Here is a 576,716-nt window from a genome sequence, read left to right as displayed (position 1 = left end):
CGGCTGTCTGAGCGCGATCGAGGGCAGCCGCCCTGTCGACGCTGAGAAGTCTGACTTTGTTGAGCTGGGCGCTGTGTAGAGGCTCGTGCAGGAGGCTGGTCACGTGGGCGGCCTGCAGAGGAGCTAGCGCGACGCAGCAGGAAGAGGTTCATGGCTTGGGTGGCTTTCTGGACTTCTGAAAAGCGGTCAACAATGCCACTCACCGCGGAGCCGAAGAGACCGGTCGGAGAGAGCGGTGCGTTGAGGAACGTGGAGCGCTCTGCTTCTCCCATGTTGGCTAGCGTTAGCCACAGATGTCTCTCGGTCACAGTCAGCGAGGCCATGCACTTCCCTAGAGCTTGGGCTGCAGCTTTGGTGGCGCGAAGGGCGAGGTCCGTCGCGCTTCTTAGATCTGTAACAGCCTCTGGGTGCCTGCCTTTCTCATCCCACTCCTGAAGAAGGTCCGCTTGGAGGATCTGTAAGACGGCCATGGAGTGCAGAGCAGATGCGGCTTGGCCGGCAGCGGAATAGGCGCGGCCAACATAGGCGGAAGTCGCTCTGCAGGCCTTAGACGGGAGCACTGGCTTAGACCGCCATCTCGCGGAGGGCGGGCAAAGGTGTGCTGCTACCGAATCCTCGACCGGGAGGATGGAGGAGTAGCCCTCGAGTGTGGAGTTCTGGCAGGAAGGGAGCAGCCCGGGCCGCGGGTGTTGTGCGGCGACGGCTCTGAAGAAAGCAGCCATCGAGTCTGTTGGGAGCCTGCTCAGGGGGCGGTGACCACTCGAGCCCGAGGCGGTCGACGGCCTGTGTGAGGAGGCGTGTTAGTTCCCCTTCGACTCCGGCGTGGGTCCTGCTGGATTCCTGGGCCGAGGAGGAGGCGTGGGAGCCTGACCACTCCTCGCTGTCCGAAGCCATGATGGAACAGCCCTTATCCTCCGCCTCGTCCTCCGAGATGGCAGCAGTGCGGCCGCTGGGCGGCAACTGCGCGTCCCGGGGGGGCAGGGAGGGTGAGAGCGATGCTCGAGGGAGAGGCTCCGGTGAGGCAGTCTCTTCTATCACCGGTTCTGGCAGCCTTTGGGAGCGGCGCTTTTTCCTGCGCGACGGAACGGAAGGCGGCGCGGCGGCTTCGGTTCTGAGCGCTTCGATTCGAGCCCGCAGGGTCGACATCGGAAGCTCCTCGCAGAGGTCGCATCCGCCTTCAGCGAGGGCGAGCTCTGCATGCCCCAGTCCCAGGCAGAGAGCGCAGATGATGTGGCGGTCTCCGGCGCTGAGAGGGGCGCGGCATGAAGCGCAAGTGGTGCGAGGCATCTTAAAAAAGACGCTCGTTACTCTTTTGTGAAGTTCGTTAAGAACTAGCTTGCTCTAAAAAACGATACGTCGCCGGATGGCGTAACTCGCAGGATGGCTGAAGGTGGCGGAGACGGCCAGCTTCTTCGAGCGCTGTCCAAGCTTGCTAGATGCCCCTCGAACGGTGACGCGGCTTCCAGTTCAGAGATGCGAAGAACTTCGCTGAAGAGATGAAAATCAGGGTTCCAGCCTACGAACTACGCTTATATGCACTCTAGCCATGCCCATTTTGGCGGGCTTTGATGCAGTAAGCGCGCGGACGCCTCTCATTGGACGCGAGTTCGCCCAAGTTCGTCTATAGGCTGCAGCAGTTGCCGCAGAGCAACCAATGAGCTCGCAAGCTATTCCGCTCAAGGTCTGCAGTTGCTGCACTGCGTTGACAAATGATACAAAATTAAGGATAATTTTTTGGCTTCAGTATCTCAGAAAAGATTAATCTTTCCCGTAGCGTAAGCTAGCTTACGCAATACGAGAGAACCTCTCGTAAGAGAACTCCTATTATCACTACTGTAAAAGAAAAATATGTATTTATTAGTGGTGGCTCAGTGGTTGAGGCTCAGGGTTACTGACCAGAAGGTCAGGGGTTCAAGCCCCAGCACCACCAAGATGCCACTGTTGGGCCCTTGAGCAAGGCACTTAACTCCAGGTTGCTCCATGGGGGATTGTCCCTGAAATAAGTGCACTGTAAGTCGCTTTGGATAAAAGCGTCTGCCAAATGCATAAATGTAAATAAATGTAAATAGAGAATAATGAGTTGAAATACAATCAAATAAACAACCTGCCTGGACTGTAATGATGAGAATACTGTATTTATACATTCATGACGAGGACTGCATTATTTTGTAAGTAATTCCATAAGCCTAGTCATCTCTGCAGTCGCCTGAAGCTGACTTATATAATGTGAACATGTGACAATGTCCCTGAACCCATAAAGAATATATATAAATAAATAAATATATTCTTATGTTCCATGTGTTTTGTTTCCGAATCTGCATATGCCTGATTCAAAAGGTCACCATGATTGGAATTGTGCATGTCAGCCGTGAGCAATCCTGAAACATATAATTCCCCTAAAGATTTACTGATCAGCTTTGACTGTTCTGAGAGACAGACAGAGAGAGAGATTGAATTTACAAATGTCTGTTTCCTTTTAAAATAACAACAGCTCGATAAAAAAGAAGTAAAAAGCATAAAATAAAAGCAAATTGTTTCGCAAATAAAAACCAAAAATACATGCAGTTATTCATAAGGTTCTTTTCTTTTCCACCAAAACAACACTGTTTATGCAGTTATTGAAAAGTGAATGCTGCGTTAGTCAGTACAGCCAAGATTATTGTTTCGAGTTTTTTTTCTACTTTTCAGTTTGTCAATTTAATTTAATAGTTTTATATAAAATGATCCCTATCTAAAGAAATAATAGTCTATAATGAGATTTCTTCTGAATCATTTTACTGATAATAACTGATTTAAGAAAACACAGACTGTACATATGAGTCAACACAGTAGTAATCAGCACTCACTGAGAATTTATGTCTCATGATTTGATTGCAAATGCTACATCCATAAACACTGGAAAAGCTCACTGATAATATAATATTAGTGCCATGTCGTCACAGACATTTTTTTCTAGTAAATTTGCAGGAAACCGCACGATGAAGGGCAGTTCTGCGTGCTGCTCGTGCACCTAAATCCCTGATGCGTCCATGTGCGTCTCGCAGCTGCTGCCGCAGAAGATAATAAAATAATAATAATTGATATTTGCATGAGCGGCAGCCGCTTTGGTCTGCAATCAGTCTGAAATCTTTAAATACCAGCCAAAATAATGTAATTGAGCTCTTCAAACCGCAAAAACATGGAGAATAGTAATTTTGAGTCATAAATTTAACAGAATTGTCCTTCAAAAGTGTCGGAGATAAAGGCTAAAAAAAGACATGCATAAGTTAGCCAGTGGTATACAATAAATATAAAATAATATAAACATTAAAAATAAAAAGTGATAACCAGCTAAATTAATCTCGTAACATGAAGTTTAGCTTCATACACAAACTCTGTCATCAAATAATACATTTATTTTATAGTCTATAATTAAATTATAAACGAAACATTTCACTGCCCAAAATATCTTAATATTTTATTGTGCATGGTTGAATGTTGTGAATGGTGGACAAATGCTGTAAAAGAATGTATTTTAAGCAGCTCGTCAACTATTTAAAAAGTTACACGGATAATTCATCAAGCTATAATGGACCAGTTCAAACTGACAACGCTGCATGGACCACAAGAGACTACAGAAGCCTACACGTGTAGATACATTATGCCTAATAAAACTTAATATCCAATATTAAAACTATTTTTATGTATTTGTCTTTAGTAAACTGTGAGAGACATGATGTGGGTGACTTGAATCAGTGAAGTTCTTGATTTTATGTTTTTAAACATGATGAAACCGCTATGCGAGCACTGTCTTGGCTGCACAAACGTCACACGCAATTTTACCAGTTGTCAGGTCCCGTGTTGTGTGAAACTGCCATGTTTAGTTTCTATTAAATTGGATACACACCCGACTTTATGTATTCATAGTGCCAGCCATCTCGGAAGTCGATTTTATACAGTAGTCTCTGTAGTAACATTCAAGCGAATTGGTTGACTGATGTGCTCGTTGGTGAGGCGCGCTACCATTGAGACTGAGTCTAACTCCATGCTGAGAAAAGAGATGCTCTGAACCGGGGCGAGCTTGCTCTTTTCCCGGTTGACCTGAAGCCCCAGGCAGCTGAGGTGCCTGAGCACCTGGTCCCTGTGGGCGCATAGTAATTCTCGGGAGTGGGGTAGGATGTGCCAGACATCGAGGTAGTTGAGTATGCGTACTGATATGCCTGGCCGTCAAACACGAACCGTAGAAAGGGTCAGTGCCGAGGCAAGATAGATACTTGGAAGGACTTCAGGTCAATCTTGATGCCGGACGCAAGTTAAGATGTGTCTTTGCGTGAGCATTTTGAACGGGAGTTTGTGCAGGGCCCGGTTGAAAACTCGCAAGTGCAAGATCGGTCATAAGCCGCCGCCTTTCTTGGGTATGATAATGTAAGGACTGTAGAAACCCTTCTTCATTGCGGCTGGAGGGACAGGCTCTAACGCTTCTTTGAGTAGAAGGGTCTCGATTTCCGCACGCAGGGTGTTAGCGTCTTTGCCGTGCACCGGGTTAAATCGTACACGCCGAAAGGGGGCGGGGCCTGGTGAACTGGATCGCATAACCGAGTCGGTTGGTCCTGGCGAGCCAGCGCGATGAGTTGGGAAGTGAAAGCCACGTGTCCAAGCTCCGTGCGAGGAGCACTAAGGGGACAACCGTTTTTGACGTGCGGAGCAGGCAATGCAGCGTCGGGAGGCAAAAGCACATCCCGAGGCTATGGTGCTGAGAGAAGACTCTGTCCGCCTGAAAAAAATAAATACAAATGAAAGCCTCCTCGTCAACCGTGGTGCCCGCACTCAGGTCCTTCAACAGATCAGCCTGGTACACCTGTAACACTGACAGCACCAGCCTGACCTGCTGCCTGATAAGCCTTCCCCACAAGCGTGGAGGTTGTCCTGCACGGCTTTGTGGGGAGAGTGGGTCTTTTTAACAATGATGCCGAGCCAGGCAAGAGATAACCCGCAAGTGTCTCTTCAAACGGTGGCATCAACGAATACCCCCGTGCCTCGGCACCCACGATAGTCGAATATATCGATGCTGAGCACACGAAGACATGGGAAGTATAAGGTTTCATCAAAGAAAGGAAGGGACTGATGAGGCGTTCCCTTCCCTTGGCCACCAGACAGAAATCTGTTTTCCAACTTGGAGCGTTTGGGGGTCTCTTGTTCGCGTGGCCAGTCTAATTGAAGCCTGGCCACCACATGAGTAATCACCTCAAGTAATTCCTCCGATGATTTATTATCATGAACGGAATGCTCGGAGGTGGGTAATTCGAAGTCCGCAGACTCAAGAGATTCACGGTCCCCCTCATGAACCGAAGAGGCGCCGGAGCACGCTTCAGGATCACTGGAAGGACCAGCTGGATCTGGGGAGAGAGCGAGCGATAGGGACGGACCCAATGGAAGTGTGGGTGCTGACTTTTGGAAGTAAGCAAGACGAGTGCAAAGCATTTTGACTGAGAACAGATTGCAATGCTCGCACCCGCCCCAAACACACAAAACAAAACTGGGGAACGTAAACAAGGGAACACACGCCGCTTGCTCTGTTTTTCAGTCATTTTAATAAATGTTTTTGAAAAAAGAGAAAGGTTTCTGCGCACTGCCTAACAAAATCTAACTCCTAACAGAGGAAAGTAGAAAGTTTCTGACACAACACACACCTAAAGTTGTTCCCAAAGCGCTAAATCAGCGCAGCATCAAAGTGTAGCTTTTTTATAGGGAACATTGTTTGCCAGCACTTTTCATGAGATTCAAAGTGATGCTTGATGATGGCGTTGAAGCCCTGATGCTAATGATGAATTCGACTTAATGATTGCTGTAGGAAAAGTGGATAGCCACAGTCTGCTGGCCGATTAATATTTTGGAGGATGAGAATTTAGAGATTTAATGTGCATATGCAAACTCTCAATTGTGTTTAATAGGGAAACATTTAATGTTACATAATGCATTGCTATTTTATGGCATTTCTGTCTTTATACTCTGGAAGGCTTTTTTTTTTTTTAAATGTTAAAACAGCATTATTGTTACACCTTGTTCTGTCTTCTTTTCTAAAAATTCTATGCATTGTAACTGGAAAAAAGTATGTAAAGAGTCAAATTTCAGCACTTTCATAATCCTTGATTAATTGCGATTAACTTTGAAAAATTATGTGATTAATCAAGATTTTCAAATTGTAATCGACAGGCAGCACTAATTTAGTGTGTGTTATTTATATGTATATTTTTTGGGAGGGGGTCTTTCTCTGCATTTATACATATGTAATTAATTCAATTAATTTATTGGCATGTCATATAATTCATTTAACTAAAAATTGTAATCGATTGGGCAGCTTGACTTTATTTTTTAAAACAAAATAAAATCGTTAAGCGTTGGTTCTTCCCATTTTACCTACTGTATGCATGCAAGGATTTGGTGACCTCAAAGAAGGATGTCTTCCAAATCTGTATCTGGAAAGGACTTTATCACAGCACAAACTCCATCTACAGTAAGTCCATGTTTTAATTCACTCCTCAGAGGACTTTTACTTTCCTCCCCTCGCGGCTGAATCAAATTTATTGTGTCGACGTGATGCAGTACCTGTTAGTTCTCTTCTCCAGGCCCATTTGCCATCCGCTCTCCCTTACCTCTGCCACAAAGAGGCAGATACAGCAGCAGCAAAGACAACTGGGATCTTTCTCAATCAGTGTGTATCTGGCTGTGTGGAGGAGAGATAAGTGTGGGATTCATCTACCTTTGAGAGACTGTGTGAGAGATCGGTCCACAGGAGATTGGAGAGTGTTTGAGTGAGCGAAAGAGACTCGGATCATTAGATCAGCTTTCACTCTGTAGGGACAGGGTGCTGTGGAAAGAGATTACTAAACAAACCATTTCACAACAATAGTAGATATTCCTGCTCTATTCATGCCTAACTTAGTACTATATTGATATTGATAGGTTGAGGATAATTTCCAAGGCAACAGACAAGTGTTTATGAAAACAGATGTTAAGCTAATGAGACCTTTCTTACCCAAAGCTTGAACAAATGGCGGACTTAAACAGGGTCACTCTTAGACATCAAAGTTCCACTTAAAGAGGAAAGGGGTTTTAGGGCCTGATGCAATAGGATCATTTATTTTAATAGTTGCCATGCCTGAGTGAACATTTTGATACATTCAGATTAAATTTGTTGGGTGTACATTATTTGTTAACCCTGAAATGTAGTTTTCTATATTATAATGTGATGCTTGTTCATTTCTTCTAATTGATTCTCAAATATGGGTGTATTTGAGAGGATGCACAAATGTAGCCAATCAGAACAGTGGTTGATTACATTGAAGTCTTAAAGGACGAGAAAGCTTAAAAATATTTCAGACAGAGGGCCAGGGTCTGGGTAAAAAAATATATATGATAAAATATATGATTGTTTTGGTGCAGAAACGTAATAAGAATATTAATAATAATTACTGACATTATAAGTGGACCTCTAAGAAGGTAGTACAATAAAAAAAAGTGTATGTCATGACCATTTTAAGGGTTTATAAAGTGGTTTGTTTATGACTAATACATAATTTGCAAATGCATAATAAGTCCTTGATATATTGTTCTCATCTTAAATAAAAAGGGTGACTTTCATGCAATACTTGCCTTTAGTGAACATTTAAACGTACATGTTATAAATGCTTAATAAATTTGCAAAAAAAAACATGTTTATACTTGTAAATAAAAACATTACAAAATCATGATTTATGTCGCAATGCTGCAAAAACAGACTATTATAATGAGATTAAAAGGAGGCATTATGTAATTTTGTTAAGTACGCAATGTGTTTATATTCATTACTGTATGAGTTGACTCACTTGCGTTGTTACTTGTAACATTGATGTAAAAAAATATATATCTTATCTTGCCTAAAGTCCTCTGCAAAAAACATAATAAAAAAAAAATAAAAACACTTTTCAGATCTTCATGCTCATGCTCACGCTCACAACCTACATCACAACAAGATATAATAATGCCTAAAGACCATTAAACCATAATTAACATTGTGTACAGGTTTCTAATATTGGCAACTCTTATACATTTTTATTAGTTGTCCAGTTTTGTATTAATGTACATTTTCACAAGTTAATAATGGTGAATACGTGTTATAAAGCATTTATATCATGTGAGGTAAAGTTACTCCCTATTTGGCAAGTATTGCATGGAGGTCGCCACTTTTACATGTGTTGTTTTTACAACATGTCATTGGTTTTTAATGCATTTGTAAATGGCTTATTAGATTAGATTAGATTCAACTTTATTGTCATTGTGCAAAATACAAGTTTAGAGCTAAAGAAATGCAGTTAGCATGTCTATTAATACAGTACAAGGTGCAAATGAAGAAGTATAAAACTGAAGGTGCATTGTACAGAATGAGGTATAAATAAGTAAATGTATAAATATATTTATATGGCCGGTGACCATAACAGTGCAAGCGGCATCAGGAGGTAGAAGTTATGTGCAAGAAATGTGCGAGAAAAATAAATAAATAAATAAATAATAAAAAAATACAAATATGTAGTTCGGGATGGGATGTAGTGTTCAGCGCCTGAGTTTAGAGTTCAGTAGTCTGACAGCTGAGGGGAAGAAACTGTTCCTGAGTCTGCTGGTGCGACAGCCAAGACTCCTATAGTGTCTCCCAGATGGGAGAGGAGTAAACAGACCGTGGTTGGGGTGAGAGGTGTCTTTGATAATGCTTCTCACCCTCCTTAGGCAGCGTTTATTGTGAATGTCTTTGATGGAGGGTAGCTGGACACCAGTGATGTATTGGGCAGTTTTCACCACCCGCTGGAGTGCCTTCTGGTCTGAGACAGTGCAGTTGCCAAACCACACTGTGATGCAGTTTGTTAAGACACTTTCAATAGTGCAGCGGTAAAAGTTCAGCAGGATGTGGGGGGACAGGTGAGCCTTCCTTAGCTTTCTAAGGAAGTAAAGGCGCTGTTGCACCTTTTTGATCAGAATGGATGTGGTATAGGTCCAGGAAAGATCCTCAGAGATATTGACATCCAGGAACTTGAAGCTTGTCACACGCTTCAATTCGTCCCCATCAATGTAGATGGGAGTGTGTGTGTGTCCTTTCCCAGTCTGCCGGTAGTCCACAATCAGTTCCTTGGTCTTCTGGGTTATGAGTGTGAGATTGTTGTTGGCACACCAGACTACCAGGTGCTGTACCTCTTCCCTGTAGGCCATCTCATTGTCGCCGCTGATCAAGCCTACCACCATGGTGTCATCTGCAAACTTGATTATGGAGTTGGAGCCATGCTCAGGTATGCAGTCGAGGATTGGACTCAGCACACAGCCCTGTGTTGCACCAGTGTTCAAAGTGAGGGTGGAGGATTTGTGGTTGCTGATCCTAACAAACTGTGGCACCATGCGGCAAATGTTCACACATGTTCTCGGTACTTTTAAAGTTAGGGTAAGGGTTATGGTTGGTTTAGGAGTTTATTAATGTAATTACTACACAAATGTTTGATGTGATGTGCCATTCCTGTCACATCCACCCAAAGAAGGACGTTTTTGCACTTGTGCAGTGTGTCACAAGTGTAGTTCCAGATCTAGTCACTGGGAGTGTTATGGCCAGCTCGTTTCCGACTGCAACAAAGTGGAGCAAACACAAAATACAATTAGAAAAACAGATTTATTCTAAATGAAGTCAAATTAACATGATAAGCAAAAGAAACATCTAGGGGTTTAAAGACAAAGAAAGGCATCACATGGAGCTGGTAGTTGCAGGTGAGTATAGAACAGAGAGTTGAACCGGTGACTCCTCTTGATATGTGATCCTACCCCAAAGAGAGAGCAGAGAAAATGAGGAGAAGGGGTAACTTATATACACAAACACCTAATTAAATAAATTATTCCCCCAGCCAACCAGCAACTGTCCCACTCTGCCACTGTTAGACAGAGAGAAAAAGGCCAGGGTCATAATAGGGGGACAGTTCAGAAATTCTGAAAACATACACTGATTTTAGCAGACAAAACATTCGACCTTATGTCACCATGAGATCAGTCTTATTTCAAGTCTTACAAAGCCATACAATTGTTATGAATAGACAGAAATTTAAGTTGGTATTAAAAGAAAATACACACCAAATATATTAAAATACAGCAATTTTAGATGAATTGTGCCAGGTTTGACGTATACACCACCCACCCCCCTTTTGGAGCGTTACTGCCCCTGATCACTATAAATCGTTGTTATATGGCAAGAGCTATGAAACTAATTTTCAAATATTTGTACCTTAACGTTCCACAAAAGTCATGCAGTTTGGAAAGACGTGAGGGTGAGTAAATTCTGCAGTGCTTTAAAAGTCAAAATTGTTTCTAAAATAGGAGGAAAGTAATCACTCCAGATGAAAAGGCCTCAAGCAAGACATCAACTGTAATCCAAGAACACACTCTATTATCAGTAACATTTTCCTGTGGCACAGAAAAAGCCATATGCTGTTCTATCCCATACTTCTCCAATTTTTTGCATTTTCACTGTAATGTAAGTTCAGCTATCCGTGTCTAAGTCTGTAATGATTTTGAAGAAAGTGTTCAGGTCTTCCGTGGAATGAGAAGTTTAAAAGAAATCTCACAAACAGAAAAGGCAAGTACTGAAAAGGACTTTCAGTTAGGAAAATTTTGGAAAATGTCATTAAATATATTGTAAACGGTTTTTGCACTGCTTAACTTTCAAATTTTGCACATTTTTCACCTGATTTGGTTCCCTTAATCGTCAGACCAAGCCTCACAAAACCTGATTAAGGTTTTCAAATTTTGCAAACATTACAAACTTGCACCTTGGTGACATTATTACAACACGTGTTTGGTGTACTGTACCTGCAATGTTTTATAATAGTGCAAAATTCTTAGATAATGTATTTATTTATTGCTGGCCCCCAGGGCCAGCTGTGCGCCAATAATTTACCATTTGTTCATGTAGAGTACAACATCACCCTATATATAATGGTCCACCATGTTGTCTTTTCGCCATTCATTTTAAATCATAAATGGTTGCATCTTCACAATGATTTGGTGTATTGAAATGAAACATAGTGTCATCTGCAGTATATGAGAAATGTCTGAAACATAAAGCCAAACAAAGTGAAATACTTTCTGTCAGGGACTTCATGAACTAGTATCCATCTAGTGTCTATGGCACTTCTCCCAGAGGGACGGCTAACTTCACCCAAGTGACTCCACTTCCCTGGAGGCTTGGAGTATTGACATTTTGTAACAGTATGTGTGTATGTGTGTGTGTGTGTGTAAGAGATACGTACCTAGAGAATTTTAGGACTGCAGTGCAGACACAAAGGTAAACTGAACCCTTGGTGTCTAGAAAGAGCCCAGATCTATTTCTTCAAAGAACCACAGACCAGAACATGCTGAATATTTTTACAATAACAGTTCCGTCTCTCATCAATGGCAAAATATTTATCGGCTCATTCGTCATTTTATTTTTGCTGCATTAAATTCTATTCTTAATGAGGATCATTTTCATTCTATGATAAGAGTTGCAAACCATGTCTGATAAGTGTCATAATTCATAAATAAAAAAAATTATTATGAAGTTATAATTATAAAACAGACAATTCCAGTCCTTGACACTGATTGGTTAGTGTTATAGCTGTGCTAAAATACACAATATAGTAAACAACATGTCAGAGATTATACGGCATTTACAATAATTAGGCAAGTGAGTATTATGATCTTATCATTATTTCCATGTACATTTTCCAACTCCAAACCATATAAACTTGAATGCTTATTGGATTCAATAATTTACAGGTGATATTTATTTGTGTAATGAGGGAGGGTGTGGTGAAAGTGACTTAGACCTTATGTCAAGGTGTGCATAATTCTTAGGCAGCTACATTTCCTCAGGTAAAATGTGACAAAAAAGAGATTTAACTGACACTGAAAAGACAAAAATTGTAAAATGCGTTTCAGACGAATGCAACACTCTTGAAAAAGCTAAACTATTGAGGCATGATCACTGGCAATCAAATGTTTTGTAGCAAATAGTCAACTGGGGCACAAAAAAATGCGTGGAGATGAAAAGGTGCAAATTTACGTCTCGGTTACTGTTGTAACCTACATTCCATGATGGAGGGAATGGGATGTTGTGTCGATGTAGTGACACTTGGGGTCCCGATACGAAACGCCACAACTAGCTGACTGCAGGTCCAATCAAGCCACTGCGTGTCTAACAGCAGGTGCACTTGGTCTACTCATAGTATCCCCCAATGCCCCTTGAATGTTGCATAGTTCCTCACACCCCGGATCTACTGACAGGGAAACCGTACTATGGAAAATATATCACAGGGGGTTACCACAGGTAACCAGCACATGTGGAGCACCTATCCCAGAGTACGGGGCATTATAGCACATGTACTGGGCCCGGCTATGAATTCCTCTGCCGAATTCACCAGCCACATGGCTAGGAAAGAAGCACATCCAGGGTCCACCATCTCGTGAACTCGCATGGGGGAAAAAAGCACATGTCTTTCCCTCCTGGATCGGAAAGGTGCTGTACACAAGCAGTACACCCGGCCAGCTGCCCCGCATACTTACCTGTTTGTACCTGATAACACACGTGATAAAACCGGCTCAAACTGGAGATTGTAAAACCTTGCGAAGGTGTAGGGTGTTGCACAGCCCGCTGCCCTGCAGATGTCTGCTAGAGAGGCGCCATTGGCTAGCGCCCAAGAGGATGCCATACTCCTTGTGGCGTGTGCTGGTAATCCCAAAAGGGTGGGCAAGCCCTGTGCCTGGTATGCTAACGCGATGGCATCCATGATCCAGTGAGCAAGCCTCTGTTTGGAGACAGCGTTCCCTTTCCTCTGTCAACCAAAGCAGACAAAGGGCTGCTCAGAACGTCTAAAGCTCTGCATGCAATCCAAGTAGATGCGCAAAGCACGCACCGGACACAGCAACGATAAGGCTGGGTCTGCCTCCTCCTGGGGCAGCACTTGCAGGCTCACCACCTGATCCCTAAAAGGGGTCGTGGGAACCTTGGGCACATAAGAGTACTCCGGACCGAACAACAGGCAGGTGTCGCTGACAGAGAAGGCCTGCAGGTCCCCAACCCTCTTGATGGACGTGAGCACAGTCAGGAAGCCAACTTTTAATGAGACTGCCTTTAGCTCATCTGACTCTAGGGGCTCAAATGGGGCTCTCAGCAGGCCCAGGAGTACCCATAAGGGAAAGAGGCGTGGCCTAGGAGAATTCAGCCACCTGGCACCTCTCAGGAACCTGATGATCAAGTCGTGCTTCCCCAGGGACTTACCGTCCACCGCGTCGTGGCCACATTTGCCTTCAAGGTGGAGGGGGACAGCCGCCCCTCCAACCTCTCTTGCAGTAAAGAAAGCACTGACCCGACTGCACTTCTCTGGGGGTCTTCACCTCGGGAATAACACCAATTTGCAAACAAACACCACTTCAAGGCATATAGCTGCCTTGTAGAGGAAGCCCTGTGATGGTGTCTACCACTGCCGGTGGTAAGCCACTTAGATTTTCCGCATCCCGTCCAGGGGCCAGACATGGAGATCCCAGAGGTCTTGGCGCGGGTGCCAGATGGTGCCCCGTCCCTGAGAGAGGAGGTCCTGCCTCAGGGGAACTCGCCAGGGAGGGGCTGTCGCGAGGAGCATGAGTTACGAGAACCAAGACATGGTGGCCTGCACCACGAGGATGACCTGTTCCTCATCCTCCCTGACATTGCACAAGGTATGTGCAAAGAGGCTCACTGGGGAACACATACTTGAGCAGCCCCTGGGTCCAGCTGTGCGCCAGCGCGTCTGTGCTGAGGGGAGCTTCGGTCAGAGAATACCAGAGCGGGCAGTGGGAGGATTCCCAAGAAGCAAACAGGTCTTCCTTTGCTTCGCCAACTTGACTCCAAATCAGCTCAGTGTCCAGTGTTCGGTGTCCAGCTGCTGTGATAATGACGACCTTAAACACAAGCTGTGTGACCCAGGAAGTGAGGAAACCGCTCTTGTTTTGAAAATGTGGGTACCGGGGCTGCGGTTAAAACAAAACAAAAGGGAACAAAGGAGTCTCCTCCCGGCCCTCCACCGGGAGATGGAGTGGTCTGGATACCAGCTCCAGGGCTCCAGCGGACCTCTTCCTCCCTGGGGGACCTTCCTAGATTTCGTATATATATATATATATATATATATATATATATATATATATATATATTGTAAATACATTTTTGTAGATGATTGTAGAAGTGGTGGTACTGATTTTCAATTAAAAGTCTTTTTTTCCCTTTCTTTTATTTTCTTACCTGTTTTGTAACAGTTAGTGTTGAATCCCCCATAAACACCCTCAGGTTTTTAAGACGCCACTTCTAAACAACTTGTTTCTTTCAATACTCTCTTATTTACTGGTGCATGAGAATGCAGAAACAACTTTTAGTCCTTCAAGGGTACCACAGCTCTAGTCTATGAAAACAGCCTTTACTTTTATTTTCTCTGAAATAAATTGATTTTCCTATTGTTTATAGTGAATCTCTACAAAAGTGTGTAGCAGATGGTACACTACAAGCAATCTCATTTGTTTTTTTATTCAAGTTTGTAGTCTCCAAGTAAGTGCAAAAAAGAATGAGTGATATGTTTAGATTTTGCTTTGTGCTTACCGTTGTTCAAATTATTATTATTATTATTTGTGTGTGTGTGTGTGTGTGTTTGCATTGTTTTATTTATTAATTTTGTCTGCCATTGGTCAGTGTGCTTTTGATCTTCAAATAATTCACTGACAGGAATCAATATAAATAGAAAGAAATTTACAAGCTATACAGTCCTGGTTCTGTTCAATTTGAAAAGCCCTGTCATAGTGCAAACATACCTGGTGTAACAGTTGGGCAAATCACACACATACAGAAATAAACCAATCCCCCAGAGCTGCATGTATTTCCAGAGGAACGTCAAACCCTCTAACTTCTTTATGCTCGGAAATGTTTCCTCGTCCAAACACACACACACTTTTTGAGATCAGAGGACTGCTTATATGGGCCACTGAGCATCAGACCTCAGCCACGAGTCTGGAGTCCCACATGATGTTTCACAGAATTCCCCCCAACAGTATCTCCTGCCCCACGAGCATGACAACAGAATCTGTATGCACTGAACTCTGCCATGTCCAATTGATGTGACAACCTTGCTATCTCTTAAGACACAGAGTTCACATCCAGCTAAACAATTACACTTTCCTTTTGAGCGAATAAGTGCTCTGTTCAAATAAATACAACTTGGGTTTTATTTTTGAAATGTAGCTTTCTCCCTCTGCTTTTTGTTTGTTTATATTTTTGCCTTCTGCTCTAATTTTAAGGATGGAGAATGATCACATTTAGCATACAGCACCCAAGGGACATATGGGAAGGTAAATAAACAGCTGAAAAGTCAACATTTGAATATCAAAATAGCACATTTGCATGGCGGCTGATCATTAACTAAATGTAGATCTACTTATTTTGCCAAATGTTAACAAGAAGGGAGAGAGAGAGACAAAGAGAGGGAGAGAGAGAGACAAAGAGAGAGAGAGAGAGAGAGAGAGAGAGAGAGAGAGAGAGAGAGAAAAGATTGCTGGTGGAGATATGGAAAACAATTTAATCATGGATGAGTAATCATACTGTAGATTTTTGTTCATTTATTCTTTCATGGATTTTATTTTTGTAGTGATTCTTTAAAGCCCAACTTACAGGCCTATAACTCTATTAAATGAAAACTTTATCCATAAGTACCATATCTGTTATCCTTTACTCATTCCAATGTCGTTCCAAACCCATTTGACTTTTTTTCTTACAACCCCAAATCAGAAAAAGTTGGGGAAGTTTGGAAAATGTTAATAAAAACAAACAGGAGTAAATTATATTAACCCTTGATATTTTACATGTTGTTGTTTTGACTTTTTCATATGATTGCAACACACTCCAAAATTGACAGTCAGGTGTTTATTACTGTGTAAGATCACAATTTTTTATAATATTTATTAAGCATTTGGACCGTCTTCAGGACCTTCAGTGCCATTTTTTTTTGCTCCATAATGTCCCACACATTCTCAATTGGAGAAAGGGCAGGACTACAGGCAGACCAATCCTGCACCCGCACTCTCTGCTTATGCAGCCATGCACTTGCTATCTGGACAGTATGTGGTTTGGTGTTGTTCTGTAGGAAAATACAGGGACGTCCCAGAAAAAGACAGCATCTGGATGGCAGTTTATGTTGCTCCAAAAGTTTTACATATTTTCCTGCATTAACCCTCACAGATGTGCAATTACACATGCCATGGGCACTGAAACCAGCTTTTAGACCTGATGCTAAATATAGCTTGACTGGCCCTTTTCCTCTTTTAAGCAGAGAACACCACAGCTGTTTTTTTCCAAAAACAATTGAAATGTGGACTCGTCGGACAACGAAACATGGTTCTACAGTTCTACTTTCAATTTCAGATGAAACTGAGTCTAGAGAAGCCAGCGGTGCTTCTGGACAGTTATGCTTTGAATAGTGAAGCCTTAACTTGCATCAGTGGATACAGCAGCGAATGGTGTTGAATGGCAAAGGTTTACCACAGTATTCTGGCACCCAAGTTCTGATATCTATTACAGACCCATGATGGTTTTTAAGACGGTAACATCTGAGGGATCAGAGATCATGCGATTTTAGATGTGATTTTCCAGCAGGACAAAGCCAAACAACATAATGCCCGGATTACAAGTGCATGGCTGTGTAAGAAGAGAGTGTGGGAGATAAAATGGCCTGCCTGCAGTCCTGATCTGTCTCCAATTGAGAAAGTGTGGCACATTATGAATCACAAAATAAATAAATAAAACGCCAAGAAATGCCCCGTACAACTGCACAGCTGAAGACCTGCATAATGGATGAATGGGGGAAAATGCTGCTTGCTAAACTTAACAAGTGTTAACAATGAGTGTCATTAGAAGTAATGTTGACGTGACACAGTGGTAAACACGAGACTGTCCAAATTTTATGAAAGTGTTACAAATAGGGATGTGCACTAAGCCGAATACCTTATTCGGAAAGGCACGAATAATGACTTAATAATCAATTCATCTGAATAATAGAAAAAATATTTGGAAGAATGATCATCCAAAGTGCACTGGCATAAAGCGATATTTAAAAAAACATTTAGATGTTTAATTCCTGAGCAAAGAAGTGATGATTTTATAGCAGAGTTGACCACATTTATATCCACATAACTGATTAAGTCTGGTTAATCCTTTATTAAAATTTTTTTTAAATGCTCCAATCTGAGGGATACTTTATATACAGAAGCTATTGTCTGAATGTAAGAGAGTTTTGACGCACTTCTGGTTCTATCCGAATACAGGTACATGTCATAATAACAGATACAGATACAGAAAATGGCTTTGCGGCACACTCTTACAATAGTATGATGGGAAATTAGTGCATATCTTCAATAAACAAATAAATTAAATCCACAAAGTAAAACATCAAATAATGTGTTGTTGTAGTGCTTTCAATACAGCACATGGGGAATAGAATCTACAAATCACTTTTAGTTTTTCTTAGCATTTTCCAAACTGTCCCAAATATTTGAAATTGGGGTTATGTAAGGTACACAAAAGGAGAGATGCTGAAGAGGGCAACTTTTGCATATAGTGAAAGTAAACAAGGATTCAGATTGGGCTGTCAACCTTCAAAAATATCAAAAAGCCACCAGAAAAATATTATATAATGAGTCCATATGATTTGTGCACTATATTTCTAGTCTTGAGTAATATACTGGAATTTACTGGACTTACACTGCAAACTTCCCCCTCCACTGTAGCTCTCAATATACATTTGGAACTATTGTTGATTAACGGTGTTTTCCATTAAATGTTGAGATGCCTTTTTAAGTAGTCCAATGCAGACTTTTTCAGAGCTTGGGGCAATATTATCATGAATAAAGACTTCTGGGTTTGGAATGACATGATGGTGAGTAAATGACAGCAGAATTTTTATTTTATGGAACATGGCTTACCGTGGTAAAGTATGCATATGACTCACCTTTACTTCCTCTCTCTTTGCACTCTATTTTCTTCTCTCTGAAAGGAGAAATGCCAACGTGTCCAGTGTTTCTTGGCTTGAACTTCCAAATAGGCGGTATGTGAATGGAATCCTAAACTAGCCCGAACACCACAGAAACATGCAGGAAGGGAGTGTTAGGACAAAGGAGAGTGTTGTTTCACAAGCCCCCTGCCCCTGAGTCTTATTTCCCTACCCTCTCTAGCTGGCCAGGCCAAATATCTGTCAACCAGACGTTAAAAAAGCTCAACAAGAGGGTAGGCAATTATATAGCTCCTCTAAGCAGCTTTGGGTTGTGTTGTTTTTGTGCATTTGTTGTTGTGTAAAGGTATGCATAAGTTTGTCCCAGACGTCACCAACGTTGGCTGAGGAATGCGTGAAAAAATAAAGCACAAAATCAAAAGATAAAGGGAATATAAACTGAAGTACATTCCTCTGCTGTATATATACACTCACCTAAAGAATTATTAGGAACACCATACTAATACTGTGTTTGACCCCCTTTCGCCTTCAGAACTGCCTTAATTCTTCGTGGCATTGATTCAACAAGGTACTGAAAGCATTCTTTAGAAATGTTGGCCCATATTGATAGGATAGCATCTTGCAGTTGATGGAGATTTGTGGGATGCACATCCAGGGCACAAAGCTCCCGTTCCACCACATCCCAAAGATGCTCTATTGGGTTGAGATCTGGTGACTGTGGGGGCCATTTTAGTACAGTGAACTCATTGTCATGTTCACGAAACCAATTTGAAATGATTCGAGCTTTGTGACATGGTGCATTATCCTGCTGGAAGTAGCCATCAGAGGATGGGTACATGGTGGCCATAAAGGGATGGACATGGTCAGAAACAATGCTCAGGTAGGCCGTGGCATTTAAACGATGCCCAATTGGCACTAAGGGGCCTTAAATTCTGACTCTACCATCTGAATGTCTCAACAGAAATCGAGACTCATCAGACCAGGCAACATTTTTCCAGTCTTCAACTGTCCAATTTTGGTGAGCTCTTGCAAATTGTAGCCTCTTTTTTGATTGGTTGATTAGATAATTGCATTAATGAGAAATTGAACAGGTGTTCCTAATAATCCTTTAGGTGTGTGTGTGTGTGTGTATGTACATTTACATATGTAAATATATCTAAAATTACACTAAGTATAACTATATACCAATTGTACAGTGAAATATTCAAAACACTATAATCGGCAGGTCTTAAGAGAAATGTTGTAACAGCCACACTTCAAGTGCAGATCAATAGCAATAGTGAGAGGAGAAATAAATGATATCAGCACACCTGCTTCAATTTAAGTTCACAAACACTTGCTTGAATTAAACCACACTGAGATCAGAGGGAGCTGGCTGAGGAGGGCCTTTTCTTTGAAGGAATGACTGAAGTCTGTAACAGGCAAACAGAATATGTGATTGTAGAACAGCTTACTCCTTAACATGCTTCTCATCCTCCCCAGCACATTCCTCAAAATACAGTGCAGATCAGGGCTAGTTGTCACACAGGGATGTTGTCACAAGAGCTCAGAATCTGAGGTTTTGAGTCAGAAGACTTAATGTTAAATAGTTGTATTATATATATATATATATATATATATATATATATATATATATATATATATATATATATATAATACAACTATTCAAACAAAAATGTAAAGGCAGCAGAAGAGCAACATCCAGTGAAAAGAGCAAATTCCAGTGAATTCCTACTTAAGATTGGAATATATATTTACAGACACACACACACACACACACTGGTGGCCAAAAGTTTGGAATAATGTTCAGATTTTGCTCTTATGGAAAGAAATTGGTACTTTTATTCACCAAAGTGGCATTCAACTGATCACAATGTATAGTTAGGACATTAATAACATGAAAAATCACTGTTCCAATTTGAAGAAAAAAAAATTACTTCAAAACTACATTACTATGTACTTAAACTACTTCAAAGAGTTCTCATCATAAAATCCTCCACTCGCAGCAATGACATCTTTGCATTTTTTGGCATTCTAACTGTCAGTTTGTCCAGATACTCAGGTGACATTTCACCCCACACTTCCTGTAGCAATTGCCATAGATGTGTTTGTCTTGTCGAGCACTTCCCACGCACCTTACAGTCTAGCTGATCCTACAAAACTCAATGGGGTTAAGATCCATAACACTTTTTCCAATGATCCGTTGTCCAATGTCTGTGTTTATTTGCCCACTCTAACCTTTTCTTTTTGGGTTTCTGTTACAAAAGTGTCTTTTTCTTAACAATTCTTCCCATAAGTCCTGCACCCCTGAGTCTTCTCTTTACTGTTGTACATGAAACTGGTGTTGAGCGGGTAGAATTCAATGAAGCTGTCAGCAGAGGACATGTGAGGCATCTATTTCTCAAACTAGAGACTCTGATGTACTTATCCTCTTGTTTAGTTGCACATCTGGTCTTCCACATCTCTTTCTGTCCTTGTTAGTGTCAGTTGTTCTTTGTCTTTGAAGACTGTAGTGTACACCTTTGTATGAAATCTTCAGATTTTTGGCAATTTAAAGCATTCTATAGCCTTCATTCCTCAAAACAATGATTGACTGAAGAGTTTCTAGTAAAAGTTGTTTCTTATTTGACCTAATGTTGACCTTAAGACATGCCAGTCTATTCCAGACTGTGGCAACTCAAAAACAAACACAAAGACAGTTCAGCTTCATCTAATTAACCAAATAGTTTTCAACTGTGTTTGATTTAATGGCAAGTGATTTTCTAGTATCATATGATCAATTTATCATGATTACTCAAGGATAAGGTGTTGGAGTGATGGCTGCTGGAAATGGGATCTTTCTAGATTTGATCAAAAAGGACTTTTTTCAAATAGTGATGGTGCTGTTATTTACATCAGTAATGTCCAAACTATATTCTGTGATCAGTTGAGTGCCAATTTGGTGAATTAAAGTACCAATTTCCTTGTAAAACAGCTAAATCTGTACATTATTTCAAACTTTTGGCTGCCAGTAAGGGTGGAAATAGTACTGAAAAATAATACTCAAGTAAAAGTGCTGTTACTTCTTAAAAAATTTTGTTTGAGTAGAGTAAATGTACCTGTCCTAAAAACTACTCAAGTAAGCGTAAAAGAGTAGCTCATTTAAAAGTACTCATGAGTAGTGAGTACTGAGTTGCAAAAGCTATGCCCCTTTATAATACAAACTCTATGCTGAAATTTTAAAATGTATCACACATACCGTAATTTACATTCCCTTTTATGGCTCTTTGCCAGAAAGTAGTCTAATCCATGTGACTCCAGTGGTTAAATCCATGTGTTCAGAAGAGACATGACAGGTTGTGTGAGAAACAGATCAATATTTAAGTCAACTTTTACTATAAACTCTCCTCCCTGCTCAGTCAATCTCCACTTTAACTTTCACTTTCTTCTTCTTTTGTTTTTGGTGATTCATATTAGTCATGCATATCACCATCTACTGGGCAGGAAGGAGAATTTCTAGCACAATTCTCATGCTCAATTCGGTTACATGTACCCTTCAAGTCCAACATTTGATATGTCCAACAACATATGTTCACTTTCGACCAAACTGACTGCGTTTACATTAATGCCTCTTCAAGACAGGCATTGGCAGAATTATAAAATGTATTTGACCGCATTAGCGCACATACATTAGCCGCCTGTCAATCAAACAGCACGCAGCTATAGACATCAGGAAATAAAAAGTCAATCTTTTATATTTTATCTAGACCAATCAACCAGTGGTTTTCTTGTTATCGCGATTGATGTAATGAACACCCCTGTTCTAGATGTAGAACATAGGCTAAATATAGTTAGTGTTTTTATTTTTCAGATAAACATCAAGATTGTTTTATTGCCCAGCCCTATTGATATCATTGCCTTTTTCACTCACATCAAACCCAATAATTTCAGTAATGAAAAGTTAATTTACAGGCTACATTATAGACACATATATATTCAAATCTAGGAATTCACTGGAAGTTGCTCTTTTGTGCTTCAAGTGACATTACAATTATTAAATTTTCTCATGAAATTATTTACTGCAACATTATGCCAAGACTTCCTGATCCTAAAGCTGACCTTGTAACCTCAAACCAACTCCAAATACCAGCTAATACCTGCTGTTAAACAAACCCACTGTCAATGCCCCATAGTTGATGGCGGGTCTCCAAAGCTTTATATCCGGAACATGCCACTACCTGCCTCGGCTGCTGGTGTGTGAGTCCCCAGAAGAGAGACATCCATCAGCAGTACAGGGGGTCGGCTTTTGATGGAGTGGCCCTGCCATGCTTCCATGCAGATCACTGCGGCTCCAGGCAAAACAGCAGTTGCGTGTCAGTATGCGAGCAATGCTTCATCCTTATTGATGGGCCTCCCTCTGCTGCCTCCACCGCTCCACTCGTGAGTTAGCATTAGCATTAGCGGTAGCTTGACTGGCACGTGCTCTGGTGTTGCAAAGTCGAACAGAAAGTAAACATCCATAGACTGTATTTACCTCGTGTTCTGGTGATGTATTGCATGTCATATAGCGAGAGGGGAACATTGAGCACGGATTGCAGAGAGTAAATAAATCCACACATGAAAGCAGAGAGCAGTAATGGTAAATCTAGGGAAGAGTCTCAAACAGAGAGCAGGAGGCATGAAATGTATTATGTGCATTAAATAACATGTCAAATCTACAGTTTGTCATGCTACAGATAAAATCTTGATGATAGTACAATACAGGAAGAATTCAGATCTGGGCCTGAATTAGCCATATCTTGTCTATCCTGCTTAAACCTGACTAAAGTGGTCAAATGGTGTCCCAGCTTGGCTTGACCAGTTTTGCTGGTCCAAGATGGTCTGCACAGAGTATATCATATATATTTATATACATGGTTCAAAACAAAGACAAACAAATATATAGCTGGGTTTCCATCCACATATTTTAATGCAAACTTGTAATATTGAATTAAAAATCCTGGACAGAAAAAATAAGATGTAAATAAAATCCCCAAAATGTGCATACAAAATGATTTGCTCAGTTGAGGCAGATAATAATCGTGTTTTCGATAAGAAGATACACACATAAACTACTATGAAATCACATTTTCTGAATAAATCTCTAGATGTGCATTGAAAAAGTCATGTGATTTTGCCTCAACATTTCATGTGACAATCATTCACCAATAACTGGACTAAACAGCGGACCAATATTTTGTTCCCTGTTTTGTATTTTGTATTTTGCAATATTCCCCCACACACAAATCAAATTTGTGACTTTTATTGCAATGTGACTACTTTCTGGTTGTTAAGCATTAGTGGAGCATGTCGATAGTTAAACTTGTAGTTACTCTGCTATCACACCTCTGTGAACTTGAGAATAACTTACTACATACATCCATGAGAAACTACCTTTACGCCAGATGGTAAAATGTAGCTGCAAAAATGATTCGGATAACTGTATGTTCATTCTGAAAAAAGGTATAGCATCAATTGTTTACAGACACAACTTAGTTCCATATTTTGTTATTTAGTGCAAAGGAATTGTGATGCGATTTTCCAAATAATGTATTCTAGATTCTAGGAAAACTTTGTCCTTATCTCTGATGCCCGATAGGTTGAGCCATAAGTATCTCTCAGTGCTGACTAAAGCAGACATAGACCAGCCAATGGCACGACCATCTGCTTGGTCGCACGAAGAGATAGATCCGTGGCTCGATGAAGCTCAGAAAAGCCTCCTCATCGAGCGTGGTACCTGCACTCAGGTCCTTCAGCAGATCAGCCTGGTACGCCTGTAACAGTGCCATAGTGTGCAGGGCAGCACCAGCACCCACTGCCTGATGAGCCTTCCCTACTAGCGTGGAGGTAGTCCTGCACGGCTTTGTGGGGAGAGAGGGTCTTTTTAACGATGATGCCGAACCCTGCGAGAGATAACCCACAAGTGTTTCTTCAACTGGCGGCATCACCGAATACCCCCGTCGAATGTATCGACGTCGAGGGCACGTAGACACGGGAAGTATAAGGTTTCCTCCATGAACGAAGGGAACGCTCGAAGGAGTCTGTCCTCCAACTTGGAGCGTTTGGTGGCTTTTTGAAAGGGAACGTCTCTGGTTACTTGGCTGTAACCCTTGTTCCCTGATAAAAGCGGAACGAGATGCTGCGCTTCATTGCCGCACTGGGATGCCCCAGGACTGCTAAGCAGAGTCTAAGGGATGAAACAGAAATCTATGGAAGCATGTGAACGCAAGTGCTTCTAGCTACGCAAGCTTGATTTCATTTGGCATTGAGTTACAAATGTTTCACAGTGCAATTCATAACAAAATTGTGCGTTTCATTCTATGCGTTGGTGGACATTTGCAAAAACTGCCTCAGATGAAGTTTTCTTTAAGTTAAACTACTGTCATGTACTGTCAAGTTAAGCAACTTGTGATACATATATCAACATTTAACATATATTTTTGTATACAAACCCAAAACACAGTGGCAAGAACGACACAGAGAATAAATGGCTACAAAGTTTTCTGATTGTCTAAATATGTATTATAAATTAGTTACTCTTTTGCCTCCTTGAGTACTGCAACTGCCACAGTAACACAAATGCTACCTTCACACACACACATAGTTTGGGATTGACAACTGCATTTACTTACAGGTGTGAGTTTTGAAATATCCTCTTCATAGAACCGCTCGAACCCCTCATGATTAACACAAGACACGCATGTGTACAGTGCACTGTGGCTTTCACATTATATGACGTCCCTTACAAAAAAATCGAGAGTTCTAAAAAATTGCTGCAAACTTGCAGTTGTGAAAATGCGGTTGTGATTATTTAAAATTTGTTGGTGACAGTTGGGTTATAAAATGTGGTTGTAAATAAACAAACTGTGTGTGTGAATGTATCCATATTAAGCACTTAAATACAGAACTGCCAGCCTTATTCTTCTGCTTGGGTCAACGTGGCCATTAATGCATGTTAAGTGTGTACAACAGGACCATATGCTTGCAATGTGTTGGTCAAGCGTTCACATATGCATTTGTGTATCTAGCTTTAATGTCTAGCCGGTCTTCCAGTCTGGCCAAGCTGTTGTTCAGCTGACAAGTGCCCAAATTCCTTCTAAAACCAGCCAACCAGACTAGTCTGACCATACTGGGATCACATTTACCTTTGAGCGGTGAAATTCTGCAGGCGAAGAATGCATGGGTGGATTTGAGTGCGTGTGAAACCATCAAAAACCAATTGCCAAGCAGCCTCTTTTTAATGCTGCTCTTTGGAAGAGTGAAGTTAAAAAACAATATCCTTGTCCACTGTAAATATTCAGTGTAGATGTGTACGATGCACCACCAACACTGAGGTCGGTGCCAAACCAAGCAACTTACTGTTGGTCAATGCAGCAAATTTGCCTGTAAAAGATCAGCAAACTTGAGCTCCACGTGAAAACCGCTTGGGCAAACTCTTCACCACTTGCAGACCATCACATGGAATTCATAATTGCAACAATTCCCATTAAGATGACCGTATTTTGCCCACTAACTCTTGCCTTGTGAAGATAAATGAGACAGTGCCTTAAGACCAGCAAACAATCTTAGGCATGTTTAAGCTGTTTTTTTTCCCCTAGAAGGATTCCTGCATTAATTGTTTCTAGCATAAGGATAACATTCTGTGCTGCGTCAACCTCATTAAAGATGCCTTTCGAAGACTGAGTGTGAAGGATTTGCAACCCAAGCACACAAACCAAGAAAAAATCAAGATGATGTATGTACACATTTCACCTGGAGCACTGATCATTCACCTTCCTCAAAGTTCATTTGACATTAGTGCTCTAAATGGAACCAAGATTGTGTTTATTTAACATTAAGGCCTACAAATGAGGCCATCTGGAAGATATGGACATTTTAGATGGGGAATACTTATTTGTAATTGCATAAAATTGCTTGGTAGTTTCTTCCCCTCATATGTGTGTGGGCAGAGATTACTCATGAATATTTATCACGCACAAAGTTAAAAGAGGTGATGCATAAACGCACCGGTAACTAGCTTTATGCTAAAACATAGAGATGTCAATGGGTGAGGTTACAGCTAACAAAACAGACAACACGTGTGTCTGTGGAAAGGGAAAAAAGAACTTGATTCAGCAGAATGTTTCTTAAAAGTTAACAAAATAAAAATAGAATAGGTTCACTTTCTAAATGCAAGTTCCTGGTCTTTTTGTGAATGATTCATTGGTGCTTGTCACTCCAAAGAAAACAATGTTTAATCATGTAAAGCGTTTTGAGTCTAGTGTCAGAAAAGCTCTATTTCAGCCAAAGTGTACAAAAAGAAATGAATAAATTCATTCATTCATTCATTCATTCAATGTTAATCAATGGCCAAAAGCCCCCCTTTTTTTTCTTTCTTCTCATATTATATAATTTAAACTCAAACCAATATTTTATGTCCATATATTTATTTATTTGTTTAGTAGCCATGTAATAAGGATAGTAGCCGTTACTAATTGCACATTTTTGTACAATCGCTCTATTAGAACCAAACAAAGAAGAAACTTCAACATTGTAACAATTGTATTCCTTGTTTCGGAACATATCAAATGAGCTACAGGTCTAAAAATTGCCTAAAAAACTACATTTGGATCATGCCACAGAGTGTTCACACTTTTCTGGTGAAAACAATTCAAACAATTACACACATCACCATTAAAAAGCTTTTAAATCATTCAGTAATAATCAACAGACAAATGCACCAATGGTATTGTTGGTATTCCTCTAAAATGGGAAGTGTCCAAGCAAAATTTGCCTACAATTAATATCAATATCCTGCAGAGCAGCGAAGCACAAACAGCATCAGCCCACCCAATTTACAATCCAGATGGACTGTGAAGAGGGGCATTTGTTTAAAGTAACAGAATGCGTGACCGCAACATACACATTAAAGCCCGGGATGTAAAGTAAGTACTTTACATTTCCTTCTGTTTAGCCAATAATTACTTTTTATGTTCTATCAAACTCAAAAGAGGATGCATATTGCTTACCAAATAATAGCAAATTGCATACAGTGCCTCTGTTAGCATGTTGCCATTTTTGGCAAGAACAACCCACAATCTAAGAATTTTTATACTGTGATACTGCGAGTATTGTTACCAAAAACTAAATTACAGTGGCCCAGGGGTGCAAAACACACACGCTCACACACATGCTCGCACACACGCTCACACACACGCTCACACACACACACACATGTTGGTGCGGCTATCCTTATGAGGACTCTCCATAGACATATTGATTTGTATACTGTATGGACTATAGATTCTATCCCCTAACCCTCACATAAAATAACTTTCTGCATTTTTACATAAAAAAAAAAAAAAAAAAAAAAACATAATTCAGTGTCACGATTCACTGTTGTCTGCCCTGTGTTTCTCCCCTGTCATCTGTTCCCGGACTTCACGTCCCATAATTCCTTGCCCTCATCACTGCCAGCTGTCCTTGATTGTGTCCTTACCTTTGTTTCATTAAGTCATTATCCATTGTGTATATAATGCCCTGTTGTTTGCTAGTTTTTTGTCAGTTGTTGTATGTATTTAGATCACCCGTGTTTAACCAGTGCCCATTGTTGTGTGGTTCCTGATCCTGTTCTTGTTTTCCCATCGTGGATGTTTATTTTGTACTTGTTAATTATTATTTTCATTAAAATCCTTAGCTGCACCTAAATCTAGCTCTCTTGACTTCTTCCCAGCATCACAATTTAGTATGTTTTTATTTTTATATATGTACATTATAAAATGTTAACCTTTTGAACATGAAAACATCTTTATTAAACATGAAAATGCAAATAGAATCTACATAAATTAAAAATACAGAACTGTAATAACACTGTTTAAATGTGTGTTTATTGTGGTGGCCGCACAGCTTCCACCAGCAAAATAGCAATAGTAGTGCCTAAGCAAATTAAAGGGATTAAATTAAAAAGGATAGAAACAACTTCCTAGAATTATAATCATGGTAACTCTAAAGGTACAGTCTCATTTGATGTAAGTGGGTTTTAATAAGGAGCATCAGAGTAGAGAGATAATGGCAAATTGTGCAAGGTTTGGAGAGGAAAGCTATTATTTATGGTATAAGCTTTCTCAAGAGCCTGAGGAGTTTATAAAAACACAAATCATTTTTCATATTTATTTACACACATAAAGCAGAATTGAGCTAAAGGGAGTTAAGCCCTTCGCATAACAAAAGTCATTAGTCACAGTTTTATTTCTTTCAGACGGACTGCTAGGATCTTAAAAGCAACCCCACAGGTGATAAAGAGCTTTTAAAGACATTGGGGGTGCTTCAAAAACACCTGGATGATCATAACGTTCTTGATGATGAACAACAGCAAAACAGAGTTGCATCGTAACTACAGTAAAAAAAATAGGTCAATAGCCTATTTGGACAGTAGCAATGTCTGATGCTGGAACACTGAGATAAGTAGTATTAAAGGGGTCATGACATATATATATATAATTTCCCACAATGTCTCTGGCCTTGTAAACGGCTACTGTTATGATTGGCTAACATCCTGAAGCCCTTCCAATTCAACCATAATTGAAATGGGTCGAATGGGCCCCTCCCCGCACAACAACTTTTGGGCCAGTTGCTATGTAACCACAATCACAATCTCTCTTTCCAGTCCAGCCCTGATCGGAAGAAAATGGACAACAAGCTCCACAACATTATAAAATACAATTTCAGGGTTTACACATAACGTACACCCAATACATTGTATCCGAATACATTAAAACAGTCATGACATTTTAAATATTCTTGAATGAAACTGAAACTAGAGCTGTTAACTCCCCCATCTTTAATAATGCTCATACAATAACAGTTCCTTTGCAAAGCTTGAATCATGTATTGACTGGTTCACAACATCAATGCTGATATGAGGCAAAAACATACAATCCACACTAAAAAAGTTCTGAATACGCAAACGTAATACAATTCCTGGTGATGTTGGGTGCTTCAACAGGCCAAAGCAGAGATGCTGGTCTTCACAGGAAAGACATCACACATTTTCCGTGTTTGTTTACACACAGAACAGCATGTTTTTCTCCCAGTCAGTGGCAACAGCAGAATGAGACACGTTTTTAAAAGTTGCCCTTGAACTACTCTTAAACCGCAGCGCACATTGCAGGAAACACATCAAAACAATCAATGACATCCATATAGTGCATATTTACAAAAGGCCAAACATTTAATATAACAGATTTTTTTGAGTTTTAACTTGACATTGCGTTTTTTAAAAGCAGCCCTTGATGAATGATAATGGTCAAAGTCGTTCATCTAGTGTAGAAAAACATTTAAATCCAGATGATCCATCGAACACTGGCAGAGACCTGGAATTTATTTATAAATCCAGAAATCCAGGCACATGAAGGTGTCCTGTGTAAGTTCCCTTTAGTGTAGATGAATATCCCAAGACAGGCCCATATCTCTTCACTTCAACTGTGTGACTGACTGTGAGCACCAGTGGGCGGGGCCAAGGTGAAAAATAGGCTTTCATGTCTTGCTGAAGAGGCAGTAATATCCTTGTGACATCACAAGTTCCACAAATTCCATTTCTAGAGCCTGGTTTAAATACTTTTTTATTCCATTTTCTATTAAGGAGCAAGTTTTCCATTCTAAAACTTTTTTGTTTGTTTGTTTTTATAGAACAATGACCTTTTTTATACAGTGCATCCAGAAAGTATTCAGACCCCTTCATTTTTTCACATTTTGTTATGTTGTAGCCTTATGTTAAAATGCTTTAAAAAAAAATTCACATCAATCCTCACTCCAAACCCCATAATTACAACGCAAATTTTTGACATTTTTTTACAACTCAAAATGTATTAAAAATTAAAAAAATTTAATATCACATTGACATAAGTATTTGGACCCTTTACTCTGTACTTAGTTGAAGCACCTTTGGCAGCGATTACAGCCTCAAGTCTTTTCTGGGTATGATGTGACAAGCTTTGCACACCTGGATTTGGGTATTTTCTGCCATTCTTCTCTGCAGATCCTCTCAAGCTCTGTAAGGTTAAATGGGGACTGTCGGTGGACAGACATTTTCAGGTCTCTCCAGAGATGTTCTATTGGGTTCAAGTCTGGGCTCTGGCTGGGCCACTCAAGGATATTCACAGAGTTGTCCCTAAGCTACACTTGAGATGTCTTGGCTGTGTGCTTGGGGTCATTGTCCTGTTGGAAGGTAAACCTTCGGCACAGTCAGAGGTCCGAAGCGCTCTGGAAGAGGTTTTCATTAAGGATATATCTATATTTTGCTACATTCAGCTTTCCTTCAACCCTGACTAGTCCCCAGTCCCTGCAGCTGAAAAACACTCCCATAGCATGATGTTACCACCACCATGCTCCACCGTTGGGATGGTTCTGCACAGGTGTTAAGCGGTGCTTGGTTTCCCCCAGACATGACGCTTGGAATTGAGGCCAAACAGTTCCATCTTCCTTTCATTAAACCAGAGAATCTTGTTTCTCACAGTCCTTTAGGTGCTTTTTTTGTGAATTTCAAGTGGGCTTTCATGTGTCTTGCATTGAGGAGAGGCTTCCGTATGGCCACTCTGCCATAAACCCCAGATCACTGGAGTGTTACAGTGACGGATGTCCGGATGTCCTTCTGCAATTTTCTCATATCTCCACACATGATATCTGGAGCTCAACCAGAGTGATCATCAGGTTCTTGGTCACCTCTCTTACAAAGGCCCTTCTCCCCTGATTGCTCAGTTTGGCCGGGTGGCCAGCTCTAGGAAGAGTCATGGTTGTTCCAAACTACTTCAATTTAAGAATTATGGAGGCCACTGTGCTTATGAGAAACTTCAATGCAGCCACATTTTTTTTTAGCCTTCCCCATATCTGTGCCTCAACACAATCCTGTCTCTGCAGGCAGTTTCTTTGACCTCATGTCTTGGTTTTTGCTCTGATATGCATTTTCAGCTGTGAGACCTTATAAAGACAGTTGTTTGCCTTTTCAAATCATGTCCAATCAATATAATTTACCACAGGTGGACGCCAATAAAAATGTTTAAAAAAATCTGAAAGATGATTAAGAGAAATGGGATGCACTAAATTGACAAAGGGTATTTTATTTTTAACACATTTGCAAAGTTATCGAAAATGTGGTTTTAGCTTTGTCATTATGGGTAATGTAGTGTAGATTGATGTGAAAAAATATAATTGAAAGCATTTCAGCATAAGGCTGTAACTTAACAAAATGTGAAAAAACTAAGGGGTCTGAATACTTTTTGAATGCACTGTATGTCCAATAATCAAGCAAACTTTGATTCCTCATGTCATGACCCCTTTAATTATGAATGATTCAATGGCTATGTTCATAATGGCATACCACTATACAATACTTCTATTTTTACAATATATTATATGTATGTTATGCATAGTGTATGCATGGAATAAATACATGACCTTACTTACTATTTGCCAAAAATATGCAGTATACTTACTGTGCAACAGTATAATATATACCAGTGGTTCTCAGTCATTTTACGTGGCAGATGACTTCAACAGTACAACAACAATTGCAAACCACCTAAAGGGGCAGTAACACTAGGCTTTCAGCATTACATTTTTATTTTATTTTTTGGACAACGCAACAAACTAGGATATGATGTCATGCAGAAGGAATTCTGGTGTAAGTAAATAATACATCGCAAATAACAAATAATATTAGAATATTTGTTTTTTTATATATATATATATATATATAAATGGTGTATTCTTTGTATTGAGCCAAGAGACCAGAGTGTGATGTTTTGTTCTTCTATTAATCCAGTGTCCTCTTGTCATACAAATTCTGATCAAATTTCACCTAATCAGATAAGAGTTAACAATGTTATGCTGCATGATCCACTTTTAGTCGCTCAAGCATTTAATCAGCATTTCTCCTCTGTCTGTTCTGCTATAATGCCTGATCCATCTATTGGTGCTGATTTTAACAATGTATTGTCTAGTCACAGTTCCTTCTCTTTCAGAAGAATAATACCTGTTGAGGTCAAGGATTCTACTGATTGTCTAAAGGTGGGTAGTGCTCCTGGGTTAGATGGCATTGAAACTAAATTTCTTAAATTATCATCCCCCATTCTCATGTATCCTCTTTGCGATCATTTTAACATGTCTTTATCTACTTGTGATATACCAGCCATATGGAAATTGTCACGTATTACTCCCCTGCACAAAGGGGGTGATGTACTTGAACGTAATAATTATAGACCATGACAATTGTCATATTATCTCAATAAGTATAATATTTTATCACCTTTTCAAACTGGCTTTCGATCAAATCATTCCACAACTACTGCTTTGTTAAAACTTACTAACAATATTTTCTCTGCATCTAACGATAGTAAATTAACAGGTGCAATCTTCATTGATTTGACCAAGGCTTTTGATCTGGTTGACCACTACCTTTATTCTGTTAGTCTGTCATGTAATGCTTTACTTTGGTTCAATTCGTATCTTCATAACAGAAAACAATTATTTGTCATACAAGGAACCAAATCAAATTTTGCACGTTTGCACGTGCACTTTATATAGGTATATATAGGTATTTTATTTAGTTGTGTCTCATGTGGTCCTGTGTTTGTCCTATGTTGTTTTTATGTAGCACCATGGTCCTGGAGGAATGTTGTCTCGTTTCGTTGTGTACTGTACTAACTGTATATGGTTGAAACGACAATAAAAACATTAGCTGATACATTAGTACTACAACAACAAGGCGTGCCTCAAGGCTCAACTCTTGGTCCACTTATTTTTTTCTATTTTTATTAATGACCTCCCCTCGATTTGTTCTGAATGTTGTGTTTAGCTTTATGCGGATGATACAGTAATATACACATCTAAAATTGATTTATTACAGATTGAATTAGCTTTGCAGTCTGATTTTAATACTCTACAACACTGGCTCGTAGCTAATAAATTACTACTCAATAAAACTAAACCTCACACTATGATTTTTGTTACTCGCCAAAGTATTACATCCAGATCTAAAGTGTATTCATGTGTTATTGCCTTGATGGTATGCCACTGCAAAGAGTTGAACACACCAAATACTTGGGCCTATGGCTTGACTCTAAACTTTCATTTAAATGCCATATTAATTATATTATGAAGAAAATTAATTTTGGTATTGGTGTTCTTTACGGATCCAGAAACTGCTTTTCGATTACTGTTTGTAAGAAGCTTGCATTTCAACTCATCTTACCAATATTGGATTATGCTGATGTGGTATATCAGGTTGCATCCAAAACTAATATTCTTCCTATTAATATAGTCTATAATAGAATATGGAGATTTGTTCTTGGCTGTCCTTTCATAACTCATCATTGTACAATGTATGAAACTCTTAATTTGTAAATATATAATAATATCATCTCACCACTTGTTTAAAAATTGTCTTCATATTATACGATGTTCATATTAACACCTCTAAAATCATGTTTTGTAATTTTACTACTTAATTATATCACTGACATTAATACAGGAATTATCTGTTCTCATGCTCTAGTATATCTTATTATTTGATTTTATTTTTTTATAATTTTTTTTTTTTTTGCTTACTTGTTTGATTGTCAAATTTGGTATTTTTTAATAATCTTGTTGTTTTGTCTGTGCCTATATTGAATTTTTGTCATTAAGGACTCTCTTGAAAAGGAGATGGTACATCTCAAGGGGTTTTTCCTAATAAAGAATTTCCAACAATAAATAAAATAAAATTACTACTATTTATTAACTACTCAATTATTCAGGTTGTTCATGGTGGTTTGCATGTTTAATGTAAGTGAGAAAAACAATGAGACATTTCATGTCAAGTTTTATGAAATTCATCCATATACTGATCCTTCATACTGTATTTTAAAGTAGTATATGAAACAGTATTCCAAATAAATGATGACCTTGACTTGAACATATGTGCATAAAATTCATCCCATATACTGCATTTATGCTTGCTTTTCAAACATGTCATTTTTCAAACAAACAATGTCTAGCGCATCTAATCTAAATACAAAGTTGGCCACTGCTTTTGCAGTTTGCCCCTGCTGTGTGTGGATTTTCTTGAAGCTCAGAAGGTTTTGACATTAAAAGGGTTATGGACGTTGCTTTATAAAGTTTATTGACAGTGTTCCTGCAAACTGAGCTTGTCAGTTATACAGAGATGTATGTAGCTAAACATTCACCACAAATTCTTTCAACAGAAAAAAAAAATGAAAGTGAAAGTGCCATGAAAGTGATTTGATGATGTGCCCCAATTTGCTGAAAGGAGCCAACAGTGTAAAAGTACCACAGCATGTGTTAGCCCCCCCTACCAACAGCACACATACATCTCAGCTGGGACCTAGCGACCCAAAGCAGGCCAATTTTACCAGTGAGTAAAAAAATAAATACCAATGAAAAGAAAAGTGTTGACGAATATGCATTGGAATTTCTTAGAGTATGTATCTGCCCTGATGATTTCCTGGTTTGAAGTAGTATGATAAATCTGGTCTGATATCAGAATTATTCAAATCTATTGGTATGTAATATTTACACATACATTTTTGTATGTTTGGATGGGCACTGTAACGTACAATATGGCCATTTTGACAGCATCTACAACAAAAAAGTTTTTATATATGCATGGCTTTAGAAGTGTAAAAATGATTATGAATCCTTTATATTATAATACACTTGTATAGTTCACTTTTTAACTATAATAGAGATATTTTAGATCCATTATCCCTACATAAACCTAACACCTCAAAAATATAACAAATGTAACATGCAGATAAATGTAAAGTGACAACAGTTTTAGTTACAATTTACTATTATCCATGTTTGTATTTTTCTTTTCTTCCTTTTTTTTTGAGGTCGCTACGGCAGAGGGACTGAGTGTGTGCGATCACCTGTTGCCACACCCAAGCAGATATGCTGTCAGCTTTCTGAAGATCAGCTTTCTCGGTGGAAAAATAGCCATCCAAGCGGGGTATTTCTCCCTGTTTCTCATGGTAGCTTGTGCACAAAAGTCTTTCACTATAGAAACCACAATCTTCTCTGCCATTTTAAACAGCAAGTCCTCTATATGGAAAGTCTGGTAAGAGGTAAGCACCTTTTTGTAATTTTGTAATTAATCAGTCTGTCATGTCTCTCAGCTTTAATGAGCCTTAATGCTGAAGTTGTTTGTTTAAAGCCATTTAAAGATATTTCCTAGCTTTAGTAGTGTAGCATTAATACGAGCGATCATGTTGTGCTGTTGTATGTAAACACTGGCTGACGTGGATTCACTTCACGTCAACTAACTGGCTCATATTATACACAAAAATTATCTTTTGCCACCACCTGCTGGCTAACATATGTAATGTCAAAAATAAAAATACATGTAAAAAGACACAAACAGTAGCTCTTAACACATATGCACTGCTCTTACACTTTAGTTTAGAATGGCACGAACACAAGCGGAGTGATACACACAGTGAAGCGGTGTGAGATCATCAGTGCTAACGGAACGTCTCTCATCCAATCAGATTCGAGGACCGGAAATAACTGTTGTATATAATAAAAATAATATACAGTATACACAAAATAAGTGTAATTTATATGATAAAAATACACTGTAAACCCAGTCTGAGGCTAATAAAGTGCAGTGCTGATATATGTATCATGAGCAATCAAGATTTCAAAAGTCTGTAGCAGTGAGAGCAGCCCATGGCTCTTGTGGCTTCAGTCTCTTATGATCCTCAGAGCTTTTTTCACACAACGCCTGGTATATATGTCCTGGAGGGAGGGAAGCTCACCTCCGATGACGTTTCTGGCAGTTCACACCACACTTTGTAGGAGTTTGCAGTTAAGGGAGTTGCTGTTGCTGTACCAGGCAGTGATGCATCCAGTCAGAATACTCTCTACAGTGCTGGTGTAGAACCATGTGAGGATTTGGTGGTTCATCCCAAACTTCCTTAGCCATCTCAGGAAGAAGAGGCGCTGGTGAGCCTTCTTCACAACGGCCTCAGTGTGGACGGGCCATGTGAGTTCCTCAGTGACATGGACACCTCGGAACTTGAAGCTGCTGACTCACCACCGGTACTCCATTGATGGTGATGGGGCTGTGTTCTCTGTGTTTTCTCCTTAAGTCCACCACAAGCTTCTTGGTCTTACTGACATTGCATGTCAGAGTGTGCACCTCCTCGCTGTAGGCTGTTTCATCATTGTCAGTGATCAGACCTACCACCGTCATATCATCAGCAAACTTAATGATGGCATTGGAGCTATGTGTTGCCACACTGTCATGTGTGTTCAGGGAATACAGAAGTGGGCTGAGAATACAGCCTTGCTGGTCTCCACAGTAGAAGATCAGTGATGAGGAGATGTTGCTGCCCATTCTAACCACCTGGCGTTTGCTTGAAAGGAAGTTGAAGATCCAGCTGCATAGCAAGCTGTTTAAGCCCAGAGCCCGGAGTTTCACATCAAGCTTTGAGGGCACTATGGTGTTTAATGCTGAGCTGTAGTCTACAAACCGCATTCTCACATATGTGTTCCTTTTTTCCAGGTGGGAGAGAGCAGTGTGTATTGTAGGTACAATGGAATAATCAGTGGAGTGGTTGTTGCGGTAAGCCAACTGCAGTGATTCCAGTAAGGCAGGTATCACATAGCAGATGTAATCTCTGATTAGCCTCTTAAAGCATTTGCTGGTGATGGGGGTCAGAGCAACAGGACGCCAGTCATTTAAACAAGTGATTTTGAGTTACTTAGGTACAAGCACAATGGTGGATGTTTTAAAGCATGTGGGGACCACAGACAAGGAGAGGGAAAGGTTGAAAATGTCCACCAGCCAGTTGGTTCGCGCACACTCAGATGATGTGGCTGGGAATTCCATCTGGACCCACAGCTTTATGGATATTCACCCATCAGAAAGATCAGGTTACATCCGCTACAGAGACAGAGCGTGAACTAACCTCTGTAGCTTTGGCCGCGGGAGCTCTTTCTGTTTCCCTCGAAACGAGCATAAAAATATTAAGCTCATCCGGGACAGTTTTTATTCCATTTTAAGTATGTGATGATATTTATTCCCTGCCACATGCTTCTAGAGTCAGTGTTGAACTGTCCTTCAATCTTGTCCTTGTACTGGCGTTTGGCTGCTGTATTAAGTGCTACACAAACATCGCTATTAATCCATGTTTTCTGGTTAGGGTAGCTCTGTATTTTTTTAGTCGACACTACATCATCTATGCACTACCTGATGAAACATGTTACGGTATCAGTGGAGAACTCGATGACGTCATCAGAGGTCTACCGGAACATCTCCCAGTCCACGTTATCAAAACAGTCCTGTAGCAAAGAATCTGATTGGTCTGCTATTGACTTGAAGTTGGATTTGTTAAAGTCCCCGGTCACAATGAACTTGGCCTCAGGGTGTGCGGTTTCCTGCTCACTTATACTCCCATATAGTTCCTTGAGTGCCCAATCTGTGTTGGCTTGTGGGGGAATGTACACAACTGTGATAATGACTGCTGTGAATTCCCTTGGTAGCCAGAATGGTCAACACAGAAGCATGAGGAATTACAGATCAGGAGAACACAAAGACTTAATAGAATGTATGTTCCTCTGATCACACCAGGATTTGTTCATGAAAAATCATACACCTCCACCTCTGAGAGGTCTTTCACTCTGTCCGCTAGGTGCACTGAGAACCCCATGGGTTCGATGGCTGAGTCTGGAATCTCCGCAGACATCTAAGTTTCTGTAAGCCAGATAATGCAGCAGTCCCAAGTCTCTCATTGGAAAGAAATCTGCACTCTCAGCTTGCAGAGCTTGTTGTCCAAAGACTGAACATTTGCCAGTAGAATTTTGGGTAGCGGGGGTCAATTTGCATTGATGTCTTAGTCTGATGAGAATGCCGGCTCTCCTTCCCCTTTTAAAGCTACCCAGACAAAGGGCTTTTCTCAAAGCATTATCACACTGAGAATCAATGGGGTCATTCAAAAACTGAAAAAAATCTTTATATGGAGTAAGGATGAAAATAAGGTGAATTTGGAACTGTTCTGAGACCAGTGTAGACAGACAGCATACTGGGGATTAAGTCATTCACTAAATAGGGAGCAAGGAAGAGTCCTATAGCTTTCTCTCCAGCTAAGTACGTTCACTCCTAAAATTTTACCAAGTTCAGTTTCAGGCTGCAGATGATGTTTGCCATGTTTAAAATATTTGGTAAACATGGTAATCCGTAAATAGATTCAAAATGTATAATGTATAGTTTTATTTTAACATGGTTGGCAGTGATTGGATGATGCTGGCCATTACTTTTAATCATAATTAATTATGTTAATTTTAGAATGGTAAAATGCTTCAGCACTGGCTATCATTTTGTTGTGCTAAGAGAAAATTGAGATTGTGTTGCAAAAAACAACAAAAAACTTTGTAACATAAAAAGTCAAATCAATTCAAAGAATTTTTATTTGCATAGTTTTTTTTTAATAGTTTTTATTTATTTGTTCTTTACCCAGTACACATTGTACCAAATCAGCTTTACAGAAAAGCAGCTTTAATGTCTGTAACGTCTCAAAAATATGAATAAACAACACTCCTGGAAACATGATAAACAACTTGATTAAAATAAATAAATACAATACAATGAATAATAAAATATTAAGTCAATACAAAAATCAGACATTCTATAGCTAGTATTATTTACATTTTTACAACTTAGTCTCACTGTTCCCATATGAGGACATACATTTTATGAAAACTATTTGCTCTACATTTGTTTTTTGTCTTTATTAGTTTACTAGGTGCTAAATTGTATGGCATGTATGCTAATCTTAATATGGTTAATATGTCAATTACCCACCAAGTTAATTTTAAGTTTATCATAATTTTTATAATTTTATTATTATTTATTTATTTCAGGAAAAAGACAAATATGTCATTTCTTATTTTTGTCACAATACATGAACTTCTGGCAGTAGAAATACATGCATGCCTCACCTACAGTAATTAACTTTATTTCTGTACGTGACGGTTCTCTCCAAAATATCTATGTGTCATAGGCCTGTCATGTGATACATAACCAAAAGTATGTAATGACATACCTTCCCAAAACACCCAGAGAAGCAAACACGGTACATTTATATTTGCCGGTCGATAACAATAAGAACCGTGAATAATTAAATTGTTTAAACTCTTTATAGACGACAACAGACAACCTAAAAGGACCATCGTGCAAGGTTAAAAGATATTTGGGTCCATAGGGACATTGAGAATAGAATTGTACAGTGGCTGCCAGATGGATAATTGGTGTGCCTTAGTGAGAAAAGGGTGAGCGGTTTGTATTCTGCTTTTGGCAACAGAGACATAGGAAATTTGGAGCGTCGCTCAGCTGCAGACCGGTGTAGCATAACTATAACCTGGAGGCCAAGAGATCACTGCCCTAAGAGAGGAGGGGCTTCTGTTCCCGTTGTCTGACAGCCTGCAACAGCTGTCTCTGCACCAGGGAGGGAGAGACCCCAAAGGCTTACATGACTGACAGTGACAAACTTGGCCTAGAGCGCCAACTGGCCATGCAAAAACACAGGATGTCTTTTTTGCCTTTATCCTGACACAAACTAAAACATACAGCACAAGTAGGTAGGTGATATGTACAATCACACTCTATTTCTGTTTCACAAACACTTAAACACACATGATATTTGGACACCTATACTGCCCTACAAAGGCAAAATGCAGTAGCTACACCAGCACTGAAACAGAAAAAAATGGTTTTAGGTTTTAGTAGTATTTATTTGAATTGATTGTGTATTTAATGCAAGTTTCACACTCCATTGTCACTGATTCTGAGACCTGATTTCGGTTATAACTGACTTTGCAAGGCAGTATAAGTAAAATTCCTCCCATACTACACCTTACACAATAGTCACAATAAAAGCAAATGTACCATTTTAAGGTGAAATTTTAAATGTAAAAAAAGTTTTGTGAGATCCACACTTCAGTATATTAAGATTTTAATTAAGACATTATTTGGCGCATAAAATCTGTAGTGTGTGTATGTACATATATATATATATATATATATATATATATATATATATATATATATATATATATATATATATATATATACAGTGACCACTCTATTGCACCTATTTATTCATGAAAATATCTAGTCAGCCAATCATATGGCAGCAGTGTAGTCAGGAGCTTAAGTTAATGTTCACATCAACCATCAGAATGGGAAAAAAAAATGAGATCTCAGTGATTTCAACCATGGCATGATTGTTGGTGCCAGACAGGCTGGTTTGAGTATTTCTGTAACTGCTGATCTCCTGGGATTTTCACGCACAACAGTCTCTATAGTTTACTTAGAATTGTGCCAACAAAAAAAAAAAAAAACATCCAGTGAGCGGCAGTTCTGTGGCCAAGAATAGCTTGTTAATGACAGAGGTCAGAGGAGAATGGCCAGACTGGTCCAAGCTGACAGGAAGGTGATAGTACCCCAAATAACCATGTTACAACATTGCTATGCAGAAAAGCATTTCTGAACATGTAACGTCGAACATGGCTACAGCAGTAGAAAACCCCACTGCGTACCACAACTATCAGCTAAGAACATGAAACTGAGGCTGTAGTGGGCACAGGCTCACCAAAACTGTCAAAAATCAGACAAATCTCGATTTTTGCTGAGGTACACAAATTGTAGGCCCACTGCAGCCACAGTTTTCTGTTCTTGGCTGAAAGAAGTGGAACCCAATGTGGTCTTATGCGGTTTTAGCCTATCCCCCTCAAGGTTCGAAGTGTTGTGCATTCTGTGATGATATTCCGCGCATTGCAATTGTACAGAGTGGTTATCTGAGTTACCATAGCCTTTTTGTGAGCTCAAACCGGTCTGGCCAGTCTCCGTTGACCTCTCTCATCAACAAGCCCCTGCAAACATCGTACATGCTACCACAGCATAATAACCATATAAAACAAAGACATGGTTAAAGTAAATCAGTTAATAACATCAAACAATGTCTATATATCCAACATTTATTTAAATTTTGGTTGAAAAGCGCCCTCGCGCTCCTTTGTTTCACCCGCACTTATTCACACTCACACATATAAAATTGTGGCCAAAAATATTGGCACCCTTGGTAAATATGATCAAAGATGTCTGTGAAAAATATGTCTTTATTGTTTATCTTCTGAAATTTCATTCAAAATATTCATAAAAAATATTACCTTTAATTGAAGTAAACTAATTGATAGTGGGGGTGAAATCTCATAATTAAAATGAATATTTTTCTCATTGTTTGCCACAATTATTGGAACCCCTAGAAATATATCTGAAGTATATTTCCATATTTTTTTTTTTATTTTGAGTACACTGGGAGACTAGGAACATGAAAATCTTCAGCCATGACTTCCTGTTTCACAGGGGTATAAATAATAGGTAACACACAAGACAAATTCTCTTAGTAATCCATCACAATGGGTAAGACAAAAGGATAAAGTTGTGTGGCAAAAGGTTGTTGAGCTTCACAAATGGGTAGTGGCTATAAGAAAATAGCTAAAGCATTGTAAATACCCATTTCCACCATCAGGGCAATAATTAAGAAGTTTGAATCAACCGGAGATGCTCCAAATCGGCCTGGATCAGACTACAATCAGATGTCACCTACGTCACAAGTTTGTTTGGGAGGGTTTCAATAAAAAAGCCTCTGCTCCAATCCAACAACAAAATCAAGCATCTTCAGTTTGCCAGGCACTACTGAAACTTCAAATGGGACCGGGTTCTTTGGTCAAAAATAGAGCTTTTTTTCAGCAAACACCAGAGACGGGTTTGGCACACATAATATGTGCAACTTTTAAGTCCATGAAATTAAATATGGTGGTGAATCTTTAACGTTGTAGGGCTGTTTTTCTGCCAGAGGTCCTGGGCATCTTGTTTGGATACATCGCATCATGGACTCTATCAAATACCAACAGATAAAAAATCAAAACCTGACTTCCTCTGCCAGAAAGCTTGCAATGGGCCCTGGTTGGATCTCCCAGCAGGACAATGATCCAAAACAAACATCAAAATCAACACAAAAATGGTTCACTGACCACAAAATCAAGGTTCTGCCATGGCCATCCCAGTTCCCTGACCTTAACCCCATAGACAACCTGTGGGGTGAACTGAAGAGGGGAGACCACCAACATGATCCTCTGAATTTAAAGGATCTGGAGAGATTCTGTATGGATGAATGATTTCAGATCTCTTGCCAGATGTCTCCAACCTCATTAGGCATTATAGGAGAAGTATTGAATAAAAGAGCGCCAATAATAGTGCCACACATATATTTGAGAAAAATATTTGTTTTTGGATGAAACTTTTGTTGTGTTTGCAATTGTTTGAAATCCATTTAAGGATAGATTTTTGTGAATATTTTGAATGAAATATCAAAAGGATAAACAACGAAGACATTTTTCACAGCCTTCTTTGCTCATATTTACCAAGGGTGCCAATATTTTTGGCCACAACTGTACATACGCACATGCACACTCACATAGAGACTCGAGTCACAACCAACAAACAGAGCCCCACCCCCGTGACATGATCAATATAACAGTTTCTATTATCCAAAATAACTTTTAATATGTGCAACTTTCAATGTTTCAAAGTATTTCGCCCTAATCAAACTCACATAGCGATAATGGAAAGCCTTGTAGTGCTACCCCTCTCTTTCGCACTCACACAAACTCTCTCAGGAGAAAAGTCAGACACTTTGGCAATTTGAAGCGATGTTACACATACGCACACACACATGCAAAAAAGCATTCCTTGTTACTCCAGTAAGTGTTCCATTAAAGCCTTGCAATCCTCCGTTGCTAGTTCTAAAGTGATGTTTTCAAATTAGCAACGAACGCCTTGACTTTGTGAAAGCAAGATGCTGAATCCATGACAGAAGAAAGTAGTCCCTCTCACAAGAACGTTTTACCTTAATGTCTTGAGGTACTTTTGAATGAAACTGGAGACTCAAATCTGTTGACTCAAACAGGTTTCAATATAAAAACATAATTATATTTCTTACCAGAATTAATTTTGTTGGCGTTTCTCCCAAAGATAAACTCCACTGTATTCAGCGCCATGTTTTTTTTGCCACATGACTCCGTATGTCGATTGTTTAACACTTTACTGACAGGCCAGAGTGTCCTGAACTGAGAACAGTCAGTTTAAATGAATTAAAATTATGCATTGCCAAAATATCGTCCACGCAGAAGGATGCAGGTTCGCATGTGGTCATCAAAAAAATTATTACTTTAATAGTAAGTGTTACTAAAACAGTAACAAATACATTAAGTATATACAATTTATAGCATATTTAATTACTTTATTAAATATGAAATGATGCCTTTTTCATGTTCTCAAACACTTCTTTACCACTGGTTTGTATCAACTAAAACACATCAGTTAGGTATGATTAACAAGTTGTTTACTAAGGATAAGAAAACCTGATCAAACTGCAATGCACCATAGTTTATCAATTGCTAGGAGACGTCTCTATCGGCAATCAAACACTTGCTAAGCTAACAGGAGCATTGCTGTTTTGTTTCCTTAGACGTCACCTTCCGTGCATAAATCAATGCTGGGGAATGCATATGGCTGGGGATTCTTTTGTGTCGAACTGGAATATCCCATATCCAAATTTGAATGGAATGCAGCATTATACTACACATGCGCACCTGCTAACATACTACAGACACACTTTAAAACACGTGTCAAACACATCAAGCCCAGCTGTTTTCTAGAAACATCCACCTGCACTGAAAACTGTTTATTTTTGATATCTGGAATTTTTCAGAATTTTAAACACACACCAAAGCCATTAACAAGGCAGAAAAATAGGTTTGCAATTAACAGCCGCATGGGGGACATATAAATGAAAAAAGACACAGAGAAAGCTGCCACAATGCACACATGAACTAATAAATCAAAACAAACTCTGGCCTGTTAGCACATCAAACAACTCTCTTATCAGCAAAGTCAATTTCACTGATCAAAACTAATTAGTACAGAGGCAGGCATTAGGGCAGGGCGGTGCTTGCCCAGAACGCCCTGCATCTCTCTCAGTATGCTAATGAAGTTCAGTTCAATGGGCTTAGTGCCTTTGAAAGTGCAGAGATTTGATTCCACTAATCGGATGGGACTCGAGCCAGTATTCAACCACGAAGCTAGTTGTAATGAGTTAGTGCCGTTCTCTTCTGCTTACTGTTCATCACCTTAATGTCAACATGCAATCACATGTGACCCAATTTACTTTATTAATCCATGTTTCTAGACTTTAGTTTTTGTAGCCGGTGGGTAATAAAGAATCAAATCAGGATAATATATATATTACTTTTATTTAATGCATTTTATGGATTTTTAACCAGGCTTTAAGGACATGTCTAACAGTTTAAAACAACAGAATTCTCATTACACAGGTTCATTTAAATGGAAAACACTCTGAGCTATAAATCATGAAATAAGATATGATCAATTCTAAATTGACATACCCAGTCCTTACATGTGCACCAAAACATGGTCAAACTCCACATGCAATCCATATGCATGCTTCAAAAATGATCCATAACAAACCCTCAGTTTTAACATAGGACTCTTCTCTGAACACATGTTTAATGCAATTTAAAAGCATTTTGTGTAAAATGTTATATTTACCCAAACAATTCTCAAAGGATGAACAAAACTGGGTCTATCTTGCACACCTTATGTTCTCACATCTCTAATGGGAGAGAGTGCCAAAAAGCAGGTGTCACAAAACTCCAGTTCTTAAAGGGGCCATGTCCATTTTATGACTAGAGTCAAGTTATATGAAATGTCTCCACTTGGCTACACTTTTATCAAAATAAATAACTTGTTCCGTCTCTTCCTTTTCAACCAATGTCACCAATTCCTGCAGTGGGCTCTAACTTCACAAAATAAGGCAAGTTTTCAGTGACAATATATTGGTCTGTCTACACAGAACACAAAACTGAAGGACTACATGTTACAAGCTTAGCAAATCAGAGGTTTAATGTACAATAGAGGATAGCTGTCGGATTCCGGAAGTACAAATCCCATTATCATTATTTATTTATTTTCCAATTAATGATATCTTATAAACCATTAAAGATAGACTTGCTGTAAGCTCCAGTGTTGCTAAGCAATGACCGGCCATCTGCATCATGGTGAAGCCATCAGCATTATTAAAAAAAATAAAAATAATAATAATAATGTTTTATAGCTGAATTCCTGGTGAAGAACTACACTACCCATAAACCACCAATTAGAGAATTGAGAAGCATGCCAAAAGAGCCCTGCAGTGACCAACCACTTCCATGATGCATGAAGTTTGACTTTAAATACAGCACTGTGCAAAAATCTGAAGATGTTTCACAAAAGCATTTGTCTGAAGATGGTTATTTATATCTTCAGCTTAATGTGTCAATAGGAAATATAAATGTTAGACTCACAAACATTACTTTTGCTAATAGAAAAGATTAGAATAGAAGAACAGGGAGCTCTGCAACAGATGTCATGCCCCCCCCCCCAATGAACATCATGTCAGTTTGAGATTACATAAAGAGACAGAAGCAATAGAAGAATTGTGGCGAACTCTCCAAGAAGCTTGGAACATCATATCTGCCAACAACCAAGAAAAACTGTCCAGGTGTACCTAAGAGAATTGGGGCTATTTTAAAAGCAAAGATGGTCACACCGAAGTGTTGTACCTTTGACTTGTCCGATTTTTATATATTTATTTTTGTGCTAAAAATAAAAGTGTGTAATGTTGTGATTCACTTTGGTGTTGGTTGGTTTTGATCATGGCTTACAACTCTTTTATGAATTCCTTCATGAAATCCATATGTAAATATGAATGGGAAAAATACTTTCTAGGCACTGTTGTGCCTCTCTTTTATGAGGAGCTTGTTTATTGACCAATGGGATTTTACTGTGTGCGACACTACTCAGTCAGTGGCCAATAGAAAAACCAAGTGATCGTCAAAACGTTCTGTTGCTTGATTAAGTCACAGCTGACTAAGTCAAAAACTCATATTTACATGGAAGAAATCACTTTTCATTGTTTGTAGCTGAAACATGTAACACTGAAACCCTCCCTCCAGCCAGCTGGATCCATTCCCATTTGATCAAATCAAGCATATTTTTTCTACATTGAATATCCTGTTTCTCTTGGAAATATGTGTGGAATTACAGAGATAAAATTGGCTGCAAACTCTGTTTCATGTTGACGTTAATTGCACCCTCTACAAAGCATTTATAAAAATCCGTATGGCAGAACAGGTGAATTTCGTGTATTCTGAATCCAGTTAGGATTTTCTCATGGCCAGTGCTCTTTTTGGAACTGTTCCCTCAGTGAGCTTTTGAAAGCAAAGTATTGTCAAACCCCAAGTTGCTCTAAAAACAACATAAATCCGAAACCTTTATCGTCAACCACCAAATGTCAATTCGGAGATAATTCTAAGAAACACAACAATGAAGGATTCATGTACTGGCTGCGGGCTGGTGCAACTGACTTGCAACATCATACAAGTCCTTGGGGTGCAATTAATTATGCTATCAAACAGTTCCACAGACGACCGGTGGTCCGCAGACACTCCAGCATGTAATCAAGTGTAATCAAGCCCCCTGGTTCACACACTGGCAGAGGGCATTAAAACTAACAGCGCTATGGGTCGCTAGCATGGCAGTTCCCCTGCTGCTTCTGAGTGCTAGAGGCGTAATAACGGAGGAATTGACAGAGGCAGGAGGCACGTGGAGGAGAACCCTGGGCTAATAACTGATATGTCGTGGGTGGAGAAGGGAATGAGGAGGCAGGAGACAACATTTTAATGCTAATGATGACTTGCTGGGTTTTTCTGCCACAACTTCACAGTTGGTGAGAGGATGATACATTGTTTAGCATCTAGTTTCTAGAAAACAGCTGGCTAGACTTAATCACTGCATAAAGTGGCACCAGAATGAGTTTTAGATAGTTTGGGTGTTGTAGTAGTGGGTTGAAGTCTCGCGTAGCCAGAACTTTGACTAGACAGTATCAGGCCTGGTCCTCAGCGCAGCTAATTCTGGCCAATAATATCCCAGTTAAGGCTAATTTATTCTTACTGGATGAATAGACTTCTTTCAGTTCGCCTAATAAATATGACAATGTTTTGCTCTCCTAAAAGTGCTTGCTTGGATATATTTCGTTCGTGCACATCCCTGAAATTCTTAATCTAGGAGACCTCAGCTAGTAGAAGAGTACTGATGATTGATTAAAACTAATCCTGGGTGTGGTTTGGATGTGACATATGTTATTTGTAATTGCACTTGCAAGCTGAGGAAATTGTAGCTAGCTAGGTTAAACAAAGATTAATACATGCTGTAAATAATATATTGTTAATTGTTTGTTCATGATACCTAATGCTTTAACTAATAGTCACGAATAGAGCCTTATTGTAAAGTGTTCAATTCAAAAAGTGGCTTAAGGATGCAGTATATTGTTTATTTCCATATTACTGACTATGTCATCTGCCTATCATTGGACAACAGTTCACAGCATTCCATTTTTCAATTGAATATGTCAATCAGTCCGAGATAGATTTATTATGAGGGCTTGTCTACGGATGCATCATACTTTGGGCTTCAGACACTTTTGGAGCATCTCAGTTGTGTTGCGTCATACACATACACATACCGTTTTTAGGTAATAACTCGCTGTGTCAAGTTAAACATAGTTTGAATGTGAATGTGCATGAATGTGTTCTCATCTTGTGGCGTCTGCTGTCGGTGAGTGTGGTTTGTTCTCTGTATTAGCGCATTGCTCAAACAGCTGAAGATGGACCTGCATTTTTTGTTGGCCGGATGCTTTAGTTTGTTCAGGAGAAAAGAGTTTAGCTTCTTCCAGTGTATACTGTAAATTAGAAAGAACATCTGATGGACATGTAAAGAGACCAACCACTCTAGGTTTTGTTGATTCGTAGTTTAGGGGTCAGCACATGTTTCAGTCAATGGGTGAACAGAATAAATAGAACTTGCTTTGTCAATCTACCTCATACTTTTTGTTTGTTAAAATAAAAAAATTAATTTTTGCTTAGTCTCGCAAGTTGCGTAATGTCATCCAATTAGGTTGGAATTTCAGTCAGGCAATTTCAATTAGCAATTTTAGCCAGCACTTTCCAATTTGTTGTGTAATATGCATTACCATAAGTGAAAGGCTTGGTTAGGTGAAATGTGAATTCGCCAAACAGCGAAGTCTGTGCTCATAAATCACTGATTATTGTGATAAGGGACAAAACATGTTTATTTAATTTTTTTTTTATATTTTACACTAAATACATTTGAAATAGATATATTTGTAGACAAAGGTCTCAGCTAATGAACCATTAGGAAACAGGTTTATATATATATATATATATATATATATATATATATATATATATTTAAAAAATAAAATGGATAGTTTACATTTATTCGCTCTATAACTTGAACTTGTTAGACACACTAAAAAGCATGCTATCTTAATTTGATCCATCCCACAAGAGTGTAAATTCTTTAATTATATAATAATGAAGTCCAGTAATGGAGTTATTAAGTAATAAAATAAATTATATATATATATATATATATATATATATATATATCACATATACATTTCCTGTTTTTACAATGTTCTGAATATTCTGATGGAACTGACAAAATTTTTAAAATGCTCTTAAAATAATCTTAAAACTGAGTTGAAAGTTCATCGGTTGCTCCTCTTAGTCCACTGTCCAATGGCATTTTTAAACTGGATTGTCAAATGAATAAAGAATAGCAACTGGCAAATGGAAATGAAGAAAGGCAACTTGCAAATTAATAAAAGAAAAACATTTGGAAAATGTGTTGTTTTTGCTGTTACTTTTTAAAAATAATTTAAAATGTGCAATTAAAAGAGATTATTGTCTATTTTATTGGTTACATTTAATTTAATTTTAAACATTAATTAAATACATGATTTATTAATGCACAATTTTGAATGAAATAAACAAATTGACATTTTCTATTCATATGTCGGTTTATAATTGGTTTATTTATTCACATTTTTATTTTCAAATTAATAGGTTGATCATTTATTTCTTCATTCTTTTTTTTTTAAACCAACATTACTGGGCTTCCATAATCTTACAGATCCCTATCTTTGATTTGATATTTATGAATTTATTGCAGTTTTAAACACATTGTTTGGCAGTTTAAAATTGTGACCTCTTGCTAAGGACAGGTTAAGCTACATGTGCTTCCAAGAGCATTCATTAAAAAAAAAAAAAAAAAAAAAAAAAAATCTGATCAAATGGTCATAAGTAATGAATGCTCTGAGTATTTACTTTTCATTTATATTGAACTTTGTCGGTACTTGTATGGACATGATTTGTTTCTTCTCTAAAGAATCAGTAAAATAATGAAGCAATATTCCAGGTTTAATGCTAAACTCAAGTTAAGCTCAATCGACAGCATTTGTGGCATAATGTTGATAACCACAAAAATCTGATTTGTCCTACATTTGAATGTTTTAAGCAAAAATCTGGGTTAGAGTGGAGACACTTGCAATGGAAGTGAATGGTGCCAATCTGTAAAATAAGTACAGACAAAAGATATGCATTTTAACATAAGTGTAGTGTGAGAAAATCATAATCATCAATAATTCAAACGTTTTTTTTTACATTGACACTGTAAACACTAAAATGGCCATGAAAATGGAAATTTTAACTTTTTCTAAACAACTCTCAAATAAAGAGCAAGTTATAACAGGAGAATAAATGAGCTTTCATAACATTATAAGATTCATATTTGTGCCTATAAACCCTCCAAAAATTATTATTATTGACTCTAATAACTATTATTGGTGCCTCACTGTAACCTCAGTGATTTAGATTTGTACTATTTTTAAAGAAAAGGAGGGACGAGATGAAATAATGTTTTGTGGCAATTAACATTATGTCACAAATGCTGGTGATTGAGCTTACGTTGTATTGAGCCCAGAATATTCATTCAATTAGGTTGCGCTGACATTGCTATATTCCTAGACCGTCCAGTCACACAAGTTAATTAATATTTATGAGCCAACCTTCACCTTAATCTTTTTGCAGACATATTTTAATTTGTTCTAATGCCCTGACTGCATATTTTATAGCAAAAAAGAAGCAAAGAAAAATGGGATATTGATGCAGTTGTGCTCAAAGGACAAACGAATGAAAACTAAATGACTTCGGATGCAGCCAATCTCTAGGAATCAAATAACTATGTGTATAAATTTGGAGTGGACTCGGTAGAGAAATGAGTTCTCTGGAGCTAGTCTCCAAACCCCTTCATTAAACATCATGACATGCTCGTACATTTGAATAAAGCTTTGCTAATCTAACAGCAGTGTGTGCAAAGAAACGGTAATGCCCAGGGCTATGGAATTCAAATATTAAATACCATTACAGAGACCTACCAACTTCTGAGTAATAGCTCAACAACTGATGTTCTTTAAATGTTGATAATCAATTAGCCACTTTTATGTAGACCATATTTCATCAAACTGAATTCAAATTAATCACTGCTAGATTTATCTAACCCATTCCCCCTGTTTGACTGCTTGGTCCTCAACATTGGCCCCGATGGCCACTTTTCACACTGTACTTTTGGGTCGGAACCATGGTAAGGACCAGATGGCCGTTTCTAGAGGACTTGCGGTTATGCACTGGGTTTGAAAACCACTTTCATAACAACCAAATGAACTCTAAGGTCAAATGGACTCACCAAAGATCTAAAGGACCCTTAGTTATGGATTCTTAGCAAGGTAGACGCCTCAGTGTAGGAGAGTGGGGCCATGTTTACCAAAAGCATTGTAAGCCTACGTAGATTGTAGAATTCATCTTATGATTCATCTTATTTTTGCGGCCCGTTTCTCAAAAGCATTGTAACTTTAGTAGTTCTTGATAATGCTTGTAGATTAATGAGTGTTCTGGAGTAATCGTACAGCGCTAAGAACATCGTAAGGACACAGAATTATGCAGATACCTGCTGGACAATCGCAAAATTACACCTAATACAATTTAAATACCTATAACTACACGTTATGCTCATTTAATGTCAGAAAATGGCTAGTCAATTTTGGATGAACAAAATGCAATTATGTGGTGAATTAAGTTGCACATTTAAGAAAATATTTTTGAATATTTCCAGCAAGCTAAATGTCCTTGCTGTCACTTATTCCCTGTTTTTTTGGCTTGACTTTTATGTTGAAATTCTTGTTTAGTTCCCCATTCCTGTTTCCTGTTAGTTTTGTAGTCCTTTGTAGTTTCTTTCATGATTGGTTTTCCCCTGATTATGTCCCCAGGTGTTCCTCGTTCCCTTGTTTGCCCTTGTGTATTTAAGCCCTTGTTTCCCTTGGTTTCTTTCAGTCTTCACATGGGTTGTCATGTTCTGTGCTTGGTTCCCTGTGTTTTGTTTCCTTTTATTCTGCATTACTTTGTTTATCTTTTGTTCAATTAAAAGCTGCGTTAAGACCCTCCTTCATTGTCACACATTCATGTTAAGTGCAGTTTTTGGAAATGAAAGTTGCAAGAAATTACGAACATTCGCAAAATCGCTCGTAGAAAACTTTCTTAACCACTAAGCTCAAACGTTATTGGGAAATGAGGCCCAGGTCTGTATTACGGTGGCCAGCAATTACCTCTGCAATCGCAATCATTAGCTTAAAACTGAAAAGGAACTTTATTTAGGCCCAAACTTTTTTGTTAGTGTGTCAATTACTGGTTAATTGCAGAAGCTAATTACTGTTGTATTGGCCAATCAGAGCATTGCTGCAAACAAGACGTGTAAAAAGAGCCCTGCAGCAACTGTCCACTCACATGATACAGTGAATGATGTGATTTAGTTGGCCATCCTGCAGTCTCAAACTACTTACTGTATATATTTGTAATTATTGTATGTATGTTAGCAATAATACTGCATATACTTTAAATACATACATTTCTCAATAAAAAATTATCAACAACTTGAAATAAACTTTCAGTTTTTATACTTTTTCCAACTTTTTAAATTCGATTACATCATTCACAATGCTTCATGGGATTGTAGTTAATTCCTCATTAAAAACATTACGTACACATTATTGTAATAATTATAATTTTTATGTCTGATTTTTTAAATATTTTTGCTTTACATCAAAGTCTGTAATGTTGTGATTCACCTCAAAACAGTACCTGCATGAGCAAATCAATACGGCTGAAAGGCAAGTATTAATCTGACGTATTATGATCAAGCTTCCCAGAATATACTGCTAAATTAGTTGCTTAATGAGACAACAGGCTTGTATAACAAATCTACATTTCCTTTCATTTTCTCTGGTAGCTTGAGCATTATAAAATAAAGAGATAAAGCATTAGTTATCTGATATGAAGCCTTTGTTCTTCATTTTGATGTACTAGCAAAATGAACAAAAAAGCTCCCTTTGTCTGTAAGTGATAACATGTGTTCATGTTTTCATTATTAAGACCAAAATCACTTAAAAGCACATCATATCATGATTACACTTTCCGAAGCTCGCAAGTTGGATCTTCCCGATCTAATTGAAGGCTCCATTTGATTGTGTTAGCGGCAATACTCAAGCACTGCATGACAGGAAGATGAGGCCAAACTTGTAAAATGAGCTAACAGATTCTAATGAGCTGAGAAGTGTTACAGGACCGGCTCCATTCATGACTTCCATGTTTGATCCTCCTCTCTCCTTTCTCCTCTCTAGCACATCAATGGGAAATCAATGGTTGTCTTAAAGAGGTGTCAGAGGGAAGCTATTTCTCCACGTTTCAAGAAAAATAAGCCCTCATGCTTTGAATTCTAACTAGTGCGGTGTGCTTTTATTTCAGTTTATTGATTTATATACTGTATAAGGGAAAGACTTGATCAGTGCTTGAAGGTAAATCGGGCACTGATACTTCTTAGCCGTCTACAAGTTTCAGTGTTGGGGAATCTATCTTGTTAATTTACTGCAGACAAACTTTCTTCTGAAGTAATTAGCTACACTACAAGGTACGCTACAAGCTTAAAGTTCACTGAGCCAAAAGTTGTTGAGCGGCGGGTTGGGGAGGGTCCTTTTCTGCACCGTTTTGTGTTCCGTTCTGCATTTTAGCTTATCACAGCTCATTCGACCCATTTCACGGCTGACCCACAGTCCACCCCTGATTGGCCCCAAAGTTCGTCGGCCCACTGGGAAAATGCCCAGTATGCCAGATTACCAGTCCAGCCCTGGTCGTGTTGCTACTTTTAGTTACTCCCCAATACTGACTAGGTTTTGTTGACACAGTGGCATTTTTTACTTTAGAGTGGCAGAATCAAATGCACCACAGGTGCATTAATGCAGTGACTCTCAACTGATGTGTTGCAGACACAAAGGGGTTATAGGTCTGTCCTGATAGGGGCATGGATAACAGTGACAAAACTTATTATAAATGTAAATATTAAAATGATACTAACCGTGTAACCGCGTAAGGACAGGAAACTTGCAGATGCTAACACGGACATAGCCTAACCCATGAATAAAATGTGAAAAATCGGAAAACAAGTTTGAAAACACATCCTGCTGATGTTGTGAATAATGTTAGACTGGTGTTAAAAATCTATTTCAAAGTTTAAAGCTTGATAGCACAGGCTTAGATTGAAAATGAATATCATTTGACACGTTTCTTCAGATTTTCCTATTATCCTTGCATACCAAGTTTTGTGAAATTTGAAAATTGTGCTCACAAGATTCAGATGAGTTGGTCATTATGGGCCACGACAGGACATGTATCGACTCATATATTGATAACTGAAAAAAAAAAATTAGAACTTTTTTTGTTGGGAGCATCTCTTGCTGATATACACCACAATTTGCGTGAATCAGACAAACGGCCAAGGACGAGATATAAAAAGTAGTTATAATGAATTCGAAGTGGCTGGAATATTTCCTGGCATCATAGAAATTAATTGACCAATTTATTTGTGGACACTGGATGATTCAGAGTATTGGGTTTTCTTTTGTACAATAAACAATTATGGTACTGTATTGGGTCACCCTTTGTTGTCCAAATCTGGGTCTTGAAGCAAATCCAGATGTGAACCACTGAGCTTGTGCAAATTACAGCACAGTACACAAACCAAGTGTATTAACTGAACAAATTGTTAAACTGCATAAAAAAAGCCATGCAGTGCATTAAGCTGCTTGTGGTGAATACAACCTATTTTTGCCTCTCTCCACAACAAATGCTAGTGTCCCGCCAGCTCGCAAGAATCATGTTTTACATTCTACCTCATCCTCCTCTTTTGCATACTTGTACCTATAGCTCAATTGTGAAAATGAGACACTAGTGTATATGCGTAAAGATCAGCTCAATGAGTGTACTGAACAACAGATGTCTTCCCTCTATAAAATATGCTAATGAGATGCAAATTAGAAAGTTAGAATAGCTGATTTGCCATCATGACCTCATTGTTAACTATTACATGGTCCACAGAGATGCCTTTCGGAACAAGGTAATGCTCACTTTAGTCTCACAGTCCGTTAACCGACCTTCTGATGTATACAGTATTTCATCCAACCTGAAAAGTGCTTCCTCAATCTGGAAAGCTCTAAGCTGATTGGCTGGCTGTTACACAAGGCAGGACAATGCTATCTTTTCCTGTCTTAATAGGCAGTTGGCCAGAACAAGATATGGAACAGAGCTCATGACATATAGAAAAAGAGAGAAAATAAAGGTTATTGAGAGTTTCGGATTCCAAGTGCAACAACAACAGCCCCAAGGAAGCCAGTGTAGATCAGTAAGCTGTGCCACAGTAGCAACTTTAATGAAAATAAAGTAAATGATCTCAACATTGGATTCGCAATGACGCCAGTCCATCTCTTGAGCACTATTGATCTATTTGCCACTGCACAATGGCCTCTTCAGGGTACTTTCATTACAGTAAATGCCTCTGTTGCATCCTACTGTAGCTTCAATAGTTTATCTTCTGCTTTTTTCTCTCGCCATTATTTCATTGTCTAACAGAGCTTTTGTCCAAAAAATGTTTTATAAAAAAATCTAAAAAATGGTAATCGTCATAAAGTTTGTTTTATTTGAGAGGGCTATTGGGACATAGCCTTCAATTAGTGACAAGAAATGAAAAATGAACTAGCCTTTCTTTCTCTCTTCAAATACTGTAGTTAAACTAGATTGATTTCCCAACCAAGGAGGTCTATATTACCATGAGAGAGGTTATGCCTTAGCATTCCCATTCATCTTCACTTACATTAAGTCAAAATGCATGGCTGCTTTTGAATGTTCATCAATGCCTTTTTCTAGAGGGTTCTTCAAAAGCGTAAATTGGACTTGTGTTTTTCTCTGTTCGATGCAAAGGAGGTGCTCAAAAAAATTGCCCATGAGCAAACTTGTCAGCATACAGCATACTAACCGTGGCAGGAATGGGCGCTGGCTCGCTGACCGTGGCAGGCATGGGCTCTGGCTCGCTGACCGTGGCAGGCATGGGCTCTGGCTCGCTGACCGTGGCCGCTACTGCTGAGTGAATCGACCACTGGAAACAGGGTAGGATGAGCCAGCGAGCCAGAGCCAATGTCTGCCACGGCCAGCGAGCCAGAGCCCATGCCTGCCATGGTCAGTCCTTGTTCCACTCCAGTGATGGTAATTAAAGGAATTAAAGTTCCTACTCCTGTGTCTCCTCTTGACTCCTAGGACACCAAACGTTACAGAAGGACTGACCACTACTATGGATATATAAGAATCCTCCTCCTCGAACAAGGAGATCATCCAGTCGAGGATCACGTGCATGAGTTTCTCCATCTTGCTAATTTGGTGCACTATGAGGACCACTCTCTGGTCTATTTCTTCAGAGCTGGTCTGAATAGTGCGCTGAAGGAGCGGATGCCTCCAGCGGGTCCTCACTGGACGTTGTGCAACTTTGTGGAGGTGGCACTGAAACTTAGCGGCTCACCTTTCATTGTGGGTGTGGAGGATGAGGACTTTGAATCTCCTCCCACAGCGGACATCCCCAAGCCTTCCACGGCCCCTGTCTCCAAGCCTTCCACGGCCCCTGTCTCCAAGTTTTTCACGGCCCCTGTCTCCAAGCCTTCCACGGCCCCTGTCTCCAAGGTAACTCCACTCCGTTCAACAACCCTAAATAATTTTTTTGGGTTGGCTCATCCTATCCTGTTTCCAGTGGTTGATTCACTGCTGCAGTCAGCAGTAGTGGCCACGGTCAGCGAGCCAGAGCCCATGCCTGCCACGGCCAGCGAGCCAGAGCAACTTCCACTGAAATGAATGAGAATGCTAATTGATAGCTTTCCCTAGGTATATTAGACCTACATTACTTGAAACAACATGAATCTGACAGAGAAGAAAGTATTTTGACATTGTAAAACTATTTTTTTTTAAATTTAAAGTCAGCAATGCATGTTGACTTGTCAAATACACACTCACTTAATGCATTATAGCAGGTGTGCAAGGGTACCTTGTGTCTGTTGCATTTCATGCTGCGTGATTCCATTTCCTTTTGTATGCTCTGATTATACGTATGTAATTAAATTAAGACAGACATTTAGATGCCTATAACGACTGCAGTCTCATGAAGTTTCAGATCTTCATCTGTTGACAACGTCAAGCATGCAATTGCTTGCTGAACATGGAAAAATTCTCCTGTAAACTACGTTATTCAGGGAGGCATGGGCAAAAGTGGAACCCAAGCAAATGTGGTGCCTCAAATAGCACAAATTTCCTGTTCCACATTTCATGAATTTATTATTAGAACTGCAGTCTGATAGACGCTATCAGGAGACTAACCAACAACATGAGAGAGGGAATGGGGTTCGTCTCGCCAGGCACCTGAGTGTTCAAATTCGGAATCTAATTTGTGAGTTAATTGGAAACAAACTAGCAAAATTGTGCTCCATAAAGTTGGGAAGGATTCTTGATTCCTTGCACACAAAAGCACTATACGGACAGGATATCACAGTTGTATTAACATAGGACATATGTGATTTCATGTACCGATTTGAACTGGGAAGAATTAATATTTACAATATGTAATTAGGTGGGTTTTATGGAAGATCATGAGCTCTGGAAGTGCATCACAATACTTGAAACTAGATTTATTATTATTGTTATTTTAAAGAAAAATTGTCACACAAAAAAGAAGGTTTAAATCCATAATAAAGATGCACCAAACAGCACAGAGAGAAAGTTATCTTTAGCTGCAGTATTCAGCAAAGGTCAAAAGTAAAAAAATAAATAATAATATAATATAGTGCAATCACAAACACTCCAATCTGGACAGGATTAGATTTCTCAGAGGATGGCCAAGTTAGCTGAAAAACAGTATACATTTTGATCTGTAATTTTAACTAGGTTTGTGTGATTTTCTGAAAATTGTTTGTAATGCATGAATTTGCCTAAGCTCCTCAGAGAAAACTAGTCCTGTCTAGGACTTAGGCCTATGGCTAAATATTCAAGATATACGTGTTTTAAATCAAATGCATTCATGCAGGTGTGGTATATATAGGTTTGTTGGATGAGGGCTGCTGTGCATGACTCATTGATCACATTATTCCATATAAACAGTAAGTAATTAGTCGTGCAAGTAGTATATCTTGTTAAAATCGTACAACATTAATATTGTATTAATATAGTCTCCTCTCAGATGGGTGAGGGTAACTAATGATGGAAAGATCACCTTGACCTGGTGTTTTTTTCATTATTGCTCTGTATTTTACCACTGATTTGACAGAGAAGCAGTTGTTGAGATGTTTAAGTAAGGGTTGTTGATGTAACACGTTAATTTGGTACTTTTAATTATATAAAAAAATGAATTGCTCAAATAATTAACACAATTAATCATGTCCCCAGACCGTAAGTAAGTGATTATGTACAGTCAGCCGGTTGTTATCACAAAATAAACCCTGACAGGGAGTTATCAGCCTGAAGGGGTTTATTTAGCGATAACAACCGGCTGATGGTACACTATCCTGCTTATTACACAGCTGCTAACCAAACAAATAAATAGTCTGAATTCTATTGATGTTTATTATGTAAATAATGAACATCTGACTGCTCATTGTAAATGGTCTGCACTTATATATTTTAACCATAGAGGTTACCAAAGCACTTTACACTGTGCCCCATTCACACACACATTCACACACCAATGGTGACAGAGCTGCCAAGCAAGGCGCTAGCCTGCCATTGGGAGCAACTTTGGGTTCAGTGTCTTGCCCAAGGACACTTCGCATGTGGAGTCATGTAGGACACTTCGGCTTGTGGAGTCATGTAGGCCGAATCGAACCGCTAACCCTGCGATTAGCAGCTGTCCCGCTCTACCACCTGAGCCACAGCCACCCAAATTGTGTATCTTATTAAAAGACTACTTGCCAAATAAATAAATAAATATTTAATTTACAATAATTTTACTAGCTTATTTGTAGAGAATGCACAGTGATCCAAAAAAAAGATGACTCGCAAATACCCGGATGAGCGGTTTGATACATGGATGTGCACTTGTTACAGAGACATATCAGCTAGATGGCACCATTGACCAATCAGAATAAATAATAATAATAAGTAACATTCCTACCATCGGAGCTTGAAGTACCACCTGTTTTCAGCGGGGGTCAATAGGTGAAACTCGGGCCGTAAAGGCAGCGTGCAGCTTTACAGAAAACAAACCACACTCCGCTTACTTGACTCTAGCGACAGCACATGATGAGAATGTGTTCAAACACAGCTGGAAATGTAATTAATTCTACAAAAAATGTTAGTCAATTGACAGCCCTAGTTTGAATCAAATCCACACAATTTCAGCAGTTTTCCCATCAAGAGCACTGGATTCTTTGACGGCCCGTCCTAGCCCGTTAGCTACAATGCGCGCTGTCATCCTCGGCCGCACATATAACTCACCCCATGTTTGCGGGTCTGGCAGCGCATCTAATATGGCCAGTACCCACCCCACTCTGCTCCTGGACCTGCAATGATGCCAGTGTGTGGACACAAAGAGATAGAAGCTGGCTCCCTTAGGATTGGCTCTGCATTTTAAAGGCAGTGCTGATGAGGCTGTATTCACATCAGGTGTCCCTCATCATCCATTGCCAAATGAGGCATGTTAAATTAAATCTCTTCTCCCTCCTGCCCACTCTCACTGTAAGTCTGGCTGAAGGATGGCCTTTAGAAGAGGCGGGACAACAATGACGAGAAGGAGGGGCGGGTCCTTCCACCAACCAGAAAATAGATGTATGTGGGCCTAGTCAGTTTTATACTGTGTATATATATATATATATATATATATATATATATATATATATATATAGAAATAGAAGAAATTGTGATTCTATATTAATTCCTCAGCACCTGATTGGAAAGCTGAACCTGCTGGGCCTGGACACCTCCCTCTGCAACTGGATCCTGGACTTCCTGACTGGGAGACCTCAGTCAGTCCGGATCGGGAACAGCATCTCCACCACCACCACACTGAGAGCTGGGGCCCCCAGGGCTGTGTGCTCAGTCCACTGCTGTTCACTCTACTGACTCATGACTGTGCAGCAATGCACAGCTCGAACCACATCATTAAGTTCGCCGATGACACAACCGTGGTGGGTCTCAACAGCAAAAATGACGAGTCAGCATACAGAGAGGAGGTGCAGCGGCTAACGGACTGGTGTAGAGCCAACAAACTGTCTCTGAATGTAGACAAAACAAAAGAGATGATTGTTGACTTTAGGAGAGCACAAAGTGACCGCTCTCTGCAGAACATCGGCGGCTCCTCTGTGGAGATCGTCAAAGGCACTAAATTCCTTGGTGTTCACCTGGCGGAGAACCTCACCTGGTCCCTCAACACCAGCTCTATTACCAAGAAAGCCCAGCAGTGTCTCTACTTTCTTCGAAGGCTGAGGAAAGCACATCTACCACCCCCCATCCTCACTACATTCTATAGAGGAACTATTGAGAGCATCCTGAGCAGCTGCATCACTGCCTGGTTTGGGACTTGCACCGTTTTGGACCGCACAGCCATGCAGAGGATAGTGAGGACAGCTGAGAAGATCATCGGGGTCTCTTTTTCCTCCATCAAAGACATTTACAAAAAACACTGCATCCGCAAAGCAACCAGCATTGTGGATGACCCCACAAACCCCTCACACAAACTCTTCACCCTCCTGCCATCTGGCAAGAGGTACCAAAGCATTCAGGCCCTCACGGCCAGACTGTGTAACAGCTTCTTCCCCCAAGCCATCAGACTCCTCAATACTCAGAGACTGGACTGACACACACATGTGTCCTGAGTAACACTTTAATTATTGTCACTTTATACCTGGCTGCTACCTCAATAACTGCTATGTGCATAGAACACTCATCTCATAGTATGTTATGTTTACATTTGGCATTTTTAGAAACTGTCATCTTTTTGCACTACTGTGTACTGGTCGGCGCTGCACTGTCTCTCACTGTGCCTATTGTCCTGTTAATTTTTAGTAATTTATTGTACTGTCCCATACTTTTTGCACATATTTGCACATGCACTTTATATAGATATGTTATTTAGTCTGTGTAGTCTCATGTGGTTCTGTGTTTGTCCTATGTTGTTTTATGTAGCACCATGGTCCTGGAGGAACATTGTCTCGTTTCACTGTGTACTGTACTAACTGTATATGGTTGAACAACAATAAAAACCACTTGACTTGACTAAATATGACAGCATGCACATAAACGGGACATACCTGAAAAATAAGCACAATTTAATGGTATTGCAGATTTGAAATATGTTATTTTGACGTAAACTTGACCAACAGTTTTCGAGATTTTGACCTTACCTTAGCTGTACTTGCTTGACTTCAAAATATCTGCCCTGAGGCGCTTAGAATATGGCTGTCTTGTGACCTGACATGCCTTAAAAGGACTTTGCATTTGCCTACATAAAAAATAGTTGACTAGGGGTGTTACCAAGATGGCCGCCTTGTGAATACACTTGTTTAAAAGGGACTTTGGGTGCTCCCAACCAACAGCTTAACAGTTTATCCTGAGACTCTTAGGAGACTGTAGGTCCCGTGTTAGCAGTACTAGATTTGTGTTATTCCAGACTAAAGTTAACCTCAAGAGAAACTACTCCTGGGCTTTCTCTGGTTCACTTGTTAGCATGGTCACTCTAGTGCTCAGTCCTGATTGACGTGCATTGATCAATTGCATTATAAAAAGCTGAAGCCTAGCTCAAGTCTTCCTTCAATTTTGCTCTTTTCCAGAGCTCTTCCTCCCTAACAGCAAATTATAGCCTCTGACTCTACTAAGATGAATATATACAGCCTGAATGTAAATGTGTACACATGCGAAAGGTCACTAGTTATATCAGCATCTTGGGAGTGTGGGAGGTAACATTTACATACGAGAGGAGGGAAAAGGAAGGTAAGAATATGGGCTTAGCACAAGGGGATTTATATTCAAAGTTAACTAAATTAGACAAAATGTTCATTGATAAAGATAAAAAAAAAATATATATATATATATATATATATATATATATATATATATATATATATATATATATATATATATATTATTTAGACAAGGATTAGAAGATTTATTTACAATTGACACACAAGTTAATACTTATATTCATACAATTGTGCATGAGACTTTCAGTGGCCGATTGTCCACAGCAATCCCCTCAATCAAATGTTTCAATCTGTCTGAGGTACTGTATAAATGTTCTTGCAATTTGCCTGCACCATTTTCCAATTGTTGGTCTTTAAAGACGTCTTTGGCCATTGAGTCATGGCTCGCTGTTTATTTCAGTGTCACGTTAAGGGAATGTTCTAGGTTCAGTATAAGTTAAGCTCAATAAACAGCTTTTGTGACATAATGTTGATTACAACAAAACATAAATTTGACTTGTACCGTATTTTCTAAGCAAGAAAAGCAGTAACAGCAAAGCTCTTACTATAGAAGTGAAAGTGTCCAGTCCATAAGAGTAAAATACACACTGTTCAAATGTATAGCCACAAGACATAAACATTATACATGTTGAAATTACGTTTGAGAACACATTGATGGAGGTTGACATTAAAAGACAAATATCTGAAAATGGTGAGATATGAGGTACTATCTCACTGTCGTGAGTCACAAGCCAATCCTCAGGTGTTTAATTTGAGCACTCGCTTTGAATGCTAGCCCAGTCCTCAAACCACTAAGGGGTGAATCATTATGGTCTAATATGAAAAATTTAAGTTGGAGTATTTATTCCATGCCTTGTATTTTTCTCTTTCTTCCATTCATGATGAGTTGTAACAGACTGCAAGCTTTGTTTGAGATAGTGATGTCTTATTAAAGGGTACTTTTTGTTATTCATGCTAGGTTAAGTACCGCCACTCTCAGAAGTACTGAAGGTTATGAATCATAACAAATTTCATATATTTGAAAGTTTTAATGTAAAGGAACACTTGTTCAATGCTACATTCAAACTTACATTAAATATGGGCAAGTGTTTGCCCCTCAAATGCACACAAATGTGTTTTGTATGACAGTGTGAACGCAGACTGTACTCACAGTGAAATCGGAAACAGTAGGTTGGCTTTTCTTTAGTTAAAATCGGTCTGTGTTTACCGAAATTCAGAACACTTCAGACCACGTGTAACAACACCTGCACAGGATCGGTACATCCGAAAATCACACCTGTGGACAGGTACAGGATGGCAAAAAGTGCTCTTCACTGACGAGTCATGGTTTTTTCTCACTGGGGGTGATGGTTTGACTAGCGTTTATCGCCAAGGAATAAGAGTTACACAGAGGCCTGTACTCTGGAGCTGGATCGATTTGGAGTCGGAGGGTCCATCATGGTCTGGGGCCGTTTGTCACAGCATCATCGACTGAGCTTATTGTCATTGCAGGCAATCTCAATGCTGTGCGTTACAGGGAAGACATTCTACTCCCTCATGTGGTACCCTTCCTGCAGGCTCATCCTGACATGACCCTCCAGCATGACAATGCCACCAGCCATACTGCTCATTCTGTGCGTGATGTCAGTGTTCTGCCATGGCCAGCGAAGAGCCCAGATCTCAATCCCATTGAGCACATCTGGGACCTGTTGGATCAGAGGGTGAGGGCTAGGGCCATTCCCCCCAGAAATGTCCAGGAACTTGCAAGTGCCTTGGTGGAAGAGTGGGGTAACATCTCAAAGCAAGAACTGGCAAATCTGGTTCAGTCCATGAGGAGGAGATGCACAGCAGTACTTAAAGCAGCTGGTGGCCACACCGGATTTTGATTTACCCTTGCTGGAAGAACATGGATGACAGTGAAAGCATCCAGTGGTGTAAATATTTCATTAATATATGAGGTTTAAGACATTTTTCCGGTCTAAATGAAATGTCCTCAGGCCTGGATCCAGATAAAAATCACTGAGGGTGCTTCTGAAAATAGTGGGACTGCTCCGTATAAAGTGGAGACGTATCGTATTACACATTGTTTTAAATATGAAATTGTTTAAATGCTACTAAATCAACATGAAGAAAATATTTTTAAATGTACAAACATTTATTCCTTCGTTTTTTCTGTGCATGATCTGTCACTGAAAATGACAGCAAAATGCTACGCCTGCAAATTAGTACAAACTGATTTGCAAAATCATACACGTTTGTTTGTTTTGATGCAGGGATTTTGTGTGTTCGCTGGGAATCAAGGAAATCTGCTTTGCCAATATACAGGCTTACATAGCCTTTTCAACTTTTCAACCCTCACCTTCATAGTCAACCAACATTTAATTTGAAGCCGACCTCCACTGTGCAACAGCTTTGCTAGCATTGCCTCAATGTTTTATTTGGACAATTGGTCCATTGTGTTTACATTCTCTTCATGTGTTTCAGGTGCCGCTGGCAAGTGGAATCAGTGTATCCATGGGAACCCTGATTACTTCCATGGAATGCTGATCATGCCAATATTCAGCTGGCAATCGGCACCTGGCCTCGGTTTGTTTTCTGCCTATATATACTCCACTCTTTTTCTTGTTCATTGATAGATTGTTTTTGTGTGTTTAGTTACTCACCCCTCTCTCTTTAGTCTCTGCCCTAGTTGGTCATATTGTGTGTTTTCTGTATTGGATGCCAGTCTTCGCCATAGTGCCCAGATTGTGGTTACCTTCCTGTTGGTTGCATCGCTTGCCTTGATGCTTAACCTGAGAATTCCTCATCGGTTATCCTTCTACGCTACCACGATGCACTCAAGCCAATGAACACACTATCCTCCAGAGGATTCCTTGTGGATCTGCTCTTCACACTACCACGACACACACAAACCAACGAACACAACCTCAATCTCCACACTGCTGTCGGTGCTGGGTTTCCATCATGTTTCGCCAGCTCAGCTGTGTTTGATTATTAATAAATTATGTTAATTTGCCTCACTTGGATCTCTGGTCTCATCTTTGTCTCACATATATACATACATACATACATAATAAATAACATATAATATTTTATTTAGATTTGAAATAATAACACCAACAAATATTGCACGAAAAGTATGCAGAAATGTAAATGGGGTTTATTTTGCTTTCATGTTGCTGATTTATAAAAGCCAACAGTCTCACAAAAGAATTGTATCTGAGAAGAAAATCATAATTGGGCACTTGAGCTTGCAGTTTGTAGCCCTTTTTACCCTTACAAAATTATAGTGTTCTGTCAGATCCCTGGTGAGCGTTGACACAAATTTTCCAAAAAGTTTGACAGTAATAAACAAATTTTTCAAGTGCACCAACTTTAACGCTTCACACCATCTGATACTACATCAGATGTGACCCCTATAAATAACAATGTGCAATCATATATTTCACATTTATGTACTAATAACCTATCACAGGGTAAAGCCTTTCATAATTTGGAGGGGCACTTGTTCACCATAGCAACCAAACCCCACTGCATTATGACCAATGTGATTGCCATTGCAGGTGAGCAGGCCTTGTTTGGCCTTGTAGCTTACTACTTACTGAATTGGAAGTAGTGCACAGTAAATTATACTGCATAGCTTTCTTGAAGCTGAACTGGTAGAGTTGGTGCAAGCAATGCCAAGGTTGTGGGTTCTATACCCAGGGAAAACACACTCTAATAAAATATATCTGAAATGCACTGTTAGTCTGCCAAAATACATAAATGTAAATATTAACCTAAATGCAGAACTACAGTATGTTAGTATGTTTTCCAGAACATAGTGCTTATACTTAAATCTATGTAGCACACTTATATGTGCACTCATAGACCCACCAAATTCAAGCACCCTCTTATATCAAAACCTTGCATTTGCTGCTGCTACAAACATACACACACACACACACACACACACACACACACACACACACACGAGAGAGAGAGAGAGAGAGAGAGAGAGAGACATGGGCCTGTCACTCACTGATGGATACTGACAGAATGAAAGATTCATGCAAGCAGGTGGGCAATACAGCCTACATTACTGCCCTTCACATCTCACTGACAACACAGAGAGATAGAGAGAATGTTATAGGGAAAGAAATATCCAGTCACACACACACACACACACACACACACACACACACACACACACACACACACACACACACACACACACACTCACATATATATAGTTGCGTCTTATTAAGTATTTTTGTCTTGTTTTCAAATAAAAATAAGCTGCTTTAAAACAAGATGCATTTACACGAGAGGCCAAATTAAATGAGATACCCAAATTTAGTAAGATTTATGCTCTTAACACAACCTGGTCCTATAGAAAGACGATACTAGACCAACCTGTCTAGGGTGTTACCCTGTCTTTGGCCCGAGACAGCTGGAATAGGCTCCAGCACTACGTGTGACCCTGCATAGGACAAGAGGCTATAGGAGATGGATGGATGGATGGATAAATAAATTACATTAAAAAATAGAGGTTCTTAAACAATACATTTTATTTACTTTCACACATTTCAAGAGTAAAACGGCAGGTAACCAGTACATAAACCCCTACTTTTCACCCTCTTCCTCACACAATGCAATCTTGTGACATCTAAACCATTTTACTATAGCGCATAACTTGTAAGGAAATACATTTGAACTTTTGCATTACATTTGCACGCTTGTTTGGCAAGTTTATTTGTCTTATCACATTTCTTTTTTCAAGCATAAACCTCTTTACATTTTGTTAGTTTTCTTTTCTTTTTTTAAAGCTTAATACCTTAATATCGCTCTAAAGACTTCATATCTTGTTCATTTGCTTCTCAAGTAAAAGTTTATTGTTTTAAAGATGTTGAGTAGCAGTCGTAACTCAAAGCAATTCTGTCAAGAATTCTATACGAAAATTCGGTAACACTTTCCATTAATGTTCTCTTTGTTTATGGTTTGTTAATGGGTTCATTAATGACATATAAATGATTTACACTGCATTTGTGATTGATTTATATGCAGTTATAGCACCATGTTAACTTACGTGTTACGCATACTTAATTAATACTCACATTGCTATTTATATAAATCAAAATCATAACTTGCTCTAATTCATGATTTATGTAATCCATTACTGTAGTGTTTTTATTCACTTGCGCTGTCACTTTCCTCGTCACAGTGATGTCATAAGAATAGTTTTAACTAGTCCTAGTAACCTAAAGCAAAAACATTGTATGTCTTCAAGCTCTTTCACAGCATATATCATATAATAGAGCCTGAAGACCATTAAATCATACTGAACTTTACTATGCACATTTCTAATGTGGGAAACTCCTTAATAAATGCTTCACATGTATCTACTTTACATGAAGGTGAAATTACATACTGTAGGTTACTAATGTTGTATACATTTTGTTAAGCATTTATAACATGTGAGGCAAAATGGCTCGATTGAAAGCATGAAAGTCAACTGTTTTATTTTATGCATGTTTTTATAACCGCTTGCCAGTGATTTTTCAAGCATTTTAAATTAATTATAAGCCATTCGCGAACCACTTTATAATCCCAAAGGGAAAAATTTGTGTATAAATTATAATAAATAATGTAAAGTGTTACCAAAAGTAATTTTTTGCAGTGAAGTCCAACTATTGAAAATGTCTTCAGATCAACGCATTCTGTTATGTTCAGTTGAAGCTTGTTTTGAATAAAAGGACATGCCTTAAAAATCCTTAAAAATCACGTCCATTCGTAAAAGGTGAACCCAAAACCAGCTTTGTTTTTGGTAGTATTCATTTAGACCGATTAGTTCTTTCAGGCATCAAACCAACTGGATGTATTTTTAATTAAAAATATAGTTTTGGACATCCCTAGTCTTTACTTGGCCTTTATATGACTCCATTTAAAAACAAACATCGATACACGCCAGCCATCGCATAAGCGTCTTTTCAAAAGCATCAGTCTTAACATGAGGCAGCGCACCAGTGAATCGGCTTTGATCTGCCATGGCAGAGCAGAAAATCTCATCCGACATAAACACAGATGGCCGTATCAAACGAATAAACAAAATAAAGGGTTTAATTTTCTTATGAGGGCCAAACGGTTCCTCTAAATCGCCAGGCGATATTGCTATCGGGAGCATGTCTTATTCACGTCCAATGAGATGGAGAATTTCTCACGGATTGCCAGGCAGGCAGAAACTGGAGGGAGGGAAGCAATTCACCCCACCTGTCTTGTCCCATTTGAGGAAGTGTCATCGGTTTGGCTCAGTGATTTGGTCCTCTCTTGCCATGAGCTACAGAATGGCAGAGACTATTCTGCTTGTAATAGTCTTCAGGCTTACTGACATTCTGAGTACATCTCGATTCGACTGTGGTGTTCCTTAATAAGCAGGCATGTGCAGATTCTGTGTTTTGCCTCTTGGACTTAGAAATGCAACCAGATCAACAAAGAGGCGGAGAAACAGGATATGTGTATTTATAAATGTCTCTACCCAATGTATAGTGCTTAACCGAAGTCTTAATAATATTGCTTAAGATGAAAAGCAGGTACTTGACTACATTGTGTGTGAAATTAGTCACAAAATGAAGGCTATTAAATGAGAACGCACACAGATACTGTTGACTGCTTGTTCATACATAGCCTATGACTCTCTGCTGATTGTATCTATATGAAGAATTGTTCAACTAGCAAGACAATTGCTGTGCTCTAAAACCTAGTCGGCTACCTTCTTAGGCAGCATCATGCATAACAATGCACTAATACCTATCATAAATAAGCTTATTATAAAAAATGGACAAAGTAAGAAAACCACGTTTACATGGGACCTGAGCTCTTGAGTTATTCTTTGATTTTGACATTAAAAAGTAAACAGGCATGCACACAACACTTGTACACATTGGATAAGCAGGCAAGAATGCCGGTAAAGGTGTTGACATGCAAGGCAAAATCAGGACAATGGGCAAAAACCTATGTGTGTCAATTGGTTTAAGCTTAAACTGTTTACTATAAGCTGTTTACAGTATTTACCTGGGCTTATGTTGGCTTAATTTGAATTATAATTTTGCAGGTGATTTGGTTACACTACATAGGCAACAATGACTATTTGTTATATAAATAGCATGCAAAGTACACAATAGGCTTGACTCTCAATTAATTTCAATAGTTTAAAATGTTAACATTTGGGGTTCTGCTTTAGATAACGTCCACCACACTAATATGTTTATATATTCAGACACCTTGATATTGCTACTGTATGTTACGTCCAACCTGGTCTCATTGTGAAAGCTTGACTCTATATACATTTTTGCAAAACTTGTTAAATGTGTATCCAGTTTCAATTCCCTGCAGTTTCAAGGTGAAATGAACACTAGAGGTGCTACAACAACTGTGTGTTTTATTCACTTTCACTCAGATCATGACTTTAATAGTTTTTGAAAAGTCTGAATACTACACAATTTTTCTCAGTTGTGGCGCCCCCAGCTGGACATTTCACTGGGAAACTGCAGCCAAACGTGTTAAACAGCAAGTACATTTTGAACTGCAAAAATGTTGTTGTGTTCACATAAATTTCCTCCCCCGAACAATTGTGGAAATGCTTTCTGGTTCTGCAGACTTTGGAAAACAATGACGTATGGGACTGAAAAAAGAGTTCAGACTGATCAAAGATAACCGGTTTCTGTTAAAAATAAACAATTCTCTTACATTTAACGTTGGGAATTCAGATATGTTTTAGTGATTCAGTTCTTTAGGATATAAATAATTTATTGATTCATATGAGCCTGCACAGCCTTATTGCAGAGTTAAATGATGTCATCTGATGTTTATACATAAAGAGTTTACTTATTCATATAGCTTCAGTGTAGTTTGCAACTTGTTGTTAGTAGCTTGTAGTGTAGCTAATTACCTTTTCAAAAGTGTCACTTGACTTAAGTTTAACTTCTTTAAAAATGTTGCTTCCCATGCTAAAAGCTACTAACTTTAAGTAGCTTACCCCAACATTGCGTTTTTTCAATTGATTATCTCTGTAAACATGCGCTAGATGGACGTCTTTTCATTGTGTCACGTATCGCTGTTGTGTCACGCTGGAGTGACACATTTTTTTAGATGCTATGTCAAGTTCATTTCTGAGAATGTGTCTTGAAATTCCGGTGTTCTGCTCAATTTGTTACGCAGCATTTAGCTGTTTTTAAAGCAAGAATGTGTTTGTCTGAAAGGCCCCTTAGAAGGGACCTTAATCATGTGGCTTACCTCCCTAATGGTGCCCTCAGTATTCTTTTCCTCATTTAAAAAGTCCTACTCTACTAACAGTACTTTTGAAACATATGTATAAAATCACGAACCTTCATGTAACATATCAGTAACCTCATAAAAGCTGTTTAAATATACATGGTGAGGATCCTCTCATGGGGTCACCATGATCACATGACCAGCCAAATACCACTCACCTAATCTCATAATCCGCCATGTTATTGGACACTTACACTCATGGATTAAATTATTCATGGCTGACAGTCAATATTGAATTTCTACAATGACATGGTTAACTGAAGACTGTGTTTGAATTATGCTGTATCCATGCCCCTAGGTGTCAGTGTAAGGGTTTGGGCACTTTTCAGCTGGTCAGACTGGAAGACCAGCTTAAACTAGCAAGCTGGTGTATTTTAGCTGGGGTTACACTTGTTTTTGAGGATTGTGTATCTGGAGAATAGAGCAGAAACGAGAGGCGAGGAGTAGCTCTGCAGCACTGTATTCCCTCTTTCCATTAAATTGGCTAATGAAGCCTCTAGTGACCATGTGCACTCTCTGTTGAAGGAAATTTATCTTCACACACTTCTGACACACTGGGGGTTCTGCACGAGCGGTGCGAAATGAACTCGTTTTTATTTATGCATAATACTATATGATAAGCTTTGCTTTTTTTGTGCTGCCTGCATTCGGTACACATTCAATTTGTATTTTTCAAATGCTATGATTACATTTACACATGCAAAAACATTTGACGCATATGTTATACTACATGTGTAATGTCCACTCAGTTCTTGCATGAACTCCCAGCCATAGTGGCAGTTGAAGTTCCAATAATGTGGTCTCTGCAGGCCTTTAAACCATCCAAAACATCAACTACTGAATTTGTATTGAGGCTGCAATGCAGAATTGTAATTGTCCAAGTAGAATTTGAACTTGCAGATGAAGTGTGTAAAATCTGTGCCACTACCCTAAACCTAAATGAAAAGCAAAGGTGACAAGAAAAACAAAGATGCTGAAGTAACCATGGCTGGGTTTCCTGTTAGCATTGCAACTTAAGCTTTAACGATCATCTTATCTAATATTGCTCGTTATTTTACGATGGAGTAACGCCTGTTTCCCAAACCAGCATGTAGATCGCTCATTATAAAGTAGAAAATTAAGTGCTTCATTATGGGAGCTGTCCAGTCCAAACTGGCGCTGATCACTATGTCCAGGTGTTTATCTTCTCAACATAATGTGGAAATACTGACAAATATGGAAGTTGTTTGTAACCTTGTCGAGGTGCCAAAATGTATTACCTAACTATTACAGAATTTAATTAAAGAAATATATATGGCTTTAGTAAAACAGAGTTTCAGATGTATTGATGCTCAATCATAGAGATTAATGAAAGTGATGCAATAAATGTACAATACGTGAATCATAAGCGGCTCTCCTGCAGCCTGAAGTTGTGTTCCTTTGGCTGGAAACTGAACAAATGCACACAGAATAGGATTATAATGAAGGGCATCAGTGTTGACCTACTCATAGACCTGTCTAAATATGTCACGGTCCAGTCACTCAGTCAGTCTGGGCATTTTGATCTGACAGGACTATGACATTATTGTCTCATGTCTGTCTTGTGTTTTCGGTCGGTCTTGTTTCCTGTATTGGCGTGAGTGCATTGAGCTTGTTCTCTTGGTGGCATGCAATGCGGACGCGGTCTTCATGTTGTTCTGAGGTTCGGTCACTTCGGTCTGAGGTGTCAGGTGTGTGTCGAACTCTCACACAGGTGTCCTATCTTGTATTTGTCAGCTGTTGTGTGCATCGCGTGGAGTTTGCCTCAGGCTTCGTTTAGTGTGAGAATGCGTGGCATGGCTTTGTTTGCAGTTGCTACACATTCTCTTGTCTTGTTTATTGGTTGGCATGGGTGTACAGTATATTGCCTTATTGCCTTGTCAATGTGCGCTCATGCCATTTGGGTGTTTTGTTGTCTTGTTTGAGTACGTGGCATTGTTTTGTTTCTGTATTGCCACGTGTCTCTCTGTCTTTTGTCATACCCCGCCACCTTTTTGCCCATTATTAGTTTATTAGTCACACCTGCCCTGTCTTGTTAACCTGTTGATTTTTCTACCTATTTTAGTCTCCTTGTGTTTGCTGTCCAGGGCCAGTTCATCGTGTGTTTGTTTATTCCAGTCAGTCTGTCGGTTGGTCTGGTTTCCTGTCCTGTTTATCCCAACCCGATCTGGTCGGTCCTGTTCCCTGCTGTCTTCTGCCCCAGACCTGGATTACCTTTTTCCCCTACAGAGTAGTTAATATTTGTTTTTTCCCCCTATTTTGGGAGTTTTGGTTTGTTTTGTGTCAATTTTGTGTCAATAAATCCTTTGTTTTTCAAAACTCTGCGCTTGGGTCCTGAGTCTTATTCTGCATTTGTGGCAAAATATTAATAGATCATCTGGTTAGAGTTCAAGGTACTGTGTACTTGTAGCCTTACTTCCATTATGCATCATGTAATTTGTTACTGCCTTGTAAAAAGACTATAAACAAGCCATTAGAGGAAGAAAGAAGAGGAGAATCTCCCATTGTGCTCTCTCGCGCTTATCTCCTCTGTTAACCATATTTTAATTATTTATTAAGGCATATTTATGTACGTTTTAAACTGCGTGGTCAAATTACTCAAATATGTCTTCTTAAATAATCTGTTTAATAAGAACATGCCGTCTTTCTATTGCGTTTACAATTATCAAAGAAGGCAAATATATGTTATAGTTTATTATGTGTCTTGTAAATTCAAACCCATCACATTGCATGCGCAGACTGCGGAGACTGCCTTTTGATTTCATAGAGATTAGTTCAACACATTTTTTATCCTCTGAAATAATTTACAATGGCTTTCCAATGATCCAAATATACAAATAAAATGTATTAAATGTCCCTTTGTCTTTGATAAACTGTTAAAGATGCCAGAAAGATATGTGTTAGTTCCATTTAATGGACTTCAGAACGCTCTCAAAGCTCTCAATTACGAATGTTTTTATAAACTACTTAGATAACGATGCTTTTGGGAAACGCACCATAGAGATTAATTACTACTTAAGTGCTTTGGAACACTAAGCCCATGTGCAAATGTAAAACCAAGAATAAAATGATCTTCGAACCCACAACTTGCCTTGAGATGAACCCCTACAGCCAAATCAAGCTCTGATTACTCTTCGCCATAATGGCAGCTAAAGTTTCCTTAATGTGTTTCCTGACAATGGAACGAAAAACAGGAAAAAAGGACTATAAGAGTGTAGAGGTGACCAAACAAGCACCTCAGGAGCAATGATTTCATGAATTTTAAAAGCAGGTGTGCTCCTAATGGGGGAGGCACTGTGACATACATCAGACATTGAGCTTGACCTTCTCCAGGCTGAGTGATGGATGTTTGGGCCAAACAGTTGCTGGTGGCTTCAGCTTGTGGCTGCACATCTGTTTGAGCTGGGCTTCTGGAAGTCTTGTTTGGGAAAACAAACCTTTGCCTGGGTGAATTCTGGATCTTTCCAAAGGAGAACAACCCCTGAGGGAAGATGTGGTAATCTCAAAGTGTGGTAAAGCTTTAAGATAATGAACAGCAAAAAAAAAAAAAAAAAAAATGTTAAAAAGGAAACCAGATTCACATTCCCTGAAGAAAATAACAATGCTTGCAAGCATGCAAATCAATAGTGTGAAGGTTTTAGGTCAACTTTGTTTGTTGCTTTGGGTCTATGTAAATGATATGATGCATCAGAGCAGTTTTGCCCTTGTCGTAACACTCAGCATACTCAGTTTGGTTGTATTTACTGTTCAGCATAATGTTCAAAATTTATCACAATAGATCTGTTTAGTAATGCTGTCAATGTGAAGACAAACATGGATAGCAAATTTGCATGCATTTCTTCTAATATCACAAAACACAGAATATATTGAATCCATTAAAGCTACTAACTGTCTGATGTTTGTTTTCCCAACAAATATTATTCATTAAGGAATTGGATTTCATTAGTTAGGTTAAACAGAATTTTACAAAAGGCTAACAGAATGGAAAGTGATATTTAAGACATGGGTATTTCCAATTAAAACAAACTCCCAAAGAAAATGCAAATGATGAGGCTAAAGGGTACAGACCCTAGCATCACTCGCCAGTGCGCCTTGTGAGGCCAGGGGAGTGAGATTTACACATACCCCAAAGCTATCACTTACCAGCTGGCTCCTGTTACTCAAGCAATCTCCAAGACACAGTTTCTGGTTCCATATTCACAGGAACAATAGGGAATGGGAATTGTAGGTCGTATTTTCGCACTAAAATTGTATTACATCATTTACAACAGAAAATACAGCCTTTTTTGGCACTTTGGAGCTCACAGTTGCCCATAGGTTCAACAACACTTCCAGATTCGGCCATTAGGGGCAGTAGTTTGAATATCAGCTAGCACAGATACATTTCAGCTTCTACTGTTGTAGAATTCACAGTAAGATCAGTCTGGGCTGTTAATTGCGATAAAAGAAAATACATTTGATTTCCATAAAAAAAAAAAAAACGTTGAGAGGTTAATGTTTTATCCAATATGGTATAATATTACAGAGGTTATAAGATGGGGATATGAAACTGTGTACTGCATGGTAAGAATAACCGGGAATATATAATTTTGCAACACTGCTGAAATGACTCTTTGCAGCATTAAACACCAACCTGAATAAACAGCATGTGTTAGTTTTAATATTGAACCATGTAAATAGCTCTGCATAATGGTGTTATGTGACTGTGTGGCGCTATTCCACATGACAGCCGTGGGCTAATGGCTCCATCTCGGAACCGTGCTCAGGGTTATTCGTTACCTTCACATCAGATCTCTATTAATGCCATAACGGCATGCTTTTGCATTAACAGCCTCAGTGAGAACCACTATCACACACACACACATACCAGTCAGCTAGCGTAGTGTCACAGTGATACTAATCTCTCCACCACTTTACACTCTTTTTTTCTCTCTACAAACATTTTCTCTTACTGTTACAACCACAGTTGGAGAAAAAATGTATTGCTGCAGTTTTGTTTTCGATCATACCCAAAGCAAAGATCTCAAATCACCTCAGTTTTGGTCATTGTCACCACCCTGCAAAATCTACTTTATAGAAGACACTTTTTGAGAAGCAAAATTTTGGTCCTTTTCTTTTTTTTGCAGACTAAAAACAAAAGATAATTATATGACTTGCTGTCAGAGAATTAATCTTGAATTGCGTTTTTGTTTCTTTCCTCCATAGGCAATTTTTATTTTAAATAAGAAAATATTTTGTCAATAGGGTAAGAAAAATCCATATTAAGTTCAGTTACAAACCTCTATATGGTGTAAGCTGCAATCTGTTATCAAATCAAATTGAGTACTCTCTCTTTGTCTAACATTATTACATTGCCTCTTGTTGTTGGTAGGTAAACTGCAGCATCCTATGAGAATTTATTTCCCTCCTCCTCAGCACCACCTGTCTAGATCAGCTCAATTGAATATCTAATATTCTACAATCTAGATATATTTTCTGAAATATTCTTCTGCAATTGTTCTTATCAAGTCTTTTTCATGCATAACTGGATAACAGAAATACAGATTAAGAATATGATTTTTTATATAAAATGTCAAAACAAGTGTTTGTTAATGTTGTTCAAATGATAAAATCATTGGTATATTGTTCAAAAATAGGACTAAATATATTGTATTACCTTATCATTGTCAGACGTTAGCAATACATGTCCATAGTTAATGTGGTGAAATACATACAATGTGGTTACTGATTTCATACATTCACAAAAAGTTTTTAATGACACCAGTTCATTGAAAGCCATTGCAAAACATGGCTCAGCATATAATGTAAAGACATTCATACATTTTTAAGAGTGACTTAGTTGTCCAATAGTCCAAATAATTGTTGGGGCTGGTATATAAGCTGCAAATATAGTAAGAGTAGTATGTTAGTATGCTATTCCAAACATAGCCTCTATCTGTCTAGAGGTTATACCGTGTACACCAAAGCACCTGAAACGGTTTGATGGATTCAGAGCACATGCATCCAAATGGTCCTATTAGCAGACGAAATGTATGCAGACCGGTGCTGTAATAACACTCTGTAAAACAGGCCTCCATTATGCACTTGGTAGGTAGACATTTTCCCACTAACACAAATGTACTGCAAATGATGACACAGTTTAGAGCTATTTTCTGAGTGTTTACTAAGAAGTATAAGTAAGGACACAAACATGTATACCTATATATTAAAATGTAGCAAATGAGCCATGAAGCAAAAAAAAAAAGGTTGACATACTTTCTTCTGTATCAATTAATAATGCGGAGACTACAAAGCCATTTGTTGTACACTCAAATGATGACATCTTCCAAATGCAAATGATGCTAAAAGTGGAAAGTAATGAATTAATAATAACAGTTTCTGATTTAAATGGATAATCCTTGGTTCCTTGAATTTGAAGCTAAAGTTAAATGATTGATGTGTAACTGATTCAAGGAGAATTCGTATTAATTTAACTTAATTGAAGTACTTAATCTCTCTTATTTTAACATTATTAAATTGGTATTCCATGGTAACCTTGCAGCACTGAAATGCATGTTTGGAATAATTTTTAATGATTTGGGAGATTTGGTTTTCGGCTGAGGAAAAACTTTATTTGCTGACTTGTGTTGGCTTACGAGACTAGCAGATGTTCAGCATCTCAGGTTTAATACAAACTCCAGAGGAAAAAGAGGACCAATGAATCCTCCTCAAAACAAATCATTAGCTAAACTTCAGCCCAAGCACTCATGGGGAAGAAACCACACTGAAGTGTGTCGTGGCTACAGACAGCTCATTGGAGCTTCTGAAGTGTGTAGTGGCTACAGAGATCTCACTGGGCCTTAACTAATCTACAGTAGCAGTCAATTAAATTTAGATAATTCTAATGCTGCGGTTCTCAATTGGTCTGGAAGGTTGTGACCCAAAATTGGGTTTCAGGTCTGTTCGGGTCTCGGAGAGTAGGGAAAAACAATGCTAAATGTGTACAATAATCATGTATAGTCAAGGCCAAAACACAATAATCTCTTTATAGCACCCCTTGTGGTGATATTGAGAATGCAACACGTATTTACATTTAGTCACATATTGTATTCCGACAAACTTTTTAATGCAACTAAGCACAAAATTGAGCTTGTGTAGCTAGATGTGTCTGTGTTAATGTACTTGCATAGAGTATGTTTAGGCTGTAAGGATAGTTAAATAAAAAGCTGTGTAATTTTTTTTTAAAAAGAACAGAATCTTCATTTTTAGGTGAACTATGCCCTTTTTACTTCTTTTGTATAATAAACCGTTTCAGTACTGTGTTGGATTGCCAATTGATGTGCAAATAAGGTTCCTGAAACAAAACCAGCACTGTTCTAAAAGTATGACCGCCATGAGAAAGGGACTGATCAATGTCGTCCACTTTGGTTCGAGACCGATTAATGAAAACTCAGGTGACATTGGCCCATTTGCAGTACTTCATAACTGAACAATCCCACACAACTGCAGTTAATAAATGGTGTGTTGTTGAAGTGAAAACAAACAAAACATCTGGTTCCCTGAGTGTTCACTACATGCGACCATTAGCTGCCAACTGTCTAAGCCCAAGTGGCAAGCATATAGCAGCGCACAAGCGAGATAAAGCGTCTGGATAAAAATAAGTAATTATGAGTTTACTCCTGTTCCAACAGAGAGAACCTCAGAGGGTTTGACTCCATATGCGGAGAGGACCACCCTGCCACCATCCAGCTCCACCACTAGAAACAGAGTCTGTTGCCCTGGTAACAGAACACTCTTGTCTGGGTTTACACACAGCCATAGATTGCTCAAATATCTGAGATTGACATCTCGATGTTGGGTAGCCAAAGACTCCGAGTGGGCTACACCAACCAATCGTCGAGATAATTCAAAACATGGATGCCTTGAAGCTTCAAGTTTGTCAAAGCTGCATCTATACATTTTGTGAAAGTGTGTGGTGCCAGAGCAAGTCCGAATGGTAGGACGCAAAATTGTTATGCTTTGCCCCCAAAAGCGAATCAGAGAAAGAGTCTGTGCTACGGCGCAATCTGAAAATGGAAATAAGCCTCCTACAAATCTATTGTCACAATCCAGTCCCCCAGCTGTACTTGTAACATTATTTGTTTCCATGTCAGCATTCTGAAACACCTACACGGATGCAACTGTGATGGCTGGAATGAACGAGGACCCCAATCCTTCTGAGGGGGTGCAAAACTCATGTCCGGCACCTTATAAGGCTCTCTGGTGGGACGTTGTGAGGATACCGAAAATGAACACACCGGAGCTGCAACTGACTTTTCTTACTATCTGCGATTTCACACATAATTTTTTCCACCTCTGAACTTTCCGGATTGTGACACAGGTGCGTTCATTAGAATAAGCCACAGATGGCATTCTGCTACCACGAGGCCCACCATAGTCTGACCAACAACACAAGCTATGTGTTTGATGGCTGTAAGCACCAATTCAGAAGCACAGCGTAGATCCATGATGGCCTCAGCATCCAGCCCAACACCCTCATCTAAATCCCTCATAAAATGGGACTGGTAGGCTGAAAAAAAAATGCCAGCATGTTCAAAGCCAAAACAGCCAGACCTGCAGCCTGGTAGGCCTTGCTCAACAAGGATGACGTCACCCTGCATGGCTTCAAGGGAAGAGTGGGCCTTGATTTGCATGTGGTCGCCGAAGAAGGAGAGAGATGGGCAGCCTGCGTCTCTTCCATCACTGGGACTGAAGTATACCCATGGTCGGAAGCATACTGACCATGGGTCAAAACACACATTAGAAAATTCCGAGGCTGATTGATTTGTAATCCTGGATGAATAAGGTTGATCCCAGGACTTCAGAATCTCACGATAGAGGTCCAGGGAAAAAGGGAGTGGCCTACGAGGCATAGCTGCACATTGGCCCACTAAAAAACCAAGATCAACTTACGATCCTGCAGCTGCATTTCATCTGGCCAGTCCAGGTGCAACTCCACTGAATGTGTAATACACTCCAGAAACTCTGTATAAGTTACCGAAGGTCTGGAAATTCAACCGCTAGGAGACAAGGATTCAGCCTGGCCGCCGGCAATATTTTTGAATCCGACACCGCTATAGACATGGCATCCTCAGCGCCAAAGGAAATGTCTCGGGTTACTTAACTGTAAAAGCGGAACGAGATGATGCGATGATTTAGCGCTTTGGGAATGTCTTTTAGGAGTGACCAGCTATGAATATGTGTGCAACAAGTCAATGAAATTGACTAGAATTTATCATCAGGATGCGCAGTACCAGGGGCTATAAATAGATGCACCACAGGTGCGTCCTCAGGTATTTCGTCTGAAGACGAAATACCTGAGAACGGTCCAGCTGGATCTGGAGAGAGTGCGATAGGGACAGACCCGTCTCTCACTCCTCAGCCAGATCCTTACGAGAACCCCATGATGGAAGGGTGGGTGCTGGCTCTAAGTAAGCGAGACGAGTGCGAAGCATTTTGAATGAGAACAGCTCGCAATGTTCGTACCCACCCGCCCCAACGCAAGAGCAGCATGCTCTTCCCCCAAACACACAAAACAAAACTGGTGTGTGTCCGTTTCAGCCATATGGCGTAAACACGGGAACACACACCGCTTGCCTTGTTTATTGCTCATTTCAAGTTGGAGTAAGGTTTTCTGCACACTGCCTAACAATTCTAACTCCTAACAGAGGAAATTAGAAAGTTTTGACAGGGTTGAGAAGCACAACACACACGGAAGACAAAGACCTGACGATGCACCTGTGGCGCATCTATTTATAGCCCCTGGTACCGGCGCATCCTGATGATGTCATCGGCAGAGGCTATAAATTCTAGTCAATTTCATTGACATGTTGCACACATATTCACAGCTGGTCACTCCTAAAAGGCGTTCCCAAAGACCAAAATCAGCGCAGCATCAAAGTGTAGCTTTTGATAGGGAACCACTGTGTGGATTTCAGGGCTAGGAAGCAAGTGCCCATGCATAAATTCTATGGGAGAATGTTGAGCAGTATCTGGGGAGAGTGACAGAGAGAGGCGTAGGCTGACCTGCTGCTCAGCTACCATCTCCTCGGCATCCGTGCCGGCCTCATTTGACCCATAGGTCAAATGGCATGCTGGTGCTGGCCAGAATTTCCGAATTCCGAATTTCCAAAGGAGGAAAGCCTTTCACTGAGTATCTTGACATTCATTAAATCGCACTGCAGGCAATCTGAACCTTCCAACGTGGCCTCTGTGTGGCGAAACCCCAGACAGGCAATCCACATGTCAAGGGACTGAGTTGCCACTTGAGTTGCCCCTCAAAAGGGACCTTCTCTTCTATATGAATCGCTAGTACAACACAGGCTAGACGAGATTGTGCACTGAAGAACAGAAAATCTGGCTCGATGGAGCAAATGCAAGCATCTTTATGGAGTCCATGACATAGCTCCCTAGGGGCATCGCTTAAGCACCATCAGTCAATAAATTTGCGTAATTGTATAAGGGCTTCAGACCACGTGACACAGTTTCCCATAGTGAATACACAGCTCAAGTGCCTACGAAAAGGAATCCTTGAAAGTGAGCGGTAGCCAACATGCACTCTGAGAATTATCTTGAGTTCAAAATTCTGTGATCTTATATTAAACATTTTAATCACAACAATCTCATTACATGTTTCATTTGGATCAAAGCTTTTCATCATAAGTAGACAATGAGCCTCATTCATGAAACACGAGTAGAACAGATTTTTGTGTAAAATCATTTTTTGGTGTTCTTTTGCTTTAATGTCAGCATCTACTCAAGCTGGACTCCACAAGTTTGTACACAACCTGATGATTCATGTTATCCAGCATGATTCAAGAATGTTCCAAAGAACATACTTCATGCTTTAATAGAAGCAATAACATCTGAGCTTTTGTACAAAGGAGTACAGCATATGGTCAAGGTCAAATGTGTTTAATTACTGACTTAGAAATGAGCTCTTCATTTTAAATCCTAACTTTGTTTTAAAATGTTCAAAACCCTAAACTGTGTATTTCTAATATTGAATTATTCTGTATTTAATATCAGATTTCAAATCTTAGATTTTCAATGTGATCTCAGACCTTTAAAGGTCATTGTGTATATGTGACAATAAAGCTTAAAAAAAGCATACATGCATAAGGTAGCCATCACTGACTCACATCTATGTGATAAGCAATACAAGAGTAAAGAGAAGCACTGGAATCACATAACCCCATCATATGCAATATCTTGGCAATGTGGCCATCAATTCTATATAAATTGCACATCAAACGCTGTGAAATTGGTTTGGATTTTTTCCCAAAGCAGGCAGCACTTGGCAATGAGTGATCCCTCACATCCTGGCGTTCTGATGTGTTTTTAGAGACTACCAAGTTTTCCATGTTCAATATTCATGTATATATATATATATATATATATATATATATATATATATATATATATATAAGGTGTATATATTATCAAGGCCTATATTGTTAAGGTTTTGAGCAAAAGTGCAGACATACTGAGTTAAGCATGAGGACAGGCTGTTGATGCACAATAAAAAAAAATAAAAAAAACACAAGATATCCTGCATTGAGCATGTTTTACATGTAGCTGCTCAAACAGACATTACAAACTATTTCCATGTAGCATTTCTTTAGCAGATCTATACAGTGGTCCTGGGGAGGAGGAGGGTTTCAGTAAAAAAAATGTCTTGTGCAAAACTGAACCATATAAATGTTAGACAAAGAGAAAGAAGCAAGTTGAATGGCTACCCGATTACAAGTCAAAAGACTTACACTATGCTTACACTATGCAAGCTGATTGGCTTAACAGAAAGCAAGTCAAAGAACCTATCAGCTTGCGTCACATAGTTTCATGGCTGAACCTTTGTCATTTTTACCATGAAGAGTGTCCAAAAACCTTTACATCACCATGGTACATCTCCAGAACATGGTACTACCATGGTACATTGAAACTCAAATGTAACTGCACCACTCAACATGGTTGGCAGACATAGGACAATGGTAATCGGTATATAGATTCAGAATTTATAATAAATTATTTTATTTTAACGTGGTAGTGATGATGTGGGCCATTACTTATATATGATTTAATCATGCACATTTCTGATTGGTAAAATAATTTAGCACTGGCCAACACTACAGTCCAATAGAGATTTTGTTGCCAAAGTAGAAAGAAAATATCTTGAGTAAATGTCAATTCAAGTCCAATAATTTGTATTTCTATAGTTTTTATTTGTGTTTTTCACAATACACATTGTTCAAAATCAGCCTTACATAAAATCAGTTGTAATGTCTGTAACACCTCAGGACAGTCAGGACAGCTGAGAGGATTATTGGTGCCCCCCCGTCCACCCTCCAAGACTTGTACATCTCCAGAGTGAGGGAACGTGCAGGTAGAATCACTCTGGACCCCACACACACTGCCCACTCTCTCTCTGAACTGTTGCCCTCTGGCTGGCAGAACTAAGCCCTAGTTTGTACCATCAGGCCATTCTCCACATGAACAATTAAACTGCCTCGGGACTCCCTCCATAGTGCAATAATGTAAATACAAACATCATGTAAATACAGTAGTGGCCAAAAATATTGGCACCCATGTTAAATATGAACATAAATGGATGAAACGTTTATCCTCTTGAGCTTTAATTAAAAAAATTAACAAAAATATAACCTTTAATTTAAGTAGAACAATTGAAAGAGGGGAAATATCTCATTATTAAATAAATATTTTTCTTCAAAACACATTGGTCACAATTATTGGCACCCCTAGGAATTATTATGAGTAAAATATATATATATATATATATATATATATATATTCAGAAACTCTAGCATCTTCAGTTTGCCAGACACTACTGGAACTTCAAATGAAACTATTATTGTCAGATGAAACGAAAAAAATAGCTTTTTGGCAGCAAACAATAGAGATGGGTTTGGCGCAAACAGAGATGAAGAAGTACCCAATGCCCACGGTTAAATGTGGTGCTGCATCTTTAATGCTCTGGTGCTGTTTTTCTGCCAGAGGTCCTGAACATCCTGAATCTTATTCAGATACATGGCATCATGGACTCTATCAAATACCAACAGATAAAAAATCAAAACCTGGTTGCCTCTGCAAGAAAGCCTACAATTGACCCTGGTTGGAACTCCAAGCAGGACAATGATCCAAAACAAACATAAAAATCAACACAAAAATGGTTCATTGACCACAAAATCAAGGTTCTATCATGGCCATCCCAGTCCCCTGACCTGAACCCCATAGACAATTTGTGGGGTGAACTGAAGAGGAGAGTTCACCAACATGGACCTCTTAATTTGAAGAATCTGGAGAGATTCCGTATGGACGAATGGTCTCAGATCCCTTGCCAGGTGTTCTTCAACTTCATGAGGCATTATAATGTAATGACTTCATGAATTTCTTTACAGATAAAATTGAAATAATCAGACATAAAATTGGAATTATGCAATCATCTGTCATAGCACCTCAGAAAACAGTGTCTAATAATTTTCCTCACATGCAACATCAATCCTTCTCTGTCATAGGTCATGAAGAGCTAACAAAATTATCGAAACATCAAAAGCCACAAAATGTTTGTTAGATCCTATACCAACTAAGCTCTTAAAAGAGGTATCTCCTGTCATTTCAGAACCTCTTCTTAATATTATTAATTCCTATGCTTAGGACATGTCCCAAGAAACTTTCAAATGGCAGTTATCAAACCGTGTTTTAAGAAGCCACAACTTGGAGAACTGGCTAATTATAGACCAACTTAAAATTTCCTCAGATGAACTGATGCCAACTCCAACCATAAGACATGGGATACTTCAAATGCCATTGTCTGAACCTTGGATTTAGGATGGACCACACCGAACCTCACCGAAATTACCGGCCAGGTTGAACTGCATTTCACATCCCTGATCTCTGCCTGCATCAACTCGGTCTATTGATGGACTACGATCTTGAAATGGAATGCATAGACTAACAATTGCCAACAAAAGCCTTCATCAGCCAATTAACAAGGACAATTGCATCTATGTGAACTGTTAGTTCTGCAGTTAATCCAGGATGGACTTCAAAGACATTGGTCATTAATCTTACAGTTCAAACAAAATCGATGTTTAAACACTGACCCTTAACACTTACTTAGATTAATAATTTTAAACCATGACTTTAACTATACATAAGTAATATTGGCATTATATTCATGATGTTAGCCAGAGGGGAACTGGCCCCCACAGTGAGTCTGGTTTCTCCCAAGGTTATTTTTCTCCATTAATCAACATCTTATGGAGTTTTGTGTTCCTTGCCACAGTCGCCTTCAGCTTGCTCACTGGGGTTATTAATACAATTATTATTTAATTACTTATTTTTAAACATGATTACAATCGTATTTTATCTAATTACACAATGATGATTCATCGACATTATAGACATTACAGTTTTAACATCTGTTAATGCCTGATCTTCTGTAAAGCTTCTTGAAACGATGTGTGTTGTGAAAGGCGCTATACAAATAAAATTGACATGACTTGACTTATAAGAAAATACTCAGAACTGTTATCTTGTCAAACTGGGCTGCAAAAAGTATTGCATAAAAGGGTGCCAGTAATTATGGCCAATGCATTTTGGACAAAATATTTATTTAATAATTAGATCTTTCCCCTATTTCAATTGTTTAACTTCAATTCATGGTTAGCTTTGTAAATCTTTTGAAAAAAAGATAAAAAGGATAAATAATGCAGATTCTTTTTTTCCACAACCTTCTTTGCTCATATTTACCATGGGTGCCAATATTTTTGGCCCCTACTATATGTAAATAAATATGTATTCACATATTTAATTAAATAACTGTACATACCCCTACCTTGCACATACTTTACATGCCTTGTTTTATATTCTGTCTCACTGTAATGTTCTGTGTGCGCTTGTTTCTCCTATCACCAAAAAAAAGAAAAAGGAAAAAAAAAAAATCCTTGTGTACATTAGAACTCTTGGCAATAAAGCTAATTCTGATTCTGAAAGATGAATAATCAACACTACTGGAAACTATAATACATTTGATAAACAATTTGATTTAAAAAATCTGACTTTATATAGCTTAGTAAGCCTATTATTTAAAATGTAGTCCCTCTATTTCTCTTGCTCAGAGGGTGTATCTTTATCAGCTTCAAAAACCTAATGGCCTTGCCTAAACCCTGTTAGTCAGTCATTCATCTTCCCAGAATGCAATTTTGTCTCTTTACAGTAACCTATTCATTCGCATTCAGCCTTTATATCTGATTATTACTTTTTTCTCTCTACCTTTAAAAGCCTGTAATGCATTTTACGAGTTCCTGTGACATCTTTGTCTGGTTCACACACAGAGAATCAATAGAAGCATATAAAGGTGTAGCAGGTCACAGCGATTCGCACAGGAACAAATACAGACAGTGAAAATAGCTGACCTTTGAGCGCCATTTTGACAACAATGCAGCTCCATGCAGGAGTGGGAATCCCTTTTGAAATAACGAGTGTTTTATAAGATTGCGCTAACAGTCAGCACTCAATATGAGGCGGCGGTTGACCTTTCGCTACAGGTTTGCCATCCAACGGTACAAATACATTCTTGTGTATCACAGAGTTGCCTGTAGACCAGGAGAAGCAAACGGCCACTGAATATGTCAGGTGTGAGAATCAGCATGCAGCGGAGTGTGTGTGTGTGTATGCCAAAAAAAAATGTATTAATAAAAAAGGGTAGACAAAGTTATGTGAGATATTTATAAAATGGCCATTCAAATGTACTGTGCAGGAACCATCGTTTACATTTTTATTGGATACCATGAAACGCTAACCTATTTAACATGATACTGGGTGATATGTGTGGATCATATTCCTATAGCAAGGTATTTACATTTTCATCTTCAGTTTGCCAGACACCACTGGAACTTCAAATGAAACCAGGTTCTACTGTCAGATGAAACAAAAAAAGAGCTTTTTGGCTGCAGAGATGAAGAAGTACTCAATGCCCACGGTTAAATGTGGTGCTGCATCTTTAATGTTGTGGGGCTGTTTTTCTGCCAGAGGTCCTGAACATCTTGTTCGGATATATGGCATCATGGACTCTATCAAATACCAACAGATAAAAAATCAAAACCTGGCTGCCTCTGCAAGAAAGCCTACAATTGACCCTGGTTGGATCTCCCAGCAGGACAATTATCCAAACATGGTATTGGGCATTAGCATGCCCAAAATGTAAGCATTAATATGGTGCCTTTTACAAAAACATGGTATTACTGTAATGCGGTATGCCAAAATAACTATGATATTGCCATGGTATTGTGCCCCAAAATATGGTATAACTATGGAAAAAAATAACTCTGGTATTATCATAAGATACCTGAATACAGTGGATATAAAAAGTCTACACGCCCCTGTTAAAATGCCAGGTTCTTGTGATGTAAAAGAATGAGACAAAGATAAATCATGTCAGAACTTTTTCCACCTTTAATGTGACCTATAACGTGTGCAATTCAATTGAAAAGCAAACTGAAATCTTTGAGGAAAGGTTTTGTGCCAAAAAGCCTGAAGGTTTTGTGCCAAAATTGCCTGGTATTTGGAACAGTTCATAATTTCCTCCACCCTGTATAAGGCCCCAGTTCCAGCTGAAGAAAAACAGCCCCAAAGAATGATGCTGCCACCACCATGCTTCACTGTGGGTATGGTGTTCTTTGGGCGATGTGCAGTGTTGTTTTTGCGCAAAACATACCTTTTGGAATTATGGCCAAAAGTTCAACCTTGGTTTCATCAGACCATAACATATTTTCCCACGTGCTTTTGGGAGACTTGATGTTTGTTTTTGCAAACTTCAGCCGGGCTTGGATGATTTCTTTGTAAGAAAAGGCTTCCGTCTTGCCACACTACCCCATTGCCCATTCATATGAAGAATATGGGAGATTGTTGTCACATGTAGCACACAGCCAGTACTTGCCAGAAATTCCTGCAGTTCCATTAATGTTGCTGTAGGCCTCTTAGAAGCCTCTCTGACCAGTTTTCTTCTCGTCTTTTCATAAATTTTGGAGGGACATCAAGTTTTTGGTAATGTCTCTGTTGTGTCATATTTTCTCCACTTGATGATGACTGTCTTCACTGTGTTCCATGGTATATCTAATGCTTTGGAAATTCTTTTGTACCCTTATCCTGACTGATATCTTTCAACAATGAGATCCCTCTGATGCTTTGGAAGCTCTCTGCAGACCATGACATTTGCTCTGAGATGCAACTAAGAAAATGCCAGGAAAATCCTACTAGAACAGCTGAACTATGTTTGTGATTAATCAGAGTCACTTTAAATAATGGCAGGTGTGTAATGACTTCTATTTAACATGAGTTTGAATGTGATTGGTTAATTCTGAACACAGCCACATCCCCAGTTATAAGAGGGTGTGTGCACACTTATGCAACCAGGTTATTGTAAGGTTTGTAATTAAAAAAATTCCTTTCATTTCAGTTTGTTTTTCAATTGAATTGTTCACATTATAGGTCACATTAAAAGTGGAAAAAGTTCTGACATGATTTATCTTTGTCTCATTCTTTTACATCACAAAAACCTGGCATTTTAACAGCGGTGTGTAGACTTTTTATATCCACTGTATGTTATTAATATTGTGCCTTGCCCTAAAATATGGTTTTAACATAGTACATACCCAAAAAGCATGTATATGCTCAAAAAATAGGGTACTACCATGGTGTCATGCCTAAAAACATGCTATTACAATGGTACATGTAATAATAATATAAGAATTGTATTTATTTATCACTTTTCAGGAAATCAAGCACAAATTGCAAAACACACAGTAAAACACAGCACATTTATATAGTAATCAAAGCCAGTCTATACACATTAGTTTAAAAACAGACACAGATTCAGCAGATCTAACATCCCAGAGCAGGATGTTGCATAATCGTGGGGCCTTCACTTCAAATGCTTTATCACCTTTTGTTTTGCATATGGATCTTGGAACAGCTAACAGTTCATGGCAAGAAGATCTAAGAGGTCTAAATATTTCATATGTTTTTAAAAGTTCTGCAAAATATTCTGGCACCAAACGATGTAATGCCTTACATGTAATTAATCAAATCTTAAAACCAACTCTAAAATGAATTGGTAGCAATGCAAAGAAGTGAAAACTGGAATAATATGATAATAAGACCTAGTTTGTGTCAAAAGTTTAGCTACAGCATTTCACACTTATTGAAGCTGTGCTAATACATGTTGATTTAAAACTGAAACCGGAGGATTACAATAATCAAAGCATGTCTAAATAAATCTATTTAAAAAGTAAACACGTATTACTGCTGTATGGTATGTCAAACAATTTTGGTTATACCATTGCGCCATGCCCAAAAACATGGTATTACTATGTTACATGTAATAATAATAATATAGTTTTTACCATGATACTATGCCCAATGAATATGTTGTTACTATGGTACATATAAAAAAAATTGTATTACCATAAAAGATGCCCAAAACATAGACATATGCCAAAAAAAAAAAAAGATTTTAGGGTGCCATGCCTAAAAACATGGTATCACTATTTAGCTACATGTCCAAAGCTATGGTATTACCATGGTACCTGTAAAATAATAATATTAATAAATAAATACAATTAATAAAAAGGTATGGTTATGCAGTGGTGCATGCCTCAAAACATGGTATTCATATGGTAAATCCTGTATATAAAGGGAATAACCATGATACATGCCCCAATAAATATATATATATATAGAATTAAAAATAATAATAATAATAATATACATATTAAAAAACACCAATAATATATATATAATAATTTGTTTCTTTCCATAAGTGCAAAATCTGTACATTATTCCAAACTTTGGCCACCAATGTGGATTGGCGGAAGAAATTGGTACTTTTATTCACCAAAGTGGCATTCAACTGATCACAATGTATAGTCAGGACATTAATAACGTAAAAAATTACTATTACAATTTGAAAAAAAAAAAAATCAGAACTTCTTAAACTACTTCTAAGAGTTCTCATCAAAACATTCTCCACATGCAGCAATGACAGTTCTAGCTATCAGTTTGTCCAGATACTCAGATGACATTTCACCCCACACTTCATGTAGCATTTTCCATAGATGTGGCTGATTCTTTTTGTTTTTCTGTTTCAAAAGTGGCTTTTTCTTTGAATTCTCTCAAAAGGCCTTCACCCCGGAGTCTTCTCTTTACTGTTGTACATGAAACTGGTGTTGAGCATGTAGAATTCAATGAAGCTGTCAGCTGAGGACATGTGAGGCGTCTATTTCTCAAACTAGAGACGCTGATGTACTTATCCTCTTGTTTAGTTGTACATCTGGACTTCCACATCTCTTCCAGTCTTGTTAGAGACAGTTGTCCTTTGTCTTTGAAAACTGTAGTGTACACCTTTGTATGAAATCTTCAGGTTTTTTTGGCAATTTCAAGCATTCTATAGCCTTCATTCCTCAAAACAATGATCGACTGATGAGTTTCTAGAGAAAGTTTCTTCTTTGCCATTTTTGACCTAATGTTGACCTTAAGACATGTCAGTCTGTTGCAGACTGTGGCAACTCAAAAACAAACACAAAGACAATGTTAAGCTTCATTTTACGAACCAAATAGTTTTCAACTGTGTTTGATACAATGGCAAGTGATTGTCTAGTATCAAATTATCAATTTAGCATGATTACTCAAGGATAAGGTGTTGGAGTGATGGCTGCTGGAAATGTGGCTATTTTTACATCAGTAATGTCCTGACTATACTTTGTGATCAGTTGAATGCCATTTTGGTGAATTAAAGTACCAATTTCCTTCCGAAACCGCAAAATCTGTACATTATTTACACAACTTTTGGCTGCCAGTGTGTGTATATATACATTTTCACTATGATGCATAACCAACAAATAGTGGTGGTGGTACCATGGTCAAGTTAAATTATTAAATGGTAATACCATGGTATTTTAAGGTACTTAATCATGGTTTTATCTTAGGACATGCCAATAACATGTTACTTGCCACAAACTGTATTAATACCATTGATTAAGTGGTGTGTGTGTGTGTGTGTGTGTGTGTGTGTGTGTGTGTGTGTGTGTGTGTGTGTGTGTGTGTGTGTGTGTGTGTGTGTGTCAGACAAAAAAAGAAAGGTTACAGAATGAGAATTTAAGAAAAAAAAATTATATGTGCATATGTGAGTTAAAGAGTGTGAGAAAAGTGGAACAACTATACAGTTAAACATAATCTGTGTGTGTGTGTGTGTGTGTGTGTGTGTGTGTGTGTGTGTGTGTGTGTGTGTGTGTGTGTGTGTGTGTGTGTGTGAAGATCAAACAGAATGCCTGCAGACACAATCAACAGCACCTGACACTCTCTTCATCCCTGACAGACTCTGAGTGTGTCATCCTGCACTGTTAGTAAAAATCCATTATGGCCTTGTATAAGAAAGCCGCTGGGATTCTACAATAACACTTGTTCTTCATCCTCTCTCTCTCTCTCTCTCACCTTTTTCTCTCCCTCTCTTCATATTAAAGGGGAACATTTACTCTCTGTATCTCTGATGACGTGGTACATCTCATCATGTTGAAAGTGAGAAGTTTGCAAGGAAAACACTTCAGATAGACATTTGAAGAGTTAAACTATACCCTTTTGACTCATATAATTTTATTACATGGAATAGTTCATCAAAACATTTAAAATATTGAATAATTTAATCACTCTCTTGACATTTCCTACCCCTCTGACTTTATGAACGCTAAAGGAAAAGTTTAGCTGAGCGTTGACGTTGATCTTTTCTAATGCCGATATTAAAGAGAACTCATTTGTGATTGTACTTTCCTACAAGAACATATTCATTGGTCTTTGCATGATACTGATCTTTGCACTGAAATGTGCTTGTTTAAATATGTAAAGGATGTGAATATTAATACAGTCTGGTGACTATGTGTGGCAGGGTCATTAACATGCCTGAAATGGAATTCTGCAGTTCACCACCAGTGTCAGATCAATAATGACTTCTCAACCGTCCTTTTGCATCCTACGAAGAATGTCAGGTTTTCTCATTTAAAATTTGACTGAATAATTGTCTGTGCATGTTATTGTTTGTTTATGTGTGTCTCCAAATCTACATTTGTTTACAAAATCCAATGAGTTTTCATTGGTGGCTTTGAGCATAAAAATGTAATCTTCCATGACTCAATATATTGCATGACTTTAAAGTAATACATTATTTACTTTTTTGTTGTAAACACTATTTATTTAATTATTGATTGAGTGAATGAAGGTTTTGTACAATATGTATAAATACGTGTGTTTCTAATGGCGTATTGCAGTGGCTCCAAACAGTAGATGTTAATGTACACTAGTAGTTGTCTTTCAGGCCTCATTTCTTGCAGCCCTGAGGGGAATACAACAGTCAGGCACTTTTACAGCATTTACAACATCACATTTTATAGAGAGCAGCAAAATCATTTTCATCGTTTTCCCAATATACCCATTCCTTCTCTAACTGTTGGTCAATATCGTGATGTAATTACAAGAAGACTTCTCGGTTTCGCAACTCATGAAGCATTTACCCCCAACAAGCTTGACTGAAGATGTCCAGAAAGCATCTAGTACTCCAACATAAATAACAAAAAATGAATACAGCGTATATGCCAGGTTTAACATCACTGTTAATTTTATCAAGAGACACGGAATAATCAGTGACATTTGGTGATCTTACTGGCATCCAACCTAACGTCCCAGTCTCTTTTTCAATACAGACTGGACAGTGTCTGCATTTTGAAGCTTCAAAAAGGTATCATAAGAGTAGTCCATGCAACTCATACATCATATTCCAAGAATTTTGAACACATTCGATGGGTTTTGGTAAGAAACAAGTGAAATTTAAATCCGAAGTTTGTAATTTCTGCACCACTGCAACAACAAATTGAATTCTAATAATCACTGTTTTCAAACAGATTTCAGAAAACTCCTCTGTCTTCCATTTGTTGTACCATCAGATAGTCCCGCCCCAAACTCACACCATTGGTTAAGTCTATATTGCTGTGTCGGGGTGGGGTGGGGTGTGTTTCCTGTACAACGACGTAATTAAGGAGAGTTACTTTTGAAATGTATTCCACTACAGATTACAGAATACATGCTGTAAAATGTCCTTTGTAATGTATTCTGTTAGATTACTCAAGGTCAGTAACATATTCTAAATTCTTTGGATTACTTCTTCAGCACTGGTAGATTTTTTCACTTGTTTTGACTATAAAAACTCTGCCAGTACAGTAAGACAAAATACACATATACGCACATGCGCACCCAAATAAACATATTAATGGCAATTATGCGTTAGCATCAACACATAAAAGCGGTATTCTCTGACAGAAACCGTGTGAGATAAAGCACTTTCTCTTAATAGCCTTTAAGACCCTCCAATGGATGCATTCACGTATACATGATGTTTCAGAACATCCGCTTTCTGCAAAATCGTTTTCTTAAATGCATAAAAACGTGGTCAAAGTGTTGACAGAATGAAAGATAAATATGGAAGTCAGATGATGTCCACACAGCAATCTAACAAGGAACTATGCTCCTAACAACAGGTAAAGAGATGTAGTTCCAACCACACAACTTTGGGATGCTGTTTGCAAATGTCCATTGAAACTATGGTTTCCTGAAACAACATATGGGGCCACAGTGTTTACATTTATACATCTAATTTACACAGTAAAAAAGAAGTCAAATTTTTTTCACGAACTAAGCCTGCGTTTATACTATGCACAGCATCATTTTAAAATTAGGTTGTTGAGGGTGATGTCATGAAAGGTTGTCAATTCTTGGGTGGATGGCACATCAGTGGGTAAGCTGTTTCTGTTGTATCATTGTTTTTAAAGTACCCTTACATTGTAACTAACTTGCCATGAAACCTGACATGCTTCCATTAACACCTACATTTCTCCATGCATTTGTCATGGCCACATTGTATTTGTTAAGTTTGTGTTGAACAATATATACAAAAAAGTGGGCCACACTTTGTGTTCATGTTAATGTGTAATTACATAGGTAATTACTGAGTAACACTAATAAACTATGTGTAATTGTTGTGTTATTGTTTTGCAGAGCTGCTGGTAGTTACATACTGTTATTGCTATTACTATGGTAATTAATAATAGTAACATGTGTCATATGTAATACAGACACTTTAAAATAAAGAGTCACCAAATATGTATTTTTGAACAACCTGAGAGAGACAAGCTTCAAAGCAAAGACAGTTCACTCTGTGGCCATCTTTGGAACGCTGTCAGGCAGATATTTTGTTGTTGTTGTTGTTGTTAATAAGTGGCATACAAGTGCAGCTCATATCTACTTGAAAGGGGAAAGACCTAAATCTCAAAATCGGTAGGTCAAGATTACAATCAAAGAACATATTTCAAATCAGCAATAAAATCTGACAACACTTGTATCATAAATCGTGCTTTTTATACTTCAGATTATGCAAAAAAAAAAAAAAAAACTTATATCGTATAGCTAATAGCTTGCTAATAGAATTGAATAGCTGGTATGTGTGATTATAATTAAAGACTGTTACGTCCAAACTACACCCGCGATTAGTTTTAACCAATCATTGACACTCTTTGACTAGCCAAGTTCTCATAGGTCAAGAATTTCAGGGATGTGTGCAAACAGGAGATATGTCACCTAATGAAAAGCTTAGAATAACAAAAACATCAGTGCATTTTGGCATCATTTTGGCTAAAATTTAAGAAGCCTGTTTGACCAGTAAGATGAAATGAACTTACAAATGTCTTACATATAGTTGACTGTGCATATTAAGCTGGGATACTTGTTATAATGATGTTTACATGTTTTACTGGAAAACAGGACAAAAATAATGATTAAGAAATTAGTCTCTGCACATCAAAAGGTATACGAGAAATTATTTTAACATTGAACAAAATGCACACTTCACCTCTAAATATGTTTGACGAAAATACCATTCATTAAGAGGAAAGTATTGTACATCATGACAGATGGATGGTGTGGCCATGTGACCATTTACGGGAGCAAAATAAAGCAATATACAGCATATATTTTGAGGTGAAATCTGTCAAGTTGGTTTATGTCTGATCACTTACCTACTGACAGTTGTCTCTTTCTATTTCACTAACTTAGGGCAAGTAGATGGAGTGATATATTTGCAATGTATCTCAGGGTAACCTGACCATCTGTGACACCACGAAATGCGAACAGAATTGTCTCCTCGCTGGAGGGGAATGGAGTGGTGTATCTGCAATCAAATCCCTCAATGTATCCAACATAAACAGCTTCCAGGGGAAACAACGGAGATAACTTGGATGTGCTGAGGGATGAAAATGACTTCAGCGCTTTCTAAACATCTCGTAAAACATATTGGAGTCCATAAACAAACAACGCAATTAATAATTAACCTTCCCCGACCAAATTCACCCTCTAAGCGCTCCTTTAGTGAAGCAAGCTCTTGAGCAGAGGCAAAGCCATTTTCCATGCTTGTTGAAAATTAAATCACTTCAGAAATCAATGGGCATTTCAATTGCTTGCCCACAACACTCACAAACGCAAGTGATACATTATGCAGAAAAACCCATCACTGAGACTAATGAACATAAATACCAACCACACAAATAATGAAGTGTGGCAGTATAAATCTCACCTCACGTGAAAGACTGCCAAGAGACTAGACAAACATTGTCCGTGTTTGAAGTGTTCAGGCGGAATGGATGTATTCAGGTGGTGAGTGATTGGTTGTTTGAGGAAACGGACTGTTTGTGATTTACCAAGACACTAAAGACTTATTTGTATCTCAACTTACTAGCAAGGTAAATGTAATTAAGCTGAAACCGTCTAGGAAGGACTACATCACTCAAACCTTTTAGTGCAAAAGCAATGAGATGATTACCGTTTTTTGATGGCCAACGTGGAACATACGACTTCATTGACTTATTGACGATATATTGGAGTAAAGAACCACCAAGAAACATTCCTGAATACAGCTGTAACTGACTCAGAAGCCAAAAAGTTGACTCTTAAATACTCATCTGCGTGTATATACATTTCTTTTCAATGTTACATGACAACCATGGTTCGAATTACGTGGGAGCCAGTGGGAGCTGAGCTCCCATAGAGAGAGGATGAGCTCCCATGAAAGCAGTAAAATCATACACCTGTGGGGGTCTCTAAAAATCATCAGCACCATTATTTTAAATTACAAATAAAGCATTTTTTCCTTCAATATATTCCTTCAATGTTTATGTTAACCCTTTTGCACGTATGATCGATCAACACCGGTGTGATTAGAACGGTCAGTGCATCACGTGATCAACTGCTAAATTCAAACGTGCTTTCGCGCTTTGGCTGGCGCTGAGCCAGAGACAGACGCGCTCAGTGCTGCTGTCATGTATCACAACCATAGACAGATCAACTGTTCTGTGTTTTCAACCACATAATGTTTATTTTAGGTTTCAGACATTTAAATACACATAAGTACTAGCAAAAAAATATTTTGAGTTTGTAAAATACACACTGATGTCTAGGGAAGCGGCAATAATAATCCTTTCCATTAACGTTACGTTACAATAAGACACGTTTTCATATCAGATACACATTGTGTAAGTAGCTTTACATTTTACTCTATTCTTCTCCCAGTTCACCGGCCACTTACTTTCATGTATTTCGTGAGAAGTTGAGGAACTGACGTGTTGTAAAATAACATGGCGCCGCCCATCGCACATACAGCTCAACTAACTTAACGCGATCGTTATAAAGGCGTTTAAACAACAAAACACATCCACTTGCACATATTTGACAATCGGAATATCAGTGTTTCATGTTATAGCTAATACATTTGTGAATATTTTGTATAAAAAGGAAAAATGACATAAAAGCAGATCATCATTCATTCAGCGCTGTGTTGTGGTTGCGCTGTGTAACGTGACAAGCAATGATGCGTCACCATGGAAACATTAAAGTGACAGGTTCTAAATAACGGTCACCTAGAATAACTCACGCTGGGGGATCAGTTAGAATATTTTAGAAATAGTGTAAAGTTCACAACCAGCAACCATGCCACCAAAAATAAAAAGACTGCTACCAACATCAGGTACAACTTTGGCAAAATTCGGGTTTATTTAAAAAAAACATCATCAGAGGACAGTCTACTCGTTTCTCTACTCCTGTATTAATAAACATTGAAATCAAAAGAATCAAGTGCAGTGTTAAGCAATTATTTATCACACACACCACGCCTGCTTATAGGCTACTTTTTTTTTTTTTTTTTTTAAGAGACCCCCACAAAGATGAAATCATAATTCGAACCCTGATGACAACTGTACGAATAGTTTGTACGAAAATGGTGAAACAGTGAGATACCAAATGACTTGGCTTAAATGAAAAGGTATGACTTTTATTCCCATGGAGAGAATTTCAAATCTATAAAATACAGGCAAAGAATTTTAGCGAGCCATGTATCCAAGACCTAATTCTAACCCTTCTACATTATTTGTAACAGGGGGACACTCTCAGTATTCCTGGTCAAATTTGACCGGATATAGTAATAATGTACTATATTTTATTTTACTAAAGATATTATAACATTTCTTGTTCCCTGAAGTAAAAACAACAAAACATTTTTTTTTGATTTTACCATTAATTTGCATATACAAATAAGCAAATGTATGTAACTTCACAACAGTAAAAACCTACACTTTTATTAGTTGAAACATGAAGAAATTTAAACAACTTTACATCTTAGCTTCACATTTCTGTGTTTAAACCCTTCAAAAATTGGCCCCCATTCACTTTCATTGTGTCCATTCACGTTCAATGTAAGTGCCTCACTGTAACCTCAAATTTGTGATTTTACATCGTTTGCTGTGTGAAAAATGTGAATACATTCAGATAGAAAACACACAGCACACTAAAGTCTCAAAGTACACTTCGGTTTTGGTGCCAACGATTAGCATATGTGTGAGTGTGTGCAATGAGACTGGGCTATTTCTCTTCAAGAGTTAAGACCCAGAAAGAGGTCTTTATGTTCCTTCAGACTCAAGTTAAACAAATCCATGTATCTCCTGACCAAGGACAGATTAAGAACTTAGAAGCCCATGGGCCGGTACAACATGGAGTCCCCCCATGACGTGTCACGTGACTGTTCACTTTTATGCACTACAGGATGCTTGCTAGATTTGGTTGGATTTTTCAAATTGCCTGAAGAAAAGTTTGGAGCAATGTCTTACATGGCAGGTGTGGCTCAGGTGGTATTGCGGGTTGTCCACTAATCGTAGGGTTGGTGGTTCGAGACCCGGCCCACAAGACTCAACATGCTGAAGTGTCCTTGGGCAAGACACTGAACCCCAAGTTGCTCCCAATGTCAGGCTAGCACCTTGCATGGTAGCTCGGCCGTCATTGGTGTGTGAATGGGTGAATGAGACACAATGTAAAGCACTTTGAATACCGCTAAGTTTAAAAAGGTGCTATATAAGTGCAGACCATTTACCATTAAAAGGGATGTGCATGGTATTCAAATACCCAAATCGCTATTCGGTTTTTCTGCACGTGTTTAGAGGCCCTTCAACCCAATCTAAGTACCCAACAAACCTGGTTCTGTTTCAGGTCAGTTTTTCAAGTAGGCTATGAGGCGAGTTAGGGGCTGTTCACACATGCTTCATGGCAATGTATACACACATTGGATGGACGTCTTTGGTCATTATGCCACAAATCACTGTTAAGTTTAAAAGAACTTTAATATTTATAAATGCATCTCAAGACACCTGTTTTACAAATCGTTGTGCAGGAAAGAAAATGTTTTTTTACACTGTGCGTTAAAAAAACTCTTGTTGGGGGGATCAGTCAGGACAGGAGAACATCATATGTGAAAGGGTTAAGAAGAATGGTTTCATTTAAAATTTCCCTGATAAATTGTGACACTTGGCAACGGCCTGCTGATATCAGCAGAGGATTTGGGGATATTTCCCCCCCATACTTATAACCCTGCATTTCCTCCCTCAGTCTAATGTAAAAATTTTCTTTGAAATCCTGGTCACGCAAAAAATATAGTGTTGAAGATTAAGCCACTGCCTGTACAGGGAACTCTAATATCTCTCCTCCAATTACCTCCCTTCCTCCTTGTATTTTGATTAAAACCCGCCATAGAAAAACACCATGAGACGTTAAAAGCTACTGTATTAGATCACTGTGCCATAATCACTTAAGCTCATTTCATAGCTGGTTCAGTCCTTTGTGTACTAATTGGAAGTGCTGTCATGTGCAAAAGAGCATTTTGTTTAGATTTACGGCGAGAGAGGACAACAGCCCGCATGTCAGTGACGCCCAATAATTAGCTGAGAAGTGGCAATACTCTCTGCGATAAGCTGTCTGCTCTGTCAGCGAAAGCTTTGACATTCTTGATAATGGCATTCTGTGTTACTCGCTAGTCTTGATTGTCAAAACATATTTATTTCATGAATAAGTTCCTGTCACAAAAACACGAGATCAGGCAGTTCTGATAAGAGATAACCAAAAAAATTATTATAATAATACATTAAACAGTGTTAATCACTCAATGCCTATTGTATTTCTCCCACAATGCAATCTGCATTATAAATAAGCATTTTTTTTTTCTTTCTTTTTACCAACTGTGTTCTAGTTAAACTGATATTTAGATAATGGTTGATTATGGTTTTACATAAACGTGCACATTATGTTGTGAATTATTTTAACACAAAAACTATATTAACATAATATGAATCACTTAATATATCTTATATTTTCCTCTATTATCAACCTGCTGTACATTGCCTAACAAGTGAACATTACAAACTAATAAGAGCTGCAGTAAGGCTAACACACAATAGTGCAATTTACAAAAATAAATACAAAGCTTTTTAGACCAGAGGCCTGTACCATGAAGGTAGCTGAACAAACTCAGGGTTTCAGGATTGGTTTCAGGTTGACAAATTCAAACCAATCCAATCAGGCTTAATTGATACCATGATGAAGTTCATCATCTTTCTCTGTTAACTCAGGCGTTGAACCTGACTTTAAAATTAGATCACGCGCTCATGCACATGAATGAGTGATGTTTGCAGCGCACAACCAATCATGTGAGAGAACGCGATGCACTTCTCGCGAGAGACTCAGCGGGATTTACTCTCTGCTGAAAGCTGTTGATTAGGAAAATAAGAATTGAAATTCATTTTAACTGTGCACAAGACATTGATTTAAAAATATAAAAATAATAATAATAATGCATTTACACTGTTCAAGGGTTCATCATAAAATCAGCAAGACTTAAAACACGTGATTTAGGGATAATTGCAAGGGATGATGAAGCAATTAAAGACATTTACAAAACAAGAAGAAACAGCAGCTGCTACAAGAACTCAAGAGGACTTCTGCAAACAAATTCTTAATGTGATATATATAGCTACCCAAGCCCCGCCTATAACCCTTTGATAATCCAGTGTCAAATAAACTCGAGCAATTCGTCAATCCAAGGCATTGGTACAGGTCAGATTTGGACAATGCATTAACTTTGTGAAAGTCTACACAGAACCGGACCGTCCTGTTGCTCTTAGGTACCAGAACCACTGGGCTGGCCAATCACTGTGCAACTCTTCTATTACACCCATATCAAGCATCACCTCCAATTCTTCCTTAACTACCTTTTTCTTGTCTTCGGAAATGTGATAGGGGCGGCGACAAACCACCAGTCCTGGGGTGGTCTCGATGCGATGCTCTATGAGGTTCTTGCGATAAGGAGAGGCAAGAATATGTCTGCAAATTCTGATTGCAACTTGGCCACGTCTGTGAGTTGCTACAGTGAGAGGTGGTCTCCACACGGGACTGGGGTGAATGAATTTGGTTTAAGAGTCACTCTAGCCTGAGCTCGAGATGGTAAACTTGAGGTTGAGATGGTAAACTTGATGTGCTCTGGCCCTATCCATTCGCTTAACCTCATAATTGAGATCTCCGAATCGCTGTGTGACTTTAAAGGGTCCTTGCCACTTGACGAGTAATTTGGAGCTTGAGGTGGGCAAGATCGGTGATCGATTACCTTGATCGGTGAGGGTTTCCATTGAAATCCCCACTCGGAAGATTATTCTGAAGAGTGCCTCCGCAACACTATGTGCTGAGATGTTCCGCAGGGGCACTGCTTCCAGATATCACGTTGCATAGTCCACCAGAACTAATACTAAGCGATGCCCATGTGCCGTCTGTTCTAATGGTCTGACGAGGTCCATGCCAATTCTATCGAAGGGGACCTTGATCAGTGTCAGAGGGTGCAATGTCACTTTTGGAGTGGCTGGTAGATTCACCAACTTACATTCACGACACGGCACACACCATTTGCGTACGTCTCCATGAATGCACGGCCAAAACAAACAGGCCATTATTCGGTTCAGTGTTTTCTCGTGACATAAATGGCCAGCCATTGGGTTATAGTGAGCCACCTGCAAGAGGGTTTCCCAAAGGTTCTTCAGTACTAATAACTGGGTTGTATTTTCTTTTGTTCCCCAGGGAACCCCCGTGGATGGGATTTCCATCTCTTGTGTAATTTTGATGTGGTCAGACATAGTCTGCCCTGGCACCACCTCTCCGGCCATAGCATCACACATCACACACCGAGATAACATTTTACAGGACCCATCAACACATATTTCCCTTTATAAATTATTAAAATCAGGCAAATTTGTTCCCAAAATCAGCCTCTACTCTATGCTTTTTTTCCCCTGAATAGTATCTCAGTGGTAACCACGAGATACATGTGAATATCCCAATGTACACACTGCACCCTTAACCATTTATCCGTGCCCAGTGCCTCACCTTGCACCAAGCATTGGTGAATAGAGGTTTGGTATGTATCCCCTTTTAATCGCACCAGTATACGATACATCCCTGCCCGATTGGGGGCGGCCCATGGAGCGTCAGGGTTCTGGACCAGTGTCACCACCTCCATCTCCAAGCTCTGATCCTGGAAGTGCCCGGCTTCTACACAGCACCATCGGACTGGCCCAGGCTTCCCTACCACACTTGTGGGGGCAGTCTCATCAACCTGAGGAGAAGAGCGGAGAGAGACAGGAGAAGTGAGGACACAGACACGGGGAAGGATCCCTTAGAATGGGGAAGGGGTTTGGGTGGGGCTCTGGGAGTCAGAACAGGATGGAAAGGGGAGGAGTGTGGAGTGGGTAGGGGGAAGAAAATGAACTGCTCCATTGTCACCAGACGATCTCCATGGCACCGTAGGCTCCCTCAACCAGCAACCATTTCCGGCAGGCATCCCGGAGCTGTTGTGCAAAAGCCAATGGGCTGTCGTGTTTCCAGAACCTCAGGGACTTGAAACGCTTGCGGCTCTGTTTGGGTGTACGGCCAACCCATTGCACGATGGCCCTCTTCAGGTATTTATACTTAAGGAGGCTGGTGACAGGAAGTTTCTGGGCCACTAGCTGTGCTTCTCCGGTGAGTAGCGGCAACAGGCGTGCTGCCCACTGGTTGGGAGGCCATTTTCACACTTCAGCAGTCTTTTCAAAGAGGTCGATGAAGGACACAGGATCATTTCCTGGCCCCATTTTGATGAGGGCCACCAGCGATGTGGGCTCCGGAGTCGCAGCTTGTCCTCCACTTGAGCCTGGAGCAGGAGATGGAAGCACTGCTCCTGCTCCATGTGTAACTCCATGAGGGCCTGATGTTCTGTTTGCTGGATGCTGGTGAGGGACTTGATGAATTTGCCTAGTGATGAAGACTCCATGACGACATTGTCCTACAAGAAATCCCGGGTTTTGGCACCACTGTAGAAGGTTTGTTGCCTGGGTAATGAAGGAGTCAGCAGGCAGCGAACGATCAACATGAGTATGTTTATTACTCGTCATCGTTGTTCATAAAACAAAAACAAAAAGGTAATCAGTGGCCAAGTAGCTTCTATCGAGCAAACACAGGTACAGTCTCTCTCTGTCTCGTCTCTCTCCCACTCTGACACCTTGTGCACCTTTTTATATCTCCCTCCGTCAACACTACAACAAGAAACAGGTGTTAGAGATAAAGACAACCTGGGTGATGAGCCTTACCGCTCTCTCCGACAGACACATGACCACCCACAACACCACAGATAGATAAATAAATAAAATACATATATATATTTTCCACCAATCTGTTATAAATGAGGCGAAGAAAATTGCCCTGTACAGTGGATGCCTGTTTAACTGAAGATCCATTTCACCCGGTTTGTGCCATGTTTAATTGAGCGCCAATTTTAATGTTATGCTTGGTGGCCGAGCTGGGACATTCTAAATTGCATAGGACTTATGCAGTAATGCATAATGACAGTATACTAGATCATTTTATAAAACAGATAGTTTCGGTCCAGCATGTGAATTGATCAGTAAAGAGATGCTGAAGCACACATCATACAACAGTTATTTCTGTTGTGGAACAGTTAGTAGGCCAATTACAACTGAAGGTGATGTGCAGGCAACACCCTTTAAGTTCGATCAGCCAAGTCACATTGTAACATAATCACTGTAATACAAAATGTGACCACAGGTTGCTATATTGCTCGTCTTTGTTCATTTAAGATGGTCTAGCTGAACAACCATCCAGGTTTTCCTGGTGTTAAGCTGGTCTCCCAGCTAATATAACTTGACCAGGCTGGGAGATCAGCTTAACTTTGCCCAATAGCACCAATTCAAGTAACATTTACTTTCAAGTATAAATGTGATGTTGACTAATTGATATAACTACTATTCATTGCAATGCACATTAAATCTCTTAAAAACAATTTTTTATCATCATGAGGCTGTCTTTTCACTTTGGATATGGATATGTAATGCACATAATTTTTTTCAGGGCAGCAAGCATCATGTTGAACTCCATATGAAAAGTGTGTCCTGCTCTAACTTTAGCACTGACATTGCCAATGGAAATAGAATTAATCCGAATTGTCTGGTAATCATTAGCTGATGCTTCAGAAGCTCGGCAGCAATGTTCAAAAATAAATTTTTCAATCAAAGTTGAAATTATGTTTAATTTGAGCTGAGCGTCAACAGACCCTCCATGTGGTAAAATGCTGACTTGCAAAAGACGTGAAGAACTTAACTTTTGTCTCAAGTCGCATCAGTGTTTGTTTTATAAAATATTCTTTCTCCAGCACGGACTCACTGTTGTGTGTTTGTTTGTAGTGTGTATACAAGTGTAATGTCCCCACTGAACACATTGCAAGGGTTCTGCCCTCTAACCAGTGTTCAGAACTCATGTGGACCTGAATAAATATAATGTCAAATCAGTACATGCCTTAATCACGATTAAGAAAAAAGTAATGTGTTATATATTTTCATTAAATCACATACGTAAACGGCGACAGCACTAACATACAGTGTGTGTGTGTGTGTGTGTGTGTGTGTGTGTGTGTGTGTGTGTGTATATATATATATATATATATATATATATATATATATATATAAAAGAGAAAGATTGAGGAATACTAATGATTGGTGGGCACAACTTTACAGCAGGTGAAATTAGCCCCTGGGTCACTAAAGACCCGAGATATGCATTTAAGGGTTGGACTGGATTTTTTTATTTATTTATTAGATTTATTTTTCTCAGGGTACAAATAAACATAGTAAATCATTCAAAAACCTTATTTAAAAAGTAAGTTTGTGATCACATGCTTGTCACTATTTTCAGAAAAATGTATCCTCATTATTTCTTCTACATGTCTATCTTTGGGTTTTGTTGTTGTTATTTTCCTTTTAGGCTTTTTTTTTAACCTACCCTGTCAAAATGGTCTGAAATAACGGGAACTGACATATAATTATACGCCGAACTCCACTCATTCGTCTACAATTATCCCTCGACACCTCAAGCAATTATCCCAAATTTTGCTGCTTTGTCTCAGATTTTATTTATTTATTTATTTATTCAAGAGGGGGAACCTTTTATTAGTGTTAAGCAGACATGTGTTTGTCCACTGGTCAATAGTTTGAATAAAGTTTCAAAGATTTGCTTCAAAAACTCTTCTGTCATGAATTCAGGTTAATTTTACTCTCTTTTGTGCTTTTATTGTAACTCAAAGAACTGTACTTTGGTTGTGAACAAATAAAAATAAAAAATCTAGTTGAGCTGTAATTAAGTTTAATAATTTACCTGAACTAGTCCAGTACAAATAGTTCTTTTCAAGCATCCAAAATAGCTATCTTCCCATTCAAACCACTTGTCTATATCCCATCAACCGTGATGTGTTGGTCGTGGCTGCCCTTCAACTTCGATCCGTGACCAGTTTTGTGATTTGTCGTACAAAGTTTGTGATTTGAAGTTGTTACGGGTACATTGGTCAAAGATTAGTGTAAAATAATATCTACCGGAAGCCCAATACAACACAAATAACTTAATTTTCCATCTGTGCATGTATGTATCGCCATTTCTCTCTTTTATTTTTTCATTCATTGTTGGACTATTGGATAAAAGTGTGTAGCACAACAAAACACAGGCTAATTTTTATGAAGTCCCTGTTTGAAATGTCACAGTGGCCCACTGTTGTGCCAAGCTTAGTGGGAAGGCAAACACCACTGGGCGGCTTTTTTGCAGTAACTGCCGGATCTCCTCAGGATCTCGTCTGAGTGAGGTGGACATGACAGCGAACACAATGCCAAGGACCTCGGAGAGTTCAACACTGACCGTTGCCAAGCATCGTCCAACAGACTTCCCCTGACACGACACACACACACACATATATAAACATTCACACAGTCATGCCAGATAAACAACTGTTTGTGTTGCCATATCACTGCGTGGCATACGTTATTGTAAGCTTTCTGACTGAAGGGTATAAGATGGAGACCCCTGTTGACAACCTGAACAATGCCACGGCCAAACAACTAATGTAAAAGCATGATATGCTACATGGCAAAAGTACTGAATACGGATGACTTTCAGAGTAGCACCATATTTCATATTTGATGGAATGAAAAGGCTGTGAGAGATCTTTTTCTGTAACTATGTGTGTTTATATATGTCACATAATGTACTTAAGGCAGTTTGTGCCCTTGAACCATTACAACTAATAAGGGACATGCTTAATGCCATATTAGGAGTCTTTAGAAAAATAAATAAAAAAAACAAACAGATGTTTTCTTACCCGCTTTGTTCTAAATGGGGTGAAGAGAATTGCCCTGTACAGAGGATACATGATCACCTGAAGGTCCATTTCACCACGGTCTGTGCCATGTTTAATTGAGCAGCAATTCCAATGTTATGCATGCAAGCTGAGGTGGGCTGATACAAATTTCTCATGGCAGCGCTAGTATCCTTTAAATATTATATTAAAAAACACACACACACAGTTTACGCACGTATATAAAACATTATTATGGACATTTAAAGTTAAGAAAGGAGAATGTTTGCATACTTCAAATGCCATGGTCGTCACTTTATTTAAAAAAAATAAATGGTGGAAGGAGGGGCGGGGTGGATAGGGGTTTGGGGGATACAGGACAATTGCATTATATAGGTCTGTTAGTATGGCTGTTGCTATTTCAATCAGATTGAAGCGTTTTAATGACATTTAATGTGGTCAGAATCAGTCCCTAACACCCTATGAATATAGTTTCAGTAATGCAATCGCAATGTGTCTTAGTCAAGTGCTCTTCAAATCTAATTGGATTAAAATGACAAAACAAAAAAAAACCTATAGCTTTATAATCAAATGTTCAACAAGTGCAAACTTTTGGCCATTGCGTATAGCTCATCAGAAAGGGGTCACCCACCAATACAAGCCTGGGCAATGTTAAGAAAAGAATGCCCCTCAACAGTGGGATGCCTTTGATTTATCTTGAGTGCCTACTTAAGCATGCCGGCACCACAACACAAGCACAGCAGCGATGCATTCAGCTGGAGGCCAAAGAAGCATTGAAAGTATCAATCGTACACTGGCTGCCACTTAAATTTTATTGCCGTCCATATTTTTGCCGGTTAAGGAACATACGAGAAGTGAAACAGAACCCTTTTTGTTTGCAAAGCTCTTTCGGAACAGAAAGGACAGACTCGCTGCTTCTGGGAGGACAGCCAGGTCTTCCGCCTTTAAGCCATAAAAGAGCACATGACTTATGTACGTCTGGTGTTAAAGAAAGATGGTGAAAGAGAAAGGGAGATCGATATTTAGGTTGATGCAGTTGGCAGCCTTCAAACTTGGCAGATCATGACTGGGCCTTGGCCAATGGGGTGGGGGTGGCTAGTGTCAAATTTACAATGCTGAGAGCCACCAAAATCCTCATAAACCATGGCTGCCCATTGTATAAGACCCCTCCCTCTGCGTTCCTCTTTAAAAATAGAGGTGATGGAGAATGAAGCTTAGAGCACAATAGCTAACAGGAGCAATAAGCTTTAAATATATCACTGTGCAAGGACAAAAGTGCTGCATCTAGGCCCTCCGAAAACAGCAACATGGAAAGTCTTTCAGGAGCATATCTGAGAGGACGTGTCACAGGAAATTAATAAAACTGTCTTGAGCCGTTCAATTTTAATTACGAGCTGGAGGGGTCTGGGAAGTGAGTTTTAAAGTGATATGATCCCATCCCTTCCTGGCCCAGCCTAGACCCTACACTAACCCCAAGGATGGCCTTTACTGTAAATGTGTTCTGACATGCACATAAAACCGCCAGTCAAAGCACAGTTGGATGTCCCCAATACAATCAGTTATGATTGTCTGGGAAAGGAATTTGAAAGGGTAAAGTTCATCCAAAAATGAAAAGATCTGTCATTATTAACTCACCCTTATATTGTATGCTGTTATGGAACACAAATGTAGACATTTCTGAAGAATCTTCGCTCAGCCTTTTCTAAACAACAACAGTATTTAGGGATGCCAGGGTGTGAGTTTTTAACTTTGCAATTACCGTCAGAGAAAATCCTGCTGTTAATCGGTTTCATGATTATATGCACATGTTCTTATTATGCAACAAAAATCTACTGATTCAAAACATTTCATGTAAACATGTCACAACTAAACGTGTTAGAGTACATACACCCCAAACTCGTCTACTAAGCACAGCCCTACAATAGAATATAAAAAATTATATACAAATAAAAAGGTTAAAGGTTTATAACATTTAACTGCACAAAACCATCAAGTTTGAGAAGATCCAATATAGAGCGCCACAACACTGCTTATGTGCATTCTGAACACAGAATGACATGCTTTATTGTAACCGGAGAGCTGTGAGTAACAGGGCAATCCTCGCTCCACATTCAAATGTGCATAACTGTAAGATTAGAAATATTGTGGGTGCCCAACATCTAAATAATGGCATCCAACAGTATGAGGCTATTTCTTCTGCAATTATTTATCCAAGCTATGTTTTACATATTGGATGATATTGCTTGTTAAGTTTGTCAAGACAAATTTGATGTTGCCTTCACAAAGCCTTGACTGAAAGTTTCAACTAGTTTTCAAAGTTTGAAGTTTAATTGTTATACTGACATTAGACCACCAGCAAGGTAGTAATAGATAAACAGAATGTGACATAAACCATCAGAAAGATACCTAGAGAGAACAAGGCAGATTGAAGTCTTTTTTGGTTTAAGTTTGAATTTTTTGACAGTTGCCGTTCTCGAGAATTACGAGAATTAACAAACATTCCATTGGCCTGTTTGAACATTCCGTTAATGAACAAACCCAACTCCCCAAAAAATTTGGGATATTATGGAAAATGCTCATTAAAACAAAATGTATTTCTAATTAGTTTCACCATGTGCTATTTTGAAAGCACTACAACAACACATTATTTGATGTTTTACCCAATGTCTCCAATTGAGAACGTGTGGTGTATTATGACTATGGCAAAATACGGCAATGAAGGCCCATGAAGTTGTGCAGATGAAGACCTGCATAATGAATGAATGGGGGGAAGTTATGCTTGCTAAACATAACACATTTGTGTCTTCAGTGCCCAAATGCCTAATAAGTGTTCTTAGAAGAAATGGTGGTTACACAGTGGTAAAAACTCAACTGTCTCAACTTATTTGGAGCACGTTGCAATCATCTGCCTTGAAATGAGAGTATATTAAACAATATATTTTTTTTTAAACATATAAAACGACTATTAAAATCACAAGGTAAGACTTCAAATAATGTGTTGTTTTAATGCGTTCAATATAGCACAGGATGAATATAATTTTTTCTATAAATCTTTTTTGTTATTACTAACATTTACCAAAATGTCCCAACCTTTTTGGAATTGGGGTTGTAAGTCTATGAGATTTTTTCGTTATTTAATTGTATGCAGTGCGAAAACCATATGTCCGATCAGTTAGAAAAGATTTAGCACACTAAGGCAAAACAGTCTGAAGATCTATACTAAGTTTGGTGGATGTAGCTTAAAAGCCAGCCTGATCTCATGACATTTCAGTAAACATGACAAAATTTTTGCAATTCAAAATTGACGTGCTGTATAACATGTTTGGCTGCAGTTTTCCAGTGAAATGTGGCGCCAACGGTGAGTATAATGGTGTCGTATTCATTAAGGTGAATTTATTAAGGTGAATTTTGGATGGAGGTTTTTATGATTAAAATATACCTCCCTAACCTAAAACTGTTGCCTGAACCTAACCAATAGTGTTTTAAAATATAAATGAAACTTTAAAAAAGACATCCTTACCACCCCAATGCCTAAACCTAACCATTAGTGTTTTAAAATGCAGAAGCAAAATGAATAGCACATACTGTATTCTGAAACATCCACGTGACTTCAAAGACTCTGTCGTGTCACATGTCAGTTTGAGTTCATGGTCCGATTCAAGGTCCAACGAACGCTCTATGAGGTGAGCTACCGCGCAAGCGAATCAACTTGGAATACGTTTATATATGTAGGTGGTTCTGTAATACAAGCATTAAAATGTATAGTTTTTCAAAGATGCTTTAGAGTAAAAGTGTGTGGATATCATAAAGTAGCAGGGTCTGAGAAATAGAGAGAAAAAATAAGTATTTATAAAGTCATAACCTACTATTAAAGTCATGATCTGAGAGAGAGTGAATAAAAAACACAGTTGTTGTAGCGCCTCTAGTGTTCATTTCGCATGGAAACTGCAGGCAATTGTACCTGGATGCATTTATAACAAAGTTTTGCAAAAATGTATATAGAGTCACACTTTCACTGTAAGACAAATTGTTAGATTGTTAAAAATCAATCAATCAATCAATCAATAACCATCTTTCTAGAATAACAGTATGTTGGCTTTGTCAAGCCAATGCAATAATGATATAAATTGTTGGTCTGTTCGTCAAACAAACATATTACCGCTTAGTATCGCTTCTGAAGACAGAACACAGCACTCAAGTTGTATGGACTACTTTAATGGTGTTCTTTAGTCTTTTTTTTTGTTGTTGACAATCTTGACAAACATTGTCACTATGAACTGCTGCGTAGAAAGATTGAAGGTTTTGTGTACCATTGAAGAAATAACAGCATACTGATTTTTGGAACTACATGAGGTTGAGTAAACTGGACCTTTTAGTGAAATCATTCCAGCCCTTCCTGGCCCGCCCAGCTCTAACCCTAACCCCAAGGATGGCCTTCACCGAAAATGCATTCTGACATGCAAAAACACTGCCAGTCAAAGAACAGTTTGACACTGCTAATACAATCCATTGTGAGTGTTTGAAACCATCTTGGTCTCTTTCTTGAGACAATTTTCCACAGTCAAACTCACTTAGATGGAGTAAGCAGTGTCCCTTTAGCACGCCATATTGCGATGACAGTATTTTTAGTACAGCCCTATGTATTTCCTCTATTATTTTAAGTGATGCGACAACCATCACGGATAAACAAACTCCCACTGCTTTTCAAATGTCACAGCAATCTTATTTTATGCAGTCCAGAGATTCTCCTCACTGTGTTAAAAGAATAGTTCACCCCATAGGTCATCATTCACTCCCTCCCATGTTGTTTCATGCCCTTTTGACTTTCTTTGCTCCCGTGGAATGCAAAAGAAGAAATGTCGAAGGGAGTGCGTGTTGCTTTTTTCCATGCAATTACAATGAATTGGCACTGGAGCGTTCAAGCTTTAGTAGTAAATGATGACGGAATTGTCATTTTTGGGTAAACTGTTCCTTTAAGAACCTGCCATTCCAACATGATAGATACACAGGCTCTAAGACTGGGGGCAATCTAATTATAGAACTTGGTGATAGAAAGGGTGAGAGGACAGGAGAAATAAAGAGATAGAGAGAGGGACGTTTTTCCTCCCCGCAACAGTAATGTCATCTCCCAGTGGACCGGATTCTGAGGCAGTTGCGGACTGCCTGCAGTCTCCCAGCTGAAGCAAGCCAGACAGACAGACGTAGGTTGATAATAATGGCACTAGCAACTCTCTTCGAGCTACGCCTTTGAGAAGCGCTGGAGGAAAACAAAAAAACGAGGGAGGTGGTTAAGATGTGAGAAGACAGTGGTGAAACAGCCTTAGGAGAGAACGCATCTGTGTGGAGCTGTGACAGACCAAAACAACTCTATCTATCCCAGAAGCTGTGCTTGAATCTGATTGGCCATTTCTGGAGTGTTACAAATGCACCATGTCAACTGAAACTACCGAGGACTGTAAGCAGAGCTGCAAAGTGTGCCTGAATATTTACGTGGCTATAGCACTCTTCTCCATCATTTGATGAATTATTGCTGCTATAATCACTAGAAAATGTACATAAATGTCTCTATAAATATAATTCATTTACTGACTGCTTTCCACGGGTGGTAATAACACAATGTTAATCATGCTTGGCAAATAGTGCTATGGCAAGCTGAATTGACATTTAATCATGTGCATGATATGAATTTTAGATAGCTGCAATTCAGCTTTCACTTATTAAAATGCTAATTTTTGTTGTCAGCAACGGAATCACTATTAGTAAAAATGCAATTATTGATATCATTAAATGCAATTGCACTTGTAGAAGCCTTAATTCTTTATATTAAAAATAACATCATCATTCATTTCTTACTAATTACATATCACCAATGTACTACTTACTAGTTAAAATGATTGTTTATGATGTTAATAATACATTGTTACTAGTAAAAATGTCCATTCTTGATATCAAAACTTGAATTACAACTAGTGAAAATGCTACATTTTAGAAACTATTTTGTTTTTTACTAGTAGCAATGTGCATTTCAGACTTGTAAGAAGGGTCTATCTTTAATCATCCTTTAATTTATTGATAATTTAAATAATTGAACACATATCTAAATACCAACATGTTGAAATACATTTACAGATATAAGAAACTAGCATTGGTACTAATTAAATTCAATTGGTGATATTGAAATGGATATTTACATTGTAACATTGTCATTATTGATATCAAAATTCTTACTAGTAAGAAGTACATAGCTGATATGTAAAATGTGAATTTGTATTAGTAAGACATTAACTAGTTAGGTTGCACTTTATTTTACAGTATGTGTACCTTCAGTATACTTACAGTGCAGTGGCGGCTGCTGGTCTTTCAAAGAGGGAAAGCTCATTTTCGGCCTACATTAAAAACTTATTTACCCTATTTTTTGCACTAAATCAATCTTAGGTGTTGATCTGCCCTGCTGTTTAATTCTAATTTTTTCCTCGTAAGGAAGACTTTCAAATGGCTTCACCAAAATCAGGTCGACAATATTAGCACCGTCTGCCATCGTGCGCAGTTTAACCCGTACAACGCTAGCCTAGCCTACTGTATGAATGAATGAATGAACGAACGAACGAACGAACGCTCTAAAACAAAATATATTAAACTTGGTAAAACTGAAACAGGGAATGTGGTGTATAATTGTGTGAAATGTATTATGCAAATTGACAAGCAATTTCACCAAACAAATATAAAGAAATACGTTGCAGCAGTTTGTCTTTCGACTACACTTGAGAAATCCGCGATGGGACTGAGCGCGAAATAGCTTCAGTGACTTCTTATAGTACAGATTCGCTGTCAATCAAAAGGAGATGCAGTCTTTCGACAGATCCTCCAATCATCACGCGGAAGCCCGGAGTCCGGGCCAGCCCACTCCTCATTCACCCCCAGAGACGCTGAGCGTCCGTGGGAGGGACATAATCGCAGCATTTATCCAATGACCGTCTATTTTCGGAGCACTGAAAAAACTGTTCATAGCAGCCCCATTGAAGTCAATGGACACTCGGCTTCAACAGGGAAATGCACTGACGCTACGGGAATGTATGAGAAGTAAATCGAGTCAGCCGACCTGCTATATGTAATGTAGCTGATTCTGAACGAACTCGTCTTCGAGATGAACGTGTTCTAACGCATTTTTAGTCAATAAATTGTTTACACAATAGTACATATTTGACCATTATTTTTTTGACATTATAGGGGAAGCTGAGCTTCCCTTGCAGTCTTAAAGAAATCCCCACTGTTACAGTGTACTTACCCAAGAAAGTACTGAGTAATATTAGGTAACTACAGGTACTTAATATGGGTTAAGTTTAGGGTTGCGGTTAGGTTTAGGGTTAGTACCTAGTAATCACTGTAGTTGTTGTAATTATATAGTAAGTAAATATACAACAGTAAAAATTAATTGTAGATATGTATAATTGTATTTTAAATAGGATTGAATGACATGCAAGTAATAATGTTTTTTACTAGTTAAAATTTGGGTTTTAATATCAAGAATGGGTATTTCTATGAGAAAGGTTGTAAAAAAGATTACATTAAGATTACAAAATTGTACTTGTGCAAAATGTAATTACTGATCTTAGTAATTAGCATTTGCACTAGTGGTAATTGAATTGTAGATATAAAAAATACATATCACTAACCCTTTTGACATTTACTCACGTGTAGGATAAGCTGCGGTCTACAATGGACCTAGTTTAGATAACATGGTTGCTCTAAAAACGGCAATGATTGAAATTTAAAACACAGGCCTTGCGATGTACCAGCACAAATAGTACATGGTAAGACTGGATTGTGAGTGTTGTTAATAAGTATTATCTTAAGTCATGTAAAAACCTTAAAAACAATTGGCACATATATATATTTTTGCCCGTTACCTCAGTTTTTGCATTAACCACCTTTAAGTGCATTCTGGCGGTTTATGCAGTTTTTGTGTTTTGTCCATACGTCAAAACCAGAGAATAATCTGATGATTGATGTGAACGCATTTTTCTTGTGTTGTCGGATTTAGCGTATTGGTGTGCATGCAAAGGCACTCAATAAAAACAGGTTTTTACGATGAAATACCAAACACTAAGTGGCATAACCCCTAGTGAGATGCCCCTCTGTCTTTACGTTAAAAGAATCTGGAGTACCACATCTCTCCTCTCCTGTGAGTTTCTGTATGTTTATGATTACAAAAAAATGTACCGCTTCCATGCAGACACCTGCTCCAAACTGCTGGCAAGCACACTAAACAGACTGAAAAAATTAGGATGACTTTGGATCGATTATGAGCAATGCTCGGTCCCTGCTGGGAAAGGTTTGGCTTGACATTTTTGCATAGCAATTAGAATGCTTTTTCTTCTCTCGCATTCTCTTTTTTTCTTTTTTCTTTTTCAGCGCTGTCATGTGATATTGATGGCTCAGCCTCAATGCGTGGTTTAAATCAATGTTATATCAGGACAATCTGAGCAAAATACACAGTGATGGTTTTGATTCAACTCTAATAGAAACTTTAATACATTCATGAATGACAAACAAGAGGCCACCTGATCTCTAGCAATGAGAAAAGAAGCCACATCCAATGCAACATAACAAGACTGAAAGATGCTATTAAAAACAACGTCCATGAAATCCAGTGAGGCTAATATCTTTTGGGAGATTCATTCAATGCAAGGGTTGTTTAGCCAATTGTTTTCACCATTCCTGTGAACCAGTAGCACATACAGTGTTTCTCATTCAAAAAACACATGCATTACACATTTCTGTTAATTAATCAGTAAACAATTGTTACGTAAATTGCTGCTTTCAGTGGAATGCATATAATACAACATCACACGGGAAGTCGACACGTTGCTATCGAATGTTCCAGTACTGTGACATTGATTCACCCGATTCTGCCAAGCAGTGCCATCACCCATCAATTCAAGTGTGTTTACTTTATCATGTGACCTGACTGATAGCGTGTTGAGTGAGCAGCTTCAAAGACCAAGGTTCCCACATTGAAACCAGGAAGTCATTTTCCATTGATTATGCGTGTGAGATTTGAAGGTTCCATTTTCCCACTAAGATTATGTTGTTATTCCACAGATGGTTAGGTTAAGGGTTTAGGGGATGAGTTAATAAAATGTGTATTCCTTGTATCACTTTACAACTCACTTTTGGGATCACTTTGTGGACATTTCATCGATAAACTAGAGCTCACAATTGCCCAAATATCCAAAAACACTTAGAGCTTCTGCCACTGGGGGCAGTGGTTCCAATTTTGGTAAGCACAGACCTACTGTTGCCAAATCCACGGTGAGATCAGTCTGAAAATGAACAACAGAATCATTATGCGAACGATTTAGAAATAAATCTATTCTCTCAAAAATAAATGCACTGAATTGGTGTGCAAAAATGCATGTAAGAATGTTTTTTATGAATGATTTACAAAGAAATACCGATTTACACATAAACTACCTTCTTAAAGGTTTTTTGACTACCTTTTTTTTTTATTCAATGTTTTAATTGAAATGTTTCAATGTTTTTTCATTTTTTTTACATTTAGGGCCTTATTATTAAGAGGTTGCTAAGTGCCATAAGTCATAAGTGCAAAGTAAATGGGCATGTCAGTGAAGTTTTGTGATTTTTGTGCATGCATACGCTACATCTACACGCAAGTGGGTTTGTCAAAATCGCTAGCACAATGGGCTAATGGGCTGGGTTAAGTGCAGTTTATTTCTTAGGTTCTTCTCCGGTTATTGAACAATCTGCATCCAATATAGTCCATTCTCTCAAGCACCAGATATATAAACAAAACAGCACGTTCATGAGAAGTTGTTATTGTATAGACTGTATGCAATAAATTAGAATTATAGAAAATTGGACCATCTCCTTTTATATCCTTTTATAATGTGATTCTCATCAGGTTTGGGATTTTCGCTCCATTAAATTATAGGGAATGTAAGGGGTCGATTTTGAAACACGAACAAATTAAACTACAAATATTAGTATAAACATTATACTCTCTCCAACTCTTTCTCTGGCACCTTTTGTAGTGATTATAAAATGACTATATGACAACAGGTGAAAAATACCAATACAAATGAGATCATAAATACAATTTTAAATACAATAATAATAATTGAAAAATAAACCATGACCTATAGATAGTTTAATCGTCAGGGACATCTTTTGATGTCCCACTATATTTTCAAAGTTCGGACATGAACTGTGAAACCACATACAGGTGGAATCTCCAAACTGGATACGCAGGAACCAAGTTTAGACTTGCTTTTGAAATGTCTTTCTCAGGGAAAATGCTAATATGAAGCAAATGTATAAAGCAATGCAACAAAGTATTAGTATGTAGAAAATGAACATGGCTTTACCAATGAATTTACATAAACAAACATTCTTACATTACTTGTCATGCTGCATTGAATGTGACAATAATAGTGTAAGAATGTTATTTACAAGCAAGTTATGCATAAATTAGTTATATTGTTCATGAATGAAGCCCAGTATTTTTACAGAGCCTCAACCTTGTCCGTTTGTTGTGTGTAAAGCTTTTAGCATTAATTGGTTTAGTCTTTAATGGCATTTCTTCTTTATCAATAGTGTTTTGTAAGACCATTGCAAATGTCATATTGGTATACCACTAATACACTGAACAATTATGTAAAATAAGATAGGCTTACAGTACCAACAAAGTATCCTGTTTAATGGATAAACTCAATGAATTTTGGTTTGGTGCATCATGATTAGCTAACACTTAAGCTGTTTGAAATGAAGACTCTGTTACGTTTTCTTCCATTGTGGTGCATTTTATTATTGTAGTAGGCTGTGTTGTGCACATCAAGATGTCTTAAAGGAATATTTTGGGCTTAATAGAAGTTTGGTTTAGATTTTATTTGTGGCATGATTACAAAAAATCAAGGTTACAGTGTCTATGTGGTCAATGTCACTGCCTTAGGCTAGTTGCTAGTTTTGGGGAGTATCACTAGCTGTACTACCACTTATACTCAGTTTTTGCACTCTAAATTTAGTTGGAAGCTGGTTTGTGTTTAATTAGCCACTTCACCATCGTGTCAGGCATAATTGATTGCTTTTATGCAATATAGCCATTAACTCTTTTTTTATCGCTTTGGTTGGAAGAGAATGATACTTTGTCATGGCAAATCCAATGAAATTTTGCCTTCCATAATTCATTTTTATTTAACATTTTAGCTGAATGTTTTATGCCGCATATGTTGTGGGCACCAAAATGCCAACGGTCCACTGCCATTAAACAACAGTTTTAATTGCCTGCCTTATACTTCCCCTACGCCAGGACTGCTAAGGGACCAGTTAACTGTGCAATTTAGTACAGAAATATGAATATTCAGAATGGTTTCATTTAAAAGTTTGACTCCAACGCTGAAGATGAAAATCCCTGCTAAATCTTTTAAAAAATTAGAATGAATACTGAAAAAGCCTCTTTGGTAAGCGTTGATTGCTTGGTTGTGGAACCACATAAAACATTTCTTCCATCCTTGTTCTGAATGATTTATAATTATTTATTTGCATGTAACATTCTCATGTCTGTACAGTGAATAGAGTAGGTATTAAAAATGACTCATTCCGTATTCTGTACAGTTTATTGCCTTTTAAATGTAGCTATCAAACCCTGAGGATTCACAACCAAGATGAGAACCGCAATACAATCCCTGACATGCTAACAAAACCCTATTTTTCCAAAGATTTTTTTATTATCATAACTTGTCAAGCTTCTTGCGAGAATTAACCATGATTAAAATCCCCTGAAATTTCATACTTTGTTCTACCACGATTGTCACATTATAACACTGTTTGGGCAATTACTGCCTCTTTCACTGGGGAATTACTTTTGCATTTCATTAAAATAAGAGCTGCAAGAATAAATGTCGCTCACTTTTTTTTCCTCCATTTCATCTTCTCCCTCCTTTTCAAGCTTCCTTCCATATTTGAGAGACACTGCAGCAGAGGCACAAACATGCTGATGATAAATAAAAAAAATTGCAGATAAGAGTGATATGCATCAAGTGTTATATAGTCGATTCCACATCAACCACAGTTTTACACTGTAAAGTGTGTTTTAACTGATCTGTGAGGAAGTGCTTGCTATATTCAATACTGTAGGACTGTATGATTATATGTGTATTTGCTGAATAACATTTCAATGCATTGTGTTCCCTCGCAATAAGTTTTGCATTCTGTTGCAATTGAGTCACAGAACTTTTCGTGTTCTCTCGCGAAACGTTTTGCATTCCTGTGCATTAGTTGTGCATTCTATCACGACATTCTTTTGGCATTTAAGTGCAATAGTTTTGTATTCCTCACAGTAGCTTGCATTCCCTCGCAATGAGTTTTTCATTCCCTCACAATACTTTTGCTCTCAAAAAAATGTATTATTATATTATTATGATTTTTAATTAAAGCATGGTACATTTTGAGGTTACTATTGTTTTGCAACAAAAAAAAGCATAGTTGAACTATGGTTACTGTAGTAAAACCATTGATTATTTTTGTAAAGGATGGATAAAGCCACTGTGACGGAACGCAAAAAGTACTGTGAGGAAACACAGATGGAATTCCCTCTCTGTCCTCTAAGGTCCTCTGTACCATAGTCATTATGCTTCTCAAGTAAATTGATTTCGTTCAAAACATTTTTTTTTATGATAGAATTAATGTGTTTTTTTTTGCAGTGTACTGTTATATACTATGTAATATGATTTTGCCCATACACATTTGTGTATTACCTTGCCATACCTCTTTCTGTATATCTGGTCCCCTTTCTCTGTCTCTCTGCACTGCAAGAGCAGTCTCAGCAGCCTTGACATGGGAGCAAAACATGCCAGCACAGAAACCGTTTGATTTAGCCCTACTGCGCGCTCTTAACGTGCTGTGCTTTTACAGACATTAAACGCCGCGAGCCGAGTTTCTATTTATTCATGTTCTGGCAGGAATCAAAATGACATGTGCCTCCCAGAGTCAACATAAAGACACCAAACACTTGCTGCTTTGAACCACTGGAAACAACAGAACCGGCTTAAGCTGATCAAATTAAAAAGTTGCCACTGACTATTGAACTTATATCAAAACAAAGTGGGGTTCTCCTCATTTGACAAATTACACAGTATAGGGGGCTGACACATGTCAGCATGAAATGAAAAAATGCTTTCTTTAATTGTTTTTTATTTTTATTATTATTAAAATATATACCTTTTTCTTGAGAAGCAGTACTGTGTAAGATATTAAATAATATATAATGAAAGTGACAGTTCACTCAAAAATGAAAGTCCTGTCATCATATACTGACACTTAGAACTTGCATAAAAAGATCAACTTTCATTCCAATAATTACCAAACAGTGAACATTTTAACTTACATGTTATAAATGCTTATTAAACTTAATTAATACTTATTTTAATAAAAAAAAAAAAAACGCAGAAGATGCCCTTATGCATAATTTATGCCACAATGAATAAAAAATAAATGATTAAAGTGATTAATATACTGGTTTCTAATGTTGATTTACATCTGTCCAATTTATGTTAAGGTACATTTTCATAGGTTACTAATTTTGCATAAATATTATTAAGCATTTATAACATGTGAGGTAAAATGGCTCACTATTTGGCAGGTAGTGCATTAAAGTCACATTTTATTTTAATTATTTTTTTTTTTGTTATAACCACATTGTAAGGGGGTTAAGATGGGCAAGGAGGAGGCGAGAACCGGCTTTTCAATATAAATAATAATTTAATTAAACTCAAAACCAAAAGCACAAACATAAACAAACACACACGACGGACATGCCCGTAATTCTCTCTCTCTCTCGAACCATCGTCACCGGCTGCCTTTATCCCTCGCACGCCTCATCAGGCCGATTGGGGACCGGGCATGCGATATTCTGACCCGGCCCCGCCCCCCTCCGCTCCACACACATGTTAATGTTTTATGATGCATTTGTAAATGACATATCAGTCCTAATTAGTTAATCACTTTATAATCACTGAACATATGGAGTATTAATGTAAAGTGTTACCTAATTTTACTTCATGTAAAAGTTTCTTGTTTTAAGCTTATTTATTATTTTAACAGGAAGGCAAGGCCAAATTGTTGATTAAAAATGATTTTAAATGAAAAGTACATGCAAAAATAAATAAATAAATAAATAAATATAACAAGGCCAGTGAGAGCTGATGGCCAGTTCAGAATGAGTCATAGCTGTGATCTGGATAGCCATGCTTGATGCTATACTGTAGTAATATGTCCGTCTGTTGATGGGGGAAAGCCAATCATGGCAGCTCCCACTGCAGTCTGCCAGACTGAAGAAATGACAGTCTTAGCAGAAGCCAAATAATGAGCGCCCTCTTGAACGAGAAGGTCTCTGTTTTTAACACAGTTCACAAAATGTCTTGTTCACCGTTAAACATTTCAAGGACGTTTTGTTTTATTTGCTCTCTTTTTTCAATAAAAAGACACATTTTAATATAACAAAAAGACAAGTAAACCAAGGAATGATGTATCAGAGTAAAAAGGATGAATTCTGTGTACTCAGTTTCACACAGGTGATGGGAGGCATTGGAAGCCCATTTTAACAATGACATAGCTCCCCCTAGAGGAGCAAAGGTGAACTACATAAACAAATTCATCTCAGCCAATTCGTTCTAACCTTCGTCCTTCAGTTTCAATGCCATGGAAAAACTTTAAGCAGTCTTGTCAGTATATAATCACAATCTCGCTAAGCAGCCTTCCTCGTGGTTTTATTACAGCATGGGAGACAGACATTCATTTCGGTTCAAAAACCCAGAGCTGAGACTTTTGCTGATTACTGACATGTCAAGCTGACAGTTAGACTTTGAGTCCATTCACTCCATTGAGAGCTGACTTATATGAACCTAAAAGGCGTTTTATGAACAAAAGGAGATAACCCAAGGGACATTGAAACAATCCTCTGGTATCATTTGATGAGCAATATGCAGACTGCCCCCACTTTATTCCTCCCAAAACCCCCATTCCCTGTCTAGAATGATGTGTACAGGAATATGGGAATGGTTTGGAATGCTAAGCAAAGTAAAAGCATTTTGGGATACATTGCAGTCAATTGCACTTGAGAATAGAGATGTTCAGGTTGTGGCCCCAAAACCCGGAAGACAATGTCCTTTTCAAGTCTTGGCAGAAAGATGATAAATGATGAAAATTATCTAAACTTGCTGTCTAAGCAGTCCGGCCAGCAATGGTGGCACTAAGCGCTCTAATAAAGTGCAACCTTGAATCACTAATGCCCAAGCGACTCTACAGTTGTCTCAGGTTGAGTTTGGCTCGTAAACATCAGTGGCAAGCTTTATGCTGTAGCAATGCTCTCGTAAGGTCAATGGGATCTCTTTATTGGTTTGTTAAGTTTAATGTTTGCATTGTAAACCTGAAAATATCTAGTAAAATCAGATCACATACAGAGTAATGCCCCTCTCAACCTTGTATGTTGCATAGAAACTAGTGTCCTATTGTACTGTTACGTATTGACTAAAACTTTTTCTATGAACAGGTCTCCATGGTGAATTGGCCTGCTGGAAACATCCATTAATAAATATATCAGAGTTTTATAGGGAGACTTGAACCTTCCTTGACTATGGTTTTTTTTTTTCATAAAGAAATCTAATAGTTTTCTTCATGTCCCATAATTTACATTGGACATCAAGTGGCGACCCAAAACAATAGTTCTCAACTGGTGGGTTGTGAACCAAAATTGGGTAGTGAAATACCATAGAGTTTGATTGGACGCAAATCTTTTGACTTCACCAACAAGAACAAAATGATATTCGAGGTGTTTTCTCTTCCCTTTCAAAAGTTGATAAGCCTGTTTATTTGTCTATCTATGGTTAGTTGCATTTTATTATTGCCATTTAAGCATCAATTTTCTCAATGCTGTCGATGACCCAATGAGTGCTATTTATGTCGATGACTTCAATAAAATCATTTTTCCATTAGACCTTTAAGACAAGGCTGAAAGAAAATGTGTAATGCTAGTTGATTCAATATGAAATATCATTGTGAAGTGTGTTTTGCATCAAAGAAGAAGCTGATTTTGCACATGGCTGCTTTTGCATTATAGACCAGAAAGAATTCTCTATCATTCCTGGGCTGTCTGGTTTGTGACAGTATAGCGACAATCAGTATAGCCACAAACATATCTGTCTATTTGCAATATTGGAAAGGTGAAGAATGTCATCACTGCACATAATAGGACTATAGAGACATCTCTCTTTGAGCACTATTATTTAACAGATGTTCTACATAGGACCTTTTTGTCATTATTTTTGATTATTGCCAGTGTAGAAGTTCCAGCTGAGACAGAGTGGTGCTTCTCCTACAAAACTCGCAACCATGATGCTAAGTATGTGTTTCTCAATCAGCAACATGATCAAATGGGAAATCGGCATGTTTGCTTCCGAATGTATCCACAGGATCTGGTCCCATGGAAACTAAGTAATGACATTCACAAAAACAATGGTGAGAATGCTTTGGGGGTTCCATTTTTCCTCTAAGATTAAATGTCCACTCCATTGAAAGTTAGGGTTAGTGTTGGGGTTAGGGCATATGGTTAATTAAATATGCATTTCTGTTGACTGTATTCCATAATTTACAATAAAAAATAAAAAAATATTCACTTTTGATGCTACTCTGTGGATTGTTCTCCAGAAAACTGGAGCTTGCACATTTGAATTTCAAATTCAGCTGCAGAACTTTTGACCTACTGTCACAGAATTCACACTGTCACAGTGTGATCAGTCTGCAACCAGCTACTGTATATACAGACCCCTAGGGTTCTGTGCTGCAACTGCAAAGGGCTTATACTGTATATATACTGTTCAGTGTATAACTATAATTTGACATTTGACTTTGTCCTATAAAAGAAAATGTCACATAATATGGCCAATATGTTGAGAATCAAGTGTGGGACAGTTAAAATGGGCCACATGTATTGCTGTACAATTGGACGAGTCAACTGACATAAAGAATCGTACCTGGTTGAAATTGATATCTACAAAGACATTATTGATAGACAACCATTTTAGGTTCTGCAAGCTACTGTTGTTTAAAATCATGGGTGAGGAAATTTTCAATGTTTTTAAGTCTTTCCGTTGAGCACTTGTTGAACTGGCAAATTTGCTTGCTTGTGTAACGGGATTAGGTGATTGACGGCAATATTGGCCTATCAGCAAGCGGTGTTTTCTATTTAAAGGCTGATTGGTTGTCACCCGGGATGCGTCACGTCTGTTTTCCCCGTTTGTTTGTTCGTGCCGACGGTGACTGTAGGTAAGCACGCTATGTTGTAATAGTTTTTGTTGTAATGATTTCTGGGGATTGTTGTGGTGTGTATAATGTGGAATCGTCTCTGTTAATCGTAGTGCAGCTTTACGTGTTGGTGCTGTGCCCATTCGCGCTGTCTGGTGTATGTGCTTATTGCTCGTCTAGCAGGTATGTTTATTGTGAAGTGCTCATTATGTAGTGCTGGTGTGGCTGTGTGGGTTTAACACTCTTTTTGCGTACTAAAATAGGTGTGATTCCCTGTATCCCATTGTGCTATTGGTGGGCATGACTGTGACTAATCTGTGGCTATAAAGCATGCTACCTGACATGATATCCGGATGGTAAGTGTTTAAATGCAACCATGATTGTGATCGGATGAGGATTGGTAACATCTTCTCTTGTCATTTTAGGATTCTCCCTCTCGTTCTCTGCCGTGATTTGTTTGTTGCTGCTCACGCTGTTAAAGCGCTGCGGTTGATACAGCCGCGTTGACGCGATCATCACTATAACCAGAAGGGGACTTCTCGTTCTCTGCCGTGATTTGTTTGTTGCTGTTCACGCTGTTAAAGCGCTGCGGTTGATACAGCCGCGCTGACGCGATTCATCATTTTAACAAGGGGACTGCTCGTTTGATTCTTATCGTGTCGTTTTAGTGCCCTGCTTCATATTTCTTGTTTTGTTTCTTTGATTTAATTCTTTTCTTTTACTTTATTGAAACTGTCCATATATAACAGGTGGTTATAGCTCTGGATCCATGTGATTGCCACCCATTAATGTCATCCCATTTGCGTGTGTAAAAATCTGCTAAGTTGAAATTGCTTTGTAATAATCTCAAAACCAACTATTTGATCCTTTTTGGTTACTGTTTTTTTCCTTCTTATCTTTGCTTTATTGGGAATGTCTCTATTGCCATGTTCATTTTTATAGTTTCTGTTTTTGTTCTTATTTTTTACTGCAGGAACTGGGGTTCCACGGCCGGAGTGCTTTTACTTGTGGTGGTGGTTCTTCTTTATCGTGTGCAGTGTACACTTTGTGTGTGATGGTGTGATTCAACTGCACGGGTGTGTGTGCGCATGAACGTGTGCCCTGTAAAACCGAACTCCACAGTGATTCCTGTCATTGGGTATTTGCTTTACAGTTATATATATATAATGGCTATTTTGTCTTGTGTGTTTCTTTGATCTGAAGTGGGGTTGTCAGTGTTTGATGTGGATCTTAAGTGTCCAACATTTTTAATCACTTTTGTATAAATAAACATTTGTATTTTTGTATTGTACTCACATCTCTCCTGTCTAATTTTATGAGGGAACCGAACCTGTGTGTGCTTTACTCAATGTTTGAGTATTTTTCCCTGGGGTTAACTCCTAGGGTGGCGTAGTCGGACTCTTATTCGTAAATCAACTTGAGCTTGTGTCTCGAAACTGCAACCACTCGTCACACTTGCATGAACGGACAATGCAGCACCAATGATGCGCCAGATCCATTGTATACAACAGGTTTACCCAAACATTCAAACAATGCACTGCATCATTTGCAGGGGAGCTTTAGTAATGGCACACCCCTTCTTAACAAGCTTCATAATTTGAAGTAATATGCATGCCCGGAGCACAGTGTAGATTGAGTTATGCAGCAAATTTTAAGACTTGGGCTTAATTTAAACAATTGTGCTTTGCAAAAATTGCAAGCTCATTTGTATGTGAAAATTGTCACGTTTAATGTGTTTTTGTTCATTTTTTGTTTTCATGTCATTTATTTTGGAAGTCTAGTTACCATTCTATAGTCATGTGTTTCATGTCATGTGATTTCCTTTTTTATAGTCATTTATTTTCTGGTCATGTGATATCCTGATTCCCTCCATGTTCATGTGTCTTGTTTTATTGGTTTATAGTCTTGTTAACTCATTAGCTGTTCTAGTTTGTCATTGTTTCAAGTTTATTAGTCTTGTTATTCTGTTTATAGTTCTTTCTGTTCATTGGTTGTCTTGTTACCCTTAAACTGCACTTGGGTTCTTCACATCATCATCGTCTTCATCTGCCTATCATTGCCAGCACATGTGACAGAATACTTGACCCACACTATGGACCCAGCAGTTCAGTTATGTGACTACATCAGGGGAATCGTCCCCTGAAGGAATACGTAGAAGACATCTGCGCTTTGGCCAACCAGGAAAACTTCTTCCGGGTAGGCTTGAATGAGCTGGTGTTCTCTCTGATTCCTGGTGGTCAAAATACCTTCATGGCTTGTGCAATACCTCGATTTTGCCCTGTAGATGAGTGGTCCTTGTTTCACTATAGGAGAGGTTGACAATGAACTAGGCACTCCTATAGTGGCCGCCAAGCCAGAGTTCCCCATAATGGCCGCCAAGCCAGAGTTCCCCATCACGGCCGCCAAGCCAGTGAACCCACATCATGGTCGATGAGCCAGAGCCCCACTTCATGCTCGATGAGCCAGAGCCCCACGTCATAGTCGATGAGTCAGAGACCCATATCATGGCCAATGAGCCAGAGCCCCACGTCATGGCCGACGAGCCAGAGCCCCACGTCATGGTGACCGAGTCAGGGTCCCACATTATGGTCGCCGAGCCATTGTCCCATGTCATGGTCGCCGAGCCAGGGTCCCTTGCGACATCTTCTGCCCCAGATCCTGAGTCTGCATCATGCAATGTCACAGCCATGCCTTGGTTTGCTCCATGCCATGTCACAACCATGCCTGAGTTTGCTCCATGCCATGTCACACCCACATCTGAGTCTGCTCCATGCCATGTCACAACCACATCTGAGTCTGCTCCATGCCATGTCACAACCACTCATGTTCATGTTTTGTGTTCATGTCTTTTATTTTGGAAGTCTAGTTCCCGTTCTATAGTCATGTGTTTCATGTCATGTGATTTCCTGTTTTATATTCCTGTTTTTCTAGTTTGTCATTTGTTTAAGTTCATTAGTCTTGTTATCTTGTTTATAGTTCGGTCTGTTCATTGGTTATCTTGGTACCCTTGTCCATGTATTTAAACCATCATGTTTGCCATGGTCCTTTGTCAGGTATTGTTAATGTCACATTGTCTGTTTGTCTAAGTAAGTAAAAAAAAAAATTCTAAAGCACACTCAAACACAGCAAAGCTGAAAAAAAGTGCTGAACAGAAAAATAAAACAAATACATACAATAAAATGTGACAAGACAATCTAAATTAATACTGCAAAATGCTAAAGAACACAAGTGTGTTTTAAGCCTGCATTTAAAAATAGACAGTGATAAAGTCTAATGTCCAGTGGTAGCTGATTCCATAGCCTAGGGGCAGCAACTGCAAAGGCTCTATCACCCTTACGTATAAAACGTGACGAGGAATATGCAATAATAGTTTTTCAGCAGATCTTAAAGACCTAGTAGGTAAGTATGGCTGTATTAAATAACTAATATATGATGGGGCCTGGTCATTAAGAGCTTTAAAAACAAACAACAGTATTTTAAATTGTATCCTGAAATAAACAGGAAGCCAGTGCAGAGAGGACAGGATTGGGGTAATATTATCACATTTTCTAGATGATATCAAAAATCTGGCCACAGCATTTTGAACCAATTGAAGATGGAAAATAGAAGATTGAGGAAGACCAAAATAAAGGGAATTACAATAATCCAATTGAGAGGTAATAAAGACATGAATAACAGTCTCCAGGTCTTAAAAAGATAAAGCTGATTTAAATTTAGTAATCATTCGTAACTTATAAAAACAATTTTTCACGACAGACTAAGCCCAAGTCAGAATCTATAATGACACCAAGATTCCTTACATGCGAGTTAACATTGGGGAAATATTGGCTAAGCTCATTAGCAAGAATGCTTCTAGATTCAGCAGAACCAAAAATAATAATTTCAGTCTTATCATTATTTAGCTGGAGAAGGTTACTCGATAACCACTTTTTTATGTCTTCAATACATTCCAAGAGATGTTGAACAGAATCTCCTGATTTCAATGGCAGATAAAGCTGTGTCATCAGCGTAAAGATGAAACAAGATATTGTGTCTCCTAATAATATTTCCAAGAGGGAGCATATTCAAATGAAAAGAATTGGCCCCAGAATGGATCCCTGTGGAATGCCACAGAGAACAGGAGCTACAGATGGAGAGAAACTATTCATAGTGACAGAAAAAACCCTATCTGTAAGATAAGATTTAATCCACTGTAGTGCTGTGCTCTTTATACCAGCCCACTGTATAAAAAGCAGCAGTAAGGTTTATATATAATTAATATAGCATTTTTCCCAGAGACAACCATAGACAGTAGATCATTAAACACTTTCAGCAAAGCTGATTCTGTGCTTTGATAAGCTGTAAAACCTGATTGTAGAGGTACAAAAATGTTTGTTGACTTTAAGAATGGAATTAATTGGGATAACACCACTTTCTCTAACAACTTTGACAGAAATGGCAGCTTGGAAACAGGCCGATAATTATTCAAGCAATATTTAGCTAAACCAGGTTTCTTAAGTAGAGGTTGGACAGCTGCATGTTTACAACATCCTGGGACAATACCATTTTCTAGGGAAGAATTTATAATTATTTGTATACTCGGACCATTAGTTGCAAAGGTTTTCTTTAAAATGTTACCTGGAGCGGTAGTTGGCCTCATATCACTAACCATGTCACTAAGATCAGAGAGAGAGACATACTGAAAACCAGAGAAAAGAGCAGAACCAATAACCAAATTAAATACTAAATCTAATGGAATATTGGTGAAAAACGAGTGAATTAATTTGTCACAGATCACCCTAGAAGAAGCGACATCATAATGACAGCTTGTATATATTGCCAAATTCATAGTTGAAAATAAAATGTTAGGTCTATTAGAATGTGCATTAATTAACTCTGAAAGGTAATTTGTTCTTGCCAACTTTGACACGTTCTGAAAGATCTTCAAACTATCTTTAAAAATCTCATAAGAGACAGTAAGGCGGTCTTTCTTCCATCTCCTCTCAGCTCTAGGGCAGGTCTGCCTCAAAGACCGGGTATGTTCTTTTAGCCAATGGAAATAATTCAGATGGGCAATAAAATCTAAGATTGTTAAGCAGAATTAATACAATAGTAAAATTAACTCATCAGGACTAGATGTGGTTTGGGCAGTAGTTAAAATTAATGTTTCAAAAGCATTTTCCTGATAGCTTTCAGAAAAATGTGTAATAGTGGAAGAATTAATAAAACGGGAATAATGGCCAACAGGCTTGACAGTAGATAAAGGGCTATAAGCAGTAATATTGAATACAATGGGCCTATGATCTGAAAACATGCATCTTCTATAACAATATTATCAACAGGAATTCCATACGACAAAATAGATCAAGAGTATGTCCAAGAACATGAGTCGTGCTCATTATATGCTGATTAAAACATTATTCAGTTCAGTAACCAAAGGTCTACCAGGACAACACATATGAATATTAAAATTCCCCAGCAACAACATACAGTCATACAATGGGACCATAAGAGATAAGAATTCAGAGAATTCTACTATAAAGTCTTTGTCCAGCTTAGGAGGTCTGTAGACCAGAGCACAAATAATTAATTTAGAGGCAGACTCCATTAGAACACACTCAAGCTTGAATGTAGAGAACAACCCGACAGAAAGTGTTTGAAGTTCATGAAGTTCTTAAAAACCATAGCCACACCGCCACCCTTATCAATACTCCTAGGGGTAATTATAAAACAGCAATCAGACAGACAATGTTCATTAACAATTGTTGACTCACCAGGAGAAGCCCATGTTTCCGTCAGGAACAGAAAGTCTAAATCTCGACTGATAAAAAAGCGGAGTGCAGCAAGACGGCCAATCTATAGACTCCACAGAGGGATGAAGGAATTTGAAATTGTGGTGATCGTGTAGAGCAGGGCATTCAAGAAGATGAGTTTCCATAGAATATTTGATCTGGATTAACGTTTGCCTGGTCATAAGTCAGCACCGCTTCGACACCAATCAAAAGCGTCAATACGCATAATACAGACAAGGCAAACATAGATCTAACAGATAAAACAGCTGATAAAACAGTACATAAAAACAGACAAAGTAGACGGCAAGCCAAAAATGACACACAGCTTTAAGACGTTTGTTTATAGGTTCATAATTGCATCAGAATATATGGAGTGCTTCTCAGAAAAAGATGCTTTAGGAGAAAGTTGTTAAGCCACCTGCACACCGGAGAATACATTATATGAGAACATCTGCGTTGAAAACAGAAATAAAATAATGAGGGAGATTATCTTTCCAACCCCTACTTAGCTAAAGAGAGTTCATAATTGCACTGTCAGGGCCACGTGTGCTGTTTTTAAGTTATAAATGCTTATAAATATGTCCTGAGATTATTCTAGCTGGCCTAATTGGATTTAAATATGACAAATAAGGCAGCACAGGGGTACATTTAATTGCCAATATGAAAGAGCTTATCACATATTCAGTCTAGTCATTCTTCATAAGCACACACATATATTAGCATACAAACACACACATATGAATAGATCAAACCTGGCAACCCACGAGCAACATTAATACTGCTAATTATACTATGTGGGAATGTTCTTTCAAAAGATTGAAGGTACTTTCAGGTCTTCGGGTTTAATTATGATCTCGCAGCATACTTGTGTGTGTGTTTTCTGATGTTAAATTATTTGTCTCAAATGAAGTGGAATATTCTCCCAAAGTGCTATGCATCTACCTATCTGCCTTTGTCAGTGTTCACAGCAGGGTTTTCTTCCATTACGCTAATGAGTGAGGAAATGAATAGCTTCTAAACAGACCTCACTGCCCCAGGTGAAAACGGGCTTCCTGTGTGAGCGAGAAGATCACCGGAGCCTGTGGTGCTGCATCACACGTTTTATAAAAAGGAACATTCACTCTGTAATGATTTTGCATTTAAAAACGTCGCCCATGTTAACATGTTTTGAAATATTGATCCAACAAATCAACGTTCTGTCCGACAACTGGTAATTTTACCTGAGATAAACTTGTTTGTGCATTTAAAACATCAGCATATACTGTTTCTTTTATATTGTAAGTGGTGCTTGCTAAGGGAAACTACTACCACTTTCAATATTACTATTGTGCATATTGAGGTATTGTAGACTTGCACAAACCCCTAACCGTAAGGATGAGGGTGTCTACACACGAGAGTTTATGCTGTGAATCCATTGATTTTAAAGGAGATGCCTGCCCTCAGGCTTAATATGGACTGCACTCTCTTATAATAGAATGCATAGACAATTCTTCAATAGACCATTTTAAGGACTGTTCATTGGTGATGTCAAGTGACGTCATTGTTCCATGAACATTTCCTGCTTGTCAACACAGAGACTATTTAGCAGAGACTAGACACTTTTATTAATATGAATGGGAGAAATTGGAATGTCCAATGGCAGCCAACAGTCAATGGATGTAGAAAGGAAGTCCCACCTTACAGGTAAAATAGCCTATCACCTTTTAGATCCAGAAATCTCCTGTCAATCCCCTTAAGTGCCAAGGCCCAGGAAAGCTAGGCCGCTCCAGTGAAACCGCCAACCCACGCGCTTTGGACCAAAGAGGGGAGCGCTTCGCGGCAGCCAGGACTCCACCTACTATCACCTGGACCTTCCCTGTCTTCAGTACTCTTCCTTCACATAGCCCTTTCCACCACAAAGGCCCTAGATTCCCCTTTGTTTTGGACATTTAAAATAAATGCCTCGCCGAGGCCTGACCCTTAGCCTCACCCACTGTGTCCGTCTCTTGCTCACCCTGCCACACAGTGTTGTCTGCTTATTTTAAATATGTTCTTTTATCATAATCTTGACCAACCATTTTGGAATTTCCCATTCCAGTAGATAGGAGCTGCACCTTCATGACACTTGTTTACATCAAATAATAGCTGCCAGAACTGCCCAAGAGCGTTTCAAAGATGGCTGCCGTGTAGACTGACATGCCATGAAAAAGAGACTTTGTTGAAAGGATTCGAAAATACATTTGGACCGTTCTAATTCTTTTGTTTTTGTTTAAATTCTTGAAATGGTCTATAGATAGTCAGCAAGTTTGATTAATATAGTTACCCATTCATGTGAAAATTAGGATAATATTTTGGAATAAATAACACTTCAAAAAATAAAGAAATTTTTTCCATCCAAGTACTTAAGCAACAAAATGATAGATAAATACATTTCAGAAAATGACTGAAATGTAGCAGAACGCTGCAGTCTGAAAATGTAAGGATTTGTCAGCTGTCTCGTCATCAATAATTAATAGTATTTTATCTGGAAAAGATAAAAATAAAAAATTGCAACAGATCTCTGGTGATAATTGAGATTCTTTCTTCACTCATGTACCTATGGGTACCTAACCAATACTTAACCTCTATTTCATATTTTCATGGAAACATGGAACTCGTGGCATATGACAGCCGACAAAATTGTTGCATCCCATGCAGTTTTACCGAATGTAAACATCATGCAGAAACATTTCTTTGGAGAATTCTCCCATTGTCATCCTTAGACATGACATGTGCGGTCTGTCGGCATCAAATGTTTTGTTGATCAACGTGATTAAATTGTCTCATTTGATGTGTTACATGATAAATTAAATTCTTAATAATTTAATAGTCAAGTTATTTTACAAGACACAGGACTTGTTTTTTTACAAAAAAAACTGTGCTGGTGTTGTTGCTTGACATCATCACGTTTTAAGATTATCCATTTTGGTTAGTCCAGCATCAGCTGTTCCAACTCTTTGATTGGTTACAACTTCATTGGCCCCGCATCCACCCAACAACCGGTAGCCTGCTCTCACGCATCTGGTTTTACAAGTGAGTTTTGCTACAGGTTTATCTCAAAAGTTGTTGCAAAAGTCAAGATGGGACGATTTTAAGTTGGAGTAGCAGATTTGAAAGGTTGTAACTGTCGATTTGTGATTGTTCTGCAAAAGTGAATTAAAGTACAAAAGTTAATATGTCTGTCGTTGTATTTATATGAATGTCATTTTACACATTTGTGACTATTTGTCTGTAATTCAAAACACAGGTTTTTGATTATTGTCTTTTAGTGCAGATTGCAACATTCAACTTCAGATTTTTTCAGAAGTGTTAACATCAAATACAAATATTTATTGTACAAGTTCTCAAATTCAAATGTACAAGACCTTGAGTTTTACAACAGATTTAACTTCATAGTTTACTTACTTAAAATGAGACTTGTATTACATATAGATTACTAATATTGGCGTTGTAGTCATGCTGTTTAGCCAAAGAGGACCTTCCACCACCACCCCCGCTCTGTCATGCATGAGAACATTTCAACGTTTGCTGCAACACACTCTGACGTAGGCATCTGTTGAACAATGAGACTTTCAGAGAGTCGAGTCAAAATGTGCTTTCGGAAATAAAATGTCATGTTACTGCTTGAATTTAAGATGACGCTGCTCTATCAGTGCCCTCATGGCCCCTCAAATGGATCTTACTAAAGATGGGAATCCTTAGGAAATTAATGATTCCAATTCCTCTTGACGATTCCAGTTCCTCAGCGGTTCAATTAATGACTCTTTTAGTACTTATGTGGAGGGAACATTTGAAAATAAGAAATTCTTATCGGAATTACTGCCCTCAGCAGTCTGTTGCCAAAAGATCAAATTAAATGATCATATTAACAAGTGGTGTTTACATAGACTTTTATATATTTAATTATAGGTTCATAGTTGTATTATTAAGTTCAATAATTTTTTAAGTTGTTTTATTCATACATTTTTATAAAATACCACAATTTACAACAAATCTCATAATGTGTATCTTAAACCACACATTCTCAATTCACCAACCATCCAGAAATGGTTCAATTTAAGTAAGACAAAATTAACTTGTGATTCAGTAAGTTTTGAATGGCTAAATTCATTCATTCAGTAGGAAGTGCTGTATGTTTTGTGGACTAGATTTAAAAGAACCGACTCATAAGAGTCATACGTTCAGGGAACTACACTATCCTTATTGTGCTGTATATTTCCACTGTAGATTAAAAAAAACTGGCTCATAAGTGTCATTCGTTTGGGAATAAATCTACAATGGTCACAGCTGTTATTTTGCGCTGCTGATTCATTGGAGCTGTTGCAGTGCCACTGAATGGTAGCCTAGAAAAGCCTAGGTTAGTAAAGTATTTAACCACATTGTTGCGACCGCATTGACTGAAGAATGCACATTCGAGAACTGTCATCGGAAATGAAATGATTGGAAATCATTTGGTTTCAGTACTTATTTTAGAAATGAACCTTTTGAATAAGAAACCGTTCTCGGTTCCCAACCCCTATGTCTTTCGCATTCTTTTACATCAAATGATCTGGCAAAGCTTTCTCTAGTGTGTATGCTCCAATGTCTTGCAATATTTATGCTATGGATATGAATGATACCTCAACTCATGCATGCATAAAACCCCCTGGCACCATGCACATTTTCTTCAGAAAATGTAGTTATTTTACAATTTTGAACTTCTTTCTGCAATTTGTAAAGTTTTGCAAGAATGTCAGTGGGTGGGGTGGGTAGCCTTTACATTCCAGAAACTGGCCCATACTTTACTGTTTAGGAAATTATGGTTATCGTCTACTGATGAGATGGTCAATGCAGCACTTTAAACTGAAGTATTTGGACTGTCTGCTGTATTCAAAGAGAGAAATTCATGCTGCAGTTTCAAAGGACATAATTTATTGATCATATGCAGTTTGGACTGGTAGTGTCTGGCAGTGTTTAGAATAACACAAGCAAGGAGGTACATCTCTCCAGAGAGGACACTTGGCTTCTTGAGTTAGTGTTTTGCAAACCACTATGCATTTGGAAAGAGCATTTAACTCACTGTTAAAGTGAACAATGAATAGGACAATGACAATATCAATATAAAAAGAGAAATCATTACATCGAAATGTTCAAAGTTATAATTTGGCCAAATGATGGTTGCTTTTGAAACATTAGCCAGAATCATAGTACATAGTACCACTTCATTAAACTTTGTAATGTTGTGATTCATCTCAAAGATGGTTGGTTTGGTTCAAAGCCTGCAACACTTGATTAAGGAATTTGTATTAATGACGATGAGGAATGAAAATGGAATATATACGGAGCCAGGGCAGTTTAAATGTGGCAATCCCTTTTGCGCTCTTTTGTCAGTACGCCATTCATATACAGTAGGTGTCACATTAAAAATGAATAGCAAATACAGTGGTTGCTCTGAAGATAGAGGGCCCTCCACAGTGCTTTGGTTTTGTGTAGTGAGAAAACACTGTGCTGTGATATGTATTTATAAAGCAGAGCAGATCTTGGAGGTTGAAAGCTAGAAAATGGATTCTGGTAAATAATCATCCTCTTCTAGTCCTTTTATGGCCTCTAAGGTGACAAAACAATACAGTAACAATAGTTGAATGAATGACAGAGGGTCATGGTGAACAACATTATGTTTTTTGGTAAGACTAACACATCTACTATCTTATTGTTTATTGTGCTTCTTTGTGTTGGTACGACAAGACAATGTTCCTTAGCCGACTGCAGGCTTCTGGTGGGCGTGTAGTTCTGCAGAAATAATTTTAGTTATGCTGGAGCAGACCCAGTGACTGTTTTGTATGCCAGCATCAGAGCCTTGAATTTAATACGTGCATCAGCCGGCAGCCAGTGGAGAGAGACAAAGAGTGGTGTAACATGTGCTCTCTTTGGTTCATTAAAGACCAGACGCTGATGTGCTGCTGCATTCTGGATCACTTGCAGAGGTCTAATTGCTCATGCAGTGAGGCCTGCAATCAGAGAGTTACAGTAGTCCAGTCTAGTTATGACAAGTGACTGAACAAGCAGTTGTGTGACATGTTCAGAGAGGAAGGGTCTTATCTTCCTGATATTATAAAATGTAAATCTACATGATCTTGCAGTCTTTGAGATGTAGACTGTGAAATTTAGCTTGTTATCGATGGTTACCCCTAGATTTCTGACCGTTTTGGAAGGCGATACTGTAGTTGTACCCAGCATTCGTCCTCCGCCACCCGGATTGAGGCAAGTCAACTACACGACCACAAGGACTTAAATGCGCATTGGAAATTGGGCATTCCAAACTGGGTGAAAAAAAGGCAAGTGTATAGGCCTAACAATATAACTTTAACTTTTTTTATTTTTTTAAGTTAAACAATATTTCAATAGAATTGGCCTATAAAGTAAGCTAAACAATAATTTTATAGAATTGGGCTATGTTAGTGTTCCAAAAAAGAACACTGATGCTTTTCTCCTAGTATTGTTTATTTATTTTTAATTTATTAAAAATAAATTCAATCTAATTCCATGACTGCCATCTATTATTTTGAAAGGCGTGGAAAATCAACTTGGGGAAAACCTCTTGGGGAAAACTAAGGTTGCTGCTAGATGAGGTATTAGGGAGGCCAGTAGGGGGTGCTCACCCTGCACTCTGAGTTGGTCCTAATGCCCCAGAATAGTGATGGGGACACTGTACTGTAAAAAGGCACTGTCTTTTGGATGAGACGTTAAACCGACATCCTGACTCTCTGTGGTCATTAAAAATCCCAGGGCACGTCTCGTAAAGAGTAGGGGTGTAACCCCGGTGTCCTGGCTAAATTCCCCCCATTGGCTCTTCTCAATCATGGCCTTCTAATAATCCCCATCAACTAATTGGCTCTATAACTCCACTCTCTGTGTGGTGAGCGCACTGGCGCACTATGGCTGCTGACGCATCATCCAGATGGAATCTGCACACTGGTGGTGGTTGAGGAGAGTCCCCTGTTCACTGTGTAAAGTGCTTTGAGTGTAGTGTCAGAAAAAGCGCTATATAAATGTAATGTTTATTCATTCATTCATAATCCTTCATTGGCTAATGTCCAATCAACAGCCCCTTCCAGGACCTCAATCAAACCAGATGGTGAAACATTGTCTTCACTTTCCGATGTTGATTACAGTTCCCTTCTTTGAAAGATAAAATAAATAAATAACAAGATTGCATATTAATATTGGATGGCCTCCTTGGATACATCCCCTTCATTTATTAATTATTTTTACTTCATCTCTCCTAATATCAGCAAAAAGTATTTCCAAAGATTTTCCCCAGCATCCTCCTTGGCAGCAGATGATGTATTTTTTATTTGTAATGGCAGTCTGCCAGCGTATACATTAATGCATATACAAATCAAACAGACCCTGCAGTTGTCAGAAAAAATCCCCATCTACAGCTGAAGGGTTCCATGTTTTTGAACAAATGTAGGCAGAGTATGTTTAGGACATGATGCTAGTTTTGCATTATATAAGTTTCGTGTGAATGTAGAGTTTCATCAGGAACCTGATTATTTAAACTGCGGCTGTGTCCAAACTTCCGTTGCTCAGTCAGTCAATGACTTAACAGACAGTGTTTGGCGTATGAAGGTTTATTATTATTAATAATAATACAATTAAAATTTACTTTTTTTGCCATCAGGCCTAAATTATTCTATTATTGTCTGCAAATCTTTAGCAAAACTGCAAAAAACAAAAACATGGCAATTGTAAAAAATGGCTTAATATATATTCAGTATATATTTAGAGTGCTATATGGCCCTATATCAGCACTGCTATGATTCAGCCGCAGGCTGAGTGCCATAGGTAATCACAGCAGTGCTGATTTAGGGCCATATAGCATGATTGCGAGTGTGATATTGCTTATATATTTGCTTTATATTTGTGCATGGAACTGCTTTCTTACGCGACCGATCAGAATCTGTAGTTGCTGGTTCAAAACAAATGATGCGTCCAAGCCTTCGTTAGTAGTCACTTCAGAAATAGTATCATGGCTTGTGTTGTTTCGAACAAGTTATTTGATAAACAAGCATGAGTGTGTGTGTGTGAGAGAGAGAGAGAGAGAGAGAGAGAGAGAGAGCGAGAGAGATAGATGGAGCATGTGCCACACCCAAGCAGAGATGCTGTCAGCTTTCTGAAGTTCAGCTTTCTCAGTGGTAAAATAGCCATCCAAGTGGGGTTCTTCCTCTCTATTTCATAGTAGCCGGTGCGCAAGAGTCATTCCCTATAGAAACCGCAATGTCCTCCGCCATTTTAAACAGTATTTATTCAATGTGGAAACTCCAGTAAGAGGTAAGCGCCTCCAGTTCTGTAATCAATCAGTCTGTTGAGTCACTCAGCTGTGATGAGCCTTAATGCTGAAGATGTTTATTTAAAGCCGCTTAAAGCTATTAACTAGCTTTAATATGAGCGATCACGGAGTGCTGTTCTATGTAAACAATGACTAACGGATTCACTTCACATCACCAACTGGCTCATATTACACACAAAAATGATCTTTTGCCACCACCTGCTGGCTAACATATGTAATGTAAAAAGAGACAGCCTACATTAGCTCTTAATACATATGCACTGCTCTTATAATTTAGATTAGGACAACAAACACAAGTGGAGTAATACACACAGTGAAGTGTCCGAGTGCTGATGGTGTCAGACCATCAGTGCTCATGGAACGTCTCAGATTCGAGGACCGGAACTATCTGTTGTGTATACACACACACTCACACACACACACACACACACACACGTAAAACTAACCCTAACCTTAAATGAATAAACTTTGCAGGAGCAATATTAAGGGATTTCTTCATCCATTTCATCATGTCATCTTATTCTTTTTTCTTTTTTTTTCATGAAACACAAAAAGACATGGATCCTATATAAATAAATACATCTTTAAACATTGCACAAATGTTACATTGTGGCTGTGGGAACTGTACTGATAGGGACTACAAGGGGGGGCAGAAGGAAGAAAAATATAAATAAAAAGATGTTCTGTTGAGAGACGGACAGGTGTGATGAGTCTTCTTGGATATGATAACAGCCTTAATGATACAGGAACAATTTTCTTAACATGTGTAGAATGTTATTTAAAGGTTAGCGTAACGTTCATGAAAATGCGAAAGTGTCGTTCATTTGGGCCCTTACTTTGCCTTCACTTAACTTAACTGCAAACTATAGCTGTCAATCAATTAAAAAAATGTAATCTAACGAATTACATGACATGCAGATTCATTATTGGCATTATATTCATGTTGTTTAGTCAGAGGGGAACTGGCCCCCACAGTAAACCTGGGTTCTCCCAAGGTTATTTTTCTCCATTAACCAACATCTTATGGAGTTTTGTGTTCCATGCCACAGCCGCCTTCAGCTTGCTCACAGGGGATCTAAATACAATTATTACTCAATTATTTATTTTTAAACACAATTTACAATCATATTTTATCAAACTACACAACGATAACTCTAATAATTCATATATTCAGATTAAAATATATTGTGTTACATATGCAATACAGATGAGTACAAGCATTGATTAGACAATCCAAATAGTGGCTTTAGAAGTCAGTATCATGTTTGTTTTATTCCCTTATTAATGAGCAAACCTACAGTCAACAGCAATCAATTTGTCCTTTTCTCACAAGATGTGTTATTATGTTGCATCTGCACAAATGTTTTAATTGACGTCGTTGCAACGATGCAGTTTTAGGAAGCTGTGTAAAGTAAAATTAGTTGAAACTTTGAAAATCGTATCTCTTTAGATCACTGCATTTTGTTGAGCTTCATCCATCATCACTCGCATCACTTGGGAGCGGCTTGTCAGATTTGTTAAGACACGCTGACTGCCCCCTGCTGTCACAGCTCATAAAAAACAAGCGTGGAGGTTTAGAAATCTAGATTGAGGCTGTACAAACAATGTTTTCTGCTAACATGGGTTTTCCGCAACTCTAGACTAGCAACTACCAAGCATAAACCAGCCTAGACCAGTATAGGAATTGATTGCTCGTTAAGCTGGTCTTTTCAGCAAGATATACTGTTTTTAAGCATTTTTTCATTATATTAATTTATTTTTAGACACAGACAGACACATATTTTCAGGGTTCTCTGTGTCTCTGAACACGCAGAGAAACCATAAAACTAGAAGTGATGAAGAAACACATTTCTGGGCTGTGTTTCTCCCTGCTTGAGTGTAGGTGTATCATAAAACTGGTGATAAACCGTCACATGGGCATGTTGCAATTTCAAGAAATTCACAACAAGAAAAGGATGAACAGTCTCTTTTGAGTGGTTGTGGGAGAAGCAGGGACCATTACCATCTCTCGGTAGTAATTATAGTAACTCTGTTTATGGTGTGTCCAGATGGAGGCTTCTGCAATGTTTCTGAAGTTGAACTTTTCAGTTAATATCTGTCGAGATCCACAGCGACTGCCAAATTTGGAAGCTTATTTTTTCCTCTAGATTAAATTGTTCTTGTACACCGGTTCTGGGTTAAAATTCTATTTGAAAGGTGCAGACAACATCATTTTCAAATTCACTTCACACAGGTGTGAAGTGTTCTCCCTTGTTACTTGTCCCTTTTAGAAAGGGCAGGTGTTACACAAAGGCCTGACCACATGTAATAATTGTATTTCTTCTGCTTGAAGCAACTCCCCTTATTCACTAAAATGGGTTTAATCCAGTGAAAAGCCAGACAGTCTGTGAGTTGTTTCGCTAAATGGGTGCTGTAGACTGAGGAATCATAAGCACATATATCTTGAGCTCTTTCAAATACGGTCAAGCGAGAAGAGGATATTGTTTTTTAGACAAAATGCTTGAACTTTCCTTAATGGATGCTAAACACGTGCAAGATATGTAAGAATGGCTGGCCTCCTTTACACCTGTCATTGATCTGATTTAAAATGAACATTGTTAAATACAGAGGTAAATGATGTACAATACACCTTGGAAAGCAGTGGTCAGGGATGCGTTTGGACACTTTACATTTGTACAGCAGTAATACAGCTGTCAAGTCCTCCTAGGAAGTTCCTGCTTAAAATTTGAAATTGTAATTATGATGTAATGCACATTCAAATGATTTTGGTCAGAACAGATGCGTTTATATTTTCTCTTTTTCACTCAGCGTCAAAGACAAGACGATAGTTTAGTGATAGTTGAAGCAAATGAAGAGAAAAGGGTGTATGTTAGTTGTGTAATTTAGTCTAGTGCTGCTGCAGAAAATGGCAATGTAGTTTTGTTGCAGAAGAGTTCCATCTCATAGCCACGAATCCCCTTACAGGACAAGGAGGGCATTTATTTTCTGAAATAATTTGTGTTCCATCACAATAATTTTGTGGTCCCATACAATTGATCTTGAAGAATTTGCATTTCCTCACAATAGTTTGTGTTCTCTCGCAATAAGTTTTGGGTTCTCTTACAATAGTTTGCGTTTCTTTGCAATAGTTTTGGGTTCTCTTACAATAGTTTGCGTTTCTTTGCAATAGTTTTGGGTTCTCTTACAATAGTTTGCGTTTCTTTGCAATAGTTTTGGGTTCTCTTACAATAGTTTGCGTTTCTTTGCAATAGTTTTGGGTTCTCTTACAATAGTTTGCGTTTCTTTGCAATAGTTTTGTGTTCCCTTGAAATAGTTTATGTTGCTTGCAATAGTTTCGGTTTCACTCACAACAGTTTGTGTTACCTTGCAATAGTGTATATTGCTTGGAATAGTTTTGTGTTCCTTGCAACAGTTTGAGTTCTCTCTGCAATAAGTTTTGGGTTCCCTCACAATAGTTTACATTTCTTTACAATAGTTTTGTGTTCCCTTGCAATAGTTTGTGTTCCCTAGCAATAATATTGCGTTCCCTCACAATAGTTTGCGTTCCCTTGCAATAAGTTTTGGGTTCTCTTACAATAGTTTACATTTCTTTGCAATAGTTTTGGGTTCTCTTACAATAGTTTGCGTTTCTTACAATAGTTTTGGGATCTCTTACAATAGTTTGCGTTTCTTTGCAATAGTTTTGGGTTCTCTTACAATAGTTTGCATTTCTTTGCAATAGTTTTGGGTTCTCTTACAATAGTTTACGTTTCTTTGCAATAGTTTTGGGTTCTCTTACAATAGTTTACGTTTCTTTGCAATAGTTTTGGGTTCTCTTACAATAGTTTGTGTTTCTTTGCAATAGTTTTGGGTTCTCTTACAATAGTTTGCGTTTCTTTGCAATAGTTTTGGGTTCTCTTACAATAGTTTACGTTTCTTTGCAATAGTTTGGGGTTCTCTTACAATAGTTTGTGTTTCTTTGCAATAGTTTTGGGTTCTCTTACAATAGTTTACGTTTCTTTGCAATAGTTTGGGGTTCTCTTACAATAGTTTGCGTTTCTTTGCAATAGTTTGGGGTTCTCTTACAATAGTTTGTGTTTCTTTGCAATAGTTTTGGGTTCTCTTACAATAGTTTGTGTTCCCTAGCAATAATATTGCGTTCCCTCACAATAGTTTGTGTTGCCTCGCAATAAGTTTTGGGTTCTCTTACAATAGTTTGCGTTTCTTTGCAATAGTTTTGGGTTCTCTTACAATAGTTTACATTTCTTTGCAATAGTTTTGGTTTCTCTTACAATAGTTTACATTTCTTTGCAATAGTTTGGGGTTCTCTTACAATAGTTTGCGTTTCTTTGCAATAGTTTTGGGTTCTCTTACAATAGTTTACATTTCTTTGCAATAGTTTTGGGTTCTCTTACAATAGTTTGCGTTTCTTTGCAATAGTTTGGGGTTCTCTTACAATAGTTTGCGTTTCTTTGCAATAGTTTGGGGTTCTCTTACAATAGTTTGCGTTTCTTTGCAATAGTTTGGGGTTCTCTTACAATAGTTTGCGTTTCTTTGCAATAGTTTGGGGTTCTCTTACAATAGTTTACATTTCTTTGCAATAGTTTGGGGTTCTCTTACAATAGTTTACGTTTCTTTGCAATAGTTTTGGGTTCTCTTACAATAGTTTGCGTTTCTTTGCAATAGTTTGGGGTTCTCTTACAATAGTTTACATTTCTTTGCAATAGTTTTGGGTTCTCTTACAATAGTTTACGTTTCTTTGCAATAGTTTGGGGTTCTCTTACAATAGTTTACGTTTCTTTGCAATAGTTTTGGGTTCTCTTACAATAGTTTGCATTTCTTTACAATAGTTTTGGTGTCTCTTACAATAGTTGCAACAGTTTTGTGTTCCCTTGCAACAGTTTGTGTTCTCTCACAATACGTTTTGGGTTCCCTTGCAATAGTATTGCTTTCCTTCACCACAGTTTGTGTAGCTCGCAATAGTTTTGTGTTTATTCTCAAATAATTTTGTGTTCTCTTGCAACAGTTTTGTGTTCCCTCACAATAGTTTGCATTCCCTAGCCATAGTTTTGGGTTCCCTCACAAAAAAAGTTTTGCGTTCACTCACAATACGTTTTCCGTTCCCTCATAATACTTTTGTGTTCCCTCAAAATTAATATTGCTTTCTCTCACAGCAATTTGTGTTGCTAGCAATAGTTGTATTGTTAATTACTTATGAAATCATTTATTTGTATACACAATTTACAATCATATTTAATAAAACTATACAATGATATATTTTTAAGACTTTATAGATATTACAGTTTCATTTTCCGTCAATTAATGATTTTCTGTAAAGCTGCTTTGAAACTATGTGTGTTTTGAAAAGCACTATACAAACAAAAATTACTTGACCTGTCTTGACTTTTGAGTTCCCTTGCAATTGTTTTGCTTTGACTCACAATAGCTTAATCTATTCGTCAAAAACATTTATCATGTTTTTATTGCAATATCCATAGTTGCACTCAGTAACTACAGCTGACCTATATGTATTTGTAATACAAACATAACCACAAAATTTTTTCATGGATTTACTACATTAACCATATTTTAACCATGGAAGTTTTCGTAAAATCAGAGTAATAATACAGGAACACCATGTAAACTTTTCTTTTTTTTTTTTTTTTTGTTGGCCATGTAGTGTGATCACTGTGCACTATGAAAATATGAAAACTTTATGGCCACGCCCATTGACTTTGCATTTATGGCTTATGGCATAGCGCTGCACTCTTAAAATAGGGTCCATATAATGCCAAACTCACACCACTCCACTTCGTAAATGAAAGTCTGTTGCTCTAGACGAGTACTATGGAAGGTACACATAAATAGCTTTCTCTATTAGGGTAAAACAGCCACATGGTAGCATAATTCCCAGCATTCCTGCTCTAGATGACCTGGCCCCCTGCCATAAATGGCATAATTAAAGCGAGCTCAGGTAGCAGCTACTGTAGAGACCATAGACCCTATTATTCTACAAACCTGCAGTGAACTAATGGATTTGACAGCTGGCTTTATGGGAAATGCAGAAATGTGCTTGTTGTTCACAATATTCATGATGTATCTGCTAAATTTGATGTACAATCCGGAACTATGGAATAGTTTTTCAGTACACCTCCCCCCTCCCCTGTCATACTAGCATAATACACAACCACAGGGTTTCAATCTAAATTTAATGAAACTATAAAAATGTAAAAAAGGGTTTATGTGAGGGTAAGGTTTAGGGGTTAGAACATATTATAAGATTAATATAAAACAATGGAAGTCAATGGAAGTGCCCACAAAGACAGACAATTTGTGATGCGCTCTCTATAATTTACGGACTTTGACGCCCAGACACTTTTAGGGCAAACTGAACAACTGAACAATTTACGCATGGAACCACATTGAAAGACAGATATTTCTAGGATTTAACCAAATAGGCCCATAACCCTTGTGCGTCAATAAAAAAAAAGTTACTCAGAGGTCCTTAGAGGACAAAAATGTCTACATCAAAAAACTGCCTTAATAATATTATATATTTAAATTATTTTCCACTTTCAATTAATTCATTTTCATTTTTTAACCAACATCAGTCCTGATCATAATTACCAATTTTTCCATTCATTTTCAGGATTTTAACCCTTTAAATGCCAGTTTGTTTATATAATGCCACTGTTATTTTTTACACACACACCACACATTTATCATTACACACATACAAACACACTCTGACCTCCATGCCAACACTCCCACACAATTTGAGCTGCATCATTTATTCAATTGGCCTGCAGTGCTCTATAATACAGCAAACAGAAAATAGGAAAAAAGCATGTATTTGCTCCATAGGCTAAACATGAGAAAAATGCTGCCATCTGGTGGAAAATATAAAAATTAAAATTTTGAAGCCAGGGCTCCGGAATGAAAGCATAATGTCATAAAATTCATGATATTATGCTTTAATGGCACTGGGATCAAATATTGCAGTTTCAGTGGGTTTCAGTTGGGACATTTTTGACCTGAAGGTCCTGATTGTAACTTTTTTGTGTACACAGTGAGTTATTATTATTAGGAACCGAGGTTGAAATGTCAAAATTTCCCCCAAAATACCCACCATTGGCATTAACACAGCCAAAATGATCTAAAAAACTAAAATTAAAAAGACCAAAAATGTCCCGAAGATCAAACAAGGGTTCAAATGTTTTTGTAAAAGTTACAAAAAGTACAATTTATTGCGAACCAGATTCTGAAAGGATATTAAATATATATTTCCTGTAAAGCTACTTTGAAAAATGTCAAAGCTATACAAATAAAAATGACTTGACTCATACTTTCATTTGCGTTATGTCATTGTTTTGACCACTTTTTTATTATTCTAATTTATGTGGAAAGAAAAGCAGGTGCATCTATTCTTTTGACAGGCAATGTATGTGTACAGAAATCAAACGTTAGTGCTGTAATTCAAGCCAAATTAGCTGTGCTTAAGGCGCCCTCTACTGCACATGAAGTTACTTTGTTCTCTTTCCTGCATTTCTGTTGGTTCCTGCATGGTGTTTAAATGCATATTATGCCCAAAAAAATTCTGTCATAATTTACTCACCCTCATGCCATCCCAGATGTGTATGACTTTCTTTCTTCTGCAGAACATAAATTAAGATTTTTAGAGGAATGTCTCATCCCAGTACAGTAGGTCCACACAATACAAATGAATGGTGACCAAAACTGTTAAGCTATAAAAAGGACATAAAGGCAGCATAAAAGTAATCCATAAGACTCCATTGGATGAACTCATATATTCAAAAGTCATATGATAAGTGTGGGTGGTAAACAGATCAATATTTAAATCCTTTTGAGTATAAATTCTTGCTCCTGCCCAATAGGTGGTGACACGCACAAAGAATGCATGTTGCCAAAAACAAAAGTAGAAGAAAATGAAAGTGGAGATTTTCATAAAAAAATGTCTTAACATTTACAACATACAGATGTGTTTCTCACCCACACCTATCATATCATCTCTGAAGATATGGATTTAACCACTGGAGTTTTATTAATTATGTTTATGCTGACTTATCCCATTTTTTGGACCTTTATATGTCTGATCAACATTCACTTACATGAAATGAACCTACAGAGCTATAAAAATATGTGTTTGTGTTCTGCAGAAGAAAGAAAGTCATACACTTTGGGATGGCATGAGGGTGAGTAAATGATGAGATCATTTTCAACATTGGGTGAAGTATGCCTTTAAGTGTCCAAATTCATTTTGGGACCACAGTATTTAAAGTGGAGCTAATGTTATCCCTACTGCCTAAAAATAATCCTGAAATGTGTAAGCCTTTTATATTTTCCCATTAACCTTTTATATTATTTCAATGAATATAAATTGGAGCAACTTCAGAGAATGTCAAATTACTTGTTTCCAGAGTTGCAGCTCCATATTACAGCAGTGTGAATAAGTTGTTACAAGATAAGTTTTGTGAAGCTCATCTATAATTGAATAAACATCTCTCGAATGGTTATCAAATTGATTCTCTTTACGCTAAAAATTAACACAAACAGAATTAATGCAACTGTCACATCTGCCACAAGATTTTCGAGATTAAGATCCTACTTGTGCACACATAATGAGCAAGTCAGTCAAACTTCTGAGGGAAAATAAGCAGGACAAATCAATATACTCATTTTCAACCTCTGCCTACATTTAGAACAGGTAAGGGACTGTTTGAACAATGGACTATTGATTTTGTGTCAGCCCAATACTTCCTTCGGCTTCTAAAATTTAGCAGAATTATTTGGAGACAATTTTTTTCTGAATTCCACAGGCCTAACAAACCTTTAGGCAGATAACAGAGAGCTCAGAGAGCTATAATGGCCTTCTAAATTCTTTGAATGGCTTTTCAATTGTTTTTTAGACCTCTTCTCGGTTCTCCTCCAGAGCAAACCCCTTTCCAACCGTAATGCTCTTATGGTTCCCCAAAAGGGCTGACAAGCTTTGACATGCTGCCAGTTTATTTGAACGAGAGCAAGTGAAATTCTGCTCTTGAGTGCTGATTCATCCCAGACGGACCATCTTCTTGTCAAGGTTCCTGTCTCTCCAAATCATGGAGCTGTAGCTATAGTTGGCAGTCGTTTGAGCATGCCCTTCTTCTTCAGCATCTGTTTGTGTGTTAGCATTTGTGAAGGTGTTTTGAGTCCATTAGCTCTTTGTTGGTTGATCCAACAAATAATTATCTTCAACACAGTGATGGCTAAACCATGTCTCTATAAAGAGTAAAGGTAGGTATCTGACAATGTTCTGACAATGTTCCTCAACTCTGAGGATTGTTTTTTCCAGCAGGACAATGCTCCATGCCACACAGCCAGATCAATCAAGGTGTGGATGGAAGACCACCAGATCAAGACCCTGTCATGGCCATCCCAATCTCCAGACCTGAACCCCATTGAAAACCTCTTGAATGTGATCAAGAGGAAGATGGATGGCCACAAGCCATCAAACAAAGCCGAGCTGCTTGAATGTTTGCACCAGGAATGGCATAAAGTCACCCAACAACAATGTGAAAGACTCACAGAGAGCATGCAAAGATTCATGAAAGCTGTGATTGAAAATCAGTGTTATTCCACCAAATATTGATCTCTGAACTCTTCCTAAGTTAACACATTAGTATTGTGTTGTTTAAAAATGAATATGAACTTGTTTTCTTTGCATTAATCGAGGTCTGAAAACACATATTATTTTGTTATTTTGACAAGTTGACATTTTCTGCAAATAAATGCTCTAAATGATAATATTTTTATTTGGAATTGCTGCTGTTTTTAATAATAATAATAATAATAATTTATAAATCATATTTTTTCATGAATTTCATCTTTTAATAAGATGTGTTTTTTTTTTGTTAACTTCATATACAGTCATTAGGTTGTAAAGATGTTATTATAAGGCAACACCTTTTTTTTACGCATAATAATAGAATAGAAATTCTAATTTATAATTGTTTTCATAAATTTCAGATTTTTTATTTCATTTATTTATTAATTTAGTTCTGTGGATGGTCACACAACTTTTTGACTTAAAACCCCAGAAAAAAAGAAAAAAGACTGAACTCCTTTGAAAAACATGCTCATCATACTGCATTCAATGTGTTTGTTTATTGCATTTTTTATGTATATTCGAATAACTTATTAGATCTGAAAAAGGTGTCATGTGGTTTTTATTATCGTTTCAACCATATACAGTTAGTACAGTACACAGTGAAACGAGACAACGTTCTTCCAGGACCATGGTGCTACATAAAAACAACATAGGACAAACACAGAACCACATGAGACTACACAGACTAAATAACATATCTATATAAAGTGCATGTGCAAACATGTGCAAACATGTGCAAAAAGTATGGGACAGTACAATAAATTACTAAAAATGAACAGGACAATAGGCACAGTAAGAGACAGTGCAGCGCTGACCAGTACACAGTAGTGCAAAAAGATGACAGTTTCTAAAAATGCCAAATGTAAACATAACATACTATGAGATGAGTGTTCTATGCACATAGCAGTTGTTGAGGTATCAGCCAGGTATAAAGTGACAATAATTATAGTGCAACTCTGGACACGTGTGTGTGTGTGTGTGTGTGTGTCAGTCCAGTCTTGAGTATTGAGGAGTCTGATGGCTTGGGGGAAGAAGCTGTTACACAGTCTGGCCATGAGGGCCTGAATGCTTTGGTACCTCTTGCCAGATGACAGGAGGGTGAAGAGTTTGTGTGAGGGGTTTGTGGGGTCGTCCACAATGCTGGTTGCTTTGAGGATGCAGTGTTTTTTGTAAATGTCTTTGATGGAGGGAAGAGAGACCCTGATGATCTTCTCAGCTGTCCTCACTATCCTCTGCATGGCTTTGCGGTCCAAAACGATGCCAGTCCCAAACCAGGCAGTGATGCAGCTGCTCAGGATGCTCTCAATAGTCCCTCTATAGAATGTAGTGAGGATGGGGTGTGGGAGATGTGCTTTCCTCAGCCTTCGAGAAAGTAGAGACACTGATGGGCATTCTTGGTAATAGAGCTGGTGTTGAGGGACCAGGTGAGGTTCTCCGCCAGGTAAACACCAAGGAATTTGGTGCTCTTGACGATCTCCACAGAGTCACTCTGTGCTCTCCTAAAGTCAACAACCTCTCTTTTGTTTAGATGATGGTCATTCAGCCCATTTGAATGCATAGCAATAAACTGGCAAGAAAGCCGAAATCATCAGGTTGTTCTCAGCTATTGAAGTCAAAACGTAAACAGTCATGCCCACAACGTGCACATTGACAAACACGACATAAGAGTAATGTACAAAAATCTACCCGTGTCGATCTGGTTATTCTTAAGTGGTTTATAACCTTACACCGATAAAGGAAAGCCATTTAATGCGTTTACATGACCACACGCGTTGTCGGCTTATAAGCGCAAGCGGTGCAAGTACGTGCATGTAAACCTGCTCATTGTGCTCTGAAACATTTCAGAATGCACTGATTCACCACAGTATCTGCATTCACATACTTACATAAAGTTGGTTTTGGGCCTGAGACATAGCCTCAAAACATCGTTTGACTTTTCTAATGTCTTTAGCACTTTATATCATCAAAAGGTAAACCGTATGTAAAATACAAGCGGGACAAAATGTTTTTCAGTAATTGATAGTTTGTGGCATAGTAACATGCAGTACATACAGCATAACAAGGACAGAGACAGTCAAAGTAGAGTAACTACTTGTGTTTTACTCAAGGCCTCAATAGCGATTACTATATTATAATCTCAGTAACTTTTAAATTCAGAGCTGTTTGATGTCAGTCTCAGCTTCATTCATATTCAGTGTACTATATTCCTTGCACTTTCTTCATTTTGTTGGTGTGTAAATGTGAAAGTCAACGTGAAACTGTATTCACAGCCCACTTTCTTTATGTAATGTGGCATATTTTGGAGTGAAAACAATGGTGAGTGAGATTCTGAGGTCGTATTTTTGCTCTAAAATGACAGTTTTAAATCTACTAATGATTATGTTTAGGGTTAGGATTTGTGTTTGTGTTAGGGGATTAATTATTATGAGGAATGACAGTGATATTTTAAAAGAAATCATCAGAAATTGCATTGGGCTAACCCACATGGGCATCTCACTCTGCCGAAACAATCAGGTCAAATAAGAACTCTCCTTCTAAAGCAGCAGAATTAGTTGTAACACCTGCCCCATATTGCTGAGCTGACAGCAACTCCTGATCTTTAATTATTTCTAGCAAATGGAGTGAATCTGCCCACTTTTCATCTAATATGCAATGTAATTTTAGCAGCAAGTCGCACCTGCCCTGATCTCAAAATTATCCTTTCCACCAGAGTTGCCCGCCTCATCAGTTCAGACGCTGTGGGGACTGCCTCTGTACAGAACGCTGAGTCACGTTTTTTCGGTCGATCTTTTTAGCTGATACAGCAGAGGGAGATATTGCTTGATGGAGTGGGAGGATACAAGGCATTTTATAAAATGTGTGTCAGATCTTTGGGAGTCAATCATTATTTAGATGTTATTTCCATGGTCTCTGCTGATGTTTTCTGTAAGTTCCAAAATATATCAGACTGAGTTCACAGTGAAACCGTAAACAGTAGGTTGACATTTCTTTAGTTAAATTCAGTCTGTGCTAACTAAAATTCAAAACACTGCCCCCAGTGGCCAAAGTGGTAAGTGTTGTTAGGTGTATGGGCACGTGTGAGCTCCATTTTCCATGTGAAATGGACACAGGGGGGCGCCAAATGCGAGTTTTAATTTTGTTGTTTTTTTTTGCTTTGTTTAGGTTTTTTTGTGAACATGCATTAATGTGTTTATATATGTTTATACAGTATATATGCATAATTGTTTATATTATGCAATGCAAAAGTCATTTAGTCATGGGCCACTAACAAAATTGTCTACCAGCCCTTATCTGCCAAACAATTTGATGAATCAAAATTTGTTTGAAAACTGATTGTCAGGAGGGTATCAAGAATTTAGGTGATACATGACATGATACAGGAAGAGGTTTAAAAATGAAAACAGGTGAAAGAAATGTATAGCTGGTGACCAATATATTCTGGACTACTTTAGGATTTTGATTGTACCACATCATTTTCTGGAGATATAACCTAAGTTAAAAGTTAATTATCTGACTATAATGCTACCTACATTCAGGTGGATGTCTGTGCCTGAGCCTAGTGTAGGTTGGGGTGAATTTTGGGACCATTCTACCAAGTTTGGGGTCACTGAAATTTACGGTCTGATGCCCAAACTATTTTATCGCATAAAGATTATGAAGAAAGTCAAAGCAAACACAATAGTGTTCCAGCCAGCACCTTCACTGCTTGGACCCTAATTAACATAAAACCATTAAATCAACTTCAGCTAATCTATTTAGAGCTGGATGGTAAATTATTTTAACTTTGAGACCTATAATTAAAAGTGACTTGCCACATAATGCATTTACACAGAAAAAAAATCCATCTAAAGCAAAGGTCACCCTCATTATCAGTTTTGTCTGGTTCCACAGGATATTATTGCAGAGCCCTCTGTAAAATAAAAAGCCTCTCACTTCCACTTAAGCAACAACAAGATGGACATGGTGGAGATTGTGTGAATGTCAAAAATACAACTGCTTAATGACAAACAAACACAAAACACAACATGCCACACACCATATAACAACTATATTTGACATATGTAGCAAATACTGATAGTTCATATTTGGTTCAGTTCAAGTTTAGCAATGACAACTTTCTGAAAGATTTGGCATGCTAATGTGGCTATGATATATTGATAGGATATTGGACTTCTTGGTGGACTAGATTTGCTGTGCTGCTGCAGAGCAAGTATGGAAACTTGCTAGTGCTAGACAATACACATACAATACTGAGTTAGCATGTGGACATGCTGCTGTTGCAGCACAATTAGACAAAATGCAATACATACTTCATCGAGCATGTAGGACATGCTGCTTGCCCAAATAGACATACAAACAGTCACCCAACAAAGCAGGAAAGCTGAACAAAATGCATAACAAATAAAAACAAAACACAACCACTCAACCAAGAATATCTATCACCAAGACTTGTGTTCTGCTGCTGCTCCAAAGAGCCATGTGCACAGATTGTACTCTAGCTAGGCGAGCCTTGGACTGACCACATTACGTAATGCTAATGAATGAAATTTCTAAGTGTGCTTCAGCCTAATAGACGAATGACTTAGACGCTAGTGACCTAATTCATAATGTGTACCTGGACCAGAAAAGCCTATTTAACTAATGACTTAGGATACAGTAGGTTGGATTTATTTAATAATGGTAGGGATGTGTACCAGGCCAGATTTGGCTAAGGCTTACCTTGTTAAAGATGCACTTCCATCTTTGGGGGGTCAGAAAGTATTGACACTGACTACCACCCCTGGAGTCACGGGTTTGAATCCAGGGCATGCTGAGTAACTCCAGCCAGGTCTCCTAAGCAACCAAATTGGCCCGTTTGCTAGGGAGTGTAGAGTCACATGGGGTAACCTCCTCATGGTCGCTATAATGTGTGGTTCTCGATCTCGGTGGGGCATGTGGTAAGTTGCGCATGGAAGCCACGGAGAATAGCGTTGGCCTCCACATGCTTTACATCTCCGCATTAATGTGCTCAACAAGCTGCATGATAAGCTGCGCTAATTGATTGTCTTAGAAGCGAAGGCAACTGAGATTCATCCTCTGCTACCTGGATTGAGGCGAGTCACTACGCCACCATGAGGAATTAGAGCATTGGGCATTCCAATTTGGGGAGAAAGGGGAGAAAAAAAGATGCACTTCTATTTGTCAAGGCCAAAAGCAGACCTTACCGTGCAAGTTTGTCGAAGAAAAAGCCCCAACAACCCCCTGAGTAAATTTTCAGAGATGCTGCAGTGAAACCAGCTTATCTACAAAACTGAGTCATTTAAATGTTAGACAAAGAGAGAGATGCAATTTGATTGCCTACCCAATTACATGTCAAAGAACCAATCAGTTAGCTTACGCCGTGCGAGCTGCTTGGCTTAACATGTCACATGTGATCAAGCCAATTGGTTAACAGACAACAAGCACAAAGAACCAGCTTAAGCAACCTAGAGTTTCATGGCTGAACTTTTGTCATTTAAGCATCTAAGGCTTGCTGTTGATTACCAAGTAAATACATTTTGACTTTAGATTCATACTTAAAACAATAATGCCAAAGGTATTAATAAATCTAATTCAAAATATATTTTATTAAAACTAGTCTTAATTATATGCTATTTTACCACTAAAGTAGATTTATCTTGTTTTAAGGATGTTTATTTTAATTATATATATATATATATTTATTTATTTATTTTATGATTATGTTTTTAATAATACTGATTAAGAAAGTAGTTTGTGCAATGTCAGAGATGTTGTCATTAGAATTTTAATTATTTAAAAATGAGTGCATTCAATCATGTACACCTTTAGTATGTTTACTCCACAGAAGGCAGCACACCAAACGACAGATGAGAACATACAGTATGCTAGCACTACAGTCCTGTAATGTCACTGTGCTGGCAGATGCCTTTTCACTGTAATGTCTGTTCTGCGGTGGATAATCAACACCTGCTTGCTTGATAATGAAGCCGCTGTCTGGTGTTACATAACAGGCCTCAATAAGGTTGGAACGATGAACATGGGGATCGGATTTAATTTGCAGTTTGACCTTCGTTGTATTGAGGGTTGAAGTGATTTGGTTTCAGAAGTGTTGGCTCCACTTTTTCAAATCAACACTTTTGAGGCATCAATGGAGATGTTCACACTCATGTGAGAGCAAAACATGAATGTGCTCGATCTTGCAATGCATCAATCAAACTCACTCAGAATGCCGTCAATTTCTGGCATGGTTTTCCACTCCATGTATTGTATGTTGTAAAAGACAAATGATATAGAACAATGAAATCTATGACGACAACTCCGCCGTCTTTCCTGCACTCGGCTCCATTATCTAACAAGAGACAGATTACTTGAGCTCCACTGTCTTTTCTCATTGGTAGTCGCTGAACGATATCATACGGTATAAACGGTGTAAAGTTATACTTTTCTTTACTTTGTCGTGTCTCTTGACACGGCCACATCCTGTCGCCAGTGATCGCTTTCACAGATGTTGCCGAAGTTCTCAGGTTCTCACTGGAAACGAATGGTCTCCTGTCACGTCCAGCGACAAAATCGCTGACAGTGTGAACAGGGCTTTAGTTTTAAACTACATAATACAGTCAACAGGAATTAATAATTTTTAACTGTACCAACTAACCCAAACCCCAATCCTAAAACGAATCATCAGTGGAGTACAAATGTAATTTTAGAGTGAACATGCAACCTCCGAATTATGCTCACCATTGAACCAACTTCCTGGTTCCCACTGGCCCAGGACCTGTGTCTTAGAGGTTGCTTGTGCAACATGTTATCAGTAGTGTAAGAGCGAAATCTGTTCACACTTGAATCCTTTGGAATACATTTTTTCCCTTGCTAAACCACATTCACAAAGGGGCAATATTTGTATAATTTAACAAAGGCAGGGCTACAGTCTACTAAGCTTAAAACTTAAAAACAAAAATGTATTAGAAATGTGTCTTTACGGAACATATTTTAGGTATTTAGTTATCTTTAATTTTCACTTGGTTTAAATGGTTTCCAGATCATCCCTACACCTAACTAGCAAGTACAAAGATTCATAATGTAGTGTTTTGCTAATTTACTTGGAGCCCGACAATAAGAGCTAATTTGTGTGGTAATGATTGCGTTTACCTATCGAAAAGGAGCTCAATAGTATTGCACAATTCAACAAATGGCTTATGACCCAACTCTTATGCTAAAATAGTAAACATTATTGGATTTGACTACATTGGAATGTGTGCATACAGCAAAATTGCATCAGCTTCATCTGCCACCAGGGAGAGGTATACTAACACACATACACAAATCTTGCATGGAACACCTTACATTAGGGGGCTTTCACACTGAAGTCCTGAAAACCAACAAGTTAACTGAGTGTAAGAGAACCAAGTTTCATTTGCATTCACACTAGCCCTTAGAAATGTACTCAGGTGTCGTTTTGGTCCATTTTAGTTGTTGCATATTAAAATGAACATTTGTCTTCAGGATTCCCCAAAACTCAATGTAAATGGAATGAAGACTGAGACATTTTGCATGAGGACTATTAGTAATAATAATAACAAAAAACAATAATAGTGATAACAGTAATTTATTGAATATTATGTTCACATATAAACATGAGCAGTGTCAGTTTTATATTTATATTTATCATTAACCCAGAATATTTAAAACCCTCAACAGATTTGAAATATTTTTAGAGAATAGACCAGAAAAGATGTTTACATGCAGAGTGTAATCAGGGTAATGGGTCAAAATATACGTGAATATTATACTGTATATACTGTTCCACAACAAAGCACACAGTTTAAGGTATTTTAATGGCATAACATGCAATAGTTGCGAAGTTACTGAGCATAACTGGCATACTGTAGGTTAGTACATAGAAATGCACTCACTGTCAGAGGTTATGATTGCCTGGTTGTGGTACATTGTTGAGATTACATCATTGGCGTTGAACATTGAGAAACAAGTGCCGGTGTGCGATTCATGTGACCAAAGCCAGGTACAATAAATCACTTGTGAAAAGCCGTCAAAACCTTTTATCGTTGTTTACCACAGTCAAATGCTCATGTCAATTGAAGTTCATGTCAAAACAATGATGCAAGCCATACTGGCATATAAAAGAAACATGATCCACCAACCCCCCAGTCCACTACACAAAAGCTGTTTCGCCCAGACACAACTGGTGTGGAGTGATCATTACTGACTAATAATCCACCAAAGATTATTAAGAGAATATACAACACACTGTACCAGACAGCAGGTGAAACATGAATGCAGCCAGAGTAAATTCTACTTCATTTAAAACTGTAAAGAGTCATTTACCCATAACCAGGGTTGTGAGGGTTACTTTTGTGAGAGGTGAAAGGCGCTATACAAATAAAAATGAGTTGACTTGAAAACATACAAAATTATTATCAAGGATATGAGTTTTGAACTAATATCAAAGGTCTTACTAGAAAAAATCAACTATTATCAAGGTTTATTTCCATTTCTTTTGCTCCAGACTTACTACAAACTTCTCTGTCTGCTCGTATGAATGTATCACATCATAAGAAAGTGTTTCACCGCTGTTCAAAAGCACTTTGGATCACATCATTTATATGTAGAAATGTTTTCCATCTGAAAGGACTAAATATTAAATGAAACAAATAACAATAAAATGCAAATTAGTCTCTTCAGTAATCATAATACTTTTAGAATGTAACTGTATTCTTAATACCAATTATTTAAATTGTAACTGTAGTGGAATACAGTTACTTGTATTTTGTATTTTAAATATGTAATCCTGTTACATGTATTCCATTACTCCCCAACCCTGCCCATAACAGCATCCCTATATAGTCAAACTACTGTACATCTAGAATGAAATAGAACAGAATAAAACAACAGAAAATTAAAGGAATGGTTCACCCACAACGGCGTGCTTAGTGAATAAATTATCAACTGGAAAAAAAAGAACAAAACAGAACATATTAGAATAGAATAGAATAAAATAGAACACCAAAATAAAGGAATGGTTCACCCATAACTGCAACCTTTGTGAATAAAGTATCAATTGAAAAAGAATAGAAAAGTCAAAAATAGAAAAGAACAGAATAGAATAGAATAGTTCAACCATTACTGTATCGTCAGACAATCAAACTGCACATAGAATAGAATAGAACAGAATAAAATACAACAGATCAGAATAGTCTAAGATAGAATAGATTAATACTTATATATATCCATGGAGAACTTAATTTAGAATAGAATAGAATATAACAAAACAGAATTAGAGGAATATTTTACCCATAACAGCATCCTTAGTAAATACAATTTAAATTAGAATAGAATAGAATGTAATAGAATTAGAGGAATAGTTACCTATAACAGCATAAATTGTGAAATTAAATAGAATAGAACGTTTGTCTATAACTTCATCCCTAGTAAATCCAATTTCATATAGAACAGAACCGAATACAAAAACAATTAGTGTTTTTAGTTTACCCATAACGGCATCCTTATTGAACAAAGTGTCAATTGAAAATTAACAGATCAACACAGTAGTAGATAACAGAATAGAATAGAATAGAATTAAATGAATAGTTCACCCAAAACTGCATCCTTGGTGAATAAAGTAGCAATTGAAAAAGAACAGATCAACACAAGATTAAAGCAATGGTTCACCCATAACTGCATCCTCAGACAATCCAACTTCACAAAGAATAGAATAGAATTAAATTAATGGTTCACCTCAAAACTGCATCATTAGTGAATAAAGTAATAATTGAAAAAGAATAGAAAAGAATAGTATAGTCCAGGACAGAATACATGAATTAATAATTCATCTATAACTATATTCCAGGAGAATTCAACTTCATTTAGAACAGAATAGAAAGTTTGTCTATAACTGCATCACTAGTGAATCCAATTTAATCTAAAACAGAACTGAATAGAATAGAATAGAATAACACACAATTAAAGGAATGGTTCACCCATAATTGTATAGAATAGAACAGAATAGGATAGAATAGAATAGGATAATTCACCCCTAATTGCATTCCTAGACAATACAACTTGACATAGAATAGAACAGAATTCAACAGAATAGAACAGTACAGAACAGAATAGAATTGTCAAAGACAGAGTAACATTAATAGTTCCAACCATTACTATATTCATAGAGAATCAAAATAAATGTAGAATAGAATAGAATAGAATAGAATAGAATAGAATAGAATAGAATAGAATAATACAAAATTAGAGGAATGGTTCACCCAAAACTGCATCCTTACAAAATTCTGATTTTATGATGCTTTTTTTTTTTCTTCCTTTTTTGGAGCTTGAAAGTCTATGTTCACTATATGCTTTTGCTGCATGTATAAGAACAGTTTCAACATAAAGCAAAACATCCTTTGTATTCCACGGAAGAAAGAAAAGCATGTGGATTTGGAGCAACATAAGAGTGATTTTCCTTATTAGGTCATTTATTTATTTCAAGGTTTTGTGAGGATATACTGGAATGTTTAAACATTGCTTTTTACATCTAAAGCAATGGGCTCCTAGGAAGTCACACTCACTGTATACTCAATAACAATTGACTAAACAGCTCAACAACAATAGAAATAGACAACACATGATATCAAATCACCTGTGGTCATTTTTCACTGCCACATGACCACATTTACCATTGCCTTCATTCCACGTGAACTCAAACACTAGTGTATCAATTTCAGGCCGGTTAAATCTACACAGATAATTACACTGTTGTAATTCATTCAAAGAAGTATGAAACAATAGGTCAAAGTATAGATTAGGTTTTTACTTAAACATGCAACTGATCATAACTGTACTACATGCATATAGAAATGATCATACTGGACATTCATGCATCATACTGTAACAATAGTACAATTACTATTGTATAGAGTCTAACTCCACATGAAGCATCTCACACTGTTCTATGGATGTTTGCAGCACAGACACCGCAGTAGACATCGTGGAAAGTCTGGCGAGCATCAGTAGAGCACAGGGCATCATTAATAATCCACAGGAGGCTGTGTCTAGTGTTCAAATCATCCCTCACTGGGTCAAATGAAAAATGTCTGTGACCTGGAGTGGCTTGCTTGGCTTGTTAACAGACAGTGGAATATTGAGAGAGGCAGCTTTAGGCACCCTTAGATAGTGAGAGACTGTCTGTCTACATGAACAGGTGGTGTGAAATTGGATTTACATGGCATGGCCAAAACATGTTCATTATCGCCCCGTCTATATCATTTGAATCTAGAGAGATACAACCGATTGATTCAGTTGCACTTTACAATAAGGTTCCATTTGTGGCATTAGTTAATGCATTAGTTAACATGAACTAACTATGAACTACACTATTACAGCATTATTTAATATTGGTTAGCTACATTCATTTAAACATCAAAAGTGGTACATGTTAATAATAGTTCATGCACTATGAACTAACAATGAACAATTGTATTTTTAATAACAAACAGTGACAATGATGAATAAAGGCTGTATACATGTTTTAATCATTGTAATTAATTAATCATAATGTATTTTCTAATGTAAACGAATGGAAACGTATCTTATATTAAAGTGTCGCCATTGATTTAAACGATTCAAGATTGAACCTATGAGATTTGAGCATGAATTATGAAGTAATGTTCATTTTAAATAATTTCACATTAAATATATCAATGTAGATCACTATAGTTTTTATCATTTGTACAATTTTATCATTTGAAATGAAAAAAATTAGAGATGAACAAATCAGAAAAGATTGCAAAATAGAAAGATTTTCACCCAAGTGGTCTCTGGTTTCTGGATCCCACAGTATAGAGTGAAAGTATTGTCACTAGATGGCAGTGCATCTTTGGTCATTGAAAGCAACTCTGTGATTTCCATGTCTTTATTCGTTTATCTATTTATTTTTGATCAATAAAATACATAATGCGTGAATGAAAGATCATCAGTCTGGATTTTAAGCAGCTGAAGGCTCTTTGACAGGTCTGTCCACAGGCACCAATCTGATTTCATTGTGCAAATGGTTTTTAATAGTGTCTACAGAGCAAATGAACTAAGTTGATCAACTCTCGAACAATATACTATGCATTCAAAAAATCAGAAATGTCATGAAACGGTCATATATCAGTGAAGTGTATATTTACATTATATTCTAATTTCAATACACTCGAACCACTAATCTGTTTAGAATAGAATAGAATCCTTAGAATCCTTTATTTTGGTCACACATTAAATCTAAAAGTGTATAATATAATTTACAGTGAAACTTATTAGTTTTCACATATCCCAGCTAAGCTGGGGTCAGAGTGCAGGGTCAGCCATGACACAGCGCCCCTGGAGCAGATAGGGTTAAGTGCCTTGCTCAAGGGCCCAACAGTGGCATCTTGGTGGTGCTGGGGCTTGAACCCCTGACGTTCTGGTCAGTAACCCTGAGCCTCAACAACTGAGCCACCAAGAGCCACCATAGCATCATATTGAGTCATTAATGCAAGTTATTATAGTTTTATTATAGTGTTGTTCTGAGTCTGGTTTACTAAATGTGTAATGCGTGTATCTAAAATGTGTCTGCCCATAATAAGAATAATAGGCTACATAGCCTACGTGTTTCTAATTATTACAGGAATACGATTTTGATGAAGGACCCTCTATTTATCAACAATATTCTCAGGTGGGCGGAATTTCCGGTTGGCGGAGATCGGTTGGCGTTCTGTGTGTAGCCGGCCTCTGCTTGCATGTATGTTATGCGATTAGAAGATCAGGGGCGTAGATTTGACTTGAACATTGGGGGGAATCAATAAAGTTGATTCTATTGATCATGGTCTAATAATGAGGGGCTGTACTTGTTTTTGTGCTTGTTTTGATCTATGCCCATAGATTCTTGCTTTTTAAATGTTGTAAGATGTCTTTAAAGCTCCATGGACAATGAGCGCAGTTAATAGTTATCCTAACAATCAATCCAAACTCAAATGTTATCTAAAACAACAATGTTATGATTAGAAACCACTCGCAAAAGAAAGCTCTCCAGTCCCAGATGCTGTTTTTTCCATCGGCTGCCTACAGAAAATTGACTTAGGAACATCTGTTTGAAAAAGCTTGTAATAACATGTCTGTGTGCTTTTTTCACTTTATTAGCAAGAAGTCAACAGGGGGGATTACTTAAATTATCCACCGTTATGGTCCGGCTGCGATAGACATCCAGAAATGTAGCGCAATGATTTACATAAACGATAGCACTATTGTGCTAACAGGTGTGTGTACATGTGCTGAAAGTTCAGAAGCCATTTTGAGAGTTTGTTCATTTCTATTCAGCACTGGCCTTTGTGAATGCTTCATGTGTTTTGAAACGGCATAATTACTGATTATAAAAAGAAACAATGTTGAACTCTCTGTGAGTAGTGACGATGTTTTCAACTGTTTTCATGCTATGATGCTAACAGCGGTAAAGATAGTTTACGGTTTGAAATTCAGACTTCGATTGGCTATAAAACCCCTCTGCTCTGTCGTAGACATGTAAATAATGTTGCATGTGATTCTTCATGATTTGTGAATTCAGATGGCATCATCCTCCGCTCCTCAATCGGTCATTTAAATTGTACGACTCTACATTTTCTAATCCAAATAGCTTCAAAAGTTGAACTCCTAAAAGATTGAAATCACTCTCATCTTGACCTGTCATCGTGAACTCTTTTTCACAGCAGTTTGTTTTCCTATCAACTCTTTTTAAGTCCATGATTCGGGAAGGTGAATGATAAGCGCTCTTCACTTTTAACAGCTATTTCCAGTAAACACGCAATCTGGGTTCATGCAAATTCACTTGTATTAGATGGAGCCTGATTTGTGAAAACCTTCACAATCACGTTTGGTCGTGTTTGGTTGCATCTCATTGCCCTAACCCCATTGTCTTGTGTAATAATAACAATATAGGCTGCGTCAATGGATGAAGCCATCAGAAAAATCAGCTTATAATTCTAAAAACTGACAACCTAGAAGGGTCATAGGCACAAATAGACCTTCATGATTTGTGAATTTTTTCACAGATCAGTTTTTGACTCCTAACCCTTTTTTGAGTTCTGTAGTCAATAGTTTACCTAAAAAAATCAGTGTTATAGGATTTGAGAGTTCACATTCTGCAAACACATGATAATTGACCTCTAGTTTCTTACAAAACTGGATTTGTGAAACGTTTCACAGATTTAATTTACTCAGTTTGATGGCTTCCTGCATATCAACATTGTGAACTACAAATATTCTAAGCCATAAAACCAGTAAACGTCTTATAATTCTACAAAATGAGCAACTAGACGGGTAACACTAAGCTTAAATAGATCCTGATTTGTGAATTTTTTCTCATTGTCATGGCTTCATGCATATTGACATTGTGAAATATGAATAAAATAAGCCATAAAACCTATAAACTTCTCATAATTCTCCAAAATGACCATCTAGATGGGTCACACTAGGCTTAGTTAGACCATCCTAACTTGTGAATGATTTCAGAGTACAGTTTTTGCCTCTTAACCCTTGGTTGAGTTCTTGAGTCAACGGTTTACCAGAAAAATCAGTGTTATAAGCATTGAGAGGTCACATTCTTGAAACACATGATATTTATTATGGGAAAAAACTATAGTTTTACACAAAAATGGCATTGTGAAAACTTGCACAGATTGATATGGCTCATTTTGATGGCTTTATGCATCCTGGTATTGTGAGAAATTAATGAAGTAAACCATAAAGGTCTAAAACTCTAAAAACTGAGCACCTAAATGGGTCATAGGCTCAAATTGACCTTCATGATTTGTGAATGTTATCAGTTTGTCATTTAACCAGTTTCTGAGTTCTGAATTCAACAGCATTCCTGAGAAATCAATGTTATAGGCTTTGAGAAGTCACATTCTTGAAACGCATAATAATTATGATGGAAAAACAATAGTTTTACACAAAACTGGATTTGTGAAAATTTCAGAGATTGATTTGATTCAGTTTGATGGCTTTGGTTTGTTGTTGACAAATAACATTTTGATATGGACCTTGTGCGGTGTTTAGGTCATTTTTGACCCATTTTGTTTTGGTTTCTTTAAAAAAAAAAAAATTATTCATGTCAGCGGGCCAAGGCTTGGTTACTTTTCTTTCATTTGACATCTGAACTCACAAAAAAATCATTGGACTAGATTTGATGAGTTTAGCCCCGTGACAAAAAAAGTAACACTCGTGGTGTTCCAGGTCATTTTTGACCCACCATAGGAAATGAATGGGAAAGACTAAAACACAGAGCAATTTTAACACTAAGCCTATAACACTGATTTCTCAGGGAATTTGACTCAAAAACTCAAAAAAGGGTTTAATGACAAAAACTGATCTGTAAAAAATGTACAAATCAGGATCTATTTAAGCTTAGTGTGACCCATCTAGTTGCTCATTTTGTAGAATTATAAGACGTTTATTGGTTTTATGGCTTAGAAAATGTGTATTTCCAATGTCAATATGCAAGAATGCATGACAGTCTCATCCCGTGAGTCCTGTAATACACGAGCATCCTGCTGTCTTGACCTCCCCTGTATCTGCAGTAAGTACATTATCTCTGTACAACAAACTCTTCAGGTTCTGACTAGACTCAACACATGCTTTAAAATAAACATTATTATCTACAGTTTTCAAAACAGCTGTGAAGGTGCTAAAAGGCTACATAGCCTTTCAGGTACATTCATCGATGGATTAACTCAATAAATGAACTAAAATGCTTGTATTGGCGATGTTTGGCCATCATCCTGAAACCCATAATCATAAACAGAGAGGTGATGAAGAACAATATCGCTCGCTATAATTCAGTGAGCATTTGTTCTCAAGTTTCGGTTATTTTTAATGCTGCGCTAGTACATAACATAACATTAAGCTTAACTGGACGTTCCGCCCACATCACCCGCAAAGCATCATGGGAATATTGTGGTTAACTTTTGTGCTTGGTTAGGAAACTTTTTCCAATTGTATATTCTTATGGAATAGAATCTCTCTTTTTTTTTTTAATCGGTGTCAAATCGTATCTTTAATTAATTTCTTTGTACGTAATATTTGTATTTGTCTACCACTGAAGAATAGAACAAAATGTTTACATATTATTTTTTATAAGTCAGAATTGAATAAAATCTTCATAGTTCCTTTGCAGTCAAAACTTTTTTTCGTCATGCAATCCCCTGTTGAATCAATGTTTTTTTTTTAATTTACTTTATCAGTCAGAATAGAATTTTTGTACGGAATCCAATATTTTATTCTCATCAGACAATCTGTCTAATTTTTTTTTCTTCAATCAATCCCTGTCGATTTAGGAGGATTAACACAGAACGTGTGTTTGCATCAGTCCGCGCTATTTTTCAGTTGTTTTAATATATATACATAAATATGTGATAGATGGACGTATTTAACCATAATACCACATTTCAGGTAGCCTATTTTTCAGCTTCTCGCACAGGAGCACCATTTTTTTTAAACACAGTGTCATGTTGTAAAGAACGTCTAATAATAATAACAAATAAATAAATAAAAAAACAACGCATGTTCGTTTTTTTCACGCAAGAAGCAGTGCTGTGTAAATTACTCTAAAAACATTATTACTTCCTAAGTACTAATTACATCTTCTACAGTGTACTTAGATTACTATACTAATTACTAATTACTCTGTCTGAAAAGTAATTGCGTTACTTATTGCTAAATACTTTTTAAAACCCGTATCAACCTCGACCAGACAAAAAATACAAGGATAGACTTGAAACTGTTCTTTAAATTCATTTAAATAAATCATATAAAATCAAATAAATTATTCATGAACCGTTCAAAGAATTTAAAGAGGGAAGCGTTAAATTAGAAAACGTTTGGTTACGTATGTAACCTCCGTTCCCCGAGGGAGGGAACGACACGTTGTGTCGGAGAAGCGACACTAGGGGTCTCTCTTGAGCGCCGATATTGACCTCTGACCTATTGAAAAGGGCCAATGAGAGTTGGCAGTCAGTATTTGCATACCCCACCCCCGCATACGGGTATTTAAGCGGGGCAAATGCGGAAGTTTAGTCAGGATTTTTCTGAGGAGCCGGAAATGGTCCGGCCACAACAGTGGCTCGGTTCAGCGACATGGCGGAGGAAAGACACAACGTGTCGTTCCCTCCCTCGGGAACGGAGGTTACATACGTAACCAAACGTTCTCCTTCTGTCGCTCTCTCCACGCTTGTGTCGGAGAAGCGACACTAGGGGACCCATTCCAATCTTGCCATGTGCTGAACCGTGTATGTGAACTGCCGATACAGAGGCGGGCAGGGATTCATCCAGTGCCACGCATCGTCTGTACCCGGCTGCACGCATCCTTTCCCAATGCCCCATACTGAACATCGGGATCCTTCTAGTTACCCTGAGAGGGGAACAAGGCGATGTTTGCCAACATGGGAACGGGCCAGCCTGGCTGGGCCTCTTTTCTCTCTATGTTTCTCGCATAGAGCAATCACGGCCGGGCCCTTACACGCATATAGGGAAGGGGTCTTATCCAGACCCTGCGGAGACCACACCTGCCCTTTTTCTTGGGGAGGAAAAGTGGTAGACACGTCACACGGCCGCCTTAGGGCTCATGTGGAAAGTATGGTGCGGTGGTAGATCCAGCCTCGAAGGGGGAGTTGCTACAGCACGGCGACCGGGCAGCTGTAACTGCCTAAGGGAGACACGGGGTCCGCCGTAAGGGGACAGAACCGTGGAAATACACACAGGGGAGTCCGAGCAGGAGGCCTTACCTGTGGAGCACCTATACCAGTACAGGGTAGCCATCAGGGTACCCGCAGTGGCTTGGGTCGGCGAAGTTCCTCCGCTGAACCGCTGGACCCGGAGGGCTGGGGAGGAATCGACCAGGGTCCCGACTCGAGTGGGGCACCCTGGGAAAAAAGGCGCACTACTTAACCTTGACGCCAGGAAAAGGGCGCTGGCGCAAGCGATCCACCCGGCCGGTCGGTCTACGTGTTACCGAAGTTCTCACGGGCTCGGACCTGACAAAACACGAGACGCTAACCGACTCAACGTGGAGGTTGTAAAACCTCGCGAAGGTGTTGGGTGTTGCCCAACCCGCGGCTCTACAGATGTCTGCTAGGGAGGTGCCCTTGGCCAGTGCCCACGAGGACGCAACACCCCTTGTTGAGTGAGCTCGGACCCGCAAGGGTAGGGGCACGGCCTGGGTGTGATAAGCCAGTGTGATGGCGTCGACAACCCAGTGGGCGAGCCTCTGTTTGGAGACGGCATTCCCTTTCTGCCATCCCCCAAAGCAGACAAACAGCTGCTCAGAGCGTCTGGTGCTCTGTGTGCGGTCCAGGTAAATGCGCAGGGTGCGCACTGGACATAGCAACGAAAGGGCTGGGTCTGCCTCCTCCCGGGGCAGTGCTTGCAGGTTCACTACCTGATCTCGGAATGGTGTGGTAGGAACCTTGGGCACATAGCCCGGTCGCGGTCTTAGGATCACATACGTATCTGCCGGACCAAACTCCAGGCAAGTGTCGCTGACAGAGAACGCTTGCAGGTCCTCGACCCTCTTGATAGAGGCGAGAGCGATCAGCAGGGCCGCTCTTAAGAGAGAGGGCCCTGAGTCCAATTGATTCAAGCGGCTCGAAGGGGGGTCTCTGGAGTCCTGCCAAGACTACCGAGAGATCCCAGGAGGGAACTAGGCCTGGCCGGGAGGGATTCAACCTCCGGCGCCTCTCAGGAACCTGAGGATCAGGTCGTGCTTACCCAAAGACTTGCCGTCTACAGGATCGTGGTGGGCGGCAATGGCGCAACATACACCTTGAGGGTGGACGGGGACAGCCTCCTGTCCAGCCTCTCCTTTAGGAACAGGAGCACTGACCTAATCGCAAGATCTCTGCGGGTCTTCAGTTCGGGAAGAACACCAATCTGCTAACAAGCGCCACTTTAGGGCGTAAAGGTGCCTGGTAGAGGGGGCTCTGGCTTGGTTAATTGTATTCACAACGCCGTAAGCGGCTAGCTCTTCACATGCGGTCCAGGGACCAGACGTGGAGGTTCCAGAGGTCTGGGCGCGGTGCCAGAGCGTGCCCCGTCCCTGAGAGAGGAGGTCCTTTCTCAGGGAATTTGCCAGGGAGGAGCTGTCACGAGAAGTCTGAGTTCCGAGAACCAAGTCCGAGTGGGCCAGTAGGGGGCCACTAACGTGACTCGCTCCTCGTCCTCCCTGACCTTGCACAGCACCGGTGCAAGAAGGCTCACTGGGGAAATGCGTACTTGCACAGCCCTGAGGGCCAGCTGTGTGCCAGCTGCCTGTCCCAAGGGGAGCCTCTGTTAGGGCGCACCAGAGCAGGCAGTGGGAGGTTTCCTGGGAGGCAAACAGGTCTACCTGGGCCTTGCCAAACCGCTCCCAAATCAGCTGGACCGACTGGGGAGAAGCCTCCACTCCCGGCAGGCGTTGCGGATAGGCCGCTACGACGCTGAGCTGCGAGTGAGTGGCATGCTGGCTCCATAGGAGGAGACGGCGGGCGAGTTGTGACATGTGGCGGGAGCGTAAGCCGCCTTGGCGATTTATGTACGCCACCACCGTGGTGCTGTCCGATCTCACAAGGATGTGTTTGTCCCGAACTAACGGGAGGAACTTCCTGAGGGCGAGAAGGATGGTCAGCAACTCCAGGCAGTTGATGTGTCAACGCAGCGGGGCCGCTGCACACGGCACCCCACCCAGACCGGGAGGCGTCGGTTGTGACCAGAACGCGTCGGGACACCTGCTGCAGGGGCACTCCTGCCCGTAAAAAGCAGAGGTCTGTCCAGGGTCGGAGTGTTTTGAGGCAGGCGGGGGTGATCCTTACCCGATGCGTGCCATGGTGCCATGCTTGTCTCGGGACTCGAGTCTGGAGCCAGTGCTGGAGTGGTCTCATATGCATCAACCCCAGCGGCGCGACCGCAGCGGAGGACGCCATATGCCCCAGGAGCCTCTGGAAAAGTTTTTCACAGGGACCACTGTGCTTGGCTTGAAGGAAGCGAGGCAATCCAGCACCGACTGAGCACGCTCGCTCGTGAGACGTGCTGTCATTGAGACTGAGTCTAACTCCAACCCGAGAAAAGAGATGCTCTGAACCGGAGTGAGCTTGCTCTTTTCCCAGTTGACCTGAAGCCCCAAACGGCTGAGGTGCCGGAGCACCTAGTCTCTGCGGATGCCGGCTACTCGTAGCAGGGCAAGGGCCGCCTCTGCGACCTTCGTGAAGACGCGAGGGGACAGAGACAGGCCGAAGAGGAGGACTTTGTACTGAAACGCCTGGCCGTCGAACACGAACCGTAAGAAGGGTCGGTGTCGTGGCAGAATTGAGACATGGAAGTACGCGTCCTTCAGGTCTACCGCTGCGAACCAATCTAGATGCTGAACGCCAGCCAGAATATTTCTCTGCGTGAGCATTTTGAACGGGAGTTTTAACAAGGCCCGATTGAAAACTCGCAGGTCCAGGATTGGTCGTAAGCCGCCGCCTTTCTTGGGTACAATGAAGTAAGGGCTGTAGAAACCCTTCCTCATTTCGGTTGGAGGGACGGGCTCTACCGTGCCCTTGGCTAAGAGGGTTGCGATTTCCGTGCGCAGGGAACTGGCATGCTGCCGTGTACTGCGGAAAAGCAGACGCCCCTGAAGGGGGGCGGGAGCCGGGCAAACTGAATTGGCGTAATCGAGTCGAATGGTCCAGTGCAGCCAGCGTGATGCGCTGGGAAGCGAAAGCCACGCTTCCCAGCTCTGCGCTTAGGGGCACCAAAGGGATGAGTATTTTGGACGTACCGGGCGGGCCTCGCAGCGGGCGGAACAGGTAGTGCAGCGTCGGGGGCTTCGTTGCGGCCTGAGGCTGAGGTGCTGAGAATAGACTCAAAGCACTTACCTTGCTCCGCGCACCCGGCAGGGGCGGGTTCGTGACTGAGGAGGAGGTCTGATGATGGCGTCCTCTGGACTCGTCTGAACCGGCCGGCCAGGGGAGAGTCGTGGGCAGGCGGAAGGCGGGATCGCCACGTCCGGTGTACCGGGGCTGTCGTAATCTGTAAGCAGATTGCCGTGAGAATGACATTTGCGGGCCAGGTGACCCAGAGGCAAAGGAAATAGCTCTTATTGAGAATGTGGGTACCACAGCCCCCGTCAGGGCAATGAAAAAACAAAGGATTCTCCTCCCGGCCCTCCACCGGGGGACGGAGCGGTCTTACCACCTCCGGAGCTAACGTCTTCGGCTCTGGGTCGGCTGTCTCAGGAACGCTTGGGAGCCTTCCGGGTCCTAGAGGGGTTCGTGAGACAGGGGCGTCGCCGCCTCGCGGGTGCTCGACGCTGGGGCTGAGAGCTGGGCCCGGGTTGAGGCGGAGCAGGAGTTGGTTTCTTCGCGAGGGGACGCCTCGAGCGGCAGACGGGCAGGGCCCGTAGCGGCAGGTCTGGCGGCGGGCATGATGCTTGAGAGATGGCCTCCGTCTGCTTCTTCACCACGGAGAACTGTTAGGCGAAGTCCTCGACGGTGTCGCCGAAAAGGCCAGTCTGAGAGACAGGTGCGTCCAGGAGGCGGTTCTTGTCGGCCTCACGCATCTCGACCAGATTGAGCCAAAGATGGCGTTCCTGGACCACTAGGGTGGCCATCGCCTGTCTGAGTGACTACGCTGTGGCCTTCGGTGGCACCTTGACGGGCAGAGAGCGGGGCTCTCCACGTAGACGTCAGCTCGTCATGCACCTCCGGGAAAAACGGGACCGGGGGGATGCGAGGCCGTGAACTGCGCGCTGCCCCCAGGAACCAGTCATCCAACCGTGAAGGCTGTGGGGAATGGGAGGTTTGTGGGGGGATACCCGGCGAAACCGCACCCGCTGCCGCCTCAAATCGCCTCAGCGCCAACCGCGTCGTCCTCAATCCGTGGAAGAAGGAGCAATGCAGGGTGCAGCTGGGGTGGCTGCTTTCTGTTGAAGGCAAGCGCGACGCAACGTGGTCATGGTCATGTTCTCGAGTGAGAACATGAACCATCCACAACGCCGTCTCGGTGTGATCGCGCCCAAACACACGAGACAGCCTGTGGCCGTCTGAGCGGAGAGCACTCTACGCATCCAGGAACAACACAGGGGCGAAGGGCATCTTGAAAGACGCGTTCTGAAAAGAACGCTCAACGCCGCTGTGTTTTGCTCTTTTAGAGAAATTACTCTTTAATAGGAATTTACTCTTTTAATACACAGTGTGTGTGTGTGTCTGCTGTCGAGCTCAGGGCAACAATGCACCGTGCAATGTAAAGGAGAAGCCGCTGTTGTCGCCGTCAAGATGCAACAGCATGCAGATCGTCAGAGGAAACAGGAGCGCTTTAATGTGGTGTGTAACTCGCAGCAAACTGCAGACAGACCATCGGCTCGAAGAAATTTTCTGACTAAACTTCGTATTTGCCCGGCTTAAATACCCGTATGCGAGGCGGGTATGCAAATACTGACTGCCAACTCTCATTGGCCCTTTTCAATAGGTCAAAGGTGAATATCGGCTCAAGAGAGACCCTAGTGTCGCTTCTCCAACACAACGTGGAGAGAGCGACAGAAGGGGAACATATATTTTAACATTAGGCGTTAAATGTCGATTTTAAATTCACTATTGTTTTAAATAGAATTGTTCTAAAGTCTATACAGTATTTAACACAATTGCATCAGAATTAACTGTAATTAAATTACTGAAAAATAAGAGTAATCCCTTACTTTACTTTTTGATGAAAAAGTAATTCAATCAGAGTAATTAATTACTTAGTAATGCACCCAACACTGACAAGAAGGCGGTCGGTCAGAAAGGCCATTTATTCCTACATGACTTGTGTATGATAGTCAAATATTAGCGTCATGTGACAGTTTAACGCCAGTCCAAGATTCTTATGAAAGAATCTAAAACGAAAACAAACAATGCCGCATCTGCTGTTTTGTCCTCGGAGTGGTTGTGCATTGTTCTTTTTAACCCCCATTTGTCTTTGTAATTGGATAGTATGGCCCCCTCCTCTCTCTCTCTCTCTCGCTCTCTCTCTCTCTTTCTCTCTCTCTCTCTCTCTCTCTCTCTCTCTGTCATCGGGGTTTTCTCTTACAGTAAGCGCCTGGCACGGACAATGTGGACATCAGCAAGGAATATATATATATATGATATCATCTGAATTCGCATCGTAGCTATTATCAGCGCATTCAACTGCATTCTTGCCAGGTAAGTGTGAATTTCTCATATCAAATCGTATTCTTTCCACGTCTCGTATCTGTAGCCTTTGGCAAATGCATCCGATATTATTACGCTCGGGTCACAAGTGAGGGATGGCAAAGACAGATATCCCGTAGGAAACCGCTGTTGTTGTTATGGCAAAATAAAAAGATTTTCAGCAATACTAACACAAGTTAAACAACTAATCTAGATCCGAACGCTCAAGACTGTAAATACTTCACAGCTGTGTGGACGTTTTATGAACGATTTACATCGCAGCTCTGAATGTGTCGTTCAAGTGACATTTACAACGCAATATCTACAGTCTTTATTCAGTGTAGTAAGCAGAAGATCATTCGAGACTTGTTTTCTGTCAATTTGGATGGCTGGTTAAGCAAATGCAAAGTTAGAGCCTTACCAAGGTAATGCAGTGATTGAATCTCATCTACACTCAAAATAAAGGCTCTTTAATGGCTCTGCTGAACTTTAGGCACCCTTCTTGTGTTGCAGTTGCAATAAAGTTCATGTATATTAGTATAGGTTGAAACAAGAGTGCATAGATAAAAGTAAACTGTGGATCTTAAAAGGGCTCTCCTAGGACAGTTGGTAAAACTCTTTTTGTATTTCGGATGACATATGGCTGTGGTCTGGTCAGATGATTATAAATTAGAATATGTGGCCAGATTGAAACTTAGTGATGTGAAGAAATAAATTAAAGCCACCATGCACGTCATTAAGGATGTTGTAGCGGATGCCATGGGTCTGGGTGATCACTCCTTGCTCCAGGACATCTGATTTGATTTTAGTTGCTCTAATTAATTTGGTTGACCAAGACTCAAACCCCCACAATTATAGCAAATACTCATTTGCTCGGGTCAGTGACTGACTGATTGAGCGTCTTTGTAATTTAATTTAATAGGGGGAGTGTTTTGGCTGTTTGTGGTCCAAAACAAATACAGCAATTCTCCTTAGACCTAGTATGTTTTTATTCTTTCTGTCTGTCTGTCTTAGTAATGTCTTTAATTACCAGTAACAAGAAGCTATAAAACCAAACAGACAGATTTATGGAGTTACACTTTATCTATACGGTATACAGTATTTGTAAAGTATTATTTTATAGTTAAGTGACAATTTCCATCCATCCATCCATCCATCCATCCCCATTATGGTAGAATAATGTAGGCAATAACTTAGTTAAATACTTTTCTGTCCTTTACTGGAACAACTCAACTTGTATTTAGAATGAAGAACCTTATTGTGCTTGTTGCATTTTCTCTGCTGAACTGTTAGGCATGTACGTTGCTAATTCTTGTTCTCTGAATCATTGAAAAGAGATCTTTGCTGCTGCTGTTTTGACTCTCTGTTCAAACTACCTTTGAAGTCAACTTTGGATATTAATAGGGTGTACTGAAATGCTCTGTCCTTATTGCCTGTTGAAGAACATTAACCTGTTATGTCCCTCAACGTGAGCACATTTGATTCTAACCTCAAATTGTCATCAAGTTTTGCATTAATTTGGTTTCCAAGAAACTTATAAAGTCTATTACAAAATAAGAGGTGGCGCTGTAATTGTTGCCATTAAAATTTGAACAGATCTGCACCAAATCACATTCGTTTTTCTTCTGTGATTTAGTCCCTTGTCAACTCAAGACTCCTCAAACTGATATTCCCTCTAAACATATTTATAGGAAAACCAATAGCCTCAATGGTTGAGGAAATGAGAGCAGACAAAAAAGTGATGAATGACACCAGAAAGAGTGTGGATGATGCTTATATTCCCTCAAACAAGAGTAGCTTTACTGGGTAGACTTCTGAGACCTCTCCATTGAGTTTGAACGTTAAGCAGCACCTAGCGCACAATAGCATAACAGACACGCTTCAATTTAGCACGCAGACAGGCAGTTAACAGCAGTTTAATCTGCAGAGACCCTATTATCCTCAACATTCTGATCTAAGGCACTATTTTTAAAACTATCCAGCTCCCCCCACAAATACTGCGACGCTGCAGGCTTCTGCGAGGAATCCAGCATTTAAGATAAGAGCGCAGGCTCACTTGGCAGTGCACGAGGATGCTAAGTTTATCCGCATGACATGCACGTGATTCATGCAAGGTTTTGCCTCGTTTCTACTGTTTGTTTGTTTCGACTGAGTTTGTGATTCAGCGGCACATCTGATGAATCATTGGGACCTCAGGCATGTGGTAAAAGAGCTGATCATACATGGATTTTGAGATTTAAATAAGACTGGCGTGGATATCATCCGTTTGTAAGTACAGTGGTGTTGGCGAATGTGGTGGGCTTAGACCTATTCGATTTTTAGACCTTACGTTGAATCTTAATGCAGTTTACAGTTTCGTTTTCCATATAACAACAGATTATATCGTCCACTTATTTATAGCTCCAAAAGGACAAAAACAAAAAGGATAAAAGTACTATAAAAGTAGTTCATACCACTTGTGTTGTAAGACTTCTGAAGCCATACAATAGCTTTGTGTGAGGAACTGACCCGAATTTAAGTAGTAATTAGCTAGAAAATGTAAAGCCTTGGCAGCGGGGAAGATTATCATTGATTAAAGACTTACATTTCAGTGTATTCCTTATATAAAGCTATTGTATGACTTCAAAGGACTTTGAATATAGTGCATAAGCCATATTGACTACTTAAATGATACTTTAATGGTGTTTTTGTTCTGTTTGGAGAACAAACCAAAAACAGTATTTTGGTCTATTTTTACAATCGTGGTCACTAACTATGAGTTGCTTCTGTAAACAAAAGAGCTGTGTGAAGATTCATTTTGTGTTCCACGGGGGGAAACAACAGCATATACGTTTAAAAATGAGGACGAGTAAATAAAGACTTATTTTAAACTTTAGGTGAACTATTCCTTTAGGTAGAGAGAAAACAGGTTATTGACAGATTGGTAGTGTAATAATGGCGTAACATCTGTCGTTTGAGGTAAACAAATTAGATCCATTGTCTCCATTGAGAAAAAAATTGCTGTCGTTTTGTTCTTGTTTGGTGCTGTAATGACTTCTCCACCAGACTGTCCTACTACAGTGCTTCCAATAGCTATATCTAACTCAGAGTATGTTTTTCTCTTCTGGTACATTTATAGGTAGGCCTAGTGTTCTGTATTTTATTTTTGCCGAAAGGCACTTCCCAGTTTTAAAGACATCTTTTAGGTTATTGGTCCATTGGAATCTCTTTGTCAAAACAAAGCACAATTTTATTTGCTTTTTGAGACAATACACTAGAAACAGTCTATATTCTGTTGTTGAATATATATATATTTTTTCTTTATATATATATATACAGAAAATGCCCAACATTTACATTTATGCATTTGGCAGACGCTTTTTTCCAAAGCAACTTACAGAGCCCTTATTACAGGGACAACCTGGAGTTAAGTGCCTTGCTCAAGGACACAATGGTGGTGGCTGTGGGGATCGAACCGACAACCTTCTGATTAACAGTTCTGTGCTTTAGCCCACTACGCCACCACCACTCCATACATAAATATATTATTTTATTGTATTATTATTATTATCTTGACTGTATGGTGGTGTTGTAAAGGGTAAATGTAAATTTAGGATAGGTCTTCTTTAACTCAAGAAACAAAAGGTATTTTGTAGTTTTAGAAACTACAGATAGATATTGATGAATATAAATTTTTTACCATAGTTTACCATATCTCACTATTTTGCCACCCTCTAACATCAACTAGCTACAAATGCACCGTCTAGGTTGTTTCTTTTGTCTAGAGACTGTATCTAAACTTAGAAGCGATTCTCTGTAGTGCAATTGTTTGACATTCATCTCTGCTTCAGTTGAAATTCTTCTCCCATCAATGTCACAACACCCCCCCTTCATCGCCCACTGTCAATGTTGTGCTTTTGCTTCCAAATTTTTCACAGTGTCTTTGATATGTTCCATAGGAAGAGAGGTGTTGCAATTTAGAGCTCAGAGAATTTTATATCAAGACGTAGTGTTTCTCTATTCCTCCCATACCTGACGGTTTCAAAGCCAGTTGGCACAGTTGCAATCAAAAAACTGAAAAATGATTTTTGAGAACGTTAGTGACGCATTTGACCTGCTTGTAAAAAGTGAAACAATGGAATACATTGACATTTTGATGAAAGAATGGCAAGATATTTGCTGTTTACTACCGTTGATATCGACAGTTAGAGTTGGCGAGGATTGTGTAATTGTTCAGTCAATTTTTAGAGTCTAGCTCTGTATAATTTCCAACAGTGGAGTTCTTTCATAGAGAGAGAGAATGCGTATATTATTTCATGCATTCCAGTGAGCGGGAATGCTGGTATACGGCCCACTGTTCGGAACAAGCATCCTCTTATTTTTCTGCTGAGAGATTGAGGTCATTGTTAATTGAAACACAGACACATGTAAATTAGTGTGAGATATTTTCCCCTGAATCACTCTGACTAACGATGTCCTTCAATTAATTACTGGTTCCTGTCTCTGCTGCAAGCTATTGCTCGTCAAGAGAAAGAGAAATTAAATCAATAGTTCACCCCCAATGAAAATCCAGTCAATTTCTCACTGTCATCTCATTCCAAGCTCACATGACTTACTTTCTTCTGTGGAACACAAAAGGAGAATGTTTATGCAGCTAAAACGAGTGGTATGATGTCATCCACATAAATCGGGCTTCATTTTAAAACATAGTTTTCAGTTTACTAATGTCATTATTTTCCAAATTATGCTGTATTGGACAGAAATTTAGAAACGCTCTGGTTTTGCTTGAGGAAATTGCCTTTAGAAGCAGAAACGTAGCTAAATCAATACGTTTTCGTATTAGTGTGGGCATGGCCTTTATATGCTGTAAATGATGGTTTGTTCCCTTTCTAATAAAGTGTGACAATCACAATTGTATTGAAGATGATTGAAGCTGCAGCCTTGGTGACATATTACATTATGAGTGACACTAAAGGAGTGTAAACTGAATTGTTTAAGTGTTATTTTTAAAAACTGTCCTCTATTTCAACGTTGACCAGAAAGAAGTCAAATGAAATATACCATGAACAGCTCACTGGTCTACTCTAATAAAGCTTAAAGTAATTAATTTTAAAAAGGAGAGGCGTTCCTTTCGACGACCAAACATTTCTTCCATGCTGATTTTTGGGATATAACCAATCTGACATGTGTATCAAACACCTGATTTCCCCAAACAGAATGCCTGCCACACTTCATTTTAATCAGCTGCTGGAAGACCGTCATGGTGTGCAGTCCAGAAAACCAGGCACAGATCTACAGTTTCGCAGCTCTGCAGAAAGATCACCCATAGCAATATTTTTGAGACGCAATATCCACCGCCTACAAACACAAATTATGTCCTTTTTAAAAAGACACATGTACCTGAGTATTGCAGATGCTTTTGGCATGTTGCCTTTACATTAAGAGAAAAGCTTCCCTTTAGAACAGTGCCAATTTCTGAAGTAGTACTTAAAAAGGAGGGAAGGGACCTCTGGACTCTCCACTACGCATTGGAAGTCTGATAGTGGGAAAGCGAAGACAAAAGGAGAAAAATATGAGTGCTCATTTTGAAGGCACTCTGTATTCTCAGAGGGATGGCTAAGCGCATAGGGGAGAGTTGAAATACTCTATCAGACTGAAAGGTTTAGGTTTAATAACTGACTGATATATAGGACAGGAGAATGAATGCTTTTTGGTATGTGAGCTCAGTGATACGTGGGTCTTACAAACATGAACTTATATCAAAGGGGAATAGGTTATGGCTGTTACATCGGGATGTTAACTTTTGAAATAAAAATGTACCTTGTTTACTTTCTTAATACACGTTCCTGGTCTTATTGTGACTGATTGAAAATGATTTGTAAGAAATTGCTCTGCATTTGAAACGACTTTGCCCGTTCCCTCCAACCATCAGGCTCCCTACGTCATTTTATGGCACTTCTATGACACTTTCAACTCGCATACTTTTCAAAACTCGTACCCCAGACCTTTGCATTGCAAGTTCAACACGGTTTCAGTTGAGCTACCGCACAATCCCAATTGCACAAACTTGTAAATGTAGTTGGATGACAGTGATCTCTGCTTACAGCGTACAGTTTCAAACAATATCTGTATCTTTATACATTTTATCGTAGTATTAGATTATGAGTTTAAGCATGAGTGAAGCATTACAGTGCAATTCTACATGAATCAGCTCTCTGGTGACATAACACAGGAAAGCTTGATATAAATAGACCATTCATTTCTGTATAGTTATGATTCATCCAAAGTTTCACAGCATTAATTATTTATTTTATCTCAGATAATTTTTGCTGATCTGTAACCCAACAGCAAGTATTTTAACCATAATATATGAATCTCTTTGCTTAAATTAACACTTGTAATCAATTATAATTATATGGTGGGCGGACTGGGTAGAGAAACCAGCCCTAAAGGGGGGGGTCACTGTCCTTTCCTGCATATCACGGCGGCGTTTTGCAGCCCTCTTCAGCCACTCGTGGCACGTTCGGCATAATGCGGCAGCCCGTTTCAGCTTATCGCCGCCCGTTTGGCCCCGTTTTGCAGCCGGCCCACCGGGAAAAGTCTTGGTTCTCCCAATGGCCAGTCCGCCCCTTGGAGGTTGAGAGTTCAGCTCCTGAAATTGTTTTGTGCTTACAGTAATCTGAATCACTGCTCCCAGTGGCCGAAGCTGAAAGTTGTTGTTGCATGAATGGGCAAATGGGAGCTACACTTTCCGCGTGAAATGTCCACAGAGTGGCGCCAAACGAAAGAAGTATTTTTTGTTGTACATTATAAAATAGACTCAACTAAAATGCATTATTCATTAACTCTTCCCCCTAACCCAAAATCCAACCCTAAACCTAATTATCAGTGGAGTAAAAATTACATTTTAGAGCGAAAATGCAACCTAAAATTCACGCTTTCTGTTGTTTATGTGATTACTTCCTGGTTTCCACGGGACCAGAACCCATATCTCGGATGTTATGCATGCAACATGCTATCAGTACCACCAGAGGGAAAGGTGATCGTGGTTGCTTCTTGTCAGTAATTCGGTAGAATGGGATTGTTTTCAGGGTAACTTTCCTAGGCTACATGTCAATATTCAGTGTTTATTGGTACTTAAGATACAAACCTATTGCATGATTGTCCATTGCGAATGTGAATGTCAGGGAGAATTACATAGAGCGGCCAGATGAGAGAATCTATTAGACAAGCGAGACAATCGAGCAACCAAGAGTTAGAAGTGCTTCCAAGTAATGAAGTCTTACAAGAACATGCTCTGCTAACTCGCATCTAATGCACAAACATTTTCGAAAGATCTTTGTCAAATAGACTGTCTAACCAACGAGAAAGAAACTGCCACTACCCCAGCCCTCCATTTATTTTTAAATGAGCTAGCCTCCATCAACCCCAAACAATAAAGCAAACCATTCTCTATTATCCAGCCTTCCCCTCTTAAGCATGGCTGCACAAATATGTCAAGCTCTGCCTTATATGAGCAAATGTATGAATGGTTCACTTGGTCGTAGAGAACATAAGTAGCAGAGGAACTGAAATGGTTTATTATTTAAAACCCATCATATGCTCATTGGCCGAGACTGGAGCTCTACTGCATATCTTGAGCTTAGATAAGGTGTATTTGTTAATGTAATCCAAACTTAAGTCCCCCACCCGTCTTCAATCAGATATGTATACAGGGGATCTGGATCTGATTATGTTCTATGGATACAACCAATCCTCATAACATCACTCATGCTATTATCAGGGAACCCCAGCTGACTAAATGTCAGGTTTTTTTCCAACGAGCTGGGCAGGTTGGCATTGGCATGAATGAGGTCACTTTGAGATGCCACATAGAGGAAGAGAGAAAAAACACTCATTGATTTCTCTTTAATTATGTTGGACGTTGATTGGATTATACAATGAAGTGATGCAAGATTTGTGAGCGAGGAACAGAATGCAAAATGTTGTTTAAGGAGTAAATGTGAAATCCACATTCCCTAAAAAAGTACTGAGGTGGTTAGTAATGGTATCAGATGGTAATGCAATGGTACTAAATGATTACCGTATTTATATACCATTTCATGTATATGGTGCTTCAAAGAATACTAGGTTTACCATGGTAAATGGTAAGAAAAACATAATTTTACAATGGTACCATTTCTATAAAAAACACAGTCTTATCATGTTGTTCTTTGAAGAGTATCATATTCATGTACTATTGTATGTACATGGTACATACATGGTACAAGTTACAATGCTTCAAAGAATATTATGGTATTACCGTAGTACTTTGATATACAGTATACCATGGGTGATTATTATTCTCATGCACCATGTACATATAAATAAGAATAGTAAATTTACCATTGTAGATGTCCACCATGTTATTCTTTAAAGAGTACCATATTCAAGTACCACGGTATTTACATGGTATCCCAACTCTTACAAAAAATCTAGAGGTCTGGTAAACTTGCAGCAATCCAGCCGCAAACTTGCCGCAAATGTCCCAATTATTATTTTCACATGCAAATTAGCTTTCGATTTGCTGCCAATGTTTGCCAGAAGTTTGCAGCTATTCACTAGTAGTGGTGAACCTGAAGCAAACCTTTGGCGACAATGGACAATTTGCAGCTACAGGCAAACACATCTGTGGCAACCTATGGCAACAAAAATAAAATAATCAGTGGTAAACTTGTCGAAAGTTTGCTGCAAATTTGCCAGATCTCTCGATTTTTGTAAGGGCAGGTACTTCAAAGAATACAATGGTATTAATGTAGTACTTCAATACTTTTTATACCATGAACGATAACCAGATTCAAATGCCATGATACACTGAGATACTTTAATTACAAGATGGTATTACCATGGTACATCTAAACAAACATAGGATTACCACGGTACAGTTGATGGTTATTCATACACCATATGGCATTACCATAGTACCATGTCCAAAATCATAGCATTTAGCAAAACTACCCAAACAGTACCAAAGATTCCATGGTGCTATCTAATTATATATCCAAAATCCCATGAGGCATGTCCAAAATAACATTCTATTTCCATGGTATTTTCTACAGTGAGGGTCCTTTTTTGTAAGTGTACCATGATACCATGTCTAGAGACATGATATCATAATATAAGAATATCATAAGCCGCTTTTCCACCATCGGGCCGAACAGTTCTCGTTGCAAAACCATACCGTTCCTTTCTTTTACATTTGTTTTTTCCACTGTGGTGCAGTGAAATCAAGAGAATACATAACAGATCATCTGTTGGCGATAAACATTGGCGAGTGCACTATGGAGGATGATCGCATGTTCCAGTTTTTAGGACTGCGTTTTCCCCCAGGTTTTGTTCCATGGAAGACATGTTCCATGTTGCAAAAAGAAAGCGAAGAGAAAAAGGCGAGATATTTACCATCATTTGCTGAGGTCTTGTGTATGCCACCGGCCACAAACACACAGAAAGGTAAAAGTTCCCAAACTAAGTAAAACATTTTACTTTAAAAAATGTTTTGGTGTTAGCGTTACATGAAAATTGTGTATGTATATATATATATATATATATATATATATATATATATATATATATATATATATATATATATGGTCTGTAGAAAAATAAATGAAGACTTGGATTCTAGTTAATAAAACAATCATCAAATATCATGAAGATACACTAAACATACTCTATTTTTATTCACGCAATAACTTGGCAAGCAAGAAACAACTTAAAGCTACTTTGGCATGGGCAAATTAACAATCATGAATCACCACTAAATCCATTTCACCAGCATGGTTGAGTACGATTAGCTAAACGTGCCAAGAATTGTGGTCTGAGAACAGTTTATAATCATGCCGTGCCTTACTGTGCTCAAGTGGAAATGCTACCGTAACTGTTCTGTACCATGCTCAGAACTGTTCTGCCCGATGGTGAAAAAGCAGCTATAGAGCCTTGACAGTGGGCCCTTTTGACTTAGTTTACAGAGCAACCACAAAGGAACCTCGTATTACACCCTAGCAACCAACAACACAGAAACAACCATTCAGAACCCCCTAGCATTTTTGCGACGAGTACCACTTTCCTTTTCTTCAGAAATGTAAAAATCTCATTAATTTTGCATGGCGTCCAACGGGACTGCTCATCTCATTCGCCTTTATCTTTGTGTGCTTTGCCCAGAAACAATCCATTTACATAACTCTGACAAAAATATGCCCTTGTTTCAGAGACAATTTCAGCAAAGTAAAATAAATAACAATGGTGAAGGAACTGTCATAATGGAAGCTCACATGTCACAAGGAATGTTCCTAACGCTGTGCAAGAAGTGGGTGTTATGCTGTGTGGGTGCACGCATGCATGTCTTTATCAACGATCATGTCAGAATGATTCATAATATGACAGTACAGCCACTGTGCCGGCCCCGCCATCACTTCCCGCTTACAAGTGGCTGCTTTGTGCCTCTGTCATACTCAGCACAAGGGCCGTACAGCGACAGCAGGACATGACTAGCTGGACCTATTCAGTGAGAGATGTCCACATTTTTGCTGCGTTCCAAAACCTGGGAAGCATTTTAAAGGGATAGTTCTCCCTAGATTTGGTCATCATTTGTACACGCTTTAACAGGACAATAGGCGTGCTTGCAGCACAAAGTCTGGTTGCTGGTTTTAGGTGGATTTAGGGCAATTTCAGTTGGCCAGGCTAGGAGACCAGCTTAAACCAGCTAAGACTATCAAATAAACTTTGGTTTCAGTTTTTGTATGTTGATTACAAATTCCATTCACTACTGATATAGTTCAAGCTAATAAAAAAAAAGAAGGTTATTTCCCCCAACATTGGTGTGTACAATGTATTTTTATTAATTAAATTAATTATATATAGAGTATTGAGTGCTGTACGCAATTTGTATAGAAAAGTAAACAATGTCTGTAGTGTCGTATTGCCAAGTTTCAGTGGTAGCTTGAGTAGTGCACAAAAAAGAGACAAAGAAAGAGATGGTTTCTTCTTATTATTACATTTTAAGTGTAACTAACAGCCTATACTATTAGAATATTGTGCTGTAGGCTATACAACAAGCTTTTAAAGTACTGTGTGGGTAGTTTAGCTTGATGCTGTTAGAGTATTATGCTGTTAGCTTAGCAACATCCTATTAGAGATGTGCAACATTAGCTTAGCAACATGCTATTATGTTCCCTTCAATTGGAATTGGAATATCGTTATTATGAGATCTGAGCACATGAATGACCTCATTTACGAGTGGGAAAGTCCAAATTATAGATGATACCTGAGTTTCCAAATTGGGACTTTGGAAGGGGCATGTTGACATGGATGACGATGGGAAGAAATGATTTTGCATAATTATTTTAACTACTGTACTTTATTTGAAATAATGTTAATTTGTTTCGGATGACATTCAACTAATGACTCACAATTTGCAGTTTGCTTTAAGCAAATTAACTAATATTTTGTTAGATACCATGCATGAATAAATCACATATGTTGTGTATAGGTGATGCAGGTTTATTCACTTATGTTTATTCACCGTAACATTCTATTTATGTATTTGTTTAAGTTTGGCTTCTTCTGTAATTTGATTCCCACTTGAACACATGACATGCCATAATAACGAATGCCCAACTTGGAGGTACAAGCTCCCCAGGTTAACTTGAAGGCAGCATTAGAGACTTGTGCCATTTGCCTAGCATCATGCTGTAAGAGTATTGTGCCATTAGCTTAGCAACATGCTATTAGAGTATTGTGTCATTAGCTTGGCAACATGTTATTAGAGTACTGTGCCGTTAGCTTAGCATCATGCTATTAGAGTATTGTGTCATTAGCTTGGCAACATGTTATTAGAGTACTGTGCCGTTAGCTTAGCATCATGCTATTATAGTATTGTGCTCTTAGTTTATCAACATGCAATTAGTGTATTGCGATGTTACATTTACATTTAGTCATTTAGCAGATGCTTTTCTCGAAAGTGACTTACAAATGAGGAACATAACGAGCAGTCTGTCCGAGAAAAGTCAACAATCTGCTGTATCGCACTGCCAAATTCCAAGGGTTTTTATAGTACAGAAGCTAGAGCAGAATAAAGAGATAGGAAAAAGAAAGGGTATTTATCATTATTATTAAATAGCAAGTGCAACAGCTTAGCAACATGTTATTAGGATATTGTGCCTTTTGCTTAGCAGCATTTTATTAGAGTATTGTACTTTTAGCTTAGCAACATGCTAACATCTAACTGGATTTATATCAATTGTGAGTAAAGTCTTCTGTTTTCTTGAGGAGTGCGATTTGTGTGGCATGTGGAGTGGCTGCCTACATATAACATTCCAAATCAGCCACGTATGAGGGTCTATGATAGTTAGGATCCTGCCTTAGAAGGAGGCTGCCGATGCTGATGGTGGGCAGCAAGGCAGCTCACAGTGTTTTGGAACAGAGCTTCTCTGTCTCTCTGGATTTGACCAGTACAAGAGCGAGGAAGGAGGAGCAAGGGAAGCAGTGAGAAAAAAAGAGGCGGCAACGCAGAGTCTCACCAAGTCGGCAGGCAGCATCCATTCCTGTCATGAATTTAATATCCTAATGCGCTCTTGGAATCAGAGATCTAATAAGGAAATAGATGTAGAGTGTGGGAGGGAGGGGAAAAGGAGGGTGGCCCTTTTCAATAATGAAATCTGGGCAGAAATCTCTCAAGCAATGAAGAGAGTGAGAGAAAGGTTGCAGGAAGGGAGGGGTTAAGGCCTAAAATAAATTACAGAGACCGAGAGTGACACGCACGTCTCCTAAAGCTCTTGGAAATGCCAATATCTGGACTTATTTGTAGTGCAAAGATGCAGGAGTTGCAGTCGGGAGCAGAAAAAGAGCTTTGCAGGATAGAAAATTCAAGACTGAAGCATTGCTGTCTGTGAACCTCAATCTGACGAGTTCAAAAGAAATACCCGGCTGCTCATCTGTTTCTCTCTCTCTCCATCACCCTTTTCTTTATCCCATTCTTTCGTATAGTTCAATGTTTCGATTGTGACGCCATAGCACACATTTGGAAATTTAAGACACCAAAGTGTAGTTCTCTTGCAAAGGAAAGAAAAATCACAAACAAGATTTCTTTAAATTGATGTAAAATGGGTTGCTTACGCAGTTTCATGTTAAATTTAAGTCTTCCGCTTCAGTATTTTTCTGCTGGAGTGCCTCCTCCAGAGTTTCAGAAGAGATTTCAACACGGTCTCAAACTGTGATCAGATTTATCAAATATGAAGCATTTATCTATTTTTAATAGCCCTTATTGTATGTCAACCATTGTTTAATTTGTATTCCTTTTTTTATTTCTTCTAAGGACAATTTAGGTGAAACGCCTATAGTTGATACTTCTTTAATATGCCTATAGTTGATACTTCAAGTCAACATGAAACGTACTTGCAACCTATTTTATTTCATAATGAGCCATATGTCCAAGTGAAACAAGATATATATTGGATTTAAAATGTGGGCATCCCATACCAGATTCGAGTCAGACCTGTCAGTCTTAATAGCTATTTAGTTAATGGTTGAATTTATCCAATTGCCTGAGTGGCCTAGGTGACATCAGCGGAAAACGAAAGTTGTTTCAGAGACTGAGCAAGCCATTGCATTTTGATAAAAGATTAAGAAGACTTTTTTTGTATATTGTACATAGACCATGAATGTGTTTCAAGGAAGGAAATAGGGCCATTTTCTACTTCATATTGACTTCAAATGAAGCATAACTGAGAACTACTCCTGAGCTATGAAAACCGACCTTTACGCAATTAAATTTTCCTTTGGCCTAATGCACTCCCTTCTTTCTCTTTTTCTTACTCTCTCTCAATCACCTTGTTTTCTCGTGAATATACATGTCTGTGCTGTAATTACTGCACAGATCTCTCTGTTATCTACATAGAGGATGTTGTGTCAGTATGAATTAGGGATGATACAGCCCTGCAGCTGATAGCTGCACTCGTTTTGAAGATAAAATCATCCACCCTTGTGGATCCACCAGCACGTGCTCCAGTCCCAACATATTCTTTATGCTAAAATGCAAGCTAATTGCTATTATTAACCTGGTAGGTTTCTCAGAAATAAATCGTTTTGGCTGATCTAGTTTTTGTTTTGTGGTTTATTAACAGCAGAATGTTTAGTAGAGCTTTAGCATCTCACTAGCATGCTGACGCGATGATGGAATGGTTCTGCAGAGTTGCGGTGCTACGGCTTAGCATTTTAACAGCAGGACTCTGGTCATTACAGGATCTAGGCCTTACCCTGTGCAGCTCTCAGAAATAGTCTAATTATCTTTCCTGGAATAGGGAAATACATTTCACTACACAATCACTACATAGAGTGTCCCAAATGTGCATCAATGGAAGAAACAGGATATATTTGAGGCTAAAAACATACAGTTGTTTGTTTGTAACTAATGTTATATATGACTATCCATCTTTACATGTAACATTGATTACTTTGAGTGGAAATGGTGGCACCAGTGAGCTTTGTGACAATAAGAGTTGGCACATTTGCATTTGAGCACGCACTTTTATTTTCACAGCCTATTCACTTCGATGTTAGTGTTTGCGTGCCTCTGCGGCATGAAAAATTTTTACGCAGTGCTGAGCTGCTTATCATTCTAGAGCCTGGCTACCTCCCTAGCTTTGATCAAATCCTAACTCTAGTCACCCTCCCTGCTCCACCTCTACTCAGCGTGCCATGAAAGAGCCTGACGCCAAGGGGGTGGGGGGTGGGGGGAGGTGTTGATGGAGTGTCATAGGTTATGAATGGGTGAGAAATGGTGAGCATTAAGAGTTTCCCCCCACCCGTCGGTCTAACCACCAACCCCTTCCTCCCCCACACTAAGCTGCTTGTTGCTGGCGTGACAGTAGCAACCGCTAACCGTTGCTAAAAGTAGCCTGCTTTTCTTAGCACTTGCTAATCTGACTTTGTTTCGCCAAAGCTTTACCTAAATAACTTCATTGGCTTTTGGGGCATGGCAGAGGAAATTATGGGCCGGCAATCAAAAGAGAGAGCGTCGTGTGGTTGCTGTGGATAAATCAGCGGCTTTTGAATAGAGTCGCGACATGATGCGGCCTGCTAAATGTATTCATGCACTTCTAATGCCAGACGGGGACTTAATCATTCAACGTTCGAGTGTTTTTGTTTGTGGCTTGGAATATTTTTCTTCTTCTTCTTTCTGTCTGTCGAGTGCCTAAAATATTTAACAAGGCTTGTGCTATTTTTGGCCTAAGGCTCATGCTTTCTGAGTGTTCCTTTTCTACTTCCTCTTTACAGTTATAATGCAACTCCTACATTTCAGTTGGAAGCACTTTATGGCATTTTAAAGTACATACAGAGAGTAAAACTGGTCAGTGTCTCGGTACATATCCTGAGATGATAGAAATGTGTCAACCAATAGAGATTCTGCTGTAACGTTTATACTGGGGTGCATCCAATGCGCCATTTTGGAAAAAAAAACTATTCTGACAAAAAGCTAAAAAAAAACAATAGTCAACTCTCAGATGAACACTTCCATTCTAGACATGGAGTAACTGTAGATTGTTTTTGGTTTCCAAGTAACATTAACACAACTGATGTGTGGTCAGAGGTGTGCATACATCAATTATTTCACAATGCCTTCAAATGTGACATATTTAGATGTATAATTTTGAAAAAAATGTATGTCTTTTGTTTTTAACTCTAGTGTTACATAATGTAAAGCAGCTTATTAACTGATGCCAGACTTCAATGTTGTGACTAATCTTATCTTTTGGTTTGTATCCATCAATTTGAAAATAAAAATAAAACAATAATGAGATAAATGAGATGTAGCCTAATTTTAATTTATAAAATATTTAATTTATTGGATTATAAGAAAATAAGCATTACAAGTAATTGGCTGATATTTATTTATTTTATTTTTTTTGCAATGGCCAATGCAGATAGCTAGAGAGCAGGATGGTGGATGACCAATATAACAGCCGATATACATCATACAATTGAAGACAGCTTTAAACAAATATTTTGGTCTAGCTGATGGACCTTTCAATCACTAGCCATTACTATATAGTTATGTAATAAATAAAGCACTTTAGGGTTGAATTTCATTCACAAATTTGTATATTTACCATTACCGTGATGCAAGATTTTGGCCATACTGCCCAAACTTAGAAATGGCATGGTGGCCATTGAATTTCATTTTAATTGATGTGCTTAGACTGCATCATTATCAGCATACATATTGCAGAACTTGGCAGGTGCCACCATTCACCCAAGGACAGGGATCCTTTCAGCGTGCATGTTAATCACTTTCAGTGCATCTATTTTTTAAATTTTTTCACCCCCCCCCCCGCTCCCCCCCTCCCCCACCTCCTCTCCCTGCTGTGCATCTGTCTATCACAATGACAGACAGATGGGATGTGTGTTCAAAAAGAAAGAAAAAAAAAGTATGGAAATCTGCTGTTGTCCCCACAAGAAAGACCAAAGTCCTGTATTTGGAGACAAATCTTGGTGAGAAAAAACTAATCTAAGAGCAGATTCTGCTGTAATGCTCTTAGCCTCTATGCCCTAACCAATCAGAACTGATCCTAGAACAGTTTGTCTACTCTGAAATGATTTCCCACTAGGTAAAAGGTTGGATCTTAGTTTCTTCGCTGTCGTTTGGAAGCATGGTGTCGATGTGAATTCATTATCTCTTGAATGATTTTCTCAAGTCTTGACACATGTCCATGAGATGGATGAATATTGTTTAAAAGCTTGGAAGCTTTGGCTCTCATGGTGAATGTTAAAAGATTGTTTGTGCCCAATATATCTTAAATTTGAATAGTTATTTTCTGACATCTACATCATCCCTGATCATCTTAGACGAGCATGATTTTCTATGCTGGTTGAAGCTAGGCCAGGCCTGGCTCCATAGGGTTCCTAACCCACCCTATCATGACCTTGGCCCATGCTTGCACCCTGACAGACCTATGGCCATTGTTTGTAGCTGGTCCAGTTGTTAGACAACATACAGTAGATAATCTGTTCACCAGCAAATCTTGAGCATGATCTTTCTGATGAAGTTTTCTGACCACGGAAGAATAGTTACGTTAGATAAGCAATTAACTTGTGTCTAGATGGTAAACTTTGTTCTGCGAAACTTGCAAGATTCACATTTGCTGCTGCCAAGCAGGGGTGGACTGGGAAGAGAATTTGGCCCAGGATTTTACATAGAGACTGGTCCAAAAGTTGTTGAGCGGGAGGGGGGTCTCTTTTCTGCATATTGCTACCCCCTTAGGCATATAGCGGTGCCATTTTGTGGCCCATTCTGAATAATGCGGTGGCTTATTTCATCTTATCGCGGCCCATTTCGCAGCAGGCACACCGGCCTGCCCATTTCTCCCGATGGCCAGTCCACCCCTCAACAGCCCCAAAGTGCGTCGGTCCACTGGGAAAATGCCCGGTATGCCAGATTACCAATCCAGCCCTGCTGCCAAGGTTAGGTTTAGAGTATACGGTTGCTGCAGGACCGTAGTATTTTTCCAGTGTTTTTCCACCATTTGGCCGAACCATTCTGAGAATGATGAATAATGGTTCCGGTAGCATTTTCCACTTGAGCATGTATGATTACAAACTGTTCCCACTCTGGATTACTCAGCATGATTAGCTAACTCAGGGCAGAGAACCATGCTGGTGGAACGGCTTTGTTGATATGGTTACTCACAATTAGTCACTTGCCAAGCCAGTCATTCTAATCCTGATTTTGCAGCACCAAAGTGTAAAAAGTAACCGTAACCTTAAGAACCCTTCAGCCCTATGGTGAAAAAGCACCTCAAATAAACATTGCATGAATGTTACAAAATAAGGGTTACCATCTAGACACAACCCATTTGGGGACACCAGAACACCAGCATCCAAAAATATGTGCTGTGACCAGCTAGGCTGGTGGTTCTAGCATGGATCATTAGTGTTTTTAACTGATCTATGATCTTATTCATGCCTAGTCTAATCAGGATTATTGCAACACTCCCAGTTCCTACAAACCAAACCCCCTGTTGTATGCTACATCTAGCATGATCACAAAACTACTGTCTAGGATTAGATTCAATGGTCATACACTGATAAAAGCACACTGTTTACGAGATTGGAGACACCAATTTGAGGAATAGCTTTCAGCATCTGCCATGACATGTCCCTCTTGACTGAAGAGCAGCTTGTAGGATTACGTTGTTTCTACACATGGCTACCCAAAGCCCAACACAAAGGCCTTGTTGTATCAGTGGGGCATTTTTTTTTTTTGTTTGTTTGTTTTTTTGTTAGACAACTGGCAGATTTTATAGAGTTTTTTTGTCGATTTTGGATTACCGGAACAAGAGATTATACAACCTAGTCATTTTAAAATACATACTGCTTAGTGTCCTAGTTTATTTCGCCCAGCAAAACAAATCAGACAACAAGACTCCCAATCACATATTAATCACAGCAAGAGATTAAATGGATTACTTTGAATTTAATTTGTTATTTGTACATGGCTAGGGTAGAGTAAAACATGTCCAGTGAAAATATCTAAAGATCTGTCCCCATGAGTTCACTTTATGAGCACAGTTGTCCTATTGAAACAGGAAGTTGAGGCGGGACTTATTGAAGGGCTCATCCACCTTTTCTGAAATAGCCAATAGGCTTTAGTCATGTTTTAAGCGATGACTTGCAGTTGCAGGTGGTGGTATGAGGGGGAGGAACATTTACATTCTGAAATAATTTGATTGGACAAAAAGTGGTGCAATGCAGGATGAGTCATCAGAATTATAGTCAGTTTTCCCCATAAGAGAAAAACTGTCAAATGAAATGTATATATCCGCTAAAAAAGAAATTCTGTCAACGTTTTGGAATACACACTAGCCAATAGATGACCTCAGCGATCCTAGACATTGACTAAAAGCCACAAAACTCAAATTTTTATTTCATGGTCTTTAAGGATGTTTAGATAATTTTACTGAACAACAAGACAAAAATAGTTTTTTTGGTGAAGGGACGAGGACATGAGTTCAGATTTGAAAAACACATGCTACTCATGGTTTACATGTGAGTTGCAGTAACTCACTGGGACAGGAACTCAAGGTCCCAGCCAAGAATGGCAGGTCAAGATAGAATCATGCATATCTATTATTTTTATTTCTTGTTTTGGCTGACACTCTGAGTTACCAATTTGGGCGCCCATTTTATAGTGCTGGCATTCAATGAAGGATTCCGGGAGAGGTAAACACTTAACACTTAAACATTTAACCAGTTCTGCAATTTTATCAGTGTGGTTTTTCACCAACATAAATTAATAGGTGTTACAATGCCCAACTTTGCCTTTGCTCAGCTGAAAGTGCCAATATCATGCACTGTAAAAAGTGGAAACCTGCTCTAACCCTTAACATTGTTGTTGGTGTAACCTAATGTTATCAGGTTGATTCAGCCATGCTAAATAATATAGTTTGACTGGAATCTAGACCATTAATTTAGATTTTACAGTCTGAAGCACTTTCTTTTCTCTTGAGATTCCTCCAAACAGCAATGGCTCTGCGACTATAGTCAGCTAAGCTCTTGTCTAGGACACAAAATACAAATAAAACAAAAATATAGCAATAAAAAAAGATGTGATTCTCTGTCTGCAAGCTCCTAAGAGAGAGAGAGAGAGAGATCTTGACATCCAAGACATTTCGTGCACCTGCATTTTTAATTTCCTCCCAGACCACTCCACGGGGCTCTAGTCCCTTCATGAGAGATCTGTCAAAAGCGAGATGGAGATGTCTTGTCCCGTACCCTTTCATTCCCCCATCTCTCTCTGTCATAAACCAAAGCACTATACTGAAAACGGCAGCACTATCCCATTACGGGGTTTGAGGCAAGCTGAGTGCCCTGAATGTAAAAATAGCATGACACACTGTCTGCTGATTGTTAATGTAATAAAATAAATGATTTGTTAGCTGTCTCAGTGTTTAGTGATCATGCAGTGGCTTAAGTGGTAGAACAGCAGAGCCAAACAACAGAGACTTGCAGATGTAATCAAATTAAGAATAGCTTGGCTCAAATTACGGCCAATTTAGGCACAAGGACGAAATGTACGTAACAGTAATGTGTCCTTATAACATTTTCTGGTTTGTGGAGCCATTTGGTGATCAGGTGACAGACATATCAAGGGAAAGCAGGAAGAGAGGGACCGGCAGTGTTAAGGAAGCATCACTTTGGGGTTTTTCTCATGAAACATGTCCTTTAAATGTCCTGATTATGATCCCAAATCAGTACAAATATATACAAATATCATATATTTTCATGAATTGAAATGCATAATATTTTGCATAAGGAAAATGAAGTCTACACCATTATGATTGTTTTGTAGAATTACATATTTTATCTCCCAATTCTCGGTAATGCATCTGGACAATTTACTTTACTGTACAATTTTTACTGTATTATTTTTATAATTAAAATCAGTTAAAATGAAAGGCAATACCAAAGGAACCAAAGGAAGTACTACTATGAAATTTAAATTATTTACAATTTCTCAGAATACAGTAATAAGAATATCCTTACAACCATCTTTTTTTTTCATTGAGGTAATGAGAATTGGGGGTAAAATGTGCGAAACTGCTGTGATACTGCTTATAACAATATGCTTTATTTTTTATATGCAAAACATATATATTTGTTTATTATTTCTTTTGATTTTAAAGTGATTTAGATTTTTTTTCTTGTTTTTTTTTTTAAGATTATCCCCACTAAATCTTGTTAGATTGATCTAAAATTGACACTTAATATCTAATTTCATTCTGCTTTAAGTATTTTTATTTATTTATAAATTTGTTTTGAAAAATACGATAAAAAATACCCAGTACGATAATGATTTTGTGCAGTATTGGCTGGTTTCGAGAGAAAATGACTGTTGTTCATGTTTGAATAAACCTCTAACAAAATATTAAACTAGACTAGACATCAGTGATGCCTCAAATCATGTAGCTTATTTGCAACCACCTAGTAATGCCCTAGCAACCACCTAGTAACACCCTTGTATTAAAACATTAAACAAATGGACCAAAAATGCTAATATGAGTAAGATAAATCAACTTAAATTAAGAAAACAAAACCAGTCTTAATATATTGAAAGAAAACACATCTTGCTTTAAGGGTGTTTAGATGTAAGACTATAGTACTTTTTACTCTTCACATTTGTTTTAATCCTCTGAAAAGTTAACTTAACTAAAAGTTTCAGAGTCAAAGTTCAGTACAGGATTAGTTTATCAGTTACACCGAGATAATCGTGAGAGAGCAACTACAGAAAAATTGCTTTTTTAACTCTTTGAAAGTCTTATCCCAATCCACCGTTCTTTATCCGCTCTTATCCTCCTCTTAACCTTTGAGTCTTTACAGACAGTCTTTCGTCAGCTATCTCAGCAGGGAAGAAAGCGCACTGACAGGCCTATACGATATATATTAAAGATGAGAGACGCCATGCCTCTAATTTACACATTTATCTTGCTTAGGCATATTCTGAAATCTATATGTTAATTAATAGCTTTATCTTTCTGCCCAAGTCTCAAAATATCCAGTTAGAAAAGCTTCCAACACAGCTTTTGTTACCAAGTGTCCGTTAGAGGATAAACATCTGTCTTTTTTTCAAAGAAATTTAACAAAATGTGTTAATGTTTCTGCTATAGTGTGTCCAGTGGTGTAAGAAAAGCATTATTAATAGGGAAAACTGCAGAATACATTGCAGTGGCTTATCAGGCAGGAATGATTCCTGTAAGTGGTGAGTAATGCAAGTATCCATAACCTCAACCGCCTGCCTGACTGAAACTATCGATCATCGTGCTCAACACCCCCTTCCCAGCATCTCTAGTGGCTTCTCGAATTGCTTGCATCATCATTATCCAATGGAACCAGAGTAAAGTGACAGACTGATAGAATAACCTTCAACCCAGACAGAGGTCAAAGGTCCAGAGAGGCGATTCTGCTAAGTAACCATAAAAAGACACAATGACTTAACCAAGGTCAGAGCTTAAACTAGGACTAGAGTACGATGAAAAAATAAATGATTTCTCTACTCAGTGGATAAATGAATACAGGAGAGGTTGGGGATTAATTCTGCCAGACTACATGTATTTACATTTGGGGTTAGGTTACAAAGACTTGTTTTTATGCCAAAAAATAGATTCCAACAATGCGTAACTGCAAGATTTTTCCCTGTATTGCATATTGAAAGTTCCTCTATTTTTGTTCTACTTCTAGCGTTTCAGCGTTTTAACAGATTCACTGGATTGTGAGCAGGTTTTACTCAACATCAGCAACATCAAGAGCAGAGCATAACAAAAAAAAAAAAAAAAAAAAAAATAAATATATATATATATATATTCACTAGAGACATCCAACCAATTACTTTAAAATTAGGTTATCTTGGGGACTTGGGTAGCTCAGCGAGTATTAACGCTGACTACCACCCCTGGAGTTGCGAATTCGAATCAAGGGTTTGCTGAGTGACTCAGCCGGGTCTTATAAGCAACCAATTTGCCTGGTTGCTAGGCAGAGTAGAGTCACATGGGGTAACCTCCTCGGGGTCGTGATTAGTCCTTCTCGCTCTCAATGAGGCGTGTGGTAAAATAGCCTTCTGAGACCTTCTGAGTATCTTATCACGTGGCTCGTTGTGAATGACACCGCAGAGACTCACAGCATGTGGAGACTCATGCTACTCACCACAATCCACACACAATTTACCACACGCCTCATTCTCACTCCACCACCCGGATTGAGGTGAGTAACTGCGCCACCACAAGGACTTACTAAGTAGTGGGAATTGTGCATTCCAAATTGGGAGAATGTTTTTTTTTATTAGGTTATATTTCCATGTTTTATTGTTTGTTTGTTTTTTCGTGATATGGGGAGCACCGAATTCATATAATTTTTTATTTTTTTTTAAAGAATCAAATTCAGTAGCAGGGAAGTATATTTAAAAAACAGCTAGAAAAAGCCTCTCATATTTTACAAAATGATTAAGGAACAAACTCACAAAACATAATTCACAAAAGGACTGTATCACACATATTTTTAGATGTGCGCTCTATCTGTACCATGGCATCGTAGCGAATCGGCAGCATATGCAGAGGTCCCGCCTGAGGGGCCAATGTGTCCCGCGAGCTTAAACCAGTCCCTGGTGCGGTGCGCCCATTTACTCCATCATAAAAAGGATTTGAGCAGATGATTTGTCGAACTGAAGAGGGGTATGTGCCGTTAGCAAGCTGTGGCTCTGTGTCCTCTGAGAAGACCCACTCTGGAGGCGAAAAATGTTTTTTTTAACATTGTGACGTTTATTTGAATAATGAAAAGACACAATACTGCCTTATCACTCTTAGGCCAGTATTCAAATGTGAAAGTTTGGCCAATGCATTCCAATAGCATGGTCCCACTGTATGCACATAAAGAAAGACCTCAATGAATAGCTTTACAAGTGCAATTTACTGTTCGGTTTAGACGGATTTCCTGTTAAAATAGGAAGTTTGTAATTGTAATTATATTGTAATTATATTGTAATTAATTGTAATTATATCACAGCCATCAACATACTTACTACTCATCTGCAAGTGGTATTTGTGGAAGTTTATGTGGTGAAAAATGAATCATTACTATGAGGCCAAGTTTATGCTTATGACTGGTATAGTGCACCGTATGGGAGCACAGAATTAACATGTACTTTATGAATTGCACATTTCGGACCACAGTGACACATGAAATGGATTGTGCATAGTTATGACTTCTGCATTCACAAACGTAGTATGTTTCTGGCCCAGTTCGTGGTAATATCTGCACAATAGCACCTCTTGTGGTAATGTTGAGAATTAAGCATACTTGTGTTATAAATTGAACTCTGAAACATTTCAGACCACAATGACATGTGAGAAAGTTGTATGTTTCTGGCCCAGTTCATGCTTAGATCCACACAATCCAGCTTGCTAGAAGCATTGGCGTTCGTAGAGCACGTTTCTGGTGCGGTTTATGCAAATGTACACTATGCTCTATGTTGAGATTGTAACAAAAATCAAGCTTGCATGCTAGACGCGTTCATGTTCACATATTTGTACAGACTATACGTCTTGCCTAGTCTATGCTTATGCCCGTTATAGTGCTCCTAGCTGCAATGCTGAGAATGCTGCATGTATTGCATAGCATAAATTGCATGCTGACACATTTCAGAACACAATGATGCTTGATATCTAGCCTGCATAGCTAGAAGCGTCTGTGTTTTATTTACTTGTGTAGAGCATGTTTTCGGCCTCTGTGATATTTGAAGAAATATTTACTCAAGCTAAGCACTGCATGAATTCGTGAGCAGTATTTCAGAGCTGCTGTCTTTTAAAATCGAGTAAGGCAAGAACAGAACAATGCATATTTAATAGTTTCTAATAAACCGACTCTGTAAATGACCCGCAAATGGGCCTGGGAATTAATTCATTTGAGACATGAGGAGAAATGATGACTTGGATCGTAACGGGAATCTGTAATGCTGTAGCATGTTCTACAATTGGTCTTGTGAGCTCATCGATTAAGGCCTACTATCTAGCAGTAGTCAAGACACACAGATCCTTTGTGGGTGTTTTTACCCGGAGGGGCCATCCTGATTGCTGTCCAGATGTCCATTACTCTAATTGAGAGTAAAGAACAGCAGGCCGCCAGCTTGTAGAGGGAGAAAAAGAGATAAGACAGGAAGCGGTAAAGTGCAGGGATGAAGAGCTATTCCTGGTCCAAACATTCCACTTTTCCTGCGTTTCTAAGTGCTGGAAAGATCCAAGCATTCCCAACGGTACATTAATGCCTCATCTCTTGATAAAAATGTAATGAGATCCCACTTGCTGTTTCCAGACACTAGAAGTAGGCCTCCGAGTAGTTTAGGTTAAAGCTAAAGTGTCTTTTTTGTAGATGATAAAATACTTTGTCTTTGTCCAATCCCAGCTTAATATCTAGAGATACAGTAGATATCTATTCCTAAATAGATTTTCCCAAAAGTATATACACTGTTTATATGAGCATCCCAACCAGCCTGACAAAGCAATATTGGCTCAACCAATGGCAATTATTTTTAGGCAGGGCTATCTTTTTATCGAATCAATGATAGACAGGACGAATGCTTGGGAAACCTGTTCGAAAATACCCATCATCTTTAAATATATTTCATGTGGGATAATTCTCATGGTGCGTTCACATACATCACATTCCACCTTGCATTGCTCACGCAAGTTTGACTGCTGGATGCGAGTAACGCGAACCCACGAGTATTCCCCCTTCTCTTCCGGAAAAGGACAGGAGGAGGGGACTTCTGTTGTTGTTGTTGTTGTTGTTGTTGATACTTTATTGATCCTTTGCAGGAAATTATATTGTCACGGCAGCTTTAACACTCAATAACAATACATAATACATAACAATAATACCTATATCGAATAATCAGTAACAGATGCATATTCAAAACAGGATATTCAATAGCAGAATTAATAACAGTATATTCAGTAACAGGTGAATATTCATAAATCATTAAACATTCTGATGGCCGCTGGTACAAAGGACTTCCTGGTACGTTCAGACTTGCACTTTGGTGCGATCAATCTATGGCTAAAGGTGCTCTTGTTGATCACCCCAAGAGCATGGATTCATTGTAAATTAGCAAAAAATATTGTGTTGGTTCATTGTAAATTACAACCAGGGCTGGACTGGGAAGAGAAATCGGCCCGGGAATTTACATGGCAACTGGCCCGGGGGGGGGGTGTTCGCTGTCCTTTTCTGAATATCACGCCGCCGTTTTGCGGTCCATTCTGCATAACACGACGGCTCATGGTCGACCCACCGGCCCGCTCGGTTCTACCGATGGCCATTCCGCCCCTGATCTCCCCCAAAGTGCGTCGGCCCACTGGGAAAATGCCAGGTGTGGCAGATTACCAGTCCAGCCCTGAGTACAACCAATAGCTGGAATCAAGTATACGCTCATATTTTCAAAACTTACTAGGGAGTCCAACTTCCTCGCTCGCTTTCCTCCAAGCGATGTCTTTTTTGTCCTGTCTCTGACATTGTGTCATACAATTCCAGGTGCCCACACACCGCTAAAACAATTTTTTTATAAATGTTTCCAGATTTCTTCTGCTACTATGTCAGTACGTCAGTGACATCCGGACAATCTCAATGCTGATTGGCTTGCAAGACAACGCGGCATGCAAATTTTTCGCTTCAGTTGAAAAATGTCAACAACTGCGAATATGCGAATGAAGCGATTTCGCGTGTTCTAGTTGCGCCATTCGCTTCATTCGTGTCTATTCGCATCTTTGCATTGACTTTGTATGTAATCACGCCACGCGAAATGCTTGCTTCACGTTGTATGTGAACGCACCATCAGAGTATCTTATAAAAAATGTAATTAATGTAAATGACACAGGAGTAGGTTTGGTCATGGCGGACTAGATCTGATGCTGCAGCATTAGTCAATATGCTGCTGCTGTTGAAAACATGCTGCATCTGAGACAAGAGAGACATCTTGCTGCTACTGAACAAAATCACTTAAGCTCCCATAAATGTAAAGCAGATCTAGACAGGTGAAGCTGGGCTGGAGGTGGGAAAATGCATTGTAAGGCTGCACTACTAGACTTGAGTCAAAGCTGTTGTGGTGAGTACAAGTTTTATAGGTAGGGCTGTCACAATTATAAAATTTGGTTGACGATTAATTGTTAAACAAAAAATCACGATTATGATGATTAATTGTCACATAAATTGTCCTATTTCTTAAGGTGTGCTTTTTTACTTCATGCGTATTTCTTACACCTTAAGAAGTCATTTTTAAATATTTAGCTTTAAATATATAAATCAAATAATAAAATAGGGATCTATGATTTTCCTATTGAAGGCTTTAAAACTTATGAATGACATTACTTATTTTTTTAAAAATATAAAAATATTTCTAAATGCTTAAAACATGTCTCTATTTTTGGTCAACTTTAGTTTTGGTCAATTTTAAATTTACACTTGTTTTTCATAAAAATTATTTTGTATATATATATATATTTGATTATATTATGCAATAGTAAAATATTTCTGTCATAATTTCTTCACTTTCACACATTATTTTAATGCTCTGATTAAACCAACGAGCCCTTATTTATCATGAAGCAAAATCTTTTTTGATTTTGTTTCATAATTTCATCACTCCACAGAAATAGAGTTAGTGTGAGTCTCCTCCTCTGTCACTGTGTGTCATTAACACTGCGTGTATGAACCAGAATAATTTGCCATTACATGACCCTTTAAAGTGAAATCAGAGTGCTTTGCATTTACTATTAAAGATTATACTTGTTCATTTGTATTATAGCAGGAGTTTGGTGCGAGTCTGCTGACAGCATGTGCAACAGAGCGCTTGAGAAGCGAATTGAAACAAGTTCTTCCAGACAGGAGCTGGTTGACTTCCTCAGTGACGCTCGGACTCAGAGTTCAACTGAATGATGCACGAATGTGCTGTGCATGGCAGTTATACAGTATATTACCTGTAAAAATGTGATTAGAATTAGAATGCATATAATCACGGTTAACAAAAGAACCGCGATCATATGGTTAACCGTGACATAAGGGTGTAATTGCCTGATTGGTTTACGTAGAGGCGCGTCAGGAACTGAACCTGCACCATGTGAAGTTTCTTAACTGAACTTAATAGGACCTATATATTTGCCATAATGTTTTTCGTCTCAATTTTGCATGTTCATTGTGCTTTTTTGTGACTGAGGCAACTATTTAATCTATATTTCTTCACAAAACATCTACAGTGTTGTTCACAAAATGCATGATTTTAAAGATTAAAACAAAGATTTGCTAAATTAAACGCAGCATTTGCTAGGTTTATTGGTTGCAGATGGATGATGCCCATTGTTTATACAGTATCACCTGCTAGGCCCAAAATAACCACCGTAAATCAGTCACCTGGTGCTCAAACAAAAATTGCTTTGTGTAATTGTGTTACTCGAGCTAAATTACTGGTGTAAAACTCAACAGTGTGTTACTGCAGTTGGTCACATTCTGAAAGTCAACATGAAACTGACATTTCCTGAAGTGAAACAGAATAATTAGCTAAAATAAATATAGGGTTGGACTGGGTTTATACAGTACAGTATGTATACATTAGAAATTGAAGTTGAAAACAAATCTCACTGGTAACACAATGATTTTGAATATGATTCAAATATATAATTATTTGCTTGTATTGCCTGAACTTCAGTTAAATTCATGTTAACATAATTACATTATTGCATTAACTATTGGAAAGCTTTTAGGATGGTACAAATCGTTAACTGTAGCCTAAAACAATTTGGCTATTGATTAACATTAATCAGTATAGCCTTTGTGGTGTTTGTGACATCAAACAAAGTCATTTCAGAGGAAGAGCAAGTTATTACAATTTGATGAAATATTAATTAGAATGTAAAAAGTGTCAACACTTCATGAGTCCATGTTGACTTTAAGCCATTTTTAAACCACTTTCGGTCATGGACGACTGTGACAGTCATGATTCTGTTTGAGCTCAGAAACTGTGGTTACCTCCATAAGGGCATGCTTCATTCCAGTGTCATTTGGTCAGTCTAAAGGGTATTTTTATATGACTTGGTGTAGCCCTCATGGCACTGTCGTCTGGGTGGTGGAGACACTAAGCTTAGAGACAGAGCCTCGTATTTGTTTAGAAGGGTTTCCGTGCCCCTATAGTCACATAGTTGGGAATGTTTCAGATATTTCAGGGTAATTCATTTTGTTTTATGTGGTTTTTATATTACCCCGGTCGCTTGTTTTAAAAGATCATTTGTCATAGCTGCATTTGAACCCTGGTTTGTTTCTTTTGGGTTCTGTGGTTTGCAATGTTTGTGGGATTTAAACATTGTGGTCATACGGAAATTCAGAAATAAGTGGATTTTAATAGGTAAATCCATTAAAATATAGGCAAATGTCATTAAGAATGCAGGCAAAGTAGATGTTTTGCATGAGGCGCTTTTTTTCCCGTTGAAAATAAATCGTACCCCCTTAATTAGCTTGTGAATTAATCCGCTCAAGGCTTTCATATTTTGAGTAATTATAAGAGCTGTTTTTTTCTTTTCTGATTAATAGTCAGAGTAAGTGTGGGAGTTCTGGTTCTAATGATTAAAATGACTGAAAAAAAAATTATGATTTTAATCAAGGAAAACAAAATGAGACAGAAGGTTTTTCTTGTGTCTTTAGTGACCAACTACAGCAGCATACCATTATTGAATATTACACCAGCAAATTAGCTCAAGTAACAACATTGTTTATGAATTGCACTGCAATTTTTGTTTTAGTCAATGAGCTTTATCCGTCTACAACCACTAAAGCCTTGCAAGGTTTGCTTTTCATTTATAGAGATCATCATTTTAGTATGTTAAAAGCTGCATTATATTAACAAACACTGTGAACAATAGAACTTTTAGACTAAATTGTTTGCATATACTTCAGTCACACAAGATCAGCATTTCATGACTTCAGTAAAGATACAAATTTGAGAAATGGCTTGATATGGTTAAAAATGGGCAAGCTAGTTTTAGATCAAATGTTGGTCTAAACTTCCAATCTTAAAAAACTTTGGTTTGAGCATGATCTTTCAGGCATTTCAAAAGGGTTGAATGTTTGAACTTAAAAAAAGAGAGAAAATGGAATGAGTAGAAACTTCAGTGTTGAAAAGCCAAAGAAAAGAATAGTCCCTAATTGCTGCTTTTGCCATTGAACCAAAAGATGACTTAATTATCTTGACTCATTGTCTTTGTGAATTGCATCAGACACAGGAAGCCTAGCATTATGTTAGCCCTTGTAACTCGGAATTAGCACAATGGCTGTTGAAAGCTTGAGGATCATTAAAATGGTCGGGGGGGTTAATATGTGCTGTGAGGGTTATTGAGGCAGATCTGGCAACAATGTCTAAGGTAATCAGGTCTAGGGGCCCCAAATGTGTCTCGCGCACACACACATTTGTGTTGTCCCTGCGGACCAAGACAGAGTGTTCACTGAGCGGACGAAACATGGACTGACACTCTCTACTCTCACGCTGCTGAAAAATGTAGTCAAGTTTGTACCATTGCTGCTTTTATTTTTTTATTTTTCCACAACACTACTAGCATGACTAGCGCTGGGCTCAGCCGGCATGTCCGTACTGGGCCGGCTGAGCCCAGCGGCTGAGCCCAGCGCTAGTCATGCTAGTAGTGTTGTGGAAAAATAAAAAATAAAAGCAGCAATGGTACAAACTTGACTACATTTTTCAGCAGCGTGAGAGTAGTTCACTAGTACAAATTTTTTCTAACCAGTTGTGGATATTTAAAAAAGCGGAAACCCTTTGAATGTTGTCTCAAACTTCCTGTTTCAATAGGAAATATATCAACAGAAAATAAAAATACACTCTCTTCAAGCCATTTCATGGGGTCTTTATAAAGTTGTACCAACATATTTGTACTGTAGTTAGCAAGTTGTAGTTTAGCTAACCAATATTTCGAAAGGGTAGCTTCTTGGGACTTAAAATGATGCAAGTCATAGCTTCAATATAATTAGATACTGTATTTTACTGTAGCTAACCACCTTTCAAAAGTGATGATTGTAGTTGATCTACTTAAATTTATACTTCAAATAACACTTTAGATCATGAGTGGTGTGCAGCATGATAACCGTTTCAACTTGATCTTCCCCAGCACTGCAAGCTAGTCACTGCTAATTATAGCTTCAATGTAGTTAACTACATTTTCTTATTAGCTAAATACTTTAAAAAAAAAAGAGTATTTTTGGACTGTAGTTTGGTTGTAGTGTAGCTAATAACTTTCACAAAATGGTAGCTAGACTGTCGTTAACTCCTTAAAATGTTAAATCTTTACACTATGAGTAGCATGTAACTTGATAAGCCAATTTCAACTTGATCTTCCCCAACACTGCATGCTAGTATCTGCTAGCTTCAATGTAGTTAGCTACTTTTTCTTAGTTTTAGTGTAGCCAACAACTTTCTCAAAAGGGTAGCTAGTTCAGCTCCTTAAATTTGTAATACTTTACATTAGAAGTGTGTAGCTTGATAAGCCAATTTCAACTTGATCTTCCCCAACACAGCATGCTGAGATAGTCTTGTCAACACTGTCAGGTGTAGCTGGTGCGGTGTTGTTTTATTTTAAACAACTTTGAAATGTAATGCCACAAACTGGGATGTTATACAGAGTAACGTATACAGTATATTCACAAGGGCTAACATCTCCCTTTGTTAAGAGTCTGTACACCGCTGTTTGAATAACACTACCACGTGAACATCTTAAGTCAGCCATGCATTGAAGCATGCAGTGTATTCATGTCCGACTTCACTTCATGCTACTGTCAAGCCCAACTGAGCTCAAATTCATCTGCTTCATCGGCATTGATAATTGCTGACAAACCAATGGTGGATCCAGTCTCAGGCCCTGCTTAGACACTCGGAAGGTCACTCAAATGACACCATCGTATATAGTGGTCAGTGCTTTACATTATTTGGTACAGATGAAGGAAGACATTTACTAATGAGACCAGGCCATTCAGCCTGTCAGACTTTTCCATCAAACACGGTTACACACACATTAAATGAACAAAGCTGTAAATCATAATTAGGGTGATATGGCTTAACAAGCATCCCCATCCCTACAACTGTGCCTGTCATTGCATACCCCCTCCCTGAATTACAATTATATATTTAGATAATTTGTCCCCTTATTATAATTGGAACTGTGTAAGGGTGGTTTGTTATGTTGTAACTCATTTAAGACTGATATTCTGTTGTTATACTAATAAGATAAAAGATGCATAAATGTCAGCAGTACATTTATTAAATCACACCAGGATCCAGGATATTAGGATATGTCTACTACACCTTGGGTTTGTTGTTTCTACCCTTCAACCAAGCTGAGGGAATAATGAGATTCCTATGTGATACATTCATTTGCAACATAATACATTTTTTAATCACATTTATTAAGCATTACTATTTATAATTTACATTTATTTATATCTCTGGCAAAAGAAGCTCTGGTACTGAGATTGATTCGGTTTTAAAAGTCCTCTTGTAAATTTTGTTATCTGAAGAATGTTTTTTGGAGAATCAGATTGCCTTGTCTTGATGGAGTGTAGTCGTTTTTGGGCTGCTTTGTAATGCAAATAAATCTGAAGTCTGTCTTTATTTCATTAGAACACACACACACTTGCATTTTGTACGTGCAAAATCAAGCATGCTGAAAAGCAATTGATATAGAATTTGTGCAGTATTTCAATGGACAATCTTTGAATTTGTTTAACCTAAAGACTTTAGAAAAGATGTGTCCTTCATTAGATCTGCCCCCCCTATAAATAGCTCTATATTAGGAAGGGATTAAATGGCAGAGACCGCAGATCAAGAGCAGGTCCGAATGGAGGCGAAGCGGACTGAACCACAGGAGTCTCAGGAGCTGGAGCCTCAGGAGGCGGAGGGGGCAGTGCCGCAGCAGAAGGAGCTGCAGGATTCTCAGGAGGCAGAGCCATGGAAGACTCAGAGGGCGGAGCCCCAAAGGATAAGGACAGTAGGGAGGGACCACAGAGGCAGGGACCCCAATGGTTGGGACCATAGAGGAAACGGAGGGCCTCCATCAAGGGGTCTATGGCACCACCGGAGCTAAGGCAAAAGGGACTCTTTCGAAGAAATCTCCTTGCCCATTGGAGTAGAGAGCAGAAGGTCAGCCCTTATGATGTTAGCAATAAAATCCTTCAGAGGCAGATGTTCACAGTATGAAGGGACCAGCTCCCTCACAGGGTCATTAAGTCCAATCCAGAACATGGTCTCGAAGGATCTCTTATGCCAGTTCAATTGAGCTGCCAATTTCCCAAAAATTAAGCAGTACTCCGTCATAGGAGTGGACGCTTCAGAAAGTCGCTTGATCTGCTCTGCTCTGCTGGATCCATAATGCGTATGTCGGTTCTTCTGTCAGGGTGTGTGAAGGGAAGCAACGGGAGTGATGATCCAAATGCAGAACTTTAATTGTGAACAAAAGAAGAAACAACAATGAAGGTAAACATTCAAAAACGTAACACCCTCTACAGCAATATGCCACTAAAAACACACCACGTACAAACAAGAACCAACCAGGCACAAAGAACAAGAGGGTATTTATACACCTGGGCTAACAAGAAGATGAGGAACACCTGGGATACAATTAGGACAATGAACAGAAAGACAGACATCACAGAGGAAGATACAAAACATCAAACTAAGAGTCTCTTCAAAACTTAAAAAGAAGGGTCTCACATGAATTCAAAATGTGTGACATGCCAGCTAGGCCAAGATGCTCAAACAAAAGAATGTTTTGAAAGCAACAGATAGTAGTCATGTTTTCATCCAAGTAACAAATGTAATTTATGTGAAAAATTTCCAGCCCATGTGTTTAAGAGACCTAAATCATAACTTCTGGGGAAATTGACGCAAAAGAGAAATTAAATGGATGTTGAAGCTTTTGTCGCTCTTTTATTAAATGTGATATATACCTTCTTGCAGTTAAGAGCACATAGTCACATGATTTTGTTTATGTGCATCAGTATATTCAGTTTATTCAGTATACAGTATATAAATTCAATATAAATATATTCTGTAAATGTGTTTTCATCATACTTTATGCGCATGTCTTCTGATTGAATAAACAATATATCCACCTTAAGGGAGCATATGTTTTTTATGTGCATTTTGACGTTGATCCAGAAATATGTCCTACTTGGCGAAATCACCTGGTGCCAAATTATGCACTTTGAACAATTCAAAATATGGTTATCAGTGGAGTTTTTACAGAAGTGTAGAGCAAAAGCAAGTCCAAGGGGAAATGTGTGGTGTCCTGTCGTTTGTCCTCTAATTCTAGCCAGATGTCTGGTTCCCTCGGGGGTCCAGCAGTCCAACATGGAACAGCAGAGGAGCTTCCCATAGATGAATGAATGAATGAATGAATGAATGTTACATTTATATAGTCTAAACTAAAGATCAAAGGTACACTCCTGAAGTGCTCTGCTTGTTCAGCTGACAAGAGCCCTCCCTACAGCCTTGCTCAGTCTGCTTTGTGCAGCAGTCCTGAAATCCACCCCTGTGTGGAGGTTGGGTGGCATGCTAGTGTTGTTTTAGCACCATGCTCTACTGTGCTCAGGCGTCAAGTCCCTAAACCTACTATGTCCGAGAAACATATCTGTCATTGGAAGGGCTGCCTGACAAAGCCCTTAACGGCTCAGATATCACAACCTAGCCCTTGAATAAAGAGAAGCAGCAATTGTGACGGTAACTCAAGGCATCAGTCGCAAATTAATTTAAATGGAAGATGCATTGCAGTTCTTTTTATTTATTTGGCTCATCAAGTGAGGTTTTCCTAATAATCTCTGTGTAATGAAAAAAACATGATATGGTATCTTTCAAATCTGATTTTTAACAGTCAAGAAGAAAGTGTCAAATACAATTCATCATTCTGTAACATTCGAAAACTGTAGACACTGGGTCCTTGTGGGACATCTACTAAAACAACATTGACTCAACAAATAGCATGAGTTGGGGGTGGGACTGTCTGTTTGTTCATTACTAGAAATGTTGTAGAAAATAAAGTATATAGATACATTTTATGCTCCCCTCCCTTCCCTTACAAATACATTCTCATAATATTACTGGTTTAATCTCCTAATTTTTACTTTATTCTCAAACTTTACAAATGTTACTACTACGGTCTTGTAATGTTATGACTTTATTCTTGTAAAAGACCTATTATGAGATTATTAAAAAACAACTTTATTCTCAAATATTTATTTCTGTTCGTGAGATTTTTTTTAATGTGGCAGTAAAACAGCATCATACAAGAAGGTAATTTGGCTGTAGTTGAACTATACATTATGGGTAGCTTGCAGCTTGACAAGCAAGAGTTTCAAAGTAGCTTCCCCAACTTGCACTGTTGCAATTACAAGCTCATGCAGCATGGCTTCTGTCAAGAGGAAGCACTTACGAATGTCCAATTAACTGGTAGACTAAACTCATCAGTTTTGAGCTCCAAAACACTCAAAATCCAATAACTCTGCAGCCAGCTCCTAAATGTTGTTCCTCTAGTCCTTTTTTCCAATCTCTGTTGTATTTACACTGCAATTCTTGGGTATGCCAGTAATCCTTTGCCACTTCAGAACTTGGGTCAGAGATTGGAATGAGAAAACAAGCCCTGGTAATTTTCTTCTGCCAATATTCTCAGTCACTGACCTTCACCCAGGCAAAAGAGGAGAAAGCCAGCCAGGCGGTGGCCTTAGGAGATGTGAACTGAGAAAAGAGAAGTGGAAATAGAGTTTCCTGCCAGGAACGCAAGACATCGAGCCCCAAGAAGGATAAATAATTCTGGTGTCTTGGAGGAGCATCTAATTAAATCAAAAAGGGCCAGTTTCAGGTTATTGCCTCTACTCATTAAGTACCTACCCAGTCCTTGTACTTCAAGCTTTGCTCAGAGTCTGAGATCACTGAACAAATTTAATTCAGCAATGACACTCAGCTGGAACCTTTTACAACAAATTTGAAAAAAATTATGAGAGAGCATGATTAGGTTTAAGCATCAATGTAATTGCTGAAATATTCATATGCTAGTCCCAGCAGTTGGAATAGTGGTTCTGTGTTTAACTTTGTTAACCACTGCTATTATGTACAAAATTACAATTCTACTTCTGGGTTTAAGTGGTCCACTTGTAACAGTCGAGTAAGCTAGCCTCAACAGATTTGCCTCAACAATTTTGAATTATTCACATAGTTTCATTTATGCTTTAAAAAGTAATTTATTTAACTCTTCTGACACACAAATGTATGCCTGCATAATCTAAATATACATGCTAATCATCAATTTGTATGTTGTTCTTTACATTTGAGGGCCAAACAATGGGGATTCTGATTGACCCTTGCTGAAAAAATCCCCCCTAAACCCAGTGTAACGATAGCCAGCTGGTACGTGCTGTGCAGTGTGTGTAAACCTCACTCTAGCGACTGACGCTAGGGGCTGTAGCCTTTTGCCGCTCATTAGCATGCCCTCCTCCCATGCCAGAGACGTCGGTTTGTATTGCTTTTGGAGCAGGTCGAGCAAGACCGGTTACACAAGCTTAAAGTGGTTTGCTAGTTTTAGCTGGGTTAGCTGATCTCCTGGCCTTGCAAAACTAGTGTTAATCAATTTTTGCTGGCCTTCCAACCAACTAAGGCTGGTTTAAGGTGTGTTTCAAGGAGGGAGGAAGTCACAACTTGAGAATCCATTCTAACCCTGTAATTCCACAGCCAGGTTTCTAAACTGCAATTTAGGTGGTGGCACTAGTCACAATGTCTTCTTGATTACCTATTTCTATTTTGAATCAGATTCCAGAATTCAGACACACATATTAGAATGATAATCTGAAATTGAGAATCATAGGCCTGCACACTCTAAACTTGCATGTCAATAATCCATCTAAAAGTTTTTCATTTTTTTTCTTTTTTTGACAGCAAAACAATCAGGATAACGTCTTGACGATGCCTAGTGAATGATTGGAAATTTGAGCAGAACTGGCCAAAAAAAAAAGTCTTTCTGATTTTTACATTTTCATTCATATGCTAGCTGTTAGTGGTTTTGTTTAATTTTGTTAACTACTTATGTACAAAATTACAATTTCATCACTCTTGGAACCACTTGCTATGACCAAGTATGCATCAGTAACCTCAACAACATTGCGAGTCATTTCTGCTTTAAAAAATACAATTGTAAAAAATAAATAGACCACTCTTAAAAGTGCATGCTAATTGGCCATCTGAGTCATACTTTATTTTTGAGGGGAAAACTATGGGGATTAGATTAGAGGTCAGGACAGGCGCACTTCATGCTCCCCACATGGGCTATTCTCACACACATCATAATCCGTCCACTGACTGATTGAATCATGACATTAGCATCATCTGCGCTAACCTTGTAATTCCACCACCAGGTTACTGAGAAGTAATTTAAGTGGTGGCACAAGCCACAAAGAAGTCATTCTAATTGGCTGCTTCTCTTTTGCAAGAGACATCCTGACACAAGAAGTCCACAGAGGCAAAATCTAAAGACAATTAGACTGTTGTTGGCATGAGCATTTATGCTGAGGAGCAAGCTAAATCTTTTTACAGTTTTATTCAGGTTTGTTTTAGCAATATGTTATGCATGATTAGGGAATGTTCATGTGATTGCACTTTCTCTTTTGTAGTAGACGTCCTAACATAAGAAGCCCATCAGAGGTCAAATCTAAGCATTCATGCTGAGGAGCTAGCTAAAAGTTTTTACAGTTTTATTTAGGTTTATTTTAGCTATATGTAGTGCATGATTTGGGAACTTTCGTATTTTCATCCGATTGCCCATATCTCTTTTGTAGGAGACATCCTGAAGCCCATCAGAGGCAAAATCTAAAGACAATAAAACTGTTGTTAGCGTAAGCATTTGAGCTAAGTAGCTAGCTAAGCTAAGTAGCTAATGTTTAGAATTCGGGATGTGTGTAACACAGTTTTATACAGGTTTGTTCTAGTGTTATACAGTGCATGATTAGGGTATGTTTGTTGACCAACATGTCTTCAAATGCAAAAGAGGCTTTAGGTGGCAGAGCCATGCAGTCTTTGTAATTGTCTGTTTCTCTTTTGTACACAAGATCCTGCTACCCACACAGGCCAAATCTAATTCCAAGAAATGCAGATATGGATGATATTTAGAACACACATTTAAAAAACTTAGCAAAATGATAATTAGCATAAGCTAAGTAGCTAACTAAAGTTTACATTTTATGTGTTAAAAGTCTGTTTTGTGTCAAGTTTTATTCTGCATTTTATCTCAATGAATTGCATGAATAGAGAGGGTAAGTTTGCCAAGGAAATTGTCTTCAAATGAAATAAAAGATTGCAGCCTAATTTATTTGGCGGCACTAGCCATTAAGTGCTTTTGATTTGCTGTTGCTATTTTGTGTGAGAGATTAAAACTCAAAAACACAAATAGGATGATACTCCAACAATAACAATTAATATTAATAAGCAAAGACAATAAACCTTATATTTTCATAAGAATTTAAGCTAAGTAGCTTGCTAATGCTTTAGGCTTTAGGTATCCCTTGCCTTTTACAGTTTTATTGAGGTTTATTTTAGCTTAATTCAGTACATGTAAGTGCAGCGTAGTTCTAGCGGGAAGACTAGCAGCTGTACATCATCACACCATTAGCTGGGTAATTCCTAGCCAATCGCATGTAAGCCAGTGCTTTATTAGTCTGCTCACAATCTATCACATTGCTGTTTCAGTGTGCTAACACGGCAACCTCCACCACCCCACCACCACCAATTGAGCCCCATCCCGCACGGGGGTAGGATATGACGGTTCCAAGTACAACTCCCTCGGACCGCCAGATGGGGCCTACGCCACAGAGAGACATTGCATTTCTGTTTTATATTCATCAAATAAATGGCATCTTAAACCTCACTCAAGCCTGCGTGTCTTCCCGATAGAAATGATTTGAATGCACTCATTAAGGAAAATCTCTGTAGATGTAATAAGAGACTGTAAAGGCAACAGAAGTAATTCCGAGCACCAGACAATCAACAGTACCTCATCCACATAAAAAAAGAAATAAAAAATATAACTTGAGAAACTACACTGTAGGTTTCATTTAGAATTATATTGAATTAACTCTGTGAACTTTTATTTATGTCCAACAGCTGCAGAAGATTTCGACTATTCAAAGTCCAGCTTTTGAATATTACCCAGCACTCTGCAGCCACTGTTCTTGTGCAAACAGCAACTCAGATTCCATGCTTATGAAAGCAGCTCTTGGTCACTGATCTGAGGTCAGTAGTATGTTTGCTAATCCTCTTTTATCAGGTGTGGCATGTGTTTTCTTTTGAAGAGACTCAAAATGCAGTTATGCTGTGATTTTATGAGATAAGACACATTTACTATGTTCCTAAAAGTCCTATGCTTCATGCTGTAACATCTTAATCAACTGATTTTATAAAAAAAATTATAAAAAAAAACTGTCAAAATACTGTGTGTAAAATCAAAAGCATTTTTAAACGTTTAGATCAAGTAGAATTAGCTTCTCTACAAGGTATCAACTTCACATGTCCAATTTTTACCATGTTTTCCCATGTGCACCACTGCACATTTGCCACTTGTGGCATTGAGGTGTTGTCAGCAGCATGCTGGATTCCCTCTCCAGTCCTCGCTGACTGGTCTGACTCCTTTTGCCGTGTTGTTTTCAGACCTGTCACATAAATCTCTGACGGGCCCGAGCCCCTCGGCGGCCAAGGTCACCGATGCTGTTTAGCTGTCAGTCATTCGGCAGAGCTGCTTTCACAAAGCAAACGTCTCCCTGCATTGCGCACTTAGCTCTCTGTGAAGACCGAGAGAGAGGAACATAAAGAAATGAAGCGAGAGAGTAAATACGATCACTGCAACAAAAGAACTGTCACTTCAGTGTGTGCTTAAATTCAACCCACATAAACTGTTGGTTAAAGGGCTGGTTCACCCAAAAATAAACTTTCTGTCCTTCTTTACTCACCCTCGTTTCATTCCCATTTTTCAACCCATTTGCTTTTATTTTTTCTGTGGAGAATTTTTGAACGATCTTCACCTAGTTCTATTGCATAAAATTATAGTTTTGTGTCTGTCGAGCTAAAAAACTAAATAAAAAAAACAATTTGAATTTATATCTCACAATTCTGACTTTATTTCACATAATTGCAAGATATACAGTCACAATTCTAAGTTGAAATTGTATTTATTTATTTATCTCTTGTGAGATATGAACCCGCCATTTAGTTTAAATCACGCAGCTGCAAGTTTATATCACAAAATGAAAGTATAACTTTATAGCTAGCAATTTTGACTATATTTATTATAATTGCAAGATTTAAAGGTGTAATTGCATGACATAAACTGGCAAGTTTGAGACATGAAGTTGAAATTTTGTGGCAAACTCACAATTGCGAGAAATAATTTTGCAGCTGTGAGCTTAAACTTTATTTCGCAGAATTGCGACTTTATATCTTGCAATTACGAGATATAAACTTTGTAATTTACTCTATGAATATAGTCAGTCAATAGTCAATGGATAGGTTTTACAGACTTTATATATTGCAATTGCGAGCTTATTTCACGAAATTGCAACTTTCTCGCTCACAATTTACACTTTATTTCTCGTAATTGCTATTTTATTTCTCAATTGCAAGTTATCAAGTCATAATTGTGAGACAATAAAGTATCCTTCTGTGTTCCACATAAAAATATAACAGTGTGCAGGTTTGTAACGACACCACAGAGTAAATAATGACATAATTAAAAAAATTTGGTGAACTACTCCTTTAAAATCCCTACAGCCAGTGGTGGCCGTGGCCACCATGGACTGAAGCCTGGCCACCCCATTGGCCACCCCACTCGCTCCGAAATTTTTTAGGCGCAATTTAGTTCTTTAGAGGTGAAATCATCCCTGTACAAATGTACAAACTTAACATGTGTGCACACCAAGTTTGCCAAACCTCTCCATCCCAGGTGTCATTGTATCCACTCACCCCCACCCCATAGTCTGACGATATGAAAACGCTGCCCCCATAGACTGATCGCTTGCCCCTGCCTGGCTACCCCTTTGAAAAACTCCTGGCTCCGCCCCTACCTCCAGATCCCAAAGCAACACTGTAGTTATGCTAACACACCTGAAGTCTTTGAAAGTATAAACACTCTCTACTACTTGATAGTGTTACGTTATCTTTACCTCAGGGGCTCGCAATTACATTTATTGACCTTTAAGTTGTTGTAGTTGCGCAAGGTGTCAATGAGGAAACTCACTAGCAGAGATCATAAAATCCGCCCATCACTAGAAATTCATCCTTAACACGCCCGCTCTCGCATTTTATCCTGGCATCAGTTGCAGAGATGCAAAAGCACCAGCAATTATCGTAACAAAACGTAATAATATATGATTGTGATGCAACAGTCACAAAAGAAATCAGTCTAAATTGAGTCTGACTGCTTTTTACTTAAGCACACGCACTTCAGAGTGGAGAACTCTGGTTCTTTCTAGAGCTCTTGAACGCCTCTGCTACCCCACTCAGCATAATTATAGTGATCATGAGCGCAGGATGAATGATGGAAGGAGAGGGAGGGAGAGATGTGCGGATGGATGGAGTGGGTGGAGGGAGGAAAGGCAAAACGGCATGATCTTGTTTTTTCTATGTGCGATGGCAAAGCCCTGTAAAAGCAGACGCATGTTTCTTTCCTACACTCTGCTGCTTTAAATAGCGACCATGTGTGTTTGTGTGTGGCGGTGTGACTAGCCCTGCAAGATATACTTAAAGAAAAGTAGAAAATAAGATAAAAATACTCTGTAAGCAAATTATTTCTTTGCAGTGCAAGTCTTAAAATACAGTTGCAAAAAAAACTAATTCTTAGCCGAGAAACATACTTTAGGATAGTACGCAGATGCTATGCGAGAATAACGTTCTTGCGTTACTGTGGTGGTAACAGTACTCAAGGGGATCAATAGAGTTACCTTTAAAAGTCAGTGCCATTAAACTGGATGTGTTATTATTCGGGTAAGTTGCTATACATATATTGACTTTAACTTGCTCTGCAATGTTGTCTTTAAAATGTTGCTCCAACAGGACAGTATAGTAGATGTCTCGATGACCACCGTAGAATCCAACAGTTCACAATAATGTCTGCCAGAGTGCTCCTTGCGGCAACGTTGAGAATGGAACTCTTACTTGCAACGTATAACAAATTGCGGTCTGACACTTTTTGGAGCACAACAATTCATGAAATCAAGCTTGTGTACCTAGCATACACAAGTATTTGCGTAAACTAAAGGTGCGTTCCGATCAGGGCTGGACTGGTCATTTGGCATACCGGGTTTTTTTCAGGGATCAGGGGCGGACTGCCCATCGGGAGAACCGAGCGGGCCGGTGGGTCTGCCTCGAAATGGGACGAGATAAGCTAAAATGAGCCGCCGCGTTATGCAGAATGGACCACAAAACGGCGCCGCGATATGCAGCAAAAGACAGCGAACACAATTTTGGGCCAGTCGCAATGTAGTTCATTTGGAATACCCTGCAGATAACGCTTGAGTCACGCAACAGGGTTCAAGTACAATGACACAAGATACTTGCGTAATGTATATAAATGCAAAAAAAGAACCTACCTTGATTCATGCCGAAATGGCGGCAAATTTGTCACGGATCGTTTTCACATGCAAATGAGATTTGCGGCAAATTGTCCATTGTTTCCAACGGTTTGCTGCAGGTTCAAGAGCTGCAAACTTCTGGCAAACATTTTCGGTGAATCACAAGCTAATTTGCAAATATAAATTATAAGCGGCAAACGTAAGTTACATGACTGTTGCTTTTTTAATATACTGTAATAAAATACATTTTATGCGGTTATTTTAGAAAATGCATGTCTTAACTGTTATAGGACCAATTTTCATGATAATGGATGTAATGGTTGCATTTTGTGCACTTTACACTCGTGCACAACCGCTTAGAAAGCAAATCTGAGGTGAATAAAGCTCCTCAAATGACAGCATCTCAAACCTGGTTTGTTTATTTTATTTTACCATTCATTGAAGCTACACTACATCAATATTCTGATGGTTTGCAATGACTGTATTATTATTCTTATGTAATATATTCTTTATAATAATCTTTCATTTAATTCTTTAAATATTGGTACTTATTCCCTGGAGTGTGGCCCTTCCAACTGAATATGTACACTCCCTTTGGATTGGAATCCCCCATTAAGTGCACTTTGGAGGATCCTAACAGTTGATTGGACCGCACCAAATGTTACGGCCTAAAGAATGAAGAAAGGGGGGTGAAAAATGGTCACGTAAAACTGAAGTACAATGACAAATTGTAGGATAAGGCCCCTTTAAATAACCATGGTATGTAAAACAGCACCACACAATGCAGTATGAAATAAAACGGCCAAGTATTCACAAAGGCACAAGTGATCATTTGGGTCTGTCTGGGGCATCCCTTTCATTCTTGGTTTGGTGGTTGCCTGTAACAGTGCATGTATTCATGGAATGCACCATTATGAATGTTGATGGGGTGAAGGTGGGGGTTGGGGTGCATGCAGTGAACTGACACATTAGCATGTACGTCCTTGACTGGCAGGGTGTGTATTTGAGTTGCACGTCAGACATGGAGAAAGAGAGAGAGAGAGAAACAGACCAATGCAAATAGCAGCGCTCAGCCTTGACCCAGCACGCCTGCCTGCATACAGATGCTTTGAATGAATCCTGAGTTTGTGTTCTGTGTTGTGTAACAAGTTGATCTTACGTTCTCGTCCTGTCTAAGTGAATGGTTCTTTGCCAGAATAAGCAGCAATATGGACCAGAAATTATACCGCAAGTCAAACGTCTGGCTATGTGAGAGGGATCGGGTCTGGGATTAGGGTTAGAACTGGTTAGGGAGATTGTGTAACAGGAATATTGTTCCAGGACCAACAAAAGATTTTGAACATATCCTGCTTCCTGGCAAAACCATGGTGACCACAGGTGTAAACCACAAGGCACCATCTATCTCTCTTTCCTCTCTGTCTTTTCTTCTAATTGTTTGCTGGCTCACCTTGAGGGAAGTGAAAAAATGAGACAGATGCAAGTAACGATTGCTTTGCACTAATGACATGTACACACCACCATCACCACCCGTAGACATGATTATCCAAATGACACATTCCAAATGCCTACACACCCAGTGGATGGCCTTACTGATGTGTCTTGTGTCACTTTGCTTATCTTTTTGGATTTGTGACCTACTTTTTTGGTGCCCCAACCGATTTAGTAGACTTGTCGCCCTGTTCAAATTTTGGATGGCTTTTGATGCTATCTAGACACACACATCCACACCTGTAATTGAGCAGTGTGGAATAACGGTGCGTTTAATTAACCTGTCGGTAGATTTTCGAAATTGCACTGAGGATGGATTTGCAGGGCGAGCAGATGTTGTAACGTTTGCTTTTAGGAGTCATCAACGTGCTCAAGCTAATTTTTCATTTGCATTCTGCTGTTGCAGTTCCTCTATTATTCCACATGAATTTCACATTTGAGCCAAGAGCTTATTATTTCAATTTAAAACACTTGCCAATCAGTTTTGAAAATGTACTTCCTTCCTGTCTTCCAAATTACTTTCTTTCCTTTCTACCTTCCTTCCTACAAATGTATTTCCATACTTCACTATAAAATCAAATTAGTTGACCTTACTTAAATTTTTCATGGCAATCGGTTTCATGCTTTTTCTAAGTAAACATACTTATTTGGCTCACGTAAACTGAATGTCATTTTCAAAGTAACATTTACTAGTTACAAGCTTAACACATCTATGATGAGTTAAGAGTATCATTGTTTTGATTTGATTATTTAAATTTGGTTATAACTAGCAATGCACCGAAATGAAAATTCTGGGCCGAAACCGAAAATTCAGGATGCACTTGGCCAAAAGCCGAAAATGTTCAAAAAACTTTTTTTTAAATAATTGTATTAATATTGTACTTTTTAATTAATTTCATGAATTTAATTCATCTGAATTGAAAAACTACAAACCAATAAAATTATCACACTTTTATTGAAAGTAACGCACCAAAATTGGACAGAAAATATATTAAAACATTATTAAATATATTATTCTTTATTCAGTTCTTTAACATTCAAATTTTACAGATTTTTTTTTTCACCAATTATTCAATATATGTAATGTTCTAGAAAACTCTAATGATAAGCAGAACAGCAGTCAAGTAATGAACTTAGCAGCTCTAGGCTAGCATCTTCAAATACAACAAGTTGAAATATGCTACACAGTCATTTAATGAAAACAACAGGCAGAACACAGAATGGCAGAGGGCCTCTATTCTGTTCATGTAAACATATTTATACTTTAATATAAAATTATTGTGCAAAACAGCAGTAATAGAACTAAAACTAAGTCTCTCTCTCTCTCTGTGCTGGTGTTTGGGCAGATAAATACCTGCGTGCAGTCCGCGATCTTTGTTCATGTAGTAGTCAAGAGGATTGTCGCGTTCGCGTGATATGAGCTTGAAGTGATTGTCTGTGTTCCGCAACTGCTTTCGGGTCCTTGGATAACATATAACGTGCGAGTAAGGGCAGCCGGTGGACTTTCTGGTGCCCCCCTAGGGAGTTGGTGCATTGGTGCGTATAGGGAGCGGCGGTACTGTTTGAAGTATTTCCACACCGCTGACATCGGCCTTTGATTCGTAGCGCCGTGATAAATGCTAGATTGATCGAGAGTGAAACCTGAGCAATGAGGGGCGGGAGGCATATATTTTCGGCTCATATTTTCGGCCCTTTTTCTCTTCCGGCAAAAACAAAAAATGTCATTTTCGGCTGAAAATGTTCGGTGGCCGAAATTTCGGTGCATCCCTAGTTATAACATGTCTTATACCATATAAGGGAAATTATGACTAGACACTTGGTTAGCCATATGGCGCACTGGACATAAATCTGCACATTTGTAAAGTACAAATGAGTAAAAAAGAATGGCTTAAACTTAACCAAGTATCCAAGTGGACCAGAGGTAACATTAATGACCCTCATGGTGACTTCCCAAATATCTCAATAATCAACCAGCTACAACAAATAGTCATAAGAATTCAAGCTAAATACATTTTTAAATTAAAAAAATATAATTTTACTAAGTGCCATTGTTTTGACCAAACAAACATAATTTGTTCAAGCGCAAGGGTTTATGGGTATTGCAGTTTTTTACTTGGTAATTTTGAGTTAGTAGTACTCAAAGCCAAAGTTTAAAGAATGTATGTATTATGAGGTATGATCCCAAAAAGTGATATTTCAAGTAATGTTTAGTTAGGACTACTTAAATGTTTTTATTAATGACAACTTTAGGATTTAGAGAGTAAAAGTAACTTAATTCAAACTAGTAAGAAGAGTAAAAACTTACATTACTTAAGTAAACTTACTTAAAATATTTTTTTTATAATTTGAGACTACTATTAGTATTTACAGTGGTCCTTTCTCACTTCCTTCCTTCCTTCCATTTTTACTTCGTTCGTTCGTTCATTCAATGTTCATTCCTTCCTTCTTTCCTCCCACTTATTTTCTTTCATACATATTTTCCATTATTCCTTCCACTTTTCTGTCCTTCCTTCCTTACAAATTCTTTTTTCTGTCTTTCTGTCTGTCTTTTTCTTTGTCTTTCTGTCTTTCTTTCTTTCCTCCCTTATAAATTCCCTCCCTTCCTTATGAATTGCCTTTTAAACTTTCTTCCAAATGAATAAAATAACTTCTGAATCATCCAACTGTCCCTGCAAAGAGGAGCCATACTTGTGTTCTGTCTGAACTATTTCGTTTTTTTTAGCTCTTGGTCTATGGGTGAACGCATCAGACAGTTGTCTTTGACCATTGTGTCATATTTCACAAATTTTCCAAAATGTTTTCATGACACTATATCGTTTCTTTAACCATATTTAACATTTATTTCCTTCCTTCCTTCCAAATGAGTTTTTTCTTTCTTTCTAAAACACAGTGTCAAGTCAAAATTAGTATGAAAAATGCACTTATGGCCACTATTCTGAGCCTTACCTACTGGTGTCGTGCATAAAATACTATGAAATACTATGGCAAATGTATCATTTTTGTCCCTTAAAATTTCCCAATTGAATGTACACTACACCTCCTAAAAAAGCCAACAGACAGTCTCAACAGGGCATGTGTAGTGTGTCTTTCAGAGGTACGGCAAGCACAAAACCAGCAATTTCCTCTATCCAAAAGAATAAGTCTTTGAAACTGTTAGCTTCTCTTACTCAACTTCACTACATCTGGGCCGCCAACAAAAAACATGAAAAACTCAGTGGGAACCATGTTAGCGAGCACTCTTCTTATAGTGCTAACGGCTTATTTGGTGATACTGGTATTGGTTTGCTGTAACAGGACACCACATTGTCATCATTCAGCTGCTGAGGCATTGTTAAACCTGTGTCACGTCATGCGTGTCTATGCTTAACAACTGATTACTTTGCACATAAGAACAGATGACATGGCTCATCACAGAGCTACTTATTTACCGCTGGGAGACATGCAGACTCCTATCAAGGCAAACAAAAGCCGGCACGTGCTAATAGTGTCATCCCTCCGCTCCTCTTAATACAATGTCTGGTCATTGGAGCAGTGGCACCGAGGGTGTGGGATTACCAGATCCTCTTTTGTCTTCTTCTGTGCATCATTTCATATCATCAGTTTCCTGTCGCTGAAAATAAAAAGCTTAAAAGTGGCACGAAATAACACTAAAAAGGTTACATGTATCATGCGTTGCATCAGTTCCCTGGTTAAACTAACATTTAGATGTTAAATTAGGCTATGAGGTATTAAGTTGTTGACTTATGTTTGCCGTGTTCTCGTTTCAGAAAAGTGAGTGGAAGGAGAGAGTCCTGACTCCCTTCCCCCCCTCCTCCCCACCCATTCCATCATCCGTTGAGCATCTTTCATGCGTCTCCCTGGGCTTGACTCTTACGTCAGGATGAACTGTGAGCAGGATTTTGGAGACGGAGGCATGAATATCACTCTAACGCTCCGACTGCTCATGCACGGCAAGGTAAACACACTCACAAGCAAACATTTAACTTTTAAATAGCTCATACAGCAGGAGATGATGCTGAATATTTATTGGTGAAGGAATCCTACCTGAACATTTCAAAATGTTAAACTGTACTGAAACTTCTTAAGCAACAGATATATTCCGACTAGGGCTGAGTGCAGCCTGGACTCATAGGATCATGTTAGGATACCACCATTTTTGCATTTCAACTGCTGCAATTGTGATGCAAAGGACCAGCTTATGAGTCATTAAGGGCAAGCAAGTTGACACATGAGCCGAAAGTGTCATAGAATCACCACAAAACGACATGGTTACTTCAGCAATTATGTTTTTCATTTCACATTTGCTTTTTATGATACTATCGGATAGATTTAGGTTTAAGATAGGGAGGTTGGTTTTGTTTATTTAAACTCTATAGATTATCAATCTTTAAAACCTCTGTTTGGGAGAAAATGTAACTTGCTTTTATTGCCCCTCAGTGGACATTTCACCTCGAAACTGCCACCATCATGTAAAGAATCACATAATTTAATATAGCAATAATACCAAGGGAGTCTAGCTAGGCAATATATTGTACGTTTACAATATATTTAAAATGATTTAGTTGAAAATATAACATTTTACCTTAACCTTGTGAATATTTGGAAGAATGTTTTGTTCATTTAGGTGAATCAGTGTTTTGTATTATTTTATTTTTTCAATGTAGCAGTAAAAACAATGATTTGACAATCTGTTTGAGTCATCACTATACATTTTCTTGGGAATCTCAATGTTTTAGAAAAAATAAATAAATATTATAAATGTGTATATATTTAATTATGTATTGTTAAATTGGTGTATGTTATTAAATATATTCAATATAATTCTTCCTCTGCGATGGACCCCCCGCCTTTCGCCCAATGTTAGCTGGGATAGGCTCCAGCCCCCCGTGACCCTGTACACAGGATAAGCGGTTGACGATGGATGGATGGATGGATAATTCTTCCTTGTGTTCAGTTTGTGAAAAATCTGAACTGAACTTAAAACTGACAATTCTCATTGTATTGTTCAGTTCTCATATATATATATATATTTACAGGGTTGTAATATATTCGTGTCTGGTAACATGTGCGTGTAAAATGGCTAGAAATAGCATTTTAGCTTAGCATAAAGCTGACAATTTACACAAAGTTTATTTCTATTTCTTCTGCTTTAAACTGTCTGATCGTATGAATGTAACACATCATAAGAAAGTGTTTCACCGCTGTTCAAATGCACTTTGGATCTCATCATTGATATGGATAAATGTTTTCCTTCTGAAAGGACTAAATATTAAATGAAACAAATGACAATAAAATGCAAAGTAATCTATTCAGTAATCAAATACTTTTTGAATGTAACTGTATTCTAATTACCAATGATTTAAATTGTAACTGTAGTGGAATACAGTTACTTATATTTTGTATATTAAATACGTAATCCCATTACATGTATTGCGTTCCCCCCCAACCCTATATATATACATTAGGGCTGTCGATTTAACGCGTTAATTCAGTGCGATTAATTTGACAAAAAATAAAGCGTAAAAATGTTTTTCGCAATTAATCGCACCATAATAAGGAAGATTCCTGAGAAATGCAAGCTTGTAGTACCACCTGTTTACTCCAGAGGGCAGTAGGTGAAATTTCAGCTGTATGAGCAACACGCAGTTTATACAGTGAACAAAACACTTCAGCAGGCAGAACAACACAAACATGCGTTACATTCTTGCGTTCAAAACACTTGAAGGAGCGCAAATGCGATCTAAGGGATCTCAAGATGTGTTTAAAGATTGAGTATTAAACTATATTTAACTTGAAACAGTGAACTAAACATTTTATGTTTATGACACAACACACCCGAGACGTCTCACGTAGGTGTAAATTGACGGGTCCTTAAACAAGCCCTCATAATAAATCTCAAACTGATTGACAAATTCACTTGTGAAATGGATTGCTGTGAACTGTGTGCCAATGATTGACTTATGATCAATAATATAGTAGTAAACAATACATTGTATTCTAAAACCACTTTTTGTTTTATCAATGATTAACTCTTCTACCACAAGAATGTAAAGCATTTTAATTATCTAAATATTTTTTATTATCTAAATATTTTTTATTTTATATATATATATATATATACAGTGAGGAAAATAAGTATTTGAACACCCTGCTATTTTGCAAGTTCTCCCACTTTTAAATCATGGAGGGGTCTGAAATTGTCATCGTAGGTGCATGTCCACTGTGAGAGACATAATCTAAAAAAAAAATCCAGAAATCACAATGTATGATTTTTTTAACTATTTATTTGTATGATACAGCTGCAAATAAGTATTTGAACACCTGAGAAAATCAATGTTAATATTTGGTACAGTAGCCTTTGTTTGCAATTACAGAGGTCAAATGTTTCCTGTAGTTTTTCACCAGGTTTGCACACACTGCAGGAGGGATTTTGGCCCACTCCTCCACACAGATCTTCTCTAGATCAGTCAGGTTTCTGGGCTGTCGCTGAGAAACACGGAGTTTGAGCTCCCTCCAAAGATTCTCTATTGGGTTTAGGTCTGGAGACTGGCTAGGCCACGCCAGAACCTTGATATGCTTCTTACAGAGCCACTCCTTGGTTATCCTGGCTGTGTGCTTCGGGTCATTGTCATGTTGGAAGACCCACCCTCGACCCATCTTCAATGCTCTAACTGAGGGAAGGAGGTTGTTCCCCAAAATCTCGCAATACATGGCCCCGGTCATCCTCTCCTTAATACAGTGCAGTCGCCCTGTCCCATGTGCAGAAAAACACCCCCAAAGCATGATGCTACCACCCCCATGCTTCACAGTAGGGATGGTGTTCTTGGGATGGTACTCATCATTCTTCTTCCTCCAAACACGGTTAGTGGAATTATGACCAAAAAGTTCTATTTTGGTCTCATCTGACCACATGACTTTCTCCCATGACTCCTCTGGATCATCCAAATGGTCATTGGCAAACTTAAGATGGGCCTTGACATGTGCTGGTTTAAGCAGGGGAACCTTCCGTGCCATGGATGATTTCAAACCATGACGTCTTAGTGTATTACCAACAGTAACCTTGGAAACGGTGGTCCCAGCTCTTTTCAGGTCATTGACCAGCTCCTCCCGTGTAGTTCTGGGCTGATTTCTCATCTTTCTTAGGATCATTGAGACCCCACGAGGTGAGATCTTGCATGGAGCCCCAGTCCGAGGGAGATTGACAGTCATGTTTAGCTTCTTCCATTTTCTAATGATTGCTCCAACAGAGGACCTTTTTTCACCAAGCTGCTTGGCAATTTCCTCGTAGCCCTTTCCAGCCTTGTGGAGGTGTACAATTTTGTCTCTAGTGTCTTTGGACAGCTCTTTGGTCTTGGCCATGTTAGTAGTTGGATTCTTACTGATTGTATGGGGTGGACAGGTGTCTTTATGCAGCTAACGACCTCAAACAGGTGCATCTAATTTAGGATAATAAATGGAGTGGAGGTGGACATTTTAAAGGCAGACTAACAGGTCTTTGAGGGTCAGAATTCTAGCTGATAGACAGGTGTTCAAATACTTATTTGCTGCTGTATCATACAAATAAATAGTTAAAAAATCATATGTTGTGATTTCTGGATTTTTTTAGATTATGTCTCTCACAGTGGACATGCACCTACTGATGACAATTTCAGACCCCTCCATGATTTCCAAGTGGGAGAACTTGCAAAATAGCAGGGTGTTCAAATACTTATTTTCCTCACTGTATATATATAACATTTTTAAATATTTAAAGATAACTGTATAATTATATATTGATATAAATATGTATAATCTTTATATATTGAATTATTGTTATATGAGGGGCTTTCTCAGCAAATATTTGTATATGCAATTAATTAATCGGGACACCATGTAATTAATTTGATAAAGAAATGTAATTGATTGACAGCCCTAATATATATATATTACCTACTGTATATCACCCATCCCTAATTATGACATTATTGCTGAAGTTTATAGTAAACAAACTGTTGTAGATAGCACTGCTATTCCATCAGTATGTCAAAATGTGCTTTTAATTGTGAACAAACTGCCAATGACAGATTTCGTCGCACGCGGCAAAAACTTCTTAATCTTTCACATTTGCATGCCAGTAAAAATGAATGAGTCATTAAAAACAGTTATGAAAAACCCACGAAGATATTACAAACTGTTAATATACTGCCACATTGATATGATTTATGTGCGTTTACTTTCATTCTCAACAGATTGCAATTTGATCTTTTAAAGATACTTCCACTGATGATAAACACAGACTTCATTCAGATTAGTGTGATGTCTGTCATTCTCAGCAGCTCTTGCGATCTTTATTTCCTTCATATAAAGCTCAGAAGACATGAAAACTATTCTGGAAACTGATTTTACAGGGAAATACATGGTCCCTAACATTTTCTTTCAGATTTTTTTTTCCACTCGTGCCAGCTTTAACACTCAACAAATCAAATATTTCCCTACAATCATTCATAAAATGTGCATCACGCTTTTCAAGCACATGAAGGAATGAAATATGAATGCAAAATGTGCCCTATTTAATTTCTTAATACATGTTACTCCTCTTATGCTGAATGAATAAAAAACATTTTTTTTTAAATGCTTGTCTTCATTAATATGTAACAACTTGCTCCGCCTCCAACTTTCAACCCCTCCCCTCCCACCACCAGTGATAAAGAGGCTACTTTTCATGATCCAAACAACTCACTATATATACACTGAAGTCTTGCTTTTTCTAGTTGCATAACATTTTTCACTCAGAAATGAAAATAATTTAGCAATACGGAACAACAGCACCGTTTGCGAGCATGAAAGTGCTTTTATGCCACTGTTCAACAAATAAGTAAATAATATTAACTCATTGAAATCATTGCCCAGTTCAAGTCAATGATTGAATGACTCACTAGTATAAAAAAAGACCACAAATGACTCATTTGTCACCACCTACTGGTGTAAATATGAAATCTCCAGAAACGGTCACTAAACGAATCAGGGCAATCAAAATGAACAATGAAATAAAGTCTCCACCAGTATTTTGAAAGCCACGAACACAGAGAAGCAGACTGATACAAACAGTGAAGCGTCCCAGTGCGGTTGGACTGTATCAGCACACTCGGAATGCCGTGCGTCCAATCAGATTTGGGGACAGAAAGTAACTGTTGTATAAAATGGGTTACAAACTGAGTTTCATGCTCACTTTAGAGGTACTGTAAGCGATTTTTGTACATTTTGCAAACTTTTATCATTTTTACCATTTATCTTAATTACATGCCCTCTTTCCAGAGTCCCGCCCTTCAAATAAATTTCAGCAATCCCGAATGCGCTAATGGATGAGAAAAAAAGCTCCTATAACGTTTACAGTGCCTAGGTTTGTTACAGAAACAGGTGTGATATCTCAGGACAACTATTTCAGTGATATCTAACAGTTAATGAACATGAGTATATGCATGATAATCCTTAAAGCACCTTATAGCACGTACTGTAGTAGTTAAACAAGAGAGAGTAGGACAGAGGGCAGGAAAGGAACAGAGTGCTTCCAGGGCATGCAGGATCCTGGTTTAATATGGATTTGACCTGTCTCATCAAAATCCACAGACAGACAACTGGGGAGTGCGCTCGCTAATCAATAAGCTGACATTTGCCATGTCTTTCTCTTTTCACAGGAGGTTGGCAGCATCATAGGCAAGGTGAGCGAATCTTCGTTCCTTTTGTCCCATCTGTTGACATTCTTCAGTTTGTGTCTTGATGGTTTTTGATGTTATTAAGTTTGATTTTTGGGAAAATGTCACCCAAAAATGAAAACTCGTTTATTCATAATTGACTATGAAAGTATTCATGTCTGAGCTTGCGTACTTCAATAGAGTCTGTTTAGTGGACTTCTCAGTTGTAGCAACATTCCTAAATCAAAGTGTAACATTCCTAAATAAAAAGAAAGATACAAACGCCTCTCGTCTGTTTGATACATTAATTAATGCCACTCTCTTATCGTAATCATATGCAGCTCTCCCAAAGCTGTTGGATGGAATTTATGGAATGCTGATACAATGGTTGTTCACGTTCCGATTTAAGATTAGCTAAATTATGCATTCTGATACGCCTTTCACATCCTCTGCTGTCTTGTTTTTCTCCAAACCATCACAAAATGAATGAAGGGATATGCTAGAACTCCCATAATGAAACCAATACACCAACGCTTGGTTTCCTGGACATAGATTAAACCCAGACTAAGAATATTGTGCTGTTATTGGTGGTCCTCCATCACAAAAGCCTCCAATAGAGATATTTGTGGGGGAGGGGGGCAAACTGAATTGATTACTAATCATTATGCATCTTCAGGTGAAAGAAATGAAGGTGCATGGTAAATTATAAGCAGTAATAGACCTCAGAGTAGGCAACATATTTAATTTAATGTGAATGAAAACTGTACTACAAGGGACGGAAGTACTGTCCATCGAATGGGCTTCATGCTTGTAAAATTATTTTTACATAAACTGACGCATATGCAGTTCATGTATTAATTCTGCTTGTGATTCATAATGCCAAAGTTCCATAAATTGTTTTTCATGAATTTATGAATTATGATTTATGAATTTGTTCTGTTTGTGTTTAATCTTTCGAACATAAAATCATTCTTCCATTAATGGTTGCATATGTGTTGCATGCAGTTTTTCTGTTTGTTTCATTATTCCGTTGTAAAACCAATCTTAAATTGACGTGTTTGGTAATCATGATTTCCTTCTACTTGTGTTTCATGAGCCGGTCGTAAAAACGTTTTTACGTAAATTGATGCATATGCAATTTCATTTGCCTGTGTTTCATGATAAAAAAAATATTCTTCCGTTAATTGTTGCAGATACATTGATTGAATTTGTTCTGCTTATATTTGTAAACAAATTTTAAATGAATCGTTAATCTGTAAACAAATCGTTAATCTGTAAACGAATCGTTAATCTTAGCATTTAGGATTCATGATTCAATTCTGCTTGTGTTTCAAGATTAGATCATAAAAAAATTATTCTTCCGTAATTGTCGCATGTTTCATGAATTCATTCCGTATATGTTTCATGGTTTGTTCATAAAATCATTCTTCCATATATCGTTGCATATGTGTTTTATGAATTCGTTCTGTTTGGATGGTAAAATAATTATTCCGTTAATTGCTGCATATGTGTTGCGTGAATTTGTTCTGCTTGTTTCATGATCGAACTGTAAATCCGATCTTATGTAAAACGTAGAATAATAAATAATAGTATATTCTTTCTGCTTGTGTTTTATGATTTGATTCGTAAAATCGTTTTCATGTAAATTGACAAATATGCAGTTCATAAATTAATTCTCCAGTGTTTCATTAATCGTTCGTAAAACCATTCTTACGTAAAAGATTTGCCTCAGCGATGCATGAATTCCTTCTGATTGTGTTACATAATACGTTCATTAAACCGTAAAACATAAATTGCTGCATTTGTAATTTGTTCAACATGTTTTAGGAATGGTTTGAACCATTTTTTTATAAATTGTGGTAATCTTGTGTTACATTAACGTTTATTGAACGGACAGTACTTTCAACCCTCATGACCTTGCTTTCATTCATGTCAAACTGAATGTGGCATTTCCTCTGACTAAAGTCTATACTACACACAGCAGATTAACAGAATTCCCTTACACTTTCTGGAATGCCGATAATAGAATTATTCACACATTAGACAACCATCATATTATAATTTCTGTTACATTACCCAATCAACCAATTATTTTATCAGCATCTGCAAAAAGTGGTATTTGGACTGGACTGTTAAAGGGATAGTTCAACCGAAGACATTTTTTTGAAACCACTCATCTCATAAATCTTGCAACAATAGGAATTTTCATGCTACTAAGTTATTTAAAACGGAAAGGAAGTTCACCCAAAAATGAAAATTCTCTCATCATGTACTCACCTTAATGTCATCCCAGATGTGTATGACTTTTTTCATCTGCAGAAAACAAATAATGATTTTTAGAAGAATATCAAAGCTCTTTTGGTTCATACAATGCAAGTGAATGGGTGCCAAAATGTTGATGCTCCAAAAAGCACATAAACGTGTCACAAAAATGGTTACATCTATGTGTTCAGACACTATATGATAGTTGCGGGTGAGAAACAGCTCAATATTTAAGTTTTTGCTTGATATTCTTTTTCCTGCCCAGTAGGGGGCAATATGCATGATGAATGCGAATCACCAAAAACACAAGAAGAATGTGAAAGTGATTGTTTTTCAACCACACTAAGCATATCACTTCTGAAGTTATTGATTTTACCACTGGAGTTGTTTGGATTACTTTTATTCTGTCTTATGTTACTTTTGGAGGTTCAAAATGTTGGCACCCATTCTCTTGCATTGCATGGACCAAAAGAGCTGAGATATTCTTCTAAACATCATAATTTGTTTTCTGCAGATGAAAGAAAGTCATACACATCTGGGATGGCATAAGGGTGTGTTAATGATGGAAGAATTTTCATTTTTGGGTAAACTATTCATATAAGTTTTATATAAATTAGTAGCATGAAAAATCCTATTGTTGTAAGATTTATGAGTTGTATTTATGAGTGGTCTAAAGAAAAATCCTGATAAGAAATAACAATTTCCTTGATAAATTAAAAACACTCATACCCACATGAACTCTTATGACACATCCAATTGTCCCTTTTGCTTATCTATACACAATGAAATGCTAGTCAACCATGCAAAAGCAAGCATTTGAATCTGCAGTCATGTCTTTGCAGCACATGTTAGCTCCTGTGTCTGAGATAGCAGGACACTATCTTAGACCATCTAAGTGATTCATGGACTATTGATTCCCTAGTCAGTCCAATTGCAGAGCCTTCGAATTGGAAAACTGGTTCCCCTGGGGCCTGTCCATGCAGATGCCATATTGCTATGCAGCGAAGCAGAATTGATATTAATTTGAGTTATCTGTTCAACTAGTCAAACTCACTTCATCCTCAGCTATAAGGACATTGTGAAAGACAGTCACTTGGGGGAAAACATCAAGAAAAACAAACAAGACAATGGAAGTTGAGTTAGTTATTATTGTCTTTCATTTTTTCCCCAACAGAAAGGAGAGACTGTAAAAAGGATACGAGAGGAGGTAAGCTACATGATAAATACTTATTTGTTGTCTTCCTCAGGCTCCCAGCATGCATCATACATGCAGAGCAGACGGTGATACTTTGAAGCTAGCAAGACATCACGCCACATAAAATTTTTATTTGATTTATGTGATTTCATGCTGGCAGAAAGACACCAAGCCACCTTATTTGCCACATACCACCAATATATACTGTATATATATATATATATATATATATATATATATATATATATATATATATATATATATATAATATATTTAGTGTCACCAATGGAATTTCAAAAATAAAAACTGTTTTCAAACAGGTTTACTAAAAACGTCCCTGCCTGAAATTGGTCAAAACAAACACATAACGTCCTTAATTAAAATCATTGTTTGAGCCAATATTGCTATGTCGGGGTGGTTCTGATGCTCAAACAAACAGATACAAAGATAATCAAGACTTGTGTTCAGAGAATATATAATTCAGAGAACATGTATTTTTATAAAAAAAAATTTACCCCACAAGCAAATAGTTTGTTCCCTATCTATCACTTACTCTACGTTGTGTCGATGTAGTAACACTAGCAGTTGTATATGCATAAGACCATGGCGGTTAGCGCTGGGGGTGATTTGGGGGCTTTAATGAGAATATTTCTGCCGGGTGAATTCCCACAGACCTCCCATTCCCCAGCACACTCGTTTCCAACAGCTGAGTTCATGGATGGGTCAGGCGGCTCGCCTAGGGCTTAATGTCTCATTCGGGGCTCAGGAGGAAGACCTCTTGATCGCAGCATCAGAGATCAAGCTGCTACTGTCGGATGCGGAGGACTCGGCGGGGCTCCCACCTTCGGGTGTGGTCGTCCAGCCTGAGGCCGATGTAGAGCTTGTGGCCATGCTTGAAACAGGCTCGAATGGAACCCTCCACCCTGCCCTGAGCCCTCGTGGGCCCAGAGTGCCACTCAGAGCAGCGCTCCGCCCCAGTTCCATTCCCCCCAGGAGGTGCATGAGGAACTCACAAAGTCGTGGCAGGCACCTTTTACAGCCTGCACCCGGCTTCCGAGTTCCTCCGCTCTCACTACCCTCGACTGTGGGGCAGCCAGGGGGTACACGGAGCAGGCTATTGCGGTGCACCTGTACAGGCGACAAAGGTCAAGCGCGGCCTCTCATGCAGACGATGTCCACTATGGTGGTCCAGGAGCACCACCTGTGGAGATGGGCGACATCGCCTTTTTGACGCCCTAATCTCTCAAGGTGGCCTGTTCGGTGACACGGCCGAGGACTTTGCCACAGCAGTTCTCAACCGTCAAGAAGCAGACAGGGGCACATCCTGCCACAGCGTGACTCCTCCACTGCCTACAGGCAGTTGAGATCACACGGTTGAAGACTTTGCCACAGCAGTTCTCGACAGTCAAGAAGCAGACAGGAGCACAAATTGCCTCGATGTGATTCCTCCGCTGCCTACAGGCAGTCGAGATCCAGTACCCCATCTGCTCAGTACCCCGTCTGCTCATCACCAAGGGTATCCACCTGCAGTGGCACCGGCTCCACCACAGCCCAGGCTCAGCCTCAGTGTAGAGCCTCCCACAGGAAGGTAATGGCAGGGAGTCCTTAACATGGCAGTTCCTGCACCACCCCGCCACGAGGCCCCATTCGTCGGTACATCAAACATGATTGTCCCCTTGGTGCCCCTCGCTCAGAGGTTGGAGGCATGGCTAGCGCTCTCCAACCCGTTGTGTTGGCTGGCCAGGATGATCCATCTTGGCTACATGATTAATTTCGCCAGGCGCCCACCCGGGTTCAGTGGCATCCGTTTCACCTCGGTAGAAGGCGAGGATGCCGCTGTCCCACGTGCAGAGATCACAGTTCTTCTACAGAAGGACGCGATAGAGCCTGTCCCTCCAGCCGAGATGAAGAAGGGGTTCTAAAACCCCTATTTCATCGTACTAAAGAAAGGCGGTGGGTTGTGGCCAATCTTGGACCTTTAAGCTCTGAATCGGGCCCTGCACAAACTCCCGTTCAGGATGCTGATGCAAAAGCACATACTGTCGTGCATCTGACATTAAAATTGGTTCACGGCGTTAGACCTGAAGGATGCATACTTCCATGTCTCGATTTTGCCTCAGCACAGACCGTTTCTTCGGTTTGCCTTCGAGGGCCAGGCATATTAGTACAAGGTCCACCCCTTTGGTCTGTCCCTGTCACCTCGCGTCTTTACGAATATAGCTCACTCTCGAGATCTATTGTGTGCGCACAGGGACCTGGTACTCAGACACCTAAGCCGACTGTGGCTTCAGGTCAACTGGGAAAAGAGCAAGCTCTCTCCGGTGCAAAGCATCTCTTTTCTCGGGATGGAGTTGGACTCAGTCGATATGATAGTGCGCCTCATGAACGAGCGCACCCAGTCAGTGCTGAACTGCCTGAAGTCATTCAGGGGAAGAACAGCATTCACACTGAAGCAATTTCAGAGGCTCCTGGGGCATATGGCATCCTCAGCTGCGGTTACGCCGCTCGGTTGATGCATTTGAGACTGCTTTAGCACTGGCTTCAGACTCAAGTCCCAAGATGGGCATGGTGCCATGGCATGCATCGCGTGGCTTTCACTGGTTGTGGTGTTTTGTACAGGGACCCTTAGTGTCACTACATCGACATAACATCGAGACAGATAGGGAACGTCTTGGGTACTGTTGTAACCTCTGTTCCCTGATGGAGAGAACGAGACATTGTGTCGCTATTGCCACAAGACTGAACTGCCCGCTGAAATGGCCGGGACTCTGTCTCGGCTCCTCAGCACAAACCTGGATGAGTGGTTGCAAGCCGGCTCCTTTTATACCTGTAGCTCCAGGGAACAAATATCAGAGGTGCTTGGAGCTACCAAATGCGACACAACATCTCGTTCCCTCCATCATGGAACGGAGGTTACAATGATAACCAAGACGTTCTTTCTTTAAGCATAAACCTCACATAATACAGTAAGTTTTATGCTTAAAATAATGCCCTAAATATAGTCTCTATAAATATGATCTTGCTATATTGCCTCTCAATTACATTTATCTTATTTTTAACATACAGTATTTAGATATGACTAAAGTTTATATTGCACACAGCAGATATACATTTACAGAAAACAAGACTAAAAATACTAATTAAGAATTTTTTTTTTTTACATATTTTACAGCGCACATCCTACAAACAGTAACTGCCCAGCACATTAAAGATGAAAGACTGTTGAGGACATGAATATAGAGATGTTATGAATATTTAAATGAAGCCTTTCATCTCAAGGGCGTCTGAAATGCGCATAAGCAGCGAACACAAAATAAATTAATTAGTTTCATATGAATGTGTTGGTATTTTCAAGGTTGTTGCTATCAACAATAGCTTTTTGATAAAGATTGAAGTGGGTTACCAAGGAGAGAGCTACACCCACAATTGTGTGGGCATACATGTCCCTCACACAAAAATTATTTTGACACTGATGATCAGTAGAAATCCTTCACAAGCTAACCAATCCACACATTGTCTCTCTCGTTTCGCTCTCTTGCCTTGCCCTTAGCTAATGGTTTGTGCTTCCTAACAACATAAAATGTCAAAGAAGCTGTGCTATTTTACTCTAATTAATGGTTTATGGAGTGGCAAATGTGAACACTAGCCATCACATGTGGCCTTTTCGATTGCATTAGTAGGGATACCGCTAGGTTCCCTCCTGGGCCCGTTCATGATGTTAGAAAAAGAATAATTTGCCATCTGTTATTATTAATTGATTGAGCTTGTTCACCAAAACTGAAAGTTCTGTCAACATGTACTCACCCTCATGTTGTCCGAACCCATACAACTTTCTGTTTTCCATGGAACACAAAAGGAAATGTTTTAAAGATCGTTCATGCTGCTGTTGGGCTTTTTTAGTTTTAGTTTTCAGGTTTTTTTAAGCTCCTAAAACAACAAAAAAGGCATCATAAAATTAATCTATGTGATTTCACGCTAAATTCCAAATCTTTGGAAGCCATACGTTGTGTATATTTTAACTTAAGATAAAATACTTTTAAATCCAGATGTGTTACATCAGGTTTGATGATGTCCATTGCTACCAATCATGACACTGCAATTTTAAATACACACAAACACGAATGACGCTTACATTTCAGTTGGCTCCTAACACAAAGCAATTGTACTGCTTCAGAAGTCTTAAGATATTGAGCCATAAGTCATATAGACTACTTTAATGATACTTGTTGTTTTACTTATTGATTTACTGGGAAGTTGTAGCAGTGGTAAACATTGTTCAAAATATCTCCTTTGGTGTTCCACCAAAAAAGTAAAGAAAAAAGAAAGGCATTGGGATTGGAATGACTTGGAGGTGAGTAAATGATAACTTGTGATGATAACTAAACTAAATGATACAAAGATAACCAATTCCTTTAAAATGCTACGCAGCCTAGAATAAAATCGTAAACAATATTTCATTTGTGTGCTCTCATAAGCAACAGACCGTGCAACAAATGTATTAGTACTCTGGCATGTTTATTAGTGCCTATATTTAATAATGACATTGGAAATTAGAGCTTAATACACGCTTTATGACGTCAACTCTCAATGAAGGCATTTTGTATTGTGTGTGCGCGTGCAGTTGTGTGTGATTTATAGAAAGATCAGTTTAAGTGAAGCAGACAGACTAAGAGCCCTGCAGGAGACATACACACACATTGTGAAAACACACACATATATGCACAGATGCATGCACAAACTCCCATTAACTACTGTATGATTAGATGAATGCATGCACTGTATATACACATGTACCCAGACGTCTATGTAAAATTAGATCTGCATGTTGTCATGGGCTGGTGCTCTTAAAAGTGGGCATGCTACTTGACTTCTATTGCTTTAAATAAAGCTAATTGTAATAAATAAAGATAATCTTATCTCACACCCTAACCCTAAACGGAAAAATTTTGCATCTTTAGAATAAAGTCAAATGTCATTTTTTGTCAAATGAGGATGTCCCTAAATGATCCTAAAGGTACCTAAAAGTATTGCTAAGTAAGCCACACACTGTATATTTCATTTTTGAGGCTAAAAAGTTGAAAATCTTTTATGCACTTCGGAAAGCGCACACACACACACACACACACAATGCACACTGCTGTGCAAACAGCTTCAAACATCTTTTCAAAAGGTGCATTTTTCCAGAGGCCTCTTTTAAACACACACACACACAAACATCTCCTGAAAATTTCAATTTTGAGGTAAAAAGAAATGCAAGGTCACAAGAACACTACAATAAATAAAAATAAATTTGCTGCATATACCTCATGACATTTTGTTAGAGTTATACTTAACAAAATCCAATTGGGTAAGAAGAATAAACTTAATTCTAGATATATTTGTCTGAAAACATGTCATATTATTTTATGCCATGTTTATTCTCAAATTATTGTTTTGTTTGAAGGATCTTTTTGATTAGTTTTACTGAAGAACATCACATATGCATGTAAACATCATTACACTGAAACAAAAAACATCTTCTCACTCAATATTGTTGTCTTGTTTTCCTGAAATAAAAATCTAAAACTCACAGTAAACAAGTACATTTTTAATAAAGAAATAATAATTAAAAAAAATAGTAAGAGAAATAAACTCGTTATCTTGGTCTGAAAATCAGCATCACTTATGCATGTGAGCATTCCTTTCTTATTTTATTTAATAAATATCTGAAAATCCTATTAAATACGATACATCAACATTAGATGTTAAGTCTTGTTTTCAGAGAAATCTAACAAAATGTTGTTTATTTTTATTACCCCAACCGGCAATAAATAGAGGTTGCTGTTTATTGTCTATTTTTGATCATCTTTTGCTTATTTAGCACCTACTGGCTGTTCATTTGTCCTCTCTTTCCATCCGTACAGAGCAGTGCACGTATCAATATCTCAGAAGGCTCATGCCCAGAGAGAATCATCACCATCACTGGCGCCACAGAGTGTGTGTTTAGAGCCTTCACTATGATCACAATCAAACTGGAGGAGGTAAGGACAGGAAAACTACTCTCACACGTAAACATATATATACACAGAGCAATGACCTTACAGTATCTTGTAGTTCACATGCTTTTGTTAATATGTGAACAGTAAAATTAGACATATTTTTAGCTGTATTGATATGATGTGAGATGATGGACAATATTAAGTTAATATTAAGTGAAAATCTGAATTCACAGTAAAAAAAGATGCAAAACATTAAATGTGTGTTTGAATCTCAGCAGTTCTAAAGCTGCGTTTGTAAGAACATCTGGGTGAAACAGTCGTGGGTAGTTTTCATAAAACTTCTGTAGGTCTCATAGCGCTGGGGTGCCTGTCTGTGGTGGGATAATCTCAGAAAAATAATATGTGCCTCCACAAGCGTTACATTCCCTTGGTGATTCCAGTAAACGATTGCTGAAAAAGGACATACAGCTATCTGACGAAACAGGTGCTAGACTTCAATCTCCCAGTACGTGGCGAGACAAAACAAAACAAAAAATTCACCCCAAAATAAAAAGTTTGTAATTGTTCACTCACCCTTTTATAGCTGTCAAGATTGAAAAAGGACTAAAAAAACACTATAAACCACAGTAAAAGTAATCAATATCACTCACGCACAATAAGTCTTCTGAAATAATCACTTTTTTGTGATGGACAGAATGGAATTTAAGTAATTATTCACTGCCAAATCAAATCATTAAAAAAAACTCTGTAAATCTAATGTTTCAGCGATGTCACGTGACTAAACGTCATGACATATTTGCAAGAACCAATTTGATTTGGCGTTATTGACTTAGCCAGCATATTTGATTTTGATTTGTGCCTGTAACACAGTTAAAGGATGGGCAAGGAGGAGGCGAGAACCGGCTTGTCAACATAAATTATATTTTAATGTAAACTTAAACCAAAAGCACAAACATAAACACACATGACGGACATGCCCGTAATTCTCTCTCGAACCATCGTCACCGGGCCGCCTTTATCCCTCGCGCGCCTCATCAGGCCGATTGGGGACCGGGCGCGCGATATTCCGACCGGCCCCGCCCCCCTCCGCTCCAAAGTGCCATATTAATGATCCAATTTGAGAGAAAGTAACAACTCGTAATTCGTACGAGATGGTGAAATCGTAATATATAGCACAACTTGTTTCGTATGGAAAGGTATGACTTTTAAACCAAACAATCACTTTCCTCGCCTCATTCCAAACACCATTATTTTCTTTCTTCCATGGTACATAAAAGTTATTTTTGCATTAATATCTTGGCTAAGTTTAGGCTTGGATTAGGGGTGAAACTTAGGAAACATTGTAATAACATTGTTCGTTAGTTTGGTCATTTTTCTCTATGATTCTCAGTTCTCATTTTTCACATCTTGAACTATTGTTACAACCTCTCATGAGATGGGGTTACAGCCACCACCATTGTGTCCTTGAGCAAGGCACTTAACTCCAGGTTGCTCTGGGGGGATTGTCCCGGTAATAAGAGCACTGTAAGTCGCTTTGGATAAAAGCGTCTGCCAAATGCATAAATGTAATGTAAATGTAAATATCACAATTCCATTTGGCGGCACTGAAATAGCACATTTCACGTTTAATAGGTAATTAAGTCAGTGAAGTTAACAGGGAGAAAAAATTTATAAACTAAAAATGAAATGCATAAACAAAGAAATTAAGACGTTTCGAGATATATACATATGCCTGCTTCACACATCCATATTTTTTATTAATGGCATCAGTAGAGTTGTATAACTGCCAGTCAATGAGGTGTATCTGCCTGCCTGCAGCATGTCTACTCTACTCCCACTAAGTAATAATGAATCCACTCACTCCTGCTAAATCTATTATGCATTTGATATTCTTTCATAGCAGGCAGGGTGCCTTTCATTAAACATCTGTTAGGAATCTCCTTCTCTCTCTCCTTGTACTACATACAAGCCTGTTTCCTTCTGCCCATAAAGGAAGAGTCACCATAGAAACCCCTGAGGTGCTGATGGGGTTTAGTTATGTTGAGTGTAGGATGAATATTACTGGTTGAATTTTACAAGGTGCTCTATTAAGGCCTAGCCCGGCTTTGATCCAATAATGTTTCGCCTATATATATATATATATATGGGGGTTTTGTTAACTCATGAAGATTCAGCCGCTGTCTTCCACTTGTTGCTCACGGGCGCAAGCCACGCACCACAAAAGCTGCCCTCTGCACATGGTTAAAAGCATTCAAAGCCACTTTTGGTTAATTATGATCTGATGGATGAACTCGCACCTTAATTGAACTCATTTAGTTAATAATGTGGCAGCAATTGTGATCAGACATGCCAGTATTATGGACGTCGCCATCTTTTAGTCACGTCAATATCAGCTGTTAGAAAACGGTTGTGACTTTGATTGTTTGTTCATACTGACGGTGTTCAAGCCACTACTACAAGCTGTTGTATGAACGGGACATTTCAAGACTCACACCTGTAAGTAAATATGGTTGTCAATCCCAAACACTGACTGTGTGAACGGACAGTAGCCTTGGAAATGTCCACGGAGGGGCGCCAAAACCTTTTGGGAAGCAAGTTGTTTTCAGCTGTACAGGATGCAATACAATTAAGATTAATAATATTTGTATCATCTGAACCCCCCCAACCAAAACCCCAAACTAAATCTAACTGTCAATGCACAATGTGTTTCGTTGTCTGTCTTTGTGAGAGCGTACGGCTTCGGTTTTGATTTCCCTGCCATGTGCTCTGCGGTCTGTCTTGTGTTTCGAGTGCGGAGCATGGTGTCTGGATCCTGACTTCCCTGTCTGGTTCGGTTTCGGTCTGTGTTGGGATCCGGACACTTATGCGCCACGTTCTGTCCGTTATTGACGTGTGTGCATTGCATGGTATGTCATATTGGCGGCATGCACTCACATCAATAGTTTATGCCTGTCTCTCGCGAACACGGATGCCTGAGTCGCGAGCTGTCTTCACGTTGTGCTGAGGTTCAGTCACTTCGGTCTGAGGTGTCGGGTTTGTGCGTGGCCAAACTCTCGCACAGGTGTCCTGTCTCGTTTGTCTAGTGTGGGAATGTGTGGCATTGCTTTGTTTGATATTGCTACACTTTCTCTCATCTTGTCTGTCGGCTGGCATGAGCGTATATTGCCTTATTATATGTGCGCTCATGCCATTCGGTTGTTTGAGTCTTGTGAGAGCATTTGGCTTTGGCTTTGTTTCTGTGTTGCCATTTGTCTCTAATTCTCGTGTCAATCCCGCCCTTGTTTGCCCATTTTAACTTAATCTGTATCACCTGCCCTGTCTGTTAACCTGTTTAATTTCTCACCCTATTTTAGTCTCCTCATGTGAGATGTCCAGTGCCAGTTCGGCTTTATTCATGTCTCATGTCGGTCCTGTTTGTTTTTCCTTCTGTCAGTCCCGGTTGGTCCTGTTCCCAGTACGTCTGCCCCAGCCCAACTTTATACAGCTCTGCATTGGACTTTGTGTTTTTCCCCTACGGGGTAATTTGTGTTGGTTTTTGATTATTTTTGGTTTAATAATCAAATTTTTGGTTTAATAATCAAATTTTTGGTTTGTTCACTCTGATTTGGGTCCTGAATCTCTGAAAACACTGACAGTAACCTCGATTTTTTTGCTTCTTCTTTTTTTTAAGAAAAAGAGGGACGAGATAATAAAAATAAATATTTTTGTGGCTTTTTGGTTATTTAGGTAAAATCTACTCTGGCAGCTTTATATTGCATCTTTAAAAATCCTACATTGCTTCTGGCCAAGGGCCCTTGCAAATCATCATAAATTCTGGGCCAGGTCCTCCAACACCTAATATGCAAATGAGTCAATCTGTTGAGAGTAATATCTAAATTGATGTTTTATTATCCAGGAAGGCGGTATAAATGAGATGAGGGTGGAGAGAGGTTTAGGGTTTGTTTGACATCTTGCATTAAGATTAAGAATGAAACAAGGAGGGGGTCTGGGTAGCTCAGCAAGTAAAGACGCTGACTACCACACCTGGAGTCGTAAGTTGGAATCCAGGGTGTGCTGAGTGACTTCAGTCAGGCTTCCTAAACAACCAATTGGCCCGGTTGCTAGGGTGGGTAGAGTCACGATGGGTTAACCTCTTCGTGGTCGCTATACTGTGTGGTTCTCACTCTCTCCTCCGCGGTAATGCGCTCAACAAGCCACGTGATAAAATGTGCGGATTGACGGTCTCAGATGCAGAGCAACTGAGCTTCGTCCTCCGCCACCCTGATTGAGGCGAGTCACTATGCCACTACAAGGACTTGGAGCGCATTGGGAATTGGGCATTCCAAATTGGGGAGAACAGGGGAGAATTTAAAAAGAAAATAATAAAATATTATGAATCAAGGGAGTGAAAATCCTTAACTCACAATTATTAAGATACATTATATACTGTATATCCATATTTTTCAACTAAAGGCTGGTTAACACTGGCCCAAAAAACTGCAACATTTCAAACACATTAAAGTTAGCTGTTGGATTTACAATGTTGGGGAACATGATTGTAATTTTCACACTGACCCAACAAACACCAACCGAGTTAACACACTGATCCAATCCAACAAATCTCAACAACAATTGGAATTTGTTGTTTTTTGGTATTAATTGGGGCTGTATTTTTGTTTGTAGTTATTTTTCAATTTGTCCTTTCAATCAGCTTTTGTTTTTGTTAGTTTTCACTCTATGGCCATGTCCATATAAAAGTATATTATGCAATTTGAAACCTTTACATTCCATCTTCATTAAACATGAAAATGCCACTAGATAGCGATATCACTAGATGGTCCTAAGAAATGTAACAGTGCCAAGCATAGTTTAATGATATCAGTAAATGCATTAACTTTCAGAGCCTTAAAATACTAAAACTAAAATAAAAGCTAAATATACTATAAAAGTAAAACTACACTGAACCTAGTAAACACTGACCACATCCACACAAATGCATTTTTGTTTGAAAACGCAGTGATTTCCCTACGTTTTTGCCTCTCATCAACTCTAGAATTACGTTTTCCTCCACTGAAGGAAACCAGACTTTCGAAACTATCTAGTACCATACTTTGGAAAATGATAGCATCAGGTAACAGACAACAGTTTTAAAAACTGAGATTCAAAAACAGATCAGTGTGGATGCCGTGTCGAGCTGAGAGACAGACTACAGTAACTCAGATAACCCCTCTGTACAATTGTAGTGAGCAGAATAGCATCTCAGAATGCACAACGTGTCAAACCTTGAGGCGGACTAGCTACAATAACAGAAGACCACATTGATCACTTATTAGAACCAAAGTTCTCCTAATAAAGTGGTCGATGAGCATACATTATATGAAAATGAGGCCTATATTTACCTTCATTGTTCTCATTACCACAACACCATGGTTATAATAGAAAAATATTAAAAATATTAAAACAAAAATTCCATTTCATTTAAAATTTTTCACTCTGTGGAGTAAGCGATTCCTGAGAAAGACTGCTGATATTTGAACTCAACAGCTAAACAAACACGCCCCCTCCCCTCAGTGCTCCTTCTGAAGCTCCACCCCCCAATTCATGTATGCGCAATAGTGTTGTGTGGATCAGAGTTTTTTAGAGACAGCTAGCGGACCATGAAGAGATATTTGTGGAATTTGAAAAAGTGTATTGGATTAAAATGACACTCCACCTTTAAGAATGAGGTCAAACAGCCGTCTGTTATTGTTGTCTGGTGGCATTTTCACAAGTTTAAAAGCCTAGAATCATCTTTTTTTTTATTTTATTTAGTTTAATTCAGAGGCATTAAAAGTGTGTTGTAGTTTTTTCAATTATATAATTTTTTCAAGGGAGCAATGGTGATAGCATATACTGTATATCCCATATTACAGGGTTCAAACCTGAATTTTAACCTGAACATTAACCACTGTGTTATGCTGCTCCAAATCTAAATCTGAACTCTTTGTAGGATGCCATAATTGCTACATCAGGACTGTCAATTAAACATATTGTCAATTTTCTGCTTTTGGCCTTCAAGGATTTGGCTGCTCTTGTGGCAAACGGCACAGTCACCAGTAAGCCTCCAGTCACACTGCGATTGGTCATCCCAGCCAGTCAGTGCGGTTCTCTCATCGGCAAGGGTGGCTCCAAAATCAAAGAGATAAGAGAGGTGAGTGCCAGTGTAACAAGCTTTCCAATTCACTGTCTTTCCCTCCTGCCCATAGAGGACTTATATATTAGGACTGCTTGCTCTGTTGCATATTTAATGAGTTTGGATGCCAGTAAAAACCCATTTATTTTACATTTATGGTTTCTGGGCTGTCAGTATGGTATGAGGTAATGTTGAATGGTCCACAACGCTAAATGTGGAGTGTTTGCTAATGCATTTGGGGTGTGGGTTAGAGTTTGGTTAATAGCAAGTATGTTAAGCTAATCAAAGCACGAAAGTCAGTTTTGAATGGGAGTGAGTTTGTTGGGTTGTCAGAAGCTTTCATATTAGCAGTGGCAAGTAACATGGCAGAATGCGTTTTTAGCCCTTCATTTTTGCTTTATGAGATTTGGTAAAGCAAATTTTAGATAATAGTGTTTTTCACAGAAACTCTGTGCTTTTGAGTATGAATGTTCTTACCTAGCTATACATTGGAAACAAATTTTCTAAAATAATTACAAGTTAGGAGCTAAATGCAGCAAAACCTGCTTTTGTGGACCACCTCAAAGTTCTCACAGTCATAAAAAAACCTGGAAATGTCAGGAATTTTTTTGAATTGTGGTTTACAGAACTGGAAAACTCATGGAAATGAATAAAATCCTTAAAGTAATGGAAATTTGTATAATGGATTAACATGGGATAAGTTATGTTCTACTCTCAAATATATTATCACACTGCAAAAAATGAAAAATGAGTATTTTTTGTGGTGGTGGCATAGTGGGCTAAAACCCACTGGGCTTAAGCGCTGAACTGGTAATCAGAAGGTTGCTGGTTCGATCCCTACAGCCACCACCATTGTGTCCTTGAGTAAGGCACTTAACTCCAGGTTGCTCCGGATGGATTGTCCTGTAATAAGTGCACTGTAAGTCGCTTTGGATAAAAGCGTCTGCCAAATGCATAAATGTAAATGTAAATATAAATATATAATTTGAACGCGAAATGTTTTCTTGCCAGGGTTGGGTTAGGGCTTGGATTAGCATTAGCCAGCCTTAGTATTCGAATTACCTTAATTTCAAACAATATGAGACAATGATAGGTCCCCAGCTGAATACTAGGCAACGTGTTTACTAATGGTCAGTTCTTCTTTACTGTGGCAGAAAACAGGGGCTCAGGTACAGGTGGCGGGAGATCTGCTCCCTAACTCCACAGAGAGAGGAGTGACGATATCTGGCAGCCAGGACGCCATTATACAGTGTGTCAAACTCATCTGCACTGTAATACTTGAGGTAATTACACTCTACAGCATAACAGATCCATTTTCTTCAATAACAGTATTTGTATGCGTGCATTGGCCTTGAAAAATGATAGTGGAAGACTTCATAGGCTTCCTTACGTCAAAAATGGCATACTGACTTTCTTTTGTAGCTTTTAATATGGTTCAAACAAAATGTATGAAATCATTTTCTGTAGCCTTAACAGATTTTTTTATTGCTTTTTTACAGCTGACAAATACTTGTATCTAACTAACCACACATTAAAAATCATTTCAGTAATGATGAATTATGAGTAACACTGTCGTAGTTCTTTCAATAGATTTGCTCTCAAATGGTTTTCTTTGCATACAGATGATTTAAGAAAAAGATTTGACTTCTTAAGCAGTGGAATTGTAGTGCATGCATCCCGCTCATTCCTGTTTCATTGTTAAAGGGCTGGAAGACTGGGCTTATTGTTGACGGCTACATGCCCCATTTTAAAAGTCCTCAGCTGTCTGCTCCAGGATGCAAATTATGCAAAGTCACTCAATGAATATTTAAAACGATTCTTTTTGTTTGGTTGAGCAATTGTGGGGGATGTGTTTTACTGTTTTATTAGATTTTTTTCTCATCAGCCCTGTTCAGGCCTCTTGAACTCTTATGTTTTATTGTTGGATTGGACATATGAAAAGAAATAGCTAGCTAACACTTCCCTTAGTAGTTTACAATTATCAATAAAAATAGTTGAATGTAATAAAAAATGACCATTTTACCCAATATTACTGTTTTCTTTTTACTTTGTTAGCTTAGCAACATGCTAATGCCAAATGTTCTAATGTGAGTAGCGCCATTTTGTGGGGAGCGTGTGCTACATTGAGTTGTTTACTTAGATTCGATTTCAGTTAGGATGATGACTTAGAAGGCAGCTTCCTAAGTAGAAAAGGAGCTCACTAGGTTTTTGAATAGAGCCATAATTTGGCTATGAACAACAGGCTCGTAGAATTCCATTGTTGTATCATTGACTTTAACCAAAGAAAACATGCTCGGAGCACACTTTATTCCCCAAGCCACAGAAGGCATGTGAGTTTAGAAACCCTTCTGCATTTCATTGCAAGTTTTCCATATCATGAGCAAGCATTAATGCTCTCAATAGCATTATGAAATAATCCAGCCTAATGACTTCCTGTAGAGGATAATGGTATGCTTTTAAGAGATCCAATGAAGAGCTGATCGATAAATGCATTTGTGCACCGTGTCAGCATTTCAACTCATTAGGACAATATGTCCAAATGACTCTCTGTCCTTAATGCAGTACAAATGCCTTAGGTAAAGAGAAACTTTGAATTGCGCAAGAACTTTTAGTGCTATTGCTACATGAGCCGAATATGATAGTCATATTGAGGTTGAATCTTTAAGGTCCGGAGTTTAAATGAACAATTGCTTCACTTTGTTTGCAGTCTCCTCCAAAGGGTGCTACAATTCCATACCGCCCAAGCCCTGCTCCAGGAACAGTTCTTCTTGCTGGAAATCAGGTAAAACCTGGCAAAACGTCATTTTTAATACCTGAAACATATTCTATGCAAGAACGTTAACACACATGCTTCTAGCTATACAAACTTAATTTCCCACATCGCGGTTTTCAAATACCGTAACACAAGTACGCATTGCATTCTCAGTGTTGCCACAAGGGGCACTATTGGGGGCATTAGTGTTATGTTTGTAACTCCAGGAAAATAGTGCAATTGGTTAAATGGCACAGAAATTAAAATCTAACTCTACCACCCCCTTACATTGTGTTGAGCAAGCATTCGCATCTACATTTGCAAATCATCATTAAAATCTAACAACAATGGTATCATAAAGCTAAAAGCAATATTTGTATCAGGCTGGTGCAGCTAATGTGTATGCGTGTTCTCGAGCAGACTGACATCTGTATATCTGTATCTAAAATGTGACTGGGTTGTTTACCCTCAAGGCGGGATTTGTTTTTGTACACCTGCCATATTGGGTGTTTCAATTTCTTTAATTTATTTGAATACAAGTGCTCTGTCTCGGGTTAAACCGTCTCTTGCTTCGTTCAGTCACGCAGCAAAAAACAGATTTTTGTAGTCTGAAATCCAATGTTTTAAAGCCCCATCCAAACAACATCCAGATGTTGTTCGAAATCCAAGTAAATTCGATTTTTGGAATGCGTCTCCAGGAAGTGCCTGAACCAAAATATACTCCTTTTCGCTCAATCTTTCCTCATAGAGCAAAATATGATTCATAGTACAATATATGCATAAATGCTGTCACTTATGTTCTCTCATGCATCTTCAGCTCAATGGCAAGAAATCACGATAGACATGAGGCCAATTTTTCAGTTTCCTGTGCTCTATTTCCACAACGGCAGCTCTTATGTCTCTTCCTGTAGTTCTGAAAAATTACTATGAGAAACTATGTAGATACACCAAATAGTGACTACACTGTCTGAACAAACAGGTCAGATTTGTGTGCAGTGTGAATAAAGCACAAGTGTCTCAAATTGAATCCCCATTCATTCAAAAATTATTGCTGGGACAAAGCAGGTACAATTAACATCTACAAAAGCATAAAACCCACCTTTAAACATGCTGTGTGAGCTGAAACTGTTGATATTCAGCTGATATCTAATGTTGTACATCTGCACATCTTCATACAGCTGACAGCAAGATGCCTCAATTTCCTTTAATAAAGTGAGTCTGTTCATCAGGAACAGTGTTAGTGGAGGGGCTGTCTGTGTTATGAAATATATTTGAAGCTTGTTTGTTGTGTCTGTTCTCATTAATGTCATAGACTGAAAACAAATGTTTTGTCCAAGTATTGCAAACCACATATACTGAATTTGCAGCTTGCAATACGTAAACGTGACATTCATAGACCAATTTATTGCAATTTAGCCCCAATTATTAGTTAACACTTTCATAATACTGTAATGTAAAAGCTTCTTGTCTTCATCTAACACATATTTTAAGAGTCTTAGATGGCATATTTAATTTAGGAAGAACAAAAACAAGTTGGTGAGGCATGAAAGTACAGTCCATTCATGTAATTCATTCATAAAACCAGTCCTGCATATACTGCCATACTGAATCCAACAACGTAAACAAGTTTTATGAAGATCTACAAATGCTTGGGTTTTAAAAAATCATTTTGAAAACTATTCAGACGTATTTGCCAGATTCAGCAATTTAATTATGTTACATTTATTAATTAATTAATTAATAATGGCTTTCCAAGCTAATTAAAAGCGTAAAACTACTCTTACATTTGAAGCAGGGCCACATTAACGCATGGTCTTACGAGGGCTTAAGCCCTAGGGCCTGTGGCTGCAGGGGGGTCCTAAGTCGCGGCATACGCCACCCTGTTCTCCATCGCCGACGTTCGCGTAAGAATGTTCATGTAAACACGTTGAGTGGACAATGCTGTATTAAACACCAAGATGATCCACAATGGTCTTAGCCGTCCGTGAAATTGATTTGATTTAGTTACACAAGCAACATTTCTGTTTATTTCATTCTTATAAACCATTCTTACGTAAATTGTTGCATTGAACTGATTGAACCATTCTTAGCCATTCACAACATCCCGTCATGACTGGCAGGGCCCAACAGAACAGTAACTTAATGCGGGCCAGGTTGTTGGGTTGAACCAAATGCGAACATTTTCATAAAAATGCCTTTACGATTGTGAATGCGATTTACACAGAAATACATTCTGAAGATATTTCATTAAATTGTTTAGAACACCATTCTTACCTAATTCACAAGAATACCTATCAATTCAATGTTACAGTTTATGCAAGCAAGGTTGGTTTTGTTCTGGTTTAGCCAAGATATAAATTCTGCTCTAGGCCGAACATGTTGCACTGTCTTACTCAATATCCCTACATTCCGTCTGCTTTTATGGAAGACATATTTTCCAATGTTTTGATGGTTTAATGATTGACACCCATGTACACAACAGAACAATATAATGGGAATCATTCAGTAAACACATGCAGAAAGAATTACTGTGTAAATTGCCACATTGAATCGAATGCCCATTGAACGGACTGTACATCTATCCCTCACAGCCTTGTTTTCAAATTAAGTATGGCATCTATTCTGACCAAGGTCTATTGTTTGACTCATTAATGCATCTGGTTGTCCCATTATTCACTTCACGTAATTCTCTATCACATCTCTAGAAGAGACTAGAACTGTCGTTATGTTTATTCATGTTGACACAGCTATTCATTATCAGCACGCCTATGCATTAGCAACAGTAGTATTAAGATCAATCAGACTCAATCATATTTCTCACCATTAAAAGTGCTGCGGAGTCATTCGCCAGCGGTGTAATTAATCGAAGTGGCAAAAACTTTGACTTGCGTAGTAATAACACAGCGTCAGTAGTCTGTCAAGACACAAGCAAGATTAATGTCCAATAATGAAATTAATGATCATTGCTTCATGTCAGAGAACACATTTTTTTTTCCCCACATTAACGCCTTTCTGTCTGTATGCAAATCACACTTAATGGTAATAGAGTTCAACAGTCGGGTTCAGAAAATAAAAATCCCATTCGTTTTTTTCCATAGAAAAACGAACAAAAAAAAAAAAATGTTAATGATTACACAGATAACTTTAAAAACTTTAATGGGCTTTACTTTGTTAAATAATGACATGCTTCTGGAGAAGCCCGAAGTCTGCTTGATTCAACTTCATAAAAACAAAGCCAAATTCCTGATGAAAAAACTACACTACCCAGAATCCTAAGAGATCTCAACCAATCCGAAAAGTCATTGTTACCATGCAAATGGGTATCACGTTAAGAGAACTCAACATTGACTTCATACTAATCAAAGGTACTAATTAATCTCAGATTCGTCTCAACCATTCAGTTGGTTTCATTCAAGACAAAACTCTTTTTTGAATGAATGGAACGAATACTTCCGGAACCAATGCCACTGGCATGACATACGGTCACTTTTGTGTTCTATGAAAGCAATAACAACAAAACATGAACTAATACACATGTGTATATGTATATTCACAATAGTGATGACATGCAATTAAGCCTAGGTTTGTGTCTATGTCCCCTATTTGCCTTTTTAAGGTTTTCGAAACATCAGAGTTTGCGTCTCACCCACTTTTCTCAGTGGCTCAGGGAGGACTGGATCTGCAACAAGTGAGTATCATTTATCCATGAAGTCTAATACAGGAAGACATGCTTCCCACTCTTTCTTTATTTGCCTTTTCCGCCCCTGCATGGAGGTGGGAATTCCGTTCCCCTCTGTCATTCCTCTTGCCGCATGTTGCAGCCAGTGTCCTCCCCACATGAGCAATGGAGCGTGACAATATACCAGTTACTGTTGACTTGAGATATTTTTGCTTTTGTAGTTGACATTCCATTTGCGCATGGCTTTACCTCCAACCACTTGCAATTGTATTGATTTTGTAATGCTTTTTAAACCGTACAGGCATTAGATACAGTAAATGGTGTCCCCCAAGGTTGTCTTAGGCCCTTTGACATTTATAAAATGAATGACTTGACAAGCATTTTAAGGGAATTTAAGGGAATATCCCTTAAAAATACCCAATAGCTTTTAGTTTAAACTATGTAAACTGATGTAAACAGATGCTATGTAAACTGATGTAAACTATGTAAACTGATGTAAACAGATGCTTTCCAGATGAAACATTCTTAAGTAGACATCTTAGTGATGTACATGTGCTATATGGGATACAATTTTGCTTTTCAAGTCAAAAAAGTTGAGATAATTTTACTGGAAAATGACAAAAATACTCTATGTTTGGCAGTTTTTTCTATTTGCTTGTCAGTTGTGGATGGTATTGGGAGGAACAACATTTTTTTATTCTAGAGAGCTTTTGAGTGGACACAAATCTGTGTAGTTCAAGATGAGTTATCAATATTACTGGCTTGTTTTCATGGAAGAGAAAGACTACATTTTAAATGCAACTTTTAGGAGTTCACTAGCTTATAGATGGCCTCAAAACTAATAACCACAAAACACATTTTTTATTTCATGGAGCCTTAAAATCACCCCTGTCCTGATATTTCATCTTGCTCTTTGAGTTTGCAGACTTGGAAATATTATTTATAGGGCGGAACAAAAAAGCATTTTTTTTTTCTCAAACTGTACTAGGCGCTTATCACTAAAGTTTCTGTGAGGAGAAAATACCCTTTCTGGATGGTTCACAGCTTTAGAATTCTATGCAGATGAGGAAAGTTCACTTCAGGATACTGTGAGAGTATAAATGACTGATAATCTCTGGACTTGCGGTTGAGGTGTTTTGGGCTCACAATTATCAGCGTATGTGTAATGCTCTGAAGCTTAAAAGGAGTAGTTCAACTCTGTTGATAACATCACCCATCCCTCAGCGAGCAGTTTAACATGCAGGTGAGAGAATGTTTATCATGGCCTGGAGGCACAAAATATGAAGGCCAAGTCATTGATATTGTGTTTATGTATGTTTGAGTGTGAATGTAAATGTGAAAATTCTTCAGAACATCTTTTTGTGTTCTATAGAGAAAGAAAATCATACAGGTTTGGAATGACCCTGTAAAGGGATTCCAAACTTGATTAGCCTGATTAGGGGCCGGGTGTGTAGCTTTACTACCCGGCCCCGCCCTCCACCCTGTCACATTCCTCCCGCATTTTCTCAGGCCGGGGAGCCCCCGGCATGACGTACAAGCCTCCCCTCTCCCTGGGGAGTGGCGTGCCTAACGCCCCATCTTTCCGGCAGGTCATCCCTGTTAAAAAAGAGAGGGAAAGGCCAACACAGAGTGGCAGTGGGAGAGAGGAGACAGAGAGAGAGAGAGAGAGAGAGAGAGAGAGAGAAAAAAAAAACTATTTCTCGCCGGATGTCCGATACACCGTAGCTTGGTCCTCGGCCATTCCTCTACCTTCTAATTGATGATAGCCATGCCTCCACAGACGGATCAGAGGCAGACCTCCGTGCCTTGGTGGACGGAACACCCTGCCGCGTTTTTGGTGGGCGGTAGGGGTCTCCCGCTTACAGGTGGCCGGGCTCCTCCGTCCTCCGGTGGATGGCAGCGGCTGCTCCGTTGGGGTGGATGGTAGTGGCGAGGACTCTACTACGTCACATCCCTCCACCTTCCCGGATTTCGGTACTAGGGTAAAGGGATTAGGATGGGCAAGGAGGAGGCAAGAGCCAGCTTGAAGATATAAATAGTAGTTTAATGAAAAAATAAACAAAAAGACAAAAACACAAAGGTGTCGGACAGCTGTCCGAAAATCTCTCTCTTTGTCCCATTGCAGTCTTCAGTCGGCCTTTTTCCCTTTCTGAGGCTTGATTAGCCTTATTAGGGGCCGGGTGTGTAGCATCACGACCCGGCACCGCCCTCTGCCCTGTCACAGACCCCTTTACATCTCAGTACTCGCTGACTGATGTTCTGATCTGAGGGCTAAAATGGGCCACCATGTGACAATACACACTCACGTACACACGATGCTTGTCCTGGAGAGCTGCCTGGAGCAAGGTGGCAGGCCCAAGCTCTGGCATTCTCTTAAATGAGCAGATATACAGTAAGTGCTGTCTGCCAGGGGACTGACAGCATCACGGCAGCTCTTGCTAATGAAGGCCCCACATGTGTGCGTGTGTGTGTGTGTGTGTGTGTGTGTGCATTAGGATTACACAGTCTTAACTGCCTTAGCCAGGTTTAATGCTTAGATTAATGCTTTTCTACATTATTTACCAGTGTGCTGAGCTCAATGAAGGGAAGAAATAATGAGGATTCTTTTTAAACCAAGCTCCGCCCACTTTTTCTGTTACCTTTTGTCCTTCCCACCCAAAGTTGCAAAAAAAAATAATCATAAAAACAACATAAAAACTGATTATAAAGTGTAATGTTGTTCTAACATTCAACAGGGAATGCTCTGAAAATTGCATTTTCCACACAGAAACCAAGGCCATTTTTAGAAATATCTTAATAAGGTGTAGGAGATTTCAGGCTCAGATGTCTGATGGAACAAAACATTTATTGAAAAAAGTTCAGCTTAAATTGAAAGAGAAAAGAGGGACATAGAGGATAGGGATAGCAAAAGGGGTGGCAATTACGTACCAGTTATTCCCAGCTGCCCTCAGGACTCTAAACTCACCTCGAGAGACAGGCTAAATCCGTCCTGACAAAGAAGGGTCATGTTTTTCCCCAAACAACGTTGAGAGCCTTTGCGAGCTGTGACCAATCATTTCCATTAACTCAACTGCCAGAGACATAAACTAAGGTTTGTCTTCAACAAGAACTGCCATTTCTGCATCACTGATCTTTTTAATGTATACACCTACTGTATTTTATCCTTCCCTGTTTTTCTCTCTGTGTCTCTCCATTCTCGCTCCTCTCTTCTCCACGTGTTTAAACTTTTGAACAGGCTAATGCAAGACCTATGGGAGCAGCACGTTGCATTCTGCATAGCTTTTTTGTCTGGCTATATGGCTTCTCATTCTCTTTGATGTTGAGGCCTTGATTAGGAGTTCTCCTCGTTTAATATATGCACTCTTTACAGCTGCATCTGTGATGGTTTAAAGGGACATATCATGGAAATCAGGATTTTAATTGCTGTTTTAACATTTTTAAGGTTATTCCCAAATCATGATATATTGATGCGACAAACATGAGCTCATAAACATATATACAGTACTGTGCAAAAGTTTTAGGCACTTGTGATAAATGTTGCATTGTGAGGATGTCTTCAAAAAGTCCAGCAAATATGAAAAAGCGAAATCAATATTCGGTGTGGCCACCTTTGCCTTTAAAACAGCACCAATTCTCTTAGGTACACCTGGATAACGTTTCTTGGTTGTTGGCAGATAGGATGCTCCAAGCTTCTTAGAGATCTATTGCTTCTAATGCTGTCTCAATTGCTTCTGTCTCTTTATGTAATCTCAGACTGACACAATGTTCAGTGGGGGGGGGTGGGGGGGGTCTGTGGGGGCCACGACATCTGTTGCAGGGCTCCCTGTTCTTCTAATCTTTTCTATTAGCAAAAGTAATATTTGGGAGTCTAACATTTGTATTTCCTATTGACACACTGATATAAGATATAATTAACCAACTTAAGACAAATGCTTTTGTGAAATATCTTAATTGCCTTACTACTTTGTGTGTATATATATATATATATATAGGTGGGTTGAGTACCCAAAAACTATACTCAAGCAAAAGAACTAACATAAATAATTACTTGAGAAAGAGTAATAAAGTATCCAATTAAAAGAGTACTCAAGTAGTAACTTTTTACTTTCACAAATGACATAATGTACGTTAACTCCATTATGTCCATTACTCCCTTTTTCTCCCCAATTTGGAATGCCCAATTCCCAATGGTGGTGTAGTGACTTGCCTCAATCTGGGTGGTGGAGGACGAATCTCAGTTCTGAGACCATGTCTGAGACCATCAATCCTTGTATCTTATCACGTGGCTTGAGCGTGTTACCATGGAGACGTAGAACGTGTGGAGGCTTCATGCTATTCTCCACGGCATCCACACACAACTCATCACGTGCCCCACCGAGAGCGAGAACCACACATTATAGCGACCACGAGGAGGTTAACCCAACATGTCTATACCCACCCTAGCAACCGGGCCAATTGTTTGCTTAGGAAGCCTGAGTGGAGTCACTCAGCACGCCCTGGATTCAGACTTGTGACTCCATGTGTGGTCGTCACCGTCTTGCTGAGCTACCCAGGCCCATGACTTACAGAAGTCTTAAAACTTCCATGAAACTACATTTGCTACCTATTTAATTCAGTAATGTGAATTCTGAGGGAGACAGGATATTCAATAAAAAAAATGTGCGTTCTCACAAAAATTGGATAAGACGTAGATTCCCAGAAACAGTTATTAAGAAAGTAATTGGGGTAAATTCTCAGACATGGGACTAAAAGCACCAAAACTCCAATAAATCAGTCATCACGCTGTGTTTCACACACAATTAGTAAATTAATCCGTTTTTCCTAACACCAGTCCATTTCAACACCTGTCTCTGTTCCTTTTCCAGGCGTATACTGTACAAAACCAATATGGCATTCCACACTCAGAGGTAAGAGGAGAAATAAATATTGTGCTGAATAACTTGAGAAAATGTTAAGTGTCCTTCTGTGAATTAGATGAGCCTGTTTAACTTGTTTGAATGAAGATCTGTATGACTCAAACCTCAGCTGTGGTCTCTGATAAGAGTAAATAAACCCTTTCACACAAACTAAAGTGATCTACTTTTCTCTCTCTCTCTATTGCAGTTGGCCAAGTTGCATCAATTGTCCATGCAGCAGGGTCTTGCCCCCATGGCACAGCCCATGGCCACCCAGGTCCTGCCTGGTAAGTTTTCCCAGTCTGAGTCCTCTTTGTAGAGGAACGATCTTCATATTGATGGGGGCTGGTAGATAAGGGTGGAGCACAGAAATTGTGGGATACACAGGGATTGCACTTCAGTCAACTCTTTACCACCTTGGTCCAACAAGCAGGACTGCCCTTTATGAAAGCTCTAGAGTGTTGTGATGTTAATCAAAGTGAAAAAATGAATAAAATGATTACATATTTAATGATAAAATGTAATAATAATCAGAAGATACAAATTATGTTGTATTAGTCCAGGTCCCTAAAGAACAACAATGTGGGTGGAAAGTAGACCGAGATCCAGTCACAACTAAAATGCACCACAATGAGATTTGACTACTTTCAAAGCCAGGAAGAGTGTGAATGCAAAGAGAACTGGGTTCATTTTCTCATTTTTGGTCCACTTAAAGTGGTCTGAGTTTCTTTTGAATATGGAAACACATTTAGTCTTTGGGGAGGGAGTGCTCAATCTCAGCATACATTTAAGAGTCGAAGAAGTGTCACAATTCCATTGGAGAACTTAAGTTTAAGTACCTAGATTTAAAATGCCTCCCAAAGCACCAGAGGCCACCCAAGTTCAGGTTAATGCACCTGAGCTCCATGAAGTGTATGGCACATGTAGATTACAACCACAAAAATGGGGCAAAGCTTTACAAGTTTTGAGAGTTAGCTCCTGGGGCTTCTTAGAACCATTACAAATTTCGAGCTAAAGCAAAAGGAGGGACTCTTTCTCTCTTTTCTCGCTCTGTTTTCCACACAACCAGACATCCAATTGTACAGCCATCCCAAGTTGTTCAGCGATGAACTGGTCTAGAGATTCCCAATTTTTTTTAGCAGGGTTGGGCAAAAATGGGTGCCTTAAAGTTCCCCCATATGTTGTATGTATGATAGTGTTTATGCTTAATTCTAATTTATACTGAAACATTAAGTGTAAAACTTACCTAATATGAATTTCTTTGCATTTAATTTTCCATTTTACTTGCACATTCAGTTTGCTACCTCAAATCAACTGAAATTCTGGAATTTAAAAGGCAATCTTAGTTAAATTCTGAATGCCACACAACCCCATTTAGCAAAGTCTTTCATCTTGTCCAGAGATTCCTAATATTTGTTGAGCAATATAAGTGCACAAACTCTTATAGCCAACAGACTGTTGTACATTATGGTAAATAAGTACTTTTGCTGCTAATGTGATGTTCGAAAAGCCCCTCCGAGCAATTGAAAAGTCGAAACAAATGTAATAGTTGCCCCTCCTGCCGCTAAAACTAAGAGAGCACATCCACTCATAATATGGCTGGGGAATTCAATTATGTCTGAGGTAAAAAAGCTCATCAGTCAGGGCAATGTTTCAGTCTATTAAATTGGCCCCTGTTGGGCTGGGAGGCAGTGCTGTGGCCAGGCCTCCTACTGAGACAGGAAGTGATAAAGAGAGGCAGGCTAGCTCTGAGTGTATCATTAACTGATAGGTGATAGCATTCAGGTTCAGCTAACAGATAGAGGAATACAAATGTAAATTATGACAGAATGGTTCCATTGTAAACAGACCTGTTTAAATCAAAAGTCCCTTGAATCTATCTTTTGAACTGAGAGCAAGGGTATGTACAGTAGAATCTAGGACTAATGAGGGAATTCACTATGAATGAATTGCACACTATCTGCATTGTTTTAGCACCCTATTCACTAAAATAATTATGCACACCATGTAACATTACAAACACAGCAAACACTGATGCAGCAAACTGGGACTATACAGCATTGACTATTGCAATACATTTCTTTAAAGAAACAAAAGCATGCTCAACTGCACAGCTGGTCTGGATAAATGCCTGGTTATAATGCTCTTCTCCATGATTTGATGAAATGCTGCTGCCATTATTGCTGGAAAATGTACACAAGAATTTATTTTAAACTAAATTTAGTTTACATTAATTGTGCATTATGTGTTGAAAATACCACTTTAAGGGATTGACCAAAGCTTGACCACCTTTGGCTGTACAATATTACATGTTTTTCTAGGGTTGCATAGATGAAAAAGAACTTCAGTAAGTTTTACATCAACAGGCACTATAAAATAATCTTTATAGCCCCTCAAAGACATTATATCTCCCCCTGTCTGCAATTGTACATCAAAACAGCTACTCCTGTCCCAAACTCATGCTGTTAGCAGAGTCAATATTGTTATGCCGTGCTGTTCAAAATAACTGCAGTTCACCTCAATTCACCCTACACATCTACGTAGAATCAGTCTAAAGTGTAGCACTGAATGTCCTCTGTTGGGGTGTCATTTACAATAAACCCATAAAGAGGCATAAGAAAAGGCAATTTTTGGGAGAACGAACAGGCACTCTTGTGCACAGGTTCTTCAGGAGCTTCTTTCAATCAAATTTCTTAGAACACAAAGAAAGTTTTTTCTTTGTCTTTCATTTATTCTATCAAACAAACAAACTGAATTCTCCTATGGTGCGTTAACTTACATGTTCCTCTTCTAACAGGCATGGAGTCCAGTTCCCAGACAGCATCGCAAGAACTTCTCATTCCAAATGATGTAAGAGCAAAACTTCTTTTTACTTTTTTGCACATACATTTTGACATAAGTAGTTTGGAAAAACCTTTATTATTTATTTTAATAGAATTGAATCTTATCACATTGTGTCTGGCGAAGACAGGTGCCAAAGTTTAGCAGGGTTCCCACCTCTCAGGAAACATTGACATATCAGGGAATTTAAAAATTGTTAGTTTTTTTCAAGCCATGGTATTGAATACAATTTCTAAAAAGTCATATATATATATAAAATAATATTTAAAAAAAAACATTATCAAGTAATGACAATCATGGAAACTCATTGGTGAAATGGTACAGGAACCCTGGTTGCTCTAGAAAGTTTGTAGTTGCTGTGTTCTGGACATTTGTGAGAGCACCTTCCTCGTGTGTCGCATGGCACACAATGACCCAGTACAGTTTCTCAAGCTTTTCATATTTCATCAAACACTTCAACTGCCGCCCCCCCTTTGAAGTGCTTCACAAGTACCAGTTCAATCTCGTCATGGCGTCTGACTGACATAGCCCTCCTCTGCTGTCAAAACAGAGATGGTAAATAAAGCCACAGCCTTTTGTCAGGGCTGTAGGTTTTAGCGCAGACCCTGCACCCCAGGGGCCTGCAGGACATTCCCTCCATGCCTGCTATGCGAGGCACCCTCTCGCCCACACGTCTCCCTGAGATCACAGGATTAATGGACTGGCCGAGGGCCCAGCCCTTACTCTGACCACACTCAATCCATAATTCCAACTCCCCTCAATGTTATTTTAAGGCCTGTGCTTGACCAGCAACAATCTTCTGGTGTATGATACTGGGCCTAGTACAAGTGGTGTTTGTTTTTTTTGTAAAATTGTTGATTTTGAATTCTGCCAGAGCTTCAGTTTATCACTTCTACAGAAGCCAGAACTATATCCACAGATTTTTACATGCTTTAAAATAATTGTTTATACTTTGTTATTTAAACACTAAGGCCCTAATTTATTAAAGACATTAAAACATGCAAACTTGATGGAATGTACCTTTTTTTTTAATAATAATCTGAACTGATCTACTATTGTATTCAAGTGATAGTTTGGGGTTTGAAATTCAGATTTATTTTCATTAGAATAAAGTAATACCAATTTTTTTTTGCTTTGTAGTTTGCACATTTAGATAATATCATCCTCCGCAATCTCTCTGAAACCAGTTCAAGAATGTTGTATCCTGGTATTATCCAGTATTGCTTTTAAAAAAATGTAAGTGATGGACTAGTCAAAGGACCAGTTTCTTTTGCACTTGTGTAGTTACTGGCATATTGAGTGGATGCATTATCTAGAGAGATTCCGTTTAAGTGTTAATCCTCGATTACCTTGAAGCACATGAAGAGACTAAGACTCTTATCTGATTGACACCAGGTTTAAATTAAACGTGACTTCCTATATGTATTCATAAGGCAGTAGACCTCATTTCTAAACTTTGGCAACCATACATGATAAACTTCAAAGAAACTGCACTTATTTTTCCAATCAAGGGGCAACTTAGCATGCATGTATTATTCCTGCGTAAAGCCCCTAAACAGGGAAATGGAGAGCATGTATTATTGAAATAGCCTCACAGCAATGTGATTCCAAAGCAACGCAACATCAAACAGACATCAAACGTCTGGCAGACTAAGTTGTTTATCATTTGCAATCAGATTTCTCTCTACTGAGAAGCTGTTGCGGACCGTGGCGAACCATCGCACTAAATCGTCAGGAGCATGTTGGAATTAGATTGGGATCAGTTCAGAGCTTGTGTATGCAGAAACTGCAGGAAATGCTGCTCGATCCATAAGTCAGACCTCTACCTACTTAGAAATAGCTCTGTAAGAGATTGATAAGACATTCAGAGGTACCACTTTTAGCTGGTATGAGACATGTCCTCTCACGTCCCCAGACTTTCAAGAATTAAAGCCTGGGTTGGAGATTTTCATGCTGCTCTTGGCTGGTTTAAGATGGTCACCCAACCTGGCCAAACTGGTCTTCAGCTGGTCTATTAGCCTTGCCAAACTGGTCTTTAGCTGTCTCCTGGGCTGGCCAAACTGGTCTTTAGCTGGTCTCCTAGTCTGGCCAAACTGGTCTTCAGCTGGTTTAGTTGACAAGTGTCCAAAACCCCTCAAAGACCAGCAAACCACCTTAAGCTAGTTTAATCCATTTTTTTTTTACCAGCAGGGGCATCAGCATGAAATGCCATGCTGGTCCCAGTTGGTTTATGCTGGTTAGTGCTGGTCTAGAACCACCCTGATAAATTGTCAGGGGCACCAATTAGATTGGGATGAGAGCTTGAGAGCACAGCAGACCTGCACAGAGATTGCTCTGTGAGAGGCGGACAAGACTTTTGACGACACCCCTTTTAGCTGGCAGGAGACATGTCCCCACTCAGGTCCCCAGACTTTCACAAATTAAAACCTACAGTGGAGATTAAAATAGAACTGTCTCCAACTTGGCAAGGGTACTATACTGTACCTGTCTTCTGCTCACAACAGATTTGACCCTTGCCTTTTACAGTTCTGATCATATTTTTACACACAACTTGCAGAATTTGCAAGATGTTAATTTTTTCCCCCAGTAAAAATATCTGAACACCTGTAGAACAAGAGCGATTTACTTTAAGATTAAGATAAATCGAACACAGGTGAATACAAAAAAAACTAAAAATATATATATTGTTTTCCCTTTGAATTAATAAATCTTTTGAATCTTTTAAGCATAAAGTAAATGTATCTTGTTTTAAGGATTTTTAGAGATTTTTTTACTCGTCGTTCCGATTTGGTAAACACAATTGACAGTTGTGTGTGTGATGGATAAATAATTCATATATTTCTAGAAATGAAGAATGTAAGTGGGCAAATGTGTGCTGCGGTGCAGAGGCCATTCTGGAATCATCTGCGTCAGAGTAGCAGTCTGCTACACATTCATAACCACAATCAGCTGAGCCAATAATAGCCCACCAGCACCAGGGAGAGAAGTGTGACGAATTAGGAGCTTTGACGTCCATGTGACTCCTAAGGACAGGAATGTTTTGTATAGGAGCATATTCTCAAAGTGAGGGTTTTGGGTTGGGATACGTTAAACACAATACAAGCTGTCAGTCCTTTGAATGATAAACCACTAACTCATCACAGTAGGGGTACTCCACTTTATCATTGTCCAAGCTTGACCCTTGGACCTAAGAGTCAACCAAACACCCTGACCCCCTTCCATCAAGCTCTGGCCACCTCCACAGCAGCTTCAAGCTCAGCATCTAAGAGTATCCACTAATGTAATTTGGAGTAATACATTGTGTCTCGTTAAAAAAGAACAGCATACTGAATGTTGTGTTTTAGATGCTGTAGATGCTGGTACTTAGCACAAGATACCGGCTTGCTGGTTTACATGCATCCATTTGGCGAATGCCAAGATATATATGTATACCATGGTATATTTTTTACAATTATGTGAATTCCCTGGAAATCAAACCCAAGAACTTCAGTTGGCATGAGCTTGTGACCAGACTTATCTCACTGTGAATTCAGTGACAGTAAGTCGAAAGTTCTGCTGCTTAAATGATGTAATACAGTCAACAGGAATGAATATTTGATTAACCATACAGCCTAACCCAAACCACAGCCTAACAGTCAGTGGAGTGAAAATGTTACCTTAGAGGGAAAATGTAACCTCTGAATTGATTGCCATTCATTATGTGAACGCGATTACTTTCTGTTTCCGTGGTACCAGAACATGGTGCTCACCTGGAACTCTGCTGAATGGGGTTGATGTCAGGGTACCAGAACATTCAGTAACAAAATGTCGAATTCCTGTGTGATCAAGTTGTTGCGACATGTTCTACCAGTTAAGCTCCAGGAACACAGCAGTTGTAGTTTACTGTTGAAAACAGGTTGTTCAATTATCTTAACCAGCAACATAAACTTGGTCAATCAGCTTCACCAGAAAAACCATGTTGTTTGAAGACCTAGCACCAAACAAGAATAAGTCAGCTGGGACCATCATGAAAATACATGAAACCCTGGCCAATCTGGTTTTCAGCTGGGCAAGCAGGTTTCAGCTCTCAGCCTGGTTTAGCTGGCCGACCAGCTAGGCTCCCAGCCTGTCCATCAAAAAAGTGCCCAAGACCCCTCTAAATCAATTTACTGGTCTTGGCTGTTTTAATCAATTCTAGTTGGACTCCCAGCCTGGCCATGCTGGTCTTCAGCTGTTCTTCAAGAGTGGCCAACTTGGTGTTCAGCTGGTTTAGCTGGTCAGTCAGATGGTTTACCCGCCTTACCAACAGACAATTTTCCAAAACCACTTTATTTATATTAACTGGTTTAATATGGTCTAGCTGGTATTTCACCCTGGCCAAGCTGGTCTTCAGTTGGTCTTTAGGACTGGCCAAGCTTGTGTTCAGTTGGTTTAGCTGGTCAGCCAAATTGTCTCACAACCTGACCAGCTAACAAATGCCCCAATGCCCCAATGTCCTCTAAACCAGTGAAGAAGACTAGCTAAGATCAGCACATCAGCTTAGGCTGGTTTAAGCTTTTTATACAGCAGGAGTAAGCTGATATTTTCAGTGGGGTATTTGGGCGTAGTGCATGCTTCCTATGATTTAGAAAGCATGATGCGCCACAGTAGGATAAAGTGGAGTTCTCCACCTGTTGTCGGTTAAAACTGACCAGCTGAAATTGCAAAACAAGGAGAAATATTAGCAGATGCATGTAATAGAAACAATGACATGCACAGGCACAGCCTTTTTATTTTAAACCCAAGAGAATGCATAGATTAACCGGCATCCTCTCAACTCCCTGACCTTAACAGAGCTCAGGAGGATTCATGGTAACATTGAGCCAAACGCAGATATGACATGCACAAAGAGAGAGATTGGAGTGTTTGTCTAGTAATGCATTAAGTACAGGCATGAGAGCGCAAACACTCTCTCTGAAAATCAATTGTCACTTAGCCACACATATAGGCGGTAGGATTGTAAGTATTATGTTCATATGTTTTATGAATTTTGACAGGATTGCAGTTGACCAAACATCAGGAAATTATAGGGTCATCCACAAATGGGATCAGAAGTACACAATTTAAGTTTTCTTCAAAGCAGTCGGTCAATTCAAATGTTTTATCATGCTGTGTGACACAGTGTCTTAGAGGGAAATGGCTTCATAGCTTGGACATGTTCTACTAACATTTGACAAGGAGAAAGTGTCCAAATACTTTTTGGGGTCAATGTATGTTGATATGCAATAATGCATTTTGGCTTGAGACATATCCATCAATCTGATTGGTCTATTTATTTTCTTTACAGCTGATTGGTTCAATAATCGGCAGGCAGGGTACAAAAATCAATGAGATCCGTCAAGTATCAGGAGCTCAGATCAAGATTGGCAGTCAACTGGACAGCACCAGTGACAGACACGTCACCATCACAGGCTCCCCAATCAGTATCAACCTGGCCCAGTATCTAATCACATCCTGGTAAGCAAACCTGGACATCAACCCTTCATTAAATCCCAGGGTGTTTGTACTTGACAACTCCATATGTTCATCTGGCATTGCGCTTTATGGTGTAATGCTGTAGATAATACCCACATTTCTGTTTACTCACTATCCCTTTTAAAAGCCCTGACTCATCAAAACCTCTGGGGATATTCTATCAGGGGATTTTCAGTCCAGAGTTTTCAAGCCAAAATGAAGCACTTTTGAGCAAAGGCATTGCACAACTACAAAGCAAGGAGAAGTGGCGAAAAGAAGCCAAGCTGAGGAATTAATTGGCCAAGTTTCAAGCTAGAAGCTTGTTAGAGCCAAAGGCAGAGCAGTTTGGCAGACTCATAGACAGATTGTAATTTTCTCCCACAAGATCTATGTGGTTGCAATTTGATCAAATGTTGTGTCAGGCAAGAAAGCAGTGCATTCCAGGCAGGTTTGTTCCTCTGCAAAGTCTTTGCGATTGATGCTTGGGCAAAATTTAATTTGCTAATGTAACAAAATTTATAGTTCCATTCCTTAACCAGGCATTTTGAAAATGATCGTTCTAAACTTAAAACGTCAGTTTAATTAACATAAGATATAATTTGTAGAATACTCTTTGGAGAGATTAAACTAGATAAATTTACTGTATAGTTTTTGTTTGTACAAAGTTTGAATTAGAGCTGGGCAATATAGCTGGATATTTTTCAGCCTTCTGATGATAGTTGATATATGTGTTTAAGTCTAGGTCTTAAACATATGTTTTTCACTAATTGAACCCAAGGAAAATGATCTTTAATCATTTACTTCTATGCAAAAATATAACAATAAATAATAAAATAAATAAAGGCAGGTTCAAATTCAATTAAAGAAAAAGGCAGGTTCCTAATAGATGCAGAGCCATGTGCACAGCTATATATTAATTCTCCCACCAAATCATGAGTCAGCAAGCAGACAGACAGTAATAATTGGGTCTTGGATGAAATATTTATGCCTGTCTCAGGTGTGTTCAACAAGCATACTGGTGTAGAATGTCAAACTCATTCTGAGAAGCACTTCATTATGTTGTTTGAAATCTGTTACTTAAGCATCTTGCATGAGGGAAAAAAGTTAGTTTGAAGATATTCTTGGAAAGCTTTTGTTGATGTGCTCATGTCTTAACATTATTGCTTTTAATTCTTTATCATCAGTTGAAATTGAACTGCTGTATTTGGTTGTCGCTGATCCCTCACTGCAAACAAATCATTTTCTTGATTAGCATTTTAGTCTTGTTTTCCAGTAAAAATATCCATTTGTCCGCAAAACAAGATCAAATGAAATGCGTACGCTAACTTGACTTGTCAGAGAATATCTCTTGAATTAAATGTAATTGATCTTTTTAAAGAATGTTCAGATATTTTTTACTGATGAACAAGTTACAAATACCGATTAAGAAAATGATCGTTTGCAGTGCAGAGCAGTCCAAGGCACTCTAGCATCGCAATATATTTTGAATGAGTCAGCTCGATCAAGCCCTTAAAATCCAACATGATAATTCATGTCCTGGAAGTCCTATTTGCAGAAGCCACCACCAATCAGTGTCCCTTTCTAAGAATACTTCCTTTGACGTTTCACTTCAATGCATTGCATCAGAACGTTTTGCACATTGAACACACACCCCCAACTTGATAGTTTCTTTTGACTTCACAAATTCAACATACAGTGAATTTGGACACTTGCGTGGCATTTTAAAATGTATGATTGTCTGTGCGTTATTCAACAAAATATTAAAGCAAGTGGCATTTATTTTAAAGAACTATACTGTAGTGCAAAACCTTTCACAAAAAAGAAGTTTGTTAAGTTCCAAATTACAAATTAGATACAGTGGGGTTTTAAAGTTCACAGCATCTGTATGCAAAGTCTTTTTTTGGATTTTGAATATTTTAAAACAGAGACATTTTTTACGTAAAATGAATGAAGCATTTAAGACTATGAACGACTTCTTGGTCACTAATGAATAAGCACATTTGTGCTCATGTGAGACAAAAGGTACAATTTCCTTGCTTCCATTCAAGGACACAAAATGTTCTTTGGGACATTCTCAAATCATGCTGGATAACATGGATCAACTGGTTTTGCACAAACTTGTGGCGTTCATGCCAGCTGGAGTGCATACTCTTATAAAAGCAAAAGGGGGGACGTATCAAATACTAAGAAATAGTATTTCCAATTCTAATGAAGATCTACAGTATTAAAAATCAGCTTGTCACAGTTAGCTTCAAGAAAACTGTAGCACTATATATTTGCAGATGGCACTTGGTTTGATATTTTGCTATGTAATGCAAAGCCATTCAAATTTCTTTAAGTGTACCTTAAGTGTCCAAATATTTTGGGGCCACTGTATGCTGTATGCAACAAATGAAACACGCATTAATGCATTGGCAATTAGTAACATGTTGACAAATGCATCTTTTGTCGACTTGCTATAGATAAATGCTACTGAAATTGAAATCATTTTGTTTCTTTTCCCTAAGCCCCTACCCAAGCCATCACCCCGAATTAAACAGCTCCTTTCCCATGAGTGCCAAGGTCCCCCCTCAAATAATCTGTTGCAACCACCAGCAAAACACACCTCTCTTATGATTTTTGGTTTCTGATTTTTGGTCTCCATTTATTTCTCTCAATTTTTTGTTTAACATGTCTTTTATTTAACCTTCTAACCCTTCTCCATCCGCCTTCCCTCCCCCTGTCCCTCCACCCTCCTCTCCTCTCCTCCACCTCCTGTACCTCCTTCCCTCCCTCCCATGTACAGTTTAGAGACCGCCAAATCCACTGCCCAGTCCTCCTCCATGTCGACCCCTGTAGACCTCAACATGAGCTTCACCCAGACTTCTCCCCATGCATCGTCCTCTGCCGCAGCCCTGGCAGCGATGGGCGGCCTGCCCCATGCTCCAATCTTGGGCGCCCCCTATTCCCTCCCCCTCTCCAGCCTCCTGGGAATCAAATCCTTCCCCTTCCTGGCACTCTCGGCCCCTGCCGCTGCTGCCCCTGCCCACGGCACCTTGGCTTCCTACACCGCCAAGATCTCCAATGCCAACGGCATGAAGAAACCAGAGCGACAGAAGTTTGCGCCCTACTGATGCTTGCCGAGAGGACCCTCCAAGAGCCTCCTTTGTTCCTGAGACAAGAACCGGAGAGGAACAGTTTCAGGGTTCTTCTCTACTAGCCTGATGTAGCCGTCTAGAGTGACTGTACCGATTCGTTTTCATCACTGCAAATAAAAGATTTTTATTCTTTAGTCTTGTTTTCCAGTAAAAAATTGCCAACGGGGAAATAAAAATAAACTTATTTCAAAGAATATTCTTTTTTATCTTACACAATTTTGCTGCTCAATTAAACTGATTTAAAGCTGTTTAGATATTTTTACTGGAAAACAAAAATGCTGATTAAGAAATTAATTATTGCAGTGTTTTTGGTTTTGTAGCTAGTCCTGAAACATTTTAGGGAACTAATGGCATAATTAGTTTTATTTTTGTTGTTTTTTATTTTTATTTGTATTTATTTTGTATTTTTTGGCTGGGGTAGCCGCTAAAGCCATAGACTATTCCTAATCTCCTATTTTCCCGAAATCTTTACACCCGTTTAATGTCTGCTCTTATTTATTGATAATGACAAAATATTCCCGCAAAAGAGTTTATAACGTAGAACACTGTTGACTGATGCTAATCTCTTATGTATCAGCTTTTATACAATGATGTCTGTGAATGCTTCTGTATACAACTTCCTGATTTTTTTTAGGAATCTTTAAACGATGTATTAAATCAAAAATATGAAAAAAAGGAAAAAAAAATAATAATAATAATAATAATAATAATAATGAAAATGTTTTTAAAATGAAAACAGATCTAAACCTTGCTTTTGTGTTACATTTTTACGTTTCGTTCACATTTGTTTTGAAATGTTATTTATTTTATTTATTGTGCAGAGTGTTTTCTTTAACGGTCAATGTTTGTTTTCTGTAATGGCTGCAGGTTTAAAAAAAATAAATCTCTTTGAATTTCTTCTATTCAATCATGGTTACACACATACTGACAAAGACATACAACTGAGTAACCACGAGCAAATTTTACTATATTTTAAATACGAATACATCTAGAAGTTATGTACGTGTTTCTTTACTGTTCTATGGATCATTACAAAAATCACTATTTAAATCTGTATTTTTGTATCGTTTTCCAGTAAAAATATCTCAAGTTCCTTAAAGCAAGATACATTTACTTGAGAATCAAAACTGTATACGATAAAAGGACTTGTTTTCAGACAATGTTTCAAAGTTACACCCCTTTTGAATTATTTTAAATTTTTAGTTTTTTTAACATTTAACCTATAACATAAAAAAAAATGCCAATGAGGACAGACAAATACTTAATTCAAGATATACTCTTAAAACAAGTTCTGATAAACTAAATGTATCTTGTTTAAGGGATGCTTTTATCATTTTTACTGGAAAATGATAGCATAATACAGATAAAGACATGTTTTTTTTGCATTGAATGGTGCCACGGTGAAGTCTGCTATAGTTAAGTGTCCAAATTCTAAAGCTAACTACTTCATTTCAAAATTTGGCTGGCAGTGGCCGAGCTCGGAAACTAATGTTTGTTTCAGGGGGATTCCTTCATCGTTTCTGATAAGAAGATGACTATGCATGGTGACTGCCCTAGTTGGAAACTAATGCTGCATGTTGACTTGGCCCCTTACACGCACACACTAGCAGCCAGTTAACAGCTTAGGTCTGTTTGGTGATGGCTTTTGAAATACGCAGTGTTGCAGAAGAGCAATATAGGTTCGAGAGTGCTAAAACATACATATACAGCAGACCTAGACTTAAACACACGCTTCGAGTGTAGCTATAGTAATCATTATTATCCTCATATAATGTGGACTTCCCATGATTTGTTTTTTCTTTTTTAAAATAACTATAGATATATCACACTTATTTTTCTAAATCTAGAGTCCTAAAATTGAATGTGACCACTTACACCAACTCATTCATTTGGTAGATGTTGTGTAACCTTGATTCGTGTTTGTCATTTTTATCTTGATCGTTCCTGTTTTTTTTCGTTTGGATATTTTTTCTCAAACGTCTATCCCATACTCATTTGCATGACTTTAACTTGGCATCTATGCAAAACATCTTGGGGGTTGGTTCTGCGAGTATCCTGTGTCATGCATCACAGATGGCCCTAAATAAACCATCTTTGAAAAAGGGCTATCGGCAAAGATGGAACCCAAGGCAAGGACAATGATGCTCTCAAATTTATGAACAATGCCATGTATAATATATCTACATACCTATATATGTTGTATTATATCCATGTTTCCCATTCCAAAGCCTAACACATAACCACCCTTTCACACCCTTTGAAATGACACAGTGTGGCAATGATATGTACTGTTGCACTTCACAGTGAAAATTCTAGTCGGACGAGTTTTGAAAACCGTTCAGATGCTTGAATTATCCGAGGTCTGTTGTTTGGATTCACACGTGTTTCGTTTGTCAGCCTTGGCATAAATGCAAACTCCTGTTTTAGTTTCATTCATCAATGCCATACAAATGAATAAAACCAATACTGTATTAACGTAATCCAGCCTTTTTTCTCTCTTCACTGAGTGAAATAAAACAATGTTTACTTTAATGGTTGGGGAGACAGAACAGACAATAACTATTAATTCACTCAAGGTCATGCATTACGGTGATTTTACACCAGGTAAGGGGTGTTGTTCAGCCATGGTACAATCAAGGTAAGAATGAATGGCCTTTGAGGGATTTATTGCTTTTATAAGAGTGCTTTACATACTCCTGGGATGTTGAAATATGTGTCATGCTATACTCCTAAAACAATTTTAGTATGCATGCCGTTTTTATGACCATATTACTTCTAATTTTTTTTTTTATTCACTCAACAACAAAAAAACATTAGCCTATTTTTAAGATTTATGCATTCTATTTAATAACACAGTTTCATCAAATTTAATTGGTTAATCTTAAAGGACACCTATTATGCCCCTTTTCACAAGATGTCATTTAAATCTTTGGTGTACTGTGTGTCTGTGAAATTTCAGCTCAAAATACCCAACAGATCACTTATTATACCATGTTGAAAATGTCCATTTTAGGGTGGGAATAAAAACTAGCTTTATTTGTGTGTGCGTGTGTGTGTCTTTAAATGCAAATGAGCTGGTGCTCCCCGCCCCGTATCCAGAATAGGGCGGAGTTTTGACATCTCTGCATCGGATAACTAGACGTCATAATCAATATGACTGACAGTGAAAATAGTGGTGTTCAGCTCTATATGTTTGAGTCAGACACTGATGAGGGAGAGACTCTGTCAGAAGTAACAACTTTGAGAATGAACCAGGAAGTTTCCGAATGGTTATTTGATAAATATATTTATTTGTTGTAGAGTTTTTTCAGCAGTTTTGCAATGATGGATGAGCAACACACACACACAAATACAACGTTTGCTATGCGCTATAACGAAACAACACACACAAACAAACATGTCCATCGCCAGTGCCCATCAACAGTCATGGGGCCTGTACAAAGTGACGTCACTTTGTACAGAATCTGCGAGTGGCTTGTTCTGAGACAGTGCTTATGATTAATGGGGATTCAAAAAAAGGACTGTGGATTTTTATCATTATAGGGTGGTTGTGTACAAACACTGCCAACACACATTTATGTTTAAACACCATGTAAAAGGGAATTTTGCATAATAGGTCCCATTTAATTAAATAAAATGTTTAATGAATCAAACTTAAAATATTTATTTAATTTGATTAAAATTTACACAATTCAATTTGATGGATTTTTGTTATGAAATTTAAATCCGTAAAGCCGATGTGTGTATATATATATATATATATATATATATATATATATATATATATATATATATATATTTTTAGTGAAGACAAAAGCTGATAAAAAAAGTACAAAAAAAGACATGCACCTACTATACTTTTACAGCATTAATTATGTTAATAAGTCCTGAAAAGTACTGTTCACTGTTGGTTCAGAACGTTAACTAATATTAATGAATACAACCTTATTGTAAAGTGTTTCTGTTTTAATAATAATAGTAATAATTTACAAACAATACTAATAAGGTTTTAATTGTTAACATTTGTAAATGCATTAGGTATCATGAACTAATAATGAAAATGTTTTGGTTAATGTTAATTTATATATATATATATTATTTTAGACTTGCTTTGTGAAAAAGTGCATTGAAAGTTAAAACCAGACAATCCTCTCCAAGGCCCAGGGAAACATTCCATGCAACAATTGTATTTCCTGTTCTCACTACGTTAAATGTAAAGTTTTCACATATCCATTTACATCCAAAACGTATAAAATCAGACAATTGATCACCTGTAAAACTACACATATTGAACATATATATATATCATAATCTGTCCATGTCCACTGTTATATATTGGCAAAACAAATGCATGAGAAATGTTGAACACGAGTGCCATCAGTAGGCAAGATGACACATCTCCTATTTTTCCTCATTTTAAAACTACTAATCATTCTTCTTCAGATTTGAAGTTCCTGGGAATTAAGAGGGTCCTTCCCCATAGGAGGGGGAGGGAGGTTCAAGACAAGAAATGATTACAGAGAGAGGCCTTCTGGTTTTTTGAGTTGAACTCTCTAGCTCCCAATCGCATGAATGAGGAGATTAACCTTGATTGTTTTCTCTGATGTAATTTCTTCTGGTATTGTTTGTTTCATTTCTTGTGGAACTGTTTTTTCTGTACTTCTTATGTTGAAACTTTGTTGAAGTCTCTGTAATTTAGTGTTGCTACCTTACGAATCCCCTCATTGAGCTCAGCTGGTCTCAATCTCTAATCATGTGTCTAGAAAAGGAGGAACTGTTGTTTGTATGGTGAGCACTGAAGAAAGCTATGGGCTGAAACATTTGTTCGCTGGTCTGGTTTTAACATACACTGCACTTTTTCTCTAAGGAAGTCTAAAATAATTAAAATAAGCCATCTAAAATAAGACATGTCCACTCTGTTTGGACAAGTCTCTCTTGTGTCACTCATTGCAGACATTGTATTTAAATTTGAGGAAAAAGGGCCCTTGAGAATAGCCCAGGCACACCTCTCCAGCAATTGCCAAAATTCATGTGTATAATAAACAAAGTCAGCTATAATAACATGCTGACACATCAGCCATCCCTGTATCTTTCTATCCCAGCTCAACCTGGGCTGAGAGTGCCGCCCAACTGGCGGCTTGCCATAACGCCACTTAATGCAATGCCGCCTGAGATGAAAGCAGTCTATGAATAAAGCTTACACCTCACTGCAGCTGCTCAAACACAAACAAATTCGAACAGGCGGGGTTGTCGCCCTTGTGTATGTGTTTTAGTGTTTTTCTGTCGAGGAAAGAAGGCGGGGGGTGTAATGACACCCTGAACACAGTCTCGCACAATAACTCACAAAAGAACTTGGTGTTGCTCATGCACAACAAACCATAACATCTTGCAGAAACGACCAGGTTCGCTGTCGTCCATTGATGTCAACTGTCCACGGGCTGAGGCGGATACATTACAAGAGTAATTATGCAAGCAATCACCTCCTACAGTCAGTGAGTGGAATAATAAATCACAATTTACCAACAATTAAAGAGACCAAGCGGTTTGAAACGGAAGCCTGTAATTATATGGTGATAGTCACTTGTGGTGAGAGCTGACACCAGTGGGATTAGCATGCGGTTGAAAGCATGAGCTTTGTGCCATGCACTTGGAAAAACCATCAAATTGGGATTAAACTCAAAGGAAACTGAAATTCAGCTCAGCCCATTACACAAAAAGCAGAGTGTATTTTTAGCCCAAAGCTATCCAGAAAGAAGTTATTTGGGGTTATACCATGGGTCTGTTGAATGCTTAATTCTGATTGGGACGTTTTAAGGTGTGCAATTATTTTTCAAGGAAACGCACCGCTATGAAGTAGTTCTAGTTCTTGACTGCATAACGGTTCGATATCACTTCACCAAATTATTTCAGTTATTTCAAAGAGCCCTACAGGCTTCCACAATAACATAACCAATTAAAACAAAGACCTAAATCCATTTAAATTTAGATCGAAAAGCGTCCTTGGGCTCCCTCTCTCTTTCACTCTCGTCTCACACACACACACAAAGACAATGGTTATAGTAAATCAGCAAAGAACGCCAAACAATAATATATTATCCTACATTTATTTACATTTCGGTTGAAAAGTGCCCTAACGCTCTTTCTTCTCACCTGCACTTACACATGCTCACACACATATACACACACATGCACTACCTTGTTACTCTAATGCCAAAAAGCAGCACATCCTCCGCTGCTAGTTCTAAAGTGACGTTTTCGCACTAGCAACGAAGGCTTGAGCTGTATTAAAGCTAGATACACTTGATCAATACAACAGTTTATATATTATCTGAAATATCTTTGATGAACACTCTTGCGCTCCCCCTCCCCCTTTCTTCAGCACTCACACACATACATTATACGCATTATGCACACACTTACTCGCAAGCAAAAAACAGAGCCATAATGTCAGCGCACACCTGCATCTCAGTGGGGCTGAAAATAGTTGTTAAGGTTTACATCGGAGAAGCTTTACACAAAATGTTTTAAGTGATGTCTGATGAGAGCTGCAACAAAAAAGGAATTCCCAGAAGCAATCTCTCTTTCGATCACTCAGACAAAAACTCACACACACACACACACATGCACTACCTTGTTACTCCAGTTAGTGCTCCAATAAAGCAGAGCAAGTCTCACAATCCTCCGTTGCTAGTTCTAAAGTGACATTTTCGAACTAGCAACGAAGGCTCGGACTGAATCAAAGCAAGACTCTGAATCCGGGGTGGAAGAAAGTAGTTCCACTAACAAGAGCGTTTTGGGGACAAAACCAGAAAATGTCTTGAGATAAACCCTGAACGACATCTTAATGTGTGGTATCCGTGGTATAAGTGGAATAATTTACTTACATCGTGACCATATAATACCTTGGGTGCGGATTATTTTTCAATAATTCAACAGTCTGTCATCAGTTATTCCTTACTTATTGTGACCTTCCCAAGAGAGAATGGAAAGCTTGTGAAATATTTAAGAGTGCAAGAAAATAAAAGGATTTCAAAAATGGAAACTCCAGCAACTTGGCCAACGCTCACAGCACATAAACAAGGCAAAAACAGAACAACATCAAATCTACACATTCAATCCCAACATGAAAGATTTCTGAAAAGAAGCACAGATTGTATTGATCTGTGAGCAATTTCTGCACCATTGGTGTAACCAAACAGTTGGACATTTAACTTTTTTTCAAACAGTTTTCCCAAATGCTCCTTCCACACTCCCACTGTCCCCTTCTCCCACTCTGCAATTGGTTGGACAAACAGATAGTTTTGCACTAATTCACGGCATTGGTTGAGCCAATGAGTGCGTTTAGGTGCACACTAATATGCTGATAACTACCAGCTGAGGTGGGGCCACAAACAATTGTGACAATTTTGGGTGGGCAAGTAGAATTTTATAACTACTAATCTGACCAGCATCTTTATTGTTGAGCCATGGTTCGGCCTGATGGTTGAAAAGCACCTAGGAGGGGAATTGACTAAGAATAAATTGTGGCCGGTAAAAGTGCCATGTTTTACCATGTGCTGTCTGCGCTGGTTTAGTGCCTGATGCACTCAAAGCAACTGCGCAAATGTGGCCACAACATCAGTGCTGAATGCAATCGCGCATGCAATCCCTGGCTGATTTTGAGTGCTATATAGCGGAGGTTGCAGCAGACCACCATCACGAGCTGAGACAATGCTGCTGGGACTGTACTGCATAGTTTTACTATTGAGATCCAGACACAGTTAGTATGAAATAGTATGAAACACAGTAGTATGAATAGATTTTGGACATTCTTCATCCGGGCATTGTATCGTGACCCGAATATATGATGTAAGAACAACAACCGTGAAAACTATCCACTCTGGTTTTGTTAAACAAGCACCCTTTAAGCACAAGGAACAATTATCTTGGCATATGTAGCACTTAGAGTTGAGAAGAGCTGCCAGACTGGCGGTTCACTGACATTCTTTTAAATCCAGCGTTTTGAACGTGATGTTGCCTCAGCTCGCGATGGATTGTGGGATCGTTAAGTGTCTCAATCTGCACTTCAGAATCTCGGCAGAAATAGTAGGTCATCTGGGCATTTCTCGCTTACTGCTTCATGAATACTGTGGATACAGTACTACTCCATTGGCATACTGTTTTTGGCAAACTATATAGTAGAGAAGAATGGATATTCGGACATAGCAACAGTTTTATGTGCTAAAACTGTTTAGTGAATTTTCCCCCTCTTGTTTCTGGCCTACTTTTTTAACTATCATGAAAAAGCATATCTACATAGTATATATATCAAACATATCTATAGTTTCATTTTTTACACTTTCAAACGCTTTTTACATGAGTGTTTCCATGGCAACAAGGCATTTCAAATTGAGTCATACTTGTACATTTTTTATTTGCAATTCAATGCCAAATTAAAGGTTTGTATAATAGCCTAGATTTCTCCAAGATCAAAAACAGAGGATCAAAGGCAAAAGGGGGAATAATAATTTATTTTGCAGAAGACCTGTTAATGGGTTTAATTAACTGTTGCAATGTGTTGACTTGATTTGTAAATGTATGTAGAGCACAGAGTTTGACTCTTGAATTAAAGAGGGAACTGGGATTGATATTGCAAACCCATCCAATGTAATATTTTTTAAAGAGGATTTTAGGATTTTCAGTTTTAGTGTTTCAGAGATAAACATACAGTACATTAAATACCCTAAACCACCTATTCATTAGTGACAGATTTTTTCTACCTGTTATTTTAAGATTTTATATTTTGTGTTCCCAATTCGTGAAACAATGAAATGTACACTTATGTATAATATTTAAATGAGTAAATAAGTTAAATCCATATTATTTATAGTAAGTAGGCTAAAAGTGGAATGGTTTTGCATTAGCAGAAAACAGTGTCTTTGATATAAGCCTTTGGGTTCAGTGTACATAGAGGACAATAACTTTTAACGTTTTTATTCAAGATGGATGTTTAATTTGATACTTTGCTTTGAGTTCACAAGCAGGGAGATATTAAGCTACTTCACCAGGGTCCAGAGTGAACGCACCCCTCCCGGGTTGGCTCATTAATATTAATAAGGTCACGTGTCTGGGTGCTCTACAAAGGCTAAGCAAATGCATCACAAACTCATTAATATTCATGACCCAATTCCCCTTAAAATCGTTCACAGTGCACGGCCAACGCCCAACATTTTCAGCAAGTAAGCCATATGTGCATGACCAAATAGTCACAACCGAACAAATCACCAATGACAAACAAGCTAAAGTGTATATCCTGGTGTTCAATACAACATAAGCTCAATCGACAGCATTTGTGGCATAATGTATACTAAAACAAAAATGTATTTTATATTCCTTTAAGTGTTAGAAGTATAGAGACATTTTTGATTGGATATGCAATAGGACTACATATTTAACTTTTGAAATGTGAATCAACATCCCTGTGCTGAAGGGGTTTCATAGTTATTTATTTAATTTTTCAGAATTTAAAATACTGTCTCTGTTTTGGCAACCAGTTTTTTTTAATTTAAAGGGATATTTCACCCAAAAATGGCATCATTCACTGGCGTGTCATTTCAAAACCATGACTTTCTTTCTTCTTTATAACTGAAACTGAAATTAGTCTTTTCTTTTAACATGTCTCCTATACATTAAAAGGATCCATAAGACACCGCATAGACTGTGTGGTTTGTTCGTAGTCCCTGTAATTATGCGTCTTTGAGAGTGAGTCACACTGCAGAAACCTATATAGCAATCCTACAATCAGAGACAATGAGGGTTTTCTATGAAGACAACTTAGGCCTGTTTCACACTGCAAGCATTAGCAGTGCGTAGGTGCAGATGCAACGTAATTACAACATCAGACTCGCATTGTGCAAGCACACTCAATATGTTTAAATGCACTTTAAAAGTGAAATTTCAGTCTGAATTCTTTTATCATGTATTGTATTGTGTATTGTGAAACTTAAGTCTGGTAATTGTACCAGTCCGATTTTTTGCATAGACAAACTAACAGATTTAAATAATGTGATTGTAGCTAGGCTTTATTCAACATTTAGAGTGGGTGACTGACAACAACAGCAAACTTGATCATGAAATCTGGTTTACATGTGGACAGGAGATTACATTTACATTAAAATTAGGACTAGGTGGAATGGCGATATAGAGTATATCATGGCGACAGTATAAAGTGTCAAACGATAGAGACTTTGCAATACCATGTATACTAGAAATGTATTGATAAAGTTGTTTCATTGCAATGGTCTACCAAAACAGGTCTACCATTTCTTTGGACATTGTTTTAAAAAATTTTTTTTTTACATTTCAGTTTTTGAATCACTTTCCATAAAAATCGCAATTGATCCAAAAACATTGAAACATCAATAATATCACAATAGAATGTGTTTTAGCTTATATCGCTCATACCTTATCCAAATGGGAACTATTCTACATTGAACGGAACCTAAACCTCAAAAGTGTAGCTATAAAGTTCCCAGCCTGGTCTCATGAACATTACTTTGCTCATTATGGCTACATTTTTGCAAAACACAATTACGTGCCTTATTACACATTTGGCTGCAGTTTCCCAGTGAAATGTCTAGTGGGGGTGCCAAAAGCAAGTAAAATGGTGTCGTAATCAGACAAGGTTTTAAGGTTAACATTTGATGGAGGTTTTAATGACTAAAACAAACCTTCCTACGCTAAACATTTGGATTAAAACTAACCAATAGCGATCTAAAATTAAATGAGATATGAACAAAACATACTTCCTTTACCCTAAACCAATGCCTAGACCTAAACGAGAGCAGCTTAAAACAAAATGAGAAATAAAAAGCACACTTTCTGAAGCAACCATGTCAACTTGTGTCTCTTCTATGACACTGTCATCTCATGTGTGAGCTTGCGTGCATGACTCGTCTCAAACTGCAGTCTTCAGAGTCCAAAACCAGCACTCTATGAGATGAGCTAGTGTGTAAATGTAGGTGGGTCTGTAACACAAGTGTTTCAATATCATTACATTGCAGTTTGTGAGCAATAGTGTGAAAAATATGCATTGATATTGTCATAATCAGCCATTGTAGTTGTGATTTGTGTGGAAATGATTAAAACACACAGTTGTTGTAGCGCCTCTAGTGTTCATTTCAGCTGGAAATTGTAGCGAAATGCAAAACCTGGCACGTAAAAGTCAGTTTGCAAAAATATAGTTATGGTAATTTAATTCTATGAGACTAGGTTCAAAGTTCCAGCTTAATCATCAAAAATTCAGTCAAATTTACTTAATAGAAACGGTCTCTGTGCCTTTCACTGTGTATGGAACTAGCATTTATATATTTTTTTCTTCAAACAATGGGCTTTGATCATAAAACACCAATATTTGCAATATTGTGAAAAATTTGTGTATTTACAATGTATTGTCTGCTAAGTTTAGCCCATTAAGCGCCAAAATTATGCTTGCACTTACACTGCTTCTAGGTAGTGGCGTGCCGCTTGCACATTCAGTGTCAATGCTGTCACCTGTTAATATGAGCAGCAAAATAAATACACGCCGCTTGTGCTTGTGATGTGAAATAGCCCCAATGCCAGAGGTCTGTGCATGTTAAGTGATTATCCATTCATCTTGTGACAGGGGCCTGTCCCAAACATTCATTCAGAACAGTCCATTGAGCACACAGGCTTATTTATCAAGCTATTCATATTTATGCAAAACAAACTGTAAAAGGCACTACTGAATGACCTGGTTATCAACACAGGCCTTCTAAAGAACTAAAAGGTCCTTTCAAAGCCAGGCTGATTGATATTTCTTTGTGCCGACAGCAAACCACTCCCCTCCCTCTGTCTCTGTAATAGTGATCCTCAATCCAATACCATAAAAGTCTTCACCTCAAATTAAAGGCCTGTGAAGTTTCCTCTCCAGTGTCCCAGAGGGATATGCACGCCCTGATTCGTCATGAGGACAATCAGAAACCAGGATCAATCAGGGTCCTGAAACAGGAGGAGGTGGAGCACCTTGAGCCCTAGTCACCATCTGCTCGCCTGGAGCCACTGTTCAGGGAAAGAAACAGCAGACCAAATCTTTTAATGTACAGATGTGATGGTGTCTATATGTCTATAAACAAAATCAATAGTCAATCAGCAGTATTGTTAGGTGCGTTATTGTAATAAGACTTTTTTTTTGTAATGAAGCTTGCCTAATGTAAAGGACTACATGTTATTTTGGTAACACTTACAATAGAGCTGTATTTAACATTAGAATATGCATTAGGTATCGTGAAATAACAATGTACATGTCTGATCTGTACTGTTTAGTACTGCTTAAATGTGTGTGTGTGTGTGTATACACTCGCCTAAAGGATTATTAGGAACACCTGTTCAATTTCTCATTAATGCAATTATCTAATCAACCAATCACATGGCAGTTGCTTCAATGCATTTAGGGGTGTGGTCCTGGTCAAGACAATCTCCTGAACTCCAAACTGAATGTCAGAATGGGAAAGAAAGGTGATTTAAGCAATTTTGAGCGTGGCATGGTTGTTGGTGCCAGACGGGCCGGTCTGAGTATTTCACAATCTGCTCAGTTACTGGGATTTTCACGCACAACCATTTCTAGGGTTTACAAAGAATGGTGTGAAAAGGGAAAAACATCCAGTATGTGGCAGTCCTGTGGGCGAAAATGCCTTGTTGATGCTAGAGGTCAGAGGAGAATGGGCCGACTGATTCAAGCTGATAGAAGAGCAACTTTGCCTGAAATAAGCGCTCGTTACAACCGAGGTATGCAGCAAAGCATTTGTGAAGCCACAACACGCACAACCTTGAGGCGGATGGGCTACAACAGCAGAAGACCCCACCGGGTACCACTCATCTCCACTACAAATAGGAAAAAGAGGCTACAATTTGCAAGAGCTCACCAAAATTGGACAGTTGAAGACTAGAAAAATGTTGCCTGGTCTGATGAGTCTCGATTTCTGTTGAGACATTCAGATGGTAGAGTCAGAATTTGGCGTAAACAGAATGAGAACATGGATCCATCATGCCTTGTTACCACTGTGCAGGCTGCTGGTGGTGGTGTAATGGTGTGGGGGATGTTTTCTTTAGGCCCCTTAGTGCCAATTGGGCATCGTTTAAATGCCACGGCCTACCTGAGCATTGTTTCTGACCATGTCCATCCCTTTATGGCCACCATGTACCCATCCTCTGATGGCTACTTCCAGCAGGATAATGCACCATGTCACAAAGCTTGAATCATTTCAAATTGGTTTCTTGAACATGACAATGAGTTCACTCTACTAAAATGGCCCCCACAGTCACCAGATCTCAACCCAATAGAGCATCTTTGGGATGTGGTGGAACAGGAGCTTCGTGCCCTGGATGTGCATCCCACAAATCTCCATCAACTGCAAGATGCTATCCTATCAATATGGGCCAACATTTCTAAAGAATGCTTTCAGCACCTTGTTGAATCAATGCCACGTAGAATTAAGGCAGTTCTGAAGGCTAAAGGGGGTCAAACACTGTATTAGTATGGTGTTCCTAATAATCCTTTAGGTGAGTGTATATATATATATATATATATATATATATATATATATATATATATATATATATATATATACTGTCCAATATATGTATACTGATTGGACTCCTTTCATTTTGTTATCTTAGACTATTTAAGGTTAATCTATGTCATCAAAATATATTCAGTTGCATACTTCCTACAAGTATTAGATGATGTGTAAAATGTCCACATTGAAAAACTGGGAAACACAATCTAATTTAAATCTGGAAATAAGTTCTACATTTGTAAACAAAGAAATGTTACATGAAAAAAAGACAAGAAATATTTAAGATCTCTAGGTCACTATCTAAATAAGCAAATTTATGCCACTGACCATAAAATACAACAATTCTCAACCGCTTTAAATAGCACAAGCTATCTGTCAAAGCACTCGATAAGGTAACATAAAACTAAAAGCAAGAGATTAATGAACAAGACAAGATCTTATAATGAACAAGACAAGAACTTATATGTTAATGCTGACCGTAATGATCATCAATCTGAAGTCATTCAACTATAAAAGTAGTTTTGTTGCCATTCTATGTGTGGGTTATGGAACAAATCATGACTTCATAAAAAGTATTTATTAAATTATTCATTAAAGCATTGACAGCGTGAGTTCATTGACTCAAGATTACATGAGTTTAATTGCAGCTAATAACTGCTTTATAGACTGCCTACGCTTTTTAAAACCCTAACCGTATCATAAGTTCAAACAGCTCCCCTCTGACAGTCTCCCTGTTGTAAAGTATGCTCTTTATTAACATTTATTTGTAATTAGAGATGGGATCTATACACCCCCTAAGACCACCTAAAAAGTGCTAGACCAGTGTTATATAAAACAAACTGTAAACACAAACTGGTTCTTGGATTTTTCTTAAATGTGATCATCTCTGTTAAAAATATATATCTTTAATTGTCTTTAATTGGCGATCAAGATCATTTGACAGAAGTATCTCTCTCTCTCATATATATATATATATATATATATATATATATATATATATATATATATAATTCCCCACCCATACTTTCAACCCACCCATGGACCCAATATAAAACCAATTTTTTTTCGTAACAGATTGTAAATGGGAGTAATTAGTAATGGGAGTAATTAGTAATAAGTAGTAATTGAGAATAATTCCAATAGTTATAGAGGTCATGTTTTTTTTTTTTTTTTTAAGAAAATTATATACTCACTCATATCTTCTCCATGGTTTACTGGTTAAAAACCATGGCTGCAATTGAAAAAATAATAATAATAATAATAAATAATTCTAGAGTATTTATACCCCATGGCTGTATTTGTTGAAATACCTTTTATGTTATGCTGATTTTTAAAAAAAAATCACAGAACAAAAGAAAAAATAAGTAATGGTAATCAAATGAGAATCACCATTAAGAAATATGGGAATAACAAAAATAAGTGCCTGGATATCTTCATTTTTATAAGTATTGTCACAATGCAGACCGTCTAAATAGTCCTGAAAAAAGACTTTTTATTTTAGTGTGAAATGAGACCTGAGCATGATTCGTGACACTCACCCATCTGCAATAAGAAGACTGTTTAGTCACAGTATCTCTACTGTGCTGCACTGTCTGTTCTATTGTGCCTGCTGCTTCATGGTTTAAAAATACACCAGCAATCTCACTGGGATAAAACAGCCGGCAATTGTTTCGAGAAGATTCCTCCTCTTGTCCCTGCCCTAACTGAGTTGGATTTGTGAGACAGTGCCATAAGCTCTCAACAACGGTGAGCAGCTTTCTTTGTAGTCGTATAACAATGCTTAAAGCGATAAGGTAGGTATGTCACAGATAGCGATGGCCAAAAGCCACCCGGCTGCCTGCCTGCTCGACAGAATGCAAAGCCCAAGCTCCAAAGAGGTTCAGCTGACATCATCCGGAAGGCGTAAGAGTCACTGTGGCTGCTGGTGATGTTGTGGTTGCACCATATACAGTGAGCTTTTCCAGGAAGCCGTGCTGGCACATCTGCCACCTAAATGACTCCAGGATGCTTTGCATGTACCTTAGGGATTACAGCAGCAGATTTGGTATCAGTTTTGATGTTGGATGTAAAATATTCTGGCTGATCTGTGGATATATGATAAGAAACAACAGTCAACATCAAGCCTAGATGTTAATTTGAAATTTGGCATGAGTTAATAATGAGTTTTTAATGTTGGTGAACAATCACTTTAATTAACTTTAACCAAGGGTCAGTAAATGCTGTGTTTTAGAATTGGTTTGTTCCTGTATGCTCTTACCAAGGGTTCGTAATGACGAAGAATACTCATCGCCAGATCCGGTCAGAGCTGAGATGCTGTGGGGCCATGTTTCATTGATTTTTCCTGCTTTAATGGATTTCATTGGACCTCTCATGATCCACATTAATATTTCATTACTTTTGTCTTCCATTTCCTGGGCTGTAAGAGCATCGGGCTAGCTTACAGTGAAGTGCTCTGGGTCGATGGACTGTTACCGGGAACTGGCCAACCCCCCGAAACACCCGAGCCTTGTCCTAACCCGGGGGAACAAACTCGTGACCCTTGCATTGATCAGAGTAAACAAAAGGTCAAAACAATTAGGTAATGAGATGGAATTAGAGTAATGGAATAGCTCACCCAGGTTTTCTGTCACCATTTACTCAACCTAATATTTAAAACACATTTTTAATGATTGTATTCTCATTAAAACAAGTTTCAATAGTTTATTTTCTCACCCTCGAATATCAAAATATCTGTTCCACTGTTACAGAAACATAATTCATTTTATCTGTATGAATTGTTGTTCAGGCAGAACACATTAAGGACCAGAGTCCTTAACGTGACATGTTTAGTTTGAGAAATCAACACCAAGTCTCGCCATTTTGATTAATATTATATTACTGGGTTGAAATGAACTGTGGACATTAATGTATTGCACTGCAACAGCGCATACTAAAACGATTAGACATATACAGGTCAGGCTAGCTGCTGTCTCAGCACACCATGGAAAGATGCTTTTCCAAAAAACCCTTTCAAGTGCTGCTTCAAAGGATCCATCAATGTCAATAAAAAAGGCATCTGTGACAAACTGTTATGTTTTGAGAATTCAGTCTAGCCCGCCACTGTGCTTTGAAATTTAAGTTTGGATAGAAGATGTAACAATATCTTGTGTCCATGTAATTTCGAAGATGCGGATCAGAATTCAAAAGAACTGCATAAGATAAGAGGAAAAAAAATCTATACATCTTAACTTTTATTAATAAGTCATTAACAAACATTATTACATGTATCTCTGGAATGCTTGATTCTTATTGTTTAATCATAACATATCAGCGGATATTAAAAACCATTAAAAATGTGCATAATGACAACAAAACCCTATATTTGACACTTGACTCAGGACCGCGATTTCCATGTGTTAGTTTCGCATCTCTTTTTTCACCCAGAAGTCTCTTTCGCCACACAAAATAATTTCAAGTTGACCAGTTTTTCCAGCTGATGTTACAATAATATTGGGGAGACAGGGGCTAGATGTCACACATGAATGTTGTTGCAAGCAACAATAAGATTTGGAGTTTTAAATCCAATTATGCAAATGTAAGTTTTCTCTAGCAGAGTTTGTCTATATTGGTTTCAAACATTAGATCAAAACCCTCTTAAATAAGATTAAGCTTTGTTAATTCTACCCTCCAAAGTAAATTTGCACTATCGTTATATTTTTGTTTTAACTCTTGGATAGGGCATCTACTGCCTGCCAGGAACAAACAGTGACCCCCACGTACAATGGGCCTTCACCTCCCAATGTTCGCATTAACCCTATACCACTGGTTTAATGACAGGTCTAATTGTGACAACTTTCCCCATATAGTTCCAATATATCCACTATTGGGGCATTTGGTACAAAAGGTCAACGTGTTCAGTGAAAATGAACAGTGATAATCTTCTATAGCCTTTTTAAATGTTTTTACTTATTTTATTGCTTTTTACCAAGACAAACTGTAGCTGTGCCCTTTAGCGGTCATCATTTTACAAAATTATTTGACAGCAATTGTCCTTTAGCAAAGTAATTTAGCAAATATACTTGATATAAATATAGTATAAAGTTAATATATGTATGTAAACTTCCTAAATATCTGTTAGAAATTAAATAATGCTCATCGTGTACTGTACGTTATTGAATGCTATTATTTATGGCCAAAATACACTGAAAATGCAACTTTTATATAACATTGGAAATCCCTTGCACTAAAAAAGGTAATACATACACGAATACGTATATATTGTTAATTGAATAATCACAATAACAATGGCCATGATTCAGTTCATTATCTATCAAAACCTTACACCCATGAATTACAGTTCCCTAGCACAGAACAGCAGATTGCTTTAGTACATTTGTTGGCAAGTGGAAATGTGCTAACACAAAATCCACTATAAATGACTAATTTCCATGAATTGCCTGACACCTTGAGAGCAGGCGGTCCAGTCAATTAAGTGACTCTTAGGCTTCTTGAGTTAGTTGGTCAGCAGGAAAGCTTAAGGAATAAAGATCTAGCAGGGGTCAACAACAGCGGCCTGATCAATTTAGATTCACTCAATCTGACATTGATAAAAGAGCTAATTAAGGGTATAGTACAGGTTAATTTTAAGGTGTCATGTAGATCTAACATATATACCAAATAGCATAAATACCAAATGCAGAACTCCTTAATTTGCATGCTGGCATTGGGCGTATAAATGAAGACTGCTTTCAAATTGGTGTTAAATGTAGCAACAATGTCTCAGCACATGTTTAATATGCACAGCAATGACTGTTTTCCCTTGAGCAATTTCCCACTTACACAGCAGTGATGAGCTGGTTTCATGAGTTAAGTGTTGTTTATGATGGCACTGCCACCTAGTGGTTATTCACGCATTCGCACAGCTAGGCCTCATTTGAACTCTGGAATCTGTAAGTTTTTTTAAATGATGGATGCAGTTGCCTGGATACCACTTTAACCTTCACAACTTGTTTTGTAGGCAATACATGAGATGGAGAGGTAACTATGGAGACAGGACGTATGCTTTGCAATGAGAAATCATGTTTGTTGGCCGCTCATCTTCATTATGAAATCAGGTCTGACATCTTTGCTATTAAATGTTCAAATTTAATGCACTGATTTGAAAATAAAGACCAGAGGTAAGATTTAAAAACAGGAACATGAAATGCTTACTTGCATGTTTATATACTATACATATTTTGCATACAGACACAAAAAAAACAATCCTAGAAAAAAACTATTACAAAAAGGATTGAAATAAAGAGCGAGTAAAATAGCAGAATACAATTAAAAAGAAACAATGGGAAATAACCTTTCAGTGCAAAGGGATGTAGTGTTGGTGGGTGGATTTTTCAAAATCCCTTCATTAATATCGAAAACCTAGAAATGACACTTGATTCAGGTTTATACATGATTCCGAAGCTCAATCGCTAGACATTTTAAAACTCCCAGAATAGCACTTGTTTAAAATAGACACTGGCTCAATTTACCACTGGTAAAAATGAAATGGCAAAGTCATTCAATGGAGGGCAGTCAAAAAAAATTAAGGCTTAAACGGATGGTACACCAAAAAAAGTTTAAATTCTGTCACCTTTACAAACTCTCTTACAGATTTGTCATTTTTGGGTGAACTACCCCTTTAACAGACATTCCAGTATACAAACAAACCATTACACAAGCTTAAATTGTAGTGTTCAGAACATTTTCAACATTAGTGAGTTTGGATCCATAAAGTACTTGATCAGTAAAGATACACGTATGGTCACATGACCTTCTGTTGCATATTACAAACGACACAAAACAATTGCAGTGGACTCAGACATTTCGTCATCTTCATTATGTCAAACATACCTGATGTGTTACATGATTAAAGAGGTAGATGCCATCAGTTATGACACAAGCACCTCACCTGATATGAAGGAAAAAGTATATCAAGTACTGTATATTTCTGATGAAGCATAGAACTGTTAGGTGAGTGAGTTTCTTGCAGAGTAAAAAGCCACAAATCAATTAGAAAACTTGAATTTGAAGTCACTAGGCCGCATTCATTAAACACAAGTGTGTAAATCGCTTGTAAAACCATTCTTACATAAATCGTTGCATTAAATTGCACAAGTCCATTTTCTTAAGAAATCATTTATATATGATTTGCACACATGCGTTTGTCTAGGTCTCCATCTGGTAAGTAAAAATGGTCAAATGGATGTAATTGGTGAGGGAAGGACTGTTAGGTGAATGTGCTACGAAGTGAAATAGCCACAAAAAATGATTGCACTTGAATGCCGTCACTGTTCCTGATGCACAAGACACTGGAAAAAATTATTAGATTAAATAGTTTGCAAACCCATTCTTGAATTGGTCTTAATGGTTGTGACAATTTTCGCAACAATGAATTTACAAAACAATTTACATTGATTTTGTTACGCTCTTTTTTCAGGAATGAGGCCCGATTTGCTTTATATTTCTTATAAACAAACCACTTCAGTCAAATTGTCTTCTGGATTTAACTTCAAAAAAGTTTTGTAAATAGCATACAATGAACATTTGGAACACTGCTGAGATAAACAAATTTAAAACCCCTTGATATAAAACAAATTTAAAACTAATGTATTATTTTATTTTAAAAAATATTGTTGGAGGAATGCTATTCAAATTTTCAAAACCTTTTAAGAAGGGAACGCTGGTTTAGTATACTATGTGGACATGTAAAATAGATAACTCACCCGAAAAGGAAAATTCTGAAAATCTTTTACTCGCCTTCTTGCTTCAAACCAGTACTACTTACCTTCTTCCATGGAACACAATATTAGTAAATGACAGAATTTTTATTTTTGGGTGAACTATCCCTTTAAAGTAAAAAGGTACATCTACCTAAAATAAAAAGGCATAATATCTGTGGAAAGTGAAGTGTTGGAATAGAAGTGTTAAGATGAGTCTTTAACAACCACAATGACCATGTGCTCTTCCTCGAGTTTTCCGATAGTTTTTAGAGCAGTCTGAAGATACTGTTGTGAGAAGTCACAAGGAGGGAAGGCATACAACATGCCCCCCATCTCCCTCTCTTTTGGACCTCCGAGGGGCAGGCTGATGACCCCTGCTGCCTGCTTGTTTCTGAGGTATGTCACCAAGTTGCGTAGAAGGCGATGCTGAAGGCCTGGTTCTGGAGGAGGGGCATCCCGGTCCATGGGCCCCTGGACGGCGAGAAGGACAGCGTAACCGTCTGGGCTGCCCAGCTTGATGCGACGAGTCACCTCATCCAGTTTTGGCTGATCCAATCTTAGCCGTTGAGCAATTTTAAGTTGCGTGATCTTGGAACCGCCTGCTTGGTTGTCTCTCATGAGGGAGTGTAGAAAGCTTGCGCCTCCCTCAAGCATGTGCATGTTTGTGGGGAAGCAGCTGTTTTTAAGGACAAGAGAACCATGCCACACACAACTCAGCATCTGGGCGTATTCAGACAGTGTGCTGGGCTTTTTGGAGTCAGTTTTGGATTTGTCAGTCTGGGAGTCAGGGTCACTCTCGTTTTTGCGATGATTGCGATCACGCTCACTATTCCTCCTCTGATGCAAAGATTCATCCTGCAGGGGACATCCATCACTGGAGTGTCTGCTGATGTCAGGAGTGTGATTTAGAGGTTCAGAGGTGGAGTCTGGAAGGCGACCGCATCCCCGGTCTGGGCTGTCCTCAGGAGTTGAGGGTGCCCCTCCCCGGAGTTTTGACTTTCTGCGCTCTTCGATGGGTCGCTCTATGGGACTGAGGCTCCTTCGTTTGCGCCGTTCCTCACAGTTTTTCCCTACGCCGTGTTCCAGGTCTCGCTCCTTTAGCCAGTGTTCCCTGCTACTGCTTCGACTGTGCTGCCTAATCCGACCAAACACCTCCGGGTTTGCTCGCCGCTCAAGCCCCTTCAGCGGACTCAAGTCGCGGTCAGAAAGGCGCTCTCGCTCCATGAACAGAGGGTGCGATGGTGAACGAGTCCTTGCTCGTAGCTCTCTTTCCAAGCTGCGGTGACGTGCGTAACCATCAGGCAGAACATCAAAATGTGGAGGCGGGAGCAAAGGAGGCTGGTACTGTTGAGGGTATGGCCTTGTTTCCTCGTCCTTAGCAAAATCCACACGCAATCTACAATTTGGACCACCAAGAGGGAAGCCACGCATTTGCGCACAGGCGGCCTGAGCTGCGTCCAAGCTTTCATAATGAATGTATGCAAAGTTATCTCCTTTCACGTAGTCTATGGTTCGAATACTCCCAAAGCGATCAAACTCACGGGCTAAAGCAGCCAGCGAGACATTTGGACCAAGTCCGCCCACCCACAGTCGAGTCGTGGGATTGGCCTTGCCATATCCAATCTTAATCGGATTACCATTAATCATGCGTCCCTGCATCGCCACTTTGGCTCGGTGTGCCATATCCAAGTTCTGAAATTTAAGAAAAGCATAAGCACTACCTTGTCCACGGGCAGGGCGTTTGATCACAACTTCTTCAATAATTCCATACTTTTCAAAGCCTTGTCGTAGTTCTACCTCTGAAATGTTGTGATCCAAGTTGCCGATAAATAAATTCCGAGTGGCTCTCTGATCATCCTCTGGTTTTAAGTCATCCTCAGGAAGCTGGTATGCATATGCACAACGACTCTCCTCCAAAGCACTATAATAGTCCAAAACACGGTCCCTGTTAAGCCCCACACCATCCACATAATGTCTAGGTCTCAAATCTCTGAGAGCACTTCCCCCAGCACCCGGGGAAAGGGAACGCTGCCTGTATGTGTAGGCGGAAACATGCATGGATACATAACTAACATCAGGAGGCGTGCAACTGCGACGCCTCATGTACATGGGTTCAACTTTAAGTGGACGGTCATACAGCACCAACCTGGTTTTGGCGTGGCGTGCTTCCCGCGCCTTTTCCGTGTGTCGAAAGTTGACATAAGCTATCCGACCCAGTTCAGGCGTATGAGACAGCTTGATGCTTACATCCCCAAACTTTTTAAATTCATGAAACAGTCCGTCCTCTATGTGTTCATCAGAAATCGTTGATCCAAGGTTGCTTATAAGTAGTGTCTTGTATTCCAGTCGTGTACCCACCTTGTCTGCAGATGGGGTCTTACCTTTAGGCAGAACTGTTGTTGTTCGGAGCGGGGCTCGACCCAACAGACCCAGTTCTTGATAAGGGCGGTGGAGACTCTCTCTTTCTTCTCGAACCCGCGGTTTTTCCCGCTCCCTGCTGCGGCTACGTTTGTGATAAGTTCTGCTTTCGGCGAGCAGCAGCGCGAGCGGCGGGTTGAGTTCGCGCTCCCGGTCTCGCTCGCGGACGCGTTTGGTGAGCGTCCTGGACGGACTCGCGTCGCGTTCGGCCTGCCGCTTCATTTTACAGTGATGCTCCGCTCCAGAAAAAATATAAAATCAGCTCCGAGGTGAAATCTCACGGCTCCAAGAGATGTTGCAATTCGCGAGGAGACCTTTAACTAGATTTTGCACGAAAACGTGTTCGGCTGCAGGCTGATTTATAGGAATAAAAAAATAAAAGCGACAAACATTAGCGTCGCCTAGACAGTACCATTTCTGCCATCTTGGACAAAAGGAATGTGCGCGTTCCATGAGTGGGAGGAGCTTCCGCTGACGTCTGTCTGCGTCGTGTGACGTTGTGAATTATGAAAAACCTCCACATAAATATAAAATGGCAAAAACAGGAAAATAAATAAATTACTATGAAATGGCCTGGCTCCCAAACCTTATGTTCACATAATTAATTGATTTAAACAACACTAGTGTTTTGTATAAACACACACACACACGTTGGTGCGGCTAACATTAAGAGGATTCTCCAAAGAAATAATTATTTTTATACTGTACGAACTATAGATTCTATCCTCTAACCCTCACAAAACACTTGTGAATGTTTTACATTTACCCCCCAAAAAATATTTGGATTATAGGGACACTAGACATGTCCTCATAAAACATATAGCATAATACCCTTGTAATAACCAGTTTGTAAACTAAAATAATGTCCTGGTAAACCACCAAAACACCCACGTCAGAGCATGTATTACTGTTGTTATTATATGTTATACTCTGTTTGCATCATTTAAACAATGTAAATGTATGACTATATCATTTGGATATTTAAAAAAACAATGACATCAAAAATCAAATGTTGAGGCCACAAATTAATATTAAGAACCTTCGTAATAGTGTCATTCATTAAAGAGTTGAGTAAAAATGGCTATGTTTGGAAAAGGACACAAAACCATTACATGCTCAAAGTATGTATGATATCCTGCCTACTATGTATTTTTAAAAGTAGGTGAAACAGTATTCAATATGCAATGCTGCAATAGTATTCTCAATTGTATAATGCACATTTTGAAAAATGCATTTGGTTATCTGGGCGTGCATGAATTCAGAAAACGTGCATAATATGCACAGCATACAAATTCTGCAATATAGTTTGTAGGTCGTATGCAATTACCAAAATAGCCAGTGTGACTACATAATACAGCCAGTGAAAGCAATCGACATTCTGTGCAAGTACATATTCAATGTACCAACATTTGAAATGTGATTTATACAAATACATTTAGATGACATTTTATATAGGTAGACAAATAAGCTTTATTAATCCTCTAAGGGAAATGTAATTTGGATAATAAACTGTGGTTTACATACAAAAGTTCATGGCTGTGACAAAGGCATAAAAAGATAACATATTCAAAGTACAACCTCAAAAACATAATATGACAAGACAAATTTGTTTTATTCTTTTAATGAAAAAGACAGTATAACTGTAATAAACACATTTTACAGCAAAGTCCACTCAAAGTGACCCACACATTTTGAAGGCGAGATTCCCCCAGCTATTTCATATAATGCGAATCAACTAAGAAAGCCTACACCTTCAAAAATAAAAATATCAAATCAAACTATGCAAAGTGTGTCAATTATATCACCCATAACATCAGGAGGCAAGCACAGGTTGTGGTGGGTGTTAGTCAAAACTAGCCTGCAAGAGTCACAAGTCATAAATTAAAGGTCTTGTATTTGCATGGAAAAGTGCGCATTTGAATTCTTGATGTTTACCCCTGGAGACATGGTAAAGTGACAACACAATGCTAACCCCACTGCTAGGTGGTCGGCCAGCAGCACAGCGCAAATATTCCACCCCAAATGCCTTTGGCCACTGCCTGGGTCCAATAATTTCTAGGAAGTTTACAGATCTGTCCGTGCCTTGGCCGCGTTGGGCGCGTACTTGGGCATTAGCTCATTGATTTTGCGGATGAAGTCAGACTTCTCTACACATCCTTTGCAGGATTCTCCCCATTCCTCCAAAATCTTCTTCAGATCTTTCACTTTCAGCTTCTTCAGGTCGACGGAGCTCAGGTCCACTTGTTTATCTAGAAGAAAAACATATCTATTAAGGGGGAGTTCTTCCTTAACTCAATTGTAAAAACTATCAAGAGTCTGGTCAACGCATGATCTTTTTTTTTTGGAATGAGTACATTTGGTGTTAAATAAGGGTCCGTTTGACTCATTCAATATTATAAATTACATAAATGGGTAGATGGCAAATCAAACTAGTAAAATTAATGCTAGGGTATACTTCTTTTTTCCACGTGTCATTATGTCTCATGAATGGTTGAGGCTACAACTGGTTTGTGATATGCTTTAGTCCAGTCAATGGCAGGCACGTGTGCAGAAAAACTGAAAACTGGGCTACGCGCATTCTGAGATGATGGCGAATTTTGCGTCACGTGGAAAACCGAAGTATACTTTGGCCTTAAGAAAAAAGTGTATCATTTTAGATTCTGGAATCATTCGTAATAAACTCTGATTTCACTTTGAATTTTTCAAAGTGCAAATATTCCATGAGTTTTTCAATAGATATGAGATCATGAAAACAGTAAGCACAATAATTACAACTAGATTGGTTAAGTTTGTCAAGACAAACTTCAATATTAGCTTGGCAAAGCCCCGTTTTAAATAGTTTTAAGCATTTGCAGTTTAAAGGTTATACAGGCCAACAGAAATGTATACAGACCAAGTGGTTGCTAGGGTGTTCTGGCTGGTTTCTAGGTGTTGCTGAGATTTTCTTTTTGATTTCTATGGTGTTCTGGCTGGTTGCTAGGCATTGCCAGGCTGTTCTGGATGGTTGCTAGGTGTTGTTGAGCTTTCCTATTTGATTTCTAGGGTGTTCTGGCTGGTTGCTAGGTATTTCCAGGCTGTTCTGGATGGTTGCTAGGTGTTGCTGAGCTTTTCTATTTGATTGTGAGGGTGTTCTGGCTAGTTTTTAGTCATAGCCAGAGATTATTTAGCAGAAATGGGCCACTTTTATTTAAATGAATGGGAGAAATTGGAAGTAGCTCTGAGCACCCAACGGTCAGCTGATGTAGAAAGAAAGCCATGCCTTACAGTTTAAAGAGCCAATCACCTTTTAGATACATACATCACCTGTCAATCAACTCAAGAACGTGCACTAGCTACACGAGCCGGGAAAATTGCATTTTATTAGCGTAATATGCGGGGAAAGAATCACAATTTGTGATACCAGTATTGTCAGATTTTATTGATGATTTGAAATATGACCTTTGATCGTAATCTTGACCAACCGTTTTTGAGATTTTTGTATTTATCCATTCAAGTAGATCGAAGCTGCACTGGCATGACTGGAAATAGCCTCCCGAGAGTGTTCCAAAGATGTCCGACAGTGGACTGACTTGCTAGAACATTTTGTTATGGCTATGATGTTCTATATAGTTAATCCATAGTTTTCCCGAGCAATCACTGGGCGGCTCTATGATGATTCTAATTGCCTGTTTTGTATTTCTGGTCTTGAGACACAAAGTAAAAACTGCCAAAATGAGTGATCAGGAGAAGAACAACAACTAAAAGTGTTACTTGGTGTAAAAATGTATTTCAATCTTAACTTGTGCATTTATTGGCTGTCATAACTCAGAAAAATGCATGATATCAACGTAACTTATCTCTCACAATCACTTCATGTCATCTACACACAGGTGAGGCAAAGTCTATAAAAAACGGTCATCTCGACTCTCGAAGGATTGGCATGTTTTTTTTTTGACAATTTTGACAAATGTAATACCTTAAACAATGCATTACTCAATAAGAATATATGCTGATGCGAGTGAAAACACCGGAGACCGAAAACCGAACACTTCTGCATTCAGGGAAAAGGTGGATAAGTTAGTTAGTTTCGACAGTTGGAGTTTGAAATCACAAAGATTATATTACAGAGCACTGGCATGTTTGAACAGTCAATGAGATTCTATGAGATTGAGATTTTCCATTGTCCATTACAGGAAAACTGTAAGTCCGATCAGTTATAAAAAAACATGGCAACCCAAGAAAGTATAGTCTGAAGGTCTCTGCCAAGTTTTGTGGTTGTAGCTTGAAAGCTCTTAGAGGAGTTGCAATTGATAATTTTGGTATTGGTTTAGGGATTTTATAAAAGCCAACATCACATTTAAAAAATTATGTTTAAAAGGTATTTTGTAAAGGTAAACTTCAAGGTATTTCACACATTATTATTATAATTTTTTTCCATTTCGGAGGAAACAGAATCCATTTTTGAAATACTGGCATACAGTACTTAGGGTCACATGTAAATTCTTGGTATCTGATATCCACATCAATCAACCACTAGACAGCAGCAATACATTGATCAACAGAGAAGCAAGTATTTTCATAAGCAAATTAACTTCGTAACATACCATATTTCAGTTCACAAATTTGACTGTCCTTCTTTTTCAGCTTTTCACAGATCTTGTCCGCTGGCATATGGTAACTCATAGGTTTGGAAACTTCATTGATTATTTTTGTAGCTGCATCACTTGTTGCGCCTATATAATAACACTTCACACACACAAGAACAGAATACAGTATAAATGCATTGAAATAATGCAGAATAAAACAATCAACCAAAACATACACTTACAAAGCGGTTTTCTTTCCCTTTGGCTTCTTTGCAAGATTTCAGAAGAGCATTTTCAATGGCTTCACTGTTGAACTTGACACCATTGTCTTGAAGTAACTGGTATAACCGATCCAGGAATCCCACACAAACTGTAATGCCAAATTCATAAATTAAAAAGTTCACATGTCAAAATTAAGTGCCACTACTGTGGAAATAATGTGGAAACGTACATTTATTTGAACCGAGCATAACTAGAAAAACGGGGAATTCACTACAGAAATGTCCACTACGGTTTTACTAATTGCTAGGTCTGGAAATCATAATTTTTCCAGGTTTTGCCTGACTCTTTGTAGTTGCTGTGCTAGAAAATGTTAGTGTTAAATAGGTCACATTTATGATTTTCAGAATACATAATTTATAGGCCTATATCTAAATTAACAATCTTTCCTCTACCGAAAAAAAACTAAAACAAAAAAAGATTTCGTAGTTTAATAAATAAAGTACTTTCAACACTGAACAAGTTAGTTTAAGTGTGAACTTGAAAATATTAAGTTCTAAATTCAAATATGTAAAAATTAATGCTCTAGCTTATAAACAAATATTAATTCTGATTGATTGTTATATTTAAAATGTGTCATCATATATCAATCTGAAAGTAAAAAACTTTCTTATAGTTATATATAGCTGAGAAACAGATCAATATTTAAGTCCTTTTTACTATAAATATCCACTTTCACCTTCTTTTGTTTTTTGGCGATTTGCATTCTTTGTGCATATTGCCACCTATTGGTTAGGGATGGTCAAAGGTGGAGATTTATAGTAAAACAAATGACCTAAATATTGATCTGGTTCTAACCCACACCCATCATATGGCTACTGAACATATAGATTTAATCACTGGTGTTGTGCATTAATTTTACACTGCCTTTATGTGCTTTTTGGAGGTTCAAAAGGACTGATCACCATTCACTTGCATTGTATGGACCAACAGAGCTGAAATATTCTTAATAAATCTTCTTTGTGTTTAGCAGAAGACAGAAAGTTATTCACATCTAGGATGGCATGAGGGTGAGTAAATTATGAGATAATTTTCATTTTTGGGTGAACTATCTCTTTCATAGGCGTGTGCTAATTGGCATGGGTTTCTATTGATACTGTACAATTATGTATTCGAACGCTTACTAGAATATGACAATAAACATATAATAAAAAAAATACGTTTGCATAAATTAAGTGTGTGCCATAAATGCACAATACATATAAACAAAATAACAAATACATTTAAAAAAATGTTATATTAGGATTTTTACAAATATTTAAAATATGTGAACCAACATACTAATATATATATATATAGTATGTTTGTTCACATATTTTAAATATTTGTAAAAATCCTAATATAACATTTTTTAAATGTATTTGTATACATATATATATACACACACGAAACAATAAAAGTAAATATATCAAATAAACTAAAAATATATAATTTATCTTAGATGATTATGACAGGAAATTGTCCAACACATGTGTTTAGAATGCGAACATATTGGACGTGAATATACTGTACTCACCTTCACACTCTCCATCTTTCAAAGCATCACATCTGCTCGGCACCAACGTCAGGGCCAGTGCCACCGAAAGACCACTTAAATATAACATTATTCCAGCAAAATAACGCGTCTAACTACTTAAATACAGTATGAAAAAGTGCTGGACTCAGTCATGAACGATCATTTGATACCGGTTTGAGAGCACGCAATGTACTAATTCAACTGCACTTCCTATTCTAAAGGCCCGCCTGCTCTCACACACGATTGGTTAAGCTTACACTCTTCGTAATTCTATTGGCTGTGTCGTGACGGCCCAACACGCACTCTCGTCTGACTGGATGTGTTCTGCTCATCCAGGGAGTGAGTCCAGTTGGCGGCTTCTGATTGGTTCTGAGGGTGAACTCTCCTGATGACGATTTACGTGCTGATGACGTGTCGTTTGCACCACCGCCATGTTTGTAGTTCACTGTGATGGTTTTGTTTCATAACTGTTTTGCCGTTAGCATTTAGCTGAAACTTTGATAGCCTTTTATACTTTTAAAATATTACTTACGATAATATTTAACATTTCAAACAAATATAATCTTCTCAAATTATTGTCAAACAGCAGGCTTCCATTGTGACAACAAATTGCAAGCGACAAACTAACCATATCTCAAAAGATATTCAAGAGATGTTTAGTCAAGAGAAGGTATATGTTTATAAATTAACTGACTGTTAAAAACAATCCCACATGGAGAAATAAAAGTGTATAATTTACAATGTTCACGTATTACACACCTAGTTAGCACAATTTTTAAAGATATTTTTATTTATATTGATTGTCATTAGTTTTCCAGGGCTGGAAATCACAATTTCAAAGTTCAATGATGATATTTCTCTTTGTGTCTATACAAAATACACAATAATGGTTTGATTACACCTGCAAAGAAAAGAAAAGGGAGACAAAAATTTGTCGATAAAACATTTTCTTTAATATTAAGCATTATTAATGAATTACATGTCACAGCGGTTAAGTGAAAAGGAAAAAAAAAAGAAGAAATTGTGTGTATTTACATAAAATCCACACCACATATATTCATGCTAGCACAATATATACAGAAAAAAATTATTTGAGAATACTTGTACAAAGGTTTTCGCATTTCTGCATGGTAAAACGTAACGTTCTTCAGATTTCGATTGAAAATACACAAAATAACTGTAGTGGTTAGGCCATTGAAAGAAGTTTTTTTTTTTTTTTCTTTTTCATTTTTACCTTTTAGTTTTAAAAACACATTTACATCAGAAAGTACAAGGCAGACAATTAATCTTGGTCTATACATGATTTGTCCCTCTTGATCATATAAATACAAAGCTTTCGAAGGATTATTTACACAAAATAAAGCCAGACATGGTGCGGTACCGACTGTAATGCAGGCCAGAGTGTTCACTACCCACCTTTACTCAGTATTTCAAATGTGCAATGACCACATAATGCATACCAGTCATTTATCTCCTGTTTTCCCTTTGCTAACCCATTTCACCTTCCAAAAACATATGACAATATCTACCTCATTCAAGTCACCAATTGTCTAAGCAAAATACAGAAAAACCCAAATATTTTAATAGCATTTCACACATTATGCTGTATATATGAACACAGTAGCTAGTTTGAATTATAGATGTTGATCAGGGCAACTCAATCCGAAACTCTGTCAGCGTGCGTCAAGATATCAAACATGTAATGTTTATGTACACTCATTTTTACATGGTCGTTTGTGCCAAATGAGTACCTTCATTAAAAGTATGTTTTAATGAATTGTGACAATATAGCCTACTTTATTATTCTTTATTTCTTTTATTTCTTTTTGCTCGAATATGCAAGCAAAATTATGATTGTGAATGAATCCAAGACACACAGTATCCGTCAGTCAATATTTACATGCACAAAGTCTAGAAAGCAATAAAAAGAAATGTTCAAAATAATAAATATGCTTTTTAATATATCAGTGCTAATATTCACAGAATGGGCCATCCTGGATATACTCGAGCAGGATATACACTCTTATATAACTCAATCTTTGCATAGATTCCTTCCCTGATCACTCAGTATTTAATGTGTATAGAAAATATTTATATCGTTTGAATTAACCTTAAGGTTAATGCCAATAACTTAACCTATCAGTAAACCCAAGTCTATATGTCTTTGGAGATATAACGCAAATATTTTTTCACATTATATGTCTTTATCATTGAGTAAATAATAATAATAATAATAATAATAATAATATATAATCTTTATATGTATACCATCACCAGTTAAGCCTTACTTGAGGAATAGACAGAATGGAGATATGATGGTGGTGAATGGATTCCCACATTTACGGAAGGCCCTCTATGACAACACTTGTATTTGCTTTCTCTGGCCATAAAAAGGCCATAAGCGATGAACTATCTTCTAATAAGTTGGCATGCATTTATTTCTGTACATACCTCACTATGATAAGTACAGTCTTTATATTACAAATGCACATATAAAAAAGTCTTGCCATGATTACCTAAATACTTGCTTTTCATATCCTTCAAGTATGGGGCTTTCATACTATGTGCTGCCTTGAGTATATTTTGTGATTGCATGCCAGACCTTCAAAACCAAAACATAATGATAATGAAGTGACAAACCAAATGAACCATAAATATGAAATGTGTGTATGTGTATGAAATTATCTACCTAAAACAATATAGAAAAAGGAGTAAAATGGCATTCAATGAAATTGTTAAATTATATATTTCACAATAATGTACACAATGTGATAATGCCCATAATAAAAGATGAAAAAGTTACAGTGGATTACTGTGAATAAGAAATGTCTCACAAGTGCCCTAACTTGGTGCAACATGACAAGTTTTCAACGATAAGTATTTAGTATTTCCACACTGAAACTGAAAAATGCTGCAGGATGCCACACAATCACAGCCAATCAGGATATATTTGATACGAGCACAGCTATTTGAAGCAGGATTCTGGACCAATTAGGATCAATTGTGGGTGGGGCTAAAAAGCACAATGTGACAGTAAGACAGAAACATAGTGATCGACGAACTCAGATCAACATGTGATTCATCACTTTATAGCGTCGCACCTAGTTAGGGCATTGTCTCAATAAGAGGACAATGGCCATTCTTGCGTTTCTCTTGAAAATAAAATAAAAATTGGCCTGCAGATTTAGGTTTTTACCATTTTTGCCACATATACAGTATTTATCCCAGACTCAATTAGCAGTGTGTTGACCAAAGTAGAAAAAATAGCAGTGTCATGTGACTTTAAATGGGAGCTAATGGTGAGGATGAGTAGATATGCAATTCATATGTAAACCAGACACTCCCTTCAAGTGATGTAGGACAATATATTCACCAACGTTGAAGAGAACATGCACAATTGTACATAAAAAAGCTTTTTAAATAACATACACTTTCAAGCCATCAACAATTATTATGCAACATCATTAAGTATCGAGTGTGCATCTATCAGCAGCTTAAGGACATTTCAAAGTCCCTAAACTTGAATAAAACATGAGACACACATGTGAATTTTCCCTCTTTTCCACCCATCCAACGTGTGAAATAGTCTTTCATAATATTTGTGATATAATCTAAGCAATATTTATTCAATCTCGTTTAATATACAATTATATAAAATTCTTAGAATTTTATAACAGCTCTATCTAAAAATATATATACTTCTTTATGAAAACCATCAACTCAGAGGAACGGAAATCAAATCCCCAAGAAACCTGCAGACACCAAAAGCCGCTTTACCATTAGGAGACATCTATTGAATGGCTTTGATAGAACAGCTCTTTGACTGTTGTGTTATTGGCATAACGGGATAATAGTGTTCAAAGTGACTGATTTGCTTCCGCAGCACAACAATATTGTGGGTGTAATGAGGCTTTACGGAGACTGTAAAAGCCTCTTACTGTCAAATCAAAGCAGCTTCTCTCAGGAGAAGCTTCCCGCAACTGAGCAGGAGGTAGCAGACGTTTTGTTAAGTGTTTTTAGTTCTGTAATGAAGTATTTGCTATGTTAAATCAACCTCTGTGTTAATGAAAAGACGTTTGAGGCTCTTGCATTGGATCGGGTGGTAAAAATCCTCTCAGAGAATATGAGCATGTTTACATGATTTGGATATATTCAAAGATATTCTGAAATCCACCCATATTTGGGTCAGTGAGAAGCAAGTTAACTTAAAGGTGGGGTATGTGATTTGCAAAACGGCCGGCAGATTTTGAAAATACACAACTCATAAGGTCCTACCTTCTCTCCTCCAACGCTGGCCCTGACTCCACCCATTCGAAAAACATGGACGCGCAATCATGCACGAGCGAAAACTCAGACGCGCGAGAGCGAGCCAGGCTAGCATAGGTTGGAGTTTCTGCATGACGTCACCATTTACCTGCTAAGACCGTCAACATGGCACAACATTCAGCGGTAAGTTGCACCAGATATTATTAACATTCAACAGTCACATAAATCATTAGTATTGTTAGAAAATTTATGTTTTTGAAATGTAAATATATATTGTATAAATATAAAATATATAAAAATATATTGGACGTCCTGGTTGTCACCGAAGTTTATGGCTAAATATAGGGCTGACCGATAAAACGTTATCAGATGAGATTGTTATGCGCATCTCGTCAGTAAAGCACATAACATAAAGTGCATTCATTGATTAGTAAATCGCCATCAGCTGCTTTCAGATGGAGCGGCGATACTACACAGAGCCGTAGTTCACTAACAAGCTGGGCCGTGATAATGAAGGGTAAATTGCCCAGCTTGTCAGTGATGAACTACAGCTCTGTGTAGTAAATGCCGCTCCATCTGAAAGCAGCTGATGACGAACGGACACGCTGCGCCAGGGTGGTGGGGGAGGGGGCATGGTACGACCGTTTGATTGACACATTTTCTGTCCAATGATTCTAGATGGTCTTGAAAATGATCGGCTGGAGTTTTTCGAGTCCTGCCCGTTCCACAGATGATTAAATTGCTTAATTTTCATTTCAGTGCTTCTAATTTACAGCCAGTAAGTGGGTTAGGAATAGGATTTCAAGTTATTTTGAAAAAATGGTCAAAAAAGAAAATCACATACCCCACCTTTAATTTGAATTTTAGCCATCTAAGAAACCACTGAACCAGTCTCTGCTAGCATATTTTTAAATGATCATTTTGGAAAAAAGTTAAATCAAATAAGTTTTTTTTTTTGGTGCTCCAAGTTTGAGTACTAAAGTGCACCCCAAATAGAATTTCCTGCAAGGTTTGTCAACACTCAATAATTTGATGATGTATAGATGGTTTTTCACGGCTGAATGGTTCTCATTATGGATCCATGCCGTTCCATTCTGATCTGGTCTTGTTGGCACGGTTACAGTTTAGTTTTTCACTGTAGTGCTGTTTAGTGCATCCAATAAACTGACTGAGCAAGTGACCAGTTGTGAGTTGCCACATACTAAAGCCATTCCACCAGCATGGTTCTGTGTCCTGAGAATGGTTAGCTTACTGTGCTGAGAAATCTGAGCCAGGAACAGTTTGTAATTGCACCTTACCAAAGCATGCTTAAGTGGAAATGCTACTAGAACCATTACCATGATCAGAACCATTCGGCCCAATATTGGAAAAGTGCTTAATGTTGTCAATCGGAACTATTGGAATGATAATTATGAAGTGTTAACAACTTGAGAGGAGATGTATACATGTCTGAGGGCATGAAACTCTTGGATCTATTACTTCTGCATTACCCTGTCTGGGTCATCTCATCAATACACAAACGTTTGAGTGGAAGTGGCATGGTCCTAGCACTTTGAACTTAATGTTCCTGGGCAACACCCATACAACACCAAAGTAGTACAAAAACATAAAATTTCCACTAGCATGTAGAAGCTCAGCAACATCGCAAGCATTTCTGAAAAAAAGTTTAAAAGACCTACACTGAATATACTGGAACTAGAGCAGAAAGTTCTAAACCAGTCACTGCTTTGGGGCATCATCATTCCCAAAACCCGACCACCCATCACGCCAAAGTCAGTGGTCAACCAAACTGTATTCTTCTTCTATTCTTCACTGATGCCATGTTCCCAGGCCACCTTGGCTTGTTCCTCCTTGTTAGTGAGCAGAGGCTGGGAGATCTTGCGGAGCATGGGTCTTGGAACTGGCCTCAGATCCTCTTCAGGGATGCACCCCTCCCTCAGGTAGGGTTTGGGGGGCAGAGCGGGTGGAGGCTCGTGGTGATGGTAGTGGGGGTGGGTGATGTGAATTGCATGTGGGTGGTGGTGGTGAAGGTGGAGATGATGGTGGAGGTGCCCATCGGGGGGCATCCCTGGGGTTATGCCTAATGGGGCTGAAAGACTACGGCATGGAGCTGGCTTGAGAGGGTCCAGAACATCGGGCTCAGAGATGCTGTAGCGAACAGGGAGGTAGGGGCTCTCGGCTTCCTCCGTGTCCGTGGTCCAGGCCTGGCTGCTCGGCATTGAGTCCAGGGTGTCGGCTCGCGCTGGAGGCTCAGAAGTGGACTGGGTAAAGTTGCTCTCACTCAAGGAGGAGACGCCACTACTGGCGCTGCCGGACAAGGTGGAGTTACTGCCATCCAGGCCTGATTGTGGACTGGTGGGCGAGGCAGGTATAGGGTTCAGGGGAGACTGGTGAGGATCAAAAGGAGATGCTTTATATATTCATTATATCACACTAACATCTTTTCTGTAGCAATGATTTCACAAGTACAATGCAAGTAGGATGAACAAGGAGGCATATAATGACATATTGTCAGATGGTATAAGAAATCAAAGGGTAGATTATCCACTCTGCAAAGTCACATTGGGGAAATATACTTTAAGAGCAAGGGTGCTCAGTAAAGGCAGTGTTCCACTTTGCACCCTATCTTTCCTAAATAGTAATGTGAGATTTTGATTTACTGCATCCCAAACCAAAGTACACTGGAAACAGCATACCAAAGGTGCCTCAATGGTGTAATTTTTCCAGTGGCCTTTTGAGGTCTGCATTCAAAACCTTGATTAGCTGCTTCAGGTTAGTTTGTTCACAGATGGGCCTGAACTCTGCATTAAGGTTGAGTGTCCATGAGAATTTGTGTAATGTTTCATGAATATTTTTTTTTTCACAATACCAATAATATTTTTTGGTCTCTAAATGTCTTCACAATAAGTTCTTTCCATTTTTACTTTCTGTTTATCTGTGCATTCTGGATAAATGCAACATCCAAGTATTTCTTTTCTTTTTTTTTACCCATCTATTTCAAACATCAAAGATATATCCTACCTGGCTAAAATGACCCCTTTTTCATCCTACTGAGATCCCTTTGTTAAAAGAGTTTAGAAAGACTTTCATCCAGACACACATAGACATACACAATGCTTGTATTGACACATACATATGCATTCTATACATACACAAATGCATATGAAACAAATGCACTGAAGTAACAATTACATTACCCCAAAACACATTATCATCTTAAGGATACAAAAAATATCCCACATTTTATTTCCAGAGACAGATTGGAGTACAAATCATCTTAGGTTTTGATTGGACAACAGGTGGGGTTAAGGTTAGGTTAACATTAAAGTCAACAGGATGCAAGGCTATGGATGCTAGCGGGGACATACATGCCATAGACTAAACTGTACAGGACACATCTAGGCGGAGGATACCTTTCTTAAGGAGCGTGCAGGGAGAGCTGGAGGGAGTTCGCTGATCTGGTGATGGAAAGCATCAAAGTGCATCGAGAAGTGTCCTAAAGGGGAAGACACAGTTGGACAGAACACGGGTTGGAGAGAGGACTCACCCTCACATACAGTAGATACACACGCATGCACAAACACCCAGCGAGCGCTATGAAGGACTCTCTATGAACTTAGTTGATGTTCAGGGGAGAATAATGGCTGGGAATGAGGAGGGAATAAAGGAGTCTTTGGTTTGGATCAAGTGAATATAGAAGCAAGGGATATTAACACAACGTGCGATCTATGATCAAATATGGGACAATCTGTTAAAAATCAACAGTGGACATATTGGAGTCACAATTTAAGTCATGCCTATTTCACAAATGAATATCTTTGCCTTTTTCAGCTGTCAAAATGGTCCCATTTTGCAAGTCCATTGCAACAAATCCATTCCACTAATGTAAGACTTTGTTGCAGTGCGACAGGGGTTTAGGAAGGTACCGTAATCGATATTTCTTCCATCTAATGTTTAATGTTATATGGGACATTATATTCAATAGGTCTTTTACCATTGGGGGGGTTTTAGGGGGGCATTATACCCTTTCATATAAAAGCATGTTAGTACACTTATTTACTAACATATCACCTGTTCAAAACTGTAAAAATACTCTTTCTGTATGTGTTTGTGTGTGTGGACATGTGCATGTGTGCACAAACCCCATTTGAGAGGAAAGTATGCAATTTGTGGGAAAGATGCAGAACCCAGTGAAGGAGGTGGGGGAGCTAGAGAGCAGTATGGGGCTCAGGCTAAATTTGAGAAAAGTTGAAATATTTTTGGGTAAAAAAAAAAGCTGTAAAACATCCAGAAAGTGAAAAGGTGAATGGACAAAAAACGAATTTCTTACCAGGAGGAAGACTGCGGGGAGGAACGGGCGGGGCCATCACACTCCCCACATGAGAGGAGAGGAACGGGAGAGTATCCCTGGTGCCGCTGTCCAAACTCCAGCTGCTGGGAGCAGTCAGCACTGCCAGATAAAGCAGAGAGCACCATCAATATAAACACCTCTCCTGAATGTCACCCGAATATCCAACCATCCCAACAAGCAAGACTTTCTTGATCAACCAGCTTCGACAAAAAGACTGATCAACTTCAGAAGTTAACTTTGGTTTGGATTTGTTTGGATTAGGTTTGTCTTAATGTATTTTTCTACAGTGTGTTTTTGGATGGGTCAATTTGACCCCAAAAAGACGTATCTATATTTCACAACAGTCACATTCCTGATAAAAAGCATACATGCTTTGTGATCCAACAAATTGTTAAAGCGTCAACAGTATCTGTGAAATGGGGTTTGATTAGATCATTGGCGTCTCTGGAACCCCAAACATTAAAACTGTAAAGTCAATCTCAACAGAACATAGGGGTTAAACATAGCCTTGATGGATCCTCAAAGAGTTAGCTGAAACTATATTGTGATCTCTGACTGGGCAGATGGGATTGTGGATCATACACACCCAGTCATACCTTTATCAGCCACAGAGAGATTGGGGTCACTGCAGGGTTTGCAGGGACCAATAACCTGATGGTATAGAGCCCTCTGATGGTTAGCAGGCTAGGGGGGAAAACAAATATTTAGCATGGACATACATACTGATGGATGACATTACTCATGTAATTTTCTGGATTAATAAACTACTGATTAGCTGCTTCTTATGGTGAACAAACCTGTCCGTTCTCAGTTATGTTGGGATACATGGCGCTGCTGGGACGGTCCCTATGTGGAGGGAGAAGCATCAATATCTCTCTGTTGTGTCTGTATCTGTCCGGCAGTGACGGGGAGCCAACTGAAGAGGAAATAAAGCTATAATTAATGCTTAAATGATGAATTATTAATACTTTCAGAACACTTGTTTGGAAAACAGTCTGGATTATTTTGAAAGGTTTACTGGCACTCACTTCTGATGCTGCTGTGCCCTGAGTTTATCATCTGAGATGGAGCCGAATGCGTCGAGCTCAAACTGGATGATGATGGACTGGGCTGAAATAATGCACAGGGTAAAACATTGCTTTAAAAGATTGCTTACATGCTTATGGTTCAATATCAATTAACCAATTAAGATGTGTGACTTATACGTCAAACAGAAATACACATTTCCCACCTTGTAATCTTAATTAATAATGCTGAAATGCCACAAAAAGCTAGTTTGACTGAATTTTTGGGATGAACATAGATAAGGGACATTTCATATTTCCAAATGAGAAGGGTGAATCTGTGAGAAATCACACAAGGGAATCACCAAATAAAATAAAGTATGCAAGTTTTGCATGAACAACTTGAAATTTACATTGATGTTAACTCAAATAATCCTAGCTTTTCTTGGAACGTTCATGAGACATATGGCGATGTCTGATTCATGAATGACTCCGGCATCAGACTGCATGGGAGGCGCATGCACTAACGAAGAGGCTAAAGGCTACAGGATTATATATATACAGTATATATATATATATATATATATATATATATATATATAGAGAGAGAGAGAGAGAGAGAGAGAGATACTGTATATGTAAAACACAAGTCCACTATATTAACTACTTTTATTATACTTTTATGCCACTTCATTTAAAGCTTGAAAGCTCCATTTCTCATTCTTTGTATTTGCATGAAAAAAACATAGTAATCCAAGATTTAGATTGTTTCTTTACAAACAAAATTTTGCAGCATGCATTTTAGAATCGTTTATGGACTACATTAAATAAGTTACCCTCCCAACCCTGCCAACCTGCATACGGTAGAGGTCCTCCGGGTGCTCCATCATGCTGTCGGTCAGTATGAGCAGATTTCCTGTCTCACTGGAGGTGTGAGAGGAGAGAGAAGAAGAGGAGTGGCGGACAGAGCCCAACACATTCAGAGGACTACAGAGAGAGAGACAGGATGACAGAGGGAGGAGAGGGATATAGCAGTGGAGGGAAAGATAGAGGGCAAAAAGATGCAAAGGAGGTGGAGGATGTGTATAAACAGAAAGAGTAGTGTGGTGGAGCATGCCAGGATGCAAATAGATGGAGAAAAGAAAAGAAAGATTGTAGAGTAGTAAAATGTCATGCAGTTACAAAGAAAAGAGTATTGGGAAGAGAGATACAGAAAGAGGAGTTTAAAAGCATGCACACATACACAAACACACACAAACATTAACGTGGGAAGTGACAGCAGAGAGAGAGCGAGAGAGAGAATTAGAGACACATAGACACAGAGAGAGAGAGAGAGAGAGAGAGAGAGAGAGAGTGCATAAGAGAGACACGGTGGAGCAGAAGCTTGTGTGTAAAGGGTGGGCGGCATGAGTGTGTTTGTGTGTTTATGGAGGAAATACGGTGTGTTTGTGAGGAGAAAGGAAGGGCTACATCTACAGATAGCAGGACGTCTCTCCTTATAACCCACACATATGTGTGTACCACACACACAGACTACACTTATTTATCCTAATGTGATATATGGGGTGCCAAACAGGATAGGAATACTGAAACTGAATACATATGGAATAGAAATCTGACAATATATAGTATGAAAATCTGAGCATGTTAGAATGAAAACCAGAATATACAAAATAACATTCAGAATATGTAGAATGAAAACCTAAATATAGAGAAATAAAATATGAAAATATAGATTGAAACCCTTATGTATGAATTAAAATCTTAATATATAGATTTAAAACCTGATAATATTGAATGAATATCTGACTATATAGATTGAAACCTGAATATATAATATGAAAATCTGAATATAGAAATTAAAAACCTGAATATTGAATGAAAATATAAATCCATATATTGAAACAGGAACATACATATAGAATTAAAATCTAACTATACAGATTAAAAACCTGAATATATAAAAATTTCAATCTGAATATATACGTAGATTGAAACCTGAAAATATAGGATGAAAATCAGAATATTTAGATTGAAAACCTTAATATAATATACAGAAATAGATTCTGAATATGCAGGATGAAAATCTGAATATATAGATTGAAACCTGAATATATAGATTGAAAATCTGAATATATAGATTGAAAATCTGAATATATAGATTGAAAATCTGAATATATAGATTGAAACCTGAATATATAGAATGAAAATCTGAATATATAGAATGAAAATCTGAATATATAGATTGAAACCTGAATATATAGATTGAAACCTGAATATATAGAATGAAAATCTGAATATATAGAATGAAAATCTGAATATATAGAATGAAACCTGAATATACAGAATGAAAATCTGAATATATAGAATGAAAATCTGAATATATAGATTGAAACCTGAATATACAGAATGAAAATCTGAATATATAGAATGAAAATCTGAATATATAGAATGAAACCTGAATATATAGAATGAAAATCTGAATATAAAGAATGAAAATCTGAATATATAGTATGAAAATCTGAATATATAGATTGAAACCTGAATATACAGAATGAAAATCTGAATATAAAGAATGAAAATCTGAATATATAGAATGAAACCTGAATATACAGAATGAAAATCTGAATATAAAGAATGAAAATCTGAATATATAGAATGAAACCTGAATATACAGAATGAAAATCTGAATATAAAGAATGAAAATCTGAATATATAGATTGAAACCTGAATATACAGAATGAAAATCTGAATATAAAGAATGAAAATCTGAATATATAGAATGAAACCTGAATATATAGAATGAAAATCTGAATATAAAGAATGAAAATCTGAATATATAGAATGAAACCTGAATATATAGAATGAAAATCTGAATATAAAGAATGAAAATCTGAATATATAGATTGAAACCTGAATATATAGATTGAAACCTGAATATATAGAATGAAAATCTGAATATATAGAATGAAAATCTGAATATATAGATTGAAACCTGAATATACAGAATGAAAATCTGAATATAAAGAATGAAAATCTGAATATATAGAATGAAACCTGAATATATAGAATGAAAATCTGAATATAAAGAATGAAAATCTGAATATATAGAATGAAAATCTGAATATATAGATTGAAACCTGAATATACAGAATGAAAATCTGAATATAAAGAATGAAAATCTGAATATATAGATTGAAACCTGAATATACAGAATGAAAATCTGAATATAAAGAATGAAAATCTGAATATATAGATTGAAACCTGAATATACAGAATGAAAATCTGAATATAAAGAATGAAAATCTGAATATATAGAATGAAACATGAATATATAGAATGAATATCTGAATATAAAGAATGAAAATCTGAATATATAGATTGAAACCTGAATATATAGATTGAAACCTGAATATACAGAATGAAAATCTGAATATATAGATTGAAACCTGAATATACAGAATGAAAATCTGAATATATAGATTGAAAATCTGAATATATAGAATGAAAATCTGAATATAAAGAATGAAAATCTGAATATATAGAATGAAACCTGAATATATAGAATGAAAATCTGAATATAAAGAATGAAAATCTGAATATATAGAATGAAACCTGAATATATAGAATGAAAATCTGAATATAAAGAATGAAAATCTGAATATATAGATTGAAACCTGAATATATAGATTGAAACCTGAATATATAGAATGAAAATCTGAATATATAGAATGAAAATCTGAATATATAGATTGAAACCTGAATATACAGAATGAAAATCTGAATATAAAGAATGAAAATCTGAATATATAGAATGAAACCTGAATATATAGAATGAAAATCTGAATATAAAGAATGAAAATCTGAATATATAGATTGAAACCTGAATATACAGAATGAAAATCTGAATATAAAGAATGAAAATCTGAATATATAGATTGAAACCTGAATATACAGAATGAAAATCTGAATATATAGATTGAAACCTGAATATATAGAATGAAAATCTGAATATATAGAATGAAAATCTGAATATATAGAATGAAACATGAATATATAGAATGAATATCTGAATATAAAGAATGAAAATCTGAATATATAGATTGAAACCTGAATATATAGATTGAAACCTGAATATACAGAATGAAAATCTGAATATATAGAATGAAAATCTGAATATATAGAATGAAAATCTGAATATATAGAATGAAAATCTGAATATATAGAATGAAAATCTGAATATAAAGAATGAAAATCTGAATATATAGTATGAAAATCTGAATATATAGATTGAAACCTGAATATACAGAATGAAAATCTGAATATAAAGAATGAAAATCTGAATATATAGATTGAAACCTGAATATATAGAATGAAAATCTGAATATAAAGAATGAAAATCTGAATATATAGATTGTAAACCTGAATATACAGAATGAAAATCTAGAATATTATAGAATGAAAATCTGAATATATAGATTGAAAACCTGAATATATAGAATGAAAATCTGAATATATAGAATGAAACATGAATATATAGAATGAATATCTGAATATAAAGAATGAAAATCTGAATATATAGATTGAAACCTGAATATATAGATTGAAACCTGAATATATAGAATGAAAATCTGAATATATAGATTGTAAACCTGAATATACAGAATGAAAATCTGAATATACAGAATGAAAATCTGAATATATAGAATGAAAATCTGAATATATAGAATGAAAATCTGAATATATAGAATGAAACCTGAATATATAGAATGAAAATCTGAATATAAAGAATGAAAATCTGAATATATAGATTGAAACCTGAATATATAGATTGAAACCTGAATATATAGAATGAAAATCTGAATATATAGAATGAAAATCTGAATATATAGATTGAAACCTGAATATACAGAATGAAAATCTGAATATATAGAATGAAAATCTGAATATATAGAATGAAAATCTGAATATATAGAATGAAAATCAGAATATATAGATTGAAACCTGAATATATAGAATGAAACCTGAATATACAGAATGAAAATCAGAATATTTAGAATGAAAATCTGAATATATAGATTGAAACCTGAATATATAGAATGAAAATCTGAATATATAGATTGTAAACCTGAATTTATAGAATGAAAATCTGAATATATAGAATGAAAATCTGAATATATAGATGAAAATCTGAATATAAAGAATGAAAATCTGAATATATAGATGAAAATCTGAATATACAGAATTTAATTCTGAATATATAGATTGAAAACCTGAATATATAGAATCTGAATATACAGAATGAAAACCTGAATATATAGAATGTAAACCTGAATACATAGAATGAAAATATGAATATATAGAATGAAAATATAGATTGAAAATGTGAATATATTTATTAAATTAAATTTAAATTTAAAGAATGTAAATATGAATATATAAAAGGAATCAAACCTACATTTTAATATGTATTTCCTGTTTGGCATCCCATGTTGGAGCAATTCAATCTTGCTAAATTTCTTAAGAAAGTTTATGTGATTTTAACATTTGTGTATATGTATGTGAAAGTATGTACATTCATTTTGCATTAGTACTATATGAATTTGATCTGGTTCTTGGTCAATTTCTTTAATATACATTTATGTGACATGTAAATGTGAGAATATCTTTCCTTTTTCTCAAATGCTTGTTCACAAGTTAACAGCAATGTTTATGAACTCCTAGCTGTGCACATGCATACTGTAAGTGTGTCTATAAAGGTGTACTGACCTGTGTCGGTGCATGAGTTTAATACTCTCAGGACTCATGGGACTGTGAGTGGCAAGGATGCCGCGTGGTGTACTGGCTCCTGAGCAGGCTGAACTCAGTTTCTCTAGACCGGGCAAGCCCTGCAGGGCCACATAAAAACACTACTCTGAATATACACACTGTCTGCACCACTACCATACTTTATAAGAAGTACTTATGAAGTACATAATTAATAATAATAAAATAAATTAATTAATGCAGAATCTGTGCAAGAAATGAGGTACTACTGTCTATTACACTATATATTGTGAAAGAAAAAAGAAAAAAAAGCCACAAAATTCCAGTTGTGGTTTCATGCTGTCTTTACTTATTTGAGCATAAAGATTTTAAAATTTGTAAGTAGCAGATGTGAGCTCTCACATGACAAAGACTACTCCTCATCATCTGGAACTGATCAATGAGTTTCTTGTGCAGAGGACGCATTTCTGGGTGCACCAGTTTCTCATGGACGGCAAGGCCCACACCCAGGATGTGAACCTAAGGGAATATTTACCAAGGAAGGAAGATGCATCAATGTTTAATAACCGGAAAATAACTGAGCTGTTAAAATAAAGATGTTTTTGCTATGTTCACCTGGTCTTGCATCAGATCCTTGAGTTGTGTGATCTTCTCTGTATCTTCTGGGTGGCTGCTAATGTACTCTTTATCAAAGAATGCCTGTGCAACATCAAGCATAGAAACACAGTCAATGGCTTATAATGAAACAATTCTTTTGCATTTAACTGAAGGTTTCATGTTTAGTCAGTTGGGTATCAAAAAAGCATGTCAACTTTTATGAGACACCTTAAGAACAAACATGCTAATAGAAGTGCTCTTAGTGTTGAGATTTAAAAAAAAGGACATTACACTTGTCTGCCAAGAGAAACAATGTTCTTTTGAACCTTTCCAAGTTAAATGTCGAAGTTTCTAAGTGACTATGTAATTCATGGTTAATTATGTTTGCTTGATGAAACCAACAAACTGTTATTTAACAAACTTTACTTTTAGTTTTTTAAATCCCTACACCGAAACCTACCTACCCAACCATCCATCCATCCATTCATCCATCCATCCATCCACCCATCCATCCATGAATCTATGAATCATTCTCCTATGAATCATTTACATTAAAACATGTATTAGAGGAAATGAGGTCCATTTTGATTTAATGTTGACCTCTTTACTAAAAAGAGTTGGGACAGTAATTCTGCCACTCACTTCCTGATATCTGGCTATGCCCCCATTGACGGCCGCGTCGATGACTCCATTGAGGCACATGCTGAGCAAGTTAATGTTTCCGTGAAGCTGCTTGTGCTGGTACTGGCTGATCAGTGTACGAAGCTCCTGGTTCTTATTTTCCACCACGTAAATGGCGTTCTCCAGCGGACTAACTTCAACCTACATAATGAAAGACAAAGATAGAGTAATGTACACACTAGAAATGTAGTTGTACAACAAGGATTCCTGCCAAATATTTTTTATTTTTTAGGATAGTTTTAAGTTACAATGGAAGAACATTCCATGTTCATCATCTACAGAAATGGCTCTTTACATTTGTGAAATGTTAAGGCTTTATTTGGATGATGGTGAAGCTATGCACATGAATCACCCACCAGCTCTCGCTTTTCCACTTCAAACCAGCGGGAGATTCCAGGCAGAGGGTGCGTGAGGATAAGTGTAGTCCGCTCAATCCAGAGACTCTGAAAAACAAAGTGCCAATATGATACAACTTCAGCTTACCTCTGATGCTAAATTAATATACCAAATGGTGTTCCTTTCAAACACATAATAAAGTATTTTTCTTCCAGTATTTTAACAATGTTCACCTTAAATTCATTCTCCCTGTCTTTTGGTCCTTTGTGGAAGGGTCGGTCGTAACGAAATCGTCTGACATTATTGACTCTATAGAAGCTTTTGATGCGGTCAGGTACACGGTCCATCTGCAGCACATCTACATTTTCTGAAACTGGAGTAACTGCGTAGATCTGTAAGTCTACGGAGCCTTACATTAAAGAAAACACAGCTAGAGTATTTTGTATAAAATACTTTAAAGGAATAGTATGCACTCCTTTGTTTTTTTGTGTTTTTTTTGCCATTTTGGAAATAGAAATCCTTAGTCCCACATCATTTTGCATAGCAAAAAATCTTTAAATTCTAAGGAATTATTATTATTATTTACATGTTTAGAATGTCATGAGAGTGAGTACATTTCCATTTAAAACTATTAAAAAAACAACAACAAAAGCATATAATGTAATTTTTTGTGCAAATTGTTGAAGAGTCAAATAAACCACAAACTAATTCTGAACTACCCAGAGTAGCTTCAGCATTTGTAAAACAATCTATTGGGAAAAAAGTCTCTTAATCTCACTAACTATGCATGTATCCTGCTGGGTGATAATATGAACATTCAGTGGTGTTGAAGTATTGCAAACCGTGTGATGTGAAATTCATTAAGCCTCACCTGAACCTCAAAAAAGCCATTTGACTATACACTTTCACTCACAAGCCTCCAAAACCAAGTAAACGGCTTATTATGGTGAAGGATACACTGGGCATCACCCTGCAAAATTCCCTCATCTGGTTGATTAGGGTGCTGCATGGCAATAGCTTGTGGAAATTCACCCAGCATTCTTTGCTGAAAAGCTTCAAGCCTTTCGTAATCATGTCCCCGGCAAACAAACTCCTTATTCTGTGTGAAGAGAAAGATAATGAGAGGGGTACAATGTATAAAATGAAAACGTACAGTTATCACCTTCCTTTTGTTGGTTTAACCCAATATGATCAGGATTATACAGTCATGTAAAATTTTTAAATAATATGTTTAAATTAGGGATGTCGATCAACACACACACACACACACATACATATATATATACACATCGCTCAGCCACGACATTAATTCCTCTGACAGGTGAAATGAATACCATTGATTATCTCGTTACAGTGGCACCTGTCAAGGGGTGAGATATATTTGGCAGCAAGTGAACTGCCAGTTCTTGAATTTAATGTGTTGGAAGCAGAAAAAATGGCCAAATTGTGATGGCTAGACGACTGGGTCAGAGACTCTCCAAAACGGCAGGTCTTATGGGGTGTTCCCGGTATGCAGTAGTTAGTACCTATCAAAAGTGGTCCAAGGCAGGACAACCGGTGAACCGCCAACAGGGTCATGGGCGCCCAAGGCTCATCGATGAGCATGGTGAGGGAAGGCTAGCCCGTCTGGTCTGATCCCACAGAAGAGCTACTGTAGCACAAATTGCTGAAAAAACAGGGTAAATATGGGGCAGCGTAGCAGCAAACCAGTAAGATTGCCCAAGCTGACCCCTTTCCACTGCCAAAAGCACCTACAGTGGCCATGTGAGTGCCACAACAGGACCATGGAGCAATGGAAGAAGGTGGACTTGTCTGATGAATCATGTTTTCTTTTAGATCATGTGGACGGCCGGGTGCTGGTTTGTCGTTTAACTGGGGAAGACATGACAGCAGGATGCACCATGGGAAGAAGGCAGGCTGGCGGAGGCAGTGTGACGCTCTGGGCAATGTTCTGCTGGGAAACCTTGGGTCCTGGCATTCATGTGGATGTTCCTTTGACACGTACCGCCTACCTAAAGATTGTTACAGTCCATGTACTTACACCCCTTCATGGCAACGGTATTCTCTGATGGCATTGGCCTCTTTCAGCAGGATCCTGCCACACTGAAAAAAAATTTCAGGAATGGTTTGAGGAACATAACAAAGAGTTCAAGGTGTTGAATTGGCCTCCAAATTCCCCAGATCTCAATCCGATTGAGCATCAATGGGATGTGCAGGACCAACAAGTCCGATCCATGGAGGAAGTAAAGGTGCCAGATACCACAGGACACCTTCAGATGTCTTGTGGAGTCCATGCCTCGACAGGTCAGAGCAGTTTTGGTGGCACATGGGGGACCTACACGATATTAGGCAGGTGGTTTTAATGCCGTGGCTGATTGATGTGTGTGTATATATATATATATATATATATATATACATATCATGTGCCATGTTCCATGTTTTCTAAATTCACACAACAGATTTATGTGAGGAACTAACCAAAATTACAAATGAGTCATTCTCAAATGATGTTGACTTTCCAACTTAAAATTTTTGAAATCTTCAGTTCAGTTCAGTTTTTGCCTATAAACGCTGATGGTAAACATTTTATAACATATTGACATTATTTTTATTGATAAAGGACAACTTGGCTGTTGTTCTATCTTTTATTTAATTTTGTTTCACGAACGAAGCAAGATAACACTAATAAGAGTTAAATGTGTTACGACACCAGATATGTTTTTATCATTGATAACACCAATGCCGTGGGATGTGACAAACATAATTTTTAATTGATTAATACAAATTTTTTTAAACTTTTATGCACACTTCTTTCACAAATCTTTTATTAAGTACAAAATAAATACATAAATAACTTTACATGTCATAGAAGTGGTGTACCAGGTGAAAGGGACAAGGATTTATTTCAGGCAATTGATAATTTCAAATATATTTTCTAAAAAAATTGCAAAAAAAGAGTCAAATTATTTAAAGGTTAGTTTATAGAATTATATCTTTTAAGAAATGTTTTTTTTTTTTTTTGGATATTTGAAAGCTTTTACATGGCTAAAAAAGTCAAGGGACATGTTTGTCAACATATTTTGATATTGACCCCAGATGTTGTCAGAAATAACCAATTTTGTGAGACATAAAGCTTTCTTTACACAAGGGGGCGCTAGACAGTTCACAAAACTGAATCCTCCATTGATCTGCGTTCAAATCTCAGAACGTTATACATCTCGTCTAATTTTTTCACTCTGGAGAGTAATTTATAATTAAAAACTGATAGTAAAAAATCTGCCACAGCAGTATTTATAAAATATATATATTTTAAACAGCGCTTTCAAAAGTAACAGGTGCCATGTGACAGCGCCGACTATACACTGCCTGCTTCAGCAGTTTTCTAGTGGTCTGTCGTCCTGTTTTTCCAAAAATAAATAAAAACATTTAATTTATTAAACGATTTAAGCAACGTATATTACAATTTTCTATAATTCAAGAAGTTTTGCTTATTGCCCCCTGGAGAAAACAGGTTGTACTTCAAGCTTACATTTCTCAGAAATCTTCCTTATTACAGCCCGAAGACAGGATTAATTGCATACATTTTTTGAACACACAATTTTGTATACAATTATTTGCACTGAATTAATGCATTAAATTGACAGTCCTAGTTTAAATTGAATACAGTTAATTTAGATGTTACCACATGAAGTAAAATTTTAAGCTACCTGAAAAACATTTACAATGACAAAAACATTTATAAAAAAATCTTGCAGTCAATATTAGGAAGAGTAAATGGACTCCAGATTTCTTCATTTTTTGTATTTTTATCATTGAAAATGATTTTAGACATATCTGTGTTTCTATATATGTAATATTTACAGTTACTGAAAAAGAAACAGAGCAGATCACCATTAATATTATCAGTGTGTAAAGGTTTTGAAATTGTGTTTACCCTGAGGAAGAAGGGGAATTTCCGCCCATAAAAGCCCACCCTGAAGAACTCTGGCTCTAGTCTCTGCTGTTCCATGATATTGTCATAATATGCTGCCTCCATTTTCTGTATCAAAATAAATAGTCAGACAGGGTTGGCTGCCTCATCAGCATAATAATGCATAACAGCACATTGATAGCAATGTAGTCCACTGAAAGTGTTGTTATATAATCTCTATTCATAAATTCAAATGGAAAAGAAAATGCACTGACCCGTATCCAGCTGAGGCTCTGATAATCATAAAGGGACTCGTACTGAAAGGCTAGTTCTCGGCACAGCGGGATGCCATACTCCCAACACTAAGAACACATAAAAGCAGAACAACAGGTTTAATGTGCATTTATAATTAAATTAGCATTTCCAGAATGAATCACCAATGTTTTCAAGGCAGCCAAAAAATGTAAGCTTATAGCTCTGTAAGTAATAAGAAATTTGGCATTGTCATGATACTCAGCATGCATTTTGTTTTCTATCAGGTTTGTACTAGAATCCAAATGTGAGAAATTGTATAGTCAAAATTAAGCAGACTAAATGGCCTCCAATTTTTTTTCTTCAAGACATTGGATCCTTTTAATCATTTATAATGAATTATGTACTATACGTATTTTGTTGTAAAGGCGGCTACAAAAATGTAAATGGTTAAAAAGAAACAGAAGACCAATCAGAGTTCAGTATGCAAATAAATGCAAGCGATATGACAGTATTACATCATCACAAATTTGAAAAACTGAACATTGTATCAACGGAATACAACATACGATTTTACAATTTTAATCTTACATTTCTTAATCATGTCCAGTGTTGGGGTAACGTGAAAAAACTTATGTATGTTACATAATCAGATTACTTTTTGAGTAACAAGTACATTATTTTTTATTTTAGACCATAATATCTGAGTTACTTTTTAAATAAAGTAACACGTTGCTTTTTTATGCCTCTACTGTCCCTGTATTGCAAGAAATCAGGAGTAAAACTGTGCAAACTTCGGGAAGGAGACATAGTGCATAATGGGCATTGTATTTATATAGAGTGTGAAGCCTGCGATATTCTAACGAGTTACTTTTGAAAGTAAAGTTACCCAACACTGAATATGTCTATAAATTGCAATTATGTGGAAATCATGTAAATGTGATGCATTTATCACCAATAAAATAACTTTTCCACAAATTTGAGGTTTGATTGTGGGAAATGCTGGAAGAATGTGTGCCTTTACTACTACTACTACTAATAATAATATTACAGATACCATTATGCAGAGTGAATGGTCTTGTTCAACAATGCTAAAAACACAATAAGCATTTTCTTTATTCACTCCATTTATCACAACAACAAAAAAACTAAAAACCTTCAAGGGTCATGCAGTGTCAACAGAGAACTGTAATACATGAAGACTTCTACATTAAATGTACATATGCTCCCTAGCCACATCAACATTTCTTAGAAGTATTCCATAGATAAAGTACATACTCGTATACACTCAACGTGCAAGAAGCCTACCTTCCCCTTGTTGAAGTAGTGGATGACCTTACGGCAGAGACCCTCTTTGCGATGCCATTCACTCTGTGCAGGATAGTGCAGGAACTCTCGCAGTGGTCTTTCCTCCCAGTGTAAAAGCTCCCAGTATAGCAGCAGAGTAAACGCCGCCTCTGTGAAACACATCGTCGGTATATCTTATTAACTCTCGTATAATACTCTTTCTTTTAGCTCAGCTGATAAAGCAGGGCTCTAGCAACACCAAGGTCATGGGTTCAATTCCCAATTCAATACATATAATGACAAGTATACATTGAATACACTGTAAGGACTTTGAAAAAAAAGGGGAAAAAAAGCAATGTAAATTAAATGTAAAATCCGAGAGTATTATGTGGTGATCTACTGTTTAACAAATGATGAATGTTGTATGCAAGCACCTTCAATAATCTCTGATTTATGTTCATGTCTCACCTGTGTAGTTTTCAGCCTGCAGGTGCATGTCGCAAAGCTTGTGAATGTATCGGATATACATCTCCTCCTTATTAATCTCTGATTTGTAGAAATTCTATTATGACATCACAAAATAACTAGGTTAGTATTGCCAAAAACAATATATGACACTAACGCATTTATAATGAGTTAACAGGGGATCAAATAAGGTGTACCTACCAACAGGTTGACTGTGCATCCTATTTTCTTGTTTTCTGTTTCATCACCTTTCATACAGTCCCTGCCAACACAAGAGAGTAGATTTTCACAATTTCTGAAGTCAATCTGAGTGGTGCTAGCCCAAGAAAACTTGCCACCATGGTGCTAAAGTGTTGTAAGTGATTGCCAGGGAGTTGCATTGTGGACAGGGCAAGCTATCAGGCTATGTGAGACTTAAAGTTAACTTATCCATAGATTACCTGTAGTCCAGCAGTCGTTCCATGAGGCGTGTGACAGACGTGACAAACGAGATGCCAGTCTCCCTCCAAGTCTCCTGCTCAATCTTCTCCAACAGACTAAATGCAAACAGAACACAAATACACAGTTCTAAAGAAACGTGAATGTAAAAAGAGTGCCTTCGAATGGATCATTGATTGTCGGCTGTTATTAGTGGCATCTGATTGGTTGAACAGGGTTAGTTTCTTCTTACCTGGGGTATGGTCCAAAAAGTTGAGTTCTAATTATCCAGCAGCACAAGGCAAAGCAGAGACACTCAGGTTATGACAAGAGCTCTCAAAAAGGAAAGGGACCAGAGAGAGCGTGTGTGTGTGTGTACTTACAGCAAACTGAAGAGCTCTCTGTAATTCTCGTCTCCTTTGCCTTCCGACACCAGACTGTCCAGCTTGTCGATCAGTTCTGCCTCCACCTACAACATAAGCTTAATTTGAACTCTGCACAGTTACAGGGATGAATGACACTGAATGGAACTGAATGAACCCATTCTGACCCACCATTCATTCTAATGGAGATCACTTTTCTCTGATGCTTTTATAAAGGTTTTTGACATTTGGTGGGATCCAAATCACAACAGATTGGACGATTATGAGATTTGATGCTGCTAAGTCAATTTATGAGTGTAATATTATGTATTTATTGCTTTAAAAGGAGGCATGGTGGCATGTGACAAAAGACAGAAAATTGTGGCATTATTGGGTTATATTTATATACATGTTATTTATTTTTTTGTATTTTTTAAAAATATTTTTTCCCCTTTTTCTCCCCAATTTGGACCAATGACCAATTCCCAATAAGTCCTCATGGTGGCGTAGTGACTCGCCTCAATCCGGGTGGTGGAGGATGAATCTCAGTTGCCTCCACGTCTGAGACCATCAATCTGCACATCTTATTATGAGGCTTGTTGAGCGTATTACCATGGAGACGTAGCGCTTGTGGAGGCTTCACACTATTCTCCGTGGCATCCATGCACAACTCACTATGCGCCCCACCAAGAGTGAACCACATTATAGCGACCACGAGGAGGTTGCCCTTTGTGACTCAATGCATCCTAGCAACCGGGCCAATTTGGTTGCTTAGGAGACCTGGCTGGAGTTACTCAGCACACCCTGGATTCAAACTCGCAATACTCGCTGACCTACCCATATATACATTATATATATATACACACACACATTTTTATTTATTATAATTTGTGATTGCATGTAGAGTATAAATAAAGCATGGTCATAATTTTTTGTTGCAACAATATAATTGCGGTCTGAACAAGTTAACGAGACAAAATAAGCAACAACAACAAAAAAAAAGCTGACAATCAGATGCATATAACAGATACAAAACCGTGTTTGGACCTGTTTGAAGTTGCCGTTCTTTCGCTGTTCCCAGTCCATCATATCGTGAAAGATGGGGATCATTATATTCCGCACTTCATTCTGTGGTACGAGTGTCACACCCAAAAATGGCCCGATCATTCCGGGTATGAAGTGGATCTTATTCTCACCTGCATTCAAATCAAGAAAACAAATTTCGTTTTTTTGCAATTTCAATGGATGGCCAACATGAATACAAATGAAAGAAATGTGGTCCGTTTCAGCTGGGATGGATTTCCTAACAACAGAACTCAACACAGTACTTTCTTTCACCTCTAGAGGTCAGTACTACTTTTCTGGAGTACAGTCAATGTGTGCATGTGCATTTCAATATGTCCGTGCAGAGCATAGCAGAACATCAAATAGAAGAGACAGAAAATCGAGACACTCACCCAAATTCTGCCACATGCTAAATAGTTCGTAAGCCATCATCACTCTCATATCACCATACCTGCAAAGACAAAACAATAGGAACAATCAGATGCTGCATTCAATATACAGTGTCTGTATTAAACTGCATTAGAAGATAGCCTTTGAAACAATCTCAGAAACTGAACTCAGAGCAACTGAAAAGGCACACACTGTGCTGAAGATTAAAGGCTACAACTGAAAGGAGGAAGACGATGGAGGAATCAACCCCAAGATTCTCCTTACTCACTGAGTGATCATCTATCTTGCATGCATGCTCTATGTGAAGCAGTCGTGTGTGTATTTTAGCATATAAGGTTTTGATTGAGAAACCATATGGGCTTTTTATGCTTTGCTTTGAGTATTTTACCATTAGCTGAGGGAACAGGTATGTATGTATTAGTCATGAGATGCAGTTCTCATTGCTTACATTAAAAGGAGGAAAAGCAAGCGGGAATCGATGAAATATGAGTATGTAGCATGCAGTCTGAAGAGCTAAGAGGCTAGTATGAGTCATGGAGTAATCTCAGCCCTCCTACAATAACATAAATTAAATTGCTGTGATGTACAGTGGGGTTCCCTTCTGGTAACCAACATACTGTGTTTATATATATAATACTTTACAATAGGAAATGCTTTAGACTCGTCTCTCAGTTTATAAAGGCAAAGGAGAAAAAAACACCTTTATAGTAAAGCACTTAAAGTAGACATCAATTTTACAGCTCGACAAATAAACGTTGAAGATACTGCATATTCAACCAGCTGTGATCATTTTGCTAATCAACATTGTACAAAGTTCAATCTATTTTTTCATCGGATGACTATGAGCACATTCACAGTAATGCACTTACAATGGAAGTCTATGGGGCAAGTGCACAACCCCACATACAAGCAATAACAAATACAGTATATGCAACACGCTGGGATAAAATTACTAATCAACCTTGTCTGTGCAAAGTTGTCTGTTGTTTTTCATATTATGTTCATGAACACATTTACAGTAATGTGCACATAATGGTAGTCTATGGGGCAAGTATACAACACCACACATATGCATTAAAGATGCAGTATTTTTAACACACTGTGATAAATTTGCCTACAAACCTTGTTATACATATATTTGTTTTTCATCAAATTACCATAACCACATTTACATTAATGTGCAGTACATACAGTACCATGGAAGTCTATGGGGCAATTATACCACACTACGAATACATGTTATATTCAACACCCTGTAATAAAATTGCTTACTAACCTTGTCCGTGCAAAACTGACTAATTTTGTAAACAAAGTAGAATGGGTAACTTCCGATGTGTATAAGGATACTAGGAATGGACATCCATGAAGCACTTTTTACATGGAATTACCTCAGCAACGTATAGTATGTTTATCTGCCTAAAAAAGTAGCCCCAAACACTAAAGGACGATTTAGACAAGTGTTTACCAACCTTTTTTCTGCCACGGCACACTTTTTACGACTAAAAAATCTATCCCACAAAGGCTAACCATCCTCAATATTTTTCCTTTTCAAGAACTTGTCTATGTTTTATGCGCATCTTAGTGTTTAGTTGTGATGTTTGAAATTCGGCTATGCAAAACAAAAAAAAAAAAGAAAAGTCACGTAGGTAGGCTACGCTGCGTGAGGTCACAGGTGGCAAGAGCGCGAAATGGGTAATGAAAAAACCACAAATGTGCTTATTTTCTAATTTGTAGATTTGTTCTTGCAATGCCACAACAAATTACAGGGATGCAAACTCATGAGGGGTGAAAAAGGTAAGACAATCATTGGTTCACGAAAATGTTTTCTGGGGATATTTTTTTTAAACGCATCAATTCCAGCTGTTTTACTGATTCAAGATTACACTTGTGTTCAGTGAACCCTTCTGGAGATGTCACTAGGTGGCGACAAATGAGCATCTTATGTGCTATAAGTGAGTCAGTGAATCATTCTGAGTCATTCATGACCGAAATCTACCAAGAGACTTTAAAGTGTTTAAGCATTAAAGAACATAGTCCATAGTCTATACAGATCTATAGTCTTAAATATTTTTCATCCAAAAATACAACAGTAATAGTCTAATAATAGTGAGTTTCAATAACGTCCTTCTCCTTTATTAAAACTTGCATGGCTACAAATCTACTGACTTCAATATAAGAATTATAAACACTAAGCAGATCTACGGGATCATTTTCCTACAGTATTTAAACTGCTGAGCATGGCTTTTATCAGAAAAAAAATCACAATAATAGACACATAATAATAATTTTGTGTTTCAATAACATTCTTTCATCATTGTAAAATGCATTTCATATGAGTTGAGTCGAGACGGCAACAGTCCGTTCAACACCAGTGTCAAGCGCCGCATCACCCTCCACATGACAAGAGTAGCATAAAGCGTCGCAGAGGGGTGATTTCATGAGTTTGCCAAAGTGGGAGGTGTGCACAATAAACATTGAAAACATGTATTTGGAAGAGAGAAAAAAAGCTTGCAGTTGCTTTGATAGCAGAAAGTAATAAAAGGACTTGTTTATGTTTAGAAGCGTTTTCTTGGTGAATTTAAATGAGTTCAATAACTGGGGTCTCTGATAATCATAAACAATAAGGTAATATTTAATTAAAAGAAATTATACGCTTCACAAATTTGGACAGTTTTTAAATATTTCTTGTTGCTTCGCACTCTCAAAGACATTATTGTTGAAGCAAAAAGTGTGTGTGAAAAACACTTTGGTGTGACGTCACTTCATATACTTCAATGTATTCTGCAGCGCTGACGCGAGTCATGTGATGACCATTTACACGTATAAATATCACTCACTTCAGCAAATTAATCATTGCTCTTCACAATCACAAAAGTGACCGATTATGCTTTCAAAATGGAGAATTTCTCCAAATGGTGAGGAGTTTGGATACCTGAAATAATAATTTTGTTCATGCATTTATTTATGTTGTGGAATTTGATAATTTTCCACGGCACACCTGACAATCTTTCACGGCACAGTGGTTGGGAAACACTGATTTAGACAACTACGGTATACAACTCAAATAACACACATTCAGTACAGTACATTATTAATGTATTTATTAGTGTCATTTATATATTTTTTTTAATAAATGTCTACACTTCTAAACCCTCTGGAATGCATTTCCCCATAGACTTCCATTACCACGGATGCTGCAGATAGATATAAAGTTGCGTTTCACCTGGAATATTCCTTCATGTAGGAAAGGGAAAAAATCGAATCGGTATGCTAATAATGTCATTTTATATATTTTTTCTAGAAGCGTTTCATAAGCATCAGAATCAGTCTTACTTGTCAAAGACCTTCTTCCTCTTGGCTGGTGTGAGCATCTCCAGCTGTAGACTGGGCTGGTTGATAAACAACACTGTCAGACTGAAGTAAGAATTCCAAACCTGATGCAAAAAAAAAAAGTACATGATTTGTAAATCAATAATATTTTCAACATGTCCGTTGCATATTCATGCAACAAGTTCTTATGGGAACATGCATGCTCATGAATGCTCAAGGTGCATTCAACATGCGTGCTGAAATAAGAAGCACAAGTGAGATGGACTACATCTATGCTATACTTCCGGGTCCTTTTTTTAAGCTTTAAAGTGAAGCGATGCATGAAGGTGAGATGACAATTTCCATTTTGGGTAAACTATTCCCTTAAATCAAAGTTAAAAAGTATGTGTATATTTTAACTCACGCATTTGGTCACTATTAAGTTCTTCACTATTGAGATCACCCATTCGCCTTTTCTAGTTCAGAACTTCGAATGAGGACAACGTACTGTAGGTAAACCATGTTGCTGTATTCAGTGAAAGTCTACAATTCCATCTTGTTTTTCTCTGAAGGATAACTTTCATGAATAATTCAGTAGATTTAAACTTTTCAGAGCCTGGTTAGAGGCACCATCTGTCTTGATCAGGGAGCTGTGCTTCATTATGGAGTGGATTAGAGAGAACCCAGAGTGTCCAACAGCAGGACTCCAGAACGGACCCATACAGCACCGCTGAGGAAGCACGTGTGTGTACATGTGAACATGCGATCTTTAGAAAAAGGGACAGTGTGCGCATGTTTGAACATGATGTTTACTGTGTTTCAGTGCATGTGATCAGGGAGATTTTGGTGCAGCACAGTGAAGTGTGTGTTTGACGTTTATCGTGGTAACGCACCTTAAAATCAAAGTCAGCATCCGTAAAGCTCTTATGCAGAGCAGGTGACAGATACTGAGTTGTGCTCACAATGATACTGCAAAAGAATGAGAGATCATGATCAGAACAACAAATATAAATATTAAAATATATATTTAGGCAAGTGGTAATGATAATGGATGGTATGACAGTATACAGTATGTGGAAGGCAAGAAATACAATAAAATAAGTAAATCATAAATCACTATTTTTGTCTTATTTTTCGGTAACAAATACACCTATCAGCCACAACATTAAAACCACCTGCCTAATATTGTCTAGGTCCCTCTTGTGCCGCCAAAACAGCGCCAACCCCCATCTCAGTATAGCATTATGAGCATTATATTCTTTTCACCACAATTGTACAGAGTGGTTATCTGAGTTATTGTAGACTTTGTCAGTTCAAACCAGTCTGGCCATTCTCTGTTGACCTCTCTCATCAACAAGGCGTTTCCATCCACAGAACTGCCGCTCACTGGATGTTTTTTGTTTTTTGCACCATTCTGAGTAAATTCTAGGGACTGTTGTGTGTGAAAATCCCATGAGATCAGCAGTTACAGAAATACTCAAACCAGCCCATCTGGCACCAACATTCATGCCACAGTCCAAATCACTGAGACTGCATGTTTCCCACATTCTGATGGTTGATGTGAACATTAACTGAAGCTCCTGACCCGTATTTGAATGATTTTATGCACTGCACTGCTGCCACACGATTGGCCGATTAGATGATCGCATGGATGTGTTTGAGTATTTCTGTAACTGCTGATCTCATGGGATTTTCATGCACAACTCAGAATGGTGCCAAAAACTAAAAAAAACTTCCAGTGAGCGGCACTTTTGAGGATGGAAACACCTTGTTGATGAGAGAGGTCAACAGAGAATGGCCAGACTGGTTTGAACTGACAAAGTCTACGTTAACTCTAACTGCTCTGTACAATTGTGCTGAGAAGAATATAATGCTCATAAGGCTATTCTGAGATGTGGATTGGTGCTGTTTTGGCGGGACCTACACAATATTAGGCAGGTGGTTTTAAGGTTGTGGCTGATCGGTGTATGTAACGTTGTTAAAACTTGATACATTTACTTGACATTAAAATGACATTGATATAAGATATTTAAAGGGATAGTTCACCCAAAAATAAATATTCTCTCATCATTTACTCTTACATCATCTACCCTCATGCCATCCCATATGTGCGTGACATTCTTTCTTGTGCAGAACACAAATGAAGATTTTTAGAAGAATATTTCAACTCTGTAGGTCCATACAATGCAAGTGAATGGTGATCAGACCATTGTAGCTCCAAAAATCACAAAAAGGAAACATAAAAGTAATCCAATAGGTGTGGGTGAGAAATAGAACAATATTTAAGCAATTTTGTAGTCTAAATCTCCACTTTCACTTTCAGATGTGAAAGGTCAAACTAAACAGGTGCCACATGTGACTTTCAGATGTAAAAGTGAAAGAGGAGAGTAACAAATAACTTAAATATTGTTTTGTTTCTCACACACACTTATTATATTATTCTAAAGATTTAGAGTCAAACACTACATTCATATGGATTACTTTTAAGTTTCCTTTATGTGATTTTTGGAGCTACAAATGTCTGATCACCATTCACTTGTATTGTATGGACCTTCAGAGCTGATATATTCTTCTAAATAAATGGTTTATGTTCTGCAGAAGAAAGAAAGTCATACACATCTGGGATGCATGAGGGTGAGTAAATGATGAGAGAATTTTCATTTTTGGGTGAACTATCCCATTAAGAGAAATCTTACATATTTATACTTTAAAGGTTTATACATATGAACAAGAAAACAAATGCCAATAGGGTCAGAACAATCTTTTTCCCATTTAAATTCAATTGCATTTATTCTTGTTTTAAGCATAAACCTCATCATATTTTCATAGATTTCTGTGACATCAAGACTTTATATCTGCCGTGTACTTTTTGGGGTCACTGTATAGAAACTCATGTTATATCCATAAAAAATACAGTTGATCATATATAGGTTTCATAAAAAAAGAAAACTATATGTTTTGATATGTTTCCAAACTGTAGCTCAACTTTGTCTCTAAGTAAAAAGGAGGGGTCGATTCTCACTTGCTGGTCAGAAGTCTCATGATATTCCAGTCTCGGGGAAATATACTGAGCTTCATCAGGTTTCTGAACACACAGAAAATCTTCAGCAAGAACTCCTGAAAGAGATGAAGAGGGATAGAAAGACAAGTTAAAAATCTTAATGACCTTGCATATTCTCCATAGCATCATTTTATTATATCTAATTGACTGTGTTGTGTTGGGATTAATTAACTCATTCAATATTTAATCAAGCTATTGTTAATGAAGGAGTCATTTGTATGATTTCTGAAATGCATGACAGTTCACCTTGAGCTCCTCTTTGCTCTGAAAGTTGTCCAGCAGGTGTTGGAAGTGAATGTCCGACATTTGTCGCAAAAGGGACAAGAGACAGGACACGTATTCCCCCTGCCAATCAGAAAGCAGGCGAGTCTTTGTGAGCCAATCAATCTGTTCATCTGACCCTCAGACAGTTAATCAAATTCATCCAAAGGGTGAAGGGGAGTGGGATGAATGAGACATACGAGAACACTGTCTGATTAGACCATGTCTTCGTCTATATTATATACATTGGCCTCAAAAAAGTATTCAAAATCATTTAAAAATGTATGAATGTCATTACAACACATTACAAAATACCAAACCAAGTATCATCAAGAAGCACAAGCACACTTTTCAAGCAAAACAAAAGATACATTGTTCATAATGTAAATTTGTATGACTTCCTATCTCGCGATTTTTTATTGCTTTATTTCTTGGAATTAATTGTAACTAGATTGCAATTGCAAAAATTAGCAATTGTGAGTTTATGTCTTCCTATTTTGCAATTGCAAAATAGATTTGTGCAATCTCAGATTTGTAAGAAATAATGCAATTGTGAGTTTATTTTGTATTTTATTTATTAAGTGTCCAAATACTTTTTAGGGCCACTATATACACATACAGTTTATACTCAAGTTTATTTTTGGTTCTGTTTATGTACAGGCAATGAAAAGCATACAAAATCTAAATCAAAGGATCCAAATGCATACAACAAAGTATGTTTGTGTTCTAGTAGTAGCATATTATTATTTAAAATGTTCCAACCACATGTTACAGACAACAGACTAAATTTAAGGAAAGTAAGACTAACATGGATTAAGACATATTATGTCAGTGAGGAGTGAGCAATTATGAGAAATAGAATCAGACAAGACTGATAGATAGAATAGATAGATAGATAGATAGATAGATAGATAGATAGATAGACAGACAGACAGATAGATAGATAGATACATAGACAGACAGATAGATCAGAGAGACAGACATACAGACAGATAGATAAATACAGTAGATAAATCACACAGACAGATAGATCAGACAGACACAGACATATAGACAGACAGATAGACTGCCAAACAGAGAGATAGATCAGACAGACAGATAGACTGCCAGACAGAGAGATAGATCAGACAGAGAGATAGATCAGACAGACAGATCATACAGACAGATAGATCAGAGACAGACAGATCAGAGAAATAGATCAGACAGACAGACAGATATATAGATAGATCAGACAGACAGATATATAGATAGATCAGACAGACAGACAGACAGACAGACAGACAGACAGACAGATAGATAGATAGATAGATAGATAGATAGATAGATAGATAGATAGATAGATAGATAGAACAGACAGACAGACAGACAGACAGACAGACAGACAGACAGATAGATAGATAGATAGATAGATAGAAAGAACAGACAGACAGACAGACAGACAGACAGACAGATAGATAGATAGATAGAACAGACAGACAGACAGATAGATAGATCAGACAGACAGACAGACAGACAGACATATAGATGGATGGATGGATGGATGGATGGATGGATAGATGGATAGATAGATAGATAGATAGATAGATAGATAGATAGATAGATAGATAGATAGATAGATAGATAGATAGATAGATAGATAGATAGATAGATAAAAACAAAAAACACTAAAAAAGATCTCAATTGCAATGCTGCCAAACAGGTGGAGCAGAAGATAGAGGGATGAAGGCATGGAGGAAAGGGAAGAGTAGAAGAATCAGATTTGTTAGTTACTAACAGTGATCTCAGCTGTGCACTGTGGACAGCGCTGTCCTCTTACCGCCTCCTGAGACTGAGATTTACTCATGATGGCCAAAAGCGTCTGCAACAACACATCCAACAAACTCTCCACCATCATCTCCACCTCTTCTTGCACTGAGCTCTCCTACACACCAGACGAGAAGAACGTCTCCTTAAAGTTATCAGCCATGAGACATTGGGGACATTTGAACTTTTGAAGTTGAGTACATGGGCTGATTGTGTGTGATTTTGTGTGTGTGTACCAGTGAGCTGCTCTTAATAATAGAGAAGATGCTGCTCAGAATCCCTGAGCAGATGAGAAGCTCCTTCTGCTGCCGCAGATGCAGATGAATATGATGGAGAACAACAGGAAGAAGAATTCTCCTTGATTCTGTAGAGAGAGAGAGAGAGAGAGCAGAGGGGGTAATAAAGGGATAAACCCAATTTACTTTCGTGTTACTCATGTTCCTGGTCTTAATGTGAATGATTCATCAGTGCACATATTTCCAAAAGAAAATAAATAAATAAATGTTTGTCTTAATCATAGTAACTGTCCAATTGTTACTGTTAAATCATTACTGTAAAAATGGTTACTGTTAAATCATTACTGAGTAAACATACGTGTAATCACACATGTGTAATCATACATGTGTAATCGTAACTGTGTAATCGTAACTGTGTAATTGTTACAATATAATTGTTATTGTTAAATCATTACTGTGTAATCATACATGTGAAATTGTTACTGTGAAATTGTTACAATATAATTGTTATTGTTAAATCATTACTGTGTAATCGTAACTGTGTAATCGTAATCTGTGAAATTGTTACAATATAATTGTTATTGTTAAATCATTACTGTGTAATCGTAACTGTGTAATCGTAACTGTGAAATTGTTACAATATAATTGTTATTGTTAAATCATTACTGTGTAATCGTAACTGTGTAATCGTAACTGTGAAATTGTTACAATATAATTGTTATTGTTAAATCATTACTGTGTAATCGTAACTGTGTAATCGTAACTGTGAAATTGTTACAATATAATTGTTATTGTTAAATCATTACTGTGTAATCGTAACTGTGTAATCGTAACTGTGAAATTGTTACAATATAATTGTTATTGTTAAATCATTACTGTGTAATCGTAACTGTGTAATCGTAACTGTGAAATTGTTACAATATAATTGTTATTGTTAAATCATTACTGTGTAATCGTAACTGTGTAATCGTAACTGTGAAATTGTTACAATATAATTGTTATTGTTAAATCATTACTGTGTAATCGTAACTGTGTAATCGTAACTGTGAAATTGTTACAATATAATTGTTATTGTTAAAGGGGTCATGACATGGGTTTTTTTATTGTATTATTATGTTCCCTTAGGTGCAATTATAGTATTAATATATTTTTTTTTAAAAAAACTTTTAAAATCTAGTGATTTATGACCTTTTCCCACCCTGTTTCTCATCCTCTGATTCAAACAGTCTGTTTTGGGGGCGTTTTCCATTTAAGACTTCAGTGTTAACGCCCACTGTTATGATTGGCTAACGTCAGTGCCTATGTATCAATTATTGACGCCCCCAGCCAGAACAATATGCAAGTAAACTAAGTAAAAACACTGTGATTATTCATAATGAATGAAATTGCGCTTTAAAAAGTAGTTTAAAGTTTAAAATAGATTACTTACAGTTTGCGTCGTCGTTGTTCCCAGAATAGTCGGCATGGACTTATCTTTGAGCAACAGTTTTCTGGCAAAGCCAGCATCATATTGAGATTTGTTCTCAAAACAGTCATCCTTAAAATGTACAGAACAAACGCTTAAGTTAACACTGCCGTGACTGGGATGTCCGCAAAAAATAAACTGCATCCATTTTTCCCTGACGTCTGGATCTTTCGGCAGCTTATTCAGAGGTTTTGTTTGACCACAGCCAGGAACAGCACATCTGTGTGGCATCGTAATTTTCCTGTGCACAAGTAGTCTCTGTCAGAGCTCGCTGTCCATCGACTGAACACTTGTGAGGCGCACGGCGATACGAAATGAGCGTAGTTGTCTTGCGCTTAAAGCGTAGTTATCTTGTGCTGGAGGCGGTCATATGCAAACGCTGGTACGTCACTTCTAACCGTCACGTCACTTCTAACCATGAATCCAGAACGAGCTGTATTTTGAGCTTGATTAAATAAATGATTCGTTTAGAATGGGGAGGACGTCTTAAAATATTAAACTTGCAGGACGTTTTATTGATACAAAGACCTCTTATATACCAAAAGATCAAGGCAAATTTGGTTTCTCATGTCATGACCCCTTTAAATCATTACTGTGTAATCGTAACTGTGAAATTGTTACAATATAATTGTTATTGTTAAATCATTACTGTGTAATCGTTACTGTGTAATCATACATGTGAAATTGTTACTGTGAAATTGTTACAATGTATACATAATTGTAACTTTGAAATTGTAACTGAGCAATCGTTAATTTGAAATCATATCTGTGCAATTGTTACAGTGCAGTCGTAACTGAGCAAACGCAAATGTGAAATCATAACTGTGTAATCGTAACTGCATAATCATACTTTTGTAATTGTAACGGTGTAAATGTAACTAAAATTGTCACTGTATAATTATAACTGTATAATTGTAACTGTGTAATCAAAACTGTGAAATTTCAACTGTGTAATCAAAACTGTGAAATTTCAACTGTGTAATCTTAATGGTGTAATCGTAATTGTGAAATCATAACTGTCCAACTTAGGTATTTGTGCAACTGTTTGACTTTATCATAGCTTCTTAAATTCATAAAAAATGTAATAGCAAGCTCTCTGAAATGACTGATCTTTCATTGATGATGTCATCTAGCACACGTATTGTTGCCCCTCGCACCCACCAGCCTATCAATTCCAGATAAAATCAAGTCTCGATCAAATTTTTTTCATTGAATAATAACTTGGAACTACTTTATATAACACAGGGAAAGATTGCTTAGTGTCATACCTATCAAAATATCTTACCCATGGTAAAATCACTGTAATTCAGAGCCTGTCATGGTTTATTGCATTTAATAAAACTCTACATGTGGCATATTTGTATATATGCAAACATTAAATGTTATATATGTGGCATATTTGTGTTTACGCAAACATTACAAAAGCTAAGGAAAAGATTTTCAGCTAAAACGATTGAAAGTTTGTCAGTTTCTCACACAAAGCTTTCGTATGGCTTTAGAAGTTTTCATAACATGAAAGTGAGTGTATGATGACACAATTTTTTTTATTTTGGGGTGAACTAATTCTTTACAATTTCAAGTATTTTGATTAAGACCTCATTAATACAAAAGTGCATAAAACATACCCGGGAATGAGAATAGCCTGCTATCCACTGTTCGAGCAATGGACTGCAGCTTTACCACGTCCATGGACTGACCGATGTGGACTGTACTAGGCATACTCCCCAGAGTTCCCCTTACAAACTCTGCCACTTCCTGCACTGTGAACATCTGTAAGAGCTCGTCAAAAATGGCGGGAAAAGAGTTGAGCAGGGCAGCCTGGAGAGGATATGGGAAGACACAAGAAATAAATGTTTGATTTAATGAAGCACATCAGCGATCCACATTGGATAACTCAAGGTGAGAAGGGACTGCTGGCCAAAGAAGGGACAGACATCATCCACAAAGCAAGAGATGCTGTTATAGTGAGGTCTTGTCAATTCCTTATTGTTACTGATGTCAGATTAGTAGATTAGATCTTAAAGAGAGTCAAATTGAGGTTGAGGTCAACTGTGTTAAGGTCACAGTCAAAAATAACATAAAAAGTCACAAAAGACATCTCTTAAGTGACAATTTGGATATTCCCTTTAAAGGCAGCAAAATTCAAACATCTACATCTCTTGCTTCTGAGGACTTTCCTCTCCCCCTTTGATCAACAGTCCAATGGTACGATCCAGTGCAAGCAACTTGATCTCTGTTTCCAGGTTCAACACCAATGAATAGAAAAGGTTATGGTGGGGGTGATCAAACAAGGTTTTTGTGCAGTAGAAGATTTGGTGTCAAACACAGCAATCAAAACCGAGAAACACGCCAAGAAACCAAACAGAAGATGCATTGCTTTGGGCAAAGGTGAGAAGCATTTGTTGGTGTTGTTCAGTTTATTTGGAATGCTGGTTCTAATGAAAAGGTAGTGGGTGGTTGCTTGCGGCTGTAGATGTTTTGGACTTTGGAGTTGGGTGTGGTTGGGTTGTGAGGAAGTCTTTGTTCCATTACTGTGGGGCAATTCAGCAAGCTTCTTCTACTTACAGACAGCGGAGAGGGCCGTGGGGCATTACAGCTCAACAGCTGCAAGCAGCTGCCTTGGTTGGTACTGGCTTGTCCTGTAGGAGGCTGGGGACCCTGGGGGGTACAGTGAGGTGGGATAGGATTGTGTCAAGAGCCAGGACAAGGATGGGAGGAGTCCACAAAGGTACAATATGGGGCAATTCAAGAAGAACATCAAGTCAACAAAAACATAAAATACTAGGCTTCATGAAAGCAGATGTGCTGTCCTTGGAAGTCTATACAGGTCTAGTCGCCAATCAATCACTTAGTCTAATCATAGTACAGCCTCATGTTATTTTGTCATCGATTTCCTAGTGGGTTCAGACTTAAATGATGTGTTGCTGGAGACTTGAACAATAAAATTCTGTGGTGACAAAAGAAACCTTGTGGAAGAAATACAAAATACAGTCACTCATGCCATAGGAAATATAAGTGTGTCCTGCATGTGATTAGTGTTTTAAACAAACCCCTAACCCTAACACTGTGTCCTAACCAGACGTGACTCAATAAGATCCCAGCGATAAGCAATCTGTCTGTCAACACTGAACACGGCATGGTTGTGTGACGCAGTAGGGATCTTCAACTCGTAAACGACTGATAAATTCTAAAATCAGAACAGTCAGCCGAAACAGTTTGTTTAAATTGAACATCTTTTTCTCACTGAAGTTGAGTATGGACAAACACTTTAAATGGCTATCACTGAAGAGATCATCCACAATCATACACACTCACAAAGTAAAGATAATCTATTAATCAGTCTATTACAACTGTTTATATTCAAGCAATACTCCTGATGCTATTTCTGTGATCTTCTTTTGAAATAAAAAAAAAAGTTATCCACTGACAACACCTTAACATCTACCTAGCAATGCACTAGCAGCCACTCAAAGCACCTTAGCAACCACAAAATGTGCTAAAAATACTCAGAACACCTTAGCAATGGCATAGCAACGCCCTGGCAACCACACTAAACACCCTAGTAGTGGTGAGTTTCGTTCGACAAAAAAAAACAACAACATTGTTTTGTCTGATTTCAGCTCACTGTACACGAAAAATGATTGAACGGGATCTCTTTGCGATGAGGTTGTCTAAACAATTTAGCCATGTAACTTCTTGAGGGCAGATCTTGATAAATGTGTCAATCTGATAGAAGACTAAACAAACACAGGCCTAAAGGAAACAACTTTGATCCTGGGTAAACAAGCATGGCTTCAAACATCAGTAATGCAATGCAACTAAACCTTTCATTTTTGAACACTTTTAAGCACACCGTTTTTTAGTCCTTGTGTCCAAAATTGCTATTTTTTACAGACCAATTCTGGTAAAGTCAAGTATTGTATTTTAAATTTACTTTCATTTTTAATTGTCCTCTGATAAATGCAGTAACAGTACAAGGATAAATGCTATACTGGACTACTGAATGCTGTTATCAGTTATTGTATAGTGTGTTGCAGTATATGTTGCAGTATTTTCTTACATTAGTTTTAACTTTCATAGATTTTAATAGTATCTATTGTGCTATATGGAATATATTATCCTCTCAGGACTTGTAGCCTATTCATGAATTAGTTGACATACCCTTTGCAACAAGGCACTGACATATTTCTCAAAGTATCTTGGGTTTGTATCTCACCTGTGTGAAAATGAGCGTCTCAGAGCTGCGGCTGTCGAGGCTGAGCACAAAGCGGATGGACTGGAACAGCTCTTGGATACTGGCCCGAAACTGATCTTCCTCCATCCCACAGGTGGCCCGCGAGTAGAGGATCCGCGACTGGATGATGAACTTAAACAGGTACTCCAGAGCCTGGGAGAATATTAACAGTTAGCCTTGTAATTTCAATCTGAAAGTATCAGAGTTAAACAACATTTATATTCTAAAATATCTTCAAAACTTTCCAATTATCAGGATAGGTCCTGATAAAAAGACAAGCCTGAATCAATTAATCTTTATTGAACAACAACATAAATGTTGCATTAAAATTAATTTATTTTTGGAAAACTATCATTATATGGTAAAGAAATGCATGACATTTCTTAACTTGAAGGTGATGACAGAATTTAGATTTTTTTTGGGTGTCTGTAAGAGGACTGATGCAATTGGTTGGAACGACTAAACGCCAAAAATGAGCATTAGTAAAGTGTTCAATGGTGATATCATGGAGATCTTACTCTCATGGCTTCCTGTATGTGATCCTGCCGTACGACTTCAGCTGATCGGTCCATATACCACTTGAGACAGCGAATCAGCTCTCTGCATTTCAAATTGAACATCTAGTTAGATTATCCCAGAGGTGTTAATGGGTTCACATTCTAAATGCATTAAAAATATGAAATCTCTCTAAATTTATGCTTATCTTGACCAAGATTTATTCAATTTGTTGTGAAATATTCCTAAGCGAAAAGCGAAGGACTCACTTGTAAGCCAGAGCTCCAGCGAAATGCTTCTGGATGTAGGTGTCCATCACAGGCCGGAAGTGATAAAATTTACTGTCCCGAAGTAGATTGATGATAAACACCTGGACAGTGACGGACAACAGAGGACAGAACAAATTATTTTGGTGACATTTTGAAGTGTGGTTCATTAAACACATCACAGCAGTTTCGAAGTGAAATGTCCACTGAGTGGCACTAAAAGCGAGTTAAATGTTCTTCCAAACAGATGAGGCTTTAAAGGTTAATGCTCGACAGTTTTAAATAAACAAAACCTACCTCCCTACCCTAAACCCCGACAGCTCCAGAAAAAGCAAATGTAAGATGAAAAATGCAATTGCTAAAGCAACCACGTCATTGTGACCACTGTTATTAAGATGCACTTCAGTTGATTCAATCACAAGTGTTCAGCGTTAAATACAGGTGTAAATGTGGTGCAAAACGTTTTGTAAGCAGATCACAAAAAACACATATGGAGGTAGTCAAAAAGGCATGTTACCACATTGCATTTGAGTAGTGAAATGTAATCCGTCCTGAATTCGTCCTGGATGGCAGTAAAGCAAAACCCCTCAACTGTCAATCAACCGCTGTGCTAAAACACAAGTTTAAATTTGCCGGTTACGAGCGACTTTAAAAGTAAATGACAATCCTATCAGAAAATGTGAAAAAGTAATTACATTTACAAGAACGAGAACTTGACAGATCTTCTTCAGTGTGTCTAAGATCATAATACATGGACACAGATGAGAAGCACCATCAGCAAATTCAGGTACTCCGCTAAAACAAGGGATTGTTTTGCTCGAAATGTTGCGTTTGTGCTTAGTTTAAATTTCAACTGCATCTGGGAGAAACAGTGTACCAGTTTTGTCTGTCTTTTATTACTTTGGTTGTGGTTATAATCATGCAAAAACACATTGACATAGTAATTGATGCATTTCATAATGAAATCAGAGACCCTCCCCTCGAAATCCGAACGCAAGTGGTCATAGGAGATACATTTAAGTGACCAGATGTAAACAGTGATGTGTCTCACCTGAGTACATGTGATCGGATCATCCGTGATTACAGTTGTAAACTGGGTCTTTAAACACTGATTTGTGTGAAAGCTAATAAAAGTCATTGTAGCGCCTCTAGTGGTCATTGCATGAGGAAACTGCTGCAAAACGTACTATGAACCAATAGAAAATGAATAGAATACAGAAATGAGACCAGGTTGTCATTTTTCGAATATTTAATGAAAATGTTATTTTAATTCAACCAACGGCCCATTACCCAAAGATGATGAATTCCGATGTACTGCGGTACCATTTGATAAAACGTACAGCATTGTAAAAAGAATACAGCCTGTGTATTGAGCTTCTCACAGAAACATGACAGATGAGCTCAAAAGAGGCTTAAGCAGAACGTCTTGACTCCTTTTACAGAAGTACAAGAAGCTAAACGCTCTCCAGAATCCCAAATAATATCTGGAACCATGTCAGCTGAAAACGTCCATTTATCAAAACAGACACACACATACAGCATGAGCACTGCTGAAAAAGATGGATTGTGCACATTTAAGCTCATGCACACACAAACACTATTGTACAGTTAATTTGGAGTTTAAGCTCTGTTGATGAATGGGAAATGGACATGTTATTACAGCTGTGAATTATTAACGTTAAATAAGCTACGGCGTAGACAGACAGAAGTCATATATGAATATTTTCCAACCAGTGACTGAAACACCAGGGGTCCGTATTTGTCTGTGTTTTCATCCAGAATGGAAAACAGTGTATCAAGGATGTCTTGAAGAAACTGGAGAATAAACATCAAACACATGCATGTAAATCATATTAAGCAGACATTAAAATTAGTTTTTGTTTTGGTAATACTCTTTAAGACTGTTTAAGACCCCATGAAATCGCTTGACAAGCGCAGTGGTTGTATTAGGGGGAAGGACATTCTTGTTCTAAGCATTTTATTGGACAAAAATCAGTGTAGTGCAACATGAGTCGTCAATATTTTTCCATCTGTCTCAGCAGAACAGGAAAAATGAAATTTTAAATGCATCTAGCTGCTAAAATATCAATTTTGTAAACTTTTAAGAGCAGTGTTGGGTGAGCTCCTAAAATATGTAATCAATTAAAATTACTTATAACAATATTTTTGTAATCAGATTACTTTACTGATTCATTTTAAGTTCTTTCTACAACATTTTCCACAGAAGTTTATCTTTTTCGCTCAAAATATTGTCCTCATTTCCTCTTCGTCAATTGCCACACACCCTTCAGTCGTTGATTTGAACATAATTCATATTTTAAATATATTATACAGTATGTATAAATAATCATTTAGAAGTGTGTAAACCATTGAATGTACTCAAAAGTCATTACAAAATCAGTTACTGTAATCTGATTCCAAGAATTTTAAATGTAATGTATTACACTACTTTTTGACAAAATGTTATCATATTACAGTAACTGATTACTTTGTAATCAGATTACTCCCAACACTGTTTAAGATAATCCTTGCAAATAGATAAGTTCAAAGCTAACAGACATTGACTAAAACCACATGGGGTTTTTATTTCATGGGGTCTTTAAAAAAATATTTTAAACAGGACAGAGCTCTCACTTTGACTATTTCCTCCCCGTAGACGTGCCGTAATCGACCCAAAATGTCCATTACCCGGTCAGGATGTGCTTTCCATTTTAACAAAGCTAGAAGATCAACTTCAAAACACAACAACAGAGTGTTATAACTCTGATGAGTAAAAATAAAAACTGACATAAGTGATGAAAACTGAACATTGTGCTTAGGTTGCTATTAATGTGTAATAACATGTTATAAAGTCCTTGATAGCTACCATTCTGTGTTAATTTAGTGGAGGAAAGCTGAGTGGAAATCCAGAGGTTTTCCTTTGTGCTGCGCTGGAATATGAGGCTGGATGGGATGTTCGGGCAGCCATTGAAGTCATCTTTACAGCAGGGCAGTCCCAGATACAGTGCGTGGTTACTGAAGGTTGTGTTCTCATCACACTGACCATACACAAGCAAAGAAGATCATTTTACTGAAGTTAAACAGCATGTGAACATGCCATGCCATTACTTTACTGCAAATAACATCACTTCACTTCTAACACTGCCTCTCGTTTGTTTGCCCATGCGTTCTTGATTTTGTGTTACAGCACCATTGTGACTTTTGACTTGTCTGATAGGTATTGATCCAATGACAATTGGTTGGTAAATGGATTAAAAAAATTAATTGGCAAATGCTTTTATTAAAATGCAATTTTAAAGTTTTTTTATATATATATATATGCACACACAATTCTATTTGTATTTCATTAGAATCATAGGGATATTATTATTTTGCATTTCTGTTTTTTAATTAATAAATTGATAATTGATTATTTCCATACAGATTTCTCTACAGGAATAGCACAGGTTGTCTTCACCTTGTAGACGTAAAGCTCATGGCTCTCATCTGACAGTGTGGTGCCGTCCTCTCTCATGAGCGGAGTGAACGCAAAGCCAAAAAGCTTCTTTTCTCCTTTGTCCTTTGCTGTTGAAACACAAAAGGGGGATTGGGGGTTATAACACTTCATAAGAGTTAATGTAGCCCAGAGAGAAACAATAAAGTTGGCCTAAAGTTTGAATAATCATTAACAAAAAAGTCTCAAAAAGGTTAACACAGTAATTTGCACTATTTGCAGGTCACCAATCAAATAAGCCAATTTGTGTCAAAGATGGTATTACTATATATCTGATAACATCACTGTACCATGGTACTGCCACTCAGAGGCATACATTTAGGTAGGGATGATATGGACATGTCCCTATCAACTTTCAGAAAATCAGAAATGTCCCGACCAACATTTGGGCAGTTTTACCACACAACAAATACTTTATAGTATGTTTTTATTTTCATTTAACAACTATTAAATGTCCTTAGTATAATTATGAATATGTAAATTACTATCGTACCTCTTCTGAAGCGGCGCATAAACGCTGTTATCAAGTGGCACTGGTTACTATTCTCAGTGCTGTTCAGGATGCACCAATCACAGTCATTCGCCAGATTTAAAAATAAATACATTTCTGGAGATTATGCGGGCGGATTTCCATTGGTATCTAACGTCCAATCCTTGAGATAAGTAGATTTAAACAAGCATAATTTTCATGTACAAAATGTTTCCTGTATAAACGTCCTGAGTTTTGAATGCAACCCTATGGAAGATTCCACATGTTCGGCTGGTAAACGCCCTCTAGAGGAAGACACATTGAAATATGAACGACTGTGTCAGAGGTGCAGGATTTTAAGATACTGGTATAACTCCCAATAAATGTTTTACTTCGCACATTGGAGAAGAGCATCGGGATTTTGTCAGTTTTGTCAATTAAATAAGGCATTTGGGATAAAATCATTAATTGTAGGCTAAGCCTAAAGCCTGCTTTGTTCAGGAGGCCTACTTGTTCAGATAAACATGTAAGTACATATAAATAAGCAATATGTGAAAAGATTATGCGGGAGTGAGGGGAGTTGGAAAGCAGAAAATCTGGAAAAATGTCAACGTTCCATTCTCCTCATAGTTGTTTATTTTGTGATGTCATTTTGCACATGTAAATTGTTCATTTACACTACCTTGTTCTTAATGTGTTTATTCTTTAAAAATGCTTTAAAGAAAAGGCTAATATTTAGTATGTTGGGGCACAGAAATAAGATATTAGACTTATTTTATGAGGTAATAATGTTATTTTGCTTATAAGACTGACATTCTCACATTTTCTTAAAACCAGCATTTTGAATATTATCCTAGCTATAAGTCCAGACCGACTTTCGAACCAAACCTACGCCCATGCTGCCACTTTAGTTTATTCTAAGGGATGGGGGCTCACTTGAACAGTGTCTGAATTCAAAGCGCAGGTGGGACCCTCGGAATCGGTCGATGGGAATTGGCAGTTTGATGACCTCACTCCAGCGGGGACTGTTGTTGTGATAAAGGACGAAAGAGCGATACTCGCTGATGTTGTACTCTCCTGAGCCCAGACCAATGCATTCCTGAAATGAAAACCACTCTTTAAAGTTTGCTTTTATGTGGCTTTTATGTGACATGAAAATTAATGACTGCTTAAAAAAAAAAAAAAAAATTCAGAAATGCTGAAATTACCTTTTGGGTGTCACAATTTTAGGGAAAGTAGCATTTTTTTGTAAAAAGGTGAAAATCATGCAGAGACATTTGAGACATTTGTTTAAAATGAGCTATTTTCCATGCTAGGTGATAATGCTTTGTTAGATAATATACTGTAATCCAGATTTGTTATTTTAATAGTCCTAAAAACATAGATTTATCTGTTAATTGAAGAAGCTTGACATACTTTGAGGATCTCGCCATCAGCGTAGAGGACGTACATGGTGACCTCAATGTTCTTCTGTACGCTCTTGCCTCCTCTCTCAAAGTCTCCTTTCTCCAGCGTGAGGTACAGATCATTGCGGATGTCACCTAAACATGAACAAAAACAACAATGTAAAGTAATAAGATGTAAAAATAGTTTCTTTTTTCACTAAAGATTTACTTTTCAGAATCTGTAGGGTTAAAATGCCCTTGATCCACACAAACTCTCTGCAAACCACATTGCTAGATTCATTAGATCTGCTGATTCGTTATTTTTGTTTTACTGAATCGTAAAAAAAAAAAAAGGACATGACATGATATCATTGACATACAGTCCACAGCAAGTCATCTGTCCAAAGTAGACTCATAAAGGCTCGTCTAAGGACACATCAATGTACACCAGCATCAGATGAAGGCTTTTGGAGTGTCTCACTTTGGATGTGTTACATCATACAGTGCTTTTACGAAACTGTGTCAAGTTTAATGTAGTGTGAATAATGGAAAAGCGTGTTCCTTGAGTTCCATGTATTGGGAATTGTGCTCCGTCCAGTTGTGTTTGAATGCACAAACGCATCCACATCTTGTGTTTTCTGCTGTCTGTAATTGTGATCTGTTGCGCTTACTGCCCCCTGCTGAAAACATGTAGGTGATACTTCAAGCTTGAGGCATGATTAATTGTGTTACTTTTTTAAAGTGTCATTTAATTGCACTAAATTAACACATTCGATTGACATCCTTAATAGAGAAACAATTTGTTTAACAAAAAAATTATGAATCTTCTGAGCTAGGATTGCAAAACTTTTGCAAGAGTTCTACTGCAAGTAACATTAATTTGTTTATTACTCCAAAGTTAGTTTATGTGTGTGTGTGTGTGTGTGTGTGTGTGTGTGTGTGTCTGTGTTCTAGAACTACACATTACATGTGAATACTTACAGATACTAACATGTAAGAAAGAGTAAACATCCATTTAGCATGACAAGCATATCAAAGTTAACCATGTTTCTACACCTACATATTCGTTTTCAATCTTTGGAGAACATCTAGTCTTAGATGACCCAACCACACTCAATTTAACTTCACTTTTAAACCCATTTACAGATGGCAATAAAAGCTATCGCCACTTAAAGGTCAAATCGTTTGTCCAGCTGAACTCTGTAGGAGCAAAACTGCACAGTTTGGCTGGAGGAAATGCTGTCAACATTTTAAAAGAGCTAAACGTGTCTTTTTAACCATCACGCCACATGTGACCCTAGCTTTCAGATGACTCTTCCATTACCGACTCTTTTCAATCCAGTGATACAGCAGCCCACATCCCTGCAAAACATTGGTTGCATCTTTGTCACTATACTCTGAATAAATATCTCTCTCTGGAATACTACTGAACTCTTTACAATCTGCCCATGGTATAGAAAAAAAAGTTTTGCTCTTACCGAAACACGATGTGGCTTAATTTGATTTATTCCAATTACAGTGAACGCAATAAAGGACAATTGAGAATGCTTGCTTCTTCGGAGCGCTGTTAGAAACAATCCCTCCTGCTAACACCCACCCTGGAGCTGAATATGCAGACAGTTAGTGTTCTGGGGATGTACATTTTGGCGAATGCTGTAAAATGAAGCTTAATTTCGCTCTTAAGACAGCAGATATTCTTTGAATATCTTGGGGTGGATATACTCTGAGATAAGGAGAATGATATTAAGAATAAAAGGGACCTTTTCACCATATGTTGCTATACAACTAGTATGTAACGTAGCTGAAATAGTTTGCAAACATGATTTTTGCACACAAACTAAGAATTATTGTTTTAAAGGCAAGGAAGAAACTTGAACAAGACCTTCAAAATAGACAAAAGAAAGTTTATCGTGACACAAATATTGAACATGTTATGAGATTTGAGAGTTACGGCAGAGGGAAAGGTTTTTAGCAACTAATAACTTAAATTTCTGTCTTTGTCTTGTTCAAATATATTGTATATAGTTTCAGATGACTTGCATGGATTGATTTTAAGGAACTTGACAACCACTGGTCACAAAATGCTATATACTATATCGGAGTTTCTTCAACTTCAAGCACTTTCATGTCCTAGGGGTTGATTTGTATGAAAATGTGTTCATCAAATGCCTTTTATGTAAAGAGTTTAAGCCTTGTCCGAATTTCAATAGTAAACTATGAAAATCCATTATAAAAATACAAATTATTACATGTTAAAAACTTTGATTATCTAAACAACAATTTAGCATAGATAATCAATGGTTTTCAACAAGTACTAATTTGTATTTTTATAATGGATTTTCGTAGTATTGAAAGTTGGACAAATGAACATAATGAACATAAATCTTTCATTGTGGGAAAACAATTTCTATCAAATTTTACAAAATAATGACAAAACAGTTTGTCCCCTAATAAAGATTTTTTATTTTTTTTTTCCCAAAAGTTAGTGTACTTGTTAACCAAATCGACAAAAGAGTGCATACCAGGCATGAGATGAAATATAATATAAGTGATGTTTGAAGACAACAAAGGAACTCCAAGGTAAATTTCACTTGGGTGCAGAGTATTTTTACTGTGCGTCATTTCCAATCGAGCTGCAATTTTGCCAAATTACACATGCTAATTTAATTTAACTGTGTGTATTTAGGATACATGCAATTAGCCATAGCAAGACAAAGGAGTCAGCCATTTAAAAAAATAAAAAAAAACTTACAAATATAATTTCCATCCTTGTCATTTTCACCACAGAATTCTATTAAACACAAAACTGAATGTGCGATGTGCTGGAAATGACACAGTGGTGGGAATTCTCATCTTTCAGAAATTACAAACATTACATAAATCTCCTGTGATGCAAGTGCATGCACTATTAGACATTGTAAGTAGACAAAATAATAATACAAAAGGGCATGAAATGAGACTTTACTTTCTTGAAGTCCATATTGCTAAAAGTGCTCAAAGTTGAAAAAAATCCTAATTTTTATATAAATCCTATCTATATAAATCTAGTAAAATGAACAGTTTTAGTTGCTAAACCGGACTCTGTTTCACTTATTTTGCTTACATTTTGCATTAGGCACCCCACAGTATTCTACAGTATTACCAAAGGGAATATAGTCTCAGTCCATTTTAGAAAAGGTGAATCAAACCGACAACAAACTGAAACTCTGAAATTAAGCCTTGTCCATTTGTTTGTTTGGCTGATGGACATCTTATAGTTCCACCCCGATAAAAATTTTATCTGGCACCAGCTGGCTGGTTCCTGGTGTTTTGCTGGATTGCGTTCTCGTATAGAGGCTTTCTGTAATGGGTTACGGCTATAGTCTTACAGCCCTGCTTTGGAGCTATCTGGGTCTATAAAATCCATATAAAGCTCTCTATTCAGTGAGCAGCCACAAATTCCTTCCAAAAAGAAACAATCCTGGTGCATTCCCAGCTGGAAATAGGACAAACAACCTGACAGCAGTAGCTAACAGAAGAGGGAAAACCAATGCTACGGTTGGAAGAACGTATTTGCATGTACTCGCATTCATTTTTGTGATGAATATTAAAGGGATAGTTCACCCAAAAATGAATATTCTGTCATCATTTACTCAACCATGTTGTTCAAAACCCATATGACTTTCTTTTTTCTGTGGGACACAAGATGTTGGTCGTAATATATTTGCAATAGGGATTGTACAGGAAAGTCGACTAGGTAATTAGACATAGTTGATGCTTTGGGCCTTTGTCTACTATTACTTATTCTAAATGACAACAATAAAGAAATTTCCTGTGTCCACAAACTGTAGTTGCATTAATAAAGCATGTTGTAAGCGAACTGCACAGGAGATCTCCAGAACAGCCTACTAAAATTCTACATGACTAGTTTACTAGTGAAACATAGTTCATTTTGCGAAGAATAAATACGCTGCTCACAAGATCAGTAATTCCCAATGTGCTCTAGGTCCTCGTGGTGGCATAGTGGCTCGCTTCAATCTGGGTGACGGAGTACAAATCTCAGTTGCCTCCACGTCTGAGACAGTCAATCTGCACATCTTATAATGTGGCTTGTTGAACACATTAACGGCGACCAAGCACAACTTACCACGCGCCCCACCAAAAGCGACCACAAGGAGGTTAACCCAAAATGACACTACCCACCCTAGCAACCGGGACAATTGGTGGCTTAGGAAGCCTGACTGGAGTCACTCAGCATGCCCTGGATTCGAACTTGCGACTCCAGTTATGGTAGTCAGCGTATTTACTCACTGAACTACCCACGCCCCCAGCAAAACACATTTTTAACTTCAAAACCTTTCTATAAACATTTAAATTTGTGTTAAGATGGCATATGCTTCTGTACAAGTCAGTAGATTGAGCACATTGCGTTTAATAGCCGAATTCCCAGTGAAGGACTACACTACCCATAAAGCTGAATAGAAATCAACCAATCAAATAAGTCATATATTTTAACAATTGAGCCAAAATGTTTGATTCTGTAACATTATTCGTAATGCATCATGGGATGTGTAGTTCATTCCCTTTTGCAATACTGTTTTTTTTTTTAACAATATTTGAATAGTTTTTTGATTCAGATCATATTTTGTAATGTTTTGATTCATCTTGGAGCTGGTTTGGTTGGTTACAGGTCTATATTAAAGAATGTTTTAAAATACCAATAGAGAAAATTAATGGGAAAAAATACTTTCAGAACCAAGGCTGCTGTAAAAATGCACAGAAATTCTAATGAGCCTTTCAGACCAAACCCATTATTGTGCTAAGAAGTAGCTAGATTCGGTATTAAATAGAACATAATGCAGGTGTTTTGAGACAGATTTCATTTTTTTGAATTATTTTTAACCTGACACGGCATAAAAAAAATGCAGCACTCCTGCCCAAGATGCTGAAAATTGTTTACATAGAGAAAACAATAATATAAATTATAATAACAATACATTTTTTTTTTTTTTTGAAAAACACTTACTATCAATTGACCTTGTCTCTTATCGGACAGCAACAGAGAGGGCAAATGGGGGTATGTGGGATGTCAAGTGGTTGGACAGAAATGGCAAAAATGAACTATGTAATATTGACCAACTTTATCACATTTGACACTCACAAGACATGTACAAATAATTCTCCAAATGTTTTGTTGAACCTACCCATCTCTGGCTTATGGAAAATGTCATGCAAACTGACAATTTTCGAAGCTTGTGGCGCCTCCAATGTCATTAACATTTCATTAGCTTACAGTTAAATCTTCCTTTAAATTGCTATGTCCAAGTCTTAATATTGTTTGACAGACAAACCATTTTTAATCCAATGAATCCCAACACTGGGACCATTCATTACTTACCTTCCAAGTTCGATCTTGTGAGAGAAAAAAGTCAAAGCACCAGTCAGAAATAAGATTACATGAGCTTCTCCCAGACATCGTTGTTCAATAGCATCTAAGCCCCTTTCAGATGTACATACGTAAAAATCCCATGGAACTGTGGCTGGCAAAGACTTATTGACTTATTGGCATTTCAAAATGCTGAATTTAAAGAGCACAGCATTGCCTGTGATTAGAATTGAACTACATTAGATCGCTTTATACGTGGAAGATAAACCCACAATTGTAACTCTTGAGAAGGGTGAAGCGCAAACTATGAGAGAAATGAGAAGGACTCTAGAAGGAAGATGGAGAAAGCTCAGGACCAATAAATCTATGGTCAGAGTGGCTGGTCAGCCTTCTCCTCTGACGGCAATTCAAAAGTACTATAAGTGCTGTAAGTTTACAAATACATATATGTTTTTAATATTTAACAATTTTAATAGAATACACAAATTTTGACTGCCCGTCAATGGGCAATGATGCTTTTGGGCACAGATAGTGTAGTTACTAAATCTACCAGGCCTAACTGCTAACCAGACCATCCTTGTTCCCATGCTAAGCACTACAGTCTTCATTAAGTGCCCAAGGACAGTAGGAAGTAAGTACTGATTGGACAATGAGCAAATCTTAAAATGTAGTCGTGACCTCCAAGGGACTTACCTGGCATGATTACATCGGGGAAGCCCAGTTTCCGTGTGATGGCCACGCCACGATTAAATATCATGGGGTTTTCCCTGCGCACCTGCTCCATGTCACCTCGTAACAGCTGCAGGGAGATGATTAGACCTGCACGACGAGAAAAATTTGAGCCAAAAATGTGAGACACATGAGAGAACATTATGATGACTATTGTAATTACCCACTGTCAGGATTCACCAATAAGTTTGTTTTGCTCATTTAGCTCACAATTTCAATTGGTTCCACCACAAATAAATAAATAACGTGTTTAATTTTTGTTTAATGTTTCATTTTTAGCAACATATTGGCAACATATCAAATGTAATAAAGAAATATCTGTTTCATTAGATGTTAAAAAACTAATTGTTTAATTTCTGCTCTAATAGCTGCATCAAAGGAAATAGCAAAAGTAGATATGTAAGGTCTGTCAGGACAAACCTTGATGTGGACTTGATAAAGCCTTGACTGAAAGTTTACACTAGTTTTAAAAGTTTGATAGCTAAACAGACTTTACAGTAAAACAAACAGCCAGCTAGCTAGAGAGAGAGAGAGAGAGAGTGAGAGATAGATAGATAGAGAGATAGAGAGAGAGAGAGAGAGAGAGAGAGAGAGAGAGAGAGAGCAATCTAAAGCAGATCAAAGACCTTTTGTGGGTTTGTTTACATTTGAATTTTTTTGATAGTTGCAGTTTGAATTAACAAGCATTCCGTTGGCCCGTTTGAACATTCCGTCAATGTACAGTAAATCTATCTATCTATTATCTATTGTGTGAATACCCTGAATCAGATTAGTAAGACAAGACAAAAATCTCTATTTCAGAACAGTCTGATTGTTTGTACCAAGGTTGGTGGATGTTGATTGAAAGCTCTTGGAGAAGGTCGTTTTTAAACGTTTGGACTCGGTTAAGGGATTTTGAAAAAAACGAAAACTAAACTAAACCAAGTTTGTAGAATTACAGTTGCCTTTGGTTTCCCAAACATCCCGGTAATCTGCCATTGGTCAAAAAGGTAGCTCCTCCCCAACCTCACGCCACTGGTTGATCCATAATTTGTACACATTTTGTACACTTAAAAATGGTATACTTAAAAGATGTCAACACATTAAGCTAATATCGAAAGCAGAAAAAAAAATTATAAATTACACACCTCAGGTTTTATAAAAAATGATAATAATATAATATTTTTATTTTTTAATGTATGTGCAATAACAGCATATTTTGGAATTGTAACAATTTTAAAATTATTATAATTTTTTTTTTACAAATTATATCCATGACACCAATTCATTAAAAAAATGTAAATAATGCATAAAATGTTTTCAATATATCATGAAATATCAAATATTTCAGATTGCAAAGCATAAAAACAAGTGAATAATTAACACAAAAAGTAGTGAAAATGCAGCTCTGGGCTGACAGGTCAAGAGACTCTCTCACACTGGCCCGGATTCTCAGCCATACTTATTTTTGAGTCCTGATTACTATAATTTTTCCATTAAAATTGGCCTTTCTTTCTGAGAGCTACTAAAGAGATTAAGTTTTGTATGCTACCACTTGGCTGCCAGTAACTACTACAATTCAATTTAATCAAGACATTGTTTTAGGTCAACAAAGTCGCTAATGGCCTGTCTCCCAGCTACCTTCAATCCTTCATTAAATCGTAACACAAGCCCGCCTGATACAATCAGTCATTCTTTATTGCCTCGCCCCCCAAATCCCCATTGTAATGGTTTCTGTTCATCCAGGTCCAGAAATATTTTCAGGCCTCCCCTCAATAGTGGAATGAACTCTAAATTAGAAGAGCTGACACACCATTTACAATTGAACAACTCTTCAAAATATATATATGGGGAAAATAGGAATATTGCATTTTGAATAAAAAATATTTTTGAATAAAGCAGTGTTTCCATCCCACATGTTCCTCAGATGAATATACATATAAGCTTTATTTTGTTGCACATTTTGGACATTTTATTCGAATCTTTTGCTGCGTCCTAATATCCATACTTCTCTACTATATAGTATGCCAAAAACTGTATGTCAATGGAGTAGTACTGTATGTCCAAATCCACAGTATTCATCAAGCAGTAAGCGAGAAATGCCCAGATGACCTACTATTTCTGCCGAGATTCTGAAGTGCGGATCAACTGGACACTTAATGATCCCACAATGAGCTGGGGCGACGTCACGTTCAAAAACTGGATTTAAAAGAATGGTGGTGTTTCTTCTCAACCGTAAGTGCTACATATGAGAAAAATAATACTGTGCATAATCTGACAGTACGCGATTTTGGACTCAGAATTAGTGTATCTCAAGTAAAGCAAAATGGCAAACAAGTGTCTGTTCTTTTTTAAAGTTCACTTACCGTAGTTCGTACTGGGGACAGTGTATTTGGTGCTGGACTTGCGGATAATGTTCTCGTGAATCTGAAACCACTCGTTTTCATTATTACAACTGTGAAAAAGACAGAAAGAGGACAATCCATTATAGTGAAAAACATCTGCAGCACAGACACAGCAGGTGGAATCATTGCTTGTGTCAGTGTTATATTCATTCCCAGGTGCATAGAATCACAAATGTAATTTGTTAGTACACGAAGCTCTGATTCAATTGTAAAGGTCATGTCCTAAGAGGGAATAACAGTACTTTTAAGAGCGGACCAGCATTTAGAGCAAAAGTGGGTTTTTATTCAGTCAAAGAGAATGATTCATTTGCCACAACACTCAATGTGCACTGAAACTAGCGCAGAGCTACTGCATAACGAAGAACACTTCCTCATCAAAAATGACTGAACTGAGTGTTCAAGACAACATAAAATAGCATTCTCACATTTTACTTTAGAAGCATGACATATTTACTAGTGAGACAGGATCTTCAATAAGAAAACTATGTGGGGCGGGATTTGATTTTAACAGTTGAGAATTGAATGGACCATGAAAAGTATGCATTCCAAACCAAAATGGTGCCAGACCTGAATGAGAGCATCTAGTGGATTGCAAATGACATACTCCCCTCCTGAAACAACACCGTTTTCACTTTTGAGGTGGTGTTTTGAACAGGATGTGGAGGCTGAAGGTCAAGTTCACTCTCAAGAGCATCTCGACATACAGAATGGTAATGCTTTCTTTTTAAATATATTGTTATTATTGCATTACTTTACATTAACCAGCATTAAAATACGTTGTTACCTAATTTTCATCATTTAATGGAACTCATCAACAAGGCATTTCCGTCCACAGAACTGCTGCTCACTAGATGTTTTTTTTTTTTTTTGGCAGCATTTTGAGTAAATTCTAGAGGCTGTTGTAAGTGAAACTCCCAGCCCATCTGGCACCAACAATAATGCCATGGTCCAAATCACTGAGATAATTTTTTTTCCCTAATTCTGATGGTTGTTGTGAACATTAACTAATGCTCCTGACCCGTATTTGAATGATTTTATGCACTGCACTGCACTGAATTGAAATTGATCACACGATTGGCTGATTAGATAATTGCATGGATGTTGGAGCCAGATGGACTGGTTTGAATATTTCTGTAACTGCTGATCTCATGGGATTTTCACACACAACAGTCTCTAGAATTTACTCAGAATGGTGCCAAAAAAAAAAAAACATCCAGTGAGCGGCAGTTCTGTGGATGGAAACGTCTTGTTGATGAGAGAGGTCAACAGAGAATGGCCAAATTGGTTAAAACTGACAAAGTCTACAGTAACTCAGATAACTGCCCTGTACAATTGTGGTGAGGAGAATATAATGCTATTCTGAGATGCAGTTTGGCGCTTTTTTGGCGGCACGAATGGGACCTAGACAATATTAGGCAGGTGGTTTTAATGTTGTGACTGAATATATCCATATATATATATACACTCACCTAAAGGATTATTAGGAACACCATACTAATACTGTGTTTGACCCCCTTTCGCCTTCAGAACTGCCTTAATTCTACGTGGCATTGATTCAACAAGGTGCTGAAAGCATTCTTTAGAAATGTTGGCCCATATTGATAGGATAGCATCTTGCAGTTGATGGAGATTTGTGGAATGCACATCCAGGGCACGAAGCTCCCGTTCCACCACATCCCAAAGATGCTCTATTGGGTTGAGATCTGGTGACTGTGGGGGCCATTTTAGTACAGTGAACTCATTGTCATGTTCAAGAAACCAATTTGAAATGATTCGAGCTTTGTGACATGGTGCATTATCCTGCTGGAAGTAGCCATCAGAGGATGGGTACATGGTGGCCATAAAGGGATGGACATGGTCAGAAACAATGCTCAGGTAGGCCGTGGCATTTAAACGATGCCCAATTGGCACTAAGGGGCCTAAAGTGTGCCAAGAAAACATCCCCCACACCATTACACCACCACCACCAGCCTGCACAGTGGTAACAAAGCATGATGGATCCATTGTTCTCATTCTGTTTACGCCAAATTCTTACTCTACCATCTGAATGTCTCAGAAATCGAGACTCATCAGACCAGGCAACATTATTCCAGTCTTCAACTGTCCAATTTTGGTGAGCTCTTGCAAATTGTAGCCTCTTTTTCCTATTTGTAGTGGAGATGAGTGGTACCCGGTGGGGTCTTCTGCTGTTGTAGCCCATCCGCCTCAAGGTTGTGCGTGTTGTGGCTTCACAAATGCTTTGCTGCATACCTCGGTTGTAACAAGTGGTTATTTCAGGCAAAGTTGCTCTTCTATCAGCTTGAATCAGTCGGCCCATTCTCCTCTGACCTCTAGCATCAACAAGGCATTTTCGCCCACAGGACTGCCACATACTGGATGTTTTTCCCTTTTCACACCATTCTTTGTAAACTCTAGAAATGGTTGTGCGTGAAAATCCCAGTAACTGAGCAGATTGTGAAATACTCAGACCGGCCCGTCTGGCACCAACAACCATGCCACGCTCAAAATGGCTTAAATCACCTTTCTTTCCCATTCTGACATTCAGTTTGGAGTTCAGGAGATTGTCTTGACCAGGACCACACCCCTAAATTCATTGAAGCAACTGCCATGTGATTGGTTGATTAGATAATTGCATTAATGAGAAATTGAACAGGTGTTCCTAATAATCCTTTAGGTGAGTGTATATATCATATATTTAAGTTTCAAGGCCATTTAGAGTATATGCAGTATATTAGCTATGAGGTCAGATTTGTAGACATTAATATGCTATATATCACCGCTTCAATCATACCATGAGTCCACAGAGGTTTTGTCCACTGTCCTCTTCTTTAGAACAAGGTTATATTTGACATTTAAAGTAAAATGAGCTATAATCAAGCCAATTATCCCCAACTCTCACTTATGAATTGGTGCTTTGACAAGCTAATGGCAAACGAAAATCATGCAGACAAGTGCGGCCAAGTGTGGAGAACCATCACTACAAAGGAAATCACAGCACTCTTCTGCTCAAAAGCAGAGGGAACACAGACATATGGTATGTTCCAGCGTTACTAGCTGCTAAATCGCTGTGGGTGAGCAGTTGAAGGTTTGAGAACAGCAGCTTTCTGGCCTGAGGGGAAGTGATGTCGCTAATGCATCATCCAGTAGAGACTAAAGCCGTCATGGCAGCTGACAAGGGAGCTCCGCGCTATGCATGCTAGTGTTAGCGGGGCAGATGCTTTGTGGGAAATCCCGCAGAGTCCATCTGGCTGGCTGTCATGGTGACTGGCTCCAAGGGCGTCAAGGGTGGTTCTGGTCTGTCACCGACAGGTTCACAGCAGCATTAAAGCAATACACAGATAAAGGCACACACCACTTTTGATGCTTTCTCAGGGCCTTTGATGAAAAAGCGCTACATTGTCTCATGGATGAGACATGGATGTGTGGGAATTTCGGCCGGACTGGTTTGCCAGTGTGGCTTCTCATAGAAGTGCATTCCCTATCTAGTCTACCACTAGATGTCCCCACCTAACTAGCATAATCTGCACATGCAAAGACCCACACAAACACAACCACATACACATATTACATAAGCATATATGTGCACATCATTCATACTTCATTTGGCCATCTTAGATCAAATATTTCTAAATATCTCTATATAATGTACTGAATATATTATAAACAAAACAAAGACCCCTTAGGAGTCTCTTATACTATACTGTATATTACAAGTAATGTTAATGAAGGTAATGGCTGACACCAATACTTTTCTTGTTTATGCAATTTTGATTAAAGTAGAGAAGAAAGCATTTTGTCTATATATATTCAATTTCAGTATATAATAGAAATAATGTGATATTAAAAAGACTTGTAAATGTAAAGGCTTGCAAATGTAGTTCGATATTGCAACGTAATTGCAAGAAATTGGAAAAATAATGTCTGTTTCCAAACAGATTCCAGAAAATGCCCCTGTCTTCCATTAGCTGTATAAATAGATAGTCCCGCCCCAAACTCATGCTGCTGTGTCGGGCAGACGAGCCGCTCAAACAAACACAAAAAGGTTTGGATAGCGCCACAGATCAAGAGTGTAACACTTTTAGGTGAAATCAAATCATTTCACCCTGCTTCATAGACAAAGATGTTTTAATGTCACATGATTGCTTGTCATTTCGATTGCTGGAGTATCTAAAATAATCTTGCCATTTTTTGTTCTCTCTACACACTTGTATGTACACCTTGCATTTTCCCTCCTTGATTTCTTTTTCTTTCATCAGTTCTGTCAGTTCCCCAGATAATAAAACAGAGGAGGCTTTCTGCATGGCAGCACACAGAGGTAATGAAAGTGTTGTGATGGAGATCCCTAGAGGACTCGACCATGTGCCGTGCTCCATGGGGAGGAATTCAGAGAGAGTGGAGCAGTATATGTGCTAGCGTCTTTTATTCGAATTGAGAGTTAAATTAAAAATCCAAATTCTATCATTATAAACAGTACAATACTCAGCCTCATTGTGTTTTCAGACCTGTACGAATTGTTTTGCTTTTGTGAATCACAAAAGGTGAAGAATATCTGGTTGATCTTTTCCATTAAATCACAAAGAATGGGGATTTGAGTTTCTATATTCTATATAAGTTCTCTGAAGCCATACGATAGCTTTGTGTGAGAAACTTCAAACTGTAAATTATGTAGTCTATTGCAATTCTCAGTTCTAACCCAAACAGAAAAGGTAATATGTTCTTGAGTGGTCAAGAGTGAGTCATTGCTCAAGAGTTTTTTGTGACTAAACAAGCGAGCCATTAATCATTCATGGTTTTGCTTAGCTTATAACAAACTTATTTCCCCAGCATTTCCACTTTAACTGATAAAACAAATAGATTAATAAATCACAAGCACTCCCTTGAGTGTTTGTGTTTGATTGTATATATATGAATTGAAGTGGCTTACGTGTAAACTTTGAGCACAAAGTCTTTCTCCTCTTTGAGTTCAGAAATGGTCTGAAGGACGTCGCTCATGGCTAACACTGCGCATCCGTACGGCCGGCGGTACTGCACGTGAGGGGGGCCTTTCTTCGAGTCATTGAGCAACATTCGCCCTGCACAAGAACACATTATGAATTGCTTTGAGAAAAAAACAAACAAAAAAAAAAACATGCAAAGCGGACAGTAAATTCAACTCACAACTGATTTCAATAGCTTCACATTAGCATCTTGCTAAGCAAATGCCGCAATACTCTAATACGCATAAAAAAATGAAGCATACACAAATATTGGATACAATAGTCAATTTCCAATACAATTGTCTGTATTTATGAGTTTTGTTGTATTGTATTGAATATGTTAGTTTTCTTGTTGTGTTAGGGCCGCCACTGGCCAAATTGATGCCCTACGCAGAGTTCCGGGGGGGTTCGCGTGATATGAGCGTGAAGCGAGCATCTGTGTTCCGCAACTGCTTTCGGGTCCTTAAATAATAATGTGCACGTAAGGGCAGCCGGTGGAATTTCTGGTGCCCTCCTAGGGTAAGATGGTGCCCCCCTTAAGGATTTGGTGCCCTAGTCTGCTTATAGGGTGCGGCGGTACTGGTTGCAGTATATGATTTAGCATGTTAAATATGTGTGTCCCATGCAAACAGCAATTGAACACACTAACATACTGTATACCAGTGTTTCTCAGCTGATGGGTCACGACCCAAAAGTGGGTCGCAGGTTTATTCGGACTGGGTCACGGACAGCAGGGAAAGAACAATGCCATGGTTCTCCCATTGAAGATATTTCGGCGGCCGCCCAAGTGAGCCGGGGCAGATTTAGTGGTAATCTTGCAATTAGTTCAAGGCTACTCATCTGCACTTTCATGAGTTTATTGGAACCAGCTCGTGATCATGATATACTCTTCTCTCTGGCATGCATGCATACAGTATCATTGAACAATAAGCTTTTAGATGGCAGCTGTCCATTTTGCACTAAAGACCATCAATCAGACCATCAATCTGTCCTGTTCTCATATGATGCATACTTCAATTCCGTCTGTGCCGGTCAAACTTTCATTTCATATGCATGTGCTTCAGAAAGAAGTTTTTGGTTTTCGGTTTTCAGTGTCACGAACGGTGCATTTTTAAGATATCATGTCCGGAAAAAATCACATCTCAAGATCCCTGCGTACTGTCGTGCTTTGTCCAGCTGTAAAAAACACGTCCTGTGTCAGCGGCTCACATTCTGTGGCTGCGCCGCTTGTGAGGTTTGTTGAGGAGTGATGACTGGCCCCTGCCAATGTAGCTCAAGAAAAAATAAAGTTGCATGTACTTCAATCTTGAATTGCTCCAAAGGTAGGAAAATACATACTTTATAAAAACAAATTACAGAATTTACCTACAGGTCAGTAGGCATGATTAATTACACAAATGTTTTAATACATTATTTTTATCTAATTAATCAAACTAAATTCATGCGTTAAATCGACCGCCCCAGTCACATCATCTGAAGGTAACCAGTGCTTTACAAGAGTCTCCAAAATGGGGATGAAAATAGTCACTGAGAGATGTTTCCATTTTAAAACTGCACTCAAAATGAGCCAGAAAAAGTGGTGTCTGATTTGGGGGCACTGAAGGATCTGTTGCAGTGTTTGAGCCGACCGCCCATTTCTGTTAAGCTGGAATGGAAGCCACAACAGCACTTATGTAACAGCTTTAGAGATGCAATTGTCACAGCAGGAGAAATGCAATGCCTCGTGGCAACTCAGGAACATTTGTCTCCAAATAAAGGGAATAGATATAGGACATGAGAGACAGAGACAGAGGCTAAATGAGATGGGATACTCACCCGTCCTGATAACCTGGGACACAATATACAGATCTCTCTTCATGTCCTTGTTGCTTAGGTCCTGTGAGGGAAATGAGAGAAGCAATGTAGCTAGTTTAATCAAAAATTGGTAGACGCAGAGGCATTTTTCAGATGTGGTAAAATCTATTTGCGAATGTGTCTTTTATATCCTAAGCAATATCAAAGACAGATTGTAAATCAACTGCGTTCCCACCGTGAAGAGCGCACAGAGACGATCCAACTTCTCTAGATTCTTTGGCCCGCCATTTTTGTTCAGTCTCACCATAAACTTCTCACTGGAAGAAGAGAGAGAGATTGAGTCAAAGCTCATATAACGAGCTTAAGTTCATCATTTGGACAAGGACACCATAACTTAGGCTACGTCTACACTAATCCATTTAAAAGAGTCTTGGTTTGACACTTTGGACATCAAGTTGCAACTCAACATAGTACCTGGATTATTGATCATACAAAAGTAAACAAAAAAGTCCTTCAGAACAAACAATTGATTAATACATATTTTACATTGGAAGTTCCCTTAAGTTCACTAAATCGCTGATGAACACAATTTGCACGTGCAATTCTGATCTTGTGGTCCGATTCTGAGCACTATATAGCGAAGAATGCAGCAGACCACCATATTTGACACTCCCTGTCAGGACTGTACAGCCTCACTTTGATCCATATACATGGATCATTTCTTAAACAGGAAGAACGTGCACTTGACTACACGCACATCTGGATATATGCCAGGTTATAATGCTAATCTCCATCATTTGATGAATATTGGATTATTTACTGCTGATATGATTGGTTGAAAATGTGTTAAAATTTACTGCCTACTTTCAATTGGTGGTTATAGCACAATCTAATTGTGCCAGGCACTTTTTGCAAATGCAGCGCAATCGACACTGAGCCTAATTTTCAAAGAAAGGCAGCAGGTTTATTCAGAAAGGAATGACAATGACTTCATTTAAATACCCAAGATAAATACTCAGTGCTGATTGCGCCTGCTAAAATAGATTGTGGGTGGTTACTAACCACTGGTTAGTGAACTAGACATAGGTTTGTGCGCTGAAATACCACGTGCAAAGTCATACCTGCCAACATTCCCAATTTTACTGGGTTTCTCCCATTTTTCCACACCTACTCCCACTGTACTTCAATTTCTCCCAATAACTCACGATTTTTCGCATCCACAATTTGCTTATGAGAATGTATTAGACCTCCAGGTAGCGTTGCCATCTGTCCCATAAATACGGGATCGTCCCATTTCAATCAATTCAATAGCCTACGGGATTCAATTTGTCCCGTGAGCTGGTCAGATGGCATAACGGCGAAGTAATTCCAGATCATTAATGTAACATTTTCTGTGTCTCGTTTCGAAGGTTGCGCGCTAGCTAGGACGCGTCCTTTGAAGGCTGCGGTATACCAAGCATCCTCCTTTAAACAAGCCTCGTTTAAACGAGACGGCCTTCGTAGGACAAACAGAAACACAGCTCATCATGGTTGCTATGACAGCACGCCACACTTTATCAAGTGCAAGCACTTTGAGTGAGAAGGGAACAGGGACGTTTTTGTGAATTGAAGAACAGAAGGTTCACTGTAAAGGTTCAATAAGATGTTCAAAATTACACAGATCCAACAATGTATGAATATGACCACACAGTCATAAAGACAAGAAGTACAGGTTCATTATTTTTCACAATCCAGTGTTGGCAAGTATGCCCTAAACGTTCACTTTCTCTAAATATAAAGGACTCAGTTCATGCATTATATGTAGGATTTCAATTATGGCTACAATTAAACCTAAATTTGATGTCAAAAGGCAAAGTTTCTTAAACAGCACAGTTTAATCATAATTATCGTGCTCCCATTATCTTTTGCAATTGGTTTGATTGATGTGGACGGACTATCGCTCATTGAAGTTTAACAGAGATTCGATGGTGGTAAACTAAAATGTTAAACCGTATGCTTATGATCTTTAAGTGTTTAATAAATTTTTTTCCCATGTGCAGGAAAACTTTTCTCCACCATATTTAAAATTTCAGCATTCAAATGGATTTTTCACTACTGTAAAGTGTCAACACTGAAGGAGTTTCTCCATGCACGCTGCACAAATCAAACTAATCAATAATGAAATTCATTGACAATTATTATCAATGTCAATTCTCATCATTTATTTTATTCATTAGTTGTTACAGCTCTACCTGTGAACCATTTTTGGGTCATGACACCAGTTGAAAACAACTGACTTAAAAAATCAGCCGTCAATAAGCAACTTAATAGTCGTTGATGGCACTGTATTCATTAGATATCTTACACACGTTTCATATACATAAATGTTCTATAACATTAGGGCCCCTGTTGATCCATATGACAACAATATGTATTTAATATAATTATATTTAATTTACAAAATGAGACACCATTTTCATTTTAGACACCTTATAGGGAAGACATTGTGAAATTATTGAAGCAAGGGATGGTTAATGATGTCCCTCATCTCTCTTGGTTTCCAGTGGAGCGTTACAGATTAAGTCAATTGACGGGGCTGTAATCAGATCACAGGAAATAGTGCAGCACACTTCCTGTCTGCTCTAATACAGCCTAATGGAGTATAGGCGACAGCAGGGCAGTTACGACAACAGACACTAGACTACCAGAGTGGTACCTGCAGTAAATGACATCTGCATGACATAGAGACATGCAACTGCAGAGATACAGGTGATCTTAAAGGGATAGATACATAAGGGTCAGGAAACCTAAAAGAACAACCAGGCAATTCAGTCACACACCAATCAAATTGTTTTTTGTCATGATTGCAGTACAGGATGTAGCATTGAGATGCTGTAAACCTTGTACAATACCAACAAGCACAGCAAACCTGCAATTAATCCGAAACTGTTTTTCAACTTCATCGAAGTGGTAAGCCATTATGAAAGCGGTCACTAAAGTGGCAAAGTAATGAAAACAAGGCCACAGATAAATCTTAATATACAAGACACAGGAGAACCCCTGGCATTTGGTGTCGAAACTGGTATTTCGTCAACTCAATCTCATGAAAAGTTCTAAGAGTAGTACAAGATGACGAAATCGTAAGAAATCGAAAAAAAAAGTACGACTTTTAGAACAATCCAATCACATCCGCTTCCTTCGTGTCAATGTAAACACTGATATTTCCTTTCTTCCATGGTGCACAAAACGTTTCTTACATGTAAAGCAAGAGAAACATATGGTTTTTGAATGTGGGATCGTGAGACATTTACAAATTTTAACTTCTAAACCCCTTACCATGACTTTAATTGTAAATGCGTTTTGTGTATAATGGAGGAAAGGAAATATTAGGAGTTTAGAAAGAGACGAGGGAAGCATCTGTGATTGGTTGGTGTAAAATTCGTACATTTATGTATGAACCAAGTCATGCGATATGGTACGATTGCAGCATCTCGTACAAGTTCATACAAATTTTCATAAGAATGTGTTGCATTTTGATGTCAAATCTGACTTGCCGCAAGAACATTTTGGAGATTTGAGAGCTTTCATTGGATAGCGACTTACATTTTCATTCTGTCCCTAACACAACTTCTACTATATTTAAAATATAGACAATTATATGAAAATATGGACTACTTTTATGGTTGTTTTATGTCATATTTGGAGCTTGGCAGCCTGTGGTTAGTATCAACCTTCATTGTATGGAAAGAGAAGCATGAACATCATTCAAAATTCAGTGTATATATATACACTGAATTTTGAATGATGTTCATGCTTCTCTTTATATATATATATATATAGACTAAACCCTGAATTACTTTCTCAGAGCCTGTTTAAAATATTGCAGTGTTTTGTCCTTTGTTTCCTGGTTGTGACACAGGCTACTGCCTTTTAGGGCGACTTCATTTATATTTGTCATGCACAAATGAACGTGTGGAAGTGTTTACTTTGAATAAATGTGTTCTAAGCAGAACGTCACACTTGAATAGCAAAGCGAGAAATATAATGGTACAGGACTTGAGTTATTTTGTGGGTTTCTAGAACCAGTGCCACGATTATGAAGGGGGTATTGTATTGCACCGCAAAAGGTGAAATTCTTGGACCGATGCAAGATTATTAAGAATGCAATCATTGTTCAAGAAAGTTTCATCATAATTAATGTCGATACGTGGTCCCACTGACATTGGCTTTAGTACTTTTTGCATACTTTCAAAAATATTTCGATGAAATATACGATTTTTAGTTTTAGCTAATAGCCATTTTCAGTAAATGACCAATCATGGACCTTAGATCAAACACTACAAAACCAAGTGAGCAAGAAGAGTCTTTGTAGAGGATTTTAGTGTTAGGTTATTTATTTATTTATGTTTTTATTTTAGACAGATTGGCCTGTCTAACATCTAATTGCATACCAAATTGTGATTACCTCTCTCTTCCATACTAGAACGCCATTTACTCTATATGTCATGTTCTGTCTCCCTCCTGCTTCTATGGACTCTTATTTTGAAGTTTCCCCCTGGACTCCATTTCCCATAGTGCACTGCCCTTATCACCTCCATCTGTTCCTGATGACCCTCACCTGTCTTCAATTCCCTCATTTAGTCCCTTTGTGGTACAAATACCCTTCCGTTTTGTTCTTTGTTTGTCTGTTCTTGTCAGTGTAAAGCTTGTTGATTTTGTTAATGGCATGCTGTGTCTTTTTCATTAAAGTCTGCAATTAGATCCATCACCTCACCTTCATCATCTCAGCCACAAGTTGTGACAGTATCCTTTGGAAAACAATGATGTTATGAAACTGAAAACAGATTAGTGTGGATGTGTCCTGAGTGATATGGCTTCAAAATGCTGTTTAATTTACATCAAACCATTGTCTGAAACCTAAATTTACCTAAATCTTCAATACTGTTCTTCTGCTACCTTGCAAGCACTGCTATTATCTTATGGAAATGCACATCTTGATTGAATATATTATGTACATACTGTTTTTTGTTTCACCACAAAAGAATTACCAATCAACAGTTAATCTAATTGTTCAAAATGAATCAACAAATTAAACATGTACTTCAATCACATAAGTGGCTCTCTATCCTTGCATGTACATAATGTGTGTTTGACATTCACATATGTCTGTAACATACTTCCACAGTCCATTACATTCCACATGTTCATGTTGACTTATCATTTCTAAGTCCATCCATCCTGAGGGAACAACTCTGGCGAGAGCAACCAATTATGTTGCTGCAAAGTGCCAACCCACTTCCCTACAGGAGATGGTATTGTCCTCTGGCAGCAGTGACAAGTATTCATTAAAATCTTCTCCGATCAGTGGCGCTTTCATTTCCCAAGCTTTGTCCAATTCAAACAACTCTGGGACGATTGTTCAAATCCTATTGTGAAGCGATCGCTAGCTCAGCGCACACGGTAATAACATACTTAGCGTCTCGAGTGTTCAAAGGCTGATAGACTTTCAGGTTGATGTATGTCTTTGTAACATAAAGAAAGTGGATTTGGCTTTGAAAGAACAAGGAACTGTTGTAGAAGGGTTGCATAATACCATTATCAAGTTCAAATATTGAAGGCACCTTTAACAATTAATTTTTAAGCACTGTTTGAAGAGAGAAAAAGCAGCTCTTGTGCATTTCAATCAATCATAAAGTCTGAGAACTTTGGGACAATATGGAAAATGCTCATAAAATTGAGTGATTTGTAAATTCTATTCATCCAGTGCTGTGTTGAAAGCACTACAACACATTACTTTATGTTTTACCTTGTGAATTTATTTAAATGTATGTATTTTATATACACTCATTTCAAATTGAATAATTGCAACATGATCCCAAAAGTTGAGACAGGTGAGGCAATCATGTTAAAGTATATAAGGAGCCTCCAAAAAAAGCCTAGTCATTCAAGAACAAGGATTGGTTGAGGCTTGCAATTTGCTAAAATATGAGTCAGCAAGTTATCCAGAGCTTTGAGAACAATGTTCCCCAAAGACAAATTGGAAGGATTTTGGGACTTCACACTCTAAAGTGCACATTATAGATCAAATAATCAAGGAATCAGGTCAGATCTCAATGCATAAAGGGCACGGACAAAAAACAAACAAAAAAAACCTTGCGAATGTGTGTGATCTCCCATCCCTCAGATGTCACTGTTTTAAAAACGTTGTGCATCTGTAATAGATATCATGACATGGGCTCAGGAATACCTCATTAAACGTTTGTCAGTCAACACCATTCACCGCTGAATCCACAGATGCAAGTTAAGGCTTTACTATACAAAGGAGAAGCCATATATCAACACTGTCAAAAACGTATCTGTGTGGCACATTATGAAGCGGAAAATACAACAACGAAGGCCCTGTACAATCGCACAACTGACAACCTGGATAATGAATGAATGTGGGTAAATTCTGCTTGCTAAACTTAAAATTGTGTCCTCAGTGCCCAAATGTTTAATACATGTTATTAGAAGAAATGGCGATGTTTCACAGTGGTAAACATTCGACCGTACTAACTTTTATGAATGTGCTACAATTAGGGCTGGGAATCAATAATTTTTTTTTTTTTTACGAATTAATCGCACAATTTTCTGAAAATAATCAATGTAAAAAATGCTTCTATTTTGTATTTTCTACTTTAATACAACACTTTTCATTGTACATTTTTATCACCTTTTTGGTGTTACTTTTTTCATTTTTTTTCTTAGTACTCGAGCTGGCATGGACAAGTTTGTGCAAAACCTGATGATCAGAGAATGTTCCAAAGAGCATTTTATGTGCGAGAAAATCGGATCTTGACAAAATTTGTGTTAACATAGTGAATGCCACCAATTTGCTTATATTGCATTAGTTAATTAGGAGTGCAAAATCTTAAATATATATTTTTCATTTTACATCATAATTTTTCTTTGTTGGACATTTCACTAATCCTTTATTCAATAAATCACTAATTGCTGTTTATTTCCAGGTTGATATGCTAAAACCTGATTTAATGCTGGATAACCAGTGGATTCCATTGTTTTATGAGCATGCAATGCAACCAAAATCTGCCAATGAGGTAAGTGAAAAATATCTTTGTAAACATTCTGAAACTAGCATAAATATCTAGCTACAAAAATATTAAATTGACCTTAAAATGAGACATAAATGTTTAACAATGTGCAAGTTTACCTTGGTGGTTTTTGATAGCGATACAATGTATGATTTCCATGTAAAAGTTTACAGGCAGAACGGGAAAGAGCAAAGCTTAACTAGTACAGAAAAGACTGCCTAGCCATGGACAACAACTCTCAGAGGGAATATAGGATGAGAATGATAGAAATCAATTGTGAGAGAGAAATCTTCAGTCTCCATAATGAGAGCAATAAGCATGAGGTCTCTCTCTCATGGGGAGTATTTCCCTCAGGACAAGCAAAAGCAACGTTCTAGCAGTTTCTGCCGATTAAGGCATAAAAAGCCATACATTATATCCATGATAACCCAAGTTGTTTTGACGGATGCAACACAACTCGTTCAGGTGAAGCAACAGAAAGCCTGTAGTTACTAAACATCATGTAGCATCTTGTGAACATAATATATATATAATTTATTGTGAAGGCGGCGAACTAGTCACAAAAGCAGTGTTTTGGCGGCTGTAACAGCAGAACTTACCAAAGCAGCTTATCAGAGAGGCTTCTAAATTTACTGCTAGGATTCTAAGGAAGCTAAAGCACACTGTCTACACGCTAAAGACTAAAGTATTTACATTACGTTTGGCACTCAACAGAGCATTCTAGTCTTTAAAAATATACTCTTTTGACCAAATGGTCACATGGATGTGTTCGCAAAATAAAACTAACTGCATGTGCAGTACCAGTGTACTACAAAAGCTATTTGAACACTGTAGCTTCTGGAGCTACGAACTACTCGTAACTTATGGTAGTTAAACTGCAGTCTTTTAAAAAAATAGTTAGCTAGACAACAAATTACAGTAGAACTTTATTTTACATTACTGTTCTATATGTATGTACTATATACAACAACTATAGTAATTACCCTAAACCTAACCGCAACCCTAAACTTAACCCATATTAAGTACCTGTAGTTACCTAATATTATTCAGTACTTTCTTGGGTAAGTACACTGTAATTATACTTAAAGTACACGTACTGTAAAATAAAGTGCAACCCAAGTTACTAACAAAAAGTTACTACATTGAAGCAATTAACTAAAGATTTTGCTTAAAAAAGGGGCTAAAATGAATTAGTGAGTTTATGTGAACTAGTTAATTTACATGAAGAGTCTGAACAGACCGGCTCACTGAAATTAATTGGAGTTCCCTACGCACAATATCAATGAATTATTTATTGAAACCGATTCATTTACATGAACTGTCTGTTTGGATCTGGATGTGAAAGACAGTTCATGTGAGTGAGTTTAAATACTCCCTCTGCTCCATTGTTATATCTGTAATACAACGTGACAAATGTAACGTTCTAATTTCAAGCTCATTATTAGAAAAGATACACTACTGTGAAGATAGCTGAGCTACTATCATACTACTGACAAATGTAGTTAAATTAGTAGCGTTGCTACTTTTATGGGGCTTTTCCACTGCACGGTATGGCTCGACCCGACTCTGCTTGTTTTTTGGGGGTTTTCCACTGTGGATAGTACCTGCTACATTATTTTAGTACCAACTCGGTTGAGGTTCCAAGAGAGCCGAGCCGATACTAAATGTGACGACAAAACCCTTCAGATCACTGATTGGTCTGAGAGAATGGTCACTACCAGCGTCACTGGATTTGCAGCACGGGACATGAACCTGCTAGTTTTAAAGTAAACGACAGCGATAGCAGTATCATTTGTGCACGCGACTTTCAAATTGCAAAAAGAAATGGCTGTGCACAAAACCACGCCATGGTCAATAAACGAGGTGCAGACGTTCCTCTTGTTAGTAGAAGTAATATAACTATGACGATCAGCCTATAATCCCACCCACGTTGAGGCTGCACTAAACTGCAGTGGAAAAGCAAGCTCAGAAAAGTAAAGCGAGCAGAATCGAGTCGAAACGTAAAGTGCAGTGGAAAAGTGCCATTAGTTAGCTACTCCCCAACACTGTCGAAATATGACTGCTTTGTAATATTTCTTTAGTGCGAGTATACAGCTTAAGTATTCTTTAACCTTAAAACTCTCTCAGTGAATTTTGTCTCTCAATTCATCACCTTTAAAGCACCAGCACTAAAAAAAAACCAGAAAATGTCAACCAAGCAGGCTGAGATCTGAGCAGCCACCCTAGGATCGTCATGCTGGAACAAGGGGTAGATTTGTGTGCCATGTCATGTGCCTGAATGACAGATCCCAGTAATGTTGTGTTTATGGAAATGTGGAGAGGTCCAAGCACTGAACCTTGAGGTACCCCGGTAGCTAGTTGGTGACTTGAACACCACATCCCACTAAGATAACCTGAATGTTTAATGTGCTTTGTATTAAAGGAAAATTCTGGGTTTAATACAAGTTAAGCTCAATTGACATAATTTGTGGCATAATGTTGATTAGTACAAAAAATATTTCTACTGGAGGTAACAGTGAAGCATTTACAAAGGAAGTGAAAGAGGTCAATTTGAAGGCATTTTAAGTTTATTATAGTATTTTATAAAATCACTCACATAAATTATTTTGTTAAAATACGTATTATTTAAGTTGCAAGTTATTTAAATCAAAATTTCATAGTCATTCTAGGGTTTTAGGGTTTACGGTGTTAAGTCGTGATGGTTACACTGTTGTAAGATTTGTTAAAACATTGTACAGAAAAGGTTAGTAAGCCTCTTTTTTACACTAAAGTCATCATATTATTATTATTATTAATATTTTAGTTTTTGGTGGTGGTGGTAAACAACATTATGCCATAAATGCTGTCAACAGAGTATTGTATTTCCTTGTATTTGTATACAAAGTACAAGAACAAAGTACTTGTATTGAGCCTATCTAAGGAATATTGCACTTTTAAGTTAAAGAAATGTTCTTCTTTCATTTTAATTATATTCACAACGATGAAAAGATAATGTCCTAAACCGATTTAAACTGCTGCTTCAAACAGAAACATTTAATCAAATCATCAATGCCTCTCAGTGGCTTACAAACACTTCTCTCATTTAATTAATGAGGTATATCAATTACTTTTTAAACCCATTTTAGAAATCTGCCAGTGGCCTAATTTCTTTTAAGATTAACACGCTGAACTGCAGAGAGAAACAAAATTTGCTCTGGTTGTATGTTAAAGGTAGAGTGTATCATTTCTGCCATTGTAAGATACTCCAGACATTTAACAGCACAGCTAAAGCAAATAAATCTTTTCTATGAATACTTCATCAAGGCATCCTGTCTCATCTTTCTGAAGTGTCACAGAAAGACACTTCTGTGTTTCATTTTGAAGAAGTGCACAAAATTGGCATATGTACATGTAGGCGGTATTTGTGCAAGCTTTCATGTTCAGGACCTTGATGCCTTAAAAATGATGTCTTAGTTTATTGCCAATGGGAGCAGATGTACTGCTTTCAGAAATGTTGTTCAGTGGGATTTCTTCATTTTTTCTTGATACATAATAATTACCAATGAAAGCATCCATGCAACTGTTTAATGCATATGTCTGCTACAAATACAAACTAGCAAATTATGGTTAGACAGATTTGTGCCCTGAAGTAGTAGTTCCAAAAATTTGAATTTGTCACTCTGTAGAACCTAGCCAAATTAGGCCATGCAACATGGAAAGGAAGAGTTATACTTTAGGGTGAAAGTAAAAAGTAAAATATTTTGAACATTGACTAACTATCTTTAAGGAGATATTTGTCTGCTTTTGCACCATAAGCAATTCTGGTACTGTGTTTTTCACCGCTTGATGTCCAATGTAAAATCTGGGACGAGATGCAAAACCAGTTGAAAACCAAATAGAGTGTGTTTCGTACCTGATTTGCTTGCCCTCTCTGAGGTCATACAAAGAGAAGAAGATGTCGGTGTCTTCGCCGATGGTGTTGTATGTGAAGCTCTTCAGGTTGACGAAAAGATGGTGCGGCACGGGCATCCGACATGTGTCGCCGTGTCTTTGTCTTCCACCATCCTGAAAACACGACATAAAGCAGGTAAAACAGCCAATCAACACTTCCGGACACATTTTAGCCCATGGTGACCCATGACCAACCAAAACATCTGCATGCTAACATGCTAAGCAACAATGTTTGTGACGATGCAAATAGTGGGAAGGACAACTATACCTGTGATGTGCTTTGCTGGACACTGTGTCTGCTGGACAGGTGCTGTTAATCAAGAGAGAGAAAGAAAGAAAGAGAGTATGTTTATTTTTTGGCTAAATCTGTATGTTAATATGCCGAGTGCTGTTCCATTCTTGGCCATATGTTTAAAATCCTGCAGTAGATTCCATATCATAACAAACTGACATTAGACTCTTGACACCTGAAGAAGATTGTCTAACATAAGACAATGTAAGTTTCAGTGCTATCAAATAAATGTATCACAGAGGAAGACATTTCAGTGTAAAGTCTGTAAATCTGTAAATTTAAACTTTTGCTTTAGGGTCTGAATACTCTTGCATGACACTATATAGATGTACAGGAGCGAAATCTCATGAGAGATTTATATTCATGGAGGCACTGTCAGTACAAAAGCAGAAAACACATGCTCATAATCACAATGGAACACACACACACATACACATACATCATGCCCTGGGGTCCGGATGACTTATGAGTCTGTGTTTCTTAGCTTGCATTTCTCTCTCTCCAGTGCATTTCACTGCTTTAAAATAAATCACTCAGCATTAAAAAAAGACCCACATCAACAAACACATCATAGGAGGGGGCCATGCAAAACATGCTAGCATAAGGATACATTTACATAACATTTCCATTAATGCATTTGGCAGACACTTTTACCCAAACAACTTACAGTGCATTCAAGGTATACAATGTATCGGTTTGTGTTGCCTGGCAATCAAAACCATGATCTTGTCGTTTCTGCTGCCATGCTCTACCAGTTGAGCTAACGGACCCCCAGTATACAGCAACAGATCAAAACTACTCGCTGGCATAATACACAATCTTTGTGGATGATTGCAAGGGTGGTTTCTATTTGGTTGCTAGGGTATTATCTATGTAGGGGGTTAATATGGGGATCTGGGTGATTGCTGGGGTGTTGCTAGTTGGTTGCTAGGATTTTAAGGTGGTTGCTAGGGTTTTGCTAGAAGGTTGCAAGGGGGTTGCTACATGGAAGCTATGGTAACATAGGTGTTTGGCAATACGTTTCTATGTGGTTGATGGAGCATTATCACTGTAGGTGGTTTATTTGGAGTTCTGGGTGATTAATAGTGTGTTGCTAGGTGTTTGCTAGAGTTTAAGTTGTTGGGGTATTCTGGGTGGTTGCTAAGGCATTGCTAGGTTGTTGCTGCTACATGGTTTGCTAAGGTTTTGCCAGGTGGTTGCTAGATAATTGCTAATTGGTTGCTAGGGTGTTGCTACATGGCAGCTAGGGTGTTATGGATGGTTGGCAAGATGTTACTATGCTTTTTGTATGTGTTTGTATGCATTGATATGGAGTTCTGTGCAGGGGCGTGTCTAGAGCATTTTCAGTGGGGGGGCCATGCTGGGGCACTGCCTCCAAACGGGGTGGCCGCCAGTGACCAAAAAAAAAAAAGCTAAATTCTACAGTATATTATGTAAATCCTATTGATTTTATTATTTTTTTTTAACTTGAATAAAGTTACTTGTAAACAAATGTAGTAATAAAGCACATTTTTGATTAATTTAGTTTTTTGTCATCCCTGTATATATCCATTAAGTTAAATTTGAGAGCCAGTTTTTATTATTTTTAGTGTTTTCATAAAACTAACAAGTTTATAAAATAAAAGCAATTTTAATAATGAGCAATTTTAAAAACCCAGAAGCAGAAACGATGTCAACTATTTTCTTTTAATTAGTTTGGCCATTACAATATACAGTAGTTTTATTCACAATCTCTTTCAAATAATAATAATTTAAAAAAAATAATTCCCCCACTGTAATAATTCAAATGGTTTGGCCAAAACATCAGTGTTTCATTCAACATTTCTTTCAGATTAATTTATAAAAAAGCTGAGTAACACAGAGTTAAAGTTTTAGCACTGTAACAGTTCAAATGAAAACACCACAGTTTAAAAATAAAATATGGAACCATTACATTGTGCTCTGCTAATATATTAAAGAACAGTCTTTAGTTTAGAAACAATAAAAACAGTAGCAGAAAGAGAGGAAAACAGTCGAAAAAGAAAGAAGGCAGACCTCAGTTTCGGTGGTGACTGGCAAGCTCACCAGTATTATTTATAATGGTTGCAGAGTTATTAACTATATTGATTAAAAATAATGGTATTGAAGGTCTTTCAGTGTTGGATAGACATATACTTATAAGTCAGTTTGCTGACGATACAACATTGTTTCTAAAGAATGAATATCAAATTCCATGAGCTTTACATTCTATTAACCAGTTTTCTAAAGCTTCGGGGCACATTTAAACCTAAACAAATGTGTAATGTTAACCCTGTTAACCCTGAGTTTCCTTTGCAGTCATTATCTAATATACAAATTAAAAGGGAAGTTAAATATTTGGGGATTATTATTTCTAAAGATAAAGATGTTATGGAGAATAAAAATGTGTTGAATAACATAGATAAATGTAAGTCCATATTGAATAGATGGCTGCAGAGGGATCTTACCATTTTTGGAAGGGTTCTTTTATCTAAAATGGATAGTTTGTCCAGACTCATCTATCCAGCCTTCTCCTTGCCCATATCGACACGAATGATTAAATTAATAAATAAGGTGAATTTTAAATTTATTTGGAGAAATAAGTGTCAGTACATTAGAAAGGAAGATATGAAGATGGTGGGGTGAATGCTATCGATTTTGACATGGAAACTATTGTTCAAACATAACTTCACTCCTCACAACACTCCAGTTTGGAATAGTAGATATATAAAGTTTGGCAGAAAATCTGTATATCTTGAGGAATGGATATCTAAAGGGATTTGGGCTATTGCCCATTTCTTGGATGATAATGGAAATTTGTTACTGTATAGAGAGTTTTGTGAGAAATTCCAAGTACAGAGTACCGTTAATATTTTTAATAGAATGATTAGAGCTATACCAATTCTGTTAAGATTAATGGTTAAAGAAGACATGTTGTACTCCAAAATCTCCCCAGTACTGAGACAGCTCTCCTTAGAAGGTTATGATTTTTGTGATAAAAAATTTACAAATAGAGTCATTACAATTTTTTTTTTACAGGCTTATTACCCAAACCCAATTAGACGGGAATACGTGCTTAAAGATTTTGATAAGGTTGAAATAAAAAAAATTTGGAATTGTCTTTTCCTCTCCCTCCTAAAGCTAAGGAGGTGAACTTCAAAATTTTAAATGAGATTTACCTGCTAAAGAATTTTTAAGATTGAAATTTAATTTTGATGTGAATAATTGTGTTTTTTGTGAAACAAATATTGAAAATCTAGAGCATGTCTTCTTTGATTGTGATCTGATGCCCCTTTTGGAGTGAGGTGCAGAATTGGTTAAGGTCTAGGAGGGTTGAACTCCCACCTCTCACGTGGAAGTTAATTAGGTTTGGTGTTTGTCTGGAAAACAAAGATTGTGATTTTGTTATTAATTTCTTGTTATGTTTTGGAAAGTTTTTCATTCATAAATGCAGATGGTTTAAATCTAAACCCAACTTTAATCACTGGATGAATGAGGTTAAACTCTTGTGCAAATCTTTAAAATGTGTTAAAAATCAGAATTCCCTTAAACTGATTTCTCTTTTGGATACGTTTAAATTAATTTAAAAAGTCCCTTTTTATTTATTTTTTCATTTTATTTATTTTAGTTTTTTTTCTATTTAATTATTGGTTTGTTCATAGTGTGTTTTCTGTTCTTTGTACTAGCTATGCTCAACCTATGGCTGAACAATTGAGGTTATATTCAGAGATTTGTTGATGTACCTTGTTTGTTTGTGTTGTTGAAGGATAATAAAAAAAATAAAAAAATTAATAAAAAAAAAGTATGTCGAAACAATTTACGGCAATTGTAGACAGTAGTTATTTCAGAAAATTGTTATGTATATTTTGATAAGTCACTTGTGATTTCTATCCTTTTTTTTGGCAATAAAGATGACTTTATTAAGCTTTAAAAAAAAAACAATAACTTATTTGAATCACGAACTTCAGTAGAGTCTATAAACTGATTGGCCGTAAAATGAACCAATCACAAGACATCTTATGGGGGGGCACCTGGGGTGGCCAATCAAATTTCCACGTAGACCCACCCCTGGTTCTGTGTGATTGCTAGTTGGTTGATAGGGCATTTCAATGTGGTTGTTAGGATGTTCTGGGTGGCTGCAAGGGTCCTGCTATGTGGTAGCTAAGGTGGTTAGCAAGATGTTACTTTGCGTTTTGCATATTAACAATGTAGGTGGTTGCTAAGGCACTGCTAGGTGGTTGCATGGGTGCTGCTACATGGTTAGCTAAGGTTTTGCCAGGTGCTTGCTAGAGTTTTTAAATTACACTTGCGCATAGCGTAGGAAGTTTGTCAATTAGTCCATTCATTTGATGGAATATTGTCATATGGATTTGTCCCTCTAAAATCCTACACACATTTAAGACTGCTTGCTCAGTCTGAGGATGGTACATGTCCTGCTGTTCATCGTAGTCTCAGATAGAGATGCAAATGCATATGCAGGAAGGAAAACTTTACTGATTTACATACATAGAGATGTGAAGGGGCAGAAAGCTTACGCCCAACCCTAAGGTGAAAATAAAACATTAGACTGGACAGATTTTCAATCACTCTGCCAAAATCTCTTGTTTAGGGGGACACATTATGTAGAACTACAGTTAGAAAATGAGCAGTTTTGATTAGCTGCCACAGGCCGCTTACACTCTGCTTAGCTGGAACGATATGAAGATATTTATGGTCTACGTCACATTTAAGTTGATTTTGAAGTTGTATGTATCACGTTCCTGTGTTGTCTGCCCTATGTTCTCTGTTTCACCCATCACGTTTATGTCATGTTTCCGTGTTGTCTGCTCCGTGTTTTCCGTTTCACCCGTCACCGATCCCATTCCATGTCACGTTTTCCCGGTTGTCCGCCTTGAGTCTCACTGTCTGTGTCTAAAACTACAATTCCCACAATTCCTGGCCTCTATCACTGCCTGCACTCTTCATTGTTCTCACCTGTGTCTCGTTTAGTCTTCATTGTGTTTGTGTATTTAACCCTGTTTGTTTCTCCTTTCCCCTGTCGGTCTTTGTTGTATGTAGATGCCTGTTTCCGTCGTTGTTTTCGCCACAGTTATCCCCGTGTATGCCTTCCGTGTTATGTTAACCCTTGGTTTGCCTTTCGTGTTTTGTTTACCTTTTCCCATCGTGGATGTTTCCTTTGTTCGTGTTCTTTTGTGTTGCCTTTTATTTTTAATAAACCTTGCTGCGTTTAGATCCTCGTCCCGTGTCTACCTTCACCGTCATTCGTGACAGTATGATTATATATTTTAATGAACATCTATTTATTTAATGCACATTCATTGTTAAAGGGGCTGACTGCATGCTACTGCATACTGAGTAATTGCTAGGGTGTTGCTTGTTGGTTGATAGGGTGTTTAAAGGTGGTTGTTAGAGTATTCTGGGTGCCTGCAAGGGTGTTGCTACGTGGTAGCTATGGTGTTATTGGTAGTTGGCAAAATGTTACTTTGCATTTGCGTATAATCTCTGTAGGTGGTTAATATGAAGTTATGGGTGATTGTTAGGGTATTCCGGGTGGTTGCTAGGGCATTGCTAGATGTTTGCTAGAGTCTTGCTATGTGTTAGCTAGAATGCTAGGGTTACATTACTTTGCGTTTACTGAGGTATTCAGAGTGGTTGTTAGAATGTTCGTAGGTTTTTAGGAGGTACGTGTTCAGGTGGTTGTTGCAATGTGGTTCCGAAGGTGTACTGGGTGGTTGTTTGGGCATTGCTAGATGTTACTAGGGTGTTGCTATGTGGTAGTTAGGTTGTTATGAGAGGTTGGCAAGACTTTGCATTTGCTAAGGTGTTCTGGGTGGTTGTTAGGGTATTTCTAAGAGTTTTTTTAGGGTCTTTTGGTTGGTTTCTAGGTGATTTCCTATTTGCCAAAATTAACAGAGCCCACCCAAAAGTATCTCAGATATCCTGGTATCCATCTATGGCTTCAATCCCTACTTCAAAGCAAGCCTTTGGTACCTTTCCTCCAGTTTTATCATCCACCAGCTGAACATTTTCCAGTCGCTTAAAATAATTAATAACACTAATCTCGTCAATAAACTGCGTGATTTGAGGTTTCACTCATGTCCCTAGAACAAACACTGTGGTACAAATGATAGCACAATATTCAGAGAAAGAGGTTTGTATAAGCAACACTAACGGTGATGCTTGCCTGAGCAAACACCCGGAACAAAAGAACCAGCAAAAGGAATCAAAAAACACATGTACTTTCTCTCTGGATATAAAGCAAGGTTCTCTTTAAATACTGTACTGACTGAGAAAGATGAAATAATGTAGAGTTTTATCTGCAAACCCTGTGGAGGATTTCAGACCGAACTGACAACTGTCTGAAAACAAATAACTCTCCTTCTGTTCTCACTTTCACAATCAGGGAGGCTAAACACATGCCTAGCGGGACTCATTAATCTAAAATAGCTCCTTGCGGCACTGTGAGCTCGAAAAATGTGTTCTACACATTTCACAGTCATGTTACAACACACAGAGTGTGCTTAGTCCCTGACGGTGCTCTCTATCTAAATATATAGTCATTAAATTGCTTTTTTGTATAATTTAAGTTTAGCATTAGCATTTAGCAGACAATATTGAGCTACTAAGCTGCAATGCCTAGCTGTTTACTGTCTACATAGTCAAATGTCTATATATCACATCTGAAATGGAGCCACAAAAGTTACTGATTTGATACACTCATCATGTGTGTTTATAAATGTTTAACTAAGCTTTAAAATTAGTTTAAAATGGAGGCTTCAACAATTGTCCTATGTCATCTTTTCACAAAACTAGTAAAAACCACTGACAAAAATACAATGAACAATATAGCCAAAAGCGACTATTGTTGTGGGTCAAGCACTATGGTGAGATTACCAAAACAAAAAGATCCTGTGGATGCTGTGGACAGCTATTTTTGTGTGAAAAATAGCTGTCCACAGCATCCACAGGATCTCTTTCACCTACTTTGAGCACAATTGCAAAAATAGGATTGCCTTATGTTATAGTGCCCCTAGTGTCACAGGTAAAATGATGGATCCAAAAGCAGTGATGACAGGTATAACAGTCTTTTAATGAAGATATAACAAACAAAGGCAGTCTCTCGTTAATGCACAGAGAACTGGATAGAGTAACTTAAAGAAAAGAGCGGACTCCTGTCACGATGAAAAAAACAGATCAGGACTCCCTTGGAGCAGACTTGATGAACAGGGGTTGCAGTCTCAGTCAGGGAGAGAGAACCGAACAGGTTCACATGCAGCAGCAACAGCAGGGCATGGAAAAAACTTCGAAGCAAGACTGATCCAGAAAAACAGGACAAAACAGGGTAAGCATCAAACTGTAAAGACATGAAGGTCGCAGAACCTGTAACGTGTAACATGCAACAATAATCCGACAAAGAATCTACCAGAACAAACACCAGATAAAGGGTGCAAACTCAGGGAAAAGTAGAAACAGGTGTCAAAGCAAATCAGCGCGAGCGCTAATTGTGATGACTAACAGGTGCGGGTAGAGAGAGGGCCTGCAGAACGAAGCAGAAGAGAGAAAGAGTGTGCGTGTGGGTGTGCGTGGGCGTGCGCGTGCGCGTGCGCGCGTGCTTGCGAGTGCGTGCAAGAGTGAAAAGGGAAGAAAAACCTGACTCATGACAGTACCCCTCCCTCAACGAGAGCCTCTAGGCGCTCGAGGAAGGAGCCTGATGGGACCGGTAGAAGTCATCAATCAGCGAGCGGTCCAGGATGTCCCGGGCTGGAATCCACCGTCTCTCCTCAGGACCATACCCCTCCCAGTCCACCAAAAACTGGTGTAGATAGAGGCCCCCTCGTCAATGGGAGGAGGGGAAGAGAGGGGTGGGCGGGCGCACGAATAACGGGTTTAATGCAAGAGACATGGAAGACCGGATGGACGCAACGCATCTGACCGGACAGTCTAAGCTTAACAGCGACCGGACTAATGACCTTTACAATAGTAAAGGGCCCAATAAAACGGGGCATGAGCTTACGAGACGTCTCTTGAATAGGTAAATTGTGGGTGGATAACCACACCTTCTGACCGCAGACATATCTGGGAGGTCTAACTCTGCGGCGATTGGCGGCTCGACGTGTACGTTCCCTAGTTTAACATAAGGCAGATCTCACCCTCCTCCAAGTACGTTTACACCTCTGAATGAAAGCTTGGACAGACGGAACAGAGGCCTGAGGCTCCTGCGAAGAAAAAACAGGCGGTTGGTAACCGAGGCAACCCTCAAACGGAGATAACCCAGTAGCGGACGATGGAAGAGAATTATGGGCATATTCGGCCTAGGGTAACTGATCGCACCATGACACGGGATTCTGAGAGGTGAGGCTACGCAACATGCGACCAAGAATCTGATTGGTCCTTTCGGCTTGCCCATTGTTCTGTGGATGGAATCCTGACGACAGACTGGGGGAAGCCCCTAACTGGCGACAGAATTCCCTCCAGAACTGAGAGGTGAATTGAGGGCCTCTGTCAGACACAATGTCCGAAGGAAGACCATGGATCTTGAATACGTGATCCACCATAGTCTGGGCGGTCTCCTGAGCCGACGGTAATTTAGGGAGCGGAATAAAATGCGCAGCCTTGGAGAAACGGTCCACGACGGTGAGAATAACCGTATTACCCGCCGAAAGAGGAAGCCCGGTAACAAAATCCAACGCGATATGAGACCAGGGACGCGAAGGAATGGGAAGAGGTCTGAGAAGACCCGCCGGAGGATTGTTACTAGACTTGGTCTGGGCGCAGATAGAACAAGCAGCAACAAAACGCCGAATATCGCGCTCACGAGTGGGCCACCAAAATCTCTGACGGATAACCGCTAGCGTTCCTCTTACCCCGGGGTGCGCGACTAATTTAGAAGAATGCCCCCAGTGAAGAACCGTCGAACGAACGGCCTCGGGTACATACAAAGTTCCCTCAGGAGCGCGGGGTGGTCTCGTAGTGTGCGAAAGAGCACGCTTAACCGCTTGTTCCACTTCCCAGACGGCTGCCCCGACCACACAGCGCTGAGGTAAAACCATCTCATCGGTCGAGGCACCCTCTGACGAGTCGAACTGTCGAGAAAGAGCGTCTGGTTTGAGGTTCTTAGATCCGGGTCTAAAGGAAATAGAAAAATCAAAGCGATCGAAAAATAATGTCCAGCGGGCCTGACGAGCGTTAAGACGTCTAGCAGAGCGAATATACTCCAGATTGCGATGATCCGTCCAGACAATGAATGGTACACTGGCTCCTTCAAGCCAGTGTCGCCACTCACCAAGCGCCAGACGGATCGCCAGGAGTTCCCGATTACCAACGTCGTAGTTGCGCTCCGCGGGCGAAAGACGGTGGGAGTAAAACGCGCACGGATGAACCTTGTCATCCTGGGAAGAGCGCTGCGACAAGACAGCTCCTACCCCAATGTCGGAGGCATCGACCTCAACGACAAACTGATGTTCAGGATCAGGAGTGATCAGGATGGGCGCGGAGGTAAAGAGCCTCTTTAGACGGTCAAACGCATCCTGAGCCTCCTCTGACCAAGCAAACTTGGTCTTGGACGAGGTGAGGGCGGTAAGGGGAGCGGCAACCTGGCTAAAGTTTCGAATAAAGCGCCGGTAAAAATTTGCAAACCCCAGAAATCGTTGGAGCGAGACTCGAGAATCAGGAACAGCCCAATCGAGAACTGCTCGAACCTTGTCAGGGTCCATACTAATCCCCTCCGCTGAAACAACCGAACCGAGGAAAGTAACCGATTGGGCGTGAAACGCGCATTTCTCAGCTTTAACAAAAAGGCGATTCTCTAATAAACGTTGCAGGACGCGGCGAACGTGTTGAACGTGTACTTGGAGAGATGGTGAGAAAATTAAGATGTCATCCAGGTAAACGAAAACAAAAACGTTAAGCATGTCTCTCAAGACATCGTTTACTAAGGCTTGAAAAACAGCGGGAGCGTTGACCAGACCGAAAGGTAAAACCCGGTATTCAAAGTGCCCGACAGGAGTGTTGAACGCGGTCTTCCACTCGTCTCCCTCCTTGATACGCACCAAATGGTAAGCGTTGTGCAAGTCTAACTTTGTAAATATCTTTGCGCCCTGAAGGATCTCAAAAGCAGATGACATAAGAGGCAAGGGATAACGGTTCTTGACTGTTATGTCGTTCAGCCCTCGATAGTCGATACAAGGACGCAAAGACCCATCCTTCTTCTTTCATTGGGGAAGTGTACGTGCAGTCTGACACACCTGCCCGCTCTTGTGTCAGCAGTACACGTACACGGCTCAGCGCATGGCGTGATTTGAATTGGACCCCAAGAGATATGAGTAAAACGTGTTTATTATAGTGCTACCTAGGGTCAGACAGGTGAGTGTTTGTGCGCCTGAGTTGAGGGGGGGATTTGGGATCATCCTACCAATTTTGGTGTCTCCACGACTTACGGTCTCTGATGCCCAGACATTTTTAGGGCAGAAAAAAAGAAGAAAAATAAGAAAATCAGCACATTTACAATAGGGTTCCAGCAGCTTTCCTCCTTGGTCCTCTAATAATACCTCCTTTCTTGACAGCTAAATACAAGGCAAAAAAACAATTACATAAATGATTAAGAGTGAATTGAACAGGAAAAAGTGTGTGTAAACAGAGCATGTGCAACTCCAGAACGCTAAAAGCACAGCTGTTTGAATTAATCTATCTTTAGCTTCCCTGGAGACAATTCTACATCTATCTTTAGCTTCCCTGGAGACAATTCTACATCACCTACTAAGAAAGCTAAAGGTCTTGAGTCTCTACAGCTTCAATGCTCTCTGTTGCCTGAGGGCAAGTAAAAGTCTTCTCACATCTATGTCTTCATGTTCTCTTCAGAAGCTTGTTTCTTTTTTCTTTATTTATTTTTGTTATTTTTGCGAAGCTCCTCCACCCCTACATATCGAGCTATACAAATCTCTCTGAACACTAGCGTGACCTCAACGTTTGGCTAGTGCACATACAACTTTCTTAGATTCTGCTATTCTACCACAGAGTGTGCGCATTTTCTTTCATATCTCAATATATCCCAAAAGTTAGCTAAACCTCTTAGGCATTTTAAATATCTCTATCACTAGTATATCTCTTCACTAGTTCCTCCAACCTATCTAACTCCTACTCTTTATTTTAAACTTTCCAACTTTTTAACTTGCGCTGATAATGGTTAATATTGACCAGTGTTGTCCCTAGCAGAGTTGCTAGGATGTTCTGGGTGGTTGCTAGGACATTGTTAGCTTGTAGTTAAATTGTTCTGTTTGAATGTCATGACAATATGGATTTGCGTTGCAAATTGGCTGCTACGGTGCTCTGAGGGTTTGTTCGAGCATTGATGTGTGTTTGCTATGGCATAGCAAGAGTGTTCTAAATGGTTGCTAGGGTGTTAGTTGGTAGCAGTTAGGTTTTTGGGTGGTAACTACTGTGTTCTTATAATGATCTGATTGGTTGCTAGGGTGTTGCTTAAGGACATGCTAGGTGGTAGTTGGGTTGTTCTTGGTTTTTCATGATGTTCCTATGTGGTTGTTGTTCCTAAGGTGTTCTGCTAGGTTGTTCTAGGTGGTTGCTAGGGCATTGCTATTACAGTATGTTGCTAGGTTGCATATAGGCCTTCTGGGTGTTGCTAAGCTTTTCCTACTGTGTTCTTACTGATAACAAGGACATTGCTAGGTGATAGATAGATGTTCTGGGTGGTTGCCATGACTGTGTTATGTGGTTGCTAGAGTTCTGAGTGGGTGTTAGCACTTTACTATGTGGTTGTTAGAGTGTTCTGGGTGGATGCTAAGGCACTACTATGGTGTCAATGGGGTGTTCTGGGTGATAATTGAGATATTGCTAGGTGGCAGTTAGGGTGTTCTAGGTAGTTGCAGTGACATTGCTGAAGTGTTGCTATGTGGTTGCTAGGGCATTGATATTGTGTTGCTAGGTGGTAAGTAGGTTTTCTGGGTGGTTGCTAGGGTATTTTGATGGTTACTATGGGCTGGTAGGCTTTTTCTAGCGTGTTCTGAATGACTGCTAGATATTAGATACAGCTAGATATTTTAGGAGGTTGCTATTGTGTTGCTAGGGTGTTCTGGGGGTTGCAATGACATTGATATGTGGTTGTTTTTCCAAGTAAACATCCAACATCATTGTGTCCATTTCAGCAAATGTAGTTGACCATTCTGGTATTTAATGCATTCAGAACACTGCATTCTGTGCACGGTATACATAGTACACAACAGAAATAGTAAGACTAGTATGCTGTTCTGGATAGCATACTACCCAAAGAAATCATAAGATGCATCTCAAAATGCACACTTCTGCAAGTAGTAGTGCAAGTAGTATATTTACACTGAAAATGAAAAGAAGTGTACTATGAGTAAGCAGATAATGTACTTCTTCAACCATCAAAATGGAGTGTGGAATGATGCACACTTCATGCAATAAACAGTTGCGGCTTGCCCTATATAGTGGAAGGGGCCGTAATGCTGGCCTGACAAAACAATTGTAATTAATACTGAGTGTGGCAACTAGCAAAACTTCTGTTAAGACAGCACCTTGCTAATGAGAGTTGAATAATTTACCATCACCCCTCCCTGTGTGAAAATGTGCATTATTTGTGATCTAAGTGTTCAACTGTTTGGCTAACACGCAAAACCTAGCAGCAACGTATCATATGCTTTGAAACGTTACCTCCATCAGCTGTAAAATAGTGAGTGCTTTTGTGTAGTAAAAAACATTATTCCATTTGGGATGATACTACACTTTGAAAATGATTAAACTACATGGCATATTGTATAGTGTGCATAGTGCATTGTTTATAGTGCGTAATTTGGAACGTATCTATAGTTTTGCATCACACAGGTGATGTTGCCTGCCAATGACATGTCTGCATTGGTCATTTCAAGGAAAAAAAAATGAACTTTCAATACTCAAACATATGGAGCTGAAGAATTATTTCTTTCCTGCAGAAATGAAAAAAAAAAAAAAGCTAATCAGTTCAGTCTTCTAAAATACATTTTACAAGTCAATCATGATGTTATTAGCTTGCTTATTTGTATATGGTATATTTAATTAACACATTAGATTTTTCTTTTCATGCAAAACATTAGTGTCTGACTGAATGCACAGAGGAATGCTTTTGTGAGAGGTTCTTTACCCAACCTTTTACGTGCTTCAAAACTGCAGAATACATGTTATAGAGCTAAATTTAGACCCTACAGTGTCATATTGTTGAGTGGGCATGAAGTCCCACACAAATCCAGACAAGCCTGCAAGGACAAGGCCAAACGTGTGCAGACATCATGAAAAAAGATCCACTAAATGTGTGAAAGAAAACATTTGCATTAGCACAAGCTGTGAATCAAAAGTACCTGTTAGAAACAGACACTGGTGTCAACACCTATTTATGTTTTAATTTGGTTTTGTTGTCTAATACAGGCCCTCAGAATGAAGTAAATTGATGACAGTGACATATAATCAGAAGGTGAAAAAGACTTTATAAAAAGGTTAAAATAGCAATTTCCCTGAAGAGTATGTCTCGTCTAAGCTGCAAATACTGTTACTTTTTAAATTACAAAATGTAACTATTGCAGAAAACTGAAGACTTGTGATGAGGCTTTCTGGGAAATAGAATATGTAAATTATTCATTTTGATGAGACATCATTGGAACATGCTCTTGAGGGTCGTTTTATTATATCTATTGAGGGATTTAAAAAAAAACTTGCTGTCGAATTGTTCAGTGTATTCTGCAGATGGTAACTTGGGATTTTGCGATTAATCGCAAATATTTAATCGCGATTAATCGCATAATTTTTAGTGGTTAATCACAATTAATCGCAGTATCTTTATAAACATGAGTGGACAAAATATGCTTCATCCAGATGTACTTTTCAGTCATCCACACAAAACCTACCCCACCAACAGAGTTGAGCAACAGAAAATGAAAACAGCACAACTCAATTCAAATTATGTGCAAAATATGGTAGTTGTAAATGTATTATGACAGGATTCATTGAGTTTTGACATTTTCAATTGACAACTTTGTGCAAAATACTTCAGGAACTCATTTTAGACCCCGGTCACATTTGTAACCGTTGGGATAAAATGGGTTAACCCATTAAGGACATAATTTCACAATCTGTAGTATCATAGTCACAAAACACCAGAAGAAAAAAAGACATAAATAAATAAATAAAAATACATATTTTTTAATTTTTTTTTTTTTAATTGCATAATGAACATCATGAAAAATAACTAGAATTTTAACCTTTGAAAAGTGTCTGTGCTACATTCTATGTTGTATGCCATATGAAATAGTCAAAAAAACTTTTGTTATATTTACTATAATTATTTGTTATATGTTGAAAGAAAGTTTTTTTAATTTTTTTATTTGGCTTAAAACAAAACAAAAAAACGAAATGTTTATTAGAGTAGTATGTAGTTAGAATATATATATATATATATATATTGATTTTGTATTTTTTTTTATTTGTTATTTTATTAAGTGGATTTGGAATCATTAATTATTCACATTTCCCATTCCTATTTGTAATGTCATTTGAACATATCATTCAGAAATTACAAACATTACAGTAGGCCAGTGTTTCCCAAACTGGGGTATGTGTACCCCTGGGAGTATGTGAGGTGACATTCTGAGATTTATCGTTTTTTTCAATTTCATCACAATCTAAAATAACGTTCAAACCCAGTTCATGTATTTCTCACTAGCAAAAATAATTTTGTTTGCCCTCTAGTGTAGAAACACCAAAATGGTTGTGTCATAAAGGTCAGAAAAATATGCAATGAAATAACCCATTATTTTGTGGTTAACAAATGCATCTACTCATGCGTCACACAAGTATTTTTCTTTGTCAGCCCAGCGGTAGGTGAAGTAGCTCAGTGCTAACAAGTAAAATACTTCACTGTTTTACCAGACTCGCACATGTCAGTCGTCCACGATTTTAGTTGAGTTTGTTTTGTTTTTTCACAGTTTAAAACGTAATTTTTATTTGAGGTTTGATGCATAGGGTGTTTTGATTCTGATGGTATAAGTTCATAAGCTTTGACAGGTGTCAGACATTCAGCAGCACCAAATCATTTTCCATCTTCACACGCAGTAATTTGCACTCACATTTGCTCGCAAGGTAGAGATCTGTATTTACACTGTTGCATGATGTTTTTCAGCAAATGAGCTCAACCTTGCCAGCAGTGTCAAATGTGACAAACAAAAGCACTTTGAGCTGACCGCACAATTGCACAGATACTTACCCGCAATGCCCGAAGTTGGCCGGCAATGCCGTACCTGCAATGCTTCACAATTCCAGGCACAGAACCGAACGCTATTCTTGCAAACCACGACGCGATTGGGGGGGGTTCAAGTTATGCAGTTAAATCATATCTAGCATACTCATCTCAATTGCTAAGCCATATATTCAGTATTTATATGATTATTATAACATGTACAAATATAACGTTTAATATAAGGGATTAGTTTTACAAAGATAATTGTGTTAAACAGACATATTTTCAAATGACCTTGTGTGAACGTTATCTATGCGTTAGAGAGGGGGTATGCAAAAGGATGTTGAATGTTTGAAGAGGTACGCCACTAAAAAGTTTGGGAACCACTGCAGTAGGCGCATGCACATCACCAAGACGTCAATAAATAAACTCATAATTTGAGAAGGATCGCATACAATTTTAAGTGTCATATTTGTGTACAAAAAAAAAAGATCACATACATTGAAAACCACAAACATCTGCTGATGCCATTCTACCATCTGACAGTAAACTTTGTGACATATTGCAGAAAACACTACAAATTGTGCTCTATGGATAGACAGAATGCTGTCTAGTAAACTTACCATTTTGTAGAGATCTGAAACGCTTATCTGGTCGGCATCTACCATTTCAAACTCTTTCCTGGGCACCAGATCCAGACCTAAGTGCCTGTTGAACACCGAAATCACAAAACAGAAAGAAACATAGATTAGCATTAGTTGCTCAAGTTTGATGCCTGCGGATAATCAAAGTGTGCTAATAAAAAATTTCATAAAACAAACCTGTCAAGTAGTTGTCCACCTGTTTTGGTGACTGTGATGGCCACTAAGTCATGTGGGCATCTTTTTATATCCATAAATCGGCATATTACTTCATGCTAAATCTAACACAGCAGTGCTATGTGCGCTAGCTTAGCAAATTATCCACTAAAACCAAATATAAGAATGATTTAAGACTTTGCTGGTGAAATTTTCACAATATTTCCCAGATTACTCATTGGATCATCCACATAGAGTTGTTAATACTGAGAGGAAGAAATGTTAAAGACAGACAGAGAGGTGCTAGCATTAGCATTATGTGTAGCTGTCATAGCATCGAGATAAAGATACAGATGTTGCACTCATAATCCAAATATGAAAGCTTGTAAAGTAGGTGGCATGCCATATTGTATCCCAATACAACATAAATATTGCTTATCCCAGACTTTCTGAGACGTAAATAAAACTCCCATCAACTCAAGATTTAATAACAGACTTAAATTGGTCAAATGGCTCAGCAACTAAATATATCAAATAATAAATATACTGAGGCAAAACATCGGCATCATAAAATCTTAGGTTGGTTGGCATATCAAATGTTATTATTTAACTTGATTTTTACATTTTCCCAGGTGTTATGGGTGGTTCCTAGGTTTAATTTAACACTTTGGCCCATCGCACCATAATAAGCCGCCATTTGAGATGCCATTCATTTCCATAGCAAAAATGATGTAAGATGAGAATTTAGGTTAGACGTTTGTTAAAATCCTCCAAGTATTGTATTTCAGTGCATGACTCGTCTTTGTGCTACAGACATTAATTACACTTCAAACCGTGTAGCTTAATGTAATTAAATATGGTAGATGACAAAGTGGGCGAAAGAAAATCACTTTACATTGAAGGAAGGATCTGAGCTTTATCCAGGGACCACTATATTACAGAGACTTAGGGTTGGGTTCTTTTGACCACCCACTCACCAACCACACCACCGTAACAACACCCAAGCATCAACTTAGCAACACACTAATAACCATTCTGGGGTGCGTCATTCTAACCATGTTGGTTCAATAACATAAAGCTGTCGTTAATGACGTTACGCAGGGGGTGGAGTAATAACTTCTGGGAAAATTGTATTATAATAGCTCATTTACACGTACACCAGAAAGACGTTTAATGCGAGAAAGCTACTGAAGACCCAAAAGCAGTGTGCACCGTGTAATGAGACAGATGCATTATGCTACAATAGATGTAGCATTAGACTTTGGGGATCCCCTGACGTGCTTGAGCACAAATACACATGTGCACTCTTCAAATGGGCACGTTCTATTCTGAAGTGATCATCCATATCCACTATTCCCTGTCTTAAGTCTTTACCATCCAATATAAGAGCAGTGGAGGGCTGAAATATGTTGGGCTCCAAAATAACTTTTTAAGCCATTTTTATTGAAAAATTATATTATGATTGTTCTCACTTTGAAAAGCCCTTCGGAACCTGATGTATCCTGTTTGGAACACATCCAAAAATGTTACTTGTGCTTTAACATGGACACAGAAGCCATGTTCCCCAACAGAAGCCTTTCTCTTAATAGCTTATAATCCCTTAAACAGCTACATTCATGTTTAGATTATGTTTCAAAACACCACTTTCTGCAAAACCCTGAATATATATATTTTTAATGCATGTAACCCAGATTTTTTAAGAAAAGGTTAACTAATTCAGTAAATAATTGGGTTACACCTTTATAGAAGTAATTATTAACTTTCTTGGGAAACTTACCCAACATTGTATATAAGATATCATTATAAATCACATAAATAAATAAGGCATTAGCTGCTTTATTGATGACTCTTATCAAGCCATAAAGAAACATGCCTGTATATATATAGACATAATCGATAAAATGTTGTGTTCTCAGGAGCGTAAATAAGTTTATATAATATATTGAGTAAACTGCATGCTACAGTTGTGAAGCATATCAAGCTTGTAATTGCTAAAGATATTTAATTGTCACATAATAAGTTTATTACTGTTGTTTACACAAATCATCTTCAAATAGATGTATTTACGGTCTGATCCGAGCCAATGATGCAAGTCTCTCTGGAGAACTAATTTGCATTGAAAGATTACAAAATTATGCAGATTGTTTTCATTTATATGTATAAACCTATGTAGAAAGAAACATCGGGTGATGTTCATGCCACCAGCTGTTGTCAAAGTTTTAGGGTAATCAAAAAAATCTGTCAAAAGTTGGATTTGAACAAACCCCTTAAACTAAGTATGAGCAATATTGATGCAAGCTAACAAAAAGATCACCTAAAGAGAACACTGATATCCCATATATAGTCAAGTATAATGAAAGACATCATTCGATTTTTTGGGAAAACACTTGAGACACTTTTCAACTCATCCTTCAAGCATTTATAGAACATATAATTAAGAGCTTGTCAAGCATATGGCTTAGTCTAATGTTTATGTTTGCCATGTGCTCTCCCAACTCCGCCCCCTCGTTCCCTCTGGCCTCACTCCTAGTTATGTTAATTGTCCTCTCCAGTTTCCGCATGTGCCCTGTCTAAGTTTATTGTGCTCCCTTTCCTCTAGTGTTTGTCAGATCATCTCGTTTCCAATGTCTGTTGACTGGTGTTCGTGGTTTACTCCTCTGTCTGGTTTGTTATCTTGATTTTCAGTTATCAGTTTGTTATCGTGTTTTGTTCCTTTTTTGGGGGAATTTTCTTCCCTTTTCTCCCCAATTTGGCATGACCAATTTCCAATGCGCTCTAGGTCCTTGTGGTGGTGTAGTGACTCGCCTCAATCCGGGTGGTGGAGGACGAATCTCAGTCGCCTCCGTGTCTAAGATCATCAATCCGCACATCTTCTCATGTGGATTGTTGAGCGTGTTACCGCTGAGACATAGTGCATGTGGAGGTTCAAGCTATACTAGAGGCATCCATGCACAACTCGCCACATGCCCCACCGAGAGCAAGAACCACATTATAGCGACCACGAAGAGGTTAACCAAACGTGACTACCCACCCAACCGGGCCAATTGGTTGCTTAGGAAGCCTGACTGGACTCACTCAGTACGCCCTGGATTCAAACTTGTGATTCCAGGTGTAGTAGTCAGAGTGCTACCCCCAATGTTTTGATCCTTTTGTGTTTAGTTCGGACTCAGATGCATTATTACTCGGACTTCACTTGTACTCTAGCTTTTCCGACTTGGGATTTTTTTCAGAGTCCGGCCAAGTCCATGGCACTTGTGATTCAATGATAAACAAACAAACTAAAAAATATCATAACACAGGGTGACCATATATCCTCTTTTCCCCAGATATCTCCTCTTTTTCAGACCTGAAAAAAGCATCTGGCTGGGATTTCAAAATTGCCTCTAAATTTCTGGGATTTGGCTTTGTCTTCATATTGATGTGCTCTCTACAGTTAGTACGATCATACGTTCTGTGTATTTGATACTGCACATCAGTTTTCTTGTGTATATGTCCTTAGATGTGAGTATTCTGGCTGAGAGCAGCAGCACACACTCTTTCAAAGTACTTTTTTAACTCTAGCACCCATGCTGTATATATGTGTGGGAAACAGATCGCCAGTCACCAGACGTGCTCTGCCACGCTCATCCAGAAATGTCAATAACCACACTTTAAAAATTACATTCCCCAACTCCCCAAAATGTTTACTATATCGAGACCAAATTTACTATGTATCAGGGACAATTAAACTAATATGACGGATGAAATGGACCATGATGGAAATTGTGCAAATCAGTCCATCACATACAGTATTTGTAGCGCAACCTCTATGTGTTACCTGTTCAGCTGGCACTAGCGTTTCAATGGCAAAAAAGTCAAAATACGATGAAGAACACAAGTGAGGGGAGAAGTCTCTATTCACCTATTATCAATACTAAATACAATGTGAAAAGAATGAAACGTCAGCCCAAGGAGAGTTTGATCTTGACTTTGGGAAGTAGGCTACACCTGGACACAGCAGGAGGACTGAAAAGTGTGAAGTGTAGTACTGTAGTATATACATCTTTTATTTAATGGTATCTGATCTTTTCTGTTATTATTTTCTGTTGCTTTCTTTAAAAACTCTGGCTGTAAAGACTAACGCAGCTTTCACTTTCATTGTCTATGTTTGAGTGGAGGGGGAAAAGAAACAAATAACTGAAATGTCAACAGAACACAATAAGAATTGTGTTGATGGACAGTTTTGTCTTCTATAAAGGATGTGCTTTCATACTGAAACCACTTTGAAATTTGTTCAGCAGGATACTAATCATTTGTGTTTTGCATTTTTATATTGACAAATAGTTTTCCTTAGTTGGGAAGGTTAAAATAAGCTTAAAATATTGATGTTAACTTTACGATTACAATTTGAATTCAGAATCATGAACAGATTCATCCGGACTCGGACTCGACTCGGCCTTTTATGGACTAGGTCTTGAGTCTGACTTGGCCCCTTTTGGACTCAGACTTGACTCGACTTTTGAAAGACTCGGACTCGACTAACGTGGACTCTAACCCAACACAAGCTTCAGGTGCCCTCGAATAAGGATGAAGGGTGGTCTTCATGGGTCTGACATGGATGCTTCTACACCTCAATACATGGGTCATCTCTCCTCGAAGGGATTGGATTGTAGGCTTGTTCTAATAAGGCTTATAAATCACTTATTATTCGAAACAGTATTTTAGTGGACACCTGCAAAGGTGACTCGTTGACATTTTTGGTCCTTTTTTCCCAGAAGAGAAAGACTGTATCTGTATTTACAGTGTAGGTTCAAACCCTAAGGGATGATCCATGGGGGAAAAAAAGTCAATTTTACACACTATTTAAACATCCTATTGCAAATGAATGTATTATTGAAGTGTAGTCTTTCATTACTTGTATTTATATATATATATATATATATATATATATATATATATATATATATATATATATATATATATATATATATATATTAGCTGATTTAAAGTTTAATTAGTAGGATCATCTTGTACCTCTTTGTTGGATAGAAAAGTTCTGAAAACCTCTAAAGAAGTTACAATAATGATGCAAGAACAGCAAATACTCAAGGAGATTTGAAGAATTGCATTGAAACACAACAACGGCGTAGGTTAAAATAGGGGCGGCATCTGAAGGACAAACACAACTGCCTTTTGTTGCTGCGAAATGTCAATTTACTCCTAATTAAATAATAAAGAAAACACACCCTCCATGCGCTGTGTTGGTTTGTTTGGATTTACTGTCTGCTTTTAAAAATCTCATTTCAACTCACATTAGCTGGGCAGTGAATGACATATGCTCTTGTTCTCCTAATTTCTTTTGCCGAGTTGAGCCAAGTCTATTTAGGGTGTCGAGAAAGCCGCAGCAATCCATTTGGAGCATTTCAGCTCGGTTAACTCCAAGCTCAGGAGGCCTTGGCCTCTAGCACATAAAAACACTGGCAGATCTCCATGATGCACAAGTGCTTATTTAAACACTCCTATATTGAGTCAAGTGTGCTGCCAATGGATGCTTAAAGCAATAAAATATATAGAGGATAGAATAAATGAACAACAATGGCATATGATTAAGGGAAGTTTTTAAAATCCCATGATAATTTCATTTGTTCAGGGCATTTTTAGAATGTAAAAGTTGACAGTAACTCACTCATTTCCCCAGTCCAGTCGTACAGTGATGTGGCGTTTGACTTCTCGGACCTGATCCTGGGTCAGGTGACCTGAAAGCAGTTGTCTTCTCAGATCAATCAGCTCACTCATTACGTGACGGAGTTTGTAGAACAGGTCAACTTTATGCTTCTGTAGAGTTAAAAAGAAAGACAATGATTTTATTCACTTTTTAACCCATACAAACTAGAAGAAAAAAGCCTGAAGAAATATATATATATATTCTTTTTTATATTTTTTTGGCGACCAGTCAAATATTCACTAGTCTAGACTAGTGTACAGGCTTACGTAATGATCATGCATTTACTATATTCAGTAGTCTTAGACCAGTGTTCTGGCATACGTAATGATCATACAGTTACTACTGTGCATATTGTATTTAGCAAGTAAACTGTATGCTGAAATGTATGTATTTCAAGTCATTTACAAACCATTTCTCTTATTACTTTTAACCATGGCTGGGTCTTAGAGAGGGGAGTTGTGATTTTTCATGTGCCCCACTAATAGGATGGCAAAACAACCAAGGGGGATCCCCGTGGTCAGACAAAGAGCGAACGTATTGTCCACCATGAAGGCCGAAATGCCCCCCCACCCAACCCCCCAACCAAAGATCGCATTCTAGTACCGGCCCTGGTTGTAACTAAGTGGTACCACAGTTAAAATGCTTGCTGACTCTTGAGGTTTCATGACAGAGGCCCTGAAATCCAGTTGCAGGAATCTGGATTTAACATGGACTTCATTGTTTCCTCAATGACTGAAAGCTGTCCAGTCCTTGAGGCAACAAGTAGACAACAGCACTGAACTTTGTCCATCAAACGCCACAGCTCCCATGAGATTTTGAAGTTTGCATGTTGCATTTTCTTTCTCTAAACTGTAAACCATTTAAACCAACCTCTAATCCACTGTTTACATTTACCAGAGTTACATATTTGTCTCATCTCACAAAGTAGAGTTGCCAACATTTTGCCATGCAAATATGACAGGACACCTGAGCATTTAGATCACATCAAATATTCCATTGAAAGTTTCACCGCTAAAACATGGGAAAATAGGTATGGGACATCTTCATTTCACCCAGAAAACAGGACATCCTGGCTAATACAGGACAGTTGGCAACCCTATATGGAATGCAGAATAAATCCAGACTTTTAAAATTTTACTTTAAAAAGTCTACAAGAGTCTCTAAGTCTACTAAACTCTGGACTTGTCCAGCATTCCTTTTGCTCCCATTTGAAAATGTGGCACCCCTGTACTGTTTTATGCTAAATATGCTAGTCAACATTGGAAATAAAATGAATTCCACACCTAAGCAGTGGCTAGCTTAAAATACAAACCCTGATCAAACCCCCTTTTTAAGCACATACACGTTTAATAAAAATCTTACATTAGAACGGCATTAGCATAATCATGTTAGCTTTGATTCAGAACCTGAAAATGCAGTCATCACTTTTGTGATGTCAAGGCCAATTCAACTTGATATTCATTAAATCAGACTTAAAAGGTAAAAAAACAAACAGACAATTTAATATAGTGCACTCTGTAATAGCATACATTTCGAATCAACAAAGGCTAGGCTAGCTCAAGACTACCAAACAAGCTTATTTATCCTACATTAAGCTACTATGGATAAAATCTCAGTGTCCACAAGTTATCATTCTCAGTGAACATTCTCAATAAACAAACAAATCAACCGCTAAATACAAACTTTCCTAATTGATTTCCCTTACATAAAAGGTGTTGCAGTGGTCCTGGGGTAAAATAATGGCATCAAATGGAAATACCATGATACTATGATAAACATATTGGTACTGAATGATTGCTATTTTAATCTGCTATAGTATTAACATGGTACCCAAAGATACTTAAAAGATAGCAATGGAATTATCATGGTACATGTCCAAAAAATATGTATGACCATGATGCCATATAAACTATTTTAAAAAATAAAGTGTGTGTGTGTGTGTGTGTGTGTGTATGTGTATATATATATATATATATATATATATATATATATATATATATATATATATACACACACACACACATATATATTCAAGTCATGGCGGAATGATAGCATACAAGTCAACAAATGAGTTTTTTAAGTGGGCCATCCACTAAGACTTTTCTGAACACATGCCCCAACCCACCAGGCTTCCCTAGTAAGTTTGTGTATGATGGATGATGGCGACTCTCTCATCGGCCCTCAGGGAGACATGCAGTAGACAGATCTGTGAGTTAGTTGCACCAACATGCTGTGTCGGCCATGTGTAGAGTCTCCAGTGCTTTCCATCACGAAGCATCTCAAAGTTTGAGTTTGATGCCATCTTAAAAACAAAGATGGTTGCTCTGGGGTGTGCATTAACAGACAAGTATATGTCCCTGGATACCAACCCATAACTACTATGATACATTACTGTTTGTATGCGGCATGATGTATCTGTCAATATTTCTTTCAACAGTGTGTTAATGGAGAAATCAGCTGGGGTTTGGACATCCCAGTATAAAAAAACAGACTAAAAGCCGCATCCATCTCTTTCTTGATTGTCTATACTCTGGAGAATAATGACTGCCTGCTACTTATGGTGGCATATATAATTACTCCTCCCTGACAGTCACCACCAGTCAAGCGTGAGTCATTTCCTGCTTGTCTTTGTCTCAATGGGGAGTTTCTTGGAGAAGAATTCCCATGGCTTGATGCACACCAGCACACCAAGTCCATTTCCTGAATACTGGAGAACACTATGGGTGAAGACACTGAGATTGACATAATGTTGGCACGAGCGGAGCGATGTAGAGAAAATGGAGTATTTTGTTGGGAAATGAGTCTAAACCTTCTGAAAAAAAAAAAAGACCACCATATTTCCATAATTGCCCAAGCTGTTTAAGGATTGTTGGTGCTTGTTTAGGGCTTGTCTAGCTGGTGGACCATCATAGTCTTTCCAATGACATTCAAACCTCTGAGAAGATTTGTGATTTCAATTAAATACATTAGGAAGGTTGAATCTGTTTTTGCCGGGAATCTGGGAAAATATATACATACTGAGGCTGCTCATTTAATATGTTAATTCAGTGTGATTGATTATAAAATATATAACACATGGAAAAAAATGGCCCGGTTGCTAGGAAGGGAAGAGCAACATGGGGTAACTTACTTGTGGTCGCGATTAGGGGTTCTCTCAATGAATGTCAATGGGACATGTGATAAGTTGTGCGTGGTTCGCGGAGAGTATCATGAGCCTTCGCAGTGTCATGCACAATGAGCCACTTGATAAAATGTGCAGATTAACAGTCTCAGAAGTGGAGGCAACTGAGACTTGTCCTCCGCCACCCGGACTGAGGTGAGTAAACGCGCCACCACGAGGACCTACAAAGAAGTGGGAATTGGGCATTCCAAATTGGGAGAAAAGGGGATAAAAATAATAATAATATTAAATAAAAAAAACTACACTTCCAGCAACTGAAATGTCCTTGGATTATTAAAAGAAATTGAAGAAATTGAAGGTTCAATAAAAGCTCAATTAACAGCATTTGTGACATAATGGTGATTTCTACAAAAACAATTTAGACTCTGATATATATATATATATATATATTAAGGCTGTCGATTTAACATGAGCTACAGCATGTGTTGCGCTGAGCCGTGTATTTATCACACTTTCCACAACTGCATGACTCACAGGCTTTAAATAAAAAAACACCCAACTTAGCTACAGTACAAGGTGTCAAAATCATATCTCACCCTGTCCAGCTCTCAGCCAATTCAACCACATCTTCTCTCAGTACATTCGGTAGAAATGTGGTAACAAGCCTCATTAACTAACATTAAGTAAACATTAAAACAGCTTTTACAGTGGTAAACAGCAATGTTATGCTAGTCCACCTGCTGAACCAACATAAATCAGTCTGTACTAACATGAAACTACACCCAAAAGAGAACAAGCCCTTTAGAGGTTTTTTTATTCTTTCTTTTAAAAAAAAAATCTTAATCAACATCATGTATCAACATCCAGTACAATCTTGGGCAGCAAAAAGTCATAGAATAAGTGATCAAAAGTGATAGTTTTCTGATCTCTAGAGAACTAACAACTATACTGGCTCATTTAACCTGCTAAATGAAACAAGCTTTAATAAGAAATGCTTTGATGCTATTTGAGGCTTATTCCTCAGTGGAGGCTGATATTTACATGTCAGAGAAAAAGGTACCGTAATTTCCGGACTATAAGCCGCAACTTTTTCCCCACGCTTTGAACCTCGCGGCTTATACAATGACGCGGCTAATATATGGATTTTTCCCGCTTTCAAATTTTATAAAAAAAAAAAAAAAAACATTCGGTGACGTGCTCAGTTTTTAGGCAGCGTGAAGCTTTCAATAGACCAATGAAATTGCCGAACGGGTTAAGGTCAAAACAACTTTTTTTGTTTACTGTTTAGATTAAATCGAGCGCGCTCAAACTTCCCATCATTCTGATTACGGTAGTCATTTTGTCACCCTCAAGACACGGAGAAATGCATATGATGCTGCTTTAAAGTTGAAGGCGATTGATCTGGCTGTTGGAAAAGCAAATAGAGCTGCTGCACGGGAGCTTGGTCTTAATGAGTCGATGATAAGACGTTGGAAACAGCAGCGTGAGGAATTGACTCAGTGCAAAAAGACAACTAATCTGAGGCTATTCAACTCCGACACCGAAGGAGATGACTTCAGTGGTTTCAGTGCACAGGACGAGGAAGATAGTGACCAATGACTTTCTAGGTAGGCTACTGTTTACTGCAAATGTTTTATTACAAGCCGTGTGTGGCAGCGGGCGTGGTCAAGCGCCCGTCCGGAGAGAAAAGCTGTAAGAGCTTACACCTGCGCTAAATTATATCTAACACCGGTGTCTAATTTCAAGTGCCCTGCTTCACGTGTCCTTCTTGGGAAAACTGTCACACGGTGACAAATTAGACACCGGTGTTAGACATAATTTAGCTTGTGTAAGCGCCCTTACCGCTTTTCTCTCCCGGACGGGCGCTTGACCACGCCCCCGCTGCCACACCGTGTTTCGTTAAAGCCTATTTATTTTTGTTACAAGCCGTGTTTCGTTAAAGCCTGAGTAAAGTTTCAATGTACCGGTAGGCACCTGCGGCTTATAGACAAGTGCGGCTTATTTATGTTTAAAATAATATTTTATTTAAAAATCAGTGGGTGCGGCTTATATTCAGGTGCGCTCAATAGTCCGGAAATTACGGTATATTGCTCTTGATGACTTGAGTGGGAGATTACAGCATTTACAGTATATATCGAGCAAGAAACCAGCTGCCATGAGCTTTTATCTGACGGGGTAATGATGAAAATGTCACATGACCTTTTGAAATAAAATATTTAAACATACTATGTAAACATACTGTAGGTCCCCACCCCCCACGCCCACAGTCGAAAAAGACCTATTGAAACTAAGCTTTGTTTCGTTAACATGGATGGTTACAAAATTGATGGCTTGCTTAAGTCTGAAAGGTTAATACATTAAAGCTGAAGTGTGTCTAATGCAAAATACTTTTCAGAATACTTCCTCGATCGTCTACTGGTCGAATAGATGGTTCCACCACAAAATCACACCATTGGCTGACCCAATGTTACGGTGTTGGTCAGTTGGTATGGCCAACAAACAGAGTAGCCTTATGTTTTGAAAGCATCACTGTGTTTACATTTTTTGGTGAGATCGACCTATTCTCGATATTCAATATTGGCTTTATCATAGGCATCTGCATATTCTGATTATATATGAGAAAGTACAGTTAATGTAAAAAAATAAATAAATAATAATAATATTTGTATCAGGCACACATGACTGGCCACATTTACGTGTTAATGACATATATTAGGTGTTCAGTAACATGGCCCACCCAATCACAGAGGACTAATAAAGAGAAAGCTATATAAATTAGGGCTGGCTACAGATATGGATTTCCAGATTGATTTGACTCTGAATCTAAAGTTTTGACTCCATTTCAATTTGATTCTATTGCAATTACTTTGTATATATTTCAGTTCAGTAAACTCTCTGAAAGATCTCACATGTAAATATGGGTATGTCATTGATAGGACATTGGTCTTGGTGAACTTGATCTCCCTGCTGCTGCAGAGCAAGTATGGAGTCTTGCTACTTCTAGAACATACAAAAAGAACTAAGCATGTGGACATACTGCCTCTGCTACTGCTGCTGCACAGTTAGAAAAACACAAGACATGCTGCATCAGGCATGTATGACATGCTGCTGCACAATTATAACAAATACAACCTCCACGTAGAAGATATAAACAAGTGGATCTGGGGAGGAGGAGGGTTTCTGAAAAATTGCTTACAGTGCACTGCATTGAAACCGGCTTACTTGTAAACTGAGAAAATTTAAACAATAGACAAAGAGAGTGTAAGCAATCCTGATTACACATAAAATGACCTATCAGCTTCCCCATGTGAGCTGATTGGCTTAACACATCACACGTGAGTGAGCTCACTGGCTGACAAACAACAAGTTCAAAGAACCAATAGGCTTGTGCCATACAAAGTTTCATGCCTGAACTTAGTAATTTATAAGGTCCATTTTTCTTCCATATAAAACACATTCTCTCTCAGGTAATGAAGTTAATGGTACAGGGAACATTCGTTTAAAAGAATTAACAACAGGACCCTGCTCTAGATTAAATGTATCAGGAACAACACTGAACATAACATTTTATATTTCACTGGGACATTAGATAAACTGCCAATCTGACCATTATTCATATGAATAATGGTCAGATTGACAGTTTATCTCAAGCATGATGTGCATAACATGCTTCTAATATATATATATATATATATATATATATATATATTAGAAGCATGTTATGCACATCATGCTTGAGACCAGCATCTGAAACAAAAATATTTTACACATCATAAAGTTTGAATATGGAAAGCCATAGAAAAAGCTTTAATCAAGGCATTTAGAAGCTTCCTTTATCCTCCATTTTAGCCTCTTCAGTCAGTCACAAAGTGTGACTCACACCATTCCTCCCACACACGCTTGCACTCACCTGTACTAGCCTAATCCTCTTGCCCTACAGAGCTGTTATCTTACAACATGTTTAACGTTCAGGATTTCTCATAAAAAAGCTAACAGCTGATAACTGTGTATATATATATATATATGTATCTACATATATAGGTTATGCTAGCAAAATTAGAAACATTTGTCCTCAAAAGCCAGCAGTGTTTATTTATTTTCACACCTAAATAGAGTGCAACAGTCTGGTACCAGAAGTAAAAATCCCATTAATTTATCCCAAAGACAAATTGATTTTCAACAATAACTTTAAAGACAGACCTACTGTGAGCTACGAGGTTGTTCATTAATGGTATATATGCTTCCAATGAAGCCACCCGTATGCGTTATTTCAACTTCATTGTTTAAAAATCCGTTTTTATCTGTTTGATAGCGGAATTCATGATAAACAACAAAATTTCCCATGGTACAGCAGAGAAAGATCCACCAATCAGAGAACCGCAGTCAACGAAACTTGCAAAATTAGACCAGAGGCGACTGACCACTCCCATGACGCACTGTGAATGATACAAACCAGTCGATTTCTCTAAATTCTCAAACTACTTATACTGTATATCTGTGTCTATCAGGATGTTTTGAAATAAACATAAACTATATTGTTTCTATACTCACAATCAACAACCTAAAATCAATAGGTTTATATTATCCACAGTTTTATATTCAATGATATCATTCGCAATGCTTCATGGGATTGTTGTCCATACCCTCATGAAAGACGGTAAGTATACAGACATGTACCTTTTTTCTTTTTGTCTGATCTTCTAATAATTTTGCCTTAAAACAAAGTCTGTAATGTTGCAATTCACCTGGGAGCTGGTTAGTTCATTGATTATAATTCTTTAATGGAGGATTTTTTGAAAAGTCTATGGAAGAAATGAATGGGGAAAATACTTCCGGAACCAGGCGGCTGAAAAAGTGGTCGGGCACTGTTGCACTCTATAGTCTAAAAGGCTAGACTAGCCTAAAGACAGGTTTGTCTATTCTGATGGTTATAAAGGCCGTTCACATGGAACAATTTCTCTGCACTCTTTTTCCATTGTTTTTTCTATGTAAACATGCACTAGACTGATGTCTTTAACTGTCATGTTGCACCCAACTGTTTTTTTAAGCATCTCAAATGTAAAATAACCATTTATATATCCAAGATGATAACTGGTGGCACTCACGTGCAACATGATGCAGTTATCTGACTCAAATGTGGCATTTTATGGGTATCATTGCATAGTGCTGAAGTAGACAGTATACAATTAAAACTGCTTAGTATTTAGTAATTAGTATGCTAGTATTTCATTTCAAACCTCGAAGAAATGTCCACTGAGGATGATGGTTCAGTAAGGACTTGAAGCACCCCATTCTAAGAGTCAGGCCCCCCTGTAGGTAACACTCCAATATTAAAGAAAAATGAACCAACTCATATGAAATACAACTTTAGTCAGTTAAACGTCAGTATAGATTGACTGAATGATTCATTTGAAAAGCCACTCATGGGAAAGCCGCCACATCAGAGGCTGAAATGCACCATTAACTTGAAGGTTGAAGTTTTGAGAATCCTTTTTATACGCAATCCTCAAGAGTAGGAGCCTGCTTGCAAAGTGATTATAAATCAGTCCAGGAGCTGTTTAGAAAGAACAATGGGCCTAAGAAGTGCATTGAGAACTAGAAGCTCTGTGAAACCTCATTATTTAAGAAGGGTGGTTTGATGACACTGACTCAGAAGTGACCTGGCGATCCAATACTTCACCAGTATCTTGGTGGCAATATGATACAATTTCAATTCTACGTTTAGTGTATTGCTATTCAAAACTATGTTATATTCCAAACTTTTACTCACTGCACCATATTGGTTATCAGTTGATGTGGAATTGTTTTTGTTTCTTTGTTTTTTCACTTATCGGTATTGTTCGATAGTCAATAGTTAGTCCCTATTATCAGGCATTTAATTACAGCCTTTGCCTATTTTAATTTAGGATTACTTTTGCCATCATCTAACTCTAACTTAATGAGATAGCAAAATATTATGGCAAATAATTAAACCTATAAGACCATTATAAGGTTATTTGGTTATTTGTAAGTGTGCTGTAATTTTCTTTCTTTCTTTTTTTACAAACATACACATATAATTATATCATTGACTATATATATCGGTTATGGGTCGTAATATAAATATAATTAACGGCTTATAAAATATTGGTTGGAATTTTGATATCTGTGCATCTGAACTCGTGTTTCTCACTCATCTTTTTATAGTAGCGTTGTGCATAGGTAGGTCAGTATCTGTTCAAATTAGACATTAGAGAATGTCCTTGATTCCAGTTTTTTAAAAAGACTCAAAAACTCTTGCTGTCTAGCTGTATGGAGAATTTGTACGGACATCCTAAAAATTAAACAAGTAATAGAATTACATTCTTAGCTTGTAACAAGTTAGCACTCTGAACTACCACAATTTAGCTCACCTGGTAACAGAGTTGCATGTGGTTAGTGATTACAATTTTGCTAAAATGCCAAGTGTAAAAGTGGCACAGCTGTTTACTGAATGTGCCGAATCACTAAGCCAAGCAAAGTACATCTACAGTAAAATGTTCTTAAATGCCTCTAAAATACCATATGTGAGAGCATGTTGTGAAGGTAATAGGTACTTGGCACTCCTGCAGTGGTGTGAGAGCGACAGACAGTGCGTGACTTGTGTGTATGTGCGTTCACTCGCTAGCACACTATCCACAAACCTCTCGTAGCCTGGCATGACCTTTGCTCAGGGCACACGATTGCATTATCCTCGCAGTTGCGTAACATGATTGTCCAGTCATTGTGTGTTTACTGTTCTGGGTAAATTGATAGCAGTGGAAGTGACAGAGCATATGGAAGAGATGAACAATATTGTGGCCATTTTGGATAAAGAAATCATAAATCTCCAACAAAGATATGCGGCTCGGTTCATATTATAAAGGCCCAAATAGTCCTTAGTCAGTGTATAGGCCACATTTTTTAACAAGATTTTAAAAAGAAAGTTGTTTCAGATTCAGAGCAAGTTATTATTTTTTCAATTAAATAATACAAAGATAATTATTTAAGATAATGTGAATCAGTTAATTGTGCACCGTAAGACCAGGGTTTCACGATGAATAAATAATTGACTGAAAACAAAAAGCACAAAGCATTTGAATTCACTTGACAGAAGGGAATACATATGTTTTGGAGTAAAACTGCGTGATTGAAACTACTGTCAACCATTTAGGATGGTATAATGAATTTTAATCTTTGAATTGGGTCTTTGAACATGTTCATTAAAACTAACCATCCAAATGAACCAATTTACTGAATTGAATTGGACTTCCGAATGGGAGACAGATCAGTTTTGTGAAGTGGCTGAGTGAACTGATCCAGTCTAGTTAATCATTACATATTGCAGTGATAGAGACAGATCAAGCAATGTCTGATTTGTAAAAATCTTTTTGTTGAACTGATTCTTTTTAATGATTCGGCTGAACCAAAAAGTGCAAACATTTGTAAATCACTCGATCTCAAACTGTGAGATTGAAGCAACACTGTTAGCAATCCTGAATTACTTAAGCAATTATTAAAAACGTTGGGAACAATAAATAAGGGATAATGTATAGACAGCCGTTTTTTATCGCAAACCGACAGGGTGATCAGGACCCTAACGCCAAACGTAGGACTCTTGTGTCAACCTGAAGGAGTTTATTTTGTGATAACATCTAGCAAACTGAACTTTATCACACTTATTACTCAGCTACTAACCAAATAAATAAACACTTGAACATAAAACATTGATTTGCTTTAAATAATAATTTATGTGTGAAGAAATAAATAACTGGGCAGCGGAAATCCACTGGTTTGCGTTGCCGATCTGTTGGTGTTTACTCTGTGCATATGACCATCTAACTACTCGTTATGCATATTATTATAATACAACTTTTTTACCAATAAATAAATGCACATGAAACATTGATTTGAGTTGAAATAATTTTATTAGCTTACTTGTAGAGATCGCACAATGATCCAAAAGCAGGAACGATGGCTCTTAATTACCCGGATGAGTGGTCTGATACATAGATGTGCGGTTGTTACTGAGAAATACAAGACCACTAGATGGTGCAATTGACCATTCCGAATCTAGTATTCCAGACAGAGGTGTAATAAAGTTTGTTAACCATAGTGTTCAAAAAATAAACAACATAGCATTTGACGCAATATATGTGTAATGATAGTGTCAAACAACAATTTTACAATAAATACAAAACATAAATGCCACATAGGGACTAAGAAGCCCACCTGACCAATCTTGCATGATTTTGTGTGATTGGTTGAGTTTTCAAATTCTGTTTCTGTTTATACCCTAATGGAAAGCAGTGATAAACAACAATTTTATGATAAAATTGAAACGTAAAATGCCACATAGGGACTTCTGGGTTTTGACTGATTTTTCAAAAGAATCAGTTAGTTAAGTATTTAAACAGGTTGGAATGAATGAACTCTCCAAATGAATCGCAAAAATGAATCAGAAATGGAATGTGTGGCTGAACAACCTACACCTCCCTCACATCACCGTCACCCCACCATCCTTCAGCCAGGCTCACGATGGGAGTGGGCAGGAGAGAGAAGAGACGCTTAATTAATAAGCCTCGTTTGGGCAGTGCTGATGTGTGTTTAACCTCATCACCACTGCCAAATATACGTAGAGCATGCCTCTTCTCTGGAAGTCGGCTTCAATTCTCCATGTGTGCACACACTGGCATCCTCGCACGGCCACGACCAGAGCGAGTCCAAGTTAGATGCATCGCCGGATCTGCTCCTCGGACCCCTGATGTAAATTAGATGCATCACCGGGGAGGATAGCATGCGTTGCAGCCGACGCACTAGAGGCCGGCCACCTTCCCATCTCACCTGCTGCGGGCCTGGGAAGACCACCAAGAATGCCGTTGCTCCATGCACCATGGACCTAGGAGGGGAGCATGTGCGGCCACTGACCCTGCTCAAGCCTGAGCCATTCCTTGACACATCCCCGACCATCACGGAGTCCTGTTTCACCGCAAGGATGCCAGATTCCCCCTTTATTTTGGACACTTTCCCCCTCTGACACAATTTCTTGAATTTATGAAAATTTTATATTAATTATTATTTCTAATAAATACTTCTCACAGGCTTGACGCCACACCCACTGTGTCTGTCTCTTGCTCATCACGCCACAAATGCTCCTGTGAAGAGACTCAGCCAAAGCAGGAATCTGAAGCAATAGTGAACATAAGTCTTTCCACCTCCAGTTTTCTACAAACACTTTAAAGTGATACTCTATCTTCTGCTTAATAGCATCTTATGAGAAATATGAGAAGGAACAGCTTACCTGTGCAACCGTTAAAAGCGATAAAAGCGTCTGCTAAAGGAATAATTCTAAACGTCTGACAGCACTTAAAGAAATTGTTCACCCAAAATGTTTAATTAATCATTTATGCAGCCTTGTTTTACCTGTATGACTGTATGGCTATTGGCCACAAAGGGTATTTTTCAAAGACCATCCTGGCTACTCTTATTCATAATCCTTTTTCAAATGCATAATGCTTTAATTATACATTTATGGTGCTTACTTATCATTTTGGACCTTGACAGCCCTTGTTTGACATTTATTTGCATTAGGCTATATGGAAAATAGTGGCCAGGATGTTCTTTGAAACATCCACGGGTTTGTGTTCCGGGGGGGGGGGGCTGTTAGTGAATGATGACAACATTTTTGGGTGAACTTTACCTTTAAAAAGAAAAGATGAGCATGACCACTTAAAATAAATAAATACGTTTTCATTTTTAAAACTTAAATCACAACTGCTTAGCTTACAAATTACATATTCATATTGCGAAATGTGCTTCCTGATAAAATCTCTTTTATCTCATGAAAGTGCAATGGAACACGATAAAAAACAAGAAAAAAATACTTCAATAAACATCAAAAGACCAATGCGTTGTTGCATGTGCAGTTGTTGCCACAGCACCCCTCTGATAGCATCACGTGCTGATGTTAGTCCACTCTAATGTCGCAAACCCTGGTACAACCTGATGCCCATAAAGCAACTGAAAAACAAAAACAAACTACAAACCTATTATCTACAGACCAGCATGCTTTGCGAAGGGCATCAACATGGAACACATGAGCAAGCTGTATTATCTCAAATCATCATTTAAAGGGTAAGAATCGTGGCTACTCACCGCTACAGATTGAGATGGATGCTCTCCATATTCCCCACACAAGCGACTCTTAACACATGTCGCCAACCTGACATGAACGCAAACCATAGGCTGTCAAATACCTCGATCCTTCATCCTCTGCAACTGGTCTTTCTCTCTCGCTAACATGAATGTTGTGTCTCTCTTGCATACAGACACAAGTTGCCACCCACGTCAACCAGGAGCGCACGCTTTCCCAAGCAGCACTAGTGTACCATGCAGCATAAATGCATAGCCTCTCTCTCCCTCTCTTTATTTTAACACTAATCTATTTCAGACTACTGCATACACTCGTTTTCCCTCTCCTCTCTCCTAAAGTCTTGTTTTTCTCTCTCTCTCTCTCTCGTATTGTAGTTACCTAACTAACACTGCATGAAGCTCTCAGCAGCCCACACACAAACATCCTCCCTCCCTCGCCGTCTCCGAAGAAACACATAGGGATGTCAGGGATGCTTGCAATTGGAGGAAACTGCTGCCAGTTTCCTGAGCTGCACTGAGCCTCCCTTATACTCAGATTTCTGCTGACAGCCAGAGATGAGCGATATTCTATAGAGGAACATTACTTCATCCCAATGCAACAACAACATCATGCTAAAATTCAAAAACTAGATTTTTCAGAGGAAATACAGAGTGACATTGGTTGGTTCCCAGAGCATTGCTAGGTGTTTGCTCAGGTGTTCTGGGTGAATTCTGGGTCAACCGAGTCCACTTAGTCACTATGGCTCTGTTCCAAAACATAGTGAGCTACCTCTATGTTTAATGCCTAGACAGCCTCCTTCTGAACTTAACTGACTGAACTTATATATATACATATATACACATATTCAGTGCATTCAGAAAGTGTTCAGATGTCAGACCCCTTGTTACAGCGTTATGCTAAAATGCTTAAATTATAAAAAAAATTTACACATCAATCTGCACTAAAAAAAACCAGACAATGCAAAAAATATTTTTGGGAAAATGTATTAAAAATAAAAAACTGAAATGGCACATTGACAGAAGTATTCAGACCCTTTGCTATGACACTTGAAATTTGGCTCAGGTACATCCTATTTCTCAGGATCATCTTTGAGATGTTTCTACACTTTGATTGGAGTCCATAATTCTTAAATGGAAGAAGTTTGGAACAATCAGGACTCTTCCTACAGCTGATCGCACAGCCAAACTAAGCAATCAGTTGAGAAGGTATGAAAGATGACCAAGAACCCGATGGTCACTCTGGTTGAGCTCCAGAGATCATGTGTGGAGATGGGAGAAACTTGCAGGAGGACAACTTTCACTGCAACAATCCAGTGATCTGGGCTTTATGGCAGAGTGGCCATACGGAAGCCTCTCCTCAGTGCAAGACACATGAAAGCCTGTTTGTAATTTGAAAGAAAAGCACCAAAAGACTCACAGATTGTGAGAAACAAGATTCTCTGGTCTGATAAAATGAAGATTGAACTGTTTGGCCTCAATTCCAAGAATCATGTCTGGAGGAAACCAGGCACCGCTCATCACCTACGCAATACCATCCCAACAGTGAAGCATGGTGGTGGTAGCATCATGCTGTGGGGGTGTTTTTCAATGGCAGGTATTGGGAGACCGGTCAGGGTTGAAGGAAAGCTGAACACAACAAAATACAGAGATATCCTTGATGAAAACCTGGTCCAGAGCACTCAGGAACTCAGACTGGGCTGAAGGTTCACCTTCCAAGAGGACAAAGCCCATAAGCACACAGCCAAGACAATGCATGAGTAGCTTGTCCTTGAGTGGCCCAGCCAGAGCCTGGACTTTAACCCAATAGAACATCTTGAGAGACCTGAAAATGGCTGTCCACCGACGGTCCCCATCCAACATGACAAAGCTTGAGATGATCTGCAGGGAAGAATGGCAGAAAATCCCCAAATCCAGGTGTGCAAAGCTTGTCACATCATACCCAAAAAGACTTGAGGCTGTAATCGCTGCCAAAGGCGCTTCAACTAAGAACTGAGAACTACTTGTATGTTACTGATTATGAAGTAATGTAAAAAAAACAGTTATAACTGCATGAAGATGAATGGTAACACAATACTGGCAAAATACTGTTTACATCTTGCAAATGCATATGATTCAAGACTATTAATACTCTAATTGATGTTATCTGATCACTTATTTTTGCTTTCGTATAGGCAACGGAGAGGCGGGGTGACCAAAGCTCATTATCATTTAAAGTCATATGCACTGAAACGGCGTGCTGAAAACAGAGCTGTTTTTGAGCAGGTAAAATTAGTGTTTTCTTAAAATACTAATGAGAATTTTTAATAAAAGTATATTACAAAGTTTTCATTTAGACCCTAAAGATTCATATTAACTTGTACAAAAATGGCTTTATATGACCCCTTTAACAAAACTAAGACATGCTTCCTACAATAAAGCTGATTATGCAAGTTACAATAGCACTAAAACAACAAACCAAATCACAGCTCAAAATCGAAAGAGAAACCCTGTCCAGGTGCATTGTTGTTCGTTAATGGATTCCACTGATGCTTGTCAGATTGTAAGCATGATATTCTCACTCTTGAATGGGTATTACAAATTGTGTGAGTCTTGGAAACGGCAAGAGAGCCGCAAGAAGCCACAGCAGCTGAACGAGGCATCTGTGTGGCCATATTGCTATGGAGGACCAGTCAGTCTTTGGCACTGATGCTGAAACAACTCCATAATGCGGATGGAAATTTCCAGATTTTGCTACACAGCAACTTTCTTGTGTCATAGGTAATGTTGGGGAAGTGTCCTTTTAACAAGTAGGATGCTATATTATAGTCAATTATTATGTTATACTGTTACCTTTTGATAGCATGTAACTCGATCCCATTCTGCAGAATTACTAAAAAAGTGCCATTCCCATTTTTGCAATTTTTCCCAATTTAAATTTGTTTACCTTTTCCCATGGTGCTTCTGAAATGGTGCACATTAAGACATTGGTTCTGGTCCCACATAAAGCAGGAAGTAATCATATTAACAAGCAATAATGAGCGTGATTCAAAGGTTGCATTTCTCCTCTAAGATCACATTTTGACTCTACTGGTGGTTAGGTTTATGGTTGGGGTCTGGACTTGGGATTAAGGTTAATGAACTATGCATTACCGTTGACTCTACTACGTCATTTACAACCACAAATACAACTTGCTTTTGGTGCCAATATGTGGGCATTTCACCTCAAATACACATTCATCTTCAGCCACTGGAGGCAGTGGTTTTGTGTTTCAGTCAGTACAGACTGATTTCAGCAGCAGAACTTTTGACCTAGTGTCACTGAATTCATTGTGTGATCAGTCTGTATCTGACATAGTTCGTTTGCAATGACTACACAACTGTATAAAAGTCACGCAGCTTGCAGTGTGGAGTTTTGTCACGTTTAATCACACCTCTCGCTTGCAGTGTACAAACTTTCCAAACTATATGAGTAAATTCGGAGTAACTTGCATGTACAATGGATCTTCCTGAAAAACTCTCCTCTGGATTTACAAACGCTGCATACACTCCAGATTTGTTAGTTAAACGTATGTTAGTGAATTCCAATCATTCGGAAATAGGGGGCATGTGCTTGTTCATTCACAATTATCATAATCCACACCCATAAAGACACCCTTCAAGGAAGACATCAGACACGCTAGTGAATGAAAACAGGGATTGAAGGGGTTTTCAAATAAAATGCGTTAAAATGACAAACAGACTGGTGTGGTCACAAAGAAAGTGAGGAACTTACTGTCATTACATGTTCTGGCTGTGGGGGTTCTTTTGTGTATCAAACAGTCCAAGAGGTAAAAAAAAAAATCAGTTAAACATAAAGATTTAGGGTATGTCCGTAAATCCGAATAAGACAATGATGTACAAATAACCGGAAAAAGTTTCTGAAAAGTTTCGCTTACAGACGACAATGTTGTCAAAACTATCCCCGTTCACACGAATTTGTGAAAATGACTAAAAACACTGTATTATGCATGCCAAGCCAGTAGTTGGCCATGTCACTTGCGCGCATAAGCATCCTTCCACAGTGTAGTGAATACAAACTATGAAGATGGCGAACACATCAAGCAATTTTGTCTGGATGGACGATGAGGTTGCTTTATTACCACAAGTAACCCTGGACAATAAAGCATGCCGCGTTTTTAAGGACTCCAACTGGTGATCTTATGTTGGTCTGTTCGCCCTGGAGGTGAGGACGAAGTTCTCGAAGTTCATGCCTATAGACTGAACATGTAATATGCATGCGCATGACGTCATCGTTTTCTCAAATTCACGTTTTTTGTATGTTTACACAAGAGACGATAACGGCATCGTTTTCCAAAACTTGCAATTTGAAACACGTTTGCTCCAAAACGCAGCTGTATATTGTGTTCGCTCCAACTTGTATATATTGAACAAATACGAACATTTCATGAATCCGAGAATTTACGTGAGAACGGGATTACGAACGATTTACATAATCTCTTCAGCTCGTGTTTCATGAATGAGGCCCAGTGTCAAGTGCAACATCGACTAGGCTGTATTCACCAGTAAATAAATAAAATAGGTTGATTCAACCTTTTTATAATGTAAGGAACAATACATCTATATAGTAGAGTCTTATAAATAAGCATATCAACAAATCTTGACTCTAAGGTCAAATACACACTGTAATACTGTCTATTACTCTTTGAAAATGCATTAATTTCACTATGCCTACGTCTCTCATCCACAATAGATCAGTGTTTTCCTCCACTGAAAATGAAGCATTTTGAGATTGCTCTCAATTACCACATACTTTGGCGAATGATAACTTTAAGAAACTGAAAACTGAGTTTTTAAAGGAAAATGGATTAGTGTGGACATGGCCTAACTCTAAGTGTAGAATTTAAGGTGAAGTGTGTGATGTAAAAATTGCAAAAATAATCAAATCAAGATTCAATCAAATCTACCATTGGTTGGACAAACAGGTTGTCCCAACCCCAAACTCATGCCAACTCATAAATCCATTCTGGCCACTCAAACAAACCGATTGCTATTCCGTTTGGTGCCGCTATTGTTCAGAAATGACACACTTCAGCTTTGGTTCTAATCGAGAATTGTTCATTTGCTTATTTAAAAGGCTAATGTACATGAAATCATTGTTCCTAACAGGCTATTATTTCAAGGCCTTGATAATATACAGTAATAGGTGCTTCTTGTGATATCAACAAACAAGGAAGAACAATGGACAAATAATGGATGAGACATCAGTCATGCATTTTGTTCCCAACAACAAAAAACATATAAAGCTCACACAATAGCCTTGTGAGAATCTATATGTGACGGATATATTCAGAACACTGTGATAACGCTGGAGAAGCAAGACATTTGCAATAGTCACATTAGACCACGTCTAGCAGAGAGCAAATTACATTATCAGACTCTGAATGCTGTTTTTCTTCCTCAGCATAAGAACGTGTTCATGCATTCTAGATAGAAAAAACAAAAATGATATTAAATATAATATATATATATAGGATCTGTTGTCGCGCTGCTCAAATTTAACATAATTTAAACTTTTTACCCATTGACGCCAAGCTTCTGAATCATCAGCTAATGATTATGAGACAATTCAGATGAATTAATTTTCCATCGGCAGTGTCAGTGCTACAAGCAGAACATAATGCACTTTTTATATGGAGTTCAATGTGTCGCTTGCTGCCCTGAAACAAATCAACAAAACAAATGTGCATTCCATACACAAAGTGAAAAGACAGCCTATATATATATATATATATATATATATACTGTCATCATTTACTAACATAACCCATCTTTTTATTAATATACAATAAAACTTTAACATGCTGAATTTACATAAATCATATAATAAATACATCTAAAAAAATATTCTCTACAGTCAGCCCTCATCCATCCTGTGTTTGTCTCTGAGACTCTAAATATATAAAGCAGTCGATCCTAGATCTGTGCGTGGTAAACCTGATGGACACGTTGCTCCTTTATGCTGAAATTCACCGGAATGTTCCGGCCGAGTGAGTCACTCTGAGTGAATCATCATCTCTGCATTGGGTCTCACAGCAGTGCACGGAACACAGAGAGACTTAGTTAATACAGAATTACACACCCAGTGTTCCAGCACGGCACACATACATCGAATTGTGAACAAGTGATAAAACGTCCCTCAGATTCCTGTACATAAATAGAAAACATGTCTATTAGATTGGTTATTTTTAGACCGTTCACTAAATGGCTTCCTGATAGATGTTATAACAACATTTAGCAGATTTTTCAGCAGAATTTGCGTGATGTTTATGATTCAGAATATGGGATGTGTCGATAGGTAACTTGGTTGGTTTATTGTTCTTAAGGAAGACCTGTACAATTATGTTGGTTTGGGGTTCACCTGACTCTGACCGCAAGCGTTTCTTATGGGACGTTTTCAAGAAACCGGTTCTAGTGTTCAAAAACAACTAGACAAAGAGCAACATAATGTAACGTAATGGAATTAGAGATGGGCATACATACTTCCAAAATGTACTAGTTCGTAGGTTGCTCAACAACAGTAGCTATTTAAAAGAAGAATATATTTCTTTAGATATATAACAATTGGATGGCATTATTTAAATCTGAAATGTGTTCTGATAACCCTATTTTATATGCATCTATCAAAATATAGTAATATAAAGCAGCAATCAACATTTGCTGGGGGATAAAAAGAAGGAAAAGTCCCTTTAAAGGAGACCTATTATGCCCCTTTTTACAAGCTGTATTATAAGTCTCAGGTTCCCCAGAATGTGTCTGTGAAGTTTCAGCTCAAAATACCCCACGGATCATTTATTATACCATGTTGTAAATGCCTCTTTATGGGTGGAATCAAAAACACGCAGTTTTCGTGTGTGTCTCTTTAAATGCAAATGAGCTGCTGCTCCCCACCCCCGACATAGCTCTGGTCTCAATGAAAACAATCAGAGAAAATGGTAACTTTAGCTTCATTAGCTGTGGAATCAGCTAATAAGCACATTCGGAAAGGCGATTTGCAAACATTCACAAAATATAAATTGTGCTACTTAAGTCTTCAGGATATAAAGCTGGAACACAACCGTTGTTGCTGATTCATGCTTGAGAATCAAATTTTTAAAATCCTGCTTTATATTGACACTCATTCACAAAGCAGTCTAGTGGGGCACATTTCCTTCAAAAACAAAACTTGTCCACTGCGTCTTCGGTGGCTCTGATGCCGGGAGTACATGAAGAATCTTATGTTGCCTGGAAAAAAATGGCTGACTGTGTGTAGATCACTCAGGGGAGGATCTTTGATAATAGGGCGGAGTCCGTCACCAGTCGTGGGCGAGGCCTGCTCTAACGTGACGTCACTTTAGAGCAGAAACAAAAAACGTTCATTTTGACACGCTGTTTTTGATTAATAGAAATATAAGAAAGAGGAGTGGGTGGACATTTAACATTGCAGGGTGGTTGTGTACACACACTGCTGACTCACATTTATGCACAAACACCTTGTAAACACCATGTAAAAGTGAATTTTGCATAATAGGTCTCCTTTAAGGCTGTGAATCAAGTGAGTCAGTGTTATTCAAATAAACCGTCCGAAAGAACCAAAACCTGTAAATTGAATTGGAGTTCCCAACATTAAATGTAAGTGAATCGTTTATTTTAACAGGTTTATTTACATGGACTGCACGAAATAACTGAACCACCGAAATAACATGGTTTTCCCAGCGCTACATATAAGAAAGAGTGGACAGTTTAGGTGAGCACGTTTGATTATTTTGTATCACTACAGCACTGATCATTGTAAAATGTAGCTTGTTACTGGAAACACAACACTTTTGTGAAAGCAGCTGAGCTAATGTCACGCTACTGAGAAGTTAAGTTAGTAGTTAAGTTGTTAAGTTAGTAGTGTGGCTAGTTAACTACTCCCAGCGCCACAGTGTAAAACAGAGTGTAGGTCTTGAGTCGTGTTTTTAAAAGTTAGACTATTTTGAAATTGATGCAAAAACAGCGTGAAACACATTACACTGCGGCTAGCTAACTAACGTCCATCTGAATGTGCATGGTTGCAGCAGCAGGGAGTGACTAAAATATGAGAGGGTTTTACCATACTAACTGTCAGCTAAAGCAAGAATGCTACCAGCACGCTAAATATATATATATATATATATATATATATATATATATATATATATATATATATATATATTCACTCTATACTGTATATGGTTAGGGTTATTTATACTCCGTATTTGCACAATTAGTTAATGCACTATGAAATATCATGAACTAACATGAACAATTGTAACAAAAATTAACAAAGATTATTAAATGCTATAAAAAGAATATTGTTAATTTTTTGTTCATTATAGCTAATGCATCTATTAATGTTAACGAATGAAACCTTATTGTAAAGTGTTACCTATATCTCAAAGAGATGATGCAACAAATCAGGACATTATATTCACACTGAAATTTTGTGACACAACTGGCTGTCAAACACATATTGAGCTACACAACACATAATCTACACACAAGTATTTACTCAGGCACTTATTGAGTCTACATAGATGCATAATGTACCTAATTTCAGCAGTACACCCAAATGACAATAGTCATATCTTACTGTTCATGTGTTACCCTTGCTATAGTTTACTCCCATGTTGTTTCCTTGTCAAATAGAAATGTCAAATGTAAATCAAGCCAATCACTGAAACAACAGCGCCACCTTGAGTAACAAATAGCATGTACGTGCACACACATACGGAATACTGATAATTCACCATTGTTGCACAGAAAGTCAACATGAAATAGAAGTCATTTGTATGAATTTAGCATTTATTTCAATTCTAAGAAACAAATAAATGATATCCTGTGAACTTACATAGATATGAAATAATCATAGAAATGTCATTTTTGGAAGAGCAATTTCCAAAAAAGTGTGTGTGTGTGTGTGTGTGTGTGTGTGTGTGTGTGTGTGTGTGTGTGTGTGTGTGTGTGTGTGTGTGTGTGTGTGTGTGTGTGTGTGAGAGCGTGTATTTATCACTTAGTGGGGACCAAATGTCCCCATAAGGATAATAAAACCCGAAATGTTTGACATTGTGGGGGACAATTTTTCGGTCCCCATGAGGAAAACAGCTTATAAATCAAACTAAATTATGTGTTTTGAAAATGTAAAAAGAGAAAGTTGATGCAGAAAGTTTTCTGTGAGGGTTAGGTTTAGGGGTAGGGTTAGGTTTAGGGGATATAAGTAGTTTGTACAGTATAAAAACCATTATGTCTATGGAAAGTGCCCATAAAACAAGGGAATCCAACATTTGTGTGTGTGTTACACTCCTGCCAGCGGGCGTTCGACACTTCACGTGGCCTAAACTTGCACCTACCCTGGCAGGTGCATTGTGGTGACGTCACCACCACTTAGTGGTGAATGGCGGTTGTTGTTGTTGTTGTTACACTATTTATGATAGATTGAGGAATGGTATGCATTTAAGGGTTAAGGATGTATGTAAATTTGCATGTATTAAGATGTTTATCAGATGTTTGAACACAAATATGATGCTTTATGAATGAATTACTGAGCAGTCCGTATGATTCATTAGTTAACAGCAAAGATAAAAAAAGCATACTACTGAAAATGCTCTTGGGTCCATTTATGCAGATATTTTATTAGTTCTCCAATTAGTCATTTAAAATGTTGTACTCAACGGCAGTTGAAGAGAATGTTTCCTTACGCCAAACCACCTTGGATCTGATTTACAGTGGCCTGAAGAGTATTTGGACACTTATAGTAAGTCATTCTTAGAAATGAAGAATTGTCATTGGATTATATAAAAATATAACAAAACAAAATAGCATAAAAAAGAAGATAGCACAAGCACACTTTTCAAACATAACATTTTGAAAAATGCTAATTGCTTAACTTTTCCCTTTTAGTAATAGTAAAACAGTATTTATTTATTCTTTTTTTATTTTTGTTGAAAAATACAAATGTTTAAAATGACACTCATGTGAGAGGACAATTACAGTCATATCAGTCTTGGAGAAAAGGCTGCTTTATTCTACATGTTGATGGGGTGCACATTCATGAGCGCCGCCATGTTCAGATCTGATGACCAGTCGAATATTACTCATTATATCTCAACAAACTTGCTGAATGAATTAACCACTAGCAAATTGCATTTCTACAATAACATCAGTAACACAGAAGTTCTGTTTTTGCATGATGCTGCATTTATGTCGCTAGGTGTCAGCGCAGCATAAACACTAATATTACTCAGTGCACCTTTATTGATAAAGCAGCCTTTAATGTTCATATTTGTAAATGTCTCAGATCCAAAATACAGAAATGAATCATTATTGTTGAGCATTGTGTTTGGTGATCCATTTTTGTATTTTGATTTTTTTGCCTTGCCTTTTTGCCTTCTTTTCACCCAAACACTCACACTCTCATTCAGGCTATCTGTCAGGTCATCTCAGAGCATCTCCTGTTCTCTCTTCTCGCTCATCAGTGATTGATAATGCTTGCAACTGCACAACTAGTTGCTTAGCAACCTTTAAAAGTACCGCAGGGCGATGCAGGGGAATTTCTGGTGCTCCAAACCAAAACTATCTGCATTAGTAAATATGTAGTACTTATTACTATCAAGTGTTTTGGTTTACAGATTACAGACTGCAGGTATAGAGGAATAGAACATGTACGGTATATTGTTGGAAGGTGAGCGCTGTATCTGGTGAATGCAAATCGTTTATTGCAAGGGCTTCCCTTGTGGCCTATTTTTCGTGCATATCTCAAGAATCAATGTAAAGATTGTAGATCCTTACTTGCATATAGAATACAATGTTCCACAATTTTACCAGTCATTAGTGTAGAAAATAGCAACATCTCCACTAAGAAATTAATTAGAAAATAATCAATAGAGTGTTCTTGACAACTTCAACTGTATAAATGTATACATTTTTGTTTCATCAGACCAGAGGAAATTTATCCAAAAGGTATGATATTTGCACTTTTCACACCAAACTATTTTCATCTCTAGGAGACAGAATGCATTTCCTTCCTAAGTGGTATGATGGCTGCGTGGTCCCATGGTGTTTATACTTGCGTACTATTGTTAGTACAGATGAATGTGGTACCTTCAGGCATTTGGAAATTGCTCTCAAGGATGAACTAATCTTGTGGGTGTCCCAAAAAAATTTTCTGAGGTTTCGGCAGATTTTCCCATGATGTCAAGAAAAGAGGCAAAAAAAAAAAAAGAGAGAAAAGAGTTTGAAGGTAGGCCTTAAAATACATCCACAGTGCATACTAATTATATTCAATTAAATACTTCTCATTAAATTAAAAAATTTGACTGTTTGAAACAATTTAGTTGCAATTCAGTCAATGAAATTACTGCTAGATTTGTAAAAATGTTTATTATTTGACACATGTAACGATGTTGACCCATAAAATGTAATATAGCTAATAAAAACACTAATTTTGTGAGTAAACAGTGCAGTGTGATTAATGTAAACCTTAATGTAGGCAAATACCTCTTAGGATATTTATCAAATTAATCCAAAATAATTCCTTCCTCTGTAAACGTTTTAAAATGATCATTATTTTTTTTTATTGTTGCTTATTTTGTCCCAATTCTCAAGAATGTCTGTGTAGTGTGCATGTCATAAAATTAGTACAGACAATCTTGCTCATGTATGTGTTCACATGGACATATCTTAGTCTTACATCAACCAATAAGAGCATTTGACCAATGTCAAACCAGACAACAAACAGGCTGAATCATAATCATTAATAATGTCAAAAACAGTGTTCCAGAGATATGCTAAAAATACACAGGAAGTGGAGTAGGATTGCCTTGGGAAGGTGTTGATATGCCAAATTCTGGGTACAAGTTGTGCTGTAAGTGTATTTAGAACAGTGTTTGGGCCTTTAAATGGATCCTCTGGAAAATTCTGGTGTACTTTTGTCGATCGGAATGCCTCGCTGTGGCCATTTGTGCAATTTGCTTACACAAAGTGGGCACTGTGGTGGGCGAGAGAAGAGATACAGATGAAGGGAGGTAGGGTGAACAGGAGTGGAACAGGAGATGTAGCTAAAAAAGAGAAACTTGCCATTCTTAAAGAGCTTGTGGCATCAATTTTGGCAACAAGCTTAATCTGTATGTTTGTGCTTCTATTAAGTTGATATACAGTATTTTTTATTTAGGGGTAGGGATAGAGTTGGGGTTATGGTAAAGGTTAGGGTCATATTCACGATTTTGCCTATTCATTTGTTTCCTTGAAGCTCACTCATAATGTTTGTCAAGGTTTAAACAAATCTGACAATGCAAGAAAACCATGTTTACATAAGATTCAAAATAATCTGATTATCCTTTGTTTTTGACATCAAAATATAAACAGGCAAGCGCACCACACTGGAGTAACCAGTTAGAATGCTGGCAAAGGTGTTTACAAGCAGACTAAATTCGGGGTAATGGGCAAAAATCTATGTGTACAGATAGTTATTTGCTTAAAGCATGTATGACCTTATTCCCATTAAGGAAAACCATTTAAAGAGTTTACATGACCTTAACGCATTGTCGGCTGATTAAGCATATTCGGTGTAAGGTTGTGCATATAAATGCGCTCATTGAGAATGTTTATAGACACACCAATTCACTGATAACTACCAATACTCAGCTCATTCTAAAAATCTGATGCACCTGCGCACATTGGAAAAGCCGGTAAGAACTCCAGTAAAACTGTTTACATGCAACATTAAATTGGGGTAATGGGCAAAAATCAAAGTGCACCAATCGGTTTTTGCTTATATGATTTTATCATGGTATGGTCATAAATGGTTTAAGGTTTTTACATGACCTTAACGTGCTGTCTGCTTTTTAAGCATTATCATGTACGATCGTGCATGTAAACATGTTCACAGATAAGCTGAATATGCAGCATTTTCCAAATATAACTATGTTACCCTATCATCAAGCCTCATTGTTTCTTGTAATAATTGCAAAATCACCACATACTCAGCATGTTCTCAAACTCATACTCCGCAAGGATTTGATTTGAGAGTAAATAACAATGGAAAGTTTGGTCTGTTCATGGCGCAAAGTGATTGTATGGCTTCAGAAGGCTTGGAATATATGTTTTTTTGTCCTTTTTTGGAGCAATGTTGGGGTGAATATATAACAGAATTTCCATTTTTGGGTGAACTACTCCTTTAAAATGCTGATTGTTTAAGACAATTTACTTCAAGATGTCTAATTCCAGATGAATTCTCTTCATCTTGCTTCTCAGATAAATTGATCTTGTTTTAAGGAGGTTTTATGTTTAAGGTATTTTTACTGGAAATCAAGCCAAGTATCTATTTCCAAGTATGGTATTTGCAGTCTGATATACTGTAAGTACCTTTTATCCTGCACTGTTCTTTGTGTGTATCTATGTAGACAGCATCAAAGAAACGCTCCAGTGCTTTGGAACAGGACACTCGGTTCACGAGAGTCAGGCACACTGACGTCCTTGTTCGGCTCTGTTGTGTTACCTAACATCTGAAGCATAGAGACAATTCACAGGCTGATCTGGACAGGGGTCCGGCTGCCAAACACACATGAGTCGCCCCCTCACCTCTGCGGTGAGCCATTAGAGAGGGGGTTGCCTTAGTAACAGCAAATTGGCAGGCTAGTCAGACGCAATGAGGCAGCCCACAAAGTTCACTGACATTATGGCTCTGCTATCGGGCAGACAGAAGTGTTGGTATGGAAGAAGACCAATAATTACCAGAGATTTGCAGCATTACTAGATATTCTTTAAAGCAGGAAATCAACATACTGCTACCAAAAGCTCATGTACTCTGAAATCGACCACAATCTGCCGAATTACTGACAAGCGGCATCTCAAAAACTGCTGGGATATAGACCTTCAAAGTTTGTGAATTTGTTTCAGTGATGTTACATAAGAGTAATAGGACTAGGGTTTCAACTAACTATTATTTTCATAATCAACTAATCTAATGATCATTAGAACGATTAACTGCCTATTTGGGTGATTATTGCTATGATCACACAGGAAGTCAGCATACTGTTTCCGAATGTTCCAGTACCATAGGATCGGCAACATTATGCCGACTCACTGGCATGCCTTATCTCCCATCGGACATATCAAGAACGGCTCGACAACAATTACTTTCCCTCGTGGCATGACTGGTACCACGTACTCAGTTGCATGGGAGAACACAGTTCAATCCCCATTCAAACGAGGAAGTAATCATGTTTGTATAAACAATCACAAGTGTGATAAGGAGGTTGCATTTGTATCCCTAACATTGCATTTTGTCTCTACTGATGGTTAGGGATAGATTTGGGATTTGGTTGGGGGGTATATTAAATAAAATAAGCATTTCTCTTCACTGTTTTACACCCTGTTCAGCTTCTGGCGACCTCTCCTGGTTATAAATGGACGTCACACTTGTTTATAAGCTCTGAAATACTTATTGCTTTAGCCTCTGGGGGCAGTGCTTTCAAATTCGGTAAACGTATACCGATTTCCATTAAAGGAAAATTGGCACACACTTGCCGATTTTTATGTGAGATCAGGCTGGATTAACCAATGTATATTAAGTGATAATATAGCTTATGCCTTGAGTTAAGAGGTAGAAATAACATGAGTTTACTAACAGTAAAGAAATAAGAATGAAAGTATCTTGTATTTGCAAACTGAAAAATTATTGTATTTGTAAAAATACGGTGTATAAAAAAAAACAATGTATCACTAAAAATACACTTTAAAAAATCCTGTTCTATCATTTTTGCCTTGTTTTACATTTAAAATATCTAAAATCCTTAATTATGAAGTTCTACAAACAGAAATTTTACAATTTATTGATTTAAATACATAATAATATAGATTTTATATAAATACACTTGAATGAACACTGTAACCTGCAAATATTACTGTAAGGTTCGACTAATTCAACTAACCCATACATTTTTTTTGGGTGGTTAAACCTAAGGTAATCACAATTAATTTATACTGTATGTTACCACATTTTTTTAGGTTTATTTTAGTATTTTCTTTTTATGTTTTTTTTTTTTTTTGTAGGCCTATATAATGATATATATGGTGTTGGAATTCGATTATAATATTTAAAGGAATGGTTCACCCAAAAAATTTAATTCTCTCATTATTCACTTACACTGATGCCATCCCATATTTGTTTGACTGTCTTTCTTTAGCAGAACAAAAATTAGGATTTTTTTTAGAAAACTCTTGAAGCTCTGTAGGTCTTTATAATGTAAGTAAATGGGTGCCAGCAGGCTGCTGGCTGTTTGATGTCTCAAAAGTCATATTAGGCAGCATAAAAGTAATCCACATGACTCCAGTCAATCAGTTAATGTCTTCTGAAGCAAATCAATAGGTTTGTGTAAGAAACAAAATTATAATTAAAACGTTTTTAACTTTAAATTGTTGCTTCCGCCTAAGGCTGTATTCCTGTTTGAAATGAACTAACTCATGTGTGATTCGTTCCTCTGTTGTATACAAAGCGAGTGCTTCTTACTGGTGTCGTGTGGATTACTTTTATGCTGCCTAAATATGCCTTTTGGGCCGTCAAAGAGCCAGCAGCCTGCTGGCACCTGTTTACTTACATTATAAAGACCTTCATTTGTGTTCTGCTGAAGCAAGACAGTCTAACACATCTGGGATGGGATCAGGGAACTGAATAATAGGAGAATTTCCATTTTTGGGTGAACAAATCCTTTTACCAAGATTAATAGCAAGAATTTTCATAGTTAAAATCAATTGATCGCAGATATTGAAAGTACTTTAAATGTAACTAAATGTACTTCTTTTGCCGTCAAATGCATTTATTTTCATCTTAGAAAAGAAAACAATATGTAGCAATAATGTTTTATTAACCTACTTCAAACGAAGTATTCCACAGTGTAAAGACAGAAATGCACTAGAATAACACCAATTAAAATTATTAAACGTGTTTATCGCAATAAAGAAAAACGTACAATTATTAACACATGCAATTCTTTTAAGATAATTGCATGTGTTAACATGTACATTCTGACAGCTCTAATATAAAAGTATGGCTATCTATAATATATTTATTTACAAGCGTATGTTAGCTTATCATTCTCAACACATATGCACGATTCAAGTGTTGTGACTTTCACTTTGTCACCTTGTTTCTAAAGTGTGTCAATGCCATTTGTATGATTACTCAAACAGTTAGAAGTGTCACATCTAGAAAAGCACTTCACAAATGAGTGCTATTGACACTCAAGTCATTTTTATTGCAGGACAGCAATTCAATTATAACAAAACTTGACATAAAATCACAGTCAGGCCTACAGCGATCTAACACAAGTGCTAATAAGATCTGTAGTGTTACTTAAATCATATGGTAATATCTATTTGATATGATCTGTTGAGCATTTGCCCTAGTAGCCTTCCATTAATACTCATCCCATACTGTGTTTGTGTCAAATTGATTGTATTTTCAACCCCCATGAGCACACATTACCGAGATAAAGTGACTAGTATTTGTCTGGTCATGTGCTCTACATATAGTGGCCATCAGGAGTGGGCAACCTGCAATAAAGTGTAGTCATCTCATACGAGTGTACATTGTTTGTCAAAAGGACTAATAGTTTCTTCAGGTGGGCCTATTACATTTTTATATAGTGCACCTTTACATTAGAGCAGAAAGCTGTTAAAGAGTATAAAGACCCCTAGTTGATGGTTGACCTCCTTTAGAAGGTTCTTTGTGATGGAAATGTGGTGTGAGTTGTCTTTAACACACCGACACATTGAGAGACACGTTGACCCCTAGAGTACACCTCTCTCTCAACTGAAAATGCGGCACTGAAGTCAGGCAGAGGAAGCATGGTCACAACGAGTCAACGTGCGAATCCTGGCTATACACGCTACAATCTGGCACTGCGAACTGCCTCAGGCTGTGTCACCAACACATTTCACTTTCCTAGGGTCTTGACTCCTCGGCATCTGTACAAGTCACATCCAGTAAACGTTCAGTCAATGTATGTCTAGATACACAAATGTAACATAACACAATGAACTGTGTATATTACCAGCTACTATCTTCAAACGCGTTTTTTCATCAAATTCTGGCTTAGCATGATAAATGCTGCATCATTAATGTCACATACTGTATAAATGTGCAAATTTGCACCCATGCAAGAGCAAGCAGGGGAAGAGCAAAAAATCGAACCTAGAATGTCTTTTCTCATATGAAGGTTTGGGAAATCTGATTCATTTTAGTGAATCATTTTTCATTTAGTCTAAAACTAAATATTATTCCCCCATATGTAACTTCATAAAAAAGTTACATAAGCTTCTTTTTGTTTGTCAATTACCTTTTCAAATGGAAAGCTTAACTAGCTGAAAATTAAAATTAGAGGTTGACCGATATTGTTCTTTTCAGGCCGATGCCGATCTTTTGAAATCCGGGTCGGTCGACAGCCGATTAATGCTGCCGATTTATTTTGGTCGATATTTGGCCGATATGTGCTTGTTTTTAACCTCTTATTTGAACCTTTTATTTGAAAGATAAAATGTAACACAAATAATTACTTAAGATAGACAACATTTCTCAACAAATACATTTATTGAACACTTGACCAATCTGCACTTGTACACTTAAAATTAAAAATGTATAATGTAAAAACATATTGTATAAATAATGTATAACAAATATATTAAATAAACAAAGCAGGTGTTACGAACTGCTCCGAGACACGAAGGTTGAGATCCAAATGCAGCTTTAATTAAGGGGCAATCCAGACACCATCCATCCATCCATCCATCGTCAACCGCTTATCCTGTGTACAGGGTCGCGGGGGGCTGGAGCCTATCCCAGCTAACATTGGGCGAAAGGCGGGGGACACCCTGGACAGCCCTCCATCCAATCCAGACACGTAATCCAATATTCAGAGCATCCAAGAGAAGCACAGGCATAACTAGGGATGGGTATCGTTAAGGTTTTAATGGTATTACAATCTTACCAATACTGCTTATCGATCCGGTACTTTAACGGTATTCTTAATGGTTCTTTTTGTATATATATATATATATATATATATATATATATATATGTATGTCAAAATGTTGATGGGACTTGATGATTAATCGGCAATTTAAATTGAACCATGTTACAACCAGAATTTCAGGCTAACACAGAAGGCCAATCAGGGCATTACTATTCTAGAGCTGTCGTTCTCTCTGATGTGCAAATAAAGTTTTTTTGTTCACAAATGATTTAGTTTTGACCAAAAAAATAAAAAATAATAATAATAATTGTTTGCAAAAGAAATACAATTTTAAAAAATGCTATACTTTTAACAAGCATTTTCATTTTGCTATTTTTTTCATTTCAAACGCTTTCGTATTTCAAATGTTTGTTTTAAACTTTTTTGTTTCATCAAAAATGTTGCTATTTTGAAATAAATGCTTTCATTTCACAGCTGTTTTCATTTCAAAAACAAACGTTTTTTTTTCTTTCACAATGGTTTTGTTTCACAAAAACTTTTTATTTTGCAAACAAACATTTTCGCTTCTCAAACATTTTTGTTTCACAAAGGTTTTTATTTTGCAAATAAATGTTTTTGTTTCACAAACAACAGTGAGCCCACATGCATCCATTGCTGGATGAAGCTTTATAACTGCCTGATTAAGCAAGGTTAGATCTGGACAGGCTTAGTGGGATGAAAATGTTTTCTAGTAAGGGGACCACGATGAGGAGGATAGTGGGGATAGTGGTATGAGTGACAGTTAACGAGGATGAAGTGACAGCGTGACAAGAGGTTTCATCACTCTGATGGAAAATGAAAATGAAAAAAAAAAAAACTTTCACACATGTGCTCCTACATCTTTGTTGGGTCGCCCTCCAGGCAACATCACAGATGGGGGCTGCACCAAACGGGTTTTGATGTGGAAAAAATAACTGTGTGTGTGCATAAAAGAGGGCAAGTGCATCATTTAAGGAATAATTCTACCCAAAATAAACATTCTGTACTTCTTCATTTAGAATTGACATTTTTGGGTGAATGATACCTTTAAATTTGGATGCAATTTGCGCATGGGTGCATCACTAACATGCTTTATAAAATACGACAAAAAACTAATCCAATGTGGGTTCGTTGAGCAACATGCAAGGAAGAAAAGATTTTCTCAAAACAAATCAAGACATTCGTAGCTGTCCATAAGAGGAAATCTTGATCATCACTTACAGTACTATGGCACATTACTCTAAGAAGCATGCTTAATCACATGACCTATTTGCTCGACCTCTTGTGTCGGTTAATCATTTTACAAACAACAGTGAACCCATGACTTGCCTCACACACGTCTCTCTTTTACCTCATCATATCCAGATAATTCTGCTTTAGGGAGAGAAATATTTCTATGTCATATAGTCATAAGTGTTAAACAGAGAGAAACTTTTTTTATGCTCATGTCTGATTTTCTATATCGCTCTCTCATTCTGTTTCCAACAAAATATAGACAAGATACAGTCTTCAAAGACAAAGAACAACTGGCTCTAACAAGGAAAGAAAGAGATGTGGAAGTCCAGATGTACAACTAAACAAGAGGATAAGTACATCAGAGTCTCTAGTTTGAGAAATAGATGCCTCACATGTCCTCAGCTGACAGCTTCATTGAATTCTACCCGCTCAACACCAGTTTCATGTACAACAGTAAAGAGAAGACTCAGGTGTGCAGGCCTTATGGGAAGTATTGTAAAGAAAAAGACACTTTTGAAACAGAAAAACAAAAAGAAAAGGTTAGAGTGGGCAAAGAAACACAGACATTGGACAACAGATAATTGGAAAAGAGTGTTATGGATCTTAACCCCATTGAGATTTTGTGGGATCAGCTAGACTGTAAGGTGCGTGAGAAGTGCCTGACAAGACAAACACATCTATGGCAAGTGCTACAGGAAGTGTGGGGTGAAATGTCACCTGAGTATCTGGACAGCTAGAATGTCAAGGATCTGCAAAGCTGAGATCTGGAGGAGTTTTGATGAGAACTCTTTGAAGTAGTTTTTTTTTTTCAAATTGTAGCAGTCATTTTTCATGTTTTTAATGTCCTGACTATACATTGTGATCAATTTAATGCCACTTAAAAGTACCAATTTCTTTCCAAAATCTGCACATTATTCCAAAATTTTGGCCACTGTGTGTGTGTGTGTGTGTGTGTGTGTGTGTGTGTGTGTGTGTATGTATATATGTATAACAAATGTATTTACAAATATATATATATAAAAATGCAAAAAAAAACTTAAATAAACATAAAAATAAATTATTTTCAAATAAAACAAAATCAAATAAAACATCATAAAATATACTAATTTAAAATAAATAAAATAATATATAACAAAATACAATACAATACCATATATTGAATCAAATTTTGTAATAAATAAGATATGTGATTAAATATTACTTAAATATTTTAAATAATAAAATAAAATAAACTGAAAAAAAAAAAAACGTTAATATATTTGAATAAAATCAAAGGAATATAAAGTAAAATAAACTACTGCTCAGGAAAGTCTTCCATATCCTGAGTCTCACAAAATCTAATTTGGGTTGTTTCTTATAAACATACAAACACAGCCAAAGCTAATGACCACAAAATATATCATTCACATTCTGCTAACTGCATCCAAGCCAATGATAAGATGTTAGACCAACCACAGCCAAACTATCAAACAGCAAATTAACAAAACACTGTTCATTAATTAGTCAAATACATTTTATCACCCACGTTGACTTCTGATAAGAGTGGTGGCTTTGATCGGAGTCCCAGATACATTTGAAATACTAATTGAGACTGCTGTTATAACAAGCCATTACAACAAACAGTTTCCATGTCACTGACAACCTATTTTGCCCACGTATCTGTAACTGGAGCTGCAGAGCGTGAATCTTCGCTATCTGCCGAGCTGCAGACTCGCAACGTTATGTGCTCGCTTTGTTATGCAACCGAAATCAGTTTGAATTAGTCATCCTTGATTCAGCTGGCCACCAAATTTGTCTTTACTTTTTGAACGCTGTCAGAATCTTGGAAGTCTTTTTTATTAGCTTTCATGTAATTGCATCGGTGATGATTGAGAACAAAAAGGTTTTTGACATGACATGTTGCAATGTGAAAATAGCCCTGACAGGAAATGACAAAAATAAGACCATTCTCTGTTGAATTGGGTGCTGTTAGACTGCCTGAAAAGTCATGTATCCTTATCCTAAGCATTTACATATGAATAATGACTGTATGTAAAACAGGCATGTCCTTACATCATTGTTCCATGAACAGAAATTGCTGTGTCATCTTCTTTGGACTGTTATATGCAGTGAATGATGACGATATAAATCAACATTGCTAAGAGGTGGTTATGTCTTCTGACATGCCAAGAACTGCACAGTCAGAGAGAAAGCAAGACAGAGTTACATTGTCATGTCTTACACTAATGCTTGTTAATCCTCGGTACAAGCTTACATAAAGCGCTCTGTCAGATCTCATAGTCTCTCTATTGTAAGGAAAGCACTGCATTCAAGTCTCCACAAAGCCTATTCTGCCTGATAATTATTCAAATTATCTTCAATTGCCTTTGCTTAGGTAACTTAAAAGTGGCCTTTGATATTCAAGCTGATTTATCTAAGATAAAAACATTCATAAAATATTAGAATTTTTTCTGGTGTGAAAAGCAAGCACGGTAATAGTCATGTAGGATGAAGAAAAACAGACACAGGTAATAAAATAAATGTGAAAAAAATCGCACTACTAATCTTTTTGAGGATTCATAAATACTAACAAATATAGTGAAACAATATTGACAGTTTCTGAACAGGTTTCCTAAACACTCCTTGCGCCCCTTGCCTGTAATTGGTAGTAGCCCCGCCTCAAACTCACGTTGTCGGTTGAGGCAGATGTTGACAGATCGGACAAACAAACAGAGCAATGTTTTGAAAGTGCCTCAGAGACAACAGGCCTCATTCGTGAAATGAATGTATTTAAATGAATGTTTTAACTTAAATTGTTAGTGAGGTTAATGATTTTAACGTAAATCGTCACATTTAATACAACAATTTACGTAAGAATGGTTTTAGAAAGTATTTACACAGGATTTTTTCCATAAATTTGATACAGATTTGACATAAATTGTTCATAAAATCATTCTTAGATAAATTGTCTCATTGCGACAATTTACGCAAGAATGGTTTTAAGAACGATAAACATACATTTTAATGAATCTAATTTGACAAAATTTGTTCGTAAAACCATTCTTATGTAAACTGTCACGTTAATTTGAACGCAACAACTTACATCAGTGTTTCCCAACCACTGTGATTGTCAGGTGTGCCGTGGAAAATGATCAGATTCCGCAAAATAAATCAGGGCTCCGGACTGAGACAAATTTTAAAAATGTTTTCCTAACAGTGCAAATAAACTTTGCAAGAGGTCGCACTGGTGCGCCTACACAGTTGGCTGACTCTCTGATTGTGCTCTGTCGTTTTTAGTTCCGTATGAGAAATATCAAACGGCAAATGTTCCAAACGTGAAAGGAAACAGCTTTACCCGGATCAGTCAGTGCTGCTCAATGGACAGATCAGCACAGATGTGCATTTACACGTGGACCGGTCTCGAGCGCTCAGTCGCGCATATCATCATAAACAGAGCTGCGAGAAGCACGGGCTGGGTCACGAATTCTTCATCGATTATTTGTTTAAAACCTCTATGAAAACCCGTAATGTGTCGATGATTAAACCAGTTTAAAACTGTGATCTCATTTTACACCGTACCTACACGACTTACGTTTTTTGCATAGCCGAATTTCAAACATTATGAGTAAACACGCAACTAAAATGGACAGAAAACATGGAAGTTCTTGAAAAGGAAAACTATCAAGGATGGTTATGTGGGACAGTGGGATAGGGCTTTAATTGTAGAAAGTATGCAGAAAAAGAACATATTTTAAAAACAAAAGAAAATGCACGTCACCTTTACAACTGAAGTGATGGATTTCTGCACCACTAGCGTCAAAAAAAACGAAATATACAAAATAATCACTGTTTTCAAACAGGTTCCTGGAAAATATTCCATTGGTTTAGAAACAAATAGTCCCACCAGAACTAACACCAATCGTTGAGACAATTACTGTACATTTATAAAAGACCTTATACAAAAGAACAACATTTGCTTAAAGGGATAGTTCACCCAAAAATGAAAATTCTCTCATCATTTACGCACCCTCATAACATCCCAGATGTGTATGACTTTTTTGTCAAGAATATCTCAGTTCTGCTTTAGAAGACTTTTATTTTAACCGCTGGAGTTGTATGGATTACTTTTACCATGATTGTCTGTGCTTTTTGGAGCTTTAAAGGACTGATCACCATCCACTTGCATTGTATGGACCAACAGAGCTGAGATATTCTACTAAAAATCAATGTTTGTGTTCTGCTGATGAAAGAATGTCATACACATCTGGGATGGCATGAGGGTGAGTAAATGATGAGAAAATTTTCATTTTTGATAAATAAACAAACTACAATTAAATTCTTATAGAGAACAGAGACATTACTGTCCTTCTACTGTCTCCAAAATCCAGCGCGGCACTTTTAATAAGTTCCTGTCCTGAAAGCACTATAATCCAGTCTCTCGAGTGATATATGCTTTGTAGCAAAAGCAAACTGTGACTACGCCATACAATCGAGCCAATATGAAGAAATCACAGTACAAGAAGGTACTTACCACATACAACTGCTTCCACAGAACAGACCATTCTTGAAGTGTCGAGGTGACCTCTGTCACGATGGGGTCTTCAAGGGGGACCACAGTCTCATATTGGCTGTACAGAAAGAGAAACCACACATTAGTGTGATCGCTTGCTGTGAGAAACGTTGTAGTTGAACTTTTTAAAAAGGCGGAACAATGATACAGTTATGTTCCAGATGGCAATACCAAGGTATTTTGGTATATACCATTGTAATGAATAATTACGATATTAATACTTCATGTTATTTACATGGTAATATTAGGTACTGTACTTCAAAGAACACTTTGGTTCGGTACAATGTCAAAAAATAATATATATAAATAAATAATACTAATGGAATAAACAAGGGTGTCAATTGTATAGCCTGCTCACTGGGCCCATTAAAAGGGGGCCCATCCATAAACATTTTGTCCCAGCTACTGTGAATTGAAGTGATAGCCCTGGAATTACCACAGTACTTTTTTGTAAGCGGATGCTATCAAATCAAATTGTAGCAAATGTAGTATATAAGTCAGGGCTGTTTCTAGCTGTAAGCAGTATAGCTGTCGCTTAGGGCCCCGAGCTACTAGGGGGCCCTAGCTTACAGCTATACTGCTTATAGCTAGAAACAGCCCCGACAGGGGTGGGGGCCCCAAGAAGGATTTTGCTTAGGGCCCATATGCTTAGAAACGGCCCTGATATAAGTATAATATATGTGTAAGTAGAAATTTCTGCCTTTAAGTTTAATTGAAACCTTACATTTATTTTAGTAAATTAAATGTGGTGCCAAAGTTATTACAGCAGTAATAAGTCATTGCACTTTTCAAATATTTTAAATGTAATTACTGAAGAAGAAAATGTATTTAACTTTAGAAAAATCAAGTAGAAATGGAAGGGTCTCGACTCAAGCTAGCATAAGCGCTAAGTATTATGTCACAACTACGGAGTGGTGGTGGCGTAGTGGACTAAAGCACATAACTGGCAATCAGAAGGTCGCTGGTTCGATCCCCACAGCCACCACCATTGTGTCCTTGAGCAAGGCACTTAACTCCAGGTTGCTCCGGGGGGATTGTCCTTGTAATAAGTGCACTGTAAGTCACTTTGGATAAAAGCGTCTGCCAAATGCATAAATGTAAATGTAAATATAAACTCCAAGCTTGACAAAAATAAAATGAAATAGTTCTGGCAAATTGCCGCAAAATTGCCACTCATTATTTTCACATGCAAATGAGCTTTGTGGCAATTTCTTAATTGTCGCTAAAGGTTTTTTTGTAAGGGTGATCACCCATCGACTGCTTCCCTTGAGTGAAAACATCTTAAAACCAGCATCTAAACTTCTCATTACCAGCACTAGGTCCATAAAACTCTGTCCCATGAACAGGGGTGGACTGGGAAGAGAAATCAGCCTGGGATTTTACATAGAAACTGGCCCAAAAGTTTTCGCTGTCCATTTCTGCATATCGTGGCGCCTTTTTGCGGCTCATTTCAGCTTAGTCCCGGTTCTCCCAATGGCCAGTCCACCCCTGATCGGCCCCAAAATGCGTCGGCCCACTGGGAAAATGCCCGGTATGCCAGATTACATCGAACCCTGCCCATGAAATCAGAACTGGAGTTTCATGGCTTTTAGTCCATGTCTGTTAGCTAGCTAGTGTACCTATAACAGTTGACAAAATGACCTTTTAGTAGATATACACATTTACAATCTTTCACTTCTTAGAAAATGGAACAAACAATATTCTAAACATCATCTAATTTGCGTATGCAAATATAAATCGTGTTTATTGTCCAATAACATGCTCTCTAGAATAAGCTATTAAGCAAATCATTCTATTCCATAAGTTTCACATCATCGTCCTTTTTGAATAGTAAAAATGTGAACACAAACATAATTGTGTCTGTCAAACCATTTCATGGGGCTTTTAAAATAAGAGTGGACACTGCGCTATCATCTGAAAACCAATCCCATTAAATTCTCTAATCCTTGCTTCATCTTCCTGCCATGGCTCGTTAGCGCTTTCTGTTCATTCATCAGCCCTCCTTTGTCCTTCTTGTGTCCTTTTCTGATGCTCTGAGGAAATAGATTGATCTCTTAGTTCTGCTTTGTCATCATAAGTGTCCAAAGTTCCCTCTGAAGGGCCCACTGCGTTGAGTAATTTTCCTCTAGTTTTTTTTTTTCAGGAATCCAATCTTGGGACATGTGATGGACATTGACAATGCAAAGATCCCTCACCAGTTCACCTAGCTTATTTGTTAAAGCTAAGTGAAAAGAACATGTCATTTAGAAATAGCCTTAGCTGCAACATCACATCTATGAGCAAGTTAACATACAGTCTGACTGTATATATGTTTACATATTGATAAAAGGAGGTCTTTTATATCTTCCCTTTCATCTCAATGGGACAACGGCAAGTCCATTTCATGCTTTTGAGAGCCCTCCAAAAATGTATCACACAAAAAACTCCCCCAATAATCTTTTTATGTTACTAATTGGCTTTTTCAAACCAACATATTACAATAAAATACACACAAATGTAGAATATATCGGCTATACTGTCAGACTATTTATTGAAAGCTGGTTGTTAACAAGATGTGTACTTTTAAACTCTTGAACAAGACCCCTGGGATGCTACCTGCACTCAATAAATAAGTGTATATGCATACGTGTGTGTGTTGTGGGAAGACTGTGAATTTGTACACACAGCACCATGCACAAACAACTGTAAAAGATGGAAAACATCAAAACAAACAGAAGAAACTGTGGGCTGACAGTCCTTGATGTTCAATTCTCCCAAGTGTTTTTTGAAGTGAGTTCCAAGAGGGAGCAACAGCCCGGAGTTTTTCTTGTCTCTCTCTTTCTCGGTGTTTCTCCACTCTCTCTCTGTCTCTGTCACACTTGCACACACTCACAGAAATGGATGTCATGCCTTATGTATAGGACTGCTCAGCATGTCACTGAATAGGTCATTCATACCTGTGAATCAATCTGAAAGCTCATTCCTCTGAACTCTGAACAACGCTGTTATTTCGTTCATTAAAGAAGTGACAAGATGATTATGATATAAAGGAACAGTTCACCCAAAACTGAAAATGTTGTCATAATTTACTCTCATTTCTTCTTCTGCAGGATACAAAATGATATGTTTAATTTAATATAGCAGCTTGTCTTTTTGTACAATGGCATTGGATATATATTTTCCTTAATTTTTTTTATGTCTATTGTGGTTTCACAAAAGCTCCCGTTCACACATGTACTTGCGTTGCTTAGCGCAAAAAACATTGCAAGCCACATTGTAATTTTTGACTGAATAAATGAATACACAGATGCATGGATGGAGGGAGGGTTGAATGGATTAATGACTTAATTAATACACAGAGGGATGGATGGATGAATGCACAGATGGATGGATGGATGGAGGGTTGAATGGATTAATTAATGAATTAATGTACAGATGGGTGGATGGAGGGAGGGTTAAATGGATTAATGAATTAATTAATGCACAGATGGATGGATGGAGGGAGGGTTGAATGGATCAATTAATTAATGCACAGATGGGTGGACGGATGGATGAATGAATGCACAGTTGGATGGATGGATGGATGGATGGATGGAGGGTTGAATGGATCAATTAATGAATTAATGTACAGATGGGTGGATGGATGGATGGATGGATGGATGAATGAATACACAGATGGATGGATGGAGGGAGGGTTGAATGGATCAATTAATGAATTAATGCACAGATGGGTGGATGGAGGGAGGGTTAAATGGATTAATGAATGAATTAATGCACAGATGGGTGGACGGATGGATGAATGAATGCACAGTTGGATGGGGATGGATGGATGGATGGATGAATGAATACACAGTTGGATGGATGGATGGAGGGTTGAATGGATCAATTAATGAATTAATGTACAGATGGGTGGATGGATGGATGGATGAATGAATGAATACACAGATGGATGTATGGAGGGAGGGATGAATGGATCAATTAATGAATTAATGCACAGATGGATGGATGGATGGATGGATGAATGAATGCACAGATGGATGGAGGGTTGAATGGATCAATTAATGAATTAATGTACAGATGGGTGGATGGATGGAGGGTTGACTAGATCAATTAATGAGTTAATGCACAGATGGGTGGATGGAGGGAGGGTTGAATGGATTCATGAATTAATTAATGCACAGCTGGGTGGACGGATGGATGAATGAATGCACAGTTGGATGGATGGAGGGAGGGTTGAATGAATTAATGAATGAATTAATGCACAGATGGATGGATGGAGGGAGGGTTGAATGGATTAATGAATTAATTAATGCACAATTGGATGGATGGATGCATGGAGTAAGTATCATAATCTGGTTAGATTACCTCACAAACTGCCTTTACATATTGGTGTAGCTTTTGAACCACCAGGAGCTGTATTTAGTCTACACCAAGCTAAACCCATATTAAAACTTTGATCAAGTTAGAAACAAGAGTGTTGGTAGATCGAATCCAAATGTCGAAATCTCAATCAAGATGACACTCAGAAGTCACTAGCAGATGAGAAAGTGAATCATAATTTGGACAGAAATGAATAAATAAAATGTCTTATCTTTTAATGACATCCATTCCTCTCATTTTTGTCTTCCTATCATTGTCTTACCTCTTTGTTCCTAATTGAGTGAACAACATGACATAATTCAGTATAAAGACACTTACCCCCTGTTGGTGACGACTGCCTTCTTCAAATGAACATAGCCAGCTGGGAAGATACCCTGCGAAGCAAAAGAGAAGGGCATTACATCTCTGGTTTTGAGACTATCGGCAATTGTTGAGTGTAGAATGCAAGAGAGTGTCTTCTCAGCCACTGGCGTCTCTGAGAATGTGCCCAAGCAGAACATGATTCCAGTGGCCCTTCTAGACGTCATTGTCTTACTTGTTTTATATTATATTGCCTGTGGCAGAATCTACATCAAGAACTCGACTAAGAGCCAGGAGATAAACAGAGTTTCTCAACTAGACCTGTCAATGCCGTGTTCATTTTAAACGGGTTGTCTTTGCCGACCAATGTCAGTAGTGCTGTTGATGTAAGGATTGTTGATTAAGTAAGTGAAAAGACCAGAATTTATTGTCACCAGTATATATTATGCTATAAATGCTGTTTACCAGCAGGGGAAGGTGGTATGTTGGAATCCCAATCAGACTTTTTAACTAAACCAGCAAGACTCCCTTGGTCAACCATCTTTAAGAAATTCCATGCTGGTTGACCAGCATTTTCTTGCAGGTGAACAACATGGCTATGTTGGCCTACCAGTGAGAAAGACACTAAACCAGCACTAACCAACCTAAACCATCTTGGAAAAACGTGGAAATGCATGATTGTCTTTTCAGCAAAGGAAATGTTGGAGATAAATGTTGACATGCAAGAAAAGTAGAGCTAAAAATGAATGCGAATAGCTTAACCCAGATAATTTAGTCTAGGAAATATCTGCAAGAAACTCGAGAGTTCATTTTGGTATTTTGGCATATGAACACAGTTTGAGACATTGCGGAGACCTCTTCTGAAACTCTAGAGGAGACACACAAGACATTGCTGATGTCTTTTTTAAGAAGAAATTCATTCAGACTGGAGACTTTAGCTGACGTCTCCATTTTCTTTCCTTTTAATTTCATTTGTGCTTTATCTTTCTTTGTCTATTTAACAGTGTTTGCATTTTCATGAACTACATTAACTTGCGAATGAGGATTACAGACTAAACAACTCAATAAAGGCTTAATTCTTAATCAGAAAACTGGTCATTCTTTACATTCCCTGAGTCAATAAATGTCATTGAAAAGAATCCTTTCATACCTCAGAGGCAATTGGTTTCATTTCAGTTAACCACCAAAATGGTGCAAAGCTTTCAATTCAACTTTGAAAGTGATCAATAGCTTGAGGTGGCTAAAATAAATAAATAAACATAATTAATCACCAATTTGCAAGTTACCTTCAGAGACAAAATGGGACTGACATACTTCTGTTTATTACAACTCAGTTTGAATGCACAAACATCTAATTTGAAGAATCCAGATGGAGGAAGTTCTTGCCACATGCAGTTGTTGCCTAATTGTATTGACTGTTCGCTTTCAAAAGGTCAGATTAATTAGTAATTGAGGACACCAACTGCTCTCAAACAACCTCCATCTGCTAGGGGGAGGATTCCATATGCACGGATGACAAATCAGCATATGTTATTATTCATGAGATGGGTGGTCGCTTGCTAATCGCCTCCTTCAGTTGTACGAACATGAAGAAGCCCTATTGTTTGAGGAGAGCTCTTTTCATTTTGATGGCTCATGCGATCATCAATTAAACATGTTTGAAGAACTCATCCTTTGATTAATTAAAAGCTAATCTGGATTTACATGAAAACATCTTGGGCTAAATATCAATGAGTTCAATGAATATATTATAGTCAATATTTAATAAATGAATTGGTAAATCTCATAAAAGCATGTTACCCATCATTCCAAAATGTTCTATTTTAAGGCTATTTTTTACATTGTGACATTACTTTCATGACAATTAAGTACATCCTCCTGCCACATTCTCATTAATGTAATGCATTTGGACATTTCATTTTCAAGTTTTTTTTTACTATTCTCAATAGTGATTCTGATTTCTGAAAAGTTGTTTATTTTTTGTCATTTAATTTAAATTAAACAAAATATCTCAATAGTCCTGAGCATTTATTTTTAAGCAACGTACAATTACTTATTTCTTTCTTTTGATCTTGGTGTGAAATATAATCAGAGAGCAGGTTTGGAAAAGACACAAGACTTTAGGATTACACGTTGGTTTGATCAATAATTGAAGGTGTGCTGTGTGGCATTTCCAGAATGCATATGAATCATAAGCTGGTCCAATAGAACAAGCTAAAATTTTGTCATTTTGTGCTGCGTTCAGCGTCCATTTTAAAAGAAGATAACGAAGCTGCTCTACATGAGGTGAACTGAGAGGTGATGTTATTCTAGAGCCTGAGGCAAACAGATGTGTGTGTATGTGTATCATCTCCTTCTGTTGAAACTCTTGTATTATTAGTTTGTGTGAGTGCCAGAGGAATATATTTTATTTTATTTTGTATTTTGTTTCTTGAGTACCAGGGCTAAGTAATGAAAATAAAGTGGCATATATCATGAATGGCACAGGCTACAAGTTGAGTCAGCAGGAAACAATCTAAAAAGAGCAACATTATATTAGTTTCATCTCTCAGAATGGGTTTGGATCCTTCTTTTGCCTGAAGCACAAGCAAGCAGGTAACTGTCACGTTCCTGTGTTTGTCTGCCCTATGTGCTCTGTTTCACTAATCACGTTTATGTCACGTTTACTTGTTGTCCGCTCCGTGTTTCCCCTTCCCATTGTCATTCGTTGATGTTCCATGTCTCCGCTTGTGTATAGTTTGACTCGCGCTTTGTGTTCCCTGCCTGTCTGTCAGCCCGTTCATGGTTACCCCGTTATCTGTCCGTCCAAGGTTACCCTGTCGTTCTCCGCCCTCCGTTTCCTCTTGTATTAGTTTGCCTTTTTCCCATCGTGGACTTTCTTTTGTTCCTGTGTTTTGTTTATTCTGTTCTTTGTTCTAATAAAGCCCGCATTTGGATCCACACTCCCGTCTGCCTTCTCCTACTTCCACAACTTCATAACAGAACGAAAGACCCAAACAATGGATCCAGTGGTCCAGCAGGCCAACTACCGGCTGCTTGGTTTGAGGCAAGGGGACCGACCAGTGGAAGACCACATCCGGGACTTCCTGGAGCTGGCACACTTCCCGGAGTCAGCCCTGGTGGTTTTCTTCAGGGGCAATTTGGACGCGTCGCTGAAAGAGCGCTTACCACCGGCGACGCTCGGCTGGACTTTGCAGGAGATGGTGGAAGAGGCTCTGCTGGTCAGCGGCTCGCCACTCACTGTGGGCGTGGCAGAGGAGGACCCTACCTCACCTCCCGCGGTGGCGACCTTCAACTCGCCCATGGCTCTTCCCATCACGCCTGTTCCACCAGTCAGCGAACAAACCCCCACACCAGTCGATTCCCTTGAGCCTGCACGGTCCACTTCATCTGCCCGGAGGAGGAAGAGAAGACGGGCTTCCGCCTCCCAGCCCACGCCTGCCCCGGTCTGCGAGCCAAAGCCCTCGTCAGCCACGGTCAGCGAGCCTGAGCCCTCGTCAGCCACGGTCAGCGAGCCTGAGCCCTCGTCAGCCACGGTCAACCAGCCAGAGCCCTTAGCCCCCGATGTCAGTGAGACAGCGCCTGTAGCCTCGACAGTCCCTGAGCCAGCGCCTGTAGCCTCGACCGTCCCTGAGACAGCGCCAGTAGCCTCGACCGTCCCTGAGCCAGCGCCAGTAGCCTCGACCGTCCCTGAGCCAGCACCAGTAGCCTCGACCGTCCTTGAGCCAGCGCCAGTAGCCATGACCGTCCAAGAGCCAGCGCCAGTAGCCATGGCCATCCAAGAGCCACCGACTCTCGAGCCTCCCAGGGCTCCGCCTCTCAAGTCTCTCGAGCCTTCCAGGGCTCCTCCTCTCGAGCCTCCCAGGGCTCCGCCTCTCAAGTCTCTTGAGTCTTCCAGGGTTCCTCCTCCCGAGTCTTCCAGGGCTCTGTCTCTCAAGTCTCCTAGGGCTCCGCCTCTCAAGTCTCTCGAGTCTTCCAGGGCTCCTCCCGAGCCTCCTAGGGCTCTGCCTCTCCAGTCTCTCGAGTCTTCCAGGGCTCCTCCTCTCGAGCCTCCCAGGGCTCCACCTCTCAAGTCTCTCGAGTCTTCCAGGGCTCCTCCTCCCAAGTCTTCCAGGGCTCCATCTCTCAAGTCTCCCGAGCCTCCTAGGGCTCCGCCTCTCCAGTCTCTCGAGTCTTCCAGGGCTCCTCCTCTCGAGCCTCCCAGGTCTCCGCCTCTCAAGTCTCTCGAGTCTTCCAGGGTTCCTCCTCCCGAGTCTTCCAGGGCTCCATCTCTCAAGTCGTTCGAGCCTCCTAGGGCTGCGCCTCTCAAGTCTCTTGAGTCTTCCAGGGATCCTCCTCCCGAGCCTCCTAGGGCTCCGCCTCTCCAGTCTCTCGAGTTTTCCGGGGCTCCTCCTCCCGAGCCTCCCAGGGCTCTGCCTCTCAAGTCTCTCGAGCCTTCCAGGGCTCCTCCTCCCAAGTCTTCCAGGGCTCCATCTCTCAAGTCTCCCGAGCCTCCTAGGGCTCCGCCTCTCCAGTCTCTCGAGTCTTCCAGGGCTCCTCCTCTCGAGCCTCCCAGGTCTCCGCCTCTCAAGTCTCTCGAGTCTTCCAGGGCTCCTCCTCCCGAGTCTTCCAGGGCTCCATCTCTCAAGTCGCTCGAGCCTCCTAGGGCTCCGCCTCTCCAGTCTCTCGAGTTTTCCAGGGCTCCTCCTCCCGAGCCTCCCAGGGCTCCGCCTCTCAAGTCTCTCGAGCCTTCCAGGGCCCCGCCTCTCAAGCCTCTCGAGCCTTCCAGGGCTCCGCCTCTCAAGCATCTTGTGCCTTCCAGGGCTCCACCTCTCAAGCATCTCGAGCCACCCAGGGCTCCGCCCCTCAATTCACTCGAGTCTTCCAGGGCTCCTACGGTGCCACCTTCCTCAGCTCCGCCGCCTGAGCCTTCCTCAGCTCCACCTCCTGAGCCTCCCTCGGCTCAGTCTCTTGAGCCTCCCTCGGCTCCACCTCCTGATCCTCCCTCGACTCCGCCCCCTGAGCCCCCAGAGCTTTCCATGGTTCCGCCTCCCTTGGCTCCGCCTCCTGGGTCTCTCTCGGCTCCGCCTCCTGGACCTCCCGAGCCATCCTCGGCTCCGCCTTCCTCAGCTCCGCCTCCGGAGCCTACAAAGCCCCCCTCAGCTCCGCCTCCTGAGCCTTCAGAGCCTCCCTCAGCCTCGTCTCCAGAGGCCCTCTCAGCTCCGTCTCCGGGACCTATCCCTGTCCGGTGGCCGCCTCCCAGACCTCCTAGACACGTCCCTGTCCGGTGGCCACCTCCCAGACCTCCTAGACCCGTCCCTGTCTTGTGGCTGCCTCCCAGGCCTCCTAGACCCATCCCTGACTTGTGGCCGCCTCCCAGGCCTCCTAGACCTGTACCTGTCTTGTGGCCGCCTCCCAGGCCTCCTGAACCTGTCCCTGCCCCTTGGACTACCCTCTTGCCCTCTGTGCCCCCCGGACTTCCTGTCTGCCCTGTATGCCCTCGTGGACTGCCTAACTGCCCCTTGTGCCCCCATGGACTGCCTAATTGCCCCCATGGATTGCCTAATTGTCCCTTGTGCCTCCTTGGTCTGTCCCTGTGTCCCTTGTGCCTCCTTAGTCTGTCTTTGTGTCCCTTGTGGCCCCTTTGGTCTGTCTGTTTTCCCCCCTTTCTAGCCCCTCTTCCCTTGAACATTTGCTTATTTTTTCTATTCTTTTTAGGACCGTCTGGAATCCAGTCCTTTTGAGTGGGGGCTATGTCACGTTCCTGTGTTTGTCTGCCCTATGTTCTCTGTTTCACTAATCACGTTTATGTCACGTTTCCTTGTTGTCCGCTCCGTGTTTTCCGTTTCACCCGTCACCGATCCCGTTCCATGTCACGTTTTCCCTGTTGTCCGCCCTGAGTCTCACTGTCCGTGTGTGAAACTGCACTTCCCACAATTCCCGGATCAGGCTCCCAGCCCTGATCACTGTGATATTGTCCACACCTGTCTGTTATTTTGTCATTACCTTTTCTGTCTATTTAAACCGCGCTTTCTCCCCTTCCCGTTGTCGTTCGTTGATGTTCCATGTCTCCGCTTGTGTATAGTTTGACTCGCGCTTCGTGTTCCCTGCCTGTCTGTCAGCCCGTTCATGGTTACCCCGTTATCTGTCTGTCCAAGGTTACCCTGTCGTTCTCCGCCCTCCGTTTCCTCTTGTATTAGTTTGCCTTTTTCCCATCGTGGACTTTCTTTTGTTCCTGTGTTTTGTTTATTCTGTTCTTTGTTCTAATAAAGCCTGCATTTGGATCCACACTCCCGTCTGCCTTCTCCTACTTCCACAAATTCATAACAGTAACAGATCATCTGCTGATGCATAAATAATTTTCTTAATTAGTATTTTGTCTTGTTTTCCTGTAAAAAAATATCCAAACATTCCTAAAGCAAGTTAAATTCAACTTCAGAAACAATATTCAGTAATACAATAAGACTTGCTTTTGGATAATATATCTTGAATTTAGTTTATTTGTTCTTACCACACTGGCCCGATTTAAAGAAGAAAACAACTTCACAATTCAAGAGGCATTCATCTAAAAACACATCTTCATATACAGACTGTAGGTTAAAAGTTCTGCTGCAGAATTCGGTCTGTGCTTACAGAAATGTGAACTGCTGCCCCCAGTGGCAGAAGCTGGAAGTGTTGTTGAACATATGGGCACAAGTGTGCTCCTGTTTCCAGGTGTCCACAAAGTGGTGCCAAAATTGAGATGTAAGCGAGCTGTTTTTAGTTTTTAATAAACAATATGATGCAGTCAATAGGAATGTATATTTTATTAACCATGCTCCCAAACCCCAACCCTACACCTTACTCTCAGTGGAGTACAAATGGCATCACTGAATATGTAAATGAGATTGTTATGGTTTCCACTGGTCCAGAACCTGTCTCAAAAAGTTTAAAACTGAATTTAATTATTTAATACTTAAAGTCTTGTGAAACACCTTATAATATGATATTATCTGTCTGCAAATGTAAATAAATACCTGTTCCTTTAGCTGTTCGGCAAGTTAACTTGCTAATAAAAATCTAAACAACAGACCTTTTGTTGTCTACTGTGTTGTATTTTACTCTAATTCAATATTTCATCCTTACAACCTTGTGAAAGACTTTATTATCTGGGAGTACATGGCTGTCTGTAAATGTAAATTAATTGTTGCTCCTCTAGCTAGCTGTTCAGGTAGATATCTTGCTAATTACAATCAAATAAAAAAAAATGTGTTGGCTACTGTGCTGTATTTTACTCTAATTCATGATTTCATCATCACAACCTTAAACACCTTATAATATGTAAGTAGGCTACATGGTTGTCTGTAGATGTACAGTAAATGGCCAGCTGTTCCCTTAGCTAGCTGTCCGGGTAGTTAGCTTGCTATCAAAACAACACATTTTTGTCATGGTGTATTTTACTGTAATTCGTGATTTCATCCTTACAACCTTTTAAAAACACCTTAGAATCTGTGAGTACATGGTTGTCTGTAGATGTACAGTAAATGGCTAGCTGTTCCCTTAGCTAGCTGTCCGGGTAGTTAGCTTGCTATCAAAAGCACACATTTTTGTCATGCTTATTACTGTAATTCATGATTTCATCTTTACAACTTTAAGAAACACCTTATAATAGGCCCTATGTGAGTACATGGTTGTCTGTAGATGTACAGTAAATGGCTTGCTGTTCCCTTAGCTAGCTGTCCGGGTAGTTAGCTTGCTATCAAAACAACACATTTTTGTCATGCTTTTTACTGTAATTCATTATTTCATCCATACAACCTTTTAAAAACACCTTATAATCTGTGAGTACATGGTTGTCTGTAGATGTACAGTAAATGGCTAGCTGTTCCCTTAGCTAGCTGTCCGGGTAGTTAGCTTGCTATCAAAACAACACATTTTTGTCATGCTTTTTACTGTAATTCATGATTTCATCTTTACAACTTTAAAAAACACCTTATAATATGTGAGTACATGGTTGTCTGTAGATGTACAGTAAATGGCTAGTTGTTCCCTTAGCTAGCTGTCCGGGTAGTTAGCTTAATATCAAAACAACACATTTTTGTCATGGTGTATTTTACTGTAATTCGTGATTTCATCCTTAATACCTTTTAAAAACAATTTATAATCTGTGAGTACATGGTTGTCTGTAGATGTACAGTAAATGGCTAGCTGTTCCCTTAGCTAGCTGTCCGGGTAGTTAGCTTGCTATCAAAACAACACATTTTTGTCATGCTGTAATTTACTGTAACTCATTATTTCATCCTTACAACCTTGTGAAACACTTTCCGAGTTCCACTGTCATTGACTGCAATGTAAATAATTTAGATAATAAGACCAGAATTTAGTGATATGGGCTTATAAACGATCACACAACAACAGGATTTATAGCAGAATAATATCCACATTTTCTAATGTCAGCATTTATAGTAAAAGAGTGAGTAGACCATTCACTTGTTGCTGTGTTGAAGAGACGATAATAAAATCTGTTTCTTACTTTAACGAGAGTGTGACGATGCCTTTTTTTAATGTCTCCATGTAAACCTTTATTCATATTCATCTGCAAATCAAATCACTTTATTGTCACACTACCATGTACACAAGTGCAACAGTAGGTGAAATTCTTGTGTGCAGTTCCGAGCAACATAGCAGTCATGACAGTGACGAGACATATACCAATTACAATAAACAACATACTTACACAAAACAATTTACAAATCAAATGTACACATACTTACACAACACAATAATTATATACAATGCATAGTAAACAATACACAATATAGAATACACAATATACAATAAGAGGGAGTATATTAAATATATATAAGTAGTTGAATTGAGGAGAATATGTTGACAGTCCAGTGTGAGATTATAGGTTAATAAAGTGCAGTGCTAATTATTGATCCTGATAGATCAAGTGTTCAACAGTCTGACTGCTTGGGGGAAGAAGCTGTCATGTAGTCGGCTGGTGCAGGTCCTGATGCTGCGATACCGTCTGCCTGATGGTAGCAGTGAGAACAGACCATGACTCGGGTGGCTGGAGTCTCTGATGATCCTCCGAGCTTTTTTCACACACCGCCTTGTATATATGTCCTGGAGGGAGGGAAGCTCACCTCCGATGATGTTTCTGGCAGTTCGCACCACCCTTTGCAGGGCTTTGCAGTTGTGGGCGGTGCTATTGCCGTACCAGGCGGTGATGCAGCCAGTCAGGATGCTCTCTACAGTACTAGTGTAGAACTGTGTGAGGATGTGGTGGTTCATTCCAAACTTCCTCAGCCGTCTCAGGAAGAAGAGGCGCTGGTGAGCCTTCTTCACAATGGCCTCAGTGTGGACGGACCATGTGAGTTCCTCAGTGATGTGGACACCTCGGAACTTGAAACTGCTGACTCGCTCCACCGGTGCTCCATTAATGGTGATGGGGCTGTGTACTCTGTCTTTTCTCCTGAAGTCCACTACAAGCTCCTTGGTTTTACTGACGTTGAGGGAGAGGTTGTGCTCCTGACACCAGCGTGTCAGAGTGTGCACCTCCTCTCTGTAGGCTCTTTCATCATTGTCAGTGATCAGACCTACCACCGTCGTATCGTCAGCAAACTTAATGATGGTATTGGAGCTATGTGTTGCCACACAGTCATGTGTGTACAGGGAATACAGGAGAGGGCTAAGAACACAGCCCTGCGGGGCTCCAGAGTTGAGGGTCAGTGATGAGGAGGTGTTGCTGCCCATTCTAACCACCTGAAGTCTGCCTGACAGGAAATCCAGGATACAGCTGCACAGCGAGCCGTTTAAGCCCAGAGCCCGGAGTTTCATATCAAGCTTGGAGGGCACTATGGTGTTGAATGCTGCGCTGTAGTCTACAAACAGCATTCTCACATATGTGTTCCTTTTTTCCAGTTGGAAGAGAGCAGTGTGTATTGTAGATGCAATGGCATCATCAGTGGAGCGGTTGTTACGGTAGGCGAACTGCAATGGGTCCAAAGAGGTGGGCAGCACAGAGCAGATGTGATCTCTGATTAACCTCTCAAAGCATTTGCTGATGATGGGGGTCAGAGCAACAGGCAGTCATTTAACAAGTGATTGTGGCTTGCTTCGGTACAGGCACAATGGTTGATGTTTTGAAGCACGTGGGGACTACAGACAGGGAGAGGGACAGATTGAAAATGTCCGTAAAAACACCAGCCAGTTGATTCGCGCACGCTCTGATGACGCGGCCCGAATCAACTGGCTGGTGTTTTTACGGACATTTTCAATTGATGACGGAGTAAAAGAGAGAGAGCGAGGGAGAAAGAGAGGGAGCCCAAGGATGCGTTTAAATTGAAAATGATCCTATCCGATGTTCCTAACCAATGTCTTTGTTTTAATTGGTTAACTTATTGTGGTAGCCTGTACTGTAGGGCTCTTTGAAATAACTGAAATAATTTGGTGAAGTGATATGGAACCGTTATGCAGTCAAGACCTGGAACTACTTCATAGCTGTGCGTTTACTTGAAAAATAATTGCGTACCTTAGAAAATGCATCAACCAATCAGAATCAAGCATTCAACAGACCCGTGGTATAAGAAAATAATAATTGATAATAATAATATGATGACATATATTGCCAGCTGAAGGCAGAAACTTAAACATGGTCTTTAATAAATATTTATGCAAAAATGCTAAGATACCGCAGGTCTTGACCGCATAAAATGCTAAGATACTTTCCATTATGAACATCCATTTTAGTTTAAATCTACAAAAAAATATGTGTGTGTACACGTAGATCTATGTCAGGTAATTCATGTCATGACATGTCATGTCAGTTAACTTGACTGTGATACCATCTTCTGTCTTCCACCAGGTGTGCTGAACAGGTGCCTATGGATATGAATGCTGACCTGTTACTAATGACCCGGGTCTCGGTTAAAGTAACAAAGAAAAAAGTGTGCTTCACTGCTCTTGCTCGCAGCAGCCTAATGCTCGTTTAGCATTAGTTTAAGAATAACAACACTGCTGCAAGCGCATAGTACAGAGTGGAAGCAGCTTCTGTATATTTAAATCACTCCTGACAGTAATTATTCCCTTGATTATGTGGGAAGCAAATCTACTCTTTGTTTGCTTAAAGAATCAAAATGGACTCTATTTACTTTCTTAATAAATGTCCCTGGTCCTTTTGTGCATGATTCATCAGTGTACTTTATTCTAAAGGGAGAAAAATAAATCCTTTCATCAAAATGTAATAACATTCTCTGGCTCTGAAACAGCCTTCCTTTTCTGATGAATGTAACCAAGGCTGGCCAGGCAGGTTTATTTAAAAATGCATATTACATAGACTGTAATTATTAGAATGTTTCCTTGCATATTTGTGACTCAGAGGAGGTCATATTAGGGTTGCCAACATACCTATATTGGTGAGGACATCCCATGTTTTGGCCGAAATGATGACATTCCATAAAGGACACCCATTGTGATACATTTTAGAATTTAAGCACTCAACATGCACCTGACGGACGGCGACACACTCAAGGGGGACCACCCTTTTCAATCAAAGCCTTTTCATAAAAACATTGGCTACTATTACCTCCCAGTATGACACACGTTTGGCAAAAATAAGGCTTCATTCGTTGATTGCTAGCAAACAAGAAGTTCATCAAATTGTTTTGTCATAGCTTAGCGAGTGTTCATTTTATAACCTGGTACTATTATTTTATTTTAAAGGGGTCATGACATGGGTTTTTTTATTGTATTATTATGTTCCCTTAGGTGCAATTATAGTATTAATATATTTTTTTTTAAGAAAAACTTTTAAAATCTAGTGATTTATGACCTTTTCCCACCCTGTTTCTCATCCTCTGATTCAAACAGTCTGTTTTGGGGGCGTTTTCCATTTAAGACTTCAGTGTTAACGCCCACTGTTATGATTGGCTAACGTCAGTGCCTATGTATCAATTATTGACGCCCTCAGCCAGAACAATATGCAAGTAAACTAAGTAAAAACACTGTGATTATTCATAATGAATGAAATTGCGCTTTAAAAAGTAGTTTAAAGTTTAAAATAGATTACTTACAGTTTGCGTCGTCGTTGTTCCCAGAATAGTCGGCACGGACTTATCTTTGAGCAACAGTTTTCTGGCAAAGCCAGCATCATATTGAGATTTGTTCTCAAAACAGTCATCCTTAAAATGTACAGAACAAACGCTTAAGTTAACACTGCCGTGACTGGGACGTCCGCAAAAAATAAACTGCATCCATTTTTCCCTGACGTCTGGATCTTTCGGCAGCTTATTCAGAGGTTTTGTTTGACCACAGCCAGGAACAGCACATCTGTGTGGCATCGTAATTTTCCTGTGCACAAGTAGTCTCTGTCAGAGCTCGCTGTCCATCGACTGAACACTTGTGAGGTTCACGGCGATACTGAAATGAGCGTAGTTGTCTTAGCGCTTAAAGCGTAGTTATCTTGTGCTGGAGGCGGTCATATGCAAACGCTGGTACGTCACTTCTAACCGTCACGTCACTTCTAACCATGAATCCAGAACGAGCTGTATTTTGAGCTTGATTAAATAAATGATTCGTTTAGAATGGGGAGGACGTCTTAAAATATTAAACTTGCAGGACGTTTTAATGATACAAAGACCTCTTGTATACCAAAAGATCAAGGCAAATTTGGTTTCTCATGTCATGACCCCTTTAATGAGCTGAATTACACTCTGTATTACACTTGCTAAACTTACAGGGTGGTGAAGGTGAACCAGTATGTTTTAAAAATAAATTTTTGAGCCAAATACTATCCAGCTTTCCTACTTTGGCAGGAATGTCAATAATTAATCCGTTTTGAAAGCTGACTATCCCACTGTGCTCTGCTCCTAACATTTATTAATACTATTTTGAATGCAAGATGGGGAGAATCACATTGTGTCAAAATTAATAACAGAGTTTTGTAGTCCTTTGATTGAAGATGTGATGTGCCATTAATCAGCTCACATACAAAAATATTGCTGAATTTACATTACATCAGAATTACTGTAATTATATGTTTCATCTTTAAAAATCTGTCTTTTTTTTTTTTCAAACGTGAATTTCAAACTTGGTGCATCTAGATGGGTTGCTGGGGATGGCTCTTGCCACCCCTAAAAATTGATTGGTCACCTCAGGTTCCAGCCCCAAAATTGAAAACTATGATTAGCCATCAACTAAGTCTGAGATGGGAGTCTAGTAATCTAGTAATTACTAGAATTAAAAATATAATTTTGTGGGTCTGGTGAAATTGCACACATAGATCGCTTATGGGCTGGGTCAAGTGCAATTGAATTCTGAGGTTCTTCTCCGGTTATTGCACCATCTGCATCCTTTTTTATTTTTGTGGCAAAAGGTCTCTTGCTTATCGTAAAGGAGGTAGTGGGAACTGGGTGAACAATCATGAAGACTTTTAATAAGACAGAACATAAAACTGCTTTTTAGCACAGCTCTGTGTGCTCTCTCACTCTGTTGGCTTCTCAGCCTAACACGCGGAATGCACAAGTTTAGCGGCTGCATGCATCTCCCTCTCTCAAACTGGTGTCTCCGGCTCCTCTTTCTCCCCTTCCTGGCTGATTGGGGTAACTCAGCGCCAGGCGTCCATCTTTACGGCCCGGCCACATTCTCCTCCTCGTCACACTATTCTATTTCCAGTAAAACAACGTCGCTATGAATGAAGACAGTCAATTCATAAGAATTTGAAAGTGTAAATGGGCTGTACGCAAGGCATCCCCTTCTCTTTGACTGTATTGTCGTCTTTGCTGCTCCGGACCGCGATTAATGTGTTGTTTACTCTCTATCAGCCTCTGTGGGACTGTTGACACTGCTCGCCTGTATCTCACCTGCTTGAAATATGCTTTTCTTCTCTCCCATTGTTCACTGTTTTTAATGTATATATGTTATATGTTGCTCAGTTTAATGTATAATTTGTGTAGTGTCCTTGAGCTTTGAAAAGTATTATAAGTCAATAGCTCTTAGACATGTTTCACAAACATCTTAGCACAATGACCTATTTCTCAGGAAAATAGCAAATTGCGCTTTGTAAACAACAAACCTACAGTCTGCGAACATACACCCACAATAACGCAAACACTCTCACCCATGCCTACTTGCGAGCTACTTGCTTTGTGCTGACATGTAAATTGCGCTTCGAATTTCTACCATCACGAAAATTGGATATGACAACGCATAGTCATTGCGCCTATAGCGCGGTCAAAGATATAGTGTCCTGTATCTCCATGTCCCTGAACTACTGATCTGTTAAGCATTACATAATTTCTGTTCATGATTTGCCAATGCAAGCTGTTACCAAGACATTTGAAAGAGCTTTAAGAAAGTGAAAATCACATAACAATAGCCATGAAAAGCTTCGGGAAATAAAGACTCTGGAGAGAACTTTAGTGAGACAGTGACAAGGCAGAGACACCAATATGTCAGGTTTAAATTTGTCTGGGTAACAAAGCTATCTTCTCCTGCCTTTATTCATCTTGATAAAGACAGTTTCTGTGTGCAGAGCTGTCTAAAAGAACCTCTCCTCTCCATCACCCCTGTTGACCCCTCTCCCAGTGCGGCAGCAGGTTGCCTTTCCTCTCTGCCATAAGGAATAATGATCTGCTCTAATCGGCAGGAATGTCTCTCTGGAGACACTGCTGACTGTGGCCTGGGTTCTGGAGTAGTTACTCTGTTCTGTGAAAAAAATCAAATAAATAAAACGTCCTAGATTTTTTAGTGGAAGAGACGTTATAAGTGCTGTTGCCTCACTGTTGATGAAGTGGGATCCGACTATCAAATTCACCCCTTGCTTGAGGTAAATCAAGCTAAGCAGATAACACCATTGCTCTTGATAATTTTTAGGTAAGTTACTAAAAAGTATGGTGGCAAAGGTAATTGCATTACTACTTACTTATAAGTTACTTAAAAGTACCAACATGTGTTACCAACATATTTCAACAATTTGTTGTTTCCAAAAACCGAAACTACATCTCTTTTCCTGTGGTTAGAAGCATAGATCCTTGTTAGTGTGCCATGTGGACATCATTTGACTTCGCTGAGGCTTCTACATCATTTATTCCATTTATATATTTCATTCTGTCAACACTTTGAACATGTTTACATGCATTCAAGAAAACGTCTAGGTTACGTATGTAACCTCCGTTCCCTGATGGAGGGAATGAGACGTTGTGTCAGAGAAGCGACACTAGGGGTCTCTCTTGAGCGCCGATATCCACCTCTGATCTATGAAAAAAGGCCAATGAGAGTTGGTGGCGGTATTTGCATGTCCCGCCCCCGGACATACGGGTATTTAAGCGGCGCAAATACGGGAGTTCATTCAGGATTTTTCTGAGGAGCCGGAAATGGTCCGGCCACAACAGTGGCTCGGCTCAGCGACGTGGCGGGGAAGACACAACGTCTCGTTCCCTCCATCGGGGAATGGAGGTTACATACGTAACCTAGATGTTCCCCTTCTGTCGTTCTCTCAACGTTGTGTCAGAGAAGCGACACTAGGGGTCTACTTATAAAAGTGCCATGCGTTGAGCCGTGTATGTGAACTGCTGATACAGGAGCAAGCAGGTATTCTTACGTGCAGGACGACCAACTGTATCAGACTGCACGTACCCTTCCCCAATGCCCCATTCAAGCCATCAGAATCCTTTTCGTTACCCTGGAGGGGGGAACAAGGTGATGGCTGCCAACCTGGGAACGGGGCAAGCCTGGCTGGGCCTCTTTTCTCTCTATGTTTCTCACATAGAGCAACTACGGCCGGGGCCCTTACACGCATTGAGGGAAGGGGATCTTAGCCCTTCTTTCAGGGTAAGAAGACCCTGCGGAGGCCACACCTACCCGGCAGGGGAGGCAAAGAGTGGCGAATGCAATACTTGGCCTGTTAGGACCTATGTGGAAAAAGTTGGTGCGGTGGTAGATCCAGCCTCGTAGAGGGGGGAAGCATACAGCACGGCAACCCAGGCAGCTGTAACTGCCTATGGGAGACACGATAGTCCACTCGTGAGGGGACAGTACCGTGGAATTACACACAGGGGGAGTCCGAGCAGGAGGCCTTACCTGTGGAGCACCTATTCCAGTACAGGGCAGCCTTCGGGTACCCGTAGTGGCTTGGGTCGGCGAGTTCCTCCGCTGAACTGCGGACCCAAAAGGGCTAGGGAGGAGTCAACCAGCGACCCGAAGATGGGGTCTCCTGGGAACGGAGGCGCACTATTTTACCTCGGCTGAGGGAAAGCGCGCTAGGTGCAAGTGATTCACCCGGTCAGAACGTCAGCGTGTTACCGAGTTCTACGGGCTTGGACCTGAGAAAACACGGGACGATACTGACTCAACACGGAGATTGTAAAACCTCGAGAAAGTGTTAGGTGTTGCCCACCCTGCTGCTCTGCAGATGTCTGCTAGGGAGGTGCTCCTGGCCAGTGCCCAAGAGGACGCAACACCCCTAGTGGAGTGAGCTCGGACCCGCAAAGGGGGGTCACGGCCTGGTTAGGCCGGGAGGGAGTCAGCCTCCGGGCACCTTTTAGGAACCTGACAATTAAGTCGTGCTTACCAAGAGACTTGCCGTTTACCATGTCGTGGTGAGCCGCGATGGCGGCGACATACACCTTGAGGGTGGAGGGGGACAGCCTCCTCTCCAGCCTCTCCTGTAAAAACACGAGCAGTGACCTAACCGCGCACTTCTGTGGGTCTTCGGCTCGGGAAGAACATCAGTCTGCGAACAGACGGCACTTTAGGGCGTAAAGATGCCTGGTAGAGGGGGCTCTGGCTTGGTTGATCGTATCTATGACGGTCGATGGTAGGCCGGCTAGATCTTCTGCATCCCGTCCAGGGGCCAGACGTGGAGGTTCCAGAGCGTGTCCCGTCCCTGAGAAAGTAGGTCCTTCCTCAGGGGAATTCGCCAGGGAGGGGCTGTCGTGAGGAGCGTGAGGTCCGAGATCCAAGTCCGGGTGGGCCAGTAGGGGGCCACCAGAATGACTTGCTCTTCGTCCTCCCTGACCTTGCATAGCACCTGTGCAAGAAGGCTCATTGGGGAAATGCGTACTTGCGCAGCCCTGCGGGCCAGCTGTGTGCCAACGCATCTGCCCCGAGGGGAGCCTCTGTCCGGGCATATCAGAACGGGCAGTGGGAGGTTTCTTGGGAGGCAAACAGGTCTACCTGGGCCTTGCCGAACCGGTCCCAAATCAGCTGGACCGACTGGGGGTGGAGCCTCCACTCTCCGCCAGGCAAGCTTTGTCTTGACAGCGCATCCGCTATCACATTGAGGTTGCTGGGGATGTGAGTGGCGCGCAGTGACTTGAGTCGCTGCTGACTCCAAAGGAGGAGACGACGGGCGAGCTGTGACATGTGGAGGGAGCGTACTCCGCCTTGCCGATTTATGTAGGCTACGACCGTGGTGCTGTCTGTCCTGACTAGGACGTGCTTGCCCCGAATTAATGGGAGAAACTTCCTCAGGGCAAGGAAAACAGCCAGCAGCTCTAGGCAGTTGATGTGCCAACGCAGCGGGCCTCGGTTCCACCGGCCTGCGGCTGCACGCCCGTTGCACACGGCGCCCCAACCCAATTTGGAGGCGTTGGTTGTAACCAGAATGCGACAGGACACCTGCTGCAAGGGTACTCCTGCCCGTAGAAAGCAAAGGTCTGTCCAGGGTTTGAAGGTTTGGCGGCAGGCAGTGGTAACTTTCACGTTGTGCGTGCCGCGGTGCCATGCTCGTCTCGGGACTCGAGTCTGGAGCCAGTGCTGAAGTGGTCTCATATGCATCAACCCCAGCGGCGCGGCCGCCGCGGAGGAAGCCATATGCCCAGGAGCTGTTGGAATCATTTTAGAGGGACCACGGCACCTGGCTTGAAGGAAGCGAGGCATTTCAGCACTGACTGAGCATGCTCGTTGGAGAGACGTGCTGTCATTGAGACTGAGTCTAACTCCAAACCGAGAAAAGAGATGCTCTGGACCGGGGTGAGCTTGCTCTTTTCCCAGTTGACCTGAAGCCCCAAACGTCTGAGGTGGCTGAGCACCTGGTCTCTGTGCGCGCATAGTAACTCTCGGGAGTGGGCCAGTATGAGCCAGTCGTCGAGGTAATGCGTATGAGTATGCGTATGCCGGCTTCTCGGAGCGGGGCAAGAGCTGCTTCTGCGACTTTCATGAAGACGCGAGGGGACAGAGACAGGCCGAAGGGTAGGACTTTGTACTGATATGCCTGGCCGTCGAACGCGAACCGTAAGAAGGGTCGATGTCCTTCAGGTCTTCAATGAACGCCAACGAAGGGGGGCGGAGACCTGGCAAACTGAATTGCGTAACCGAGTCGAATGGTCCGGTGCAGCCAGCGTGACGGGCTGGGCAGTGAAAGCCACGCCTCTGAGCTCCGTGTTAGGGGCACCAAGGGGACGAGTATTTTGGACGTACCCGGCGGGGCTTCGCAGCGGTGCAGAACAGGTAAAGCGGCGTCGGGAGGCACTGTAGCGTCCGAGGCTCTGGTGCTGAGAATAAACTCAAAGCACTTACCTTGCTCCGCGCACCCGGCGGGGGGCGGGTTCGTGACTGAGGAGGAGGTCTGATGCTGGCGTCAACATTAAAAACTGCTGGGATATCAGCCTGCATTTTGTTCGCACAAACAGCGCAAGCGGCTCGTGACAGAACACAGGCCGACTGAATGACACTTCAATTTAAGTTGACAATCTCAAATGAAGATTGCTGAACTCCAGCTGAACTCCAGCTCGTCCGTGTTTTCAGATCATCCGCGCTTCTTGCGTTAGAGAGCGCGGGTGCATGATTGCCAGATACTATTGAAAAGACCGGGTAGAAAACATGTTCTTTTAACAGAAAAGCTCTGATTTGGGGTTTAAATTATTGAATTCTGGCATTAAACTGAAACGTTCCCACTTCAGACGACAAACTACGCTTGGCTACTATCTTGTTCTGCAATTCACTTGCCTAGTAACCATAGTAACGGTGCGCACGCTTTCGCGCTTTCTGCTATGACGTGGAGTGCGGGATGCACTCAACGTTGCATGAATTTTTAATTAGCCTGCATTAGTAACAGTTAATTTTTTTTATGGTATGAACTTAATCCTAGTAAAGGCAAAAAATATATAATACCTTTGTAACGAAATCCAAGACTTTGTATACCAAATCCAAGGCTTTTAAGGCCTTAATTTGAGATTATTTTTCAATGCTTTTAAGATCCTGCGGGTACCCTGGTTAATGTGTCTTGTCCCCTCACAATGACAGTAAATTAATTATTAGGCTACATTACATCAGTCACGTCACATAGTGGTCTATTTTAAGTTCAAAATGGCGAAAATAGACAAAAGTTTATTAATTTGCCTGATTATTTTTGTGATTAGTTTAACATTTATGACCTAAAAAAACTGTCAAATAGCAAATGTTTAGTTTAGCAACTTACATCTTATCTCGCACTTGACCGACCGTAAACTGAAGCGCGTCGAGTCGCTCCTTTACTGTCGAGTCGCTCTGCTAAAATTCGCGCTGTGAACATAAAGCCCGCCTACTTTGATTTGATTGGTCATCTCAAATATTCTGACATTGACGAGCAGTGACAGACCAATGAGGCTCAGATGAACACACACACACACGCTTGGCGCCGCTGCGTATGCTGCTGATAACAAGACTGAAGCGAACACGAAGGCTTATCACATATTTAAAGATGGAAAGTGAGAAAACAGGACAGAGTAACATGGGGAATATCGCTCATATATATTTTTTTGATGACGTAGTTAAGGCGGCAGTCGTGTGTTGCTTAGGAGGCCGCCTTAGTTTCAAAGTGCTGCGGGAAACCCTGATACTTCATGCCTAGTTAGTTAATTTCCCCAGCGATGCATCGTACAATGGTGGTGAAGTAGTAAGTTATGTTGTTGTTGGGAAATGTACACCAGGACAGAAATTTGATTTTGAACAAAATGTATAACTTTTTAATGCCAATGTGTTGCTTTTTCAAAATGTATGAAAAGGGGATTTGTTTATATATTTGTTTTTTGTGAACTACGCCTAAATACTAGATTTGAGAAAGACATTAAATGCAATACATAGATAACTGGATAATATGAGATATGGGGCGGCTGTGGCTCAGTTGGTAGAGCGGGTCAGCTGCTAATTGCAGGGTTGGTGGTTCGATTCCTGGCCCACACAACTCCACATGCCGAAGTGTCCTTGGGCAAGACACTGAACCCCAAGTTGCTCCCAATGGCAGGCTAGCGCCTTGCATGGCAGCTCTGCCACCATTGGTGTATGAATGTGTTTATGAATAGGTGATTGGGAAACAGTTTAAAGCGCTTTGGTAACCTCTAAGGATAAAAAAAGCGCTATATAAGTGCAGACCATTTACCATTTACAATGTCACCAGTTTGCCTTTGACACCAAAAAAATATTTAATTCTGAAGTATTTTTGAGTATTCCAATCACTGCAAAAGACAAAGGCAGGATAAAACGGGAAATAATATATTAGCACATCCCACACTTCATCTTTTGTCACAGACTTTGCACAATAAAGAATAAAATAATTAAATGTGAGTCAAAACTGTGTAATTTGAATTTAGCAAAAAGAGGATTATGTCTGAAACAAAATCACTTTGGAAAATCTTTCATTATATCGCAAATGTGCTCCATCTTTTTGTCAGTACTTTGTTTGTCAATCAAACCACCCATATTGTTTGCCGCATTGTGAACTGTCTGTGCTAATCTTGCAAGGCTGTTTGTTTTTCTTGTCTTGAAGGCAGTTTAATATGTCTTGTCGTCTTATTTCACCAGACAATGTGCGGTTGGCCTACAGTATATTCCAGATGATTAGAATTCATACAAATTAGATCTTCCAATGCAGCTAAACAATATGAAAGTATTAAATATTCACAAACAAGTTTTTGCAATTCTAATCTAACAAAACTATTAATATAGACGAGATGGCAAATGTCATCATTTTTGGAAAAAAAAGTGTGGATACCTGATTCAGTTTTAAATGTTTTACAAATCTATATAACCTACCAATAAAAATGAAGCATCATCACATTTTAACATTTTGGAGGATATTTTGAAGGATTTCAGAGAGATACATTATTCTGTTTAAACAGAATATTCTGACTCAGTGTGAATTGCTGAATTGCACAAAGAAATGAGAAAGAAAATCCAACAAAACTGTATATATAAATAAAAAATAAAAAAACGTCCTAGACTTTTTAGAGGAAGAGACGTTGCCTCAATGCTGATGAAGTGGGATCCGACAATCAAATTCACCCCTTGCTTGAGGTAAATCAAGCTAAGCAGATAACACCATTGCTCTTGACAATTTTTAGGTAAGTTACTAAAAAGTATGGTGGCAAAGGTAATCACATTACTACTTACTTATAAGTTACTTAAAAGTACCAACATGTGTTACCAACATATTTCAACGATTTGGTGTTTCCAAAAACCGAAACTACATCTCTTTTCCTGTGGTTAGAAGCATAGATCCTTGTTAGTGTGCCGTATGGACATCATTTGACTTTCCTGAGGCTTCTACATCATTTATTCCTATTATATATTTCATTCTGTCAACACTTTGAACACGTTTACATGCATTCAAGAAAACAATTTATTCTGGGGCTTGTAGAAAGCAGCGCTCTGAAACAAAAATTGATTTATGTACATTTGCATTTGTTAATGATAAGTTCATTTCAATTCATAATGTATTAAATTATTTTAACATATGCAACTATTTATATTAAAATTAAATATATCCGTAGATATTGAAATCGTCTAGATTACGGATGTAACCTCCGTTCCCTGATGGAGGGAACATGACGTTGTGTGGAAGAAGCAACACTAGGGGTCTCTCTTGAGCGCCGAATATACCTCTGATCTATGCTGCCCTACAAAGGCAAAACGCCGTAACATCATGTTTGGTCAAAAATGAGTTAATGTCATTTTTGGGGTATTCAAGACCTCCTTTATCATGTGAATAAATATCGCGAGTTAATTTGATTGTTTTAACGAGAATTTAAAGGGCTATGACAACCGTAACATCCAAAACCATACGAGAAACCACAGCAGAACGCCGTAACAGTTGTTACGGCTCTTAGCCTTTGTTCCGGCACGCTGAATTTGAGTTTAAGGTGTTCTGACTTTGTTACGCCTGGCATCAAGAGAGATGTTACGGTGCCGCTGTGATGTTACTGTACTCTGGCTTTGTCATACTGTCAGAGATTACCGCTCTTTTATTGTCACCAAACCGCGTAACATACACAGGACACATCTTTGAAATAAAGTGTAGACTGCCGACTGCTTGTTTGTATTATTACTCTGTGATAGCGATGCGATAGGGCGATGGTTCAGATCTGTCACTGTCAGTGACAGCCCGGAGCTAGCTAAATTTAATCGGTGTCACGTAAATTAGCGCTAACGTTGACGCTGACACTCGCCTCACATCAGATGCTGAAAACCAAATATTAAGTACAGAAGCATCCTACCTTTCCATGCAATCCGATATAATCCATAGAAGATATAATCCATAGCAATGCACGCCATCTGCTGTATCCACAACAATCCATACGTGTTTGAGCCATATTTCCTTCTTGCAGGTGTTCACGTCAGATTTTACAGCTGGTTATCGATAACGTCCGTACAAAGTAGGCTAACCTAAATAGTAAAAGTAATTCCAACTTTTTTTCGGTATACTCTGTCTATATTATCTCAGAATTAAAAAGTAGTAATCCAAGTCAAGTTCATTGACTGAGCATCTTGAGCAGTTTGGACTTCAAAGTTTAACCCTTTAACTGTCACCCCTCCCCCTTTTTTTCGCATAGACATGAAAATCACTATCCAAACTTAAATGGTTGTATTTCAAGAATGCTTTGTCATATATACCTATGGACAAGTTGTGTTCCAAATTTTAGGTTGATATCTCAAAAAATTTGCTTTCAGTAAGATTTTATTTGGGCGCAGTAAAAAACTTGGAATGAGCAGTCTCTAATCTCTAATGTATTGGTCCAATGTTTAATTAATTATTACTCTATATCTTGCATTTAAATACATATACCTTTGTATTCAATTATAATTAAATTATCTTTATTGTGAAAATATGTATTGTATTTATTCATACTATACATACTGTACTGCAAAGTAACTTATCTGTTATACTGTTTAACTGTGTTAGTGTTGCCGCACTATCCTGATCATTATAGCACTAAATAGGAACAACCAAAGGTCTTCTATATAATTTAAAACAAATACCATGATGACTAGACCTTGGTAAGGTGTTCTTATAATGGATGTAAGTATGGTGAACAGCAAGTAAATATTGATTATATGTCAGTTACGGCCCCCAGACATACGGGTATAAAGGCGGGGAAATGCGTCTGTTTCATTCAGGATTTTTCTGAGGAGCCGGAAATGGTCGGGCCACAACAGTGGCTCGGCTCAGCAACGTGGCCAGGAGGACACAATGTCTCGTTCCATCCATCAGGGAATGGAGGTTACATATGTAACCTAGATGTTCCTCGTCTGTCGCTCACTCGACGTTGTGTCGCTCGACGTTGTGTCGAAAAAGCGACACTAGGGGTCCAATATAGATCACGCCATGCACTGAGCCGTGTAAGTGTACTGCTGACACAGAAGCAGGCAGGTACTTGACGTGCGATAACGACCAGCTGTTTAAGACTGCACGTACCCTTCCCCAATGCCCCATAAAGTCATTGGAAACCCTTATAGTTACCCTAGACAGGGGAACAAGGTGACACTTGCCAACATGGGAACGGGATGAGCCTAGCCGGGCCTCTTTACTCTCTATGTTACACGCATCGCGGGAAGGGGGTCTTACCCAGTTTCCTATTCTTTCAGGGAGAAAAGACCCTGCGGAGACCAAACCCGCCCAGAGAGGGCGGTAAAAGTGGCAAAATACACCACATGGTCTTTTAGATCACATGTGGGAAGTGGTGCGGTGGGGAACTGCCCAAGGGAGACGTGGGTCCACTCGTAAGGAGACCGTACGCGGAAAATACACACAGGCGGAACGTCCACATAGGAGCCCTAACCTGCAGAGCACCTATTCCAGTACAGGGTAGATTTGAGTACCCGCAGTGGATTGGGTCAGTGAATTCCTCAGCAGAATTGCAGACCTACAGGCTAGGGAGGAGTCATCCAGGGAGCCGAGTGAGTGGGCTCTCCTGGGAGAAAAAGCGCACGGTATTACCTCAGCCGAGGGAAAAGGCGCTAGGTGCAAGTGATTCAACCGGTCAATCCGTCAGCGTGTTACCAAGTTCTACCTGCTCGGACCTGAGAAAACAAGGGACGAGACTGATTCTACCCTGAGATTGTAGAATCTCGCAAAGGTATTAGGTGCCCAACCCGCTGCTCTGCATATGTCTGCCAGGGAGATGCCACTGGCCAGTGCCCATGAGGACGCAACACTCCTTGTTGAGTGTGCTCGGACCCGCAAGGGCGGGGGCATGGACTGGGTGCGATTGGCCAATGAAATGGTGTCCACCACCCAATGGGAGAGCCTCTGTTTGGAGACAGTGTTCCCTTTCCGCTGTCCACCAAAGCAGACAAAGAGCTACTCAGAGCATCTAAATCGCTCCGTGCAGTGCAAGTAGGTATGCAAAGCACGTACCGGACACAGCAACGAAGGGGGTGGGTCTGCTTCCTCCCAGGGCAGCATTGCAGGTTCACTACCTGGTCTCTGAAGGCTGTGGTAGGAACCTTGGGCACGTAGCCCGGCCGCGGTCTTAGGATCACATGTGTGTCTGCCGGACCGAACTCCAGGCAAGTGTCTCTGACAGAGAACACTTGCAGGTCCCCGACCCTTTTGATGGAGGCGAGCGCAATCAGCAGGGCCACTTTTAAGGAGAGGGCCCTGAGTCCAACTGATTCTAGCAGCTCGAAGGGGGGTCTCTGAAGGCCCGAGAGGACCACTGAGAGATCCCAGGAGGGGAACAGGCTTGGACAGGAGGGATTTAACCTCCGGGCGCCTCTTAGGAACCTGATAATCAAGTCGTGCTTACCCAAAGACTTGCCATCTACTGCGTCGTGGTGGGCTGCGATAGCAGCTCTCCTCCAACCTCTCCTGCAGAAATGAGAGCACTGACCTGACTGTGCACCTTTGTGGGTCTTCACCCCGAGAAGAACACCAATTCACGAACAAGTGCCACTTTAGGGTGTAAAGTTGCCTGGTGGAAGGGGCTCTGGCTTGATTGATCGTGTGGTAGATGGTAGATCAGCTAGATCTTCCGTGTTCCATCCAGGGGCCAGACGTGGAGGTTCCAGAGGTATGGGTGCGGATGCCAGAGCGTGCCCCGTCCCTGAGAAAGAAGGTCTTTCCTCAGGGGAATTTGCCAGGGACGGGCTGTCGCAAGGAGTGTGAGGTCCAAGAACCAAGCCGAGTTGTTCCTCGTCCTCCCTGATCTTGCATAGCACCTGTGCAAGAAGGCTCCCTGGGGGAAATGTGTACTTGCATAGCCCCGTGGGCCAGCTGTGTGCCAGTGCATCTGCCCCGAGGGGAGCCTCTGTTTGGGCATACCAGAGCGGGCAGTTGGAGGTCTCTCGGGAAGCGAACAGGTCTAACTGAGCCTTGCCGAACCGTTCCCAAATCAGCTGGACCGACTGTGGGTGAAGCCTCCACTCTCCACTGGGCAAGCATTGTCGTTACAGCGCGTCCGCTACCACATTGAGTTTGCTGGGGATGTGAGTGGCAAGCAGCGACTTGAGTCTAACATGACATGTGACATGTGGCGGGAGCGTACGCCGCCTTGACGATTTATGTACGCTACCACGGTGGTGCTGTCTGATTTCATCAAGACGTGTTTGCCCTGAACTAGTGGGAGAAACTTCTGCAGGGGAAAGAAAACAGTCAGCAACTCCAGGCAGTTCATGTTCCAGCGCAGCAGGGCCCCTTTCCAACGGCCCGCAGCTGCATGCCCATTGCACATGGCACCCCAACCCAATCTGGAGGCGTCGGTCGTGACCAGGATGCGTCAGGGAACCTGCTGCAAGGGGAATCCTGCCCACAGAAAGCAGAGGTCTGTCCAGGGTTTGAATGTTTGATGGCAGGCGGGGGTGACCATCACACGGTGCATGCCGCGGTGCCATGCTCGTCTCGGGACTCGAGTCTGTAGCCAGTGCTGAAGCGGTCTCATACGCATCAACCCCAGTGGCGCGACCACTGCGGAGGATTCCATATGCCCCAGGAGCTTCTGGAAAAGTTTTAAAGGGACCGTTGTGACTGGCCTGAAGGTGGCGAAGTATTTCAGCACTGACTGCATGCGCTCGTTGGTGAGGCGCGCTGACATTGAGACTGAGCCTAACTCCATGCCTAGAAAAGAGAAGCTCTGAACCGGGGTGAGCTTGCTCTTTTCCCAGTTGACCTGAAGCCCTAAACGGCTGAGGTGCCTGAGCACCTGGTCCCTGTGGGTGCATAGTAACTCTCGGGAGTGGGCCAGGATGAGCCAGTCGTCTCAGTCGTCTCAACGCGAGGAGACAGGGACATGCCGAAGGGGAGGACCTTGCACTGATACGCCTGGCCATCGAACGCGAACCGTAGAAAGGGTCGATGTCGAGGCAGTATTGAGACGAGGAAGTATGCGTCCTTCATGTCTACTGCTGCGAACCAATCTAGATGCTGGACGCAAGTTAAAATATGTCTTTGCGTGAGCATTTTGAGTTTGTGTAAGGCCCGGTTGATAACTCGCGAGTCCAAGATTGGTCGTAAGCCACCGCCTTTCTTGAGTACGATGAAGTAAGGGCTGTAGAGACCCTTCTTCATCTCGGTTGGAGGGACAGGCTTTATCGCTTCTTTAAGCAAAAGGGTTGCGATTTCCGCGTGCAGGGACTTGGCATGTTCGCCGTGTTCTGCGGAAAACGGGGGCGGGGAGAAGTGCCCAGGGGCAAACTGCAATGCTGTGCAGAGAAGGAGAAAGCTGCTGAAGTGCGCCATAGATCCAACAGCAGTAATCGCTCAGAGGTAGAGGAAAAGGTGTGTGACTCGCAGCTCACTGCATACACGACCATCGGCTCCGAAGAAAATTTCTGAATGAAACAGACGCATTTCCCCGCCTTTATACCCATATCTCCGGGGGCGGGACATGCAAATTCTGTCTGCCAACTTCTCATTGGCCTTTTTTCATAGATCAGAGGTATATTCGGCGCTCAAGAGAGACCCCTAGTGTCGCTTCTTCGACACAACGTCGAAGTGAGCGACAGACGGGGAAACAAATTTACCAAGATAAATAAATGCTGTTAGTTGATAGTATTAAATAATGTAGTTAACTAGAGTTCACAAATGCATTCTTATTGTAAAACATTACCACAATTTCAATTATTTATTTGTCAAAATGACACATTTTTGCATTACAGGAGGCTACTGACAAATGGTTAATATGGGCAGGTGCTTTATGCACAGAATAATTAAGAATCGTTTTACTTTTGAACCTGGACATTTCTTGACAGTTTATGTGAAATTCACCTGAGCGGACATTTAAACTATTTAATGCAAAGTGAAGTCATTTATCAGACTTTGGATATTTTAGCTTCTTATGACTCAGTACGAAGAAAATGGTATGATTTGAAGACATGCAACTGCTCCAGCTCCAAGTTTCTGTCCATGTGATTTTGATTTCAAACTAAGCAGTAGCTTCCTGCAGGGCTAGAGTGAGGATGATAAGTTATTAAAACTTGAAAGTTAATCATCTTAGTGGGAAAGAATGACAAGTATGGTGGGGCAGAGTGAGCCTTGAAAAAGAAATAATCAAGGCAAGCTGCTTTAGTCTTTTGAAGCACCTGGACTTTACATTTCAGTCTGTCTCTCTGATGAAGTAATGCATAAATAATGCTGAACAAACATTTGACCTGCTCTTCCGTTAAATGAGGGGCAAAGTAAAGCCAAACAAACAACCACTTGCTGCTCAATGCTGCCTCACCACACGCAGCACAGTAGCATAGCTCAAATACACTTTTAGAGTCAGCTTGAAACGCTGTTCACAACCTATTTCACTAACAAAATCGGACATATTTCTGAGTGAAACAGGATGTTTAGTGAGACAAATGACGGGTGACACTTTATTTTCTCATCAAGGATTGATCGGATGAGAAATATGTCATTTCAAAGCAGAGGAAGTTATTGCAGTTTGAATGTTTTTTTGTTTTGTTTTTTCAAATGTTTTATGGAAAAATAAAAATTAATTGTTCTGTAGAGCAGGGGATGTGTTGCCGCTGCATGATCCATTGATTTGCGAAAAATGTGCACAAAAATTTGTTCTGTAAACAAACGTGTCACAAATGTGACGGTGCTGCAGGATGCCAAAAATATATGTGGAGCAGGTAAAGAATGGGCAAGCAGGAGGTGGGAACCGCTGAACAGTAAACATAAAGGATTAATGATATAAATGAACTTAAAACAATATAAAACATAAACGAACACAGACACACACGCAGCACAAAAATATGTTCTGTTTTTCAGTTTCAAACGATGCACCAATTTATATAAGAATTGTTTTACAAATGATTTACACAGAAATTCTTTCTTTTAAAGAATGTGTCGAATCACTGAAAATGTGACAATTAGCAAATACAGGCAGTAAAACCAGACATCACACTTCCATTGAAGGCAAGGACAGGGAAAAACTAAGGCATGTTTTCTGCAGTCTGGGTGGCACAGCTTCCTCTAAGTCACAGGTAATGGCATGAGTTACCCACCTCATTCACACTGTGAGTACAGCCCTGTGGCTGTCACAGTATGGGCTTGGCACAGAAATTCAGGAACAGGTGCCAACCCTGTGTCACCTCAACAAAATATTATCAAGGATTGGCCACAGACTTAGCATGCAGTGGCAATCACGGGCACCTCTGGTGGACCCTTTGAGGTCTTGCCACACGGGATATCCACTTACAGTGAAAACAAAGGCAGCCCCATGGAGTCTCACCTCAAGGAAAGTCTCAACTGGCATGCAGCATGTGTATAACGCATGGCCAAAGTAAACTATATTCAACATTGTCTGTGTGCATAAGCTCATGGTAAGTTCACCATGACAACTCTGGGAAAGGTTTGAATGTTGATGTAAGTAAGGGATGTAGATAAGATATTGGCCTTGGTGAGCTAGATCTGCAACGCTGCTACTTTTAGTCAATAAAACATACTGAGTTAGCTAGCCCTAACCCTAAATGCGAGACATGATGCTGCATAATTAGAGATGCATACAATCCCCCGTAGCAGATCTAGGCAGGTGGGAGGTTGGTTTCAGAGGAAAACACTTTCAGCATGCTGCGGTACATATAAAGTAATCCTCCCAACCCTGTTTATAAGGAATTATCTAGCTATAAAAAATGCTGCTTATAGTTTTACGAAAACTAAAATTACTTTTATGGAACAACTTTTGGTACTACTATGGTCCGGAATAGATTTTATATTATAGCTATGATGTATTTTGCAACAATGTAAAGTCTTATATCAGTATATAATCATATTTTAGTAGAGTCTTATTTATTAAGCTTAACCCTACAGATCTCACTTCAAGGTAGGTGCCCGATGACCATCATATAGGACATTCATGTGCATCCATACAAGTGATTCCAGGAAAATTTGGCTTGAAGGTCTCTTTATGTTTAGTGGTTTGGAAGAGGGCTTTTTCATAGTTTAGCCATAGTTTTGTTAAGGTCACCGTATGCGTAAATCTTACCTGCCTGTTCTTTGTAGGGTGATCTTTACTCACATAAAAGAAAATTATTCAGAAAATGTCAGCAACTGGATATGGATCTGACAACATGTGCTGAATATGACATTTTTGAATTCTATCTTCTAAAAGGACAAGAGACTTCTAACCACTATACTGTAAAAACGTAATTAAAACATATAAAGTGTTACTCTATGATAAGATCAATATTAGTCTTGAGTAGTGATTCCCAGTACATTCAATTGAGGTGTAAAAAATTCAGTCACAGTTTCAGTAGAGAGTAAAAAGCAAATTCTTTTCAAAACAGAACAAGTCACTTTAAAGATCCATTGCCCCCTTCTGCATTTAAACTGCCTTTATGGAAGGGATATTGGGCAACACACACAATCCTGGTCTCAAACTGGCTGGTTGGGTCACAAAAAAAGTAGAATAATAAGCACAATCATGTGTATAAAGTGGATATGAGCTGTTGGCTGCAACCGACAAATCTGATGCTGTAGATAAGCTTTGTGTTGGACAGTGTAGGTGCTTTTTAAAAGAATATAAGATTCACTTCAGGAAAAATGCATCCACATTCAAATATTCACTATGAAGATGCATCGCAAGTGTGATGATGCCTATCAATATTTATTAAATATCAAGGCTTGTGAAACTTATTTAGAATCCAAGAAATTTATGTCAAACAATGATTTTTGCGTCCTTGAAGGGCACTGCGAGAAAGGGATGTCCTTCAAAGGGTTCAGAACACCTTTAGTAAAGGGTAATGTGACGGTCACATTTCTAAGTGTAACTTATGCCATGAAAAACAAGTCATACAAGTTTGAAACTTTGACAGTTTGAATTTTTGGCTAAACTAACCCTTTAAGATGTAAATATTAACTATGTTTAAAAATGACTGGCAGTTTGTGTTGTTTTGAAATGGAGTGCTAGGGGAAGGTTCCTTGCAAAAGGGTTCCTTAAATGTAGAAAAATTACTGATAGATATTTCCAACCAAAGGGAACATATACAGAATATATACTGTATATGAAATACAATTAAAGTAGGCATAGAAAAACTATGTTATTCAACATTTACTCTAAGCTGTACCCCTGTGACCTCAATTATGTACCCTCTGAAATGTTCAGTAAAGCACCATTCAGTAATTATAATGACTTTTTTTTCACAACATGAATATGGAATTGTCATGATCTTGCTACTTTAGTCTTAGTTTATTCTTCTTGCGGCAGGATCATGACAGTCTCCTCCGCCCAGTGGTTATGCTCTCCTTGTGTCTCCCACAGGTGCCGCTCACCTGCGTAATCAGTTGTTTCGTGCTGCTCATTAATAGATCTGCAGCACCTGTCTCCTATCTCCTTTCTCCATTTTAAACCCTTCACATTTTCAGTCTTGTGCAAAATAGTTTTTGTATTAGTGTTAGTCAGTCGGTTCCTGTTCAGTCTTCAGTCAGTTTCTAGATATTGATTGTGGACTCAAACAGGGTCACTGCAGACCTTTGGGTCAACAAGGAAGCAAACTATTGCAGATTGTACATGCTCTGGAAAATGAATCAATACTATTGTGTATAAACAGTGCATCAGTTTACCTTGATTGTGGGCTTCTTGGTGGAAAACCCTCGGTACCATCCTGCAACAAACAACATTTAAATATGTTATTTAAGGCACATTTTAGATCAAAGATCATACAAAGGTTATGCTTTATGATGGATTTTGGACCTTTTTGGAGTTGACAGTGTGAAGCATTTCCCATCTACTTTCATTGTATGGGAAAGATCAATGTGAGCATTCGGCTTCAAAACGTGTGTGTTACAATGAAGAAAAGGAAAATTGCACAGGTTTGGAATGACACAATTTTACTTTTTGGGTAAACTGTTGCTTTAAAATCCCATGCAAATAAGGATATCTTATTTTTTTTGTATGTACTATATATATACAGTATATAGCTTGTTATTTGTTTCTATTCACTTTAGCTAATTATTTTTTATTGTTTAATAAGTTCATATATAGGCAGTTTGATCATGTTTTTTATCCTTAGTAAACAACTTGTTAATCTTAACTGATGTGTTTTAGTTGATACAATCCAGTGGTAAAGTGTTTACGAGAACATTAAGAAAGCATAAATTCATAGATAATAAAGATATTAAATATGTAATGATTTGGATACACATTTCTTTTTAATTAATGTGTATATTAATGTTTTAGGAACACTTATTATTAAATAAATTAATGCTTAATAAAGGTCGTAATAAAGCACTTACTAATGGCTAGCTAAGCATTTTGTGTGACCTAATCTAAAGTGAGAACTAAATATCCCTAAATAAACATGTATTAATATGGTTCAACATGGTCCAATATGGTCCACTGTGAGATTTTCGCCGTTTCGGCCAGTACTGCATTGTCACTAAATCTTCCATTGATCTTGTAAATGTGTTGTACATGTGTCTTAGTCTAATTATTAAACCTCAGCAGCCTCCGATTTCATTTAAGAAATATCCATTTATTTTGTGTTGCACGCTTCAAAGTGAAGGCCTTGACCTGCTAAATACATCACGTTATAATTTCTGTAATCTGTGTATTAGATTACAGAAAGCGAAACGCTCATTTAAAGCGAAGCGTGCAGCACATTCCAGATTATTTATTTAATTAAATTGCTGCGTCTTATGGTGTAACAAATGAGTGAACTGCTTATCCAGAAGTGTGAAACTTCCATCAAACAGACACAGAAACAACACAGTGATCCATCAAAATAAAAGTTTGGTGTAAACGGACAAGTGTAATTGAAGAAATTATGACCAAAAATATATTACTAATGCATAGTAAAAATGTTATATTCATTTTAATTATTATATCAGGAATAATGGTATTTTAGCAAATTTCACAAGAAAGTGTACTCTTGTGCTAAGTTTTTAATTTATAAAGTGATTTTCTGTTGTGCTCACTTTATTTCACATAAAATAACTGTTTAACATTCCGCTGTGAAGATGTTATTGAAGCGCTTTATTTGATCAAATTGTTTCATTTGAATTCTTTATGAATTCACTTGATTAGTCATATTTTTTCAGAATTTTTTTTATGGAAAACAGAATTTGAGAAAACAAAGCAGAATTAGGAAAAAAACTAAATTCATCGGGTCCTATTTTTTATGCCTTGCAAACATAAACATTTCTATTTTATCTGAAGTAATAAAAGTCGCAGATGTATTGAATATCTAATTTTCCTCATTGAAACTTGTCATCAAAGTGATGATTTGGCTAAAAATTGCTTTCTATGAGAGACAAATGTCTTCCTGAAGGGGGCGCCTCCAGGCCTGAATCCAGAAAGCTGAATTCTTCGTTGATCAGCATTCAAATATTAGGACATATTTGTCATACTGCAGATATTTGTACATTAAATACAGTGCTCTTATCTTTTTAACCTGAAATACAAATCTGGCCCTGCAATCTCTGTAAAATTATTACATAAAATTCCCAATTCAATAACCACAAACTACTGTTATTGTCCCATCCGGTCCAGCACTGAGAAAAGCCAAATGTACAGCTTGTACACTTTAGCAGTATAGTAAGGACATTTTCACTAATGATGTTTAATAGGCAAAATATCATGTAAAGTCAATAATGTTACATGCGCTTTCCAAGAAAGCAATTTAATTTAATTTAAAAAATGTTGCCATTTCATCACTGTCATGTTACCGTGGTGACGTGCTGGCTGTTTCTAGAGCACGCGCATAGACTGTAGTGGGATTTTTGGACTTTCCTTCTGGAATTGGATAAAATTTTATGAAATATTAATAGTAGGTCCGCAGGTGAAACTGAATTAAACAGTCATTTTAATGGAAATAACGAGAACCAGTCTGCTCATAAAGCTTTATAGGATTGAAAATGGTGGTGTTTGAGAAGTTAGAGGATCTCTTTTAATAAACTGCGGATTTTCCTCTCTCACTATATATATAATACACTATTATATATTATTTTAAGATTTAGTATCTGTTTTGAGCCTTTGTGATTGAGATGCTTCAGGGTCAAGTTTTTATAGTAATGGATCATTAATAAATGTTTAATTAGGCACTAAATTAACAATTAGTCAATGCTTTTTTGCGATCTACAGTATATATTAAGAAATAATAGTTTTAATAGTATGTGTTACTAAAACAATTACAAATGCATTAAGTAAGTTTAAATGTAAATCCAATTAATTACACACATAATTTCTTTATTTCCTATGAATTCATGCCCTTTTCCACATTAAAAACATGATCAAACTGCCTATAAATTTACTTATACTATACTTACTATAATTTGCTACAGTGAACATAAACAAATAACAAACTATTTGTATGTAGCTTATTAATGTAGGAACAATAGTTTATAAATGATAAATTGACTATTAACTAATGCTTTACAAACACTTTATACTGTGCAGTTATTATAAAGTGTTACCGATTGTTAAAAAACACTGATTCGAAAAACACATAAACACTGATTCGCACAAGATTTCCACATAAAAAAATGACTTGGGCCTAAATTCCCTGTTGTTTGTCAAAAAACCTAATGTTTGCCTCAATATGACTTGGAATATGATGCATATGATACTATCATGATGCTTATGGTTAATTTTTTTAAGCTTTAAAGTGAGTCACTATCCACTGTTATTTTATTGCATAGATGTGCGTGCACACAACTTTGATCTTTCAAAAAACGACTTCACTCTGTTCCAAATGCATTGATTTGCATTTTGACACTCAGCAACTATGCAGTTGTAAAGGCCATTTCTTTCAGATGAAGTGGAACATAAAGACTGGTACAATGCACTAATAGTACACCAAGGTCTGGGCCACTGAGTTCACTGGCTGACGTCCAGTAGATCTCAGAAATACTGCCTTCCAGCAGATTCAACACACAGCTAGAAAACCCAACCAGCCCAAATCAACTTCACAATAAGCTTTCAGTCCATAATAAACGAGCTAAGCACTCAAATCTGATGTCTTGGCACAGAATGTCACCTTATTAATATAATACAAAATCCAGCTGTCGAACCTCCCCGCACTGTTAGCCACACAAAGAGCTAGGTAATGATATATTTAATCATGACTAAATAGTAGCCTAGGGTAAAACAAAATGTATTTTTTCCCCCACACTGCTTCTGAAGCAAGACTTCTCAACCTTTTCAAACCACCTTTAAATAATTAGATTAACCCTTGTGCTGTGTTGAAATTGTTTACCTAATTTCATGTTCCCGGTCAAAAATGACCGGCCTATTAAAAATTGCTTATAAATCTTTTGTTATGCTATATTATCACCAAATATTAAATTAGATATTTTTTTCAACTTGTTTTCTTTCAGTTTGCACAGTTTTTGTATTTCTTTTTAGAGCTTATTGATCGTAGGCCTCATTTACCTGAGCTTATGGACCTCCTTTTTTGAGTGAAAAATAAATTAATATTTGTGGATAATTTTGGCAATATTAAAGAAAATATGAAAACTTTTTACATATACTATTTAGCACACTAGTGTGCTTTAATGTTTAACCAGGAAGTTGAACAAAATGGCACAAAGTCACACTTGTGGTATTCCTGGTCAAAAATGACCGGCCTATAAAAATAGCTTATAAATCTCTCGTTATGCTATTTTATCACCAAATATTGGATTAGATCTTTTTGCAGACTTGCTTTCTTTCAATAAGGACAGGTTTTGTATTTATTTTTAGAAGTTATTGATCATAGGCCTCATTGACCTGAGTTTATGCACCTCCTGTTCATGTTAAAATATGTGCATGTGTGCTTGCAAACATAAAGGCTTCGGACCTGTGCACACACGCACGCACGCATGCACACACACACACACACACACACACACACACACACCAGAACTGTCTTTGGCCACACAATGACCCCACGGACAAACACACACATGCTCACGTACACGCACAAACTCTTTTGAGTATTACATGCTTTCTTTTTCACAGAGATGAAGTTTATCCTACTGGATGGTTGAATCCTGTTGGATGGATGAATAGATGTTTGATGCAGTTCAGGGTAGGATAAAGTTAATCTCTGTGAAAAAGAAAGCATGTAATACTCAAAACAAATTGTGAATGTATGTGAGCATGTGTGTGCGTGTGTACGTTCACAGGTCTGAGGCCTTTATGTTTGCAAACACACATGCACATATCTGAACATGCTCCTGTAACTTCCTAGTTAAACATTATAGCACACTAATGGGATAAATTGTACAGAATTTTTTTATATTTTATATAATATCGCCACAATTATCCACAAAGAATGATTTGTGTTTGTAAGAATTAGGTAAAGAAGCTCAGGTCAATGAGGCCTACGATCAATATGTTCCAAAAAAAAAATGCAAAACCTGTCCTAATTGAAAGAAAACAAGTGAAATAATAAATCCAATATTTGGTGATAATATAGCATAATGAGATTTATAAGCAATTTTTTTATAGGCCGGTCATTTTTGAACAACCTGAACAGCTCAAATCTGGTTTAAGCTGTTTGCTTGAGTTAAATGTGAAATACTAACAGACAATATTCAAACCACACTGCTAACACTGGCTTGAGTTCGACGCAATTGCTAATGCAGCCATTTGCAAACAATCGGCTGCAACAACCGAGGAAAAAATTCATAAGCTAACATTGCACACACCTGTGACCATCTGTCCCAAACACAACCCAGACACCAGTGCATAAATCATCACAGTCCATCTCTGTTAGTATTCTCCCCAGGTGGCTCTTGATAACAGAGGAGGTGCACTTTGTAATTAGCTATTTGGTTTATGCAAGGAATGAGCATACCGCGTCAGTTAGCGTTAGCAATTTCTATTGTCACTTTCCATTTAACACCAAAACTAAGCATGCTAATGGCTAATTAACAACATTTGGATGGAGGGTCTTCTGTCAGGTTGTGAGACAGGAAATGTGTTGGGTCAACATATTCTAGGTGTCAGTATGTTTCAAGCATAATAGCAAACTGTATCTAGAAATACACACACCAATTTAGCATTTAGCATTCTTTTGAATTTATGGATAGTTCACCCAAAAATGAAAACTCACCCACATAAATGGGCAGTGCACTTACTAGTGAACTAGGGGGTTGACTGAAATACAAATGTTGCTGTTAGCTTGCTACAAACATCCACACAGTAAAGCTAGCAAAAAAGATGATTAGCTTCTGGAGTTGTTCTCAAGAGGAAAAACTACGAGACAAAAACAACCACAGCAAAGGTGCCAGTGTGGTATGCAGTTGATATTTTGTAAGTGTTTGTGCTAGAGGCTGACTGCAGGCATTAGCTGTGATAGATTAGCAGGCAGTGAGACTGTGGTGAGACTTCCATGTGGACATGAGGAAATTCAGTGTCAACATACAACTGCCAACAAACAAATGACACCTAATAAAATGTGTCATCTCTCTGTGTGTTTCTCAACAGGTTTAGAATGTAGGGACTTGTTGAGCAATAAGGATCTATCTATTTATCTACAGTAGCAAGAATAAATATGTGAACTTTTTGGAATTATCTGGTTTTCTGCATTAATTGGTCAAAAATATGATCTCATCTTCATCAAAGTCATAAGTATCGACAAACTCAATTTGCTTAAGCGAACAACACACAATCAATTATAAACATTCATGTTTTTATTGAACACATCCCATTAAACATTCACAGTGCTGTGGACAAAGTAAGTGAACCCTTGGGTTTATTAACTGGTCGATCCTCATTTGGCAGCAATAACTTCAACCAGGCGTTCACGGTAGCTGCAGATTAGACCTGCACAACATTCAGAAGGAATTCTGGACCATTCTTCCATACAGAACTGTTTCAGCTCAGCCATATTCTTTGGATGTCTGGTGTGAAAAGTTCCCTTGAGGTCATTCTATAGCATCTCTATTGGGTTAAGGTCTGGGCTCTGACAGGGTCACTTCAAAAGGTGGATTTTAATTATTTGAAACCATTCTACTAAAGTAGGATACACTACTAAATTGTCTCCATTTATAGACAATTTTCTACCTGTGGACAGATGAATATCTAAGATCTATAAAATAGCTTTTTAACCCTTTCCAGCTTTTATCCAATGAAAAACAGATCTTCTGAAATCTCTTTTTTGCAAGGCATGGTCCAAGTAGCAAACTCAAAATGCTTTTTATAAGTCAAATTAGCTCAAACCCACACCTACAATCTTGTTTCATTAACTGGATGCCAGGTTTGCCAACACCTAACTGTAACTAGCTTTTGCTAACGTCATAAGCTTAGGGTTCACATACTTTTTCCAACCTGCACTGTGAAAGTTTGAATGATGTATTCAATATGTACTGGACTAATACTATGATTTGTGTGTTCTTGTTTAAAACAGATTGTGTTTATTCATTATTGCAGGTAATTCCAAAGGATTCACATAACTTTTCATGCCACTCTATCCATCCATACATCCATATCTGTTCACCCACCATCCATCTATCTATCTATCTATCTATCTATCTATCTATCTATCTATCTATCTATCTATCTATCTATCTATCTATCTATCTATCTATCCTTCAGTTTGTCCGTCTGTCCAACAATCCATCTATCTGACACAGCAAAAATCTTCTGTTATTACAACAGAATGCTCCAATCTGACCACTAGCCACTGCAGGCCAGCGTAACACTCCAGAGTCTAGAACATTCAAACGCTTCGATTTTCCAGGCATCCATTACCTCAAAACCATGCCACTGCAGCAAAACAATCAATACGTGCAGCAAACTGATAACCCCGTGAATCAGAGTACTGATTATGCAGAGCCTTGAGGCCAAAGCCAAAACTCTCACCTCACCTGTGGCTAATACACCCACATCTGAAGGATTCGATAGCCACACTCATCGAATCCTTCAGAATATGCAATAAACCATAGTTACACATGTTAAGAATGTCATGAGGGTGAGTAAATTATGACAAAATTTTAATTTCTGTGTGAACTATTCTTTTGTACATTTTGTATAATACAAGTTGGAAGTATTGCCACACACACACACACACACACACACACACAGATGTTGGTCTGGCTATCCTTATGAAGACTCTCCATAGACATAATGATTTTTATACTGTACGAACTATAGATTATATCCCCTACAAACACACAAACTAACATAAGTTAAATGGGTTTTCATTGTAAGTCTACAATCATCTGTCTGTACTGTAATTCCAAAAAAACACCAACAATCTTGACAAGTGGCAAAAAATAACACATAGGACTGCTAAATTTCCCTCTACCAGTCATACATACACTATGTTGTTGGGGTGGCAGGGTTTGTGTTTGGCCATTTTTGCAGACGGAAACATATTTCTTACTCGTGTAAGAGGCTATTTTTCACTGGCTGACAGACATTGCAGAATTCATGCATTTCAGGCCCTGAAGAATAGACTGTCGCTGTGACCATTGACAGCTCTGGGGCATAAGCGTATATTACTGACCTTTAAACTGTGACACACTGAAATTGAGCCACTTCTCTTTCAGGACCCAGAGGGGACTCAAGCGAAAATCGATGACAGTTCAGTTGCCTGGAAGAGCATTTGCACGTCATTGTGATGTTTTTTTGCATCACAATTGGGGGGGGGGGGGGTTCTAATTCTAAATCCTTTAAAGAAATAGTTCACACAAAAGTATACATTTTATCATGAAGTACTCAGCCTTATGTTGTTCCAAATGCTTTATGGATATGTTTTATTGAATGTCTTGGTCTCTTGGTCTTTTTAATACAATGGCTGTGGATAGTGCCTCACTTTAAAACTTAAAACATAAAAACTCTAGATGCCCGTTGCGCGTTCAAGAGAGAGCTTGTTTACAGTGGCACATGTGTGGTTTTTAGCAAGTTATCATTATTAATGAATTTATGACTTCATTTAAATACCTAAATTAGCACTATTTCAGCGCTGATTGTGCAGGCTAAACTAGATGGAGAGATCAGTGAATAAGGCACAAGGACTTTCACTGAAATATAACACGCAAAAGTGCCACAGCTGTTATGTGAATTCGCCCTTAGTCTTCGCAGAGTCTGACTAATCATAAATACATGCTAATAAAACATTTATTGCTGCTTTACATGCTGAAGAAGAGTTAAATGAACACCCTTAAGGCGTCCTGAAATTCTGTGTTGGAAGACTTTCAGTTGAGTTCAAGTATTCATAATTATTCTGGTTCCTAAAGCAACGATTGCTGATAGCACAAGTTACATGTTCTCCAAGAGAAACAAACCGTCATGATATTGTTTTTGTAATATGCAAGATGCGGTTACCTAAGAGTGAGTGATAGATGATAATATGTCTTTTGCCACTGTCCATGATGAGGATACAAAAAAAAAAAAAAAAAGTAAATTTTTTCTCTATTTTTAACAAATGGTCATTAAATGGAGGTTCTTAACCTTCAGAAAACCACAGGAGAATGGGGTGGATGTTTTAATTTCAGTTTAAATGAAATGTGGTTTCTCATTTTTGCAACCCTGTAACCAAAATTGGCTGAAAACAGTTTAAAAACCTGATATGTGATTGCTATTTGTATAGCAAAATCCAATAAATTTGTTGAAAAAATTGGATGCAGAATTGCAGATTTAGTCTAAGTTAGGCTGTCACTCAGTAGAAGGTAGTTTGTTACCAAATGTTTGTATAAATATACGTATATTTCATTTAAATGGCTTTTTAAACCTGTGTCTGCACAAACTAAAGCTAGAAAATAGGCTAAGATAATAAAAGAAAGCAAATCTTGTCTCATAGAATAAATGATACATTTTATCGCTTGTATTAAAGACTCACCTACATTTACACACTTATTCCATTGTGATAAACTTCCGTGGCAGCTCACCTGTTGTTCGAGATCGGCCAAGATCGGCCAAGCACGCAAACTGACACGTGAAATGAAAGTATCCTAGAAGCGACATGAAATTACATGGTAGACACTATCGATTAGTTTGTATGTTGGTTTAAGTGTAAGGATGTCTGTTTTGTTTGCCTCTCATTTGCTTTTAGGACACTATCAGTTAGGTTTAGGTTAAAGTTTTAGCTTGGGGAGGTACGTTTTACTCATTTAAATCTCCATTTAACATTCACCTTCACATACTGTCATATTACGACACAATTTCACTCGCTTTTGGCGCCCCCTGCTGGACATTTCACTGGGAAACGTGCAATCAAGCAGTCATTTTATTTGCAAAACTGTCACCTTAATTCATGAGAACATGCTGAAAAACATGTGATAGTTCCAAAAACTATTTGTTCAAAAGATTGCAAAGAATGACTTACCTTCACACCTTTCCAGGATCTGAACCGTTTCTCCAAGCTCTAGAGTCAGTCCATGTGACACAGATCCGCGGAAACTACAGACCACTGACAAAAGAAGAGAAAGTACAGGAGTTAGACAAGCATTGAACACATTCATGGATATTGCGTTTACAATAAAACATATAATTTTGCTGTTAAAGCTGAAGTGTGCTATTTCTGCGCCATTAGCGTCACAGAACATAACTTCCCTTGCCTGCTATTTCTCAAACAAACAGATCAACCTATTATTCTACATACTAAGCTGGTTAGGAGGAAGTATTTCAACATAATACTACACACATAGTATTTAGAGAAAACAGTGAAGGTATTTCTTACAATCCTTTACTGTATTTCAAACCTCAGAATTTATTAAATACTTCAGACAGTTAATTCAATAGTGAATTATTTATACACAAAAGAGTAGAGAATAGAATGTCTATTGGTACAGCTTTACCCAAAAGGAAGTGATGTATGTCCTGTGTGAAAAATGCAAACAGCCATACTTTCACATTTCAGTTTTGGGGCATTTGTGGAAAGGTTCAATAATAGATGCAGTGGACACCAGAGTTTTCGCTTTGTTTAGGGATAAGCCAAAAGACAAAGCTACTCTTATATTGAGGTCATTTTCAGTCCATGCCTTTCACTGGAGGGTTTAGTTGAAACTAAATGTGTTGTTTTGTTTCTTTTCTGCCTTTATAGTTTTCTTCCCCTACAAACATGTATCACAGCAGCCATAGTTTCTGTCAAATACCTGTTACTACCTTAGTAGTTCATAGTTCTCTTACACTCTGTGAAGGAGAACAAACAGTGTAAGACCTGTTTGAGTATATTTATAAATTAGTACATTTTGATTTTACAGTAGTAACAATAACTGTGGAAATGGTATCTAAAAATGGTTACCATTTTCATTACATTTTTGTAAGGGTTTGTTATATATTTCACATACTGTAAGTATATTTTAGCAACCAGGTATGTGAGCCCATACTATGTTGTGAATAAAATAATGGCTAAAGGACACTGCAAGGAATTACATAGCAATATAGAATGTACTAATTTCCTTATAACTTTTATGTAATGGTTGCTGCATAGTAAAAATATTAAAGACAACTTTTTTCATTACAAGAATGCTTTGGGTTCAAGCTCAATTAACAAAATTTTTGGTATAACGCTGATTTTCTCCTAAACTTATTTTGACCCGTCCCTCTATCCATGTAAATAAAGCAAAAATCGGGGGGCCTGGGTAGCTCAGTGAGTATTGACGCTGACTACCACCCCTTGAGTCATGAGTTTGAATCCAGGGCGAGCTGAGTGACTCCAGCAAGGTCTCCTAAGCAACCAAATTGGCCCGGTTGCAAGGAGGGGTAGAGTCAAATGGGGTAACCTTCTCGTGGTCGCTATAATGTGGTTCTCACTCTCGGTGGGGCGTGTGGTGAGTTGTGCATGGATGCCGCGGAGAATAGCATGAAGACTCCACACTCGCTATGTCTCCGCAGTAACGTGCTCAACAAGCCACGTGATAAGATGCGTGGATTGACGTCTCAGACGTGGAGGCGACTGAGATTCGTCCTCCGCCACCCGGATTGAGTCACTCGCTACCACAATGATTTAGAGCGCATTGGGAATTGGGCATTCCAAATTGGGGAGAAAAGGGGAGAATTATTTATTTTGAAATAAAACAAAAATCACAGTTATAGCAAGGCACTTACAATGGATGTTAATGGAGACAGTCCATAAATGCTAAAATATATACTGTTTCAAAAGCATAGCCACAATGCGTAAACATTTTAGATGTTAACATGATTTTAGTGTAATAAAATTGCTTACCTAATCTGTGTAAAGTTATATCCAATATTGCAACATTGTTGCCGTGACAACGAAACCCTGTAATCCCTTTACAGGTATTGGATCTAACTATACACAGATGAGGTTAGCAAGTGATTTTATCACACTAAAACCATGTTAACACATAAGATGTTTACATCTTGTGGCTATACTTTTGAAACAGTGAACATTTATGAGATCACAGACTGGTCCCAATCACTGCCATTATAAGTGCCTCACTGTACAGTAACTGCTTTTTAAAATAAGTCCATTTATTGTATTTTTTTGGTAATCAACATTACGCCACAATTTATGGTTATTGAGCTTCACTTTTATTGAACCCAGAACATTCCTTTAAAACGCTGTTTAGCAAATCTGTTGAGAAAATCCTTCCGAAACCAATATGCGGCAGATTTTTGTAACTGTGTTAGGGGCTGTTCACACCAAACATTTTTAAATCCATTTGTGATATTTTTTAGTTGTTTTTCAATGTCAACTTGTGCTAAAAAAACATCTTTGACGTTGTGCCGCTTCACTATCCATGTCAATGTCAAGGTCAATATCAGTTTATTTATAGAGCACAATAACAACAACAGTTGACCATAAAATAATGACAGAATTTTCATATTGGGGTGAACAATAATAAAGTGTATGCTTGTGAGTGTGAAATACAGCTATGTCTTTGATGTGATGAGATATTTTGGCAAAAGCACATTCCTAAAATAAACCCCTGCTTAGCTTAGTCTAGATTTGTGTCCACATGCATGTTGTTTTTTCAGTCAAAATATCTCCAAACTGGGAAATAAGCCATCTGTTGCCTCTGTCATTCTATTAAGGTGAGATTATAATGGTCAGACAGCCATAGACCAGCTAAATAATGCCCAGAACAAAGCTGAGTAATTTCTCTGAATCCATCTGTATCTGTGCAACATGATCCTGTCTGGTTTGTTTTGCTCAGTGAGGCTGTACACAGATATTTGATGGGCTCTCTCGAACCATTTTTGTTTTCTTAAGGCTTAAAAATGAAAGAATCAGAGTTATACATATTTCATGTCCTTTGGGAAATCAGACCTGATCAGCTGAATTGGCTTTTTTTAGAAAAATGCATATATATATCCGCGGCTCCCACTGAACGCCTTAAATGCGATATACAGTGTACAACATAGATATATAGATCTGCCCGGGCCCGGGACAGAAGGTCCAGTACTCAGTCATTGAGAACACAGGATTAAAGCATCTGGTTAATGTGCTTGAGCCCCGTTATAAATTTCCTACAAGAACGCATCAGTTTTGAATCCGGGGCGTGCTGAGTGAATCCAGCCAGGTCTCCTGAGCAACCAAATTGGCCTGGTTGCTAGGGAGGGTAGAGTCACATGGGTTAACCTCCTCGTGGTCACGATTAGGGGTTCTCACTCTCAATGGGGTATGTGGTTAGTTGTGCCTGGATTACGGGGAGTAGCATGAGCCTCCACATGCTGTGAGTCTGCGTAGTGTCACACACAACGAGCCATGTGATAAGATGCATGGATATATATGTGTGTGTGTATATATATATATATATATATACTGTATGTTATATAATGTATGTTATATAATGTATATATGTTCTATATTTTTTAGCAAAAGCAAAAAAAAAAAAATATATATACATGCATATGAACTTTGCTTGCATTATCGAAATAACATTTTCCAGACACTATCAGAATCTCAGAGTTCACATTCAGACAGAGAGACAGTGTCTTTCAGGATTTGTCATGTTCATTTACTAATTTCTGATGGCATTGTGTCATTTGTTATTTGTTTTCAAAGATCGCAGTTTAATATTTAATGCTCATTTAGAGGCTCCCACTGGAGATTCCAAAGAAAATATTTGGCTGCTGCCAGAGATTTATATTTACTGAATAATTCAATAGATTATTAGAGGAACTTTTCATAAGTTAATTCCACTAAAGGACAGAATGACATTGGCAATAAACAATATGGATTTTGAACATAGTAGTACAGTAATGCCCCTAATGCTATAGGCCTGCATTAAATAAATGTAAAAACAGCAATCCAATAATTAAATACAGGATGTCTGTAAAGGAGTTTATCATCTATAAATCACCATATATATATATATATATATATATATATATATATATATATATATATATATATATATATATATATATATATATATATATTGCACTACTGTAAACATTTGTCAACTGGTAGATTTCCTGCTACAGAATATTGTGGTAGATATATATGTGCGGTTATCATATGGCAGGACTACTTTATGTTATTTATGTTAGAACAATGAATAAACATGGAGTAATGTGAAAATACAAAATGGGACATGTTTTAAACAAGTCATGAAGGTGAAAAACTTCTTATTGATCAAAGTGGTAATGACATCACAATGTTTGATCACAAGACACACATGATTTGATGGTATTGGCGTAGCCACTATATTGAATTTCAGCACTGTTTACCTTATTAATTATTTGATTTGAGACTGAAAAATGACTTAAATGTTAACTTAATTTATGATTAAATTCATAACAACAGCCTCAACATCATACCATCTGTGTCAGATCCTCTACTGTTGTGCTAGCTAGCTAATGCTAACTTTCAACAAGGCAGAAATAAATTAGCGACTGGGTGTCAACTATTTAGTCTATCAGCAGGAAAGGCTTTGATGCCACAAGAGAGATGAGTCTTGTGGCAGAAAAAGATGGCACATCCTGAGAGGAAATTAAATTTTAATTAAGGCAAATAGCTCATCAAATTAGCATTTGTTGTGCCGCCTACCAACAAAAAGAGCTGCATAGCCTCATAGCAAATAATTTTACTCTTAGAGACAAATACGTTTGTGTGTGTGTGTGTGCGTGTGCGTGTGTGTGCATGTGTGTGTGTGTGTGTGTGTGTGTGCTTTGTGCGTGCCTGCGTGATTAGACATGCTAGCTGTGGGCAAGTTAAACCTGCACACTAAAAGCAGGTCAGTAAGCCAACCGAAGAGTGTCCACTCTGCATCCGCAGACAAGACAGAGGCCAATCTTTAGGCAATACACTCCGTATTTGCCTTTAGTAACAAATCAAACTTCAATGTGGATGCCAATTGAATTAAAGTGATATAAACCTATAGGCTAAATTAAGACATTTGCATGTGGCATCTATATGAAATCATTCCTATTAAATGGATGAATCCTGTAGGAGCCAACAGGGGTGTCACCTCTTTCTGCCTGTATGAATTTTGTCCTGTCATGCAAAATAAACATAATTCGAGCCAAATGGATCGGTGCCGGCAGGTTTTATATGCATGTCTCAACAAACAAGTCAAATAAACTAATAAATCTGGGTTTATGGGAGGGCAACCGTTTTTCTACTGACAGATATTTCAGGCACTCAAATGGAAAAGCCATGAGACTACTCACATTCTACATATTTGCTGTGTATAGTGATTTTCTGTTTTTAAAAGTATTTGAGGATTTACTTGTGCAGACAATCTATTAAACACTAGATGGCAGTGTCCATAAAATATCTCACAGATTTCCTGTGCCTTCTCTTTCTATCCCCTAAACTGGGTCTCATATTCCTCTGTGTTCCATAGAACAAATAAAGTCATAAATGTGATGCGATTTTTTGCCTTAACTTTCACAAGTATATATTTATTATAATAATTTATTCCTGAAGGGAATCACTCAAAAACACAATGTTCTTTCCAATTTGTTTCACTCTAAAACACTATTCAGACAGGATTGGTTTTCTAAACAACATTTAAAGCACTAATCGGACAGTAGGCCTAATTGTTATACATGGGAATGTGATGTAGTTTTAGCATTTTAAATGTCATATTTAAGTGATTTTATTGCTGTCTTAAACCGAAATGTTGGTGTTTTCATCACCAAAGGAAAAAAATCCTAGTTGAATTGCGTACTGTTTTTTGACAAACACCAGGGTTGTGTTGTAATTGACTTACAATACAAATGATCATCTCTGAGTTTCCAAGGAGCAATTGGTCCAAAAGTCATTTTGAAAAACTTTTTTGACCACTGCCAAGTGCCATAGGGGTGCTAATGGACAATTGGGCAGATAATGAGAATTTAGTTTTGTTTCTGAAATGAACCATGGCCACACACACTGCGAATTTTTATGAGTGATACAGTTCAAAATAAACTGTATTAAAATTAAGTAAGTAAATAAGTGTTGCGTAAAAATTATATATCGTAATTACAGACATTGTTATTCGGATGGGATTACATTTCTCAGTGGGCCCCTAAATTGGTCAAATATCCGAAATAATTTTACAGAGGTTGTAAAAGAACTACTAGACTAAAATCTAATTTGTTTATGAAATTGACCTAACCTCCTCAGGGAAAATTAGTACCATAACATATTATAACGTACGAAGTGTCATAACGTATTGATTTCTGTCCCAGCGTCCCATCTGCTTCTGATCATACAACTTGAGGCCAACGCATTTTTTACTTACAGTCCCCTGAGAGCAGTAAGGTTCATTCAAAATCTGATGCAAATTTTGGCAAGGCATACTTTTGATGGCCTGAGGGTGACAAGAATCTGAATTGATGAGACAGGAAGCCAGCAGCTGTTGCGTATTGTGTTAGTCATGCTCTCATTTGAAGTGTATTTTACCTAAACGCTTTGGACTCATTGTCTGTCTGGGCACACTGCCGGCAGGCACGATAAATGAACTAAATGGGCCATTTTCCTGCATCCATCCCAGCTTCGGAGGTGTGGAGGAGGTACGTAAATTACCCTTTGATTTCATACAGCATGCTATTATGTGACCAGTTCAGGTGTTGTGAATTGTGACAGTCAAGGATGTGGCTAGGCGCGATGGGAGAATGGTGTCTTGAGTTGTTTCTGGCAGGCTACTCAGCCTTAAAGGCTCCACATGGAAACAACCTGACGTTACACCTTAAATTCAGTTATATTTAATGCGTTATAGCTTCATTAAAGTTAAAATAATATGGAAGCAGATCATGTGAATAACTACAAACTCCGAAACTAGCATTTCTCTGTGCAGTCAGCACCTTTTCTATGAGTTGTGAAAATGATTCACAATCTGTCTTGGGGACTCTCATCCCTCAAGCATGCACTTGCTGCAGCTAGATTATAACATGATGGCTCGCAATTTATTGTGCCATAATATATGCGCCACTGTGCATTACTTATCATGGAGAAAATTGGCAATACGCAGCTTTATTAATAAGAGAGAATTTGTTTTTTCTTAGGCGCAATGGGAGAAAGGTGTCTTGAGTTGTTTCTGGCAGGCTACTCAGCCTTACAGGCTCCACGTGGTTAGATTTAGGGATGGGATGGGGTTAGGGCATCTGTTGGAAAAAACTCAGGCACCTTTGTACAATAGGCATGACTACAGGGCTGAGACTGATCTGAGATCAGTGGACAGAAACATGTGTGGTGCCAAGTACAATTATATGTCTAAGTTTCAAAGAGCTAGTTCCCCCCAAAAGGATTATTTTTTTATATATATAATTTTGACATACAAGACTCTGAAATATGAAATGTTGAATGATTTAAGAAAGATGGTGTTACAGATCATTGCTAAGAAAATTTAGCCTAAAAAACATAGGGTCACAAACCAAACACTCAAGCATATTGAATGATGAACACAGACAGATGGATCCAACAAATCCAGACACTTCCAGGCCCACTCTTGTTTACAGTTTTTCCTGGTGTCCCAATTTAAACAGCAAGTGTCACATGGAGTGTCAGGGAATTCACTAATCCTGCTCTGAAAACAAAGAGACATTAGATACAATGCCATCTGCTACACAGCAAAAACATCTACATGTGAGATCTCACTTCCAGACATCAGTTTTACAAATAAACACATATGAGATACCATGTAACAGCATCCTCTGATTGTACTTTTATTGAAAACTAATGCTATTGCTTAATATTCTAAAATACTGTCAACAAATACTATAAAAATAATGACCTGTCATGCAATTTGTCAAAGGGACAATGCAAAAAAGAAAAAGTATTTTTTTTATTTATATGTATACACAACAGTTACAGAAATACTCAAACCAGCCCATCTGGCACCAACAATCATGCCACGGTCCAAATTACAGAGATAAAATATATTCCCCATCCTTTTTTTTTCTTTTTCCTCCCCTTTTCTCCCCATTTTGGCATGCCCAATTCCAAATGCGCTCTAAGTCCTCGTGGTGGTGTAGTGACTCGCCTCAATCCGGGTGGCGGAGGACGAATCTCAGTTGCCTCCTTGTCTGAGAGACTGTCAATGCGTGCATCTTATCATGTGGCTTGTTGAGCCTGTTACCGCAGAGACATAGCGCGTGTGGAGGCTTCACACTATTCTCCGCGGCATCCACGCACAACTCGAACCATATTATGGCGACCACGAGGAGGTTACCCCATGTAACTCTAACCTCCCTAGCAACAGGGCCAATTTGGTTGCTTAGGAGACCTGGCTGGAGTCACTCAGCACACCCTGGATTCGAACTTGCAACTCCAGGTGTGGAATTCAGCATCTTTTCTCACTGAGCTATCCAGTCCCCACTTTTTTCCCCATTTTAATGGTTGATGTGAACATTAACTGAAGTTCCTGACCCATATCTGCGTGATTTTATACACTGCACTGCTTAACAGTGCTCTGTACAATTGTGGTGAGGAGAATATATTCTCAGAATTCTATTCTGAGATGCGGGTTGGCGCTGTTTTGGTGGCACGAGGGGGACCTACACAATATTAGGCAGGTGGTTTTAATGTTGTCGGCATGGTCAAGCATTCGTCTGGGGAGAGAGGAAGCAGTAAGGGTTTTCACCTGAGATGAATTGCTGGTAATTGTTGTTTTTTGTTCACAGTGAGAGACGGGGGTAATATAAGGGGCCAGGCCTCAGAGTGAGGAAGAGAGAGCCCCAGTTAACAAGCTTCGTGTGTGTTGGCGCTGCCATTCATTCATTAAAGTTAAAATAACAAGGAAGCAGATCATGTAAATAACTACAAACTCCAAAACTGTCATGTCTCTGTGCAGTCAGCGCCTTTTCTATGAGTTGCGCAAATGTCCCGATCTAAGGGGGAGAGTACCCGGCTGATGCACAATCTGTCTCATCCCTTGAGTACGCACTTGCTGCAGCTAGATTATAACATGATGGCTCGCAACTTATTGTGCCTTAATATATGTGCCACTGTCCATTTCTTATCGTGAAGAAAATTGGCAATACGCAGCTTTATTAATAAGAGAGAGGGTAGTCTTCTCCCCAGTATGCACTGCAACAAAATACATTTGTTTTTGTTTTGGCTTGTTTTCCAATATAAATAACTAAAACCCCTTTAAAAAACTTATATTTTCTTTAGCAGCTATAATTCAGAAGAAAAAATTGTTATCTGAGAATGTTGAATATAATATAAAAAGTACAAATATTTAAAAAACATCTAAAAATCCTTTAAAAAACGATGCATTCACCTGAGAAATAGAAGTTTAAAATATTTAGACTTGCTTTTAGAGAATATATCTTGAATATAAGTATATTTTATCTTGACTGCACTTGCAAAAATATAACCTAGTGGAAAAAATACACATATACAAAATACACTTTAAGATACATTCTCTTAAAGCAAGTCTAAATATCTTATATCTTTTAAATTTTTCCACACAAGCTGAATAATAGGTTAAGAGCTAATGATTAATCATTGCAATATTTGCTGAATAGTCGAATAATCGTTAGATTAATCGATTATCAAAATAATCATTAGATGCAGCCCTAATATATATAGATATATAGATAATATATCTATATATCTATATACCTAATATATATATGTATATATATGGAAGCCAATAGAGTTCAAAAACAAAAGTTCCTGTTACAGCGCCGTCAGGCAGAATAGTGTTAACATACAATGCCAGATGAACAGAGCCTTAATCCATTCTGCAGCAAACAAAAGCCAGCTTTCCGCATTTAGCGCTGCTTTCAAATCCATCCCTAGCCAGAAAAGGTATGACCTCTCAGAGCCCTCACGCCATCAAACTATAATGTACTTTCAGGCAGTGCACCAGTCTGTCTGTCTCTCTCAACCTCAAAGGTGGGCCGAATCATAAAAAACTCAGTGATCTTTTCCTCTGGTTAGTGTTGTTGGTCCCTTGTGGTAGAGAGTGGGGAGGAGACAGTAGGATTAGGGTGGAGAGTCGTTTTGTCGCTCCGCCCCAGAGCAAGGGATTTCAGAAGAAAATTTAAATCTGTAATGGCGTAAATCTCTGCACCCTCAATTGACTGCCTGACTTCACTTCCAACAGCCCAGTGTAATTGCCATATTCTCTTCTTTATGGTTGCACAGGGATTTAAACAAGCAATTTCACTGTAAAATGCATATTGATCAATCAATCTTTTAAATATAGGAGGGACATGGTTACGATTGCATAATAGAGTTGTCAGCAAGTAGCAGTAATTTTGTTGTTAGCAGGAGCATAGCAAACATTATAACTGGGGGGAGGGAAGTGGGGACTTTACTTTCCTCCCCTCCCCCCACACTTTTGGGGGGATTTTAAATTATATTTGAAAAGATTTGGTGAGTGAAATTTTACAGCTGGTCACATAAAACGACTTCTTTAAAGCCAAAAAACCTACTTCACACGAGTACGCAAACGCCAATGCATTATAAACACATATCATAGACATATGATGCAGAGTGTGGTTGATATAGATATTTGCGTAATCGTAATGTTAAATGACCTCATTAATATTCATGAGCCAAGATTTAGATGTTCCCCCACTTTTTTAAATTGTTTTCTATGCACCTAAATTTAATCTTATCTATTAATCTATTAAAAATATCATAGATGTTTTCTGTAGTATGTTTTTTTTTCCCTCCCCTTAGAACTGTTTACCTAAACAGCCCTAGTGCATTTTCACTCTATTAAATTTGATTCTGAGCAGGCCGTCCCAGTTTTAATCAAGACATTATTACAATTACATATAGGGGTAGAGAATGCGGCAGTCAGTGAGAGACAGAGGGATTTAGCAGGTTTGAGATAAAGAGTTGATACTTTAATTCAGCTTGGCTGTGGGTACTGGCCCTGTCGTTCTGTTGGGGGTTTCCTGACTGAATCATCACTATTATTGGTTGTGAAATTTTAGTGTATCGAACAGGAAGCTTGGATTTTTGCATGCCAAATTTCAGCATGTGCTTGTGTTGCAATGTTTATGCTAAGGACAAGAATTAAATCTCAAATCATGTGGCGGACGATAAAACAACAGAAACAATTCCATAGATTTAAATTGAAAAAGGTACCCGAGCCATATCTAGGTGAATATAAGGACTTGGGGGTGGGATTATTTTACTTCGGTCTTAGGTTGACTACAGAACGCCCTAGCAACCACATTGCAACCTGTTAAAATCACTCAGAACACTTTATTAACCTTATAGCAACTCTCACAATCATTTACAACACCCATAGCACCATGCCTGTGAGTTTTGTATGGGCAAGTACCACTTATGTTTTCTTCCCAACATGTTAAAATCTACTTGAAGATGCATTAGCACACCGCAGTACAATATATTTTTAAATTGTATATATATATTTAAAAAAAAATGTTTTTTAAATAACTTGGTACACATATTTTAAATATACAAATAAACATAAATAAATTAGCTGTTACGACCTGTGTTTATGTAGCTAATTGTTTTCTCTATTGCTCTGTCTTTTTCAATTTTCTTGATTCTCTCTCTCTTGTTTTTTTTTGTTTTTCTGATTTCTAATAGGTTGTCCAATGATCGGGGTGCACGAACGCCATTGGTTGTCCAGTCAGGGCGTGGTCTTTATAAGGACGCTGCTGGCACTTGTCTGGGAGCTCATTCTTGGTTCGGTCGCACGTGGGTTGAGAGCTCCGGAATCCCTCCTCCGGCCGATGATCAAATTGTGTATTAGAAACTTTATTTAGTTCAAGTGAACGTGCATCTTGTGATAACCTTTGAGCCATTCTCCTAAGGTCTAAACCATCTTAACAGTGTGGAGCATAGGGGTGTCCTGCCTTGTTTATTTTGTAATTGTTTGATCTCTGTTTTTTGGGCAGGGAGTTAGGTAAGATAAATGTATTTTCTTTTGATATTTGAGTAGGTTATTAATTTTCCCTTTTACTTTCTATATTCGTTTTGTTTGTTATTTTGGCCTTTTGGACACCTTGAAGATTTGCTCTTTATTTCACTTGTTATTCTTTAATAAATTACTTACTTTTTGCTTCAATTTTGTGCATGAGTTTTTGGTTGTCGACCGGAGTGATGCGTTCTGGGATTCCATTTCCACAACCCAATAATTATTTGTTGCGCCTCTTTGGTGATTTGTATTCCCCTAGAGCCGGGGCGTAATATTAGCCTAGGTGTGAAATTATTTTAAAAGAAAAAAAAAGAATGTGTTAGCAACATTTACACAATTAATCATGCCTGGACCGCAATAAGGAATACTCCTACCATCACAGGAATTCAAGCTTGAAGTACCACCTGTTTTCTCCAGGGGGCAGTAAGCAAACTTCCAGCTGTCTAGAGAAAATGCATCTTACACAGAGAACAAACCACATTCCCCTACAGCAGACAGCACAAGATGAGAACACGTTCTTGCTCTCAAGTTCACAGCTTGATGGAGCACTAATCCGAACGCAGGGATCTCAAGACGTATTTTTCTAAGTTTCAAACTACGCTAAACTTGTCACAGCGGCCTAAAAACTGTATGATAATAACACAATAGAACCAAATTGTGATGCTCCAAAAGCATCTGTCTGATGCATTTGTGAATTGACGCATCCTTAGAAAAGCCCTTATAATAAATCTCTGACGGACGAATTCAATTGCAAAATGTAATCGATTGACAGCCCTAGTTATTTTATATTACAGTATATACTGTACTATGCATAGCACATCAGGTAACAGCAAAAAACGAACACCTAAATGAGATGACCGTATTTATTATTTTTTTTAATTCTTTTTTTTATAATTCCTGGACACGTTGACCGGCACCAAATTTACTAAGCAGAAACTCGGGTGCGCATGTCTTTGAAGTGGTGGGTTTTGGAAAGAGGTTGCGTGGCTAATTATATGGCTAGTGTGGTGGAAGTCCCAGAATGGTTAAAATTGATTACAACACCTTTAATATATTGTTTGCTTTATACCAATAATAAAAAGTACCAAAAATGACCATGTTGTTTCATTCTTATTTTTACTTTGTTTGCTTGTTTACTTTTTGGACATTTCTCATGGTAATACCTTAGTAAGTACATTAAAGTACCATGTAAATGGTGTTTAAATAGGGCTATCATTCTGTACCATGGTGTTACCATCTGATATCATACTTTAACTATACCATGGTACCGCCACAGCAACTTATTGTAAAGAAAGTATGAATAGTATCCACTGGTATATAACTAAAAGGTATTATCTACATTAACATACCACGGCCTGCAATGGATACCATTGTGCCAACACTCTTTAACTAAGCAATCCATTAATGCATTAACAAAACAACCCATCGCCTCAGACTAGCCTTTAGGGTTTGTCCTATGCCAACTTTGGATCACTGGCTGCGTGGCAAAAATGGAGTCAAGCTTATGATAAGTGCTAGCAAGATCTCCATATGGAAAAACCATGTGACCGCCAAACCGGTTCAATCAAACTGTGATAATTACAGTAAGCAAGCATTTCATATGACCTCTGACACTAATTAAACAAGGTTTCAAAATGAAGATGCCCAGCTTTTGAACGTAAAAGAGAAAATAAATATTATGCAATGCATTCGTTATAAACAACCACTTTTAACCGATTGCTAATTGAACTGCTAGCTAGACTTGCATGCTGTTCTGAAGCAGATGTTGAAGCATTTGACGCCAGGGTGCTGCTTTGTTTATCACTTCTTATTTTATTCCATCTATTCAATTTTTCCTTGGAGGGATCAAAAGCTTTGCTAATTGAGGATTTGAAATTATGCATGATTACACAAATTAAATGCTTTTTTGCTACAGCACATATGGGCTGCGTGCACAAACAGTTGTCTACCCACTCGATGTTCTCTGCATATCCATCTGTAAAATTAATGGCAAGTACTGTTCTTAATATGGAAATTATAAACACCCCCCAAACCATCTAAATGTATTATTAATACAATTATGTATTCTATTTATTCTGAATCTGCCAAAATCATTAGAAAACAAGCCTTGCCTGAGCTGTGGCATAAAAGGTAGTGCACTTGCTTCTAACATACAGTATTTGAGAGCTGTTGGCTCGAGGGGACCTCGGTTCAAATCAGAGTCATGTCCCATTCCCCATCCACCCTCTATATCCCCAAAAATAATATAAAGAAAGAGAAAAGTCTTTATCAAGATAGGGGGTCAATAAGACAACCACTGAAAATTATTGCTGCATCAAGACTGATTGGTTTGATTGTCCTTCCCATTTCATTTGAGTGAACAGTGATGTTTTGTGGCAGTACGGATCAGAACAAAAGCTGCATTATAAAGGATTACGATGGATTAGCAAAAGGAAACTTTGATGGACAACCAACATAAAACACAACACAAGCATTACAGCCTGTCTGTTTTACAGGTAAATGGTAGAGCAGGAGCAATGCGGTGTTTAGAGTCAAGTGTTAGAGAGCGAGAGAGAGAGAGAGAGAGAGAGAGAGAGTGTGAGAGAGAGAGAGAGAGAGAGAGAGAGAGAGAGAGAGAGAGAGAGAGGGAGAGAGCATGTGTGATATATAAATGAAGTCCATTTGTCATGACTGCATATATAAGGCACTAGTGTAGTACAGAACCTCTCCAGTGAGCCAAGTGAACAAAAAACAAAAACAAAACTTACTTCTTATTAGTTATTAGTGTTTGCAAAGCAGTATTGTATTGAAACGGACCTACAGTGGACAGCAATCCATTTTGCTATTGAGATCATCAATGTCACATGACGCACATTGCTATTTTGAATTTTGGTCTATGTATATTTACATCAGATGGATGCTTCCGTAGTGTCTCACTGGTTTTGAGCATCATAAATGCAGCTAAAAGTAGTTCAAACTTAAGAAATGTGCCCTGAGATCCCTGCATACTGTTATGTTTCTTCTCATTCTGTGTCTGCCCTGCTTGTGAGGTTTTTTGAGGCACGCTGACTGTCGAGGCTGCTGTCATGAACTTGCATGTACTTCAAGATTGATTTGCTAGAAATCAGTGATCAATGATCATTGCTAATGATGTTAGAAACTTTGAATTCAATACAAATATTTAAATCTATTTAAAAGTTGTTTGCTAAACTTTTAGGTAATTCATCAATTTCAGGCCCACAATCTACTCTGTAACTTGAGCGTAGTTGAAAACGGTTAAGTGGACTATGAAGAGACAGCAATACAAGGTTTCTTTACAAAGCTCTAGAGCGACACAGTCACAGCCAATTAGGAGATAATTGTTAACAAAAGAAAATGTGTCTGGTAGGAAATCGTTGTGTTGGTTGCAACTTTTATATGCTCTCAAATTCTGTGCTACTGTGCTAAATGTCTAACACACGTTACCATCCGGTGAATGTTGGTGGACCAAAAATTGGCCTTGTTGTGCTTTCATGACACATCCCATTTGATTTCCAGCTAGCAAGTTACTAAAATAAGTAAAATAACTTATAAAAGTAAAAGAAAGCTACTGTCGCCAATTTTCCAATGTACCATTAAATTTAAGATTTAGATATACAGTGTCTCCACAAACTATTTGGGCTCTTAAGCCATCAAAAGCGATGACATTTATAAATTGTTAAGTTACAAAAACAGGCCATTTATAAAATGTATATGCAATGTCACAGTATGTAATGTAATTAAAATACAGCATATACACAGCATCCATAAGGAAATAAATTATTGCTACTAAGGTGCTTCTTCCTGTTTAACAGCTACTCTGAGTGGGGAGAGAGAACAGAGTGCGCAGAGTAGCACAGTTAAAGAGGAGGAAGCACCTTCCCCCGGGGTCCTGTTAGAATCGGATAATCTGATCAACCTACTGGGCTGGATATGCTATGCCTGAGCTATTGCAAACACACATCTGCTCAAGGACACAAAGCAGTGACTGAAGAGGGCGGGTGAACGCACGTCATGTGACATACTGATTAATTTGTCATTGCCAACATACGACCATTCCTGTAATACAGCGCAACAGTCAGGTTACAGAACTAAAAACCCCATTCATTTTCTCCATATAGAAATTACTTTTAATGATATACAGATGTATAATATATAAATCTCTCAAGATAGACCTACCATGAGCTCTGAAGTTGCTAAGTGATGATGTATGCTTCTGTAGAAACCACAAGTCAATGTGATTAAAAAAAATACAAATCTTGCTTAATAGTCAAATTCCCAGTGAAGAACTACACTACCCATAATCCTAATGAGAGATCCACCAATCAAATATGTTGCTGTTACCATGGAAACACAACAACAGCACACTCTAACGAAGCATTGGGAATGGCCTAATCAAGCCTCCCTACAATCTCAAACTACTTGTACATTTGAAAATATTAGAAATGTAGGTAAAAAAATATATTTGTGTTACAAATATTGTTTGTTGCTTAAAACGAATGACCATTAGTCAGTAGTTTTATATTCTTGTGTTGCTTTAGAATGATTATATAATGTGGTCCATTCACTATAAAAATAATTGACTATTACAGTCTTGTCTTTATTCCAATTTTCTTTTTGTTTCAGATCAAAGTTTGTAATGTTGTGATTGGTCTTGGAGATGGTTGGTTTGGTTCATAGTTTCCAATGGAGGAAATTTATGGTAAGAATAATGCTACCAAGGCTGATGAAAAGTAGGCAGTGGCTGTTACGTTTAATAACACTGAGATCTATGTGCCTTCACCCAGTTAGTCTTCTTTATTGTGATGGTCCAAGTCCAACTCAAAAAACAGGACCCTCCCTTTCCAAAAGACACATTATGCAATTGGCAGATACTAGAGAGCTTTTAGGCAGTTTGATTTTAGGTAACATCTCTCCTCATGCCAGTAAAAGAGAGCCTCTTTAGGCAGAAGCAATATTATGCTTTTAAGGTCCACAAAACAATGAAAAATAATGGATGGTGGCATTAAAATTGCACGAGAACACGACGTAAACCTTTCAGGTTAAGGATATGGTCAGACATTATGTAGCCAAGCTGATGCATCCCACCAGACGCAGTGGGGTCATTCCCGTTATACAGTACATTTTGAGCTCTGTAACATATAAAAATATGATGAATATGGTTCTGTTGTCACTGATATTTGTTGTTATTCCACGATTAAAAATGTGTGAATAGTTTATTCAATTCAAACTCAAAAATGATAATACTCTCTAATGAAATGTGAGAAAGAGCTCTGAGGCATTCAGCTCTGGCCTGTTGAAATTCTATGGTTATCGTGCCTCTTAGCGGGATTGAGCTGCTAATGATACATTCACGTGGTGATCGCGGTGGTAGAAAGCTTATTCTAAATGGACACCCACTGTAGTCTTTGTTAAAGGTATCTGCCAAGAACAACAACATAAATGTAAGTCAGCACATGATTGCATCACATCTTGCTGAGAAACAATATTTGGAATAAACTGATCCTCACTTCAACAGTCCTCCTCACAGCTGTTGATACCCCCATGAGCAATGTCCCTCGAGGGGTTGGTCTGTCCGAGCAGGTTTGAATTTTGGATGTGGCCATATTAGATGTCCCCTCTATGTGAGAGTGATTTTGTACTGAAACAGGCTTGCTTATTTGTGGCAACTTTTTATGAATAATTATATAGTGTTTTATTTTAGAGGACAGTGTAGAGAAAAGACAGGAAATTATGGGAAGAAAGTACAAATTGGATTGAGAAATGTTGTGAACTGGATTTGAACTTGTGTTGCCCACAGCTTGACGCATCTGAGCATTTAGTATGTGCTAACCACTAAGCCACAGTTCCAACAGAAAATCAATTTGAATTAAAATTCCACAATTGCCATCAAATGGAGTTGAAAATCAAGGATAAGCCCAAAACAGACTGTATGCATACATACAAATGCAAATGTTTCTAGCTACGCAAGCTTGGTTTTATGCACTGCTGTGTAACGAAAAGTATCAGACCAAATATAATGTATAGCACAAGGCAAGTGATGCATTCTTAGCATTGCCACTAGGGGCGCTTTAACCGAGAGAAATTTAACTGTCCTACCACCTGTCCACTTTTCCCTATCCCCTCTCATCTTATGCAAGCTGCCTCTCCATCGATTTGAGTAACCCCACTACTTAAAAAACCAACACATAACCCCACAGTAGTAGAGAACTACAGACCGGTCTCTCTCCGACCCTTCCTGTATAAAACTCTTGAGAAGGTTGTACTCATCCAGTTATCTCCTTTTCTCTCACAGACATCAGTCTGGCTTCAAAAAAGGACACTCAACAGAGACTACCCTCTTGTCAGTAGCTGAACCCCTATGACTGGCGGGGATAACTCAAAATCATTCGTTCTCATCCTCCTTGACTTGTCTGCTGCCTTTGACACCACAAGAATCTTCTGTCCATACTCTCTGACCTGGGCATCACAGGAACTTTCCTTGGATGGTTTGATTCATATCTGGCAAATCGTTCAAGGTCTCCTGGAGAGGAGAGGTGACCAAGAAACAACACCTGACCACTGGGGTTCCTCAAGGATCAGTTCTTGGACCCCTCCTCTTCTCGATGTATATACAACATCACTTGGACCGGTCATTGAGGCATATGGCTTTTCCTACCATTGCTATGCAGATGATACGCAACTCTACCTGTCGTTCCAGCCCGATGACGCTGCTGTCTCAGCTCATATCTCTGCCTACCTCTCGGACATTTCAGCCTGAATGAAGGAAGGACACCTTCAGTTCACCCTTATCAAGACAGAACACCTTGTGCTCCCAGCCAACCCATCTGCTGACCACAACCACACTTTTCATCTTGGTTCAACTTCACTTCTACCAACCATAACAGCCTGGAACCTGAGAGTGGTGGTAGATGACCAGCTAAATTTCACTGCACACATCTCATCAACCACCCAGTCTTTCAGATTTGCACTTTACAACCATGAGTACAACCCTCTCAATAGTTTTATACAGGAAGGGTCGGAGAGAGACCGGTCTGTAGTTCTCTACTACTGTCGGGTTATGTGATTTTACAACATCAGGAAAATCAGACCTTTCATGTCTAAATATGCTACACAGCTCCTGGTCCAAGTTCTAGTCATTTCAAGACTGGACTACTGCAATGCTCTGTTGGCTGGCCTTCATGCTAACACAATTAAGTCACTGCAGATGGCCAGAATGCAGCAGCATGTCTGGTCTTCAATCAGCTAAAAAGGGCTCATGTCACCCCACGATCTACCTGTAGCTGCTCGGATCAAATTCATGCCTTTGACTCTGGCATTCAGGACAGTCAATGGAACCACACCCTCTTACTTCAATTCATATATATACCTCTTCGGGTATTTTCTCCAACTCGTTCTCTGCTGTCTATGAACGTGCAACACCTGGTGGTCCCATCACAAAGAAGCTCAAAGTCTATTTCATGATCATTCACTTTCTTTGCTCCTCGGTGGTGGAATGAACTTCCAACCTCCACACTATCTGCTGTTACCTTCTCAACATTCAAGAACCAAACAAAAACACATCTGTTCCGCAAGTAATTAACCAACCCACATTAATTGCACTTACTACTACACTTAACCTGCACTTAATGTAAAAAATAAATTAAAATTAACTGTAAAAAAATCCTTGTCTGTCTCTTTCTTCGGTGCTAGCATCTTTACTACTCCAGCCACTGTGAGAACTTGGCAGTCCTATACTGCAGATGTTGGATAAAAGCATCTGTTAAATGACTAAATATAAATTTAAAAAGTAAATTTGCAGCAATTTTGCCAGAACTCTAGATTTTTGTAAGGGTGGTGATACAGTATTATTAAAAATAGCTTTCTCATTCCAATTCCTAAGATTAGTTTTAATTAGGTAAATAAGAAAGGGATAATGTACTCTCAATATTTCAATATCCTCAATATTTGAATATTGTTGGGTCACAAATAAACATTATTGCAAGAAACTAGCACAGTTATGTATGAAATCAGCCTGTAATAGCCATCAACTATACAGTTAAGCAGTTATTATACAACAATATTTGAATATAGGATTCTGTAATTGATCAGAACGAATTATTCTAGACAGCCTTGTAAACTATCACAGTTGTGCCATTGCTGTTCAATTTTGGTCGTTCCGGAACTTCCGGTTCATTCCGGAATGCTACATTTAGGTAATATCTGTGCTAATATGATTTCGTTTGAAAACGCATTGATTTCACTTTACACCTCTCATCCACACTAGAATGCCATTCTCCTCCACTGAAAACATGGACCTTTGAAACGCTCTCTGTAACCACATACTTTTGAAAACATTGACGTTAGGAAACGTCAATGTGAGATTTCACATTTTTCCAAAACCATGCCATCCAAAGATACCTTTGAAAAACAACAGCATGTTATCTCAATGTTGTCAAATTTAGTGGCAACAAAATAGCGTTCCCTTACGAGGGCAAAGCGTCGATGACGCTTTGGGAACGCCTTTGCGTGAACACCCCTGAAGCACGTATGTCAACTAGTCCCATGGAATGAATGAACGCCACGGGCGGGTGACGTCATGACCAGGAAAGGATATAAGCACATCCGTTGCGTTACTCGCGTTAGCTTTTGTGCCTCAGCAAAGCGCTCTGTGTCAAAACTGTCTTATTTATTGTTGTCTGTCTCTCTTTATATTGATCAATATTATGGTGAAACAACTATTTAAAGCCTGTGCTTCTCCTTGCCCTCGTTATATCATGGGTGGAGATACACATGAGCTTTGTGTAGTTTGTTTGGGGGTGGAGCATGCGATGTCAGCTTTCGAGGGGGATGACTGTCACCATTGTGAGCGTCTGCCGCTCCGCATGCTCCGCTCCCGTCTGTCCGCATTTGAGGATGATGGACAGGCTCGCGAGCCTCAGGATTCTGGACCCGCGGCTGCCGAGGCAGCTCGGAGAAGGCTCTCTTGGGGTTCGCAAATGGATCTCTCCTCCTTTACCCGAGGGATCCATTGCTCTCTTGCCGGTGTCGGAAGCCCGCGCTGCGGCTTCTTCCGCCCGGGAAGAGAGCCCGATGCTTCGGTGCTCTAGCTCTGAGGAGGTAGAGTTAATGAGCATTCATGAGAGTGACACAAACACTAACACAATAAGGGGAGAGGATTCGCCATCCCTCTCCCCAGCATATGAGGAGCTTATTGAGGTGATAACTCATGCTGTTGGTAAATTAAATATTGACTGGCCAGCAGAAAAAAGAGATACTCGTCCTAAAAGCAAATTAGACGAGCGATTTCTAGAAGCATCTAATCTTTCATCTCAATCATGGGCCCTTCCATTTTTTCCTGATCTACATAGTGAGCTATGTAGATCATGGAATAAACCATATTCATCACGTCTTTTTAGTCCCCTTGTTCACACATATTCAAATATTAAGGGGCTGAAAGATTTTGGTTATGGGTCAATGCCCCCAGTGGAACAGACACTCGCGAGCTATCTGTCTCCTGGGTCAGCATCGTCCCTGAAGGATCCCGTGTTGCCGAATAAACCACTAAAAACCACATCCAATTTACGGCTTATACGGCAGCAGGTCAAGCTGGAGCCTGTCTGCACACGATGGCAGTGCTCCAAGCCTATCAAGCAGATCTGCTGGGGGATATCGATAGGAGTGAGGGAGTTAGTCCCGACGAAATTTTGAGAACTTCGTCGGGCTACAGATCTTTCTCTCAGAGCTACGAAGGAGACCGCCCGTGCTATTGGGCAGTCTATGGCAGCCCTCGTAGCTACTGAGAGACATCTTTGGTTAAATCTTGCAGAGATTAAAGATAAAGAGCGGGCTTTTCTTTTAGATGCCCCTGTGTCTCCCTCTGGTCTCTTCGGTGACTCGGTGAATACGGTTGTTGAAAGATTTCTAGAAAACAGAAAACAATCTGAGGCTTTTAAAAAATTCCTTCCTCGCCGAGTCCATCCCCCTGGGGATGCTGGGCGTGAGCATCCCCAGCCAAGCTCCTCGCACCGTGTGCAACAGAAAATAAGTGTTGCGTCTCGTGCTCCCCCGAAATCTTGGGGACCGAGCCAACACTCTCAGCCGAAGTCGGCTAAGTCTAAGCCGGATCTGAGGATTGTACTTACGGCTAAGAAGGCTTCGGCTCAGAAAAAAAGGTCCTGATGCTATGCACGTCAGACCATCGAGGACAGCCCCAACTGAGGTGGAGCGGTGTACACCTCAGAATATGGTGCCTGCTCCACTTCGGGGTCCTCATGGGACCAGTCTGCCAACCCCGCCACCCTTGGTGCTTCAGGGCGCAGTGGTATCCAGCAAAAGTTCAGCGCAATGTCGACTCGACGTTGCGTCGGACGTGAGCCCTCTGAGGGGGGTTCAAGAACAGTCAGTTCGGTTGTTTCCTGCCAATATGCTTCAGGTCACCGAAGTGGCTGTTCCTTTAACAGGGCGGAGCGGTGTACACCTCAGAATACGGTGCCCGCTCCACTTCGGGGTCCTCATGGGACCAGTCTGCCAACCCCACCACCCTTGGTGCTTCGGGGCGCAGTGGTATCCAGCGAGAGTTCGGCGCAATGTCGACTCGACGTTGCGTCGGACGTGAGCCCTCTGAGGGGGGTTCAAAAACAGTCAGTTTGGTTGTTTCCTGCCAATATGCTTCAGGTCGCAGAAGGGGCTGTTCCTTTAACAGGGTGGAGCGGTGTACACCTCAGAATACGGTGCCCGCTCCACTTTGGGGTCCTCATGGGACCAGTCTGCCAACCCCGCCACCCTTGGTGCTTCGGGGCGCAGTGGTATCCAGCGAAAGTTCGGCGCAATGTCGACTCGACGTTGCGTCGGACGTGAGCCCTCTGAGGGGGGTTCGTAGATGCAGCTCTGGCCCCGCTCAGGCTGAAGGGCGTACGCATTCTGAACTACATCGACGACTGGCTGATTCTGGCGGAATCAGAGCAGTCAGCGGTTCGGCATCGAGATGTCGTTCTCGCTCATACGAAGAAATTGGGGTTGAGACTCAATGCCAAGAAGAGTGTGCTTTCTCCAATACAGAGAACCACTTTCCTTGGTGTGGTATGGGATTCAGTCACGATACGGGCCACACTATCGCCCGTTCGTGTAGCTGCTATCATCACAGCCACAAAAGAGTTGAAGCTAGGCCAGTCACGCACTGTGAAACAGTTCGAGAGACTGTTAGGCCTCACGGCAGCAGCGTCCAATGTAATCCCCTTTGGCCTGCTGTACATGAGACCTTTGCAGTGGTGGCTCAGGACCAGAGGGTTCTCCCCGAGGGGGAACCCACTTCATATGTTCAAGATCACGCAGCGGTGCATCCGCGCCTTGATTATATGGAGGAAACATTGGTTCCTGTCCCAGGGTCCGGTGCTGGGAGCTCTTTGCCATCGAGTTGCTATCTCGATAGACGCTTCTCTCACTGGCTGGGGAGCGGTAATGGAAGGCCGCTCAGCACAGGGTCTGTGGAGGAACCATCATCTCTCTTGGATTGCCTGGAGATGATGGCCGTCTTCAATGCGTTGAGACATTTCCTTCCAGATCTGAGGGGCCATCATGTGCTTGTCCGTACAGACAACACATCAGTGGTCTCTTATTTAAATCGACAGGGGGGTCTGCGCTCGCGTCCACTCTGCAAACTGGCGCACCAGATCCTCTTGTGGTCCCTGGGTAAAATACTCTCCCTGAGGGCAGTGTATATCCCAGGGTACCAGAAAATAGGAGCAGACACCCTGTCGAGGCAGGTGCTGACAGGGGAATGGAGACTCCACCCTGAGGCGGTGGAGCTCATTTGGGAATTTTACGGCCAAGCAGAAGTGGATCTGTTTGCGTCTCAGCTTACGACGCACTGTCCACTTTGGTTATCCCTCACACAACCAGCCCCCTTGGGGTTGGACGCTATGGTACAGACGTGGCCGAGGCTACGTCTGTACGCATTTCCCCCTGTTGCTCTGCTCCCAGGAGTTCTGGAGAGAGTCCACCAGGACGGAGTAAGTCTATTATTAGTAGCTCCACGCTGGCCGAGACGAATTTGTTTTGCAGACCTAATTCATCTCCTCGACGGCCCTCTTTTCGAGGTACCCGTCAGGAGAGACCTTCTGTCTCAGGCAGGGGGCACAATATTTCACCCCCGACCGGAGATTTGGAACCTATGGGTTTGGCCTCTGAGGGGGCCCAACTTTTAGAGAGTGGTCTCTCGACTGAGGTCGGTGAGACCATTCTTAGCTCCAGAGCTCCAGCCATGAGGAAATTATATACACTTAAGTGGAAAGTTTTTCACGTCTTGGTGTCACCAGCATCAGTGAGATCCAGTTAACTGTTCAGTCAATACAGTACTTGAGTTTCTCCAGTATCGTTTTACATCAGGTTCATGTCCTTCTACCTTAAAGGTTTACGTGGCGGCCATTGCGGCCTTCCACGCCCCTGTGGGTAGGACATCTTTGGGTCGAGACCCCCTGATTATTTGTTTCCTTCATGGCACCTTGAGGCTGAGGCCTGTGGTTCGAACTAGGGTGCCAACCAATATTCCAAGGCCTATTGTACTGCAGGCATTCTGTCCTCCTCCGTTTACATCTTCGGACCAGGAAAAACTGAATCTCTTGTGTCCAGTGCGAGCACTGGACACTTATGACCACAGGGCTGCCCCGTGGAGAAGTGGATAGCTGAGGCTATTTCTCTTGCATATGAGTCCTCTGGCCAGCCGCGCCCTTCGGTGGTCAGAGCTCACTCTACTCGAAGTATGGCGGCCTCTAAAGCCCTCGTATCAGGAGTTTCCCTTCAGGAGGTTTCTGATGCGGCAGGTTGGTCCTCGGCGCTAACTTTTGTGGGGTTTTATAGCCTGGACCTGGAAGTTGCCCCAGGATCCCAGGTGCTTTTTACTGATTTGCAGTTTTTATCATCTGGCATTTTGTAATTATGGCGTATTGGGTATTATCGTTCCCAAAGCATCATCGACGCATCGCGAGTTCCCTCGTAAGGGAACGTCTCAGGTTACGACTGTAACCCTAGTTCCCTGAGAAGGGAACGAGACGATGCGTCGCCCTGCCATACTTCCTGCATCCCTGCGATCGACTTTGCTTCGGCTCTAAAAGCTAACGCGAGTAACGCAACGGATGTGCTTATATCCTTTCCTGGTCATGACATCACCCGCCCGTGGCGTTCATTCATTGCATTGGACTAGTTGACATACGTGCTTCAGGGGTGTTCACGCAAAGGCGTTCCCAAAGCGTCATCGACGCATCGTCTCGTTCCCTTCTCAGGGAACTAGGGTTACAGTCGTAACCTGAGACGTTCTCGCATGGTGAACTAACAATTTATTAATGGCATTTCACTAAACCTATTTCAGTTATTTGTTTTAGATAATAGGGCCTGATCTGCATGCCATTTTTTTAACAATGTCTATCACGAGGAACAGTAGAGTCGTGTAGCGCGGTGTAAATGTTGTGTCAGTATGTTAAAGGAGCTAGTGTGTGATTACACTGATATCCTCCCTCGTCCCTCCAGCGCTCACTCTCTCATCCCGCAGTGTCATGATCTCACCAGGCGGAATCACGTCCATCTGTCTATTTCTCACTTTAGCATTGGACAATGATGCATTGTGAGGTGCTGTGTGAATGAAACAAGTTGCTTCTGAACAATAAGATGAACTGAATGTGTAGGCATGTGAGGCACATTGCCAAATTCATTTTCTTAATACACATTTTTATCTTTTTTTCTGTAAAAAATATGAAAGATAATTAGAACAAGATACATTTAATGAGAAGTAGACTTGTTTTGGGAGAATATTTCTTGACTTAAGTTTGTTGGTCTTACTCCAATGGCAAATACTTTATTTGTTTTCTCATTTTAAGCATAAATCGAAAAATAAAATAATAATACCTGAACTATACAGGCAGAAAGTTATGTTTGATTGGATTTATTTTTCTTATCAGCAGAAATGCTGAAAGGCACAAGCAGTCGCAGACAGCGCTCAGTCACTGTGAGCGCTCAGTTTGTTAAATGTATTCATTTAAATCTGTAAAAAAAAAATACTGTTGTTAAAAAATGCAAAAAAATAGCTGTCTGACAATTTAAAAAAGAGGGCTTTTAAATATAGGGCCCTATTTTAAGAGTGCTAGAGCTAACGCAGCACTATGCTACAAGGCATAACTGCAAGGTCAATAGGCATGGCCATGAAGCTTTAGGATATTCATGCAAGCATGCGCTGAGTCTAGGCACAAGTGGGTTCGGCAAAATTGCGCACGCAAAGAGTTAATGGGCTGGGTCAAGTGCAATTGAATTCTGAAGTTCTTTTCTGGTTACTGCACTGTTAGTGTCCTATAATATAGTCCATTACCTCAAGCATCAGTGATATAAACAAAGACAGCACATTCATAAGCAGTTGGTAGTTTAAATGGACTGTATTCAATTAATTAGAAGAATAGAAATATGGACTGACGTTCTTCTGCGTCCTTATTGAATGTCAGGAATATTTCTATTACAGTGCCATGCTCCTTTTATACACATGGAAAATTTGGTTCTGGATTTGGATATACGCTCCATTAAATTATAGAGAATGTAAATATTATTAATTATTTTCATGTACTAAACACAAATCAACTCTAGTATAAAAAGTGATTGTATCGGCACAAACTTCACTTCTAATGGTCGATTTTTATTTAGAAAAAATAAATCATTTATTAAAACACAAACAAAAGAAAAAAATTCTAATAACACTTCAAATGAAATGAAAATATAATCAAAATAATGAGGTGGAAAAAAAATCATACCAATTCCAAACATTTTACCATCTCCAACTGTTTTTGAGTGACTTAAATATCACTCCACGAGAATAGGTGGAAAAATATCAATACAAATTAGATCATAAAACAATTGTAAATATAAACATAATAATACAAATAACAATTGTCAAATAAACCATGACCTATAGATAGTTAAACACAAATCTAATAATTTCTTGTTTCATAAAAAGCAATCATCAGGGACATAATTTGATGTTCAAGTATATTTTCAGAGTTTGGACATTAACTTTATTACTACCTACTGGTGGAATCTCTAAACTGCAAATTCAGGAACAAAGTTTAGACTTTGCACTAAAAACCGCTTTTGAAACATATTGGCACAATTACCTATTTCTCAGGAAAATAGCAAATACAATACACCTGAAGTTTGCGCGCATACACCCACAGATAGCGCATACATCCACAGATAATGCAAACACTCAAAAATTGCACTTAGAATTAGCACTCTCACAAAAATGTAATAAGACAGCGCCTGCTAACGAAAATAGAGCTCAAAGTTAAATAGGTAAAATTACCAATTTTATCCTCAGAAAAAAGAAAATCAATTTAATAAAGATACTGGTATTAGCTTTGATAAAACTTGGTGTTGAAACAAAAGTGTATGACTAGTAAGGGACAATGTACAGGGAGGCTATATAGACACTATTTTGAATTTGCTGTAAAAAGTGTTTCAGAAAGTAACTTAAAAATTTGCTAAATAGTATGATTATATGATTCATTTCTCAATAAAGTAATTACAGTAGTAGAGTTTTCTGACAAAATGTTCAAGAAGGGATTAGTATTTTGTAGTGGATTAATTTTTGTACTAAGTAAATTACCCAACACTAGGGTTGGGCGATGTCCCCTAAATTGGCAGTTGACGATGTTGACAGTAAAACATCGCGATGGATCGATGATATCGTCTCTGCGGGCGGGGGGTTATATAATTTCATATAATTTTCAAAAATGATATGACAAATTATAATTTCGCTATTTTACTAACCCAACTAATGACTCGTCGGCGCTTTATCAGTAGGTTGCACGACACGTGAAGCATTTTTTTAGCTTTCACTTAAGAAGAGTTGTGCACTTTTTATTTTAATATATCTCTTTACATAAATACTATTTTCCACTTAAAAACTATAATTTCGTTATTTTACTATCCCAACTGACTCATCCGCGCTTTCCAATAGGTTGCACGTAAGGGGGAAAAATATTTCTTCCACTTAAGAAGAGTTCTGCACTTTTAAGCACTTTTTATTTTAATATATCTCTTTAAATAGATTTTTTTTTCTACTGAAAAACTATAATTTCGTTATTTTACTAGCCCAACTAATTAGTAGCCTACTCATCCGGGCTTTTTAATATATTGCGCCTAAGAAAAAAAAGTCGTCTTTGGGCAGCCTTCTTGCGAAGAGAGCAGCCACAGCCACGCTCACTGATGAGCAAAAGGTCGAGGCAGAAATGACCATGTACCTGCAGGAAATGGCCATTGATGGGAAAGAGGACGACAAAATGTTTCCGTTCATTGCAAGATTAGCACGGAAATATCTGTGCATATGTGCTACCAGTACTCCATCAGAGCGGGTCTTCAGCACAGCGGGTAGTGTAGTTACTCCAATCCGCAGCTTATTAAAACCAGATAAAGTGAATATGTTGGTATTTCTGGCCAGAAACATCGAAATTTAAACATGGTCTATGGTGAAAGATATTAGACTTCTTTACGCATTTTTCGCCATCCGTTGCGGAGCTATTCGATTTTGCATATTATTTTTTAAACGTTCATTTGTGTAGTTCATATGACCACTTTACAATATTTCAATAACATAATTTATTTTGTTGCCTGTGCTGAAGTTAATTGTGCTGCTAATTATAAGTGAAATGTTAATGCCGAGTTTCGGTCGGAGTGTTGTTCCCGTTTTCTTGTTCTTTATTTGTTGTTCTTCTATGTTTTAATAAATGTGTGTTATTCATATTCAACTTGTTTCTTTCATTTGATTTGACATTATGGATTTATGGCCAAGGAAACAAGTATTAACCAGACAAAAGGTATTTGACGTTCGCTGGTCTGGGTTTATCTTAAACTGCCGCTTCAGTGTAGCCTATACAAGAGCTATGTGACAATGAGCAGATGTTCTGAGACACTACAACTACTAATAATTAATTAATAAAGGCTTAAAATAAAATATTTTAATCTAAATGTACAGTGTAAGACATGTAAAAAAAAGACAAGAAGCTAACAATGTCAAGATCAATATTTGTGTAGCCTGCCTGACACGGTATTTTCACAGACTAACACGTCACGTCTCTGGCATATACTACAGTATTTAAAATAGCATATATGCATTAGTTATATTCTCAATTTAATTTACAGAGCAATCCCTGCAAAGTTTTTAGGTTAACTATAGAAGAGACTAGGATTAGTGAGTCACACTAGCAAGACTCGCAAAAGGGGCGTGGCATCACGATGGTGGCTCTACATCGTGATGTTGGTCAGCCATCACGATGGACGATGATATCGTCCATCGGCACAACCCTACCCAACACTGGTTACAGCATTGCTCAGATAACGTAAACGTTGTGCCAAACAAACCCCTTAATAATAAGTCTTGACTTGTTTAGGACACATTCTAGTGTTGGGTTCGAATCCACCTTAATTGAGTCTTTAAACAATCGAGTCAAAGTCCAAAAGGGCCCGAGTCGGACTCAATACCGAGTCCATAACAGGCTGAATCCGAGTCCGTGACAAGTCCAAGTCCATTAAAATTGGACATGTGACTCGGACTTGAGTCCGAGTCCAAACTCGAGTACCCCAACACTAACACATTCCGCTCTGTATTTTTCGCATTACTTTGTTTCTTCGTTATTTTGATGTGTACTGTACATAACTGTAACTATAGACTATTAATTTATGTATAGTAACTGATAGTTGCATGGATAAATATACCACGGTATAAATGTAAAGCAGAATCTCTACACATTTCTACCATTCTGCAGTAGATTTATCTCTCTCAGAGGACATATTTTGCATTGGCACCATCGCTGATGAACAAGTATTGTTCTCGGTGACTTTGAGTAACACTACCACACGGCAATTAAATGTTTACTGCTTAATGACTACAGCACAGCACACAACATACAGTAAGAATAAAAGGAAAAATCTGTCAAGTCAGGGTTAATTTAATGGCAAACATGTTCTCGTCAAATAATAAGCGATTCTTATCGCATCTTTCACAGCCGCTGGGAAGCGCTGTTAATTAGTCTCTTGATTTAAATGTTTATCCCTTTGTATTACAAGTCTGAATATAACAAAATAATTACAAGAATGTGTCAAAAAGCCAGCTGGATTAGCCCTCAAGCCACATGCACACAGAGAGGTAATGATGTGGGTTTGGATTTGTGTGAGTAAGATCCCATGTGAGAAAGAGGGAAAGCATTCATGCATGCAATCGCAACTGGGACAAAAGGATTTTTTTTACTCTGCACATCCATGTTCACCTGAATATGCACATTTCTAATATTAGCTTTTTCCAGCTGTCACTGTACATTTCTAAGGCTGTCCAATTAATTAAAATATAACTCAAATTGTGATATGCCCTTGTCAGATAATTAAACCACAAAAACCATTGTAAAAGCATTAGCATACATGGGTAATGTGGATGGTTAAATTGGTATGAAATGTTGTTTACAACAAAGAAACCCCAATCCAAAATGCAAATGCTTTGAGTGGCAAAACGGCTAAGCACATTAGAAATGTGTCTTGTAAACGCATGTTGAAACAAGACATTTCCCAACCCGAGAAAGACAGTTCATTTTTTCATAAATGTGTGCCAAGGAAGAGTATTCTAAGAGTATGTTAGAATTTTATATTAGTGTTGGCAGTTGATGGGTAATGCGAAACTAATGTTCAAATCCCTGCATGGCTGAATCTAACGTGAGGTAGTTGTAGAGAACATACTTTGAATACTAAATGAACATTTGATGTGGGCCTGCATAGAATTTATTGTAACCTTTTCACGTAATACAAAGTGTAAACATTGTAGCAAATCCTACAACTCTTATTTGAGGAGTAAGTCCTGCTTTAACATAACTATGTAGGTACAGATTTATTGCAGTTATTACAGTATCCATTTACTATTGCAACATATAAAATAATACAGCATATTACATGGTGCCGTAAAAAAAATACAAATAAAAAAAGGAAATTTGTAAGAACCTGTTGATTGGTAAACTGTTAGTTACCTTACCATGTATTGTTAAAAATAAAATTATATTTATATAATAATTTTAATAAGAAGGATAATATACTTTTATTGTAATTTTTTTTTGGAGAAGCAAAACATATGAATTACCTTATTTTTATGGTAGAAATGTATAAATAACATGATAACAAGATCCATTTAAAATAATTATTGGCCCAGGGCTTCTGAAAAGGCCACTTTATGTAATCAGTGTTGGGTAAGTGAATAAAAAATGTAATCCACTACAAATTTCTAATTATGTTTTGAAAACTGTATTCAGAATACTTTACAGATTACTTTTGCGAAAGTAATTGCTTTACTGATTACTTTTCCACATGCCCCTCAGCTGTCACAGAGAGCAAACAGACTTACATACAGGGTTGGGGAATAATGGAATACGTGTAACGGGATTACGTATTTAAAATACAAAATATAAGTAACTGTATTCCACTACAGTTACAATTTAAATCATTGGTAATTAGAATACAGTTACATTCAAAAAGTATTTTGATTACTGAAGAGATTACATTGCATTTTTTTGTAATTTGTTTAATTTAATATTTATTTATTTCAGATGGAAAACATTTATACATATAAATGATGTGATCCAAAGTGCATTTGAACAGCGGTGAAACACTTTCTTATGATGTGTTACATTCATACGAGCAGACGGAGAAGTAAGTTTGAAGTAAGTTTGAAGTCAGTTTGGAGCAGAAGAAATAGAAACAATCTTTGTGTAAATTGTCAGCTTTATGCTAAGCTAAAATGCTATTTCTAGCCATTTTACATGCACATGTTACCAGACATGATCATATATTTTATCAAGAAAATTCACATTAGATTATAATTTCTTTTTTCTAGTAAGACCTTTAATATTAGGGCCAAAATCATATTCTTGATAATAATGTTTGTATTGTTTTCCTGTAAAAATATCAAAAAATCCTTAAAACAAGATCAGTTTGATTAATCTTGATTTAGAATCAACATTGCATAAGATATTTAGGTTTTTTAGAGAAAGTATTTTTAACGTGTATTTTGTGTTACTGTACTGGCAGAGTTTTTATAGTCAAAACAAGTGAAAAAATCCACCAGTGCTGAAGAAGTAATCCAAAGTATTTAGAACACGTTACTGACCTTGAGTAATCTAATGGAATATGTTACAAATTATATTTTACAGCATGTATTCTGTAACCTGTAGTGGAATATATTTCAAAAGTAACCCTCACAAACCTGCGTATATACACTCACCTAAAGGATTATTAGGAACACCTGTTCAGTTTCTCATTAATGCATCTAATTAGCATCTAATCAACCAATCACATGGCAGTTGCTTCAATGCATTTAGGGGTGTGGTCCTGGTCAAGACAATCTCCTGAACTCCAAACTGAATGTCAGAATGGGAAAGAAAGGTGATTTAAGCCACTTTGAGCGTGGCATGGTTGTTGGTGCCAGACGGGCCGGTCTGAGTATTTCACAATCTGCTCAGTTACTGGGATTTTCACGCACAACCATTTCTAGGGTTTACAAAGAATGGTGTGAAAAGGGAAAAACATCCAGTATGTGGCAGTCCTGTGGGCGAAAATGCCTTGTTGATGCTAGAGGTCAGAGGAGAATGGGCCGACTGATTCAAGCTGATAGAAGAGCAACTTTGCCTGAAATAACCACTCGTTACAACCGAGGTATGCAGCAAAGCATTTGTGAAGCCACAACACGCACAACCTTGAGGCGGATGGGCTACAACAGCAGAAGACCCCACCGGGTACCACTCATCTCCACTACAAATAGGAAAAAGAGGCTACAATTTGCAAGAGCTCACCAAAATTGGACAGTTGAAGACTGGAAAAATGTTGCCTGGTCTGATGAGTCTCGATTTCTGTTGAGACATTCAGATGGTAGAGTCAGAATTTGGCGTAAACAGAATGAGAACATGGATCCATCATGCCTTGTTACCACTGTGCAGGCTGGTGGTGGTGGATCTCAACCCAATAGAGCATCTTTGGGATGTGGTGGAACGGGAGCTTCGTGCCCTGGATGTGCATCCCACAAATCTCCATCAACTGCAAGATGCTATCCTATCAATATGGGCCAACATTTCTAAAGAATGCTTTCAGTACCTTGTTGAATGAATGCCACGTAGAATTAAGGCAGTTCTGAAGGCAAAAGGGGGTCAAACACAGTATTAGTATGGTGTTCCTAATAATCCTTTAGGTGAGTGTATGAACATAATTCATATTTTTTCAAATAAAAAATATTAAATAAGAAATGTGTAACCCAAGTAATGCACATCAAAGTAATTACCTTAATTTGTGAAAAGACAGTTACTATAATCAGATTTCAATAATTTCAAATATAATGTATTTTCAACTTTAAAAGTACTTAGATTACTTTGTAATCAAATAACACTCAACACTGTTCATTACATTTAATCATTCTGGTGGGGATTTGTGTAGTAGTTGGTTCGTATTTTAACATAACAACATTTAATAATGTATACAGTAATGTATCAAAAATTGTCACTGTATTTTCACAGCTGCCATTTTTTTTATTGTACATAAAAAATAAAGAAATTACAGTGTAAGGTATTTATGGGAATAAAACTGTATTACAATAGCACAGTAGTGTCCCAAAAACCCTGGTATTGCCATGCTCCCAGTGGACAGGTAATGCAAAACTAATGTTCAAATCCTTGCATGGCTGAATCTGATGTGAGCAGATTTGTAGGGAGGGTTCAATCTAAGGTCATGTTCATTTACTATGGTATGGCATATTTTGTTATGGTAATACCAAGCTACTTATTGTATTTCTGTAAACGACATGTTATTGGCATATTATCCATTGATATAATACAGAAGAGGAGATAGGGGCCCTGATTGAAAGTGATATTCTTCATAATAGTCAGTCAGAGGAAAGTTAGTATCTTGAGCACTGCAGTGAAGTGCAAACAGAACAGGATATTTTAACGTAACGTGTCTTCGCCGTAAAGTGCACTGTCTGCTGTGAGGGATCTTAAACAGGCATAACGCAACAGAAACCTCATGCATAACTGTTCTTTGTTTTGTATTTTGGCAGCGCCCGCTATTCCCAGCTAGGGCTGAAACGATAAGTCGACGTTATAAACAATGTCGACAATAAAAAATTGTAGACAAAATGTTACACTGTCAAATAGATGTCATTTAACACAACATGAGATCATTTGAAACGCTAATGATGACGCGGGAGAGCAGCACTTCAGGTCGTGCTTGATTGAGGAGAGGAAGAAAGAACAGATCACAGTCCAGACGCACTCCAAACTTTCCAAACAGATTCAGGTGATGTAGATTGCAAAGTATGAGGGAATTATAATACAAAAATGCTAAATAAGTAAATATAGCATTGTCATCTTGATGTGGAGTAAAGCGAAGCCGTACCTTGCATTCTGCTTGAACAGAACTTGCCTGTCAGAGCGTCTACAAAGGAAACACTCTGGTGCTATATCTTTAATGAAGAATGCAGGAGCCCTGATATTTAGACTTGATTCCAGAGAATGTATCTTGAATATGAGTATATTTGTCTTTACTGCACTCGCTGCAGTATAATCAAGTTATATATACACTTATATACAAAATACACATATATTCAATGTAAGCACAGCATAGTTCTAGCGGGAAGACTAGCAGCTGAACATCATAGCAACATTAGCTGGGTAATTCCCTGCCAATCACATGTAAGCCATTGCTTTAAAGGTCTGCTCACAATCTATCCCATTGCTGTTTCAGTGTGCTAACATGGCAACCTCCCCCACCCCACCACCACCAGTTGAGTCCCGTCCTGCACTGGGTAGGCTCCTCGCCCCTGCCTCCCATCTCTGGCAGGATATGACGGTTCCGAGTACAACTTCTTCAGACCGCCAGCCAAAGAGAGCCATTACTTTTCTGTTTTATATTCATCAAATAAATAAATATCTTACTCAAGTCTTCAAGTCTTCCTGATAGAAAGATACATTCTTTAAAAACAAGTCTAAATATTGTATATATTGCTTCTCGAGTAAATATATCTTATTTTAATGATTTTTCGATCATTTAAAAAGGAAAACAAGACAACAACACTTGATAACTATAGGATTATATAGGAACTATATTTTTAATGAATGAGTGAATGTCATTTAGAGGTATTTTTAATATCAACATTAAGGCACAAGCTGAATAGTCAGTTAAGAACTAATGATTAATCATTGCAACAATCACCCGAATAGTCGAATAATCTTTCTAATAATTGTTAGAATTGTCGATTATCAAAATAATCGTTAGTTGCAGCCCTATTTCCAGTGCACCTGAACAGCCACAAAGAGGCAACTTTTTATTGCGGGTAACAGTTACTACTTGTACTCAAGCAGATTAAATGAATAATGGGAACCAGGTGGTGTTGTTTATTGTGCCAACTCACACCATCTACACAGGATGCCAGTGGTGTGTTTGACGCAAAAGCAAATAGCTTCCATTATAATCAATGACACTGTCTACACTGGATGTGTTCATCATGTTGCCTAGCGCAGACAGCTGATGGGCACCCTGTTGCAAAATTACTCAAACCACTTTTTAATCCCGCTAATCTAAAATAAATTTATATGTAAAAATATAGTTATACTAAGTCAGCTTGTACATTGGTCTCACGTCTACTAATTTAAGCCATCTTGTTTCTAACCATGCACAGTTGTTAATGGAAAACAAGATAAAAGAGGGCAAACACAAAATCAAGCAAGCAGCTTCCCCAGCAAGTCTGTCGGCCTCTCACGCTTTTTCTTTATCGCTCTCTCTTTCTCCATCTCTCTTTCAGTCTCAGAGTGAGTTTTGGCTCTACGTTGACTTTTTCAATCAGCCGTGAATGAAGAGCTGTGCTCCACGGTCTGGTCGGAGTACAGACTGTTCGCAATCTGTCAGGCTGATCACAGTGGCTCCCGTGCTGCCAGGGGTCCAGTTAATGAGGGCAGTGGCACTCATCTGCAACTGCCAGGATGGCCACGCTCCTTCTGATGCCCAGGTGCCATCTCTTTATACCTGGTGATACTCTCTCCAAACAGGTTATTTTACAGGGTGTCTGTTTTACCATTTTTGTGTAGCACTTTAGTAATGTGTCGCAAAAGAATAGCATTTACTCACACTCATATCACTCCAAACCTATATGACTTTGTTTCTTCTGTTGAAACTAAAAATTAGTGTAAGCCTAGTTTAGTCAGGACAACTCTGAGAAAGATATTGATAGGATATTGGTCTTGGCAAACTAGACCTGTTACGCTGCTGTCAGTTAGACATAAATAGAATCCCCCAACTAGGCTGCAAAACACACAACACAAAACGCAACCCCCCAAACAAGTAGATCTAACGCCAAGACTTGTGTACTGCATTTATGCATTTGGCAGACGCTTTTAAATTTATGCATTTGGCAGACACTTTTATCCAAAGCGACTTACAGTGCTTTTATTACAGGGACAATCCCCCCGAAGCAACCTGGAGATAAGTGCCTTGCTCAAGGACACAATGGTGGTGGCAGTGGGGATTGAACCAGCAACCTTCTGATTACCAGTTATGTGCTTTAGCCCACTACGCCACCACAACTCTCACTGCTGCTGCTCTGAAGAGCCATGTGCACCAAGTATTTGCTTGCTAGGTGTGCCTTGGCCTGCTTGGCCAAATGGCATAACACTAATGATCTAACCTCTATTTGTTCCTGAGCCTGCTTGGTCGAAAGGCTTAAACGTCTAGTGACCTGACTCATAATGTGTATCTGGACCATAAATACCCAGAGCTTATTAGTTATGTGTGGATTATTAAAACTAATGACCTAAGGTAGTGATGTGTGCTTGTGCCTGATTAGCTAAGTTTTACCATGATAAAGACACGCTTCTATATGTCATGGGCAAAGAAGACCTTAATGTGCAAGTTGATAGAAGGAAAAGCCCCAGCAACCACCTAAGCAAATAGCATTTTCTGGAGAGCGCACTGCAGTAATCTAGGCAAAGAGAGATTATGCAAGTTGATTGGCTAGCTGATTACACATCAAAGGACCTATCATCTTACACCATGTGAGCCAATTTGCTTGACATAACACATGCAAGTGAGCTGATTGGATAATATATAACTAGTTCATAGAACATATCAGATTCCTAATTCAGAGTTTCCTGACTGAACTTGCCATTTGGCTTAATTTTATGACTCTTCAACAAGAGGAAAAAAAGGGTATTCAGTATACACTGACTTTCATCAATAATTCAAAATGCATTTAGAAGGTTCAGTTCATAATACTATCCTGTAATAAGATTTAAAAGTACGGAGGACTGCAGTCAGCACTTATAGTGATGTGCACGAGCGTGATCAGGCCTGCTTGCATGCTTTCTCTGGCCATGCAAAGATGGAGTTTCAACGCGATTAGAGTCCAGATGGTGACTACACATAGTAACTGGAGCAGTGGGCTAAGCCACCATTACACAGGCTTAAAGTCACTGTAATCGTCAACCTCTCTCTCTCTCTCTCTCTCTGCAACAGATATTTTATCTCCAATGATCAGTAAGCCTACATTAAGCATATATTTCATGATTTGTATCACATTGAAATAAATATAAGGCCTGTGGTGAGAGCAACAGTATTGCTTCTCCAGTAATATGATGGAAAGTACAAAATGGGATAAAACACTTAAAAATATTTTAACAGCCACATAATCATGGCCAATGTAATTATTTTCTGCGACTTTCATGTGATATCGGCCTAGAACAGCACCAAGAACTAATATTGACAATGGTGCCGGTCCATGGCTTGCTTTCTGAACATACTGTATATGAATATTTATATATACTGTATATTTAACCTTTTCGCATGTGAGTTTCTCCTGAACTGACCGAACCCCCAGCAAGAGTTCTTTAATGCACGCTGTAATTAAAAAGAATCTTACCTCACACATCACAGCAGATGCATTGGAGGACAGATTATATATTATAAAACTTATAATGTGGTTGTGATGAGGAGGAGGGCTTCTGCTCTGTTTCTCTCCCATCACCCTCCCCCTCCCCTCGTCCTACCCAGGTTCCCAGGAGTTAGGGTAGACCAGCCACAGCGGAATGACCGAAGTGGCCACTCTTTCCCTCCCGGAAGGGGGGGCAGTAGGTCAGGCCGGCGGAGGTTTCCCCAGCCTGAATCGGGCGGTGGGAATATGTGATGAGGAGGAGGGCGTGGCCGTGCCGTGAGGATGTACACCTGGTGCTGAGTTGCCCAATCAGCGGGAGAGGGACAAAGGAGGAGCCGGGGATACCAGAGGGAGAGAGAGACACACACACACACACACGGAGCTGTGTGTGTGTGTGTCTATGTATATTGTTATATTTCAGTTCAGCGTTTAATGTTGGAATTAAAGTCCTGTTAACTGTTAATCCGTTTCCTGCTTCCTCCTTTCCTGATTAATGAGAGGCTTGTCTGTTACAGTGGTTTTTAAATGTTTATAATGATTTATTATGATAGATAAAATGTGATTGCGATCGTGCTTGCCAGCTATATGTGGATGAGGAGCATAGAGGTTCTAAAAATCTAGCCTTTCCACTTTCTCAGCCCCGGAAGTGGTTGTGACGGACAGAATAGAAGAAGGCTTGAGTGGCCTGACTCGTTTGTATATCCTTTGTTTGACGTCAGAAAACAAAGCGCCAGATATTGTGATGTTGAAGAGTTAATATATTATATAATGTATAATAAATGTTTTCAGATAATTCAAAGAAATTACATTATTGTGAATAACTGTGACAATGCAAAAAGTGGCTTTAGAAGTCAATATGTTGTTTGTTTTAGTGCCATATCATTGGATGTTAGCCTTTCTCTAGCCTATGTTACACAGCAATCGATTTTGCAATTCAGTTTATCAATATTTAGACATTGTCGGTTCTCAAAGGATTGTTTCTTACATTGCATCTTCGCTATTTTATGCGTGCGTCAGATGGACTCTTTTGTACCATCTCAGTGTGGTTGTGTAATGCTTCACTTGTTTTTAGCGTCTCTAGCCATGTTTTTAGGACAATGTGTCAAGTTAAATGTAGTTTGAAAAAAAAAAAAAATGCCCCTGCACTCGGCACTGTCAAAATGTAGCTTAATAGCTGTTGTATGGTTTGCAACCTGTACAGCTGGAGTTGCGCTGACTGCCCTCTACTGAATGCGAGTCGCAAAAAATTCATGTGGTACTTCAAGCTTTCAATGTTATGTTGGCAAGAGAATTCCTTATAACAAAATTTACACTATGAGAGGGTATGATTTTTCGTTATTTCGTTTTTTAAGTGTTATTTTGTAATATAATTAATCACACTTTATTAACGCATTAAATCAAAAGCCTTATTTAAAACTAAAAGTGGGTGTGGTTTGGGCAGGATGTTCTTTATTTACATTTATTTTCCTCAACAAACTAACTTTAAAACAACACCATGCCTAGCATATCCAACTGTTTCGTTCACCTCTGGTGCTTTAGTTAGTTAAAAATATTTGGTTTTGACGTGAAAACTCTGGAAAACGCTATTCCAGTGTGGATGAGAGGCGTAAACATTGAAAAACTCATGAGACGTGGCCTTAGGCTTTTATGCAGAACACAAGAAGTTAAATTTTTAAACGAAAGTTATAAAGTATATATTTTAGCAAAAATATGAGGGTGAGTAAATTAGCAGATTTTCTGGGTGAACTACCCATTTAATTATTACACAGCATCATCCAGTAATAATTCAAAGCAAGTCACACTACACTTTAATACATTTTTTGTCTACTTAAAAATCAGAAAATCCTTGAAAATGACTTACACTAAATATACTAATTCATGATTTGCATATCGTGTCGCAAAAGTCCAAGAGAGCAGAGTCAAATGAGCCAAATGCATTTCATATTGTCATGCTCAGTAAATGGATTACTTAAAGTGTGTTCGGGTGTGTGCAGAGAGGCATGCTGGGAAACCATCCTGTCCTGCAGAGATCAGACACTTGGCAGACCCAGTGTGCCCTCTGCCATCCAAGCTTGCCTCCCAGAAAAAAATAACCGAACAGCAAATCCCAAGATGCCAACTCTGGATGGCCCAACTGTCTGATGTAACTTTCTGTTGCCAATGTCCTTTGAGATTGCTTGAGACAATCAATGGACCAAATTGCAAATAAAAAAAAAACATTAATTGCAGCACAGGAGTGATGTGAGGAAATGTTGGAAATGGTTGAGGTGTTGAGTTTGTTCATTGCAGTTGAAGACAGAATAAAGAGGGCCTAAAATACTGTATAAATTCAACCTCTTTCTTGAAAAAATGGCAGCAAATAAATGCAAGACCAAACAATGAAGGTGCTGTCTTCAAATCAGCAACAAAACAATGTTGTTTTACGGACAAGGAGAAAAATCGCACTAAATCATGTTATCGAAAGCCTTTTGTTATGCAAAAAAAAAAGAAAAATGAACAAGAAATGGAAGCTGAGATGTGTTTGTTGTAAACGCATTTAGATGGATTACTCTTTTGTCATTTGACAATTGCAGATGACCAAAATAACAGAGATGTTGGAGATTGGAGAGAACCAGAGACAATAGATATGAGGTAGGGACGGGGTCAAGACAGACAGTAGGATCACAAAAGTGAGCGCACATAGGAAAGAGGGGCGGAGAAAGCAGATGGCAGCTATTGGATAAAGGCGGATAAATCCTCATGGCCAGATGGTACTTGGACATTCACAGTTTAAGAGTTAAGGTCAAGTCTAAAACACAAACATTTACACAGAAAGTTACCTTGAAAGGAACCAATTCAGGTACTCTAAATGGTATTAATGTTCAAAGTAGTATTAGCAGCTGCAGGGTAGTGTTATTATTGTTAACAAATCTACATTTACATTTACACTTGTTTTTTTTTTACTTATATATTTTATAATTTTTTATTAATAAATTAAATATATTATATATTTTGAATTATATTTATATTATAATATGCACCAGGACCATTTGCCATTACACATTCATTTAAAGTGAAACCGGAGTGCTTTGCATTCACTATCAGAGTTTATGCTTGTTTGTTTATATTTTAGCCGGAGTATGGCACAAGCCTCTGCTGACAGTGCACACATCAGAGCTTCACGCCCTCTTCAGGACAGGAGCTGGTTGACTTTGGCGGAGAGGCTCAGTGACGCTTGGACTCGGAGTTCAACTGAATGACACACAAATGCCCCGTTCATGGCATTTATACAGTATATTTGCTTAAAGTTCCCTTATTTGGTCATTAAAATGTGATTGGAATTTGAATGCCCAATAATCGCGTTGTCTCAAATAACCATGGTTAGATCAAATTACCGCGATCAAACTTATATTGAATAATAGTGACAGGCTTATCCACAACAATGATTTAAATCAGGGGTTGGGAACCCTGCTCCTGGAGGGCCATTGTCCTGCAGAGTTTAGCTCCAACCCTTATCAAACACACCTGCCCTTAAATTTGTCAAGTAATCAAGACCATGATTAGTTTCCTCAGGTTTGTCTGATTAGGGTTGGAGCTAAACTCTGCAGGACAGTAGCCCTCCAGGAGCAGGGTTCCCCACCCTTGATTTAAATCATGGTTAGTTTAGGGTTTGAGTAAGGGATTAGACTTGGCTTTAGGGTTATGTCGGTTTACGGCTGGAAAACGTCACTCTATTCTATTCACTCTATTAACCCCCACACCCCAAAGTACTATAATTCCAATAGCACGAAGGCAGCATGATTTCAAATGCAACGGTTGCTCTGTTCTGTGTAGCTGCCACTTCAATTACTATGAGCATCAGCAAATTGTGCATGAATGGAATCGTGCTGACACAGCAGGGCAGAAAATCTCTTTTTGACCTCTGTGTCATACACACGCATCAAGTGTCAACGTCCCGCAATCCTCAAGACATCAGTGAGTCTCCTTTAACCCTCTCAGGACCATCTGTCATCTCGGGATGAGTGTTTATTTGTATGTGCATGTGTTATGTGTAGTGCCACTTCCTGCTTTATATGTTCGTGGAAGAGATCCATAGCTTTTATTTGTTTTAATTCCTTAACTGGAATTATCCTTATAATCACTGTCTGATAAGCTCCGGTGTTGCTTCTTGAGAGAACATTCAGTAGCAAGATTAAGCTGTTATTGGCAAATCAGGCCATTGTACTTTAACACCTCAGGAATGATTAGACTCTATAGCTTCCTTACAAAAGCTAGTGAGCTGTCTGTCTACAGCCTACATAGTAATCTCCCATTTAAGGTAGCATGCTACCTGAAATGGAACCTCATAAGTGACTGACTTGGAACATTCTACATAGGCAGCAACTCTGTGCATCATACAACTAGCACTGCTAATGCTAAGCACACAGTATTGAGGCGCACATTAAGACATTAGTTTAGCAACAAGCTAAAGTCAAACTTCAGTAGTTTTAATCAAATTAAAACTTTGAATAACTGGGAAAGGAGAAAGCATGGTAATGTTGAAAACTTGTCACCCTTTACGAAAATGAAGACCTTGTAACCAAGCTGATTTGTAGATTGTATAAATTGAGGGTATTTAAGAGATTCAAATAGGGGACATGCTCACATCCCTGGAGCTTGAGGGTTGAGTCCCTAGGATACTCGTGTCTATTGCTGTCACATCAGTCTTATGTATTACCAGCAGGCCCACCCCAGAAAAGAGTGTGATGAAAAAGAAAGAGAGTATGCCTCAAACATGGCACAGCTGTTGAACAAAGACAATAGCATTAAACTGTCCTATTTTATGGTCCTTCAAACTCCATTGTCTAAAATACTCCTCGTCTTTGCCTTATACCACATGCTAACCAGGCACAACATGATAAAGCTACAGGTGATAAAACCTATTTCTTACATTTACACATGTTTATTTGGCAGATGCCTTTACATGAAGTGACTTATAGTGCATTCAAGATATACATTTTTATCAGTATCTGCATTCTCTGGGAATTGAACCCATTTCAAGCACCATTTGGTTAGATGCTAGGTGTCTAGTGAATGATCCCTTGATTAATCACTTATGTATCTATAGTCTATAAGTAGCGACATGTTACGCTGGTGTGCCGTCTTCCTCCCTCACAAACAATGCAGACAAAACAGTTGTAAATTATATAAATAAACATGTCCCATTACAACCAGCTTTGATGTCAACAGTTTGGGCTTTATCATTAAACAGAGAAGAATGTTGGCGAGCTTTGTTTGATGTTCGCTACTTTGGAGCTAGTCATTAGAATAAGTTCTGCAAACCAACATTAGTCTCTTAGCTTCTCGTTTAATATAATTTGGATCACATGATCTCAATGAATGGAACAATTGCGATAAACCTCTTGATTTCATTTGATGAGTATAATATATAATAACCACCAAAAAGTTGCGCCAAAAAATCCCTAATTAGACAGAACATTGGAAGAAGGTACTACAATATGGATAGAGCTCAAACGGAAAGGCTTGTTTTTGGTAGCTTAAAATAAAATATGGACTCTGTTCTAAAACCAAGTGAGCAGCCTATAGGCAGCATTTTAATACAAGAATTAATTAATAAATGAATGTTACCCTTATATAGTGATTTTATGACACTACACTCAAAGCGCATTACATAGTGACCAGGGGACTCTCCTCAACCACCACCAGTGTGCAGCATCTACCTGGATGGTGCGACCGCAGCCAAAGTGCGCCAGTACACCCACCACACACCAGCTATTGGTGGAGAGGAGAGAGTAGAGTGATACTGCCAGTTAATGTATGGCCAGGACATGTGCATAAATGCAGCATAAACATGTCCATCCAAGATGGTGGATGAAGCAAGGCCGAGCATGAGAAATGTTGAACATCAAAATTATTAATCCAATTGCTAGGTCTAATAATAGACGGTTTGCTACATTAGAGTTCTATGATCTTTAGTGAAAAAATTTGATTCAATTGCTCTGTGCATGGCATGCAAGTTCATATTCACAAACAAACTCCATAACTAAGACACTAAACAGCTTAACCACAGTGTTCCCATTAGGGCACCGTGTACTAATCGTTAATATCGCCTAAACATTTACCAGGGCTCCTATTGCTCTGGATGTTTTACCTCTTGATATGCTATGGGAACCATTAAATTAAATGCACACTTTAAAGGCACACACACACACACAATCCCTCATCTGATGGACTATGACAGGCCTTTTTCACTAGACAATGCATTTTGTGCTGTTTTCTGGATGCATTGACCAGGAATGTTTTGTAAGAACTGCAGGTCCATGAATAGAATGAATAGGTTGATCTCACATTCTGGAGAATCATTATCTAGGTCATTAACTACTACATTTGAGACAACAAAGAGGCATAACGAATGAACAATGCTTTGTGTGAAAAGAATCTGGGATTTTGGAGGGGAAATTCAATGTTCTGATACAAAAAAATGAATGCCATTGATGAAGAGTGTAGTTCTAAGGACATAACAACCAAACTTAATTTGATAATTTGATTCTATTGATACATTTTATGTGAGTGTATCATAGTGAGTTCTGAGTGGGCTCTTAGATGTTGCATGTGGGTTCAGGCCATTACAACCAAACCAATGAAGAACTACTTCATTTGATTCAATTAATGTTTTTTGGTGGGCAAATCAAAGTAGGTTAGTGGGTTCTCAGTGGGTGAGTATGACACAGACCTTTCCAACCCAAACAAATTAAGAATAGATTGATTTGATTTGTTTGATTGAATTAAAATATTTTTAGTGGGACATAGTTGGTTAGTGGGTTCTTAGTGCGGTCCAAAGTCCAGCACAACCAAACCAATGAAAAACTACTTCATTTGATTTGTTTGATCATACACGCAGTATCTCATGTGCCTCTCACTCTCTCTGTGCACTGGGTCATTTTTATCTCCCCCGTCTCTCACTGCAAACACAGAAATAGTTATTACCAGCAAACTCATCTCAGGTGAACCTCCTTACCGCTTCTTCTCTCCCAAGATGGGCATTCTCGCCTCACCTCCACATACATTTTATTAGGTGAATCAGAGCGGGTTAGTGGGTTCTTAGTAGGTTTTAAGTGGGTGGGTGGGCTTAGTATGAAATAAATAGTAATCCATGAAATCACTTGAGGAGTAGTTTTACTTCCTGTGATAATGTATTTCTTACTTAAACAAAAAGTTAGGGATATATCAAAGGGCTCGTCGCCTTTTTAAATAGCCAATAGCCATTAATTTGCATTGTAACCATCAACTATGATTAATTGCTACTTGCTATTGCTAGTCAGAAGTAGGTGGTATTGAGGAGGGAGCATTCTCTTTCTAGACAGCATTTAAGTGGACAAATTGACTGATTACAGTATGAATCAATAATAATTTTGGTCCTTTTTCCTAAAAGAAAAAGACTATTTTGTATGTAATGTAATGTGTTCATCTACTTACAGTGAACTACTGATGCCTACACTAGCGTCGAGATATCTTCAAAGCAAACGGAAACACACTGAACGCCACAGATATTTTGACATGGGGTCTAAAATATAAGGGAAAATGGAATACTTCATGGAAAAGGGCTGTTATATATAACTATTTTAAGGTTATAATTGAGAGTGATAAAACAGAAGCATTAGCAAACTAACAGCAAACCGAAGAGGGAATGCTAAATGCTAAATATGGTATCTCAACCAGCGGCATTGGCAGATTTCTAAAAAGCATTCTCATTACAGTAGCAAAAAGCTGAACGTGAGTGTTCACTTTGCTGATGGAACCACTATGTTAGCTTCAGGCTTGGGATCTAAGTTAATGTAATGCTACAGTTTGAAGCTTGTAGTAATTAATTAATAACTGGAGCTATATTAAATCTAGAGCACGGATGACTGGTGGACGGGGATTTTAGGAGTTTTCCATAACATGTTTTTAGTGATCAGATTGTAGATGTAAATTTAAAGAGAATTTAATTTTTACACTTATATGTGTTAGCACAGTCTGAGTCCCTATAGGACTCTATTGACCACCATATATGTTGAACTCAGTCAAACATGCTTAAAAAAAATGCCTGAACTCAATCTGAACTGTGGCATGTGTTTGAAGCAATGTGCTGGAAGCAAGATTCTAAAACCAAAAACCATATCTAGTAACTAATCATGTAGATGTGAAGGAGCAACCCGCTAACCCCAGCTTAACTGATTTAATGTTTGTCTGTTCCTGACACAAAGCAATAGTATGGATTCAGAGGACTTCACTACACAAGTCATATGGACCATGTTCATGACATTTCAAAGATTCGTCTGTCATTTTCAATGTTTGAAAGCCACAGACCCCATTCATTGTAACTACAAGGTAAAATGACCGGTACAATTTTTCAAAATGTCTCCTTTTGAAAAGACATACAGGTTTGGATTGAAATTAGGGTATGTAAATGACAAAAAATGAAAAAAAAAATAAATAAATACATTTTTTAACTTTTGGGCAAAATGATTCCATTAACGATGCATTAACATGTGCATGGTAAATCAGACTTAAAACCAGTCTTAGCGCAGTTCCATTAGTACAGGGACAGCTGGGAATTAGGCCAAAGCAATTACCCATCAGAGAAATGTGAGACGAGGAAAAAAAGGCAGAAAGTGAGGAAGAAAACGAGACATTTAAAGATGTAGGTAATGTGAGAAAGGGAAGCAAAGGGGGAGGGGCCAGGAAACATGAACTTGAGGATGAAAGAGATGGTACATATAAGAAAAGAGTCCTAAAGAAGGTTTTTCATAATAAAAAAACGTATATGAGAGGGAGAGCTGTATGCTATATAAAGATGAGGCATGCACGCTGCTCGTTCATAATTTACTATTTGAAGGGTTAGTGGCTGACTATGTCCATTTATCTATATGTTTCTATTTACTTCCAGTTGCTAAGCTTCTGGCAATCTAGTCTCAACCGCCAATAGTCTGTTAACTGACATGCATATTCCTCACAAATTCTTATATATTTTATTTACTTTTTTTAAACCAAGAAGCTCTGATTGCTCTGTCTATTAAGCAACCTCTGGGAGGGAACAGGAATTTGTCAGTCTGTCGAGAAATAAAAATGTGTTTAAAGGGTACCAGAATCCTCTTCTGAGAGAAAAAAAACTCACTGGATTCACAGAAGTTTGCGAGTTTCATGTCAAATGGGGACTGCAATGGTACTGCAATGTGGACCAGACATTACAGCGAGTGTTGAGAACAAAAATCTAGTTTTGCAAAACTACTGAAGAGCTGGCTAAGACCCTAACATTTAGCTTTAACTATTAGGCCAGGAAGAAAAGAGGTTACAAAGATTCACTGTTCAATAACAAACAGGATCTTTACTAGCTGGACGGGTGTAGTTGAAGCAGTCGCTGGTTGTAAATGGGGTCACTGCACTAGATGGATTCTGCAAATGGTTGGCCAGCCCTTTTACTGTAAGTGGACATTATGTGATTATATCAGCGTTACTCGTAAATCAGATCAGTTCACAATGTCCTTTTTTCCAATATTTGTGCTTGATAATAGTTCTTGTAAAGGTAAATCACTAAAATATTTTGGGACATTTGGCCCCAATGAGGGAATGAAATGCAGTTTTGTGTCACTACTGTCTGAATATATTGTACCCCTTGCGAACACACTCACCCACACACCGGCCAGACAGACACACAACTACTCATGTTGCCATACAATGCCATACACAGTCCCCATTAACAAAGTCATTGAGGGGTAATCAATAGTCAGTGAGGCCTTTTACAATACAAAAGTGTCTCACTCTAACAGCTGACTTTAGCCTTCTATTTTGGGCTTACAGAAAAGGGCAGCCAAGCAATTTTAGCAGAGAAAAACGAAATCAGTGGACTACCCATCAGCACATTCAGAATGTTCTAGAAAACAGTGATACTGATATGGCTGAGAGAACAGGTTTTGGTTTGCATGCTTTTTATAGCAAATGTAATGAGCACATTTATGAGTAACAAGCAAAAAATATCCTTGAGACTTACTTTGAAGGAGCGACCCGAGTCATATCTAGGGGCCTAGTGCATAAAAACTCTGCAGAGATTTCATCCTAAAGTGTGCATACATTTTAAAGTCAGAATCTATATTTAATATACATAGCATTTTATATTAGGTTTTGTTTTGTTTTTTAAGCATAAATCTAACTGATGCAATTTTGCTTCTCAGGCAATGTTTTAAATAGATTTAAGGGTGTTTTTATGGAGAAGTAAAATATTTAATACCAAATAAATATGACAAGGTTAAACTATTGTCTGATACAATCGTATTACTAAAAGAGCTTAGTAATGTGCTAGCTTACCGTTTATTTTTATTTTTATTCAACTCATATTTTATATTTGACAAACAGCTGAACAAAGGTATTTTTCATCATGTTTTTATTTGACTATGAACAGATTTTCATTGCAGTTTGGGTCAGGATGAAGTGGGGCAACATTTTATGGTCATGTTCTGCATTGCTGTACCTGTTTGCAACTGGACAATAATGTGTTTCAGACGAGACCTATGGAAACAGTCCACCACCAGCCTCTCCAATGGTTTGTTCGAGTTCTGAATGTATCCGGCAGTGTCATTATACCCAGCGCACACCCAGCTACGACTCTGGAGGCTGCTCAAATTTCTGCCGTGCCATGGAACGCAACTCAAATCGTTATCGAAAGACATAGAATATTTACTCTAGCCATCACAGGATGATGTATTGTGTATATGTATCTTTCATATAGCCTCCACAATGTATTTTCAGTTACAAGTATGTCTTATTGTGGGTTTACAGCTTGAATGAAACCTATTCATACAAATTGCATAATAAACATCACATTTCAATCGTTCTTCTTGAAGAACTACAAAACTTTTGAAACTTGTGGGTATCTTCACTGTATCTGCCACCTGTACCGCATCGACACATCCTGCCTAAGCTGCAACGCAGCAAGGGGCTTCTTGTCCAGTGTGTGACCACCTTCACATATCGCAAGCATATGTACTACCCACAGATCCAACAACATAAAACCTTTAATAAATACTGGCACAAAACATTACAGATAGTATCAATCAAATGTATACAATCCCAACTGCAAAATATCCCAACAAATTCTAAATCCCACATGCTAATCTATGGTTGTTCTAACATACAAGGCCAGAAGACATGTGATTCATCACCTAGGCAGTGACTTGCTTACTAAACCATGCTAATTTCTGATTACGACAAGAGGGTTGTTATGGTAATGCTGGAATCCCTGTGCCAGAGTTCCGCAGGGCTGGCTTCTGTTGCACAACAGTTGCCATGACAACAACGGAACTCTCTGACAGAATTCCACAATACTTAGGGCCCTTGCTGGGGCAGTCTAACTTATATCCTTATGGAAAGCAAGTTAGGGAATGCGAGTACAAAATCCTCATATGCATCTCAAAATGAGCATCTCATTTTGCCCTTACACTTCATTATTAATGAACTGGAAGCAATTAAAGCCAAGATTGAAATATGAACTACTAAAAGTTTAGACATTTTTAACTAAATTGAAATGAAAATTACCAAATAACTTTTATTTTTCAAAGATGACAACTGAATGCCAATATAGCCTATGATTTTGTGCAGTATTCAACAGGTAGCTAGTATTTCATTTGGAACATAGACATAGTCTGTAAATAAAAACATCCCATAATGACCTTCTGTATCACATTCAGGATTCTCTACATCACCAAAACAAGCTATGCATGCACAGTAAATAAATTCCAGATTGAATTTCGTCAGGATAAAAGCTACCGCCAAGTCTTTGTCTCCCTGTGGTCAAGAGATGATCAAAGCCTGGGCTAAATTCTCAACTTCCAAGGTGAGACATTGTTTGCACAAATATGGCACAACAGGCATTATTTGGAAACACAAGTTAATAATGCAGGGTCTAAACCAAGGACCCCTTTCATAACCCCAATTTAGGGTGCAAAGTTTGAGGGGTGCCAATGTAGATATTGCATACAGTCCCATAAATGGGTGGCTGCACCCCTGATAATACCTATGGCATTGTGTGTGAGTGGAGGGGGCGGGGCCGGGCTAGAATGTCGCACGCCCGGTCCCCAATCAGCCTGATGGGGCTCGCGAGGGATAAAGGCGGCCGGTGACGACGGTTCGAGAGAGAGAGAATTACGGACATGTCCGTCATGTGTGTGTTTATGTTTGTGTGTTTTGGTTTTGAGTTTAATTAAATATTATTTATATTGACAAGCTGGTTCTCGCCTTCTCTTTGCCCATCTTAACCCCCTTACATATTGTTTTAAAATGAGTCTGTTAAGGTTAAAATCATGGAAGGCTGCAATCTAACAAGCAGACAACACATCTGAAGGTGAACTGTCCTTTAAAAAAGTCTATTTTTGAACAACTTTGGAGAAATGGGCTCAAAATGTTCTACATTTAACATTCAGATTGTGTGACAAGGAGGAGGGTGTGGCCAGCGCCGAGTCTCCTAATCAGTGGGAGAGAGAGATAAAGCGGAGCCGGAGATGTCAGTAAGAGAGAGACACACAGAGTTATATTTGCATATGTCATTAAAATTACATTGACCGTGCTGCCGGTTCCTGCCTTCTCTTTGTCACAGTCATTAAAGTTATGTTTACCATTCTGCCAGTTCCTGCCTCCTCCTTGCCCATCATGAACATTTTATATCTGGTGCTGAAAGTCGGGAAGGAGGAACAGCACGCTGTCCGGGAGAACTGGCCACTGCCATCCGCCAGAGTGTGGAAGAGCTATTGCCTTCCACCAGGGGAAGGAGGGGTCGCTGCCATCCGCCAGGAAGTGGAGGAGCCATTGCCAGCTGCAAGGGGATGGAGGACCCGCTGCTGTCTGCTGAGTTACGAAGGAACCGCTGCCATCCGCCAGGGGACAGAGGAGCTGCTGCTGTCTGCCAAGTGGCGGAGAGGCTGAGGACCAGGAGACACCGGGTTCGAGACTGGCGAGCCAGCTTTATTCTCTCTCTCTACTCTCTTTCTCTCTGCCTCTCCCCCTCGCTCTTTCCCTTTCCCCTCGTCTCTCCCAGGGTCCAAGGAGTTGGGGAAGACCTGCCAGCAGAAGGACTGTTGGAAGAGCAACACCTCCCCTCTAGGAAGGGAGGTGAGGACTTCAAGCTGGAGGTTTCCCCAGCCTGAATCGAGCGGTGGAAGTGTGTGACGAGGAGGAGGCCATGGCCGTGCCGTGGGGTTCCACGGCCGGCACGAGTCACCTAATCAACGGGAGAGAAAGATAAAGGGGAGCCAGTGATGCCAGTGAGAGAGAGAACGAGAGAGACACACATAGTTATGTTTGCGTATGTCTTTATAGTTACGTTGACCTTTCTGCCAGTTCCCACCTCCGCCTTGACCATTGTGAACTCTGTTACAGATAGTAACGTAGCTAGCTGAAATCACCACACCCATGATTCGTTTTAACCAATCATGGTAGAACATAGCAGAACAAAAATATTGTCATAATTCTCAGATGATCTAAAAAAAGCATATTCATCCAGTAAGTATAAAATAGCCTTTAGAGGAAACTCTTTGATGGGAAGGAATCTGGAATTACAGTAACTTCAAATCTGTGAAATATTGATATGAAGCAAAAAACAAGTGTAAAGAAATGGGATGAGAGTTTGATTTGATCTGCGATGTAGCTGGTTTAGCTTGGTGTAGATTGACTACAAGAGAACAAATCAAGTTTGCATTGCTGCCTGAGCCCATGGGCGACAATGTCAGGGATATCACAGCAAATGCTCAGCAAAGGATACAACTCTAGGTGAATGTTGCACTAATGAGCTGACAGCTGCTCAAGTCAGGCTTTTTCAGGAATGCCGGGTTTGGCCAGAGGAAAAGGTAAATAGACAATTCAAAGGCACCACTTTCACAGTGATTATCTTGTTACTGACATAAGTCCTGGGATTTCGACAAGAGAACATGTTTTTTTATGTAGGAGTATCTTACTGAGGATTTGATGAATGCTTCTTGGGTGTTAGAAAACCATGGTAAGCCTATTTGCTGTCAGACCAACTCAAGTTTCAACCCTTTTGTGTTGAACAATGCATGTGTAATCAGCACCTGGACAGCACCTTCAGAAAAACCATTTGCTCTCCATACTGATCACATTGCTAAAATTAGTCTGTGCTTACAAATACTCAGGCCACTGCCCCAGTGGCCGAAGCTGGAACTGTTGTTTAGGTAAAATGTCCTATTCAATGATGTAACACAGTTAACAGGAATGCATATTTTATTACCCATACCCCTTAACCCCAACCCTAACCCATACCTTCAGTGGAGTAAAAATGTAATTTTGGAGCAAAAATGCGACCTGAGAATCGGCCCCACCATTGTTTATGTGAATACGATTACATCCTGGTTTCCACTGAACCAGACCCATGTCTCGGAGATTGTCCATGCAATATGTTTTCAGTAGCGCCACAGGGAAAGGTGAACACATTTGAATTGATGCAAAAATGTCTAATGGGAGATGGTGCTTGTCAGTAATTCAGAATGGGATCGATTTCAGGCTACATGAACATCAGGAAGTAGCATGTTAATTTCCAGTGTGATTATGTTTTGCTTTCTGCTTTCTGTAAACCTTCATCAAAATGTAATAACTTGCTCTGATTCTGAAAAAACGTTCCTTTTCAGCCGACGTCACCAATCCCTTTTATACTCCATTCTAGTTTGTAATTTTCACATATTGAAATATAACCAATTCTTAATGGATTAAATCACGTCTCGTCCTATATTTGATTTATATTTGATATATCTTTATATAATATATATATATATATATATATATATATATATATATATATATATATATATATATATATATATATATATATATGCCTATGTTTCCATAGAAGCCCATTAGACCAGGGCAGCTAAACTAAGGCCACTAGCCGACCATAAGACTTCATTAAGATATACTGTAGCTTTTGCATGCTCGATTGAACAAAAATAACAGTAGCAATTAGGAAATGTGACTATGCTCTTTTATATATAATTGACATTCATGTTCTTCCAGCAAGCATTCAGCCATGTTGGGTGTGCAGAAGTGAGTGTGTGCAAGCTCACAAAATAAAGCATGTGTGAGTTTGTGTGGGGCTTTAGATGACAGCTCTTGCATGGCAATTTTTCTCCCAGAGCCTGCTTCCTTTCCCAAACATTGTGCTTTCTTGCACTGCAACAGTCACATTTGTGACAAGCTCCCTCTGGTCACTGGAATGCTGTAAGCATTTATTGTAGGTGGAATGAGGTAACTGGAGCATCGACTGTCGTCATATCTGTCGCCTAGTTAAAACATTTTTTTTTATATAAAAACAATCAAAACCATAGCCTGTTGGTGCTCTCAGTGCCTCCAGTACACTTCCATTGAATCTTTGCAATCCCGGTTACTCTGTTCCTGTCATTAGCGAGTGTGATGGCTCATAACTGGATTTAATGATCTAGTAAACAACAATGGCCACCCTCATTTTCACCCTGTCTCTGTGACTGCATCGCCCCATCTGCCCCATCCTTTTATAATATTCTAATTGAGCGCAGCCTCTTCATTAAGCTAAGATGAATATTCAAAGTCGAATATCCAAAGTGTCCCCCGGCTTAGCGTGAGCCAGGGCCTCCATAGCCTGCCATCCAATACAGATTAAATTAAGGCACATAATAGTCACTATCTGCCTGTTAACTCCTTCCTTTTACCAGAGTCTCAGGCAAACAAATCTCAAAAAGCTCTAGACGACTGCTATTAGCACTATCATGTCAATCAGCACATGCTAAATGCTACTGCCACATTCTGTCAATGATAGTTTTGATTATTTGCACTCACTGTCTGTGTTGTTTTAGCGCCCGATTCACTAGGAATTATGCAAATCAGGTAACAGTGCAGACACGATTTTGACCATGCTGTTTCCAGTTTTGCAGGCTGGTTCTTAATGATTGCCCTGCTAAAAAAAATCCAGCTTAACCAGCATGCAATTCCCATGCTGGTCTAAGCTGGTTAGTGCTGGTTTGGTGCTGTCAAGCTGGTGGACCAGCATAGCCATGCTTTTCACCAGCACAACCCAGCTGGTCATATTGGTTTAACAGAATGGTCTTTCGGGTGAAGCTGGTTTAGCTAATTAAAAAGCCTGGCAGAGTCACCAGCATGCCATGCTGGGGGACCAGCACTCAAAACAGAACAGGGTGGTTGTGGTGGATGCAGCCGACTACCTTGATCTGGTAATATTTACTGGGACTGTACAGCATTGTTCCACAACTGTAATCCAGGCACCTGAATTGGCACATTAGAATGTCAAATGTACAACCGACTTGATGTAATGACTGGTTATAACAATTTTCTTTATCATGTGATCATAATTTGATGAATTACTGCTGCTATGTACACAAACATTTCCCCAGGCAGTAATGGCGCAACATTAACTGGGTCAGACTCATAAGAGTCATTCATTCAGGAATCGGACAACACTGGTCGCATTGTCGGTTCAAAAGAACTTGCTCATAAAAGTCATTCGTTCAGGAATCGGACAACACTGGTCACATTGTCGGTTCAAAAGAACTTGCTCAAAAGAGTCATTCGTTCTGGAATCAGACAACACTGGTCGCATTGTCGGTTCAAAAGAACTTGCTCATAAGAGTCATTCGTTCAGGAATCGGATAACACTGGTCACATTATCGGTTCAAAAGAACTTGCTCAAAAGAGTCATTAGTTCAGGAATCAGACTTCACTGGTCGCATTGTCGGTTCAAAAGAACTTGTTCAAAAGAGTCATTAGTTCAGGAATCAGACATCATTGGTCGCATTGTTGGTTCAAAAGAACTTGCTCATAAGAGTCATTCATTCAGGAATCAGAATTTATATTTACGCTTTATATTTGGCACAGTAGATTTAAAAGAAATGGTCTATAAGAGTAATTTATTGGGCAATCAGACTATGGTTTCGCTGAATGTTTCGCAAAGTAGATTCAAAAGAACCTGCTAATAAGAGTCATTTGTTTGGCAATCGGACTACACTGGTCATGCTGCATGTTTCGCACTGTAGATTAAAAAGAACCAGCTCAAAAGAGTTATTGAAGTCTCACTGAATAGTAGCATAGAAAACACTGTATTGTAGCACAGTGTTGGGACTATGTCGGTGGAAGAATGCACGTTCAAAAACCGTTAATGGACCCAAAGTTATGAAAATCATTCGATTCTGGTATTTGTTTGGAAATGGAACTGGATCTGAATGAGAATCTGTTCTCAGTTCCCAAACCTAATTATGAATAAGATGCAATCTTTCTATAAAAATATAAAAATAAATAAGAAAAACGTGCAAGCCACTGAATCTCCAAAAGTCCACAAAATAACTTTATTGGGCCACAAACGTTAACAAGCCAATGAGTATCGGCAGACTACCTGCCTTCATCAGAGCATATGAAAAACACACAACAGTATAATATTTAAGTGATCCCCAATATGTCACCAGCCTATGAACTTTAATCAGTAATCAACCTTTCAATTGAATCAAATTAAGTTTATTGGCTACTGCAATATTGGGAATCACTTAAACAGAATGCCATTGTGTGTTGTTCCTATGACCTGACAGCTTTTTTTTATGCCATACACTAACAGAAAACTATGTAGTCAAATTCTGAGATATCAGAGTAGGAATCAAGTAGGAATACCTCACATCCAACTTTGAATCGAACGCAGAATGAGTGTGACCATTTGCAAATGCCCCCATGGATGTAATATTGCATAATGTCTAAGCAAAATGGGAATATATATACACATATATATATACACACACATGTAATTGCATAAATTATGCATGATCTCTATAGGCATTACGATGAAAATGGTGTCTTTAGCTATGAAATTGGACAATCTGACCTCTTACACAGAATTTCTTTAATATTATCTTCATTATACCTATAATGTCACCTATGACTGTACTTTTCTGTACAAGAAGCACTGCAGAATAGTGTTGGTACTAAAATGAATCCACACTTCAGTAGCCAAAGTGCACATTACAAGTCTCAATATCAAACTAATAAGTGTAATAATGATATTTCCTCTAAATTTCTTGTTTTAACACTGAAATCACTTGATCTTGTGTATATAGTTTCATTGATACCTCTAGTCGCCATCTAAAATCTGCAGCAATTCATTAAAAGGCACCTAACTTATGAAGAATCAGTTTTGAGACAACACTGATTCAATGTCTTTTCTACAGTAAATAAAGTCATGGGGAGGAAAATGCCCTTCATTGATGTGAACAGTGTGGTGCATTAGAAGGCTGTAGGGTTAGCATCACATTCTACATGCCCATTGCATCACAAAGACCCATTCACACAGCACTAGCATGAATAGCTGTTTTTCAATGGCATGCCAGACTCTCGGGGGGCCGGCCTTTTTTGGAGGACATCCACGAGTTACCACCTTCTGCTGCCTCGGGAATGTAAAACTCCAATTCTTTTGACAGATCTACTCTTTTAGATTGACAATTAGTCAGCCTGTTTTGAAGTTTTTAATTCTGTAGCTCTTGAATATAATGGTTGAGAATAAAATGGTCCCTAGCCCTTAGAAATGCAAACACAACAAGTTAGATAGTGGTCAATTAATGTTGAATTAATGAAAATAAATTGATTCTGTATTTTCAAATTCTAATCGATTTAGTGATGACACAGATCGTGACGTAAAAACCGTCTCTTTGCTGGCCATTACAAATACAGTAGAGTATGTGCTAATCTGTACATTTTTATTAAAAAAATCATAAGCAAATATAAACTTTTTAAATTTATTTGTTTGATTTGATTATCTGTTAACCCAATTGATCTATAAAATGATGGTAGTGACAGCTGAGAACAGTGATATTCTATTATCAGTGTCCGAAATGGGCGACTCAGGACAAAATACCACTAAGAGTAACACAAATTCCACCTGAAATTCAAAATATTAGGGCAATAAAATGCCCACATAATTAATTCCTCTATTTATTCATATTTAACCATGTTATTGTATAAAGTGCATGTTGATGTTAAGTACATTTATGGGTGAGAGGTTACAAATTGTCAATTTAGTTATTCAATTTATGACAATTTATGTTAACAAATTCATAAAATGTAATATTTGACTTAAAAGGATGACACATATATCAGTGTGTGTGTGTGTGTGTGTGTGGGTGTGCATACAAACAGTAGGGCTGCACAATTAATAAAAAAAACTAATCACGATTACATTTACGGCTGCCACGATAATGTATTCGTGAAAACTGATGTTCAATTTAAGTCTGCTCCTGTTGCATCAAGGTTTCTACAACATGTTTTTGCAGCAGTTGAGTATTCTAACCAATTACTAACAGGTCCGTTGAGCAATGAAACGCCAATGGCCAATCAGAGCCGCTTAAATTAGTCCTCCGTCCTATCAGTGATGAGAACTGATTCTAATGAGCAAGTTTTAAACCGCCTGAATGCCCACTTTGCTTTATGTTCCACCTCTGCTCGCGGTGGCACAGGAAAATTAATACTGAAGAAACATCACTTGACACTCAAAAAGAAGTTCTGAACAAGAGCAAAAGCACTTTGTAATTACTTTGGATTAATTGCACATTGCACCGCTCGTTTTGAACGTAAATGTTAAATACACTGCAAATGAGCAACACGACAAAACTAAAATGCTCCCATTCTAATCAAGGCACATACACGGTGTAAATAATGTATTTATTATGCTGTTTAGACAGCTTTGTTTTTAATGAGAGCATTCGAAAGAGTGCAGAACTTTGTGGGGAGCGTCATTGAGATCTCAAACAGTGTAAACCCGCAGTGAGTGACAGCAGTCATTGTAATGGGAGAGTTTGTCGCGTTGTAAAAATGTAATAACAGTATTGTTTTGTCATGTTAATAAGTAGGCCAATGTGAATTTGATTTGTACAAAATAGCAATAAAGTAATTCAGCTGAACTGTTTGTGATGAGGAGGAGGGCGGGGCCGGGCCATGAGTACGTGAACCTGAAAACCAGATATTGCCCCTTAATGGAAAAGTAAATGTTTTGCCTTATTTTATCTTATTCTTATTTTTAAGTTCTTAGGAAAAAGTACAAGTATCATTGTCTATATATATATATATATATATATATATATATATATATATATATATATATATATATATATATATATATACATCAGCCACGACATTAATTCCTCTGACAGGTGAAGTGAATACCATTGATTATCTCGTTACAGTGGCACCTGTCAAGGGGTGGGATATATTTGGCAGCAAGTGAACTGCCAGTTCTTGAATTTAATGTGTTGGAAGCAGAAAAAATGGGCAAGTTTAAGGATCTGAGCGACTTTGACAAGAGCCAAATTGTGATGGCTAGACGACTGGGTCAGAGCATCTCCAAAATGGCAGGTCTGGTGGGGTGTTCCTGGTATGCAGTGGTTAGTACCTACCAAAAATGGTCCAAGGCAGGACAACCCGTGAACCGCCAACAGGCTCATTGATTAGCGTGGTGAGCTAAGGCTAGCCCGTCTGGTCCGATCCCACAGAAGAGCTACTGTAGCACAAATTGCTGAAAAAACGTAATGCTGGCCATGATAGAAAGGTGTCAGAACACACAGTGCATCACAGCTTGCTGCATATGGGACAGCGTAGCAGCAAACCAGTAAGAGTGCCCAAGCTGACCCCTGTCCACTGCCAAAAGCACCTACAATGGCCATGTGAGTGCCACAACAGGACCATGGAGCAATGGAAGAAGGTGGACTTGTCTGATGAATCACGTTTTCTTTTAGATCATGTGGACGGCCGGGTGCTGGTTTGTCGTTTAACTGGGGAAGAGATGACAGCAGGATGCACCATGGGAAGAAGGCAGGCTGGTGAAGGCAGTGTGACGCTCTGGGCAATGTTCTGCTGGGAAACCTTGGGTCCTGGCATTCATTTGGATGTTCCTTTGACACGTACCGCCTACCTAAAGATTGTTGCAGTCCATGTACTTACACCCCTTCATGGCAACGGTATTCTCTGATGGCATTGGCCTCTTTCAGCAGGATCCTGCCACACTGAAAAATATTTTCAGGAATGGTTTGAGGAACATAGCAAAGAGTTCAAGGTGTTGAATTGGACTCCAAATTCCCCAGATCTCAATCCAATTGAGCATCAATGGGATGTGCAGGACCAACAAGTCCAATCCATGGAGGAACTTACAGTACTTAAAGTTCCCAGATACCACAGGACACCTTCAGATGTCTTGTAGAGTCCATGCCTCAACAGGTCACAGCTGTTTTGGCGGCACATGGGGGACCTTCACAATATTAGGCAGGTGGTTTTAATATTGTGGCTGATCTGTGTGTATGCATATACACTACCGTTCAAAACTTTGGGGTCACTTGACTGAAAAGTTTCTCATATATGAGTAATTAGAGTTTGTGCTAACTAAAAACCCTTGTTGACAATGCTACGGAATTTGCTCAAACCACTAACACCAAATTCAAACAGCTGAAAAATGACATATCTACACCAAAAAGCCAGTAAATGCCAGTAAAGGCTGCCATTTTGTATGTGATTCATGAGCACAGGAAGTGAACCATTTGGACTGAGTCAAGAAACAAAATAATGCATCTAATTAATCCGCATTTTACCCAAGACCAATGTGACAGCAAGATTGTAGATGACCAATCATCTACCACCCCAAATGCCTAGTCCCTCTGAAAACAGTGACTCATCAGGCCATAATTAGATATATAATTCAAATTCCCCATTTTCTACAGCAGCCTTTCTATTTCTTTTGAAGATGTATTGTACTAATGACCTGCTTCTGGAAGAACATGGATCTTGTCTGACTCTGTCAAGCACAACGGGGGTGGTGTGAGGACTGCGCTGGCATTTCAAGCATTGATGTGATTGTTTTGTGCAGATACTCAGTGACCACTGCAGCTAATTAGCAATCCATAACTGAAAAAATTATAATTTCTGATTTGTTTTTGATGCTCATATTGAGTCCCAATAAAATGATAAAGATGTGGATGACAACGAGTGAAAGACAGTCGTGATTTTTTTATTTAGTTATGTTTATACACCTGTTGGAAGCCCACTGCTCTCGGCGCCCTCTGTCGGACAAGTTCAGTACTACAACACCAGCAGTGTGTAGCGTACAACTGTAACATCATGTTAGTGTTCAACAGTCGTGCAGACAGATTTGCATCACGAATTCAATATATTTTACGGTTATATCCCCGTAAAAGAATTGCTTAATATTGTTAAACAAGTTGCAAATACCTACCTACCATTTGCATAAAACACTTACATTTTATGCGTGTTTTATAGCCATTATAATGTCATGTAGTTTCAGATGACAGCATCAGATGTCCTTTGCCTTCTTCGATCCTTCCAATGATATATTTGCCATATGAAACTTATATAAAATCAGTTGTAGGGCTGATAAGTGTAGCTTATTGTGTACATGCACGCCAATAACAAAAATAAAAACCAATATTCTCAACTCACCCACTCCAATCTTCTCGTCCTCGGTCGGTGTCCACATGATCCCGGTAAAATCACCAAGATATCTGAAGAGTTTCGGTTAAATGGCATGTACGATGGCACATTAAAGTTGAAGCAGACGTGTTTATTTCATTAAACAATCGACGGTCCTTGCGTCCGAATCCTATATGGATGCAGCGGCGGCAGCATCTGAGGATGGAGACGATCATTTATTTATTTCATTGGCTCGGTCTGTCCGTGATTTAAGGCGGAAAACAGCGCGAGGACGAACTAATCTCGAGCGTTGTGCGAGTCAAGTGTGCGCGTGATGTTTTTGGAGTCGTAGTCGATACAATTGTCCGTAATTTTGCGATGTTCTGTACGGTGCTGACGGGAGACGCTTCAGCGCCGGTGCTGCGCCATATGCATCTTTCCGTCCGTCCGCCGTCACATGACGCAGATTGTCGCTGTTTAACGGGACACGCGCTTTACCGTTTAGTCCGCAGCGCACGAGAGAGCGCGCGCTGGTTTATTGACTCATGTTGGAGTGTTTTCACTGGTCGATATTAAAAACATTTGTCGTTCACACTTCACTTTATGTTTATACCGAGTCCGAGGAATTCAAATGAACAATGTGTAGCTACCACACAAATGTACCATGGCACTTTTTCAGTCAAAATGTCATAGATAATAAATTAATATGGGGTCTCCTTTGAACAGTGTAAGGGACTGTTCACAGCAAACACGTAATATTTTCGCTAAAAATAAATAGATAAATAAATATATATATAAAAACTAGAGGCAGAACGCAGGGGTCTCGAGACGCGTTTTTAACGGTTGACGTTTTTATTAAATGAATATTCCGGGTTCGATACAAGTAAAGCTAAATCGACAGCATGTCTGGCTTATCCTAATATTGTTAATTGCCACACACACACACACATCCATCCTTTTCTACAGTGAGGCACATGTGGCCAATTTTGGGAGGGTTTAAAGGCAGACATTTTGTAGTAAAATTGGATATGACTTTATACAGAAAAAGTTTGTAAAATCATGTTAACACACGTATTGTTTACGTGTTGTGTGGCTATACTTGAGTATTTTACCGTGTTGGCCATTGGCCCCATTCACTTTCATTGAAGTGTCGCAATGTAACCCAGATTTTATTATTTTAATTTTATTTATTTATTTTAAGAAAAGGAGGGAAATACATTTTTGTTGTAATCGATATTATGCCTAAAATACTGTTGACTTGCATTGAACCAGGGAAAATTCCTTTAATTTTTTATTAGACGTAGCGTCTAAAAAAACGCGGATGAACGCCCCCTTTCATTCTACCATTTAATTAGGCTATTATTTTATTACATTTTTTCATGATAAATAAGTAATCACAGTTTTATTGTAGTAGCCTACATTTGTTCAATGGGCAATGCCAATGGCAATAAGCTATAGGCTCTAATACAGTATAATAAGAGCAAATGTCAAAATTCAAAATGCATTTTACACAATAGAATAGCCTAACCAGTAAGAATATCTGAACATAGAAAATGTGTTAAAAATCAATTGACCAAGCTGTCGATTTTGTATACTGTAGACTATGACGCAAAGGATAAGGGACAGTTCACGCCGAAGTGAACGAGACTCGAAGTGACGACGTCTAAAAAACGCGACGCTTGCACGAGACGCTTAAAAAAATGATAGTCATGTTAACATCAGAAGCACTTGGGGAAACAGCGTGGACTGACGCAAAAACGCGTTCAGTAACAGCCTCTAACGCTGTTAAATGACCAAGCATTCAATAAACTCTTCGTATAGCCTAAATATCTTCAAAGATAATCATAATTAGGCTACTATTCGTTTTTGTAAGGGTGATACATTTTATGTATTAGTTCTGGTGGATTGTTGGATAAGACCATCTCATGCCATGTCAAATATGCCTAAGTGGGTTATCCAGACATCTGTCAAAACAGTTATAATTTCTAATCTGACTATTATTATCTGGGCATAATTGCATTGCCAGGCCATATTGTCTTTTTGCGGATTTCATGCATGGACTGCTCTTGTTTACAATAAGTTATTTTATAGCTACTGTTACCAAAATGTATGAAAACTGCTCAAGAGCTCAACAGTTATACATTAAAGAATACTGTAAATCCTCAATGGTTATATATGTTTGTTTTGTTTTCTTTTTTTTTTAAGCGATTGAAGGCACCTTCACTTGGAAAGCACAAGGGGAATCAGGTAGAGGGGGCGGGAGGTCACCCACATTGCCTTTCCCATCTCATTTGTCCAAACATTAATTTAGAAGTGACAGAGTCCATTACTAGAGTGTGTATGACTGTGTGTATGTGTGCTGTCATATGGATCGGTTGAGAACGGAGAGATGCTATTAGAATGGTGTCATCTTCAATCACATGCAATCTGTGCTGTCTGCCGCCACAGTATCCTCTAGGATCCAGAAGTCTGAGACCAACAGTGAAAATAATTAATAATTTTTTAATTAATCCAAACATGTATTAATTAATTAATGATAAATTATGTTATCAGTTTAATAATTTGAGTGAAGTTGAACTGAAAAATTTACATGAATTTCAGAATTTTTTAGTGTTTTGAAGAGTTTGTAAACCTTTTGCTTTAATGGCATAATTATGGTGCCTTAATCCTGCCACAGAATAAAAAACAAAAATTCTAATTTTATATCTCACAATTTTGATTTTTTTCTTCTTGCAATTGTGACTATCACAATTTTAACTTTATTTCTTGCAATTGTTACTTGATTTCTCATGATTGTAACTTTATTTCTCGTAATTGGGACAATTAATCTAATTTCTTCTTTATTTCTCACAATTTGTACAAAATGTGCCTATAGCTTGCAACTGTGACTTTATTTCTCATAATTGTGACTTTATTTACTGCAATTTCTACTTTATTACTCACAATTGTTATTTTATTTTATGCAATTGCAACTATTTTCTCACAATTTCTACTATATTTCTTGTAATTTTTACTATATTTCTTGCAATTTCTTCTTTATTCTCACAATTTCGAGTTTTATTTCTCACAATTGCAACTTTATTTCTTGCTATTTTTACTTTATATTTCTTTAAATCTTTATATCTGTTGCATATCTTGACATCTTTCTCAGAATTGCAAATTATAAAGTTACATTTATGAGTTATAAATTCAGAACTACCTCTTTTATTTATTTTTTTTTATTCTGTGGCATGAGCCAACATCCTTACATTATGCTCTGAAACCACAAGGTTAAACTCGCTTTTTGGCTTTTCTCCCAGAAACTGGAGCTCACAAATGTCCATACGTTCAACAACACTTTCAGCTTTGGCCACTGGGGGCAGTGATTAGAATTTCGGGAAGAACTTTCAGCCTGGCCTCATGAAATTTTACGTGAGCATGGCAAAGTATTTGCAAAACTGAAATACATGCTTCATTACACGTTTGGCTGCAGTTTTCAAGTGAAATGTCCAGTGGGGGGCACCAAAACCGAGCGAAATAAGGTTGTAATCAGACTAGGTTTTTAAGATGAATTCTAGATGGAGGTTTTAAAAAGTAAAAAGTACCCCCCGAACCTAAAACTTTATCTTAAAACCTAACCAATAGTGTCCAAAAAGATAAATGAGTGTTTAACAAAACAGATATCCTTACCCTTAACCAGCACCTAATCCTAAACTAATGTGTTTTAAAATGCAACTTCTCAATTAAATAAAAGAAAACACAAATTAACTGCAACTACATCATTTTGTGTTGTATCTATGCCACTTTCAATTTTGTGCATCTTGACTGGACTTGAACCAAGGCCATTGAGCTCATAGTCCAGCACTCTATCAGGTGAGCTACCAAGTAAGCTAATGATGTAGGAATGAGTGTATATATGTTGGTGGGTCTGTAATACAAGTTTAATTGTTCAAATAATTCGCTAAAGTTAAAGTGATTTGATATCATAACATAGCGGAGGTGAGTAATACAGAAAATCAGCAATTGTACTCAGCAATTGTATATATATATATATATATTTTATATATACTTTTTATTTTTATTGTATGTGTATTCTATATTGTGTGTATTGTTTACTGTACATTGTATATTATATTGTGTTGTGTAAGTATGTGTACATTTGATATGTAAATTGTGTTGTGTTAATATGTTGTTTATTGTAATTGGTATATGTCTCGTCACTGTCATGACTGCTATGTTGCTCGGAACTGCACACAAGACTTTCACCTACTGTTGCACTTGTGTACATGGTCATGTGACAATAAAAGTGATTTTGATTTGATTTGATGGAGCAGGTAGAACAGGACCGTTACAATGGTGCCATGACCCAGATGGGAGTGAGGTTTAGGGGGTGAGTATAACGGTTGCCAGCTGATAGATAGCTGTGCAATGTGAATAAATCTCACTCTCCTGACCTTAAGAGATGCACAAACGAATGACGCTCGAGGCTGTAGCCTTCTGCCTCCTTGTTAGCGCACCCGCCTCCCATGCCGGAGACACCGGTTTGAGTCCCGTATGGAGCAGGTAGAACAGGAGTGTCACATTAGTCTGAAGTGTGCGCAAAACCTGATGATCCATGTTACACCTGCATGATTTTCTTAGTTGTTCAAAATCCTAAATAAATGTTAGAATATCCTGGATTAAATTATATTATGAATCCTAGATTTTCAATGTAGACTTTTAAACCCCACTGTATGTGTCATTATACAAATATATCTAAATATGAACACTAATTTAGATTAAAGACATATTCATGTCCTAGTCTCTATATGCACATTTGCATACGAATCAGCCAAAAATGAAACGTAGCATAGTGTAAATAATTTATACATTGTTATTTTGTATAACTGCAAATATACACTATAATTTTAAACTTCATTAGACTACATTCATTTTCCCACAATAGCACAACTCACTGATGTCCATGACGTTCCACAATCTGCCTTCAAGTCGGTTGATTTGTCTTGCTGATGGATAAACTCAATTTCCTTGTTTTTTAGTATGTACAGCGATTTTCTTCTAACACCTTGATCCTGAGAGAACTGAATAAACATTTCAGCCATGAGGTTACCATGGTGATGCGAATAGCAACCTGCTGCATTTTCCAAGGCAACTTAATTGTCATTGAAAGTGTTGTGGATTCTCCTGACCAATTGTGCAAACTGTTCACACATTTCCTTAATTAAAGACTTGCATTCATAATCTCATCTTTTCATTTAAAACCTACATGTATTGCAATTTATGGGGCAAATGGTCTATAATAATAATAATCTTATAGTCAATGAGGTAATTACATATGTAGAAAGTCGAAAATTAAAACTGCATTTACCAGAATGCCATAGAGTCTCATGGTGGGCTCTTTTGGCTTGAAATAGCAAGAAACCACACAGCACCTGCTCAGAACACATAGCAACACCTTGACAACTATCCACAACACCCTATAATTGTGTAGGTAACTTCTTCACAGACAAGCACCATTAACTTTCTTTAGAAAAGGTAAAAATCGACTTGTTTTTACAGTGTGATAGTGGCACAGTCTATGGAGTGAAGAGAACATCTATTTGTTACTCTGGATGGCTGTAATTCAAAAGATGCCAGAGAGGCACATAAACACCTCTGAGTCATCGCAATTCAACTGAGAATTCTTCAGATGAAAGGAGTTTGCCCAGTCTGTGAGTTAAAACTATCAAACATATCCTTACCATTACTATGAAGAGCTGTATCTATGACTTCGTATGGGTCCTTGTATAGTTGGGGCTTGTTTTTCTGGCAAATCTTCACATTTAGATTTGTTTTGAGCATAAAACAGGATTTTACTTTGTGGTTATGTTTATCAAAGAGGTTTTTATATAAACTAGAAATGTTATAGTCATTTTATCAAGAGTCCATGGAGCTATTTGCATATAAATCACTAGACAGACAGACTGGCAAAGACAGATTTTCACAAATTGTAAACCTGGACATTCAATGTCTTTCCAGTTTCAACTAAAGTTTACAGTGACATCATGTGGTACAGTTATAAACTGCATTAACATGTGTGTAAAGAATGGATTAATTAAATTCAGGACTGACAGTGAATTATAATCATTATTCTTATATATCTCTGTGTTTGTGTGCTATTAAGATTAGTACAACATTATGAAGTTTGCCTTTAGATACTTAATATATTTTTCTTCCTTTCAAAAATGCATTCACTTGTACTGCATTCCATTTTTCCCATGACAATTGAGGTGATCATATTCCATCCTATGAGTACATGTTGGTACTCATACACGGTATCAGGGTATCATATGGAAGCACTCTGAAGTCATTAATATTGACTTTCCCTCCTATCGATTGAACTGCATTTCTTGCTTATCTTATCTACCAACTCTCATGTCTACAGAGAGACACCTGGTGGGCTACAAGTTCCTCCTGAAGATTTTTCTGGACCTAAACCCATGTGACAAGATTATCTTCTCATATTTCACCTGCAGTGACCAAGCAATGTCAAGCTCCAAAAATGACAAAAAGCACTATGCAAGTATTATAAAAGTAGTCAATATGACTATGTTTGTGCCCGTGAGAACCAGCAGAAGCATCAAGTATAAACAAGGCTTAAGACTTACCGAATGCTTGCATGAAAATACCAAAACTTCATGGTAATACTCACTGACTTTTCAGTTGAAATCGTTCCCTCTACTGTAGATCTCGAATCAAATATGGCGCTGTTGTACATGTTATGTCAGGTTTGACATCAATGACATTTGGTCACAAGACCAATGATGTTTGATGACATTTGATGTCCATCTTGCACCATTGGCGCCATATTTGATTTGAAAGCTCGGACAGAGGGGAAGATCATCAGTGGAAAACAACTTAAATTTCCTTATTTTCCTCTATTGTATGGTAAACTAAGTATGCATTAGAATATTTTAAATATAGCAAACAAGGGGGCCTAGTAGCTCAGCGAGTATAGTCACAAGTTTGAATCCAGGGTGTGCTGAGTGACTCCAGCCAGGTCTCTTAAGCAACCAAATTGGCCCAGTTGCTAGGGAGGGTAGAGTCACATGGGGTAACCTCCTCATGGTCACTATAATGTGGTTCGTTCCCAGTGGGGTGTGTGGTGAGTTGTGCATGGATGCTGTGGAGAATAGCATGAAGCCTCCACACACACTATGTCTCTGCAGTAACATGCTCCACAAGCCACATGATAAGATGCACGTATTACATTTATGCATTTGGCAGACGCTTTTACAGTGCAATTATTACAGGGACAATCCCCCCAGAACAACCTGGAGTTAAGTGCCTTGCTCAAGGGCACAATGGTGGTGGCCATGGGGTTCGAACCAACGACCTTCTGATTAACAGCCCTGTGCTTTAGCCACTACACCACCACCACTCCATTGACATCTCAGATGAGATGAGACCACCAGATGAGATGACACCACCATGAGGACTTAGAGCGCATTGGGAATTTGGCATTCCAAATTGAAAAATAAATATATATATATATATATATATATATATATATATATATATATATATATATATATATATATATAGACCACATTTAAGGTTATTTTATGGTGTATGTTTTGTCCTTCACAGAGCTTGATGGATGATTGATTCATCTTAAAGAGATAGTAACATAATAAGTGCTGCAATACAAAGTTTCAATTGTAATAGAAAAGTACTAGCCAAGACATATACGAATGCAAACAAGTATTCTTTATTTATTTAGTGTAGGGTTAAGTGCTCACTGAAAAGTTGTGTCTTTAGCCATTTCATGAAGACATAGAGGGAGTCTGAAATATGAGGGTGGGACTATACAGGTGTATTTTGTGGAAGACCATATAAGGTTGTGATTCTTGAATATCAGGTTTGGTTTTGCCTCCCTACAGGCAGTGTGGAATGATTCAGTTTTGTTTAGTTAAAGCTTTTGACGTGTGACAGAGCTGAACAGACTCCAGGCAGGTAGGTCATTGCCTTTTTGAAAGTTTCATTATAATGGAAGAATGATGTGTTTCATGTGTGCATTTTAGTTTTACTATAAGCAGTAAGTAAGCATTCGGTACATTCTCCTGGATTAAATGTGCATTTACAATGTCTGGTAATACAAATCAACTGCTTTATAGGCCTACTCTATTTCCAAAGAAACTTCCTTTGATTCTTTGTATCAACTGTAATGACTATTTTCCTAAATTTATATAGAGTTGTATTATTGTTCTATTAACAGTATGAAGGTCTTTGTAATTGTAGGCTACATTATTTTGTAGTGTGGTGCACTTTTCCCAAGAATAATTACAGCTAGACTCCTTTTGCCAATTTGTTTGTGATGTGTGCTGCATTTGTTTTTGGGTGTTCTGAAACAATATTATTATGTTTTGTTAAATTGTGCAGGAGTTAGTCAGTTGGCACCAGGACTTGTGTGTTGTTTGGGTTGCATCAATCTCATGTGCCTTTACCATTCATATTGAGAGTACACAATCTTCAGCTTAGTTTCTATGGCATTTCGTTTTGTCAGTTCTGTTATAGGTGTCCGGTCTCTGAGGTTGAATGAGTTGTTGTTATATTGATCTGGACTGTTCGTACTGTAAACCTGTTGTTGCTGCTGGTGTACTTCCAAAACATAAAGCACTGCATGTGCATTCACATGCATTTGAACTACACTGACATGTTTTAGTCTATTGCAAAAACAACAAAATAACAAAAATTGTAAACAGATTTCTTTTTTTCTGCTTCTCACCATCATTTCAAATTATGGGACTTTATCTTCTAGTGGAAGAATCAAACTTTGTGCCCTTAATCTTTAATATGTGTAGTAATCGTTGGGAAAGCAATGATGCAATCAACTATGCACCTGTGCAAAGAAAAACAACTTTACTCTTTGCACTCTGATTGGTGGAGGGGTTAAAAATTAACATGAATACAACGTGCTTGAACTTGTAGTGTACAATAGGGCTAGATGCACCCTAAGGAAATGTAGCTCACAAAATGTATCAAGATAAAAAAAACAATTATTGATGGAGCAACATCATTTGTGTGAAAATAAATAAGAACGTAAGGTTGTTTCTATTAACATTTAGTTAAAAACAAAAGGTGGTGAAGGGGCCTTTTACCCCACACTTGAGGTAAAAGGCCCCTAGGGGGTTTAAAGATACCGGGGCAATAGTTATAGGGCACAATTTGTCAACTAATGCAAATCATTTTGAGATAGCAAGCTGCTTTTTTGAGTCACAAATTAAGATGATGCGTACTCAAAATAACCACTTCAGGAAAATGTCATCCATTTCCTGTTATGTATCTATATTGTGATTGGATGAGTCAATGTGAGTCCACTTTGAACATTCTTCATAGCAAATCTATTCACCCCACTTCACAACAACAACGACAAAACATTGTGTTTAATAGGGGCCAAATACTATCCTTTCACTTATTAGACAGTTATTGAAACATTTTTGATTTAATGACCTTAAATTATATATAAGTATTTTGTCTCAGGAAAAATGTGTTAATTTCAGGGATATTCCTTTGCAACATTTTAAAAAAATTTAAATTTGATCAAATTGCCTCAAAATCAACCTTTAGACATTACACGCAAAGATCTCATAGAAGAGGACAATTTGCTGTTCAAAGTGACAAACAGGTGTTTATTAAAGTGCTGTGGTAGTTTTTGTTGCTAAAAATAAATCCAATGGAGCCTTTTACGCCACGGAGCCTTTAGCCACGTTGTACCCTATATTTCGTGCAGTTTTGTTAAAAATGTAAATGGTGGGGGCCTGGGTCTGTGCTTACTGAAATTTGAACTACTGCTCCCTGTGGTGAAAGCTGGAAGTGTTGTTGACGTGAAATGTCCACAGGATGGTGCCAAAGGTGAGTTGTACTTGTAAATGATGTACAGAACATGTCAAAAATGAATGCATATTTTATTAACTCTACTACACATAGGACTGTACTGCCAAACCCCAACCCTAAACCTAAACATCATGAAATAAAAATTTTATTTTAGTGCAAAAATGTAACCTACTAAACACTATATAATGTAATTACTTACTGGTTTTCATGAGTCTAGAACCCAAGTCACAGAGATTGCGTGGAAAACATGCTCTCAGTAGCGCCAAGGAAAGGTGAAAACATTTGATGCAAAAATGTATGATGAGAGATGGCGCTTGTGAATTTTCAGGGCTAATGGACTTTCAGAATCAATGTGTCGATTTCCAGTGTAATCCTGCTGATTGGATGCAGCTAGCGGTCCTTTGCTATGGACTTGAATCAATGTATGTAAAACATTTGATATACTGTAGGTATAAGTTAGTCTCTGTTTGGTCAAGAGGTCTGTGCGGTATGTATTTTTCAGACCAGCACCCATAAGATTTTGTCCAGCTCCCACAAAAATATGTCATATTTTGTCCTGCCCGGAACATTCAAGCCAACAAAAAAGAGGTCTATGCAGATTTTTCAGTCCCGTCCGCATTCAACAATCAAAACTTGTCCCGCGCCACACTGTGTTCTGTAATAAATTGCTGAAACCCACCTCTGGTTTGCGTCAGAGTTCTGTTTGTGTTTATTTGTAATTAATGAACGTCTGACTGCTCATTTAGCACCTTTTTACAAGATTGCCAAAAAAAAAGGACATGAAACATTGGTTTTAGTAGAAGTCGCAAGTGAAGTCATTACAAATTAAGAGCAATGAACATCATCTGTGGCGTAATATTGATTACCACAAAAAAGTATTTTGACTTGCTCCTTCTTTTCTTAAAAAAAAAAACAAAAACAGTCTTGGTTTCAGTGAGGCACATACAATGGAAGTGTAAAGGAGACCAATTTTTTAATGTTCAAATTATTTTTCTAATTTATAGACACAAGACATACAATATGTGTCCTAATATGATTTTAGTGTGTTGAAATTGCTTACTAACTTTTTCTGTGTAAAATTCTAGCCAAATTCACGCTTCATTGCCATGACGATTTTCTGTCAAACAAACCCTAAAATGACTGTAAAAATAGGCTATTTAGTCAAGTGTCAAGTCAAGTGGTACAGTTAGTACAGTACACAGTGAAACGAGTCATTGAAGTCATTAAAACAAATTTTTTAACTACTCCACAGATTTAATATTAACAAACTATAGTTTTGGCAAGTCATTAAGCACATCTTTGTGCATAACACAAGTACATTTTACAACAATTGTTTACAGACAGATTGCTTCACTTTTAAATGACTATCACAATTCCAGTGGGTCCGAAGTTTGCATACACGAAGTTAACTGTGCCTTTAAGCAGTTTAGAAAATTCCAGAAAATGATGTCAAGCCTTTAGACAATCAGCCAATTAGCTTTAGATTGGAGGTGTACTGATTTGGAGGTATCGCAGTCATGACTGATATGTTGCTTGGAACTGCACCCAAGACTTTCACCCAATGTTGCACTTGTGTATATGGTTGCGTGACAATTAAGTGATTTGATTTGTGTACCAGTGGATGTATTCTGAGGCCTACCTTCAAACTCATTACCTCTTTACTTGATATAATGGAAAAATCAAAGGAAATAAGCCAAAAGCTCAAAGTTTTTTTGGACCTCAACAAGTCTGGTTCATCATTGGGAGCAATTTCCAAATACCTGAAGGTACCACATTCATCTGTACAAACAATAGTACGCAAGTATAAACACAATGGGACCATGCAGCCATCATACTGCTCAGGAAGAAGACGCGTTCTGTCTTTTAGAGATGAACGTAGTTTGGTGCGAAAAGTGCAAATCAATTCCAGAACAACAGCAAAGGACCTTGTGAAGATGTTGGAGGAAACAGGTAGACAAGTATCTATATCCACAGTAATACGAGTCCTATATCGACATAACCTGAAAGGCTGCTCAGCAAGGAAGATGCCACTGCTCCAAAACCACCATAAAAAAAGCCAGACTACAGTTTGCAATTGCACATGGGGACAAATAACATACTTTTTTAAGAAATTTCCTCTAGTCTGATGAATATAAAAATTGAACTTTTTGGCCATAATGATGATCGTCATGTTTGGAGGAAAAAGGGTGAGGCTTGCAAGCTGAAGAACAAAATCCCAACCGTGAAGCACGGGGGTGTCAGCATCATGTTGTGGGGATGCTTTGCTGCAGGAGGGACTGGTGCACTTCACAAAATAGATGGCATCATGAGGAAGGATAATTATGTGGATATATTGAAGCAACATCTCAAGACATCAGCAATGAAGTTAAAGATCAGTCACAAATGGGTCTTCCAAATGGACAATGACCCCAAGCATACCTTCAAATTTGTGGCAAAATGGCTTAAGGACAACAAAGTCAAGGTATTGGAGTGGCCGTCACAAAGCCCTGACCTCAATCCGATAGAACATTTGTGGGCAGAACTGAAAAAGTGAGAAGCTAGTGGAAGGCAATCCAAAAAGTTTGACCAAAGTTAAACAATTTAAAGGCAAAACTACAAAATACTAACAAATTTTATGTAAACTTCTGACCCACTGTGAATGTGATGAAAGAAATAAAAGATGAAATAAATAATTCTCTCTACTATTATCCTGACATTTCACATTCTTAAAATAAAGTAGTGATCCTAACTGACCGAATACAGGGAATTGTTTTTACGATTAAATGTCAGCAATTGTATCTATCTATCCGTCCGTCCGTCTATACAGTATGTATCAGGGTACTGAAGAACTTTAAAATTGTTACTTTTAAATTGATATTGCCTTCTGGAATGTTTCCATTAGTTAAACTTGATTTATTTCATTTTATGACTTCAGAAGACATAGAATATAGATTTGATGTTGTTTTTGTCCTTTTTGGAGCTTGGAAGAAAAGTCATAATGAACTGTCATTGTATGATAGCTGCATAACAATACTTCAAAGAAATTCTCCTTTTGGTTTCCATAGAATAAATAAGTCATATGGGCTTGAAACAACATAGGGGTGAGTAAAAAGCTTTAAAATCTTGAACACCCCACCATAATGTATCGTTACTGTTAATGACCTCTAGAGGACAGTATTGACCCAATTTAGGGCTTTGGAGTGGCCAATGTATATTACTGTAATATGCACTTTGAGGAATAGGTATCCTTTAAAATGCTTTATCTTTCAGATATATGAAGAATACTAACACTCAATATCACCTCAATGTCACTTCCAAAATCACCTGACTGAGATGGAATGCAAACAGTGTTTTACAGTTTCGAGGGCTGGACTATAATACTGAATATGAGACTATATAAGGAAGTAATTCCTGTTAGAATAGCAGTTTTGTTCTTGACTCCCAGTGTGAACAGGCAGGAAGTGTTCAAGGTAGGTTATTTTGTCTTTTTGTTTTGGATAGTTCACCATATGTATTAAATGTGGTTGTATGTTTAAATGATTAGTAATACAAATCAACTGCTATTTACTATGAAATTCCCAAACAAATCAGAAAATATAAAAGGTATTTTTATTTATTTTTTGTATTTCAAGTGTGGAACACTAGGTGTTGGGTGCAGTATGCTACTGCTTATTTTATAACACAGTGAATAATTATTTAAAAATGTTTGTGTCACTGGACAGGAGAACTTGCCCTCTGATTTTGGAGTACAAAACAAGTTTAAATATTAAATTAACCAGTTCTACACTCCAATCTCTGGTTTTAAATAGATTATATTAGATTGTCTTGGATTGTTTATACTGTAAACCCATTATTGGCATGGCTGCACTTTCAAAATGAAATTGTCACTCCTCGTATTCTCATAAATATACCATGAAAATTTCGGAGGGTATGTGTTTATGTTTAAAAAGTTTGTTTTTTATATAGGCACATTTCTTAAAGTCTTGATAACAACAGCAACAACAAAGCTATTGAACATTTTCAGCGGGATAGTTCACCTAAAAATGACAATTCTCTCATCATTTAGTCACCCTTATGCCATCCCAGATGTGTATGACATTCTTTCATCAGCCGAACACAAACATAGATTTTTAGAAGAATTCTCAGCTCTTTTAGTTTTCATGTGAATTTTCATTTTTGGGTGAACTATCACTTAAGATACAGAGTTCATTTAACACATCTAAATCCTGTAGTGGGGAAAGTTGTCACAATATGAAATTTTAATATGAAACAATCCTCAGTAATATACTTCATCAGGTCTGCTTTTAAAATGCATAAATAATACAAAAAATGTCAACAATGGCTACTTAAGCTACAAAAAAACGTTTGAAAACAAAACACAATAACATTGAAAAATACTTCTAATTATTTTTTTGTATAAAAGCATTAAAGAACAGATTATTGCATCTTCTAACACAATTTGCTTAGTAGAATAAGGTTTAAATGAACATTTGTTGGAAATGTTCCTATTGTTGGCGACCATAAAATACAATTTGAGCCTTATGTGGGTATATTAATTTTATATGATTATTCATTTTACTTTATTAAAAAAGGAGCTTTACACAGCATTACACAGATGCTTCTAAAGCTACTTTTTTAATAAAGTAAAATGAATTTGTGGTTTGTGGATTTACTCACTTTCTGAGCATAATTATGTTCATACCATACATCTAGAGAACAGTAAAATGGAATACAACACGTAATACTGCAAGTGAAAGTCAACAGGGAAATATCCCTATTCTATGACCATATATCTATACTGTACTGTAAGTGCAATGTAACAAGCAATCTCTGTTAAGATACTGTAATAGAGTGCAATAGTGCCCACCGATTTTTTCAGCCATCTTTGTTCACAAAGTATTCTTCCCAAAACATTTTACATAGTGATTTCCTAAAATCCTTCGTATGAGTTTTAAGCAATGAACTAAACCAACCAGCACCGAAGTGATTCACAACATTACAAAAAAATTATTTAAAATTCAGGCAAAAAGACTGCAAGTGTTTTTAAAGAACTACAATCCCATAAGGCATTGTGAATGACGCAATTGCATGAAAAACTAAGGAAATGTATAAAACTCTTAATTTTAAGCTGTTGATTATAACTATAGAAAAAAATGTGGACTTTCACTCTCAGGATCATGGGTAGTGTAGTTCATCGGCAATACTGGTAATAAACATGATTTTTAAACAATGAGGCTGAAATAACACAGACTGAGGGCCTCAGCAAAAGCCAACAATATTCCATTGATTAACAACTTTAGGGCTCACGGTAGGTCTGTCCATAGAGGTTAATAAGTTACTGTTAAAAAACAATGCACATATGGAAAATAAATGTATGGGATTATTATTCCCAGAAACAGACATTTGGGATAAAACTTGTTACATCATACACATCAAAAACAGAGAAAACAAAGGTATTAATGTTGCAAACTTCACTGGACTTGTTTGTGTTCCTTGGTTCAACGGCCTCTCTATAAGACAAAGTAGAGAAAAAACAAAACAATGAAAACATAAGTGTCCAGTCATAAAAAGAGCTGCTATACAGCAGCATGTAAAATGGAACAATGTGGCAAATTGTGTGGCAACAAAATAAAGAACAAGTAAAGAATGTAGGGCAAGACTTCATTTTATCAATCTGGAATTTATTGTAATGAATAAAAGTGGGCAATTGTGGAGGACTACCTGAACCACTGCTGTAACCATGCTGGTTAAAACAAGCGGTCTTGGCAATGTCAGCCAAAAAGCTAAGTCATTTCAGAGGCAGAGCGTGTTTTTGCAATTTGATGAAAGATTACAGACACTTCCTTATTGTCATAGTGTGCACCAATACATTATGCAAAATAAGATCCTGGAGCGTGTATTAAATCATTTTACACACCTTTGATGAGAAGCTCAACACTGCGAAAAACGGATTCCTCTGTGATGAAGCATGAGTACCTTCCTGCATCAGTGCTTTTAAGATTCTTGAGTCGGAGGGAAAAGTTTCCTTTCACATATTCATGGGGAAAGGTTTCAGCTCTGTTCTTATACTCTGGCTTTTGTCCATCTAGTGAATCTTTACCCTTAATTATATCAAACACGTTTAAGCTCTCGTTGTGTCTCCAATGCACTACCATCTCTTCAATTGTAAGATTATCTTTGTTTGAAGAACATGGCAAGACAGCAGATCCACCAAAATAACCCTTAACTGTGTCATTCAAAGATCCTAAAACACAGACAAGAATAATAATATAAATACATTATAAGAAAAGTGTTAGTGTTAAGTGTTTTAGTGCTCACCTTCAACTACCAGTATTAACAGAAGAAATGAACAACAGCGCCTGTAAACATGGGAAGAAATGACAAATTTACCGTTAGAGTAACTGTAAACAATTTCAGCACATGCTGATTTGATAAAACATGACGAACCATTGAAAACGTGCTTCTCAACTTGCATGTTTTGCAACAAAAGCTACAATTATTGTGTACTATTGTTATATGCTTTTACAGAGAATATACATTAATTATTTACGGAAACAAATGGAGTTCTTAAACTAAAGTTCGGGAGCAACTTCCTCATCTAATCTTCCAATCAACCAGCAGAGTGTATAAGCCACACTCTACCATATCCATCCTCAATCTTTATAAGAATTCCTGCCCTATGGCTTCTCCAACAATAATCCAGTAGGGATAGTTCCCCCTAAAAAAATTTGTTTACTCACCCTCATGCCATCCCAGATGTGTATGACTTTCTTCTGCAGAACTCAAATTAAGATTTTTGAAGAATATTTCAGCTCTGCAAGACCATACAATGCAAGTGAATGATGACCAAACCTTTAAATGCTGCTGCATTCTGGATCTCCAATTGATCCAGAATCCAGCAGCATGTCTGGTCTTTAATGAACCTAAGAGAGCACATGTTACACCACTCTTTGTCTCTCTCCACTGGCTGCCGGTTCATGCACGTACTAAATTCAAGGCCCTGATGCTGGCATACAAAACAGTCACTGGGTCTGCTCCAGCATACCTAAAAACATTTATGCAGAGCTACTTTCCCACCAGAAGCCTGCAGTTGGCTAAGGAACGTCGCCTTGTCGTACCAAAACAGAGAGGCACCAAAACACTTTCTTTCACTTTTAGTTTCATCATACCACGTTGGTGGAATGACCTTCCCAACTCAATCCGTGAAGCTGACTCACTCTCTAACTATCTTCAAAAAAACGGCTAAAAACACATCTTTTCCAAAAGCACTTAACCAGTCACTAAATATATATATATATATATATTTACATTTCTTGTTGCACTTAAATCTGTTTTGTAAACTATTCTGATGATAGTGAAACTTTGTAGTATGGCACTTTTCGTACCACTGTCTCCTTAAGATAATTCGCTTATGTTTTCCTCTTTTGTAAGTCGCTTTGGATAAAAGCGTCTGCCAAATGAATAAATATTATTGTAAATCTTCAAAAATCACATAAAGGCAGCATAAAAGTAATTAATACAACTCCAGTAGTTGAATCCATGTCTTCAGATGTGATATGATAAGCGTGGGTAAGAAACAGATCAATATTTAAGTCATTTTTACCATAAATCTCCATCATTTACCAGACCGTCCAGGAGGTGGCGATATGCACGAAGAATGCAAATCGCCTAAAACAAAAGAAAAAGAATGTGGAAGTGAAAGTGCAGGTTTATAGTACAAAAAAAGACTTAAATATTGATCTGTTTCTCACCCATCAATTTGGAAGACAAGGATATAATTACTGGATCATATGGATTACTTTTACGCTGATTTTTGGAGATTCAAAGTTCTTGTCACCATTCATTTGCATTGAATGGACCTACAGAGTTAAAATTTTCTTTAGAAAATCTTCATTTATGTTCTGGAGAAAAAATAAATTTTTATTTTTGGGAGAACTATTCTTTTAAGTAGTACCTTATTGGGGTAAATGTATAGCTCAAATTGAGACTCATCCTGGATCCCCTCCTTTGCCACATACATTTACCCTTTATCACTCAAAGATTATATGGACAGTCGAACTTGTGAAAAGAAACACAAACGTTATTATGTAGAAACAGGCAAAAAAAGTTACGTTTTTTGTTCTCAGAGGAACTGAGAGAGGTACACAATAGGTCCTCAGGGTAGCTATAATTATCTACCCAAAACAAGTTATATGTCTTAACTAAATGTACAGAAAAGGTCGCCTTGACGATAATGTTGTAGGAGCCAACAGCTTTTAAACTGTAAAAAGCCTGAGATTATGGACCGTGGATCTTAAAAACTTTATAGGCCTAGTTATACTTGTTTATATGGATATATCGAGATCAAAGCAACTTTATTTAAAAAACATGTTAAAATACCAAGATTATCCATTTAGGGACGTAAAATGTTTAATTACCGCCTTTCTCTATTGTTGGGTGCTTTATCTTCAATATATCTATAACAAAGTAATTCGTTATCAAACAATGCAAACTGTATTTAGCAAGCATGGCTAATTTCCTGAGAAACGGAGTGTGCGATATTCACACGCGAAATATTTATATTATGAAATAATATTCAGCGTACCTGATGGTCATGGTGCACCGATTTATGTGCATATAAATACGTTTTCAAAAGTGGATTATTCTACCATCAAACCGAAAACGAAATCAAAACCATGCGGATCAGACACGAATGTTACTTCATACGTCAATCTCGCGAGACTCATAGTAGTGATGTGTCGTTCATGAACGATTCGTTCATTTTGAACGAATCTTTAATATGACTCGGGACTACCGAGTTGTCTCAGAGAGTGATTCGTTCATTTTGTGTTGACCGCGCATGCCCGCAACATCGCATAAGGTACATGAAGTCATAAATGATTAGTTCATCTTTCGCGAGTCTTCGGGTTCGGCCGGGTCCGAGTCTTTCGTTCTTCCTGTCAGTCCCATAGAGACTATGCTGCTGTCAGTACCGGAAAGAGAAATGATTAGTTCGTCTGGTTCGGTTTCGGCCGGGTCCGAGTCTTTCGTTCTTCCTGTCAGTCCCATAGAGACTATGCTGTCAGTACCGGAAAGAGAAATGATTAGTTCGTCTCTTCGGTTCGAGTCGTTCGTTCTTCAAGTCATACTCACAAACCCATAGCACTATGCATTTTGCATATTGTGATTTAAGTTATATGGTTATGCTCTGTGGCTTTATAGTGTCCTTTTCATTCTTATTTATTTTTTATTTATTTTTATTTAATTCCTTTTTGGATAGTTATCCAATTTTTTTAAAGCATTGTTGGCAAAAAATAAACAAACAATAAACATCCAGTCAATATAGTGTGTACAGTGTTGTAATAAGCTATGTTACAAAGGTGTAGGTTTCATAGGTTTATTAAATAACTGCATATTTAAGTTATATACTGTGACTTTTCACAAAACAACTCATAGACTTTTTAGGTGATTTTTTATGGACTAAAAAACATAGTGAATGGAAAAATGCATGAATACTACATTCTACATTACTACATTCAATGTTATAGAAAAGAATCTTCATGACAGAAATTCACAAATACATATGAAAAAAGATACAATTTGAGACCAGAAACTGTAAAAGTAAAAATCAAATAAAAAAACTAACTACAACATGTTTGTAAGAATGATGTGAATTATGAACTAGGTTAAGTATTTAATAGGGCTGTCACGTGACAAAAGAACGAAGGACTCAGACTCGAAAGATGAACTAATCATTTCTGTCTCTGCATAGTGCTGTGCTATGGGTTTGTGAGTCTGACTTGAAGAACGAACGACTCGAACCAAAGAGACGAACTAATCATTTCTCTTTCCGGTACTGACAGCAGCATAGTCTCTATGGGACTGACAGGAAGAACGAAAGACTCGGACCCGGCCGAACCCAAACCCGAAGACTCGAGAGTCGAGACTTGAACTAATCATTTATCTTTCCGGATCCGGACCGGTATGCTGCATGTGCATGCAGTCAGTGAGTGCATTGGCTGCTGTGTCACACCACATGGCCCACACACAGACACTGACGAGTCGACATCGACAACTAAGTATTTTTAACGTTTTGAAGTTCGAACCCGATGACACAAGAGGCAGAGAAAAAGGAGGTGAGGTGAACTAACTGCAATAGCTTAAACTTAAGACCCAATTAATAAATTAACATTTTGGTTTCTTATAAATTGGCTTTGGCTGCATTACCCTATAGTTTATTTTTATTTATTTATTTCAAATTGAATCAACATTTTCGTAAGTAGACTACTTGATGTTTTGGGCTATTTAACATGACATTTAATTATATTCTGCTGAAATGAACGAAATGAACGAAATGACTCGAAAAAAGATTCGTTCATTTTGCTGAACGAGACTCAAAGATCCGAGTCAGTAAAATGATCCGAACTTCCCACCACTAACTCATAGAGCAACGAGGAGCGCTCGACAAATCTCGTTTGAGATGAGCAAATTCCTAAGGCCCTGTCCAAATGGCACACTCCGGACTTGTGGACTTCCTCAGAGTCCACACTTCGGTGACGTCATGTAGTGCAGACTTATAGGGCCCCTCGCGCAAGTCCACAAGGGCGCATTGAGAGGTATTTTTGGGACAGACTCGATCGTGAAGCGTGGTTATTGTTGGACAGGAGCTGCAGGTTCGGTTCGGGGAAATATGCTGCCTATTGTTGTTGTTTTTACTATTGTGTTTGCGAGATGGCTTGCCATGCAGAGAAATCACATTTATACGCTCCGACGTCGTAGAAGACAAGATTATTTTTCATGCATACAAAAGCTGATGTTATGCACGGAGGAAAGGGTAAGCAAGTAAATGTTATTGACTTTGTAGATAAACATATAACTTGTCAAAAATCGTTAATGCATTAAGTCATTATTATTTGATTTACTGTTTAATTTTCTTTTTTCTTTATATACATATATATATATATATATATATATATATATATATATGTATATGTATTTTATATTTTTTATGTGTACCTTGTTTTTTTTATGTCGTTTTTCATTTACAGGTTTAAATATCCATACTTCACTTACATATGACTCAGTAAAGCCCTGCCATTCGGTTCTATATTATGAATCGTTATGCGATCAGCCTATTATTCAGCACGCTATTACTATGTTTCAGACATCAACCACTGGTCGATGACCATAATGTTTGTATAAACTGTAGGTAACAACTGGTAAAATGTACACAGTCATAAAAACCATAATGATACTTACACTTAAATATTTTCTTCTCAGCCATGTTATCAATTGTCTGTGTCCGTGAGCGAAAGCGCTCTTCACACCAGTTGTCTGATTGGCCTTTCGCAAGGACTCCTGGGTACTTGAAGTGCGTGAAGCCTGGATCTATGCGGGCTTCGCGGAAGACCGCTTCAAGGGTACAAAGGGGGCGCTGCTGAGCACACTTCAGAGCGTTAAAATGCTAAATGGGACGGCCTACGGACTCGTAGACTCAGCGAGCACGCGCAATTTAAGTCCACGAGACCGAAAGTCCGCATGAAGTGCGCCATTTGGGACAGGGCCCAAGTCTATCTCTGTGTCTCGTTTGGAAGGCTGCGTCCTCCGGAGGTCGCATTGGTCGGCAGCATACGTCATCGAGACTGTCCTTGTTAGCGCATTCACCTTGTTTCAGAAAAGCGAGTAGGACACTCCGAATGCAGCCTTGGAACGCGACCTTCTTCCACGGGAATTCGGAGGATGCACGAGGTGTATCCTTCGTGGCCGCTCGCAACCCACAATTCTTTGCTTCAATGGAAATTAACATAATTTTCCCCAAAAAATAAAATAAATAAAATTACGCAAATTTGCCCGAAAATGGGATGTTCAAACACAAGTAATGTTAATTCCCACGTTAAAGGGCACCTATTATGGAATTTTGAAAATTACCTTTCATGTAGTGTGTAACATAGATTTAAGTGAACAAAAACATCCTGCAAAGTTTTATATATGAAAGTTCACCGTAAAAAAAGTTATGGTCTCTCAAAAGTAGGAGTCGACTCTGAGTCAATGTAATGAATCGTTTTTCCAATGAGTCATTTTCCTTTTTGTTGTGACGTCAAGACGAAAAATTGTCAAATTTGCCGCGCCCACTCATTGCGCGTGCAGACACCAGGGAAAACTTGAAAACATCATGTCGACAACAAGACACTGTGTTCTGAAGTGCGTATCAAAAGCGACCTTTTTTTCACTGCCCAGGGACGAGCATGTGAAGAATCAGTGGCTAGAGTTTATATTTACAACTATACCACACAAGTATAGCCCGAACCTTGTGCTGTGTTCGCGTCATTTTAATGACGATTGCTTTACGAACATGAATGCTTTCAAGTGTGGATTCATGAGCGGTTGATACTGAAGGAAGGTTCAGTACCAAGTTTATTTGGATCAGCTTCCTCCTCCGAATCACAACCTGTAAGTATTATTAATAATTGTTGCTTTTATGTGTTTTTTTTGTGTGTGTTATGTAAGTTACGCTCAGCGCAGCTTCTAGGTCTCCAATGTCAATTTTTTTGAAATATGTGAAATGTTTGTCGATGTTATTGGAGTTGTCATAAAGAATAGAGCAATAACTTGTAGTAATGCAGTGCTTTACCAATATGTTTATGTGTTGGGCTAACGCAAACAATAACTGATTGGGTGTTTACCACCGAACTTTGGGCTATGATCGCTAACATATATCAACTCAAATTCCTTCTCTGGTTTTGATTTTTTTATTACAAAGCGGTGATGGGCGTTCCGTTTCCGACAATCTCTGCAGAGTATACCAATCACAACTGACTGGGTCATCTGACCAATCACCGCAGATTAGCGTCACGCAAAGGAGGGGTTTGGAAAAATGAGTCGTTGAACGAATCATTTGGGAGTCGGTGAGCAAATCAGGTAAACATAAATGCATATTATAAGACAACAAAAGTGTTTTTTGTCATTGCATGCATGTAAAACTGTTGTTGGGGACTCCCAAAACAATATTAGGAACATTTTAAATGCCATAATAGGTGCCCTTTAAAGTACCTAGTAGATGAATGCAGAATATGTATAATTATAGTAATATAATTACAATAAAATACACCTGTAAAATCTATTTTCCCACAGTTTACCTCATACATTCCCTTCCAATGGGACTTTTCCCTTCCCACTCAAAGCTTGTTAAAGAGTGGCGTGCTGTCATAGCAAACATGATGAGCTCTGTTTCTGTTTCTCCTACGAAGGCTCTCTCGTTTAAACAAGGTTTGTGTATAGGGGGATGCTCCATATACTGCAGCCTTCAAAGGACACGCCCCAGCCTTCAAAACAAGACACATTGCAATCAGTCCACCGTCAGCCATCTTTGGAACACTCTCAGGAGGTTATTTCTATTCATGACAGCGCAGCATACTGAAATCTTAATGGTTGGACAAGATGACGATCAAAGAACATATTTCAAATCAGCAATACAATTTGATAATACTGGAATTATGAATTGTGCTTATTTACCTCATATTATGTTAAAACACGCAATTTTCCTGGCTTGTATAGTTAATGCACATGCGTGTTAGCGAGTTGATTGACAGGCAATGTCTGTATCTAAAAGGTGATTGGCTCTTTTACCTGTAACATGCTGTCTGGACCAGGCACGTCCGGTGACGTGACGGCTTGAGGCTGTCTACACTAGACGCATGGACACGTACGTTCTAAAACGTTTAATTTGTGTAGGAGCGCCAGTGGGTGCAGCGCAAATTGGAACACGACACCTGTTTATTGTCGGCACGATGGACACACTGCAAATGATGTTTCCAGTATAGACAGTTTAATTGATTATAATGTGTTTTTTTAAATGACGTGCTGCTCGCGTCCAGTGAAGACAGGCTGTAAGGTGGGACTTCCTTTCTACATCCCTTGACCATTGTGTGCTAGCTTATTGGTTGGGCGTTCCAATTTCTCCCATTCTTTTAAATGGAAGTGGTCCGTCTCTGCTAAGACTCTGGCAAGTCCGCCCGGTAAATCGTGTCCCCATGGGGGTAACCGTTTGTAGTGCCTGAGCAAAAACCCATCATGTTATCGTAACAACATGTCATTGAAGTCTAGGGCTAACTGAAAATCACAAACAATGACACATCTTTAATTTCACAATCTATAAATTAAGTTATATTGGCATACATCATAAAATCATTTTAAAGGATTTTAACTCAGGCAGTCAATATAGTACCCTTTAATAGGTCCCTCAGCCAATGGAATTGCTGTGACGTCAGAGGGAGACACGGTTTTCATGGAGGACTCTGTTTCTCACAACACCTGTCAGAAATCTGTCTAATTTGCTGTGATGTCATGACGATATATGCTAAACAATTTCCTGCAATGCGCCACAGTTTTTTTTTTTTTTTACAAGAGTACATATAACATGTCAGGGGTTTATCATGGATTTAACAAATAAAAAATATTTAATCCATGAATTACACTACCTTCATTTAAGGAAAGTTTTTTTTTCTAATGTAGGTTCTAATCACTTATGGCTTTTTCTCTGCTCATGAATGCAGCAAGCGATGTCTGAATATGTTATCCACAAACACTAATCTAGAGTCAGTTTTTTACATTTCACTTATCATTAAGGTGTGGATTTGGCTTTGGGAAACTGACCAGCAGTTTCTATGCGAGACAAGGACGTAGATTGACTTGAACATTGGTGGGCTAATGGGATAACCATCCCGTTATTTCACACTTGCAAAAATGGAAAGCCTTGAGATCGGGGCCAGATGTAGGCTTGGGCAGAGTTGGGATGAGCCCACCCAAACGTGAGTCTTGCCCACCCAATCAAACATTTGGGAAACACGGTTTTAAATAATATATATATATATTTTTTTTAAAACTTTGTGCATTGGTTAAAAGCAATATGGAGGCGGGCTGTGTGTTGCAGATCAAGAAAAATAAATTAAATGCATTGCATGACAAAATTATCTTACAGACCTGGGGGCTCGTCCAGGATATAATAGTGTGCATGGTGTCGTTGGGATGTTAGGGGTTAAGGCTTTGTTCACAACAATATCATATTTAGGCAGTTGTTCTAACACAGATACTGCTGCAAGCATTTGATTAGCCTCTTTTCGTTCAGGACCTTTGTCTCAGAATAGTTTCATTTTCTTCCACACCTCATATAACTCTTTCATGTATTTATAATCCCACTGAGGGTCCCCCAACCCTCCTTTAACCATAGATTTGGATTTGCTCATTAATCGATCAATAAATGAGCCATCTCTAGGATGTGGATCTAATTGTGTTTTTCCTTCTGACTATCCGGCCACATTACTAATATAAGGTTCTGTATTAAAACCCTGGTTATTGCGAAACATCCACTGTTTTGGAGTTTCTTTCGATAATGGCCGACTTATTTCCTGTCCCATAATGTCACCCTTTTAATAATACTGCAAACAATTTCCCGATCGACACTGTTCATGTCGAACAATAATGCAGATAAAATTCCTATTTTTATTCCCCGTCTTTTCCTCAGGACAATTCTGTCCCCTTCTTATTCACACCAGAATAAGGATAACCTTTAAACTACTGCAGCGGTGATGAGGTTTTTCCTATTTATAATAGGGTTAAACCTTTCTTCGTATTTATAATAGGGCAAAAATCAAATCGTCTCTATGAAGATGCCTCCGCGTGCAGAGTAATTAACAAATTTATTAACGATATCAAGCCAAATTAAACTACGTCCTTTTCAATCTCTCATCAGACAGGTTAATACTTGATTATAAATCAGTCTTACCTGTCTGGAGAGATCCCGGATGAGCCCCCATGTCTTGTAAGATAATTTTGTCATGCAATGTATTTAATTTATTTTTCTTCCGTCAGCTCAGCTGAGGGAAGAAGGATTTGATAGCTTGGGTCTCTGTCATTTCTTTCTTCCCTCAGCTGAGCGGCATCGAGATGGGGATTGCAGATCAAGAAAAATGAAATTAAATACATTTCATGACAAAATTATCTTACAGTAAAATAACTTTATTTTACACTAAACCATCATTAAATCTAGTTTACATGAGGGAAGTATTGTGTGCCTGTTAATGCATGGTTAACTTGCATCAAGACAAAGTCAATTAAGTCAATGAGTGGATATTTCAGTACAGTAATTCATAAAAGCCTTTATTGTAAATGATCTTATTGATAAATAGGTTTATAGTGCATTTTCAAAGTGTTGTCCAATTAATTCAGCATGTGCAGCATTGTTAAAGAGTGCTTTTAGCCACCTCATCTCATCTCTCACTCCAGCTGCAGGCAGCACGGAGCATCACTCACGCGCCCTGTTTAAACTGTAAACTAGACACAGGCTGCATCCAAAAACTGGAAAAAGTTGCATTCGGAGGCTGTATATTGATGGATGAAGATAGGATGATATAGGTGCTTTTTAAATTGTTCAGATAGTTCCATTCATCCAAAAACACTGACGTTTAAACCATTAACTGATAAGGCAGCTGCCTACAGTTTCCGACCAAAAAACAGCCCTAAACAAACCAAAGTGTAGTTCCAATCCCGGCGTCCTCCATTGGTGATGTTGATTTTTTTTTGTTGTCGTTTTTGCTATTGAAGTGCATGTGCAAATAGCATCAGAATAAATATTTTCAATACTAGAGGACGTCACTATGATGGTACTTTATGAATGCGAATGCAACATGGGAAAAGTCTCCTTGAGGGTTCCATTCTTCTCTTCTAGAAAGTTATTAAGGGAAAAGTACCAGGACTGTAGGAGGGAAAGGGCCTATAACCTAATATTCATTTGTCTCATTCTTCTTTGACAGGCAAGTTTCTTCTTATCTGCCACCTTTGCAAAAGTAAACACGTTGTATACCTCCACCGCATCTGCTCCAGCAACCATGTCAATCCTTCTTTCATCAGCGGCTTCCACCTGTTCAATCACTGCAACATACAGCTCAAACTGCTGTTTGAAACGCCTCCAGTTTGTGTCAACAACCTCAATGACCCAGGCGGTTTTATTGCATCCATTGTTTGAGCCCAACTCCTGGTATCATGTAATGTTCAGTTGTGCACAATAAATCAAACTCATTTCAGTTACTGCTCACGTGTCTTTAATACTTCCACTACATACTAAATCTCTCCTTCCCACTGCAATACTTCCCTCTACTGGACTAAATGACTACTATTAATCACTCATTAATATTTCTATTAAAAAAAAATATATCTGAAGGCACATTGCATTATATATCAACTTTAACCTCTGGGAATACCCATGGTGGTACTGCCCCTATTACCATCGATGGCCTTAAAACCATCCTTCAAACTTAAACTTAATTTCCCATCCAAAACCTTTCCCGTTTGCGCTGATATTCCCAACAATCTTTTAAAGGGATAGTTCACCCAAAAAGGAAAATTATCTAATTATTTACATACCCTTGTGATATACTAGGTGTGTATGATTTTCTTTCTTCACCAGAAAAATATTTTAGCTCCGTAGGTCCTTAAAATACAAGTGAATGGAGATTTCGCTTTTGAAGCTCCAAAAATCACAGACAGTCTGGAGAAATGTCATCCATACAACACCAGCTGTTAAATTCATGTCTTCTAAAGCAACATGATCGCTTTTGGTGCAAAAAAGATAAATATTTAAATATTTATATATTCTTTTAAAGATTTTTGGAAGTCATCAAACACATGCATATATTTTATGCATGCGTATTGCTGCTGTAAGCCACATATAGCTAAAAATGATATATCAAATTTTTTTATTACTTATCTGTGAGCTTGTTTGGCTGAATAATCTAATGTTATATCTTAGATGTCCAGAAAAAAAGATGCTATCCAGCACAAAAAGCATGCAAAACAAATCATCATAAAAATATGTTTTTGACTATTGGTGAGGCAAAGATTAGGATCTCAGCTTTCTAATGACACCTACATTCAATTTCCTTGTAATGAGGATACATGGTTTGTGCCAACTACAACATGTTTTAGGTTTACTGACTTATTGGTATGCACATGAAACTTTCTAATTCTAGAGACATTTACAAATGAAATACTTAAACTATGAAAACGATCCATTTTTCCTATTCAGCATATTGAAAGTTAGTATTTTTGCATAATGTTTTGCCTATGCCTTTTATGGTGATGTTACCTCCCAGGGCGTATCTTTCATATTATTTCCTTGTTACATCTGTGGATGTAGAAGTTGCATGTATATTGACTATACATTGTATGTTTTCTGTTGTCTCCCTTGTTTTCCCTGTCATCCCAACCAGGTAAATTTACATCAGCTGTGAGTGATTAAGATCGAGTGCTGAGCAGCTCTGATTGGTGCACTACCAGAAGAAAATGGGAATAAAGCTGATCTGCTAGGAGAGACTCTTTCCTCCTGCCCCAGCGTTAATAGCCTTTTGTTTTAGTGCTGCTGTTAATTGGAAACTATAAGTTGTTCTTTATGTTAAACTTACCCCAATTTAAACATACTATAAGTTCCTTTGTTGGTTGTGCGATCATTTCCACAACCATTTGTTTTTACCTATCTTTAAGTTCCTTATAACTTGTTCGTTTTCTTCCCGACCCCTGGAAGGGGAGGAAACGTAACCGTGATATTTATCAATTTCAGTGTTTGATATTATATTTAAAACTGTGTATAAAATGATTTTGGTTCTATGTTGAGTCGCCATTTAATGTCCAATGTAAAATATGGGTCCTGAAGCAAAAGAATCATGAGAAGTAGTCTTGTAATAGGCTGAATAATGATGAGTCAGATGGTCATTTTTATAAAGTAAACACCAACAGAACTCTGACGCAAACCGGAGGTTGATTTCAGCTGTTCAGCGATTTTCTTTCATCTCAAATTACATAATTTCAATGCAAATCAATATTTTATGTCCATGTATTTATTTGTTTAGTAGCTGTATAATAATCGGGATAATGTACAGTCAGCCGGTTGTTATCGCTAAATGATTCCCTTCAGGGTGATTCAAGAGCTTTGCCATAACAACCAACTGACTGTACATTATCCCTTATGTATTAACACAGTGGAGAAACTACTGTAGGATCTTATGAGCTCCAGTGCAAAACGTCCATTAGCCCCCTTCCACCCTCTAGATTGATCTCATTGTGAATTCGGCGACAGGAGGTTGGAAGTTATTCAGCTGAAATCAGTCTGTGCTTGGAAAATAAAAGCACTGCCCCTAGTTGCCAAAGCTGGAAGTGTTTTTAACCGTTTTATGGGTCTAATGTCCACAGGGTGGCACCAAAAGCAAGTTGTTTTTAGTTGTAAATGGTGTAATAGTCAACAGGAAAGAATATTTTATGAACTTTACCCCCAACCCTAAACCTAACAAGCAGTGAAGTAAATTTTTTTATTTTAAAGTTAAAATGCAACCTGCAAATTGATTACTTCCTGGTTCCCACAGGACCAGAACCAGTGTTTCAGACGTTGCTCGCGCAACACACTATGGGTCTGTTCCAAAACTTAGTGAGCTGCATCACTAACTACCATTCAAGGATTTTTTTAAGGAAAAATTTTTAGCACATCAAAATAAAGCTGATGGAAACACAAATTATTGCTAAAATTTCACAAGTGTCAACATAATATTTTTTGTTTAACTCTAGCATGTCGATAAATAAAATGTCGCGAAAAACTGGTTAGGAAACACAATTTTTTGGTTGAGAAAATTGACATTAATGCAAAAACGTAGTGTCACGTGACAGAATTTACCCCAATCGTTAGCCTGTGTTATTCATGACGACGAGGTATACATCCTTGAAAGTCAGTTTATCATATGTGATTATAGATTGATCTTAACGGCATACCTGCACAGATCTGATGCTGCAAACATGACACTTCCAGGAGTGCCAGCACAAAAATCTCATATCATTCACATCAACAAGTGCACGGAGAACAAATGAATGGCCACTGTTTGCGATTAATTTAATCATGGTAGCCATACGTTTATTTATTAAAGTTGCTTTTCCACACCATTCAAAATAATAGACTGCAGTCATGGAATTAGCCCATAATACAACAGACATATCATTTATGTGCACAAAGATGTTTTAAATTAAAAATAAATACACAATACTATAGTAGAAAAGCTTCAGTGTGCTTTTTTTATTTGGAACACTAACATAGCCCAATTCTATTAAATTATTGTTTAGTTTACTTTTGAAAAAATGCCAGCATAATTCCCTGTATTAAATTACTGTGAATAAATTACCAAATTAAAAAGGATTAAATTAAAAAATGAATTACCAAATTAAAAAATATATATACTTAGATCTATACCCCTTTACACAAACTTATCCTTATCCGTATCCTGTTCTGTAGATGAAAAAAGTAATCTGAAAGAATGTTCAAAAGTTTTTTCAAGACTATAAACTATCAGAACTATTTGTCCAATGCCGAGTTCACTTTCAGAAATTAGCTTTTGAACATTTTAAATGTTTAAATATTTCTATCCCTTTTTACTTCGGATCGTATTTGCTGAGCTTCTTCAGAAAATGTACATTTGCATTATGACGCTAAAATGTATTTTAGATGACAATCAAGTTCAGTTGGTCGTTAAAAGTTGCTGGACAAATATGCGGGACATAATGCAGTTGTGATGGCGATGCTTTAGATTAAATGATGGTTAAAAATAGCCTATTGAATATCAGGAATGTATCATATGTAAACCCTGATATTACACCGCAACAATTATTCTGTGCACAGAGCATATACACGTTGATGGATGGTCCTTATATTAAGACTGAAAGTTCCCCCCACTACTTGGTGCAGGTTGCCAGCTTGAACAGGTCCACCGTGACGATTCGCTTTCGGGTCGGAACTGGTGTCAACCTGTGATAGGCGCAACATGAGGACCAATATTACAGTCCTATCAGAACGGCAACTGTTCCTTTTTGATTGCAATTCCGCCTTCTGACTGCATTTATTTGTGAAATTAAAATGACAGTAAGCTGGCTAATTTCAATGAATTGTCTCAATATTCTCCCCATTTTACAAACACTTCAGAGAAAAAACAATAGGGACATCTAGGAGGCGAATTAGCGATAAACACACATTTCTGTATGGAAACGGCTTAAAGGCAGATTTCTGTTGCGATAATCCAAAAACGTATGTGACAACGTGTTTTTTTAGGCATGACGTCATCAAGCACACCATTTATCGGTAAAAGGCCATTTGAATTGAAACAGGCAGAAGATGGCAAATTTCGTTAAATAACTTTTTACACATTTTCACTTGGAAACTATAGGCTACTGTCTCTTGCCTACAGAGGCAGCTCTCTTCTATGGCAGCATCCTTATTGAAATGATGCCTCATAAAAGAGCGATTTTGAATGCTCTACATAGGCAGCAGCTCCGTGCATCATTCAAATAGTGCTCATCACCCCAGCAAACATGCTCCATTGGGGCCCGTTTGGGGCCATTGCGGGCAGCCCACTGTGGGCCCAGATACCGGCGCGAAATGCGGGGCACGTGTGGGCACCACACTATAGGACCCAGGTGGGGCCCCAGTGGTACACCCCAAAGTGTGGGCTGACTGTGGGCAGGCCCACAGTAAGTAGAGTGGGCCCCCATTGGGGCCAGTTGTGGGCCCACAGCAAACCCCTTAGGGGCCCATGTGGGGCCACTGTGGGCAGCCTATTGTGGGCCCAAATACCGGTGTGAAATGTGGGGCACGCGTGGGCCCCACACTATGGGGTCCAGGTGGGGCCCTAGTGGGACAGCCCAAATTAGAGTGGGCCCTCATGTGGGCTGGATGTGGGCACACTGTGGGTGTAGGTGCAAAGTTTGAGCACACGGAGTGTGGGTACTTTACTATATACAGAACAATTGCACTTGTTAAAGGTAGCAGCAATAAATCGAGGGTCATGTTTTTTTTTAAATAATTTATTTACAGACATTAATAATAATTATAATTAATAATAATACATTGAGATTTATTTTTAACCAGCAATAAAAAAGCAATAGAGCAGTTTAAAACAGCAATAAACACACAAAAACAGAACCACAGAATATTTAAAACACATATGAAAGTAAATTAAAAACCAATCCCCTCAGTAGGTATTTCCCTCACTGCAGTTCTGGCCCTTCCTTGCCTTCCCCATCTCTGTCCCTTGCATTACGGAGCCACGTTTTTATGGACGCTTCCACCTCTCATGCAGTAGCTTGGCTGCTTTTGTCACAGCATCTAAGTGAGAAAGGATCAATTGAAATACAAATGTTAAAAACAAAATAAGGGTTGTTCAAGTACTGTTACGCCATTTCAACCTCCTTTGCACTTTGACGAGGATTACTGGCTACAGGAAACATGGAGACAGATCAAACATTGTTCATTTACTGTACATTTACACCTGACTACTGATTTTTCCTTCCCATTTATTAATTTTTTCATTTTTATTCCTGTTATACGGGCTTATCACATATAAACATTATATACTGTACCTATAACTGCTTTGCAGACCAACATCTGCCCAAAGGCCATCTTCTGGCCAGAGCCCTTCCAGCACAGTTGCTGGGCAAGTGAGGTGGTCAGCATGCAGACCAGAATACGTCTGGTGTTGGAGGTTGGGCTTGTACCCCCAACTGTTGCCAGATACTTGCCTAAATTAAAGCAGTAACACATTAGTATATTCACAGTACAGCTATACTGAAACTGTAGTGAAAAAGTACAAAACTTTATTTATTTAAATGCATTTATTAATTTAGCAGGCTTTTAAAGAGGTGTTAAATACCAAATATGTGTGTTAAGGAGTGACTCACTGAATCGTTCAAATTCAAACTCTTCAGCACCACTCTATTGTCTGGAGACGCAGGCGCATAACCGTTTGGCTGTGGCGTTATTTTGGAACTATTAAACAAAACATCTAATATTCGAGTTTTGGGGGCTCTTATTTTGGAATACAACATCAGAATGTCCTGAAACATTGTAGTTCACACCTTGAGAAGGTGTCCTCCCCACCTGAGGTGAAATTGGTCTGTGGAAGCTAGGACTTTTATTTGTATGATTTTCTGAATGTGTACACAAAACAGGTAATATATGAGTTTTGGGGGGGCTCTTATTTTGGAAGACAACATCAGAATGTCCTGAAACATGTAGTTGACACCTTGAGAAGGTGTCCTCCCCACCTGAGGTGAAATTGGTCTGTGGAAGCTAGGACTTTTATTTTTATGATTTTCTGAATGTATGGACAAAAAAGGTAATATATGAGTTTTGGGGGGGCTCTTATTTTGGAATTCAATATATCATGCAGTGACAGGTTGTGAGGTGTGCTAAAATCTTTCTTTCGTTCTGTCTTTCTTTCTTTCTGACAGACAGACAGACAGAATAAATGAATGCATGTGAAATTGCCTTAGCAGGAATTTAACCTGTTTTAGTTCTGACGGTCATATACCGCAATAACCAGTGTATACGCGCACCACGAAATATAGGTGCGGACGCTCATTTCGAAGTGGCGGCTGGCTTGACCGCAGTAAATGTTTGGAGGTTTCACCATGACAACAACTCCTTGGTATTTAAAAATGACTGACATTTAATTTAGTGAAATTTGGAAATATGATATTTTCAATTTGACCAGATATTCTCCATTAGCGCAAATGCCCAAATGACGTCACACAGATATAACGACATTAACGGTTATTGACGGTGTAGACGGTAGCAAAACCCGTTTACGTGAACATTAGAGTTGGTAAAAGGTAGTCCGTCAATTGATAATTAATTGGGTTTTATATAAAATATGAAGACGGGTTATATTATTATTATTAATGTGTTTGAAACTGCAATAGCCTAAGAAAAACAAATTCCCTCAGACCGCCTGTGTCCTTTTTTCATTGATATACGTTTTCTTAATACTTTTAATTGTCATTGATATTTGTATTGGAGTTATAAGTTTTAAGTTATTTGAATACAATAGTTTAAAAAGTATTTTACCTCAGGAAACCTCTTTCTTCAGGATGTCCACAGATGGAGTCGTCGACGTGCTGTGCAGTGCTTGATTGCCGTTGATCAGAGCTTTTATACCGGCTTCCAGGTTCTTTCGCGGGCCTTGCACGCGAGGTGTAAAGTTGTAAAGTATATTTTTATCATTTTTAAAAAATTTATTTATTATAATATTACAATATTAATGTATTTTATATATATATATATATATATATATATATATATATATATATATATATAGCCTACCTTTTATGTCTACCTGGCGCAAGGAAAAATAATAAAAAAGTTAAATTAATGTATTTAAATTATCCAGCCTGCAAGTGTCTAGTGTTTTTTTAACTGCCATAATCCATGTTAATTCTTTAAATGGTAAACTCGTGGTGGTGGTGGTTGAAAAACTGTTTTTGCTGCTTAACATTTTTGTAGAAATGTATACTTTTTTCAGTTTAATAAACAGCATTTATTAATTTTATTAAAGCATTTATTGAATAGAAATCTTTTGTAACTTCATAAATGTCTTCTGTCACTTTTGTTCAATTTAATGCATCCTTGATGAATAAAAATATTAATATCTGTCTTTTTTAATCTTACCACATCATTGTTCCACAAAAATGTTAAGCAGCACAACTGAAATGTTTCTTGAGCATAATTGAGTTTATAATTGTATATTTTAATAACAACAGATACAATAACATTTATTTTAGTAAAATAATAATAATAAAAAAAAACATCATGAATTGATTTTATCTATTTTACACCTTAATGATCATTGGATGGGACTATATCTCCCACCCAAAAAATTGTAGGCTATACCATATGAGATTAGTTGGGGTTGTGACAAAATCTGGCAACCAATTAAAAAAGACCCACATAAAATATTTAACTTTTTAACAATTTTTTAACAAAAAATTTAACTATTTTTAACTATATGCTAAATGTGGGTTGCCCACAGTAAATCTTCATGTGGGCCCAAATGGGCAAAACGACTATGGGCCCCGCATGGACTAACCCACTGGGGGCCTGTGTGGGTTTTCTGTAGGCAAGCCCACTGTGGGTTGCCCACAGGAAATCCTCATGTGGGCCCAAATGGGCAAAACGACTATGGGCCCCGCATGGACTAACCCACTGGGGGCCTGTGTGGGTTTTCTGTGGGCAAGCCCACTGTGGGTTGCCCACAGTAAATCCTCATGTGGGCCCAAATGGGTTAGTCCATGCGGGGCCCATAGTCGTTTTGCCCATTTGCCCACAGAATGCCCACATGGGGCCCCAAAGGGTTTGCCCTTGCCCACACTGTCCCACAGAAAACCCACACTTACCCACAGTGGGTCCGCACTGGCATGTTTGCTGGGACGCGCATGAGACTCAACTCGCAACTGATTTCAATACAGGTGGCACGAGAGAAACTATGAGATCTTCTAATGAGTATAAATATCACATTTGTATCATATTAAACTGTTATTTATCGATACTTTTCAGTATTAAATGGATTAAAGGCATCTTTTTAATCCAAATTTCTCTTGCTTCGTCCGCCATCTTGGATGTATTTTTCCACCAAGATCATCAAGGTGCATTCTGGGATTGCATACCTGGGCAAGAATACCACCAAAGCTACCTCAGTATTTGGCCAAAACAAGATATCTTAAGAGGAAGCTTAATTAAGATACCTACCTTTTGAAACAGCCTTCGTGTCGGGAGCACACCTATGATGCCTTAAAATGCTGCCTCCGGAGGATGCTCACTAGGTTTTCGAACAGACCCTTTGAGTTGCCCCACAGAACTGAGTAAACACTTTTGTATCGATGCAAAAAAAAAAAAATCCCAGCATTCTCTATGATTTCTCTGCTCTGCTTTATTATTTAAAACAAGAAGTCTCCAGTTTAAACGAAGCATAACATTATATTTGTGGTCTGACCACCCTTCATCAGAGGAAATAACTTAGCTCACTGAGCCACGTTCAAATTTGAGAACATCTAGTTTGCAATGCCATTATATTTTTGTATAACACTAGAAAGTCAATCTGGATTAATGGTGACTACAGTATGCTGATAGAACACATTGCTACATATTACAGTTAAGAAAAGAGGAATAGTATTAACAACACTAGAAATGATAATTATGTCAGCAGTTGAGTTTATGCACAAATGGAATAAAAGACTGCACAATGTGGTCAGTGCAAATCAGACTTCAGCTTCCTCTTCTAGTGGTTGAAACTCCCCTGTTTGTTAAAATGCTCTGTGGCAAAGTGTCATCTCAGCAGTGTGAAAAAATCTTGACTTGATCATGTTGCAGCATTTGATCAAACTGGGGATTTTGCAGCTTCAGCTCTGTGAGTTTATGATACTTTATTTTCTTTTCATTTTTTATTTATTCAGAGTGTGCAGAGCTGTAATCTATATAAGGTGTGCATCATTTAAAGCATCTATAGTATATAAAATGTTTGATGTGTTTAACATTTTCGGTGAATACATAATTGGCATACTTCCATCTGCATACCTGGGAACTAATGAGTAGGTGTATCCAAACTGGTAGAGACTGGTAGTGAGGGATGGGAAGTAAGGAATACATGTAACGAGATTACATATTTAAAATATAAGTAAATGTATTGTAAAATCATTGGTAATTAGAATACAGTTACATTCAAAAAGTGTTTTGATTACTGAAGAGATTACATTGCATTTTATTGTCATTTGTTTCATTTCATATTTAGTCCTTTCAGATGGAAAACATTTATCCATATAAATGATGCGACCCAAAGTGCATTTGAACAGCGGTGAAACACTTTCTTATGATGTGTTACATTCATACGAGCAGACAGTTTAAAGCAGAAGAAATATAAATAATCTTTGTGTAAATTGTCAGCTTTATGCTAAGCTAAAATGCTATTTCTAACCATTTTACATGCACATGTTACCAGATATGATCATATATTTTATGAAGAAAATTCACATTAGATTATAATTTCTTTTTTCTAGTAAGACCTTTGATATTAGGACAAAAATTATATTCTTGATAATAATGTTTGTATTGTTTTCCTGTAAAAATATCTAAAAGTCCTTAAAACAAGATCAGTTTGATCTTGTTTTAGAATCAACACTGCAAATGATATTTCTGTTTTTCAGAGAATGTATTTTTAACATGTGTATTTTGTCTTACTGTACTGGCAGATTTTTTATAGTCAAAACAAGAGAAAAAAATCTACCAGTGCTGAAGAAGTAATCCAAAGTATTTAGATTACATTACTGACCTTGAGAAATCTAACTGCATATATTACAAATGACATTTTACAGCATGTATTCTGTAATCTGTAGTGCAATACATTTCAAAAGTAACCCTCACAACCCTGCTGGTAGTGTACATGTAATGAATAAATTGATCTCTGATGTTTTATAGGCAAAATCGTGTTTAGGGCAACAATTGTAATTATATTTACAGTATGTGTTTCTTTGATTTTCATCTCACAGTTCTTCTCATATGGTGTGAAGCTGGAGAGACTTTAACAGATAAACTCACAGATTTGGGAGAAAATGTGACCATAAACTGTGATTTTCATGAAGGAGAGGTATATTGGCTTTTACTGAAACTACCAGAGCCAGTTTTTATATTACGCACTTTCTCTCCAAACCCTTTTTACTACAATAAAACAATCAGTCACAAATATTCAGTGAAATCCAAACGTCATCTGTATATAAATAATGTCACTACTAATGAGTTAGGAGTTTATTACTGTATGAAAACAGAGAAGACCGAAAGACACTTTAGTACTGGCACCAGACTACACATCATTGGTAAGTGACCATTTACTTATCAACTCATATTGATGATTATTGATAGAATAATTTGATACAAACTTTTTAGACACTTAAGAAAAACTATAATTATTTAATGGTTGCAAAGTGCTAAATGTGTTATATAATTATATTGAAGAACCAACTTCAGAGAGCCAGTATCACACAACGGAGACAACAACAAAGAATACACCACAGATTCAGACACCATGGCACATTATTACTCTCATATCTGCTCTGCTGAACTGTGTTCTGATCATTGCGGTCTTTGGTGAGTTCCTTTACTTGCATGTGTACAAATAGTAATATTATGGTCTTAACTGTTAAATCTAAATTCACTATGTCATTCCAAGGACTAATAAAGGTGTTTGGTCATGGAAGAAAGAGAACCAGTGAACGTTCAAAACAAGAGACTCGCCTACAACATCCTCGGGTTACAGATCTTGAACTGCCTCAAGACTTAATCCGAACACAGGCAAGTTATATGGAACTGTAATAATAATCACAGTGATTAATAGTTCACCCAAAAATGAAATTGAATTCCAAATCTGTATGACTTTCTTTCTTCTGTTGAACACAAGTTGAGTTGTTAAGCAGAATGTTACTTAGATAAAGATAACAGTGAAAGGTGACATGACATAACATCTCTTTTTGTATTCCATGAAAGAAAGAAAATCATACAGGTTTCAGACAACATCAGGGCGAGTGTATGAGTGCGCTTTCACTTCAATGCATCACTAAGTTATTTCTTTTTGTATCTGATGTAATTGTTAGACTCTTTACACTGTTCAATTATAGACAACTGCAAAGCATTTGCATGCAGCTCAAATGGTAAAACACATTACTCTTTGTTTTTCAGTGTGCTGAAGTGGGCTTTTCCTCCCCCTGTAATAATTCTCAGTCAAGCCAAATCACCAGCACCTATGCATTTCTACAGCTGCCAAAAACACAAACGCGTGAGCATGACTGACCTCATTTAATTTCCCACCACAGCCGATATATGTACCTGTGGATGGATGACTTGAGGTTTTGTAACAGTCGTATAGATTACTTTTATCGTACTTTTTGGATCTTGGCTGTGTAAATATCATCTACTTTTATTGTATAGAAAAGAGCAGATATGACACATGCTAAACATTTAATTTTGTGTTTCACGGAAGAAAAGAAAAGCCTTATGGGTCTCGAACAAGGTAGTGACAACGTTGCTGAAAGATACATCAGCAGAGAGTTACTTTTCTTTTGAATTGTTTACCTCATGTAAACTGCACAGATGAATGTTTGACTGGTTTCGCACAATAAAAGCAATGAACCACAACATTTCACCCACTTCAAAAGAGGAAATGTAACTAACCAAGTGTCTTACCCTTTGACCTGTACTTTACTGTGCATTATATTCACATCATTTTATAAATATGAAAAGGAAACTGTTGTGGTTGTCAGATGACGAAAAATCTAAATTCTACTACCTGCATGCCTGAGGGACTAGTATGATGTTACTGTTGTGCGTCACATGTCAACGCATGAGTGTGAGTGTATATAGGCCTATAAATATATACTGTTACATTTTTGCACTTTTACTGTGAATTTTCCTTCTTCTTTTTCACACTTATATATTTATATTCTATATTGTACACACCTGAATGCTTTGGCAATAATGTAAACTTTAACAGTCACGCCAATAAAGTTTTCTTGACAAGACTTGTTCTATGTGTATACATTGGCCTGAAAAAGTATTTTGATTATAAAGACTCACTTAAAATGTATCAGTGTCTTTATATTGTATATATAAATCAGTGGGATTTATTTTTAAGGATAGCACAATTACACTTTTCAAGCAAAACATTTCAAACAAGAAATTTACAATAGATATATTTTGGCTATACATCATCTGCTGCCATGGCTATTGCTGTGAATATCTGAGCAGAATATTAAGATGCTTTCAGATTTTTGTTTCATAGGTTATTACTGTTGTACAATGTCAAAGCATTTTGTGAATGACCATAGACTTGATCAGAGACAAATAATAAGCCATATCCTTGATAGCACACATACATCACCCAGACATCTCTTTGATGTGTCAATTTATGGATGAAGAATTATTACACAGTGTATCAAAAATATTATTATTATTTCTTTTTTTGGTTCCTGGGTAATAAGTGTTATTTCCTAATTGCTTATGCTTCAAAAGTATAGAAAATGGCTATTACTCCTCACCAACTATGCTTCTGTGACCAGGACAGTGATATTTTGAAATGTACCCATTTTTCAGAACATTCCAGATAGATTTAGTGCTGAGTAAACTTGGAGTAACTTCTAGAACTTTCTAGAATATTCCAGTAATATAAATAGAAGTATAAATACAGGGGCCGTAAGCCCAACAGTTCAGTTTAGTTCCAGCTGCCTAAGTGGATTCATATCTGCATTTTTGAGATGGCAACAAGAGGCTGCAATGCAGATGCATTTTGCAATGTTTGCTGCCAATTTATCAAGATAAGAGCGAAAAATTGCTCTATGGAAGCATCTGCTAAGATGTGTGAGGCCTACAAGGCATGTTTCGGCATGCCTGTTGGGAATCAAGACAAACTCTGGGCACCTCAAGTTTTTAATTTTAAAATGTTTTACAATATTTTTCGAGAATCTCTTACATATTAGTCATGGGTGAAATAAATGTATTTTTGTAGGATGGTACAGAGGGGGAAAGAGAGCCATTAAGTTTTCTATCCCAATAATTTTTGGATTTTAATAATAACCCACTGACCACTCAAGCAACTGCTACTTCTGCATGGTGGACCCTTCCAAACTTCAGACTGGCAAGAATGCACCTGCTATCATGTATCTGGACCTTCACATCAACCCCACTTGATTAGAAATCCTGGTCACACCAAGTCCAATGCCGTGCTTTTGACATCTAGGCTAAAGCAGTGGAAGTTGTCCAAGAGGAAGCAGAACCAACCTTTTTCCAGATTCTTCACCCGTCAAGATGGGCTCTGCTTCTGCCACAATGTGACCAGTCTGTTTGATGCATGCGGAATTGCCTGTAACCAGAATGAGTGGTGCCTCTTCATTGACAGCTCGTCCAGGAACCTCAAAGCCATGCTGCTCCATAATGGTAACAAATACCCATCTCTTCCCCTTGCTCACTCTGTGCACCTCAAAGAGGATTGCAACAGCATCAAGACCTTGCTGGACGCCTTGAAGTATGATGAGTACATTTGGGGGCTGATTCGTGAAAGTGATTTACAGTATAATCATAAATCTTGAAAAACGACTCTCTTCTAAATCTACAAAATCTTTTGTAGTCATATTTGTATTACTTTAGTATAAATACATGTTAATTTGGCTTTGACTTTATGTGAACAAAAAGGCACCCGTTTTCTCATTGGAAATAAGTACATTTCAAAATATCACTGTCCTGGTCACAAAAACAAAGATTGTGGTGAATAATAGCCATTTTCTATACTTTTGAGGCATACGCAATAACACTTACTACCCAGGAACAAAAATTGTGTTACATAGTGTTATAATTATTTTACGTTGTTTGCTTAACCCTATGTCTATAAGGCATTTCCTCTAGGATGTCAATGAGACATTCATCATCAGTCATATCTTTGAGATGTTTATGATTTAGATGGTTTGAAAATTGAAAAGATGTTTAGCAGTAAATAGAGTGTGATGCTTTCTAGATGAAACTTAAACAGACATCTCTGAGATGTATGTGTGCTGTCTGGGTATTAGGTATGTAATGTAGAGAACACGACAAGAGGAGCAAAATTAACAATTAGTTTAACAATTAAACATGAGAATACATTAATTGTAAAACATGTGGGGCTCAATGGCCCAAAAGGTGTCGTCTAAATAACATTTCTCCTATTTTTAACTTTTCACAATGTATTATTGATTAAACGTCTACTAGAGTCTCCCAATTTCATTATTCAGATAAATTATTGGTGAAAATCAGCCGTAATAAGGCGGTACGGAAACAGCGGTGTGACATGACACTTGCTACTTTCCTCAGCGCTGGACTCTAGAAGACAATCACAGTCGTTTGTGATTACTAGTTACGGATTTTTAATAAGCATTTCGTATCGATATCTAGGGTGGATTTTAATATGTTTATAAATTACAAATAGTTGGACTTAAATCAATTAAAAGTTTAAGTATTTTGGTTTTTAAATCTCTTCTATAAGTAAGTAAATAAAATATAAATAAAAAAAACCTTTTGAGATTTGAATGCAGATCAATGGAGGATTCCTATTTTTTTTTGGTATTATTATTATTATTATTATTATATTGGAGAAATAAATAGTACAACAATATTTGGCAGAATGAAAGGTTACATTGAAGCTTATAAGAAACGGAGCACACAGGAATATATAAAAATAAATAAATAAAATAAAATAAATAAATAAAAAGAGGCAACGGTTAAGGGGCTTCGATTAATTTGAAGACATCAATGAAATTAAGCAGTCTTTTTGCTATTTTTTTCCCAAGCTGCCCCCTGTAGGAATAAATATGTATACATCACAGGAAACGCTCACTTTTGCCGCTCACTGATTTGCTGGTGAACGAAGAAGTGCATTCTGGGTAACTTTGAAACATGGCGGACGACGCTGAACAGGTTTGCCATTCATTTGTTTAAAGATGTCTGTGCAAAATTTTCAAATCGTATCGGCTGAAATGCTTCTGCATTATCAATTTAATCTCTTTGAACACATATTTCATAATGTGAAGTTGCACACTTCTATGGATGCGGGATAGCGCTTATAGTCAGCAAATGTGCATTAGAATGTGGATTTGTAATATACTAATACATATTAATACATTTTTATTTACAGCCACAGGCCACCAACACCGTGGAAGAGCCTCTGGATCTCATCCGCTTGAGTTTGGATGAGAGAATCTATGTGAAGATGAGGAATGATAGAGAACTGCGCGGCAGACTGCATGTGAGTTCGATGCTGACATTATTATTGCTTAATAATGAAAATTCATAGTATTCTTGGATCAGTTATTTATTAACAGTGTCAATAATACGTTTTTTTTTAGCCTTTATGATGTAGCGGAGACCGGGGCTAGTTGTCACAGGGCCAAAATCTCAGAAACTAAGGTTTTGAGAAGGGGTGCCAAGATACCTTGTGTTTATTAATATTAAACTTATTTTGTTTATGCAGGCATATGACCAGCACTTAAACATGATCCTCGGAGATGTTGAAGAGACTGTGAGGACTGTAGAAATCGATGAGGAGACATATGAGGAGATTTACAAGGTAATTTGCAGTTGTTCGTTTGTCACATTCATCTGTTGGTTAATAAGCATTATAAGATATTAATATAGCCATTCCTATACATATTTTGTTATACAATTCAATGAGTACATTTACATGCAAACATCTCGCACTGTGCTTACTAATCAGACAACCAAGTCCTAATCGTTTAAACTAGGTATGAATGTTAAAGCTACATTTTCGAAGTTGTGATGACCTTGTCTTTAATCTGTGATCTGTAATGTAAATGTTTTTAGGGTTTGAACCACTGATATATAATATCCACCTTTTTCCTGAATGCGGAAGTGTTCCAGGATTCAAATGTTTTCAGTGTTTTCACTCGCATCGGTCATTAAGGTATTACATTTGTAAAAATGGTCAAAAAAACATGCAGATACTATTTTTTATAGACTTGCCTCACCTGTGTGTAGATGACATGAAGTGATGATCAGAGATAAGTTACATTGATACCATTAATTATAGTTATGACTGCCAACAACTGCACAAGTTGAGCCTTAAATTCATTTTTACACCAAGTAACACTTAAAATGGTTCTTGTTCTTCTCTGGATCACTCATTTTGGCAGTTTTTACTTTGTCACGAGACCAGAAATACAAAACAGCCGATTGGAATCATCATAGCGCCGCTCAGGAAAACTGTGGATTATCTATGTAGAACTGGATTGCTCATGACGTCATAACTGTGAAGCCACTGCTCCACCATATTGCTATACCCAAACATTCCAATGTCCTTATTGACTTAATTGGTAATCATCGCAATAGTCATTCAATCACTGATTGTATATATATGAAATCTGCATGTACATCCCTACAACACAAACGTCCTACACTTGGTTAAAATTAAACTGTTACGCTTGGTTTAAATGGCAAACGACATGTCATTTTTTATGTGTATCCATGAATGACAACAGCGAGCGCTTCAATATGAAAACTGGCAAATTTAAGGCGATTTAGAAATCCTGGGCTGACCTCCCTATTGGGTGTAAGGACGTATTGTCACCCTAAACAAGCAGATATTGCAGCTTTTCCTATTTACACTACAACTTGTGGACAGTTTTGCCGCTTCCTTTGGTGTTTGTTTTGCTGCACTGATAGACTGAACATTAATGCAGGTGAATGCTCTGACATCGCGATCTGCGTATATCTTCTACCTCATAAAGAATATTATCCATAACGAGCAAATTCAAAATAAAACATGATTGTCACTAGAGGGCGAAATGCAACTGTCGTATCCGCAGGTCAGAGATGGTGAAACGGGAGTTTTCGCTTGTCAGTCACTGACGCTGTATGACAGTTTGGGCATACAAAGATGGCCGCTTCCGTTGGCTTCACCTCCTGCTGGCAGTTTAGCGTTGCGTCAGAGATCCAGTTCTGGTTTGAACCTATTACAGTTAAGAAAAGAGGAATAGTTTTAACAACACTAGAAATGATAATTATGTCAGCAGTTGAGTTTATGCACAAATGGAATAAAAGACTGCACAATGTGGTCAGTGCAAATCAGACTTCAGCTTCCTCTTCTAGTGGTTGAAACTCCCCTGTTTGTTAAAATGCTCTGTGGCAAAGTGTCATCTCAGCAGTGTGAAAATCTTGACTTGATCATGTTGCAGCATTTGATCAAACTGAGGATTTTGCAGCTTCAGCTCTGTGAGTTTATGATACTTTATTTTCTTTTCATTTTTTATTTATTCAGAGTGTGCAGAGCTGTAATCTATATAAGGTGTGCATCATTTAAAGCATCTATAGTATATAAAATGTTTGATAAGTTTGATGTGTTTAACATTTTCGGTGAATATATAATTGGCATACTTCCATCTGCATACGTGGGAACTAATGAGTAGGTGTATCCAAACTGGTAGAGACTGGTAGTGAGGGATGGGAAGTAAGGAATACATGTAACGAGATTACATATTTAAAATATAAGTAAATGTATTGTAAAATCATTGGTAATTAGAATACAGTTACATTCAAAAAGTATTTTGATTACTGAAGAGATTACATTGCATTTTATTGTCATTTGTTTCATTTAATATTTAGTCCTTTCAGATGGAAAACATTTCTACATATAAATGATGTGATCCAAAGTGCATTTGAACAGCGGTGAAACACTTTCTTATGATGTGTTACATTCATACGAGCAGACAGTTTAAAGCAGAAGAAATAGAAATAAACCTTGTGTAAATTGTCAGCTTTATGCTAAGCTAAAATGCTATTTCTAAACATTTTACATGCACATGTTACCAGATATGATCATATATTTTATGAAGAAAATTCACATTAGATTATAATTAATTTTTTTTCTAGTAAGACCTTTAATATTAGGACAAAAATCATATTCTTGATGATAATGTTTGTATCGTTTTCCTGTAAAAATATCTAAAAATCCTTAAAACAAGATCAGTTTGATTAATCTTGTTTTAGAAACAACACTGCAAATGATATTTATGTTTTTCAGAGAATGTATTTTTAACATGTGTATATTTGCCTTACTGTACTGGCAGATTTTTTATAGTCAAAACAAATGAAATAATCTACCACTGCTGCAGAATTAATCCAAAGTATTTAGAATACGTTACTGACCTTGAGTAATCTAATGGAATACATTACAAATTACATTTTACAGCATATATTCTGTAATCTGTAGTGAAATAAATTTCAAAAGTAACCCTCACTAACCCTGCTGGTAGTGTACATGTAATGAATAAATTGATCTCTGATGTTTTATAGGCAAAATCGTGTTTAGGGCAACAATTGTAATTATATTTACAGTATGTGTTTCTTTGATTTTCATCTCACAGTTCTTCTCATATGGTCTGAAGCTGGAGAGGCTTTAACAGATAAACTCACAGATTTGGGAGAAAATGTGACCATAAACTGTGATTTTCATGAAGGAGAGGTATATTGGCTTTTACTGAAACTACCAGAGCCAGTTTTTATATTACGCACTTTCTCTCCAAACCCTTTTTACTACAATAAAACAATCAGTCACAAATATTCAGTGAAACCCAAACGTCATCTGTATATAAATAATGTCACTACTAATGAGTTAGGAGTTTATTACTGTATGAAAACAGAGAAGACAGAAGGACACTTTAGTACTGGCACCAGACTACACATCATTGGTAAGTGACCATTTACTTATCAACGCATATTGATGATTATTGATAGAATAATTTGATACAAACTTTTTAGACACTTAAGAAAAACTATAATTATTTAATGGTTGCAAAGTGCTAAATGTGTTATATAATTATATTGAAGAACCAACTCCAGAGAGCCAGTATCACACAACGGAGACAACAACAAAGAATACACCACAGATTCAGACACCATGGCACATTATTACTCTCATATCTGCTCTGCTGAACTGTGTTCTGATCATTGCGGTCTTTGGTGAGTTCCTTTACTTGCATGTGTACAAATAGTAATATTATGGTCTTAACTGTTAAATCTAAATTCACTATGTCATTCCAAGGACTAATAAAGGTGTTTGGTCATGGAAGAAAGAGAACCAGTGAACGTTCAAAACAAGAGACTCGCCTACAACATCCTCGGGTTACAGATCTTGAACTGCCTCAAGACTTAATCCGAACACAGGCAAGTTATATGGAACTGTAATAATAATCACAGTGATTAATAGTTCACCCAAAAATGAAATTGAATTCCAAATCTGTATGACTTTCTTCTGTTGAACACAAGTTGAGTTGTTAAGCAGAATGTTACTTAGATAAAGATAACAGTGAAAGGTGACATGACATAACATGTCTTTTTGTGTTCCATGAAAGAAAGAAAATCATACAGGTTTCAGACAACATCAGGGCGAGTGTATGAGTGCGCTATCACTTCAACGCATCACTAAGTTATTTCTTTTTTGCAAGCTTTGTATCTGATGTAATTGTTAGACTCTTTACACTGTTCAGTTATAGACAACTGCAAAGCATTTGCATGCAGCTCAAATGGTAAAACACATTACTCTTTGTTTTTCAGTGTACTGAAGTGGGCTTTTCCTCCCCCTGTAATAATTCTCAGTCAAGCCATATCACCAGCACCTATGCATTTCTACAGCTGCCAAAAACACAAACGCATGAGCATGACTGATTTCATTTCCCACCACAGCCGATATATGTACCTGTGGATGGATGACTTGAGGTTTTGTAACAGTCGTATAGATTACTTTTATCATACTTTTTGGATCTTGGCTGTGTAAATATCATCTACTTTTATTGTATAGAAAAGAGCAGATATGACACATGCTAAACATTTAATTTTGTGTTTCACGGAAGAAAAGAAAAGCCGTATGGGTCTCGAACAAGTTAGTGACAACGTTGCTGAAAGATACATCAGCAGAGTTACTTTTCTTTTGAATTGTTTACCTCATGTAAACTGCACAGATAAGCTCAGTAAAATGTTTGACTGGTTTCGCACAATAAAAGCAATGAACCACAACATTTCACCCACTTCGGAAGAGGAAATTTAACTAACCAAGTGTCTTACCCTTTGACCTGTGCATTATATTCACATCATTTTATAAATATGAAAAGGAAACTGTTGTGGTTGTCAGATGACGAAAAATCTAAATTCTACTACCTGCATGCCATGGCCTGAGGGACTAGTATGATGTTACTGTTGTGTGTCACATGTCAACGCATGAGTGTGAGTGTATATAGGCCTATAAATATATACTGTTACATTTTTGCACTTTTACTGTGAATTTTCCTTCTTCTTTTTCACACTTATATATTTATATTCTATATTGTACACACCTGAATGCTTTGGCATTAACAGTCACGCCAATAAAGTTTTCTTGACAAGACTTGTTCTATGCGTATACATTGGCCTGAAAAAGTATTTTGATTATAAAGACTCACTTAAAATGTATCAGTGTCTTTATATATACTGTACAGTATATATAAATCAGTGGGATTTATTTTTAAGGATAGCACAATTACACTTTTCAAGCAAAACATTTCAAACAAGAAATTTACAATAGATATATTTTGGCTATACATCATCTGCTGCCATGGCTATTGCTGTGAATATCTGAGCAGAATATTAAGATGCTTTCAGATTTTTGTTTCATAGGTTATTACTGTTGTACAATGTCAAAGCATTTTGTGAATGACCATAGACTTGATCAGAGACAAATAATAAGCCATATCCTTGATAGCACACATACATCACCCAGACATCTCTTTGATGTGTCAATTTATGGATGAAGAATTATTACACAGTGTATCAAAAATATTATTATTATTTCTTTTTTTGATTCCTGGGTAGTAAGTGTTATTTCCTAATTGCTTATGCTTCAAAAGTATAGAAAATGGCTATTATTCCCCACAAACATTGCTTTTGTGACCAAGACAGTGATATTTTGAAATGTACCCATTTTTCAGAACATTCCAGATAGATTTAGTGCTGAGTAAACTTGGAGTAACTTCTAGAAATTTCTAGAATATTCCAGTAATTTAAATAGAAGTATAAATACAGGGGCTGTAAACCCAACAGTTCAGTTTAGTTCCAGCTGCCTAAGTGGATTCATATCTGCATTTTTGAGATGGTATTAAGAGGCTGCAAGCATCCAGCAGATGCATTTTGCAATGTTTGCTGCCAATTTATCAAGATAAGAGCGAAAACATGCTCTGTGGAAGCATCAGCTAAGATGTGTGAGGCCTACAAGGCATGTTTCTACATGCCTGTTGGGAATCAAGACAAACCCTGGGCACCTCAAGTTTTTAATTTTAAAATGTTTTACAATATTCAATGTTATTGAAAAAATATATCATATATGAAAGATTTTGCGAGAATCTTTTACATATTAGTCATGGGTGAAATAAATGTATTTTTGTAGGATGTTACAGAGGGGAAAAGAGAGCAATTAAGTTTTCTATCCCAAGAATTTTGCAGGAACCCACTGACCACTCAAGCAACTGCTACTGCATGGTGGACCCTTCCAAACGTCGGACTGGCAAGAATTCACCTGCTATCATGTATCTGGACCTCAACAACTTGATTAGAGATCTTGGTCTCACCAAGTCCAGTGCCGTGCTTTTGACGTCTAGGCTCAAGCAGTGGAACTTGTCCAAGAGGAAGCAGAACCAACCTTTTTCCAGATTCTTCACCCGTCAAGATGGGCTCTGCTTCTGCCACAATGTGACCAGTCTGTTTGAGGCAATCGGAATCGCCTGTAACCAGAATGAGTGGCGCCTCTTCATTGACAGCTCGTCCAGGAACCTAAAAGCCATGCTGCTCAATAATGGTAACAAATACCCATCTCTTCCCCTTGCTCACTCTGTGCACCTCAAAGAGGATTGCAACAGCATCAAGACCTTGCTGGACGCCTTGAAGTATGATGAGTACATTTGGGGGCTGATTCGTGAAAGTGATTTACAGTATAATCATAAATCTTGAAAAACGACTCTCTTCTAAATCTACAAAATCTTTTGTAGTCATTTTTGTATTACTTTAGTATAAATACATGTTAATTTGGCTTTGACTTTATGTGAACAAAAAGGCACCCGTTTTCTCATTGGAAATAAGTACATTTCAAAATATCACTGTCCTGGTCACAAAAACAAAGTTTGTGGTGAATAATAGCCATTTTATATACTTTTGAGGCATACACAATTAGGAAATAACATTTACTACCCAGGAAAAAAAAAACATGTTACATAGTGTTATTATTATTTTACGTTGTTTGCTTATCCCTATGTCTATAAGGCATTTCCTCTAGGATGTCAATGAGACATTCATCATCAGATATCTTTGAGATGTTTATGATTTAGATGGTTTGAAAATTGAAAAGATGTTTAGCAGTAAATAGAGTGTGATGCTTTCTAGATGAAACTTAAACAGACATCTCTGAGATGTATGTGTGCTGTCTGGGTATTAGGTATGTAATGTAGAGAACACGACAAGAGGAGCAAAATTAACAATTAGTTTAACAATTAAACAGGAGAATGAATGAATTGTAAACATGTGGGGCTCAATGTCCC

At 38.4% G+C, this 576,716-nt stretch overlaps 6 protein-coding genes across 27 annotated transcripts; 2 read left to right on the top strand and 4 right to left on the bottom strand.

Moving 5' to 3' along the window:
* Nucleotides 1-110,272: 110,272 nt before the first annotated feature.
* Nucleotides 110,273-273,282, top strand: LOC127639373 (poly(rC)-binding protein 4-like). Of its 8 annotated transcripts, none has more exons than XM_052121340.1 (15): nt 110,273-110,403; nt 207,970-208,098; nt 216,683-216,870; nt 222,590-222,613; nt 226,023-226,055; nt 231,947-232,063; nt 238,059-238,190; nt 239,327-239,455; nt 240,880-240,954; nt 244,541-244,612; nt 249,469-249,510; nt 249,707-249,785; nt 252,296-252,348; nt 257,645-257,814; nt 260,597-263,419. In XM_052121340.1, the coding sequence occupies exons 3-15, from the start codon at nt 216,763-216,765 to the stop codon at nt 260,922-260,924; spliced, it is 1,362 nt and encodes a 453-aa protein (XP_051977300.1). In that variant the 5' UTR covers nt 110,273-110,403; nt 207,970-208,098; nt 216,683-216,762; the 3' UTR covers nt 260,925-263,419. The 8 variants fall into 8 exon arrangements, with proteins under 8 accessions (XP_051977300.1, XP_051977304.1, XP_051977297.1 ...); XM_052121344.1 differs by lacking the exons at nt 110,273-110,403; nt 260,597-263,419 and adding exons at nt 169,107-169,244; nt 272,781-273,282; XM_052121337.1 differs by lacking the exon at nt 110,273-110,403 and adding an exon at nt 169,107-169,244.
* Nucleotides 273,283-279,109: 5,827 nt separating this feature from the next.
* LOC127639364 (putative RNA-binding protein 15B) lies at nt 279,110-284,096 on the bottom strand. Its single transcript, XM_052121323.1, has one exon. The coding sequence runs from the start codon at nt 283,900-283,902 to the stop codon at nt 281,467-281,469; it is 2,436 nt and encodes an 811-aa protein (XP_051977283.1). The 5' UTR covers nt 283,903-284,096; the 3' UTR covers nt 279,110-281,466.
* A 1,043-nt stretch (nt 284,097-285,139) lies between these two features.
* On the bottom strand, nt 285,140-290,246 carry LOC127639377 (mesencephalic astrocyte-derived neurotrophic factor-like). Its single transcript, XM_052121348.1, has 4 exons — nt 290,041-290,246; nt 288,488-288,615; nt 288,264-288,405; nt 285,140-285,929 (listed from the first exon to the last, which is right to left on the bottom strand). Exons 1-4 carry the CDS (start codon nt 290,126-290,128, stop codon nt 285,745-285,747), a joined length of 543 nt encoding a protein of 180 aa, XP_051977308.1. The 5' UTR covers nt 290,129-290,246; the 3' UTR covers nt 285,140-285,744.
* A 4,686-nt stretch (nt 290,247-294,932) lies between these two features.
* Nucleotides 294,933-526,977, bottom strand: LOC127639758 (dedicator of cytokinesis protein 3-like). The gene is made up of 55 exons (XM_052121970.1): nt 526,941-526,977; nt 466,582-466,665; nt 456,890-456,930; nt 425,698-425,753; nt 420,982-421,078; nt 383,904-384,052; nt 378,065-378,149; nt 362,183-362,224; nt 361,877-362,028; nt 351,150-351,231; nt 350,936-350,996; nt 349,069-349,216; nt 344,106-344,194; nt 341,725-341,850; nt 335,698-335,822; nt 335,218-335,380; nt 333,777-333,883; nt 333,186-333,357; nt 332,954-333,051; nt 332,051-332,134; nt 330,323-330,423; nt 330,077-330,158; nt 329,541-329,711; nt 327,890-327,982; nt 326,950-327,142; nt 323,860-323,987; nt 323,595-323,741; nt 321,806-321,904; nt 321,521-321,615; nt 319,392-319,467; nt 318,523-318,623; nt 315,192-315,250; nt 314,782-314,930; nt 313,756-313,841; nt 313,626-313,652; nt 313,396-313,491; nt 313,157-313,217; nt 312,959-313,052; nt 312,512-312,660; nt 311,227-311,313; nt 310,976-311,080; nt 307,999-308,140; nt 307,275-307,441; nt 307,062-307,148; nt 306,667-306,846; nt 306,043-306,126; nt 305,830-305,946; nt 305,431-305,570; nt 300,516-300,648; nt 299,686-299,767; nt 299,455-299,573; nt 299,254-299,341; nt 298,637-298,756; nt 297,720-297,802; nt 294,933-296,693 (listed from the first exon to the last, which is right to left on the bottom strand). Exons 1-55 carry the CDS (start codon nt 526,975-526,977, stop codon nt 296,109-296,111), a joined length of 6,324 nt encoding a protein of 2,107 aa, XP_051977930.1. The 3' UTR covers nt 294,933-296,108.
* Nucleotides 526,978-534,789: 7,812 nt separating this feature from the next.
* LOC127639384 (U6 snRNA-associated Sm-like protein LSm3) lies at nt 534,790-573,860 on the top strand. Of its 13 annotated transcripts, XM_052121359.1 has the most exons (6): nt 561,811-562,984; nt 564,120-564,217; nt 572,621-572,846; nt 572,986-573,117; nt 573,200-573,321; nt 573,712-573,860. In XM_052121359.1, exons 1-6 carry the CDS (start codon nt 562,939-562,941, stop codon nt 573,820-573,822), a joined length of 735 nt encoding a protein of 244 aa, XP_051977319.1. In that variant the 5' UTR covers nt 561,811-562,938; the 3' UTR covers nt 573,823-573,860. The 13 variants fall into 13 exon arrangements, 9 of the variants coding, with proteins under 9 accessions (XP_051977321.1, XP_051977319.1, XP_051977316.1 ...); XR_007969958.1 differs by lacking the exons at nt 561,811-562,984; nt 572,621-572,846; nt 572,986-573,117; nt 573,200-573,321; nt 573,712-573,860 and adding exons at nt 540,191-540,214; nt 549,484-549,641; nt 553,532-554,986; nt 564,797-564,918 and having other exon boundaries at nt 564,120-564,714; XM_052121361.1 differs by lacking the exons at nt 561,811-562,984; nt 572,621-572,846; nt 572,986-573,117; nt 573,200-573,321; nt 573,712-573,860 and adding exons at nt 559,518-560,790; nt 564,583-564,714; nt 564,797-564,918; nt 565,303-566,141 and having other exon boundaries at nt 564,120-564,443.
* LOC127639385 (T-lymphocyte activation antigen CD86-like) lies at nt 541,106-545,746 on the bottom strand. 3 transcript variants are annotated; one of them, XM_052121365.1, is made up of 4 exons: nt 544,699-545,746; nt 543,063-543,103; nt 542,662-542,988; nt 541,106-542,254 (listed from the first exon to the last, which is right to left on the bottom strand). In XM_052121365.1, exons 1-4 carry the CDS (start codon nt 544,758-544,760, stop codon nt 542,163-542,165), a joined length of 522 nt encoding a protein of 173 aa, XP_051977325.1. In that variant the 5' UTR covers nt 544,761-545,746; the 3' UTR covers nt 541,106-542,162. The 3 variants fall into 3 exon arrangements, with proteins under 3 accessions (XP_051977325.1, XP_051977327.1, XP_051977324.1); XM_052121367.1 differs by having other exon boundaries at nt 545,329-545,739; XM_052121364.1 differs by lacking the exon at nt 544,699-545,746 and having other exon boundaries at nt 543,063-544,692.
* Nucleotides 573,861-576,716: the final 2,856 nt, after the last annotated feature.

The sequence above is a fragment of the Xyrauchen texanus genome, chromosome 48, assembly GCF_025860055.1.
Source record: "Xyrauchen texanus isolate HMW12.3.18 chromosome 48, RBS_HiC_50CHRs, whole genome shotgun sequence".
Lineage (NCBI taxonomy): Eukaryota > Metazoa > Chordata > Actinopteri > Cypriniformes > Catostomidae > Xyrauchen > Xyrauchen texanus.
Note: the sequence above shows the minus strand (reverse complement) of the source record. Positions and strands in the feature narration are given on the sequence as shown.

What these genes read in the sequence shown, in the direction of transcription:
- LOC127639373 (XM_052121340.1), top strand. Translation starts at nt 216,763, where the DNA reads ATGCGTCTCCCTGGGCTTGACTCTTACGTCAGGATGAACTGTGAGCAG. An exon ending in GACTGCTCATGCACGGCAAG is followed by an intron (nt 216,871 to 222,589) that starts GTAAACACACTC and finishes CTCTTTTCACAG; the next exon opens with GAGGTTGGCAGCATCATAGG. An exon ending in GGCCACCCAGGTCCTGCCTG is followed by an intron (nt 249,786 to 252,295) that starts GTAAGTTTTCCC and finishes CTCTTCTAACAG; the next exon opens with GCATGGAGTCCAGTTCCCAG.
- LOC127639364 (XM_052121323.1), bottom strand. Translation starts at nt 283,902, where the DNA reads ATGAAGCGGCAGGCCGAACGCGACGCGAGTCCGTCCAGGACGCTCACC.
- LOC127639377 (XM_052121348.1), bottom strand. Translation starts at nt 290,128, where the DNA reads ATGTTATATTTAAGTGGTCTTTCGGTGGCACTGGCCCTGACGTTGGTG. An exon ending in GAAAGATGGAGAGTGTGAAG is followed by an intron (nt 288,616 to 290,040) that starts GTGAGTACAGTA and finishes TTGGCATTACAG; the next exon opens with TTTGTGTGGGATTCCTGGAT. An exon ending in AATTTGTGAACTGAAATATG is followed by an intron (nt 285,930 to 288,263) that starts GTATGTTACGAA and finishes TTTTTCTTCTAG; the next exon opens with ATAAACAAGTGGACCTGAGC.
- LOC127639758 (XM_052121970.1), bottom strand. Translation starts at nt 526,977, where the DNA reads ATGTGGACACCGACCGAGGACGAGAAGATTGGAGTGG. An exon ending in AGTGCACAGCTGAGATCACT is followed by an intron (nt 321,905 to 323,594) that starts GTTAGTAACTAA and finishes TCTGATTGGCAG; the next exon opens with GGGGAATACGTGTCCTGTCT. An exon ending in GCAGGCTGAAAACTACACAG is followed by an intron (nt 312,661 to 312,958) that starts GTGAGACATGAA and finishes TGTGTTTCACAG; the next exon opens with AGGCGGCGTTTACTCTGCTG.
- LOC127639385 (XM_052121364.1), bottom strand. Translation starts at nt 543,219, where the DNA reads ATGCAAGTTGAGAAGCACGTTTTCAATGGTTCGTCATGTTTTATCAAA. An exon ending in GTTAATACTGGTAGTTGAAG is followed by an intron (nt 542,989 to 543,062) that starts GTGAGCACTAAA and finishes TCTGTGTTTTAG; the next exon opens with GATCTTTGAATGACACAGTT. An exon ending in TGTTGAGCTTCTCATCAAAG is followed by an intron (nt 542,255 to 542,661) that starts GTGTGTAAAATG and finishes TTTGTCTTATAG; the next exon opens with AGAGGCCGTTGAACCAAGGA.
- LOC127639384 (XM_052121359.1), top strand. Translation starts at nt 562,939, where the DNA reads ATGTTGCAGCATTTGATCAAACTGGGGATTTTGCAGCTTCAGCTCT. An exon ending in TCTGATCATTGCGGTCTTTG is followed by an intron (nt 573,118 to 573,199) that starts GTGAGTTCCTTT and finishes TGTCATTCCAAG; the next exon opens with GACTAATAAAGGTGTTTGGT. An exon ending in AAGACTTAATCCGAACACAG is followed by an intron (nt 573,322 to 573,711) that starts GCAAGTTATATG and finishes TTTGTTTTTCAG; the next exon opens with TGTACTGAAGTGGGCTTTTC.